This window comes from Gorilla gorilla, chromosome 15 (genome assembly GCF_029281585.2).
Source record: "Gorilla gorilla gorilla isolate KB3781 chromosome 15, NHGRI_mGorGor1-v2.1_pri, whole genome shotgun sequence".
Lineage (NCBI taxonomy): Eukaryota > Metazoa > Chordata > Mammalia > Primates > Hominidae > Gorilla > Gorilla gorilla.
In genome coordinates, this window is record NC_073239.2 from 123,905,384 (window position 1) to 124,438,580 (window position 533,197).

General features: G+C 56.5%; 5 long non-coding RNA genes across 6 annotated transcripts in view; 3 read left to right on the top strand and 2 right to left on the bottom strand.

Moving 5' to 3' along the window:
• The window catches only part of LOC134757163 (uncharacterized), a 4,995-nt gene extending 532 nt beyond the window's left edge, over positions 1-4,463 (bottom strand). The window contains exons 1-4 of the long non-coding RNA XR_010130844.1: positions 4,382-4,463; positions 4,178-4,296; positions 1,763-1,855; positions 1-384 (exon numbers count right to left, since the gene is read on the bottom strand). The exon at positions 1-384 is cut by the window's left edge and continues 532 nt beyond it. This is a non-coding gene — a long non-coding RNA (uncharacterized lncRNA). The remainder of the gene's footprint in view (positions 385-1,762; positions 1,856-4,177; positions 4,297-4,381) is intronic.
• A 5,728-nt stretch (positions 4,464-10,191) lies between these two features.
• Positions 10,192-26,076, bottom strand: LOC129526713 (uncharacterized). Its single transcript, XR_008671440.2, has 3 exons — positions 25,888-26,076; positions 24,636-24,739; positions 10,192-12,600 (listed from the first exon to the last, which is right to left on the bottom strand). It is a non-coding gene; the product is annotated as an uncharacterized lncRNA (long non-coding RNA).
• Positions 26,077-31,567: 5,491 nt separating this feature from the next.
• LOC129526712 (uncharacterized) lies at positions 31,568-314,959 on the top strand. The gene is made up of 4 exons (XR_010130845.1): positions 31,568-31,775; positions 68,071-68,266; positions 304,683-305,229; positions 314,674-314,959. It is a non-coding gene; the product is annotated as an uncharacterized lncRNA (long non-coding RNA).
• Positions 314,960-492,593: 177,634 nt separating this feature from the next.
• Positions 492,594-495,066, top strand: LOC134757207 (uncharacterized). Its single transcript, XR_010130898.1, has 4 exons — positions 492,594-492,702; positions 492,930-492,987; positions 493,081-493,313; positions 495,009-495,066. It is a non-coding gene; the product is annotated as an uncharacterized lncRNA (long non-coding RNA).
• A 20,345-nt stretch (positions 495,067-515,411) lies between these two features.
• Positions 515,412-530,196, top strand: LOC134757164 (uncharacterized). 2 transcript variants are annotated; one of them, XR_010130847.1, is made up of 9 exons: positions 515,412-515,518; positions 515,746-515,803; positions 515,897-516,129; positions 517,825-517,882; positions 522,689-522,921; positions 524,617-524,674; positions 524,768-525,000; positions 529,297-529,354; positions 529,448-530,196. It is a non-coding gene; the product is annotated as an uncharacterized lncRNA (long non-coding RNA). The 2 variants fall into 2 exon arrangements; XR_010130846.1 differs by lacking the exon at positions 517,825-517,882 and adding an exon at positions 522,538-522,595.
• Positions 530,197-533,197: the final 3,001 nt, after the last annotated feature.

Below are 533,197 nucleotides of genomic sequence, written 5' to 3' on the forward strand. Positions count from 1 at the left end.
GTGTCCTGCACCCTAGGATTACACACACGTAGTAACACAACTTATTTCCACATTCTGTAGCCAAAGCCTAATGGGTCAGGGTTCATCAGTTTACTACACAGCGGCCATCTCATGTTGATCAGGGTCAGGGTTCATCAGTTTACCACACGGCGGTCATCTCACGTTCATCAGGGTCGGGGTTCATCAGTTTACCACACAGCAGTCATCTCATGTTGATCAGGGTCGGGGTTCATCAGTTTACCACACAGCGGTCATCTCATGTTGATCAGGGTCGGGGTTCATCAGTTTACTACACAGCAGTCATCTCATGTTCATCAGGGTCGGGGTTCATCAGTTTACCACACGGCGGTCATCTCGTGTTGATCAGAAGCCTTGACAGCAAGTCTGTTGATTATAAATAAAAATTATTATTTATAAATGCAATTTGTTTGGAAAACAAAAATCAAAGCTTGGGATCCATGGAGTTAAAAAATAACTAAAGAATCTCTACTGATTGAAAGATAGTGAGCTAGGCAGGGCACAGTGGCTCATGCCTGTAATCCCAGCACTTTGGGAGGCCGAGGCGGGCAGATCACTTGAGGTCAGGAGTTCAAGACCAGCCTGGCCAAGATGGCGAAACCGCGTCTCTACTGAAAATACAAAAATTAGACGGGCATGGTGGCACACGCCTGTAATCCCACCTACTCAGGAGGCTGAGGCAGGAGAATAGCTAGAACCCGGGAGGTGGAGATTGCAGTGAGCTGAGATCACAGCACTGCACTCCAGCCTGGGGGACAAAGCGAGACTCCGTCTCCAAAAAAAAAAAAAGATAGTGAGTTGAGTGTGGTGGCTCATGCCTGCAGTTTCAGCTACTTAGGAGGCTGAGGTGGGAGGATCCCTTCAGCCCAGGAGTTCAAGTCTAGCCTGGGCAACATAGTGAGACCCTGTCTCTAAAATAAGCAAATGCATTATTACTTTTTTAAAGACACCAATCCCAGGAGCTGCTTAGATACTCTGCTTTATCACCCATACCTTTGGTCCCAGATCACTCCAGCCTCATCCATACACCCTTGTGACTCTTAACCTCTAAGTAGTTATCCTAAATCCAGTCCTTAAACAGGATCATACTTGGGGAGAAAACAGACATCCTTGAGAAAACAGGAGAATGTTGAAAATATTTTCCTAAGAAATTAAAGTGCTATATTGAAAAATGACCAAAGCAAGTAAATTGAGTAAAAAGTAGATTTGGGCAATGAATTGTGGAGGAATGGTAAAAAATGAAATGAAATAAAAATAAAGAAAGAAGAAACTTGAGAACGAGGATTTTTGTGATAAGAAAACACATGGCACTGAAAGCATAATTTAGGGTCAGAATGTCTGTGTTTCTCCAAGGGATTCAACACCAGCCTGTTTGCAGTGGACCTGACCCTGACCAGTCATGGAAGCCAACTGGGAACCAACGAGGGCAACAGTTAGCTGCTCTCAGTGCCACACCGGACCAGGATATGGGGACTAATGCTGAAAAGCCACAGGGCGTTGATAAGGCACTAGCGATAATCACTGACCTGAGCCCGTTCTTATTCAAATTCAGTAAGTGTATTTCAGACTGTCATCCTATGCCAAAAACTGAGACAGATGCTACATCCTGGACTTGATGATTATTTTTTGAACGATCATGTGATGTTGCCTGGAGGTTGTGTAACTGCACCTGCTCCGGCAACTTTCATGACTCAGCACAGAGGAAGAAGCCGAGCGCGATTCTCCAACACACTGGGGTACGTACTGGCTGGCCTATGTCCTGGGTCGTCCAAGAGCAATAGTTGTTCACAATGACAGGTCAAGTCACCTCCAGAGTGTATATTATAACTAATGTAACCTATTTGAGAAAGAATGAAGGGTTTATGTTTTTTGAGAATATTTCCATTAGGCGGGCTTAGAAAATGTAGATACTTAAACAGTTTAGCATCTAGAAGACCATAGAACTATTAGAGAATCTGTTACTGAAAATTCGCCTGTCATTTTATGGCAGGATACTGGCAGAGTATTTTATCAGGCTGCAACATGGCTGCATTTTTCTCCTCATTACGCAAGATGTATCCAAGACATTTTCCCTGTTTCAGGTCATTACTCATCTTGCGCAGCCACTGAGCAAAGTGGGTCACAGGGTCCTCAACTGTGAAGTGGCGACGTGAGACACACGACCTCCTGTAACCCTTCAGCCTCCAAGAGTCTGGGATTCAGTAGACACAAACTCGCTGTGAAGGATGGAGCCACTCACACAGAGGCGCGCCGCCCGCCTCACCCTCTGAAGGTGACTTTCCACAGCTGGGACTGGAGGACCCTGGGGCAGATTTAAAAACTATGATCCCAGACGCACAGACCCAGAGTAACCGCAGCCTGGCTTGTGTTGCTCAGGGGGTGACAAGGGGCACTGGGCAACCCTGCTGGCTGAGACTCAGCCCCAGCCATCTTCCAAGGTTCTAGAATGTTCCAGAACCAAAAAGAGAAGCAGATGGCTACAAGTGAGGGAAATACTATTTCTCAGTGATCATTTACAACCAGCAGCTCCTAAATGCTTTTTAAAAAGGTTGATGAGGGATCTAGAACTAGAAATACCATTTGACCCAGCCATCCCATTACTGGGTATATACCCAAAGGACTATAAATCATGCTGCTATAAAGACACATGCACACGTATGTTTATTGCGGCATTATTCACAATAGCAAAGACTTGGAACCAACCCGAATGTCCAACAACGATAGACTGGATTAAGAAAACGTGGCACATATATACCATGGAATACTATGCAGCCAGAAAAAATGATGAGTTCATGTCCTTTGTAGGGACATGGATGAAATTGGAAATCATCATTCTCAGTAAACTATCGCAAGAACAAAAAACCAAACAACGCATATTCTCACTCATAGGTGGGAATTGAACAATGAGAACACATGGACACAGGAAGGGGAACATCACACTCTGGGGACTGTTGTGGGGTGGGGGGAGGGGGGAGGGATAGCATTGGGAGATATACCTAATGCTAGATGACAAGTTAGTGGGTGCAGCGCACCAGCATGGCACATGTAACTAACTTGCACATTGTGCACATGTACCCTAAAACTTAAAGTATAATAATAATAATAATAATAAAAAGAGATTTTTAAAAAAAGTTGATGACTTCACTAACTCAAAGAGACACAGTCATTCCTGGAGGCAGGGAGTGCAGGAAGAGCCAGCAGGGTGCAGCAGCAGTCCTTGAAATAGCAGGAAAATCCCACTTGGACACTTTGTCTGTGCAGATCCACATCTCCATGGAGAAGAAGCCTAACTCCTAAGTTTAGATCTGCCTCTGTTTAGCATTCCCTGCACAGCATGACGTGAATGCAGAGGGGGATGACATTTGCTGACTGGTACATCTAAAGACCTATCAAGGAAGAACGGGACTTGCCCTTAGGCCGAGAAGGCCTAGATGCGTCCGTCATCCCTGGCCAGCTCTTGTTCTTGGTGTGCCCACTGAGCAGCATGAGGGCAGCCTCAAAGACTCGCTTGCCGAGCAAACACTGCCAAATGTCACTGCACAAACCACCGAGTCAGGACCCTTCTCTGAAGGCTTCTCTGCCTACTGGGCACATAGAAACGAGTTTAAAATCTGCAGACAATTGATTTCAAGTGAAGACAGCTGGTGCTGAAGTGATTCCAAAGTGGTGAGTTTGGGCAGCCTGACCAGCTGCTGCCATGGGGGGCTGTGCAGAGCTGCCTGCCCTGAGGGCCATGCCTGGCACAGTGAGGCCTCTCAAAACCATTCTTGTGAATGCCCTGCTGCTCTCTCAGCACTCCATTTTCATGAACTATTTTGAAGTCAGTGGAAATGGGTTTCTCAGGGGCCTGGCTATGGTTTGAACATGTCCCCAAAGTTCAGGTGTTAGAAATTTAACCCCAGTGCAACCAAGCTGAGTGGGAGCCTTAAGAGGTGATGGGGTCACGAAGGCTCTGCCCTGCTGAATGGATTAATGCCATTATCATGGGAGTGGGTTTGTTGTGAAAGTGAAATCAGCCCTTCCTCACTGTCTCACCACATGGTGCCTTCTGCCATGTTATAAGGCAACGAGAAGCCCTTGCCAGATGCAGCCCCTTAATCTGGGACTTCCCAGCCTCCAGAAGCATAAGCCAAATAGACTTCTACTGTTTATAAATTACCAAGTCTGTGGTATTCTGTTACAGCAGCAAAAAGCAGACTAAGACAGTTGGTCTTCAGAGAGCAGACATTTTCATATTTGAGGATATTTCATCCTTCAGGGATACTTCTCTTATTTTCTCTAAAAGTAAGAAAAATAAAAGCCAGATAGGAAGAACAATGAGTGAACACCATACTTTTTCTCACACCCCAAGTGGAAAATATACCTTTCTTAAATAAGTGAGTGAACAGTCCTGGATGGCTTCACAATAGCATGTTGTAGAATCAATGCATTCTTCTTAAAACTGCCTATAAAAAGAAAAAAACTACATTCAACAGCTGCAATGCTGTGCTCTTTTATTCCACCCCAATGCTGGAATTATAAGCACAATTCTCCCTTTGCATCCCTCTTGCATCAACCAAAAGTTGAGTTGCGAAGTGGAGTGAAAACTATTAAATAATCACCATATACATTTGTTTTTGAATATTCACTTTTCTGCAAAAACGTGGTTTTACCACATCTTTCGCTAATATCCTCTAAAGAAAGTGAACAACTTTAGTCCATGGGAAGTACATTACGAGGCCTCAAAGCAAAGATGCTGATAAACCTCAATCCTTTCTGCTTTAGTGTAAGCCTTTCCGTCTTGAACTATATGTGTTAACAAACAAGTGAAGTTTTTTGTTTTTGCTATGAGTTCAGGAGACAGGGAAAGATGGGTAACCCACAGCCTCGTGTCTGGCAGAGTGAAAGGGTGGGCTGGTTCCTGGTATACTGATGTTCTCAGTGTCTACAGGTCCCTTTGTGCAAAGCAGCCTGCCCTGCAACGTCCTCTTTCAAGAGCTGTTTGGACCTGAGCTTTCCCAGGCTCTGACCTCCCTCATGCTTGAATGGATACTACAGCCAGTTAGATCAGTGTCATCCAATTTGAGAAGTCACACTCCTCAAAGACCCCAAAGACCTGAGACTCGAGAAATCCTTATCTGAGGGACCAACATGTAGTTCAGTAAGAAAACACTTTTAAATTGTGAATTAACAGTAAAAAAGAGAAGTATTTTCTTTACAGCATTTAACTTGAAAAGAATTCATCATAAGTGCTGTGATGGATTTGAGGTGACTGTCAGTTTGGCACCAGAAATATGTTTCTCAAACACACATAGTTCCCAAGAATATACCAACGCACCTCATAGGTTCTGAAGACCGCAGTTAAAGAAACACATTTTGATATGGTTACTCTTATATCTAGGTTCATTTTCTCCAAATAACTATACCTTCATTCATTAATGTGTCATTTCTTTCAGGAACTATTTTCTGAGTCTCAAACATATTTCATAGTACTCTCAAGCTTGAGGTTCTGCCTGAGCACGCTCCTCCTCCTTTTCTTTTGTGACTCTTCATTTCATATGGAGTTAAACCTGAGCTCCTATATGTGGCTTTCATAATTATCCAAGAGTATTTTCTGGACATTTCCAATTCTGACCCATTTCTGTAGTCCCAAAAGAACTCTTAGCACACAGCTCTGTCCATTTACTTGACTTATTCATTTCTTTAGTAACCACTGGCTGCATTCTAATTTCTTCAGAGAACTGTGCCAGGCACTTCCTGGGGTTCAAAGAAAAATTCAGCAGAGTCCTCCTTCATGGCAGACCCTGCCATCAGCACTGGAAATCTCCCTGCAGAGGGCTTATTGTCTAATAACACTGTGCTTAGGGCCACAGGGTTTGGAATCAGATCTGTGTGAATTTGAGTCCCGGTTCTGCTGCTTAACAAGGAGTCACACAATCCCTTACCCACACCTGAGCCCCAATGTCTCCATCTACCCAAGAGTGGGCAAATCGCACGGCGTTGTTGCAAGCATCGTCTGAGAACCAAGGTAACGAACTGACTGCTGATCCAAGGCAGGCACTCAACCGTAGGATTTTAAGGGCCACAGATATGGGAATGAAGAACTCCATAGAAGATAATGATGGAAACTGAGAAGTGAGTGAGATGTTAGTTCAGAGGGAAAGGAAATCTTCACAACACCCTGTCTTAGCAGGATCACCCTTCCTTCTTTCCAGCCATTCAGGTTCCATGAGCGACCAGCCCAGGTTGCTCACATCCTAGGGTCCTTCCTGAGCATTTCAGACCTGGGTGCATCCCGCACTCACACTCAGTTCCTACCTTGTGCCGGGCCCTGCCATCAGCCCAGAGAGCCATGGTAAGACTCACCATTTCCTTTGAAAGTCTCGTGGGCTGTCTTCCTGTCCTCTCACCTCACCTTCTGACCTCCCAGATTCAGCCCGTGTGCCAGGGCTTCTCAGCCCTCTCTGTGGGTGGTGGAGAAACACGTCCCCTTCTCCACCTCACCATCTCAGGAACACAGTCCTTTCCCCCTGGCCTTTTATACTCTGGGGCCAGAATCCAAATAGTCTATGAATCTCTAGCACTCAGTTTAGCCTCTCCGTCAGTGTGTTTCAAGGAGCACTAATCTTACAAAATGTTCCCAGAAGATACTGTTTCTGGGGCCAACTAATTATGGGAAACATGGCTCTCTGTATCATCCTCTTGGAGATTTAAAGTATGTTTTGACTATGAGAAATCTTGCAGTAAGGAAGCCTGTTGATATTTGCCTAACCCAGCATTTCCCAAACTCACTTGTCCATGGAGCCCTCCTGCAAGTGACAGCCACACACAATCAACAGGGCCAGGCTCCACCTGGCATGTTCTGGGAAATGTGCCATATGTAGCTTTGTTCTATTTCCACTTTTGTTAGCTTCGATGGCAACAAGGTTGAAAGTGCCCTGAGATAAGTGACTTTGTTGTGAATTGTTTAGTAATAATAATAGCTAATTTGTAATTCTAAGCACCAGATGGGCATAAAGTAGGTTCTCAATAAGTGCCCCATGACAGCTCAGCCTCCCTGGAGTGATCATTTTTCAGATCTCAAATTTACCTGACTCACACAAATATCATTTGGCTTTGGCTATATGCATGCCCGGCCTCATTGCTTTGGTGTATTTTTAAATAAACGATTTTTAGAGCAGTTTTAGATTCAGAGCAAAGCTGAGCAGAAAGTACAGAGATTTCCCACGTACCCACCTCCCCACATGCATAGCCTCCCCCATTATCAACATCCCCCACCAGAGTGATGCATTTGTTCCAGTCCATGAACCTCCATTGACACACTATTGTCACCCAGAGTCCACAGCTCACATCAGGGCTCACCACTGGTGCTGTACATTCTACAGGTTTGGGAAAATATATAGTGGCATGAACTCATCATTGCAGTATCACACAGAGTAGATCGTCAGCCTTAAAGATCCCTGTGCTCCACCTGTTCATCCTTCCCCACACCACCAGGCCTTATCTTTCCCTGTGTCGGTAATTCTGCTTTTTCCAAGATGTCCTGTAGTTGGAAGCACACGGGGTGTAGCCTTCTCAGACTGGCTTCTTTCACTCATTTATGCATTTAAAGTTCCCCCATATTTTTTCATGCCTTGATAGCTCATTTCTTTTTGCGTTGAATAATATTCCACTGCCTGGACACACCACAGTTTATCCATTCATCTACTGAAGGACATCTTGGTTGATTCTGAGTTTGGGTGATTATGAATAAAAACAAATAAGCTTCCATAAACATCCATGTGCGGGTGTTTGTATGGATGCAAGCTTTGGTGCATTTTTGGTGTGTGCTCTTGAAAACTGGGCTGACAGTTATCTGAACCACGCCTGGAGAGCAGGACGTGCCCTGGCTGGCCCCTCACCTGCTTCTGAACAATGAGAGGCATTTTGACCCCTACACCTCAGGAATGTGACTTCTAGAGTGAGGCTCGGCCTGCCTGAGGCTGAGCGAATTATCTAGCTCTTAACTTAGGAGTGTCTGATGGTAAAGAGAGATAGGAATAGGCAAATAGCACTTTGCTTCTTAGCAAGAAACTGCAGCAGGTAAGTTTGGAGTATAGAAAGAGGAAAGATGGTTTTAAGTGTTTCTTTAAGCAACTCTCCAAAGGTTACAAACTTTCATGAGAATAAGTGAATTTTCTGGTTCAGAGATTGCAGTTGAAATCTGTTCGACCTTGTAGGCAATTTGATCCATGCCGAACAGAAATGTAATAGAGGAACGGAAGGGCGCTAGCTTGAGTCACGACTTGGATTAAATTGAGAAATTCAGGTCTTGTTGTTAGAAAGTATGGCTGCCATCTCATAAACAATTCTGAATCTGCAGCCTGCAAGCCCCAACCCGGGCCTGTCCTTGACTGAGTTTGTTCCCATCAGATACTCATCGCAAAGCTTTTGGGGGACGTAGCACTTGCGTTCTAAGCGGGCTCTGAGATAACTTACTGGGGTTCCACTAGTACCTTGTGAGCCATTGCCACTCCCCCTCTATGATGGCCTCGCCCAGGGCTAAGGGGAAAAAGCAGCAGGGCCCCCATGGACCTATCCAAAAGGAGATTAATCCAGGGTACTCAGGAAAATCTGTGTTGGAAATCCCTGAAAAAACATGGAAGCAGCATGGTGTGTGATTCAGTACAAACTACAAAAAACCTGGAGAAACAAGGCTTCCATGTGAGATTCGTGGGAGCTCTGTGACCTTATGCCACCAGCTCTAAATCAGCATTCCCTCACGTGTTTGCATAAACTTAGTGATAATACTTATTGTGATTTAAATTAATTAAAATAGAATAAAATGAAAACTTCAGTTCCCCAGCCTCGAAGGCTTCCGTATCCTACACACAGTGAAGAAGACCCTGCCAGAGAAAGCTCCCCTGGCAGCTGTGGAGAGCCGGCCTTACGGGAACGCTCTGACACTTGCTGCGTGAACTGGTGACTGCAGAAAGGAAACAGGCTCACATGGCACACGGGAGGGTTGCTCCAGCCCTTTTTGGCTTTCTTGGCAGCAGGATGCTGACCAAGGTACAGTGAAACCTATCAGTTCGAATCCACACTGGCAGAACCACCGCAGCCCATGCAAGGCAAGGGCCTGAAAGGGGCACGAGTGTGGGAGAACCAGCCCCACCCTACTCCCCGCAGACCCAGCTTCCTGCTTGACAAATGTATACAGAGGCTGCTATTTCTCTTTGAAACATCCCATGTAGATTTCATTAAAAAAAAAACAAAAAAAACCCCTCAAAACTCACAAGATTCCCACTTACTTAAAGATCACTGTCATAACCTGGTTAGCAATCATCACACACAGCAGGCCTGCAAAGGGACCAACATCTGCTCAGAGTGAGGGAGACTGGCCTAGCTCCACTGAACCAGTTTAAGAATCAGACTGAACCAGTTTAAGTATCATTTTAGATCCCAGGTTAGCTTGCTGGAGCTGCCATAACAAAGCACCATAGACTGCATGGCTTAAACAACAGACATTTCTCTCTCACAACCCTGGAGGCTGGAAGTCCCAGATCCAGGTGTGGGTAGGGCTGGTTCCTCCTGAGGCCTCTCTCCTTGGCGTGCAGATGCCATCCTCTCCCTGTGTCCTCACATGATCGTCCCTCTGTATGTGTCTGTGTCCTCATGTCCTCTTAGGAGGATGCCAGATTGCATCAGGGTCCACCTGGTGACCTCACTTTATGCTAATCACCTCCCTAAAGGCCCTGTCTCCAAATCTAGTCCCATCAGGGGTAAGGACTTCAACATAAGAATTTGGGCAGGAGAAAATTCAACCCGTAACAGATCCATACCGAGATGTTCAAATCACCTGGGCAAAATCGGGACATTGTTCTCTCTCACAGCAGGACATCATAGGGTTCATTTGTTCAAATGCTGGAACATTCTTCAAACCCTGTCTTAGAATCTCAGAGTAGGGGCCTCAGAGGGCCCCTCAGTGAAACTGCCTCCATGGTGGCTGCACCTGAGCTGCTGCCTTGGGGGTGACACCCCTGGAACTCGCCCCAGAGTCACCCACTTGTCACTAAATGGTGCCATGAGCACGGCCTCCCCAGGCAGAGCTGATTTGATCACGAGCTTTGACTCCTGTGATTGGCCTTGGACATTTTTCTTACCAGTGTGTTATTTTCCTATTCCTATTTGGTATTCTCTAGTGATTTGAGTGAGTAGGTAACTAAGTTTCCTGTTTTAATGATATATTTAGGAAATTCTGATATCATTTCAAGTATCTTTAAAAACAATCTACTTAATTGTCAACAACCAAGTGTATGGAAATTTACGTAAAATCCTGTTTACAGATGAGAGAAGGCGGCTGCTGTGGTGACAGCACACAGTCAGCAAAGAGGTCCAGAGGATGACGTGCAGCTTCCCGGCGGCCTGGAGAGCTCCCCAGGTATCACCCCATCTCGCTTCCATCTCAAGGCTCTGGGCACCCCCCTCTTGCAGACCTGCTTCTATTTTTTTGGACAGTTTGGGCAAATCACGCTCTTTAACCCTAAACACTTCGGATCACTTCAAAACAAGATGCTCAGAAAAGCGAAACTCTAATCCGTCAACCAGGGAAAGATAGTAACTGTCTAATCGCACAGCATCCCACAGTGAGCAGCCACCAGGCCGGGACAGAGCAGATGGTGCATCCGGGTGCCTAGACTGCCCCACCTTTGAATTCAGAGGAAAAAAGTCCCAGTTCACTGCAGCAGCATTACTCGGGATAAGGCCTTGATCTCATAACCTCTCAGTAGTGGCTGTGGGGTGGGGCTGGCTTCTGGACACCCAGCTCAGCTGTGTTATCACCTTCTCCCATCCTGTGGGAGGGCGTGTGCGCTGATCACTCCTGGTGTGAGCACAGAGAGGGGTCGAAGTGGTCAGTGCTGCTGAAGGCCGCCGTGCATTTGTTCTGTCTAACATACATGCATTGGGCACCCAGGGGGCTGGTAATGGTGAGTGACACAGACACACAGAGGCTGTCGGGTGCTGCTGAGGATGGTGACTGAGTGAATCATGGGCGGTGGGAACAGGCAGCAGGAGGTGTTGCAGGAGAGGCGGAGACCTGTGGCTCTGGGAGCCCTTAGGTGGGAGGAAGGATCAGTGTCTCTTCCAATTAGGTTTGAAGAATGGTGCAGGACTCCCTGGTGAGCCAGGTGGACATGACCTCAAGCTCCTGGGCCCGTTGCCTGGGATGCATCCCAAGGCACGCACCAGGACCTAACCAGTGTCTTCAGCCTCTGCTAGGAGCTTCCAGTCAGAGTCCCCCTGCACATTCAAACGTGTGACAAGCATTCTCGATGCTTCACCTATGCCCAGGATTTGACTCCAGCCAGTCTTTGCACAGTTGTCCACTTCCCTGTTCACTTTTCTTTAAGTCATGGATAACAAAGGGTGGAGATTTGATGGTGTTGCTGTCTTCCGCCGAGTGTGGGATAGCCCACAGGGCCTCTGAGCACTTCACCATCCATTCTCTAGCCATCTCTGTCTGTCCCAGACCCCTCACCCTTTGATCTGCTGCCAGGCCGGAAGACGTTTAACTGATTTTGCAGATTGGGACCAAACAACTTCGGTGGGTGGAACGGCTGGTACGTGCGCTTCCTTTCCCTCCCCCAGTGTCAGGGCACTGAGGCTGGAGTTGGTGAAGCACTAGGGCTCGTGCAGCAGGTGAGAGGAGGGAAGCTCCTCCCTGGGAGGGACAGGCACCCCTACTCGCCTTCACGGAGCCATTCTTCAGCTCCCAGTATGTTAGCAGGAGTTTCAAGAAAGAAACGACAGAGGCCATCAAATACACAGATGAAATTTTTAAGTGAAAGGAAATACTGTCCAAAACTTTCATTTTAGAAACGAAAGAAGCATTTCTAAAGAAGCATTTCTTGTCCCGAGAGACAAGAGGGCCACCCATGGTTGCTCAGCGTGGGCTGCCGACGGCCGCCCGGGTTTGGTGCATGTGGTTTCTTGTCTGCTGTGCACTGAGCACAAACTACATGCCAGGCTCTGCCCTGTGCTTCTAAGACATTATTTTTCAATACTCATGGCAAACTGATGATGTAGATATTGATGCCTCCTTTACAGAGTAGAAAACAGAGGCTCACGATGCTGAGAGCTTTGCCCAAGGTGACACGCTAACCTGTGCTTCCCAGGCCTGTGTGTCACCAAGGGTCTTACCACAATGAAAATTTTGATTCAGTCCGTCCGGGTTGGGGCCTGAGATTCTGAATTTCCAAGAAGTTCCAGGTAATGTGAGTACAGGAGGCCCGAGGACTGCCCCGTGAGTAGCACGTCTCTAAACCGGCATCTCTGCTTATCGTCAGAGAGGTGCACAGGCTGATTCTGCAGGCCTCTCCTGGCTGACGCTGGCCTCGGCACCCAAGAGCAGAGGGAACTGGTCCTGGCTGTGGAGATTCAGGGCCTCACCTGGACTGTGATTCTTGAGGCCATGACCATCACAGGGGCCCATGGGCGGGGCCCTCACACACCTTCCAGGTCACCCTTTCTCTGCCCAGCAGGGTCTCGCTTCTGTACCGAGGTTTAACCCTGTGGCACTGAATATTCACAGCTTTTCACAAACGCGTGTCACTGGTGAGATTCCTACAATGTGGACCAAAAAAAGAGGCATCGTTTTTCCTGAAACTGACACCATCCCATGATAGACAAAAAAGTAAAAACACTGAGCATTTTGACACTGTCTTGTTGCCTTGTTATTTGAAGCAGCAATAAATGAATCAATAAGATATTTAGGACATTTCAGCTGGCAAACTCAAATATTATTCAGCCGTTGTTATCAAAAGCCAGATTGCACTTAGCCCATAAAATACTGAAGAAAAAAACTGCTATGAATAATATTTTATAATTTCTTGGCGAGCGTTTGATATGCACCTACACAGCACAGCAAAGCATGCCTTTGCCTGTGATTCTACCACACCTCACCAACGCGTTTGTTAAAACAGTCTGCACAGGGCTGTAAATGCTGATGCCAAGGGAAAAAGTAAAAAGGAAAACTATATTACCTGGGGGAAGTGGTTTTACTTGATATGACTGAAACAGATGCTGAACAAAACACATCATCTAGAATCAAGAGTATTGGGATTCATAAGTAAATTCATCACAGAAATGTTTCAGACTCTTTCGAGGTATTGTGTCCTTGAGTTATTCAATAATTTGTTGTTAAGGCAGGTGGAGGAAAATAAACTTTAGATTCACACAGACCTGGGTTTGGATTCTGTCTCTGATGAATATTTGCTGCGGATGAATATTTCTGGGGAAGTTATGTAGCTAATTTTGAGTTTCTGGATAACAGAGCTTTCCATTAAAGATTGATTTTACAATTATGTACCCAAAATTCTACTCTTCTTTTCTTTTGTTCTTTTTTTTTTTAATACTACGATGGTTTTTAGTACGTTCATAGAGCTGTGAAATCATCACATTTTTGTCATTCCCTAAGGGAAACATGCTCATTAGTACTCATTTCCTTCTTTCTTGCGCCCACATCGCAAGCCCAGGCAACCATGAATCTACTTTCTACTTCTATGGATTTGTCTATTCTGGACATTTCATATAAATGGGATTATACAATATGTGGTCATTTCCTTAATCCAGTACAGTTTTTCCCATTTGCCTCCTTTGTACTGTTATTGTCAAGTATATTACATTTCCGTATGTTATGCGTCCAATAATACAATTCCATACTTATTGTTCTATGCAGTTGCTTTTGAAAACAGGAGAAAATATATGCATTTATACCTTTTTAAAAAAGTATGTAATTACCTTTACTACTGCCCTTTGTTTTTTTGTGTGGATTTGAACATCGTATGAGTTCACTTGTTTTCAGCCTGAAGAACTCCTTTAATATCTCATAAAGCAGTTCAGCTAGCAAGAAATTCTCTCCATTTTTGCTTATCTTGAAATTTCTTTATTTCACCTTCATGTCTGACAGATGGCCTTGTTGGATATAGGATTGTGGATTGTTTCTTCCTCTGAGCACTTTGAATATGTTATCCCACTGCCTTCTGGCCTCCATCATTTTACAGAGAGATCAAGTATTAATCCTACTGGGTTCCCTTCTTTGTGGTGAGCCATTTTATTCTGTTCCTTTCAAGGTTTCTCCTTGTCTTTGTCTTGAACATTTTGATTCTGGTGTGTCTAGGTATGTGTGTCCAGGTGTGTGCGTCCAGGTGTGTGTGTCTAGGTGTGTGTGTCCAGGTGTGTGTGTCTAGGTGTGTGTGTCCAGGTGTGTGTGTCCAGGTGTGTGTGTCTAGGTGTGTGTGTCTAGGTGTGTTTGTCCACGTGTGTGTGTCCAGGAGTGTGTGTCTAGGTGTGTGTGTCTAGCTGTGTGTGTCCAGGTGTGTTTGTCTAGGTGTGTGTATCCAGGTGTGTGCGTCCAGATGTGTGCTTCCAGGTGTGTGTGTCCAGGTGTGTGTGTCTAGGTGTGACTCTTTGTGTAGAGTTTTTTGGGCTTCTTGAATGTGTAGGTTAACATTTTTCAGCAAATTTGGGAGCTTTTCAGCTATTATTTCTTGGACATTTTTTCTGCTTGGAACTTTTTTTCTGCTTCTTTCTCTCTCACATCTCCTCTGGTACTCTCATTAAGGGTGTCCCAAGCTTCTATTCATTTTTCTTAATTATTTTTCCCTCTCTGTTTTTCAGGTTGTATAATCTCTATTGACATAACTTCAAGTCTGCTGGTTCTTTCTTCTGACTGCTCCAATTTACTGCTGGGCCCCTGAGTGAACTTTTCATTTCAGTTATTGTTCTTTTCAACTCCACAATTTTTTGTTTTTTAAAATAATTTTTATTTCTTTATTGATATTCCTTATTAGATGGGACATTGTCATCATAATTTCTTTTAATTCTTTTAACATAGTCTCCTTTAGTAACTTGAATATGTTTCTGTGGCTGTTTTGACACTGGCTATCTTTGTCTGTTAATCCGATGTCTGGAATTTGTCATAGTTTCTGTTGCCTTCTGTTTTCCTGAGCATGGGTCGCACTTTCCTGTTTTCTTGCATTTTTGTGGAAACTGGCATTTTAGGTAATATAACATAGCAAATCTGGATTCTGACCCCGACCCCCAGGGGCTGCTGTTTCTGTTTGATTGCTTGCTTGTTTATTTGATTAGGGATGTAGCTCTGATATTGCTCCTCAGAGGGCACAGCCTTGGACTAGCACACAGTCTCTCCGACCACCTGTGGTATCTATGTTTTTTTCTGGGCTCTGTTAAGCTTCTGCTGGTCTGTCTCTCTTTGGTGTCACACACAGCTGTTAACATCCACTAAATGCAAGTGCTCTATCATTTTTTATGATGCCTGGGGCACAAATTGCTCCACAAACTCATCCAGTGAACATCAGGCCCTTTTGCAAGGGCAGAGTGTTGCCAGCTTTTCAAGTCTGCTCAGACCCCTGGAGCCCTTCTCAACAATCTCTCTTCCTTGTTCCCTCTGTTTAAGTTCTATCCAGTCTACCATTTCACCCACTCTTAATTGTTCATCAACAAAATCTCCACTATTTTTGCCAACTTCCTTGGGCTTGAACTTCCGCATGCTGTTCTCCAAGTAAAGTCTGTCACCTCAGGGACATGCTCTGCTCTTAGGTCTCCTCTGCTCCTGGGGACCGTGATCCAGTTCCACCAGAGCGACACCCTTGCTGCATGAGCCAGTAGCTGGGTGGGCATGGTAGCCTCTTGTCTTCCTAGCTTGCCCCTCCAGACATGGAACCTCCACACTGTGAGTGACTTGGTGTGGGGCAATCCAGGCAGATGTGCTCAGTCTGCCACGCCTGGGATGGGGCTCCCACCCTCTGAGGACAAGCACAGGCTGAAGCAGGGGAGCCCTAGTCCTCTCAGTTGCAACTTCCTGGAATGGTGCTTCTGCAGTGCAAACTGGGAGGGATGAGAGATGCTGGTGGCCTGCCTTCCTGGGGTGAAACCACAGCCCTAGACCAGGAGCCGGGAAGACAGACCACAGCATCTTGTTAGCTGGACCTTCCTGGAGCAGAGCTTTCATCACAATGCACTTTGAGGGTGGGGAGCGGTGGATTGTGGCTCTGATACCACTGATCCTTACCGTTCTTACTGAGATTTGATTATTTATTTGAGTAAATATTTATCCACCTGCTGTATGCCTTTAGGATAATTTCTAGTTTTAAAAAAATGAATGTTCGGCGGTTAAATGGTTATTTCCTTGGATAGAGGGCCTGCCAAGCTCCTCACACCACCATTCCAGAAGCTCTCCTCTGCTGCTTATTTTTGAAAATAAAATTTTATTGGAACATCCAGACATGCTCATTCCTTTATATATTACCTACCCACGTCTTCACCCTTCAACAGCAGAGTTGGTAATTGCAACAGAAACTGCATGGCCCGTAAAGCTTAAAACAGTTATCCGGCCCTTTACAGAATTTTTTTCCACTGCTTGTCCTAGATAATAATTTGATACAAATTTGTGCTCATTTGTTAATTCAAAAATGTGTAACTATTTATATGCTGGGATAAACCAAAGAGACACAAAGTTTCATCCCTCAGGAGATTTCAGGTTAGAAGAAAAGATCATTTTTAGTCAGAGACCACAAACATAGGCCAGGCTTGGTGGCTCAAGCCTGTAATCCCAGCAGTTTGGGAAGCTGAGGCAGGAGGATCACTTAGAGTTTGAGACCAGCCTGGGCAACATAGTGAGACCCTGTCTCTACGAAAAATTAAGAAAAAAAAATTGACCACAAATATAAGTCAGACCACGACTATAATAGATATGGCCTAAGAGATATTCCCTGACTCAGGAAGAAGCGGCAGACATGATGAGGAGACTATACTCAAGAAGACTCCCATGAAGAAGTGAAAATGGAAGCTAAATTCTGAAGGATAAGCCAGCATTAGCAAGGCCAAGAAGATCCCTCAGGAGCTGACCCTGTGACAAGGATTGGAGTGCAGGCTGTTTATTTCCAAGAGAGAGGAAGATGGCCAACAAAGGGTACGCTTAAAACCAGTCACCACTGTGGGCAGCTGGAGCCTTCTGCCACTGTCAGACTCTGGGAGCCAATGCAAACAACAAAAGCAAAAACAAACACCCAAAAGAGTGCACCTGAGATGTATTCACCCCAGAGGGCGAGGAGACGGATAGATGTCCGTAACCAAGGTCTCCTGAGGGCTGTGCCCTGACGCATTTATTCCCTGGAACTTTTGCCTGTGGATGGAGCCGGTGGCAGCAGATTGGGTTTTAGCTGCGGGACAAAGACCTTGGACAAGGAACTGGGGGCACTGGCCCCTGAGAGCTGGCTGGGGGGGCACTGCAGTGCCACGTGTAGAGAATATGGGCAAGGCCCCAGCAGTGGACATTATGGAGGTACTCCAGGCAGAGGGAGTATCACCAGCAAAGGCCCCGTGGCAAGGGAAGACCACAACCAGGGTCCAAGAGAAGTGGGCAACAGCAGAGCCACGTGGAGCCAGGGACTTATTGGACACAGGCCCCTCATTTCCTGGCACGTGAGATGGTGTCCTTGGTTATCCTGCCCTAGAACATGCTTAAAGGTGTCCTATAGTCACTTAAGAATTCATCCAATACCGTAGTGCCTGTGAGTATCAGATGTTTCATTATTTAAACTTCAAGTATTCTTGTATGTATTCATTTCATTAGTAAGAAAAATAGTGGTCAAAAGGTGAGAGGAATTGCCCATATCACACAGCTTATAGAGCTGCAACCACCATAACTGAAGCATCAAAAGGGAAGGAAATCGTGAACAAAAGTCCACGATGCCTCCAGCACACGCACAGGGTCTTTAATTCACACCTTCCCCATGGATTGGGCTGAAAGGATAAGCTCCAAATTTGCAGCATATTAGTGTATTTTTTCATTAAAGATGATTCAGTACTTGCAAGGGTCATTTCAGCAGCTGCAGGCCAAAGGATAGAAGTCTCTTGTCCCTTCCTAAGGATAAGAGGAGCACGGTCATGTGGATCCCTGCACCCTGACTCAGTTTGAGGAATGCATTCTTCATTCTGTGCCAGGCTTTCTAATTAAGGAACAGCTCAGATGCCACCGCCTGCACGGCAGTCACCCTTGACCATCCCAGGCTCGGTCAGCTGCTCCGGCTCTCTCTATGCTTCCCCAGCACTCTGTATTGGGCTCTTTTTTACCCTTCATCAGGCTGCATGGGACATAGCCTGATCCCGGATCCTGGCTGTGAAGTAAGCCGCGTGGCTTCGGCGGCACACCATCGTGGCCGTGGGCTGGCTGAGCGCTCAGCTCCTCAGCACCTTGGAGACACCTTGGCCCTGCTCATGGTCCTGCTGTGGGGCACTGGTCAGGTGAGGGTGGGGGGTCTGCAGTGATTAAAATACTCCATTACCTGGGTATGCAATCCGTTCAGATATTGGCAGGTGATCCAAGTCAGGCCAAATAAAATTTGCCCTGAGAGTTTATGAACACTGAGAGATAAATTATGAGTCTTTCTCTAGGGATCTTGCTACAAGGAATAAATGGATGCCGCTTTCAGGAAGCCTTATGAAATAGAGAATAGTGAGAACAAAATACAAAGAGAAGCAGAGACAAGAAGACAGAGAAGTGGATGGAAAGATGCAGGGATGGATGAATGGGTGGGTGAACAGGGGGTGGAGGGATGGGGGAGGGAGGAAAGGAGAGATGAAGAGGTGGATGGAGGGATGGGCAGATGGATGGGGAGGGAGGCAAGGGAGAGGGATGGAGGAAAGTAGAGATGAAAGGATGGATGTGCACATGGATCAATGGATAAAGACATGGGTGAGTGGGTAGGTGGGTGGATGGGTGGATGGAGGGAGGGAGGGAGGGTTGGATAGATAGGTGGGTGGATGGATAGGTGGATGAGCAGCAAAGAAACAGTTTCTGACAAAATTATTTAAACTTGTATATCTAGTTATGACTTCAGCTAGAATCTTTCACTAGATTTTTATGATGTGAGCCAATAAATCTCCTTTGGATTCAGCCAGTTTTGCTAGGTTGCTTGCTACCAAAAAATTTAAAATTTGCGTAATATATGCTCCTCTCTCTCTTGAATTCCCTGCTGTGCCCACTCGGCTCATATCTGGAACCGTCTCCCTCACTGCTGGCTATCTCTAATCCCCTCCTTCTCCTTGGCCCTCATGCTCTTAACCACGCCTTCTTTCCTGTAGGAACTGTGCTTCTATAGGAAACCGTCATTCCACTCGCTTGAGACTATGCTGGGGAACAACAGCAGTTCCAAACTTGCCCACAGCCCAGGAGCGACGTGCACGGAAGCAGGAACATCCTGCACCTTCATCACAAGGACTGACTAATGGTGGTTCCCTTTAGCTACAGATGACTCCATCCTTCCCACTCTCGCCCTTTAGATGACAGTCTTCCCCCTGATCTCCACACCCAGCTCCCTCACTCCCAGCTCCACACTTGCTTCCTGGTTGGTCCTGGTGGGCCCTGGTGGGTCTATGGGACTCAGCAGGCACCTGTGCTGATGGTTTCTGGGTTCCTGGATGTTTGCTGCTGGTGCCGCTTCTCATCTTTCTCATGAACATTTCCAACTGCACCACGATCCCACTGAGACACCTCTCGGGGAACTCATTGTGTGGAGAACTGAATGCTTCTCCTCCTGCATCCCATAATGCAGACAGTGGCTTCTCCACCCTCCCAGGCCCCAGCCCCTCAGCCCAGAAACCCCTCAGTCCTTTGTCTCCTCTCCTAAATCAACAAGCCCTGTTGGCTCTTGCCAGTGAAGTTCCTCTCACTCTTCGGCCTGCCTGTCACTGTCCAGTCCTCGTTAATTCTTGCCGGATTTCCTGTGACCATCTCTTAGCTCCAGGCATCATCTTGCCTCCAGCTTCACCCCCACACAGCAGGGACCTGTCTCCTGCAAGCCTCGCTGTCACCACATCCTGGACGTACATGAGGGCCTGTGTCTTTCACAGCGAAGTCCAGACCTCCTGATGGTGAGCGCAGCCCTTTGTGATCTGCCCCCGACACTCAGCCGTCTCATTCTCAGCTCCTCACACATGTCTCACCAGAGCCATATGCTTTGCATCTTGGATATTATTTTCAGGAAATTGCCCCAAACCAAGCAGTGGGACCAGGGACAGTCGGTGACTTCTCTGGTCCTGTCTTTCCTTATTGATAAGATGAAAGGCTTAGACAAGGCCACCTCTATGGAGCCTGGCCAATTTGCCCCACTGGGTTTCCTTTTGATATACTTAATGACACTAAAAAACCTATTTAAAGGTACAAATTCTGAGAGAGGGAAAGAAACAGCAAAATGCAAATTCTACCAGTTCACCAAACCCAACTTAAATCTTCTTCAGGAGCACAATGCAGCTGCCGCCCACCCAGGCCTGCCAGGAGCCTGCAATGAAGTTAATTATTAGACCTGAGGGCATTTGAGTGGAGTGGGACTCCCAGCACACTGAGGAAGCAAGAAAAACCTGAAGTAAAAAGAGAGCTAAGCTAAGACACCTGATAGATGTTAAGTGAGGAATAATCCCCTGGAAAGTAAGTTAGGAATGTAGAAACTTTTTCCAAGTTGCTCACTTAAATCGTTTCCAAAATGGTTTGACTTTTTCCTTAATGAAATTGTCATGATAGGTGGGACATAACTTTGGATTTGAGTTCATAATATCTCTTAAAATCAATTAGAATAATAAAGTCATATATGTTTCTGGCAAGTTAGTGTGTAAATATCTGGCTCTAAAACCTACTGTCAGCTGAGGCCAGGTGCAGTGGCTCATACCTGTAATCCCGGCACTTTGGGAGACTGAGGCGGATGGATCACCTGAGGTCAGGAGTTGGAGACCAGCCTGGCCAACATGGTGAAACCGTGTCTCTACTAAAAATACAAAAATTAGCCAGGCATGTGGCGTGCACATGTAGTCCCAACTACCCGGGAGGATGAGGCAAGAGGATTGCTCTAAGGTGGAGGTTGCAGTGAGCCGAGATCACGCCACTGCACTACAGCCTGGGCGACAAAGGAAGACTCCATCTAAAACAAAACAAAACAAAACAAAACAAAACAAAACAAAACAAAACTTACTGTGAGCTGAAAGAACTCTGGCCATCGAACCTGCCTATGCCCATGACCATCAAACCTGCTTACGCCCATGTCCATGTGGACCCCACCCCAGGGCCAGCCTCTCTGGAGCTCCAGACACTGCAGGACAGAAACAGGAGAGCAGGAAACAGCAGGAAAGGAAAAGGAGGAGTGAGAGAAGAAAAAAATGAGGGAGGAAGGGAGAGAAAAGAATCAGCCCAAGTCTCCATGCCCTGTCCTGGTGACGTGACGGACCAGCACTTGGGCAAGGTTGGAGAGTGGAGGGTGTGTGCTGAGGGGGGCGGCGTGGGTTTAGCAGGTGATGGAGCTGACCATTCTCAGCCCTTCCTGAGTCACCCTGGAGACCAGGCCATTTAAGGACACCTCACAGCCCCTCTCCATGGCGACTTGGCGGGAGGAGCCCTGCCACAGCTCTGTCTTCTCTGCACTCACCAGCCTTTTTTCCCTCATAGCCAAAGTCACGCAGCTTAATGTTGACACAGCTCTTCCGACTTTACAGGATGCTTGTCGTTTTGGAACCACTTTACCTACCCCGAGGGAGAAAAGCAGCTAAAACCAACAACGGAGGCATTTTATTCTTGAAGACACTGAGAAAGGTGGCGAAGGCCTGGCTGTGGAGAGAAGAAACAAGGGGCGCCCTCTCCTCCCTCTTCTGTTTCTCTCCACACTGTGGCTCCCACTAAAACACATTTAAAGCCAGTTCTTGAAGGGTTTTCTCCATAACTGATGTGTCAGTTTTGTCTGACAATTCATTTTTCAAATAATCATCCATTTGGGAAGTCCTTTTTTGTAAAATTCACATTCTAAGAGAAATTTTAAAAAACTAAATCCTCTAAAACACGGATATATCTACAAGAAGACAGCACCACAAGACACTATCAGGTCCCATGACTCAGCCCTAGATAAGCTCTTCGAAATAAGAGGGAGCTCATCTGTCCAACATCTCATCAGTTTCATTAACAACTCCCAATCCAAGCCTGTCAATTAATGACAAACCGCTGTTTATGTAATGAAACACACAGATTTTTCTGACTTACCGCTTCTACATAGATTCATCGTGTTTATTTATGACTTCTTCAAGAAAGACAGAGATTGAGTGAGGTATTGCAGTCACTGCTGCAGAAATAATCAGTATTTAGCATTTGGACGGCACTTTCCTTGACAAACACCTCACTACCCGTCACTTAATTTATCACTAAAGTGCCAGTGGCTTTCAGAAGCTAGCCATTGCCCTGCCCCCAAGTCTGTCATCACACTTCACTGTCAGAGAGAAGCCTCTGAAAATGGAAAGATCCCGGTATGGCCCCCTGTAGGATGGAGCTCAGGTGCTCTGGTTTCTAGGCCCCATCACCATTGCTGAAGCAGGGAGTTACAACTTAAAATCTAATTTAGAATTACATTCACTATGAAGAACCGAATTATTTTAATTACCGAGCTGATAGCCTGCTTGTGACCTGCAATGACTGAAGGACATTTTTAAACATAAGACAAAGCAGAAAAGTCATAGGCATGTCCACGTGTACCCTAGGAAAGAGAAACTCCTCCTCCAATGAATAAATGTAAGTGAATAGAAATAAAGTTGCTTTCTAATTACATCCCACAGACCCAGCCTGCAAGAGAGAGGTCCAAAACCGGTTGCCACTCACCATACAAAGAGCCAACCCAGGGAGGGAGCACATGTGTCCCTGACCTCTGTCCCAGGCTGGAGAATGGACTGTCCCCTCTGGGAAAACCTGACCAGACCAAGAGAAAATGCTGACGGATACAGAGAGCTGAGAGCTGCCAAGGGAGACTGCGCGGCCCGGTCACCCCACAGCAGCCCCATGTGAACAGATGGTCAGGAGTCAAAAGGAGGATGAACCATGAAGGACAGAGATCAAAATGGGAAAAGGAAAACAGACCAAAGACAGGTGGAGAGCAGGAAGGAATTCCAGTAACTGTAAATACTGTCTTCAGAGAGAAAAGATACGTCACCACTAAAGAACTGGAAGTCATGAAAAATAAACAGTTAAAAAAAGAGGATCTGGGAACTTAAACTCTGAAACAATTTTTAAATTCCATAAAACTTGTACTAGATAAAGTTGGTAAACCTCACAGAAAGTAAATCAACAACAAAAAGAGATCTAAAAGGTGAAAAATAGGAGAAAAAAGTATAAGAAAATTGGAGAAGTGGTCTGGAACATTCAACACCAGAAATAATGTGTTCAAGGAAGAGACAAGATAAAAGACTGAGAAGAAAAAATTATCAAAGAATTCCAGAAAATGTCTTAGTGTTTTACTCCATTTGTACTGCTCCAACAAAATACAGGAGACTGAGTACTTTATAAAAAACAGAAATTTATCTCTCACAGTTCTGGAAGCTGGGAGTCCAAGATAAAGCACCAGCGGGCTCAGTGTCTCGCAAGGGTTGGGACTCTGCTTCCCAGATGGTACCTTGTGGCTGGGCCCTCACGCGGCAGGAGGTGAAAAGGTAAAAAGGCAAACCCAGGCCCTCAGCCCTTCCTTAAGGGCACTGATCCCACTGTGAAGGCTCTGCCCTTGTGACTTAACCACGTCCTTCAGGCCCCACCTCTCAATACTATCACCTTGGCCATTAAGTGTGAACATATGAATTTGAAGGTACACTTTCAGACCATAGCATTCAGAACGCAACACAGGTTTCCAAATGAAAAGAGCTAGCACAGAGATAAAAATGAACCTACATCATATTGTCCTGCAATTTCAGAAAGCCAAAAATGAAGAAAAGACCCTGAATGCTTCAAGATAATAAAGAAAAAAAGTGTATCGCTTGAGGATGGGGGACGAGATTGTGATTGAGCTTCTCTAGAACAACATAGGAGGCAAGTGGAAAATGAAACAGTGTTTTCAAAATTCAGAGAGAGCTTTAAATCCAAAATATATTCTATAACCAGAGAAACTGTTAGTCAAGTAAAATGTGAAGAGAAATCCTTATTTCCTATACACTCATTCTCCTGGAGGAATTAAACAAACAAAAAAGTGTGATCCAGGAAACAGCACTGCAGTGCAGGTGAGAGGTGAAAAGAGTGTTCAGGATTAAGGTGAAGACGGAGCTCAGATGCTGCACACCTGTACTGCATGCCCATATAATACACCTACACAGCACACCTGCACAATATACCTGCATACCACCCCTATACAGCACACCTGTACAATACACCTGCATGGCACACCTACATAATATACCCCCACAATACACTTTCACAGCACACATGCATAATACACCTGCATAGAACACCAGCACAGTACACCCACACAGCACACCACTCAGCATTCTTAGTTTAAAAATAAGTTTTACTTTAAAGGTAATAGTACACACATAAATTGTTGTTAAAATCTACAGTAACAAAGAGAAGTAACAATACTAATAGCCTGTCACAAACTGATTCTTAATAACCTATATAAACAAACATTAAGCCCGGGTGCCGGGTGGCTCATGCCTGTTATCCCAGCACTTTGGGAAGCCGAGGCAGGCAGATCACTTGAGGCCAGGAGTTCCAGACCAGCCTGACCAACATGGTGAAGCCCAGTCTCTACCAAAAATACAAAAAATTAGCCGGGTATATTGGCACGCACCTGTAATCCCAGCTACTTGGGAGGCTGAGGCAGGAGAATCCTTGAACCCAGGAAGCAGAGGTCGCAGTGAGCCGAGATCATGCCATTGTGACAGGAGAGAAACTCTGTCTCAAAAAAAATTTATACGTTTACAACAGGTGCATTCCTCCTGCTTTCTGAGGACGCCCTGCTATGTAGCTGAGTAGTCGCTAATAAACTATCTTAACTTCACTATACTCTGTGACTTGCCAAAAGGTCTTTCCCATGTGAAATCCAAAAACCTGTTCTTGGGGTCTAGGACAAGACCCATTTTATAAAGACAAAACTATACAAATTCTAGAGGAAAACATGGAAAGAAAGCTATGTGACCTTGGGTTTGGCCATGAGTTTTAACACGACACTATCAGAGGCATTTGAACCCCTCCTCTACATGAACTACAGGGTGGTTTATGTTCCACTGGCTAAGAGAAAGTTTTCTTCAAAAATGTGACATGATTTGAGGTCAAACATTAATATCAAGTAAACTCAAAAGATTGAGAAGCTAGCATTAGTTCTGGGAAAACCAGAAGTGTGCCTTTTTTGGAAATAATCATTGGTAGCACAAACTTAAGAATCTCCAAAGGAAATAAAAATGAGTTATTAACTTACAGTTTTCATCAATTAAGATATAAATGAAGCTAATGAAATCCGGAAATACAATTTCACTGTTTTTAATGTTCATTAAAAAAAAAAATCCTTATCAAATAGCCCCAGTAAGTCACCAATTAAGTCTTTACTACTTAAAAGCAAAATCCACCTATGTCCTGAACACTATCCACTTTACAAGCCTCATTATATGTACTGGAGACAAAATTCAGAAATAAATAAATATATATGTACATACATACAAATATATTTCAAATTAAAAAATACTTTTAGAGAGTGGTATGTATTACATTTAGAAATTAATAACGAAGTAAATTATGGGATGTCATCCATGCCTGTCCCAAAGGTACCGAATTTATAAATCATCTCAGGTGCGGAGCAGGACAGGTTGAAAATAGGAATGACATGAACCCGCGCGGAACAGCTGCCGGCGCGGTGTCCAGGGCAGCACCCCGCCCGGTCCAGGCCCCTCCAGCCCTGGGCCCGACCCCTACTACGCCTCTGCCTCGACGCGAACGCGGAGCCCGAGCACGCGTCACGCCGTGTGGGGCCGAAGAGGCTGCCACCCAGAGGCGGAGTGCGGGCTCGCGAGGGTCCCCACCCCACTCTCGCTCCCGCCAGCACCTACCGACTCGCGTCCCCGCCGCGCGCCGACTCGGGAGCAGCACCGCCCCCGGCACAGGAGCCTCACGCGCCTCTTACCTCACAGGAAGTTGGGTGGAAGCAGCGCGGACCCACGGCGGCGCACCGAACGCACTCCAACGGAACCCGACGCAGACACGCGCTTTCAACCGGCGGAGACACCGGCAGGGCCAGAAACGCGCGCAGCAGGCGCGGGAGGTCAGTAAGCTCCCCGCCCCGGCCCCCCGGCCCCCCGGCCAGAAACGCGCGCAGCGGGCGCGGGAGGTCAGTAAGCTCCCCGCCCCGGCCCCGGCCCCCCGGCCCCCCGGCCAGAAACGCGCGCAGCGGGGGCGGGAGGTCAGTAAGCTCCCCGCCCCGGCCCCGGCCCCCCGGCTCCCCGGCCAGAAACGCGCGCAGCGGGCGCGGGAGGTCAGTAAGCTCCCCGCCCCGGCCCCGGCCCCGGCCCCGGCCCCCCGGCCAGAAACGCGCGCAGCGGGCGCAGGAGGTCAGTAAGCTCCCCGCCCCGGCTCCGGCCCCCCGGACCCCCGGCCCCGGCCCGGCCCCCCGGCCAGAAACGCGCGCAGCGGGCGCGGGAGGTCAGTAAGCTCCCCGCCCCCGCCCCGGCCCCGGCCCCCCGGCCCCCCGGCCCCCCGGCCCCCCGGCCCCCCGGCCCGGGCCCGGCCCCCCGGCCAGAAATGCGCGCAGCGGGCGCGGGAGGTCAGTAAGCTCCCCGCCCCGGCCCCGGCCCCCCGGACCCCCGGCCCCGGCCCCCGGGACCCCCGGCCCCGGCCCCGGCCCCCCGGACCCCCGGCCAGAAACGCGCGCAGCGGGCGCGGGAGGTCAGTAAGCTCCCCGCCCCGGCCCCGCCTCCCGGCCCCGGGACCCCGGCCCCGGCCCGGCCCCCCGGCCAGAAACGCGCGCAGCGGGGGCGGGAGGTCAGTAAGCTCCCCGCCCCGGCCCCGGCCCCCCGGCTCCCCGGCCAGAAACGCGCGCAGCGGGCGCGGGAGGTCAGTAAGCTCCCCGCCCCGGCCCCGGCCCCCCGGCCCCCCGGCCCCCCGGCCAGAAACGCGCGCAGCAGGCGCGGGAGGTCAGTAAGCTCCCCGCCCCGGCCCCGCCTCCCGGCCCCGGGACCCCGGCCCCGGCCCGGCCCCCCGGCCAGAAACGCGCGCAGCGGGGGCGGGAGGTCAGTAAGCTCCCCGCCCCGGCCCCGGCCCCCCGGACCCCCGGCCCCGGCCCCCGGGACCCCCGGCCCCGGCCCCGGCCCCGGCCCCCCGGACCCCCGGCCAGAAACGCGCGCAGCGGGCGCGGGAGGTCAGTAAGCTCCCCGCCCCGGCCCCGCCTCCCGGCCCCGGGACCCCGGCCCCGGCCCGGCCCCCCGGCCAGAAACGCGCGCAGCGGGGGCGGGAGGTCAGTAAGCTCCCCGCCCCGGCCCCGGCCCCCCGGCTCCCCGGCCAGAAACGCGCGCAGCGGGCGCGGGAGGTCAGTAAGCTCCCCGCCCCGGCCCCGGCCCCCCGGCCCCCCGGCCAGAAACGCGCGCAGCGGGCGCGGGAGGTCAGTAAGCTCCCCGCCCCGGCCCCGGCCCCCCGGCCCCCCGGCCCGGCCCCCCGGCCAGAAACGCGCGCAGCGGGCGCGGGAGGTCAGTAAGCTCCCCGCCCCGGCCCCGCCTCCCGGCCCCGGGACCCCGGCCCCGCCTCCCGGCCCCGGGACCCCGGCCCCGCCTCCCGGCCCCGGGACCCCGGCCCCGCCTCCCGGCCCCGGGACCCCGGCCCCGCCTCCCGGCCCCGGGACCCCGGCCCCGCCTCCCGGCCCCGGGACCCCGGCCCCGCCTCCCGGCCCCGGGACCCCGGCCCCGCCTCCCGGCCCCGGGACCCCGGCCCCGGCCCGGCCCCCCGGCCAGAAACGCGCGCAGCGGGGGCGGGAGGTCAGTAAGCTCCCCGCCCCGGCCCCGGCCCCCCGGCTCCCCGGCCAGAAACGCGCGCAGCGGGCGCGGGAGGTCAGTAAGCTCCCCGCCCCGGCCCCGGCCCCCCGGACCCCCGGCCCCGGCCCCCGGGACCCCCGGCCCGGCCCCGGCCCCCCGGACCCCCGGCCAGAAACGCGCGCAGCGGGCGCGGGAGGTCAGTAAGCTCCCCGCCCCGGCCCCGCCTCCCGGCCCCGGGACCCCGGCCCCGGCCCGGCCCCCCGGCCAGAAACGCACGCAGCGGGGGCGGGAGGTCAGTAAGCTCCCCGCCCCGGCCCCGGCCCCCCGGCCCCCCGGCCAGAAACGCGCGCAGCGGGCGCGGGAGGTCAGTAAGCTCCCCGCCCCGGCCCCGCCTCCCGGCCCCGGGACCCCGGCCCCGGCCCGGCCCCCCGGCCAGAAACGCGCGCAGCGGGGGCGGGAGGTCAGTAAGCTCCCCGCCCCGGCCCCGGCCCCCCGGCTCCCCGGCCAGAAACGCGCGCAGCGGGCGCGGGAGGTCAGTAAGCTCCCCGCCCCGGCCCCGGCCCCCCGGACCCCCGGCCCCGGCCCCCGGGACCCCCGGCCCCGGCCCCCCGGACCCCCGGCCCCGGCCCCGGCCCCCCGGACCCCCGGCCAGAAACGCGCGCAGCGGGCGCGGGAGGTCAGTAAGCTCCCCGCCCCGGCCCCGGCCCCCCGGCCCCCCGGCCAGAAACGCGCGCAGCGGGCGCGGGAGGTCAGTAAGCTCCCCGCCCCGGCCCCGGCCCCCCGGCCCCCCGGCCCGGCCCCCCGGCCAGAAACGCGCGCAGCGGGGGCGGGAGGTCAGTAAGCTCCCCGCTCCGGCCCCGCCTCCCGGCCCCGCCTCCCCGGCCCCGGGACCCCGGCCCCGCCTCCCGGCCCCGGGACCCCGGCCCCGCCTCCCGGCCCCGGGACCCCGGCCCCGCCTCCCGGCCCCGGGACCCCGGCCCCGGCCCGGCCCCCCGGCCAGAAACGCGCGCAGCGGGGGCGGGAGGTCAGTAAGCTCCCCGCCCCGGCCCCGGCCCCCCGGCTCCCCGGCCAGAAACGCGCGCAGCGGGCGCGGGAGGTCAGTAAGCTCCCCGCCCCGGCCCCGGCCCCCCGGACCCCCGGCCCCGGCCCCCGGGACCCCCGGCCCCGGCCCCGGCCCCCCGGACCCCCGGCCAGAAACGCGCGCAGCGGGCGCGGGAGGTCAGTAAGCTCCCCGCCCCGGCCCCGCCTCCCGGCCCCGGGACCCCGGCCCCGGCCCGGCCCCCCGGCCAGAAACGCACGCAGCGGGGGCGGGAGGTCAGTAAGCTCCCCGCCCCGGCCCCGGCCCCCCGGCTCCCCGGCCAGAAACGCGCGCAGCGGGGGCGGGAGGTCAGTAAGCTCCCCGCCCCGGCCCCGGCCCCCCGGCTCCCCGGCCAGAAACGCGCGCAGCGGGCGCGGGAGGTCAGTAAGCTCCCCGCCCCGGCCCCGGCCCCCCGGCCCCCCGGCCAGAAACGCGCGCAGCGGGCGCGGGAGGTCAGTAAGCTCCCCGCCCCGGCCCCGCCTCCCGGCCCCGGGACCCCGGCCCCGGCCCCGGCCCCGCCTCCCGGCCCCGGGACCCCGGCCCCGGCCCGGCCTGGCCCCCCGGCCAGAAACGCGCGCAGCGGCCGCGGGAGGTCAGTAAGCTCCCCGCCCCGGCCCGGCCCGGCCCCCCGGCCAGAAACGCGCGCAGCGGCCGCGGGAGGTCAGTAAGCTCCCCGCCCTGGCCCCGGCCCCCCGGCCCCCCGGCCAGAAACGCGCGCAGCGGGCGCGGGAGGTCAGTAAGCTCCCCGCCCCGGCCCCGGCCCCCCGGCCCCCCGGCCAGAAACGCACGCAGCGGGCGCGGGAGGTCAGTAAGCTCCCCGGCCCGGCCCCCCGGCCAGAAACGCGCGCAGCGGCCGGGGGAGGTCAGTAAGCTCCCCGCCCCGGCCCCGGCCCGGGACCCCGGCATCCTGGCCCCGGCCCCCCGGCCCCGCCTTTTTCTCTGCCTCCCCTCCCTGCACGTACGGGCCGCGCCCCTCACGCGACGTGTTTCGTTGACCGGGAAACGGGTTCTCCGGAGCCAAGGTCCGCTCGGGTGAGTGCCCTCCGCTTTTTGTGGCCAAACCCAGCCACGCAGTCCCCTTCCTGCGGCATCCTCCACACCCGGGGCCTGCTGGTCTCCGCGGATGTCACAGGCTCGGCAACCGCCCTCCAGTCGGCGGGGAGTCCCGCGACGCCCGGAAATGCTCCGGAGCCTGTCGCTCAACTGCCAGATCTGCGTCTGTGTCCGGTTCCGTCACTGAGGTCGCCCCTGTCCGGCCCTTCCACCCTAGTTCTCTTCACCGTCCGCCCATCCTGTCGCGCGCCACGTCAGGTCCCCATTCGGCATGTGGCTTGTCTTCCATCGTCCCCACCCTCGCCCCTCTTGGCCCCTCAGGGCAGCCCTGGGATTCGGCAGACGCCAGTCCTCCCTGAGATGCTTCCCCATCCTTCCCTCCGCCAGGCCCTACGTCTCCGCAAACCCCACGCTTGGGGGTGACCGCCTAAGACAGGACCCTGAGCCCGAGACTGGGGTAGGGGACCTGCCCGATCCTGTAACAACCCTCGTGCTTCTGCGCAGTCGCCTCCCACTAGCGGTGAGTGTTGGGTGTTTACCTTCCCGGTGTCCCACTGGGAAGTGGGCTCTTCCTTGGCGGGGGCGTCTTCATTGCCTCGCTGTGGATGTCGAGGTGGGGCAGGAGAGTGAGGAGAAAACGGAGAGGTGGGAGGTAGAGCCAACGAGCGAGAAAAGGGGAGGGAAGTTTAGATGGGAAGTGGATGGGTCTGAGGAATTTGAACAAACACTGACAGTGAAGGAGAGTGACCTGAGCAAGTAGTAGTGGGGTAAATGGAAACAGACAAAATGGGAATCAGCAGAGATATGGAGGACAGAATACAGTGATGAGGCCTTGACCGTCAGTAGCAGAGAGGGCAACAGAAGCCTAATTCCCAAATTCCTTAGATGGTTTTCTGATTTCCAAATTAGTTTCCCTTTTAAATTTATTGTGTCAGGTTCAGCTTATGAGGCCTCAATACTTTTCAGTCTTAATTGTATATTGAAAAAACTTTTTGTTTACTAAATACTTTTTACATTAATTCAGTGTGCACTTCGTAAGGATATTGATGATTTGAGTTAGTTTAGTATTCAACAGCTTCCTCTATTCCTTTATATGATCTCTGTATTTAATGGCTGTGGCATAAAGTTTCCAACTAAGTGTAAGTATCAAGTTTTCTTTGTGCTGTTTTCTGCAAATATTGAAGGATGACCTGGATTGTCCTAGAACTTTGTTCCAACAGATTACATGTGTTCATAATGAATACATTGCTCAAGGATATTTCCAAAGCTCACCTTTTATGTTTTTCAGTTCCAATAATTACATCTTTTTAAGGTTTATATTTTTTGATGACTTAATGGGATGTTCTGGAGAAGACAAATGCTTTTAATCAATAATGATTGAAACCGTGAAAGACAAATCGCTGTTACTTAAGAGTGTGACATATGATCTGAAATCTTTAGGGGGCAGGGATGTTAAGGGAAAACTGCCGCTATCGTATCAAGGTCATGCCATTCCTGTGAAGCTGGTGCTGGATACTCTCTACTGGCTTCTGTTCACCTTTCCACCGGCCCCAAGACACACACATACTGACACAAGGCAGTGGATAGGGAAAGAGCAAGACTTTATAAAGTAAGCACAGAACAAAGGTATCTTTCTAATGAGGAGGAGATGTTGGTTCTGGGAAGGAAGCTTGGGATTTGGGTATTCAGGATCCAGAAGTGAGAGAGCCTGGGAAGTTCAGGAACCAGAGAAAGAAAAAGACTTGCCCATTCTCACCCATGACCCTGTGCTCAGCAGGTGCTAGAAGAGACTTCAGGCTCCGTGACTAAAAGGCGTCAGACCAGTTGATATACCCACAGCTGCCATGTAAGTATGTGTGTGGACTTCACTAGGGAAGAACGGTGTTATGAAAGAAGGGGCAGAAAAACTCACCTGTTGGTCTCCATGTAGACGTTTATTGTCCTGAATTCCTGGAGGTTCAGTGAAAAGCAGAAGATTGTCTTTTACACATGTTGAGTTATGCCCCCATATATGTGGTTGTGGTAAAGAAAGAGGATGTGTTGATGAGAGGTCCTGAAATGCATTTTCCTAATACTCAGCAGGGGCTTCTCAAGAAGGATCTTCCCTAAGAAAGAAGCTCAGAGAACAAAAATGGAAAAGGATTAGATATGGCACTTTCACTGGAAAAAGTCATGTTATTCATTGATTGTTTTGTCATCTCCCTCCTTAAGTGTTGTTTTTAGGATGTGGTAATCTCTGACCCTGCCTAACACATTTCCCAACTCACCCATAGCCTTCCCTTAACGTCCTCCCATCTTCACACTATCACACTGTGACCCAGTGAATTCGAACTTGTGAAGTTCCATTCGGGGGATCATATGGGAAGGGCTTCACACTCAGACATAGATTATAGATGGGAAGTGGGCCACATGGTGTCAGTGAGGCAAGTATGGATCGTTTAGGGACAATGCACTGTCAGATCTTTGTTGACCATGATTAGAGAAACTGTGCATATTAGTAGTGAATTAATGTCAGGAATACCTGACAAATCCTGGAAAAGAAGACTGATGAGAGGAAATGTGTTCTGCCCAACTGTATAATGCATTTGAAGCTTAAAACAATGAATCAGTATTGATCTGGTCACAAAATATTAATATTTGAATTAAAAAGAAAAGTTTAGAAAATGATAGCTTTGACAAATTAAGGTAGCATTTCATCCACACGATGGAGTGTGTTTTATTCAGTAATTGATTTAAAAATGGAATCAACCTAAGTGTCTAACAGGAGGGAGTTTTATAAATTGTTCACAGAGCATCTGTTCCAAGGAGACCTTGATGTTCATAGATTTGTAAAGAATGCTGCTTACTAGCACACTGACTCCTCTGCAAATGTCTGAGGGTTCGTCCACTTGGGGCAAGTTGGGGGTTTGATCGCAGAGTAAATAAATGGTGCATTTTATAATGTAATATATTCTAGCAAGATGCAGCCCACAAACTGTATAGATACTCTTATGTACCACGTAAAGTTCATCTACTACTTTAACCAGAACTTGATACTGTATGTATGTTTTTTTTTAGATTTGGATAAAATGACAACTCATTGTTATTTCCAGTTCACAAAGTAATTGTGAGGCTGAATAAATTTTATTATTTTATAGACATATATGTAAAATGAATTTTTCTATGAAACTCATTTTTGATGTATATTAGATACTATTTTATATTCTGTAGTTTAATTATATGTACGCACACACAAACACACACTTCGGTGTCTTATTATGTTTCTGCAGTGAAACCAAAATCCTTCCTTCACGCCCTTTGATTTTATGTTTTCCTCAGGAAGGCAGGAGTTATGGTATATGATAAAATATTATGTTTTATTCAGTCCACTTATGAAATTGTTTAATATTGTTATAAATATTTATATAACTTATTTTAAATTTCCAAATAACATAGGTCACATGAAATTTGACAACTTTTTTTCTTCTCACAACTATTTTGACTGTATACTCACCAAAAATCAAAATTTAGACAAAATTGACTTTTAGACTAATTCTCATTTTTTACATGTAAAAGACGACATGGGACTTTTAAGTCTAGGTTGTCCTGAGTCTACAGTCACTGAGGTTTTATGTCACTATGTCCTCCATTCAAATAATATGATTTTCGGGCTTTATTCATGTCATTTTTATATCCTCATTAAGATTTAAAATTTATTTACATGGGTCTACAAATTTATTTCAAATCGTAGTCATAATATTTGGCTGTTGTAAATAGACACTGATTTTGTGTGTTTGCTTTTTTTAAGGACTAATGTTGCTGGACAGGCAGGTATTAGAGACAGGGTGGATCTGCTGGCCAGGCAGGTAGTGTAGACAGGGTGGATCTGGTGGGGAGGCAGGTACTGTAGACAGGGTGGATGTGCTGGGGAGGCAGGTAGTGTAGATAGCGTGGATCTACTGGCCAGGCAGGTAGTGTAGACAGGCTGGATCTGCTGGGGAGGCAGGTACTATAGACAGGGTGGATCTGCTGGGCAGGCAGGTAGTGTAGACAGGGTGGACCTGCTGGACAAGCAGGCAGTGTAGACAGGGTGGATCTGCCAGCCAGGCAGGTAGTGTAGATACCGTGGATCTACTGGCCAGGCCGGTATTGTAGACAGGGTGGATTTGCTGGGCAGGCAGGTAGTGTAGACAGGATGGATCTGCTGGACAGGCAGGTAGTGTAGATAGCATGGATCTGCTGGACAGGCAGGTATTAGAGACAGGGTGGATCTGCTGGACAGGCAGGCAGCGTAGATAGGGTGGACATGCTGGACAGGCAGCTAGTGTAGACAGGGTGGATCTGCTGGACAAGCAGGTAGTGTAGACAGGGCGGATCTTCTGGGCAGGCAGGTAGTGTAGACAGGGTGGACCTGCGGGCCAGGCAGGTAGTACAGACAGGGTGGATCTGCTGCCCAGGCAGGTAGTATAGACAGGGTGGATCTGCTGGCCAGGGAGGTAGTGTAGATAGTGTGGATCTACTGGCAAGGCAGGTAGTGTAGACAGGGTGGATCTGCTGGCCAGGCAGGTAGTGTAGACAGGGTGGATCTGCTGGGAAGGCAGGTACTGTAGACAGGGTGGATATGCTGGACAGGCAGGTAGTACAGACAGGGTAGATCTGCTGGACAGGCAGGTAGTGTAGATAGCGTGGATCTACTGGCCAGGTAGGTAGTGTAGACAGGGTGGATCTGCTGGGCAGGCAGGTAGTTTAGACAGGGTGGACCTGCTGGACAAGCAGGCAGTGTAGACAGGGTGGATCTGCCGGCCAGGCAGGTAGTGTAGATACTGTGGATCTACTGGCCAGGCCGGTAGTGTAGACAGGGTGGATCTGCTGGGCAGGCAGGTAGTGTAGACAGGATGGATCTGCTGGACAGGCAGGTAGTGTAGATAGCGTGGATCTGCTGGACAGGCAGGTATTAGAGACAGGGTGGATCTGCTGGACAGGCAGGCAGCGTAGATAGGGTGGACATGTTGGACAGGCAGCTAGTGTAGACAGGGTGGATCTGCTGGACAAGCAGGTAGTGTAGACAGGGCGGATCTTCTGCGCAGGCAGGTAGTGTAGACAGGGTGGATCTGCTGGCCAGGCAGGTAGTACAGACAGGGTGGATCTGCTGCCCAGGCAGGTAGTATAGACAGGGTGGATCTGCTGGCCAGGGAGGTAGTGTGGATAGCGTGGATCTACTGGCAAGGCAGGTAGTGTAGACAGGGTGGATCTGCTGGCCAGGCAGGTAGTGTAGACAGGGTGGATCTGCTGGGCAGGCAGGTACTGTAGACAGGGTGGATCTGCTGGATAGGCAGGTAGTACAGACAGGGTGGACCTGCTGGACAAGCAGGTAGTGTAGACAGGGTGGATCTGCTGTCCACGCTGGTAGTGTAGATAGCGTGGATCTACTGGCCAGGCAGGTAGTGTAGACACGGTGGATCTGCTGGGCAGGCAAGTAGTGTAGACAGAGTGGACCTCCTGAACAAGAACGTAGTGTAGACAGGGTGGATCTGCTGGCCAGGCAGGAAGTGTAGATAGCGTGGATCTACGGGCCAGGCAGGTAGTGTAGACAGGGTGGATCTGCTGGGGAGTCAGGTACTGTAGACAGGGTGGATCTGCTGGGTAGGCAGGTAGTGTAGACAGGGTGGACCTGCTGGACAAGCAGGTAGTGTAGACAGGGTGGATCTGCTGGCGAGGCAGGTAGTGTAGATTGCGTGGATCTGCTGGACAGGCAGGTAGTGTAGACAGGGCGGATCTGCTGGCCAGGCAGGTAGTGTAGACAGGGTGGATCTGCTGGCCAGGCAGGTAGTATAGACAGGGTGGATCTGCCGGCCAGGGAGGTAGTATAGACAGGGTGGATCTATTGGACCGGCAGGTAGTATAGACAGGGTGGATCTGCTGGCCAGGCAGGTAGTGTAGACAGGGTGGATCTGCTGGGGAGGCAGGTAGTGTAGACAGGATGGATCTGCTGGGAGGCAGGTACTGTAGACAGGTAGGATCTGCGGGGCAGGCAAGTAGTGTAGACAGGGTGGACTTGCTGGAAAAGCAGGTAGTGTAGACAGGGTGGATCTGCTGGCCAGGCAGGTAGTATAGACAGGGTGGATCTGCTGGCCAGGGAGGTAGTATAGACAGGGTGGATCTACTGGACATGCAGGTCGTATTGACAGGGTGGATCTGCTGGCCAGGCAGGTAGTGTAGATAGCGTGGATCTACTGGCCAGGCAGGTAGTGTAGACAGGGTGGATCTGCTTGGGAGGCAGGTACTGTAGACACGGTGGACCTGCGGGACAGGCAGGTAGTGTAGACAGGGTGGAGCTGCTGGCCAGGTAGGTAGTGTAGATAGCGTAGATCTATTGGCCTGGCAGGTAGTATAGACAGGGTGGATCTGCTGGACACACAGGTAGCATAGATAGGGTGGACATGCTGGACTGGCAGCTAGTGTAGACAGGGTGGATCTGCTGGAGAAGCAGGTAGTGTAGACAGGGTGGACCTTCTGGGCAGGCAGGTAGTGTAGACAGGGTGGATCTGCTGGCCAGGCAGGTTGTACAGACAGGGTGGATGTGCTGGCCAGGCAGTTAGTATAGATAGGGCAGATCTGCTGGACAGGAAGGTAGTGTAGACACAGAGGAACTGCAGGACAGGCAAGTAGTATAGACAGGGCGGGTCTCCTGAACAGGCAGGTAGTGGAGATAGCGTGGAACTACTGGCCAGGCAGGTAGTGTAGACAGGGTGGATCTGCTGGCCAGGCAGGCAGTGTAGATAGCATGGATCTACTGTCCGGGCAGGTAGCGTAGACAGCGTGGATATGCTGGGCAAGCAGGTAGTGTAGAGAGAGTGTACTTGCTGGATAGGCAGGTAGTATAGACAGGGTGGATCTGCTCAAAAGGTAGGTAGTATAGACAGGGAGGATCTGCTGGACAGGCCGGGAGTGTAGATAGCGTGGATCTACTGGCCAGGCAGGTAGTGTAGACAGGGTGGATATGCTGGGCAGGCAGGTAGTGTAGACAGGTTGGACCTGCTGGAGAAGCAAGTAATGTGGAGAGGGTGGATCTGCTGGCCAGGAAGGTAGTGTAGATAGTGTCGATCTATTGACCTGGCAGCTAGTATAGACAGGGTGGATCTGCTGGGCAGGCAGGTAGTGTAGACAAGGTGGATCTGCTGTACAAGCAGGTAGTGTAGACATGTCGGATCTGCTGGGCAGGCAGGTAGTATAGACAGGGTGGATCTGCTGCAGAGGCACGTAGTATAGACAGGGCGGGTCCGCTGGACAGGCAGGTAGTGGAGATAGCGTGGAACTACTGGCCAGGCAGGTAGTGTAGACAGGGTGGATCTGCTGGGCAGGCAGGTAGTGTAGATAGCGTGGATCTACTGGCCAGGTAGGTAGTGTAGACAGGGAGGATCTTCTGGGCAGGCAGGTAGTTTAGACAGGGTGGACCTGCTGGAGAAGCAGGTAGTGTAGACAGGGTGGATCTGCTGTCCACGCTGGTAGTGTAGATAGTGTGGATCTACTGGCCAGGCAGGTAGTGTAGACACGGTGGATATGCTGGGCAGGCAGGTAGTGTAGACAGGGAGGACCTCCTGGACAAGAAGGTAGTGTAGACAGGGTGGATCTGCTGGCCAGGCAGGTAGTGTAGACTCGGTGGATCTGCTGGGGAGGCAGGTAGTGTAGACTGGGTGGATCTACTGACCAGCCAGGTAGTGTAGACAGGGTGGATCTACTGGCCAGCCAGGTATTGTAGACAGGGTGGATCAGCTGGGCAGGCACGTAGTGTAGACATGGTGGATCTGCAGGAGAAGCAGGTAGTGTACACAGGGTGGATCTGCTGCCCAGGCAGGTAGTGTAGATAGCTTGGATCTACTGGCCAGGCAGGTAGTGTAGAGAGGGTCGATCTGCTGGACAGGCAGGTAGTGGAGACAGCGTGGATCTACTGGCGTGGCAGGTAGTGTAGACGGGGTGGATCTGCTGGCAGGCACGTAGTGTAGACAGGGTGGATCTGCTGGACAAGCAGGTAGTGTAGACAGGGTGGATCTGCTGCCCAGGCAGGTAGTGTAGATAGCGTGGATCTAATGGCCAGGCAGGTAGTGTAGACAGGGTGGATCTGCTGGGCAAGCAGGTAGTGTAGACAGGGTGGACCTGCTGGACAGGCAGGTAGTATAGACAGGGTGGATCTGCTCGAAAGGCAGGTAGTATAGACAGGGTGAATCTGCTGGACAGGCAGGGAGTGTAGATAGCCTGGATCTAATGGCCAGGCATGTAGTGTAGACAGGGTGGATCTGCAGGGTAGGCAGGTAGTGTAGACAGGGTAGACCTGCTGGACAAGCAAGTAGTGTAGACAAGGTGGATCTGCTGCCCAGGCAGGTAGTGTAGATAGGCTGGATCTACTGTACAGGGAGGTAGTATAGACAGGGTGGATCTGTTGGGTAGGCAGGTAGTGTAGACAGGGTGGATCTACTGGACAAGCAGGTAGTGTAGACAGGGCGGATCTGCTGGGCTGGCAGTTAGCGTAGACAGGGCCGACCTGCTGAGCAGGCAGGTAGTGTAAACAGGTTGGTCTGCTGGACAGGCAGGTAGTATAGACAGGGTGGATCTGCTGGTCCGGCAGGTAGTATAGACAGGGTGGATCAGCTGGCCAGGGAGGTAGTATAGACAGGGTGGATCTGCTGGACAGGCAGATAGTATAGACAGGGTGTATTTGTTGGCCACGAAGGTAGTGTAGATAGCGTGGAGATAATGGCCAGGCAGGTACTGTAGACAGGGTGGATCTGCTGGGCAGGCAGGTAGTGTAGATAGCGTGGATCTACTGGACAGGCAGGTAGTGTAGACTGGGTGGATCTGCTGGGCAGGCAGGTAGTGTAGACAGGGTGGATCTGCTGGCTAGGCAGGTAGTATACCCAGGACCAATCTGCTGGACAGGCAGGTAGTGTAGACAGTGTGGACCTGCTGTATAGGCAGGTAGTATAGAAAGGGTGCATCTGCTCGACAGGCAGGTAGTATAGACAGGGTGGATCTGCTGGCCAGGCAGGTAGTATAGACCGCGTGGATCCGCTGGACAGGCAGGTAGTGTAGATAGCGCGGATCTACTGGCCAGGCAGGTAGTGTAGACAGGGTGGACCTGCTTGACAGGCAGGTAGTGTAGACAGGGTGGATCTGCTGGGCAGGCAGGTAGTGTAGATAGGTTGGATCTGCTGGCCAGGTAGGTAGTATAGACAGGGTGGATCTTCTGGACAGGCAGGTAGTATAGACAGGGTGGATCTGCTGGACTGGCAGGTAGTGTAGACAGAGTGGATCTGTTGCACAGGCACGTGGTATAGACAGGGCGTGTCTGCTGGTCAGACAGGTAGTGGAGATAGCGTGGAACTACTGGCCAGGCAGGTAGTATAGACAGGGTGGATCTGCTGGTAAGGCAGGTATTGTGCACAGGGTGGACCTCCTGGAGAAGCAGGTTGTGATGACATGGTGGATCTGCTGGCCTGGCAAGTAGTGTATATAGCGTGGATCGACTGGCCAGGCAGGGTGTGTAGACAGGGTGGATCTGCTGGGCAATGTGGTAGTGTCGACAGGGTGGACCTGCTGTATAGGCAGGTAGCATAGACAGGGTGGATCTGCTGGACAGGCAGGTAGTATAGATAGAGTGCACCTGCTGGACAGGCAGGTAGTGTAGACAGGGTGGACCTGCTGGACAGGCAGGTAGTGTAAACAGGGTGGATCTGCTGGCAAGGCAGGTAGTGTAGATAGCGTGGATCTACTGGCCAGGCAGGTAGTGTAGACAGGGTCGATCTGCTGGACAAGCAGGTAGTATAGACAGGGTGGATCTGCTGGACAGGGAGGTAGTGGAGATAGCGTGGATCTACTGGCCAGGCAGGTAGTGTAGACAGGGTCGATCTGCTGGACAAGCAGGTAGTATAGACAGGTTGGATCTGCTGAACATGAAGGTAGCGTAGATAGCGTGGGTCTACTGGCCAGTCAGGTAGTGTAGACAGGGTGGATCTGCTTTGCAGGCAGGTAGTGTAGACAGGGTGGACCTGCTGGATAAGCAGGTAGTGTAGAGAGGGTGGATCTGCTGGCCAGGCAGGCAGTGTAGATAGCGTGGATGTACTGGCCAGTCAGGTAGTATAGACAGGGTGGACCTGCTGGACAAGCAGGTAGTGTAGACAGGGTGGTCTGCTGGGCAGGCAGGTAGTGTAGACAGGGTGGATCTACTGGCCAGGTAGGTAGTGTAGACGGGGGATCTGCTGGATAGTCAGGTAGTATAGACAGGGTGGATGTGCTGTAGAGGCAGGTAGCATAGACAGGGCGGATCTGCTGGACAGGCAGGTAGTGTAGACAGAGCGGATCTGCTGGACAGGCAAGTAGTGTAGACAGGGCGGGTCTCGTGGACAGGCAGGTAGCGGAGATGGCGTCCAACTACTTCCCGGGCAGGTAGTGTAGACAGGGTGGATCTGCTGGGAAGGCAGGTAGTGTATACAGGGTGGACCTGCTGGAGAAGCAGGTAGTGTAGAGAGGGTAGATCTCCTGGGCAGGCAGGTAGTGTAGACAGCGTGGACCTGCTGGACAAGCAAGTAGTGTAGACAGTGTGGACCTGCTCGCCAGGCATGTAGTGTAGATTGCATGGATCTACTGGCCAGGCAGGTAGTATAGACAGTGTGGATCTGCTGAGCAGGCAGGTAGTGTAGACAGGGTGTATCTGCTGGACGAGCAGGTTGTGTATGCAGGGCGGATGTGCTGTGTAGGCAGGTAGTATAGACAGGGCGGATCTGCTGGGCGGGCAGGTAGTGTAGACAGGGTGGTCTGCTGGACAGGCAGGTAGCATAGACACGGTGGATCTGCTGGCCAGGCAGGTAGTATAGACAGATTGGGTCAGCTGGCCAGTGAGGTAGTATAGACAGGGTGGATCTGCTGGAGAGGTAGGTAGTATAGACAGGGTGTATATCCTGGCCAGGCAGGTAGTGTAGATAGCGTGGAGCTAATGGCCAGGCAGGTAGTGTAGACATGGTGGATCTGCACGCCAGGCAGGTAGTGTAGATAGCGTGGATCTACTGGGCAAGCAGGTAGTGTAGAAAGGGTGGATCTGCTGGGCAGGCAGGTAGTGTAGACAGGGCGGATCTGCTGGACAGGCAGGTAGTGTAGACAGGGTGGACCTGCTGGACAGGCAGGTAGTGTAGACAGGGTGGACCTGCTTGAAAGGCATGTAGTGTAGACAGGGTGGACCTGCTTGAAAGGCAGGTAGTGTAGACAAGGTGGATCTGCTGGACAGGCAGGTAGTGTAGACAGGGTGGATCTGCAGGACAGGCAGGTAGTGTAGACATGGCGGAACTGCTGGACAGGCAGGTAGTGTAGACAGGGCGGATCTGCTGGCCAGGGAGGTAGTATAGACAGGGCGGATCTGCTGGACAGGCAGGTAGTGTGTAGAGGGTGGACCTGCTGGACAAGTAGGTAGTGTAGACAGGGTGGATCTGCTGGCCAGGCACGTAGTGTAGATAGCGTGTATCTACTGGCCAGGCAGGTAGTATAGACAGGGTGGATCTGCTGGGCAGGCATGTAGTGTAGACAGGGTGGATCTGCTGGCCAGGCAGGTAGTATAGACAGGGTGGATCTGCTGGGCAGGCATGTAGTGTAGACAGGGCGGATCTGCTGGACAGGCAGGTAGTGTAGACAGGGTGGACCTGCTGGACAGGCAGGTAGTGTAGACAGGGTGGACCTGCTGGACAGGCTGGTAGTGTAGACAGGGTGGACCTGCTTGAAAGGCATGTAGTGTAGACAGGGTAGACCTGCTTGAAAGGCAGGTAGTGTAGACAGGGTGGATCTGCTGGACAGGCAGGTAGTGTAGACAGGGTGGATCTGCAGGACAGGCAGGTAGTGTAGACATGGCGGAACTGCTGGACAGGCAGGTAGTGCAGACAGGGCGGATCTGCTGGCCAGGGAGGTAGTATAGACAGGGCGGATCTGCTGGACAGGCAGGTAGTGTGTAGAGGGTGGACCTGCTGGACAAGTAGGTAGTGTAGACAGGGTGGATCTGCTGGCCAGGCACGTAGTGTAGATAGCGTGTATCTACTGGCCAGGCAGGTAGTATAGACAGGGTGGATCTGCTGGGCAGGCATGTAGTGTAGACAGGGTGGATCTGCTGGACAGGCAGGTAGTATAGACAGGGTGGATCTGCTGGACAGGCAGGTAGTGTAGAGAGGGCGGATCTGCTGGACAGGCAGGTAGTGTAGACAGGGCGGATGTGCTGGCCTGGCAGGTAGTATAGAAATGGCGGATCTGCTAGACAGGCAGGTAGTGTAGACAGGGCGGATCTGCGGGACAGGCAGGTAGTGTAGACAGGGCGGACCTGCTGGACAGGCAGGTAGTGCAGACAGGGTGGATCTGCTTTAAAGGCAGGTACTGTAGACAGGGTGGATCTGCTGGACAGGCAGGTAGTGTAGACAGGGCGGATCTGCGGGACAGGCAGGTAGTGTAGACAGGGCGGACCTGCTGGACAGGCAGGTAGTGTAGACAGGGTGGACCTGCTTTAAAGGCAGGTACTGTAGACAGGGTGGATCTGCTGGACAGGCAGGTAGTGTAGACAGGGTGGACCTGCTGTATAGGCAGGTAGTATAGACAGCGTAGATCCGCTGGACAGGGAGGTAGTGTAGATAGCGTGGATCTAGTGGCCAGGCAGATAATGTAGACAGGGTGGATCTGCTGGGCAGGCAGGTAGTGTAGACCGGGTGGACCTGCTGTATAGGCAGGTAGTATAGACAGCGTGGAGCCGCTGGACAGGCAGGTAGTGTAGATAGCGTGGATGTACTGGCCAGGCAGATAGTGTAGACAGGGTGGATCTGCTGGGCAGGCAGGTAGTGTAGATAGGGTGGATCTACTGGCCAGGCAGATAGTGTAGACAGGGGGGATCTGCTGGACAGGCAGGTAGTATAGACAGGGTGGATGTGCTGGAGAGGCAGGTAGCATAGACAGGGTGGATCTGCTGTATAGGCAGGTAGTATAGACAACGTGGAGCCACTGGACAGGCAGGTAGTGTAGATAGCGTGGATCTACTGGCCAGGCAGGTAGTGTAGACAGGGTGGACCTGCTGAGCAGGCTGGTAGTGTAGACAGGGTGGATCTCCTGGCCAGGCAGGTAGTGTAGATAGCATGGATCTGCTGGCCAGGCAGGTAGTGTAGACAGGGTGGATCTGCTGGGCAGGCAGGTAGTGTAGACAGGGTGGACCTGCTGGACAGGCAGGTAGTGTAGACAGGGTGGATCTGCTGGCCAGGCCCGTAGTGTAGATAGCGTGGATGTACTGGCCAGGCAGGTAGTGTAGACAGGGTAGATCTGCTGGATAGGCAGGTAGTGTAGACAAGGGGGATCTGCTGGACAGGCAGGTATTAGAGACAGGGTGGTTCTGCTGGACAGGCAGGTAGCGTAGATAGGGTGGACATGCTGGACAGGCAGCTAGTGTACACAGGGTGGATCTGCTGGCCAAGCAGGTAGTGTAGACAGGGTGGATCTGCAAGGCAGACAGGTAGTGTAGACAGGGTATTCCTGCTGCACAAGCAAGTAGTGTAGACAGGGCGGATCTGCTGGCCAGGCAGGTAGTGTAGATAGCGTGGATCTACTGTCCAGGGAGATAGTATAGACAGGGCGGATCTGCTGGCCAGGCAGGTAGTGTAGATAGCGTGGATCTACTGTCCAGGGAGATAGTATAGACAGGGCGGATCTGCTGGACAGGCAGGTAGTGTAGAGAGGGTGGACCTGCTGGACAGGCAGGTAGTGTAGACAGGGCGGGTCTCGTGGACAGGCAGGTAGCGGAGATGGCGTCGAACTACTTCCCGGGCAGGTAGTGTAGACAGGGTGGATCTGCTGGGAAGGCAGGTAGTGTATACAGGGTGGACCTGCTGGAGAAGCAGGTAGTGTAGAGAGGGTAGATCTCCTGGGCAGGCAGGTAGTGTAGACAGCGTGGACCTGCTGGACAAGCAAGTAGTGTAGACAGTGCGGACCTGCTCGCCAGGCATGTAGTGTAGATTGCATGGATCTACTGGCCAGGCAGGTAGTATAGACAGTGTGGATCTGCTGAGCAGGCAGGTAGTGTAGACAGGGTGTGTCTGCTGGACGAGCAGGTTGTGTATGCAGGGCGGATGTGCTGTGTAGGCAGGTAGTATAGACAGGGCGGATCTGCTGGGCAGGCAGGTAGTGTAGACAGGGTGGTCTGCTGGACAGGCAGGTAGCATAGACACGGTGGATCTGCTGGCCAGGCAGGTAGTATAGACAGATTGGGTCAGCTGGCCAGTGAGGTAGTATAGACAGGGTGGATCTGCTGGAGAGGTAGGTAGTATAGACAGGGTGTATATCCTGGCCAGGCAGGTAGTGTAGATAGCGTGGAGCTAATGGCCAGGCAGGTAGTGTAGACATGGTGGATCTGCACGCCAGGCAGGTAGTGTAGATAGCGTGGATCTACTGGGCAAGCAGGTAGTGTAGAAAGGGTGGATCTGCTGGGCAGGCAGGTAGTGTAGACAGGGCGGATCTGCTGGACAGGCAGGTAGTGTAGACAGGGTGGACCTGCTGGACAGGCAGGTAGTGTAGACAGGGTGGACCTGCTTGAAAGGCATGTAGTGTAGACAGGGTGGACCTGCTTGAAAGGCAGGTAGTGTAGACAAGGTGGATCTGCTGGACAGGCAGGTAGTGTAGACAGGGTGGATCTGCAGGACAGGCAGGTAGTGTAGACATGGCGGAACTGCTGGACAGGCAGGTAGTGTAGACAGGGCGGATCTGCTGGCCAGGGAGGTAGTATAGACAGGGCGGATCTGCTGGACAGGCAGGTAGTGTGTAGAGGGTGGACCTGCTGGACAAGTAGGTAGTGTAGACAGGGTGGATCTGCTGGCCAGGCACGTAGTGTAGATAGCGTGTATCTACTGGCCAGGCAGGTAGTATAGACAGGGTGGATCTGCTGGGCAGGCATGTAGTGTAGACAGGGTGGATCTGCTGGCCAGGCAGGTAGTATAGACAGGGTGGATCTGCTGGGCAGGCATGTAGTGTAGACAGGGCGGATCTGCTGGACAGGCAGGTAGTGTAGACAGGGTGGACCTGCTGGACAGGCAGGTAGTGTAGACAGGGTGGACCTGCTGGACAGGCTGGTAGTGTAGACAGGGTGGACCTGCTTGAAAGGCATGTAGTGTAGACAGGGTAGACCTGCTTGAAAGGCAGGTAGTGTAGACAGGGTGGATCTGCTGGACAGGCAGGTAGTGTAGACAGGGTGGATCTGCAGGACAGGCAGGTAGTGTAGACATGGCGGAACTGCTGGACAGGCAGGTAGTGCAGACAGGGCGGATCTGCTGGCCAGGGAGGTAGTATAGACAGGGCGGATCTGCTGGACAGGCAGGTAGTGTGTAGAGGGTGGACCTGCTGGACAAGTAGGTAGTGTAGACAGGGTGGATCTGCTGGCCAGGCACGTAGTGTAGATAGCGTGTATCTACTGGCCAGGCAGGTAGTATAGACAGGGTGGATCTGCTGGGCAGGCATGTAGTGTAGACAGGGTGGATCTGCTGGACAGGCAGGTAGTATAGACAGGGTGGATCTGCTGGACAGGCAGGTAGTGTAGAGAGGGCGGATCTGCTGGACAGGCAGGTAGTGTAGACAGGGCGGATGTGCTGGCCAGGCAGGTAGTATAGAAATGGCGGATCTGCTGGACAGGCAGGTAGTGTAGACAGGGCGGACCTGCGGGACAGGCAGGTAGTGTAGACAGGGCGGACCTGCTGGACAGGCAGGTAGTGTAGACAGGGTGGACCTGCTTTAAAGGCAGGTACTGTAGACAGGGTGGATCTGCTGGCCAGGCAGGTAGTGTAGACAGGGTGGACCTGCTGGCCAGGCAGGTAGTATAGACAGCGTAGATCCGCTGGACAGGGAGGTAGTGTAGATAGCGTGGATCTAGTGGCCAGGCAGATAATGTAGACAGGGTGGATCTGCTGGACAGGCAGGTAGTGTAGACAGGGTGGACCTGCTGTATAGGCAGGTAGTATAGACAGCGTGGAGCCGCTGGACAGGCAGGTAGTGTAGATAGCGTGGATATACTGGCCAGGCAGATAGTGTAGACAGGGTGGATCTGCTGGGCAGGCAGGTAGTGTAGATAGGGTGGATCTACTGGCCAGGCAGATAGTGTAGACAGGGGGGATCTGCTGGACAGGCAGGTAGTATAGACAGGGTGGATGTGCTGGAGAGGCAGGTAGCATAGACAGGGTGGATCTGCTGTATAGGCAGGTAGTATAGACAACGTGGAGCCGCTGGACAGGCAGGTAGTGTAGATAGCGTGGATCTACTGGCCAGGCAGGTAGTGTAGACAGGGTGGACCTGCTGAGCAGGCTGGTAGTGTAGACAGGGTGGATCTCCTGGCCAGGCAGGTAGTGTAGATAGCATGGATCTGCTGGCCAGGCAGGTAGTGTAGACAGGGTGGATCTGCTGGGCAGGCAAGTAGTGTAGACAGGGTGGACCTGCTGGACAGGCAGGTAGTGTAGACAGGGTGGATCTGCTGGCCAGGCCCGTAGTGTAGATAGCGTGGATGTACTGGCCAGGCAGGTAGTGTAGACAGGGTAGATCTGATGGATAGGCAGGTAGTGTAGACAAGGGGGATCTGCTGGACAGGCAGGTATTAGAGACAGGGTGGTTCTGCTGGACAGGCAGGTAGCGTAGATAGGGTGGACATGCTGGACAGGCAGCTAGTGTACACAGGGTGGATCTGCTGGCAAAGCAGGTAGTGTAGACAGGGTGGATCTGCAAGGCAGGCAGGTAGTGTAGACAGGGTATTCCTGCTGCACAAGCAAGTAGTGTAGACAGGGCGGATCTGCTGGCCAGGCAGGTAGTGTAGATAGCGTGGATCTACTGTCCAGGGAGATAGTATAGACAGGGTGGATATGCTGGGCAGGCAGGTAGTGTAGACAGGGTGGATCTACTGGACAAGCAGGTAGTGTAGACAGGGCGGATCTGCTGGGCAGGCAGGTAGTGTAGACAGGGCGGACCTGCTGGGCAGCCAGGTAGTGTGGACAGGTTGGTCTGCTGGACAGGCAGGTAGTATAGACACGGTGGATCTGCTGGCCAGGCACGTAGTATAGGCAGGGTGGATCAGCTGGCCAGGGAGGTAGTATAGACAGGGTGGATCTGTTGGACAGGCAGATAGTATAGACAGGGTGTATTTGTTGGCTAGGAAGGTAGTGTGGATAGCGTGGAGATAATGGCCAGGGAGGTAGTGTAGACAGGGTGGATCTGCTGGCCAGGCAGGTAGTGTAGATAGCATGGATCTACTGGACAGGCAGGTAGTGTAGACTGGGTGGATCTGCTGGATAGTCAGGTGGTATAGACAGGGTGGATGTGCTGTAGAGGCAGGTAGCATAGACAGGGCGGATCTGCTGGACAGGCAGGTAGTGTAGAGAGGGTGGACCTGCTGGACAGGCAGGTAGTGTAGACAGGGCGGGTCTCGTGGACAGGCAGGTAGCGGAGATGGCGTTGAACTACTTCCCGGGCAGGTAGTGTAGACAGGGTGGATCTGCTGGGAAGGCAGGTAGTGTATACAGGGTGGACCTGCTGGAGAAGCAGGTAGTGTAGAGAGGGTAGATCTCCTGGGCAGGCAGGTAGTGTAGACAGCGTGGACCTGCTGGACAAGCAAGTAGTGTAGACAGTGCGGACCTGCTCGCCAGGCATGTAGTGTAGATTGCATGGATCTACTGGCCAGGCAGGTAGTATAGACAGTGTGGATCTGCTGAGCAGGCAGGTAGTGTAGACAGGGTGTATCTGCTGGACGAGCAGGTTGTGTATGCAGGGCGGATGTGCTGTGTAGGCAGGTAGTATAGACAGGGCGGATCTGCTGGGCAGGCAGGTAGTGTAGACAGGGTGGTCTGCTGGACAGGCAGGTAGCATAGACACGGTGGATCTGCTGGCCAGGCAGGTAGTATAGACAGATTGGGTCAGCTGGCCAGTGAGGTAGTATAGACAGGGTGGATCTGCTGGAGAGGTAGGTAGTGTAGACAGGGTGTATATCCTGGCCAGGCAGGTAGTGTAGATAGCGTGGAGCTAATGGCCAGGCAGGTAGTGTAGACATGGTGGATCTGCACGCCAGGCAGGTAGTGTAGATAGCGTGGATCTACTGGGCAAGCAGGTAGTGTAGAAAGGGTGGATCTGCTGGGCAGGCAGGTAGTGTAGACAGGGCGGATCTGCTGGACAGGCAGGTAGTGTAGACAGGGTGGACCTGCTGGACAGGCAGGTAGTGTAGACAGGGTGGACCTGCTTGAAAGGCATGTAGTGTAGACAGGGTGGACCTGCTTGAAAGGCAGGTAGTGTAGACAAGGTGGATCTGCTGGACAGGCAGGTAGTGTAGACAGGGTGGATCTGCAGGACAGGCAGGTAGTGTAGACATGGCGGAACTGCTGGACAGGCAGGTAGTGTAGACAGGGCGGATCTGCTGGCCAGGGAGGTAGTATAGACAGGGCGGATCTGCTGGACAGGCAGGTAGTGTGTAGAGGGTGGACCTGCTGGACAAGTAGGTAGTGTAGACAGGGTGGATCTGCTGGCCAGGCACGTAGTGTAGATAGCGTGGATCTACTGTCCAGGGAGATAGTATAGACAGGGTGGATCTGCTGGGCAGGCAGGTAGTGTAGACAGGGTGGATCTACTGGACAAGCAGGTAGTGTAGACAGGGCGGATCTGCTGGGCAGGCAGGTAGTGTAGACAGGGCGGACCTGCTGGACAGGCAGGTAGTGTAGACAGGGTGGACCTGCTTGAAAGGCATGTAGTGTAGACAGGGTGGACCTGCTTGAAAGGCAGGTAGTGTAGACAAGGTGGATCTGCTGGGCAGGCAGGTAGTGTAGACAGGGTGGATCTGCAGGACAGGCAGGTAGTGTAGACATGGCGGAACTGCTGGACAGGCAGGTAGTGTAGACAGGGCGGATCTGCTGGCCAGGGAGGTAGTATAGACAGGGCGGATCTGCTGGACAGGCAGGTAGTGTGTAGAGGGTGGACCTGCTGGACAAGTAGGTAGTGTAGACAGGGTGGATCTGCTGGCCAGGCACGTAGTGTAGATAGCGTGGATCTACTGTCCAGGGAGATAGTATAGACAGGGTGGATCTGCTGGGCAGGCAGGTAGTGTAGACAGGGTGGATCTACTGGACAAGCAGGTAGTGTAGACAGGGCGGATCTGCTGGGCAGGCAGGTAGTGTAGACAGGGCGGACCTGCTGGGCAGCCAGGTAGTGTGGACAGGTTGGTCTGCTGGACAGGCAGGTAGTATAGACACGGTGGATCTGCTGGCCAGGCACGTAGTATAGACAGGGTGGATCAGCTGGCCAGGGAGGTAGTATAGACAGGGTGGATCTGTTGGATAGGCAGATAGCATAGACAGGGTGTATTTGTTGGCTAGGAAGGTAGTGTGGATAGCGTGGAGATAATGGCCAGGGAGGTAGTGTAGACAGGGTGGATCTGCTGGCCAGGCAGGTAGTGTAGATAGCATGGATCTACTGGTCAGGCAGGTAGTGTAGACTGGGTGGATCTGCTGGGCAGGCAGGTAGTGTAGACAGGGTGGATCTGCTGGACAGGCAGGTAGTGTAGACAGGGCGGATCTGCTGGACAGGCAGGTAGTGTAGACAGGGTGGACCTGCTGGACAGGCAGGTAGTGTAGACAGGGTGGTCCTGCGTGAAAGGCATGTAGTGTAGACAGGGTAGACCTGCTTGAAAGGGAGGTAGTGTAGACAGGGTGGATCTGCTGGCCAGGCAGGTATTGTAGATAGCATGGATCTGCTGGCCAGGAAGGTAGTGTAGACACGGTGGATCTGCTGGGCAGTCAGGTAGTGTAGACAGGGTGGACCTGCTGGACAGGCAGGTAGTGTAGACAGGGTGGATCTGCTGGCCAGGCCGGTAGTGTAGGTAGCGTGGATGTACTGGCCAGGCAGGTAGTGTAGACAGGGTGGATCTCCTGGGCAGGCAGGTAGTGTAGACAGGGTGGATCTGCTGGACAGGCAGGTAGTATAGACAGGGTGGATCTCCTGGACAGGCAGGGAGTGGAGATAGCGTGGATCTACTGGCCAGGCAGGTAGTGCAGACAGGGTACTTCTGCTGGGCAGGCAGATAGTGTAGGCAGGGTGGATCTGCTGGGCAGACAGGTAGTGTAGACAGGGTGTATGTGCTAGCAAGGCAGGTAGTATAGACAGGGCGGATGTGCTGGGTAGGCAGGTAGTGTAGATAGGGGGGACCTGCTGGGCAAGCAGGTTGTGTTGACAGGGTGTATCTGCTGGCCAGACAGGTTGTGTAGATAGCGTGGATCTTCTGGCCAGGCAGGTTGTATAGACAGGGTGGATCTGCTGAGCAGGCAGGTAGTGTAGACAGGGTAGATCTGCTGGATAGGCAGGTAGTGTAGACAAGGGGGATCTGCTGGACAGGCAGGTATTAGAGACAGGGTGGTTCTGCTGGACAGGCAGGTAGCGTAGATAGGGTGGACATGCTGGACAGGCAGCTAGTGTAGACATGGTGGATCTGCTGGCCAAGCAGGTAGTGTAGACAGGGCGGATCTTCTGGGCAGGCAGGTAGTGTAGACAGGGTAGATCTGCTGGCCAGGTAGGGACTGTAGACAGGGTGGATATGCATGGACAGTCAGGTAGTACAGACAGGGTAGATCTGCTGGTCAGGCAAGTAGTGTAGATAGCGTGGATCTACTGGCCAGGTAGGTAGTGTAGACAGGGTGGATCTGCAGGGTAGGCAAGTAGTTTAGACAGGGTGGACCTGCTGGACAGGCAAGTAGTATATACAGGGTGTGTCTGCTGGTCAGGCAGGTAGTGGAGATAGCGTGGAACTACTGGTCAGGCAGGTAGTATCGACAGGGTGGATCTGCTGGGAAGGCAAGTAGTGTATACAGGGTGGACCTGCTGGAGAAGCGGGTAGTGATGACAGGGTGGATCTCCTGGCCAGGCAGGTAGTGTAGATAGCGTGGATCTACTGGCCTGGCAGGTAGTGTAGACAGGGTGGATCTTCTGGGCAAGCAGGTAGTGTAGGCAGGGTGGACCTGCTGGATAGGCAGGTAGTATAGACAGGGTGGATCGGCTCGAAAGGCAGGTAGTATAGACAGGGTGCCTCTGCTGGACAGGAAGGGAGTGTAGACAGCGTGGATCTACTGGCCAGGCAGGTAGTATAGACAGGGTGGATCTGCTGGGCTGGCAGGTAGTGTAGACAAGATGGACCTGCTGGGCAAGCAAGTAGTGTAGACAGTGTGGATCTGCTGGACAGGCAGGTAGTGTAGATAGTGTGGATCTACTGGCCAGGTAGGGAGTATAGACAGGACGTCTCCGCTGGGCAGGCAGGTAGTGTAGACAGGTTCAACCTGCTTGACAGGCAGGTAGTATAGACGGGGTGAATCTGCTCGATAGGCAGATAGTATAGACTGGTTGGATCTGCTGGACAGGAAGGTAGCTTAGATAGCATGGGTCTACTGGCCAGTCAGGTAGTGTTGACAGGGCGGATCTGCTTTGCAGGCAGGTAGTGTAGACAGGGTGGACCTGCTGGACAAGCAGGTAGTTTAGACAGGGTGGATCTGCTGGGCAGGCAGGCAGTGTAGATAGCGTGGATCTACTGGCCACGCAGGTAGTATAGACCGGGTGGATCTGCTGGGCAGGCAGGTAGTGTAGATAGGGTGGATCTACTGGCCAGGCAGATAGTGTAGACAGGGGGGATCTGCTGGACAGGCAGGTAGTGTAGACAGAGTGGATCTGCTGGACAGGCAAGTAGTATAGACCGGGCGGGTCTGCTGGACAGGCAGGTAGGGGAGATAGCGTGGAACTACTGCCCAGGCAGGTAGTGTAGACAGGGTGGATCTGCTGGGAAGGCAGGTAGTGTATACAGGGTGGACCTGCTGGACAAGCAGGTAGTGTAGAGAGGGTGGATCTGCTGGGCAGGCAGGTAGTGTAGACAGGGTGGACCTGCTGGACAATCAAGTAGTGTAGAGAGTTGGATCTGCTGGCCAGGCAGGTAGTGTAGATTGCGTGGATCTACTGGCTAGGCAAGTAGTATAGACAGTGTGGATCTGCTGAGCAGGCAGGTAGTGTAGACAGGGTGGATCTGCAGGACAGGCAGGTAGTGTAGACAGGGTGGATCTGCAGGACAGGCAGGTAGTGTAGACAGGGTGGATCTGCAGGACAGGCAGGTAGTGTAGACAGTGCGGAACTGCTGGACAGGCAGGTAGTGTAGACAGGGTGGTCTGCTGGAGAGTCAGGTAGCATAGACGCGGTGGATCTGCTGGCCAGGCAGGTAGTATAGACAGGTTGGATCAGCTGGCCAGGGAGGTAGTATAGACAGGGTGGATCTGCCGGACAGGCTGGTAGTATAGACACGGTGTATCTGTTGGCCTGGCAGGTAGTGTAGATAGCTTGGAGTTAATGGCCAGGCAGGTAGTGTAGATATGGTGGATGTGCTGGGCAGGCAGGTAGTGTAGATAGCGTGGATCTCCTGGGCAGGCAGGTAGTGTAGACAGGGTGGATCTGCTGGACAGGCAGGTAGTATAGACAGGGTGGATCTCCTGGACAGGCAGGGAGTGGAGATAGCGTGGATCTACTGGCCAGGCAGGTAGTACAGACAGGGTGCTTCTGCTGGGCAGGCAGGTAGTGTAGGCAGGGTGGATCTGCTTGGCAGACAGGTAGTGTAGACAAGGTGTATCTGCTAGCCAGGCAGGTAGTATAGACAGGGCGGATGTGCTGGGTAGGCAGGTAGTGTAGATAGGGTGGACCTGCTGGGCAAGCAGGTTGTGTTGACAGGGTGGATCTGCTGGCCAGGCAGGTAGTGTAGATAGCATGGATCTGCTGGTCAGGCAGGTAGTGTAGACAGGGTGGATCTGCTGAGCAGGCAGGTAGTGTAGACAGGGTAGATCTGCTGGATAGGCAGGTAGTGTAGACAAGGGGGATCTGCTGGACAGGCAGGTATTAGAGACAGGGTGGATCTGCTGGCCAAGCAGGTAGTGTAGACAGGGCGGATCTTCTGGGCAGGCAGGTAGTGTAGACAGTGTAGATCTGCTGGGCAGGTGGGCACTGTAGACAGGGTGGATATGCTGGACAGGCAGGTAGTACAGACAGGGTAGATCTGCTGGTCAGGCAGGTAGTGTAGATAGTGTGGATCTACTGGCCAGGTAGGTAGTGTAGACAGGGTGGATCTGCAGGGCAGGCAGGTAGTTTAGACACGGTAGACCTGCTGGACAGGCAAGTAGTATATGCAGGGCGTGCCTGCTGATCAGGCAGGTAGGGTAGATAGCGTTGAACTACTGGCCAGGCAGGTAGTATCGACAGGGTTGATCTGCTGGGAAGGAAGTAGTGTATACAGGGTGGACCTGCTGGAGAAGCGGGTAGTGATGACAGGGTGGATCTCCTGGCCAGGCAGGTAGTGTAGATAGCGTGGATCTACTGGCAGTCAGGTTGTGTAGACAGGGTGGATCTTCTGGGCAAGCAGGTAGTGTAAACAGGGTGGACCTGCTGGATAGGCAGGTAGTATAGACAGGGTTGATCGGCTTGAAAGGCAGGTAGTATAGACAAAGTGGATCTGCTGGATAGGCAGACAGTGTAGACAGGGTGGATCTGTTCAACAGGCAGGTAGTATAGACAGGGTGGATCTGCTGGAGAGGCAGGTAGTGTAGATAGGGTGCACCTGCTGCACAGGCAGGTAGTTTAGACAGGGTGGACCTGCTGGACAAGCAGGTAGTGTAGACAGGGTGGATCTGCTTGCAAGGCAGGTAGTGTATATAGCGTGGATCTACTGGCCCGGCAGGTAGTGTAGACAGGGTCGATCTGCTGGACAGGAAGGTAGTATAGACAGGGTGGATCTGCTGGTACCCTTCCCAGAGGCATGAGCCCCTGCCACACACTGGCTCCTCCCACGCTGAGAGAGGTCAGCGTGAGCCCTTGCCTCACACCGGCCCCTCCCACGCTGAGAGAGGTCAGAGGGAGCCCTTGCCTCACCCCGGCCCCTCCCACACTGACAGAGGTCCATGGGAGCCCCTTGCCTCACACCGGCCCCTCCCACGCTGAGAGAGGTCGGCGTGACCCCCTGCCTCAACAGGCCACCGTGAGGGAGGAGCAGGGTCGCACGCAGGCTGCTGGGAGGCAGGCAGGGACTTGGGCCTGGGAGGTCGCGGTGGGGCGAGAGCTGGGCCTGGAGACACCCCTGGGAGGCAACAGCGGGGCCTGCAGACGCTCGCCTCCAGCCCGAGCTGGGACTGTTCAGGTACTGGGAGGCGGGATGTGGGTCTGAAGAGCTTGGTTGCAGAAACTTCGGGGTGTACAAACGCAGGCGGGAGCTGAGCCAAAAAAGCTTGTTTGCTGGGAGGCGGGAGATGCAGCCAGGAGAAACAGCTGTGCCTGCAGAGGCCGCCATGTGGGAGGCGTAGGCCGGGCCTCCTCAAATCGGCCTCTCCAGACCCACTTGCAGCCTCCCGGCATCCTCTCCGGGCCCAGCTCTTCCTCCCGGCTGCGTCTTCAGGCCTGACTCTGGCCTCCCAACAACGTCTTTGGACTCAGCTCCTGCCCAGCTCCCAGCAGGCCCAAGTCGTCGTCAAGTCGGCCTGGAATTGGGCCCGGAAGAGCAGCAAGTCGGCCTCCCCGGGCCCAGCTCCGTCCTCTCGGCGGCCTCTCCAGGTGCAAAACTTCCTCGAGTCAGCCTCTCCAGGCCCAGCTCCTCCTGCCTCCCAGTGGCCTCTTTCAGCCCAGACCAGCTCATGGCTCTCGGCGGCCTTCCCAGGCCCCGCTTTTGACTTTTGGTGGCCTCTTCAGGCCCAGAACTTGACCTCCAGTGGGCCTTTGCAGGCCCGGCCTCCTGCCTCTCGAAGGCCTGCACGGGCCCGGACTCACAGCGGACTCACAGCGGACTCTCCATGCCCAGCTAGCTCTCGCCTCATTGCGGCCTCCCGAGTCCAAAGCTCCTGCCTCTCGGCCGCTTCGGCAGGCCCAGCTCCCGCCTGCCAGTGGCCTCTTTAGGCCCAGCTCATTCCTCACAACGGCCTTCCCAGGCCCCGTTTTTCCCTTCCGGCAGCCTCTTGGCCTCTAATTTGTTTATCTTTTGTGTATAAATCCCAAAATATTGAATTTTGGAATATTTCCACCATTATGTAAATATTTTGGTAGGTGATTTATTTGGAGTGAGTTTCTGCACCAAGCCCGAATTTTTTATTTTATTTCCCTTATTATTTGGTGTTAAACAGGTTTAATGACGGTCATGGCAACTTTTTGGCACAATGGAAAATATCGCCCATGATCAACGTGTTCTGTTCTGGGGAAGGGGGCAAAGGCAGGGTGAATCACTTTCTGAAAAAATATAGCTCAAGTTGGGAGTGCAGAGGGAATGGGGAGAAAACCCTCCCGCTGCCTGTGTCGAAGTGCAGGAGCCCCCACCCCCATACTCACCTGAGTCCAGCCCCTCTGGGGAAAGAAGGGGTGCATGAACTCCCCCTAGTCCACAGGCACCTCCCTGTGGCCCAAGGCCCTCTTCACACTCCATCTTGTAGCCCCAACAGGAGCTATTTTCCGAAAAGTGAAAAGCTCTGAAGGTCCCACAATTCATGGTATGTACAGGGGCTCGGAGGAGGGAAACTGCCCAGCTTTCCCCCGGCGCAGCTGCAGGGGTAGGGGGTATAGATAAGAGGAGCAGGCGTTGGCCAGGCGTGGTGGCTCACGCCTGTAATCCCAGCACTTTGGGAGGTGGAGGCAGGCGGATCACGATGTCAGGAGATCGAAATCAGCCTGGCCAAGATGATGAAGCCCCGTCTGTACTAAAAATACAAAAATTAGCCGGACGTGGTAGCGTGCACCTGTAATCCTAGCTACCCGGAAGGCTGAGGCAGGAGAATGGCGTGAACCCGGCAGGAAGAGGTTGCAGTGAGCCAAGATCGCACCACTGCACTCCAGCCAGGGCGACAGAGCAAGACTCCGTCTCAAAAAAAAAAAAAAAAAAAAAAAAAGAGGCAGGCCTTATTCCATCCCAAACTGAAAGGATTTGGGACCCTGATGACTGAGGAGCCTGGTAGCTCCAGGTCACCCACGCTTTCAGGCCTCTTGCCCCAGAAGGTGGCAGGATCCATTGGGAGGAAACAGGTCACCTTGGAAGGCGTCCGTGGGTCCCCATCCCCAGGGGTAGGGGCCATAGGGGGCCCGCTCTGCTGCCTTGACCATACTCCTGGGCTTTGAAGGCTCCTGGGCCCAGTAAGAAGGAGGTGGGTGCCAAGGTTGAGGAGGAAGCATCCGAGTATGTGTAGGAGGAGGACAGGGTGGGACCATAGACTTTGCCAAAAGCTGCAGGTGGATCGGGGGACCGTGGGGGCTCAGGATCCAGCAAGGGGCGGCAGGAGTAAAGGAGGAAGGAATGACAGGTGCAAATACCTTCCCACCAAAGCCCTTGTTGCCCTCTGGCTCCTCCCCAGAGTTGTCCCCACTCTCAGTCGGTCACCCACTCCTTGAACTTGAGATCAGTGTCAGTGGTGCTAAAGCCATCATCAGCAATGACATCATCACCCCCTCCTCCTCATGGATGACCGTGTGCTCCTCATCACTCGCTATGTCCTCACTGGCCATGTGCTGGGAATGAGCAGCTCAGGTGGACAGCAGCAGGGCTGCCCACTGGTCACCTCCCTCACCAGGGGCTGCAAAGTGGCCTGGAGCTCCATACTGAGTAGAAGGCTTTGGGCCAGAGTATGATGCAGTGCCAGACACCACCTGTGTCAGTTCCTGTAGTGCCTGACGGTCTATTTCCCTGCCGTCCAGGCTGTGTACCCCCCTGTGGGAGAAGGCTTGGGCCAGGCTGAGCCAGGTTCCCTGACTGTGCAGTTAACGCAATTATCACAGGGTCCTGCGGGGACATTCATCCTCAGCTTACGAAGATGACCGGATAAAGAGATTAAAGACAGGCATAGGAAATCACAGGGGTATTGACTGGGGAAGTGATAAGTGTCCATGAAATCTTCAGAATTTATGTTCAGAGATTGCAGTAAAGACAGGCCTAAGAAATTATAGAAGTATTAATTTGGGGAACTAATAAATGTCCATGAAATCTTCACAATTTATGTTCTTCTGCCGTGGCTTCAGCCAGTCCCTCCGTTTGGGGTCCCTGACTTCCCGCAACACGTTTCTCTCTACTCACAGACTTCTGACCAAATGTGTGTGCAGAGTTTCTACACCAGTTCTCCAACTCTCTGGATACCAACTGCGTATCCCACAATTCCATTCTGACACTACCTAGAGTTAGCACAGAACCCACAGGTTAGGGGCTCAGTCCCACAAGACCACCCTCACTTCAGATGCCAGTTGCAAGTCCTAGGTTGTCACCTGTATTTGGACCAACCAGTTAGAAATCAGGGTTTCCCATGACCCTCTTCTTGAGTTTAATTATTTACTAGAACAACTCACAGAACTTAGAAAAACAGGTTTTTTTTCTTTTCTTTTTAAGAGACAGGGCCTCGCTCTGTTGTCCAAGCTGGTGTGCAGTGGTGCAATCATAGCTCATTGAAGCCTCAACCTCCAGGGCTCAAGTGATTCTCCTGCTTCAGCCTCTCAAGTAGCTGGAATTACAGGGTTCCCACCACCACATTTGGCTAATGTCTTTTATTTTTTGTATAGATGGGGTCTTCTTATGTTGTTGGCTAGGGTTATGGTTAGGGTTAGGGTCAGGGTCAGGGTTAGGGTGTTAGGGTTAGGGTCAGGGTCAGGGTCAGGGTCTGGGTCAGGGTCAGGGTCAGGGTCAGTTTAGCAATTCTAACAGATATAGACCAGCTGTGCTATCTCATTGTGGTTTTCAATTGTAACCACATTGTGGTTTCAATGTGTTTACTTGCCATCTGTAGATCTTCTTTGGTGAGGTGTCTGTTCAGATGTGTGTGCATTTTTAGTTGGGCTGTTTAACTTATTGTTTAGTTTTAATAATTTTTTATATATTTTGAAGACAAATTCTTTCTCAGATGTGTATTTTGCAAATATTTTCTTCAATATGTGGCTTGTCTTTTTGTTCTCTTAAGAAGGTCTCTTCCAGAGTATAAACTTTAAATATTAAGAAATCCACACTGTCATTTCTTTTGTGTATATCTACCTTTTGTGTCATTTGTTAAAATTCATTACCAAACCCAAAGGCAGATAGCTTTTCTTCTATTGTTTCTTCTAGAAGTTGTATAGTTTTGCATTTTTAGTGTAAGGATGATTTTGAGTGATTATTTGTGTAAGTTGTAAAGTTTTCATCTATATCCATATCATTTCTTATGGTTTCCAATTAATCGTTCCCTCACGATTTTTGGGAAAGTCACAGGATAGTGGGCTTTGTTAGAGTAGATAGGTAGCTAGACATGAACAGGAGGGGCCCTCCTGGAAAAGGGAAAGTCTGGGAAGGCTCACCTGGAGGGACCACCAAAAATTCACATATTAGTAGCATCTCTAGTGCTGGAGTGGATGGGCACTTGTCAATTGTGGGTAGGAGGGAGAAGAGGTGCCTATGCAGAAAGAAACACCCTAGAACTCCTCTGAAGATGCCCCAATCATTCACTCTGCAATAAAAATGTCAGAATATCGCTAGCTACATGCTGATAAGAAGGCCAAAGGGGACATTCTTAAGAGAAACCTGGCACCATAAGTACAGATTAGGGCAGAGAAGGACATTCAAAAGAGGCAGGCGCAGTAGGTACAAATGTGATCGCTGTCAGCGTGCCTGGGATGGTGGGAAGGAGGCTGGTGCTAAAGTGGATTCGTATTGATCACCACACATGTACCTCAACCAACAGTGAGGAGGTCCCACAAGCCTAAGTGGGGCAAGTTGGGGAGCTAAGGCAGTAGCAGGAAAACCAGACAAAGAAAACAGGTGGAGACTTGAGACAGAGGCAGGAATGTGAAGAAATCCAAAATAAAATTCCCTGCACAGGACTCTTAGGATGCTTTAATGCACGCTCAGCCCACTCCTCCCTATTTTTCTACAATAAGCTCTTTACACTGTATTTCTTTTCAATGAAGTTATCTGCCATCTTTGTACTGCCTCTTGGTGAAAATGTTTCTTCCAAGTTAAACAAGAACTGGGACATCAGCTCTCCCCAGTAATAGCTCCGTTTCAGTTTGAATTTACAGAACTGATGGGGCTTAATAACTGGCGCTCTGACTTTAGTGGTGCAGGAGGCCGTCACACCGGGACCAAGAGGGCCCTGCCTAGTCCCCATCTGCCCGCAGGTGGTGTGCTGCCACGACACTGACAGCAATAGGGTCCGGCAGTGTCCCCAGCTGCCAGCAGTGGGCGTACGACGACTACACTGTGAGCAAGAGGGCCCTGCAGTGTCCTCAGCTGCCAGCAGATGGCGTACGGGCACCACACCATGAGCAAGAGGACCCTGCAGTGCCCTGTCGTGCTGCCACTACACTGTGAGCAAGAGGATCCTGTCGTGCCCCCAGCGGCCAGAAGAGGGCGTGCCCCGACTACACTGCAAGCAAGAGGGCCTGGCAGTGTCCCCATCTGCCAGCAGGCGGGCGTGCTGCCACTACACTGTGAGCAAGAGGGCCCTGCAACGTCCCTAGCTGCCTGCAGGAGGCGTGCCGCCACTATATTGCGAGCAAGAGAGCCCTGCAGTGCCCCGGCGCCAGCAGGGGGCGCTGGCCACTACTGTAAGCAAGAGGGCCCTGCAGTTGCCCTAGTCGCTAGCAGGGGGGGCACTGGGACGGCACCGCGGACAAGCGGGTCCTGTAGTGCCCGGCTGCAAGCAGGGGGCACCTGAGCCCGGCATTTCGGATTACTGAGGTTCAACCCGTCTCTGCGCCGCGCCCCCGGGGACGTGCGTCTCTGCGCCTATAACGCTCCACCCCGGCGGTGGCGTGTGACTCTGCGTCTGCACCACTCACCTCCCCCCGAACCCACAGCCCAACGACGTGCGTCTCTGCGCCTGCGCCGCGCCTCCCCCCCCCGCCCCCCAGGGGACGCGCCTGCGTCGGCGCGCCTCAGTCAATTTAGAAAGCTTATTTTGCCAAGATTAAGGACACGCCCATGACACAGCCTCAGGAGGTCCTGACGACGTGTGTCCAAGGTGGCCAGGGTAGAGCTTGCTTTTGTACATTTTAGGGATACATGAGACGTGTAAGATGTACAGTCATTTGGCCCAGTAAGGCGGGACAACTGGAAGCAGGAAGTGGGGGTGCTTCCAGGTCAGAAGTAGGTTAGAGACAAAAGGCTGCATTCTTTTGAATCCTTCATCAGCCTTCCACTGAATACACAATTTAGTCTGGCTCAATGAATCTGCATTTTTACATAAATAATAGGGCAGAGGAAGCAGTCAGATATGCATCTGTCTCAGGTGAGGGATGACTTTGAGTGCTGTCTGTCCTTTGTCCAAAAGGAAATTCTTTGTGGGCAAATTGTGAGTGAGGTATGTACCTTTTTATCTTTGTAGCTATCTTAGTTAGGAATAGAATGAGGGCAGGTTTGCCTGACATAGCTCCCAGCTTGACTTTTCCCTTGGCTTAGTGATTTGGGGGTCCTGAGATTTATTTTCCTCTCATGGTATCAGAACAGAGAAAAGGTAATGCGTTGAGCCATGAGCTTATGACAAGATGGCTAGGAAGGAATTTTTCAGCTCCATTTTTATCTCATGGGACCACCATCATATGTATGCAATGCACGAGTGTAAAATCACATTTAGTTAAGTCAGCTTACACTAAGCTATGGACCCAGATGGTCCTGGGGCCTTTTTCCACTGGGAGATCTTTAAGGACCTTTCTTAGCTTTTCTATGCTAATTGGTATATTCATAGTTGCCTTATTTCAGTGCCCATTTTGTTAATGTGTATTTTTACTAGGAAATCACCCATTTTTTCTAGGTTTCCAGTTTGATGCAATTATTTGACTTTTAATTTCTCTTCTGTTTTTAGTTTTGTACGTAATTTTCCTATCTACTTTTGCACTCTTTTTTCCATCAACAATATTTTTAAAATATACTTTTTAGCTTTTTTGAAGAATTGTTATGTTTGACAATTTTTTATGACCTAATCATGACCGTAAATGATTTTTAATTAATTTCAGCTTAATGTCTTTTGTAGGGCACAACTGTTAAAATACAAAATTACAACAAATGTGGGTTTGCAGGTTTTAATTGGCTTTTTTTTGTGGTTCTAGAATCAGGCAGCAGTCCAGACCAAAAATGGTTCAGAATGATCTGCCACACAACATGTGCGGGTTATATTTATAGCCAGAGAAAAAAAGTGACATACAGAAAACAGAAGTGAGGTATAGAGGTTGCTGGATTGGTTACAGACCTGGTTACAGCTCGGATTTGCCGTCTTGGAACTTGTTTTGAACAGCTGGCTGCCGGCCATTGACTGACACTCGGCTGATGTGATTGGCTGAACCGCCGCAATTTGTTACCATGATACATTCCCAAGTCAGATTTTCAGTTTGTTTCTATACTAAATTAGGTTGCGATTCTTCTTCTTCTTCTTTTTTCTTTTTTGAGGCGGAGTCTCGCTCTGTCGCCCAGGCTGGAGTGCAGTGGCGCGATCTCAGCTCACAGCAAGCTCCGCCTCCCGGGTTCATGCCATTCTCCTGTCCCGGTCTCCCGAGTAGCTGGGACTGCAGGCTGCCACCACCAAGTCCGGCTAATTTTTTTGTATTTTTTTTAGTAGAGACTGGGTTTCACCTTGTAAGCCATGATGGTCTCGATTTCCTGACCTCATGATCCACCCGTCTCGGCCTCCCAAAGTGCCGGGATTACAGGCGTGAGCCACGGCGCCCGGCCGCGACTCTTTACAAGGACTCCTTGGGAGGCTTCTAAAGCCCAAATGTTGTTTGATGTAAGAATTCCTCCCTTTTGGTCAGCCTCTCAATTTTGAGATATTGATCAAAACTTTGGACATTGGTGTCACTCTTTGTTATCGTTGTAAATTGAGTTATTAGGACTTATTTGCTTTCAGTGTGGCATTTTCAAGTTTTATTTGGTCTCAGTGCCCTCTGGGCAATATCAGAACACTGTTGTGTAAGGCGGAAATAGAGCAATAGAAAATAACAACTGATTTGTTAATATCAGATTACTTCAAGTTACTTGTTTTGGTAAGAATTAAAGCAGAGGGGACTTCTTTATGCTGACTCAGGTAGACTGGAATCTCTTCAGGGAAAAAGGGAGCTCTTTTGGGATCTATCTACTTCCTTAAAGTTTCAGCTTTGTTGTGTGTCATTCAGCGTGAGTGTCTCCATTCTGGTTTTGCCTGCTCAGTGTGGCCTAATGCGGGAGTTGTGACCAAAACAATGACCTCCCGTAATTTGTTCAACAGTTCTCCCCTTTTGGTTAGGTTCCTACCTAGGTGAGGGTGTGACTAAAAACTTAGGGCATTAGCAGTATTCTCAGTAACTATCATTTTAGGTTTCCGGTCTCAACACATCATTTAAGAAGTCAGTAAAGCTTTCTTCTATTGTGACAGCATATTTAATACTGAGAAAGAAAAGAAAATTTCTATCTTGTGAATGTCAGCTTCCTGTAAATTATCAGGTCCAGGGAGGCGTGGGAATGAGGCAGCAGTCACGTCCCATTTCCCTCTTAGCTAAGTAATCATATCTTGAAGCTGCTTGCTATGTAGACTAGACTGACTGTCATCAGCTATAGATTAACCTAAGAGTGTCTTTGAATATTTTTTTCCAGTGGCAAATATTTGCTTCTGTTGTATCGTAGCTGAAAGGAATGCTGGGAAACAAAATAAAGACAAGCATTCATTAGAATAAGTGATCCAGTCACAAGGAATCAATTTGAACTTTTTTTTTTTTTTCACAAAGTCATACTTTGAAAACGTCCAGCCGTAAATTGAAATAGTCTCCAAAATGTGAATTTTTTTCCCTGGTTCTAAGATGACCAGCTTTCTTAGAGAGTGAACTACACCATAAGAAAAATGATATGACCATGTTTACACATATATGTTATCTTAACATAAAACATGTAAAAGGGGCATTTCTTTGAAAGTATATATCAGTCTGTATAATTTACTTTGCAGTATTATGAATGCTCTTATTTTTAAAAATAGGAGTAGTTACTGTCAATTACTAATTTTTAGTACAAATAATTTAGCAGATATCTGAAAAAATTACAATTTTTAAATAGTGGTTTTATTTTAAATTAGTTTTAGATTCATACAGAAATTGGGAAGAAAATGCAGATTTCCCATGTAGATGCAACCTAGTTTCCCCTCTTTTTAACATATCAACATGTATCAGATAGGTTTAACATCTTTTTTTTTTTTTTTTTTCCCAGACAGAGTCTCAACCAGGCTGGAGTGCAGTGGCATGATCTCGGCTCACTGCAACCTCCGCCTCCCAGGTTCAAGTGATTCTCCTGCCTCAGCCTCCTGAGTAGCTGGTATTACAGGCGCCTGCCATCATGCCCGGCTAATTTTTGTATTTTTAGTAGAGATGAGGTTTCACCACGTTGGCCAGGCTGGTCTTGAACTCCTGATCTCAGGTGATCCGCCCGCCTCAGCCTCCCAAAGTGCTGGGATTACAGGCATGAGCCACCACTCCTGACCAACATCTTACATCATTTCTCATCATACTTAATGACTGGGTATTACTACATTATTAAATAAGCTCACATCTTATTTGGTTTCCCTTAGTTCTGCCTTTTTCTCTCCCAGGATCCTATCTAGGATCCCATAGGACATTTAGTCATCATGTCAGGCTCTTCTTGGCTGTGACAGTCTCTCCGACTTTACTTCTGAGGACCTGGAACAGTGTTAGGAGGATTGGTCAGGTATTGTGTAGAATGTCCTCCATTGTGGTTTACTTGGGGTTTTTCTCATAATCAGCCTGGGTTTAGGGGTTTGCGGGAAGCAGAGCAGATGTGTAGTGTGTCCACAAAAAGAGTCAAAGACTGTAAAATATTTGAAGAGATGTATTCTGAGCCAAATATGAGTGACCATGGCCCTTGACACAGCCCTCAGGAGACCCTGAGAACATGTGCTCAAGGTCGTTGGGGTGCAGGTTGGTTCTATACATTTTAGGGAGATAGGAGACGTCAATCCAGTGTATTTAAGATATATATTGGTTCGGTCCAGAAAGGTGGGACAACCCAATGGATTAGGGTGGGGTGGGGCTTCCAGGTTATAGGTACATTTAAAATTTTTCTGACTGGCAGTTTGTTGAAAGACTTACTATCAATAGAAAGGAGTGTCTGGGCTATGATAAGGGGTTATGGAGACCAAGGTTTTGTCATGGAGATGAAGCTTCCAGGTAGCAGGCTTCAGAGAGAATAGATTGTAAATGTTTCTTATCAGATTTTAGGTTGTGTTGATGTTAAATGCTGATTGGCTTTTCCTGAATTCCAAAAGGGAGGAGGGCATCATGAGGCATGTCTGACCACCTCTTTCCCATCATAGCCTGAACCAGTCTTCCAGGTTAACTTTGGTGTCCCCTGGTGGAGAGGTGGTTGTGGGAAAGATCTTTGAATTTTATTTTTGGTTTGCAAGTGCTAGTGTAGTCACTTCATGCTCTCAAGATGTGTTATCACCATTAATGTTAACTTTTATCACTTGGTTGAGGCAGTGTTTTCAGGTTTTTCACTGTGAGGTTACTTTTTTCCCATGTCTATGTTGTATGTATGCTTTTGGAGGAAGTCATCATGCAGAGCTCATACTTAAAGGAGTGGGGAGTTAGCCCCACCTCCTTGATGGCTGTCTATATCAGGTATTTGGAATTCTTCTGTATAAGAGATTTCTATTCAGCCCATTTGCATATCTGTTTAATCATTTATTTATACCAGTATGGGTCCACAGATAGTTACTTTAATCTTTTGGTGGTTATCTAATTGTACAGTATTTTGTTGCTCTTTGTTCATAGCTGTGGCCATTGGTAGCTCTTTCCACTGGCTCCTTTTACATAATTTCATGGTTTTTTTTTATAATTTATTTCTGTTACTTCAAAAGTACCCTGGCTCATATATTTTCTGTCCCAGTCCTAGTTTCAGCTATTTCTTCTAATAGCCCTGATTTCTTTTGTTAGAGAATGGTATGAAAAACTTACATCTGGCCACTAAATGTGGTCATTGCGTCATGACACTTACAGCTGACAGTGCAAAGAAATATATGTGTGTCTTCTAACTTATATGTACCCACTTAATTATAAAGGTTTCTATGTGGAACCATCTATGTATATGTTAAGCTAAATGTGAGTTTATACTTAGGTTGTATATATATATATTCTGACTCATTATGACAGAGATCATTCTAGGCTTCCCTATTTTTTATCTGTAACTTCTCACTGTAATAGTGAGGAACCTGGCTCCTACTATCTGCCATTTATTTCATCCCTTGTACCATTGGGAACAAGGAGTTCATTCTTGATCAAGATTCCAGGTTGGGACTTAATAAGAAATATATGTTTGGTCTGTGTCTGCAGTTCCTGGTACAGAGCTTCTAAAACTATTATAATTTCCTGAACAGTAGGGGTGCTAGGAGCATCTTGTGTTCTAATATTTGGTCTTTGGCCCTGGTTCCTGACGCAGAGTTCCTAAATCTCTTGGAATCTCCTGGATAATAGGAATGGCTTCTGTTCTAATAAGGACACTCTGTGGGTTCCTGGATGGTTTCAGGATGGGGATGGTCACCAGAAAGACCAAGCCATGATAAGAAGGTTGTAACTTTTAGCTTAACATGCAATCCTTTGAGGGTGTGAAGGGACTGGAAATGGAGTTAATAATCCGTCATGTCTACATGATGAAGCTTCCATAAAAATTCCTAAAATATGGAATTTGGAAAGTTCCAGATCAAGGCTGACAGATTTGATGTCTAGTGAGGGCTCATCTATCATAGATAGTGCCTTCTAGCATGTCGTGACATGGCAGAATGGGGAAATGGGCTCCTAGATGCTTTTATAAGGGCACTGGTTTCATTCATGAGGACAGCACTCTCATGATCCGATCACCTCTCGGTTACCTCTGAATACCATCCCTTTGGGGATTACATTTCAAAATAGGAATTTGGGGTGGGGGTGTACACACATTGAGACCATAATAACTAGTAAACATAAGTAAGTATTTCCTAGTTCCATAAGCCATCATAGCAAATTGTCAAACCTGAAGAGGGGGTGTAGGAATGCCTAGTTTCTGGCCGAGTCATATAGAAGTTTGGGTAAACTGGGGATTCACTACTTGTGATTGGCATCTGAGGTTGTGGACAGTCTGGTGTTACTAAGCCCTTAACTTGTAGGGTGTATACTAACTCCAGGTAATCAGTGTCACAGTTGAATTACAGGATACCCAATTGTTTTCCAGAGAGTTGGAATATTGGTTGGTATGGGAAACACCCCCCACCCCCCCACAATTTGCTGTTAAAAGTGGAGTGTTGATAGTATAGAGGAAAATCATGGTTATTTTTCTTTTTACAGATATAGTAGTTTCAAAATTAACTATTATCCCTATGGGAAATAACTTTATAAAATAGAGTCCACTGTTGGTGTATATAGTACGTTTTGTTTTTAGTCTATGGCTTCTACTCATTTCCAGCTCAGCACCTTTGGCCCACCACTTGCAACATACATTGGTAATACAGTTCGATTCTTGGTTGCACTCTGTATTTTGTCCTTAGATACTTCCACATCCTAAATCATTTAATTTGTGTAGATTGTGATTTGTTCTTTGTGCATTAAAATTCTGTGGGTTTTATCAAATGCATAGTGTCAGATATCCACTACTGAAGCAGCATACAGAATACTTCAAATCCCCACCCCAGACAGTCACTGATCTGACTATCATCTCTTTGGTTGTGCTTTTTCCAGAATGTTATATGAATGGAGTCATATAATGTATAGCATCTTCATACTGCCACCCTTTACTTAGCAACATAGATGCAAGATTCATTCATTTGTTTTCATGGATTGACAGTTCATTCCTTTCTGTTGGTGAATGGTGTTCCATTGCATGGTTGTACTTCAAATTGATTATGCATTCAGCTATTGAAGAACGTTCTGATTACTTCAAGTTTTGGCCATTATGAGTAGAGTGCCTCGTATATAATTACATGCTAGTTTTTGTTTGAACATAATTTTTCAAAGCAGCTGTCTAAACATACACAATTTAGGGGTGCATTTGTTGGATTGTAAGGTAAGACTTGTTTATCTTTGGGAAAAACTGTCAAACTATTTCCCAAAGTGGCTGTACCCATTCATGCATTCTGCCAGTAATGAATGGCCGTACCTATTGTTCTTCAACCTCCAATTGTTACTGTTGAGCTTTTTTAAGAGTACCACAGTTGTACTAGGTGTGCAGTGATATCTCAGCATTATTTTAATTTGCAGTCTCCTAATGAGATATATTGAGCATCCTTTTGTGTGATTATGTGATATCTGTATATTTTCTTTTTTTTCTTTTTTCTTTTTTTTTTAATTGAGATAGAGTCTCGTTCTGTCACTCAGGCTGGAGTGCAGTGGCGTGATCTTGGGTCACTGCAACCTCCACCTCCGATGTTCAAGCAATTCTCTTGCATCAGCCTCCCAAGTAGCTGGGATTACAGGCACCCACCACCATGCGTGGCTAATTTTTTTGTATTTTTAGTAGAGAGGGGGTATCACTATGTTGGCCAGGCTGATCTCAAATTCCTGACCTCAGGTGACTCACCCGCCTCAGCCTCCCAAAGTGCTGGGGTTATAGGCATGAGCCACCACACCTGGCCTGCTATCTATACATTTTATTTGGCTGGATGTCTGTTCAGATATTTACCCAGTTTTATTTGGGTTTTTAGTTTTCTTAGTGTTCGTTTGAAGAGTTCTTTGTGTATCTTCAATACAGTTTTTAAAATCACGTTTGTATTTTCTAAATATCTTCTCACAGTGTGTCTTGTCTTTTTGTTCTCTGAATAGGATTTTTCATAGTAGAAAATTTAGCTTTATAAAGTCTGTTCTCAGTATTTTCACGAATTGGCACTTGATGCTGTGTGTTAAAACTCAACACCAGATCCAATGTCTCTTAGGTTTTCTTTTAGATTATAGTTTTGCATTTGAAGTTGTAGTCTCTGGACTATTTTGAGTAGGTTTTTGTGTTTTAATTTGTGTATAGAGTCATTTCATTCCATTTGGCTTCCAAATAATTCTTCCATCACCATTTATGGGAAGGGTATGGATATAGTGGCCTTTATTTCGGTTTGAATTTCCAAAATTATGACACTGAATAAACTGAATATTGAATTTTATAGGTATTTCAGGACAGCCAGGAGGGGGCGCACATCCGCCGAGAAACTGTGGGCAAGAGCGTCTGTGCGGAACCACGGAGCCACCAGAGGGCGCGCGATCCCGCCCCAACGAACTTCCCGCTGAGGTGCCAGAAGCAGCCAGGAGCTTCAACTTCCTCAGGGCAGCACGAGGGTCGTGTTAACTTGGTGTTCTTCATTGGTGAGTAAAAAGCTCCTGTCCACGGCCCTGAGTGCCAAGGAGTGAGTATTTAGAGTACTCTGCAGAGGAAGAACTTCATCTAGAAAAAGAAAACCCACAAATCGCACTGTTTGGAGTACACCCTAGTATCATTGTCAACGTCCAAGACACAGTGGCTGCTAATATATATTCTTACAGTGGCCTCTAATATAATAATCACACTGTGCCCTACATTACTATGATATCCACACCGTGCCCTAACACCCATATAATATCCACACCATGCCCTAACACTGATGTAATCCACACCATCGCTTCAAATACTAATGTAATAATATCCACACCATGCCCTATCACTGATCTAGTCCACACCATTGCTTCCAATACTAATGTAATAATATCCACACCATGCCCTAACACTCATCTAATCCACACCATCGCTTCCAATACTAATGTAGTAATATCGACACCATGCCTTAACGCCAATCTAATCCACACCATCACTTCCAATACTAATGGAATAATATCCCCACCTTGGCCTATCATTGATTTAATCCACACCATCACTCCCAATACTAATGTAATAATATCCACACCATGCCCTATCACTGATCTAGTCCACACCATCGCTTCCAATACTAATGTAATAATATGCACACCATGCCCTATCACTGATCTAATCCACACCATCACTTCCAATACTAATGTAATAATATCCACACCATGCCCTATCACTGAGCTAGTCCACACCATCGCTTCCAATGCTAATGAAGTAATATCCACACCATGCCCTATCACTGATCTAATCCACACCATCGCCTCCAATACTGATGTAGCAATATCCACACCATGCCCTATCACTGATCTAATCCACACCATCGGTTCCAATACTAATGTAATAATATCCACACCATGCCCTATCACTGATCTAATCCACACCATCGCTTCCAATACTGACGTAGCAATATCCACACCATGCCCTATCACTGATCTAATCCACACCATCACTTCCAATACTAATGTAGTAATATCCACACCATGCCCTATCACTGACCTAATCCACACCATCGCTTCCAATACTAATGTAGTAATATCCAAACCATGCCCTATCACTGACCTAATCCACACCATCGCTTCCAATACTAATGTAATAATATCCACACTATGCCCTAACACTGATCTAGTCCACACCATCGCTTCCAATACTAATGTAATATTATCCACACCGTGCCCTATCACTGATCTAATCCATACCATCGCTTCCAATACTGATGTAGCAATATCCACACCATGCCCTATCACTGACCTGATCCACACCATCGCTTCCAATACTAATGTAATAATATTGACACCTAGCCCTATCACGGATCTAGTCCACACCATCGCTTCCAATACTAATGTAGTTATATCCACACCATGCCCTATCACTGATCTAGTCCACAACATCGCTTCCAATACTAATGTAGTGATATACAGACCATGCCCTATCACTGATCTAGTCCACAACATCGCTTCCAATACTAATGTAGTGATATACAGACCATGCCCTATCACTGATCTAGTCCACAACATCGCTTCCAATACTAATGTAATAATATCCACACCATGCTCTATCACTGATCTAGTCCACACCATCGCTTCCAATACTAATTTAATAATATCCACACCATGCCCTATCACTGATCTAATCCACACCATCGCTTCCAATACTAATGTAATAATATCCACACCATGCCCTATCACTGATCTAATCCACACCATCGCTTCCAATACTAATGTAGTAATATCCACACCATGCCCTATCACTGATCTAGTCCACAACATCGCTTCCAATACTAATTTAATAATATCCTCACCATGCCCTATCACTGATTTAATCCACACCATCACTGCCAATACTAATGTAATAATATCCACACCATGTCCTATCACTGATCTAGTCCACACCATCGCTTCCAATACTAATGTATTAATACCACACCATGCCCTATTACTGATCTAATCCACACCATCGCTTCCAATACTAATGTAGTAATATCCCCACCATGCCCTGTCACTGATCTAATCCACAGAATCGCTTCCAATGCTAATGAAGTAATATCCACACCATGCCCTGTCGATGATCTAATCCACACCGTCGCTTCCAATACTAGTGCAATAATATCCACACCATGCCCTATCGCTGATCTAATCCACACCATCGATTCCAATACTAATGTAATAATATACACACCATGCCCTATCACTGATCTAATCCACACCATCGCTTCCAATACTAGTGCAATAATATCCACACCATGCCCTATCGCTGATCTAATCCACACCATCGATTCCAATACTAATGTAATAATATACACACCATGCCCTACCACTGACATAATCCACACCATCACATCCAATACTAATGTAATAATATCCACACCATGCCCTATCACTGATCTAATCCACACCATCGCTTCCAATAGTAATGTCATAATATCTACACCATGCCCTATCACTGATCTAGTCCAGACCATCGCCACAAATACTAATGTAATAATATCCACAGCATGCCCTATCACTGATATAATCCACACCATCGCTTCCAATACTAATGAAATAATATCCACACCATGCCCTGTCACTGATCTAATCCACACCATCGCTTCCAATACTAATGTAGTAATATCCACACCATGCCCTATCACTGATCTAATCCACACCATCCCTTCCAATACTAGTGCAATAATATCCACACCATGCCCTATCACAGATCTAATCCACACCATCGCTTCCAATACTAATGTAGTAATATACACAGCATGCCCTATCACTGATCTAGTCCACACCATCGCTTCCAATACTAATCTAATAATATCCCCACCATGCCCTATCACTGATCTAGTCCACACCGTCGCTTCCAATAATAATGTAATAATATCCACACCATGCCCTATCACTGATCTAATCCACACCATCACTTCCAATACTAATGTAGTAATATCCACACCATGCCCTATCACTGATCTAGTCCACACCATCGCTTCAAATACTAATGTAGTCATATCTACACCATGGCCTAACACTGATCTAGTCCACACCATCGCTTCCAATAGTAATGTAGTGATATCGAGACCATGCCCTAACACTGATCTAGTCCACACCATCGCTTCCAATACTAATGTGGTAATATCCCCACCATGCCCTAACTCTGATCTAGTCCACACAATCACTTCCAATACTAATGTAGTAATATCCACACCATGCCCTATCACTGATCTAATCCACACCATCGCTTCCAATACTAATGTAGTAATATCCACACCGTGCCCTATCACTGATCTAGTGCACACCATCGCTTCGAATACTAATGTAGTCATATCTACACCATGGCATATCACTGATCTAGTCCACACCATCGCTTCCAATACTAATGTAGTAATATCCGGACCATGCCCTAACACTGATCTAGTCCACAACATCGTTTCCAATACTAACGTGGTAATATCCCCACCATGCCCTAACACTGGTCTAGTCCACAGCATCGCTTCCAATACTAATGTAGTAATATACACACCATGCCCTATCACTGGTCTAGTCCACAGCATCGCTTCCAATACTAATGTAGTAATATACACACCATGTCCTATAACTGATCTAGTCCAGATCATTGCTTCCAATATTAGTGTATTAATATACACACCATGCCCTATCACTGATCTAATCCACACCATCGCTTCTCATACTAATGTAGTAATATCCACAACATTCCCTATCACTGATCTAGTGCACTCCATCGCTTCCAATACAAATGTAATAATATCCACACCATGCCTTATCACTGATCTAATCCACACGATCGCTTCCAATACAAATGTAGTAAAATCCACAACATTCCCTATCACTGATCTAGTCCACAACATTGCTTCCAATACTAATGTAATAATATCCACACTCTGCCCTATCACTGATCTAGGCCATACCATCGCTTCCAATACTAATGTAATAACATCCACAACATGCCCTATCACTGATCTAGTCCACACCATCGCTTCCAGTAGTAATGTAATACTGTCCACACCATGCCCCAACACTGTTCTAGTCCACAACAACGCTTTCAATATTAATGTAATAATATCCACACCATGCCCTATCACTGATCTAGTCCACACCATCACCTCCAGTACTAATGTAATAATATCCACACCATGCCTTAACTGTGATCTAATCCACACCATCGCTTCCAATACTAATGTAATAATATCCACACCATGCCCTGTCACTGATCTAATCCACAACATCGCTTCCAATACTAATGTAATAATATCCACACCATGCCCTATCACTGATCTAGTCCACACCATCACCTCCAGTACTAATGTAGTAATATCCACAGCATGCCTTAACTGTGATCTAATCCACACCATCGCTTCCAATACTAATGTAATAATATCCACACCATGCCCTGTCACTGATCTAATCCACAACATCGCTTCCAATACTAATGTAATAATATCCACACCATGCCCTACCACTGATGTAATCCACACCATCGCTTCCAGTAGTAATGTAATAATATCCGCACCATGCCTTAACACTGATCTAATCCACACCATCACTTCCAATACTCATGTAGTAATATCCACACCATGCCCTATCAGTGATCTAATCCACACCGTCGCCTCCAGTACTAATGAAATAATATCCACACCATGCCCTATGAGTGATCTAATCCACACCATCACCTCCAATACTAATGTAATAATATCCACACCATGCCCTATCACTGGTCCAATCCACACCATCGCTTCCAGTAATAATGTAATACTATCCACATCATGGCCTAACACTGTTCTAATCCACAACAACGGTTGCAATATTGATGTAATAATATCCACACCATGCCCTATCACTGATCTAGTCCACACCATCGCCTCCAGTACTAATATAATAATATCCACACCATGCCTTAACAGTGATCTAATCCACACCATCGCTTCCAATACTAGTGTAATAATATCCACACCATGCCCTGTCACTGATCTAATCCACAGCATCGCTTCCAATAGTAATGTAGTAATATCCACACCATGCCCTATCACTGATCTAGTCCACAGCATCGCCTCCAATACCAATGTAATAATATCCACTCCATGCCCTATCACTGATCTAGTCCACACCATCGCTTCCACTACTAATGTAATAATATCCACACCATGCCCTATCACTGATCTAATCTGCACCATCGCTTCCAATACTAATGTAATAATATCCACACCATGCCCTATCACTGCTCTAATCCACACCATCGCCTCCAATACCAATGTAATAATATCCACTCCATGCCCTATCACTGATCTAGTCCACACCATCGCTTCCACTACTAATGTAATAATATCCACACCATGCCCTATCACTGATCTAATCTGCACCATCGCTTCCAATACTAATGTAATAATATCCGCACCATGCCCTATCACTGATCTAATCCACACCATCGCTTCCAATACTAATGTAGTAATATCCACACCATGCCCTATCAGTGATCTAATCCACACCGTCGCCTCCAGTACTAATGTAATAATATCCAAACCATGCCTTAACACTGATCTAATCCACACCATCACTTCCAATACTAATGTAATAATATCCACACCATGCCCTATCACTGATCTAGTCCACACCATCGCCTCCAATACTAATGTAGTAATATCCACACGATGCCTTAACACTGATCTATTCCACACCATCGCTTCCAGTACTAATGTAATAATATCCACACCATGCCCTAACACTGATCTAATCCACACCATCGCTTCCAATAGTAATGTAATAATATCCACACCATGGCCTATCACTGATCTAATGCACACCGTCGCTTCCAATACTAATGTAATAATATCCAGAGCATGCCCTAACACTGATCTAATCCACACCATCGCCTCCAGTACTAATGTAATAATATCCACACCATGCCCTAACACTGATCTAATCCGCACCATTGCTTCCAATACTAATGTAATAATATGCACACCGTGGCCTATCACTGATCTAGTCCACACTATCGCTTCCAATACTAATGTAATAAAATCCACACCGTGCCTTAACACTGTTCTAATCCGCACCATCGCTTCCAATACTAATGCATTGGGGGAGTAACCTGATGAGATTCATGGATTAGAGACATGGCTCTGGCTGCTGTGGAGAAGGCACCAGGGAGAGCAGATGGCTCAATGGGTGTGCAGGAGACCTCTCCCTGAGTTTAGGGAGAGGTTTTTAAAACAGAAGAAGTTTGAGTAATTTAAATGATGATGGGAAGGAGCTAAAAGTGGGGGATAGGTTAAAGATACAGGAGAGTGGGAGGAAGAACCGACAAGTGAGGTTCCAGAGACAGCAGGAGAAGAGGAGATTCCCATAGGGGGATTAACACTTTCTTTTCTTTTTTCTTTCTAAGACAGGGTCTCACTCTGTCGCCCAGGCTGGAGTGCAGTGGCACAATCTTGGCTCACTGTAGTGTAGACTTCCCAGGCTCAAGGGATTTCTCCCACCCGAGACTCCCAGGTAGCTGGAACTACGGGTGTTCACCACTACCACACCTGGCTAATGTCTCTTTTTTTTGGTAGACACAGAGTCTCACTATTTAACACTGATTGGTCTCCAACTCCTGGCCTCAAGCGATCCTCCTGCCTAGGCTGCCTAGGGTTGTTTTAGGGTCAGGGCCCAGGGTTAGGGTTGTTTTAGGGTCAGGGCCCAGGGTTAGGGTTGTTATAGGGTCAGTGCCAGGGCCCAGGGTTAGCGTTGTTTTAGGGTCAGGGCCAGGGCCCAGGGTTAGGGTTGTTTTAGGGTCAGGGCCAGGGCCCAAAGTTAGGGTTGTTTTAGGTTCAGGGCCCAGGGTTAGGGTTTTAGGCTCAGGGCCAGGGCCCAGGTTTAGGGTTGTTTTAGAGTCAGGGCCAGGGCCCAGGGTTAGGGTCGTTTTAGGGTCATGGCCAGGTCCCAGGGTTAGGGTTCTTTTAGGGTCAGGGCCAGGGCCCAGGGTTATGGTTGTTTTAGGGTCCGGGCCCAGGGTTAGGTTTGTTTTAGGGTCAGGGCCCAGGGTTAGGGTTGTTTTAGGGTCAGGGCCCAGGGTTATGGTTCTTTTAGGGTTAGGGCCCAGGGTTAGGGTTTTAGGCTCACGGCCAGGGCGCAGGGTTAGGGTTTTAGGCTCAGGGCCAGGGCCCAGGGTTAGGGTTGTTTTAGGGTCAGGGCCCAGGGTTAGGGTTGTTTTAGGGTCAGGGCCCAGGGTTAGGGTTGTTTTAGGGTCAGGGCCCAGGGTTAGGGTTGTTTTAGGGTCAGTGCCAGGGCCCAGGTTTAGGGTTGTTTAAGGGTCAGGGCCTGGGCCCAGGGTTAATGTTGTTTTAAGGTCAGGGCCAGGGCCCAAATTTAGGGTTGTTTTAGGGTCAGGGCCCAGGGTTAGGGTTTTAGGCTCAGGTCCAGGGCCCTGGGTTAGGATTTTAGGCTCAGGGCCAGAGCCCAGGGTTAGGGTTGTTTTAGGGTCAGGGCCAGGGCCCAGGGTTAGGGTTGTTTTAGGGTCAGGGCCAGGGCCCAGTGTTAGGGTTGTTTTAGGGTCAGGGCCCAGGGTTAGGGTTGTTTTAGGGTCAGGGCCCAGGGTTAGGGTTGTTTTAGGGTCAGGGCCCAGGGTTAGGGTTGTTTTAGGGTCAGGGCCCACAGTTAGGGTTTTTTGATCAGGGCCAGGGCCCAGGGTTAGGGTTTTAGGGTAAGGGCCAAGGCTCAGTATTAGGGTTTTAGGGTCAGGGCCAGGGCCCTGGGTTAGGGTTTTAGGCTCAGGGCCCTGGGCCCAGGGTTAGGGCTTTAGGACCAGGGCCCGTGGCCCAGGGTTAGGGCTTTAGGGCCAGGGCCCGGGGCCCAGGGTTAGGGCGTTAGGGCCAAGGCCCGGGGACCAGGTTTAGGGCTTTTGGGCCAGGGTCCGGGGCCCAGGGTTAGGGCTTTAGGGCCGGGGCCCGAGGCCCAGGGTTAGGGCTTTAGGGCCGGGTCCCGGGGCCCAGGTTTAGGGCTTTAGGGCCGGGGACCGGGGCCCAGGGTTAGGGCTTTAGGGCCGGGGACCGGGGCCCAGGGTTAGGGCTTTAGGGCCTGGGCCCGGGGCCCAGGGTTAGGGCTTTAGGGCCAGGGCCCGGGGCCCTGGGGGTTAGGGCTTTAGGGCCAGGGCCCGGGGCCCAGGGTTAGGGCTTTAGGGGCAGGGCCCGGGTCCCAGTGTTAGGGCTTTAGGGGCAGGGCCCGGGGCCCAGGGTTAGGGCTTTAGGACCAGGGCCCGGGGCCCAGGGTTAGGGCTTTAGGGGCAGGGCCCGGGGCCCAGGGTTAGGGTTTTAGGCTAAGGGCCAGGGCCCAGGGTTAGGGTTATTTTAGGGTCAGGGCCAGGGGACAGGGTTAGGGTTGTTTTAGGGTCAGGGCCAGGGCCCAGGGTTAGGGTTGTTTTAGGGTCATGGCCAGGGCCCAGGGTTAGGGTTGTTTTAGGGTCAGGGCCAGGGCCCATGGTTATGGTTGTTTTAGAGTTAGGGACCAGGGTTAGGGTTGTTTTAGGGTCAGGGCCCAGGGTTGGGGTTGATTTAGGGTCAGGGCCAAGGGTTCGGGTTGTTTTAGGGTCAGGGCCCAGGGTTAGGGTTGTTTTAGGGACAGGGCCCAGGGTTAGGGTTGTTTTGGGGTCAGGGCCCAGGGTTAGGGTTGTTTTAGGGTCAGGGCCCAGGGTTAGGGTTGTTTTAGGGTCAGGGCCCATGGTTAGGGTTGTTTTAGGGTCAGGGCCCAGGGTTAGGGTTGCTTTAGGGTCAGAGCCCAGGGTTAGGGTTGTTTTAGGGTGAGGGCCCAGGGTTAGGGTTTTAGGCTCAGGGCCAGGGCCCAGGGTTAGGGTTTTAAGGCCAGGGCCCGTGGCCCAGGGTTAGGGCTATAGGGACAGGGCCCGTGGTCCAGGGTTAGGGCTTTAGGGCCAGGGCCCGGGGACCAGGTTTAGGGCTTTAGGGCCAGGGCCCGGGGCCCAGGGTTAGGGTTGTTTTAGGGTCAGGGCCCGGGGCCCTAAGTTAGGGTTGTTTTAGGGTCAGGGCCCAGGGTTAGTGTTGTTTTAGGGTCAGGGCCCAGGGTTAGTGTTGTTTTAGGGTCAGGGCCCTGGGTTAGGGTTGTTTTAGGGTCAGGGCCCTGGGTTAGGGTTGTTTTAGCGTCAGGGCCCAGGGTTAGTGTTGTTTTAGGGTCAGGGCCCAGGGTTTGTGTTGTTTTAGGGTCAGGGCCCTGGGTTAGGGTTGTTTTAGGGTCAGGGCCCAGGGTTAGGGTTGTTTTAGGGTCAGGGCCCAGGGTTAAGGTTGTTTTAGGGTCAGGGCCTAGGGTTAGGGTTGTTTTAGGGTCAGGGCCCAGGGTTAGGTTTGTTTTAGGGTCAGGGCCCAGGGTTAGGGTTTCAGGCTCAGGTCTAGGGCCCAGGGTTGGGGTTTCAGGCTCAGGGCCAGAGCCCAAGTTTAGGGCTTTAGGTTCAGGGTCAGGGCCCAGGGTTAAGGTTTTACGCTCAGGGCCAGGGCCCAGGGTTAGGGTTTTAGGCTCAGGGCCAGGTCCCAGGGTTAGGGTTTTAGGCTCCGGGCCAGGGCCCAGGGTTAGGGTTTTAGGCTGAGGGCCAGGGCCCAGGGTTAGGGTTTTAGGCTCAGGGCCAGGGCCCAGGGTTAGGGTTTTAGGCTTAGGGCCCCGGGCCCAGGGTTAGGGCTTTAGGGCCAGGGCCCGTGGCCCAGGGTTAGGGCGTTAGGGCCAGGGCCCGGGGCCCAGGGTTAGGGCTTCAGGGCCAGGGCCCGGGGCCCAGGGTTAGGGCTGTAGGGCCAGGACCCGGGGCCCAGGGTTAGGGCTTTAGGGCCAGGGCCCGGGGCCCAGGGTTAGGGCTTTAGGGGCAGGGCCCGGGGCCCAGTGTTAGGGCTTAGGGTCAGGGCCCGGGGTCCAGGTTTAGGGCTTTAGGACCAGGGCCCGGGGCCTAGGGTTAGGGCTTTAGGGTCAGCGCCCGGGGCCCAGGGTTAGGGTTGTTTTAGGGTCAGGGCCCGGGGCCCTAAGTTAGGGTTGTTTTAGGGTCGGGGCCCAGGGTTAGGGTTGTTTTAGGGTCAGGGCCCAGGGTTAGTGTTGTTTTAGGGACAGGGCCCAGGGTTAGGGGTGTTTTAGGGTCAGGGCCCAGGGTTAGGGTTGTTTTAGGGTCCCGGCCCAGGGTTAGGGTTGTTTTAGGGTCAGGGCCCAGGCTTAGGGTTGTTTTAGGGTCAGGGCCCAGGGTTAGGGATGTTTTAGGGTCAGGGCCCAGGGTTAGGGTTGTTTTAGGGTCAGGGCCCAGGGTTAGGGTTGTTTTAGGGTCAGGGCCCAGGGTTAGGGTTGTTTTAGGGTCAGGGCCAGGGCCCAGGTATAGGGTTGTTTTAGGGTCAGGGCCCAGGGTTAGGGTTTTAGGCTCAGGTCCAGGGCCCAGGGATAGGGTTTTAGGCTCAGGGCCAGGGCCCAGTGTTAGGTTTTTAGGGTCAGGGCCAGGGCCCAGGGTTAGAGTTTTAGGGTCAGGGCCCAGGGTTAGGGATTTAGGGTCAGGGCCCAGGGTTAGGGTTTTAGGGTCAGGGCCCAGGGTTAGGGTTTTAGGCTCAGGTCCAGGGCCCTGGGTTAGGATTTTAGGCTCAGGGCCAGAGCCCAGGGTTAGGGTTGTTTTAGGGTCAGGGCCAGGGCCCAGGGTTAGGGTTGTTTTAGGGTCAGGGCCAGGGCCCAGTGTTAGGGTTGTTTTAGGGTCAGGGCCCAGGGTTAGGGTTGTTTTAGGGTCAGGGCCCAGGGTTAGGGTTGTTTTAGGGTCAGGGCCCACAGTTAGGGTTTTTTGATCAGGGCCAGGGCCCAGGGTTAGGGTTTTAGGGTAAGGGCCAAGGCTCAGTATTAGGGTTTTAGGGTCAGGGCCAGGGCCCTGGGTTAGGGTTTTAGGCTCAGGGCCCTGGGCCCAGGGTTAGAGTTTTAGGACCAGGGCCCGTGGCCCAGGGTTAGGGCTTTAGGGCCAGGGCCCGGGGCCCAGGGTTAGGGCGTTAGGGCCAAGGCCCGGGGACCAGGTTTAGGGCTTTTGGGCCAGGGTCCGGGGCCCAGGGTTAGGGCTTTAGGGCCGGGGCCCGAGGCCCAGGGTTAGGGCTTTAGGGCCGGGTCCCGGGGCCCAGGTTTAGGGCTTTAGGGCCGGGGACCGGGGCCCAGGGTTAGGGCTTTAGGGCCGGGGACCGGGGCCCAGGGTTAGGGCTTTAGGGCCTGGGCCCGGGGCCCAGGGTTAGGGCTTTAGGGCCAGGGCCCGGGGCCCTGGGGGTTAGGGCTTTAGGGCCAGGGCCCGGGGCCCAGGGTTAGGGCTTTAGGGGCAGGGCCCGGGTCCCAGTGTTAGGGCTTTAGGGGCAGGGCCCGGGGCCCAGGGTTAGGGCTTTAGGACCAGGGCCCGGGGCCCAGGGTTAGGGCTTTAGGGGCAGGGCCCGGGGCCCAGGGTTAGGGTTTTAGGCTCAGGGCCAGGGCCCAGGGTTAGGGTTATTTTAGGGTCAGGGCCAGGGGACAGGGTTAGGGTTGATTTAGGGTCAGGGCCAGGGCCCAGGGTTAGGGTTGTTTTAGGGTCATGGCCAGGGCCCAGGGTTAGGGTTGTTTTAGGGTCAGGGCCAGGGCCCATGGTTATGGTTGTTTTAGAGTTAGGGACCAGGGTTAGGGTTGTTTTAGGGTCAGGGCCCAGGGTTGGGGTTGATTTAGGGTCAGGGCCAAGGGTTCGGGTTGTTTTAGGGTCAGGGCCCAGGGTTAGGGTTGTTTTAGGGACAGGGCCCAGGGTTAGGGTTGTTTTGGGGTCAGGGCCCAGGGTTAGGGTTGTTTTAGGGTCAGGGCCCAGGGTTAGGGTTGTTTTAGGGTCAGGGCCCATGGTTAGGGTTGTTTTAGGGTCAGGGCCCAGGGTTAGGGTTGCTTTAGGGTCAGAGCCCAGGGTTAGGGTTGTTTTAGGGTGAGGGCCCAGGGTTAGGGTTTTAGGCTCAGGGCCAGGGCCCAGGGTTAGGGTTTTAGGGCCAGGGCCCGTGGCCCAGGGTTAGGGCTATAGGGACAGGGCCCGTGGTCCAGGGTTAGGGCTTTAGGGCCAGGGCCCGGGGACCAGGTTTAGGGCTTTAGGGCCAGGGCCCGGGGCCCAGGGTTAGGGTTGTTTTAGGGTCAGGGCCCGGGGCCCTAAGTTAGGGTTGTTTTAGGGTCAGGGCCCAGGGTTAGTGTTGTTTTAGGGTCAGGGCCCAGGGTTAGTGTTGTTTTAGGGTCAGGGCCCTGGGTTAGGGTTGTTTTAGGGTCAGGGCCCTGGGTTAGGGTTGTTTTAGGGTCAGGGCCCAGGGTTAGTGTTGTTTTAGGGTCAGGGCCCAGGGTTTGTGTTGTTTTAGGGTCAGGGCCCTGGGTTAGGGTTGTTTTAGGGTCAGGGCCCAGGGTTAGGGTTGTTTTAGGGTCAGGGCCCAGGGTTAAGGTTGTTTTAGGGTCAGGGCCTAGGGTTAGGGTTGTTTTAGGGTCAGGGCCCAGGGTTAGGTTTGTTTTAGGGTCAGGGCCCAGGGTTAGGGTTTCAGGCTCAGGTCTAGGGCCCAGGGTTGGGGTTTCAGGCTCAGGGCCAGAGCCCAAGTTTAGGGCTTTAGGTTCAGGGTCAGGGCCCAGGGTTAAGGTTTTACGCTCAGGGCCAGGGCCCAGGGTTAGGGTTTTAGGCTCAGGGCCAGGTCCCAGGGTTAGGGTTTTAGGCTCCGGGCCAGGGCCCAGGGTTAGGGTTTTAGGCTGAGGGCCAGGGCCCAGGATTAGGGTTTTAGGCTCAGGGCCAGGGCCCAGGGTTAGGGTTTTAGGCTTAGGGCCCTGGGCCCAGGGTTAGGGCTTTAGGGCCAGGGCCCGTGGCCCAGGGTTAGGGCGTTAGGGCCAGGGCCCGGGGCCCAGGGTTAGGGCTTCAGGGCCAGAGCCCGGGGCCCAGGGTTAGGGCTTCAGGGCCAGGGCCCGGGGCCCAGGGTTAGGGCTGTAGGGCCAGGACCCGGGGCCCCGGGTTAGGGCTTTAGGGCCAGGGCCCGGGGCCCAGGGTTAGGGCTTTAGGGGCAGGGCCCGGGGCCCAGTGTTAGGGCTTAGGGTCAGGGCCCGGGGTCCAGGTTTAGGGCTTTAGGACCAGGGCCCGGGGCCTAGGGTTAGGGCTTTAGGGTCAGCGCCCGGGGCCCAGGGTTAGGGTTGTTTTAGGGTCAGGGCCCGGGGCCCTAAGTTAGGGTTGTTTTAGGGTCGGGGCCCAGGGTTAGGGTTGTTTTAGGGTCAGGGCCCAGGGTTAGTGTTGTTTTAGGGACAGGGCCCAGGGTTAGGGGTGTTTTAGGGTCAGGGCCCAGGCTTAGGGATGTTTTAGGGTCAGGGCCCAGGGTTAGGGTTGTTTTAGGGTCAGGGCCCATGGTTAGGGTTGTTTTAGGGTCAGGGCCCAGGGTTAGGGTTGTTTTAGGGTCAGGGCCAGGGCCCAGGTTTAGGGTTGTTTTAGGGTCAGGGCCCAGGGTTAGGGTTTTAGGCTCAGGTCCAGGGCCCAGGGATAGGGTTTTAGGCTCAGGGCCAGGGCCCAGTGTTAGGTTTTTAGGGTCAGGGCCAGGGCCCAGGGTTAGAGTTTTAGGGTCAGGGCCCAGGGTTAGGGATTTAGGGTCAGGGCCCAGGGTTAGGGTTTTAGGGTCAGGGCCCAGGGTTAGGGTTTTAGGCTCAGGTCCAGGGCCCTGGGTTAGGATTTTAGGCTCAGGGCCAGAGCCCAGGGTTAGGGTTGTTTTAGGGTCAGGGCCAGGGCCCAGGGTTAGGGTTGTTTTAGGGTCAGGGCCAGGGCCCAGTGTTAGGGTTGTTTTAGGGTCAGGGCCCAGGGTTAGGGTTGTTTTAGGGTCAGGGCCAAGGGTTAGGTTTGTTTTAGGGTCAGGGGCCACAGTTAGGGTTTTTTGATCAGGGCCAGGGCCCAGGGTTAGGGTTTTAGGGTAAGGGCCAAGGCTCAGTATTAGGGCTTTAGGGCCAGGGCCCGGGGCCCAGGGTTAGGGCGTTAGGGCCAAGGCCCGGGGACCAGGTTTAGGGCTTTTGGGCCAGGGTCCGGGGCCCAGGGTTAGGGCTTTAGGGCCGGGGCCCGAGGCCCAGGGTTAGGGCTTTAGGGCCGGGTCCCGGGGCCCAGGTTTAGGGCTTTAGGGCCGGGGACCGGGGCCCAGGGTTAGGGCTTTAGGGCCGGGGACCGGGGCCCAGGGTTAGGGCTTTAGGGCCTGGGCCCGGGGCCCAGGGTTAGGGCTTTAGGGCCAGGGCCCGGGGCCCTGGGGGTTAGGGCTTTAGGGCCAGGGCCCGGGTCCCAGGGTTAGGGCTTTAGGGGCAGGGCCCGGGGCCCAGTGTTAGGGCTTTAGGGGCAGGGCCCGGGGCCCAGGGTTAGGGCTTTAGGACCAGGGCCCGGGGCCCAGGGTTAGGGCTTTAGGGGCAGGGCCCGGGGCCCAGGGTTAGGGTTTTAGGCTCAGGGCCAGGGCCCAGGGTTAGGGTTATTTTAGGGTCAGGGCCAAGGGACAGGGTTAGGGTTGTTTTAGGGTCAGGGCCAGGGCCCAGGGTTAGGGTTGTTTTAGGGTCATGGCCAGGGCCCAGGGTTAGGGTTGTTTTAGGGTCAGGGCCAGGGCCCATGGTTATGGTTGTTTTAGAGTTAGGGACCAGGGTTAGGGTTGTTTTAGGGTCAGGGCCCAGGGTTGGGGTTGATTTAGGGTCAGGGCCAAGGGTTCGGGTTGTTTTAGGGTCAGGGCCCAGGGTTAGGGTTGTTTTAGGGACAGGGCCCAGGGTTAGGGTTGTTTTGGGGTCAGGGCCCAGGGTTAGGGTTGTTTTAGGGTCAGGGCCCAGGGTTAGGGTTGTTTTAGGGTCAGGGCCCATGGTTAGGGTTGTTTTAGGGTCAGGGCCCAGGGTTAGGGTTGCTTTAGGGTCAGAGCCCAGGGTTAGGGTTGTTTTAGGGTGAGGGCCCGGGGTTAGGGTTTTAGGCTCAGGGCCAGGGCCCAGGGTTAGGGTTTTAGGGCCAGGGCCCGTGGCCCAGGGTTAGGGCTATAGGGACAGGGCCCGTGGTCCAGGGTTAGGGCTTTAGGGCCAGGGCCCGGGGACCAGGTTTAGGGCTTTAGGGCCAGGGCCCGGGGCCCAGGGTTAGGGTTGTTTTAGGGTCAGGGCCCGGGGCCCTAAGTTAGGGTTGTTTTAGGGTCGGGGCCCAGGGTTAGGGTTGTTTTAGGGTCAGGGCCCAGGGTTAGTGTTGTTTTAGGGTCAGGGCCCAGGGTTAGTGTTGTTTTAGGGTCAGGGCCCAGGGTTAGGGTTGTTTTAGGGTCAGGGCCCAGGGTTAGTGTTGTTTTAGGGTCAGGGCCCAGGGTTTGTGTTGTTTTAGGGTCAGGGCCCTGGGTTAGGGTTGTTTTAGGGTCAGGGCCCAGGGTTAGGGTTGTTTTAGGGTCAGGGCCCAGGGTTAGGTTTGTTTTAGGGTCAGGGCCCAGGGTTAGGGTTTCAGGCTCAGGTCTAGGGCCCAGTGTTGGGGTTTCAGGCTCAGGGCCAGAGCCCAAGTTTAGGGCTTTAGGTTCAGGGTCAGGGCCGAGGGTTAAGGTTTTACGCTCAGGGCCAGGGCCCAGGGTTAGGGTTTTAGGCTCAGGGCCAGGTCCCAGGGTTAGGGTTTTAGGCTCCGGGCCAGGGCCCAGGGTTAGGGTTTTAGGCTGAGGGCCAGGGCCCAGGGTTAGGGTTTTAGGCTCAGGGCCAGCGCCCAGGGTTAGGGTTTTAGGCTTAGGGCCCCGGGCCCAGGGTTAGGGCTTTAGGGCCAGGGCCCGTAGCCCAGGGTTAGGGCGTTAGGGCCAGGGCCCGGGGCCCAGGGTTAGGGCTTCAGGGCCAGAGCCCGGGGCCCAGGGTTAGGGCTTCAGGGCCAGGGCCCGGGGCCCAGGGTTAGGGCTGTAGGGCCAGGACCCGGGGCCCAGGGTTAGGGCTTTAGGGCCAGGGCCCGGGGCCCAGGGTTAGGGCTTTAGGGGCAGGGCCCGGGGCCCAGTGTTAGGGCTTAGGGTCAGGGCCCGGGGTCCAGGTTTAGGGCTTTAGGACCAGGGCCCGGGGCCTAGGGTTAGGGCTTTAGGGTCAGCGCCCGGGGCCCAGGGTTAGGGTTGTTTTAGGGTCAGGGCCCGGGGCCCTAAGTTAGGGTTGTTTTAGGGTCGGGGCCCAGGGTTAGGGTTGTTTTAGGGTCAGGGCCCAGGGTTAGTGTTGTTTTAGGGACAGGGCCCAGGGTTAGGGGTGTTTTAGGGTCAGGGCCCAGGGTTAGGGTTGTTTTAGGGTCCCGGCCCAGGGTTAGGGTTGTTTTAGGGTCAGGGCCCAGGCTTAGGGTTGTTTTAGGGTCAGGGCCCAGGGTTAGGGATGTTTTAGGGTCAGGGCCCAGGGTTAGGGTTGTTTTAGGGTCAGGGCCCAGGGTTAGGGTTGTTTTAGGGTCAGGGCCCAGGGTTAGGGTTGTTTTAGGGTCAGGGCCAGGGCCCAGGTTTAGGGTTGTTTTAGGGTCAGGGCCCAGGGTTAGGGTTTTAGGCTCAGGTCCAGGGCCCAGGGATAGGGTTTTAGGCTCAGGGCCAGGGCCCAGTGTTAGGTTTTTAGGGTCAGGGCCAGGGCCCAGGGTTAGAGTTTTAGGGTCAGGGCCCAGGGTTAGGGATTTAGGGTCAGGGCCCAGGGTTAGGGTTTTAGGGTCAGGGCCCAGGGTTAGGGTTTTAGGCTCAGGTCCAGGGCCCTGGGTTAGGATTTTAGGCTCAGGGCCAGAGCCCAGGGTTAGGGTTGTTTTAGGGTCAGGGCCAGGGCCCAGGGTTAGGGTTGTTTTAGGGTCAGGGCCAGGGCCCAGTGTTAGGGTTGTTTTAGGGTCAGGGCCCAGGGTTAGGGTTGTTTTAGGGTCAGGGCCCAGGGTTAGTGTTGTTTTAGGGTCAGGGCCCAGGGTTAGTGTTGTTTTAGGGTCAGGGCCCTGGGTTAGGGTTGTTTTAGGGTCAGGGCCCAGGGTTAGTGTTGTTTTAGGGTCAGGGCCCAGGGTTTGTGTTGTTTTAGGGTCAGGGCCCTGGGTTAGGGTTGTTTTAGGGTCAGGGCCCAGGGTTAGGGTTGTTTTAGGGTCAGGGCCCAGGGTTAGGTTTGTTTTAGGGTCAGGGCCCAGGGTTAGGGTTTCAGGCTCAGGTCTAGGGCCCAGTGTTGGGGTTTCAGGCTCAGGGCCAGAGCCCAAGTTTAGGGCTTTAGGTTCAGGGTCAGGGCCGAGGGTTAAGGTTTTACGCTCAGGGCCAGGGCCCAGGGTTAGGGTTTTAGGCTCAGGGCCAGGTCCCAGGGTTAGGGTTTTAGGCTCCGGGCCAGGGCCCAGGGTTAGGGTTTTAGGCTGAGGGCCAGGGCCCAGGGTTAGGGTTTTAGGCTCAGGGCCAGCGCCCAGGGTTAGGGTTTTAGGCTTAGGGCCCCGGGCCCAGGGTTAGGGCTTTAGGGCCAGGGCCCGTGGCCCAGGGTTAGGGCGTTAGGGCCAGGGCCCGGGGCCCAGGGTTAGGGCTTCAGGGCCAGAGCCCGGGGCCCAGGGTTAGGGCTTCAGGGCCAGGGCCCGGGGCCCAGGGTTAGGGCTGTAGGGCCAGGACCCGGGGCCCAGGGTTAGGGCTTTAGGGCCAGGGCCCGGGGCCCAGGGTTAGGGCTTTAGGGGCAGGGCCCGGGGCCCAGTGTTAGGGCTTAGGGTCAGGGCCCGGGGTCCAGGTTTAGGGCTTTAGGACCAGGGCCCGGGGCCTAGGGTTAGGGCTTTAGGGTCAGCGCCCGGGGCCCAGGGTTAGGGTTGTTTTAGGGTCAGGGCCCGGGGCCCTAAGTTAGGGTTGTTTTAGGGTCGGGGCCCAGGGTTAGGGTTGTTTTAGGGTCAGGGCCCAGGGTTAGTGTTGTTTTAGGGACAGGGCCCAGGGTTAGGGGTGTTTTAGGGTCAGGGCCCAGGGTTAGGGTTGTTTTAGGGTCCCGGCCCAGGGTTAGGGTTGTTTTAGGGTCAGGGCCCAGGCTTAGGGTTGTTTTAGGGTCAGGGCCCAGGGTTAGGGATGTTTTAGGGTCAGGGCCCAGGGTTAGGGTTGTTTTAGGGTCAGGGCCCAGGGTTAGGGTTGTTTTAGGGTCAGGGCCCAGGGTTAGGGTTGTTTTAGGGTCAGGGCCAGGGCCCAGGTTTAGGGTTGTTTTAGGGTCAGGGCCCAGGGTTAGGGTTTTAGGCTCAGGTCCAGGGCCCAGGGATAGGGTTTTAGGCTCAGGGCCAGGGCCCAGTGTTAGGTTTTTAGGGTCAGGGCCAGGGCCCAGGGTTAGAGTTTTAGGGTCAGGGCCCAGGGTTAGGGATTTAGGGTCAGGGCCCAGGGTTAGGGTTTTAGGGTCAGGGCCCAGGGTTAGGGTTTTAGGCTCAGGTCCAGGGCCCTGGGTTAGGATTTTAGGCTCAGGGCCAGAGCCCAGGGTTAGGGTTGTTTTAGGGTCAGGGCCAGGGCCCAGGGTTAGGGTTGTTTTAGGGTCAGGGCCAGGGCCCAGTGTTAGGGTTGTTTTAGGGTCAGGGCCCAGGGTTAGGGTTGTTTTAGGGTCAGGGCCCAGGGTTAGGGTTGTTTTAGGGTCAGGGCCCACAGTTAGGGTTTTTTGATCAGGGCCAGGGCCCAGGGTTAGGGTTTTAGGGTAAGGGCCAAGGCTCAGTATTAGGGTTTTAGGGTCAGGGCCAGGGCCCTGGGTTAGGGTTTTAGGCTCAGGGCCCTGGGCCCAGGGTTAGAGTTTTAGGACCAGGGCCCGTGGCCCAGGGTTAGGGCTTTAGGGCCAGGGCCCGGGGCCCAGGGTTAGGGCGTTAGGGCCAAGGCCCGGGAACCAGGTTTAGGGCTTTTGGGCCAGGGTCCGGGGCCCAGGGTTAGGGCTTTAGGGCCGGGGCCCGGGGCCCAGGGTTAGGGCTTTAGGGCCGGGTCCCGGGGCCCAGGTTTAGGGCTTTAGCGCCGGGGACCGGGGCCCAGGGTTAGGGCTTTAGGGCCGGGGACCGGGGCCCAGGGTTAGGGCTTTAGGGCCTGGGCCCGGGGCCCAGGGTGAGGGCTTTAGGGCCAGGGCCCGGGGCCCTGGGGGTTAGGGCTTTAGGGCCAGGGCCCGGGGCCCAGGGTTAGGGCTTTAGGGGCAGGGCCCGGGTCCCAGTCTTAGGGCTTTAGGGGCAGGGCCCGGGGCCCAGGGTTAGGGCTTTAGGACCAGGGCCCGGGGCCCAGGGTTAGGGCTTTAGGGGCAGGGCCCGGGGCCCAGGGTTAGGGTTTTAGGCTCAGGGCCAGGGCCCAGGGTTAGGGTTATTTTAGGGTCAGGGCCAGGGGACAGGGTTAGGGTTGTTTTAGGGTCAGGGCCAGGGCCCAGGGTTAGGGTTGTTTTAGGGTCATGGCCAGGGCCCAGGGTTAGGGTTGTTTTAGGGTCAGGGCCAGGGCCCATGGTTATGGTTGTTTTAGAGTTAGGGACCAGGGTTAGGGTTGTTTTAGGGTCAGGGCCCAGGGTTGGGGTTGATTTAGGGTCAGGGCCAAGGGTTCGGGTTGTTTTAGGGTCAGGGCCCAGGGTTAGGGTTGTTTTAGGGACAGGGCCCAGGGTTAGGGTTGTTTTGGGGTCAGGGCCCAGGGTTAGGGTTGTTTTAGGGTCAGGGCCCAGGGTTAGGGTTGTTTTAGGGTCAGGGCCCGGGGCCCTAAGTTAGGGTTGTTTTAGGGTCAGGGCCCAGGGTTAGTGTTGTTTTAGGGTCAGGGCCCAGGGTTAGTGTTGTTTTAGGGTCAGGGCCCTGGGTTAGGGTTGTTTTAGGGTCAGGGCCCTGGGTTAGGGTTGTTTTAGGGTCAGGGCCCAGGGTTAGTGTTGTTTTAGGGTCAGGGCCCAGGGTTTGTGTTGTTTTAGGGTCAGGGCCCTGGGTTAGGGTTGTTTTAGGGTCAGGGCCCAGGATTAGGGTTGTTTTAGCGTCAGGGCCCAGGGTTAAGGTTGTTTTAGGGTCAGGGCCTAGGGTTAGGGTTGTTTTAGGGTCAGGGCCCAGGGTTAGGTTTGTTTTAGGGTCAGGGCCCAGGGTTAGGGTTTCAGGCTCAGGTCTAGGGCCCAGGGTTGGGGTTTCAGGCTCAGGGCCAGAGCCCAAGTTTAGGGCTTTAGGTTCAGGGTCAGGGCCCAGGGTTAAGGTTTTACGCTCAGGGCCAGGGCCCAGGGTTAGGGTTTTAGGCTCAGGGCCAGGTCCCAGGGTTAGGGTTTTAGGCTCCGGGCCAGGGCCCAGGGTTAGGGTTTTAGGCTGAGGGCCAGGGCCCAGGGTTAGGGTTTTAGGCTCAGGGCCAGGGCCCAGGGTTAGGGTTTTAGGCTTAGGGCCCCGGGCCCAGGGTTAGGGCTTTAGGGCCAGGGCCCGTGGCCCAGGGTTAGGGCGTTAGGGCCAGGGCCCGGGGCCCAGGGTTAGGGCTTCAGGGCCAGAGCCCGGGGCCCAGGGTTAGGGCTTCAGGGCCAGGGCCCGGGGCCCAGGGTTAGGGCTGTAGGGCCAGGACCCGGGGCCCAGGGTTAGGGCTTTAGGGCCAGGGCCCGGGGCCCAGGGTTAGGGCTTTAGGGGCAGGGCCCGGGGCGCAGTGTTAGGGCTTAGGGTCAGGGCCCGGGGTCCAGGTTTAGGGCTTTAGGACCAGGGCCCGGGGCCTAGGGTTAGGGCTTTAGGGTCAGCGCCCGGGGCCCTAAGTTAGGGTTGTTTTAGGGTCAGGGCCTGGGGTTAGTGTTGTTTTAGGGTCAGGGCCCTGGGTTAGGGTTGTTTTAGGGTCAGGGCCCTGGGTTAGGGTTGTTTTAGGGTCAGGGCCCTGGGTTAGGGTTGTTTTAGGGTCAGGGCCCAGGGTTAGTGTTGTTTTAGGGTCAGGGCCCAGGGTTAGTGTTGTTTTAGGGTCAGGGCCCTGGGTTAGGGTTGTTTTAGGGTCAGGGCCCAGGGTTAGGGTTGTTTTAGGGTCAGGGCCCAGGGTTAAGGTTGTTTTAGGGTCAGGGCCTAGGGTTAGGGTTGTTTTAGCGTCAGGGCCCAGGGTTAGGTTTGTTTTAGGGTCAGGGCCCAGGGTTAGGGTTTCAGGCTCAGGTCTAGGGCCCAGGGTTGGGGTTTCAGGCTCAGGGCCAGAGCCCAAGTTTAGGGCTTTAGGTTCAGGGTCAGGGCCCAGGGTTAAGGTTTTATGCTCAGGGCCAGGGCCCAGGGTTAGGGTTTTAGGCTCAGGGCCAGGTCCCAGGGTTAGGGTTTTAGGCTCAGGGCCAGGGCCCAGGGTTAGGGTTTTAGGCTGAGGGCCAGGGCCCAGGGTTAGGGTTTTAGGCTCAGGGCCAGGGCCCAGGGTTAGGGTTTTAGGCTTAGGGCCCCGGGCCCAGGGTTAGGGCTTTAGGGCCAGGGCCCGTGGCCCAGGGTTAGGGCGTTAGGGCCAGGGCCCGGGGCCCAGGGTTAGGGCTGTAGGGCCAGGACCCGGGGCCCAGGGTTAGGGCTTTAGGGCCAGGGCCCGGGGCCCAGGGTTAGGGCTTTAGGGGCAGGGCCCGGGGCCCAGTGTTAGGGCTTAGGGTCAGGGCCCGGGGTACAGGTTTAGGGCTTTAGGACCAGGGCCCGGGGCCTAGGGTTAGGGCTTTAGGGTCAGCGCCCGGGGCCCAGGGTTAGGGTTGTTTTAGGGTCAGGGCCCGGGGCCCTAAGTTAGGGTTGTTTTAGGGTCGGGGCCCAGGGTTAGGGTTGTTTTAGGGTCAGGGCCCAGGGTTAGGGTTGTTTTAGGGTCCCGGCCCAGGGTTAGGGTTGTTTTAGGGTCAGGGCCCAGGGTTAGGGTTGTTTTAGGGTCAGGGCCCAGGGTTAGGGTTGTTTTAGGGTCAGGGCCCAGGGTTAGGGTTGTTTTAGGGTCAGGACCAGGGCCCAGGTTTAGGGTTGTTTTAGGGTCAGGGACCAGGGTTAGGGTTTTAGGCTCAGGTCCAGGGCCCAGGGATAGGGTTTTAGGCTCAGGGCCATGACCCAGTGTTAGGTTTTTAGGGTCAGGGCCAGGGCCCAGGGTTAGAGTTTTAGGGTCAGGGCCCAGGGTTAGGGATTTAGGGTCAGGGCCCAGGGTTAGGGTTTTAGGGTCAGGGCCCAGGGTTAGGGTTTTAGGGTCAGGGCCAGGGCCCAAAGTTAGGGTTGTTTTAGGTTCAGGGCCCAGGGTTAGGGTTTTAGGCTCAGGTCCAGGGCCCAGGGTTATGGTTTTAGGCTCAGGGCCAGGGCCCAGGTTTAGGGTTGTTTTAGGGTCAGGGCCAGGGCCCAGGGTTATGGTTGTTTTAGGGTCATGGCCAGGTCCCAGGGTTAGGGTTGTTTTAGGGTCAGGGCCAGGGCCCAGGGTTATGGTTGTTTTAGGGTCAGGGCCCAGGGTTAGGGTTGTTTTAGGGTCAGGGCCCAGGGTTAGGGTTGTTTTAGGGTCAGGGCCCAGGGTTAGGGTTGTTTTAGGGTCAGGGCCTAGGGTTATGGTTCTCTTAGGTTTAGGGCTCAGGGTTAGGGTTTTAGGCTCAGGGCCAGGGCCCAGGATTAGGGTTGTTTTAGGGTCAGGGCCCAGGGTTAGGATTGTTTTAGCGTCAGGGCCCAGGGTTAGGGTTGTTTTAGGGTCAGGGCCCAGGGTTAGGGTTGTTTTAGGGTCAGGGCCCAGGGTTAGGGTTGTTTTAGGGTCAGGGCACAGGGTTAGGGTTGTTTTAGGGTCAGGGCCCAGGGTTAAGGTTTCAGGCTCAGGCCCAGGGCCCAGGGTTGGGGTTTCAAGCTCAGGGCCAGGGCCCAAGGTTAGGGTTTTAGGTTCAGGGTCAGGGCCCAGGGTTAAGGTTTTAGGCTCAGGGCCAGGGCCCAGGGTTAGGGTTTTAGGTTCAGGGCCAGGGCCCAGGGTTAGGGTTTTAGGCTCAGGGCCAGGGCCCAGGGTTAGGATTTTAGGCTCAGGGCCAGGGCCCAGGGTTTGGGTTTTAGGCTCAGGGCCAGGGCCCAGGGTTAGGGTTTTAGGCTCAGGGCCCTGGGCCCAGGGTTAGGGTTTTAGGACCAGGGCCCGTGGCCCAGGGTTAGGGCTTTAGGGCCAGGGCCCGGGGCCCAGGGTTAGGGCATTAGGGCCAAGGCCCGGGGACCAGGTTTAGGGCTTTTGGGCCAGGGTCCGGGGCCCAGGGTTAGGGCTTTAGGGCCGGGGCCCGGGGCCCAGGGTTAGGGCTTTAGGGCCGGGTCCCGGGGCCCAGGTTTAGGGCTTTAGGGCCGGGGACCGGGGCCCAGGGTTAGGGCTTTAGGGCCGGGGACCGGGGCCCAGGGTTAGGGCTTTAGGGCCTGGGCCCGGGGCCCAGGGTTAGGGCTTTAGGGCCAGGGCCCGGGGCCCTGGGGGTTAGGGCTTTAGGGCCAGGGCCCGGGGCCCAGGGTTAGGGCTTTAGGGGCAGGGCCCGGGTCCCAGTGTTAGGGCTTTAGGGGCAGGGCCCGGGGCCCAGGGTTAGGGCTTTAGGACCAGGGCCCGGGGCCCAGGGTTAGGGCTTTAGGGGCAGGGCCCGGGGCCCAGGGTTAGGGTTTTAGGCTCAGGGCCAGGGCCCAGGGTTAGGGTTATTTTAGGGTCAGGGCCAGGGGACAGGGTTAGGGTTGTTTTAGGGTCAGGGCCAGGGCCCAGGGTTAGGGTTGTTTTAGGGTCATGGCCAGGGCCCAGGGGTTAGGGTTGTTTTAGGGTCAGGGCCAGGGCCCATGGTTATGGTTGTTTTAGAGTTAGGTACCAGGGTTAGGGTTGTTTTAGGGTCAGGGCCCAGGGTTGGGGTTGATTTAGGGTCAGGGCCAAGGGTTCGGGTTGTTTTAGGGTCAGGGCCCAGGGTTAGGGTTGTTTTAGGGACAGGGCCCAGGGTTAGGGTTGTTTTGGGGTCAGGGCCCAGGGTTAGGGTTGTTTTAGGGTCAGGGCCCAGGGTTAGGGTTGTTTTAGGGTCAGGGCCCATGGTTAGGGTTGTTTTAGGGTCAGGGCCCAGGGTTAGGGTTGCTTTAGGGTCAGAGCCCAGGGTTAGGGTTGTTTTAGGGTGAGGGCCCAGGGTTAGGGTTTTAGGCTCAGGGCCAGGGCCCAGGGTTAGGGTTTTAGGGCCAGGGCCCGTGGCCCAGGGTTAGGGCTATAGGGACAGGGCCCGTGGTCCAGGGTTAGGGCTTTAGGGCCAGGGCCCGGGGACCAGGTTTAGGGCTTTAGAGCCAGGGCCTGGGGCCCAGGGTTAGGGTTGTTTTAGGGTCAGGGCCCGGGGCCCTAAGTTAGGGTTGTTTTAGGGTCAGGGCCCAGGATTAGTGTTGTTTTAGGGTCAGGGCCCAGGGTTAGTGTTGTTTTAGGGTCAGGGCCCTGGGTTAGGGTTGTTTTAGGGTCAGGGCCCTGGGTTAGGGTTGTTTTAGGGTCAGGGCCCAGGGTTAGTGTTGTTTTAGGGTCAGGGCCCAGGGTTAGTGTTGTTTTAGGGTCAGGGCCCTGGGTTAGGGTTGTTTTAGGGTCAGGGCCCAGGGTTAGGGTTGTTTTAGGGTCAGGGCCCAGGGTTAAGGTTGTTTTAGGGTCAGGGCCTAGGGTTAGGGTTGTTTTAGCGTCAGGGCCCAGGGTTAGGTTTGTTTTAGGGTCAGGGCCCAGGGTTAGGGTTTCAGGCTCAGGTCTAGGGCCCAGGGTTGGGGTTTCAGGCTCAGGGCCAGAGCCCAAGTTTAGGGCTTTAGGTTCAGGGTCAGGGCCCAGGGTTAAGGTTTTACGCTCAGGGCCAGGGCCCTGGGTTAGGGTTTTAGGCTCAGGGCCAGGTCCCAGGGTTAGGGTTTTAGGCTCCGGGCCAGGGCCCAGGGTTAGGGTTTTAGGCTGAGGGCCAGGGCCCAGGGTTAGGGTTTTAGGCTCAGGGCCAGGGCCCAGGGTTAGGGTTTTAGGCTTAGGGCCCCGGGCCCAGGGTTAGGGCTTTAGGGCCAGGGCCCCGGGCCCAGGGTTAGGGCTTTAGGGCCAGGGCCCGTGGCCCAGGGTTAGGGCGTTAGGGCCAGGGCCCGGGGCCCAGGGTTAGGGCTTCAGGGCCAGAGCCCGGGGCCCAGGGTTAGGGCTTCAGGGCCAGGGCCCGGGGCCCAGGGTTAGGGCTGTAGGGCCAGGACCCGGGGCCCAGGGTTAGGGCTTTAGGGCCAGGGCCCGGGGCCCAGTGTTAGGGCTTAGGGTCAGGGCCCGGGGTCCAGGTTTAGGGCTTTAGGACCAGGGCCCGGGGCCTAGGGTTAGGGCTTTAGGGTCAGCGCCCGGGGCCCAGGGTTAGGGTTGTTTTAGGGTCAGGGCCCGGGGCCCTAAGTTAGGGTTGTTTTAGGGTCGGGGCCCAGGGTTAGGGTTGTTTTAGGGTCAGGGCCCAGGGTTAGTGTTGTTTTAGGGACAGGGCCCAGGGTTAGGGGTGTTTTAGGGTCAGGGCCCAGGGTTAGGGTTGTTTTAGGGTCCCGGCCCAGGGTTAGGGTTGTTTTAGGGTCAGGGCCCAGGCTTAGGGTTGTTTTAGGGTCAGGGCCCAGGGTTAGGGTTGTTTTAGGGTCAGGGCCCAGGGTTAGGGTTGTTTTAGGGTCAGGGCCCAGGGTTAGGGTTGTTTTAGGGTCAGGGCCCAGGCTTAGGGTTGTTTTAGGGTCAGGGCCCAGGGTTAGGGTTGTTTTAGGGTCAGGGCCCAGGGTTAGGGTTGTTTTAGGGTCAGGGCCCAGGGTTAGGGTTGTTTTAGGGTCAGGGCCCAGGGTTAGGGTTGTTTTAGGGTCAGGGCCAGGGCCCAGGTTTAGGGTTGTTTTAGGGTCAGGGCCCAGGGTTAGGGTTTTAGGCTCAGGTCCAGGGCCCAGGGATAGGGTTTTAGGCTCAGGGCCAGGGCCCAGTGTTAGGTTTTTAGGGTCAGGGCCAGGGCCCAGGGTTAGAGTTTTAGGGTCAGGGCCCAGGGTTAGGGATTTAGGGTCAGGGCCCAGGGTTAGGGTTTTAGGGTCAGGGCCCAGGGTTAGGGTTTTAGGGCCAGGGCCAGGGCCCAAAGTTAGGGTTGTTTTAGGTTCAGGGCCCAGGGTTAGGGTTTTAGACTCAGGTCCAGGGCCCAGGGTTATGGTTTTAGGCTCAGGGCCAGGGCCCAGGTTTAGGGTTGTTTTAGGTTCAGGGCCCAGGGTTAGGGTTTTAGGCTCAGGTCCAGGGCCCAGGGTTATGGTTTTAGGCTCAGGGCCAGGGCCCAGGTTTAGGGTTGTTTTAGGGTCAGGGCCAGGGCCCAGGGTTATGGTTGTTTTAGGGTCATGGCCAGGTCCCAGGGTTAGGGTTGTTTTAGGGTCAGGGCCAGGGCCCAGGGTTATGGTTGTTTTAGGGTCAGGGCCCAGGGTTAGGGTTGTTTTAGGGTCAGGGCCCAGGGTTAGGGTTGTTTTAGGGTCAGGGCCAGGGCCCAGGGTTATGGTTGTTTTAGGGTCAGGGCCCAGGGTTAGGGTTGTTTTAGGGTCAGGGCCCAGGGTTAGGGTTGTTTTAGGGTCAGGGCCCAGGGTTAGGGTTGTTTTAGGGTCAGGGCCTATGGTTATGGTTCTCTTAGGTTTAGGGCCCAGGGTTAGGGTTTTAGGCTCAGGGCCAGGGCCCAGGATTAGGGTTGTTTTAGGGTCAGGGCCCAGGGTTAGGATTGTTTTAGCGTCAGGGCCCAGGGTTAGGGTTGTTTTAGGGTCAGGGCCCAGGGTTAGGGTTGTTTTAGGGTCAGTGCCCAGGGTTAGGGTTGTTTTAGGGTCAGGGCACAGGGTTAGGGTTGTTTTAGGGTCAGGGCCCAGGCTTAAGGTTTCAGGCTCAGGCCCAGGCCCCAGGGTTGGGGTTTCAGGCTCAGGGCCAGGGCCCAAGGTTAGGGTTTTAGGTTCAGGGTCAGGGCCCAGGGTTAAGGTTTTAGGCTCAGGGCCAGGGCCCAGGGTTAGGGTTTTAGGCTCAGGGCCAGGGCCCAGGGTTAGGGTTTTAGGCTCAGGGCCAGGGCCCAGGGTTAGGGTTTTAGGCTCAGGGCCAGGGCCCACGGTTAGGGTTTTAGGCTCAGGGCCAGGGCCCAGGGTTAGGGTTTTAGGCTCAGGGCCCTGGGCCCAGGGTTAGGGTTTTAGGACCAGGGCCCGTGGCCCAGGGTTAGGGCTTTTGGGCCAGGGCCCGGGGCCCAGGGTTAGGGCGTTAGGGCCAAGGCCCGGGGACCAGGTTTAGGGCTTTTGGGCCAGGGCCCGGGGCCCAGGGTTAGGGCTTTAGGGCCGGGGCCCGAGGCCCAGGGTTAGGGCTTTAGGGCCGGGTCCCGGGGCCCAGGTTTAGGGCTTTAGGGCCGGGGACCGGGGCCCAGGGTTAGGGCTTTAGGGCCGGGGACCGGGGCCCAGGATTAGGGCTTTAGGGCCTGGGCCCAGGGCCCAGGGTTAGGGCTTTAGGGCCAGGGCCCGGGGCCCTGGGGGTTAGGGCTTTAGGGCTAGGGCCCGGGGCCCAGGGTTAGGGCTTTAGGGGCAGGGCCCGAGTCCCAGTGTTAGGGCTTTAGGACCAGGGCCCGGGGCCCAGGGTTAGGGCTTTAGGGGCAGGGCCCGGGGCCCAGGGTTAGGGTTTTAGGCTCAGGGCCCGGGGCCCAGGGTTAGGGTTATTTTAGGGTCAGGGCCAGGGGACAGGGTTAGGGTTGTTTTAGGGTCAGGGCCAGGGCCCAGGGTTAGGGTTGTTTTAGGGTCATGGCCAGGGCCCAGGGTTAGGGTTGTTTTAGGGTCAGGGCCAGGGCCCATGGTTATGGTTGTTTTAGAGTTAGGGACCAGGGTTAGGGTTGTTTTAGGGTCAGGGCCCAGGGTTGGGGTTGATTTAGGGTCAGGGCCAAGGGTTTGGGTTGTTTTAGGGTCAGGGCACAGGGTTAGGGTTGTTTTAGGGACAGGGCCCAGGGTTAGGGTTGTTTTGGGGTCAGGGCCCAGGGTTAGGGTTGTTTTAGGGTCAGGGCCTAGGGTTAGGGTTGTTTTAGGGTCAGGGCCCATGGTTAGGGTTGTTTTAGGGTCAGGGCCCAGGGTTAGGGTTGCTTTAGGGTTAGAGCCCAGGGTTAGGGTTGTTTTAGGGTGAGGGCCCAGGGTTAGGGTTTTAGGCTCAGGGCCAGGGCCCAGGGTTAGGGTTTTAGGGCCAGGGCCCGTGGCCCAGGGTTAGGGCTATAGGGACAGGGCCCGTGGTCCAGGGTTAGGGCTTTAGGGCCAGGGCCCGGGGACCAGGTTTAGGGCTTTAGGGCCAGGGCCCGGGGCCCAGGGTTAGGGTTGTTTTAGGGTCAGGGCCCGGGGCCCTAAGTTAGGGTTGTTTTAGGGTCAGGGCCCAGGGTTAGTGTTGTTTTAGGGTCAGGGCCCAGGGTTAGTGTTGTTTTAGGGTCAGGGCCCTGGGTTAGGGTTGTTTTAGGGTCAGGGCCCTGGGTTAGGGTTGTTTTAGGGTCAGGGCCCAGGGTTAGTGTTGTTTTAGGGTCAGGGCCCAGGGTTAGTGTTGTTTTAGGGTCAGGGCCCTGGGTTAGGGTTGTTTTATGGTCAGGGCCCAGGGTTAGGGTTGTTTTAGGGTCAGGGCCCAGGGTTAAGGTTGTTTTAGGGTCAGGGCCTAGGGTTAGGGTTGTTTTAGCGTCAGGGCCCAGGGTTAGGTTTGTTTTAGGGTCAGGGCCCAGGGTTAGGGTTTCAGGCTCAGGTCTAGGGCCCAGGGTTGGGGTTTCAGGCTCAGGGCCAGAGCCCAAGTTTAGGGCTTTAGGTTCAGGGTCAGGGCCCAGGGTTAAGGTTTTACGCTCAGGGCCAGGGCCCAGGGTTAGGGTTTTAGGCTCAGGGCCAGGTCCCAGGGTTAGGGTTTTAGGCTCCGGGCCAGGGCCCAGGGTTAGGGTTTTAGGCTGAGGGCCAGCGCCCAGGGTTAGGGTTTTAGGCTCAGGGCCAGGGCCCAGGGTTAGGGTTTTAGGCTTAGGGCTCCGGGCCCAGGGTTAGGGCTTTAGGGCCAGGGCCTGTGGCCCAGGGTTAGGGCGTTAGGGCCAGGGCCCGGGGCCCAGGGTTAGGGCTTCAGGGCCAGGGCCCGGGGCCCAGGGTTAGGGCTGTAGGGCCAGGACCCGGGGCCCAGGGTTAGGGCTTTAGGGCCAGGGCCCGGGGCCCAGGGTTAGGGCTTTAGGGGCAGGGCCTGGGGCCCAGTGTTAGGGCTTAGGGTCAGGGCCCGGGGTCCAGGTTTAGGGCTTTAGGACCAGGGCCCGGGGCCTAGGGTTAGGGCTTTAGGGTCAGCGCCCGGGGCCCAGGGTTAGGGTTGTTTTAGGGTCAGGGCCCGGGGCCCTAAGTTAGGGTTGTTTTAGGGTCGGGGCCCAGGGTTAGGGTTGTTTTAGGGTCAGGGCCCAGGGTTAGTGTTGTTTTAGGGACAGGGCCCAGGGTTAGGGGTGTTTTAGGGTCAGGGCCCAGGGTTAGGGTTGTTTTAGGGTCCCGGCCCAGGGTTAGGGTTGTTTTAGGGTCAGGGCCCAGGGTTAGGGTTGTTTTAGGGTCAGGGCCCAGGGTTAGGGTTGTTTTAGGGTCAGGGCCCAGGGTTAGGGTTGTTTTAGGGTCAGGGCCCAGGGTTAGGGTTGTTTTAGGGTCAGGGCCAGGGCCCAGGTTTAGGGTTGTTTTAGGGTCAGGGCCCAGGGTTAGGGTTTTAGGCTCAGGTCCAGGGCCCAGGGATAGGGTTTTAGGCTCAGGGCCAGGGCCCAGTGTTAGGTTTTTAGGGTCAGGGCCAGGGCCCAGGGTTAGAGTTTTAGGGTCAGGGCCCAGGGTTAGGGATTTAGGGTCAGGGCCCAGGGTTAGGGTTTTAGGGTCAGGGCCCAGGGTTAGGGTTTTAGGGTCAGGGCCAGGGCCCAAAGTTAGGGTTGTTTTAGGTTCAGGGCCCAGGGTTAGGGTTTTAGGCTCAGGTCCAGGGCCCAGGGTTATGGTTTTAGGCTCAGGGCCAGGGCCCAGGTTTAGGGTTGTTTTAGGGTCAGGGCCAGGGCCCAGGGTTATGGTTGTTTTAGGGTCATGGCCAGGTCCCAGGGTTAGGGTTGTTTTAGGGTCAGGGCCAGGGCCCAGGGTTATGGTTGTTTTAGGGTCAGGGCCCAGGGTTAGGGTTGTTTTAGGGTCAGGGCCCAGGGTTAGTGTTGTTTTAGGGTCAGGGCCAGGGCCCAGGGTTATGGTTGTTTTAGGGTCAGGGCCCAGGGTTAGGGTTGTTTTAGGGTCAGGGCCCAGGGTTAGGGTTGTTTTAGGGTCTGGGCCCAGGGTTAGGGTTGTTTTAGGGTCAGGGCCTAGGGTTATGGTTCTCTTAGGTTTAGGGCCCAGGGTTAGGGTTTTAGGCTCAGGGCCAGGGCCCAGGATTAGGGTTGTTTTAGGGTCAGGGCCCAGGGTTAGGATTGTTTTAGCGTCAGGGCCCAGGGTTAGGGTTGTTTTAGGGTCAGGGCCCAGGGTTAGGCTTGTTTTAGGGTCAGGGCCCAGGGTTAGGGTTGTTTTAGGGTCAGGGCACAGGGTTAGGGTTGTTTTAGGGTCAGGGCCCAGGGTTAAGGTTTCAGGCTCAGGCCCAGGGCCCAGGGTTGGGGTTTCAGGCTCAGGGCCTGGGCCCAAGGTTAGGGTTTTAGGTTCAGGGTCAGGGCCCAGGGTTAAGGTTTTAGGCTCAGGGCCAGGGCCCAGGGTTAGGGTTTTAGGTTCAGGGCCAGGGCCCAGGGTTAGGGTTTTAGGCTCAGGGCCAGGGCCCAGGGTTAGGGTTTTAGGCTCAGGGCCCTGGGCCCAGGGTTAGGGCTTTAGGACCAGGGCCCGTGGCCCAGGGTTAGGGCTTTTGGGCCAGGGCCCGGGGCCCAGGGTTAGGGCGTTAGGGCCAAGGCCCGGGGACCAGGTTTAGGGCTTTTGGGCCAGGGTCCGGGGCCCAGGGTTAGGGCTTTAGGGCCGGGGCCCGAGGCCCAGGGTTAGGGCTTTAGGGCCGGGTCCCGGGGCCCAGGTTTAGGGCTTTAGGGCCGGGGACCGGGGCCCAGGGTTAGGGCTTTAGGGCCGGGGACCGGGGCCCAGGGTTAGGGCTTTAGGACCTGGGCCCGGGGCCCAGGGTTAGGGCTTTAGGGCCAGGGCCCGGGGCCCTGGGGGTTAGGGCTTTAGGGCCAGGGCCCGGGGCCCTGGGTTAGGGCTTTAGGGGCAGGGCCCGAGTCCCAGTGTTAGGGCTTTAGGGGCAGGGCCCGGGGCCCAGGGTTAGGGCTTTAGGACCAGGGCCCGGGGCCCAGGGTTAGGGCTTTAGGGGCAGGGCCCGGGGCCCAGGGTTAGGGTTTTAGGCTCAGGGCCCGGGGCCCAGGGTTAGGGTTATTTTAGGGTCAGGGCCAGGGGACAGGGTTAGGGTTGTTTTAGGGTCAGGGCCAGGGCCCAGGGTTAGGGTTGTTTTAGGGTCATGGCCAGGGCCCAGGGTTAGGGTTGTTTTAGGGTCAGGGCCAGGGCCCATGGTTATGGTTGTTTTAGAGTTAGGGACCAGGGTTAGGGTTGTTTTAGGGTCAGGGCCCAGGGTTGGGGTTGTTTTAGGGTCAGGGCCAAGGGTTCGGGTTGTTTTAGGGTCAGGGCCCAGGGTTAGGGTTGTTTTAGGGACAGGGCCCAGGGTTAGGGTTGTTTTGGGGTCAGGGCCCAGGGTTAGGGTTGTTTTATGGTCAGGGCCCAGGGTTAGGGTTGTTTTAGGGTCAGGGCCCATGGTTAGGGTTGTTTTAGGGTCAGGGCCCAGGGTTAGGGTTGCTTTAGGGTCAGAGCCCAGGGTTAGGGTTGTTTTAGGGTGAGGGCCCAGGGTTAGGGTTTTAGGCTCAGGGCCAGGGCCCAGGGTTAGGGTTTTAGGGCCAGGGCCCGTGGCCCAGGGTTAGGGCTATAGGGACAGGGCCCGTGGTCCAGGGTTAGGGCTTTAGGGCCAGGGCCCGGGGACCAGGTTTAGGGCTTTAGGGCCAGGGCCCGGGGCCCAGGGTTAGGGTTGTTTTAGGGTCAGGGCCCGGGGCCCTAAGTTAGGGTTGTTTTAGGGTCAGGGCCCAGGGTTAGTGTTGTTTTAGGGTCAGGGCCCAGGGTTAGTGTTGTTTTAGGGTCAGGGCCCTGGGTTAGGGTTGTTTTAGGGTCAGGGCCCTGGGTTAGGGTTGTTTTAGGGTCAGGGCCCAGGGTTAGTGTTGTTTTAGGGTCAGGGCCCAGGGTTAGTGTTGTTTTAGGGTCAGGGCCCTGGGTTAGGGTTGTTTTATGGTCAGGGCCCAGGGTTAGGGTTGTTTTAGGGTCAGGGCCCAGGGTTAAGGTTGTTTTAGGGTCAGGGCCTAGGGTTAGGGTTGTTTTAGCGTCAGGGCCCAGGGTTAGGTTTGTTTTAGGGTCAGGGCCCAGGGTTAGGGTTTCAGGCTCAGGTCTAGGGCCCAGGGTTGGGGTTTCAGGCTCAGGGCCAGAGCCCAAGTTTAGGGCTTTAGGTTCAGGGTCAGGGCCCAGGGTTAAGGTTTTACGCTCAGGGCCAGGGCCCAGGGTTAGGGTTTTAGGCTCAGGGCCAGGTCCCAGGGTTAGGGTTTTAGGCTCCGGGCCAGGGCCCAGGGTTAGGGTTTTAGGCTGAGGGCCAGCGCCCAGGGTTAGGGTTTTAGGCTCAGGGCCAGGGCCCAGGGTTAGGGTTTTAGGCTTAGGGCCCCGGGCCCAGGGTTAGGGTTTTAGGGCCAGGGCCAGGGCCCAAAGTTAGGGTTGTTTTAGGTTCAGGGCCCAGGGTTAGGGTTTTAGACTCAGGTCCAGGGCCCAGGGTTATGGTTTTAGGCTCAGGGCCAGGGCCCAGGTTTAGGGTTGTTTTAGGTTCAGGGCCCAGGGTTAGGGTTTTAGGCTCAGGTCCAGGGCCCAGGGTTATGGTTTTAGGCTCAGGGCCAGGGCCCAGGTTTAGGGTTGTTTTAGGGTCAGGGCCAGGGCCCAGGGTTATGGTTGTTTTAGGGTCATGGCCAGGTCCCAGGGTTAGGGTTGTTTTAGGGTCAGGGCCAGGGCCCAGGGTTATGGTTGTTTTAGGGTCAGGGCCCAGGGTTAGGGTTGTTTTAGGGTCAGGGCCCAGGGTTAGGGTTGTTTTAGGGTCAGGGCCAGGGCCCAGGGTTATGGTTGTTTTAGGGTCAGGGCCCAGGGTTAGGGTTGTTTTAGGGTCAGGGCCCAGGGTTAGGGTTGTTTTAGGGTCAGGGCCCAGGGTTAGGGTTGTTTTAGGGTCAGGGCCTATGGTTATGGTTCTCTTAGGTTTAGGGCCCAGGGTTAGGGTTTTAGGCTCAGGGCCAGGGCCCAGGATTAGGGTTGTTTTAGGGTAAGGGCCCAGGGTTAGGATTGTTTTAGCGTCAGGGCCCAGGGTTAGGGTTGTTTTAGGGTCAGGGCCCAGGGTTAGGGTTGTTTTAGGGTCAGTGCCCAGGGTTAGGGTTGTTTTAGGGTCAGGGCACAGGGTTAGGGTTGTTTTAGGGTCAGGGCCCAGGCTTAAGGTTTCAGGCTCAGGCCCAGGCCCCAGGGTTGGGGTTTCAGGCTCAGGGCCAGGGCCCAAGGTTAGGGTTTTAGGTTCAGGGTCAGGGCCCAGGGTTAAGGTTTTAGGCTCAGGGCCAGGGCCCAGGGTTAGGGTTTTAGGCTCAGGGCCAGGGCCCAGGGTTAGGGTTTTAGGCTCAGGGCCAGGGCCCAGGGTTAGGGTTTTAGGCTCAGGGCCAGGGCCCACGGTTAGGGTTTTAGGCTCAGGGCCAGGGCCCAGGGTTAGGGTTTTAGGCTCAGGGCCCTGGGCCCAGGGTTAGGGTTTTAGGACCAGGGCCCGTGGCCCAGGGTTAGGGCTTTTGGGCCAGGGCCCGGGGCCCAGGGTTAGGGCGTTAGGGCCAAGGCCCGGGGACCAGGTTTAGGGCTTTTGGGCCAGGGTCCGGGGCCCAGGGTTAGGGCTTTAGGGCCGGGGCCCGAGGCCCAGGGTTAGGGCTTTAGGGCCGGGTCCCGGGGCCCAGGTTTAGGGCTTTAGGGCCGGGGACCGGGGCCCAGGGTTAGGGCTTTAGGGCCGGGGACCGGGGCCCAGGATTAGGGCTTTAGGGCCTGGGCCCAGGGCCCAGGGTTAGGGCTTTAGGGCCAGGGCCCGGGGCCCTGGGGGTTAGGGCTTTAGGGCTAGGGCCCGGGGCCCAGGGTTAGGGCTTTAGGGGCAGGGCCCGAGTCCCAGTGTTAGGGCTTTAGGGGCAGGGCCCGGGGCCCAGGGTTAGGGCTTTAGGACCAGGGCCCGGGGCCCAGGGTTAGGGCTTTAGGGGCAGGGCCCGGGGCCCAGGGTTAGGGTTTTAGGCTCAGGGCCCGGGGCCCAGGGTTAGGGTTATTTTAGGGTCAGGGCCAGGGGACAGGGTTAGGGTTGTTTTAGGGTCAGGGCCAGGGCCCAGGGTTAGGGTTGTTTTAGGGTCATGGCCAGGGCCCAGGGTTAGGGTTGTTTTAGGGTCAGGGCCAGGGCCCATGGTTATGGTTGTTTTAGAGTTAGGGACCAGGGTTAGGGTTGTTTTAGGGTCAGGGCCCAGGGTTGGGGTTGATTTAGGGTCAGGGCCAAGGGTTTGGGTTGTTTTAGGGTCAGGGCACAGGGTTAGGGTTGTTTTAGGGACAGGGCCCAGGGTTAGGGTTGTTTTGGGGTCAGGGCCCAGGGTTAGGGTTGTTTTAGGGTCAGGGCCTAGGGTTAGGGTTGTTTTAGGGTCAGGGCCCATGGTTAGGGTTGTTTTAGGGTCAGGGCCCAGGGTTAGGGTTGCTTTAGGGTTAGAGCCCAGGATTAGGGTTGTTTTAGGGTGAGGGCCCAGGGTTAGGGTTTTAGGCTCAGGGCCAGGGCCCAGGGTTAGGGTTTTAGGGCCAGGGCCCGTGGCCCAGGGTTAGGGCTATAGGGACAGGGCCCGTGGTCCAGGGTTAGGGCTTTAGGGCCAGGGCCCGGGGACCAGGTTTAGGGCTTTAGGGCCAGGGCCCGGGGCCCAGGGTTAGGGTTGTTTTAGGGTCAGGGCCCGGGGCCCTAAGTTAGGGTTGTTTTAGGGTCAGGGCCCAGGGTTAGTGTTGTTTTAGGGTCAGGGCCCAGGGTTAGTGTTGTTTTAGGGTCAGGGCCCTGGGTTAGGGTTGTTTTAGGGTCAGGGCCCTGGGTTAGGGTTGTTTTAGGGTCAGGGCCCAGGGTTAGTGTTGTTTTAGGGTCAGGGCCCAGGGTTAGTGTTGTTTTAGGGTCAGGGCCCTGGGTTAGGGTTGTTTTATGGTCAGGGCCCAGGGTTAGGGTTGTTTTAGGGTCAGGGCCCAGGGTTAAGGTTGTTTTAGGGTCAGGGCCTAGGGTTAGGGTTGTTTTAGCGTCAGGGCCCAGGGTTAGGTTTGTTTTAGGGTCAGGGCCCAGGGTTAGGGTTTCAGGCTCAGGTCTAGGGCCCAGGGTTGGGGTTTCAGGCTCAGGGCCAGAGCCCAAGTTTAGGGCTTTAGGTTCAGGGTCAGGGCCCAGGGTTAAGGTTTTACGCTCAGGGCCAGGGCCCAGGGTTAGGGTTTTAGGCTCAGGGCCAGGTCCCAGGGTTAGGGTTTTAGGCTCCGGGCCAGGGCCCAGGGTTAGGGTTTTAGGCTGAGGGCCAGCGCCCAGGGTTAGGGTTTTAGGCTCAGGGCCAGGGCCCAGGGTTAGGGTTTTAGGCTTAGGGCTCCGGGCCCAGGGTTAGGGCTTTAGGGCCAGGGCCTGTGGCCCAGGGTTAGGGCGTTAGGGCCAGGGCCCGGGGCCCAGGGTTAGGGCTTCAGGGCCAGGGCCCGGGGCCCAGGGTTAGGGCTGTAGGGCCAGGACCCGGGGCCCAGGGTTAGGGCTTTAGGGCCAGGGCCCGGGGCCCAGGGTTAGGGCTTTAGGGGCAGGGCCCGGGGCCCAGTGTTAGGGCTTAGGGTCAGGGCCCGGGGTCCAGGTTTAGGGCTTTAGGACCAGGGCCCGGGGCCTAGGGTTAGGGCTTTAGGGTCAGCGCCCGGGGCCCAGGGTTAGGGTTGTTTTAGGGTCAGGGCCCGGGGCCCTAAGTTAGGGTTGTTTTAGGGTCGGGGCCCAGGGTTAGGGTTGTTTTAGGGTCAGGGCCCAGGGTTAGTGTTGTTTTAGGGACAGGGCCCAGGGTTAGGGGTGTTTTAGGGTCAGGGCCCAGGGTTAGGGTTGTTTTAGGGTCCCGGCCCAGGGTTAGGGTTGTTTTAGGGTCAGGGCCCAGGGTTAGGGTTGTTTTAGGGTCAGGGCCCAGGGTTAGGGTTGTTTTAGGGTCAGGGCCCAGGGTTAGGGTTGTTTTAGGGTCAGGGCCCAGGGTTAGGGTTGTTTTAGGGTCAGGGCCAGGGCCCAGGTTTAGGGTTGTTTTAGGGTCAGGGCCCAGGGTTAGGGTTTTAGGCTCAGGTCCAGGGCCCAGGGATAGGGTTTTAGGCTCAGGGCCAGGGCCCAGTGTTAGGTTTTTAGGGTCAGGGCCAGGGCCCAGGGTTAGAGTTTTAGGGTCAGGGCCCAGGGTTAGGGATTTAGGGTCAGGGCCCAGGGTTAGGGTTTTAGGGTCAGGGCCCAGGGTTAGGGTTTTAGGGTCAGGGCCAGGGCCCAAAGTTAGGGTTGTTTTAGGTTCAGGGCCCAGGGTTAGGGTTTTAGGCTCAGGTCCAGGGCCCAGGGTTATGGTTTTAGGCTCAGGGCCAGGGCCCAGGTTTAGGGTTGTTTTAGGGTCAGGGCCAGGGCCCAGGGTTATGGTTGTTTTAGGGTCATGGCCAGGTCCCAGGGTTAGGGTTGTTTTAGGGTCAGGGCCAGGGCCCAGGGTTATGGTTGTTTTAGGGTCAGGGCCCAGGGTTAGGGTTGTTTTAGGGTCAGGGCCCAGGGTTAGTGTTGTTTTAGGGTCAGGGCCAGGGCCCAGGGTTATGGTTGTTTTAGGGTCAGGGCCCAGGGTTAGGGTTGTTTTAGGGTCAGGGCCCAGGGTTAGGGTTGTTTTAGGGTCTGGGCCCAGGGTTAGGGTTGTTTTAGGGTCAGGGCCTAGGGTTATGGTTCTCTTAGGTTTAGGGCCCAGGGTTAGGGTTTTAGGCTCAGGGCCAGGGCCCAGGATTAGGGTTGTTTTAGGGTCAGGGCCCAGGGTTAGGATTGTTTTAGCGTCAGGGCCCAGGGTTAGGGTTGTTTTAGGGTCAGGGCCCAGGGTTAGGCTTGTTTTAGGGTCAGGGCCCAGGGTTAGGGTTGTTTTAGGGTCAGGGCACAGGGTTAGGGTTGTTTTAGGGTCAGGGCCCAGGGTTAAGGTTTCAGGCTCAGGCCCAGGGCCCAGGGTTGGGGTTTCAGGCTCAGGGCCTGGGCCCAAGGTTAGGGTTTTAGGTTCAGGGTCAGGGCCCAGGGTTAAGGTTTTAGGCTCAGGGCCAGGGCCCAGGGTTAGGGTTTTAGGTTCAGGGCCAGGGCCCAGGGTTAGGGTTTTAGGCTCAGGGCCAGGGCCCAGGGTTAGGGTTTTAGGCTCAGGGCCAGGGCCCACGGTTAGGGTTTTAGGCTCAGGGCCAGGGCCCAGGGTTAGGGTTTTAGGCTCAGGGCCCTGGGCCCAGGGTTAGGGCTTTAGGACCAGGGCCCGTGGCCCAGGGTTAGGGCTTTAGGGCCAGGGCCCGGGGCCCAGGGTTAGGGCTTTAGGACCAGGGCCCGTGGCCCAGGGTTAGGGCTTCAGGGCCAGGGCCCGGGGCCCAGGGTTAGGGCTGTAGGGCCAGGACCCGGGGCCCAGGGTTAGGGCTTTAGGGCCAGGGCCCGGGGCCCAGTGTTAGGGCTTAGGGTCAGGGCCCGGGGTCCAGGTTTAGGGCTTTAGGACCAGGGCCCGGGGCCTAGGGTTAGGGCTTTAGGGTCAGCGCCCGGGGCCCAGGGTTAGGGTTGTTTTAGGGTCAGGGCCCGGGGCCCTAAGTTAGGGTTGTTTTAGGGTCGGGGCCCAGGGTTAGGGTTGTTTTAGGGTCAGGGCCCAGGGTTAGTGTTGTTTTAGGGACAGGGCCCAGGGTTAGGGGTGTTTTAGGGTCAGGGCCCAGGGTTAGGGTTGTTTTAGGGTCCCGGCCCAGGGTTAGGGTTGTTTTAGGGTCAGGGCCCAGGCTTAGGGTTGTTTTAGGGTCAGGGCCCAGGGTTAGGGTTGTTTTAGGGTCAGGGCCCAGGGTTAGGGTTGTTTTAGGGTCAGGGCCCAGGGTTAGGGTTGTTTTAGGGTCAGGGCCCAGGCTTAGGGTTGTTTTAGGGTCAGGGCCCAGGGTTAGGGTTGTTTTAGGGTCAGGGCCCAGGGTTAGGGTTGTTTTAGGGTCAGGGCCCAGGGTTAGGGTTGTTTTAGGGTCAGGGCCCAGGGTTAGGGTTGTTTTAGGGTCAGGGCCAGGGCCCAGGTTTAGGGTTGTTTTAGGGTCAGGGCCCAGGGTTAGGGTTTTAGGCTCAGGTCCAGGGCCCAGGGATAGGGTTTTAGGCTCAGGGCCAGGGCCCAGTGTTAGGTTTTTAGGGTCAGGGCCAGGGCCCAGGGTTAGAGTTTTAGGGTCAGGGCCCAGGGTTAGGGATTTAGGGTCAGGGCCCAGGGTTAGGGTTTTAGGGTCAGGGCCCAGGGTTAGGGTTTTAGGGCCAGGGCCAGGGCCCAAAGTTAGGGTTGTTTTAGGTTCAGGGCCCAGGGTTAGGGTTTTAGACTCAGGTCCAGGGCCCAGGGTTATGGTTTTAGGCTCAGGGCCAGGGCCCAGGTTTAGGGTTGTTTTAGGTTCAGGGCCCAGGGTTAGGGTTTTAGGCTCAGGTCCAGGGCCCAGGGTTATGGTTTTAGGCTCAGGGCCAGGGCCCAGGTTTAGGGTTGTTTTAGGGTCAGGGCCAGGGCCCAGGGTTATGGTTGTTTTAGGGTCATGGCCAGGTCCCAGGGTTAGGGTTGTTTTAGGGTCAGGGCCAGGGCCCAGGGTTATGGTTGTTTTAGGGTCAGGGCCCAGGGTTAGGGTTGTTTTAGGGTCAGGGCCCAGGGTTAGGGTTGTTTTAGGGTCAGGGCCAGGGCCCAGGGTTATGGTTGTTTTAGGGTCAGGGCCCAGGGTTAGGGTTGTTTTAGGGTCAGGGCCCAGGGTTAGGGTTGTTTTAGGGTCAGGGCCCAGGGTTAGGGTTGTTTTAGGGTCAGGGCCTATGGTTATGGTTCTCTTAGGTTTAGGGCCCAGGGTTAGGGTTTTAGGCTCAGGGCCAGGGCCCAGGATTAGGGTTGTTTTAGGGTCAGGGCCCAGGGTTAGGATTGTTTTAGCGTCAGGGCCCAGGGTTAGGGTTGTTTTAGGGTCAGGGCCCAGGGTTAGGGTTGTTTTAGGGTCAGTGCCCAGGGTTAGGGTTGTTTTAGGGTCAGGGCACAGGGTTAGGGTTGTTTTAGGGTCAGGGCCCAGGCTTAAGGTTTCAGGCTCAGGCCCAGGCCCCAGGGTTGGGGTTTCAGGCTCAGGGCCAGGGCCCAAGGTTAGGGTTTTAGGTTCAGGGTCAGGGCCCAGGGTTAAGGTTTTAGGCTCAGGGCCAGGGCCCAGGGTTAGGGTTTTAGGCTCAGGGCCAGGGCCCAGGGTTAGGGTTTTAGGCTCAGGGCCAGGGCCCAGGGTTAGGGTTTTAGGCTCAGGGCCAGGGCCCACGGTTAGGGTTTTAGGCTCAGGGCCAGGGCCCAGGGTTAGGGTTTTAGGCTCAGGGCCCTGGGCCCAGGGTTAGGGTTTTAGGACCAGGGCCCGTGGCCCAGGGTTAGGGCTTTTGGGCCAGGGCCCGGGGCCCAGGGTTAGGGCGTTAGGGCCAAGGCCCGGGGACCAGGTTTAGGGCTTTTGGGCCAGGGCCCGGGGCCCAGGGTTAGGGCTTTAGGGCCGGGGCCCGAGGCCCAGGGTTAGGGCTTTAGGGCCGGGTCCCGGGGCCCAGGTTTAGGGCTTTAGGGCCGGGGACCGGGGCCCAGGGTTAGGGCTTTAGGGCCGGGGACCGGGGCCCAGGATTAGGGCTTTAGGGCCTGGGCCCAGGGCCCAGGGTTAGGGCTTTAGGGCCAGGGCCCGGGGCCCTGGGGGTTAGGGCTTTAGGGCTAGGGCCCGGGGCCCAGGGTTAGGGCTTTAGGGGCAGGGCCCGAGTCCCAGTGTTAGGGCTTTAGGGGCAGGGCCCGGGGCCCAGGGTTAGGGCTTTAGGACCAGGGCCCGGGGCCCAGGGTTAGGGCTTTAGGGGCAGGGCCCGGGGCCCAGGGTTAGGGTTTTAGGCTCAGGGCCCGGGGCCCAGGGTTAGGGTTATTTTAGGGTCAGGGCCAGGGGACAGGGTTAGGGTTGTTTTAGGGTCAGGGCCAGGGCCCAGGGTTAGGGTTGTTTTAGGGTCATGGCCAGGGCCCAGGGTTAGGGTTGTTTTAGGGTCAGGGCCAGGGCCCATGGTTATGGTTGTTTTAGAGTTAGGGACCAGGGTTAGGGTTGTTTTAGGGTCAGGGCCCAGGGTTGGGGTTGATTTAGGGTCAGGGCCAAGGGTTTGGGTTGTTTTAGGGTCAGGGCACAGGGTTAGGGTTGTTTTAGGGACAGGGCCCAGGGTTAGGGTTGTTTTGGGGTCAGGGCCCAGGGTTAGGGTTGTTTTAGGGTCAGGGCCTAGGGTTAGGGTTGTTTTAGGGTCAGGGCCCATGGTTAGGGTTGTTTTAGGGTCAGGGCCCAGGGTTAGGGTTGCTTTAGGGTTAGAGCCCAGGGTTAGGGTTGTTTTAGGGTGAGGGCCCAGGGTTAGGGTTTTAGGCTCAGGGCCAGGGCCCAGGGTTAGGGTTTTAGGGCCAGGGCCCGTGGCCCAGGGTTAGGGCTATAGGGACAGGGCCCGTGGTCCAGGGTTAGGGCTTTAGGGCCAGGGCCCGGGGACCAGGTTTAGGGCTTTAGGGCCAGGGCCCGGGGCCCAGGGTTAGGGTTGTTTTAGGGTCAGGGCCCGGGGCCCTAAGTTAGGGTTGTTTTAGGGTCAGGGCCCAGGGTTAGTGTTGTTTTAGGGTCAGGGCCCAGGGTTAGTGTTGTTTTAGGGTCAGGGCCCTGGGTTAGGGTTGTTTTAGGGTCAGGGCCCTGGGTTAGGGTTGTTTTAGGGTCAGGGCCCAGGGTTAGTGTTGTTTTAGGGTCAGGGCCCAGGGTTAGTGTTGTTTTAGGGTCAGGGCCCTGGGTTAGGGTTGTTTTATGGTCAGGGCCCAGGGTTAGGGTTGTTTTAGGGTCAGGGCCCAGGGTTAAGGTTGTTTTAGGGTCAGGGCCTAGGGTTAGGGTTGTTTTAGCGTCAGGGCCCAGGGTTAGGTTTGTTTTAGGGTCAGGGCCCAGGGTTAGGGTTTCAGGCTCAGGTCTAGGGCCCAGGGTTGGGGTTTCAGGCTCAGGGCCAGAGCCCAAGTTTAGGGCTTTAGGTTCAGGGTCAGGGCCCAGGGTTAAGGTTTTACGCTCAGGGCCAGGGCCCAGGGTTAGGGTTTTAGGCTCAGGGCCAGGTCCCAGGGTTAGGGTTTTAGGCTCCGGGCCAGGGCCCAGGGTTAGGGTTTTAGGCTGAGGGCCAGCGCCCAGGGTTAGGGTTTTAGGCTCAGGGCCAGGGCCCAGGGTTAGGGTTTTAGGCTTAGGGCTCCGGGCCCAGGGTTAGGGCTTTAGGGCCAGGGCCTGTGGCCCAGGGTTAGGGCGTTAGGGCCAGGGCCCGGGGCCCAGGGTTAGGGCTTCAGGGCCAGGGCCCGGGGCCCAGGGTTAGGGCTGTAGGGCCAGGACCCGGGGCCCAGGGTTAGGGCTTTAGGGCCAGGGCCCGGGGCCCAGGGTTAGGGCTTTAGGGGCAGGGCCTGGGGCCCAGTGTTAGGGCTTAGGGTCAGGGCCCGGGGTCCAGGTTTAGGGCTTTAGGACCAGGGCCCGGGGCCTAGGGTTAGGGCTTTAGGGTCAGCGCCCGGGGCCCAGGGTTAGGGTTGTTTTAGGGTCAGGGCCCGGGGCCCTAAGTTAGGGTTGTTTTAGGGTCGGGGCCCAGGGTTAGGGTTGTTTTAGGGTCAGGGCCCAGGGTTAGTGTTGTTTTAGGGACAGGGCCCAGGGTTAGGGGTGTTTTAGGGTCAGGGCCCAGGGTTAGGGTTGTTTTAGGGTCCCGGCCCAGGGTTAGGGTTGTTTTAGGGTCAGGGCCCAGGGTTAGGGTTGTTTTAGGGTCAGGGCCCAGGGTTAGGGTTGTTTTAGGGTCAGGGCCCAGGGTTAGGGTTGTTTTAGGGTCAGGGCCCAGGGTTAGGGTTGTTTTAGGGTCAGGGCCAGGGCCCAGGTTTAGGGTTGTTTTAGGGTCAGGGCCCAGGGTTAGGGTTTTAGGCTCAGGTCCAGGGCCCAGGGATAGGGTTTTAGGCTCAGGGCCAGGGCCCAGTGTTAGGTTTTTAGGGTCAGGGCCAGGGCCCAGGGTTAGAGTTTTAGGGTCAGGGCCCAGGGTTAGGGATTTAGGGTCAGGGCCCAGGGTTAGGGTTTTAGGGTCAGGGCCCAGGGTTAGGGTTTTAGGGTCAGGGCCAGGGCCCAAAGTTAGGGTTGTTTTAGGTTCAGGGCCCAGGGTTAGGGTTTTAGGCTCAGGTCCAGGGCCCAGGGTTATGGTTTTAGGCTCAGGGCCAGGGCCCAGGTTTAGGGTTGTTTTAGGGTCAGGGCCAGGGCCCAGGGTTATGGTTGTTTTAGGGTCATGGCCAGGTCCCAGGGTTAGGGTTGTTTTAGGGTCAGGGCCAGGGCCCAGGGTTATGGTTGTTTTAGGGTCAGGGCCCAGGGTTAGGGTTGTTTTAGGGTCAGGGCCCAGGGTTAGTGTTGTTTTAGGGTCAGGGCCAGGGCCCAGGGTTATGGTTGTTTTAGGGTCAGGGCCCAGGGTTAGGGTTGTTTTAGGGTCAGGGCCCAGGGTTAGGGTTGTTTTAGGGTCTGGGCCCAGGGTTAGGGTTGTTTTAGGGTCAGGGCCTAGGGTTATGGTTCTCTTAGGTTTAGGGCCCAGGGTTAGGGTTTTAGGCTCAGGGCCAGGGCCCAGGATTAGGGTTGTTTTAGGGTCAGGGCCCAGGGTTAGGATTGTTTTAGCGTCAGGGCCCAGGGTTAGGGTTGTTTTAGGGTCAGGGCCCAGGGTTAGGCTTGTTTTAGGGTCAGGGCCCAGGGTTAGGGTTGTTTTAGGGTCAGGGCACAGGGTTAGGGTTGTTTTAGGGTCAGGGCCCAGGGTTAAGGTTTCAGGCTCAGGCCCAGGGCCCAGGGTTGGGGTTTCAGGCTCAGGGCCTGGGCCCAAGGTTAGGGTTTTAGGTTCAGGGTCAGGGCCCAGGGTTAAGGTTTTAGGCTCAGGGCCAGGGCCCAGGGTTAGGGTTTTAGGTTCAGGGCCAGGGCCCAGGGTTAGGGTTTTAGGCTCAGGGCCAGGGCCCAGGGTTAGGGTTTTAGGCTCAGGGCCCTGGGCCCAGGGTTAGGGCTTTAGGACCAGGGCCCGTGGCCCAGGGTTAGGGCTTTTGGGCCAGGGCCCGGGGCCCAGGGTTAGGGCGTTAGGGCCAAGGCCCGGGGACCAGGTTTAGGGCTTTTGGGCCAGGGTCCGGGGCCCAGGGTTAGGGCTTTAGGGCCGGGGCCCGAGGCCCAGGGTTAGGGCTTTAGGGCCGGGTCCCGGGGCCCAGGTTTAGGGCTTTAGGGCCGGGGACCGGGGCCCAGGGTTAGGGCTTTAGGGCCGGGGACCGGGGCCCAGGGTTAGGGCTTTAGGACCTGGGCCCGGGGCCCAGGGTTAGGGCTTTAGGGCCAGGGCCCGGGGCCCTGGGGGTTAGGGCTTTAGGGCCAGGGCCCGGGGCCCTGGGTTAGGGCTTTAGGGGCAGGGCCCGAGTCCCAGTGTTAGGGCTTTAGGGGCAGGGCCCGGGGCCCAGGGTTAGGGCTTTAGGACCAGGGCCCGGGGCCCAGGGTTAGGGCTTTAGGGGCAGGGCCCGGGGCCCAGGGTTAGGGTTTTAGGCTCAGGGCCCGGGGCCCAGGGTTAGGGTTATTTTAGGGTCAGGGCCAGGGGACAGGGTTAGGGTTGTTTTAGGGTCAGGGCCAGGGCCCAGGGTTAGGGTTGTTTTAGGGTCATGGCCAGGGCCCAGGGTTAGGGTTGTTTTAGGGTCAGGGCCAGGGCCCATGGTTATGGTTGTTTTAGAGTTAGGGACCAGGGTTAGGGTTGTTTTAGGGTCAGGGCCCAGGGTTGGGGTTGTTTTAGGGTCAGGGCCAAGGGTTCGGGTTGTTTTAGGGTCAGGGCCCAGGGTTAGGGTTGTTTTAGGGACAGGGCCCAGGGTTAGGGTTGTTTTGGGGTCAGGGCCCAGGGTTAGGGTTGTTTTATGGTCAGGGCCCAGGGTTAGGGTTGTTTTAGGGTCAGGGCCCATGGTTAGGGTTGTTTTAGGGTCAGGGCCCAGGGTTAGGGTTGCTTTAGGGTCAGAGCCCAGGGTTAGGGTTGTTTTAGGGTGAGGGCCCAGGGTTAGGGTTTTAGGCTCAGGGCCAGGGCCCAGGGTTAGGGTTTTAGGGCCAGGGCCCGTGGCCCAGGGTTAGGGCTATAGGGACAGGGCCCGTGGTCCAGGGTTAGGGCTTTAGGGCCAGGGCCCGGGGACCAGGTTTAGGGCTTTAGGGCCAGGGCCCGGGGCCCAGGGTTAGGGTTGTTTTAGGGTCAGGGCCCGGGGCCCTAAGTTAGGGTTGTTTTAGGGTCAGGGCCCAGGGTTAGTGTTGTTTTAGGGTCAGGGCCCAGGGTTAGTGTTGTTTTAGGGTCAGGGCCCTGGGTTAGGGTTGTTTTAGGGTCAGGGCCCTGGGTTAGGGTTGTTTTAGGGTCAGGGCCCAGGGTTAGTGTTGTTTTAGGGTCAGGGCCCAGGGTTAGTGTTGTTTTAGGGTCAGGGCCCTGGGTTAGGGTTGTTTTATGGTCAGGGCCCAGGGTTAGGGTTGTTTTAGGGTCAGGGCCCAGGGTTAAGGTTGTTTTAGGGTCAGGGCCTAGGGTTAGGGTTGTTTTAGCGTCAGGGCCCAGGGTTAGGTTTGTTTTAGGGTCAGGGCCCAGGGTTAGGGTTTCAGGCTCAGGTCTAGGGCCCAGGGTTGGGGTTTCAGGCTCAGGGCCAGAGCCCAAGTTTAGGGCTTTAGGTTCAGGGTCAGGGCCCAGGGTTAAGGTTTTACGCTCAGGGCCAGGGCCCAGGGTTAGGGTTTTAGGCTCAGGGCCAGGTCCCAGGGTTAGGGTTTTAGGCTCCGGGCCAGGGCCCAGGGTTAGGGTTTTAGGCTGAGGGCCAGCGCCCAGGGTTAGGGTTTTAGGCTCAGGGCCAGGGCCCAGGGTTAGGGTTTTAGGCTTAGGGCCCCGGGCCCAGGGTTAGGGTTTTAGGGCCAGGGCCAGGGCCCAAAGTTAGGGTTGTTTTAGGTTCAGGGCCCAGGGTTAGGGTTTTAGACTCAGGTCCAGGGCCCAGGGTTATGGTTTTAGGCTCAGGGCCAGGGCCCAGGTTTAGGGTTGTTTTAGGTTCAGGGCCCAGGGTTAGGGTTTTAGGCTCAGGTCCAGGGCCCAGGGTTATGGTTTTAGGCTCAGGGCCAGGGCCCAGGTTTAGGGTTGTTTTAGGGTCAGGGCCAGGGCCCAGGGTTATGGTTGTTTTAGGGTCATGGCCAGGTCCCAGGGTTAGGGTTGTTTTAGGGTCAGGGCCAGGGCCCAGGGTTATGGTTGTTTTAGGGTCAGGGCCCAGGGTTAGGGTTGTTTTAGGGTCAGGGCCCAGGGTTAGGGTTGTTTTAGGGTCAGGGCCAGGGCCCAGGGTTATGGTTGTTTTAGGGTCAGGGCCCAGGGTTAGGGTTGTTTTAGGGTCAGGGCCCAGGGTTAGGGTTGTTTTAGGGTCAGGGCCCAGGGTTAGGGTTGTTTTAGGGTCAGGGCCTATGGTTATGGTTCTCTTAGGTTTAGGGCCCAGGGTTAGGGTTTTAGGCTCAGGGCCAGGGCCCAGGATTAGGGTTGTTTTAGGGTAAGGGCCCAGGGTTAGGATTGTTTTAGCGTCAGGGCCCAGGGTTAGGGTTGTTTTAGGGTCAGGGCCCAGGGTTAGGGTTGTTTTAGGGTCAGGGCCCAGGGTTAGGGTTGTTTTAGGGTCAGGGCCAGGGCCCATGGTTATGGTTGTTTTAGAGTTAGGGACCAGGGTTAGGGTTGTTTTAGGGTCAGGGCCCAGGGTTGGGGTTGATTTAGGGTCAGGGCCAAGGGTTTGGGTTGTTTTAGGGTCAGGGCACAGGGTTAGGGTTGTTTTAGGGACAGGGCCCAGGGTTAGGGTTGTTTTGGGGTCAGGGCCCAGGGTTAGGGTTGTTTTAGGGTCAGGGCCTAGGGTTAGGGTTGTTTTAGGGTCAGGGCCCATGGTTAGGGTTGTTTTAGGGTCAGGGCCCAGGGTTAGGGTTGCTTTAGGGTTAGAGCCCAGGATTAGGGTTGTTTTAGGGTGAGGGCCCAGGGTTAGGGTTTTAGGCTCAGGGCCAGGGCCCAGGGTTAGGGTTTTAGGGCCAGGGCCCGTGGCCCAGGGTTAGGGCTATAGGGACAGGGCCCGTGGTCCAGGGTTAGGGCTTTAGGGCCAGGGCCCGGGGACCAGGTTTAGGGCTTTAGGGCCAGGGCCCGGGGCCCAGGGTTAGGGTTGTTTTAGGGTCAGGGCCCGGGGCCCTAAGTTAGGGTTGTTTTAGGGTCAGGGCCCAGGGTTAGTGTTGTTTTAGGGTCAGGGCCCAGGGTTAGTGTTGTTTTAGGGTCAGGGCCCTGGGTTAGGGTTGTTTTAGGGTCAGGGCCCTGGGTTAGGGTTGTTTTAGGGTCAGGGCCCAGGGTTAGTGTTGTTTTAGGGTCAGGGCCCAGGGTTAGTGTTGTTTTAGGGTCAGGGCCCTGGGTTAGGGTTGTTTTATGGTCAGGGCCCAGGGTTAGGGTTGTTTTAGGGTCAGGGCCCAGGGTTAAGGTTGTTTTAGGGTCAGGGCCTAGGGTTAGGGTTGTTTTAGCGTCAGGGCCCAGGGTTAGGTTTGTTTTAGGGTCAGGGCCCAGGGTTAGGGTTTCAGGCTCAGGTCTAGGGCCCAGGGTTGGGGTTTCAGGCTCAGGGCCAGAGCCCAAGTTTAGGGCTTTAGGTTCAGGGTCAGGGCCCAGGGTTAAGGTTTTACGCTCAGGGCCAGGGCCCAGGGTTAGGGTTTTAGGCTCAGGTCCAGGGCCCAGGGATAGGGTTTTAGGCTCAGGGCCAGGGCCCAGTGTTAGGTTTTTAGGGTCAGGGCCAGGGCCCAGGGTTAGAGTTTTAGGGTCAGGGCCCAGGGTTAGGGATTTAGGGTCAGGGCCCAGGGTTAGGGTTTTAGGGTCAGGGCCCAGGGTTAGGGTTTTAGGGTCAGGGCCAGGGCCCAAAGTTAGGGTTGTTTTAGGTTCAGGGCCCAGGGTTAGGGTTTTAGGCTCAGGTCCAGGGCCCAGGGTTATGGTTTTAGGCTCAGGGCCAGGGCCCAGGTTTAGGGTTGTTTTAGGGTCAGGGCCAGGGCCCAGGGTTATGGTTGTTTTAGGGTCATGGCCAGGTCCCAGGGTTAGGGTTGTTTTAGGGTCAGGGCCAGGGCCCAGGGTTATGGTTGTTTTAGGGTCAGGGCCCAGGGTTAGGGTTGTTTTAGGGTCAGGGCCCAGGGTTAGTGTTGTTTTAGGGTCAGGGCCAGGGCCCAGGGTTATGGTTGTTTTAGGGTCAGGGCCCAGGGTTAGGGTTGTTTTAGGGTCAGGGCCCAGGGTTAGGGTTGTTTTAGGGTCTGGGCCCAGGGTTAGGGTTGTTTTAGGGTCAGGGCCTAGGGTTATGGTTCTCTTAGGTTTAGGGCCCAGGGTTAGGGTTTTAGGCTCAGGGCCAGGGCCCAGGATTAGGGTTGTTTTAGGGTCAGGGCCCAGGGTTAGGATTGTTTTAGCGTCAGGGCCCAGGGTTAGGGTTGTTTTAGGGTCAGGGCCCAGGGTTAGGCTTGTTTTAGGGTCAGGGCCCAGGGTTAGGGTTGTTTTAGGGTCAGGGCACAGGGTTAGGGTTGTTTTAGGGTCAGGGCCCAGGGTTAAGGTTTCAGGCTCAGGCCCAGGGCCCAGGGTTGGGGTTTCAGGCTCAGGGCCTGGGCCCAAGGTTAGGGTTTTAGGTTCAGGGTCAGGGCCCAGGGTTAAGGTTTTAGGCTCAGGGCCAGGGCCCAGGGTTAGGGTTTTAGGTTCAGGGCCAGGGCCCAGGGTTAGGGTTTTAGGCTCAGGGCCAGGGCCCAGGGTTAGGGTTTTAGGCTCAGGGCCAGGGCCCACGGTTAGGGTTTTAGGCTCAGGGCCAGGGCCCAGGGTTAGGGTTTTAGGCTCAGGGCCCTGGGCCCAGGGTTAGGGCTTTAGGACCAGGGCCCGTGGCCCAGGGTTAGGGCTTTTGGGCCAGGGCCCGGGGCCCAGGGTTAGGGCGTTAGGGCCAAGGCCCGGGGACCAGGTTTAGGGCTTTTGGGCCAGGGTCCGGGGCCCAGGGTTAGGGCTTTAGGGCCGGGGCCCGAGGCCCAGGGTTAGGGCTTTAGGGCCGGGTCCCGGGGCCCAGGTTTAGGGCTTTAGGGCCGGGGACCGGGGCCCAGGGTTAGGGCTTTAGGGCCGGGGACCGGGGCCCAGGGTTAGGGCTTTAGGACCTGGGCCCGGGGCCCAGGGTTAGGGCTTTAGGGCCAGGGCCCGGGGCCCTGGGGGTTAGGGCTTTAGGGCCAGGGCCCGGGGCCCTGGGTTAGGGCTTTAGGGGCAGGGCCCGAGTCCCAGTGTTAGGGCTTTAGGGGCAGGGCCCGGGGCCCAGGGTTAGGGCTTTAGGACCAGGGCCCGGGGCCCAGGGTTAGGGCTTTAGGGGCAGGGCCCGGGGCCCAGGGTTAGGGTTTTAGGCTCAGGGCCCGGGGCCCAGGGTTAGGGTTATTTTAGGGTCAGGGCCAGGGGACAGGGTTAGGGTTGTTTTAGGGTCAGGGCCAGGGCCCAGGGTTAGGGTTGTTTTAGGGTCATGGCCAGGGCCCAGGGTTAGGGTTGTTTTAGGGTCAGGGCCAGGGCCCATGGTTATGGTTGTTTTAGAGTTAGGGACCAGGGTTAGGGTTGTTTTAGGGTCAGGGCCCAGGGTTGGGGTTGTTTTAGGGTCAGGGCCAAGGGTTCGGGTTGTTTTAGGGTCAGGGCCCAGGGTTAGGGTTGTTTTAGGGACAGGGCCCAGGGTTAGGGTTGTTTTGGGGTCAGGGCCCAGGGTTAGGGTTGTTTTAGGGTCAGGGCCCAGGGTTAGGGTTGTTTTAGGGTCAGGGCCCATGGTTAGGGTTGTTTTAGGGTCAGGGCCCAGGGTTAGGGTTGCTTTAGGGTCAGAGCCCAGGGTTAGGGTTGTTTTAGGGTGAGGGCCCAGGGTTAGGGTTTTAGGCTCAGGGCCAGGGCCCAGGGTTAGGGTTTTAGGGCCAGGGCCCGTGGCCCAGGGTTAGGGCTATAGGGACAGGGCCCGTGGTCCAGGGTTAGGGCTTTAGGGCCAGGGCCCGGGGACCAGGTTTAGGGCTTTAGGGCCAGGGCCCGGGGCCCAGGGTTAGGGTTGTTTTAGGGTCAGGGCCCGGGGCCCTAAGTTAGGGTTGTTTTAGGGTCAGGGCCCAGGGTTAGTGTTGTTTTAGGGTCAGGGCCCAGGGTTAGTGTTGTTTTAGGGTCAGGGCCCTGGGTTAGGGTTGTTTTAGGGTCAGGGCCCTGGGTTAGGGTTGTTTTAGGGTCAGGGCCCAGGGTTAGTGTTGTTTTAGGGTCAGGGCCCAGGGTTAGTGTTGTTTTAGGGTCAGGGCCCTGGGTTAGGGTTGTTTTATGGTCAGGGCCCAGGGTTAGGGTTGTTTTAGGGTCAGGGCCCAGGGTTAAGTTTGTTTTAGGGTCAGGGCCTAGGGTTAGGGTTGTTTTAGCGTCAGGGCCCAGGGTTAGGTTTGTTTTAGGGTCAGGGCCCAGGGTTAGGGTTTCAGGCTCAGGTCTAGGGCCCAGGGTTGGGGTTTCAGGCTCAGGGCCAGAGCCCAAGTTTAGGGCTTTAGGTTCAGGGTCAGGGCCCAGGGTTAAGGTTTTACGCTCAGGGCCAGGGCCCAGGGTTAGGGTTTTAGGCTCAGGGCCAGGTCCCAGGGTTAGGGTTTTAGGCTCCGGGCCAGGGCCCAGGGTTAGGGTTTTAGGCTGAGGGCCAGCGCCCAGGGTTAGGGTTTTAGGCTCAGGGCCAGGGCCCAGGGTTAGGGTTTTAGGCTTAGGGCCCCGGGCCCAGGGTTAGGGCTTTAGGGCCAGGGCCCGTGGCCCAGGGTTAGGGCGTTAGGGCCAGGGCCCGGGGCCCAGGGTTAGGGCTTCAGGGCCAGGGCCCGGGGCCCAGGGTTAGGGCTTCAGGGCCAGGGCCCGGGGCCCAGGGTTAGGACTGTAGGGCCAGGACCCGGGGCCCAGGGTTAGGGCTTTAGGGCCAGGGCCCGGGGCCCAGGGTTAGGGCTTTAGGGGCAGGGCCTGGGGCCCAGTGTTAGGGCTTAGGGTCAGGGCCCGGGGTCCAGGTTTAGGGCTTTAGGACCAGGGCCCGGGGCCTAGGGTTAGGGCTTTAGGGTCAGCGCCCGGGGCCCAGGGTTAGCGTTGTTTTAGGGTCAGGGCCCGGGGCCCTAAGTTAGGGTTGTTTTAGGGTCGGGGCCCAGGGTTAGGTTTGTTTTAGGGTCAGGGCCCAGGGTTAGGGTTGTTTTAGGGACAGGGCCCAGGGTTAGGGGTGTTTTAGGGTCAGGGCCCAGGGTTAGGGTTGTTTTAGGGTCCCGGCCCAGGGTTAGGGTTGTTTTAGGGTCAGGGCCCAGGGTTAGGGTTGTTTTAGGGTCAGGGCCCAGGCTTAGGGTTGTTTTAGGGTCAGGGCCCAGGGTTAGGGTTGTTTTAGGGTCAGGGCCAGGGCCCAGGTTTAGGGTTGTTTTAGGGTCAGGGCCCAGGGTTAGGGTTTTAGGCTCAGGTCCAGGGCCCAGGGATAGGGTTTTAGGCTCAGGGCCAGGGCCCAGTGTTAGGTTTTTAGGGTCAGGGCCAGGGCCCAGGGTTAGAGTTTTAGGGTCAGGGCCCAGGGTTAGGGATTTAGGGTCAGGGCCCAGGGTTAGGGTTTTAGGGTGAGGGCCCAGGGTTAGGGTTTTAGGGTCAGGGCCAGGGCCCAAAGTTAGGGTTGTTTTAGGTTCAGGGCCCAGGGTTAGGGTTGTTTTAGGGTCAGGGCACAGGGTTAGGGTTGTTTTAGGGTCAGGGCCCAGGGTTAAGGTTTCAGGCTCAGGCCCAGGGCCCAGGGTTGGGGTTTCAGGCTCAGGGCCAGGGCCCAAGGTTAGGGTTTTAGGTTTAGGGTCAGGGCCCAGGATTAAGGTTTTAGGCTCAGGGCCAGGGCCCAGGGTTAGGGTTTTAGGTTCTGGGCCAGGGCCCAGGGTTAGGGTTTTAGGCTCAGGGCCAGGGCCCAGGGTTAGGGTTTTAGGCTCAGGGCCAGGGCCCACGGTTAGGGTTTTAGGCTCAGGGCCAGGGCCCAGGGTTAGGGTTTTAGGCTCAGGGCCCTGGGCCCAGGGTTAGGGTTTTAGGACCAGGGCCCGTGGCCCAGGGTTAGGGCTTTTGGGCCAGGGCCCGGGGCCCAGGGTTAGGGCGTTAGGGCCAAGGCCCGGGGACCAGGTTTAGGGCTTTTGGGCCAGGGTCCGGGGCCCAGGGTTAGGGCTTTAGGGCCGGGGCCCGAGGCCCAGGGTTAGGGCTTTAGGGCCGGGTCCCGGGGCCCAGGGTTAGGGCTTTAGGGCCGGGGACCGGGGCCCAGGGTTAGGTCTTTAGGACCTGGGCCCGGGGCCCAGGGTTAGGGCTTTAGGGCCATGGCCCGGGGCTCTGGGGGTTAGGGCTTTAGGGCCAGGGCCCGGGGCCCAGGGTTAGGGCTTTAGGGGCAGGGCCCGAGTCCCAGTGTTAGGGCTTTAGGGGCAGGGCCCGGGGCCCAGGGTTAGGGCTTTAGGACCAGGGCCCGGGGCCCAGGGTTAGGGCTTTAGGGGCAGGGCCCGGGGCCCAGGGTTAGGGTTTTAGGCTCAGGGCCCGGGGCCCAGGGTTAGGGTTATTTTAGGGTCAGGGCCAGGGGACAGGGTTAGGGTTGTTTTAGGGTCAGGGCCAGGGCCCAGGGTTAGGGTTGTTTTAGGGTCATAGCCAGGGCCCAGGTTTAGGGTTGTTTTAGGGTCAGGGCCAGGGCCCATGGTTTTGGTTGTTTTAGAGTTAGGGACCAGGGTTAGGGTTGTTTTAGGGTCAGGGCCCAGGGTTGGGGTTGTTTTAGGGTCAGGGCCAAGGGTTCGAGTTGTTTTAGGGTCAGGGCCCAGGGTTAGGGTTGTTTTAGGGACAGGGCCCAGGGTTAGGGTTGTTTTGGGGTCAGGGCCCAGGGTTAGGGTTGTTTTAGGGTCAGGGCCCAGGGTTAGGGTTGTTTTAGGGTCAGGGCCCATGGTTAGGGTTGTTTTAGGGTCAGGGCCCAGGGTTAGGGTTGCTTTAGGGTCAGAGCCCAGGTTTAGGGTTGTTTTAGGGTGAGGGCCCAGGGTTAGGGTTTTAGGCTCAGGGCCAGGGCCCAGGGTTAGGGTTTTAGGGCCAGGGCCCGTGGCCCAGGGTTAGGGCTATAGGGACAGGGCCCGTGGTCCAGGGTTAGGGCTTTAGGGCCAGGGCCCGGGGACCAGGTTTAGGGCTTTAGGGCCAGGGCCCGGGGCCCAGGGTTAGGGTTGTTTTAGGGTCAGGGCCCGGGGCCCTAAGTTAGGGTTGTTTTAGGGTCAGGGCCCAGGGTTAGTGTTGTTTTAGGGTCAGGGCCCAGGGTTAGTGTTGTTTTAGGGTCAGGGCCCTGGGTTAGGGTTGTTTTAGGGTCAGGGCCCTGGGTTAGGGTTGTTTTAGGGTCAGGGCCCAGGTTTAGGGTTGTTTTAGGGTGAGGGCCCAGGGTTAGGGTTTTAGGCTCAGGGCCAGGGCCCAGGGTTAGGGTTTTAGGGCCAGGGCCCGTGGCCCAGGGTTAGGGCTATAGGGACAGGGCCCGTGGTCCAGGGTTAGGGCTTTAGGGCCAGGGCCCGGGGACCAGGTTTAGGGCTTTAGGGCCAGGGCCCGGGGCCCAGGGTTAGGGTTGTTTTAGGGTCAGGGCCCGGGGCCCTAAGTTAGGGTTGTTTTAGGCTCAGGGCCCAGGGTTAGTGTTGTTTTAGGGTCAGGGCCCAGGGTTAGTGTTGTTTTAGGGTCAGGGCCCTGGGTTAGGGTTGTTTTAGGGTCAGGGCCCTGGGTTAGGGTTGTTTTAGGGTCAGGGCCCAGGGTTAGTGTTGTTTTAGGGTCAGGGCCCAGGGTTAGTGTTGTTTTAGGGTCAGGGCCCTGGGTTAGGGTTGTTTTAGGGTCAGGGCCCAGGGTTAGGGTTGTTTTAGGGTCAGGGCCCAGGGTTAAGGTTGTTTTAGGGTCAGGGCCTAGGGTTAGGGTTGTTTTAGCGTCAGGGCCCAGGGTTAGGTTTGTTTTAGGGTCAGGGCCCAGGGTTAGGGTTTCAGGCTCAGGTCTAGGGCCCAGGGTTGGGGTTTCAGGCTCAGGGCCAGAGCCCAAGTTTAGGGCTTTAGGTTCAGGGTCAGGGCCCAGGGTTAAGGTTTTACGCTCAGGGCCAGGGCCCAGGGTTAGGGTTTTAGGCTCAGGGCCAGGTCCCAGGGTTAGGGTTTTAGGCTCCGGGCCAGGGCCCAGGGTTAGGGTTTTAGGCTGAGGGCCAGCGCCCAGGGTTAGGGTTTTAGGCTCAGGGCCAGGGCCCAGGGTTAGGGTTTTAGGCTTAGGGCCCCGGGCCCAGGGTTAGGGCTTTAGGGCCAGGGCCCGTGGCCCAGGGTTAGGGCGTTAGGGCCAGGGCCCGGGGCCCAGGGTTAGGGCTTCAGGGCCAGAGCCCGGGGCCCAGGGTTAGGGCTTCAGGGCCAGGGCCCGGGGCCCAGGGTTAGGGCTGTAGGGCCAGGACCCGGGGCCCAGGGTTAGGGCTTTAGGGCCAGGGCCCGGGGCCCAGGGTTAGGGCTTTAGGGGCAGGGCCTGGGGACCAGTGTTAGGGCTTAGGGTCAGGGCCCGGGGTCCAGGTTTAGGGCTTTAGGACCAGGGCCCGGGGCCTAGGGTTAGGGCTTTAGGGTCAGCGCCCGGGGCCCAGGGTTAGGGTTGTTTTAGGGTCAGGGCCCGGGGCCCTAAGTTAGGGTTGTTTTAGGGTCGGGGCCCAGGGTTAGGGTTGTTTTAGGGTCAGGGCCCAGGGTTAGGGTTGTTTTAGGGACAGGGCCCAGGGTTAGGGGTGTTTTAGGGTCAGGGCCCAGGGTTAGGGTTGTTTTAGGGTCCCGGCCCAGGGTTAGGGTTGTTTTAGGGTCAGGGCCCAGGGTTAGGGTTGTTTTAGGGTCAGGGCCCAGGCTTAGGGTTGTTTTAGGGTCAGGGCCCAGGGTTAGGGTTGTTTTAGGGTCAGGGCCAGGGCCCAGGTTTAGGGTTGTTTTAGGGTCAGGGCCCAGGGTTAGGGTTTTAGGCTCAGGTCCAGGGCCCAGGGATAGGGTTTTAGGCTCAGGGCCAGGGCCCAGTGTTAGGTTTTTAGGGTCAGGGCCAGGGCCCAGGGTTAGAGTTTTAGGGTCAGGGCCCAGGGTTAGGGATTTAGGGTCAGGGCCCAGGGTTAGGGTTTTAGGGTCAGGGCCCAGGGTTAGGGTTTTAGGGTCAGGGCCAGGGCCCAAAGTTAGGGTTGTTTTAGGTTCAGGGCCCAGGGTTAGGCTTTTAGGCTCAGGTCCAGGGCCCAGGGTTATGGTTTTAGGCTCAGGGCCAGGGCCCAGGTTTAGGGTTGTTTTAGGGTCAGGGCCAGGGCCCAGGGTTATGGTTGTTTTAGGGTCATGGCCAGGTCCCAGGGTTAGGGTTGTTTTAGGGTCAGGGCCAGGGCCCAGGGTTATGGTTGTTTTAGGGTCAGGGCCCAGGGTTAGGGTTGTTTTAGGGTCAGGGCCCAGGGTTAGGGTTGTTTTAGGGTCAGGGCCAGGGCCCAGGGTAATGGTTGTTTTAGGGTCAGGGCCCAGGGTTAGGGTTGTTTTAGGGTCAGGGCCCAGGGTTAGGGTTGTTTTAGGGTCAGGGCCCAGGGTTAGGGTTGTTTTAGGGTCAGGGCCTAGGGTTATGGTTCTCTTAGGTTTAGGGCCCAGGGTTAGGGTTTTAGGCTCAGTGCCAGGGCCCAGGATTAGGGTTGTTTTAGGGTCAGGGCCCAGGGTTAGGATTGTTTTAGCGTCAGGGCCCAGGGTTAGGGTTGTTTTAGGGTCAGGGCCCAGGGTTAGGGTTGTTTTAGGGTCAGGGCCCAGGGTTAGGGTTGTTTTAGGGTCAGGGCACAGGGTTAGGGTTGTTTTAGGGTCAGGGCCCAGGGTTAAGGTTTCAGGCTCAGGCCCAGGGCCCAGGGTTGGGGTTTCAGGCTCAGGGCCAGGGCCCAAGGTTAGGGTTTTAGGTTTAGGGTCAGGGCCCAGGATTAAGGTTTTAGGCTCAGGGCCAGGGCCCAGGGTTAGGGTTTTAGGTTCAGGGCCAGGGCCCAGGGTTAGGGTTTTAGGCTCAGGGCCAGGGCCCAGGGTTAGGGTTTTAGGCTCAGGGCCAGGGCCCACGGTTAGGGTTTTAGGCTCAGGGCCAGGGCCCAGGGTTAGGGTTTTAGGCTCAGGGCCCTGGGCCCATGGTTAGGGTTTTAGGACCAGGGCCCGTGGCCCAGGGTTAGGGCTTTAGGGCCAGGGCCCGGGGCCCAGGGTTAGGGCGTTAGGGCCAGGGCCCGGGGACCAGGTTTAGGGCTTTTGGGCCAGGGTCCGGGGCCCAGGGTTAGGGCTTTAGGGCCGGGGCCCGGGGCCCAGGGTTAGGGCTTTAGGGCCGGGTCCCGGGGCCCAGGTTTAGGGCTTTATGGCCGGGTCCCGGGGCCCAGGGTTAGGGCTTTAGGGCCTGGGCCCGGGGCCGAGGGTTAGGGCTTTAGGGCCTGGGCCCGGGGCCCTGGGGGTTAGGGCTTTAGGGCCAGGGCCCGGGGCCCTGGGGGTTAGGGCTTTAGGGCCAGGGCCCGGGGCCCAGGGTTAGGGCTTTAGGGGCAGGGCCCGGGTCCCAGTGTTAGGGCTTTAGGGGCAGGGCCCGGGGCCCAGGGTTAGGGCTTTAGGACCAGGGCCCGGGGCCCAGGGTTAGGGCTTTAGGGGCAGGGCCCGGGGCCCAGGGTTAGGGTTTTAGGCTCAGGGCCCGGGGCCCAGGGTTAGGGTTATTTTAGGGTCAGGGCCAGGGGACAGGGTTAGGGTTGTTTTAGGGTCAGGGCCAGGGCCCAGGGTTAGGGTTGTTTTAGGGTCATGGCCAGGGCCCAGGGTTAGGGTTGTTTTAGGGTCAGGGCCAGGGCCCATGGTTATGGTTGTTTTAGAGTTAGGGACCAGGGTTTGGGTTGTTTTAGGGTCAGGGCCCAGGGTTGGGGTTGATTTAGGGTCAGGGCCAAGGGTTCGGGTTGTTTTAGGGTCAGGGCCCAGGGTTAGGGTTGTTTTAGGGACAGGGCCCAGGGTTAGGGTTGTTTTGGGGTCAGGGCCCAGGGTTAGGGTTGTTTTAGGGTCAGGGCCCAGGGTTAGGGTTGTTTTAGGGTCAGGGCCCATGGTTAGGGTTGTTTTAGGGTCAGGGCCCAGGGTTAGGGTTGCTTTAGGGTCAGAGCCCAGGGTTAGGGTTGTTTTAGGGGCAGGGCCCGTGGCCCAGTGTTAGGGCTATAGGGACAGGGCCCGTGGTCCAAGGTTAGGGCTTTAGGGCCTGGGCCCGGGGACCAGGTTTAGGGCTTTAGGGCCAGGGCCCGGGGCCCAGGGTTAGGGTTGTTTTAGGATCAGGGCCCAGGGTTAGTGTTGTTTTAGGGTCCCGGCCCAGGGTTAGGGTTGTTTTACTGTCAGGGCCCAGGGTTAGGGTTTTAGGCTCCGGGCCAGGGCCCAGGGTTAGGGTTTTAGGCTGAGGGCCAGGGCCCAGGGTTAGGGTTTTAGGCTCAGGGTCAGGGCCCAGGGTTAGGGTTTTAGGCTTAGGGCCCCGGGCCCAGGGTTAGGGCTTTAGGGCCAGGGCCCGTGGCCCAGGGTTAGGGCGTTAGGGCCAGGGCCCGGGGCCCAGGGTTAGGGCTTCAGGGCCAGAGCCCGGGGCCCAGGGTTAGGGCTTCAGGGCCAGGGCCCGGGGCCCAGGGTTAGGGCTGTAGGGCCAGGGCCCGGGGCCCAGGGTTAGGGCTGTAGGGCCAGGACCCGGGGCCCAGGGTTAGGGCTTTAGGGCCAGGGCCCGGGGCCCAGGGTTAGGGCTTTAGGGGCAGGGCCCGGGGCCCAGTGTTAGGGCTTAGGGTCAGGGCCCGGGGTCCAGGTTTAGGGCTTTAGGACCAGGGCCCGGGGCCTAGGGTTAGGGCTTTAGGGTCAGCGCCCGGGGCCCAGGGTTAGGGTTGTTTTAGGGTCAGGGCCCGTGGCCCTAAGTTAGGGTTGTTTTAGGGTCGGGGCCCAGGGTTAGGGTTGTTTTAGGGTCAGGGCCCAGGGTTAGTGTTGTTTTAGGGACAGGGCCCAGGGTTAGGGGTGTTTTAGGGTCAGGGCCCAGGGTTAGGGTTGTTTTAGGGTCCCGGCCCAGGGTTAGGGTTGTTTTAGGGTCAGGGCCCAGGGTTAGGGTTGTTTCAGGGTCAGGGCCCAGGGTTAGGGTTGTTTCAGGGTCAGGGCCCAGGGTTAGGGTTGTTTCAGGGTCAGGGCCCAGGGTTAGGGTTGTTTCAGGGTCAGGGCCCAGGGTTAGGGTTGTTTTAGGGTCAGGGCCCAGGGTTAGGGTTGTTTTAGGGTCAGGGCCCAGGGTTAGGGTTGTTTTAGGGTCAGGGCCAGGGCCCAGGTTTAGGGTTGTTTTAGGGTCAGGGCCCAGGGTTAGGGTTTTAGGCTCAGGTCCAGGGCCCAGGGATAGGGTTTTAGGCTCAGGGCCAGGGCCCAGTGTTAGGTTTTTAGGGTCAGGGCCAGGGCCCAGGGTTAGAGTTTTAGGGTCAGGGCCCAGGGTTAGGGATTTAGGGTCAGGGCCCAGGGTTAGGGTTTTAGGGTCAGGGCCCAGGGTTAGGGTTTTAGGGTCAGGGCCAGGGCCCAAAGTTAGGGTTGTTTTAGGTTCAGGGCCCAGGGTTAGGGTTTTAGGGTCAGGGCCAGGGCCCAAAGTTAGGGTTGTTTTAGGTTCAGGGCCCAGGGTTAGGGTTTTAGGCTCAGGTCCAGGGCCCAGGGTTATGGTTTTAGGCTCAGGGCCAGGGCCCAGGTTTAGGGTTGTTTTAGGGTCAGGGCCAGGGCCCAGGGTTATGGTTGTTTTAGGGTCATGGCCAGGTCCCAGGGTTAGGGTTGTTTTAGGGTCAGGGCCAGGGCCCAGGGTTATGGTTGTTTTAGGGTCAGGGCCCAGGGTTAGGGTTGTTTTAGGGTCAGGGCCCAGGGTTAGGGTTGTTTTAGGGTCAGGGCCTAGGGTTATGGTTCTCTTAGGTTTAGGGCCCAGGATTAGGGTTTTAGGCTCAGGGCCAGGGCCCAGGATTAGGGTTGTTTTAGGGTCAGGGCCCAGGGTTAGGATTGTTTTAGCGTCAGGGCCCAGGGTTAGGGTTGTTTTAGGGTCAGGGCCCAGGGTTAGGGTTGTTTTAGGGTCAGGGCCCAGGGTTAGGGTTGTTTTAGGGTCAGGGCACAGGGTTAGGGTTGTTTTAGGGTCAGGGCCCAGGGTTAAGGTTTCAGGCTCAGGCCCAGGGCCCAGGGTTTGGGTTTCAGGCTCAGGGCCAGGGCCCAAGGTTAGGGTTTTAGGTTCAGGGTCAGGGCCCAGGGTTAGGGTTTTAGGCTCAGGGCCAGGGCCCAGGGTTAGGGTTTTAGGTTCAGGGCCAGGGCCCAGGGTTAGGGTTTTAGGCTCAGGGCCAGGGCCCAGGGTTAGGGTTTTAGGCTCAGGGCCAGGGCCCAGGGTTAGGGTTTTAGGCTCAGGGCCAGGGCCCAGGGTTAGGGTTTTAGGCTCAGGGCCAGGGCCCAGGATTGGGGTTTCAGGCTCAGGGCCAGAGCCCAAGGTTAGGGTTTTAGGCTCTGTGTCAGGGCCCAGGGTTAGGGTTGTTTTAGGGTCAGGGCCCAGGGGTAGGGATGTTTTAACGTCAGGGCCCAGGGTTAGGGTTGTTTTAGGGTCAGGGCCCTGGGTTACGGTTGTTTTAGGTTCAGGGCCCAGGGTTAGGGTTGTTTTAGGGTCAGGGCCCAGGGTTAGGGTTGTTTTAGGGTCAGGGCCCAGGGTTAGGGTTGTTTCAGGGACAGGGCCCCGGGTTAGGGTTGTTTTAGGGTCAGGGCCCAGGGTTAGGGTTGTTTTAGGGTCCCGGACCAGTTTTAGGGTTGTTTTACATTCAGGGCCCAGGGTTAGGGTTGTTTTAGGGTCAGGGCCCAGGGTTAGGGTTGTTTTAGGGTCAGGGCCCAGGGTTAGGGTTGTTTTCGGGTCAGGGTCCAGGGTTAGGGTTGTTTTAGGGTCAGGGCCCAGGGTTAGGGTTGTTTTAGGGTCAGGGCCAGGGCCCAGGTTTAGGGTTGTTTTAGGGTCAGGGCCCAGGGTTAGGGTTTTAGGCTCAGGTCCAGGGCCCAGGAATAGGGTTTTAGGCTCAGGGCCAGGGCCCAGGTTTAGGCTTGTTTTAGGGTCAGGTCCAGGGCTCAGGGTTAGGGTTGTTTTAGGGTCATGGCTAGGGCCCAGAGTTAGGATTGTTTTAGGGTCAGGGCTAGGGCCCGGGGTTATGGTTGTTTTAGGGTCAGAGCCCAGGGTTAGGGTTGTTTTAGGGTCAGGGCCCAGGGTTAGGGTTGTTTTAGGGTCAGGGCACAGGGTTAGGGTTGTTTTAGGGTCAGGGCCCAGGGTTAAGGTTTCAGGCTCAGGCCCAGGGCCCAGGGTTGGGGTTTCAGGCTCAGGGCCAGGGCCCAAGGTTAGGGTTTTAGGTTCAGGGTCAGGGCCCAGGGTTAAGGTTTTAGGCTCAGTGCCAGGGCCCAGGGTTAGGGTTTTAGGTTCAGGGCCAGGGCCCAGGGTTAGGGTTTTAGGCTCAGGGCCAGGGCCCAGGGTTAGGGTTTTAGGCTCAGGGCCACGCCCAGGGTTAGGGTTTTAGGCTCAGGGCCAGGGCCCAGGGTTAGGGTTGTAGGCTCAGGGCCAGGGCCCAGGATTGGGGTTTCAGGCTCAGGGCCAGAGCCCAAGGTTAGGGTTTTAGGCTCAGTGTCAGGGCCCAGGGTTAGGGTTGTTTTAGGGTCAGGGCCCAGGGGTAGGGATGTTTTAACGTCAGGGCCCAGGGTTAGGGTTGTTTTAGGGTCAGGGCCCTGGGTTACGGTTGTTTTAGGTTCAGGGCCCAGGGTTAGGGTTGTTTTAGGGTCAGGGCCCAGGGTTAGGGTTGTTTTAGGGTCAGGGCCCAGGGTTAGGGTTGTTTCAGGGACAGGGCCCAGGGTTAGGGTTGTTTTAGGGTCAGGGCCCAGGGTTAGGTTTGTTTTAGGGTCCCGGCCCAGGGTTAGGGTTGTTTTACAGTCAGGGCCCAGGGTTAGGGTTGTTTTAGGGTCAGGGCCCAGGGTTAGGGTTGTTTTAGGGTCAGGGCCCAGGGTTAGGGTTGTTTTCGGGTCAGGGTCCAGGGTTAGGGTTGTTTTAGGGTCAGGGCCAGGGCCCAGGTTTAGGGTTGTTTTAGGGTCAGGGCCCAGGGTTAGGGTTTTAGGCTCAGGTCCAGGGCCCAGGGATATGGTTTTAGGCTCAGGGCCAGGGCCCAGGTTTAGGCTTGTTTTAGGGTCAGGTCCAGGGCTCAGGGTTAGGGTTGTTTTAGGGTCATGGCTAGGGCCCAGGGTTAGGATTGTTTTAGGGTCAGGGCCAGGGCCCGGGGTTATGGTTGTTTTAGGGTCAGAGCCCAGGGTTAGGGTTGTTTTAGGGTCAGGGCCCAGGGTTAGGGTTGTTTTAGGGTCAGGGCCCAGGGTTAGGGTTGTTTTAGGGTCAGGGCCCCGGGTTAGGGTTGTTTTATGGTCAGGGCCCAGGGTTAGGGTTGTTTTAGGGTCAGGGCCCAGGGTTAGGGTTGTTTTAGGGTCAGGGCCCAGGATTAGGGTTGTTTTAGCGTCAGGGCCCAGGGTTAGGGTTGTTTTAGGGTCAGGGCCCAGGGTTAGGGTTGTTTTAGGGTCAGGGCCCATGGTTAGGGTTGTTTTAGGGGCAGGGCCCAGGGTTAGGGTTGTTTTAGGGTCAGGGCCCAGGGTTAGGGTTTCAGGCTCAGGTCCAGGGCCCAGGGTTGGGGTTTCAGGCTCAGGGCCAGAGCCCAAGTTTAGGGTTTTAGGTTCAGGCTCAGGGCCCAGGGTTAAGGTTTTAGGCTCAGGGCCAGGGCCCAGGGTTAGGGTTTTAGGCTCAGGTTCAGTGCCCAGGGTTAGGGTTTTAGGCTCAGGGTCAGGGCCCAGGGTTAGGGTTTTAGGCTGAGGGCCAGGGCCCAGGGTTAGGGTTTTAGGCTGAGGGCCAGGGCCCAGGGTTAGGGTTTTAGGCTCAAGGCCAGGGCCCAGGGTTAGGGTTTTAGGCTCAGGGGCCAGGGCCCAGGGTTAGGGCTTTAGGGCCATGGCCCGTGGCCCAGGGTTAGGGCTTTAGTGACAGGGCCCGGGGCCCAGGGTTAGGGCTTTAGGGCCAGGGCCCGGGGCCCAGGGTTAGGGCTTTAGGGCCAGGTCCCGGGGCCCAGGGTTAGGGCTTTAGGGCCAGGGCCCGGGGCCCAGGGTTAGGGCTTTAGGGCCAGGGCCCGGGGCTCAGGGTTAGGGCTTTAGGGCCTGGGCCCGGGGCCCAGGGTTAGGGCTTCAGGGCTAGGGCCCGGGGCCCAGTGGGTTAGGGCTTTAGGGCCAGGGCCCGGGGCCCAGGGTTAGGGCTTTAGGGGCAGGGCCCGGGGCCCAGTGTTAGGGCTTTAGGGGCAGGGCCCGGGGCCCAGGGTTAGGGCTTTAGGACCAGGGCCCGGGGCCCTGCGTTAGGGCTTTAGGGGCAGGGCCCGGGGCCCAGGGTTAGGGTTTTAGCCTCAGGGCCAGGGGCCAGGGTTAGGGTTATTTTAGGGTCAGGGCCAGGGGCCAGGGTTAGCGTTGTTTTAGGGTCAGGGGCAGGGCCCAAAGTTGGGGTTGTTTTAGGGTCAGGGCCCAGGGTTACGGTTTTAGGCTCAGGTCCAGGGCCCAGGGTTAGGGTTTTAGGCTCAGGGCCAGGGCCCAGGTTTAGGGTTGTTTTAGGGTCAGGGCCAGGGCCCAGGGTTAGGGTTGTTTTAGGGTCATGGCCAGGGCCCAGGGTTAGGGTTGTTTTAGGGTCAGGGCCAGGGCCCATGGTTATGGTTGTTTTAGAGTTAGGGACCAGGGTTAGGGTTGTTTTAGGGTCAGGGCCCAGGATTGGGGTTGATTTTGGGTCAGGGCCAAGGGTTCGGGTTGTTTTAGGGTCAGGGCCTAGGGTTAGGGTTGTTTTAGGGACAGGGCCCAGGGTTAGGGTTGTTTTGGGGTCAGGGCCCAGGGTTAGGGTTGTTTTAGGGTCAGGGCCCAGGGTTAGGGTTGTTTTAGGGTCAGGGCCCATGGTTAGGGTTGTTTTAGGGTCAGGGCCCAGGGTTAGGGTTGCTTTAGGGTCAGAGCCCAGGGTTAGGTTTGTTTTAGGGTGAGGGCCCAGGGTTAGGGTTTTAGGCTCAGGGCCAGGGCCCAGGGTTAGGGTTTTAGGGCCAGGGCCCGTGGCCCAGGGTTAGGGCTATAGGGACAGGGCCCGTGGTCCAGGTTTAGGGCTTTAGGGCCAGGGCCCGGGGACCAGGTTTAGGGCTTTAGGGCCAGGGCCCGGGGCCCAGGGTTAGGGTTGTTTTAGGGTCAGGGCCCGGGGCCCTAAGTTACGGTTGTTTTAGGGTCAGGGCCCAGGGTTAGTGTTGTTTTAGGGTCAGGGCCCAGGGTTAGTGTTGTTTTAGGGTCAGGGCCCAGGGTTAGTGTTGTTTTAGGGTCAGGGCCCAGGGTTAGTGTTGTTTTAGGGTCAGGGCCCTGGGTTAGGGTTGTTTTAGGGTCAGAGCCCTGGGATAGGGTTGTTTTAGGGTCAGGGCCCAGGGTTAGTGTTGTTTTAGGGTCAGGGCCCAGGGTTAGTGTTGTTTTAGGGTCAGGGCCCAGGGTTAGGGTTGTTTTAGGGTCAGGGCCCAGGGTTAGGGTTGTTTTAGGGTCATGGCCCAGGGTTAGGGTTGTTTTAGGGTCAGGGCTCAGGGTTAGGGTTGTTTTAGGGTCAGGGCCAGGGCCCAGGTTTAGGGTTGTTTTAGGGTCAGGGCCCAGGGTTAGGGTTTTAGGCTCAGGTCCAGGGCCCAGGGATAGGGTTTTAGGCTCAGGGCCAGGGCCCAGTGTTAGGTTTTTAGGGTCAGGGCCAGGGCCCATGGTTAGAGTTTTAGGGTCAGGGCCCAGGGTTAGGGATTTAGGGTCAGGGCCCAGGGTTAGGGTTTTAGGGTCAGGGCCCAGGGTTAGGGTTTTAGGGTCAGGGCCAGGGCCCAAAGTTAGGGTTGTTTTAGGTTCAGGGCCCAGGGTTAGGGTTTTAGGCTCAGGTCCAGGGCCCAGGGTTATGGTTTTAGGCTCAGGGCCAGGGCCCAGGTTTAGGGTTGTTTTAGGGTCAGGGCCAGGGCCCAGGGTTATGGTTGTTTTAGGGTCATGGCCAGGTCCCAGGGTTAGGGTTGTTTTAGGGTCAGGGCCAGGGCCCAGGGTTATGGTTGTTTTAGGGTCAGGGCCCAGGGTTAGGGTTGTTTTAGGGTCAGGGCCCAGGGTTAGGGTTGTTTTAGGGTCAGGGCCTAGGGTTATGGTTCTCTTAGGTTTAGGGCCCAGGATTAGGGTTTTAGGCTCAGGGCCAGGGCCCAGGATTAGGGTTGTTTTAGGGTCAGGGCCCAGGGTTAGGATTGTTTTAGCGTCAGGGCCCAGGGTTAGGGTTGTTTTAGGGTCAGGGCCCAGGGTTAGGGTTGTTTTAGGGTCAGGGCCCAGGGTTAGGGTTGTTTTAGGGTCATGGCTAGGGCCCAGAGTTAGGATTGTTTTAGGGTCAGGGCTAGGGCCCGGGGTTATGGTTGTTTTAGGGTCAGAGCCCAGGGTTAGGGTTGTTTTAGGGTCAGGGCCCAGGGTTAGGGTTGTTTTAGGGTCAGGGCACAGGGTTAGGGTTGTTTTAGGGTCAGGGCCCAGGGTTAAGGTTTCAGGCTCAGGCCCAGGGCCCAGGGTTGGGGTTTCAGGCTCAGGGCCAGGGCCCAAGGTTAGGGTTTTAGGTTCAGGGTCAGGGCCCAGGGTTAAGGTTTTAGGCTCAGTGCCAGGGCCCAGGGTTAGGGTTTTAGGTTCAGGGCCAGGGCCCAGGGTTAGGGTTTTAGGCTCAGGGCCAGGGCCCAGGGTTAGGGTTTTAGGCTCAGGGCCACGCCCAGGGTTAGGGTTTTAGGCTCAGGGCCAGGGCCCAGGGTTAGGGTTTTAGGCTCAGGGCCAGGGCCCAGGATTGGGGTTTCAGGCTCAGGGCCAGAGCCCAAGGTTAGGGTTTTAGGCTCAGTGTCAGGGCCCAGGGTTAGGGTTGTTTTAGGGTCAGGGCCCAGGGGTAGGGATGTTTTAACGTCAGGGCCCAGGGTTAGGGTTGTTTTAGGGTCAGGGCCCTGGGTTACGGTTGTTTTAGGTTCAGGGCCCAGGGTTAGGGTTGTTTTAGGGTCAGGGCCCAGGGTTAGGGTTGTTTTAGGGTCAGGGCCCAGGGTTAGGGTTGTTTCAGGGACAGGGCCCAGGGTTAGGGTTGTTTTAGGGTCAGGGCCCAGGGTTAGGTTTGTTTTAGGGTCCCGGCCCAGGGTTAGGGTTGTTTTACAGTCAGGGCCCAGGGTTAGGGTTGTTTTAGGGTCAGGGCCCAGGGTTAGGGTTGTTTTAGGGTCAGGGCCCAGGGTTAGGGTTGTTTTCGGGTCAGGGTCCAGGGTTAGGGTTGTTTTAGGGTCAGGGCCAGGGCCCAGGTTTAGGGTTGTTTTACGGTCAGGGCCCAGGGTTAGGGTTTTAGGCTCAGGTCCAGGGCCCAGGGATATGGTTTTAGGCTCAGGGCCAGGGCCCAGGTTTAGGCTTGTTTTAGGGTCAGGTCCAGGGCTCAGGGTTAGGGTTGTTTTAGGGTCATGGCTAGGGCCCAGGGTTAGGATTGTTTTAGGGTCAGGGCCAGGGCCCGGGGTTATGGTTGTTTTAGGGTCAGAGCCCAGGGTTAGGGTTGTTTTAGGGTCAGGGCCCAGGGTTAGGGTTGTTTTAGGGTCAGGGCCCAGGGTTAGGGTTGTTTTAGGGTCAGGGCCCCGGGTTAGGGTTGTTTTATGGTCAGGGCCCAGGGTTAGGGTTGTTTTAGGGTCAGGGCCCAGGGTTAGGGTTGTTTTAGGGTCAGGGCCCAGGATTAGGGTTGTTTTAGCGTCAGGGCCCAGGGTTAGGGTTGTTTTAGGGTCAGGGCCCAGGGTTAGGGTTGTTTTAGGGTCAGGGCCCATGGTTAGGGTTGTTTTAGGGGCAGGGCCCAGGGTTAGGGTTGTTTTAGGGTCAGGGCCCAGGGTTAGGGTTTCAGGCTCAGGTCCAGGGCCCAGGGTTGGGGTTTCAGGCTCAGGGCCAGAGCCCAAGTTTAGGGTTTTAGGTTCAGGCTCAGGGCCCAGGGTTAAGGTTTTAGGCTCAGGGCCAGGGCCCAGGGTTAGGGTTTTAGGCTCAGGTTCAGTGCCCAGGGTTAGGGTTTTAGGCTCAGGGTCAGGGCCCAGGGTTAGGGTTTTAGGCTGAGGGCCAGGGCCCAGGGTTAGGGTTTTAGGCTGAGGGCCAGGGCCCAGGGTTAGGGTTTTAGGCTCAAGGCCAGGGCCCAGGGTTAGGGTTTTAGGCTCAGGGGCCAGGGCCCAGGGTTAGGGCTTTAGGGCCATGGCCCGTGGCCCAGGGTTAGGGCTTTAGTGACAGGGCCCGGGGCCCAGGGTTAGGGCTTTAGGGCCAGGGCCCGGGGCCCAGGGTTAGGGCTTTAGGGCCAGGTCCCGGGGCCCAGGGTTAGGGCTTTAGGGCCAGGGCCCGGGGCCCAGGGTTAGGGCTTTAGGGCCAGGGCCCGGGGCTCAGGGTTAGGGCTTTAGGGCCTGGGCCCGGGGCCCAGGGTTAGGGCTTCAGGGCTAGGGCCCGGGGCCCAGTGGGTTAGGGCTTTAGGGCCAGGGCCCGGGGCCCAGGGTTAGGGCTTTAGGGGCAGGGCCCGGGGCCCAGTGTTAGGGCTTTAGGGGCAGGGCCCGGGGCCCAGGGTTAGGGCTTTAGGACCAGGGCCCGGGGCCCTGCGTTAGGGCTTTAGGGGCAGGGCCCGGGGCCCAGGGTTAGGGTTTTAGCCTCAGGGCCAGGGGCCAGGGTTAGGGTTATTTTAGGGTCAGGGCCAGGGGCCAGGGTTAGCGTTGTTTTAGGGTCAGGGGCAGGGCCCAAAGTTGGGGTTGTTTTAGGGTCAGGGCCCAGGGTTACGGTTTTAGGCTCAGGTCCAGGGCCCAGGGTTAGGGTTTTAGGCTCAGGGCCAGGGCCCAGGTTTAGGGTTGTTTTAGGGTCAGGGCCAGGGCCCAGGGTTAGGGTTGTTTTAGGGTCATGGCCAGGGCCCAGGGTTAGGGTTGTTTTAGGGTCAGGGCCAGGGCCCATGGTTATGGTTGTTTTAGAGTTAGGGACCAGGGTTAGGGTTGTTTTAGGGTCAGGGCCCAGGATTGGGGTTGATTTTGGGTCAGGGCCAAGGGTTCGGGTTGTTTTAGGGTCAGGGCCTAGGGTTAGGGTTGTTTTAGGGACAGGGCCCAGGGTTAGGGTTGTTTTGGGGTCAGGGCCCAGGGTTAGGGTTGTTTTAGGGTCAGGGCCCAGGGTTAGGGTTGTTTTAGGGTCAGGGCCCAAGGTTAGGGTTGTTTTAGGGTCAGGGCCCAGGGTTAGGGTTGCTTTAGGGTCAGAGCCCAGGGTTAGGTTTGTTTTAGGGTGAGGGCCCAGGGTTAGGGTTTTAGGCTCAGGGCCAGGGCCCAGGGTTAGGGTTTTAGGGCCAGGGCCCGTGGCCCAGGGTTAGGGCTATAGGGACAGGGCCCGTGGTCCAGGTTTAGGGCTTTAGGGCCAGGGCCCGGGGACCAGGTTTAGGGCTTTAGGGCCAGGGCCCGGGGCCCAGGGTTAGGGTTGTTTTAGGGTCAGGGCCCGGGGCCCTAAGTTACGGTTGTTTTAGGGTCAGGGCCCAGGGTTAGTGTTGTTTTAGGGTCAGGGCCCAGGGTTAGTGTTGTTTTAGGGTCAGGGCCCTGGGTTAGGGTTGTTTTAGGGTCAGAGCCCTGGGATAGGGTTGTTTTAGGGTCAGGGCCCAGGGTTAGTGTTGTTTTAGGGTCAGGGCCCAGGGTTAGTGTTGTTTTAGGGTCAGGGCCCAGGGTTAGGGTTGTTTTAGGGTCAGGGCCCAGGGTTAGGGTTGTTTTAGGGTCATGGCCCAGGGTTAGGGTTGTTTTAGGGTCAGGGCTCAGGGTTAGGGTTGTTTTAGGGTCAGGGCCAGGGCCCAGGTTTAGGGTTGTTTTAGGGTCAGGGCCCAGGGTTAGGGTTTTAGGCTCAGGTCCAGGGCCCAGGGATAGGGTTTTAGGCTCAGGGCCAGGGCCCAGTGTTAGGTTTTTAGGGTCAGGGCCAGGGCCCATGGTTAGAGTTTTAGGGTCAGGGCCCAGGGTTAGGGATTTAGGGTCAGGGCCCAGGGTTAGGGTTTTAGGGTCAGGGCCCAGGGTTAGGGTTTTAGGGTCAGGGCCAGGGCCCAAAGTTAGGGTTGTTTTAGGTTCAGGGCCCAGGGTTAGGGTTTTAGGCTCAGGTCCAGGGCCCAGGGTTATGGTTTTAGGCTCAGGGCCAGGGCCCAGGTTTAGGGTTGTTTTAGGGTCAGGGCCAGGGCCCAGGGTTATGGTTGTTTTAGGGTCATGGCCAGGTCCCAGGGTTAGGGTTGTTTTAGGGTCAGGGCCAGGGCCCAGGGTTATGGTTGTTTTAGGGTCAGGGCCCAGGGTTAGGGTTGTTTTAGGGTCAGGGCCCAGGGTTAGGGTTGTTTTAGGGTCAGGGCCTAGGGTTATGGTTCTCTTAGGTTTAGGGCCCAGGATTAGGGTTTTAGGCTCAGGGCCAGGGCCCAGGATTAGGGTTGTTTTAGGGTCAGGGCCCAGGGTTAGGATTGTTTTAGCGTCAGGGCCCAGGGTTAGGGTTGTTTTAGGGTCAGGGCCCAGGGTTAGGGTTGTTTTAGGGTCAGGGCCCAGGGTTAGGGTTGTTTTAGGGTCAGGGCACAGGGTTAGGGTTGTTTTAGGGTCAGGGCCCAGGGTTAAGGTTTCAGGCTCAGGGCCAGGGCCCAGGGTTGGGGTTTCAGGCTCAGGGCTAGGGCCCAAGGTTAGGGTTTTAGGTTCAGGGTCAGGGCCCAGGGTTAAGGTTTTAGGCTCAGGGCCAGGGCCCAGGGTTAGGGTTTTAGGTTCAGGGCCAGGGCCCAGGGTTAGGGTTTTAGGCTCAGGGCCAGGGCCCAGGGTTAGGGTTTTAGGCTCAGGGCCAGGGCCCAGGGTTAGGGTTTTAGGCTCAGGGCCAGGGCCCAGGGTTAGGGTTTTAGGCTCAGGGCCAGGGCCCAGGGTTAGGGTTTTAGGCTCAGGGCCAGGGCCCAGGATTGGGGTTTCAGGCTCAGGGCCAGAGCCCAAGGTTAGGGTTTTAGGCTCAGTGTCAGGGCCCAGGGTTAGGGTTGTTTTAGGGTCAGGGCCCAGGGGTAGGGATGTTTTAACGTCAGGGCCCTGGGTTACGGTTGTTTTAGGTTCAGGGCCCAGGGTTAGGGTTGTTTTAGGGTCAGGGCCCAGGGTTAGGGTTGTTTCAGGGTCAGGGCCCAGGGTTAGGGTTGTTTCAGGGACAGGGCCCAGGGTTAGGGTTGTTTTAGGGTCAGGGCCCAGGGTTAGGGTTGTTTTAGGGTCCCGGCCCAGGGTTAGGGTTGTTTTACAGTCAGGGCCCAGGGTTAGGGTTGTTTTAGGGTCAGGGCCCAGGGTTAGGGTTGTTTTAGGGTCAGGGCCCAGGGTTAGGGTTGTTTTCGGGTCAGGGTCCAGGGTTAGGGTTGTTTTAGGGTCAGGGCCAGGGCCCAGGTTTAGGGTTGTTTTAGGGTCAGGGCCTAGGGTTAGGGTTTATGCTCAGGTCCAGGGCCCAGGGATAGGGTTTTAGGCTCAGGGCCAGGGCCCAGGTTTAGGCTTGTTTTAGGGTCAGGTCCAGGGCTCAGGGTTAGGGTTGTTTTAGGGTCATGGCTAGGGCCCAGGGTTAGGATTGTTTTAGGGTCAGGGCCAGGGCCCGGGGTTATGGTTGTTTTAGGGTCTGAGCCCAGGGTTAGGGTTGTTTTAGGGTCAGGGCCCAGGGTTAGGGTTGTTTTAGGGTCAGGGCCCAGGGTTAGGGTTGTTTTAGGGTCAGGGCCCCGGGTTAGGGTTGTTTTATGGTCAGGGCCCAGGGTTAGGGTTGTTTTAGGGTCAGGGCCCAGGGTTAGGTTTGTTTTAGGGTCAGGGCCCAGGGTTAGGTTTGTTTTAGCGTCAGGGCCCAGGGTTAGGGTTGTTTTAGGGTCAGGGCCCATGGTTAGGGTTGTTTTAGGGTCAGGGCCCATGGTTAGGGTTGTTTTAGGGGCAGGGCCCAGGGTTAGGGTTGTTTTAGGGTCAGGGCCCAGGGTTAGGGTTTCAGGCTCAGGTCCAGGGCCCAGGGTTGGGGTTTCAGGCTCAGGGCCAGAGCCCAAGTTTAGGGTTTTAGGTTCAGGCTCAGGGCCCAGGGTTAAGGTTTTAGGCTCAGGGCCAGGGCCCAGGGTTAGGGTTTTAGGCTCAGGGTCAGTGCCCAGGGTTAGGGTTTTAGGCTCAGGGTCAGGGCCCAGGGTTAGGGTTTTAGGCTGAGGGCCAGGGCCCAGGGTTAGGGTTTTAGGCTGAGGGCCAGGGCCCAGGGTTAGGGTTTTAGGCTCAGGTCCAGGGCCCAGGGTTAGGGTTTTAGGCTCAGGGGCCAGTGCCCAGGGTTAGGGCTTTAGGGCCATGGCCCGTGGCCCAGGGTTAGGGCTTTAGTGCCAGGGCCCGGGGCCCAGGGTTAGGGCTTTAGGGCCTGGGCCCGGGGCCCAGGGTTAGGGCTTCAGGGCTAGGGCCCGGGGCCCAGTGGGTTAGGGCTTTAGGGCCAGGGCCCGGGGCCCAGGGTTAGGGCTTTAGGGGCAGGGCCCGGGGCCCAGTGTTAGGGCTTTAGGGGCAGGGCCCGGGGCCCAGGGTTAGGGCTTTAGGACCAGGGCCCGGGGCCCAGCGTTAGGGCTTTAGGGGCAGGGCCCGGGGCCCAGGGTTAGGGTTTTAGCCTCAGGGCCAGGGGCCAGGGTTAGGGTTATTTTAGGGTCAGGGCCAGGGGCCAGAGTTAGCGTTGTTTTAGGGTCAGGGGCAGGGCCCAAAGTTGGGGTTGTTTTAGGGTCAGGGCCCAGGGTTACGGTTTTAGGCTCAGGTCCAGGGCCCAGGGTTAGGGTTTTAGGCTCAGGGCCAGGGCCCAGGTTTAGGGTTGTTTTAGGGTCAGGGCCAGGGCCCAGGGTTAGGGTTGTTTTAGGGTCATGACCAGGGCCCAGGGTTAGGGTTGTTTTAGGGTCAGGGCCAGGGCCCATGGTTATGGTTGTTTTAGAGTTAGGGACCAGGGTTAGGGTTGTTTTAGGGTCCCGGCCTAGGGTTAGGGTTTTTTAGGGTCAGGGCCCAGGGTTAGGGTTGTTTTAGGGTCAGGGCCCAGGGTTAGGGTTGTTTTAGGGTCAGGGCCAGGGCCCAGGTTTAGGGTTGTTTTAGGGTCAGGGCCCAGGGTTAGGGTTTTAGGCTCAGGTCCAGGGCCCAGGGATAGGGTTTTAGGCTCAGGGCCAGGGCCCAGGTTTAGGCTTGTTTTAGGGTCAGGTCCAGGGCTCAGGGTTAGGGTTGTTTTAGGGTCATGGCTAGGGCCCAGGGTTAGGATTGTTTTAGGGTCAGGGCCAGGGCCCAGGGTTATGGTTGTTTTAGGGTCAGAGCCCAGGGTTATAGTTGTTTTAGGGTCAGGGCCCAGGGTTGGGGTTGTTTTAGGGTCAGGGCCAAGGGTTAGGGTTGTTTTAGGGTCAGGGCCCATGGTTAGGGTTTTTTGATCAGGGCCAGGGCCCAGGGTTAGGGTTTTACGGTAAGGGTCAGGGCCCAGGATTAGGGTTTTAGGGTCAGGGCCAGGGCCCAGGGTTAGGGTTTTAGGCTCAGGGCCAGGGCCCAGGGTTAGGGTTTTAGGCTCAGGTCCAGGGCCCAGGGTTAGGGTTTTAGGCTTAGGTCCAGGGCCCAGGGTTCGGGTTTTAGGCTCAAGGCCAGGGCCCAGGTTTAGGGTTGTTTTAGAGTCAGGGCCAGGGCCCAGGGTTAGGGTTGTTTTAGGGTCATGGCCAGGTCCCAGGGTTAGGGTTGTTTTAGGGTCAGGGCTAGGGCCCAGGGTTATGGTGGTTTTAGGGTCAGGGCTGAGAGTTAGGTTTGTTTTAGGGTCAGGGCCTAGGGTTAGGCTTCTTTTAGGGTCAGGGCCGAGGGTTAGGGTTGTTTTAGTGTCAGGGCCCAGGGTTATGGTTCTTTTAGGGTTAGGGCCCAGGGTTAGGGTTGTTTTAGGGTCAGGGCTAGGGCCCAGGGTTATGGTGGTTTTAGGGTCAGGGCTGAGAGTTAGGTTTGTTTTAGGGTCAGGGCCTAGGGTTAGGCTTCTTTTAGGGTCAGGGCCGAGGGTTAGGGTTGTTTTAGTGTCAGGGCCCAGGGTTATGGTTCTTTTAGGGTTAGGGCCCAGGGTTAGGGTTTTAGGCTCAGGGCCAGGGCTCAGGGTTAGGGTTGTTTTAGGGTCAGGGCCCTGGGTTACGGTTGTTTTATGTTCAGGGCCCAGGGTTAGGGTTGTTTTAGGGTCAGGGCCCAGGGTTAGGGTTGTTTTAGGGTCAGGGCCCAGGGTTAGTGTTGTTTTAGGGACAGGGCCCAGGGTTAGGGTTGTTTTAGGGTCAGGGCCCAGTGTTAGGGTTGTTTTAGGGTCCCGGCCCAGGGTTAGGGTTGTTTTAGGGTCAGGGCCCAGGGCTAGGGTTGTTTTAGGGTCAGGGCCCAGGGTTAGGGTTGTTTTAGGGTCAGGGCCCAGGGTTAGGGTTGTTTTAGGGTCAGGGTCCAGGGTTAGGGTTGTTTTAGGGTCAGGGCCCATGGTTAGGGTTGTTTTAGGGTCAGGGCCACGGCCCAGGGTTAGGGTTGTTTAAGGGTCAGGGCCCAGGGTTAGGGTTTTAGGCTCAGGTCCAGGGCCCAGGGATAGGGTTTTAGGCTCAGGGCCAGGGCCCAGGTTTAGGCTTGTTTTAGGGTCAGGTCCAGGGCTCAGGGTTAGGGTTGTTTTAGGGTCATGGCTAGGGCCCAGTGTTAGGATTGTTTTAGGGTCAGGGCCAGGGCACGGGGTTATGGTTGTTTTAGGGTCAGAGCCCAGGGTTAGGGTTGTTTTAGGGTCAGGGCCCAGGGTTAGTGTTGTTCTAGGGTCAGGGCCCTGGGTTAGGGTTGTTTTAGGGTCAGAGCCCTGGGATAGGGTTGTTTTAGGGTCAGGGCCCAGGGTTAGTGTTGTTTTAGGGTCAGGGCCCAGGGTTAGTGTTGTTTTAGGGTCAGGGCCCAGGGTTAGGGTTGTTTTAGGGTCAGGGCCCAGGGTTTGGGTTGTTTTAGGGTCATGGCCCAGGGTTAGGGTTGTTTTAGGGTCAGGGCTCAGGGTTAGGGTTGTTTTAGGGTCAGGGCCAGGGCCCAGGTTTAGGGTTGTTTTAGGGTCAGGGCCCAGGGTTAGGGTTTTAGGCTCAGGTCCAGGGCCCAGGGATAGGGTTTTAGGCTCAGGGCCAGGGCCCAGTGTTAGGTTTTTAGGGTCAGGGCCAGGGCCCATGGTTAGAGTTTTAGGGTCAGGGCCCAGGGTTAGGGATTTAGGGTCAGGGCCCAGGGTTAGGGTTTTAGGGTCAGGGCCCAGGGTTAGGGTTTTAGGGTCAGGGCCAGGGCCCAAAGTTAGGGTTGTTTTAGGTTCAGGGCCCAGGGTTAGGGTTTTAGGCTCAGGTCCAGGGCCCAGGGTTATGGTTTTAGGCTCAAGGCCAGGGCCCAGGTTTAGGGTTGTTTTAGGGTCAGGGCCCAGGGTTAGGGTTTTAGGCTCAGGTCCAGGGCCCAGGGATAGGGTTTTAGGCTCAGGGCCAGGGCCCAGTGTTAGGTTTTTAGGGTCAGGGCCAGGGCCCATGGTTAGAGTTTTAGGGTCAGGGCCCAGGGTTAGGGATTTAGGGTCAGGGCCCAGGGTTAGGGTTTTAGGGTCAGGGCCCAGGGTTAGGGTTTTAGGGTCAGGGCCAGGGCCCAAAGTTAGGGTTGTTTTAGGTTCAGGGCCCAGGGTTAGGGTTTTAGGCTCAGGTCCAGGGCCCAGGGTTATGGTTTTAGGCTCAAGGCCAGGGCCCAGGTTTAGGGTTGTTTTAGGGTCAGGGCCAGGGCCCAGGGTTATGGTTGTTTTAGGGTCATGGCCAGGTCCCAGGGTTAGGGTTGTTTTAGGGTCAGGGCCAGGGCCCAGGGTTATGGTTGTTTTAGGGTCAGGGCCCAGGGTTAGGGTTGTTTTAGGGTCAGGGCCCAGGGTTAGGGTTGTTTTAGGGTCAGGGCCTAGGGTTATGGTTCTCTTAGGTTTAGGGCCCAGGATTAGGGTTTTAGGCTCAGGGCCAGGGCCCAGGATTAGGGTTGTTTTAGGTTCAGGGCCCAGGGTTAGGATTGTTTTAGCGTCAGGGCCCAGGGTTAGGGTTGTTTTAGGGTCAGGGCCCAGGGTTAGGGTTGTTTTAGGGTCAGGGCCCAGGGTTAGGGTTGTTTTAGGGTCAGGGCACAGGGTTAGGGTTGTTTTAGGGTCAGGGCCCAGGGTTAAGGTTTCAGGCTCAGGCCCAGGGCCCAGGGTTGGGGTTTCAGGCTCAGGGCTAGGGCCCAAGGTTAGGGTTTTAGGTTCAGGGTCAGGGCCCAGGGTTAAGGTTTTAGGCTCAGGGCCAGGGCCCAGGGTTAGGGTTTTAGGTTCAGGGCCAGGGCCCAGGGTTAGGGTTTTAGGCTCAGGGCCAGGGCCCAGGGTTAGGGTTTTAGGCTCAGGGCCAGGGCCCAGGGTTAGGGTTTTAGGCTCAGGGCCAGGGCCCAGGGTTAGGGTTTTAGGCTCAGGGCCAGGGCCCAGGATTGGGGTTTCAGGCTCAGGGCCAGAGCCCAAGGTTAGGGTTTTAGGCTCAGTGTCAGGGCCCAGGGTTAGGGTTGTTTTAGGGTCAGGGCCCAGGGGTAGGGATGTTTTAACGTCAGGGCCCAGGGTTAGGGTTGTTTTAGGGTCAGGGCCCTGGGTTACGGTTGTTTTAGGTTCAGGGCCCAGGGTTAGGGTTGTTTTAGGGTCAGGGCCCAGGGTTAGGGTTGTTTTAGGGTCAGGGCCCAGTGTTAGGGTTGTTTCAGGGACAGGGCCCAGGGTTAGGGTTGTTTTAGGGTCAGGGCCCAGGGTTAGGGTTGTTTTAGGGTCCCGGCCCAGGGTTAGGGTTGTTTTACAGTCAGGGCCCAGGGTTAGGGTTGTTTTAGGGTCAGGGCCCAGGGTTAGGGTTGTTTTAGGGTCAGGGCCCAGGGTTAGGGTTGTTTTCGGGTCAGGGTCCAGGGTTAGGGTTGTTTTAGGGTCAGGGCCAGGGCCCAGGTTTAGGGTTGTTTTAGGGTCAGGGCCTAGGGTTAGGGTTTTAGGCTCAGGTCCAGGGCCCAGGGATAGGGTTTTAGGCTCAGGGCCAGGGCCCAGGTTTAGGCTTGTTTTAGGGTCAGGTCCAGGGCTCAGGGTTAGGGTTGTTTTAGGGTCATGGCTAGGGCCCAGGGTTAGGATTGTTTTAGGGTCAGGGCCAGGGCCCGGGGTTATGGTTGTTTTAGGGTCTGAGCCCAGGGTTAGGGTTGTTTTAGGGTCAGGGCCCAGGGTTAGGGTTGTTTTAGGGTCAGGGCCCAGGGTTAGGGTTGTTTTAGGGTCAGGGCCCCGGGTTAGGGTTGTTTTATGGTCAGGGCCCAGGGTTTGGGTTGTTTTAGGGTCAGGGCCCAGGGTTAGGGTTGTTTTAGGGTCAGGGCCCAGGGTTAGGGTTGTTTTAGCGTCAGGGCCCAGGGTTAGGGTTGTTTTAGGGTCAGGGCCCATGGTTAGGTTTGTTTTAGGGTCAGGGCCCATGGTTAGGGTTGTTTTAGGGGCAGGGCCCAGGGTTAGGGTTGTTTTAGGGTCAGGGCCCAGGGTTAGGGTTTCAGGCTCAGGTCCAGGGCCCAGGGTTGGGGTTTCAGGCTCAGGGCCAGAGCCCAAGTTTAGGGTTTTAGGTTCAGGCTCAGGGCCCAGGGTTAAGGTTTTAGGCTCAGGGCCAGGGCCCAGGGTTAGGGTTTTAGGCTCAGGGTCAGTGCCCAGGGTTAGGGTTTTAGGCTCAGGGTCAGGGCCCAGGGTTAGGGTTTTAGGCTGAGGGCCAGGGCCCAGGGTTAGGGTTTTAGGCTGAGGGCCAGGGCCCAGGGTTAGGGTTTTAGGCTCAGGGCCAGGGCCCAGGGTTAGGGTTTTAGGCTCAGGGGCCAGGGCCCAGGGTTAGGGCTTTAGGGCCATGGCCCGTGGCCCAGGGTTAGGGCTTTAGTGACAGGGCCCGGGGCCCAGGGTTAGGGCTTTAGGGCCAGGGCCCGGGGCCCAGGGTTTGGGCTTTAGGGCCAGGGCCCGGGGCCCAGGGTTAGGGCTTTAGGGCCAGGGCCCGGGGCCCAGGGTTAGGGCTTCAGGGCCTGGGCCCGGGGCCTAGGGTTAGGGCTTCAGGGCTAGGGCCCGGGGCCCAGTGGGTTAGGGCTTTAGGGCCAGGGCCCGGGGCCCAGGATTAGGGCTTTAGGGGCAGGGCCCGGGGCCCAGTGTTAGGGCTTTAGGGGCAGGGCCCGGGGCCCAGGGTTAGGGCTTTAGGACCAGGGCCCGGGGCCCAGCGTTAGGGCTTTAGGGGCAGGGCCCGGGGCCCAGGGTTAGGGTTTCAGCCTCAGGGCCAGGGGCCAGGGTTAGGGTTATTTTAGGGTCAGGGCCAGGGGCCAGAGTTAGCGTTGTTTTAGGGTCAGGGGCAGGGCCCAAAGTTGGGGTTGTTTTAGGGTCAGGGCCCAGGGTTACGGTTTTAGGCTCAGGTCCAGGGCCCAGGGTTAGGGTTTTAGGCTCAGGGCCAGGGCCCAGGTTTAGGGTTGTTTTAGGGTCAGGGTCAGGGCCCAGGGTTAGGGTTGTTTTAGGGTCATGGCCAGGGCCCAGGGTTAGGGTTGTTTTAGGGTCAGGGCCAGGGCCCATGGTTATGGTTGTTTTAGAGTTAGGGACCAGGGTTAGGGTTGTTTTAGGGTCAGGGCCCAGGGTTGGGGTTGATTTAGGGTCAGGGCCAAGGGTTCGGGTTGTTTTAGGGTCAGGGCCCATGGTTAGGGTTGTTTTAGGGTCAGGGCCCAGGGTTAGGGTTGCTTTAGGGTCAGGGCCCAGGGTTAGGGTTGCTTTAGGGTCAGAGCCCAGGGTTAGGGTTGTTTTAGGGTGAGGGCCCAGGGTTAGGGTTTTAGGCTCATGGCCAGGGCCCAGGGTTAGGGTTTTAGGGCCAGGGCCCGTGGCCCAGGGTTAGGGCTATAGGGACAGGGCCCGTGGTCCAGGGTTAGGGCTTTAGGGCCAGGGCCCGGGGACCAGGTTTAGGGCTTTAGGGCCAGGGCCCGGGGCCCAGGGTTAGGGTTGTTTTAGGGTCAGGGCCCGGGGCCCTAAGTTAGGGTTGTTTTAGGGTCAGAGCCCTGGGATAGGGTTGTTTTAGGGTCAGGGCCCAGGGTTAGTGTTGTTTTAGGGTCAGGGCCCAGGGTTAGTGTTGTTTTAGGGTCAGGGCCCTGGGTTAGGGTTGTTTTAGGGTCAGGGCCCTGGGTTAGGGTTGTTTTAGGGTCAGGGCCCAGGGTTAAGGTTGTTTTAGGGTCAGGGCCTAGGGTTAGGGTTGTTTTAGCGTCAGGGCCCAGGGTTAGGTTTGTTTTAGGGTCAGGACCCAGGGTTAGGGTTTCAGGCTCAGGTCTAGGGCCCAGGGTTGGGGTTTCAGGCTCAGGGCCAGAGCCCAAGTTTAGGGCTTTAGGTTCAGGGTCAGGGCCCAGGGTTAAGGTTTTACTCTCAGGGCCAGGGCCCAGGGTTAGGGTTTTAGGCTCAGGGCCAGGTCCCAGGGTTAGGGTTTTAGGCTCCGGGCCAGGGCCCAGGGTTAGGGTTTTAGGCTGAGGGCCAGGGCCCAGGGTTATGGTTTTAGGCTGAGGGCCAGGGCCCAGGGTTAGGGTTTTAGGCTTAGGGCCCCGGGCCCAGGGTTAGGGCTTTAGGGCCAGGGCCCGTGGCCCAGGGTTAGGGTTTTAGGCTCAGGGCCAGGGCCCAGGGTTAGGGTTGTTTTAGGGTCAGGGCCAGGGCCCAGGGTTAGGGTTGTTTTAGGGTCGGGGCCCAGGGTTAGTGTTGTTTTAGGTTCAGGGCCCAGGGTTAGTGTTGTTTTAGGGTCAGGGCCCAGGGTTAGTGTTGTTTTAGGGTCAGGGCCCAGGGTTAGTGTTGTTTTAGGGTCAGGGCCCAGGGTTAGGGTTGTTTTAGGGTCAGGGTCCAGGGTTAGGGTTGTTTTAGGGTCAGGGCCCATGGTTAGGGTTGTTTTAGGGTCAGGGCCACGGCCCAGGGTTAGGGTTGTTTAAGGGTCAGGGCCCAGGGTTAGGGTTTTAGGCTCAGGTCCAGGGCCCAGGGATAGGGTTTTAGGCTCAGGGCCAGGGCCCAGGTTTAGGCTTGTTTTAGGGTCAGGTCCAGGGCTCAGGGTTAGGGTTGTTTTAGGGTCATGGCTAGGGCCCAGTGTTAGGATTGTTTTAGGGTCAGGGCCAGGGCACGGGGTTATGGTTGTTTTAGGGTCAGAGCCCAGGGTTAGGGTTGTTTTAGGGTCAGGGCCCAGGGTTAGTGTTGTTCTAGGGTCAGGGCCCTGGGTTAGGGTTGTTTTAGGGTCAGAGCCCTGGGATAGGGTTGTTTTAGGGTCAGGGCCCAGGGTTAGTGTTGTTTTAGGGTCAGGGCCCAGGGTTAGTGTTGTTTTAGGGTCAGGGCCCAGGGTTAGGGTTGTTTTAGGGTCAGGGCCCAGGGTTAGGGTTGTTTTAGGGTCATGGCCCAGGGTTAGGGTTGTTTTAGGGTCAGGGCTCAGGGTTAGGGTTGTTTTAGGGTCAGGGCCAGGGCCCAGGTTTAGGGTTGTTTTAGGGTCAGGGCCCAGGGTTAGGGTTTTAGGCTCAGGTCCAGGGCCCAGGGATAGGGTTTTAGGCTCAGGGCCAGGGCCCAGTGTTAGGTTTTTAGGGTCAGGGCCAGGGCCCATGGTTAGAGTTTTAGGGTCAGGGCCCAGGGTTAGGGATTTAGGGTCAGGGCCCAGGGTTAGGGTTTTAGGGTCAGGGCCCAGGGTTAGGGTTTTAGGGTCAGGGCCAGGGCCCAAAGTTAGGGTTGTTTTAGGTTCAGGGCCCAGGGTTAGGGTTTTAGGCTCAGGTCCAGGGCCCAGGGTTATGGTTTTAGGCTCAAGGCCAGGGCCCAGGTTTAGGGTTGTTTTAGGGTCAGGGCCAGGGCCCAGGGTTATGGTTGTTTTAGGGTCATGGCCAGGTCCCAGGGTTAGGGTTGTTTTAGGGTCAGGGCCAGGGCCCAGGGTTATGGTTGTTTTAGGGTCAGGGCCCAGGGTTAGGGTTGTTTTAGGGTCAGGGCCCAGGGTTAGGGTTGTTTTAGGGTCAGGGCCTAGGGTTATGGTTCTCTTAGGTTTAGGGCCCAGGATTAGGGTTTTAGGCTCAGGGCCAGGGCCCAGGATTAGGGTTGTTTTAGGTTCAGGGCCCAGGGTTAGGATTGTTTTAGCGTCAGGGCCCAGGGTTAGGGTTGTTTTAGGGTCAGGGCCCAGGGTTAGGGTTGTTTTAGGGTCAGGGCCCAGGGTTAGGGTTGTTTTAGGGTCAGGGCAAAGGGTTAGGGTTGTTTTAGGGTCAGGGCCCAGGGTTAAGGTTTCAGGCTCAGGCCCAGGGCCCAGGGTTGGGGTTTCAGGCTCAGGGCTAGGGCCCAAGGTTAGGGTTTTAGGTTCAGGGTCAGGGCCCAGGGTTAAGGTTTTAGGCTCAGGGCCAGGGCCCAGGGTTAGGGTTTTAGGTTCAGGGCCAGGGCCCAGGGTTAGGGTTTTAGGCTCAGGGCCAGGGCCCAGGGTTAGGGTTTTAGGCTCAGGGCCAGGGCCCAGGGTTAGGGTTTTAGGCTCAGGGCCAGGGCCCAGGGTTAGGGTTTTAGGCTCAGGGCCAGGGCCCAGGATTGGGGTTTCAGGCTCAGGGCCAGAGCCCAAGGTTAGGGTTTTAGGCTCAGTGTCAGGGCCCAGGGTTAGGGTTGTTTTAGGGTCAGGGCCCAGGGGTAGGGATGTTTTAACGTCAGGGCCCAGGGTTAGGGTTGTTTTAGGGTCAGGGCCCTGGGTTACGGTTGTTTTAGGTTCAGGGCCCAGGGTTAGGGTTGTTTTAGGGTCAGGGCCCAGGGTTAGGGTTGTTTTAGGGTCAGGGCCCAGTGTTAGGGTTGTTTCAGGGACAGGGCCCAGGGTTAGGGTTGTTTTAGGGTCAGGGCCCAGGGTTAGGGTTGTTTTAGGGTCCCGGCCCAGGGTTAGGGTTGTTTTACAGTCAGGGCCCAGGGTTAGGGTTGTTTTAGGGTCAGGGCCCAGGGTTAGGGTTGTTTTAGGGTCAGGGCCCAGGGTTAGGGTTGTTTTCGGGTCAGGGTCCAGGGTTAGGGTTGTTTTAGGGTCAGGGCCAGGGCCCAGGTTTAGGGTTGTTTTAGGGTCAGGGCCTAGGGTTAGGGTTTTAGGCTCAGGTCCAGGGCCCAGGGATAGGGTTTTAGGCTCAGGGCCAGGGCCCAGGTTTAGGCTTGTTTTAGGGTCAGGTCCAGGGCTCAGGGTTAGGGTTGTTTTAGGGTCATGGCTAGGGCCCAGGGTTAGGATTGTTTTAGGGTCAGGGCCAGGGCCCGGGGTTATGGTTGTTTTAGGGTCTGAGCCCAGGGTTAGGGTTGTTTTAGGGTCAGGGCCCAGGGTTAGGGTTGTTTTAGGGTCAGGGCCCAGGGTTAGGGTTGTTTTAGGGTCAGGGCCCCGGGTTAGGGTTGTTTTATGGTCAGGGCCCAGGGTTTGGGTTGTTTTAGGGTCAGGGCCCAGGGTTAGGGTTGTTTTAGGGTCAGGGCCCAGGGTTAGGGTTGTTTTAGCGTCAGGGCCCAGGGTTAGGGTTGTTTTAGGGTCAGGGCCCATGGTTAGGGTTGTTTTAGGGTCAGGGCCCATGGTTAGGGTTGTTTTAGGGGCAGGGCCCAGGGTTAGGGTTGTTTTAGGGTCAGGGCCCAGGGTTAGGGTTTCAGGCTCAGGTCCAGGGCCCAGGGTTGGGGTTTCAGGCTCAGGGCCAGAGCCCAAGTTTAGGGTTTTAGGTTCAGGCTCAGGGCCCAGGGTTAAGGTTTTAGGCTCAGGGCCAGGGCCCAGGGTTAGGGTTTTAGGCTCAGGGTCAGTGCCCAGGGTTAGGGTTTTAGGCTCAGGGTCAGGGCCCAGGGTTAGGGTTTTAGGCTGAGGGCCAGGGCCCAGGGTTAGGGTTTTAGGCTGAGGGCCAGGGCCCAGGGTTAGGGTTTTAGGCTCAGGGCCAGGGCCCAGGGTTAGGGTTTTAGGCTCAGGGGCCAGGGCCCAGGGTTAGGGCTTTAGGGCCATGGCCCGTGGCCCAGGGTTAGGGCTTTAGTGACAGGGCCCGGGGCCCAGGGTTAGGGCTTTAGGGCCAGGGCCCGGGGCCCAGGGTTTGGGCTTTAGGGCCAGGGCCCGGGGCCCAGGGTTAGGGCTTTAGGGCCAGGGCCCGGGGCCCAGGGTTAGGGCTTCAGGGCCTGGGCCCGGGGCCTAGGGTTAGGGCTTCAGGGCTAGGGCCCGGGGCCCAGTGGGTTAGGGCTTTAGGGCCAGGGCCCGGGGCCCAGGATTAGGGCTTTAGGGGCAGGGCCCGGGGCCCAGTGTTAGGGCTTTAGGGGCAGGGCCCGGGGCCCAGGGTTAGGGCTTTAGGACCAGGGCCCGGGGCCCAGCGTTAGGGCTTTAGGGGCAGGGCCCGGGGCCCAGGGTTAGGGTTTCAGCCTCAGGGCCAGGGGCCAGGGTTAGGGTTATTTTAGGGTCAGGGCCAGGGGCCAGAGTTAGCGTTGTTTTAGGGTCAGGGGCAGGGCCCAAAGTTGGGGTTGTTTTAGGGTCAGGGCCCAGGGTTACGGTTTTAGGCTCAGGTCCAGGGCCCAGGGTTAGGGTTTTAGGCTCAGGGCCAGGGCCCAGGTTTAGGGTTGTTTTAGGGTCAGGGTCAGGGCCCAGGGTTAGGGTTGTTTTAGGGTCATGGCCAGGGCCCAGGGTTAGGGTTGTTTTAGGGTCAGGGCCAGGGCCCATGGTTATGGTTGTTTTAGAGTTAGGGACCAGGGTTAGGGTTGTTTTAGGGTCAGGGCCCAGGGTTGGGGTTGATTTAGGGTCAGGGCCAAGGGTTCGGGTTGTTTTAGGGTCAGGGCCCATGGTTAGGGTTGTTTTAGGGTCAGGGCCCAGGGTTAGGGTTGCTTTAGGGTCAGGGCCCAGGGTTAGGGTTGCTTTAGGGTCAGAGCCCAGGGTTAGGGTTGTTTTAGGGTGAGGGCCCAGGGTTAGGGTTTTAGGCTCATGGCCAGGGCCCAGGGTTAGGGTTTTAGGGCCAGGGCCCGTGGCCCAGGGTTAGGGCTATAGGGACAGGGCCCGTGGTCCAGGGTTAGGGCTTTAGGGCCAGGGCCCGGGGACCAGGTTTAGGGCTTTAGGGCCAGGGCCCGGGGCCCAGGGTTAGGGTTGTTTTAGGGTCAGGGCCCGGGGCCCTAAGTTAGGGTTGTTTTAGGGTCAGAGCCCTGGGATAGGGTTGTTTTAGGGTCAGGGCCCAGGGTTAGTGTTGTTTTAGGGTCAGGGCCCAGGGTTAGTGTTGTTTTAGGGTCAGGGCCCTGGGTTAGGGTTGTTTTAGGGTCAGGGCCCTGGGTTAGGGTTGTTTTAGGGTCAGGGCCCAGGGTTAAGGTTGTTTTAGGGTCAGGGCCTAGGGTTAGGGTTGTTTTAGCGTCAGGGCCCAGGGTTAGGTTTGTTTTAGGGTCAGGACCCAGGGTTAGGGTTTCAGGCTCAGGTCTAGGGCCCAGGGTTGGGGTTTCAGGCTCAGGGCCAGAGCCCAAGTTTAGGGCTTTAGGTTCAGGGTCAGGGCCCAGGGTTAAGGTTTTACTCTCAGGGCCAGGGCCCAGGGTTAGGGTTTTAGGCTCAGGGCCAGGTCCCAGGGTTAGGGTTTTAGGCTCCGGGCCAGGGCCCAGGGTTAGGGTTTTAGGCTGAGGGCCAGGGCCCAGGGTTATGGTTTTAGGCTGAGGGCCAGGGCCCAGGGTTAGGGTTTTAGGCTTAGGGCCCCGGGCCCAGGGTTAGGGCTTTAGGGCCAGGGCCCGTGGCCCAGGGTTAGGGTTTTAGGCTCAGGGCCAGGGCCCAGGGTTAGGGTTGTTTTAGGGTCAGGGCCAGGGCCCAGGGTTAGGGTTGTTTTAGGGTCGGGGCCCAGGGTTAGTGTTGTTTTAGGGTCAGGGCCCAGGGTTAGTGTTGTTTTAGGGTCAGGGCCCAGGGTTAGTGTTGTTTTAGGGTCAGGGCCCAGGGTTAGTGTTGTTTTAGGGTCAGGGCCCAGGGTTAGGGTTGTTTTAGGGTCAGGGTCCAGGGTTAGGGTTGTTTTAGGGTCAGGGCCCATGGTTAGGGTTGTTTTAGGGTCAGGGCCACGGCCCAGGGTTAGGGTTGTTTAAGGGTCAGGGCCCAGGGTTAGGGTTTTAGGCTCAGGTCCAGGGCCCAGGGATAGGGTTTTAGGCTCAGGGCCAGGGCCCAGGTTTAGGCTTGTTTTAGGGTCAGGTCCAGGGCTCAGGGTTAGGGTTGTTTTAGGGTCATGGCTAGGGCCCAGTGTTAGGATTGTTTTAGGGTCAGGGCCAGGGCACGGGGTTATGGTTGTTTTAGGGTCAGAGCCCAGGGTTAGGGTTGTTTTAGGGTCAGGGCCCAGGGTTAGTGTTGTTCTAGGGTCAGGGCCCTGGGTTAGGGTTGTTTTAGGGTCAGAGCCCTGGGATAGGGTTGTTTTAGGGTCAGGGCCCAGGGTTAGTGTTGTTTTAGGGTCAGGGCCCAGGGTTAGTGTTGTTTTAGGGTCAGGGCCCAGGGTTAGGGTTGTTTTAGGGTCAGGGCCCAGGGTTAGGGTTGTTTTAGGGTCATGGCCCAGGGTTAGGGTTGTTTTAGGGTCAGGGCTCAGGGTTAGGGTTGTTTTAGGGTCAGGGCCAGGGCCCAGGTTTAGGGTTGTTTTAGGGTCAGGGCCCAGGGTTAGGGTTTTAGGCTCAGGTCCAGGGCCCAGGGATAGGGTTTTAGGCTCAGGGCCAGGGCCCAGTGTTAGGTTTTTAGGGTCAGGGCCAGGGCCCATGGTTAGAGTTTTAGGGTCAGGGCCCAGGGTTAGGGATTTAGGGTCAGGGCCCAGGGTTAGGGTTTTAGGGTCAGGGCCCAGGGTTAGGGTTTTAGGGTCAGGGCCAGGGCCCAAAGTTAGGGTTGTTTTAGGTTCAGGGCCCAGGGTTAGGGTTTTAGGCTCAGGTCCAGGGCCCAGGGTTATGGTTTTAGGCTCAAGGCCAGGGCCCAGGTTTAGGGTTGTTTTAGGGTCAGGGCCAGGGCCCAGGGTTATGGTTGTTTTAGGGTCATGGCCAGGTCCCAGGGTTAGGGTTGTTTTAGGGTCAGGGCCAGGGCCCAGGGTTATGGTTGTTTTAGGGTCAGGGCCCAGGGTTAGGGTTGTTTTAGGGTCAGGGCCCAGGGTTAGGGTTGTTTTAGGGTCAGGGCCTAGGGTTATGGTTCTCTTAGGTTTAGGGCCCAGGATTAGGGTTTTAGGCTCAGGGCCAGGGCCCAGGATTAGGGTTGTTTTAGGTTCAGGGCCCAGGGTTAGGATTGTTTTAGCGTCAGGGCCCAGGGTTAGGGTTGTTTTAGGGTCAGGGCCCAGGGTTAGGGTTGTTTTAGGGTCAGGGCCCAGGGTTAGGGTTGTTTTAGGGTCAGGGCAAAGGGTTAGGGTTGTTTTAGGGTCAGGGCCCAGGGTTAAGGTTTCAGGCTCAGGCCCAGGGCCCAGGGTTGGGGTTTCAGGCTCAGGGCTAGGGCCCAAGGTTAGGGTTTTAGGTTCAGGGTCAGGGCCCAGGGTTAAGGTTTTAGGCTCAGGGCCAGGGCCCAGGGTTAGGGTTTTAGGTTCAGGGCCAGGGCCCAGGGTTAGGGTTTTAGGCTCAGGGCCAGGGCCCAGGGTTAGGGTTTTAGGCTCAGGGCCAGGGCCCAGGGTTAGGGTTTTAGGCTCAGGGCCAGGGCCCAGGGTTAGGGTTTTAGGCTCAGGGCCAGGGCCCAGGATTGGGGTTTCAGGCTCAGGGCCAGAGCCCAAGGTTAGGGTTTTAGGCTCAGTGTCAGGGCCCAGGGTTAGGGTTGTTTTAGGGTCAGGGCCCAGGGGTAGGGATGTTTTAACGTCAGGGCCCAGGGTTAGGGTTGTTTTAGGGTCAGGGCCCTGGGTTACGGTTGTTTTAGGTTCAGGGCCCAGGGTTAGGGTTGTTTTAGGGTCAGGGCCCAGGGTTAGGGTTGTTTTAGGGTCAGGGCCCAGTGTTAGGGTTGTTTCAGGGACAGGGCCCAGGGTTAGGGTTGTTTTAGGGTCAGGGCCCAGGGTTAGGGTTGTTTTAGGGTCCCGGCCCAGGGTTAGGGTTGTTTTACAGTCAGGGCCCAGGGTTAGGGTTGTTTTAGGGTCAGGGCCCAGGGTTAGGGTTGTTTTAGGGTCAGGGCCCAGGGTTAGGGTTGTTTTCGGGTCAGGGTCCAGGGTTAGGGTTGTTTTAGGGTCAGGGCCAGGGCCCAGGTTTAGGGTTGTTTTAGGGTCAGGGCCTAGGGTTAGGGTTTTAGGCTCAGGTCCAGGGCCCAGGGATAGGGTTTTAGGCTCAGGGCCAGGGCCCAGGTTTAGGCTTGTTTTAGGGTCAGGTCCAGGGCTCAGGGTTAGGGTTGTTTTAGGGTCATGGCTAGGGCCCAGGGTTAGGATTGTTTTAGGGTCAGGGCCAGGGCCCGGGGTTATGGTTGTTTTAGGGTCTGAGCCCAGGGTTAGGGTTGTTTTAGGGTCAGGGCCCAGGGTTAGGGTTGTTTTAGGGTCAGGGCCCAGGGTTAGGGTTGTTTTAGGGTCAGGGCCCCGGGTTAGGGTTGTTTTATGGTCAGGGCCCAGGGTTTGGGTTGTTTTAGGGTCAGGGCCCATGGTTAGGGTTGTTTTAGGGGCAGGGCCCAGGGTTAGGGTTGTTTTAGGGTCAGGGCCCAGGGTTAGGGTTTCAGGCTCAGGTCCAGGGCCCAGGGTTGGGGTTTCAGGCTCAGGGCCAGAGCCCAAGTTTAGGGTTTTAGGTTCAGGCTCAGGGCCCAGGGTTAAGGTTTTAGGCTCAGGGCCAGGGCCCAGGGTTAGGGTTTTAGGCTCAGGGTCAGTGCCCAGGGTTAGGGTTTTAGGCTCAGGGTCAGGGCCCAGGGTTAGGGTTTTAGGCTGAGGGCCAGGGCCCAGGGTTAGGGTTTTAGGCTGAGGGCCAGGGCCCAGGGTTAGGGTTTTAGGCTCAGGGCCAGGGCCCAGGGTTAGGGTTTTAGGCTCAGGGGCCAGGGCCCAGGGTTAGGGCTTTAGGGCCATGGCCCGTGGCCCAGGGTTAGGGCTTTAGTGACAGGGCCCGGGGCCCAGGGTTAGGGCTTTAGAGCCAGGGCCCGGGGCCCAGGGTTTGGGCTTTAGGGCCAGTGCCCGGGGCCCAGGGTTAGGGCTTTAGGGCCAGGGCCCGGGGCCCAGGGTTAGGGCTTCAGGGCCTGGGCCCGGGGCCTAGGGTTAGGGCTTCAGGGCTAGGGCCCGGGGCCCAGTGGGTTAGGGCTTTAGGGCCAGGGCCCGGGGCCCAGGATTAGGGCTTTAGGGGCAGGGCCCGGGGCCCAGTGTTAGGGCTTTAGGGGCAGGGCCCGGGGCCCAGGGTTAGGGCTTTAGGACCAGGGCCCGGGGCCCAGCGTTAGGGCTTTAGGGGCAGGGCCCGGGGCCCAGGGTTAGGGTTTCAGCCTCAGGGCCAGGGGCCAGGGTTAGGGTTATTTTAGGGTCAGGGCCAGGGGCCAGAGTTAGCGTTGTTTTAGGGTCAGGGGCAGGGCCCAAAGTTGGGGTTGTTTTAGGGTCAGGGCCCAGGGTTACGGTTTTAGGCTCAGGTCCAGGGCCCAGGGTTAGGGTTTTAGGCTCAGGGCCAGGGCCCAGGTTTAGGGTTGTTTTAGGGTCAGGGTCAGTGCCCAGGGTTAGGGTTGTTTTAGGGTCATGGCCAGGGCCCAGGTTTAGGGTTGTTTTAGGGTCAGGGCCAGGGCCCATGGTTATGGTTGTTTTAGAGTTAGGGACCAGGGTTAGGGTTGTTTTAGGGTCAGGGCCCAGGGTTGGGGTTGATTTAGGGTCAGGGCCAAGGGTTCGGGTTGTTTTAGGGTCAGGGCCCATGGTTAGGGTTGTTTTAGGGTCAGGGCCCAGGGTTAGGGTTGCTTTAGGGTCAGGGCCCAGGGTTAGGGTTGCTTTAGGGTCAGAGCCCAGGGTTAGGGTTGTTTTAGGGTGAGGGCCCAGGGGTAGGGTTTTAGGCTCAGGGCCAGGGCCCAGGGTTAGGGTTTTAGGGCCAGGGCCCGTGGCCCAGGGTTAGGGCTATAGGGACAGGGCCCGTGGTCCAGGGTTAGGGCTTTAGGGCCAGGGCCCGGGGACCAGGTTTAGGGCTTTAGGGCCAGGGCCCGGGGCCCAGGGTTAGGGTTGTTTTAGGGTCAGGGCCCGGGGCCCTAAGTTAGGGTTGTTTTAGGGTCAGAGCCCTGGGATAGGGTTGTTTTAGGGTCAGGGCCCAGGGTTAGTGTTGTTTTAGGGTCAGGGCCCAGGGTTAGTGTTGTTTTAGGGTCAGGGCCCTGGGTTAGGGTTGTTTTAGGGTCAGGGCCCTGGGTTAGGGTTGTTTTAGGGTCAGGGCCCAGGGTTAAGGTTGTTTTAGGGTCAGGGCCTAGGGTTAGGGTTGTTTTAGCGTCAGGGCCCAGGGTTAGGTTTGTTTTAGGGTCAGGACCCAGGGTTAGGGTTTCAGGCTCAGGTCTAGGGCCCAGGGTTGGGGTTTCAGGCTCAGGGCCAGAGCCCAAGTTTAGGGCTTTAGGTTCAGGGTCAGGGCCCAGGGTTAAGGTTTTACGCTCAGGGCCAGGGCCCAGGGTTAGGGTTTTAGGCTCAGGGCCAGGTCCCAGGGTTAGGGTTTTAGGCTCCGGGCCAGGGCCCAGGGTTAGGGTTTTAGGCTGAGGGCCAGGGCCCAGGGTTATGGTTTTAGGCTGAGGGCCAGGGCCCAGGGTTAGGGTTTTAGGCTTAGGGCCCCGGGCCCAGGGTTAGGGCTTTAGGGCCAGGGCCCGTGGCCCAGGGTTAGGGTTTTAGGCTCAGGGCCAGGGCCCAGGGTTAGGGTTGTTTTAGGGTCAGGGCCAGGGCCCAGGGTTAGGGTTGTTTTAGGGTCGGGGCCCAGGGTTAGTGTTGTTTTAGGGTCAGGGCCCAGGGTTAGTGTTGTTTTAGGGTCAGGGCCCAGGGTTAGTGTTGTTTTAGGGTCAGGGCCCAGGGTTAGTGTTGTTTTAGGGTCAGGGCCCAGGGTTAGGGTTGTTTTAGGGTCAGGGCCCAGGGGTAGGGTTGTTATAGGGTCAGGGCCAGGGCCCAGGGTTTGCATTGTTTTAGGGTCAGGGCCAGGGCCCAGGCTTAGGGTTGTTTTAGGGTCAGGGCCAGGGCCCAAAGTTAGGTTTGTTTTTGGTTCAGGGCCCAGGGTTAGGGTTTTAGGCTCAGGTCCAGGGCCCAGGGCTCGGGTTTTAGGCTCAGGGCCAGGGCCCAGGTTTAGGGTTGTTTTAGAGTCAGGGCCAGGGCCCAGGGTTAGGGTTGTTTTAGGGTCATGGCCAGGTCCCAGGGTTAGGGTTGTTTTAGGGTCAGGGCTAGGGCCCAGGGTTATGGTGGTTTTAGGGTCAGGGCTGCGAGTTAGGTTTGTTTTAGGGTCAGGGCCCAGGGTTAGGCTTCTTTTAGGGTCAGGGCCCAGGGTTAGGGTTATTTTAGGGTCAGGGCCCAGGGTTATGGTTCTTTTAGGGTTAGGGCCCAGGGTTAGGGTTTTAGGCTCAGGGCCAGGGCCCAGGGTTAGGGTTTTAGGCTCAGGGCCAGGGCCCAGGATTGGGGTTTCAGGCTCAGGGCCAGAGCCCAAAGTTAGGGTTTTAGGCTCAGTGTCAGGGCCCAGGGTTAGGGTTGTTTTAGGGTCAGGGCCCAGGGGTAGGGATGTTTTAAAGTCAGGGCCCAGGGTTAGGGTTGTTTTAGGGTCAGGGCCCTGGGTTACGGTTGTTTTAGGTTCAGGGCCCAGGGTTAGGGTTGTTTTAGGGTCAGGGCCCAGGGTTAGGGTTGTTTTAGGGTCAGTGCCCAGGGTTAGGGTTGTTTTAGGGACAGGGCCCAGGGTTAGGGTTGTTTTAGGGTCAGGGCCCAGGGTTAGGGTTGTTTTAGGGTCCCGGCCCAGGGTTAGGGTTTTTTAGGGTCAGGGCCCAGGGTTAGGGTTGTTTTAGGGTCAGGGCCCAGGGTTAGGGTTGTTTTAGGGTCAGGGCCAGGGCCCAGGTTTAGGGTTGTTTTAGGGTCAGGGCCCAGGGTTAGGGTTTTAGGCTCAGGTCCAGGGCCCAGGGATAGGGTTTTAGGCTCAGGGCCAGGGCCCAGGTTTAGGCTTGTTTTAGGGTCAGGTCCAGGGCTCAGGGTTAGGGTTGTTTTAGGGTCATGGCTAGGGCCCAGGGTTAGGATTGTTTTAGGGTCAGGGCCAGGGCCCAGGGTTATGGTTGTTTTAGGGTCAGAGCCCAGGGTTATAGTTGTTTTAGGGTCAGGGCCCAGGGTTGGGGTTGTTTTAGGGTCAGGGCCAAGGGTTAGGGTTGTTTTAGGGTCAGGGCCCATGGTTATTATTGTTTTAGTGTTAGGGCCCAGGGTTAGGGTTTTAGGCTCAGGGCCAGGGCCCAGGGTTAGGGTTTTAGGCTCAGGGCCAGGGCCTAGGGTTGGGGTTTCAGGCTCAGTGCCAGAGCCCAAGGTTAGGGTTTTCGGCTCAGGGCTAGGGGCCAGGGTTAGGGTTTTAGGCTCAGGGCCAGGGCCCAGGGTTAGGGTTGTTTTAGGGTCAGGGCCCACGGTTAGGGTTTTTTGATCAGGGCCAGGGCCCAGGGTTAGGGTTTTACGGTAAGGGTCAGGGCCCAGGATTAGGGTTTTAGGGTCAGGGCCAGGGCCCAGGGTTAGGGTTTTAGGCTCAGGGCCAGGGCCCAGGGTTAGGGTTTTAGGCTCAGGTCCAGGGCCCAGGGTTAGGGTTTTAGGCTTAGGTCCAGGGCCCAGGGTTCGGGTTTTAGGCTCAAGGCCAGGGCCCAGGTTTAGGGTTGTTTTAGAGTCAGGGCCAGGGCCCAGGGTTAGGGTTGTTTTAGGGTCATGGCCAGGTCCCAGGGTTAGGGTTGTTTTAGGGTCAGGGCTAGGGCCCAGGGTTATGGTGGTTTTAGGGTCAGGGCTGAGAGTTAGGTTTGTTTTAGGGTCAGGGCCTAGGGTTAGGCTTCTTTTAGGGTCAGGGCCCAGGGTTAGGGTTGTTTTAGTGTCAGGGCCCAGGGTTATGGTTCTTTTAGGGTTAGGGCCCAGGGTTAGGGTTTTAGGCTCAGGGCCAGGGCCCAGGGTTAGGGTTGTTTTAGGGTCAGGGCCCTGGGTTACGGTTGTTTTATGTTCAGGGCCCAGGGTTTGGGTTGTTTTAGGGTCAGGGCCCAGGGTTAGGGTTGTTTTAGGGTCAGGGCCCAGGGTTAGTGTTGTTTTAGGGACAGGGCCCAGGGTTAGGGTTGTTTTAGGGTCAGGGCCCAGTGTTAGGGTTGTTTTAGGGTCCCGGCCCAGGGTTAGGGTTGTTTTAGGGTCAGGGCCCAGGGCTAGGGTTGTTTTAGGGTCAGGGCCCAGGGTTAGGGTTGTTTTAGGGTCAGGGCCCAGGGTTAGGGTTGTTTTAGGGTCAGGGTCCAGGGTTAGGGTTGTTTTAGGGTCAGGGCCCATGGTTAGGGTTGTTTTAGGGTCAGGGCCACGGCCCAGGGTTAGGGTTGTTTAAGGGTCAGGGCCCAGGGTTAGGGTTTTAGGCTCAGGTCCAGGGCCCAGGGATAGGGTTTTAGGCTCAGGGCCAGGGCCCAGGTTTAGGCTTGTTTTAGGGTCAGGTCCAGGGCTCAGGGTTAGGGTTGTTTTAGGGTCATGGCTAGGGCCCAGTGTTAGGATTGTTTTAGGGTCAGGGCCAGGGCCCGGGGTTATGGTTGTTTTAGGGTCAGAGCCCAGGGTTAGGGTTGTTTTAGGGTCAGGGCCCAGGGTTAGGGTTGTTTTAGGGTCAGGGCCAAGGGTTAGGGTTGTTTTAGGGTCAGGGCCCATGGTTAGGATTGTTTTAGGGTCAGGGCCAAGGGTTAGGGTTGTTTTAGGGTCAGGGCCCATGGTTATGGTTGTTTTAGTGTTAGGGCCCAGGGTTTGGGTTTTAGGCTCAGGGCCAGGGCCCAGGGTTAGGGTTTTAGGCTCAGGGCCAGGGCCTAGGGTTGGGGTTTCAGGCTCAGGGCCAGAGACCAAGGTTAGGGTTTTCGGCTCAGGGCTAGGGCCCAGGGTTAGGGTTTTAGGCTCAGGGCCAGTGCCCAGGGTTAGGGTTGTTTTAGGGTCAGGGCCAGGGCCCAGGGTTAGGGTTGTTTTAGGGTCAGGGCCAGCGCCCAGGGCTAGGGGTGTTTTAGGGTCAGGGCCAGGGCCCAAAATTAGGGTTGTTTTATGGTCACGGCCCAGGGTTAGGGTTTTAGGCTCAGGTCCAGGGCCTAGGGTTAGGGTTTTAGGCTCAGGGCCAGGGCCCAGGGTTAGGGTTGTTTTAGGGTCAGGGCCCAGGGTTAGGGTTGTTTTAGGGACAGGGCCCAGGGTTAGGGTTGTTTTGGGGTCAGGGCCCAGGGTTAGGGTTGTTTTAGGGTCAGGGCCCAGGGTTAGGGTTGTTTTAGGGTCAGGGCCCATGGTTAGGGTTGTTTTAGGGCCAGGGCCCAGGGTTAGGGTTTTAGGGCCAGGGCCCGTGGCCCAGGGTTAGGGCTATAGGGACAGGGCCCGTGGTCCAGGGTTAGGGCTTTAGGGCCAGGGCCCGGGGACCAGGTTTAGGGTTTTAGTGCCCGGGCCCGGGGCCCAGGGTTAGGGTTGTTTTAGGGTCAGGGCCCGGGGCCCTAAGTTAGGGTTGTTTTAGGGTCAGGGCCCAGGGTTAGTGTTGTTTTAGGGTCAGGGCCCAGGGGTAGTGTTGTTTTAGGGTCAGGGCCCTGGGTTAGGGTTGTTTTAGGGTCAGGGCCCTGGGTTAGGGTTGTTTTAGGGTCAGGGCCCAGGGTTAGTGTTGTTTTAGGGTCTGGGCCCAGGGTTAGTGTTGTTTTAGGGTCAGGGCCCTGGGTTAGGGTTGTTTTAGGGTCAGGGCCCAGGGTTAGGGTTGTTTTAGGGTCAGGGCCCAGGGTTAAGGTTGTTTTAGGGTCAGGGCCTAGGGTTAGGGTTGTTTTAGCGTCAGGGCCCAGGGTTAGGTTTGTTTTAGGGTCAGGGCCCAGGGTTAGGGTTTCAGGCTCAGGTCTAGGGCCCAGGGTTGGGGTTTCAGGCTCAGGGCCAGAGCCCAAGTTTAGGGCTTTAGGTTCAGGGTCAGGGCCCAGGGTTAAGGTTTTACGCTCAGGGCCAGGGCCCAGGGTTAGGGTTTTAGGCTCAGGGCCAGGTCCCAGGGTTAGGGTTTTAGGCTCCGGGCCAGGGCCCAGGGTTAGGGTTTTAGGCTGAGGGCCAGGGCCCAGGGTTAGGGTTTTAGGCTGAGGGCCAGGGCCCAGGGTTAGGGTTTTAGGCTTAGGGCCCCGGGCCCAGGGTTAGGGCTTTAGGGCCAGGGCCCGTGGCCCAGGGTTAGGGCGTTAGGGCCAGGGCCCGGGGCCCAGGGTTAGGGCTTCAGGGCCAGGGCCCGGGGCCCAGGGTTAGGGCTGTAGGGCCAGGACCCGGGGCCCAGGTTTAGGGTTGTTTTAGGGTCAGGGCCCAGGGTTAGGGTTTTAGGCTCAGGGCCAGGGCCCAGGGTTAGGGTTGTTTTAGGGCAGGGCCAGGGCCCAGGGTTAGGGTTGTTTTAGGGTCAGGGCCAGGGCCCAGGGTTAGGGTTGTTTTAGGGTCTGGGCCCAGTGTTAGGGTTGTTTTAGGGTCAGGGCCCAGAGTTAGGGTTTTTTTAGGGTCAGGGCCCAGGTTTAGGGATTTTGGGTCAGGGCCCAGGGTTAGGGTTTTAGGGTCAGGGCCAAGGGTTAGGGTTTTAGGGTCAGGGCCAGGGCCCAAAGTTAGGGTTGTTTTACGTTCAGGGCCCAGGGTTAGGGTTTTAGGCTCAGGTCCAGGGCCCAGGGTTATGGTTTTAGGCTCAGGGCCAGGGCCAAGGTTAGGGTTGTTTTAGGGTCAGGGCCAGGGCCCAGGGTTATGGTTGTTTTAGGGTCAGGGCCAGGTCCCAGGGTTAGGGTTGTTTTAGGGTCAGGGCCAGGGCCCAGGGTTATGGTTGTTTTTGGGTCAGGGCCCAGGGTTAGGGTTGTTTTAGGGTCAGGGCCCAGGGTTAGGGTTGTTTTAGGGTCAGGGCCCAGGGTTAGGGTTGTTTTAGGGTCAGGGCCTAGGGTTATGGTTCTCTTAGGTTTAGGGCCCAGGGTTAGGGTTTTAGGCTCAGGGCCAGGGCCCAGGGTTAGGGTTTTAGGCTCCGGGCCAGGGCCCAGGGTTGGGGTTTCAGGCTTAGGGCCCGAGCCCAAGGTTAGGGTTTTCGGCTCAGGGCCAGGGCCCAGTATTAGGGTTTTAGGCTCAGGGCCAGGGACCAGAGATAGGGTTTTAGGCTCAGGGCCAGGGCCCAGGGTTAGGGTTTTAGGGTCAGGGCCCAGGGTTAGTGTTGTTTTAGGGTCAGGGCCCCGGGTTAGAGTTGTTTTAGGGTCAAGGCCCAGAGTTAGGGTTGTTTTAGGGTCAGGGCCCAGGGTTAGGGTTGTTTTAGGGTCAGTGCCCAGGGTTAGGGTTGTTTTAGCGTCAGGGCCCAGGGTTAGGGTTGTTTTAGGGTCAGGGCCCAGGGTTAGGGTTGTTTTAGGGCCAGGGCCCAGGTTTAGGGTTGTTTTAGAGTCAGGGCCAGGGCCCAGGGTTAGGGTTGTTTTAGGGTCATGGCCAGGTCCCAGGGTTAGGGTTGTTTTAGGGTCAGGGCTAGGGCTCAGGGTTATGGTAGTTTTAGGGTCAGGGCTGAGATTTAGGTTTGTTTTAGGGTCAGGGCCCAGGGTTAGGGTTCTTTTAGGGTCAGGGCCCAGGGTTAGGGTTGTTTTAGGGTCAGGGCCCAGGGTTATGGTTCTTTTTGGGTTAGGGCCCAGGGCCCAGGATTGGGGTTTCAGGCTCAGGGCCAGAGCCCAAGGTTAGGGTTTTAGGCTCAGTGTCAGGGCCCAGGATTAGGGTTGTTTTAGGGTCAGGGCCCAGGGGTAGGGATGTTTTAAAGTCAGGGCCCAGGGTTAGGGTTGTTTTAGGGTCAGGGCCCTGGGTTACGGTTGTTTTAGGTTCAGGGCCCAGGGTTAGGGTTGTTTTAGGGTCAGGGCCCAGGGTTAGGGTTGTTTTAGGGTCAGGGCCCAGGGTTAGGGTTGTTTTAGGGTCAGGGCCCAGGGTTAGGGTTGTTTTAGGGTCCCGGCCCAGGGTTAGGGTTGTTTTACGGTCAGGGCCCAGGGTTAGGGTTGTTTTAGGGTCAGGGCCCAGGGTTAGGGTTGTTTTAAGGTCAGGACCCAGGGTTAGGGTTGTTTTAGGGTCAGGGTCCAGGGTTAGGGTTGTTTTAGGGTCAGGGCCCAGGGTTAGGGTTGTTTTAGGGTCAGGGCCAGGGCCCAGGTTTAGGGTTGTTTTAGGGTCAGGGCCCAGGGTTAGGGTTTTAGGCTCAGGTCGTGGGCCCAGGGATAGGGTTGTTTTAGGGTCAGGGTCCAGGGTTAGGGTTGTTTTAGGGTCAGGGTCCAGGGTTAGGGTTGTTTTAGGGTCAGGGCCCAGGGTTAGGGTTGTTTTAGGGTCAGGGCCAGGGCCCAGGGTTAGGGTTGTTTTAGGGTCAGGGCCAGCGCCCAGGGCTAGGGGTGTTTTAGGGTCAGGGCCAGGGCCCAAAGTTAGGGTTGTTTTAGGGTCACGGCCCAGGGTTAGGGTTTTAGGCTCAGGTCCAGGGCCCAGGGTTAGGGTTTTAGGCTCAGGGCCAGGGCCCAGGGTTAGGGTTGTTTTAGGGTCAGGGCCAGGGCCCAGGGTTAGGGTTGTTTTAGGGTCAGGGCCAGGGCCCAAGGTTAGGGTTGTTTTAGGGTCAGGGCCCAGTGTTAGGGTTGTTTTAGGGTCAGGGCCCAGAGTTAGGGTTTTTTTAGGGTAAGGGCCCAGGGTTAGGGTTGTTTTAGGGTCAGGGCCCAGGGTTAGGGTTGTTTTAGGGTCAGGGCCCAGGGTTAGGGTTGTTTTAGGGTCAGGGCCCGCGGTTAGGGTTTTTTGATCAGGGCCAGGGCCCAGGGTTAGGGTTTTAGGGTAAGGGCCAGGGCCCAAGATTAGGGTTTTAGGGTCAGGGCCAGGGCCCAGGGTTAGGGTTTTAGGCTCAGGGCCAGGGCCCAGGGTTAGGGTTGTTTTAGGGTCAGGGCCAGCGCCCAGGGCTAGGGGTGTTTTAGGGTCAGGGCCAGGGCCCAAAGTTAGGGTTGTTTTAGGGTCACGGCCCAGGGTTAGGGTTTTAGGCTCAGGTCCAGGGCCCAGGGTTAGGGTTTTAGGCTCAGGGCCAGGGCCCAGGGTTAGGGTTGTTTTAGGGTCAGGGCCAGGGCCCAGGGTTAGGGTTGTTTTAGGGTCAGGGCCAGGGCCCAAGGTTAGGGTTGTTTTAGGGTCAGGGCCCAGTGTTAGGGTTGTTTTAGGGTCAGGGCCCAGAGTTAGGGTTTTTTTAGGGTAAGGGCCCAGGGTTAGGGTTGTTTTAGGGTCAGGGCCCAGGGTTAGGGTTGTTTTAGGGTCAGGGCCCAGGGTTAGGGTTGTTTTAGGGTCAGGGCCCGCGGTTAGGGTTTTTTGATCAGGGCCAGGGCCCAGGGTTAGGGTTTTAGGGTAAGGGCCAGGGCCCAAGATTAGGGTTTTAGGGTCAGGGCCAGGGCCCAGGGTTAGGGTTTTAGGCTCAGGGCCAGGGCCCAGGGTTAGGGTTTTAGGGTAAGGGCCAGGGCCCAGGGTTAGGGTTTTAGGCTCAGGGCCAGGGCCCAGGGTTAGGGTTTTAGGGTAAGGGCCAGGGCCCAGGGTTAGGGTTTTAGGCTCAGGTCCAGGGCCCAGGGTTCGGGTTTTAGGCTCAGGGCCAGGGCCCACGTTTAGGGTTGTTTTAGAGTCAGGGCCAGGGCCCAGGGTTAGGGTTGTTTTAGGGTCATGGCCAGGTCCCAGGGTTAGGGTTGTATTAGGGTCAGGGCTAGGGCCCAGGGTTATGGTGGTTTTAGGGTCAGGGCTGAGAGTTAGGTTTGTTTTAGGGTCAGGGCCCAGGGTTAGGCTTTTTTTAGGGTCAGGGCCCAGGGTTAGGGTTGTTTTAGGGTCAGGGCCCAGTGTTATGGTTCTTTTAGGGTTAGGGCCCAGGGTTAGGGTTTTAGGCTCAGGGCCAGGGCCCAGGGTTAGGGTTTTAGGCTCAGGGCCAGGGCCCAGGATTGGGGTTTCAGGCTCAGGGCCAGAGCCCAAGGTTAGGGTTTTAGGCTCAGTGTCAGGGCCCAGGATTAGGGTTGTTTTAGGGTCAGGGCCCAGGGGTAGGGATGTTTTAAAGTCAGGGCCCAGGGTTAGGGTTGTTTTAGGGTCAGGGCCCTGGGTTACGGTTGTTTTAGGTTCAGGGCCCAGGGTTAGGGTTGTTTTAGGGTCAGGGCCCAGGGTTAGGGTTGTTTTAGGGTCAGGGCCCAGGGTTAGGGTTGTTTTAGGGACAGGGCCCAGGGTTAGGGTTGTTTTAGGGTCAGGGCCCTGGGTTAGGGTTGTTTTAGGGTCCCGGCCCAGGGTTAGGGTTGTTTTAGGGTCAGGGCCCAGGGCTAGGGTTGTTTTAGGGTCAGGGCCCAGGGTTAGGGTTGTTTTAGGGTCAGGGCCCAGGGTTAGGGTTGTTTTAGGGTCAGGGTCCAGGGTTAGGGTTGTTTTAGGGTCAGGGCCCAGGGTTAGGGTTTTAGGCTCAGGTCCAGGGCCCAGGGATAGGGTTTTAGGCTCAGGGCCAGGGCCCAGGTTTAGGCTTGTTTTAGGGTCAGGTCCAGGGCTCAGGGTTAGGGTTGTTTTAGGGTCATGGCTAGGGCCCAGTGTTAGGATTGTTTTAGGGTCAGGGCCAGGGCCCAGGGTTATGGTTGTTTTAGGGTCAGAGCCCAGGGTTAGGGTTGTTTTAGGGTCAGGGCCCAGGGTTGGGGTTGTTTTAGGGTCAGGGCCAAGGGTTAGGGTTGTTTTAGGGTCAGGGCCCATGGTTATGGTTGTTTTAGTGTTAGGGCCCAGGGTTAGGGTTTTAGGCTCAGGGCCAGGGCCCAGGGTTAGGGTTTTAGGCTCAGGGCCAGGGCCTAGGGTTGGGGTTTCAGGCTCAGGGCCAGAGCCCAAGGTTAGGGTTTTCGGCTCAGGGCTAGGGCCCAGGGTTAGGGTTTTAGGCTCAGGGCCAGGGCCCAGGGTTAGGGTTGTTTTAGGGTCAGGGCCAGGGCCCAGGGTTAGGGTTGTTTTAGGGTCAGGGCCAGCGCCCAGGGCTAGGGGTGTTTTAGGGTCAGGGCCAGGGCCCAAAATTAGGGTTGTTTTAGGGTCACGGCCCAGGGTTAGGGTTTTAGGCTCAGGTCCAGGGCCCAGGGTTAGGGTTTTAGGCTCAGGGCCAGGGCCCAGGGTTAGGGTTGTTTTAGCGTCAGGGCCAGGGCCCAGGGTTAGGGTTGTTTTAGGGTCAGGGCCAGGGCCCAAGGTTAGGGTTGTTTTAGGGTCAGGGCCCAGTGTTAGGGTTGTTTTAGGGTCAGGGCCCAGAGTTAGGGTTTTTTTAGGGTAAGGGCCCAGGGTTAGGGTTGTTTTAGGGTCAGGGCCCAGTGTTAGGGTTGTTTTAGGGTCAGGGCCCAGAGTTAGGGTTTTTTTAGGGTAAGGGCCCAGGGTTAGGGTTGTTTTAGGGTCAGGGCCCAGGGCTAGGGTTGTTTTAGGGTCAGGGCCCAGGGTTAGGGTTGTTTTAGGGTCAGGGCCCAGGGTTAGGGTTGTTTTAGGGTCAGGGTCCAGGGTTAGGGTTGTTTTAGGGCCAGGGCCCAGGGTTAGGGTTGTTTTAGGGTCAGGGCCAGCGCCCAGGGCTAGGGGTGTTTTAGGGTCAGGGCCAGGGCCCAAAATTAGGGTTGTTTTAGGGTCACGGCCCAGGGTTAGGGTTTTAGGCTCAGGTCCAGGGCCCAGGGTTAGGGTTGTTTTAGGGCAGGGCCAGGGCCCAGGGTTAGGGTTGTTTTAGGGTCAGGGCCAGGGCCCAGGGTTAGGGTTGTTTTAGGGTCAGGGCCCAGTGTTAGGGTTGTTTTAGGGTCAGGGCCCAGAGTTAGGGTTTTTTTAGGGTCAGGGCCCAGGTTTAGGGATTTTGGGTCAGGGCCCAGGGTTAGGGTTTTAGGGTCAGGGCCCAGGGTTAGGGTTTTAGGGTCAGGGCCAGGGCCCAAAGTTAGGGTTGTTTTACGTTCAGGGCCCAGGGTTAGGGTTTTAGGCTCAGGTCCAGGGCCCAGGGTTATGGTTTTAGGCTCAGGGCCAGGGCCAAGGTTAGGGTTGTTTTAGGGTCAGGGCCAGGGCCCAGGGTTATGGTTGTTTTAGGGTCAGGGCCAGGTCCCAGGGTTAGGGTTGTTTTAGGGTCAGGGCCAGGGCCCAGGGTTATGGTTGTTTTTGGGTCAGGGCCCAGGGTTAGGGTTGTTTTAGGGTCAGGGCCCAGGGTTAGGGTTGTTTTAGGGTCAGGGCCCAGGGTTAGGGTTGTTTTAGGGTCAGGGTCCTAGGGTTATGGTTCTCTTAGGTTTAGGGCCCAGGGTTAGGGTTTTAGGCTCAGGGCCAGGGCCCAGGGTTAGGGTTTTAGGCTCCGGGCCAGGGCCCAGGGTTGGGGTTTCAGGCTTAGGGCCCGAGCCCAAGGTTAGGGTTTTCGGCTCAGGGCCAGGGCCCAGTATTAGGGTTTTAGGCTCAGGGCCAGGGACCAGAGATAGGGTTTTAGGCTCAGGGCCAGGGCCCAGGGTTAGGGTTTTAGGGTCAGGGCCCAGGGTTAGTGTTGTTTTAGGGTCAGGGCCCCGGGTTAGAGTTGTTTTAGGGTCAAGGCCCAGAGTTAGGGTTGTTTTAGGGTCAGGGCCCAGTGTTAGGGTTGTTTTAGGGTCAGTGCCCAGGGTTAGGGTTGTTTTAGCGTCAGGGCCCAGGGTTAGGGTTGTTTTAGGGTCAGGGCCCAGGGTTAGGGTTGTTTTAGGGTCCCGGCCCAGGGTTAGGGTTGTTTTACGGTCAGGGCCCAGGGTTAGGATTGTTTTAGGGTCAGGGCCCAGGGTTAGGGTTGTTTTAAGGTCAGGACCCAGGGTTAGGGTTGTTTTAGGGTCAGGGTCCAGGGTTAGGGTTGTTTTAGGGTCAGGGCCCAGGGTTAGGGTTGTTTTAGGGTCAGGGCCAGGGCCCAGGTTTAGGGTTGTTTTAGGGTCAGGGCCCAGGGTTAGGGTTTTAGGCTCAGGTCGTGGGCCCAGGGATAGGGTTGTTTTAGGGTCAGGGTCCAGGGTTAGGGTTGTTTTAGGGTCAGGGTCCAGGGTTAGGGTTGTTTTAGGGTCAGGGCCCAGGGTTAGGGTTGTTTTAGGGTCAGGGCCAGGGCCCAGGGTTAGGGTTGTTTTAGGGTCAGGGCCAGCGCCCAGGGCTAGGGGTGTTTTAGGGTCAGGGCCAGGGCCCAAAGTTAGGGTTGTTTTAGGGTCACGGCCCAGGGTTAGGGTTTTAGGCTCAGGTCCAGGGCCCAGGGTTAGGGTTTTAGGCTCAGGGCCAGGGCCCAGGGTTAGGGTTGTTTTAGGGTCAGGGCCAGGGCCCAGGGTTAGGGTTGTTTTAGGGTCAGGGCCAGGGCCCACGGTTAGGGTTGTTTTAGGGTCAGGGCCCAGTGTTAGGGTTGTTTTAGGGTCAGGGCCCAGAGTTAGGGTTTTTTTAGGGTAAGGGCCTAGGGTTAGGGTTGTTTTAGGGTCAGGGCCCAGGGTTACGGTTGTTTTAGGGTCAGGGCCCAGGGTTAGGGTTGTTTTAGGGTCAGGGCCCGCGGTTAGGGTTTTTTGATCAGGGCCAGGGCCCAGGGTTAGGGTTTTAGGCTCAGGGCCAGGGCCCAGGTTTAGGCTTGTTTTAGGGTCAGGTCCAGGGCTCAGGGTTAGGGTTGTTTTAGGGTCATGGCTAGGGCCCAGGGTTAGGATTGTTTTAGGGTCAGGGCCAGGGCCCAGGGTTATGGTTGTTTTAGGGTCAGAGCCCAGGGTTATAGTTGTTTTAGGGTCAGGGCCCAGGGTTGGGGTTGTTTTAGGGTCAGGGCCAAGGGTTAGGGTTGTTTTAGGGTCAGGGCCCATGGTTATTATTGTTTTAGTGTTAGGGCCCAGGGTTAGGGTTTTAGGCTCAGGGCCAGGGCCCAGGGTTAGGGTTTTAGGCTCAGGGCCAGGGCCTAGGGTTGGGGTTTCAGGCTCAGTGCCAGAGCCCAAGGTTAGGGTTTTCGGCTCAGGGCTAGGGGCCAGGGTTAGGGTTTTAGGCTCAGGGCCAGGGCCCAGGGTTAGGGTTGTTTTAGGGTCAGGGCCCACGGTTAGGGTTTTTTGATCAGGGCCAGGGCCCAGGGTTAGGGTTTTACGGTAAGGGTCAGGGCCCAGGATTAGGGTTTTAGGGTCAGGGCCAGGGCCCAGGGTTAGGGTTTTAGGCTCAGGGCCAGGGCCCAGGGTTAGGGTTTTAGGCTCAGGTCCAGGGCCCAGGGTTAGGGTTTTAGGCTTAGGTCCAGGGCCCAGGGTTCGGGTTTTAGGCTCAAGGCCAGGGCCCAGGTTTAGGGTTGTTTTAGAGTCAGGGCCAGGGCCCAGGGTTAGGGTTGTTTTAGGGTCATGGCCAGGTCCCAGGGTTAGGGTTGTTTTAGGGTCAGGGCTAGGGCCCAGGGTTATGGTGGTTTTAGGGTCAGGGCTGAGAGTTAGGTTTGTTTTAGGGTCAGGGCCTAGGGTTAGGCTTCTTTTAGGGTCAGGGCCCAGGGTTAGGGTTGTTTTAGTGTCAGGGCCCAGGGTTATGGTTCTTTTAGGGTTAGGGCCCAGGGTTAGGGTTTTAGGCTCAGGGCCAGGGCCCAGGGTTAGGGTTGTTTTAGGGTCAGGGCCCTGGGTTACGGTTGTTTTATGTTCAGGGCCCAGGGTTTGGGTTGTTTTAGGGTCAGGGCCCAGGGTTAGGGTTGTTTTAGGGTCAGGGCCCAGGGTTAGTGTTGTTTTAGGGACAGGGCCCAGGGTTAGGGTTGTTTTAGGGTCAGGGCCCAGTGTTAGGGTTGTTTTAGGGTCCCGGCCCAGGGTTAGGGTTGTTTTAGGGTCAGGGCCCAGGGCTAGGGTTGTTTTAGGGTCAGGGCCCAGGGTTAGGGTTGTTTTAGGGTCAGGGCCCAGGGTTAGGGTTGTTTTAGGGTCAGGGTCCAGGGTTAGGGTTGTTTTAGGGTCAGGGCCCATGGTTAGGGTTGTTTTAGGGTCAGGGCCACGGCCCAGGGTTAGGGTTGTTTAAGGGTCAGGGCCCAGGGTTAGGGTTTTAGGCTCAGGTCCAGGGCCCAGGGATAGGGTTTTAGGCTCAGGGCCAGGGCCCAGGTTTAGGCTTGTTTTAGGGTCAGGTCCAGGGCTCAGGGTTAGGGTTGTTTTAGGGTCATGGCTAGGGCCCAGTGTTAGGATTGTTTTAGGGTCAGGGCCAGGGCCCGGGGTTATGGTTGTTTTAGGGTCAGAGCCCAGGGTTAGGGTTGTTTTAGGGTCAGGGCCCAGGGTTAGGGTTGTTTTAGGGTCAGGGCCAAGGGTTAGGGTTGTTTTAGGGTCAGGGCCCATGGTTAGGATTGTTTTAGGGTCAGGGCCAAGGGTTAGGGTTGTTTTAGGGTCAGGGCCCATGGTTATGGTTGTTTTAGTGTTAGGGCCCAGGGTTTGGGTTTTAGGCTCAGGGCCAGGGCCCAGGGTTAGGGTTTTAGGCTCAGGGCCAGGGCCTAGGGTTGGGGTTTCAGGCTCAGGGCCAGAGACCAAGGTTAGGGTTTTCGGCTCAGGGCTAGGGCCCAGGGTTAGGGTTTTAGGCTCAGGGCCAGTGCCCAGGGTTAGGGTTGTTTTAGGGTCAGGGCCAGGGCCCAGGGTTAGGGTTGTTTTAGGGTCAGGGCCAGCGCCCAGGGCTAGGGGTGTTTTAGGGTCAGGGCCAGGGCCCAAAATTAGGGTTGTTTTATGGTCACGGCCCAGGGTTAGGGTTTTAGGCTCAGGTCCAGGGCCTAGGGTTAGGGTTTTAGGCTCAGGGCCAGGGCCCAGGGTTAGGGTTGTTTTAGGGTCAGGGCCCAGGGTTAGGGTTGTTTTAGGGACAGGGCCCAGGGTTAGGGTTGTTTTGGGGTCAGGGCCCAGGGTTAGGGTTGTTTTAGGGTCAGGGCCCAGGGTTAGGGTTGTTTTAGGGTCAGGGCCCATGGTTAGGGTTGTTTTAGGGCCAGGGCCCAGGGTTAGGGTTTTAGGGCCAGGGCCCGTGGCCCAGGGTTAGGGCTATAGGGACAGGGCCCGTGGTCCAGGGTTAGGGCTTTAGGGCCAGGGCCCGGGGACCAGGTTTAGGGTTTTAGTGCCCGGGCCCGGGGCCCAGGGTTAGGGTTGTTTTAGGGTCAGGGCCCGGGGCCCTAAGTTAGGGTTGTTTTAGGGTCAGGGCCCAGGGTTAGTGTTGTTTTAGGGTCAGGGCCCAGGGGTAGTGTTGTTTTAGGGTCAGGGCCCTGGGTTAGGGTTGTTTTAGGGTCAGGGCCCTGGGTTAGGGTTGTTTTAGGGTCAGGGCCCAGGGTTAGTGTTGTTTTAGGGTCTGGGCCCAGGGTTAGTGTTGTTTTAGGGTCAGGGCCCTGGGTTAGGGTTGTTTTAGGGTCAGGGCCCAGGGTTAGGGTTGTTTTAGGGTCAGGGCCCAGGGTTAAGGTTGTTTTAGGGTCAGGGCCTAGGGTTAGGGTTGTTTTAGCGTCAGGGCCCAGGGTTAGGTTTGTTTTAGGGTCAGGGCCCAGGGTTAGGGTTTCAGGCTCAGGTCTAGGGCCCAGGGTTGGGGTTTCAGGCTCAGGGCCAGAGCCCAAGTTTAGGGCTTTAGGTTCAGGGTCAGGGCCCAGGGTTAAGGTTTTACGCTCAGGGCCAGGGCCCAGGGTTAGGGTTTTAGGCTCAGGGCCAGGTCCCAGGGTTAGGGTTTTAGGCTCCGGGCCAGGGCCCAGGGTTAGGGTTTTAGGCTGAGGGCCAGGGCCCAGGGTTAGGGTTTTAGGCTGAGGGCCAGGGCCCAGGGTTAGGGTTTTAGGCTTAGGGCCCCGGGCCCAGGGTTAGGGCTTTAGGGCCAGGGCCCGTGGCCCAGGGTTAGGGCGTTAGGGCCAGGGCCCGGGGCCCAGGGTTAGGGCTTCAGGGCCAGGGCCCGGGGCCCAGGGTTAGGGCTGTAGGGCCAGGACCCGGGGCCCAGGTTTAGGGTTGTTTTAGGGTCAGGGCCCAGGGTTAGGGTTTTAGGCTCAGGGCCAGGGCCCAGGGTTAGGGTTGTTTTAGGGCAGGGCCAGGGCCCAGGGTTAGGGTTGTTTTAGGGTCAGGGCCAGGGCCCAGGGTTAGGGTTGTTTTAGGGTCTGGGCCCAGTGTTAGGGTTGTTTTAGGGTCAGGGCCCAGAGTTAGGGTTTTTTTAGGGTCAGGGCCCAGGTTTAGGGATTTTGGGTCAGGGCCCAGGGTTAGGGTTTTAGGGTCAGGGCCAAGGGTTAGGGTTTTAGGGTCAGGGCCAGGGCCCAAAGTTAGGGTTGTTTTACGTTCAGGGCCCAGGGTTAGGGTTTTAGGCTCAGGTCCAGGGCCCAGGGTTATGGTTTTAGGCTCAGGGCCAGGGCCAAGGTTAGGGTTGTTTTAGGGTCAGGGCCAGGGCCCAGGGTTATGGTTGTTTTAGGGTCAGGGCCAGGTCCCAGGGTTAGGGTTGTTTTAGGGTCAGGGCCAGGGCCCAGGGTTATGGTTGTTTTTGGGTCAGGGCCCAGGGTTAGGGTTGTTTTAGGGTCAGGGCCCAGGGTTAGGGTTGTTTTAGGGTCAGGGCCCAGGGTTAGGGTTGTTTTAGGGTCAGGGCCTAGGGTTATGGTTCTCTTAGGTTTAGGGCCCAGGGTTAGGGTTTTAGGCTCAGGGCCAGGGCCCAGGGTTAGGGTTTTAGGCTCCGGGCCAGGGCCCAGGGTTGGGGTTTCAGGCTTAGGGCCCGAGCCCAAGGTTAGGGTTTTCGGCTCAGGGCCAGGGCCCAGTATTAGGGTTTTAGGCTCAGGGCCAGGGACCAGAGATAGGGTTTTAGGCTCAGGGCCAGGGCCCAGGGTTAGGGTTTTAGGGTCAGGGCCCAGGGTTAGTGTTGTTTTAGGGTCAGGGCCCCGGGTTAGAGTTGTTTTAGGGTCAAGGCCCAGAGTTAGGGTTGTTTTAGGGTCAGGGCCCAGGGTTAGGGTTGTTTTAGGGTCAGTGCCCAGGGTTAGGGTTGTTTTAGCGTCAGGGCCCAGGGTTAGGGTTGTTTTAGGGTCAGGGCCCAGGGTTAGGGTTGTTTTAGGGCCAGGGCCCAGGTTTAGGGTTGTTTTAGAGTCAGGGCCAGGGCCCAGGGTTAGGGTTGTTTTAGGGTCATGGCCAGGTCCCAGGGTTAGGGTTGTTTTAGGGTCAGGGCTAGGGCCCAGGGTTATGGTAGTTTTAGGGTCAGGGCTGAGATTTAGGTTTGTTTTAGGGTCAGGGCCCAGGGTTAGGGTTCTTTTAGGGTCAGGGCCCAGGGTTAGGGTTGTTTTAGGGTCAGGGCCCAGGGTTATGGTTCTTTTTGGGTTAGGGCCCAGGGCCCAGGATTGGGGTTTCAGGCTCAGGGCCAGAGCCCAAGGTTAGGGTTTTAGGCTCAGTGTCAGGGCCCAGGATTAGGGTTGTTTTAGGGTCAGGGCCCAGGGGTAGGGATGTTTTAAAGTCAGGGCCCAGGGTTAGGGTTGTTTTAGGGTCAGGGCCCTGGGTTACGGTTGTTTTAGGTTCAGGGCCCAGGGTTAGGGTTGTTTTAGGGTCAGGGCCCAGGGTTAGGGTTGTTTTAGGGTCAGGGCCCAGGGTTAGGGTTGTTTTAGGGTCAGGGCCCAGGGTTAGGGTTGTTTTAGGGTCCCGGCCCAGGGTTAGGGTTGTTTTACGGTCAGGGCCCAGGGTTAGGGTTGTTTTAGGGTCAGGGCCCAGGGTTAGGGTTGTTTTAAGGTCAGGACCCAGGGTTAGGGTTGTTTTAGGGTCAGGGTCCAGGGTTAGGGTTGTTTTAGGGTCAGGGCCCAGGGTTAGGGTTGTTTTAGGGTCAGGGCCAGGGCCCAGGTTTAGGGTTGTTTTAGGGTCAGGGCCCAGGGTTAGGGTTTTAGGCTCAGGTCGTGGGCCCAGGGATAGGGTTGTTTTAGGGTCAGGGTCCAGGGTTAGGGTTGTTTTAGGGTCAGGGTCCAGGGTTAGGGTTGTTTTAGGGTCAGGGCCCAGGGTTAGGGTTGTTTTAGGGTCAGGGCCAGGGCCCAGGGTTAGGGTTGTTTTAGGGTCAGGGCCAGCGCCCAGGGCTAGGGGTGTTTTAGGGTCAGGGCCAGGGCCCAAAGTTAGGGTTGTTTTAGGGTCACGGCCCAGGGTTAGGGTTTTAGGCTCAGGTCCAGGGCCCAGGGTTAGGGTTTTAGGCTCAGGGCCAGGGCCCAGGGTTAGGGTTGTTTTAGGGTCAGGGCCAGGGCCCAGGGTTAGGGTTGTTTTAGGGTCAGGGCCAGGGCCCAAGGTTAGGGTTGTTTTAGGGTCAGGGCCCAGTGTTAGGGTTGTTTTAGGGTCAGGGCCCAGAGTTAGGGTTTTTTTAGGGTAAGGGCCCAGGGTTAGGGTTGTTTTAGGGTCAGGGCCCAGGGTTAGGGTTGTTTTAGGGTCAGGGCCCAGGGTTAGGGTTGTTTTAGGGTCAGGGCCCGCGGTTAGGGTTTTTTGATCAGGGCCAGGGCCCAGGGTTAGGGTTTTAGGGTAAGGGCCAGGGCCCAAGATTAGGGTTTTAGGGTCAGGGCCAGGGCCCAGGGTTAGGGTTTTAGGCTCAGGGCCAGGGCCCAGGGTTAGGGTTGTTTTAGGGTCAGGGCCAGCGCCCAGGGCTAGGGGTGTTTTAGGGTCAGGGCCAGGGCCCAAAGTTAGGGTTGTTTTAGGGTCACGGCCCAGGGTTAGGGTTTTAGGCTCAGGTCCAGGGCCCAGGGTTAGGGTTTTAGGCTCAGGGCCAGGGCCCAGGGTTAGGGTTGTTTTAGGGTCAGGGCCAGGGCCCAGGGTTAGGGTTGTTTTAGGGTCAGGGCCAGGGCCCAAGGTTAGGGTTGTTTTAGGGTCAGGGCCCAGTGTTAGGGTTGTTTTAGGGTCAGGGCCCAGAGTTAGGGTTTTTTTAGGGTAAGGGCCCAGGGTTAGGGTTGTTTTAGGGTCAGGGCCCAGGGTTAGGGTTGTTTTAGGGTCAGGGCCCAGGGTTAGGGTTGTTTTAGGGTCAGGGCCCGCGGTTAGGGTTTTTTGATCAGGGCCAGGGCCCAGGGTTAGGGTTTTAGGGTAAGGGCCAGGGCCCAAGATTAGGGTTTTAGGGTCAGGGCCAGGGCCCAGGGTTAGGGTTTTAGGCTCAGGGCCAGGGCCCAGGGTTAGGGTTTTAGGGTAAGGGCCAGGGCCCAGGGTTAGGGTTTTAGGCTCAGGGCCAGGGCCCAGGGTTAGGGTTTTAGGGTAAGGGCCAGGGCCCAGGGTTAGGGTTTTAGGCTCAGGTCCAGGGCCCAGGGTTCGGGTTTTAGGCTCAGGGCCAGGGCCCACGTTTAGGGTTGTTTTAGAGTCAGGGCCAGGGCCCAGGGTTAGGGTTGTTTTAGGGTCATGGCCAGGTCCCAGGGTTAGGGTTGTATTAGGGTCAGGGCTAGGGCCCAGGGTTATGGTGGTTTTAGGGTCAGGGCTGAGAGTTAGGTTTGTTTTAGGGTCAGGGCCCAGGGTTAGGCTTTTTTTAGGGTCAGGGCCCAGGGTTAGGGTTGTTTTAGGGTCAGGGCCCAGTGTTATGGTTCTTTTAGGGTTAGGGCCCAGGGTTAGGGTTTTAGGCTCAGGGCCAGGGCCCAGGGTTAGGGTTTTAGGCTCAGGGCCAGGGCCCAGGATTGGGGTTTCAGGCTCAGGGCCAGAGCCCAAGGTTAGGGTTTTAGGCTCAGTGTCAGGGCCCAGGATTAGGGTTGTTTTAGGGTCAGGGCCCAGGGGTAGGGATGTTTTAAAGTCAGGGCCCAGGGTTAGGGTTGTTTTAGGGTCAGGGCCCTGGGTTACGGTTGTTTTAGGTTCAGGGCCCAGGGTTAGGGTTGTTTTAGGGTCAGGGCCCAGGGTTAGGGTTGTTTTAGGGTCAGGGCCCAGGGTTAGGGTTGTTTTAGGGACAGGGCCCAGGGTTAGGGTTGTTTTAGGGTCAGGGCCCTGGGTTAGGGTTGTTTTAGGGTCCCGGCCCAGGGTTAGGGTTGTTTTAGGGTCAGGGCCCAGGGCTAGGGTTGTTTTAGGGTCAGGGCCCAGGGTTAGGGTTGTTTTAGGGTCAGGGCCCAGGGTTAGGGTTGTTTTAGGGTCAGGGTCCAGGGTTAGGGTTGTTTTAGGGTCAGGGCCCAGGGTTAGGGTTTTAGGCTCAGGTCCAGGGCCCAGGGATAGGGTTTTAGGCTCAGGGCCAGGGCCCAGGTTTAGGCTTGTTTTAGGGTCAGGTCCAGGGCTCAGGGTTAGGGTTGTTTTAGGGTCATGGCTAGGGCCCAGTGTTAGGATTGTTTTAGGGTCAGGGCCAGGGCCCAGGGTTATGGTTGTTTTAGGGTCAGAGCCCAGGGTTAGGGTTGTTTTAGGGTCAGGGCCCAGGGTTGGGGTTGTTTTAGGGTCAGGGCCAAGGGTTAGGGTTGTTTTAGGGTCAGGGCCCATGGTTATGGTTGTTTTAGTGTTAGGGCCCAGGGTTAGGGTTTTAGGCTCAGGGCCAGGGCCCAGGGTTAGGGTTTTAGGCTCAGGGCCAGGGCCTAGGGTTGGGGTTTCAGGCTCAGGGCCAGAGCCCAAGGTTAGGGTTTTCGGCTCAGGGCTAGGGCCCAGGGTTAGGGTTTTAGGCTCAGGGCCAGGGCCCAGGGTTAGGGTTGTTTTAGGGTCAGGGCCAGGGCCCAGGGTTAGGGTTGTTTTAGGGTCAGGGCCAGCGCCCAGGGCTAGGGGTGTTTTAGGGTCAGGGCCAGGGCCCAAAATTAGGGTTGTTTTAGGGTCACGGCCCAGGGTTAGGGTTTTAGGCTCAGGTCCAGGGCCCAGGGTTAGGGTTTTAGGCTCAGGGCCAGGGCCCAGGGTTAGGGTTGTTTTAGGGTCAGGGCCAGGGCCCAGGGTTAGGGTTGTTTTAGGGTCAGGGCCAGGGCCCAAGGTTAGGGTTGTTTTAGGGTCAGGGCCCAGTGTTAGGGTTGTTTTAGGGTCAGGGCCCAGAGTTAGGGTTTTTTTAGGGTAAGGGCCCAGGGTTAGGGTTGTTTTAGGGTCAGGGCCCAGTGTTAGGGTTGTTTTAGGGTCAGGGCCCAGAGTTAGGGTTTTTTTAGGGTAAGGGCCCAGGGTTAGGGTTGTTTTAGGGTCAGGGCCCAGGGCTAGGGTTGTTTTAGGGTCAGGGCCCAGGGTTAGGGTTGTTTTAGGGTCAGGGCCCAGGGTTAGGGTTGTTTTAGGGTCAGGGTCCAGGGTTAGGGTTGTTTTAGGGCCAGGGCCCAGGGTTAGGGTTGTTTTAGGGTCAGGGCCAGCGCCCAGGGCTAGGGGTGTTTTAGGGTCAGGGCCAGGGCCCAAAATTAGGGTTGTTTTAGGGTCACGGCCCAGGGTTAGGGTTTTAGGCTCAGGTCCAGGGCCCAGGGTTAGGGTTGTTTTAGGGCAGGGCCAGGGCCCAGGGTTAGGGTTGTTTTAGGGTCAGGGCCAGGGCCCAGGGTTAGGGTTGTTTTAGGGTCAGGGCCCAGTGTTAGGGTTGTTTTAGGGTCAGGGCCCAGAGTTAGGGTTTTTTTAGGGTCAGGGCCCAGGTTTAGGGATTTTGGGTCAGGGCCCAGGGTTAGGGTTTTAGGGTCAGGGCCCAGGGTTAGGGTTTTAGGGTCAGGGCCAGGGCCCAAAGTTAGGGTTGTTTTACGTTCAGGGCCCAGGGTTAGGGTTTTAGGCTCAGGTCCAGGGCCCAGGGTTATGGTTTTAGGCTCAGGGCCAGGGCCAAGGTTAGGGTTGTTTTAGGGTCAGGGCCAGGGCCCAGGGTTATGGTTGTTTTAGGGTCATGGCCAGGTCCCAGGGTTAGGGTTGTTTTAGGGTCAGGGCCAGGGCCCAGGGTTATGGTTGTTTTTGGGTCAGGGCCCAGGGTTAGGGTTGTTTTAGGGTCAGGGCCCAGGGTTAGGGTTGTTTTAGGGTCAGGGCCCAGGGTTAGGGTTGTTTTAGGGTCAGGGTCCTAGGGTTATGGTTCTCTTAGGTTTAGGGCCCAGGGTTAGGGTTTTAGGCTCAGGGCCAGGGCCCAGGGTTAGGGTTTTAGGCTCCGGGCCAGGGCCCAGGGTTGGGGTTTCAGGCTTAGGGCCCGAGCCCAATGTTAGGGTTTTCGGCTCAGGGCCAGGGCCCAGTATTAGGGTTTTAGGCTCAGGGCCAGGGACCAGAGATAGGGTTTTAGGCTCAGGGCCAGGGCCCAGGGTTAGGGTTTTAGGGTCAGGGCCCAGGGTTAGTGTTGTTTTAGGGTCAGGGCCCCGGGTTAGAGTTGTTTTAGGGTCAAGGCCCAGAGTTAGGGTTGTTTTAGGGTCAGGGCCCAGTGTTAGGGTTGTTTTAGGGTCAGTGCCCAGGGTTAGGGTTGTTTTAGCGTCAGGGCCCAGGGTTAGGGTTGTTTTAGGGTCAGGGCCCAGGGTTAGGGTTGTTTTAGGGTCCCGGCCCAGGGTTAGGGTTGTTTTACGGTCAGGGCCCAGGGTTAGGATTGTTTTAGGGTCAGGGCCCAGGGTTAGGGTTGTTTTAAGGTCAGGACCCAGGGTTAGGGTTGTTTTAGGGTCAGGGTCCAGGGTTAGGGTTGTTTTAGGGTCAGGGCCCAGGGTTAGGGTTGTTTTAGGGTCAGGGCCAGGGCCCAGGTTTAGGGTTGTTTTAGGGTCAGGGCCCAGGGTTAGGGTTTTAGGCTCAGGTCGTGGGCCCAGGGATAGGGTTGTTTTAGGGTCAGGGTCCAGGGTTAGGGTTGTTTTAGGGTCAGGGTCCAGGGTTAGGGTTGTTTTAGGGTCAGGGCCCAGGGTTAGGGTTGTTTTAGGGTCAGGGCCAGGGCCCAGGGTTAGGGTTGTTTTAGGGTCAGGGCCAGCGCCCAGGGCTAGGGGTGTTTTAGGGTCAGGGCCAGGGCCCAAAGTTAGGGTTGTTTTAGGGTCACGGCCCAGGGTTAGGGTTTTAGGCTCAGGTCCAGGGCCCAGGGTTAGGGTTTTAGGCTCAGGGCCAGGGCCCAGGGTTAGGGTTGTTTTAGGGTCAGGGCCAGGGCCCAGGGTTAGGGTTGTTTTAGGGTCAGGGCCAGGGCCCACGGTTAGGGTTGTTTTAGGGTCAGGGCCCAGTGTTAGGGTTGTTTTAGGGTCAGGGCCCAGAGTTTGGGTTTTTTTAGGGTAAGGGCCCAGGGTTAGGGTTGTTTTAGGGTCAGGGCCCAGGGTTAGGGTTGTTTTAGGGTCAGGGCCCAGGGTTAGGGTTGTTTTAGGGTCAGGGCCCGCGGTTAGGGTTTTTTGATCAGGGCCAGGGCCCAGGGTTAGGGTTTTAGGGTAAGGGCCAGGGCCCAAGATTAGGGTTTTAGGGTCAGGGCCAGGGCCCAGGGTTAGGGTTTTAGGCTCAGGGCCAGGGCCCAGGGTTAGGGTTTTAGGGTAAGGGCCAGGGCCCAGGGTTAGGGTTTTAGGCTCAGGGCCAGGGCCCAGGGTTAGGGTTTTAGGGTAAGGGCCAGGGCCCAGGGTTAGGGTTTTAGGCTCAGGTCCAGGGCCCAGGGTTCGGGTTTTAGGCTCAGGGCCAGGGCCCACGTTTAGGGTTGTTTTAGAGTCAGGGCCAGGGCCCAGGGTTAGGGTTGTTTTAGGGTCATGGCCAGGTCCCAGGGTTAGGGTTGTATTAGGGTCAGGGCTAGGGCCCAGGGTTATGGTGGTTTTAGGGTCAGGGCTGAGAGTTAGGTTTGTTTTAGGGTCAGGGCCCAGGGTTAGGCTTTTTTTAGGGTCAGGGCCCAGGGTTATGGTTCTTTTAGGGTCAGGGCCCAGGGTTATGGTTCTTTTAGGGTTAGGGCCCAGGGTTAGGGTTTTAGGCTCAGGGCCAGGGCCCAGGGTTAGGGTTTTAGGCTCAGGGCCAGGGCCCAGGATTGGGGTTTCAGGCTCAGGGCCAGAGCCCAAGGTTAGGGTTTTAGGCTCAGTGTCAGGGCCCAGGTTTAGGGTTGTTTTAGGGTCAGGGCCCAGGGGTAGGGATGTTTTAAAGTCAGGGCCCAGGGTTAGGGTTGTTTTAGGGTCAGGGCCCTGGGTTACGGTTGTTTTAGGTTCAGGGCCCAGGGTTAGGGTTGTTTTAGGGTCAGGGCCCAGGGTTAGGGTTGTTTTAGGGTCAGGGCCCAGGGTTAGGGTTGTTTTAGGGACAGGGCCCAGGGTTAGGGTTGTTTTAGGGTCAGGGCCCTGGGTTAGGGTTGTTTTAGGGTCCCGGCCCAGGGTTAGGGTTGTTTTAGGGTCAGGGCCCAGGGCTAGGGTTGTTTTAGGGTCAGGGCCCAGGGTTAGGGTTGTTTTAGGGTCAGGGCCCAGGGTTAGGGTTGTTTTAGGGTCAGGGTCCAGGGTTAGGGTTGTTTTAGGGTGAGGGCCCAGGGTTAGGGTTGTTTTAGGATCAGGGCCACGGCCCAGGGTTAGGGTTGTTTTAGGGTCAGGGCCCAGGGTTAGGGTTTTAGGCTCAGGTCCAGGGCCCAGGGATAGGGTTTTAGGCTCAGGGCCAGGGCCCAGGTTTAGGCTTGTTTTAGGGTCAGGTCCAGGGCTCAGGGTTAGGGTTGTTTTAGGGTCATGGCTAGGGCCCAGTGTTAGGATTGTTTTAGGGTCAGGGCCAGGGCTCAGGGTTATGGTTGTTTTAGGGTCAGAGCCCAGGGTTAGGGTTGTTTTAGGGTCAGGGCCCAGGGTTGGGGTTGTTTTAGGGTCAGGGCCAAGGGTTAGGGTTGTTTTAGGGTCAGGGCCCATGGTTATGGTTGTTTTAGTGTTAGGGCCCAGGGTTAGGGTTTTAGGCTCAGGGCCAGGGCCCAGGGTTAGGGTTTTAGGCTCAGGGCCAGGGCCTAGGGTTGGGGTTTCAGGCTCAGGGCCAGAGCCCAAGGTTAGGGTTTTCGGCTCAGGGCTAGGGCCCAGGGTTAGGGTTTTAGGCTCAGGGCCAGGGCCCAGGGTTAGGGTTGTTTTAGGGTCAGGGCCAGGGCCCAGGGTTAGGGTTGTTTTAGGGTCAGGGCCAGCGCCCAGGGCTAGGGGTGTTTTAGGGTCAGGGCCAGGGCCCAAAATTAGGGTTGTTTTAGGGTCACGGCCCAGGGTTAGGGTTTTAGGCTCAGGTCCAGGGCCCAGGGTTAGGGTTTTAGGCTCAGGGCCAGGGCCCAGGGTTAGGGTTGTTTTAGGGTCAGGGCCAGGGCCCAGGGTTAGGGTTGTTTTAGGGTCAGGGCCAGGGCCCAAGGTTAGGGTTGTTTTAGGGTCAGGGCCCAGTGTTAGGGTTGTTTTAGGGTCAGGGCCCAGAGTTAGGGTTTTTTTAGGGTAAGGGCCCAGGGTTAGGGTTGTTTTAGGGTCAGGGCCCAGTGTTAGGGTTGTTTTAGGGTCAGGGCCCAGAGTTAGGGTTTTTTTAGGGTAAGGGCCCAGGGTTAGGGTTGTTTTAGGGTCAGGGCCCAGGGCTAGGGTTGTTTTAGGGTCAGGGCCCAGGGTTAGGGTTGTTTTAGGGTCAGGGCCCAGGGTTAGGGTTGTTTTAGGGTCAGGGTCCAGGGTTAGGGTTGTTTTAGGGCCAGGGCCCAGGGTTAGGGTTGTTTTAGGGTCAGGGCCAGCGCCCAGGGCTAGGGGTGTTTTAGGGTCAGGGCCAGGGCCCAAAATTAGGGTTGTTTTAGGGTCACGGCCCAGGGTTAGGGTTTTAGGCTCAGGTCCAGGGCCCAGGGTTAGGGTTTTAGGCTCAGGGCCAGGGCCCAGGGTTAGGGTTGTTTCAGGGTCAGGGCCAGGGCCCAGGGTTAGGGTTGTTTTAGGGTCAGGGCCAGGGCCCAGGGTTAGGGTTGTTTTAGGGTCAGGGCCCAGTGTTAGGGTTGTTTTAGGGTCAGGGCCCAGAGTTAGGGTTTTTTTAGGGTAAGGGCCCAGGGTTAGGGTTGTTTTAGGGTCAGGGCCCAGGGTTAGGGTTGTTTTAGGGTCAGGGCCCACGGTTAGGGTTTTTTTGAACAGGGCCAGGGCCCAGGGTTAGGGTTTTAGGCTCAGGGCCATGGCCCAGGATTAGGGTTTAAGGTCAGGGCCAGGGCCCAGGGTTAGGGTTTTAGGCTCAGGGCCAGGGCCCAGGGTTAGGGTTTTAGGCTCTGGGCCAGGTCCCAGGGTTAGGGTTTTAGGCTCAGGTCCAGGGCCCAGGGTTCGGGTTTTAGGCTGAGGGCCAGGGCCCAGGTTTAGGGTTGTTTTAGAGTCAGGGCCAGGGCCCAGGGTTAGGGTTGTTTTAGGGTCATGGCCAGGTCCCAGGGTTAGGGTTGTATTAGGGTCAGGGCTAGGGCCCAGGGTTATGGTGGTTTTAGGGTCAGGGCTGAGAGTTAGGTTTTTTTTAGGGTCAGGGCCCAGGGTTAGGCTTCTTTTAGGGTCAGGGCGCAGGGTTAGGGTTGTTTTAGGGTCAGGGCCCAGGGTTATGTTTCTTTTAGGGTTAGGGCCCAGGGTTAGGGTTTTAGGCTCAGGGCCAGGGCCCAGGGTTAGGGTTTTAGGCTCAGGGCCAGGGCCCAGGATTGGGGTTTCAGGCTCAAGGCCAGAGCCCAAGGTTAGGGTTTTAGGCTCAGTGTCAGGGCCCAGGATTAGGGTTGTTTTAGGGTCAGGGCCCAGGGGTAGGGATGTTTTAAAGTCAGGGCCCAGTGTTAGGGTTGTTTTAGGGTCAGGGCCTTGGGTTACGGTTGTTTTAGGTTCAGGGCCCAGGGTTAGGGTTGTTTTAGGGTCAGGGCCCAGGGTTAGGGTTGTTTTAGGGTCAGGGCCCAGGGTTAGGGTTGTTTTAGGGACAGGGCCCAGGGTTAGGGTTGTTTTAGGGTCAGGGCCACGGCCCAGGGTTAGGGTTGTTTTAGGGTCAGGGCCCAGGGTTAGGGTTTTATGCTCAGGTCCAGGGCCCAGGGATAGGGTTTTAGGCTCAGGGCCAGGGCCCAGGTTTAGGCTTGTTTTAGGGTCAGGTCCAGGGCTCAGGTTAGGGTTGTTTTAGGGTCATGGCTAGGGCCCAGGGTTAGGATTGTTTTAGGGTCAAGGCCAGGGCCCGGGGTTATGGTTGTTTTAGGGTCAGAGCCCAGGGTTAGGGTTGTTTTAGGGTCAGGGCCCAGGGTTGGGGTTGTTTTAGGGTCAGGGCCAAGGGTTAGGGTTGTTTTAGGGTCAGGGCCCATGGTTATGGTTGTTTTAGTGTTAGGGCCCAGGGTTAGGGTTTTAGGCTCAGGGCCAGGGCCCAGGGTTAGGGTTTTAGGCTCAGGGCCAGGGCCTAGGGTTGGGGTTTCAGGCTCAGGGCCAGAGCCCAAGGTTAGGGTTTTCGGCTCAGGGCTAGGGCCCAGGGTTAGGGTTTTAGGCTCAGGGCCAGGGCCCAGGGTTAGGGTTGTTTTAGGGTCAGGGCCAGGGCCCAGGGTTAGGGTTGTTTTAGGGTCAGGGCCAGCGCCCAGGGCTAGGGGTGTTTTAGGGTCAGGGCCAGGGCCCAAAATTAGGGTTGTTTTAGGGTCACGGCCCAGGGTTAGGGTTTTAGGCTCAGGGCCAGGGCCCAGTGTTAGGGTTGTTTTAGGGTCAGGGCCCAGAGTTAGGGTTTTTTTAGGGTAAGGGCCCAGGGTTAGGGTTGTTTTAGGGTCAGGGCCCAGGGTTAGGGTTGTTTTAGGGTCAGGGCCCACGGTTAGGGTTTTTTTGAACAGGGCCAGGGCCCAGGGTTAGGGTTTTAGGCTCAGGGCCATGGCCCAGGATTAGGGTTTAAGGTCAGGGCCAGGGCCCAGGGTTAGGGTTTTAGGCTCAGGTCCAGGGCCCAGGTTTAGGCTTGTTTTAGGGTCAGGTCCAGGGCTCAGGTTAGGGTTGTTTTAGGGTCATGGCTAGGGCCCAGGGTTAGGATTGTTTTAGGGTCAAGGCGAGGGCCCGGGGTTATGGTTGTTTTAGGGTCAGAGCCCAGGGTTAGGGTTGTTTTAGGGTCAGGGCCCAGGGTTGGGGTTGTTTTAGGGTCAGGGCCCAGGGTTAGGGTTGTTTTAGGGTCAGGGTCCAGGGTTAGGGTTGTTTTAGGGTCAGGGCCCAGGGTTAGGGTTGTTTTAGGGTCAGGGCCACGGCCCAGGGTTAGGGTTGTTTTAGGGTCAGGGCCCAGGGTTAGGGTTTTATGCTCAGGTCCAGGGCCCAGGGATAGGGTTTTAGGCTCAGGGCCAGGGCCCAGGTTTAGGCTTGTTTTAGGGTCAGGTCCAGGGCTCAGGTTAGGGTTGTTTTAGGGTCATGGCCCAGGGTTGGGGTTGTTTTAGGGTCAGGGCCAGGGGTTAGGGTTGTTTTAGGGTCAGGGCCCAGGGTTGGGGTTGTTTTAGGGTCAGGGCCCAGGGTTAGGGTTGTTTTAGGGTCAGGGTCCAGGGTTAGGGTTGTTTTAGGGTCAGGGCCCAGGGTTAGGGTTGTTTTAGGGTCAGGGCCACGGCCCAGGGTTAGGGTTGTTTTAGGGTCAGGGCCCAGGGTTAGGGTTTTATGCTCAGGTCCAGGGCCCAGGGATAGGGTTTTAGGCTCAGGGCCAGGGCCCAGGTTTAGGCTTGTTTTAGGGTCAGGTCCAGGGCTCAGGTTAGGGTTGTTTTAGGGTCATGGCTGGGGCCCAGGGTTAGGATTGTTTTAGGGTCAAGGCCAGGGCCCGGGGTTATGGTTGTTTTAGGGTCAGAGCCCAGGGTTAGGGTTGTTTTAGGGTCAGGGCCCAGGGTTGGGGTTGTTTTAGGGTCAGGGCCAAGGGTTAGGGTTGTTTTAGGGTCAGGGCCCATGGTTATGGTTGTTTTAGTGTTAGGGCCAAGGGTTAGGGTTTTAGGCTCAGGGCCAGGGCCCAGGGTTAGGGTTTTAGGCTCAGGGCCAGGGCCTAGGGTTGGGGTTTCAGGCTCAGGGCCAGAGCCCAAGGTTAGGGTTTTCGGCTCAGGGCTAGGGCCCAGGGTTAGGGTTTTAGGCTCAGGGCCAGGGCCCAGAGTTAGGGTTGTTTTAGGGTCAGGGCCAGGGCCCAGGGTTAGGGTTGTTTTAGGGTCAGGGCCAGCGCCCAGGGCTAGGGGTGTTTTAGGGTCAGGGCCAGGACCCAAAATTAGGGTTGTTTTAGGGTCACGGCCCAGGGTTAGGGTTTTAGGCTCAGGTCCAGGGCCCAGGGTTAGGGTTTTAGGCTCAGGGCCAGGGCCCAGGGTTAGGGTTGTTTTAGGGTCAGGGCCAGGGCCCAGGGTTAGGGTTGTTTTAGGGTCAGGGCCAGGGCCCAGGGTTAGGGTTGTTTTAGGGTCAGGGCCCAGTGTTAGGGTTGTTTTATGGTCAGGGCCCAGAGTTAGGGTTTTTTTAGGGTAAGGGCCCAGGGTTAGGGTTGTTTTAGGGTCAGGGCCCAGGGTTAGGGTTGTTTTAGGGTCAGGGCCCACGGTTAGGGTTTTTTTGAACAGGGCCAGGGCCCAGGGTTAGGGTTTTAGGCTCAGGGCCATGGCCCAGGATTAGGGTTTAAGGTCAGGGCCAGGGCCCAGGGTTAGGGTTTTAGGCTCAGGGCCAGGGCCCAGGGTTAGGGTTTTAGGCTCTGGGCCAGGTCCCAGGGTTAGGGTTTTAGGCTCAGGTCCAGGGCCCAGGGTTCGGGTTTTAGGCTGAGGGCCAGGGCCCAGGTTTAGGGTTGTTTTAGAGTCAGGGCCAGGGCCCAGGGTTAGGGTTGTTTTAGGGTCATGGCCAGGTCCCAGGGTTAGGGTTGTATTAGGGTCAGGGCTAGGGCCCAGGGTTATGGTGGTTTTAGGGTCAGGGCTGAGAGTTAGGTTTTTTTTAGGGTCAGGTCCCAGGGTTAGGCTTCTTTTAGGGTCAGGGCGCAGGGTTAGGGTTGTTTTAGGGTCAGGGCCCAGGGTTATGTTTCTTTTAGGGTTAGGGCCCAGGGTTAGGGTTTTAGGCTCAGGGCCAGGGCCCAGGGTTAGGGTTTTAGGCTCAGGGCCAGGGCCCAGGATTGGGGTTTCAGGCTCAGGGCCAGAGCCCAAGGTTAGGGTTTTAGGCTCAGTGTCAGGGCCCAGGATTAGGGTTGTTTTAGGGTCAGGGCCCAGGGGTAGGGATGTTTTAAAGTCAGGGCCCAGTGTTAGGGTTGTTTTAGGGTCAGGGCCTTGGGTTACGGTTGTTTTAGGTTCAGGGCCCAGGGTTAGGGTTGTTTTAGGGTCAGGGCCCAGGGTTAGGGTTGTTTTAGGGTCAGGGCCCAGGGTTAGGGTTGTTTTAGGGACAGGGCCCAGGGTTAGGGTTGTTTTAGGGTCAGGGCCACGGCCCAGGGTTAGGGTTGTTTTAGGGTCAGGGCCCAGGGTTAGGGTTTTATGCTCAGGGCCAGGGCCCAGGGATAGGGTTTTAGGCTCAGGGCCAGGGCCCAGGTTTAGGCTTGTTTTAGGGTCAGGTCCAGGGCTCAGGTTAGGGTTGTTTTAGGGTCATGGCTAGGGCCCAGGGTTAGGATTGTTTTAGGGTCAAGGCCAGGGCCCGGGGTTATGGTTGTTTTAGGGTCAGAGCCCAGGGTTAGGGTTGTTTTAGGGTCAGGGCCCAGGGTTGGGGTTGTTTTAGGGTCAGGGCCAAGGGTTAGGGTTGTTTTAGGGTCAGGGCCCATGGTTATGGTTGTTTTAGTGTTAGGGCCCAGGGTTAGGGTTTTAGGCTCAGGGCCAGGGCCCAGGGTTAGGGTTTTAGGCTCAGGGCCAGGGCCTAGGGTTGGGGTTTCAGGCTCAGGGCCAGAGCCCAAGGTTAGGGTTTTCGGCTCAGGGCTAGGGCCCAGGGTTAGGGTTTTAGGCTCAGGGCCAGGGCCCAGGGTTAGGGTTGTTTTAGGGTCAGGGCCAGGGCCCAGGGTTAGGGTTGTTTTAGGGTCAGGGCCAGCGCCCAGGGCTAGGGGTGTTTTAGGGTCAGGGCCAGGGCCCAAAATTAGGGTTGTTTTAGGGTCACGGCCCAGGGTTAGGGTTTTAGGCTCAGGGCCAGGGCCCAGTGTTAGGGTTGTTTTAGGGTCAGGGCCCAGAGTTAGGGTTTTTTTAGGGTAAGGGCCCAGGGTTAGGGTTGTTTTAGGGTCAGGGCCCAGGGTTAGGGTTGTTTTAGGGTCAGGGCCCACGGTTAGGGTTTTTTTGAACAGGGCCAGGGCCCAGGGTTAGGGTTTTAGGCTCAGGGCCATGGCCCAGGATTAGGGTTTAAGGTCAGGGCCAGGGCCCAGGGTTAGGGTTTTAGGCTCAGGTCCAGGGCCCAGGTTTAGGCTTGTTTTAGGGTCAGGTCCAGGGCTCAGGTTAGGGTTGTTTTAGGGTCATGGCTAGGGCCCAGGGTTAGGATTGTTTTAGGGTCAAGGCGAGGGCCCGGGGTTATGGTTGTTTTAGGGTCAGAGCCCAGGGTTAGGGTTGTTTTAGGGTCAGGGCCCAGGGTTGGGGTTGTTTTAGGGTCAGGGCCCAGGGTTAGGGTTGTTTTAGGGTCAGGGTCCAGGGTTAGGGTTGTTTTAGGGTCAGGGCCCAGGGTTAGGGTTGTTTTAGGGTCAGGGCCAGCGCCCAGGGCTAGGGGTGTTTTAGGGTCAGGGCCAGGGCCCAAAATTAGGGTTGTTTTAGGGTCACGGCCCAGGGTTAGGGTTTTAGGCTCAGGTCCAGGGCCCAGGGTTAGGGTTTTAGGCTCAGGGCCAGGGCCCAGGGTTAGGGTTGTTTTAGGGTCAGGGCCCAGGGTTATGTTTCTTTTAGGGTTAGGGCCCAGGGTTAGGGTTTTAGGCTCAGGGCCAGGGCCCAGGGTTAGGGTTTTAGGCTCAGGGCCAGGGCCCAGGATTGGGGTTTCAGGCTCAGGGCCAGAGCCCAAGGTTAGGGTTTTAGGCTCAGTGTCAGGGCCCAGGATTAGGGTTGTTTTAGGGTCAGGGCCCAGGGGTAGGGATGTTTTAAAGTCAGGGCCCAGTGTTAGGGTTGTTTTAGGGTCAGGGCCTTGGGTTACGGTTGTTTTAGGTTTAGGGCCCAGGGTTAGGGTTGTTTTAGGGTCAGGGCCCAGGGTTAGGGTTGTTTTAGGGTCAGGGCCCAGGGTTAGGGTTGTTTTAGGGACAGGGCCCAGGGTTAGGGTTGTTTTAGGGTCAGGGCCACGGCCCAGGGTTAGGGTTGTTTTAGGGTCAGGGCCCAGGGTTAGGGTTTTATGCTCAGGTCCAGGGCCCAGGGATAGGGTTTTAGGCTCAGGGCCAGGGCCCAGGTTTAGGCTTGTTTTAGGGTCAGGTCCAGGGCTCAGGTTAGGGTTGTTTTAGGGTCATGGCTAGGGCCCAGGGTTAGGATTGTTTTAGGGTCAAGGCCAGGGCCCGGGGTTATGGTTGTTTTAGGGTCAGAGCCCAGGGTTAGGGTTGTTTTAGGGTCAGGGCCCAGGGTTGGGGTTGTTTTAGGGTCAGGGCCAAGGGTTAGGGTTGTTTTAGGGTCAGGGCCCATGGTTATGGTTGTTTTAGTGTTAGGGCCCAGGGTTAGGGTTTTAGGCTCAGGGCCAGGGCCCAGGGTTAGGGTTTTAGGCTCAGGGCCAGGGCCTAGGGTTGGGGTTTCAGGCTCAGGGCCAGAGCCCAAGGTTAGGGTTTTCGGCTCAGGGCTAGGGCCCAGGGTTAGGGTTTTAGGCTCAGGGCCAGGGCCCAGGGTTAGGGTTGTTTTAGGGTCAGGGCCAGGGCCCAGGGTTAGGGTTGTTTTAGGGTCAGGGCCAGCGCCCAGGGCTAGGGGTGTTTTAGGGTCAGGGCCAGGGCCCAAAATTAGGGTTGTTTTAGGGTCACGGCCCAGGGTTAGGGTTTTAGGCTCAGGTCCAGGGCCCAGGGTTAGGGTTTTAGGCTCAGGGCCAGGGCCCAGGGTTAGGGTTGTTTTAGGGTCAGGGCCAGGGCCCAGGGTTAGGGTTGTTTTAGGGTCAGGGCCAGGGCCCAGGGTTAGGGTTGTTTTAGGGTCAGGGCCCAGTGTTAGGGTTGTTTTAGGGTCAGGGCCCAGAGTTAGGGTTTTTTTAGGGTAAGGGCCCAGGGTTAGGGTTGTTTTAGGGTCAGGGCCCAGGGTTAGGGTTGTTTTAGGGTCAGGGCCCACGGTTAGGGTTTTTTTGAACAGGGCCAGGGCCCAGGGTTAGGGTTTTAGGCTCAGGGCCATGGCCCAGGATTAGGGTTTAAGGTCAGGGCCAGGGCCCAGGGTTAGGGTTTTAGGCTCAGGGCCAGGGCCCAGGTTTAGGCTTGTTTTAGGGTCAGGTCCAGGGCTCAGGTTAGGGTTGTTTTAGGGTCATGGCTAGGGCCCAGGGTTAGGATTGTTTTAGGGTCAAGGCCAGGGCCCGGGGTTATGGTTGTTTTAGGGTCAGAGCCCTGGGTTAGGGTTGTTTTAGGGTCAGGGCCCAGGGTTGGGGTTGTTTTAGGGTCAGGGCCAAGGGTTAGGGTTGTTTTAGGGTCAGGGCCCATGGTTATGGTTGTTTTAGTGTTAGGGCCCAGGGTTAGGGTTTTAGGCTCAGGGCCAGGGCCCAGGGTTAGGGTTTTAGGCTCAGGGCCAGGGCCTAGGGTTGGGGTTTCAGGCTCAGGGCCAGAGCCCAAGGTTAGGGTTTTCGGCTCAGGGCTAGGGCCCAGGGTTAGGGTTTTAGGCTCAGGGCCAGGGCCCAGGGTTAGGGTTGTTTTAGGGCCAGGGCCCAGGGTTAGGGTTGTTTTAGGGTCAGGGCCAGCGCCCAGGGCTAGGGGTGTTTTAGGGTCAGGGCCAGGGCCCAAAATTAGGGTTGTTTTAGGGTCACGGCCCAGGGTTAGGGTTTTAGGCTCAGGTCCAGGGCCCAGGGTTAGGGTTTTAGGCTCAGGGCCAGGGCCCAGGGTTAGGGTTGTTTTAGGGTCAGGGCCAGGGCCCACGGTTAGGGTTGTTTTAGGGTCAGGGCCAGGGCCCAGGGTTAGGGTTGTTTTAGGGTCAGGGCCCAGTGTTAGGGTTGTTTTAGGGTCAGGGCCCAGAGTTAGGGTTTTTTTAGGGTAAGGGCCCAGGGTTAGGGTTGTTTTAGGGTCAGGGCCCAGGGTTAGGGTTGTTTTAGGGTCAGGGCCCACGGTTAGTGTTTTTTTGAACAGGGCCAGGGCCCAGGGTTAGGGTTTTAGGCTCAGGGCCATGGCCCAGGATTAGGGTTTAAGGTCAGGGCCAGGGCCCAGGGTTAGGGTTTTAGGCTCAGGGCCAGGGCCCAGGGTTAGGGTTTTAGGCTCTGGGCCAGGTCCCAGGGTTAGGGTTTTAGGCTCAGGTCCAGGGCCCAGGGTTCGGGTTTTAGGCTGAGGGCCAGGGCCCAGGTTTAGGGTTGTTTTAGAGTCAGGGCCAGGGCCCAGGGTTAGGGTTGTTTTAGGGTCATGGCCAGGTCCCAGGGTTAGGGTTGTATTAGGGTCAGGGCTAGGGCCCAGGGTTATGGTGGTTTTAGGGTCAGGGCTGAGAGTTAGGTTTGTTTTAGGGTCAGGGCCCAGGGTTAGGCTTCTTTTAGGGTCAGGGCCCAGGGTTAGGGTTGTTTTAGGGTCAGGTCCCAGGGTTATGTTTCTTTTAGGGTTAGGGCCCAGGGTTAGGGTTTTAGGCTCAGGGCCAGGGCCCAGGATTGGGGTTTCAGGCTCAGGGCCAGAGCCCAAGGTTAGGGTTTTAGGCTCAGTGTCAGGGCCCAGGATTAGGGTTGTTTTAGGGTCAGGGCCCAGGGGTAGGGATGTTTTAAAGTCAGGGCCCAGTGTTAGGGTTGTTTTAGGGTCAGGGCCTTGGGTTACGGTTGTTTTAGGTTCAGGGCCCAGGGTTAGGGTTGTTTTAGGGTCAGTGCCCAGGGTTAGGGTTGTTTTAGGGTCAGGGGCCAGGGTTAGGGTTGTTTTAGGGACAGGGCCCAGGGTTAGGGTTGTTTTAGGGTCAGGACCCAGGGTTAGGGTTGTTTTAGGGTCCCGGCCCAGGATTAGGGTTGTTTTAGGGTCAGGGCCCAGGGCTAGGGTTGTTTTAGGGTCAGGGCCCAGGGTTAGGGTTGTTTTAGGGTCAGGGTCCAGGGTTAGGGTTGTTTTAGGGTCAGGGCCCAGGGTTAGGGTTGTTTTAGGGTCAGGGCCCAGGGTTCGGCTTCTTTTAGGGTCAGGGCCCAGGGTTAGGGTTGTTTTAGGGTCAGGGCCCAGGGTTAGGGTTGTTTTAGGGTCAGGGCCCAGGGTTAGGGTTGTTTTAGGGTCAGGGCCCACGGTTAGGGTTTTTTGATCAGGGCCAGGGCCCAGGGTTAGGGTTTTAGGGTCAGGGCCAGGGCCCAGGATTAGGGTTTAAGGTCAGGGCCAGGGCCCAGGGTTAGGGTTTTAGGCTCAGGGCCAGGGCCCAGGGTTAGGGATTTAGGCTCTGGGCCAGGGCCCAGGGTTAGGGTTTTAGGCTCAGTTCCAGGGCCCAGGGTTCGGGTTTTAGGCTGAGGGCCAGGGCCCAGGTTTAGGGTTGTTTTAGAGTCAGGGCCAGGGCCCAGGGTTAGGGTTGTTTTAGGGTCATGGCCAGGTCCCAGGGTTAGGGTTGTATTAGGGTCAGGGCTAGGGCCCAGGGTTATGGTGGTTTTAGGGTCAGGGCTGAGAGTTAGGTTTGTTTTAGGGTCAGGGCCCAGGGTTAGGCTTCTTTTAGGGTCAGGGCCCAGGGTTAGGGTTGTTTTAGGGTCAGGGCCCAGGGTTATGTTTCTTTTAGGGTTAGGGCCCAGGGTTAGGGTTTTAGGCTCAGGGCCAGGGCCCAGGGTTAGGGTTTTAGGCTCAGGGCCAGGGCCCAGGATTGGGGTTTCAGGCTCAGGGCCAGAGCCCAAGGTTAGGGTTTTAGGCTCAGTGTCAGGGCCCAGGGTTAGGGTTGTTTTAGGGTCAGGGCCCAGGGGTAGGGATGTTTTAAAGTCAGGGCCCAGGGTTAGGGTTGTTTTAGGGTCAGGGCCCTGGGTTACGGTTGTTTTAGGTTCAGGGCCCAGGGTTAGGGTTGTTTTAGGGTCAGGGCCCAGGGTTAGGGTTGTTTTAGGGTCAGGGCCCAGGGTTAGGGTTGTTTTAGGGACAGGGCCCATGGTTAGGTTTGTTTTAGGGTCAGGGCCCAGGGTTAGGGTTGTTTTAGGGTCCCGGCCCAGTGTTAGGGTTGTTTTACGGTCAGGGCCCAGGGTTAGGGTTGTTTTAGGGTCAGGGTCCAGATTTAGGGTTGTTTTAGAGTCAGGGCCAGGGCTCAGGGTTAGGGTTGTTTTAGGGTCATGGCTAGGGCCCAGGGTTAGGATTGTTTTAGGGTCAAGGCCAGGGCCCGGGGTTATGGTTGTTTTAGGGTCAGAGCCCAGGTTTAGGGTTGTTTTAGGGTCAGGGCCCAGGGTTAGGGTTGTTTTAGGGTCAGGGCCAGGGCCCAGGTTTAGGGTTGTTTTAGGGTCAGGGCCCAGGGTTAGGGTTTTATGCTCAGGTCCAGGGCCCAGGGATAGGGTTTTAGGCTCAGGGCCAGGGCCCAGGTTTAGGCTTGTTTTAGGGTCAGGTCCAGGGCTCAGGGTTAGGGTTGTTTTAGGGTCATGGCTAGGGCCCAGGGTTAGGATTGTTTTAGGGTCAAGGCCAGGGCCCGGGGTTATGGTTGTTTTAGGGTCAGAGCCCAGGGTTAGGGTTGTTTTAGGGTCAGGGCCCAGGGTTGGGGTTGTTTTAGGGTCAGGGCCAAGGGTTAGGGTTGTTTTAGGGTCAGGGCCCATGGTTATGGTTGTGTTAGTGTTAGGGCCAAGGGTTAGGGTTTTAGGCTCAGGGCCAGGGCCCAGGGTTAGGGTTTTAGGCTCAGGGCCAGGGCCTAGGGTTGGGGTTTCAGGCTCAGGGCCAGAGCCCAAGGTTAGGGTTTTCGGCTCAGGGCTAGGGCCCAGGGTTAGGGTTTTAGGCTCAGGGCCAGGGCCCAAGGTTAGGGTTGTTTTAGGGTCAGGGCCAGGGCCCAGGGTTAGGGTTGTTTTAGGGTCAGGGCCAGCGCCCAGGGCTAGGGGTGTTTTAGGGTCAGGGCCAGGGCCCAAAATTAGGGTTGTTTTAGGGTCACGGCCCAGGGTTCGGGTTTTAGGCTCAGGTCCAGGGCCCAGGGTTAGGGTTTTAGGCTCAGGGCCAGGGCCCAGGGTTAGGGTTGTTTTAGGGTCAGGGCCAGGGCCCAGGGTTAGGGTTGTTTTAGGGTCAGGGCCAGGGCCCAGGGTTAGGGTTGTTTTAGGGTCAGGGCTAGGGCCCAGGGTTATGGTGGTTTTAGGGTCACGGCTGAGAGTTAGGTTTGTTTTAGGGTCAGGGCCCAGGGTTAGGCTTCTTTTAGTGTCAGGGCCCAGGGTTAGGGTTGTTTTAGGGTCAGGGCCCAGGGTTATGGTTCTTTTAGGGTTAGGGCCCAGGGTTAGGGTTTCAGGCTCAGGGCCAGGGCCCAGGGTTAGGGTTTTAGGCTCAGGGCCAGGGCCTAGGGTTGGGGTTTCAGGCTCAGGGCTAGAGCCCAAGGTTAGGGTTTTCGGCTCAGTGCCAAGGCCCAGGGTTAGGGTTTTAGGCTCAGGGCCAGGGCCCAGGGTTAGGGTTGTTTTATGGTGAGGGCCAGGGCCCAGGGTTAGGGTTGTTTTAGGGTCAGGGCCCAGGGTTAGGGTTGTTTTAGGGTCAGGGCCACGGCCCAGGGTTAGGGTTGTTTTAGGGTCAGGGCCAGCGCCCAGGGCTAGGGGTGTTTTAGGGTCAGGGCCAGGGCCCAAAATTAGGGTTGTTTTAGGGTCACGGCCCAGGGTTAGGGTTTTAGGCTCAGGTCCACGGCCCAGGGTTAGGGTTTTAGGCTCAGGGCCAGGGCCCAGGGTTAGGGTTGTTTTAGGGTCAGGGCCAGGGCCCAGGGTTAGGGTTGTTTTAGGGTCAGGGCCAGGGCCCAGGGTTAGGGTTGTTTTAGGGTCAGGGCCCAGTGTTAGGGTTGTTTTAGGGTCAGGGCCCAGAGTTAGGGTTTTTTTAGGGTAAGGGCCCAGGGTTAGGGTTGTTTTAGGGTCAGGGCCCAGGGTTAGGGTTGTTTTAGGGTCAGGGCCCACGGTTAGGGTTTTTTTGAACAGGGCCAGGGCCCAGGGTTAGGGTTTTAGGCTCAGGGCCAGGGCCCAGGATTAGGGTTTAAGGTCAGGGCCAGGGCCCAGGGTTAGGGTTTTAGGCTCAGGGCCAGGGCCCAGGGTTAGGGTTTTAGGCTCTGGGCCAGGGCCCAGGGTTAGGGTTTTAGGCTCAGGTCCAGGGCCCAGGGTTCGGGTTTTAGGCTGAGGGCCAGGGCCCAGGTTTAGGGTTGTTTTAGAGTCAGGGCCAGGGCCCAGGGTTAGGGTTGTTTTAGGGTCATGGCCAGGTCCCAGGGTTAGGGTTGTATTAGGGTCAGGGCTAGGGCCCAGGGTTATGGTGGTTTTAGGGTCGGGGCTGAGAGTTAGGTTTGTTTTAGGGTCAGGGCCCAGGGTTAGGCTTCTTTTAGGGTCAGGGCCCAGGGTTAGGGTTGTTTTAGGGTCAGGGCCCAGGGTTATGTTTCTTTTAGGGTTAGGGCCCAGGGTTAGGGTTTTAGGCTCAGGGCCAGGGCCCAGGGTTAGGGTTTTAGGCTCAGGGCCAGGGCCCAGGATTGGGGTTTCAGGCTCAGGGCCAGAGCCCAAGGTTAGGGTTTTAGGCTCAGTGTCAGGGCCCAGGATTAGGGTTGTTTTAGGGTCAGGGCCCAGGGGTAGGGATGTTTTAAAGTCAGGGCCCAGTGTTAGGGTTGTTTTAGGGTCAGGGCCTTGGGTTACGGTTGTTTTAGGTTCAGGGCCCAGGGTTAGGGTTTTTTTAGGGTCAGGGCCCAGGGTTAGGGTTGTTTTAGGGTCAGGGGCCAGGGTTAGGGTTGTTTTAGGGACAGGGCCCAGGGTTAGGGTTGTTTTAGGGTCAGGACCCAGGGTTAGGGTTGTTTTAGGGTCCCGGCCCAGGGTTAGGGTTGTTTTAGGGTCAGGGCCCAGGGCTAGGGTTGTTTTAGGGTCAGGGCCCAGGGTTAGGGTTGTTTTAGGGTCAGGGTCCAGGGTTAGGGTTGTTTTAGGGTCAGGGCCCAGGGTTAGGGTTGTTTTAGGGTCAGGGCCACGGCCCAGGGTTAGGGTTGTTTTAGGGTCAGGGCCCAGGGTTAGGGTTGTTTTAGGGTCAGGGCCACGGCCCAGGGTTAGGGTTGTTTTAGGGTCAGGGCCCAGGGTTAGGGTTTTAGGCTCAGGTCCAGGGCCCAGGGATAGGGTTTTAGGCTCAGGGCCAGGGCCCAGGTTTAGGCTTGTTTTAGGGTCAGGTCCAGGGCTCAGGGTTAGGGTTGTTTTAGGGTCATGGCTAGGGCCCAGGGTTAGGATTGTTTTAGGGTCAAGGCCAGGGCCCGGGGTTATGGTTCTTTTAGGGTCAGAGCCCAGGGTTAGGGTTGTTTTAGGGTCAGGGCCCAGGGTTGGGGTTGTTTTAGGGTCAGGGCCATGGGTTAGGGTTGTTTTAGGGTCAGGGCCCATGGTTATGGTTGTTTTAGTGTTAGGGCCCAGGGTTAGGGTTTTAGGCTCATGGCCAGGGCCCAGGGTTAGGGTTTTAGGCTCAGGGCCAGGGCCTAGGGTTGGGGTTTCAGGCTCAGGGCCAGAGCCCAAGGTTAGGGTTTTCGGCTCAGGGCTAGGGCCCAGGGTTAGGGTTTTAGGCTCAGGGCCAGGGCCCAGGGTTAGGGTTGTTTTAGGGTCAGGGCCAGGGCCCAGGGTTAGGGTTGTTTTAGGGTCAGGGCCAGCGCCCAGGGCTAGGGGTGTTTTAGGGTCAGGGCCAGGGCCCAAAATTAGGGTTGTTTTAGGGTCATGGCCCAGGGTTAGGGTTTTAGGCTCAGGGCCAGGGCCCAGGGTTAGGGTTTTAGGCTCAGGGCCAGGGCCCAGGGTTAGGGTTGTTTTAGGGTCAGGGCCAGGGCCCAGGGTTAGGGTTGTTTTAGGGTCAGGGCCAGGGCCCAGGGTTAGGGTTGTTTTAGGGTCAGGGCCCAGTGTTAGGGTTGTTTTAGGGTCAGGGCCCAGAGTTAGGGTTTTTTTAGGGTAAGGGCCCAGGGTTAGGGTTGTTTTAGGGTCAGGGCCCAGGGTTAGGGTTGTTTTAGGGTCAGGGCCCAGGGTTAGGGTTGTTTTAGGGTCAGGGCCCACGGTTAGGGTTTTTTTGAACAGGGCCAGGGCCCAGGGTTAGGGTTTTAGGGTAAGGGCCAGGGCCCTGGATTAGGGTTTTAGGGTCAGGGCCAGGGCCCAGGGTTAGGGTTTTAGGCTCAGGGCCAGGGCCCAGGGTTAGGGTTTTAGGCTCAGGGCCAGGGCCAAGGGTTAGGGTTTTAGGCTCAGGTCCAGGGCCCAGGGTTCGGGTTTTAGGCTCAGGGCCAGGGCCCAGGTTTCGGGTTGTTTTAGAGTCAGGGCCAGGGCCCAGGGTTTGGGTTGTTTTAGGGTCATGGCCAGGTCCCAGTGTTAGGGTTGTTTTAGGGTCAGGGCTAGGGCCCAGGGTTATGGTGGTTTTAGGGTCAGGGCTGAGAGTTAGGTTTGTTTTAGGGTCAGGGCCCAGGGTTAGGCTTCTTTTAGGGTCAGGGCCCAGGGTTAGGGTTGTTTTAGGGTCAGGGCCCAGGGTTATGGTTCTTTTAGGGTTAGGGCCCAGGGTTAGGGTTTCAGGCTCAGGGCCAGGGCCCAGGGTTAGGGTTTTAGGCTCATGGCCAGGGCCTAGGGTTGGTGTTTCAGGCTCAGGGCCAGAGCCCAAGGTTAGGGTTTTCGGCTCAGTGCCAAGGCCCAGGGTTAGGGTTTTAGGCTCAGGGCCAGGGCCCAGGGTTAGGGTTATTTTAGGGTGAGGGCCAGGGCCCAGGGTTAGGGTTGTTTTAGGGTCAGGGCCAGGGCCCAGGGCTAGGGGTGTTTTAGGGTCAGGGCCAGGGCCCAAAGTTAGGGTTGTTTTAGGGTCAGGGCCCACGGTTAGGGTTTTAGGCTCAGGTCCAGGGCCCAGGGTTAGGGTTTTAGGCTCAGGGCCAGGGCCCAGGGTTAGGGTTGTTTTAGGGCAGGGCCAGGGCCCAGGGTTAGGGTTGTTTTAGGGTCAGGGCCCAGAGTTAGGGTTTTTTTAGGGTCAGGGCCCAGGGTTAGGGATTTAGGGTCAGGGCCCAGGGATAGGGTTTTAGGGTCAGTGCCCAGGGTTAGGGTTTTAGGGTCAGGGCCAGGGCCCAAAGTTAGGGTTGTTTTAGGGTGAGGGCCAGGGCCCAGGGTTAGGATTGTTTTAGGGTCAGAGCCCAGGGTTAGGGTTGTTTTAGGGTCAGGGCCCAGGGTTGGGGTTGTTTTAGGGTCAGGGCCAAGGGTTAGGGTTGTTTTAGGGTCAGGGCCCATGGTTATGGTTGTTTTAGTGTTAGGGCCCAGGGTTAGGGTTTTAGGCTCAGGGCCAGGGCCCAGGGTTAGGGTTTTAGGCTCAGGGCCAGGGCCTAGGGTTGGGGTTTCAGGCTCAGGGCCAGAGCCCAAGGTTAGGGTTTTCGGCTCAGGGCTAGGGCCCAGGGTTAGGGTTTTAGGCTCAGGGCCAGGGCCCAGGGTTAGGGTTGTTTTAGGGTCAGGGCCAGGGCCCAGGGTTAGGGTTGTTTTAGGGTCAGGGCCAGCGCCCAGGGCTAGGGGTGTTTTAGGGTCAGGGCCAGGGCCCAAAATTAGGGTTGTTTTAGGGTCACGGCCCAGGGTTAGGGTTTTAGGCTCAGGTCCAGGGCCCAGGGTTAGGGTTTTAGGCTCAGGGCCAGGGCCCAGGGTTAGGGTTGTTTTAGGGTCAGGGCCAGGGCCCAGGGTTAGGGTTGTTTTAGGGTCAGGGCCAGGGCCCAGGGTTAGGGTTGTTTTAGGGTCAGGGCCCAGTGTTAGGGTTGTTTTAGGGTCAGGTCCCAGAGTTAGGGTTTTTTTAGGGTAAGGGCCCAGGGTTAGGGTTGTTTTAGGGTCAGGGCCCAGGGTTAGGGTTGTTTTAGGGTCAGGGCCCACGGTTAGGGTTTTTTTGAACAGGGCCAGGGCCCAGGGTTAGGGTTTTAGGCTCAGGGCCATGGCCCAGGATTAGGGTTTAAGGTCAGGGCCAGGGCCCAGGGTTAGGGTTTTAGGCTCAGGGCCAGGGCCCAGGTTTAGGCTTGTTTTAGGGTCAGGTCCAGGGCTCAGGTTAGGGTTGTTTTAGGGTCATGGCTAGGGCCCAGGGTTAGGATTGTTTTAGGGTCAAGGCCAGGGCCCGGGGTTATGGTTGTTTTAGGGTCAGAGCCCAGGGTTAGGGTTGTTTTAGGGTCAGGGCCCAGGGTTGGGGTTGTTTTAGGGTCAGGGCCAAGGGTTAGGGTTGTTTTAGGGTCAGGGCCCATGGTTATGGTTGTTTTAGTGTTAGGGCCCAGGGTTAGGGTTTTAGGCTCAGGGCCAGGGCCCAGGGTTAGGGTTTTAGGCTCAGGGCCAGGGCCTAGGGTTGGGGTTTCAGGCTCAGGGCCAGAGCCCAAGGTTAGGGTTTTCGGCTCAGGGCTAAGGCCCAGGGTTAGGGTTTTAGGCTCAGGGCCAGGGCCCAGGGTTAGGGTTGTTTTAGGGCCAGGGCCCAGGGTTAGGGTTGTTTTAGGGTCAGGGCCAGCGCCCAGGGCTAGGGGTGTTTTAGGGTCAGGGCCAGGGCCCAAAATTAGGGTTGTTTTAGGGTCACGGCCCAGGGTTAGGGTTTTAGGCTCAGGTCCAGGGCCCAGGGTTAGGGTTTTAGGCTCAGGGCCAGGGCCCAGGGTTAGGGTTGTTTTAGGGTCAGGGCCAGGGCCCAGGGTTAGGGTTGTTTTAGGGTCAGGGCCAGGGCCCAGGGTTAGGGTTGTTTTAGGGTCAGGGCCCAGTGTTAGGGTTGTTTTAGGGTCAGGGCCCAGAGTTAGGGTTTTTTTAGGGTAAGGGCCCAGGGTTAGGGTTGTTTTAGGGTCAGGGCCCAGGGTTAGGGTTGTTTTAGGGTCAGGGCCCACGGTTAGGGTTTTTTTGAACAGGGCCAGGGCCCAGGGTTAGGGTTTTAGGCTCAGGGCCATGGCCCAGGATTAGGGTTTAAGGTCAGGGCCAGGGCCCAGGGTTAGGGTTTTAGGCTCAGGGCCAGGGCCCAGGGTTAGGGTTTTAGGCTCTGGGCCAGGTCCCAGGGTTAGGGTTTTAGGCTCAGGTCCAGGGCCCAGGGTTCGGGTTTTAGGCTGAGGGCCAGGGCCCAGGTTTAGGGTTGTTTTAGAGTCAGGGCCAGGGCCCAGGGTTAGGGTTGTTTTAGGGTCATGGCCAGGTCCCAGGGTTAGGGTTGTATTAGGGTCAGGGCTAGGGCCCAGGGTTATGGTGGTTTTAGGGTCAGGGCTGAGAGTTAGGTTTGTTTTAGGGTCAGGGCCCAGGGTTAGGCTTCTTTTAGGGTCAGGGCCCAGGGTTAGGGTTGTTTTAGGGTCAGGTCCCAGGGTTATGTTTCTTTTAGGGTTAGGGCCCAGGGTTAGGGTTTTAGGCTCAGGGCCAGGGCCCAGGGTTAGGGTTTTAGGCTCAGGGCCAGGGCCCAGGATTGGGGTTTCAGGCTCAGGGCCAGAGCCGAAGGTTAGGGTTTTAGGCTCAGTGTCAGGGCCCAGGATTAGGGTTGTTTTAGGGTCAGGGCCCAGGGGTAGGGATGTTTTAAAGTCAGGGCCCAGTGTTAGGGTTGTTTTAGGGTCAGGGCCTTGGGTTACGGTTGTTTTAGGTTCAGGGCCCAGGGTTAGGGTTGTTTTAGGGTCAGTGCCCAGGGTTAGGGTTGTTTTAGGGTCAGGGGCCAGGGTTAGGGTTGTTTTAGGGACAGGGCCCAGGGTTAGGGTTGTTTTAGGGTCAGGACCCAGGGTTAGGGTTGTTTTAGGGTCCCGGCCCAGGATTAGGGTTGTTTTAGGGTCAGGGCCCAGGGCTAGGGTTGTTTTAGGGTCAGGGCCCAGGGTTAGGGTTGTTTTAGGGTCAGGGTCCAGGGTTAGGGTTGTTTTAGGGTCAGGGCCCAGGGTTAGGGTTGTTTTAGGGTCAGGGCCCAGGGTTCGGCTTCTTTTAGGGTCAGGGCCCAGGGTTAGGGTTGTTTTAGGGTCAGGGCCCAGGGTTAGGGTTGTTTTAGGGTCAGGGCCCAGGGTTAGGGTTGTTTTAGGGTCAGGGCCCAAGGTTAGGGTTTTTTGATCAGGGCCAGGGCCCAGGGTTAGGGTTTTAGGGTCAGGGCCAGGGCCCAGGATTAGGGTTTAAGGTCAGGGCCAGGGCCCAGGGTTAGGGTTTTAGGCTCAGGGCCAGGGCCCAGGGTTAGGGATTTAGGCTCTGGGCCAGGGCCCAGGGTTAGGGTTTTAGGCTCAGTTCCAGGGCCCAGGGTTCGGGTTTTAGGCTGAGGGCCAGGGCCCAGGTTTAGGGTTGTTTTAGAGTCAGGGCCAGGGCCCAGGGTTAGGGTTGTTTTAGGGTCATGGCCAGGTCCCAGGGTTAGGGTTGTATTAGGGTCAGGGCTAGGGCCCAGGGTTATGGTGGTTTTAGGGTCAGGGCTGAGAGTTAGGTTTGTTTTAGGGTCAGGGCCCAGGGTTAGGGTTCTTTTAGGGTCAGGGCCCAGGGTTAGGGTTGTTTTAGGGTCAGGGCCCAGGGTTATGTTTCTTTTAGGGTTAGGGCCCAGGGTTAGGGTTTTAGGCTCAGGGCCAGGGCCCAGGGTTAGGGTTTTAGGCTCAGGGCCAGGGCCCAGGATTGGGGTTTCAGGCTCAGGGCCAGAGCCCAAGGTTAGGGTTTTAGGCTCAGTGTCAGGGCCCAGGGTTAGGGTTGTTTTAGGGTCAGGGCCCAGGGGTAGGGATGTTTTAAAGTCAGGGCCCAGGGTTAGGGTTGTTTTAGGGTCAGGGCCCTGGGTTACGGTTGTTTTAGGTTCAGGGCCCAGGGTTAGGGTTGTTTTAGGGTCAGGGCCCAGGGTTAGGGTTGTTTTAGGGTCAGGGCCCAGGGTTAGGGTTGTTTTAGGGACAGGGACCATGGTTAGGGTTGTTTTAGGGTCAGGGCCCAGGGTTAGGGTTGTTTTAGGGTCCCGGCCCAGTGTTAGGGTTGTTTTACGGTCAGGGCCCAGGGTTAGGGTTGTTTTAGGGTCAGGGTCCAGATTTAGGGTTGTTTTAGAGTCAGGGCCAGGGCCCAGGGTTAGGGTTTTAGGCTCAGGGCCAGGGCCCAGGGTTAGGGTTTTAGGCTCAGGGCCAGGGCCAAGGGTTAGGGTTTTAGGCTCAGGTCCAGGGCCCAGGGTTCGGGTTTTAGGCTCAGGGCCAGGGCCCAGGTTTCGGGTTGTTTTAGAGTCAGGGCCAGGGCCCAGGGTTTGGGTTGTTTTAGGGTCATGGCCAGGTCCCAGTGTTAGGGTTGTTTTAGGGTCAGGGCTAGGGCCCAGGGTTATGGTGGTTTTAGGGTCAGGGCTGAGAGTTAGGTTTGTTTTAGGGTCAGGGCCCAGGGTTAGGCTTCTTTTAGGGTCAGGGCCCAGGGTTAGGGTTGTCTTAGGGTCAGGGCCCAGGGTTATGGTTCTTTTAGGGTTAGGGCCCAGGGTTAGGGTTTCAGGCTCAGGGCCAGGGCCCAGGGTTAGGGTTTTAGGCTCATGGCCAGGGCCTAGGGTTGGTGTTTCAGGCTCAGGGCCAGAGCCCAAGGTTAGGGTTTTCGGCTCAGTGCCAAGGCCCAGGGTTAGGGTTTTAGGCTCAGGGCCAGGGCCCAGGGTTAGGGTTATTTTAGGGTGAGGGCCAGGGCCCAGGGTTAGGGTTGTTTTAGGGTCAGGGCCAGGGCCCAGGGCTAGGGGTGTTTTAGGGTCAGGGCCAGGGCCCAAAGTTAGGGTTGTTTTAGGGTCAGGGCCCACGGTTAGGGTTTTAGGCTCAGGTCCAGGGCCCAGGGTTAGGGTTTTAGGCTCAGGGCCAGGGCCCAGGGTTAGGGTTGTTTTAGGGCAGGGCCAGGGCCCAGGGTTAGGGTTGTTTTAGGGTCAGGGCCCAGAGTTAGGGTTTTTTTAGGGTCAGGGCCCAGGGTTAGGGATTTAGGGTCAGGGCCCAGGGATAGGGTTTTAGGGTCAGTGCCCAGGGTTAGGGTTTTAGGGTCAGGGCCAGGGCCCAAAGTTAGGGTTGTTTTAGGGTGAGGGCCAGGGCCCAGGGTTAGGATTGTTTTAGGGTCAGGGCCCAGGGTTAGGGTTGTTTTAGGGTCAGGGCCACGGCCCAGGGTTAGGGTTGTTTTAGGGTCAGGGCCCAGGGTTAGGGTTTTATGCTCAGGTCCAGGGCCCAGGGATAGGGTTTTAGGCTCAGGGCCAGGGCCCAGGTTTAGGCTTGTTTTAGGGTCAGGTCCAGGGCTCAGGTTAGGGTTGTTTTAGGGTCATGGCTAGGGCCCAGGGTTAGGATTGTTTTAGGGTCAAGGCCAGGGCCCGGGGTTATGGTTGTTTTAGGGTCAGAGCCCAGGGTTAGGGTTGTTTTAGGGTCAGGGCCCAGGGTTGGGGTTGTTTTAGGGTCAGGGCCAAGGGTTAGGGTTGTTTTAGGGTCAGGGCCCATGGTTATGGTTGTTTTAGTGTTAGGGCCCAGGGTTAGGGTTTTAGGCTCAGGGCCAGGGCCCAGGGTTAGGGTTTTAGGCTCAGGGCCAGGGCCTAGGGTTGGGGTTTCAGGCTCAGGGCCAGAGCCCAAGGTTAGGGTTTTCGGCTCAGGGCTAGGGCCCAGGGTTAGGGTTTTAGGCTCAGGGCCAGGGCCCAGGGTTAGGGTTGTTTTAGGGTCAGGGCCAGGGCCCAGGGTTAGGGTTGTTTTAGGGTCAGGGCCAGCGCCCAGGGCTAGGGGTGTTTTAGGGTCAGGGCCAGGGCCCAAAATTAGGGTTGTTTTAGGGTCACGGCCCAGGGTTAGGGTTTTAGGCTCAGGTCCAGGGCCCAGGGTTAGGGTTTTAGGCTCAGGGCCAGGGCCCAGGGTTAGGGTTGTTTTAGGGTCAGGGCCAGGGCCCAGGGTTAGGGTTGTTTTAGGGTCAGGGCCAGGGCCCAGGGTTAGGGTTGTTTTAGGGTCAGGGCCCAGTGTTAGGGTTGTTTTAGGGTCAGGGCCCAGAGTTAGGGTTTTTTTAGGGTAAGGGCCCAGGGTTAGGGTTGTTTTAGGGTCAGGGCCCAGGGTTAGGGTTGTTTTAGGGTCAGGGCCCAGGGTTAGGGTTGTTTTAGGGTCAGGGCCCACGGTTAGGGTTTTTTTGAACAGGGCCAGGGCCCAGGGTTAGGGTTTTAGGGTAAGGGCCAGGGCCCTGGATTAGGGTTTTAGGGTCAGGGCCAGGGCCCAGGGTTAGGGTTTTAGGCTCAGGGCCAGGGCCCAGGGTTAGGGTTTTAGGCTCAGGGCCAGGGCCAAGGGTTAGGGTTTTAGGCTCAGGTCCAGGGCCCAGGGTTCGGGTTTTAGGCTCAGGGCCAGGGCCCAGGTTTCGGGTTGTTTTAGAGTCAGGGCCAGGGCCCAGGGTTTGAGTTGTTTTAGGGTCATGGCCAGGTCCCAGGGTTAGGGTTGTTTTAGGGTCAGGGCTAGGGCCCAGGGTTATGGTGGTTTTAGGGTCACGGCTGAGAGTTAGGTTTGTTTTAGGGTCAGGGCCCAGGGTTAGGCTTCTTTTAGGGTCAGGGCCCAGGGTTAGGGTTGTTTTAGGGTCAGGGCCCAGGGTTATGGTTCTTTTAGGGTTAGGGCCCAGGGTTAGGGTTTCAGGCTCAGGGCCAGGGCCCAGGGTTAGGGTTTTAGGCTCAGGGCCAGGGCCTAGGGTTGGGGTTTCAGGCTCAGGGCCAGAGCCCAAGGTTAGGGTTTTCGGCTCAGTGCCAAGGCCCAGGGTTAGGGTTTTAGGCTCAGGGCCAGGGCCCAGGGTTAGGGTTATTTTAGGGTGAGGGCCAGGGCCCAGGGTTAGGGTTGTTTTAGGGTCAGGGCCAGGGCCCAGGGCTAGGGGTGTTTTAGGGTCAGGGCCAGGGCCCAAAGTTAGGGTTGTTTTAGGGTCAGGGCCCACGGTTAGGGTTTTAGGCTCAGGTCCAGGGCCCAGGGTTAGGGTTTTAGGCTCAGGGCCAGGGCCCAGGGTTAGGGTTGTTTTAGGGCAGGGCCAGGGCCCAGGGTTAGGGTTGTTTTAGGGTCAGGGCCCAGAGTTAGGGTTTTTTTAGGGTCAGGGCCCAGGGTTAGGGATTTAGGGTCAGGGCCCAGGGTTAGGGTTTTAGGGTCAGTGCCCAGGGTTAGGGTTTTAGGGTCAGGGCCAGTGCCCAAAGTAAGGGTTGTTTTAGGTTCAGGGCCCAGGGTTAGGGTTTTAGGCTCAGGTCCAGGGCCCAGGGTTATGGTTTTAGGCTCAGGGCCAGGGCCCAGGTTTAGGGTTGTTTTAGGGTCAGGGCCAGGGCCCAGGGTTATGGTTGTTTTAGGGTCATGGCCAGGTCCCAGGGTTAGGGTTGTTTTAGGGTGAGGGCCAGGGCCCAGGGTTAGGGTTGTTTTAGGGTCAGGGCCAGGGCCCAGGGCTAGGGGTGTTTTAGGGTCAGGGCCAGGGCCCTAAGTTAGGGTTGTTTTAGGGTCAGGGCCCACGGTTAGGGTTTTAGGCTGAGGTCCAGGGCCCAGGGTTAGGGTTTTAGGCTCAGGGCCAGGGCCCAGGGTTAGGGTTGTTTTAGGGCAGGGCCAGGGCCCAGGGTTAGGGTTGTTTTAGGATCAGGGCCCAGAGTTAGGGTTTTTTTAGGGTCAGGGCCCAGGGTTAGGGATTTAGGGTCAGGGCCCAGGGTTAGGGTTTTAGGGTCAGTGCCCAGGGTTAGGGTTTTAGGGTCAGGGCCAGTGCCCAAAGTTAGGGTTGTTTTAGGTTCAGGGCCCAGGGTTAGGGTTTTAGGCTCAGGTCCAGGGCCCAGGGTTATGGTTTTAGGCTCAGGGCCAGGGCCCAGGTTTAGGGTTGTTTTAGGGTCAGGGCCAGGGCCCAGGGTTATGGTTGTTTTAGGGTCATGGCCAGGTCCCAGGGTTAGGGTTGTTTTAGGGTCAGGGCCAGGGCCCAGGGTTATGGTTGTTTTAGGGTCAGGGCCCAGGGTTAGGGTTGTTTTAGGGTCAGGGCCCAGGGTTAGGGTTGTTTTAGGGTCAGGGCCCAGGGTTAGGGTCGTTTTAGGGTCAGGGCCCAGGGTTAGGGTTTTATGCTCAGGTCCAGGGCCCAGGGATAGGGTTTTAGGCTCAGGGCCAGGGCCCAGGTTTAGGCTTGTTTTAGGGTCAGGTCCAGGGCTCAGGTTAGGGTTGTTTTAGGGTCATGGCTAGGGCCCAGGGTTAGGATTGTTTTAGGGTCAAGGCCGGGGCCCGGGGTTATGGTTGTTTTAGGGTCAGAGCCCAGGGTTAGGGTTGTTTTAGGGTCAGGGCCCAGGGTTGGGGTTGTTTTAGGGTCAGGGCCAAGGGTTAGGGTTGTTTTAGGGTCAGGACCCATGGTTATGGTTGTTTTAGTGTTAGGGCCCAGGGTTAGGGTTTTAGGCTCAGGGCCAGGGCCCAGGGTTAGGGTTTTAGGCTCAGGGCCAGGGCCTAGGGTTGGGGTTTCAGGCTCAGGGCCAGAGCCCAAGGTTAGGGTTTTCGGCTCAGGGCTAGGGCCCAGGGTTAGGGTTTTAGGCTCAGGGCCAGGGCCCAGGGTTAGGGTTGTTTTAGGGTCAGGGCCAGGGCCCAGGGTTAGGGTTGTTTTAGGGTCAGGGCCAGCGCCCAGGGCTAGGGGTGTTTTAGGGTCAGGGCCAGGGCCCAAAATTAGGGTTGTTTTAGGGTCACGGCCCAGGGTTAGGGTTTTAGGCTCAGGTCCAGGGCCCAGGGTTAGGGTTTTAGGCTCAGGGCCAGGGCCCAGGGTTAGGGTTGTTTTAGGGTCAGGGCCAGGGCCCAGGGTTAGGGTTGTTTTAGGGTCAGGGCCAGGGCCCAGGGTTAGGGTTGTTTTAGGGTCAGGGCCCAGTGTTAGGGTTGTTTTAGGGTCAGGGCCCAGAGTTAGGGTTTTTTTAGGGTAAGGGCCCAGGGTTAGGGTTGTTTTAGGGTCAGGGCCCAGGGTTAGGGTTGTTTTAGGGTCAGGGCCCAGGGTTAGGGTTGTTTTAGGGTCAGGGCCCACGGTTAGGGTTTTTTTGAACAGGGCCAGGGCCCAGGGTTAGGGTTTTAGGGTAAGGGCCAGGGCCCTGGATTAGGGTTTTAGGGTCAGGGCCAGGGCCCAGGGTTAGGGTTTTAGGCTCAGGGCCAGGGCCCAGGGTTAGGGTTTTAGGCTCAGGGCCAGGGCCAAGGGTTAGGGTTTTAGGCTCAGGTCCAGGGCCCAGGGTTCGGGTTTTAGGCTCAGGGCCAGGGCCCAGGTTTCGGGTTGTTTTAGAGTCAGGGCCAGGGCCCAGGGTTTGAGTTGTTTTAGGGTCATGGCCAGGTCCCAGGGTTAGGGTTGTTTTAGGGTCAGGGCTAGGGCCCAGGGTTATGGTGGTTTTAGGGTCACGGCTGAGAGTTAGGTTTGTTTTAGGGTCAGGGCCCAGGGTTAGGCTTCTTTTAGGGTCAGGGCCCAGGGTTAGGGTTGTTTTAGGGTCAGGGCCCAGGGTTATGGTTCTTTTAGGGTTAGGGCCCAGGGTTAGGGTTTCAGGCTCAGGGCCAGGGCCCAGGGTTAGGGTTTTAGGCTCAGGGCCAGGGCCTAGGGTTGGGGTTTCAGGCTCAGGGCCAGAGCCCAAGGTTAGGGTTTTCGGCTCAGTGCCAAGGCCCAGGGTTAGGGTTTTAGGCTCAGGGCCAGGGCCCAGGGTTAGGGTTATTTTAGGGTGAGGGCCAGGGCCCAGGGTTAGGGTTGTTTTAGGGTCAGGGCCAGGGCCCAGGGCTAGGGGTGTTTTAGGGTCAGGGCCAGGGCCCAAAGTTAGGGTTGTTTTAGGGTCAGGGCCCACGGTTAGGGTTTTAGGCTCAGGTCCAGGGCCCAGGGTTAGGGTTTTAGGCTCAGGGCCAGGGCCCAGGGTTAGGGTTGTTTTAGGGCAGGGCCAGGGCCCAGGGTTAGGGTTGTTTTAGGGTCAGGGCCCAGAGTTAGGGTTTTTTTAGGGTCAGGGCCCAGGGTTAGGGATTTAGGGTCAGGGCCCAGGGTTAGGGTTTTAGGGTCAGTGCCCAGGGTTAGGGTTTTAGGGTCAGGGCCAGTGCCCAAAGTAAGGGTTGTTTTAGGTTCAGGGCCCAGGGTTAGGGTTTTAGGCTCAGGTCCAGGGCCCAGGGTTATGGTTTTAGGCTCAGGGCCAGGGCCCAGGTTTAGGGTTGTTTTAGGGTCAGGGCCAGGGCCCAGGGTTATGGTTGTTTTAGGGTCATGGCCAGGTCCCAGGGTTAGGGTTGTTTTAGGGTGAGGGCCAGGGCCCAGGGTTAGGGTTGTTTTAGGGTCAGGGCCAGGGCCCAGGGCTAGGGGTGTTTTAGGGTCAGGGCCAGGGCCCTAAGTTAGGGTTGTTTTAGGGTCAGGGCCCACGGTTAGGGTTTTAGGCTGAGGTCCAGGGCCCAGGGTTAGGGTTTTAGGCTCAGGGCCAGGGCCCAGGGTTAGGGTTGTTTTAGGGCAGGGCCAGGGCCCAGGGTTAGGATTGTTTTAGGATCAGGGCCCAGAGTTAGGGTTTTTTTAGGGTCAGGGCCCAGGGTTAGGGTTTTAGGGTCAGTGCCCAGGGTTAGGGTTTTAGGGTCAGGGCCAGTGCCCAAAGTTAGGGTTGTTTTAGGTTCAGGGCCCAGGGTTAGGGTTTTAGGCTCAGGTCCAGGGCCCAGGGTTATGGTTTTAGGCTCAGGGCCAGGGCCCAGGTTTAGGGTTGTTTTAGGGTCAGGGCCAGGGCCCAGGGTTATGGTTGTTTTAGGGTCATGGCCAGGTCCCAGGGTTAGGGTTGTTTTAGGGTCAGGGCCAGGGCCCAGGTTTATGGTTGTTTTAGGGTCAGGGCCCAGTGTTAGGGTTGTTTTAGGGTCAGGGCCTTGGGTTACGGTTGTTTTAGGTTCAGGGCCCAGGGTTAGGGTTGTTTTAGGGTCAGGGCCCAGGGTTAGGGTTGTTTTAGGGTCAGGGGCCAGGGTTAGGGTTGTTTTAGGGACAGGGCCCAGGGTTAGGGTTGTTTTAGGGTCAGGACCCAGGGTTAGGGTTGTTTTAGGGTCCCGGCCCAGGGTTAGGGTTGTTTTAGGGTCAGGGCCCAGGGCTAGGGTTGTTTTAGGGTCAGGGCCCAGGGTTAGGGTTGTTTTAGGGTCAGGGTCCAGGGTTAGGGTTGTTTTAGGGTCAGGGTCCAGGGTTAGGGTTGTTTTAGGGTCAGGGCCCAGGGTTGGGGTTGTTTTAGGGTCAGGGCCATGGGTTAGGGTTGTTTTAGGGTCAGGGCCCATGGTTATGGTTGTTTTAGTGTTAGGGCCCAGGGTTAGGGTTTTAGGCTCATGGCCAGGGCCCAGGGTTAGGGTTTTAGGCTCAGGGCCAGGGCCTAGGGTTGGGGTTTCAGGCTCAGGGCCAGAGCCCAAGGTTAGGGTTTTCGGCTCAGGGCTAGGGCCCAGGGTTAGGGTTTTAGGCTCAGGGCCAGGGCCCAGGGTTAGGGTTGTTTTAGGGTCAGGGCCAGGGCCCAGGGTTAGGGTTGTTTTAGGGTCAGGGCCAGCGCCCAGGGCTAGGGGTGTTTTAGGGTCAGGGCCAGGGCCCAAAATTAGGGTTGTTTTAGGGTCACGGCCCAGGGTTAGGGTTTTAGGCTCAGGTCCAGGGCCCAGGGTTAGGGTTTTAGGCTCAGGGCCAGGGCCCAGGGTTAGGGTTGTTTTAGGGTCAGGGCCAGGGCCCAGGGTTAGGGTTGTTTTAGGGTCAGGGCCAGGGCCCAGGGTTAGGGTTGTTTTAGGGTCAGGGCCCAGTGTTAGGGTTGTTTTAGGGTCAGGGCCCAGAGTTAGGGTTTTTTTAGGGTAAGGGCCCAGGGTTAGGGTTGTTTTAGGGTCAGGGCCCAGGGTTAGGGTTGTTTTAGGGTCAGGGCCCAGGGTTAGGGTTGTTTTAGGGTCAGGGCCCACGGTTAGGGTTTTTTTGAACAGGGCCAGGGCCCAGGGTTAGGGTTTTAGGGTAAGGGCCAGGGTCCTGGATTAGGGTTTTAGGGTCAGGGCCAGGGCCCAGGGTTAGGGTTTTAGGCTCAGGGCCAGGGCCCAGGGTTAGGGTTTTAGGCTCAGGGCCAGGGCCAAGGGTTAGGGTTTTAGGCTCAGGTCCAGGGCCCAGGGTTCGGGTTTTAGGCTCAGGGCCAGGGCCCAGGTTTCGGGTTGTTTTAGAGTCAGGGCCAGGGCCCAGGGTTTGAGTTGTTTTAGGGTCATGGCCAGGTCCCAGGGTTAGGGTTGTTTTAGGGTCAGGGCTAGGGCCCAGGGTTATGGTGGTTTTAGGGTCACGGCTGAGAGTTAGGTTTGTTTTAGGGTCAGGGCCCAGGGTTAGGCTTCTTTTAGGGTCAGGGCCCAGGGTTAGGGTTGTTTTAGGGTCAGGGCCCAGGGTTATGGTTCTTTTAGGGTTAGGGCCCAGGGTTAGGGTTTCAGGCTCAGGGCCAGGGCCCAGGGTTAGGGTTTTAGGCTCAGGGCCAGGGCCTAGGGTTGGGGTTTCAGGCTCAGGGCCAGAGCCCAAGGTTAGGGTTTTCGGCTCAGTGCCAAGGCCCAGGGTTAGGGTTTTAGGCTCAGGGCCAGGGCCCAGGGTTAGGGTTATTTTAGGGTGAGGGCCAGGGCCCAGGGTTAGGGTTGTTTTAGGGTCAGGGCCAGGGCCCAGGGCTAGGGGTGTTTTAGGGTCAGGGCCAGGGCCCAAAGTTAGGGTTGTTTTAGGGTCAGGGCCCACGGTTAGGGTTTTAGGCTCAGGTCCAGGGCCCAGGGTTAGGGTTTTAGGCTCAGGGCCAGGGCCCAGGGTTAGGGTTGTTTTAGGGCAGGGCCAGGGCCCAGGGTTAGGGTTGTTTTAGGGTCAGGGCCCAGAGTTAGGGTTTTTTTAGGGTCAGGGCCCAGGGTTAGGGATTTAGGGTCAGGGCCCAGGGTTAGGGTTTTAGGGTCAGTGCCCAGGGTTAGGGTTTTAGGGTCAGGGCCAGTGCCCAAAGTAAGGGTTGTTTTAGGTTCAGGGCCCAGGGTTAGGGTTTTAGGCTCAGGTCCAGGGCCCAGGGTTATGGTTTTAGGCTCAGGGCCAGGGCCCAGGTTTAGGGTTGTTTTAGGGTCAGGGCCAGGGCCCAGGGTTATGGTTGTTTTAGGGTCATGGCCAGGTCCCAGGGTTAGGGTTGTTTTAGGGTGAGGGCCAGGGCCCAGGGTTAGGGTTGTTTTAGGGTCAGGGCCAGGGCCCAGGGCTAGGGGTGTTTTAGGGTCAGGGCCAGGGCCCTAAGTTAGGGTTGTTTTAGGGTCAGGGCCCACGGTTAGGGTTTTAGGCTGAGGTCCAGGGCCCAGGGTTAGGGTTTTAGGCTCAGGGCCAGGGCCCAGGGTTAGGGTTGTTTTAGGGCAGGGCCAGGGCCCAGGGTTAGGGTTGTTTTAGGATCAGGGCCCAGAGTTAGGGTTTTTTTAGGGTCAGGGCCCAGGGTTAGGGATTTAGGGTCAGGGCCCAGGGTTAGGGTTTTAGGGTCAGTGCCCAGGGTTAGGGTTTTAGGGTCAGGGCCAGTGCCCAAAGTTAGGGTTGTTTTAGGTTCAGGGCCCAGGGTTAGGGTTTTAGGCTCAGGTCCAGGGCCCAGGGTTATGGTTTTAGGCTCAGGGCCAGGGCCCAGGTTTAGGGTTGTTTTAGGGTCAGGGCCAGGGCCCAGGGTTATGGTTGTTTTAGGGTCATGGCCAGGTCCCAGGGTTAGGGTTGTTTTAGGGTCAGGGCCAGGGCCCAGGGTTATGGTTGTTTTAGGGTCAGGGCCCAGGGTTAGGGTTGTTTTAGGGTCAGGGCCCAGGGTTAGGGTTGTTTTAGGGTCAGGGCCCAGGGTTAGGGTCGTTTTAGGGTCAGGGCCTAGGGTTATGGTTCTCTTAGGTTTAGGGCCCAGGGTTAGGGTTTTAGGCTCAGGGCCAGGGCCCAGGGTTAGGGTTTTAGGCTCAGGGCCAGGGCCCAGGGTTGGGGTTTCAGGCTTAGGGCCGGAGCCCAAGGTTAGGGTTTTCGGCTCAGGGCCAGGGCCCAGGGTTAGGGTTTTAGGCTCAGGGCCAGGGCCCAGGGTTAAGGTTTTAGGCTCAGGGCCAGGGCGCAGGGTTAGGGTTTTAGGCTCAGGGCCAGGGACCAGAGATAGGGTTTTAGGCTCAGGGCCAGGGCCCAGGGTTAGGGTTTTAGGATTAGGGCCCAGGGTTAGTGTTGTTTTAGGGTCAGGGCCAGGGCCCAGGGCTAGGGGTGTTTTAGGGTCAGGGCCAGGGCCCAAAGTTAGGGTTGTTTTAGGGTCAGGGCCCACGGTTAGGGTTTTAGGCTCAGGTCCAGGGCCCAGGGTTAGGGTTTTAGGCTCAGGGCCAGGGCCCAGGGTTAGGGTTGTTTTAGGGCAGGGCCAGGGCCCAGGGTTAGGGTTGTTTTAGGGTCAGGGCCCAGAGTTAGGGTTTTTTTAGGGTCAGAGCCCAGGGTTAGGGATTTAGGGTCAGGGCCCAGGGTTAGGGTTTTAGGGTCAGTGCCCAGGGTTAGGGTTTTAGGGTCAGGGCCAGTGCCCAAAGTTAGGGTTGTTTTAGGTTCAGGGCCCAGGGTTAGGGTTTTAGGCTCAGGTCCAGGGCCCAGGGTTATGGTTTTAGGCTCAGGGCCAGGGCCCAGGTTTAGGGTTGTTTTAGGGTCAGGGCCAGGGCCCAGGGTTATGGTTGTTTTAGGGTCATGGCCAGGTCCCAGGGTTAGGGTTGTTTTAGGGTCAGGGCCAGGGCCCAGGGTTATGGTTGTTTTAGGGTCAGGGCCCAGTGTTAGGGTTGTTTTAGGGTCAGGGCCCAGGGTTATGGTTGTTTTAGGGTCATGGCTAGGGCCCAGGGTTAGGATTGTTTTAGGGTCAAGGCCAGGGCCCGGGGTTATGGTTGTTTTAGGGTCAGAGCCCAGGGTTAGGGTTGTTTTAGGGTCAGGGCCCAGGGTTGGGGTTGTTTTAGGGTCAGGGCCAAGGGTTAGGGTTGTTTTAGGGTCAGTGCCCATGGTTATGGTTGTTTTAGTGTTAGGGCCCAGGGTTAGGGTTTTAGGCTCAGGGCCAGGGCCCAGGGTTAGGGTTTTAGGCTCAGGGCCAGGTCCCAGGGTTAGGGTTTTAGAGTCAGGGCCAGGGACCAGGGTTAGGGTTTGAGGCTCAGGGCCAGGGCCCAGGGTTAGGGTTTTAGGCTCAGGGCCAGGGCCCAGGATTGGGGTTTCAGGCTCAGGGCCAGAGCCCAAGGTTAGGGTTTTAGGCTCAGTGTCAGGGCCCAGGGTTAGGGTTGTTTTAGGGTCAGGGCCCAGGGGTAGGGATGTTTTAAAGTCAGGGCCCAGGGTTAGGGTTGTTTTAGGGTCAGGGCCCTGGGTTACGGTTGTTTTAGGTTCAGGGCCCAGGGTTAGGGTTGTTTTAGGGTCAGGGCCCAGGGTTAGGGTTGTTTTAGGGTCAGGGGCCAGGGTTAGGGTTGTTTTAGGGACAGGGCCCAGGGTTAGGGTTGTTTTAGGATCAGGGCCCAGAGTTAGGGTTTTTTTAGGGTCAGGGCCCAGGGTTAGGGTTTTAGGGTCAGTGCCCAGGGTTAGGGTTTTAGGGTCAGGGCCAGTGCCCAAAGTTAGGGTTGTTTTAGGTTCAGGGCCCAGGGTTAGGGTTTTAGGCTCAGGTCCAGGGCCCAGGGTTATGGTTTTAGGCTCAGGGCCAGGGCCCAGGTTTAGGGTTGTTTTAGGGTCAGGGCCAGGGCCCAGGGTTATGGTTGTTTTAGGGTCATGGCCAGGTCCCAGGGTTAGGGTTGTTTTAGGGTCAGGGCCAGGGCCCAGGTTTATGGTTGTTTTAGGGTCAGGGCCCAGTGTTAGGGTTGTTTTAGGGTCAGGGCCTTGGGTTACGGTTGTTTTAGGTTCAGGGCCCAGGGTTAGGGTTGTTTTAGGGTCAGGGCCCAGGGTTAGGGTTGTTTTAGGGTCAGGGGCCAGGGTTAGGGTTGTTTTAGGGACAGGGCCCAGGGTTAGGGTTGTTTTAGGGTCAGGACCCAGGGTTAGGGTTGTTTTAGGGTCCCGGCCCAGGGTTAGGGTTGTTTTAGGGTCAGGGCCCAGGGCTAGGGTTGTTTTAGGGTCAGGGCCCAGGGTTAGGGTTGTTTTAGGGTCAGGGTCCAGGGTTAGGGTTGTTTTAGGGTCAGGGTCCAGGGTTAGGGTTGTTTTAGGGTCAGGGCCCAGGGTTGGGGTTGTTTTAGGGTCAGGGCCATGGGTTAGGGTTGTTTTAGGGTCAGGGCCCATGGTTATGGTTGTTTTAGTGTTAGGGCCCAGGGTTAGGGTTTTAGGCTCATGGCCAGGGCCCAGGGTTAGGGTTTTAGGCTCAGGGCCAGGGCCTAGGGTTGGGGTTTCAGGCTCAGGGCCAGAGCCCAAGGTTAGGGTTTTCGGCTCAGGGCTAGGGCCCAGGGTTAGGGTTTTAGGCTCAGGGCCAGGGCCCAGGGTTAGGGTTGTTTTAGGGTCAGGGCCAGGGCCCAGGGTTAGGGTTGTTTTAGGGTCAGGGCCAGCGCCCAGGGCTAGGGGTGTTTTAGGGTCAGGGCCAGGGCCCAAAATTAGGGTTGTTTTAGGGTCACGGCCCAGGGTTAGGGTTTTAGGCTCAGGTCCAGGGCCCAGGGTTAGGGTTTTAGGCTCAGGGCCAGGGCCCAGGGTTAGGGTTGTTTTAGGGTCAGGGCCAGGGCCCAGGGTTAGGGTTGTTTTAGGGTCAGGGCCAGGGCCCAGGGTTAGGGTTGTTTTAGGGTCAGGGCCCAGTGTTAGGGTTGTTTTAGGGTCAGGGCCCAGAGTTAGGGTTTTTTTAGGGTAAGGGCCCAGGGTTAGGGTTGTTTTAGGGTCAGGGCCCAGGGTTAGGGTTGTTTTAGGGTCAGGGCCCAGGGTTAGGGTTGTTTTAGGGTCAGGGCCCACGGTTAGGGTTTTTTTGAACAGGGCCAGGGCCCAGGGTTAGGGTTTTAGGGTAAGGGCCAGGGTCCTGGATTAGGGTTTTAGGGTCAGGGCCAGGGCCCAGGGTTAGGGTTTTAGGCTCAGGGCCAGGGCCCAGGGTTAGGGTTTTAGGCTCAGGGCCAGGGCCAAGGGTTAGGGTTTTAGGCTCAGGTCCAGGGCCCAGGGTTCGGGTTTTAGGCTCAGGGCCAGGGCCCAGGTTTCGGGTTGTTTTAGAGTCAGGGCCAGGGCCCAGGGTTTGAGTTGTTTTAGGGTCATGGCCAGGTCCCAGGGTTAGGGTTGTTTTAGGGTCAGGGCTAGGGCCCAGGGTTATGGTGGTTTTAGGGTCACGGCTGAGAGTTAGGTTTGTTTTAGGGTCAGGGCCCAGGGTTAGGCTTCTTTTAGGGTCAGGGCCCAGGGTTAGGGTTGTTTTAGGGTCAGGGCCCAGGGTTATGGTTCTTTTAGGGTTAGGGCCCAGGGTTAGGGTTTCAGGCTCAGGGCCAGGGCCCAGGGTTAGGGTTTTAGGCTCAGGGCCAGGGCCTAGGGTTGGGGTTTCAGGCTCAGGGCCAGAGCCCAAGGTTAGGGTTTTCGGCTCAGTGCCAAGGCCCAGGGTTAGGGTTTTAGGCTCAGGGCCAGGGCCCAGGGTTAGGGTTATTTTAGGGTGAGGGCCAGGGCCCAGGGTTAGGGTTGTTTTAGGGTCAGGGCCAGGGCCCAGGGCTAGGGGTGTTTTAGGGTCAGGGCCAGGGCCCAAAGTTAGGGTTGTTTTAGGGTCAGGGCCCACGGTTAGGGTTTTAGGCTCAGGTCCAGGGCCCAGGGTTAGGGTTTTAGGCTCAGGGCCAGGGCCCAGGGTTAGGGTTGTTTTAGGGCAGGGCCAGGGCCCAGGGTTAGGGTTGTTTTAGGGTCAGGGCCCAGAGTTAGGGTTTTTTTAGGGTCAGGGCCCAGGGTTAGGGATTTAGGGTCAGGGCCCAGGGTTAGGGTTTTAGGGTCAGTGCCCAGGGTTAGGGTTTTAGGGTCAGGGCCAGTGCCCAAAGTAAGGGTTGTTTTAGGTTCAGGGCCCAGGGTTAGGGTTTTAGGCTCAGGTCCAGGGCCCAGGGTTATGGTTTTAGGCTCAGGGCCAGGGCCCAGGTTTAGGGTTGTTTTAGGGTCAGGGCCAGGGCCCAGGGTTATGGTTGTTTTAGGGTCATGGCCAGGTCCCAGGGTTAGGGTTGTTTTAGGGTGAGGGCCAGGGCCCAGGGTTAGGGTTGTTTTAGGGTCAGGGCCAGGGCCCAGGGCTAGGGGTGTTTTAGGGTCAGGGCCAGGGCCCTAAGTTAGGGTTGTTTTAGGGTCAGGGCCCACGGTTAGGGTTTTAGGCTGAGGTCCAGGGCCCAGGGTTAGGGTTTTAGGCTCAGGGCCAGGGCCCAGGGTTAGGGTTGTTTTAGGGCAGGGCCAGGGCCCAGGGTTAGGGTTGTTTTAGGATCAGGGCCCAGAGTTAGGGTTTTTTTAGGGTCAGGGCCCAGGGTTAGGGATTTAGGGTCAGGGCCCAGGGTTAGGGTTTTAGGGTCAGTGCCCAGGGTTAGGGTTTTAGGGTCAGGGCCAGTGCCCAAAGTTAGGGTTGTTTTAGGTTCAGGGCCCAGGGTTAGGGTTTTAGGCTCAGGTCCAGGGCCCAGGGTTATGGTTTTAGGCTCAGGGCCAGGGCCCAGGTTTAGGGTTGTTTTAGGGTCAGGGCCAGGGCCCAGGGTTATGTTTGTTTTAGGGTCATGGCCAGGTCCCAGGGTTAGGGTTGTTTTAGGGTCAGGGCCAGGGCCCAGGGTTATGGTTGTTTTAGGGTCAGGGCCCAGGGTTAGGGTTGTTTTAGGGTCAGGGCCCAGGGTTAGGGTTGTTTTAGGGTCAGGGCCCAGGGTTAGGGTCGTTTTAGGGTCAGGGCCTAGGGTTATGGTTCTCTTAGGTTTAGGGCCCAGGGTTAGGGTTTTAGGCTCAGGGCCAGGGCCCAGGGTTAGGGTTTTAGGCTCAGGGCCAGGGCCCAGGGTTGGGGTTTCAGGCTTAGGGCCGGAGCCCAAGGTTAGGGTTTTCGGCTCAGGGCCAGGGCCCAGGGTTAGGGTTTTAGGCTCAGGGCCAGGGCCCAGGGTTAAGGTTTTAGGCTCAGGGCCAGGGCGCAGGGTTAGGGTTTTAGGCTCAGGGCCAGGGACCAGAGATAGGGTTTTAGGCTCAGGGCCAGGGCCCAGGGTTAGGGTTTTAGGATTAGGGCCCAGGGTTAGTGTTGTTTTAGGGTCAGGGCCAGGGCCCAGGGCTAGGGGTGTTTTAGGGTCAGGGCCAGGGCCCAAAGTTAGGGTTGTTTTAGGGTCAGGGCCCACGGTTAGGGTTTTAGGCTCAGGTCCAGGGCCCAGGGTTAGGGTTTTAGGCTCAGGGCCAGGGCCCAGGGTTAGGGTTGTTTTAGGGCAGGGCCAGGGCCCAGGGTTAGGGTTGTTTTAGGGTCAGGGCCCAGAGTTAGGGTTTTTTTAGGGTCAGAGCCCAGGGTTAGGGATTTAGGGTCAGGGCCCAGGGTTAGGGTTTTAGGGTCAGTGCCCAGGGTTAGGGTTTTAGGGTCAGGGCCAGTGCCCAAAGTTAGGGTTGTTTTAGGTTCAGGGCCCAGGGTTAGGGTTTTAGGCTCAGGTCCAGGGCCCAGGGTTATGGTTTTAGGCTCAGGGCCAGGGCCCAGGTTTAGGGTTGTTTTAGGGTCAGGGCCAGGGCCCAGGGTTATGGTTGTTTTAGGGTCATGGCCAGGTCCCAGGGTTAGGGTTGTTTTAGGGTCAGGGCCAGGGCCCAGGGTTATGGTTGTTTTAGGGTCAGGGCCCAGTGTTAGGGTTGTTTTAGGGTCAGGGCCCAGGGTTATGGTTGTTTTAGGGTCATGGCTAGGGCCCAGGGTTAGGATTGTTTTAGGGTCAAGGCCAGGGCCCGGGGTTATGGTTGTTTTAGGGTCAGAGCCCAGGGTTAGGGTTGTTTTAGGGTCAGGGCCCAGGGTTGGGGTTGTTTTAGGGTCAGGGCCAAGGGTTAGGGTTGTTTTAGGGTCAGTGCCCATGGTTATGGTTGTTTTAGTGTTAGGGCCCAGGGTTAGGGTTTTAGGCTCAGGGCCAGGGCCCAGGGTTAGGGTTTTAGGCTCAGGGCCAGGTCCCAGGGTTAGGGTTTTAGAGTCAGGGCCAGGGACCAGGGTTAGGGTTTGAGGCTCAGGGCCAGGGCCCAGGGTTAGGGTTTTAGGCTCAGGGCCAGGGCCCAGGATTGGGGTTTCAGGCTCAGGGCCAGAGCCCAAGGTTAGGGTTTTAGGCTCAGTGTCAGGGCCCAGGGTTAGGGTTGTTTTAGGGTCAGGGCCCAGGGGTAGGGATGTTTTAAAGTCAGGGCCCAGGGTTAGGGTTGTTTTAGGGTCAGGGCCCTGGGTTACGGTTGTTTTAGGTTCAGGGCCCAGGGTTAGGGTTGTTTTAGGGTCAGGGCCCAGGGTTAGGGTTGTTTTAGGGTCAGGGGCCAGGGTTAGGGTTGTTTTAGGGACAGGGCCCAGGGTTAGGGTTGTTTTAGGGTCAGGACCCAGGGTTAGGGTTGTTTTAGGGTCCCGGCCCAGGGTTAGGGTTGTTTTAGGATCAGGGCCCAGGGCTAGGGTTGTTTTAGGGTCAGGGCCCAGGGTTAGGGTTGTTTTAGGGTCAGGGCCCAGGGTTAGGGTTGTTTTAGGGTCAGGGCCCAGGGTTCGGCTTCTTTTAGGGTCAGGGCCCAGGGTTAGGGTTGTTTTAGGGTCAGGGCCCAGGGTTAGGGTTGTTTTAGGGTCAGGGCCCAGGGTTAGGGTTGTTTTAGGGTCAGGGCCCACGGTTAGGGTTTTTTGATCAGGGCCAGGGCCCAGGGTTAGGGTTTTAGGGTCAGGGCCAGGGCCCAGGATTAGGGTTTAAGGTCAGGGCCAGGGCCCAGGGTTAGGGTTTTAGGCTCAGGGCCAGGGCCCAGGGTTAGGGATTTAGGCTCTGGGCCAGGGCCCAGGGTTAGGGTTTTAGGCTCAGTTCCAGGGCCCAGGGTTCGGGTTTTAGGCTGAGGGCCAGGGCCCAGGTTTAGGGTTGTTTTAGAGTCAGGGCCAGGGCCCAGGGTTAGGGTTGTTTTAGGGTCATGGCCAGGTCCCAGGGTTAGGGTTGTATTAGGGTCAGGGCTAGGGCCCAGGGTTATGGTGGTTTTAGGGTCAGGGCTGAGAGTTAGGTTTGTTTTAGGGTCAGGGCCCAGGGTTAGGGTTCTTTTAGGGTCAGGGCCCAGGGTTAGGGTTGTTTTAGGGTCAGGGCCCAGGGTTATGTTTCTTTTAGGGTTAGGGCCCAGGGTTAGGGTTTTAGGCTCAGGGCCAGGGCCCAGGGTTAGGGTTTTAGGCTCAGGGCCAGGGCCCAGGATTGGGGTTTCAGGCTCAGGGCCAGAGCCCAAGGTTAGGGTTTTAGGCTCAGTGTCAGGGCCCAGGGTTAGGGTTGTTTTAGGGTCAGGGCCCAGGGGTAGGGATGTTTTAAAGTCAGGGCCCAGGGTTAGGGTTGTTTTAGGGTCAGGGCCCTGGGTTACGGTTGTTTTAGGTTCAGGGCCCAGGGTTAGGGTTGTTTTAGGGTCAGGGCCCAGGGTTAGGGTTGTTTTAGGGTCAGGGCCCAGGGTTAGGGTTGTTTTAGGGACAGGGCCCATGGTTAGGGTTGTTTTAGGGTCAGGGCCCAGGGTTAGGGTTGTTTTAGGGTCCCGGCCCAGTGTTAGGGTTGTTTTACGGTCAGGGCCCAGGGTTAGGGTTGTTTTAGGGTCAGGGCCAGGGCCCAGGTTTAGGGTTGTTTTAGGGTCAGGGCCCAGGGTTAGGGTTTTAGGCTCAGGTCCAGGGCCCAGGGATAGGGTTTTAGGCTCAGGGCCAGGGCCCAGGTTTAGGCTTGTTTTAGGGTCAGGTCCAGGGCTCAGGGTTAGGGTTGTTTTAGGGTCATGGCTAGGGCCCAGGGTTAGGATTGTTTTAGGGTCAAGGCCAGGGCCCGGGGTTATGGTTGTTTTAGGGTCAGAGCCCAGGGTTAGGGTTGTTTTAGGGTCAGGGCCCAGGGTTGGGGTTGTTTTAGTGTCAGGGCCAAGGGTTAGGGTTGTTTTAGGGTCAGGGCCCATGGTTATGGTTGTGTTAGTGTTAGGGCCAAGGGTTAGGGTTTTAGGCTCAGGGCCAGGGCCCAGGGTTAGGGTTTTAGGCTCAGGGCCAGGGCCTAGGGTTGGGGTTTCAGGCTCAGGGCCAGAGCCCAAGGTTAGGGTTTTCGGCTCAGGGCTAGGGCCCAGGGTTAGGGTTTTAGGCTCAGGGCCAGGGCCCAAGGTTAGGGTTGTTTTAGGGTCAGGGCCAGGGCCCAGGGTTAGGGTTGTTTTAGGGTCAGGGCCAGCGCCCAGGGCTAGGGGTGTTTTAGGGTCAGGGCCAGGGCCCAAAATTAGGGTTGTTTTAGGGTCACGGCCCAGGGTTAGGGTTTTAGGCTCAGGTCCAGGGCCCAGGGTTAGGGTTTTAGGCTCAGGGCCAGGGCCCAGGGTTAGGGTTGTTTTAGGGTCAGGGCCAGGGCCCAGGGTTAGGGTTGTTTTAGGGTCAGGGCCAGGGCCCAGGGTTAGGGTTGTTTTAGGGTCAGGGCTAGGGCCCAGGGTTATGGTGGTTTTAGGGTCACGGCTGAGAGTTAGGTTTGTTTTAGGGTCAGGGCCCAGGGTTAGGCTTCTTTTAGTGTCAGGGCCCAGGGTTAGGGTTGTTTTAGGGTCAGGGCCCAGGGTTATGGTTCTTTTAGGGTTAGGGCCCAGGGTTAGGGTTTCAGGCTCAGGGCCAGGGCCCAGGGTTAGGGTTTTAGGCTCAGGGCCAGGGCCTAGGGTTGGGGTTTCAGGCTCAGGGCTAGAGCCCAAGGTTAGGGTTTTCGGCTCAGTGCCAAGGCCCAGGGTTAGGGTTTTAGGCTCAGGGCCAGGGCCCAGGGTTAGGGTTGTTTTATGGTGAGGGCCAGGGCCCAGGGTTAGGGTTGTTTTAGGGTCAGGGCCCAGGGTTAGGGTTGTTTTAGGGTCAGGGGCCAGGGTTAGGGTTGTTTTAGGGACAGGGCCCAGGGTTAGGGTTGTTTTAGGGTCAGGACCCAGGGTTAGGGTTGTTTTAGGGTCCCGGCCCAGGGTTAGGGTTGTTTTAGGGTCAGGGCCCAGGGCTAGGGTTGTTTTAGGGTCAGGGCCCAGGGTTAGGGTTGTTTTAGGGTCAGGGTCCAGGGTTAGGGTTGTTTTAGGGTCAGGGCCCAGGGTTAGGGTTGTTTTAGGGTCAGGGCCACGGCCCAGGGTTAGGGTTGTTTTAGGGTCAGGGCCCAGGGTTAGGGTTGTTTTAGGGTCAGGGCCACGGCCCAGGGTTAGGGTTGTTTTAGGGTCAGGGCCCAGGGTTAGGGTTTTAGGCTCAGGTCCAGGGCCCAGGGATAGGGTTTTAGGCTCAGGGCCAGGGCCCAGGTTTAGGCTTGTTTTAGGGTCAGGTCCAGGGCTCAGGGTTAGGGTTGTTTTAGGGTCATGGCTAGGGCCCAGGGTTAGGATTGTTTTAGGGTCAAGGCCAGGGCCCGGGGTTATGGTTCTTTTAGGGTCAGAGCCCAGGGTTAGGGTTGTTTTAGGGTCAGGGCCCAGGGTTGGGGTTGTTTTAGGGTCAGGGCCATGGGTTAGGGTTGTTTTAGGGTCAGGGCCCATGGTTATGGTTGTTTTAGTGTTAGGGCCCAGGGTTAGGGTTTTAGGCTCATGGCCAGGGCCCAGGGTTAGGGTTTTAGGCTCAGGGCCAGGGCCTAGGGTTGGGGTTTCAGGCTCAGGGCCAGAGCCCAAGGTTAGGGTTTTCGGCTCAGGGCTAGGGCCCAGGGTTAGGGTTTTAGGCTCAGGGCCAGGGCCCAGGGTTAGGGTTGTTTTAGGGTCAGGGCCAGGGCCCAGGGTTAGGGTTGTTTTAGGGTCAGGGCCAGCGCCCAGGGCTAGGGGTGTTTTAGGGTCAGGGCCAGGGCCCAAAATTAGGGTTGTTTTAGGGTCATGGCCCAGGGTTAGGGTTTTAGGCTCAGGGCCAGGGCCCAGGGTTAGGGTTTTAGGCTCAGGGCCAGGGCCCAGGGTTAGGGTTGTTTTAGGGTCAGGGCCAGGGCCCAGGGTTAGGGTTGTTTTAGGGTCAGGGCCAGGGCCCAGGGTTAGGGTTGTTTTAGGGTCAGGGCCCAGTGTTAGGGTTGTTTTAGGGTCAGGGCCCAGAGTTAGGGTTTTTTTAGGGTAAGGGCCCAGGGTTAGGGTTGTTTTAGGGTCAGGGCCCAGGGTTAGGGTTGTTTTAGGGTCAGGGCCCAGGGTTAGGGTTGTTTTAGGGTCAGGGCCCACGGTTAGGGTTTTTTTGAACAGGGCCAGGGCCCAGGGTTAGGGTTTTAGGGTAAGGGCCAGGGCCCTGGATTAGGGTTTTAGGGTCAGGGCCAGGGCCCAGGGTTAGGGTTTTAGGCTCAGGGCCAGGGCCCAGGGTTAGGGTTTTAGGCTCAGGGCCAGGGCCAAGGGTTAGGGTTTTAGGCTCAGGTCCAGGGCCCAGGGTTCGGGTTTTAGGCTCAGGGCCAGGGCCCAGGTTTCGGGTTGTTTTAGAGTCAGGGCCAGGGCCCAGGGTTTGGGTTGTTTTAGGGTCATGGCCAGGTCCCAGTGTTAGGGTTGTTTTAGGGTCAGGGCTAGGGCCCAGGGTTATGGTGGTTTTAGGGTCAGGGCTGAGAGTTAGGTTTGTTTTAGGGTCAGGGCCCAGGGTTAGGCTTCTTTTAGGGTCAGGGCCCAGGGTTAGGGTTGTTTTAGGGTCAGGGCCCAGGGTTATGGTTCTTTTAGGGTTAGGGCCCAGGGTTAGGGTTTCAGGCTCAGGGCCAGGGCCCAGGGTTAGGGTTTTAGGCTCATGGCCAGGGCCTAGGGTTGGTGTTTCAGGCTCAGGGCCAGAGCCCAAGGTTAGGGTTTTCGGCTCAGTGCCAAGGCCCAGGGTTAGGGTTTTAGGCTCAGGGCCAGGGCCCAGGGTTAGGGTTATTTTAGGGTGAGGGCCAGGGCCCAGGGTTAGGGTTGTTTTAGGGTCAGGGCCAGGGCCCAGGGCTAGGGGTGTTTTAGGGTCAGGGCCAGGGCCCAAAGTTAGGGTTGTTTTAGGGTCAGGGCCCACGGTTAGGGTTTTAGGCTCAGGTCCAGGGCCCAGGGTTAGGGTTTTAGGCTCAGGGCCAGGGCCCAGGGTTAGGGTTGTTTTAGGGCAGGGCCAGGGCCCAGGGTTAGGGTTGTTTTAGGGTCAGGGCCCAGAGTTAGGGTTTTTTTAGGGTCAGGGCCCAGGGTTAGGGATTTAGGGTCAGGGCCCAGGGATAGGGTTTTAGGGTCAGTGCCCAGGGTTAGGGTTTTAGGGTCAGGGCCAGGGCCCAAAGTTAGGGTTGTTTTAGGGTGAGGGCCAGGGCCCAGGGTTAGGATTGTTTTAGGGTCAGAGCCCAGGGTTAGGGTTGTTTTAGGGTCAGGGCCCAGGGTTGGGGTTGTTTTAGGGTCAGGGCCAAGGGTTAGGGTTGTTTTAGGGTCAGGGCCCATGGTTATGGTTGTTTTAGTGTTAGGGCCCAGGGTTAGGGTTTTAGGCTCAGGGCCAGGGCCCAGGGTTAGGGTTTTAGGCTCAGGGCCAGGGCCTAGGGTTGGGGTTTCAGGCTCAGGGCCAGAGCCCAAGGTTAGGGTTTTCGGCTCAGGGCTAGGGCCCAGGGTTAGGGTTTTAGGCTCAGGGCCAGGGCCCAGGGTTAGGGTTGTTTTAGGGTCATGGCCAGGGCCCAGGGTTAGGGTTGTTTTAGGGTCAGGGCCAGCGCCCAGGGCTAGGGGTGTTTTAGGGTCAGGGCCAGGGCCCAAAATTAGGGTTGTTTTAGGGTCACGGCCCAGGGTTAGGGTTTTAGGCTCAGGTCCAGGGCCCAGGGTTAGGGTTTTAGGCTCAGGGCCAGGGCCCAGGGTTAGGGTTGTTTTAGGGTCAGGGCCAGGGCCCAGGGTTAGGGTTGTTTTAGGGTCAGGGCCAGGGCCCAGGGTTAGGGTTGTTTTAGGGTCAGGGCCCAGTGTTAGGGTTGTTTTAGGGTCAGGTCCCAGAGTTAGGGTTTTTTTAGGGTAAGGGCCCAGGGTTAGGGTTGTTTTAGGGTCAGGGCCCAGGGTTAGGGTTGTTTTAGGGTCAGGGCCCACGGTTAGGGTTTTTTTGAACAGGGCCAGGGCCCAGGGTTAGGGTTTTAGGCTCAGGGCCATGGCCCAGGATTAGGGTTTAAGGTCAGGGCCAGGGCCCAGGGTTAGGGTTTTAGGCTCAGGGCCAGGGCCCAGGTTTAGGCTTGTTTTAGGGTCAGGTCCAGGGCTCAGGTTAGGGTTGTTTTAGGGTCATGGCTAGGGCCCAGGGTTAGGATTGTTTTAGGGTCAAGGCCAGGGCCCGGGGTTATGGTTGTTTTAGGGTCAGAGCCCAGGGTTAGGGTTGTTTTAGGGTCAGGGCCCAGGGTTGGGGTTGTTTTAGGGTCAGGGCCAAGGGTTAGGGTTGTTTTAGGGTCAGGGCCCATGGTTATGGTTGTTTTAGTGTTAGGGCCCAGGGTTAGGGTTTTAGGCTCAGGGCCAGGGCCCAGGGTTAGGGTTTTAGGCTCAGGGCCAGGGCCTAGGGTTGGGGTTTCAGGCTCAGGGCCAGAGCCCAAGGTTAGGGTTTTCGGCTCAGGGCTAGGGCCCAGGGTTAGGGTTTTAGGCTCAGGGCCAGGGCCCAGGGTTAGGGTTGTTTTAGGGCCAGGGCCCAGGGTTAGGGTTGTTTTAGGGTCAGGGCCAGCGCCCAGGGCTAGGGGTGTTTTAGGGTCAGGGCCAGGGCCCAAAATTAGGGTTGTTTTAGGGTCACGGCCCAGGGTTAGGGTTTTAGGCTCAGGTCCAGGGCCCAGGGTTAGGGTTTTAGGCTCAGGGCCAGGGCCCAGGGTTAGGGTTGTTTTAGGGTCAGGGCCAGGGCCCAGGGTTAGGGTTGTTTTAGGGTCAGGGCCAGGGCCCAGGGTTAGGGTTGTTTTAGGGTCAGGGCCCAGTGTTAGGGTTGTTTTAGGGTCAGGGCCCAGAGTTAGGGTTTTTTTAGGGTAAGGGCCCAGGGTTAGGGTTGTTTTAGGGTCAGGGCCCAGGGTTAGGGTTGTTTTAGGGTCAGGGCCCACGGTTAGGGTTTTTTTGAACAGGGCCAGGGCCCAGGGTTAGGGTTTTAGGCTCAGGGCCATGGCCCAGGATTAGGGTTTAAGGTCAGGGCCAGGGCCCAGGGTTAGGGTTTTAGGCTCAGGGCCAGGGCCCAGGGTTAGGGTTTTAGGCTCTGGGCCAGGTCCCAGGGTTAGGGTTTTAGGCTCAGGTCCAGGGCCCAGGGTTCGGGTTTTAGGCTGAGGGCCAGGGCCCAGGTTTAGGGTTGTTTTAGAGTCAGGGCCAGGGCCCAGGGTTAGGGTTGTTTTAGGGTCATGGCCAGGTCCCAGGGTTAGGGTTGTATTAGGGTCAGGGCTAGGGCCCAGGGTTATGGTGGTTTTAGGGTCAGGGCTGAGAGTTAGGTTTGTTTTAGGGTCAGGGCCCAGGGTTAGGCTTCTTTTAGGGTCAGGGCCCAGGGTTAGGGTTGTTTTAGGGTCAGGTCCCAGGGTTATGTTTCTTTTAGGGTTAGGGCCCAGGGTTAGGGTTTTAGGCTCAGGGCCAGGGCCCAGGGTTAGGGTTTTAGGCTCATGGCCAGGGCCCAGGATTGGGGTTTCAGGCTCAGGGCCAGAGCCGAAGGTTAGGGTTTTAGGCTCAGTGTCAGGGCCCAGGATTAGGGTTGTTTTAGGGTCAGGGCCCAGGGGTAGGGATGTTTTAAAGTCAGGGCCCAGTGTTAGGGTTGTTTTAGGGTCAGGGCCTTGGGTTACGGTTGTTTTAGGTTCAGGGCCCAGGGTTAGGGTTGTTTTAGGGTCAGTGCCCAGGGTTAGGGTTGTTTTAGGGTCAGGGGCCAGGGTTAGGGTTGTTTTAGGGACAGGGCCCAGGGTTAGGGTTGTTTTAGGGTCAGGACCCAGGGTTAGGGTTGTTTTAGGGTCCCGGCCCAGGATTAGGGTTGTTTTAGGGTCAGGGCCCAGGGCTAGGGTTGTTTTAGGGTCAGGGCCCAGGGTTAGGGTTGTTTTAGGGTCAGGGTCCAGGGTTAGGGTTGTTTTAGGGTCAGGGCCCAGGGTTAGGGTTGTTTTAGGGTCAGGGCCCAGGGTTCGGCTTCTTTTAGGGTCAGGGCCCAGGGTTAGGGTTGTTTTAGGGTCAGGGCCCAGGGTTAGGGTTGTTTTAGGGTCAGGGCCCAGGGTTAGGGTTGTTTTAGGGTCAGGGCCCAAGGTTAGGGTTTTTTGATCAGGGCCAGGGCCCAGGGTTAGGGTTTTAGGGTCAGGGCCAGGGCCCAGGATTAGGGTTTAAGGTCAGGGCCAGGGCCCAGGGTTAGGGTTTTAGGCTCAGGGCCAGGGCCCAGGGTTAGGGATTTAGGCTCTGGGCCAGGGCCCAGGGTTAGGGTTTTAGGCTCAGTTCCAGGGCCCAGGGTTCGGGTTTTAGGCTGAGGGCCAGGGCCCAGGTTTAGGGTTGTTTTAGAGTCAGGGCCAGGGCCCAGGGTTAGGGTTGTTTTAGGGTCATGGCCAGGTCCCAGGGTTAGGGTTGTATTAGGGTCAGGGCTAGGGCCCAGGGTTATGGTGGTTTTAGGGTCAGGGCTGAGAGTTAGGTTTGTTTTAGGGTCAGGGCCCAGGGTTAGGGTTCTTTTAGGGTCAGGGCCCAGGGTTAGGGTTGTTTTAGGGTCAGGGCCCAGGGTTATGTTTCTTTTAGGGTTAGGGCCCAGGGTTAGGGTTTTAGGCTCAGGGCCAGGGCCCAGGGTTAGGGTTTTAGGCTCAGGGCCAGGGCCCAGGATTGGGGTTTCAGGCTCAGGGCCAGAGCCCAAGGTTAGGGTTTTAGGCTCAGTGTCAGGGCCCAGGGTTAGGGTTGTTTTAGGGTCAGGGCCCAGGGGTAGGGATGTTTTAAAGTCAGGGCCCAGGGTTAGGGTTGTTTTAGGGTCAGGGCCCTGGGTTACGGTTGTTTTAGGTTCAGGGCCCAGGGTTAGGGTTGTTTTAGGGTCAGGGCCCAGGGTTAGGGTTGTTTTAGGGTCAGGGCCCAGGGTTAGGGTTGTTTTAGGGACAGGGACCATGGTTAGGGTTGTTTTAGGGTCAGGGCCCAGGGTTAGGGTTGTTTTAGGGTCCCGGCCCAGTGTTAGGGTTGTTTTACGGTCAGGGCCCAGGGTTAGGGTTGTTTTAGGGTCAGGGTCCAGATTTAGGGTTGTTTTAGAGTCAGGGCCAGGGCCCAGGGTTAGGGTTTTAGGCTCAGGGCCAGGGCCCAGGGTTAGGGTTTTAGGCTCAGGGCCAGGGCCAAGGGTTAGGGTTTTAGGCTCAGGTCCAGGGCCCAGGGTTCGGGTTTTAGGCTCAGGGCCAGGGCCCAGGTTTCGGGTTGTTTTAGAGTCAGGGCCAGGGCCCAGGGTTTGGGTTGTTTTAGGGTCATGGCCAGGTCCCAGTGTTAGGGTTGTTTTAGGGTCAGGGCTAGGGCCCAGGGTTATGGTGGTTTTAGGGTCAGGGCTGAGAGTTAGGTTTGTTTTAGGGTCAGGGCCCAGGGTTAGGCTTCTTTTAGGGTCAGGGCCCAGGGTTAGGGTTGTCTTAGGGTCAGGGCCCAGGGTTATGGTTCTTTTAGGGTTAGGGCCCAGGGTTAGGGTTTCAGGCTCAGGGCCAGGGCCCAGGGTTAGGGTTTTAGGCTCATGGCCAGGGCCTAGGGTTGGTGTTTCAGGCTCAGGGCCAGAGCCCAAGGTTAGGGTTTTCGGCTCAGTGCCAAGGCCCAGGGTTAGGGTTTTAGGCTCAGGGCCAGGGCCCAGGGTTAGGGTTATTTTAGGGTGAGGGCCAGGGCCCAGGGTTAGGGTTGTTTTAGGGTCAGGGCCAGGGCCCAGGGCTAGGGGTGTTTTAGGGTCAGGGCCAGGGCCCAAAGTTAGGGTTGTTTTAGGGTCAGGGCCCACGGTTAGGGTTTTAGGCTCAGGTCCAGGGCCCAGGGTTAGGGTTTTAGGCTCAGGGCCAGGGCCCAGGGTTAGGGTTGTTTTAGGGCAGGGCCAGGGCCCAGGGTTAGGGTTGTTTTAGGGTCAGGGCCCAGAGTTAGGGTTTTTTTAGGGTCAGGGCCCAGGGTTAGGGATTTAGGGTCAGGGCCCAGGGATAGGGTTTTAGGGTCAGTGCCCAGGGTTAGGGTTTTAGGGTCAGGGCCAGGGCCCAAAGTTAGGGTTGTTTTAGGGTGAGGGCCAGGGCCCAGGGTTAGGATTGTTTTAGGGTCAGGGCCCAGGGTTAGGGTTGTTTTAGGGTCAGGGCCACGGCCCAGGGTTAGGGTTGTTTTAGGGTCAGGGCCCAGGGTTAGGGTTTTATGCTCAGGTCCAGGGCCCAGGGATAGGGTTTTAGGCTCAGGGCCAGGGCCCAGGTTTAGGCTTGTTTTAGGGTCAGGTCCAGGGCTCAGGTTAGGGTTGTTTTAGGGTCATGGCTAGGGCCCAGGGTTAGGATTGTTTTAGGGTCAAGGCCAGGGCCCGGGGTTATGGTTGTTTTAGGGTCAGAGCCCAGGGTTAGGGTTGTTTTAGGGTCAGGGCCCAGGGTTGGGGTTGTTTTAGGGTCAGGGCCAAGGGTTAGGGTTGTTTTAGGGTCAGGGCCCATGGTTATGGTTGTTTTAGTGTTAGGGCCCAGGGTTAGGGTTTTAGGCTCAGGGCCAGGGCCCAGGGTTAGGGTTTTAGGCTCAGGGCCAGGGCCTAGGGTTGGGGTTTCAGGCTCAGGGCCAGAGCCCAAGGTTAGGGTTTTCGGCTCAGGGCTAGGGCCCAGGGTTAGGGTTTTAGGCTCAGGGCCAGGGCCCAGGGTTAGGGTTGTTTTAGGGTCAGGGCCAGGGCCCAGGGTTAGGGTTGTTTTAGGGTCAGGGCCAGCGCCCAGGGCTAGGGGTGTTTTAGGGTCAGGGCCAGGGCCCAAAATTAGGGTTGTTTTAGGGTCACGGCCCAGGGTTAGGGTTTTAGGCTCAGGTCCAGGGCCCAGGGTTAGGGTTTTAGGCTCAGGGCCAGGGCCCAGGGTTAGGGTTGTTTTAGGGTCAGGGCCAGGGCCCAGGGTTAGGGTTGTTTTAGGGTCAGGGCCAGGGCCCAGGGTTAGGGTTGTTTTAGGGTCAGGGCCCAGTGTTAGGGTTGTTTTAGGGTCAGGGCCCAGAGTTAGGGTTTTTTTAGGGTAAGGGCCCAGGGTTAGGGTTGTTTTAGGGTCAGGGCCCAGGGTTAGGGTTGTTTTAGGGTCAGGGCCCAGGGTTAGGGTTGTTTTAGGGTCAGGGCCCACGGTTAGGGTTTTTTTGAACAGGGCCAGGGCCCAGGGTTAGGGTTTTAGGGTAAGGGCCAGGGCCCTGGATTAGGGTTTTAGGGTCAGGGCCAGGGCCCAGGGTTAGGGTTTTAGGCTCAGGGCCAGGGCCCAGGGTTAGGGTTTTAGGCTCAGGGCCAGGGCCAAGGGTTAGGGTTTTAGGCTCAGGTCCAGGGCCCAGGGTTCGGGTTTTAGGCTCAGGGCCAGGGCCCAGGTTTCGGGTTGTTTTAGAGTCAGGGCCAGGGCCCAGGGTTTGAGTTGTTTTAGGGTCATGGCCAGGTCCCAGGGTTAGGGTTGTTTTAGGGTCAGGGCTAGGGCCCAGGGTTATGGTGGTTTTAGGGTCACGGCTGAGAGTTAGGTTTGTTTTAGGGTCAGGGCCCAGGGTTAGGCTTCTTTTAGGGTCAGGGCCCAGGGTTAGGGTTGTTTTAGGGTCAGGGCCCAGGGTTATGGTTCTTTTAGGGTTAGGGCCCAGGGTTAGGGTTTCAGGCTCAGGGCCAGGGCCCAGGGTTAGGGTTTTAGGCTCAGGGCCAGGGCCTAGGGTTGGGGTTTCAGGCTCAGGGCCAGAGCCCAAGGTTAGGGTTTTCGGCTCAGTGCCAAGGCCCAGGGTTAGGGTTTTAGGCTCAGGGCCAGGGCCCAGGGTTAGGGTTATTTTAGGGTGAGGGCCAGGGCCCAGGGTTAGGGTTGTTTTAGGGTCAGGGCCAGGGCCCAGGGCTAGGGGTGTTTTAGGGTCAGGGCCAGGGCCCAAAGTTAGGGTTGTTTTAGGGTCAGGGCCCACGGTTAGGGTTTTAGGCTCAGGTCCAGGGCCCAGGGTTAGGGTTTTAGGCTCAGGGCCAGGGCCCAGGGTTAGGGTTGTTTTAGGGCAGGGCCAGGGCCCAGGGTTAGGGTTGTTTTAGGGTCAGGGCCCAGAGTTAGGGTTTTTTTAGGGTCAGGGCCCAGGGTTAGGGATTTAGGGTCAGGGCCCAGGGTTAGGGTTTTAGGGTCAGTGCCCAGGGTTAGGGTTTTAGGGTCAGGGCCAGTGCCCAAAGTAAGGGTTGTTTTAGGTTCAGGGCCCAGGGTTAGGGTTTTAGGCTCAGGTCCAGGGCCCAGGGTTATGGTTTTAGGCTCAGGGCCAGGGCCCAGGTTTAGGGTTGTTTTAGGGTCAGGGCCAGGGCCCAGGGTTATGGTTGTTTTAGGGTCATGGCCAGGTCCCAGGGTTAGGGTTGTTTTAGGGTGAGGGCCAGGGCCCAGGGTTAGGGTTGTTTTAGGGTCAGGGCCAGGGCCCAGGGCTAGGGGTGTTTTAGGGTCAGGGCCAGGGCCCTAAGTTAGGGTTGTTTTAGGGTCAGGGCCCACGGTTAGGGTTTTAGGCTGAGGTCCAGGGCCCAGGGTTAGGGTTTTAGGCTCAGGGCCAGGGCCCAGGGTTAGGGTTGTTTTAGGGCAGGGCCAGGGCCCAGGGTTAGGGTTGTTTTAGGATCAGGGCCCAGAGTTAGGGTTTTTTTAGGGTCAGGGCCCAGGGTTAGGGATTTAGGGTCAGGGCCCAGGGTTAGGGTTTTAGGGTCAGTGCCCAGGGTTAGGGTTTTAGGGTCAGGGCCAGTGCCCAAAGTTAGGGTTGTTTTAGGTTCAGGGCCCAGGGTTAGGGTTTTAGGCTCAGGTCCAGGGCCCAGGGTTATGGTTTTAGGCTCAGGGCCAGGGCCCAGGTTTAGGGTTGTTTTAGGGTCAGGGCCAGGGCCCAGGGTTATGGTTGTTTTAGGGTCATGGCCAGGTCCCAGGGTTAGGGTTGTTTTAGGGTCAGGGCCAGGGCCCAGGGTTATGGTTGTTTTAGGGTCAGGGCCCAGGGTTAGGGTTGTTTTAGGGTCAGGGCCCAGGGTTAGGGTTGTTTTAGGGTCAGGGCCCAGGGTTAGGGTCGTTTTAGGGTCAGGGCCCAGGGTTAGGGTTTTATGCTCAGGTCCAGGGCCCAGGGATAGGGTTTTAGGCTCAGGGCCAGGGCCCAGGTTTAGGCTTGTTTTAGGGTCAGGTCCAGGGCTCAGGTTAGGGTTGTTTTAGGGTCATGGCTAGGGCCCAGGGTTAGGATTGTTTTAGGGTCAAGGCCGGGGCCCGGGGTTATGGTTGTTTTAGGGTCAGAGCCCAGGGTTAGGGTTGTTTTAGGGTCAGGGCCCAGGGTTGGGGTTGTTTTAGGGTCAGGGCCAAGGGTTAGGGTTGTTTTAGGGTCAGGACCCATGGTTATGGTTGTTTTAGTGTTAGGGCCCAGGGTTAGGGTTTTAGGCTCAGGGCCAGGGCCCAGGGTTAGGGTTTTAGGCTCAGGGCCAGGGCCTAGGGTTGGGGTTTCAGGCTCAGGGCCAGAGCCCAAGGTTAGGGTTTTCGGCTCAGGGCTAGGGCCCAGGGTTAGGGTTTTAGGCTCAGGGCCAGGGCCCAGGGTTAGGGTTGTTTTAGGGTCAGGGCCAGGGCCCAGGGTTAGGGTTGTTTTAGGGTCAGGGCCAGCGCCCAGGGCTAGGGGTGTTTTAGGGTCAGGGCCAGGGCCCAAAATTAGGGTTGTTTTAGGGTCACGGCCCAGGGTTAGGGTTTTAGGCTCAGGTCCAGGGCCCAGGGTTAGGGTTTTAGGCTCAGGGCCAGGGCCCAGGGTTAGGGTTGTTTTAGGGTCAGGGCCAGGGCCCAGGGTTAGGGTTGTTTTAGGGTCAGGGCCAGGGCCCAGGGTTAGGGTTGTTTTAGGGTCAGGGCCCAGTGTTAGGGTTGTTTTAGGGTCAGGGCCCAGAGTTAGGGTTTTTTTAGGGTAAGGGCCCAGGGTTAGGGTTGTTTTAGGGTCAGGGCCCAGGGTTAGGGTTGTTTTAGGGTCAGGGCCCAGGGTTAGGGTTGTTTTAGGGTCAGGGCCCACGGTTAGGGTTTTTTTGAACAGGGCCAGGGCCCAGGGTTAGGGTTTTAGGGTAAGGGCCAGGGCCCTGGATTAGGGTTTTAGGGTCAGGGCCAGGGCCCAGGGTTAGGGTTTTAGGCTCAGGGCCAGGGCCCAGGGTTAGGGTTTTAGGCTCAGGGCCAGGGCCAAGGGTTAGGGTTTTAGGCTCAGGTCCAGGGCCCAGGGTTCGGGTTTTAGGCTCAGGGCCAGGGCCCAGGTTTCGGGTTGTTTTAGAGTCAGGGCCAGGGCCCAGGGTTTGAGTTGTTTTAGGGTCATGGCCAGGTCCCAGGGTTAGGGTTGTTTTAGGGTCAGGGCTAGGGCCCAGGGTTATGGTGGTTTTAGGGTCACGGCTGAGAGTTAGGTTTGTTTTAGGGTCAGGGCCCAGGGTTAGGCTTCTTTTAGGGTCAGGGCCCAGGGTTAGGGTTGTTTTAGGGTCAGGGCCCAGGGTTATGGTTCTTTTAGGGTTAGGGCCCAGGGTTAGGGTTTCAGGCTCAGGGCCAGGGCCCAGGGTTAGGGTTTTAGGCTCAGGGCCAGGGCCTAGGGTTGGGGTTTCAGGCTCAGGGCCAGAGCCCAAGGTTAGGGTTTTCGGCTCAGTGCCAAGGCCCAGGGTTAGGGTTTTAGGCTCAGGGCCAGGGCCCAGGGTTAGGGTTATTTTAGGGTGAGGGCCAGGGCCCAGGGTTAGGGTTGTTTTAGGGTCAGGGCCAGGGCCCAGGGCTAGGGGTGTTTTAGGGTCAGGGCCAGGGCCCAAAGTTAGGGTTGTTTTAGGGTCAGGGCCCACGGTTAGGGTTTTAGGCTCAGGTCCAGGGCCCAGGGTTAGGGTTTTAGGCTCAGGGCCAGGGCCCAGGGTTAGGGTTGTTTTAGGGCAGGGCCAGGGCCCAGGGTTAGGGTTGTTTTAGGGTCAGGGCCCAGAGTTAGGGTTTTTTTAGGGTCAGGGCCCAGGGTTAGGGATTTAGGGTCAGGGCCCAGGGTTAGGGTTTTAGGGTCAGTGCCCAGGGTTAGGGTTTTAGGGTCAGGGCCAGTGCCCAAAGTAAGGGTTGTTTTAGGTTCAGGGCCCAGGGTTAGGGTTTTAGGCTCAGGTCCAGGGCCCAGGGTTATGGTTTTAGGCTCAGGGCCAGGGCCCAGGTTTAGGGTTGTTTTAGGGTCAGGGCCAGGGCCCAGGGTTATGGTTGTTTTAGGGTCATGGCCAGGTCCCAGGGTTAGGGTTGTTTTAGGGTGAGGGCCAGGGCCCAGGGTTAGGGTTGTTTTAGGGTCAGGGCCAGGGCCCAGGGCTAGGGGTGTTTTAGGGTCAGGGCCAGGGCCCTAAGTTAGGGTTGTTTTAGGGTCAGGGCCCACGGTTAGGGTTTTAGGCTGAGGTCCAGGGCCCAGGGTTAGGGTTTTAGGCTCAGGGCCAGGGCCCAGGGTTAGGGTTGTTTTAGGGCAGGGCCAGGGCCCAGGGTTAGGATTGTTTTAGGATCAGGGCCCAGAGTTAGGGTTTTTTTAGGGTCAGGGCCCAGGGTTAGGGTTTTAGGGTCAGTGCCCAGGGTTAGGGTTTTAGGGTCAGGGCCAGTGCCCAAAGTTAGGGTTGTTTTAGGTTCAGGGCCCAGGGTTAGGGTTTTAGGCTCAGGTCCAGGGCCCAGGGTTATGGTTTTAGGCTCAGGGCCAGGGCCCAGGTTTAGGGTTGTTTTAGGGTCAGGGCCAGGGCCCAGGGTTATGGTTGTTTTAGGGTCATGGCCAGGTCCCAGGGTTAGGGTTGTTTTAGGGTCAGGGCCAGGGCCCAGGTTTATGGTTGTTTTAGGGTCAGGGCCCAGTGTTAGGGTTGTTTTAGGGTCAGGGCCTTGGGTTACGGTTGTTTTAGGTTCAGGGCCCAGGGTTAGGGTTGTTTTAGGGTCAGGGCCCAGGGTTAGGGTTGTTTTAGGGTCAGGGGCCAGGGTTAGGGTTGTTTTAGGGACAGGGCCCAGGGTTAGGGTTGTTTTAGGGTCAGGACCCAGGGTTAGGGTTGTTTTAGGGTCCCGGCCCAGGGTTAGGGTTGTTTTAGGGTCAGGGCCCAGGGCTAGGGTTGTTTTAGGGTCAGGGCCCAGGGTTAGGGTTGTTTTAGGGTCAGGGTCCAGGGTTAGGGTTGTTTTAGGGTCAGGGTCCAGGGTTAGGGTTGTTTTAGGGTCAGGGCCCAGGGTTGGGGTTGTTTTAGGGTCAGGGCCATGGGTTAGGGTTGTTTTAGGGTCAGGGCCCATGGTTATGGTTGTTTTAGTGTTAGGGCCCAGGGTTAGGGTTTTAGGCTCATGGCCAGGGCCCAGGGTTAGGGTTTTAGGCTCAGGGCCAGGGCCTAGGGTTGGGGTTTCAGGCTCAGGGCCAGAGCCCAAGGTTAGGGTTTTCGGCTCAGGGCTAGGGCCCAGGGTTAGGGTTTTAGGCTCAGGGCCAGGGCCCAGGGTTAGGGTTGTTTTAGGGTCAGGGCCAGGGCCCAGGGTTAGGGTTGTTTTAGGGTCAGGGCCAGCGCCCAGGGCTAGGGGTGTTTTAGGGTCAGGGCCAGGGCCCAAAATTAGGGTTGTTTTAGGGTCACGGCCCAGGGTTAGGGTTTTAGGCTCAGGTCCAGGGCCCAGGGTTAGGGTTTTAGGCTCAGGGCCAGGGCCCAGGGTTAGGGTTGTTTTAGGGTCAGGGCCAGGGCCCAGGGTTAGGGTTGTTTTAGGGTCAGGGCCAGGGCCCAGGGTTAGGGTTGTTTTAGGGTCAGGGCCCAGTGTTAGGGTTGTTTTAGGGTCAGGGCCCAGAGTTAGGGTTTTTTTAGGGTAAGGGCCCAGGGTTAGGGTTGTTTTAGGGTCAGGGCCCAGGGTTAGGGTTGTTTTAGGGTCAGGGCCCAGGGTTAGGGTTGTTTTAGGGTCAGGGCCCACGGTTAGGGTTTTTTTGAACAGGGCCAGGGCCCAGGGTTAGGGTTTTAGGGTAAGGGCCAGGGTCCTGGATTAGGGTTTTAGGGTCAGGGCCAGGGCCCAGGGTTAGGGTTTTAGGCTCAGGGCCAGGGCCCAGGGTTAGGGTTTTAGGCTCAGGGCCAGGGCCAAGGGTTAGGGTTTTAGGCTCAGGTCCAGGGCCCAGGGTTCGGGTTTTAGGCTCAGGGCCAGGGCCCAGGTTTCGGGTTGTTTTAGAGTCAGGGCCAGGGCCCAGGGTTTGAGTTGTTTTAGGGTCATGGCCAGGTCCCAGGGTTAGGGTTGTTTTAGGGTCAGGGCTAGGGCCCAGGGTTATGGTGGTTTTAGGGTCACGGCTGAGAGTTAGGTTTGTTTTAGGGTCAGGGCCCAGGGTTAGGCTTCTTTTAGGGTCAGGGCCCAGGGTTAGGGTTGTTTTAGGGTCAGGGCCCAGGGTTATGGTTCTTTTAGGGTTAGGGCCCAGGGTTAGGGTTTCAGGCTCAGGGCCAGGGCCCAGGGTTAGGGTTTTAGGCTCAGGGCCAGGGCCTAGGGTTGGGGTTTCAGGCTCAGGGCCAGAGCCCAAGGTTAGGGTTTTCGGCTCAGTGCCAAGGCCCAGGGTTAGGGTTTTAGGCTCAGGGCCAGGGCCCAGGGTTAGGGTTATTTTAGGGTGAGGGCCAGGGCCCAGGGTTAGGGTTGTTTTAGGGTCAGGGCCAGGGCCCAGGGCTAGGGGTGTTTTAGGGTCAGGGCCAGGGCCCAAAGTTAGGGTTGTTTTAGGGTCAGGGCCCACGGTTAGGGTTTTAGGCTCAGGTCCAGGGCCCAGGGTTAGGGTTTTAGGCTCAGGGCCAGGGCCCAGGGTTAGGGTTGTTTTAGGGCAGGGCCAGGGCCCAGGGTTAGGGTTGTTTTAGGGTCAGGGCCCAGAGTTAGGGTTTTTTTAGGGTCAGGGCCCAGGGTTAGGGATTTAGGGTCAGGGCCCAGGGTTAGGGTTTTAGGGTCAGTGCCCAGGGTTAGGGTTTTAGGGTCAGGGCCAGTGCCCAAAGTAAGGGTTGTTTTAGGTTCAGGGCCCAGGGTTAGGGTTTTAGGCTCAGGTCCAGGGCCCAGGGTTATGGTTTTAGGCTCAGGGCCAGGGCCCAGGTTTAGGGTTGTTTTAGGGTCAGGGCCAGGGCCCAGGGTTATGGTTGTTTTAGGGTCATGGCCAGGTCCCAGGGTTAGGGTTGTTTTAGGGTGAGGGCCAGGGCCCAGGGTTAGGGTTGTTTTAGGGTCAGGGCCAGGGCCCAGGGCTAGGGGTGTTTTAGGGTCAGGGCCAGGGCCCTAAGTTAGGGTTGTTTTAGGGTCAGGGCCCACGGTTAGGGTTTTAGGCTGAGGTCCAGGGCCCAGGGTTAGGGTTTTAGGCTCAGGGCCAGGGCCCAGGGTTAGGGTTGTTTTAGGGCAGGGCCAGGGCCCAGGGTTAGGGTTGTTTTAGGATCAGGGCCCAGAGTTAGGGTTTTTTTAGGGTCAGGGCCCAGGGTTAGGGATTTAGGGTCAGGGCCCAGGGTTAGGGTTTTAGGGTCAGTGCCCAGGGTTAGGGTTTTAGGGTCAGGGCCAGTGCCCAAAGTTAGGGTTGTTTTAGGTTCAGGGCCCAGGGTTAGGGTTTTAGGCTCAGGTCCAGGGCCCAGGGTTATGGTTTTAGGCTCAGGGCCAGGGCCCAGGTTTAGGGTTGTTTTAGGGTCAGGGCCAGGGCCCAGGGTTATGGTTGTTTTAGGGTCATGGCCAGGTCCCAGGGTTAGGGTTGTTTTAGGGTCAGGGCCAGGGCCCAGGGTTATGGTTGTTTTAGGGTCAGGGCCCAGGGTTAGGGTTGTTTTAGGGTCAGGGCCCAGGGTTAGGGTTGTTTTAGGGTCAGGGCCCAGGGTTAGGGTCGTTTTAGGGTCAGGGCCTAGGGTTATGGTTCTCTTAGGTTTAGGGCCCAGGGTTAGGGTTTTAGGCTCAGGGCCAGGGCCCAGGGTTAGGGTTTTAGGCTCAGGGCCAGGGCCCAGGGTTGGGGTTTCAGGCTTAGGGCCGGAGCCCAAGGTTAGGGTTTTCGGCTCAGGGCCAGGGCCCAGGGTTAGGGTTTTAGGCTCAGGGCCAGGGCCCAGGGTTAAGGTTTTAGGCTCAGGGCCAGGGCGCAGGGTTAGGGTTTTAGGCTCAGGGCCAGGGACCAGAGATAGGGTTTTAGGCTCAGGGCCAGGGCCCAGGGTTAGGGTTTTAGGATTAGGGCCCAGGGTTAGTGTTGTTTTAGGGTCAGGGCCAGGGCCCAGGGCTAGGGGTGTTTTAGGGTCAGGGCCAGGGCCCAAAGTTAGGGTTGTTTTAGGGTCAGGGCCCACGGTTAGGGTTTTAGGCTCAGGTCCAGGGCCCAGGGTTAGGGTTTTAGGCTCAGGGCCAGGGCCCAGGGTTAGGGTTGTTTTAGGGCAGGGCCAGGGCCCAGGGTTAGGGTTGTTTTAGGGTCAGGGCCCAGAGTTAGGGTTTTTTTAGGGTCAGAGCCCAGGGTTAGGGATTTAGGGTCAGGGCCCAGGGTTAGGGTTTTAGGGTCAGTGCCCAGGGTTAGGGTTTTAGGGTCAGGGCCAGTGCCCAAAGTTAGGGTTGTTTTAGGTTCAGGGCCCAGGGTTAGGGTTTTAGGCTCAGGTCCAGGGCCCAGGGTTATGGTTTTAGGCTCAGGGCCAGGGCCCAGGTTTAGGGTTGTTTTAGGGTCAGGGCCAGGGCCCAGGGTTATGGTTGTTTTAGGGTCATGGCCAGGTCCCAGGGTTAGGGTTGTTTTAGGGTCAGGGCCAGGGCCCAGGGTTATGGTTGTTTTAGGGTCAGGGCCCAGTGTTAGGGTTGTTTTAGGGTCAGGGCCCAGGGTTATGGTTGTTTTAGGGTCATGGCTAGGGCCCAGGGTTAGGATTGTTTTAGGGTCAAGGCCAGGGCCCGGGGTTATGGTTGTTTTAGGGTCAGAGCCCAGGGTTAGGGTTGTTTTAGGGTCAGGGCCCAGGGTTGGGGTTGTTTTAGGGTCAGGGCCAAGGGTTAGGGTTGTTTTAGGGTCAGTGCCCATGGTTATGGTTGTTTTAGTGTTAGGGCCCAGGGTTAGGGTTTTAGGCTCAGGGCCAGGGCCCAGGGTTAGGGTTTTAGGCTCAGGGCCAGGTCCCAGGGTTAGGGTTTTAGAGTCAGGGCCAGGGACCAGGGTTAGGGTTTGAGGCTCAGGGCCAGGGCCCAGGGTTAGGGTTTTAGGCTCAGGGCCAGGGCCCAGGATTGGGGTTTCAGGCTCAGGGCCAGAGCCCAAGGTTAGGGTTTTAGGCTCAGTGTCAGGGCCCAGGGTTAGGGTTGTTTTAGGGTCAGGGCCCAGGGGTAGGGATGTTTTAAAGTCAGGGCCCAGGGTTAGGGTTGTTTTAGGGTCAGGGCCCTGGGTTACGGTTGTTTTAGGTTCAGGGCCCAGGGTTAGGGTTGTTTTAGGGTCAGGGCCCAGGGTTAGGGTTGTTTTAGGGTCAGGGGCCAGGGTTAGGGTTGTTTTAGGGACAGGGCCCAGGGTTAGGGTTGTTTTAGGATCAGGGCCCAGAGTTAGGGTTTTTTTAGGGTCAGGGCCCAGGGTTAGGGTTTTAGGGTCAGTGCCCAGGGTTAGGGTTTTAGGGTCAGGGCCAGTGCCCAAAGTTAGGGTTGTTTTAGGTTCAGGGCCCAGGGTTAGGGTTTTAGGCTCAGGTCCAGGGCCCAGGGTTATGGTTTTAGGCTCAGGGCCAGGGCCCAGGTTTAGGGTTGTTTTAGGGTCAGGGCCAGGGCCCAGGGTTATGGTTGTTTTAGGGTCATGGCCAGGTCCCAGGGTTAGGGTTGTTTTAGGGTCAGGGCCAGGGCCCAGGTTTATGGTTGTTTTAGGGTCAGGGCCCAGTGTTAGGGTTGTTTTAGGGTCAGGGCCTTGGGTTACGGTTGTTTTAGGTTCAGGGCCCAGGGTTAGGGTTGTTTTAGGGTCAGGGCCCAGGGTTAGGGTTGTTTTAGGGTCAGGGGCCAGGGTTAGGGTTGTTTTAGGGACAGGGCCCAGGGTTAGGGTTGTTTTAGGGTCAGGACCCAGGGTTAGGGTTGTTTTAGGGTCCCGGCCCAGGGTTAGGGTTGTTTTAGGGTCAGGGCCCAGGGCTAGGGTTGTTTTAGGGTCAGGGCCCAGGGTTAGGGTTGTTTTAGGGTCAGGGTCCAGGGTTAGGGTTGTTTTAGGGTCAGGGTCCAGGGTTAGGGTTGTTTTAGGGTCAGGGCCCAGGGTTGGGGTTGTTTTAGGGTCAGGGCCATGGGTTAGGGTTGTTTTAGGGTCAGGGCCCATGGTTATGGTTGTTTTAGTGTTAGGGCCCAGGGTTAGGGTTTTAGGCTCATGGCCAGGGCCCAGGGTTAGGGTTTTAGGCTCAGGGCCAGGGCCTAGGGTTGGGGTTTCAGGCTCAGGGCCAGAGCCCAAGGTTAGGGTTTTCGGCTCAGGGCTAGGGCCCAGGGTTAGGGTTTTAGGCTCAGGGCCAGGGCCCAGGGTTAGGGTTGTTTTAGGGTCAGGGCCAGGGCCCAGGGTTAGGGTTGTTTTAGGGTCAGGGCCAGCGCCCAGGGCTAGGGGTGTTTTAGGGTCAGGGCCAGGGCCCAAAATTAGGGTTGTTTTAGGGTCACGGCCCAGGGTTAGGGTTTTAGGCTCAGGTCCAGGGCCCAGGGTTAGGGTTTTAGGCTCAGGGCCAGGGCCCAGGGTTAGGGTTGTTTTAGGGTCAGGGCCAGGGCCCAGGGTTAGGGTTGTTTTAGGGTCAGGGCCAGGGCCCAGGGTTAGGGTTGTTTTAGGGTCAGGGCCCAGTGTTAGGGTTGTTTTAGGGTCAGGGCCCAGAGTTAGGGTTTTTTTAGGGTAAGGGCCCAGGGTTAGGGTTGTTTTAGGGTCAGGGCCCAGGGTTAGGGTTGTTTTAGGGTCAGGGCCCAGGGTTAGGGTTGTTTTAGGGTCAGGGCCCACGGTTAGGGTTTTTTTGAACAGGGCCAGGGCCCAGGGTTAGGGTTTTAGGGTAAGGGCCAGGGTCCTGGATTAGGGTTTTAGGGTCAGGGCCAGGGCCCAGGGTTAGGGTTTTAGGCTCAGGGCCAGGGCCCAGGGTTAGGGTTTTAGGCTCAGGGCCAGGGCCAAGGGTTAGGGTTTTAGGCTCAGGTCCAGGGCCCAGGGTTCGGGTTTTAGGCTCAGGGCCAGGGCCCAGGTTTCGGGTTGTTTTAGAGTCAGGGCCAGGGCCCAGGGTTTGAGTTGTTTTAGGGTCATGGCCAGGTCCCAGGGTTAGGGTTGTTTTAGGGTCAGGGCTAGGGCCCAGGGTTATGGTGGTTTTAGGGTCACGGCTGAGAGTTAGGTTTGTTTTAGGGTCAGGGCCCAGGGTTAGGCTTCTTTTAGGGTCAGGGCCCAGGGTTAGGGTTGTTTTAGGGTCAGGGCCCAGGGTTATGGTTCTTTTAGGGTTAGGGCCCAGGGTTAGGGTTTCAGGCTCAGGGCCAGGGCCCAGGGTTAGGGTTTTAGGCTCAGGGCCAGGGCCTAGGGTTGGGGTTTCAGGCTCAGGGCCAGAGCCCAAGGTTAGGGTTTTCGGCTCAGTGCCAAGGCCCAGGGTTAGGGTTTTAGGCTCAGGGCCAGGGCCCAGGGTTAGGGTTATTTTAGGGTGAGGGCCAGGGCCCAGGGTTAGGGTTGTTTTAGGGTCAGGGCCAGGGCCCAGGGCTAGGGGTGTTTTAGGGTCAGGGCCAGGGCCCAAAGTTAGGGTTGTTTTAGGGTCAGGGCCCACGGTTAGGGTTTTAGGCTCAGGTCCAGGGCCCAGGGTTAGGGTTTTAGGCTCAGGGCCAGGGCCCAGGGTTAGGGTTGTTTTAGGGCAGGGCCAGGGCCCAGGGTTAGGGTTGTTTTAGGGTCAGGGCCCAGAGTTAGGGTTTTTTTAGGGTCAGGGCCCAGGGTTAGGGATTTAGGGTCAGGGCCCAGGGTTAGGGTTTTAGGGTCAGTGCCCAGGGTTAGGGTTTTAGGGTCAGGGCCAGTGCCCAAAGTAAGGGTTGTTTTAGGTTCAGGGCCCAGGGTTAGGGTTTTAGGCTCAGGTCCAGGGCCCAGGGTTATGGTTTTAGGCTCAGGGCCAGGGCCCAGGTTTAGGGTTGTTTTAGGGTCAGGGCCAGGGCCCAGGGTTATGGTTGTTTTAGGGTCATGGCCAGGTCCCAGGGTTAGGGTTGTTTTAGGGTGAGGGCCAGGGCCCAGGGTTAGGGTTGTTTTAGGGTCAGGGCCAGGGCCCAGGGCTAGGGGTGTTTTAGGGTCAGGGCCAGGGCCCTAAGTTAGGGTTGTTTTAGGGTCAGGGCCCACGGTTAGGGTTTTAGGCTGAGGTCCAGGGCCCAGGGTTAGGGTTTTAGGCTCAGGGCCAGGGCCCAGGGTTAGGGTTGTTTTAGGGCAGGGCCAGGGCCCAGGGTTAGGGTTGTTTTAGGATCAGGGCCCAGAGTTAGGGTTTTTTTAGGGTCAGGGCCCAGGGTTAGGGATTTAGGGTCAGGGCCCAGGGTTAGGGTTTTAGGGTCAGTGCCCAGGGTTAGGGTTTTAGGGTCAGGGCCAGTGCCCAAAGTTAGGGTTGTTTTAGGTTCAGGGCCCAGGGTTAGGGTTTTAGGCTCAGGTCCAGGGCCCAGGGTTATGGTTTTAGGCTCAGGGCCAGGGCCCAGGTTTAGGGTTGTTTTAGGGTCAGGGCCAGGGCCCAGGGTTATGTTTGTTTTAGGGTCATGGCCAGGTCCCAGGGTTAGGGTTGTTTTAGGGTCAGGGCCAGGGCCCAGGGTTATGGTTGTTTTAGGGTCAGGGCCCAGGGTTAGGGTTGTTTTAGGGTCAGGGCCCAGGGTTAGGGTTGTTTTAGGGTCAGGGCCCAGGGTTAGGGTCGTTTTAGGGTCAGGGCCTAGGGTTATGGTTCTCTTAGGTTTAGGGCCCAGGGTTAGGGTTTTAGGCTCAGGGCCAGGGCCCAGGGTTAGGGTTTTAGGCTCAGGGCCAGGGCCCAGGGTTGGGGTTTCAGGCTTAGGGCCGGAGCCCAAGGTTAGGGTTTTCGGCTCAGGGCCAGGGCCCAGGGTTAGGGTTTTAGGCTCAGGGCCAGGGCCCAGGGTTAAGGTTTTAGGCTCAGGGCCAGGGCGCAGGGTTAGGGTTTTAGGCTCAGGGCCAGGGACCAGAGATAGGGTTTTAGGCTCAGGGCCAGGGCCCAGGGTTAGGGTTTTAGGATTAGGGCCCAGGGTTAGTGTTGTTTTAGGGTCAGGGCCAGGGCCCAGGGCTAGGGGTGTTTTAGGGTCAGGGCCAGGGCCCAAAGTTAGGGTTGTTTTAGGGTCAGGGCCCACGGTTAGGGTTTTAGGCTCAGGTCCAGGGCCCAGGGTTAGGGTTTTAGGCTCAGGGCCAGGGCCCAGGGTTAGGGTTGTTTTAGGGCAGGGCCAGGGCCCAGGGTTAGGGTTGTTTTAGGGTCAGGGCCCAGAGTTAGGGTTTTTTTAGGGTCAGAGCCCAGGGTTAGGGATTTAGGGTCAGGGCCCAGGGTTAGGGTTTTAGGGTCAGTGCCCAGGGTTAGGGTTTTAGGGTCAGGGCCAGTGCCCAAAGTTAGGGTTGTTTTAGGTTCAGGGCCCAGGGTTAGGGTTTTAGGCTCAGGTCCAGGGCCCAGGGTTATGGTTTTAGGCTCAGGGCCAGGGCCCAGGTTTAGGGTTGTTTTAGGGTCAGGGCCAGGGCCCAGGGTTATGGTTGTTTTAGGGTCATGGCCAGGTCCCAGGGTTAGGGTTGTTTTAGGGTCAGGGCCAGGGCCCAGGGTTATGGTTGTTTTAGGGTCAGGGCCCAGTGTTAGGGTTGTTTTAGGGTCAGGGCCCAGGGTTATGGTTGTTTTAGGGTCATGGCTAGGGCCCAGGGTTAGGATTGTTTTAGGGTCAAGGCCAGGGCCCGGGGTTATGGTTGTTTTAGGGTCAGAGCCCAGGGTTAGGGTTGTTTTAGGGTCAGGGCCCAGGGTTGGGGTTGTTTTAGGGTCAGGGCCAAGGGTTAGGGTTGTTTTAGGGTCAGTGCCCATGGTTATGGTTGTTTTAGTGTTAGGGCCCAGGGTTAGGGTTTTAGGCTCAGGGCCAGGGCCCAGGGTTAGGGTTTTAGGCTCAGGGCCAGGTCCCAGGGTTAGGGTTTTAGAGTCAGGGCCAGGGACCAGGGTTAGGGTTTGAGGCTCAGGGCCAGGGCCCAGGGTTAGGGTTTTAGGCTCAGGGCCAGGGCCCAGGATTGGGGTTTCAGGCTCAGGGCCAGAGCCCAAGGTTAGGGTTTTAGGCTCAGTGTCAGGGCCCAGGGTTAGGGTTGTTTTAGGGTCAGGGCCCAGGGGTAGGGATGTTTTAAAGTCAGGGCCCAGGGTTAGGGTTGTTTTAGGGTCAGGGCCCTGGGTTACGGTTGTTTTAGGTTCAGGGCCCAGGGTTAGGGTTGTTTTAGGGTCAGGGCCCAGGGTTAGGGTTGTTTTAGGGTCAGGGGCCAGGGTTAGGGTTGTTTTAGGGACAGGGCCCAGGGTTAGGGTTGTTTTAGGGTCAGGACCCAGGGTTAGGGTTGTTTTAGGGTCCCGGCCCAGGGTTAGGGTTGTTTTAGGATCAGGGCCCAGGGCTAGGGTTGTTTTAGGGTCAGGGCCCAGGGTTAGGGTTGTTTTAGGGTCAGGGCCCAGGGTTAGGGTTGTTTTAGGGTCAGGGCCCAGGGTTCGGCTTCTTTTAGGGTCAGGGCCCAGGGTTAGGGTTGTTTTAGGGTCAGGGCCCAGGGTTAGGGTTGTTTTAGGGTCAGGGCCCAGGGTTAGGGTTGTTTTAGGGTCAGGGCCCACGGTTAGGGTTTTTTGATCAGGGCCAGGGCCCAGGGTTAGGGTTTTAGGGTCAGGGCCAGGGCCCAGGATTAGGGTTTAAGGTCAGGGCCAGGGCCCAGGGTTAGGGTTTTAGGCTCAGGGCCAGGGCCCAGGGTTAGGGATTTAGGCTCTGGGCCAGGGCCCAGGGTTAGGGTTTTAGGCTCAGTTCCAGGGCCCAGGGTTCGGGTTTTAGGCTGAGGGCCAGGGCCCAGGTTTAGGGTTGTTTTAGAGTCAGGGCCAGGGCCCAGGGTTAGGGTTGTTTTAGGGTCATGGCCAGGTCCCAGGGTTAGGGTTGTATTAGGGTCAGGGCTAGGGCCCAGGGTTATGGTGGTTTTAGGGTCAGGGCTGAGAGTTAGGTTTGTTTTAGGGTCAGGGCCCAGGGTTAGGGTTCTTTTAGGGTCAGGGCCCAGGGTTAGGGTTGTTTTAGGGTCAGGGCCCAGGGTTATGTTTCTTTTAGGGTTAGGGCCCAGGGTTAGGGTTTTAGGCTCAGGGCCAGGGCCCAGGGTTAGGGTTTTAGGCTCAGGGCCAGGGCCCAGGATTGGGGTTTCAGGCTCAGGGCCAGAGCCCAAGGTTAGGGTTTTAGGCTCAGTGTCAGGGCCCAGGGTTAGGGTTGTTTTAGGGTCAGGGCCCAGGGGTAGGGATGTTTTAAAGTCAGGGCCCAGGGTTAGGGTTGTTTTAGGGTCAGGGCCCTGGGTTACGGTTGTTTTAGGTTCAGGGCCCAGGGTTAGGGTTGTTTTAGGGTCAGGGCCCAGGGTTAGGGTTGTTTTAGGGTCAGGGCCCAGGGTTAGGGTTGTTTTAGGGACAGGGCCCATGGTTAGGGTTGTTTTAGGGTCAGGGCCCAGGGTTAGGGTTGTTTTAGGGTCCCGGCCCAGTGTTAGGGTTGTTTTACGGTCAGGGCCCAGGGTTAGGGTTGTTTTAGGGTCAGGGCCAGGGCCCAGGTTTAGGGTTGTTTTAGGGTCAGGGCCCAGGGTTAGGGTTTTAGGCTCAGGTCCAGGGCCCAGGGATAGGGTTTTAGGCTCAGGGCCAGGGCCCAGGTTTAGGCTTGTTTTAGGGTCAGGTCCAGGGCTCAGGGTTAGGGTTGTTTTAGGGTCATGGCTAGGGCCCAGGGTTAGGATTGTTTTAGGGTCAAGGCCAGGGCCCGGGGTTATGGTTGTTTTAGGGTCAGAGCCCAGGGTTAGGGTTGTTTTAGGGTCAGGGCCCAGGGTTGGGGTTGTTTTAGTGTCAGGGCCAAGGGTTAGGGTTGTTTTAGGGTCAGGGCCCATGGTTATGGTTGTGTTAGTGTTAGGGCCAAGGGTTAGGGTTTTAGGCTCAGGGCCAGGGCCCAGGGTTAGGGTTTTAGGCTCAGGGCCAGGGCCTAGGGTTGGGGTTTCAGGCTCAGGGCCAGAGCCCAAGGTTAGGGTTTTCGGCTCAGGGCTAGGGCCCAGGGTTAGGGTTTTAGGCTCAGGGCCAGGGCCCAAGGTTAGGGTTGTTTTAGGGTCAGGGCCAGGGCCCAGGGTTAGGGTTGTTTTAGGGTCAGGGCCAGCGCCCAGGGCTAGGGGTGTTTTAGGGTCAGGGCCAGGGCCCAAAATTAGGGTTGTTTTAGGGTCACGGCCCAGGGTTAGGGTTTTAGGCTCAGGTCCAGGGCCCAGGGTTAGGGTTTTAGGCTCAGGGCCAGGGCCCAGGGTTAGGGTTGTTTTAGGGTCAGGGCCAGGGCCCAGGGTTAGGGTTGTTTTAGGGTCAGGGCCAGGGCCCAGGGTTAGGGTTGTTTTAGGGTCAGGGCTAGGGCCCAGGGTTATGGTGGTTTTAGGGTCACGGCTGAGAGTTAGGTTTGTTTTAGGGTCAGGGCCCAGGGTTAGGCTTCTTTTAGTGTCAGGGCCCAGGGTTAGGGTTGTTTTAGGGTCAGGGCCCAGGGTTATGGTTCTTTTAGGGTTAGGGCCCAGGGTTAGGGTTTCAGGCTCAGGGCCAGGGCCCAGGGTTAGGGTTTTAGGCTCAGGGCCAGGGCCTAGGGTTGGGGTTTCAGGCTCAGGGCTAGAGCCCAAGGTTAGGGTTTTCGGCTCAGTGCCAAGGCCCAGGGTTAGGGTTTTAGGCTCAGGGCCAGGGCCCAGGGTTAGGGTTGTTTTATGGTGAGGGCCAGGGCCCAGGGTTAGGGTTGTTTTAGGGTCAGGGCCCAGGGTTAGGGTTGTTTTAGGGTCAGGGCCACGGCCCAGGGTTAGGGTTGTTTTAGGGTCAGGGCCCAGGTTTAGGGTTTTATGCTCAGGTCCAGGGCCCAGGGATAGGGTTTTAGGCTCAGGGCCAGGGCCCAGGTTTAGGCTTGTTTTAGGGTCAGGTCCAGGGCTCAGGTTAGGGTTGTTTTAGGGTCATGGCTAGGGCCCAGGGTTAGGATTGTTTTAGGGTCAAGGCTAGGGCCCGGGGTTATGGTTGTTTTAGGGTCAGAGCCCAGGGTTAGGGTTGTTTTAGGGTCAGGGCCCAGGGTTGGGGTTGTTTTAGGGTCAGGGCCAAGGGTTAGGGTTGTTTTAGGGTCAGGGCCCATGGTTATGGTTGTTTTAGTGTTAGGGCCCAGGGTTAGGGTTTTAGGCTCAGGGCCAGGGCCCAGGGTTAGGGTTTTAGGCTCAGGGCCAGGGCCTAGGGTTGGGGTTTCAGGCTCAGGGCCAGAGCCCAAGGTTAGGGTTTTCGGCTCAGGGCTAGGGCCCAGGGTTAGGGTTTTAGGCTCAGGGCCAGGGCCCAGGGTTAGGGTTGTTTTAGGGTCAGGGCCAGGGCCCAGGGTTAGGGTTGTTTTAGGGTCAGGGCCAGCGCCCAGGGCTAGGGGTGTTTTAGGGTCAGGGCCAGGGCCCAAAATTAGGGTTGTTTTAGGGTCACGGCCCAGGGTTAGGGTTTTAGGCTCAGGTCCAGGGCCCAGGGTTAGGGTTTTAGGCTCAGGGCCAGGGCCCAGGGTTAGGGTTGTTTTAGGGTCAGGGCCAGGGCCCAGGGTTAGGGTTGTTTTAGGGTCAGGGCCAGGGCCCAGGGTTAGGGTTGTTTTAGGGTCAGGGCCCAGTGTTAGGGTTGTTTTAGGGTCAGGGCCCAGAGTTAGGGTTTTTTTAGGGTAAGGGCCCAGGGTTAGGGTTGTTTTAGGGTCAGGGCCCAGGGTTAGGGTTGTTTTAGGGTCAGGGCCCACGGTTAGGGTTTTTTTGAACAGGGCCAGGGCCCAGGGTTAGGGTTTTAGGCTCAGGGCCAGGGCCCAGGATTAGGGTTTAAGGTCAGGGCCAGGGCCCAGGGTTAGGGTTTTAGGCTCAGGGCCAGGGCCCAGGGTTAGGGTTTTAGGCTCTGGGCCAGGGCCCAGGGTTAGGGTTTTAGGCTCAGGTCCAGGGCCCAGGGTTCGGGTTTTAGGCTTAGGGCCAGGGCCCAGGTTTAGGGTTGTTTTAAAGTCAGGGCCCAGTGTTAGGGTTGTTTTAGGGTCAGGGCCTTGGGTTACGGTTGTTTTAGGTTCAGGGCCCAGGGTTAGGGTTGTTTTAGGGTCAGGGCCCAGGGTTAGGGTTGTTTTAGGGTCAGGGGCCAGGGTTAGGGTTGTTTTAGGGACAGGGCCCAGGGTTAGGGTTGTTTTAGGGTCAGGACCCAGGGTTAGGGTTGTTTTAGGGTCCCGGCCCAGGGTTAGGGTTGTTTTAGGGTCAGGGCCCAGGGCTAGGGTTGTTTTAGGGTCAGGGCCCAGGGTTAGGGTTGTTTTAGGGTCAGGGTCCAGGGTTAGGGTTGTTTTAGGGTCAGGGCCCAGGGTTAGGGTTGTTTTAGGGTCAGGGCCACGGCCCAGGGTTAGGGTTGTTTTAGGGTCAGGGCCCAGGGTTAGGGTTTTAGGCTCAGGTCCAGGGCCCCGGGATAGGGTTTTAGGCTCAGGGCCAGGGCCCAGGTTTAGGCTTGTTTTAGGGTCAGGTCCAGGGCTCAGGGTTAGGGTTGTTTTAGGGTCATGGCTAGGGCCCAGGGTTAGGATTGTTTTAGGATCAAGGCCAGGGCCCGGGGTTATGGTTGTTTTAGGGTCAGAGCCCAGGGTTAGGGTTGTTTTAGGGTCAGGGCCCAGGGTTAGGGTTGTTTTAGGGTCAGGGCCACGGCCCAGGGTTAGGGTTGTTTTAGGGTCAGGGCCCAGGGTTAGGGTTTTAGGCTCAGGTCCAGGGCCCAGGGATAGGGTTTTAGGCTCAGGGCCAGGGCCCAGGTTTAGGCTTGTTTTAGGGTCAGGTCCAGGGCTCAGGGTTAGGGTTGTTTTAGGGTCATGGCTAGGGCCCAGGGTTAGGATTGTTTTAGGGTCAAGGCCAGGGCCCGGGGTTATGGTTCTTTTAGGGTCAGAGCCCAGGGTTAGGGTTGTTTTAGGGTCAGGGCCCAGGGTTGGGGTTGTTTTAGGGTCAGGGCCATGGGTTAGGGTTGTTTTAGGGTCAGGGCCCATGGTTATGGTTGTTTTAGTGTTAGGGCCCAGGGTTAGGGTTTTAGGCTCATGGCCAGGGCCCAGGGTTAGGGTTTTAGGCTCAGGGCCAGGGCCTAGGGTTGGGGTTTCAGGCTCAGGGCCAGAGCCCAAGGTTAGGGTTTTCGGCTCAGGGCTAGGGCCCAGGGTTAGGGTTTTAGGCTCAGGGCCAGGGCCCAGGGTTAGGGTTGTTTTAGGGTCAGGGCCAGGGCCCAGGGTTAGGGTTGTTTTAGGGTCAGGGCCAGCGCCCAGGGCTAGGGGTGTTTTAGGGTAAGGGCCAGGGCCCAAAATTAGGGTTGTTTTAGGGTCATGGCCCAGGGTTAGGGTTTTAGGCTCAGGGCCAGGGCCCAGGGTTAGGGTTTTAGGCTCAGGGCCAGGGCCCAGGGTTAGGGTTGTTTTAGGGTCAGGGCCAGGGCCCAGGGTTAGGGTTGTTTTAGGGTCAGGGCCAGGGCCCAGGGTTAGGGTTGTTTTAGGGTCAGGGCCCAGTGTTAGGGTTGTTTTAGGGTCAGGGCCCAGAGTTAGGGTTTTTTTAGGGTAAGGGCCCAGGGTTAGGGTTTTTTTAGGGTCAGGGCCCAGGGTTAGGGTAGTTTTAGGGTCAGGGCCCAGGGTTAGGGTTGTTTTAGGGTCAGGGCCCACGGTTAGGGTTTTTTTGAACAGGGCCAGGGCCCAGGGTTAGGGTTTAGGGTAAGGGCCAGGGCCCTGGATTAGGGTTTTAGGGTCAGGGCCAGGGCCCAGGGTTAGGGTTTTAGGCTCAGGGCCAGGGCCCAGGGTTAGGGTTTTAGGCTCAGGGCCAGGGCCAAGGGTTAGGGTTTTAGGCTCAGGTCCAGGGCCCAGGGTTCGGGTTTTAGGCTCAGGGCCAGGGCCCAGGTTTCGGGTTGTTTTAGAGTCAGGGCCAGGGCCCAGGGTTTGGGTTGTTTTAGGGTCATGGCCAGGTCCCAGTGTTAGGGTTGTTTTAGGGTCAGGGCTAGGGCCCAGGGTTATGGTGGTTTTAGGGTCAGGGCTGAGAGTTAGGTTTGTTTTAGGGTCAGGGCCCAGGGTTAGGCTTCTTTTAGGGTCAGGGCCCAGGGTTAGGGTTGTTTTAGGGTCAGGGCCCAGGGTTATGGTTCTTTTAGGGTTAGGGCCCAGGGTTAGGGTTTCAGGCTCAGGGCCAGGGCCCAGGGTTAGGGTTTTAGGCTCATGGCCAGGGCCTAGGGTTGGGGTTTCAGGCTCAGGGCCAGAGCCCAAGGTTAGGGTTTTCGGCTCAGTGCCAAGGCCCAGGGTTAGGGTTTTAGGCTCAGGGCCAGGGCCCAGGGTTAGGGTTATTTTAGGGTGAGGGCCAGGGCCCAGGGTTAGGGTTGTTTTAGGGTCAGGGCCAGGGCCCAGGGCTAGGGGTGTTTTAGGGTCAGGGCCAGGGCCCAAAGTTAGGGTTGTTTTAGGGTCAGGGCCCACGGTTAGGGTTTTAGGCTCAGGTCCAGGGCCCAGGGTTAGGGTTTTAGGCTCAGGGCCAGGGCCCAGGGTTAGGGTTGTTTTAGGGCAGGGCCAGGGCCCAGGGTTAGGGTTGTTTTAGGGTCAGGGCCCAGAGTTAGGGTTTTTTTAGGGTCAGGGCCCAGGGTTAGGGATTTAGGGTCAGGGCCCAGGGATAGGGTTTTAGGGTCAGTGCCCAGGGTTAGGGTTTTAGGGTCAGGGCCAGGGCCCAAAGTTAGGGTTGTTTTAGGGTGAGGGCCAGGGCCCAGGGTTAGGGTTGTTTTAGGGTCAGGGCCCAGGGTTAGGGTTGTTTTAGGGTCAGGGCCACGGCCCAGGGTTAGGGTTGTTTTAGGGTCAGGGCCCAGGGTTAGGGTTTTATGCTCAGGTCCAGGGCCCAGGGATAGGGTTTTAGGCTCAGGGCCAGGGCCCAGGTTTAGGCTTGTTTTAGGGTCAGGTCCAGGGCTCAGGTTAGGGTTGTTTTAGGGTCATGGTTAGGGCCCAGGGTTAGGAATGTTTTAGGGTCAAGGCCAGGGCCCGGGTTTATGGTTGTTTTAGGGTCAGAGCCCAGGGTTAGGGTTGTTTTAGGGTCAGGGCCCAGGGTTGGGGTTGTTTTAGGGTCAGGGCCAAGGGTTAGGGTTGTTTTAGGGTCAGGACCCATGGTTATGGTTGTTTTAGTGTTAGGGCCCAGGGTTAGGGTTTTAGGCTCAGGGCCAGGGCCCAGGGTTAGGGTTTTAGGCTCAGGGCCAGGGCCTAGGGTTGGGGTTTCAGGCTCAGGGCCAGAGCCCAAGGTTAGGGTTTTCGGCTCAGGGCTAGGGCCCAGGGTTAGGGTTTTAGGCTCAGGGCCAGGGCCCAGGGTTAGGGTTGTTTTAGGGTCAGGGCCAGGGCCCAGGGTTAGGGTTGTTTTAGGGTCAGGGCCAGCGCCCAGGGCTAGGGGTGTTTTAGGGTCAGGGCCAGGGCCCAAAATTAGGGTTGTTTTAGGGTCACGACCCAGGGTTAGGGTTTTAGGCTCAGGTCCAGGGCCCAGGGTTAGGGTTTTAGGCTCAGGGCCAGGGCCCAGGGTTAGGGTTGTTTTAGGGTCAGGGCCAGGGCCCAGGGTTAGGGTTGTTTTAGGGTCAGGGCCAGGGCCCAGGGTTAGGGTTGTTTTAGGGTCAGGGCCCAGTGTTAGGGTTGTTTTAGGGTCAGGGCCCAGAGTTAGGGTTTTTTTAGGGTAAGGGCCCAGGGTTAGGGTTGTTTTAGGGTCAGGGCCCAGGGTTAGGGTTGTTTTAGGGTCAGGGCCCACGGTTAGGGTTTTTTTGAACAGGGCCAGGGCCCAGGGTTAGGGTTTTAGGCTCAGGGCCAGGGCCCAGGATTAGGGTTTAAGGTCAGGGCCAGGGCCCAGGGTTAGGGTTTTAGGCTCAGGGCCAGGGCCCAGGGTTAGGGTTTTAGGCTCTGGGCCAGGGCCCAGGGTTAGGGTTTTAGGCTCAGGTCCGGGGCCCAGGGTTCGGGTTTTAGGCTGAGGGCCAGGGCCCAGGTTTAGGGTTGTTTTAGAGTCAGGGCCAGGGCCCAGGGTTAGGGTTGTTTTAGGGTCATGGCCAGGTCCCAGGGTTAGGGTTGTATTAGGGTCAGGGCTAGGGCCCAGGGTTATGGTGGTTTTAGGGTCGGGGCTGAGAGTTAGGTTTGTTTTAGGGTCAGGGCCCAGGGTTAGGCTTCTTTTAGGGTCAGGGCCCAGGGTTAGGGTTGTTTTAGGGTCAGGGCCCAGGGTTATGTTTCTTTTAGGGTTAGGGCCCAGGGTTAGGGTTTTAGGCTCAGGGCCAGGGCCCAGGGTTAGGGTTTTAGGCTCAGGGCCAGGGCCCAGGATTGGGGTTTCAGGCTCAGGGCCAGAGCCCAAGGTTAGGGTTTTAGGCTCAGTGTCAGGGCCCAGGATTAGGGTTGTTTTAGGGTCAGGGCCCAGGGGTAGGGATGTTTTAAAGTCAGGGCCCAGTGTTAGGGTTGTTTTAGGGTCAGGGCCTTGGGTTACGGTTGTTTTAGGTTCAGGGCCCAGGGTTAGGGTTGTTTTAGGGTCAGGGCCCAGGGTTAGGGTTGTTTTAGGGTCAGGGGCCAGGGTTAGGGTTGTTTTAGGGACAGGGCCCAGGGTTAGGGTTGTTTTAGGGTCAGGACCCAGGGTTAGGGTTGTTTTAGGGTCCCGGCCCAGGGTTAGGGTTGTTTTAGGGTCAGGGCCCAGGGCTAGGGTTGTTTTAGGGTCAGGGCCCAGGGTTAGGGTTGTTTTAGGGTCAGGGTCCAGGGTTAGGGTTGTTTTAGGGTCAGGGCCCAGGGTTAGGGTTGTTTTAGGGTCAGGGCCACGGCCCAGGGTTAGGGTTGTTTTAGGGTCAGGGCCCAGGGTTAGGGTTTTAGGCTCAGGTCCAGGGCCCCGGGATAGGGTTTTAGGCTCAGGGCCAGGGCCCAGGTTTAGGCTTGTTTTAGGGTCAGGTCCAGGGCTCAGGGTTAGGGTTGTTTTAGGGTCATGGCTAGGGCCCAGGGTTAGGATTGTTTTAGGATCAAGGCCAGGGCCCGGGGTTATGGTTGTTTTAGGGTCAGAGCCCAGGGTTAGGGTTGTTTTAGGGTCAGGGCCCAGGGTTAGGGTTGTTTTAGGGTCAGGGCCACGGCCCAGGGTTAGGGTTGTTTTAGGGTCAGGGCCCAGGGTTAGGGTTTTAGGCTCAGGTCCAGGGCCCAGGGATAGGGTTTTAGGCTCAGGGCCAGGGCCCAGGTTTAGGCTTGTTTTAGGGTCAGGTCCAGGGCTCAGGGTTAGGGTTGTTTTAGGGTCATGGCTAGGGCCCAGGGTTAGGATTGTTTTAGGGTCAAGGCCAGGGCCCGGGGTTATGGTTCTTTTAGGGTCAGAGCCCAGGGTTAGGGTTGTTTTAGGGTCAGGGCCCAGGGTTGGGGTTGTTTTAGGGTCAGGGCCATGGGTTAGGGTTGTTTTAGGGTCAGGGCCCATGGTTATGGTTGTTTTAGTGTTAGGGCCCAGGGTTAGGGTTTTAGGCTCATGGCCAGGGCCCAGGGTTAGGGTTTTAGGCTCAGTGCCCGGGCCTAGGGTTGGGGTTTCAGGCTCAGGGCCAGAGCCCAAGGTTAGGGTTTTCAGCTCAGGGCTAGGGCCCAGGGTTAGGGTTTTAGGCTCAGGGCCAGGGCCCAGGGTTAGGGTTGTTTTAGGGTCAGGGCCAGGGCCCAGGGTTAGGGTTGTTTTAGGGTCAGGGCCAGCGCCCAGGGCTAGGGGTGTTTTAGGGTCAGGGCCAGGGCCCAAAATTAGGGTTGTTTTAGGGTCACGGCCCAGGGTTAGGGTTTTAGGCTCAGGTCCAGGGCCCAGGGTTAGGGTTTTAGGCTCAGGGCCAGGGCCCAGGGTTAGGGTTGTTTTAGGGTCAGGGCCAGGGCCCAGGGTTAGGGTTGTTTTAGGGTCAGGGCCAGGGCCCAGGGTTAGGGTTGTTTTAGGGTCAGGGCCCAGTGTTAGGGTTGTTTTAGGGTCAGGGCCCAGAGTTAGGGTTTTTTTAGGGTAAGGGCCCAGGGTTAGGGTTGTTTTAGGGTCAGGGCCCAGGGTTAGGGTTGTTTTAGGGTCAGGGCCCAGGGTTAGGGTTGTTTTAGGGTCAGGGCCCACGGTTAGGGTTTTTTTGAACAGGGCCAGGGCCCAGGGTTAGGGTTTTTGGGTAAGGGCCAGGGCCCTGGATTAGGGTTTTAGGGTCAGGGCCAGGGCCCAGGGTTAGGGTTTTAGGCTCAGGGCCAGGGCCCAGGGTTAGGGTTTTAGGCTCAGGGCCAGGGCCAAGGGTTAGGGTTTTAGGCTCAGGTCCAGGGCCCAGGGTTCGGGTTTTAGGCTCAGGGCCAGGGCCCAGGTTTCGGGTTGTTTTAGAGTCAGGGCCAGGGCCCAGGGTTTGAGTTGTTTTAGGGTCATGGCCAGGTCCCAGGGTTAGGGTTGTTTTAGGGTCAGGGCTAGGGCCCAGGGTTATGGTGGTTTTAGGGTCACGGCTGAGAGTTAGGTTTGTTTTAGGGTCAGGGCCCAGGGTTAGGCTTCTTTTAGGGTCAGGGCCCAGGGTTAGGGTTGTTTTAGGGTCAGGGCCCAGGGTTATGGTTCTTTTAGGGTTAGGGCCCAGGGTTAGGGTTTCAGGCTCAGGGCCAGGGCCCAGGGTTAGGGTTTTAGGCTCAGGGCCAGGGCCTAGGGTTGGGGTTTCAGGCTCAGGGCCAGAGCCCAAGGTTAGGGTTTTCGGCTCAGTGCCAAGGCCCAGGGTTAGGGTTTTAGGCTCAGGGCCAGGGCCCAGGGTTAGGGTTATTTTAGGGTGAGGGCCAGGGCCCAGGGTTAGGGTTGTTTTAGGGTCAGGGCCAGGGCCCAGGGCTAGGGGTGTTTTAGGGTCAGGGCCAGGGCCCAAAGTTAGGGTTGTTTTAGGGTCAGGGCCCACGGTTAGGGTTTTAGGCTCAGGTCCAGGGCCCAGGGTTAGGGTTTTAGGCTCAGGGCCAGGGCCCAGGGTTAGGGTTGTTTTAGGGCAGGGCCAGGGCCCAGGGTTAGGGTTGTTTTAGGGTCAGGGCCCAGAGTTAGGGTTTTTTTAGGGTCAGGGCCCAGGGTTAGGGATTTAGGGTCAGGGCCCAGGGTTAGGGTTTTAGGGTCAGTGCCCAGGGTTAGGGTTTTAGGGTCAGGGCCAGTGCCCAAAGTAAGGGTTGTTTTAGGTTCAGGGCCCAGGGTTAGGGTTTTAGGCTCAGGTCCAGGGCCCAGGGTTATGGTTTTAGGCTCAGGGCCAGGGCCCAGGTTTAGGGTTGTTTTAGGGTCAGGGCCAGGGCCCAGGGTTATGGTTGTTTTAGGGTCATGGCCAGGTCCCAGGGTTAGGGTTGTTTTAGGGTGAGGGCCAGGGCCCAGGGTTAGGGTTGTTTTAGGGTCAGGGCCAGGGCCCAGGGCTAGGGGTGTTTTAGGGTCAGGGCCAGGGCCCTAAGTTAGGGTTGTTTTAGGGTCAGGGCCCACGGTTAGGGTTTTAGGCTGAGGTCCAGGGCCCAGGGTTAGGGTTTTAGGCTCAGGGCCAGGGCCCAGGGTTAGGGTTGTTTTAGGGCAGGGCCAGGGCCCAGGGTTAGGGTTGTTTTAGGATCAGGGCCCAGAGTTAGGGTTTTTTTAGGGTCAGGGCCCAGGGTTAGGGATTAGGGTCAGGGCCCAGGGTTAGGGTTTTAGGGTCAGTGCCCAGGGTTAGGGTTTTAGGGTCAGGGCCAGTGCCCAAAGTTAGGGTTGTTTTAGGTTCAGGGCCCAGGGTTAGGGTTTTAGGCTCAGGTCCAGGGCCCAGGGTTATGGTTTTAGGCTCAGGGCCAGGGCCCAGGTTTAGGGTTGTTTTAGGGTCAGGGCCAGGGCCCAGGGTTATGGTTGTTTTAGGGTCATGGCCAGGTCCCAGGGTTAGGGTTGTTTTAGGGTCAGGGCCAGGGCCCAGGGTTATGGTTGTTTTAGGGTCAGGGCCCAGGGTTAGGGTTGTTTTAGGGTCAGGGCCCAGGGTTAGGGTTGTTTTAGGGTCAGGGCCCAGGGTTAGGGTCGTTTTAGGGTCAGGGCCTAGGGTTATGGTTCTCTTAGGTTTAGGGCCCAGGGTTAGGGTTTTAGGCTCAGGGCCAGGGCCCAGGGTTAGGGTTTTAGGCTCAGGGCCAGGGCCCAGGGTTGGGGTTTCAGGCTTAGGGCCGGAGCCCAAGGTTAGGGTTTTCGGCTCAGGGCCAGGGCCCAGGGTTAGGGTTTTAGGCTCAGGGCCAGGGCCCAGGGTTAAGGTTTTAGGCTCAGGGCCAGGGCGCAGGGTTAGGGTTTTAGGCTCAGGGCCAGGGACCAGAGATAGGGTTTTAGGCTCAGGGCCAGGGCCCAGGGTTAGGGTTTTAGGATTAGGGCCCAGGGTTAGTGTTGTTTTAGGGTCAGGGCCAGGGCCCAGGGCTAGGGGTGTTTTAGGGTCAGGGCCAGGGCCCAAAGTTAGGGTTGTTTTAGGGTCAGGGCCCACGGTTAGGGTTTTAGGCTCAGGTCCAGGGCCCAGGGTTAGGGTTTTAGGCTCAGGGCCAGGGCCCAGGGTTAGGGTTGTTTTAGGGCAGGGCCAGGGCCCAGGGTTAGGGTTGTTTTAGGGTCAGGGCCCAGAGTTAGGGTTTTTTTAGGGTCAGAGCCCAGGGTTAGGGATTTAGGGTCAGGGCCCAGGGTTAGGGTTTTAGGGTCAGTGCCCAGGGTTAGGGTTTTAGGGTCAGGGCCAGTGCCCAAAGTTAGGGTTGTTTTAGGTTCAGGGCCCAGGGTTAGGGTTTTAGGCTCAGGTCCAGGGCCCAGGGTTATGGTTTTAGGCTCAGGGCCAGGGCCCAGGTTTAGGGTTGTTTTAGGGTCAGGGCCAGGGCCCAGGGTTATGGTTGTTTTAGGGTCATGGCCAGGTCCCAGGGTTAGGGTTGTTTTAGGGTCAGGGCCAGGGCCCAGGGTTATGGTTGTTTTAGGGTCAGGGCCCAGTGTTAGGGTTGTTTTAGGGTCAGTGCCCATGGTTATGGTTGTTTTAGTGTTAGGGCCCAGGGTTAGGGTTTTAGGCTGAGGTCCAGGGCCCAGGGTTAGGGTTTTAGGCTCAGGGCCAGGGCCCAGGGTTAGGGTTTTAGAGTCAGGGCCAGGGCCCAGGGTTAGGGTTTGAGGCTCAGGGCCAGGGCCCAGGGTTAGGGTTTTAGGCTCAGGGCCAGGGCCCAGGATTGGGGTTTCAGGCTCAGGGCCAGAGCCCAAGGTTAGGGTTTTAGGCTCAGTGTCAGGGCCCAGGGTTAGGGTTGTTTTAGGGTCAGGGCCCAGGGGTAGGGATGTTTTAAAGTCAGGGCCCAGGGTTAGGGTTGTTTTAGGGTCAGGGCCCTGGGTTACGGTTGTTTTAGGTTCAGGGCCCAGGGTTAGGGTTGTTTTAGGGTCAGGGCCCAGGGTTAGGGTTGTTTTAGGGTCAGGGCCCAGGGTTAGGGTTGTTTTAGGGACAGGGCCCATGGTTAGGGTTGTTTTAGGGTCAGGGCCCAGGGTTAGGGTTGTTTTAGGGTCCCGGCCCAGGGTTAGGGTTGTTTTACGGTCAGGGCCCAGGGTTAGGGTTGTTTTAGGGTCAGGGTCCAGGTTTAGGGTTGTTTTAGAGTCTGGGCCAGGGCCCAGGGTTAGAGTTGTTTTAGGGTCATGGCCAGGTCCCAGGGTTAGGGTTGTTTTAGGGTCAGGGCTAGGGCCCAGGGTTATGGTGGTTTTAGGGTCAGGGCTGAGAGTTAGGTTTGTTTTAGGGTCAGGGCCCAGGTTTAGGCTTGTTTTAGGGTCAGGGCCCAGGGTTAGGGTTGTTTTAGGGTCAGGGCCCAGGGTTATGGTTCTTTTAGGGTTAGGGCCCAGGGTTAGGGTTTTAGGCTCAGGGCCAGGGCGCAGGGTTAGGGTTTTAGGCTCAGGGCCAGGGCTAAGGATTGGGGTTTCAGGCTCAGGGCCAGAGCCCAAGGTTAGGGTTTTAGGCTCTGTGTCAGGGCCCAGGGTTAGGGTTGTTTTAGGGTCAGGGCCCTGGGGTAGGGATGTTTTAAAGTCAGGGCCCAGGGTTAGGGTTGTTTTAGGGTCAGGGCCCTGGGTTACGGTTGTTTTAGGTTCAGGGCCCAGGGTTAGGGTTGTTTTAGGGTCAGGGCCCAGGGTTAGGGTTGTTTTAGGGTCAGGGCCCAGGGTTAGGGTTGTTTTAGGTTCAGGGCCCAGGGTTAGGGTTGTTTTAGGGTCAGGGCCCAGGGTTAGGGTTGTTTTAGGGTCAGGGCCCAGGGTTAGGGTTGTTTTAGGGTCAGGGCCCAGGGTTAGGGTTGTTTTAGGGTCAGGGCCCAGGGTTAGGGTTGTTTTAGGGTCCCGGCCCAGGGTTAGGGTTGTTTTACGGTCAGGGCCCAGGGTTAGGGTTGTTTTAGGGTCAGGGCCCAGGGTTAGGGTTGTTTTAGGGTCAGGGCCCAGGGTTAGGGTTTTTTTAGGGTCAGGGTCCAGGGTTAGGGTTGTTTTAGGATCAGGGCCCAGGGTTAGGGTTGTTTTAGGGTCAGGGCCAGGGCCCAGGTTTAGGGTTGTTTTAGGGTCAGGGCCCAGGGTTAGGGTTTTAGGCTCAGGTCCAGGGCCCTGGGATAGGGTTTTAGGCTCAGGGCCAGGGCCTAGGTTTAGGCTTGTTTTAGGGTCAGGTCCAGGGCTCAGGGTTAGGGTTGTTTTAGGGTCATGGCTAGGGCCCAGGGTTAGGATTGTTTTAGGGTCAGGGCCAGGGCCCGGGGTTATGGTTGTTTTAGGGTCAGAGCCCAGGGTTAGGGTTGTTTTAGGGTCAGGGCCCAGGGTTGGGGTTGTTTTAGGGTCAGGTCCAAGGTTTAGGGTTGTTTTAGGGTCAGGGCCCATGGTTATGGTTGTTTTAGTGTTAGGGCCCAGGGTTAGTGTTTTAGGCTCAGGGCCAGGGCCTAGGGTTGGGGTTTCAGGCTCAGGGCCAGAGCCCAAGGTTAGGGTTTTCGGCTCAGGGCTAGGGCCCAGGGTTAGGGTTTTAGGCTCAGGGCCAGGGCCCAGGGTTAGGGTTGTTTTAGGGTCAGGGCCAGGGCCCAGGGTTAGGGTTGTTTTAGGGTCAGGGGCAGCGCCCAGGGCTAGGGGTGTTTTAGGGTCAGGGCCAGGGCCCAAAGTTAGGGTTGTTTTAGGGTCACGGCCCAGGGTTAGGGTTTTAGGCTCAGGTCCAGGGCCCAGGGTTAGGGTTTTAGGCTCAGGGCCAGGGCCCAGGGTTAGGGTTGTTTTAGGGTCAGGGCCAGGGCCCAGGGTTAGGGTTGTTTTAGGGTCAGGGCCAGGGCCCACGGTTAGGGTTGTTTTAGGGTCAGGGCCCAGTGTTAGGGTTTTAGGCTCAGGTCCAGGGCCCAGGGTTCGGGTTTTAGGCTCAGGGCCAGGGTCCAGGTTTAGGGTTTTAGGCTCAGGTCCAGGGCCCAGGGTTCGGGTTTTAGGCTCAGGGCCAGGGTCCAGGTTTAGGGTTGTTTTAGAGTCAGGGCCAGGGCCCAGGGTTAGGGTTGTTTTAGGGTCAGGGGCCGCGCCCAGGGCTAGGGGTGTTTTAGGGTCAGGGTCAGGGCCCTGGGTTACGGTTGTTTTAGGTTCAGGGCCCAGGGTTAGGGTTGTTTTAGGGTCAGGGCCCAGGGTTAGGGTTGTTTTAGGGTCAGGGCCCAGGATTAGGGTTGTTTTAGGGTCCCGGCCCAGGGTTAGGGTTGTTTTACGGTCAGGGCCCAGGGTTAGGGTTGTTTTAGGGTCAGGGTCCAGGTTTAGGGTTGTTTTAGAGTCAGGGCCAGGGCCCAGGGTTAGGGTTGTTTTAGGGTCATGGCCAGGTCCCAGGGTTAGGGTTGTTTTAGGGTCAGGGCTAGGGCCCAGGGTTATGGTGGTTTTAGGGTCAGGGCTGAGAGTTAGCTTTGTTTTAGGGTCAGGGCCCAGGGTTAGGGTTCTTTTAGGGTCAGGGCCCAGGGTTAGGGTTGTTTTAGGGTCAGGGCCCAGGGTTATGGTTCTTTTAGGGTTAGGGCCCAGGGTTAGGGTTTTAGGCTCAGGGCCAGGGCGCAGGGTTAGGGTTTTAGGCTCAGGGCCAGGGACCAGGATTGGGGTTTCAGGCTCAGGGCCAGAGCCCAAGGTTAGGGTTTTAGGCTCAGTGTCAGGGCCCAGGGTTAGGGTTGTTTTAGGGTCAGGGCCCAGGGGAAGGGTGTTTTAAAGTCAGGGCCCAGGGTTAGGGTTGTTTTAGGGTCAGGGCCCTGGGTTACGTTTGTTTTAGGTTCAGGGCCCAGGGTTAGGGTTGTTTTAGGGTCAGGGCCCAGGGTTAGGGTTGTTTTAGGTTCAGGGCCCAGGGTTAGGGTTGTTTTAGGGTCAGGGCCCAGGGTTAGGGTTGTTTTAGGGTCAGGGCCCAGGGTTAGGGTTGTTTTAGGGTCAGGGGCCAGGGTTAGGGTTGTTTTAGGGTCAGGGCCCAGGGTTAGGTTTGTTTTAGGGTTCCGGCCCAGGGTTAGGGTTGTTTTACGGTCAGGGCCCAGGGTTAGGGTTGTTTTAGGGTCAGGGCCCAGGGTTAGGGTTGTTTTAGGGTCAGGGCCCAGGGTTAGGGTTGTTTTAGGGTCAGGGTCCAGGGTTAGGGTTGTTTTAGGGTCAGGGCCCAGGGTTAGGGTTTTAGGCTCAGGGCCAGGGCCCAGGGTTAGGGTTGTTTTAGGGTCAGGGCCACGGCCCAGGGTTAGGGTTGTTTTAGGGTCAGGGCCAGGGCCCAGGGTTAGGGTTGTTTTAGGGTCAGGGCCCAGAGTTAGGGTTTTTTTAGGGTCAGGGCCCAGGGTTAGGGATTTAGGGTCAGGGCCCAGGGATAGGGTTTTAGGGTCAGTGCCCAGGGTTAGGGTTTTAGGGTCAGGGCCAGGGCCCAAAGTTAGGGTTGTTTTAGGGTGAGGGCCAGGGCCCAGGGTTAGGGTTGTTTTAGGGTCAGGGCCCAGGGTTAGGGTTGTTTTAGGGTCAGGGCCACGGCCCAGGGTTAGGGTTGTTTTAGGGTCAGGGCCCAGGGTTAGGGTTTTATGCTCAGGTCCAGGGCCCAGGGATAGGGTTTTAGGCTCAGGGCCAGGGCCCAGGTTTAGGCTTGTTTTAGGGTCAGGTCCAGGGCTCAGGTTAGGGTTGTTTTAGGGTCATGGTTAGGGCCCAGGGTTAGGAATGTTTTAGGGTCAAGGCCAGGGCCCGGGTTTATGGTTGTTTTAGGGTCAGAGCCCAGGGTTAGGGTTGTTTTAGGGTCAGGGCCCAGGGTTGGGGTTGTTTTAGGGTCAGGGCCAAGGGTTAGGGTTGTTTTAGGGTCAGGACCCATGGTTATGGTTGTTTTAGTGTTAGGGCCCAGGGTTAGGGTTTTAGGCTCAGGGCCAGGGCCCAGGGTTAGGGTTTTAGGCTCAGGGCCAGGGCCTAGGGTTGGGGTTTCAGGCTCAGGGCCAGAGCCCAAGGTTAGGGTTTTCGGCTCAGGGCTAGGGCCCAGGGTTAGGGTTTTAGGCTCAGGGCCAGGGCCCAGGGTTAGGGTTGTTTTAGGGTCAGGGCCAGGGCCCAGGGTTAGGGTTGTTTTAGGGTCAGGGCCAGCGCCCAGGGCTAGGGGTGTTTTAGGGTCAGGGCCAGGGCCCAAAATTAGGGTTGTTTTAGGGTCACGACCCAGGGTTAGGGTTTTAGGCTCAGGTCCAGGGCCCAGGGTTAGGGTTTTAGGCTCAGGGCCAGGGCCCAGGGTTAGGGTTGTTTTAGGGTCAGGGCCAGGGCCCAGGGTTAGGGTTGTTTTAGGGTCAGGGCCAGGGCCCAGGGTTAGGGTTGTTTTAGGGTCAGGGCCCAGTGTTAGGGTTGTTTTAGGGTCAGGGCCCAGAGTTAGGGTTTTTTTAGGGTAAGGGCCCAGGGTTAGGGTTGTTTTAGGGTCAGGGCCCAGGGTTAGGGTTGTTTTAGGGTCAGGGCCCACGGTTAGGGTTTTTTTGAACAGGGCCAGGGCCCAGGGTTAGGGTTTTAGGCTCAGGGCCAGGGCCCAGGATTAGGGTTTAAGGTCAGGGCCAGGGCCCAGGGTTAGGGTTTTAGGCTCAGGGCCAGGGCCCAGGGTTAGGGTTTTAGGCTCTGGGCCAGGGCCCAGGGTTAGGGTTTTAGGCTCAGGTCCGGGGCCCAGGGTTCGGGTTTTAGGCTGAGGGCCAGGGCCCAGGTTTAGGGTTGTTTTAGAGTCAGGGCCAGGGCCCAGGGTTAGGGTTGTTTTAGGGTCATGGCCAGGTCCCAGGGTTAGGGTTGTATTAGGGTCAGGGCTAGGGCCCAGGGTTATGGTGGTTTTAGGGTCGGGGCTGAGAGTTAGGTTTGTTTTAGGGTCAGGGCCCAGGGTTAGGCTTCTTTTAGGGTCAGGGCCCAGGGTTAGGGTTGTTTTAGGGTCAGGGCCCAGGGTTATGTTTCTTTTAGGGTTAGGGCCCAGGGTTAGGGTTTTAGGCTCAGGGCCAGGGCCCAGGGTTAGGGTTTTAGGCTCAGGGCCAGGGCCCAGGATTGGGGTTTCAGGCTCAGGGCCAGAGCCCAAGGTTAGGGTTTTAGGCTCAGTGTCAGGGCCCAGGATTAGGGTTGTTTTAGGGTCAGGGCCCAGGGGTAGGGATGTTTTAAAGTCAGGGCCCAGTGTTAGGGTTGTTTTAGGGTCAGGGCCTTGGGTTACGGTTGTTTTAGGTTCAGGGCCCAGGGTTAGGGTTGTTTTAGGGTCAGGGCCCAGGGTTAGGGTTGTTTTAGGGTCAGGGGCCAGGGTTAGGGTTGTTTTAGGGACAGGGCCCAGGGTTAGGGTTGTTTTAGGGTCAGGACCCAGGGTTAGGGTTGTTTTAGGGTCCCGGCCCAGGGTTAGGGTTGTTTTAGGGTCAGGGCCCAGGGCTAGGGTTGTTTTAGGGTCAGGGCCCAGGGTTAGGGTTGTTTTAGGGTCAGGGTCCAGGGTTAGGGTTGTTTTAGGGTCAGGGCCCAGGGTTAGGGTTGTTTTAGGGTCAGGGCCACGGCCCAGGGTTAGGGTTGTTTTAGGGTCAGGGCCCAGGGTTAGGGTTTTAGGCTCAGGTCCAGGGCCCCGGGATAGGGTTTTAGGCTCAGGGCCAGGGCCCAGGTTTAGGCTTGTTTTAGGGTCAGGTCCAGGGCTCAGGGTTAGGGTTGTTTTAGGGTCATGGCTAGGGCCCAGGGTTAGGATTGTTTTAGGATCAAGGCCAGGGCCCGGGGTTATGGTTGTTTTAGGGTCAGAGCCCAGGGTTAGGGTTGTTTTAGGGTCAGGGCCCAGGGTTAGGGTTGTTTTAGGGTCAGGGCCACGGCCCAGGGTTAGGGTTGTTTTAGGGTCAGGGCCCAGGGTTAGGGTTTTTGGCTCAGGTCCAGGGCCCAGGGATAGGGTTTTAGGCTCAGGGCCAGGGCCCAGGTTTAGGCTTGTTTTAGGGTCAGGTCCAGGGCTCAGGGTTAGGGTTGTTTTAGGGTCATGGCTAGGGCCCAGGGTTAGGATTGTTTTAGGGTCAAGGCCAGGGCCCGGGGTTATGGTTCTTTTAGGGTCAGAGCCCAGGGTTAGGGTTGTTTTAGGGTCAGGGCCCAGGGTTGGGGTTGTTTTAGGGTCAGGGCCATGGGTTAGGGTTGTTTTAGGGTCAGGGCCCATGGTTATGGTTGTTTTAGTGTTAGGGCCCAGGGTTAGGGTTTTAGGCTCATGGCCAGGGCCCAGGGTTAGGGTTTTAGGCTCAGGGCCCGGGCCTAGGGTTGGGGTTTCAGGCTCAGGGCCAGAGCCCAAGGTTAGGGTTTTCAGCTCAGGGCTAGGGCCCAGGGTTAGGGTTTTAGGCTCAGGGCCAGGGCCCAGGGTTAGGGTTGTTTTAGGGTCAGGGCCAGGGCCCAGGGTTAGGGTTGTTTTAGGGTCAGGGCCAGCGCCCAGGGCTAGGGGTGTTTTAGGGTCAGGGCCAGGGCCCAAAATTAGGGTTGTTTTAGGGTCACGGCCCAGGGTTAGGGTTTTAGGCTCAGGTCCAGGGCCCAGGGTTAGGGTTTTAGGCTCAGGGCCAGGGCCCAGGGTTAGGGTTGTTTTAGGGTCAGGGCCAGGGCCCAGGGTTAGGGTTGTTTTAGGGTCAGGGCCAGGGCCCAGGGTTAGGGTTGTTTTAGGGTCAGGGCCCAGTGTTAGGGTTGTTTTAGGGTCAGGGCCCAGAGTTAGGGTTTTTTTAGGGTAAGGGCCCAGGGTTAGGGTTGTTTTAGGGTCAGGGCCCAGGGTTAGGGTTGTTTTAGGGTCAGGGCCCAGGGTTAGGGTTGTTTTAGGGTCAGGGCCCACGGTTAGGGTTTTTTTGAACAGGGCCAGGGCCCAGGGTTAGGGTTTTAGGGTAAGGGCCAGGGCCCTGGATTAGGGTTTTAGGGTCAGGGCCAGGGCCCAGGGTTAGGGTTTTAGGCTCAGGGCCAGGGCCCAGGGTTAGGGTTTTAGGCTCAGGGCCAGGGCCAAGGGTTAGGGTTTTAGGCTCAGGTCCAGGGCCCAGGGTTCGGGTTTTAGGCTCAGGGCCAGGGCCCAGGTTTCGGGTTGTTTTAGAGTCAGGGCCAGGGCCCAGGGTTTGAGTTGTTTTAGGGTCATGGCCAGGTCCCAGGGTTAGGGTTGTTTTAGGGTCAGGGCTAGGGCCCAGGGTTATGGTGGTTTTAGGGTCACGGCTGAGAGTTAGGTTTGTTTTAGGGTCAGGGCCCAGGGTTAGGCTTCTTTTAGGGTCAGGGCCCAGGGTTAGGGTTGTTTTAGGGTCAGGGCCCAGGGTTATGGTTCTTTTAGGGTTAGGGCCCAGGGTTAGGGTTTCAGGCTCAGGGCCAGGGCCCAGGGTTAGGGTTTTAGGCTCAGGGCCAGGGCCTAGGGTTGGGGTTTCAGGCTCAGGGCCAGAGCCCAAGGTTAGGGTTTTCGGCTCAGTGCCAAGGCCCAGGGTTAGGGTTTTTGGCTCAGGGCCAGGGCCCAGGGTTAGGGTTATTTTAGGGTGAGGGCCAGGGCCCAGGGTTAGGGTTGTTTTAGGGTCAGGGCCAGGGCCCAGGGCTAGGGGTGTTTTAGGGTCAGGGCCAGGGCCCAAAGTTAGGGTTGTTTTAGGGTCAGGGCCCACGGTTAGGGTTTTAGGCTCAGGTCCAGGGCCCAGGGTTAGGGTTTTAGGCTCAGGGCCAGGGCCCAGGGTTAGGGTTGTTTTAGGGCAGGGCCAGGGCCCAGGGTTAGGGTTGTTTTAGGGTCAGGGCCCAGAGTTAGGGTTTTTTTAGGGTCAGGGCCCAGGGTTAGGGATTTAGGGTCAGGGCCCAGGGTTAGGGTTTTAGGGTCAGTGCCCAGGGTTAGGGTTTTAGGGTCAGGGCCAGTGCCCAAAGTAAGGGTTGTTTTAGGTTCAGGGCCCAGGGTTAGGGTTTTAGGCTCAGGTCCAGGGCCCAGGGTTATGGTTTTAGGCTCAGGGCCAGGGCCGAGGTTTAGGGTTGTTTTAGGGTCAGGGCCAGGGCCCAGGGTTATGGTTGTTTTAGGGTCATGGCCAGGTCCCAGGGTTAGGGTTGTTTTAGGGTGAGGGCCAGGGCCCAGGGTTAGGGTTGTTTTAGGGTCAGGGCCAGGGCCCAGGGCTAGGGGTGTTTTAGGGTCAGGGCCAGGGCCCTAAGTTAGGGTTGTTTTAGGGTCAGGGCCCACGGTTAGGGTTTTAGGCTGAGGTCCAGGGCCCAGGGTTAGGGTTTTAGGCTCAGGGCCAGGGCCCAGGGTTAGGGTTGTTTTAGGGCAGGGCCAGGGCCCAGGGTTAGGGTTGTTTTAGGATCAGGGCCCAGAGTTAGGGTTTTTTTAGGGTCAGGGCCCAGGGTTAGGGATTAGGGTCAGGGCCCAGGGTTAGGGTTTTAGGGTCAGTGCCCAGGGTTAGGGTTTTAGGGTCAGGGCCAGTGCCCAAAGTTAGGGTTGTTTTAGGTTCAGGGCCCAGGGTTAGGGTTTTAGGCTCAGGTCCAGGGCCCAGGGTTATGGTTTTAGGCTCAGGGCCAGGGCCCAGGTTTAGGGTTGTTTTAGGGTCAGGGCCAGGGCCCAGGGTTATGGTTGTTTTAGGGTCATGGCCAGGTCCCAGGGTTAGGGTTGTTTTAGGGTCAGGGCCAGGGCCCAGGGTTATGGTTGTTTTAGGGTCAGGGCCCAGGGTTAGGGTTGTTTTAGGGTCAGGGCCCAGGGTTAGGGTTGTTTTAGGGTCAGGGCCCAGGGTTAGGGTCGTTTTAGGGTCAGGGCCTAGGGTTATGGTTCTCTTAGGTTTAGGGCCCAGGGTTAGGGTTTTAGGCTCAGGGCCAGGGCCCAGGGTTAGGGTTTTAGGCTCAGGGCCAGGGCCCAGGGTTGGGGTTTCAGGCTTAGGGCCGGAGCCCAAGGTTAGGGTTTTCGGCTCAGGGCCAGGGCCCAGGGTTAGGGTTTTAGGCTCAGGGCCAGGGCCCAGGGTTAAGGTTTTAGGCTCAGGGCCAGGGCGCAGGGTTAGGGTTTTAGGCTCAGGGCCAGGGACCAGAGATAGGGTTTTAGGCTCAGGGCCAGGGCCCAGGGTTAGGGTTTTAGGATTAGGGCCCAGGGTTAGTGTTGTTTTAGGGTCAGGGCCAGGGCCCAGGGCTAGGGGTGTTTTAGGGTCAGGGCCAGGGCCCAAAGTTAGGGTTGTTTTAGGGTCAGGGCCCACGGTTAGGGTTTTAGGCTCAGGTCCAGGGCCCAGGGTTAGGGTTTTAGGCTCAGGGCCAGGGCCCAGGGTTAGGGTTGTTTTAGGGCAGGGCCAGGGCCCAGGGTTAGGGTTGTTTTAGGGTCAGGGCCCAGAGTTAGGGTTTTTTTAGGGTCAGAGCCCAGGGTTAGGGATTTAGGGTCAGGGCCCAGGGTTAGGGTTTTAGGGTCAGTGCCCAGGGTTAGGGTTTTAGGGTCAGGGCCAGTGCCCAAAGTTAGGGTTGTTTTAGGTTCAGGGCCCAGGGTTAGGGTTTTAGGCTCAGGTCCAGGGCCCAGGGTTATGGTTTTAGGCTCAGGGCCAGGGCCCAGGTTTAGGGTTGTTTTAGGGTCAGGGCCAGGGCCCAGGGTTATGGTTGTTTTAGGGTCATGGCCAGGTCCCAGGGTTAGGGTTGTTTTAGGGTCAGGGCCAGGGCCCAGGGTTATGGTTGTTTTAGGGTCAGGGCCCAGTGTTAGGGTTGTTTTAGGGTCAGTGCCCATGGTTATGGTTGTTTTAGTGTTAGGGCCCAGGGTTAGGGTTTTAGGCTGAGGTCCAGGGCCCAGGGTTAGGGTTTTAGGCTCAGGGCCAGGGCCCAGGGTTAGGGTTTTAGAGTCAGGGCCAGGGCCCAGGGTTAGGGTTTGAGGCTCAGGGCCAGGGCCCAGGGTTAGGGTTTTAGGCTCAGGGCCAGGGCCCAGGATTGGGGTTTCAGGCTCAGGGCCAGAGCCCAAGGTTAGGGTTTTAGGCTCAGTGTCAGGGCCCAGGGTTAGGGTTGTTTTAGGGTCAGGGCCCAGGGGTAGGGATGTTTTAAAGTCAGGGCCCAGGGTTAGGGTTGTTTTAGGGTCAGGGCCCTGGGTTACGGTTGTTTTAGGTTCAGGGCCCAGGGTTAGGGTTGTTTTAGGGTCAGGGCCCAGGGTTAGGGTTGTTTTAGGGTCAGGGCCCAGGGTTAGGGTTGTTTTAGGGACAGGGCCCATGGTTAGGGTTGTTTTAGGGTCAGGGCCCAGGGTTAGGGTTGTTTTAGGGTCCCGGCCCAGGGTTAGGGTTGTTTTACGGTCAGGGCCCAGGGTTAGGGTTGTTTTAGGGTCAGGGTCCAGGTTTAGGGTTGTTTTAGAGTCTGGGCCAGGGCCCAGGGTTAGAGTTGTTTTAGGGTCATGGCCAGGTCCCAGGGTTAGGGTTGTTTTAGGGTCAGGGCTAGGGCCCAGGGTTATGGTGGTTTTAGGGTCAGGGCTGAGAGTTAGGTTTGTTTTAGGGTCAGGGCCCAGGTTTAGGCTTGTTTTAGGGTCAGGGCCCAGGGTTAGGGTTGTTTTAGGGTCAGGGCCCAGGGTTATGGTTCTTTTAGGGTTAGGGCCCAGGGTTAGGGTTTTAGGCTCAGGGCCAGGGCGCAGGGTTAGGGTTTTAGGCTCAGGGCCAGGGCTAAGGATTGGGGTTTCAGGCTCAGGGCCAGAGCCCAAGGTTAGGGTTTTAGGCTCTGTGTCAGGGCCCAGGGTTAGGGTTGTTTTAGGGTCAGGGCCCTGGGGTAGGGATGTTTTAAAGTCAGGGCCCAGGGTTAGGGTTGTTTTAGGGTCAGGGCCCTGGGTTACGGTTGTTTTAGGTTCAGGGCCCAGGGTTAGGGTTGTTTTAGGGTCAGGGCCCAGGGTTAGGGTTGTTTTAGGGTCAGGGCCCAGGGTTAGGGTTGTTTTAGGTTCAGGGCCCAGGGTTAGGGTTGTTTTAGGGTCAGGGCCCAGGGTTAGGGTTGTTTTAGGGTCAGGGCCCAGGGTTAGGGTTGTTTTAGGGTCAGGGCCCAGGGTTAGGGTTGTTTTAGGGTCAGGGCCCAGGGTTAGGGTTGTTTTAGGGTCCCGGCCCAGGGTTAGGGTTGTTTTACGGTCAGGGCCCAGGGTTAGGGTTGTTTTAGGGTCAGGGCCCAGGGTTAGGGTTGTTTTAGGGTCAGGGCCCAGGGTTAGGGTTTTTTTAGGGTCAGGGTCCAGGGTTAGGGTTGTTTTAGGATCAGGGCCCAGGGTTAGGGTTGTTTTAGGGTCAGGGCCAGGGCCCAGGTTTAGGGTTGTTTTAGGGTCAGGGCCCAGGGTTAGGGTTTTAGGCTCAGGTCCAGGGCCCTGGGATAGGGTTTTAGGCTCAGGGCCAGGGCCTAGGTTTAGGCTTGTTTTAGGGTCAGGTCCAGGGCTCAGGGTTAGGGTTGTTTTAGGGTCATGGCTAGGGCCCAGGGTTAGGATTGTTTTAGGGTCAGGGCCAGGGCCCGGGGTTATGGTTGTTTTAGGGTCAGAGCCCAGGGTTAGGGTTGTTTTAGGGTCAGGGCCCAGGGTTGGGGTTGTTTTAGGGTCAGGTCCAAGGTTTAGGGTTGTTTTAGGGTCAGGGCCCATGGTTATGGTTGTTTTAGTGTTAGGGCCCAGGGTTAGTGTTTTAGGCTCAGGGCCAGGGCCTAGGGTTGGGGTTTCAGGCTCAGGGCCAGAGCCCAAGGTTAGGGTTTTCGGCTCAGGGCTAGGGCCCAGGGTTAGGGTTTTAGGCTCAGGGCCAGGGCCCAGGGTTAGGGTTGTTTTAGGGTCAGGGCCAGGGCCCAGGGTTAGGGTTGTTTTAGGGTCAGGGGCAGCGCCCAGGGCTAGGGGTGTTTTAGGGTCAGGGCCAGGGCCCAAAGTTAGGGTTGTTTTAGGGTCACGGCCCAGGGTTAGGGTTTTAGGCTCAGGTCCAGGGCCCAGGGTTAGGGTTTTAGGCTCAGGGCCAGGGCCCAGGGTTAGGGTTGTTTTAGGGTCAGGGCCAGGGCCCAGGGTTAGGGTTGTTTTAGGGTCAGGGCCAGGGCCCACGGTTAGGGTTGTTTTAGGGTCAGGGCCCAGTGTTAGGGTTTTAGGCTCAGGTCCAGGGCCCAGGGTTCGGGTTTTAGGCTCAGGGCCAGGGTCCAGGTTTAGGGTTTTAGGCTCAGGTCCAGGGCCCAGGGTTCGGGTTTTAGGCTCAGGGCCAGGGTCCAGGTTTAGGGTTGTTTTAGAGTCAGGGCCAGGGCCCAGGGTTAGGGTTGTTTTAGGGTCAGGGGCCGCGCCCAGGGCTAGGGGTGTTTTAGGGTCAGGGTCAGGGCCCTGGGTTACGGTTGTTTTAGGTTCAGGGCCCAGGGTTAGGGTTGTTTTAGGGTCAGGGCCCAGGGTTAGGGTTGTTTTAGGGTCAGGGCCCAGGATTAGGGTTGTTTTAGGGTCCCGGCCCAGGGTTAGGGTTGTTTTACGGTCAGGGCCCAGGGTTAGGGTTGTTTTAGGGTCAGGGTCCAGGTTTAGGGTTGTTTTAGAGTCAGGGCCAGGGCCCAGGGTTAGGGTTGTTTTAGGGTCATGGCCAGGTCCCAGGGTTAGGGTTGTTTTAGGGTCAGGGCTAGGGCCCAGGGTTATGGTGGTTTTAGGGTCAGGGCTGAGAGTTAGCTTTGTTTTAGGGTCAGGGCCCAGGGTTAGGGTTCTTTTAGGGTCAGGGCCCAGGGTTAGGGTTGTTTTAGGGTCAGGGCCCAGGGTTATGGTTCTTTTAGGGTTAGGGCCCAGGGTTAGGGTTTTAGGCTCAGGGCCAGGGCGCAGGGTTAGGGTTTTAGGCTCAGGGCCAGGGACCAGGATTGGGGTTTCAGGCTCAGGGCCAGAGCCCAAGGTTAGGGTTTTAGGCTCAGTGTCAGGGCCCAGGGTTAGGGTTGTTTTAGGGTCAGGGCCCAGGGGAAGGGTGTTTTAAAGTCAGGGCCCAGGGTTAGGGTTGTTTTAGGGTCAGGGCCCTGGGTTACGTTTGTTTTAGGTTCAGGGCCCAGGGTTAGGGTTGTTTTAGGGTCAGGGCCCAGGGTTAGGGTTGTTTTAGGTTCAGGGCCCAGGGTTAGGGTTGTTTTAGGGTCAGGGCCCAGGGTTAGGGTTGTTTTAGGGTCAGGGCCCAGGGTTAGGGTTGTTTTAGGGTCAGGGGCCAGGGTTAGGGTTGTTTTAGGGTCAGGGCCCAGGGTTAGGTTTGTTTTAGGGTTCCGGCCCAGGGTTAGGGTTGTTTTACGGTCAGGGCCCAGGGTTAGGGTTGTTTTAGGGTCAGGGCCCAGGGTTAGGGTTGTTTTAGGGTCAGGGCCCAGGGTTAGGGTTGTTTTAGGGTCAGGGTCCAGGGTTAGGGTTGTTTTAGGGTCAGGGCCCAGGGTTAGGGTTTTAGGCTCAGGGCCAGGGCCCAGGGTTAGGGTTGTTTTAGGGTCAGGGCCACGGCCCAGGGTTAGGGTTGTTTTAGGGTCAGGGCCAGGGCCCAGGGTTAGGGTTGTTTTAGGGTCAGGGCCCAGAGTTAGGGTTTTTTTAGGGTCAGGGCCCAGGGTTAGGGATTTAGGGTCAGGGCCCAGGGATAGGGTTTTAGGGTCAGTGCCCAGGGTTAGGGTTTTAGGGTCAGGGCCAGGGCCCAAAGTTAGGGTTGTTTTAGGGTGAGGGCCAGGGCCCAGGGTTAGGGTTGTTTTAGGGTCAGGGCCCAGGGTTAGGGTTGTTTTAGGGTCAGGGCCACGGCCCAGGGTTAGGGTTGTTTTAGGGTCAGGGCCCAGGGTTAGGGTTTTATGCTCAGGTCCAGGGCCCAGGGATAGGGTTTTAGGCTCAGGGCCAGGGCCCAGGTTTAGGCTTGTTTTAGGGTCAGGTCCAGGGCTCAGGTTAGGGTTGTTTTAGGGTCATGGTTAGGGCCCAGGGTTAGGAATGTTTTAGGGTCAAGGCCAGGGCCCGGGTTTATGGTTGTTTTAGGGTCAGAGCCCAGGGTTAGGGTTGTTTTAGGGTCAGGGCCCAGGGTTGGGGTTGTTTTAGGGTCAGGGCCAAGGGTTAGGGTTGTTTTAGGGTCAGGACCCATGGTTATGGTTGTTTTAGTGTTAGGGCCCAGGGTTAGGGTTTTAGGCTCAGGGCCAGGGCCCAGGGTTAGGGTTTTAGGCTCAGGGCCAGGGCCTAGGGTTGGGGTTTCAGGCTCAGGGCCAGAGCCCAAGGTTAGGGTTTTCGGCTCAGGGCTAGGGCCCAGGGTTAGGGTTTTAGGCTCAGGGCCAGGGCCCAGGGTTAGGGTTGTTTTAGGGTCAGGGCCAGGGCCCAGGGTTAGGGTTGTTTTAGGGTCAGGGCCAGCGCCCAGGGCTAGGGGTGTTTTAGGGTCAGGGCCAGGGCCCAAAATTAGGGTTGTTTTAGGGTCACGACCCAGGGTTAGGGTTTTAGGCTCAGGTCCAGGGCCCAGGGTTAGGGTTTTAGGCTCAGGGCCAGGGCCCAGGGTTAGGGTTGTTTTAGGGTCAGGGCCAGGGCCCAGGGTTAGGGTTGTTTTAGGGTCAGGGCCAGGGCCCAGGGTTAGGGTTGTTTTAGGGTCAGGGCCCAGTGTTAGGGTTGTTTTAGGGTCAGGGCCCAGAGTTAGGGTTTTTTTAGGGTAAGGGCCCAGGGTTAGGGTTGTTTTAGGGTCAGGGCCCAGGGTTAGGGTTGTTTTAGGGTCAGGGCCCACGGTTAGGGTTTTTTTGAACAGGGCCAGGGCCCAGGGTTAGGGTTTTAGGCTCAGGGCCAGGGCCCAGGATTAGGGTTTAAGGTCAGGGCCAGGGCCCAGGGTTAGGGTTTTAGGCTCAGGGCCAGGGCCCAGGGTTAGGGTTTTAGGCTCTGGGCCAGGGCCCAGGGTTAGGGTTTTAGGCTCAGGTCCGGGGCCCAGGGTTCGGGTTTTAGGCTGAGGGCCAGGGCCCAGGTTTAGGGTTGTTTTAGAGTCAGGGCCAGGGCCCAGGGTTAGGGTTGTTTTAGGGTCATGGCCAGGTCCCAGGGTTAGGGTTGTATTAGGGTCAGGGCTAGGGCCCAGGGTTATGGTGGTTTTAGGGTCGGGGCTGAGAGTTAGGTTTGTTTTAGGGTCAGGGCCCAGGGTTAGGCTTCTTTTAGGGTCAGGGCCCAGGGTTAGGGTTGTTTTAGGGTCAGGGCCCAGGGTTATGTTTCTTTTAGGGTTAGGGCCCAGGGTTAGGGTTTTAGGCTCAGGGCCAGGGCCCAGGGTTAGGGTTTTAGGCTCAGGGCCAGGGCCCAGGATTGGGGTTTCAGGCTCAGGGCCAGAGCCCAAGGTTAGGGTTTTAGGCTCAGTGTCAGGGCCCAGGATTAGGGTTGTTTTAGGGTCAGGGCCCAGGGGTAGGGATGTTTTAAAGTCAGGGCCCAGTGTTAGGGTTGTTTTAGGGTCAGGGCCTTGGGTTACGGTTGTTTTAGGTTCAGGGCCCAGGGTTAGGGTTGTTTTAGGGTCAGGGCCCAGGGTTAGGGTTGTTTTAGGGTCAGGGGCCAGGGTTAGGGTTGTTTTAGGGACAGGGCCCAGGGTTAGGGTTGTTTTAGGGTCAGGACCCAGGGTTAGGGTTGTTTTAGGGTCCCGGCCCAGGGTTAGGGTTGTTTTAGGGTCAGGGCCCAGGGCTAGGGTTGTTTTAGGGTCAGGGCCCAGGGTTAGGGTTGTTTTAGGGTCAGGGTCCAGGGTTAGGGTTGTTTTAGGGTCAGGGCCCAGGGTTAGGGTTGTTTTAGGGTCAGGGCCACGGCCCAGGGTTAGGGTTGTTTTAGGGTCAGGGCCCAGGGTTAGGGTTTTAGGCTCAGGTCCAGGGCCCCGGGATAGGGTTTTAGGCTCAGGGCCAGGGCCCAGGTTTAGGCTTGTTTTAGGGTCAGGTCCAGGGCTCAGGGTTAGGGTTGTTTTAGGGTCATGGCTAGGGCCCAGGGTTAGGATTGTTTTAGGATCAAGGCCAGGGCCCGGGGTTATGGTTGTTTTAGGGTCAGAGCCCAGGGTTAGGGTTGTTTTAGGGTCAGGGCCCAGGGTTAGGGTTGTTTTAGGGTCAGGGCCACGGCCCAGGGTTAGGGTTGTTTTAGGGTCAGGGCCCAGGGTTAGGGTTTTTGGCTCAGGTCCAGGGCCCAGGGATAGGGTTTTAGGCTCAGGGCCAGGGCCCAGGTTTAGGCTTGTTTTAGGGTCAGGTCCAGGGCTCAGGGTTAGGGTTGTTTTAGGGTCATGGCTAGGGCCCAGGGTTAGGATTGTTTTAGGGTCAAGGCCAGGGCCCGGGGTTATGGTTCTTTTAGGGTCAGAGCCCAGGGTTAGGGTTGTTTTAGGGTCAGGGCCCAGGGTTGGGGTTGTTTTAGGGTCAGGGCCATGGGTTAGGGTTGTTTTAGGGTCAGGGCCCATGGTTATGGTTGTTTTAGTGTTAGGGCCCAGGGTTAGGGTTTTAGGCTCATGGCCAGGGCCCAGGGTTAGGGTTTTAGGCTCAGGGCCCGGGCCTAGGGTTGGGGTTTCAGGCTCAGGGCCAGAGCCCAAGGTTAGGGTTTTCAGCTCAGGGCTAGGGCCCAGGGTTAGGGTTTTAGGCTCAGGGCCAGGGCCCAGGGTTAGGGTTGTTTTAGGGTCAGGGCCAGGGCCCAGGGTTAGGGTTGTTTTAGGGTCAGGGCCAGCGCCCAGGGCTAGGGGTGTTTTAGGGTCAGGGCCAGGGCCCAAAATTAGGGTTGTTTTAGGGTCACGGCCCAGGGTTAGGGTTTTAGGCTCAGGTCCAGGGCCCAGGGTTAGGGTTTTAGGCTCAGGGCCAGGGCCCAGGGTTAGGGTTGTTTTAGGGTCAGGGCCAGGGCCCAGGGTTAGGGTTGTTTTAGGGTCAGGGCCAGGGCCCAGGGTTAGGGTTGTTTTAGGGTCAGGGCCCAGTGTTAGGGTTGTTTTAGGGTCAGGGCCCAGAGTTAGGGTTTTTTTAGGGTAAGGGCCCAGGGTTAGGGTTGTTTTAGGGTCAGGGCCCAGGGTTAGGGTTGTTTTAGGGTCAGGGCCCAGGGTTAGGGTTGTTTTAGGGTCAGGGCCCACGGTTAGGGTTTTTTTGAACAGGGCCAGGGCCCAGGGTTAGGGTTTTAGGGTAAGGGCCAGGGCCCTGGATTAGGGTTTTAGGGTCAGGGCCAGGGCCCAGGGTTAGGGTTTTAGGCTCAGGGCCAGGGCCCAGGGTTAGGGTTTTAGGCTCAGGGCCAGGGCCAAGGGTTAGGGTTTTAGGCTCAGGTCCAGGGCCCAGGGTTCGGGTTTTAGGCTCAGGGCCAGGGCCCAGGTTTCGGGTTGTTTTAGAGTCAGGGCCAGGGCCCAGGGTTTGAGTTGTTTTAGGGTCATGGCCAGGTCCCAGGGTTAGGGTTGTTTTAGGGTCAGGGCTAGGGCCCAGGGTTATGGTGGTTTTAGGGTCACGGCTGAGAGTTAGGTTTGTTTTAGGGTCAGGGCCCAGGGTTAGGCTTCTTTTAGGGTCAGGGCCCAGGGTTAGGGTTGTTTTAGGGTCAGGGCCCAGGGTTATGGTTCTTTTAGGGTTAGGGCCCAGGGTTAGGGTTTCAGGCTCAGGGCCAGGGCCCAGGGTTAGGGTTTTAGGCTCAGGGCCAGGGCCTAGGGTTGGGGTTTCAGGCTCAGGGCCAGAGCCCAAGGTTAGGGTTTTCGGCTCAGTGCCAAGGCCCAGGGTTAGGGTTTTTGGCTCAGGGCCAGGGCCCAGGGTTAGGGTTATTTTAGGGTGAGGGCCAGGGCCCAGGGTTAGGGTTGTTTTAGGGTCAGGGCCAGGGCCCAGGGCTAGGGGTGTTTTAGGGTCAGGGCCAGGGCCCAAAGTTAGGGTTGTTTTAGGGTCAGGGCCCACGGTTAGGGTTTTAGGCTCAGGTCCAGGGCCCAGGGTTAGGGTTTTAGGCTCAGGGCCAGGGCCCAGGGTTAGGGTTGTTTTAGGGCAGGGCCAGGGCCCAGGGTTAGGGTTGTTTTAGGGTCAGGGCCCAGAGTTAGGGTTTTTTTAGGGTCAGGGCCCAGGGTTAGGGATTTAGGGTCAGGGCCCAGGGTTAGGGTTTTAGGGTCAGTGCCCAGGGTTAGGGTTTTAGGGTCAGGGCCAGTGCCCAAAGTAAGGGTTGTTTTAGGTTCAGGGCCCAGGGTTAGGGTTTTAGGCTCAGGTCCAGGGCCCAGGGTTATGGTTTTAGGCTCAGGGCCAGGGCCGAGGTTTAGGGTTGTTTTAGGGTCAGGGCCAGGGCCCAGGGTTATGGTTGTTTTAGGGTCATGGCCAGGTCCCAGGGTTAGGGTTGTTTTAGGGTGAGGGCCAGGGCCCAGGGTTAGGGTTGTTTTAGGGTCAGGGCCAGGGCCCAGGGCTAGGGGTGTTTTAGGGTCAGGGCCAGGGCCCTAAGTTAGGGTTGTTTTAGGGTCAGGGCCCACGGTTAGGGTTTTAGGCTGAGGTCCAGGGCCCAGGGTTAGGGTTTTAGGCTCAGGGCCAGGGCCCAGGGTTAGGGTTGTTTTAGGGCAGGGCCAGGGCCCAGGGTTAGGGTTGTTTTAGGATCAGGGCCCAGAGTTAGGGTTTTTTTAGGGTCAGGGCCCAGGGTTAGGGATTAGGGTCAGGGCCCAGGGTTAGGGTTTTAGGGTCAGTGCCCAGGGTTAGGGTTTTAGGGTCAGGGCCAGTGCCCAAAGTTAGGGTTGTTTTAGGTTCAGGGCCCAGGGTTAGGGTTTTAGGCTCAGGTCCAGGGCCCAGGGTTATGGTTTTAGGCTCAGGGCCAGGGCCCAGGTTTAGGGTTGTTTTAGGGTCAGGGCCAGGGCCCAGGGTTATGGTTGTTTTAGGGTCATGGCCAGGTCCCAGGGTTAGGGTTGTTTTAGGGTCAGGGCCAGGGCCCAGGGTTATGGTTGTTTTAGGGTCAGGGCCCAGGGTTAGGGTTGTTTTAGGGTCAGGGCCCAGGGTTAGGGTTGTTTTAGGGTCAGGGCCCAGGGTTAGGGTCGTTTTAGGGTCAGGGCCTAGGGTTATGGTTCTCTTAGGTTTAGGGCCCAGGGTTAGGGTTTTAGGCTCAGGGCCAGGGCCCAGGGTTAGGGTTTTAGGCTCAGGGCCAGGGCCCAGGGTTGGGGTTTCAGGCTTAGGGCCGGAGCCCAAGGTTAGGGTTTTCGGCTCAGGGCCAGGGCCCAGGGTTAGGGTTTTAGGCTCAGGGCCAGGGCCCAGGGTTAAGGTTTTAGGCTCAGGGCCAGGGCGCAGGGTTAGGGTTTTAGGCTCAGGGCCAGGGACCAGAGATAGGGTTTTAGGCTCAGGGCCAGGGCCCAGGGTTAGGGTTTTAGGATTAGGGCCCAGGGTTAGTGTTGTTTTAGGGTCAGGGCCAGGGCCCAGGGCTAGGGGTGTTTTAGGGTCAGGGCCAGGGCCCAAAGTTAGGGTTGTTTTAGGGTCAGGGCCCACGGTTAGGGTTTTAGGCTCAGGTCCAGGGCCCAGGGTTAGGGTTTTAGGCTCAGGGCCAGGGCCCAGGGTTAGGGTTGTTTTAGGGCAGGGCCAGGGCCCAGGGTTAGGGTTGTTTTAGGGTCAGGGCCCAGAGTTAGGGTTTTTTTAGGGTCAGAGCCCAGGGTTAGGGATTTAGGGTCAGGGCCCAGGGTTAGGGTTTTAGGGTCAGTGCCCAGGGTTAGGGTTTTAGGGTCAGGGCCAGTGCCCAAAGTTAGGGTTGTTTTAGGTTCAGGGCCCAGGGTTAGGGTTTTAGGCTCAGGTCCAGGGCCCAGGGTTATGGTTTTAGGCTCAGGGCCAGGGCCCAGGTTTAGGGTTGTTTTAGGGTCAGGGCCAGGGCCCAGGGTTATGGTTGTTTTAGGGTCATGGCCAGGTCCCAGGGTTAGGGTTGTTTTAGGGTCAGGGCCAGGGCCCAGGGTTATGGTTGTTTTAGGGTCAGGGCCCAGTGTTAGGGTTGTTTTAGGGTCAGTGCCCATGGTTATGGTTGTTTTAGTGTTAGGGCCCAGGGTTAGGGTTTTAGGCTGAGGTCCAGGGCCCAGGGTTAGGGTTTTAGGCTCAGGGCCAGGGCCCAGGGTTAGGGTTTTAGAGTCAGGGCCAGGGCCCAGGGTTAGGGTTTGAGGCTCAGGGCCAGGGCCCAGGGTTAGGGTTTTAGGCTCAGGGCCAGGGCCCAGGATTGGGGTTTCAGGCTCAGGGCCAGAGCCCAAGGTTAGGGTTTTAGGCTCAGTGTCAGGGCCCAGGGTTAGGGTTGTTTTAGGGTCAGGGCCCAGGGGTAGGGATGTTTTAAAGTCAGGGCCCAGGGTTAGGGTTGTTTTAGGGTCAGGGCCCTGGGTTACGGTTGTTTTAGGTTCAGGGCCCAGGGTTAGGGTTGTTTTAGGGTCAGGGCCCAGGGTTAGGGTTGTTTTAGGGTCAGGGCCCAGGGTTAGGGTTGTTTTAGGGACAGGGCCCATGGTTAGGGTTGTTTTAGGGTCAGGGCCCAGGGTTAGGGTTGTTTTAGGGTCCCGGCCCAGGGTTAGGGTTGTTTTACGGTCAGGGCCCAGGGTTAGGGTTGTTTTAGGGTCAGGGTCCAGGTTTAGGGTTGTTTTAGAGTCTGGGCCAGGGCCCAGGGTTAGAGTTGTTTTAGGGTCATGGCCAGGTCCCAGGGTTAGGGTTGTTTTAGGGTCAGGGCTAGGGCCCAGGGTTATGGTGGTTTTAGGGTCAGGGCTGAGAGTTAGGTTTGTTTTAGGGTCAGGGCCCAGGTTTAGGCTTGTTTTAGGGTCAGGGCCCAGGGTTAGGGTTGTTTTAGGGTCAGGGCCCAGGGTTATGGTTCTTTTAGGGTTAGGGCCCAGGGTTAGGGTTTTAGGCTCAGGGCCAGGGCGCAGGGTTAGGGTTTTAGGCTCAGGGCCAGGGCTAAGGATTGGGGTTTCAGGCTCAGGGCCAGAGCCCAAGGTTAGGGTTTTAGGCTCTGTGTCAGGGCCCAGGGTTAGGGTTGTTTTAGGGTCAGGGCCCTGGGGTAGGGATGTTTTAAAGTCAGGGCCCAGGGTTAGGGTTGTTTTAGGGTCAGGGCCCTGGGTTACGGTTGTTTTAGGTTCAGGGCCCAGGGTTAGGGTTGTTTTAGGGTCAGGGCCCAGGGTTAGGGTTGTTTTAGGGTCAGGGCCCAGGGTTAGGGTTGTTTTAGGTTCAGGGCCCAGGGTTAGGGTTGTTTTAGGGTCAGGGCCCAGGGTTAGGGTTGTTTTAGGGTCAGGGCCCAGGGTTAGGGTTGTTTTAGGGTCAGGGCCCAGGGTTAGGGTTGTTTTAGGGTCAGGGCCCAGGGTTAGGGTTGTTTTAGGGTCCCGGCCCAGGGTTAGGGTTGTTTTACGGTCAGGGCCCAGGGTTAGGGTTGTTTTAGGGTCAGGGCCCAGGGTTAGGGTTGTTTTAGGGTCAGGGCCCAGGGTTAGGGTTTTTTTAGGGTCAGGGTCCAGGGTTAGGGTTGTTTTAGGATCAGGGCCCAGGGTTAGGGTTGTTTTAGGGTCAGGGCCAGGGCCCAGGTTTAGGGTTGTTTTAGGGTCAGGGCCCAGGGTTAGGGTTTTAGGCTCAGGTCCAGGGCCCAGGGATAGGGTTTTAGGCTCAGGGCCAGGGCCTAGGTTTAGGCTTGTTTTAGGGTCAGGTCCAGGGCTCAGGGTTAGGGTTGTTTTAGGGTCATGGCTAGGGCCCAGGGTTAGGATTGTTTTAGGGTCAGGGCCAGGGCCCGGGGTTATGGTTGTTTTAGGGTCAGAGCCCAGGGTTAGGGTTGTTTTAGGGTCAGGGCCCAGGGTTGGGGTTGTTTTAGGGTCAGGTCCAAGGTTTAGGGTTGTTTTAGGGTCAGGGCCCATGGTTATGGTTGTTTTAGTGTTAGGGCCCAGGGTTAGTGTTTTAGGCTCAGGGCCAGGGCCTAGGGTTGGGGTTTCAGGCTCAGGGCCAGAGCCCAAGGTTAGGGTTTTCGGCTCAGGGCTAGGGCCCAGGGTTAGGGTTTTAGGCTCAGGGCCAGGGCCCAGGGTTAGGGTTGTTTTAGGGTCAGGGCCAGGGCCCAGGGTTAGGGTTGTTTTAGGGTCAGGGGCAGCGCCCAGGGCTAGGGGTGTTTTAGGGTCAGGGCCAGGGCCCAAAGTTAGGGTTGTTTTAGGGTCACGGCCCAGGGTTAGGGTTTTAGGCTCAGGTCCAGGGCCCAGGGTTAGGGTTTTAGGCTCAGGGCCAGGGCCCAGGGTTAGGGTTGTTTTAGGGTCAGGGCCAGGGCCCAGGGTTAGGGTTGTTTTAGGGTCAGGGCCAGGGCCCACGGTTAGGGTTGTTTTAGGGTCAGGGCCCAGTGTTAGGGTTTTAGGCTCAGGTCCAGGGCCCAGGGTTCGGGTTTTAGGCTCAGGGCCAGGGTCCAGGTTTAGGGTTTTAGGCTCAGGTCCAGGGCCCAGGGTTCGGGTTTTAGGCTCAGGGCCAGGGTCCAGGTTTAGGGTTGTTTTAGAGTCAGGGCCAGGGCCCAGGGTTAGGGTTGTTTTAGGGTCAGGGGCAGCGCCCAGGGCTAGGGGTGTTTTAGGGTCAGGGTCAGGGCCCTGGGTTACGGTTGTTTTAGGTTCAGGGCCCAGGGTTAGGGTTGTTTTAGGGTCAGGGCCCAGGGTTAGGGTTGTTTTAGGGTCAGGGCCCAGGATTAGGGTTGTTTTAGGGTCCCGGCCCAGGGTTAGGGTTGTTTTACGGTCAGGGCCCAGGGTTAGGGTTGTTTTAGGGTCAGGGTCCAGGTTTAGGGTTGTTTTAGAGTCAGGGCCAGGGCCCAGGGTTAGGGTTGTTTTAGGGTCATGGCCAGGTCCCAGGGTTAGGGTTGTTTTAGGGTCAGGGCTAGGGCCCAGGGTTATGGTGGTTTTAGGGTCAGGGCTGAGAGTTAGCTTTGTTTTAGGGTCAGGGCCCAGGGTTAGGGTTCTTTTAGGGTCAGGGCCCAGGGTTAGGGTTGTTTTAGGGTCAGGGCCCAGGGTTATGGTTCTTTTAGGGTTAGGGCCCAGGGTTAGGGTTTTAGGCTCAGGGCCAGGGCGCAGGGTTAGGGTTTTAGGCTCAGGGCCAGGGACCAGGATTGGGGTTTCAGGCTCAGGGCCAGAGCCCAAGGTTAGGGTTTTAGGCTCAGTGTCAGGGCCCAGGGTTAGGGTTGTTTTAGGGTCAGGGCCCAGGGGAAGGGTGTTTTAAAGTCAGGGCCCAGGGTTAGGGTTGTTTTAGGGTCAGGGCCCTGGGTTACGTTTGTTTTAGGTTCAGGGCCCAGGGTTAGGGTTGTTTTAGGTTCAGGGCCCAGGGTTAGGGTTGTTTTAGGGTCAGGGCCCAGGGTTAGGGTTGTTTTAGGGTCAGGGCCCAGGGTTAGGGTTGTTTTAGGGTCAGGGCCCAGGGTTAGGGTTGTTTTAGGGTCAGGGCCCAGGGTTAGGTTTGTTTTAGGGTTCCGGCCCAGGGTTAGGGTTGTTTTACGGTCAGGGCCCAGGGTTAGGGTTGTTTTAGGGTCAGGGCCCAGGGTTAGGGTTGTTTTAGGGTCAGGGCCCACGGTTAGGGTTGTTTTAGGGTCAGGGTCCAGGGTTAGGGTTTTTTTAGGGTCAGGGCCCAGGGTTAGGGTTGTTTTAGGTTCAGGGCCAGGGCCCAGGTTTAGGGTTGTTTTAGGGTCAGGGCCCAGGATTAGGGTTTTAGGCTCAGGTCCAGGGCCCTGGGATAGGGTTTTAGGCTCAGGGCCAGGGCCCAGGTTTAGGCTTGTTTTAGGGTCAGGTCCAGGGCTCAGGGTTAGGGTTGTTTTAGGGTCATGGCTAGGGCCCAGTGTTAGGATTGTTTTAGGGTCAGGGCCAGGGCCCATAGTTAGGGTTGTTTTAGGGTCAGAGCCCAGGGTTAGGGTTGTTTTAGGGTCAGGGCCCAGGGTTGGGGTTGTTTTAGGGTCAGGGCCAAGGGTTAGGGTTGTTTTAGGGTCAGGGCTAGGGCCCAGGGTTATGGTGGTTTTAGGGTCAGGGCTGAGAGTTAGGTTTGTTTTACGGTCAGGGCCCAGGGTTAGGCTTCTTTTAGGGTTAGGGCCCAGGGTTAGGGTTGTTTTAGGGTCAGGGCCCAGGGTTATGGTTCTTTTAGGGTTAGGGCCCAGGGTTAGGGTTTTAGGCTCAGGGCCAGGGCGCAGGGTTAGGGTTTTAGGCTCAGGGCCAGGGCCCAGGATTGGGGTTTCAGGCTCAGGGCCAGAGCCCAAGGTTAGGGTTTTAGGCTCAGTGTCAGGGCCCAGGGTTAGGGTTGTTTTAGGGTCAGGGCCCAGGGGTAGGGATGTTTTAAAGTCAGGGCACAGGGTTAGGGTTGTTTTAGGGTCAGGGCCCTGGGTTACGGTTGTTTTAGGTTCAGGGCCCAGGGTTAGGGTTGTTTTAGGGTCAGGGCCCAGGGTTAGGGTTGTTTTAGGGTCAGGGCCCAGGGTTAGGGTTGTTTTAGGGACAGGGCCCATGGTTAGGGTTGTTTTAGGGTCAGGGCCCAGGGTTAGGGTTGTTTTAGGGTCCCGGCCCAGGGTTAGGGTTGTTTTACGGTCAGGGCCCAGGGTTAGGGTTGTTTTAGGGTCAGGGTCCAGGTTTAGGGTTGTTTTAGAGTCAGGGCCAGGGCCCAGGGTTAGGGTTGTTTTAGGGTCATGGCCAGGTCCCAGGGTTAGGGTTGTTTTAGGGTCAGGGCTAGGGCCCAGGGTTATGGTGGTTTTAGGGTCAGGGCTGAGAGTTAGGTTTGTTTTAGGGTCAGGGCCCAGGGTTAGGGTTCTTTTAGGGTCAGGGCCCAGGGTTAGGGTTGTTTTAGGGTCAGGGCTCAGGGTTATGGTTCTTTTAGGGTTAGGGCCCAGGGTTAGGGTTTTAGGCTCAGGGCCAGGGCGCAGGGTTAGGGTTTTAGGCTCAGGGCCAGGGACCAGGATTGGGGTTTCAGGCTCAGGGCCAGAGCCCAAGGTTAGGGTTTTAGGCTCAGTGTCAGGGCCCAGGGTTAGGTTTGTTTTAGGGTCAGGGCCCAGGGGAAGGGTGTTTTAAAGTCAGGGCCCAGGGTTAGGGTTGTTTTAGGGTCAGGGCCCTGGGTTACGGTTGTTTTAGGTTCAGGGCCCAGGGTTAGGGTTGTTTTAGGGTCAGGGCCCAGGGTTAGGGTTGTTTTAGGGTCAGGGCCCAGGGTTAGGGTTGTTTTAGGTTCAGGGCCCAGGGTTAGGGTTGTTTTAGGGTCAGGGCCCAGGGTTAGGGTTGTTTTAGGGTCAGGGCCCAGGGTTAGGGTTGTTTTAGGGTCAGGGCCCAGGGTTAGGGTTGTTTTAGGGTCAGGGCCCAGGGTTAGGGTTGTTTTAGGGTCCCGGCCCAGGGTTAGGGTTGTTTTACGGTCAGGGCCCAGGGTTAGGGTTGTTTTAGGGTCAGGGCCCAGGGTTAGGGTTGTTTTAGGGTCAGGGCCAGGGCCCAGGGTTAGGGTTGTTTTAGGGTCAGGGCCAGGGCCCACGGTTAGGGTTGTTTTAGGGTCAGGGCCCAGTGTTAGGGTTTTAGGCTCAGGTCCAGGGCCCAGGGTTCGGGTTTTAGGCTCAGGGCCAGGGTCCAGGTTTAGGGTTTTAGGCTCAGGTCCAGGGCCCAGGGTTCGGGTTTTAGGCTCAGGGCCAGGGTCCAGGTTTAGGGTTGTTTTAGAGTCAGGGCCAGGGCCCAGGGTTAGGGTTGTTTTAGGGTCAGGGGCAGCGCCCAGGGCTAGGGGTGTTTTAGGGTCAGGGTCAGGGCCCTGGGTTACGGTTGTTTTAGGTTCAGGGCCCAGGGTTAGGGTTGTTTTAGGGTCAGGGCCCAGGGTTAGGGTTGTTTTAGGGTCAGGGCCCAGGATTAGGGTTGTTTTAGGGTCCCGGCCCAGGGTTAGGGTTGTTTTACGGTCAGGGCCCAGGGTTAGGGTTGTTTTAGGGTCAGGGTCCAGGTTTAGGGTTGTTTTAGAGTCAGGGCCAGGGCCCAGGGTTAGGGTTGTTTTAGGGTCATGGCCAGGTCCCAGGGTTAGGGTTGTTTTAGGGTCAGGGCTAGGGCCCAGGGTTATGGTGGTTTTAGGGTCAGGGCTGAGAGTTAGCTTTGTTTTAGGGTCAGGGCCCAGGGTTAGGGTTCTTTTAGGGTCAGGGCCCAGGGTTAGGGTTGTTTTAGGGTCAGGGCCCAGGGTTATGGTTCTTTTAGGGTTAGGGCCCAGGGTTAGGGTTTTAGGCTCAGGGCCAGGGCGCAGGGTTAGGGTTTTAGGCTCAGGGCCAGGGACCAGGATTGGGGTTTCAGGCTCAGGGCCAGAGCCCAAGGTTAGGGTTTTAGGCTCAGTGTCAGGGCCCAGGGTTAGGGTTGTTTTAGGGTCAGGGCCCAGGGGAAGGGTGTTTTAAAGTCAGGGCCCAGGGTTAGGGTTGTTTTAGGGTCAGGGCCCTGGGTTACGTTTGTTTTAGGTTCAGGGCCCAGGGTTAGGGTTGTTTTAGGTTCAGGGCCCAGGGTTAGGGTTGTTTTAGGGTCAGGGCCCAGGGTTAGGGTTGTTTTAGGGTCAGGGCCCAGGGTTAGGGTTGTTTTAGGGTCAGGGCCCAGGGTTAGGGTTGTTTTAGGGTCAGGGCCCAGGGTTAGGTTTGTTTTAGGGTTCCGGCCCAGGGTTAGGGTTGTTTTACGGTCAGGGCCCAGGGTTAGGGTTGTTTTAGGGTCAGGGCCCAGGGTTAGGGTTGTTTTAGGGTCAGGGCCCACGGTTAGGGTTGTTTTAGGGTCAGGGTCCAGGGTTAGGGTTTTTTTAGGGTCAGGGCCCAGGGTTAGGGTTGTTTTAGGTTCAGGGCCAGGGCCCAGGTTTAGGGTTGTTTTAGGGTCAGGGCCCAGGATTAGGGTTTTAGGCTCAGGTCCAGGGCCCTGGGATAGGGTTTTAGGCTCAGGGCCAGGGCCCAGGTTTAGGCTTGTTTTAGGGTCAGGTCCAGGGCTCAGGGTTAGGGTTGTTTTAGGGTCATGGCTAGGGCCCAGTGTTAGGATTGTTTTAGGGTCAGGGCCAGGGCCCATAGTTAGGGTTGTTTTAGGGTCAGAGCCCAGGGTTAGGGTTGTTTTAGGGTCAGGGCCCAGGGTTGGGGTTGTTTTAGGGTCAGGGCCAAGGGTTAGGGTTGTTTTAGGGTCAGGGCTAGGGCCCAGGGTTATGGTGGTTTTAGGGTCAGGGCTGAGAGTTAGGTTTGTTTTACGGTCAGGGCCCAGGGTTAGGCTTCTTTTAGGGTTAGGGCCCAGGGTTAGGGTTGTTTTAGGGTCAGGGCCCAGGGTTATGGTTCTTTTAGGGTTAGGGCCCAGGGTTAGGGTTTTAGGCTCAGGGCCAGGGCGCAGGGTTAGGGTTTTAGGCTCAGGGCCAGGGCCCAGGATTGGGGTTTCAGGCTCAGGGCCAGAGCCCAAGGTTAGGGTTTTAGGCTCAGTGTCAGGGCCCAGGGTTAGGGTTGTTTTAGGGTCAGGGCCCAGGGGTAGGGATGTTTTAAAGTCAGGGCACAGGGTTAGGGTTGTTTTAGGGTCAGGGCCCTGGGTTACGGTTGTTTTAGGTTCAGGGCCCAGGGTTAGGGTTGTTTTAGGGTCAGGGCCCAGGGTTAGGGTTGTTTTAGGGTCAGGGCCCAGGGTTAGGGTTGTTTTAGGGACAGGGCCCATGGTTAGGGTTGTTTTAGGGTCAGGGCCCAGGGTTAGGGTTGTTTTAGGGTCCCGGCCCAGGGTTAGGGTTGTTTTACGGTCAGGGCCCAGGGTTAGGGTTGTTTTAGGGTCAGGGTCCAGGTTTAGGGTTGTTTTAGAGTCAGGGCCAGGGCCCAGGGTTAGGGTTGTTTTAGGGTCATGGCCAGGTCCCAGGGTTAGGGTTGTTTTAGGGTCAGGGCTAGGGCCCAGGGTTATGGTGGTTTTAGGGTCAGGGCTGAGAGTTAGGTTTGTTTTAGGGTCAGGGCCCAGGGTTAGGGTTCTTTTAGGGTCAGGGCCCAGGGTTAGGGTTGTTTTAGGGTCAGGGCTCAGGGTTATGGTTCTTTTAGGGTTAGGGCCCAGGGTTAGGGTTTTAGGCTCAGGGCCAGGGCGCAGGGTTAGGGTTTTAGGCTCAGGGCCAGGGACCAGGATTGGGGTTTCAGGCTCAGGGCCAGAGCCCAAGGTTAGGGTTTTAGGCTCAGTGTCAGGGCCCAGGGTTAGGTTTGTTTTAGGGTCAGGGCCCAGGGGAAGGGTGTTTTAAAGTCAGGGCCCAGGGTTAGGGTTGTTTTAGGGTCAGGGCCCTGGGTTACGGTTGTTTTAGGTTCAGGGCCCAGGGTTAGGGTTGTTTTAGGGTCAGGGCCCAGGGTTAGGGTTGTTTTAGGGTCAGGGCCCAGGGTTAGGGTTGTTTTAGGTTCAGGGCCCAGGGTTAGGGTTGTTTTAGGGTCAGGGCCCAGGGTTAGGGTTGTTTTAGGGTCAGGGCCCAGGGTTAGGGTTGTTTTAGGGTCAGGGCCCAGGGTTAGGGTTGTTTTAGGGTCAGGGCCCAGGGTTAGGGTTGTTTTAGGGTCCCGGCCCAGGGTTAGGGTTGTTTTACGGTCAGGGCCCAGGGTTAGGGTTGTTTTAGGGTCAGGGCCCAGGGTTAGGGTTGTTTTAGGGTCAGGGCCCAGGGTTAGGGTTGTTTTAGGGTCAGGGTCCAGGGTTAGGGTTGTTTTAGGGTCAGGGCCCAGGGTTAGGGTTGTTTTAGGGTCAGGGCCAGGGCCCAGGTTTAGGGTTGTTTTAGGGTCAGGGCCCAGGGTTAGGGTTTTAGGCTCAGGTCCAGGGCCCAGGGATAGGGTTTTAGGCTCAGGGCCAGGGCCCAGGTTTAGGCTTGTTTTAGGGTCAGGTCCAGGGCTCAGGGTTAGGGTTGTTTTAGGGTCATGGCTAGGGCCCAGTGTTAGGATTGTTTTAGGGTCAGGGTCAGGGCCCGGGGTTATGGTTGTTTTAGGGTCAGAGCCCAGGGTTAGGGTTGTTTTAGGGTCAGGGCTCAGTGTTGGGGTTGTTTTAGGGTCAGGGCCAAGGGTTAGGGTTGTTTTAGGGTCAGGGCCCAGGGTTAGGGTTGTTTTAGGGTTAGGGCCCATGGTTATGGTTGTTTTAGTGTTAGGGCCCAGGGTTAGGGTTTTAGGCTCAGGGCCAGGGCCCAGGGTTAGGGTTTTAGGCTCAGGGTCAGTGCCTAGGGTTGGGGTTTCAGGCTCAGGGCCAGAGCCCAAGGTTAGGGTTTTCGGCTCAGGGCTAGGGCCCAGGGTTAGGGTTTTAGGCTCAGGGCCAGGGCCCAGGGTTAGGGTTGTTTTAGGGTCAGGGCCAGGGCCCAGGGTTAGGGTTGTTTTAGGGTCAGGGCCAGGGCCCAGGGTTACGGTTGTTTTAGGGTCAGGGGCAGCGCCCAGGGCTAGGGGTGTTTTAGGGTCAGGGCCAGGGCCCAAAGTTAGGGTTGTTTTAGGGTCACGGCCCAGGGTTAGGGTTTTAGGCTCAGGTCCAGGGCCCAGGGTTAGGGTTTTAGGCTCAGGGCCAGGGCCCAGGGTTAGGGTTGTTTTAGGGTCAGGGCCAGGGCCCAGGGTTAGGGTTGTTTTAGGGTCAGGGCCAGGGCCCAGGGTTAGGGTTGTTTTAGGGTCAGGGCCCAGTGTTAGGGTTGTTTTAGGGTCAGGGCCCAGGGTTAGGGTTGTTTTAGGGTCAGGGCCCACGGTTAGGGTTTTTTTGAACAGTGCCAGGGCCCAGGGTTAGGGTTTTAGGGTAAGGGCCAGGGCCCTGGATTAGGGTTTTAGGGTCAGGGCCAGGGCCCAGGGTTAGGGTTTTAGGCTCAGGGCCAGGGCCAAGGGTTAGGGTTTTAGGCTCAGGTCCAGGGCCCAGGGTTCGGGTTTTAGGCTCAGGGCCAGGGCCCAGGTTTCGGGTTGTTTTAGAGTCAGGGCCAGGGCCCAGGGTTTGAGTTGTTTTAGGGTCATGGCCAGGTCCCAGGGTTAGGGTTGTTTTAGGGTCAGGGCTAGGGCCCAGGGTTATGGTGGTTTTAGGGTCACGGCTGAGAGTTAGGTTTGTTTTAGGGTCAGGGCCCAGGGTTAGGCTTCTTTTAGGGTCAGGGCCCAGGGTTAGGGTTGTTTTAGGGTCAGGGCCCAGGGTTATGGTTCTTTTAGAGTTAGGGCCCAGGGTTAGGGTTTCAGGCTCAGGGCCAGGGCCCAGGGTTAGGGTTTTAGGCTCAGGGCCAGGGCCTAGGGTTGGGGTTTCAGGCTCAGGGCCAGATCCCAAGGTTAGGGTTTTCGGCTCAGTGCCAAGGCCCAGGGTTAGGGTTTTAGGCTCAGGGCCAGGGCCCAGGGTTAGGGTTGTTTTAGGGTGAGGGCCAGGGCCCAGGTTTAGGGTTGTTTTAGGGTCAGGGCCAGGGCCCAGGGCTAGGGGTGTTTTAGGGTCAGGGCCAGGGCCCAAAGTTAGGGTTGTTTTAGGGTCAGGGCCCACGGTTAGGGTTTTAGGCTCAGGTCCAGGGCCCAGGGTTAGGGTTTTAGGCTCAGGGCCAGGGCCCAGGGTTAGGGTTGTTTTAGGGCAGGGCCAGGGCCCAGGGTTAGGGTTGTTTTAGGGTCAGGGCCCAGAGTTAGGGTTTTTTTAGGGTCAGGGCCCAGTGTTAGGGATTTAGGGTCAGGGCCCAGGGTTAGGGTTTTAGGGTCAGGGCCCAGGGTTAGGGTTTTAGGGTCAGGGCCAGTGCCCAAAGTTAGGGTTGTTTTAGGTTCAGGGCCCAGGGTTAGGGTTTTAGGCTCAGGTCCAGGGCCCAGGGTTATGGTTTTAGGCTCAGGGCCAGGGCCCAGGTTTAGGGTTGTTTTAGGGTCAGGGCCAGGGCCCAGGGTTAGGGTTGTTTTAGGGTCATGGCCAGGTCCCAGGGTTAGGGTTGTTTTAGGGTCAGGGCCAGGGCCCAGGGTTATGGTTGTTTTAGGGTCAGGGCCCAGGGTTAGGGTTGTTTTCGGGTCAGGGCCCAGGGTTAGGGTTGTTTTAGGGTCAGGGCCCAGGGTTAGGGTTGTTTTAGGGTCAGGGCCTAGGGTTATGGTTCTCTTAGGTTTAGGGCCCAGGGTTAGGGTTTCAGGCTCAGGGCCAGGGCCCAGGGTTAGGGTGTTAGGCTCAGGGCCAGGGCCCAGGGTTGGGGTTTCAGGCTTAGGGCCTGAGCCCAAGGTTAGGGTTTTCGGCTCAGGGCCAGGGCCCAGGGTTAGGGTTTTAGGCTCAGGGCCAGGGCCCAGGGTTAAGGTTTTAGGCTCAGGGCCAGGGCGCAGGGTTAGGGTTTTAGGCTCAGGGCCAGGGACCAGAGATAGGGTTTTAGGCTCAGGGCCAGGGCCCAGGGTTAGGGTTTTAGGATTAGGGCCCAGGGTTAGTGTTGTTTTAGGGTCAGGGCCCCGGGTTAGGGTTGTTTTAGGGTCAGGGCCGAGAGTTAGGGTTGTTTTAGGGTCAGGGCCCAGGGTTAGGGTTGTTTTAGGGTCAGTGCCCAGGGTTAGGGTTGTTTTAGGGTCAGGGCCCAGGGTTAGGGTTGTTTTAGGGTCAGCGCCCAGGGTTAGGGTTGTTTTAGGGACAGGGCCCAGGTTTAGGGTTGTTTTAGAGTCAGGGCCGGGGCCCAGGTTTAGGGTTGTTTTAGGGTCATGGCCAGGTCCCAGGGTTAGGGTTGTTTTAGGGTCAGGGCTAGGGCCCAGGGTTATGGTGGTTTTAGGGTCAGGGCTGAGAGTTAGGTTTGTTTTAGGGTCTGGGCCCAGGGTTAGGGTTCTTTTAGGGTCAGGGCCCAGGGTTAGGGTTGTTTTAGGGTCAGGGCCAGGGTTATGGTTCTTTTAGGGTTAGGGCCCAGGGTTAGGGTTTTAGGCTCAGGGCCAGGGCCCAGGGTTAGGGTTTTAGGCTCAGGGCCAGGGCCCAGGATTGTGGTTTCAGGCTCAGGGCCAGAGCCCAAGGTTAGGGTTTTAGGCTCAGTGTCAGGGCCCAGGGTTAGGGTTGTTTTAGGGTCAGGGCCCAGGGGTAGGGATGTTTTAAAGTCAGGGCCCAGGGTTAGGGTTGTTTTAGGGTCAGGGCCCTGGGTTACGGTTGTTTTAGGTTCAGGGCCCAGGGTTAGGGTTGTTTTAGGGTCAGGGCCCAGGGTTAGGGTTGTTTTAGGGTCAGGGCCCAGGGTTAGGGTTGTTTTAGGGACAGGGCCCAGGGTTAGGGTTGTTTTAGTGTCAGGGCCCAGGGTTAGGGTTGTTTTAGGGTCCCGGCCCAGGGTTAGGGTTGTTTTAGGGACAGGGCCCAGGGTTAGGGTTGTTTTAGGGTCAGGGTCCAGGTTTAGGGTTGTTTTAGAGTCAGGGCCAGGGCCCAGCGTTAGGGTTGTTTTAGGGTCATGGCCAGGTCCCAGGGTTAGGGTTGTTTTAGGGTCAGGGCTAGGGCCCAGGGTTATGGTGGTTTTAGGGTCAGGGCTGAGAGTTAGGTTTGTTTTAGGGTCAGGGCCCAGGGTTAGGGTTCTTTTAGGGTCAGGGCCCAGGGTTAGGGTTGTTTTAGGGTCAGGGCCCAGGGTTATGGTTCTTTTAGGGTTAGGGCCCAGGGTTAGGGTTTTAGGCTCAGGGCCAGGGCGCAGGGTTAGGGTTTTAGGCTCAGGGCCAGGGCCCAGGATTGGGGTTTCAGGCTCAGGGCCAGAGCCCAAGGTTAGGGTATTAGGCTCAGTGTCAGGGCCCAGGGTTAGGGTTGTTTTAGGGTCAGGGCCCAGGGGTAGGGATGTTTTAAAGTCAGGGCCCAGGGTTAGGGTTGTTTTAGGGTCAGGGCCCTGGGTTACGGTTGTTTTAGGTTCAGGGCCCAGGGTTAGGGTTGTTTTAGGGTCAGGGCCCAGGGTTAGGGTTGTTTTAGGGTCAGGGCCCAGGGTTAGGGTTGTTTTAGGTTCAGGGCCCAGGGTTAGGGTTGTTTTAGGGTCAGGGCCCAGGGTTAGGGTTGTTTTAGGGTCAGGGCCCAGGGTTAGGGTTGTTTTAGGGTCAGGGCCCAGGGTTAGGGTTGTTTTAGGGTCAGGGCCCAGGGTTTGGGTTGTTTTAGGGTCAGGGCCCAGGGTTAGGGGTGTTTTAGGGTCAGGGCCCAGGGTTAGGGTTGTTTTAGCGTCAGGGCCAGGGCCCAGGTTTAGGGTTGTTTTAGGGTCAGGGCCCAGGGTTAGGGTTTTAGGCTCAGGTCCAGGGCCCAGGGATAGGGTTTTAGGCTCAGGGCTAGGGCCCAGGTTTAGGCTTGTTTTAGGGTCAGGTCCAGGGCTCAGGGTTAGTGTTGTTTTAGGGTCATGGCTAGGGCCCAGGGTTAGGATTGTTTTAGGGTCAGGGCCAGGGCCCGGGGTTATGGTTGTTTTAGGGTCAGAGCCCAGGGTTAGGGTTGTTTTAGGGTCAGGGCCCAGGGTTGGGGTTGTTTTAGGGTCAGGGCCAAGGGTTAGGGTTGTTTTAGGGTCAGGGCCCATGGTTATGGTTGTTTTAGTGTTAGGGCCCAGGGTTAGGGTTTTAGGCTCAGGGCCAGGGCCCAGGGTTAGGGTTTTAGGCTCAGGGCCAGGGCCTAGGGTTGGGGTTTCAGGCTCAGGGCCAGAGCCCAAGGTTAGGGTTTTCGGCTCAGGGCTAGGGCCCAGGGTTAGGGTTTTAGGCTCAGGGCCAGGGCCCAGGGTTAGGGTTGTTTTAGGGTCAGGGCCAGGGCCCAGGGTTAGGGTTGTTTTAGGGTCAGGGGCAGCGCCCAGGGCTAGGGGTGTTTTAGGGTCAGGGCCAGGGCCCAAAGTTAGGGTTGTTTTAGGGTCACGGCCCAGGGTTAGGGTTTTAGGCTCAGGTCCAGGGCCCAGGGTTAGGGTTTTAGGCTCAGGGCCAGGGCCCAGGGTTAGGGTTGTTTTAGGGTCAGGGCCAGGGCCCAGGGTTAGGGTTGTTTTAGGGTCAGGGCCAGGGCCCAGGGTTAGGGTTGTTTTAGGGTCAGGGCCCAGTGTTAGGGTTGTTTTAGGGTCAGGGCCCAGAGTTAGGGTTTTTTTAGGGTAAGGGCCCAGGGTTAGGGTTGTTTTAGGGTCAGGGCCCAGGGTTAGGGTTGTTTTAGGGTCAGGGCCCAGGGTTAGCGTTGTTTTAGGGTCAGGGCCCACAGTTAGGGTTTTTTGATCAGGGCCAGGGCCCAGGGTTAGGGTTTTAGGGTAAGGGCCAGGGCCCAGGATTAGGGTTTTAGGGTCAGGGCCAGGGCCCAGGGTTAGGGTTTTAGGCTCAGGGCCAGGGCCCAGGGTTAGGGTTTTAGGCTCAGGGCCAGGGCCCAGGGTTAGGGTTTTAGGCTCAGGTCCAGGGCCCAGGGTTCGGGTTTTAGGCTCAGGGCCAGGGTCCAGGTTTAGGGTTGTTTTAGAGTCAGGGCCAGGGCCCAGGGTTAGGGTTGTTTTAGGGTCATGGCCAGGTCCCAGGGTTAGGGTTGTTTTAGGGTCAGGGCTAGGGCCCAGGGTTATGGTGGTTTTAGGGTCAGGGCTGAGAGTTAGGTTTGTTTTAGGGTCAGGGCCCAGGGTTAGGCTTCTTTTAGGGTCAGGGCCCAGGGTTAGGGTTGTTTTAGGGTCAGGGCCCAGGGTTATGGTTCTTTTAGGGTTAGGGCCCAGGGTTAGGGTTTTAGGCTCAGGGCCAGGGCCCAGGGTTAGGGTTTTAGGCTCAGGGCCAGGTCCCAGGATTGGGGTTTCAGGCTCAGGGCCAGAGCCCAAGGTTAGGGTTTTAGGCTCAGTGTCAGGGCCCAGGGTTAGGGTTGTTTTAGGGTCAGGGCCCAGGGGTAGGGATGTTTTAAAGTCAGGGCCCAGGGTTAGGGTTGTTTTAGGGTCAGGGCCGTGGGTTACGGTTGTTTTAGGTTCAGGGCCCAGGGTTAGGGTTGTTTTAGGGTCAGGGCCCAGAGTTAGGGTTGTTTTAGGGTCAGGGCCCAGGGTTAGGGTTGTTTTAGGGACAGGGCCCAGGGTTAGGGTTGTTTTAGGGTCAGGGCCCAGGGTTAGGGTTGTTTTAGGGTCCTGGCCCAGGGTTAGGGTTGTTTTACGGTCAGGGCCCAGGGTTAGGGTTGTTTTAGGGTCAGGGTCCAGGTTTAGGGTTGTTTTAGAGTCAGGGCCAGGGCCCAGGGTTAGGGTTGTTTTAGGGTCATGGCCAGGTCCCAGGGTTAGGGTTGTTTTAGGGTCAGGGCTAGGGCCCAGGGTTATGGTGGTTTTAGGGTCAGGGCTGAGAGTTAGGTTTGTTTTAGGGTCAGGGCCCAGGGTTAGGGTTCTTTTAGGGTCAGGGCCCAGGGTTAGGGTTGTTTTAGGGTCAGGGCCCAGGGTTATGGTTCTTTTAGGGTTAGGGCCCAGGGTTAGGGTTTTAGGCTCAGGGCCAGGGCGCAGGGTTAGGGTTTTAGGCTCAGGGCCAGGGCCCAGGATTGGGGTTTCAGGATCAGGGCCAGAGCCCAAGGTTAGGGTTTTAGGCTCAGTGTCAGGGCCCAGGGTTAGGGTTGTTTTAGGGTCAGGGCCCGGGGTTATGGTTGTTTTAGGGTCAGAGCCCAGGGTTAGGGTTGTTTTAGGGTCAGGGCCCAGGGTTGGGGTTGTTTTAGGGTCAGGGCCAAGGGTTAGGGTTGTTTTAGGGTCAGTGCCCATGGTTATGGTTGTTTTAGTGTTAGGGCCCAGGGTTAGGGTTTTAGGCTCAGGGCCAGGGCCCAGGGTTAGGGTTTTAGGCTCAGGGCCATGGCCTAGGGTTGGGGTTTCAGGCTCAGGGCCAGAGCCCAAGGTTAGGGTTTTCGGCTCAGGGCTAGGGCCCAGGGTTAGGGTTTTAGGCTCAGGGCCAGGGCCCAGGGTTAGGGTTGTTTTAGGGTCAGGGCCAGGGCCCAGGGTTAGGGTTGTTTTAGGGTCAGGGGCAGCGCCCAGGGCTAGGGGTGTTTTAGGGTCAGGGCCAGGGCCCAAAGTTAGGGTTGTTTTAGGGTCACGGCCCAGGGTTAGGGTTTTAGGCTCAGGTCCAGGGCCCAGGGTTAGGGTTTTAGGCTCAGGGCCAGGGCCCAGGGTTAGGGTTGTTTTAGGGTCAGGGCCAGGGCCCAGGGTTAGGGTTGTTTTAGGGTCAGGGCCAGGGCCCAGGGTTAGGGTTTTTTTAGGGTCAGGGCCCAGTGTTAGGGCTGTTTTAGGGTCAGGGCCCAGAGTTAGGGTTTTTTTAGGGTAAGGGCCCAGGGTTAGGGTTGTTTTAGCGTCAGGGCCCAGGGTTAGGGTTGTTTTAGGGTCAGGGCCCAGGGTTAGCGTTGTTTTAGGGTCAGGGCCCACGGTTAGGGTTTTTTGATCAGGGCCAGGGCCCAGGGTTAGGGTTTTAGGGTAAGGGCCAGGGCCCAGGATTAGGGTTTTAGGGTCAGGGCCAGGGCCCAGGGTTAGGGTTTTAGGCTCAGGGCCAGAGCCCAGGGTTAGGGTTTTAGGCTCAGGGCCAGGGCCCAGGGTTAGGGTTTTAGGCTCAGGTCCAGGGCCCAGGGTTCGGGTTTTAGGCTCAGGGCCAGGGTCCAGGTTTAGGGTTGTTTTAGAGTCAGGGCCAGGGCCCAGGGTTAGGGTTGTTTTAGGGTCATGGCCAGGTCCCAGGGTTAGGGTTGTTTTAGGGTCAGGGCTAGGGCCCAGGGTTATGGTGGTTTTAGGGTCAGGGCTGAGAGTTAGGTTTGTTTTAGGGTCAGGGCCCAGGGTTAGGGTTCTTTTAGGGTCAGGGCCCAGGGTTAGGGTTGTTTTAGGGTCAGGGCCCAGGGTTATGGTTCTTTTAGGGTTAGGGCCCAGGGTTTGGGTTTTAGGCTCAGGGCCAGGGCCCAGGGTTAGGGTTTTAGGCTCAGCGCCAGGTCCCAGGATTGGGGTTTCAGGCTCAGGGCCAGAGCCCAAGGTTAGGGTTTTAGGCTCAGTGTCAGGGCCCAGGGTTAGGGTTGTTTTAGGGTCAGGGCCCAGGGGTAGGGATGTTTTAAAGTCAGGGCCCAGGGTTAGGGTTGTTTTAGGGTGAGGGCCCTGGGTTACGGTTGTTTCAGGTTCAGGGCCCAGGGTTAGGGTTGTTTTAGGGTCAGGGCTCAGGGTTAGGGTTGTTTTAGGGTCAGGGCCCAGGGTTAGGGTTGTTTTAGGGACAGGGCCCAGGGTTAGGGTTGTTTTAGGGTCAGGGCCCAGGGTTAGGGTTGTTTTAGGGTCCCGGCCCAGGGTTAGGGTTGTTTTACGGTCAGGGCCCAGGGTTAGGGTTGTTTTAGGGTCAGGGCCCAGGGTTAGGGTTGTTTTAGGGTCAGGGCCCAGGGTTAGGGTTGTTTTAGGGTCAGGGTCCAGGGTTAGGGTTGTTTTAGGGTCAGGGCCCAGGGTTAGGGTTGTTTTAGGGTCAGGGCCAGGGCCCAGGTTTAGGGTTGTTTTAGGGTCAGGGCCCTGGGTTAGGGTTTTAGGCTCAGGGCCAGGGCCTAGGGATAGGGTTTTAGGCTCAGGGCCAGGGCACAGGTTTAGGCTTGTTTTAGGGTCAGGTCCAGGGCTCAGGGTTAGGGTTGTTTTAGGGTCATGGCTAGGGCCCAGGGTTAGGATTGTTTTAGGGTCAGGGCCAGGGCCCGGGGTTATGGTTGTTTTATGGTCAGAGCCCAGGGATAGGGTTGTTTTAGGGTCAGGGCCCAGGGTGAGGTTTGTTTTAGGGTCTTGGCCCATGGTTAGGGTTGTTTTATGGTCAGGGCCCCGGGTTAGGGTTGTTTTATGGTCAGGGCCCAGGGTTAGGGTTGTTTTAGGCTCAGGGCCCAGGGTTAGGGTTGTTTTAGGGTCAGGGCCCAGGGTTAGGGTTGTTTTAGCGTCAGTGCCCAGGGTTAGTGTTGTTTTAGGGTCAGGGCCCATGGTTTGGGTTGTTTTAGGGGCAGGGCCCAGGATTAGGGTTGTTTTAGGGTCAGGGCTCAGGGTTAGGGTTTCAGGCTCAGGTCCAGGGCCCAGGGTTGGGGTTTCAGGCTCAGGGCCAGAGCCCAAGTTTAGGGTTTTAGGTTCAGGGTCAGGGTCCTGGGTTAAGGTTTTAGGCTCAGGGCCAGGGCCCAGGGTTAGGGTTTTAGGCTCAGGGTCAGTGCCCAGTGTTAGGGTTTTAAGCTCAGGGTCAGGGCCCAGGGTTAGGGTTTTAGGCTGAGGGCCAGGGCCCAGGGTTAGGGTTTTAGGCTCAGGGCCAGGGCCCAGGGTTAGGGTTTTAGGCTTAGGGCCCTGGGCCCAGGGTTAGGGCTTTAGGGCCAGGGCCTGTGGCCCAGGGTTAGGGTGTTAGGGCCAGGGCCCGGGGCCCAGGGTTAGGGCTTCAGGGCCAGGGCCCGGGGCCCAGGGTTAGGGCTTTAGTGGCAGGGCCCGGGGCCCAGGGTTAGGGCTGTAGGGCCAGGGCCCGGGGCCCAGGGTTAGGGCTTTTGGGCCAGGGCCCGGGGCCCAGGGTTAGGGCTTTAGGGGGCAGGGCCCGGGGCCCAGGGTTAGGGCTTAGGACCAGGGCCCGGGGTCCAGGATTAGGGCTTTAGGACCAGGGCCCGGGGCCTAGGGTTAGGGCTTTAGGGTCAGCGCCCGGGGCCCAGGGTTAGGGTTGTTTTAGGGTCAGGGCCCGGGGTCCTAAGTTAGGGTTGTTTTAGGGTCGGGGCCCAGGGTTAGGGTTGTTTTAGGGTCAGGGCCCAGGGTTAGTGTTGTTTTAGGGACAGGGCCCAGGGTTAGGGGTGTTTTAGGGTCAGGGCCCAGGGATAGGGTTGTTTTAGGGTCCCGGCCCAGGGTTAGGGTTGTTTTACGGTCAGGGCCCAGGGTTAGGGTTGTTTTAGGGTCAGGGCCCAAGGTTAGGGTTGTTTTAGGGTCAGGGCCCAGGGTTAGGGTTGTTTTAGGGTCAGGGCCTAGGGTTAGGGTTGTTTTAGGGTCAGGGCCCAGGGTTAGGGTTGTTTTAGGGTCAGGGCCAGGGCCCAGGTTTAGGGTTGTTTTAGGGTCAGGGCCCAGGGTTAGGGTTTTAGGCTCAGGGCCAGGGCCCAGGGATAGGGTTTTAGGCTCAGGTCCAGGGCCCAGGTTTAGGCTTGTTTTAGGGTCAGGTCCAGGGCTCAGGGTTAGGGTTATTTTAGGGTCATGGCTAGGGCCCAGGGTTAGGATTGTTTTAGGGTCAGGGCCAGGGCCCGGGGTTATGGTTGTTTTAGGGTCAGAGCCCAGGGTTACGGTTGTTTTAGGGTCAGGGCCCAGGGTTAGGGTTGTTTTAGGGTCATGGCCCAGGGTTAGGGTTGTTTTAGGGTCAGGGCCCAGGGTTAGGGTTGTTTTAGGTTCAGGGCCCAGGGTTAGGGTTGTTTTAGGGTCAGGGCCCAGGGTTAGGGTTGTTTTAGGGTCAGGGCCCAGGGTTAGGGTTTTAGGCTCAGGGCCAGGGCCCAGGGTTAGGGTTTTAGGCTCAGGGCCATGGCCTAGGGTTGGGGTTTCAGGCTCAGGGCCAGAGCCCAAGGTTAGGGTTTTCGGCTCAGGGCTAGGGCCCAGGGTTAGGGTTTTAGGCTCAGGGCCAGGGCCCAGGGTTAGGGTTGTTTTAGGGTCAGGGCCAGGGCCCAGGGTTAGGGTTGTTTTAGGGTCAGGGGCAGCGCCCAGGGCTAGGGGTGTTTTAGGGTCAGGGCTAGGGCCCAGGGTTATGGTGGTTTTAGGGTCACGGCTGAGAGTTAGGTTTGTTTTAGGGTCAGGGCCCAGGGTTAGGCTTCTTTTAGGGTCAGGGCCCAGGGTTAGGGTTGTTTTAGGGTCAGGGCCCAGGGTTATGGTTCTTTTAGGGTTAGGGCCCAGGGTTAGGGTTTCAGGCTCAGGGCCAGGGCCCAGGGTTAGTGTTTTAGGCTCAGGGCCAGGGCCTAGGGTTGGGGTTTCAGGCTCAGGGCCAGAGCCCAAGGTTAGGGTTTTCGGCTCAGTGCCAAGGCCCAGGGTTAGGGTTTTAGGCTCAGGGCCAGGGCCCAGGGTTAGGGTTGTTTTAGGGTGAGGGCCAGGGCCCAGGGTTAGGGTTGTTTTAGGGTCAGGGCCAGGGCCCAGGGCTAGGGGTGTTTTAGGGTCAGGGCCAGGGCCCAAAGTTAGGGTTGTTTTAGGGTCAGGGCCCACGGTTAGGGTTTTAGGCTCAGGTCCAGGGCCCAGGGTTAGGGTTTTAGGCTCAGGGCCAGGGCCCAGGGTTAGGGTTGTTTTAGGGCAGGGCCAGGGCCCAGGGTTAGGGTTGTTTTAGGGTCAGGGCCCAGAGTTAGGGTTTTTTTAGGGTCAGGGCCCAGTGTTAGGGATTTAGGGTCAGGGCCCAGGGTTAGGGTTTTAGGGTCAGGGCCCAGGGTTAGGGTTTTAGGGTCAGGGCCAGTGCCCAAAGTTAGGGTTGTTTTAGGTTCAGGGCCCATGGTTAGGGTTTTAGGCTCAGGTCCAGGGCCCAGGGTTATGGTTTTAGGCTCAGGGCCAGGGCCCAGGTTTAGGGTTGTTTTAGGGTCAGGGCCAGGGCCCAGGGTTATGGTTGTTTTAGGGTCATGGCCAGGTCCCAGGGTTAGGGTTGTTTTAGGGTCAGGGCCAGGGCCCAGGGTTATGGTTGTTTTAGGGTCAGGGCCCAGGGTTAGGGTTGTTTTCGGGTCAGGGCCCAGGGTTAGGGTTGTTTTAGGGTCAGGGCCCAGGGTTAGGGTTGTTTTAGGGTCAGGGCCTAGGGTTATGGTTCTCTTAGGTTTAGGGCCCAGGGTTAGGGTTTCAGGCTCAGGGCCAGGGCCCAGGGTTAGGGTGTTAGGCTCAGGGCCAGGGCCCAGTGTTGGGGTTTCAGGCTTAGGGCCCGAGCCCAAGGTTAGGGTTTTCGGCTCAGGGCCAGGGCCCAGGGTTAGGGTTTTAGGCTCAGGGCCAGGGCCCAGGGTTAAGGTTTTAGGCTCAGGGCCAGGGCGCAGGGTTAGGGTTTTAGGCTCAGGGCCAGGGACCAGAGATAGGGTTTTAGGCTCAGGGCCAGGGCCCAGGGTTAGGGTTTTAGGATTAGGGCCCAGGGTTAGTGTTGTTTTAGGGTCAGGGCCCCGGGTTAGGGTTGTTTTAGGGTCAGGGCCGAGAGTTAGGGTTGTTTTAGGGTCAGGGCCCAGGGTTAGGGTTGTTTTAGGGTCAGTGTCCAGGGTTAGGGTTGTTTTAGGGTCAGGGCCCAGGGTTAGGGTTGTTTTAGGGTCAGCGCCCAGGGTTAGGGTTGTTTTAGGGCCAGGGCCCAGGTTTAGGGTTGTTTTAGAGTCAGGGCCGGGGCCCAGGGTTAGGGTTGTTTTAGGGTCATGGCCAGGTCCCAGGGTTAGGGTTGTTTTAGGGTCAGGGCTAGGGCCCAGGGTTATGGTGGTTTTAGGGTCAGGGCTGAGAGTTAGGTTTGTTTTAGGGTCAGGGCCCAGGGTTAGGGTTCTTTTAGGGTCAGGGCCCAGGGTTAGGGTTGTTTTAGGGTCAGGGCCCAGGGTTATGGTTCTTTTAGGGTTAGGGCCCAGGGTTAGGGTTTTAGGCTCAGGGCCAGGGCCCAGGGTTAGGGTTTTAGGCTCAGGGCCAGGGCCCAGGATTGTGGTTTCAGGCTCAGGGCCAGAGCCCAAGGTTAGGGTTTTAGGCTCAGTGTCAGGGCCCAGGGTTAGGGTTGTTTTAGGGTCAGGGCCCAGGGGTAGGGATGTTTTAAAGTCAGGGCCCAGGGTTAGGGTTGTTTTAGGGTCAGGGCCCTGGGTTACGGTTGTTTTAGGTTCAGGGCCCAGGGTTAGGGTTGTTTTAGGGTCAGGGCCCAGGGTTAGGGTTGTTTTAGGGTCAGGGCCCAGGGTTAGGGTTGTTTTAGGTTCAGGGCCCAGGGTTAGGGTTGTTTTAGGGTCAGGGCCCAGGGTTAGGGTTGTTTTAGGGTCAGGGCCCAGGGTTAGGGTTGTTTTAGGGTCAGGGCCCAGGGTTAGGGTTGTTTTAGGGTCAGGGCCCAGGGTTAGGGTTGTTTTAGGGTCAGGGCCCAGGGTTAGGGTTGTTTTAGGGTCAGGGCCCAGGGTTAGGTTTGTTTTAGGGTCCCGGCCGAGGGTTAGGGTTGTTTTACGGTCAGGGCCCAGGGTTAGGGTTGTTTTAGGGTCAGGGCCCAGGGTTAGGGTTGTTTTAGGGTCAGGGCCCAGGGTTAGGGTTGTTTTAGGGTCAGGGTCCAGGGTTAGGGTTGTTTTAGGGTCAGGGCCCAGGGTTAGGGTTGTTTTAGGGTCAGGGCCAGGGCCCAGGTTTAGGGTTGTTTTAGGGTCAGGGCCCAGGGTTAGGGTTTTAGGCTCAGGTCCAGGGCCCAGGGATAGGGTTTTAGGCTCAGGGCCAGGGCCCAGGTTTAGGCTTGTTTTAGGGTCAGGTCCAGGGCTCAGGGTTAGTGTTGTTTTAGGGTCATGGCTAGGGCCCAGGGTTAGGATTGTTTTAGGGTCAGGGCCAGGGCCCGGGGTTATGGTTGTTTTAGGGTCAGAGCCCAGGGTTAGGGTTGTTTTAGGGTCAGGGCCCAGGGTTGGGGTTGTTTTAGGGTCAGGGCCAAGGGTTAGGGTTGTTTTAGGGTCAGGGCCCATGGTTATGGTTGTTTTAGTGTTAGGGCCCAGGGTTAGGGTTTTAGGCTCAGGGCCAGGGCCCAGGGTTAGGGTTTTAGGCTCAGGGCCAGGGCGTAGGGTTGGGGTTTCAGGCTCAGGGCCAGAGCCCAAGGTTAGGGTTTTCGGCTCAGGGCTAGGGCCCAGGGTTAGGGTTTTAGGCTCAGGGCCAGGGCCCAGGGTTAGGGTTGTTTTAGGGTCAGGGCCAGGGCCCAGGGTTAGGGTTGTTTTAGGGTCAGGGGCAGCGCCCAGGGCTAGGGGTGTTTTAGGGTCAGGGCCAGGGCCCAAAGTTAGGGTTGTTTTAGGGTCACGGCCCAGGGTTAGGGTTTTAGGCTCAGGTCCAGGGCCCAGGGTTAGGGTTTTAGGCTCAGGGCCAGGGCCCAGGGTTAGGGTTGTTTTAGGGTCAGGGCCAGGGCCCAGGGTTAGGGTTGTTTTAGGGTCAGGGCCAGGGCCCAGGGTTAGGGTTGTTTTAGGGTCAGGGCCCAGTGTTAGGGTTGTTTTAGGGTCAGGGCCCAGAGTTAGGGTTTTTTTAGGGTAAGGGCCCAGGGTTAGGGTTGTTTTAGGGTCAGGGCCCAGGGTTAGGGTTGTTTTAGGGTCAGGGCCCAGGGTTAGCGTTGTTTTAGGGTCAGGGCCCACAGTTAGGGTTTTTTGATCAGGGCCAGGGCCCAGGGTTAGGGTTTTAGGGTAAGGGCCAGGGCCCAGGATTAGGGTTTTAGGGTCAGGGCCAGGGCCCAGGGTTAGGGTTTTAGGCTCAGGGCCAGGGCCCAGGGTTAGGGTTTTAGGCTCAGGGCCAGGGCCCAGGGTTAGGGTTTTAGGCTCAGGTCCAGGGCCCAGGGTTCGGGTTTTAGGCTCAGGGCCAGGGTCCAGGTTTAGGGTTGTTTTAGAGTCAGGGCCAGGGCCCAGGGTTAGGGTTGTTTTAGGGTCATGGCCAGGTCCCAGGGTTAGGGTTGTTTTAGGGTCAGGGCTAGGGCCCAGGGTTATGGTGGTTTTAGGGTCAGGGCTGAGAGTTAGGTTTGTTTTAGGGTCAGGGCCCAGGGTTAGGGTTCTTTTAGGGTCAGGGCCCAGGGTTAGGGTTGTTTTAGGGTCAGGGCCCAGGGTTATGGTTCTTTTAGGGTTAGGGCCCAGGGTTAGGGTTTTAGGCTCAGGGCCAGGGCCCAGGGTTAGGGTTTTAGGCTCAGGGCCAGGTCCCAGGATTGGGGTTTCAGGCTCAGGGCCAGAGCCCAAGGTTAGGGTTTTAGGCTCAGTGTCAGGGCCCAGGGTTAGGGTTGTTTTAGGGTCAGGGCCCAGGGGTAGGGATGTTTTAAAGTCAGGGCCCAGGGTTAGGGTTGTTTTAGGGTCAGGGCCGTGGGTTACGGTTGTTTTAGGTTCAGGGCCCAGGGTTAGGGTTGTTTTAGGGTCAGGGCCCAGAGTTAGGGTTGTTTTAGGGTCAGGGCCCAGGGTTAGGGTTGTTTTAGGGACAGGGCCCAGGGTTAGGGTTGTTTTAGGGTCAGGTCCCAGGGTTAGGGTTGTTTTAGGGTCCTGGCCCAGGGTTAGGGTTGTTTTACGGTCAGGGCCCAGGGTTAGGGTTGTTTTAGGGTCAGGGTCCAGGTTTAGGGTTGTTTTAGAGTCAGGGCCAGGGCCCAGGGTTAGGGTTGTTTTAGGGTCATGGCCAGGTCCCAGGGTTAGGGTTGTTTTAGGGTCAGGGCTAGGGCCCAGGGTTATGGTGGTTTTAGGGTCAGGGCTGAGAGTTAGGTTTGTTTTAGGGTCAGGGCCCAGGGTTAGGGTTCTTTTAGGGTCAGGGCCCAGGGTTAGGGTTGTTTTAGGGTCAGGGCCCAGGGTTATGGTTCTTTTAGGGTTAGGGCCCAGGGTTAGGGTTTTAGGCTCAGGGCCAGGGCGCAGGGTTAGGGTTTTAGGCTCAGGGCCAGGGCCCAGGATTGGGGTTTCAGGATCAGGGCCAGAGCCCAAGGTTAGGGTTTTAGGCTCAGTGTCAGGGCCCAGGGTTAGGGTTGTTTTAGGGTCAGGGCCCGGGGTTATGGTTGTTTTAGGGTCAGAGCCCAGGGTTAGGGTTGTTTTAGGGTCAGGGCCTAGGATTGGGGTTGTTTTAGGGTCAGGGCCAAGGGTTAGGGTTGTTTTAGGGTCAGTGCCCATGGTTATGGTTGTTTTAGTGTTAGGGCCCAGGGTTAGGGTTTTAGGCTCAGGGCCAGGGCCCAGGGTTAGGGTTTTAGGCTCAGGGCCATGGCCTAGGGTTGGGGTTTCAGGCTCAGGGCCAGAGCCCAAGGTTAGGGTTTTCGGCTCAGGGCTAGGGCCCAGGGTTAGGGTTTTAGGCTCAGGGCCAGGGCCCAGGGTTAGGGTTGTTTTAGGGTCAGGGCCAGGGCCCAGGTTTAGGGTTGTTTTAGGGTCAGGTGCAGCGCCCAGGGCTAGGGGTGTTTTAGGGTCAGGGCCAGGGCCCAAAGTTAGGGTTGTTTTAGGGTCACGGCCCAGGGTTAGGGTTTTAGGCTCAGGTCCAGGGCCCAGGGTTAGGGTTTTAGGCTCAGGGCCAGGGCCCAGGGTTAGGGTTGTTTTAGGGTCAGGGCCAGGGCCCAGGGTTAGGGTTGTTTTAGGGTCAGGGCCAGGGCCCAGGGTTAGGGTTTTTTTAGGGTCAGGGCCCAGTGTTAGGGTTGTTTTAGGGTCAGGGCCCAGAGTTAGGGTTTTTTTAGGGTAAGGGCCCAGGGTTAGGGTTGTTTTAGCGTCAGGGCCCAGGGTTAGGGTTGTTTTAGGGTCAGGGCCCAGGGTTAGCGTTTTTTTAGGGTCAGGGCCCACGGTTAGGGTTTTTTGATCAGGGCCAGGGCCCAGGGTTAGGGTTTTAGGGTAAGGGCCAGGGCCCAGGATTAGGGTTTTAGGGTCAGGGCCAGGGCCCATGGTTAGGGTTTTAGGCTCAGGGCCAGAGCCCAGGGTTAGGGTTTTAGGCTCAGGGCCAGGGCCCAGGGTTAGGGTTTTAGGCTCAGGTCCAGGGCCCAGGGTTCGGGTTTTAGGCTCAGGGCCAGGGTCCAGGTTTAGGGTTGTTTTAGAGTCAGGGCCAGGGCCCAGGGTTAGGGTTGTTTTAGGGTCATGGCCAGGTCCCAGGGTTAGGGTTGTTTTAGGGTCAGGGCTAGGGCCCAGGGTTATGGTGGTTTTAGGGTCAGGGCTGAGAGTTAGGTTTGTTTTAGGGTCAGGGCCCAGGGTTAGGCTTCTTTTAGGGTCAGGGCCCAGGGTTAGGGTTGTTTTAGGGTCAGGGCCCAGGGTTATGGTTCTTTTAGGGTTAGGGCCCAGGGTTTGGGTTTTAGGCTCAGGGCCAGGGCCCAGGGTTAGGGTTTTAGGCTCAGCGCCAGGTCCCAGGATTGGGGTTTCAGGCTCAGGGCCAGAGCCCAAGGTTAGGGTTTTAGGCTCAGTGTCAGGGCCCAGGGTTAGGGTTGTTTTAGGGTCAGGGCCTAGGGGTAGGGATGTTTTAAAGTCAGGGCCCAGGGTTAGGGTTGTTTTAGGGTGAGGGCCCTGGGTTACGGTTGTTTCAGGTTCAGGGCCCAGGGTTAGGGTTGTTTTAGGGTCAGGGCTCAGGGTTAGGGTTGTTTTAGGGTCAGGGCCCAGGGTTAGGGTTGTTTTAGGGACAGGGCCCAGGGTTAGGGTTGTTTTAGGGTCAGGGCCCAGGGTTAGGGTTGTTTTAGGGTCCCGGCCCAGGGTTAGGGTTGTTTTACGGTCAGGGCCCAGGGTTAGGGTTGTTTTAGGGTCAGGGCCCAGGGTTAGGGTTGTTTTAGGGTCAGGGCCCAGGGTTAGGGTTGTTTTAGGGTCAGGGTCCAGGGTTAGGGTTGTTTTAGGGTCAGGGCCCAGGGTTAGGGTTGTTTTAGGGTCAGGGCCAGGGCCCAGGTTTAGGGTTGTTTTAGGGTCAGGGCCCTGGGTTAGGGTTTTAGGCTCAGGGCCAGGGCCCAGGGATAGGGTTTTAGGCTCAGGGCCAGGGCACAGGTTTAGGCTTGTTTTAGGGTCAGGTCCAGGGCTCAGGGTTAGGGTTGTTTTAGGGTCATGGCTAGGGCCCAGGGTTAGGATTGTTTTAGGGTCAGGGCCAGGGCCCGGGGTTATGGTTGTTTTAGGGTCAGAGCCCAGGGATAGGGTTGTTTTAGGGTCAGGGCCCAGGGTGAGGTTTGTTTTAGGGTCTTGGCCCATGGTTAGGGTTGTTTTATGGTCAGGGCCCCGGGTTAGGGTTGTTTTATGGTCAGGGCCCAGGGTTAGGGTTGTTTTAGGCTCAGGGCCCAGGGTTAGGGTTGTTTTAGGGTCAGGGCCCAGGGTTAGGGTTGTTTTAGCGTCAGTGCCCAGGGTTAGTGTTGTTTTAGGGTCAGGGCCCATGGTTTGGGTTGTTTTAGGGGCAGGGCCCAGGATTAGGGTTGTTTTAGGGTCAGGGCCCAGGGTTAGGGTTTCAGGCTCAGGTCCAGGGCCCAGGGTTGGGGTTTCAGGCTCAGGGCCAGAGCCCAAGTTTAGGGTTTTAGGTTCAGGGTCAGGGTCCTGGGTTAAGGTTTTAGGCTCAGGGCCAGGGCCCAGGGTTAGGGTTTTAGGCTCAGGGTCAGTGCCCAGTGTTAGGGTTTTAAGCTCAGGGTCAGGGCCCAGGGTTAGGGTTTTAGGCTGAGGGCCAGGGCCCAGGGTTAGGGTTTTAGGCTCAGGGCCAGGGCCCAGGGTTAGGGTTTTAGGCTTAGGGCCCTGGGCCCAGGGTTAGGGCTTTAGGGCCAGGGCCCGTGGCCCAGGGTTAGGGTGTTAGGGCCAGGGCCCGGGGCCCAGGGTTAGGGCTTCAGGGCCAGGGCCCGGGGCCCAGGGTTAGGGCTTTAGTGGCAGGGCCCGGGGCCCAGGGTTAGGGCTGTAGGGCCAGGGCCCGGGGCCCAGGGTTAGGGCTTTTGGGCCAGGGCCCGGGGCCCAGGGTTAGGGCTTTAGGGGGCAGGGCCCGGGGCCCAGGGTTAGGGCTTAGGACCAGGGCCCGGGGTCCAGGATTAGGGCTTTAGGACCAGGGCCCGGGGCCTAGGGTTAGGGCTTTAGGGTCAGCGCCCGGGGCCCAGGGTTAGGGTTGTTTTAGGGTCAGGGCCCGGGGTCCTAAGTTAGGGTTGTTTTAGGGTCGGGGCCCAGGGTTAGGGTTGTTTTAGGGTCAGGGCCCAGGGTTAGTGTTGTTTTAGGGACAGGGCCCAGGGTTAGGGGTGTTTTAGGGTCAGGGCCCAGGGATAGGGTTGTTTTAGGGTCCCGGCCCAGGGTTAGGGTTGTTTTACGGTCAGGGCCCAGGGTTAGGGTTGTTTTAGGGTCAGGGCCCAAGTTTAGGGTTGTTTTAGGGTCAGGGCCCAGGGTTAGGGTTGTTTTAGGGTCAGGGCCTAGGGTTAGGGTTGTTTTAGGGTCAGGGCCCAGGGTTAGGGTTGTTTTAGGGTCAGGGCCAGGGCCCAGGTTTAGGGTTGTTTTAGGGTCAGGGCCCAGGGTTAGGGTTTTAGGCTCAGGGCCAGGGCCCAGGGATAGGGTTTTAGGCTCAGGTCCAGGGCCCAGGTTTAGGCTTGTTTTAGGGTCAGGTCCAGGGCTCAGGGTTAGGGTTATTTTAGGGTCATGGCTAGGGCCCAGGGTTAGGATTGTTTTAGGGTCAGGGCCAGGGCCCGGGGTTATGGTTGTTTTAGGGTCAGAGCCCAGGGTTAGGGTTGTTTTAGGGTCAGGGCCCAGGGTTAGGGTTGTTTTAGGGTCATGGCCCAGGGTTAGGGTTGTTTTCGGGTCAGGGCCCCGGGTTAGGGTTGTTTTATGGTCAGGGCCCAGGGTTAGGGTTGTTTTAGGGTCAGGGCCCAGGGTTAGGGTTGTTTTAGGGTCAAGGCCCAGGGTTAGGGTTGTTTTAGCGTCAGGGCCCAGGGTTAGGGTTGTTTTAGGGTCAGGGCCCATGGTTAGGGTTGTTTTAGGGGCAGGGCCCAGGGTTTGGGTTTTAGGCTCAGGGTCAGTGCCCAGGGTTAGGGTTTTAAGCTCAGGGTCAGGGCCCAGGGTTAGGGTTTTAGGCTGAGGGCCAGGTCCCAGGGTTAGGGTTTTAGGCTGAGGGCCTGGGCCCAGGGTTAGGGTTTTAGGCTCAGGGCCAGGGCCCAGGGTTAGGGGTTTAGGCTCAGGGCCCCGGGCCCAGGGTTAGGGCTTTAGGGCCAGGGCCCGTGGCCCAGGGTTAGGGCTTTAGTGCCAGGGCCCGGGGCCCAGGGTTAGGGCTTTAGGGCCAGGGCCCGGGGCCCAGGGTTAGGGCTTTAGGGCCAGGGCCCGGGGCCCAGGTTTAGGGCTTTAGGGCCAGGGCCCGGGGCCCAGGGTTAGGGCTTTAGGGCCAGGGCCCGGGGCCCAGGGTTAGGGCTTTAGGGCCAGGGCCCGGGGCCCAGTGTTAGGGCTTTAGGGCCAGGGCCCGGGGCCCAGGGTTAGGGCTTCAGGGCCTGGGCCCGGGGCCCAGGGTTAGGGCTTCAGGGCCAGGGCCCGGGGCCCTGGGGGTTAGGGCTTTAGGGCCAGGGCCCGGAGCCCAGGGTTAGGGCTTTAGGGGCAGGGCCCGGGGCCCAGGGTTAGGGCTTTAGGACCAGGGCCCGGGGCCCAGCGTTAGGGCTTTAGGGGCAGGGCCCGGGGCCCAGGGTTAGGGTTTTAGCCTCAGGGCCAGGGCCCAGGGTTAGGGTTGTTTTAGGGTCAGGGCCAGGGCCCAAAGTTAGGGTTGTTTTAGGGTCAGGGCCCAGGGTTAGGGTTTTAGGCTCAGGTCCAGGGCCCAGGGTTAGGGTTTTAGGCTCTGGGCCAGCGCCCAGGGTTAGGGTTATTTTAGGGTCAGGGCCAGGCCAGGGTTAGGGTTGTTTTAGGGTCAGGGCCAGGGCCCAGGGTTAGGGTTGTTTTAGGGTCAGGGCCCAGTGTTAGGGTTGTTTTAGGGTCAGGGCCCAGAGTTAGGGTTTTTTTAGGGTAAGGGCCCAGGGTTAGGGTTGTTTTAGGGTCACGGCCGAGGGTTAGGGTTGTTTTAGGGTCAGGGCCCAGGGTTAGGGTTGTTTTAGGGTCAGGGCCCACAGTTGGGGTTTTTTGATCAGGGTCAGGGCCCAGGGTTAGGGTTTTAGGGTAAGGGCCAGGGCCCAGGGTTAGGGTTTTAGGGTCAGGGCCAGGGCCCAGGGTTAGGGTTTTAGGGTCAGGGCCAGGGCCCAGGGTTAGGGTTTTAGGCTCAGGGCCAGGGCCCAGGGTTAGGGTTTTAGACTCAGGGCCAGGGCCCAGAGTTAGGGTTTTAGGCTCTGGGCCAGGGCCCAGGGTTAGGTTTTTATGGTCAGTGCCAGGGCCCAGGGTTAGGGTTTTAGGGTCAGGGCCCAGGGTTAGGGTTGTTTTAGGGTTAGGGCCCAGGGTTAGGGTTGTTTTAGGGTCAGGGCCCAGGGTTAGGGTTGTTTTAGGGTCAGGGCCAGGGCCCAGGTTTAGGGTTGTTGTAGGGTCAGGGCCCAGGGTTAGGGTTTTAGGCTCAGGTCCAGGGCCCAGGGATAGGGTGTTAGGCTCAGGGCCAGGGCCCAGGTTTAGGGTTGTTTTAGGGTCAGGTCCAGGGCTCAGGGTTAGGGTTGTTTTAGGGTCATGGCCAGGGCCGAGGGTTAGGGTTGTTTTAGGGTCAGGGCCAGGGCCCAGGGTTATGGTTGTTTTAGGGTCAGAGCCCAGGGTTAGGGTTGTTTTAGGGTCAGGGCCCAGGGTTGGGGTTGTTTTAGGGTCAGGGCCAAGGGTTAGAGTTGTTTTAGGGTCAGGGCCCATGGTTATGGTTGTTTTAGTGTTAGGGCCCAGGGTTAGGGTTTTAGGCTCAGGGCCAGGGCCCAGGGTTAGGGTTTTAGGCTCAGGGCCAGGGCCTAGGGTTGGGGTTTCAGGCTCAGGGCCAGAGCCCAAGGTTAGGGTTTTCGGCACAGGGCCAGGGCCCAGGGTTAGGGTTGTTTTAGGGTCAGGGCCAGGGCCCAGGGCTAGGGGTGTTTTAGGGTCAGGGCCAGGGCCCAGGGTTAGGATTTTAGGCTCAGGGCCAGGGCCCAGGGTTAGGGTTGTTTTAGGGTCAGGGCCAGGCCAGGTTTAGGGTTGTTTTAGGGTCAGGGCCAGGGCTCAGGGTTAGGGTTGTTTTAGGGTCAGGGCACAGCGGTAGGGATGTTTTAGGGTCGGGGCCCAGCGTTAGGGTTGTTTTAGGGTCAGGGCCCTGGGTTACGGTTGTTTTAGGGTCAGGGCCCAGGGTTAGGTTTGTTTTAGAGTCAGGGCCCAGGGTTAGGGTTGTTTTAGGGTCAGGGTCCAGGGTTAGGGTTGTTTTAGGGTCTGGTCCCTAAGTGATGCCTCTGTTGCCTACATCAAAATCTCCCCGGCTTGCTCCACAATGGTCCCGTCACGTGGTGCAGACTTAGGCGCGGTCTTGTGTGTGCAGAGGCAGGCTTGGTCTTGTGTGCTCTTGATCATGCACCTAGTCACATCTGTTCTACAGTGTTGCATTCTTCTAATTTCCATGCACATCTTTGCATAGGCGTGTTCCCATTGTTCCCATGCCAATAAGTGGTGTGCAAGGTTCCAGAGTGTGCCAGTATTTCTTTAGTCGGTGTCATGCTGTTGGATATTCAGGTTTTTTAACCTAGTGTAAATAACATTCACATTTCTAAAAACCAGAAGAGTGTTTGTGATTAACATATCATCTTAGTGGATATTAAATTGCTGCATCTGATTTCATTTCTCTTTCCCAAATAAAGAGTCAGTTGTGTGGGCTAGTCTCATTCTGAAACTGCACACTCCCATCCCAGAGGTAGAAAGCGAGATCTCCTGCCTGCATTTCATGGAGCATGTGATTATGGAGGTGTCCAGTCCCAGCAAACAGACCCCACATTCTTTTCCTTCAGTGACTCAGACGCAATATGTGGAGAGTCCCAGACAGTATCGCTCCCTCACGTTCATTAACCTCCAGAGATTAAACATCACCTGATACACAGAACTGTGGGTTCCCCGTTTGGCTAAGCATCAGGTGCAGCCAGGTTCTTACCTAGGTGCACGTGACAAGGTGCTGCCAGATGCCACCAGCGCAGACAGTCAGTGAGCCCACCTCATCAGAGGGCACATGAGATCCCCAAATGAGAAAGAACTCTAAGGAGCCAAAATCTGCCAAGATGGGTACATTAAAGCTTGCAACTTTGCACGTGAGTGCACCCTCAGACTCAGCCAGTTTATTCTCCTTTGCAGTCCATTCTGAAAAGTCCAGCCAGATGATGGCTAAAGAGTAGAGAATGGAAGGTGGAAGGCAGTTGCTGCTTGCAGAAGAGGCACGCTGGCAGCATTGGCAGGGAGGAAGAGACTGGAAACTGAGTAGCAGATCCGAGAAACCAAAATGCTCAGCAAATGAGGGCAGGTGGCATGGAGCTACTTCCCTGGGTCCAAGAGCCTAATTACCTTATTGTTCCATAAGTTCATGGCCTGCGGTCATCAGGGAAAATAAAACACTGACTGGGGGTCAGTCTTTTCTGTTTAGGGGAGGCTCCCCGAAACCTCCCCCTCCCGGGTTCAAGCGATTCTCCTGCCTCAGCCTCCCGAGTAGCTGGAACTATAGGCACCCTCCACCACTCCCGGCTAATTTTTTTTTGTTTTTTTTTTTTTGTAGAGACGGGGTTTCACCGTGTTAGCCAGGATGGTCTCGATCTCCTGACCTCGCGATCCGCCCGCCTCGGCCTCCCAAAGTGCTGGGATTACAGGCGTGAGCCACCGCGCCCGGCCTCAGCTGGTTTTTCAAAAGTCATGGCGTGTAATTGTCAGAACAGTGAACTTCGGAGATCCACCGGAGGGGCGAGGCCACAGCTCAACCGCGAGCACCTGAGCATCCTGCACCGCCTGCGACGGCCGTCAGGGGGCGCGATGCCGCCTCACAGAACCTCAAGAGGCGCCCGAGTTCCGGCACAGAAGCCCGGCGGCTCCAGGGGGCGGAGCCGAGCCGCCTCCTCAGGACCTACGCAGGAGGCGCCGTCATCCCTACAGGGACACCCGAGAGGACCCAGCCTCCTCCTCCTCAGGACCCACTCGGGAGACGTCGCTGGCTCTATAGGAACACCTGGGGACCGTGGCCAGGGACCACCCAGCCTCCTTCTCCTCAGCTCCTCAGGAACGACTGGGGAAGCTGTGGCTTCATGGTCCCCGAGGCTGCCCGAGGAAAGGTGAGGAAAAGCTTTCCGTCCCGGCTCAGTGCTGAGGCGGCCGCTCTGCCTCGCGCTCCACTTTCTCAAGTTGTATTTATTTTATTTTACAAAGTGGCCCATCATTAAGTGGCTTTGTTATTCATTATTACAGCATACCTGAGTTGTTTCGTTTTTAAATTTTTGACCAATTTGGGTTTGTTTGGGGTGGATCCGGGACAGAGAAGGGAGAAACCCTGAGGGCAACATGGAGAGCCCCAGGGAGACGCGCACCCCACGACTTGCTTTTATTTGCGTTCCAGTGGCTCGTTTTTCTTAGAGTGTTAAAGTACTTGAAAAATATTGAAGACCAGATGTAGATGTGAGTTTTCACAACCGTATTTTAAGTGTAAATACTGGACTTTGTCTGTTGAAAGGATTTTAGGTAAAATAAATTTAAGCGGAGTTTATTTCGGCAAAGGAATGGTTCATGAATCACGCAGGAAGCACCAGAACGGAAGTCGGCTTGGGGCTTCGAGCTCTTAGGGTGGCCCGTAAGTGAGGCTCCTCAGTGGCTCCAGCTAGGCGACCGCCTGTGGTGGGGATGCTTCCCTCAGCGTCCCTAGTCATACAGCCAACTGGCTGCTGGGCTTTTTGGCATTGACTGTGGTTGGTTTGTGAATTTTTTTAAGTCGGTTCACATGCCTCTAAGTTCGGTTTCTGTTTGCTTAGGGAAGGCCTCAGGCTAACCTGCCGTATTTGCTTTAACATGTCAAAACCATAATTTATTTTTCATTTTACTTTCCTGGCATTAATAGAAGTAAATTCACATTTGTGTGTTATTCAGAAAGTCGGTTTAATTGGCAACCTATTTGTGATGGTGCATAAAATAATGTCTTTTAATCATTGGCATCTTAGATTAGATGAAATATGTTAACTCTCTTAAGCTTTGTTATTAACCCATAACAAGAGTTAAGTTTCTTTTTTTCTCCTAGGCTTTGACCATTTAAAATACACTCAGGCATCTCGTAACGATGTTATACTTTCTGAGAAATCTGTCCTTAGGTGATTTCATCTTTGTGTGAACACTGTAGAGTGTCCTTATAAAACTTAGATGGTGTAGCCCACTCCACACCTAAGTTACATAGTATAGCCTATTGCTCCCAGGCTACGAACCTGTACAGCATGTCTCTGTGCTGAATGCTGTAGTCAACCATAACACCATGGTGATTGTAGATTGTGATCCCAGAATATCTGGGACAGGTCTCAGTCAATTTAGAAAGCTTATTTTGCCAAGATTAAGGACACGCCCGTGACACAGCCTCAGGAGGTCCTGACGATGTGTGTCCAAGGTGGCCAGGGTAGAGCTTGCTTTTGTACATTTTAGGGATACATGAGACGTGTAAGATGTACAGTCATTTGGCCCAGTAAGGCGGGACAACTGGAAGCAGGAAGTGGGGGTGCTTCCAGGTCAGAAGTAGGTTAGAGACAAAAGGTTGCGTTCTTTTGAATCCTTCATCAGCCTTCCACTGAATACACAATTTAGTCTGGCTCAATGAATCTGCATTTTTACATAAATAATAGGGCAGAGGAAGCAATCAGATATGCATCTGTCTCAGGTGAGGGATGACTTTGAGTGCTGTCTGTCCTTTGTCCAAAAGGAAATTCTTTGTGGGCAAATTGTGAGTGAGGTATGTAGCTTTTTATCTTTGTAGCTATCTTAGTTAGGAATAGAATGAGGGCAGGTTTGCCTGACATAGCTCCCAGCTTGACTTTTCCCTTGGCTTAGTGATTTGGGGGTCCTGAGATTTATTTTCCTTTCATGGTATCAGAACAGAGAAAAAGTAATTTGTTGAGCCATGAGCTTATGACAAGATGGCTAGGAAGGAATTTTTCAGCTCCATTTTTATCTCATGGGACCACCATCATATGTATGCAATGCACGAGTGTAAAATCACATTTAGTTAAGTCAGCTTACACTAAGCTATGGACCCAGATGGTCCTGGGGCCTTTTTCCACTGGGAGATCTTTAAGGACCTTTCTTAGCTTTTCTATGCTAATTGGTATATTCATAGTTGCCTTATTTCAGTGCCCATTTTGTTAATGTGTATTTTTACTAGGAAATCACCCATTTTTTCTAGGTTTCCAGTTTGATGCAATTATTTGACTTTTAATTTCTCCTCTGTTTTTAGTTTTGTACATAATTTTCCTATCTACTTTGCACTCTTTTTTCCATCAACAGTATTTTTAAAATATACTTTTTAGCTTTTTTTGAAGAATTGTTATGTTTGACAATTTTTTATGACCTAATCATGACTGTAAATGATTTTTAATTTCAGCTTAATGTCTTTTGTAGGGCACAACTGTTAAAATACAAAATTACAACAAATGTGGGTTTGCAGATCTTAATTGGCTTTTTTTTGTGGTTCTAGAATCAGGCAGCAGTCCAGACCAAAAATGGTTCAGAATGATCTGCCACACAACATGTGCGGGTTATATTTATAGCCAGAGAAAAAAAGTGACATACAGAAAACAGAAGTGAGGTATAGAGGTGGCTGGATTGGTTACAGACCTGGTTACAGCCCGGATTTGCCTTCTTGGAACTTGTTTTGAACAGCTGGCTGCCGGCCATTGACTGACACTCGGCTGATGTGATTGGCTGAACCGCCGCTGTTTGTTACCATGATACATTCCCAAGTCAGATTTTCAGTTTGTTTCTATACTAAATTAGGTTGCGATTCTTCTTCTTCTTCTTCTTTTTTCTTTTTTGAGGCTGAGTCTCACTCTGTCGCCCAGGCTGGAGTGCAGTGGCGCGATCTCAGCTCACAGCAAGCTCCGCCTCCCGGGTTCATGCCATTCTCCTGTCCCGGCCTCCCGAGTAGCTGGGACTGCAGGCTGCCGCCACCAAGTCCGGCTAATGTTTTTGTATTTTTTTTTAGTAGAGACTGGGTTTCACCTTGTAAGCCATGATGGTCTCGATTTCCTGACCTCATGATCCACCCGTCTCGGCTCCCAAAGTGCCGGGATTACAGGCGTGAGCCACGGCGCCCGGCCGCGACTCTTTACAAGGACTCCTTGGGAGGCTTCTAAAGCCCAAATGTTGTTTGATGTAAGAATTCCTCCCTTTTGGTCAGCCTCTCAATTTTGAGATATTGATCAAAACTTTGGGCATTGGTGTCACTCTTTGTTATCGTTGTAAATTGAGTTATTAGGACTTATTTGCTTTCAGTGTGGCATTTTCAAGTTTTATTTGGTCTCAGTGCCCTCTGGGCAATAGCAGAACACTGTGTTGTGTAAGGCGGAAATAGAGCAATAGAAAATAACAACTGATTTGTTAATATCAGATTACTTCAAGTTACTTGTTTTGGTAAGAATTAAAGCAGAGGGGACTTCTTTATGCTGACTCAGGTAGACTGGAATCTCTTCAGGGAAAAAGGGAGCTCTTTTGGGATCTATCTACTTCCTTAAAGTTTCAGCTTTGTTGTGTGTCATTCAGCGTGAGTGTCTCCATTCTGGTTTTGCCTGCTCAGTGTGGCCTAATGCGGGAGTTGTGACCAAAACATTGACCTCCCGTAATTTGTTCAACAGTTCTCCCCTTTTGGTTAGGTTCCTACCTAGGTGAGGGTGTGACTAAAAACTTAGGGCATTAGCAGTATTCTCAGTAACTATCATTTTAGGTTTCCGGTCTCAACACATCATTTAAGAAGTCAGTAAAGCTTTCTTCTATTGTGACAGCATATTTAATACTGAGAAAGAAAAGAAAATTTTTATCTTGCGAATGTGAGCTTCCTCTAAATTATCAGGTCCAGAGAGGCGTGGGAATGAGGCAGCAGTCACGTCCCATTTCCCTCTTAGCTAAGTAATCATATCTTGAAGCTGCTTGCTATATAGACTAGACTGACTGTCATCAGCTATAGATTAACCTAAGAGTGTCTTTGAATATTTTTTCCAGTGGCAAATATTTGCTTCTGTTGTATCATAGCTGAAAGGAATGCTGGGAAACAAAATAAAGACAAGCATTCATTAGAATAAGTGATCCAGTCACAATGAATCAATTTGAAATTTTTTTTTTTTTCCACAAAGTCATACTTTGAAAACGTCCAGCCGTAAATTGAAATAGTCTCCAAAATGTGAATTTTTTTCCCTGGTTCTAAGATGACCAGCTTTCTTAGAGAGTGAACTACACCATAAGAAAAATGATATGACCATGTTTACACATATATGTTATCATAACATAAAACATGTAAAAGGGGCATTTGTTTGAAAGTATATATTAGTCTGTATAATTTACTTTGCAGTATCATGAATGCTCTTATTTTTAAAAGTAGGAGTAGTTACTGTCAATTACTAATTTTTAGTACAAATAATTTAGCAGATATCTGAAAAAATTACAATTTTTAAATAGAGGTTTTATTTTAAATTAGTTTTAGATTCATACAGAAATTGGGAAGAAAATGCAGATTTCCCATGTAGACGCAACCTAGTTTCCCCTCTTTTTAACATATCAACATGTATCAGATAGGTTTAACATCTTTTTTTTTTTTTTTTTTTTTTTCCAGACAGAGTCTCAACCAGGCTGGAGTGCAGTGGCGTGATCTCGGCTCACTGCAACCTCCGCCTCCCAGGTTCAAGCGATTCTCCTGCCTCAGCCTCCTGAGTAGCTGGTATTACAGGCGCCTGCCATCATGCCCGGCTAATTTTTGTATTTTTAGTAGAGATGAGGTTTCACCACGTTGGCCAGGCTGGTCTTGAACTCCTGATCTCAGGTGATCCGCCCGCCTCAGCCTCCCAAAGTGCTGGGATTACAGACATGAGCCACCACTCCTGACCAACATCTTACATCATTTCTTGTCATACTTAATGACTGGGTATTACTATATTATTAAATAAGCTCACATCTTATTTGGTTTCCCTTAGTTCTGCCTTTTTCTCTCCCAGGATCCTATCTAGGATCCCATAGGACATTTAGTCATCATGTCAGGCTCTTCTTGGCTGTGACAGTCTCTCCGACTTTACTTCTGAGGACCTGGAACAGTGTTAGGAGGATTGGTCAGGTATTGTGTAGAATGTCCTCCATTGTGGTTTACTTGGGGTTTTTCTCATAATCAGCCTGGGTTTAGGGGTTTGCGGGAAGCAGAGCAGATGTGTAGTGTGTCCACAAAAAGAGTCAAAGACTGTGAAATATTTGAAGAGATGTATTCTGAGCCAAATATGAGTGACCATGGCCCTTGACACAGCCCTCAGGAGACCCTGAGAACATGTGCTCAAGGTCGTTGGGGTGCAGGTTGGTTCTATACATTTTAGGGAGATAGGAGACATCAATCAAGTGTATTTAAGATATATATTGGTTCGGTCCAGAAAGGTGGGACAACCCAATGGATTAGGGTGGGGTGGGGCTTCCAGGTTATAGGTACATTTAAAATTTTTCTGACTGGCAGTTTGTTGAAAGACTTACTATCAATAGAAAGGAGTGTCTGGGCTATGATAAGGGGTTATGGAGACCAAGGTTTTGTCATGGAGATGAAGCTTCCAGGTAGCAGGCTTCAGAGAGAATAGATTGTAAATGTTTCTTATCAGATTTTAGGTTGTGTTGATGTTAAATGCTGATTGGCTTTTCCTGAATTCCAAAAGGGAGGAGGGCATCATGAGGCATGTCTGACCACCTCTTTCCCATCATAGCCTGAACCAGTCTTCCAGGTTAACTTTGGTGTCCCCTGGTGGAGAGGTGGTTGTGGGAAAGATCTTTGAATTTTATTTTTGGTTTGCAAGTGCTAGTGTAGTCACTTCATGCTCTCAAGATGTGTTATCACCATTAATGTTAACTTTTATCACTTGGTTGAGGCAGTGTTTTCAGGTTTTTCACTGTGAGGTTACTTTTTTCCCATGTCTATATTGTATGTATGCTTTTGGAGGAAGTCATCATGCAGAGCTCATACTTAAAGGAGTGGGGAGTTAGCCCCACCTCCTTGATGGCTGTCTATATCAGGTATTTGGAATTCTTCTGTATAAGAGATTTCTATTCAGCCCATTTGCATATCTGTTTAATCATTTATTTATACCAGTATGGGTCCACAGATAGTTACTTTAATCTTTTGGTGGTTATCTAATTGTACAGTATTTTGTTGCTCTTTGTTCATAGCTGTGGCCATTGGTAGCTCTTTCCACTGGCTCCTTTTACATAATTTCATGGTTTTTTTTTATAATTTATTTCTGTTACTTCAAAAGTACCCTGGCTCATATATTTTCTGTCCCAGTCCTAGTTTCAGCTATTTCTTCTAATAGCCCTGATTTCTTTTGTTAGAGAATGGTATGAAAAACTTACATCTGGCCACTAAATGTGGTCATTGCGTCATGACACTTACAGCTGACAGTGCAAAGAAATATATGTGTGTCTTCTAACTTATATGTACCCACTTAATTATAAAGGTTTCTATGTGGAACCATCTATGTATATGTTAAGCTAAATGTGAGTTTATACTTAGGTTGTATATATATATATTCTGACTCATTATGACAGAGATCATTCTAGGCTTCCCTATTTTTTATCTGTAACTTCTCACTGTAATAGTGAGGAACCTGGCTCCTACTATCTGCCATTTATTTCATCCCTTGTACCATTGGGAACAAGGAGTTCATTCTTGATCAAGATTCCAGGTTGGGACTTAATAAGAAATATATGTTTGGTCTGTGTCTGCAGTTCCTGGTACAGAGCTTCTAAAACTATTATAATTTCCTGAACAGTAGGGGTGCTAGGAGCATCTTGTGTTCTAATATTTGGTCTTTGGCCCTGGTTCCTGACGCAGAGTTCCTAAATCTCTTGGAATCTCCTGGATAATAGGAATGGCTTCTGTTCTAATAAGGACACTCTGTGGGTTCCTGGATGGTTTCAGGATGGGGATGGTCACCAGAAAGACCAAGCCATGATAAGAAGGTTGTAACTTTTAGCTTAACATGCAATCCTTTGAGGGTGTGAAGGGACTGGAAATGGAGTTAATAATCCGCCATGTCTACATGATGAAGCTTCCATAAAAATTCCTAAAATATGGAATTTGGAAAGTTCCAGATCAAGGCTGACAGATTTGATGTCTAGTGAGGGCTCATCTATCATAGATAGTGCCTTCTAGCATGTCGTGACATGGCAGAATGGGGAAATGGGCTCCTAGATGCTTTTATAAGGGCACTGGTTTCATTCATGAGGACAGCACTCTCATGATCCGATCACCTCTCGGTTACCTCTGAATACCATCCCTTTGGGGATTACATTTCAAAATAGGAATTTGGGGTGGGGGTGTACACACATTGAGACCATAATAACTAGTAAACATAAGTAAGTATTTCCTAGTTCCATAAGCCATCATAGCAAATTGTCAAACCTGAAGAGGGGGTGTAGGAATGCCTAGTTTCTGGCCGAGTCATATAGAAGTTTGGGTAAGCTGGGGATTCACTACTTGTGATTGGCATCTGAGGTTGTGGACAGTCTGGTGTTACTAAGCCCTTAACTTGTAGGGTGTATACTAACTCCAGGTAATCAGTGTCACAGTTGAATTACAGGATACCCAATTGTTTTCCAGAGAGTTGGAATATTGGTTGGTATGGGAAACACCCCCCACCCCCCCACAATTTGCTGTTAAAAGTGGAGTGTTGATAGTATAGAGGAAAATCATGGTTATTTTTCTTTTTACAGATATAGTAGTTTCAAAATTAACTATTATCCCTATGGGAAATAACTTTATAAAATAGAGTCCACTGTTGGTGTATATAGTACGTTTTGTTTTTAGTCTATGGCTTCTACTCATTTCCAGCTCAGCACCTTTGGCCCACCACTTGCAACATACATTGGTAATACAGTTCGATTCTTGGTTGCACTCTGTATTTTGTCCTTAGATACTTCCACATCCTAAATCATTTAATTTGTGTAGATTGTGATTTGTTCTTTGTGCATTAAAATTCTGTGGGTTTTATCAAATGCATAGTGTCAGATATCCACTACTGAAGCAGCATACAGAATACTTCAAATCCCCACCCCAGACAGTCACTGATCTGACTATCATCTCTTTGGTTGTGCTTTTTCCAGAATGTTATATGAATGGAGTCATATAATGTATAGCATCTTCATACTGCCACCCTTTACTTAGCAACATAGATGCAAGATTCATTCATTTGTTTTCATGGATTGACAGTTCATTCCTTTCTGTTGGTGAATGGTGTTCCATTGCGTGGTTGTACTTCAAATTGATTATGCATTCAGCTATTGAAGAACGTTCTGATTACTTCAAGTTTTGGCCATTATGAGTAGAGTGCCTCGTATATAATTACATGCTAGTTTTTGTTTGAACATAATTTTTCAAAGCAGCTGTCTAAACATACACAATTTAGGGGTGCATTTGTTGGATTGTAAGGTAAGACTTGTTTATCTTTGGGAAAAACTGTCAAACTATTTCCCAAAGTGGCTGTACCCATTCATGCATTCTGCCAGTAATGAATGGCCGTACCTATTGTTCTTCAACCTCCAATTGTTACTGTTGAGCTTTTTTAAGAGTACCACAGTTGTACTAGGTGTGCAGTGATATCTCAGCATTATTTTAATTTGCAGTCTCCTAATGAGATATATTGAGCATCCTTTTGTGTGATTATGTGATATCTGTATATTTTCTTTTTTTTCTTTTTTCTTTTTTTTTTAATTGAGATAGAGTCTCGTTCTGTCACTCAGGCTGGAGTGCAGTGGCGTGATCTTGGGTCACTGCAACCTCCACCTCCGATGTTCAAGCAATTCTCTTGCATCAGCCTCCCAAGTAGCTGGGATTACAGGCACCCACCACCATGCGTGGCTAATTTTTTTGTATTTTTAGTAGAGAGGGGGTATCACTATGTTGGCCAGGCTGATCTCAAATTCCTGACCTCAGGTGACTCACCCGCCTCAGCCTCCCAAAGTGCTGGGGTTATAGGCATGAGCCACCACACCTGGCCTGCTATCTATACATTTTATTTGGCTGGATGTCTGTTCAGATATTTACCCAGTTTTATTTGGGTTTTTAGTTTTCTTAGTGTTCGTTTGAAGAGTTCTTTGTGTATCTTCAATACAGTTTTTAAAATCACGTTTGTATTTTCTAAATATCTTCTCACAGTGTGTCTTGTCTTTTTGTTCTCTGAATAGGGTTTTTCATAGTAGAAAATTTAGCTTTATAAAGTCTGTTCTCAGTATTTTCACGAATTGGCACTTGATGCTGTGTGTAAAAACTCAACACCAGATCCAATGTCTCTTAGGTTTTCTTTTAGATTATAGTTTTGCATTTGAAGTTGTAGTCTCTGGACTATTTTGAGTAGGTTTTTGTGTTTTAATTTGTGTATAGAGTCATTTCATTCCATTTGGCTTCCAAATAATTCTTCCATCACCATTTATGGGAAGGGTATGGATATAGTGGCCTTTATTTCGGTTTGAATTTCCAAAATTATGACACTGAATAAACTGAATATTGAATTTTATAGGTATTTCAGGACAGCCAGGAGGGGGCGCACATCCGCCGAGAAACTGTGGGCAAGAGCGTCTGTGCGGAACCACGGAGCCACCAGAGGGCGCGCGATCCCGCCCCAACGAACTTCCCGCGGAGGTGCCAGAAGCAGCGAGGAGCTTCAACTTCCTCAGGGCAGCACGAGGGTCGTGTTACCTTGGTGTTCTTCATTGGTGAGTAAAAAGCTCCTGTCCACGGCCCTGAGTGCCAAGGAGTGAGTATTTAGAGTACTCTGCAGAGGAAGAACTTCATCTAGAAAAAGAAAACCCACAAATCGCACTGTTTGGAGTACACCCTAGTATCATTGTCAACGTCCAAGACACAGTGGCTGCTAATATATATTCTTACAGTGGCCTCTAATATAATAACCACACTGTGCCCTACATTACTATGATATCCACACCGTGCCCTAACACCCATATAATATCCACACCATGCCCTAACACTGATGTAATCCACACCATCGCTTCAAATACTAATGTAATAATATCCACACCATGCCCTATCACTGATCTAGTCCACACCATCGCTTCCAATACTAATGTAATAATATCCACACCATGCCCTAACACTGATCTAATCCACACCATCGCTTCCAATACTAATGTAGTAATATCGACACCATGCCCTGTCACTGATCTAGTCCACACCATCGCTTCCAATACTAATGTAATAATATCCACACCATGCCCTATCACTGATCTAGTCCACACCATCGCTTCCAATACTAATGTAATAATATCCACACCATGCCCTGTCACTGATCTAGTCCACACCATCGCTTCCAATACTAATGTAATAATATCCACACCATGCCCTATAACTGATCTAATCCACACCATCGCTTCCAATACTAATGTAGTAATATCGACACCATGCCTTAACGCCAATCTAATCCACACCATCACTTCCAATACTAATGGAATAATATCCCCACCTTGGCCTATCATTGATTTAATCCACACCATCACTCCCAATACTAATGTAATAATATCCACACCATGCCCTATCGCTGATCTAATCCACACCATCACTTCCAATAATAATGTAATAATATCCACACCATGCCCTATCACTGATCTAGTCCACACCATCGCTTCCAATACTAATGTAATAATATGCACACCATGCCCTATCACTGATCTAATCCACACCATCACTTCCAATACTAATGTAATAATATCCACACCATGCCCTATCACTGAGCTAGTCCACACCATCGCTTCCAATGCTAATGAAGTAATATCCACACCATGCCCTATCACTGATCTAATCCACACCATCGCCTCCAATACTGATGTAGCAATATCCACACCATGCCCTATCACTGATCTAATCCACACCATCGGTTCCAATACTAATGTAATAATATCCACACCATGCCCTATCACTGATCTAATCCACACCATCGCTTCCAATACTGACGTAGCAATATCCACACCATGCCCTATCACTGATCTAATCCACACCATCACTTCCAATACTAATGTAGTAATATCCACACCATGCCCTATCACTGATCTAATCCACACCATCGCTTCCAATACTGACGTAGCAATATCCACACCATGCCCTATCACTGATCTAATCCACACCATCACTTCCAATACTAATGTAGTAATATCCACACCATGCCCTATCACTGATCTAATCCACACCATCGCTTCCAATACTAATGTAGTAATATCCACACCATGCCCTATCACTGACCTAATCCACACCATCGCTTCCAATACTAATGTAATAATATCCACACTATGCCCTAACACTGATCTAGTCCACACCATCGCTTCCAATACTAATGTAATATTATCCACACCGTGCCCTATCACTGATCTAATCCATACCATCGCTTCCAATACTGATGTAGCAATATCCACACCATGCCCTATCACTGACCTGATCCACACCATCGCTTCCAATACTAATGTAATAATATGGACACCTAGCCCTATCACGGATCTAGTCCACACCATCGCTTCCAATACTAATGTAGTTATATCCACACCATGCCCTATCACTGATCTAATCCACACCATCGCTTCCAATACTAATGTAATAATATCCACACCATGCCCTAACACTGATCTAGTCCACACCATCGCTTCCAATACTAATGTAGTGATATACAGACCATGCCCTATCACTGATCTAGTCCACAACATCGCTTCCAATACTAATGTAATAATATCCACACCATGCTCTATCACTGATCTAGTCCACACCATCGCTTCCAATACTAATTTAATAATATCCACACCATGCCCTATCACTGATCTAATCCACACCATCGCTTCCAATACTAATGTAATAATATCCACACCATGCCCTATAACTGATCTAATCCACACCATCGCTTCCAATACTAATGTAGTAATATCCACACCATGCCCTATCACTGATCTAGTCCACACCATCGCTTCCAATACTAATGTAATAATATCCACACCATGCCCTATCACTGATTTAATCCACACCATCACTGCCAATACTAATGTAATAATATCCACACCATGTCCTATCACTGATCTAGTCCACACCATCGCTTCCAATACTAATGTATTAATACCACACCATGCCCTATTACTGATCTAACCCACACCATCGCTTCCAATACTAATGTAGTAATATCCCCACCATGCCCTGTCACTGATCTAATCCACAGAATCGCTTCCAATGCTAATGAAGTAATATCCACACCATGCCCTGTCGATGATCTAATCCACACCGTCGCTTCCAATACTAGTGCAATAATATCCACACCATGCCCTATCACTGATCTAATCCACACCATCGATTCCAATACTAATGTAATAATATACACACCATGCCCTATCACTGATCTAATCCACACCATCGCTTCCAATACTAATGTAATAATATCCACACCATGCCCTACCACTGACATAATCCACACCATCACATCCAATACTAATGTAATAATATCCACACCATGCCCTATCACTGATCTAATCCACACCATCGCTTCCAATAGTAATGTCATAATATCTACACCATGCCCTATCACTGATCTAGTCCAGACCATCGCCACAAATACTAATGTAATAATATCCACAGCATGCCCTATCACTGATATAATCCACACCATCGCTTCCAATACTAATGAAATAATATCCACACCATGCCCTGTCACTGATCTAATCCACACTATCGCTTCCAATACTAATGTAGTAATATCCACACCATGCCCTATCCCTGATCTAATCCACACCATCGCTTCCAGTACTAATGGAGTAATATCGACACCATGCCTTAACGCCGATCTAATCCACACAATCACTTCCAATAGTAATGAAATAATATCCCCACCATGGCCTATCATTGATCTAATCCACACCATCACTCCCAATACTAATGTAATAATATCCACACAATGCCCTACTGCTGATCTAATCCACACCATCACTTCCAATACTAATGTAATAATATCCACACCATGCCCTATCACTGATCTAATCCACACCATCGCTTCCAGTACTAATGCAGTAATATCCACACCATGCCCTATCACTGATCTAATCCACACCATCCCTTCCAATACTAGTGCAATAATATCCACACCATGCCCGGTCACAGATCTAATCCACACCATCGCTTCCAATACTAATGTAATAATATCCACAGCATGCCCTATCACTGATCTAGTCCACACCATCGCTTCCAATACTAATGTAATAATATCCACACCATGCCCTATCACTGATCTAATCCACACGATTGCTTCCAATACTAATGTAGTAATATCCACACCATGCCCTATCAGTGATCTAGTCCACATCATCGCTTCCAATACTAATGTAATAATATCCACACCATGCCCTAACACTGATCTAGTCCACAGCATCGCTTCCAGTACTAACGTGGTAATATCCCCACCATGCCCTAACACTGATCTAGTCCACACCATCACTTCCAATACTAATGTAGTAATATCCACACCATGCCCTATCACTGATCTAATCCACACTGTCGCTTCCAATACTAATGGAATAATATCCATACCATGCCCTATCACTGATCTAGTCCACACCATCGCTTCCAATACTAATGAAATACTATCCACACCATGACCTATGACTGATCTAGTCCACACCATCGCTTCTAATACTAATGTAGTAATATCCACACCATGCCCTATCACTGATCTAGTCCACACCATCGCTTCCAATACTAATTTAATAAAAACCCCCCATGCCCTATCACTGATCCAATCCACACCATCGCTTCCAATACTAATGTAGTAATATCCACACCATGCCCTATCACTGATCGAGTCCACAGCATCACTTCCAATACTAAGGTAGTAATATCCACACCATGCCTTATCACTGATCTAGTCCACACCATCGCTTCCAATACTAATGTAATAATATCCCCACCATGCCCTATCAGTGATCTAGTCCACACCATCGCTTCCCATACTAATGTAATAATATGCACACCATGCCCTATCACTGATCTAGTCCACAGCATCACTACCAATACTAATGTAGTAATATCCACACCATGCCTTATCACTGATGTAGTCCACACCATCGCTTCCAATACTAATGTAGTAATATCCCCACGATGCCCTATCACTGATGTAATCCACACCATCGCTTCCAATAACAATGTAGTAATATCTACACCATGCCCTATCGATGATCTAATCCACACCATCGCTTCCAATACTAATGTAGTGATATCCAAACCATGCCTGTCACTGATCTAGTCCACACCATCGCTTCCAATACTAATGTAGTGATATCCACAGCATGCACTATCACTGATCTAATCCACACCATCGCTTCCAATACTGATGTAACGATATCCACACCATGCCCTATCACTGATCTAATCCACACCATCGCTTCCAATACTGATGTAATAATATCCACACCATGCCCTATCACTGATCTAATCCACACCATCGCTTCCAATACTGATGTAATAATATCCACACCATGCCCTATCACTGATCTAATCCACACCATCGCTTCCAATACTGATGTAATAATATCCACACCATGCCCTATCACTGATCTAATCCACACCATCGCTTCCAGTACTAATGTAGTAATATCCACAACATTCCCTATCACTGATCTAGTCCACAACATTGCTTCCAATACTAATGTAATAATATCCACACTCTGCCCTATCACTGATCTAGGCCATACCATCGCTTCCAATACTAATGTAATAACATCCACAACATGCCCTATCACTGATCTAGTCCACACCATCGCTTCCAATAGTAATGTAATACTGTCCACACCATGCCCCAACACTGTTCTAGTCCACAACAACGCTTTCAATATTAATGTAATAATATCCACACCATGCCCTATCACTGATCTAGTCCACACCATCACCTCCAGTACTAATGTAATAATATCCACACCATGCCTTAACTGTGATCTAGTCCACACCATCGCTTCCAATAGTAATGTAATAATATCCACACCATGCCCTGTCACTGATCTAATCCACACCATCGCTTCCAATACTAATGTAGTAATATCGACACCATGCCTTAACGCCAATCTAATCCACACCATCACTTCCAATACTAATGGAATAATATCCCCACCTTGGCCTATCATTGATTTAATCCACACCATCACTCCCAATACTAATGTAATAATATCCACACCATGCCCTATCGCTGATCTAATCCACACCATCACTTCCAATAATAATGTAATAATATCCACACCATGCCCTATCACTGATCTAGTCCACACCATCGCTTCCAATACTAATGTAATAATATGCACACCATGCCCTATCACTGATCTAATCCACACCATCACTTCCAATACTAATGTAATAATATCCACACCATGCCCTATCACTGAGCTAGTCCACACCATCGCTTCCAATGCTAATGAAGTAATATCCACACCATGCCCTATCACTGATCTAATCCACACCATCGCCTCCAATACTGATGTAGCAATATCCACACCATGCCCTATCACTGATCTAATCCACACCATCGGTTCCAATACTAATGTAATAATATCCACACCATGCCCTATCACTGATCTAATCCACACCATCGCTTCCAATACTGACGTAGCAATATCCACACCATGCCCTATCACTGATCTAATCCACACCATCACTTCCAATACTAATGTAGTAATATCCACACCATGCCCTATCACTGATCTAATCCACACCATCGCTTCCAATACCGACGTAGCAATATCCACACCATGCCCTATCACTGATCTAATCCACACCATCACTTCCAATACTAATGTAGTAATATCCACACCATGCCCTATCACTGATCTAATCCACACCATCGCTTCCAATACTAATGTAGTAATATCCACACCATGCCCTATCACTGACCTAATCCACACCATCGCTTCCAATACTAATGTAATAATATCCACACTATGCCCTAACACTGATCTAGTCCACACCATCGCTTCCAATACTAATGTAATATTATCCACACCGTGCCCTATCACTGATCTAATCCATACCATCGCTTCCAATACTGATGTAGCAATATCCACACCATGCCCTATCACTGACCTGATCCACACCATCGCTTCCAATACTAATGTAATAATATGGACACCTAGCCCTATCACGGATCTAGTCCACACCATCGCTTCCAATACTAATGTAGTTATATCCACACCATGCCCTATCACTGATCTAATCCACACCATCGCTTCCAATACTAATGTAATAATATCCACACCATGCCCTAACACTGATCTAGTCCACACCATCGCTTCCAATACTAATGTAGTGATATACAGACCATGCCCTATCACTGATCTAGTCCACAACATCGCTTCCAATACTAATGTAATAATATCCACACCATGCTCTATCACTGATCTAGTCCACACCATCGCTTCCAATACTAATTTAATAATATCCACACCATGCCCTATCACTGATCTAATCCACACCATCGCTTCCAATACTAATGTAATAATATCCACACCATGCCCTATAACTGATCTAATCCACACCATCGCTTCCAATACTAATGTAGTAATATCCACACCATGCCCTATCACTGATCTAGTCCACACCATCGCTTCCAATACTAATGTAATAATATCCACACCATGCCCTATCACTGATTTAATCCACACCATCACTGCCAATACTAATGTAATAATATCCACACCATGTCCTATCACTGATCTAGTCCACACCATCGCTTCCAATACTAATGTATTAATACCACACCATGCCCTATTACTGATCTAACCCACACCATCGCTTCCAATACTAATGTAGTAATATCCCCACCATGCCCTGTCACTGATCTAATCCACAGAATCGCTTCCAATGCTAATGAAGTAATATCCACACCATGCCCTGTCGATGATCTAATCCACACCGTCGCTTCCAATACTAGTGCAATAATATCCACACCATGCCCTATCACTGATCTAATCCACACCATCGATTCCAATACTAATGTAATAATATACACACCATGCCCTATCACTGATCTAATCCACACCATCGCTTCCAATACTAATGTAATAATATCCACACCATGCCCTACCACTGACATAATCCACACCATCACATCCAATACTAATGTAATAATATCCACACCATGCCCTGTCACTGATCTAATCCACACCATCGCTTCCAATAGTAATGTCATAATATCTACACCATGCCCTATCACTGATCTAGTCCAGACCATCGCCACAAATACTAATGTAATAATATCCACAGCATGCCCTATCACTGATATAATCCACACCATCGCTTCCAATACTAATGAAATAATATCCACACCATGCCCTGTCACTGATCTAATCCACACTATCGCTTCCAATACTAATGTAGTAATATCCACACCATGCCCTATCCCTGATCTAATCCACACCATCGCTTCCAGTACTAATGGAGTAATATCGACACCATGCCTTAACGCCGATCTAATCCACACAATCACTTCCAATAGTAATGAAATAATATCCCCACCATGGCCTATCATTGATCTAATCCACACCATCACTCCCAATACTAATGTAATAATATCCACACAATGCCCTACCGCTGATCTAATCCACACCATCGCTTCCAATACTAATGTAATAATATCCACACCATGCCCTACCACTGATGTAATCCACAACATCGCTTCCAGTACTAATGTAATAATATCCGCACCATGCCTTAACACTGATCTAATCCACACCATCACTTCCAATACTCATGTAGTAATATCCACACCATGCCCTATCAGTGATCTAATCCACACCGTCGCCTCCAGTACTAATGAAATAATATCCACACCATGCCCTATGAGTGATCTAATCCACACCATCGCCTCCAATACTAATGTAATAATATCCACACCATGCCCTATCACTGGTCCAATCCACACCATCGCTTCCAATAATAATGTAATACTATCCACATCATGGCCTAACACTGTTCTAATCCACAACAACGGTTGCAATATTGATGTAATAATATCCACACCATGCCCTATCACTGATCTAGTCCACACCATCGCCTCCAGTACTAATATAATAATATCCACACCATGCCTTAACAGTGATCTAATCCACACCATCGCTTCCAATACTAGTGTAATAATATCCACACCATGCCCTGTCACTGATCTAATCCACAGCATCGCTTCCAATAGTAATGTAGTAATATCCACACCATGCCCTATCACTGATCTAGTCCACACCATCGCCTCCAATACTAATGTAGTAATATCCACACGATGCCTTAACACTGATCTATTCCACACCATCGCTTCCAGTACTAATGTAATAATATCCACACCATGCCCTAACACTGATCTAATCCACACCATCGCTTCCAATAGTAATGTAATAATATCCACACCATGCCCTATCACTGATCTAGTCCTCACCATCGCTTACAATACTAATGTAATAATATCCACACCATGCCCTATCACTGCTCTAATCCACACCATCGCCTCCAATACCAATGTAATAATATCCACTCCATGCCCTATCACTGATCTAGTCCACACCATCGCTTCCACTACTAATGTAATAATATCCACACCATGCCCTATCACTGATCTAATCTGCACCATCGCTTCCAATACTAATGTAATAATATCCGCACCATGCCCTATCACTGATCTAATCCACACCATCGCTTCCAATACTAATGTAGTAATATCCACACCATGCCCTATCAGTGATCTAATCCACACCGTCGCCTCCAGTACTAATGTAATAATATCCAAACCATGCCTTAACACTGATCTAATCCACACCATCACTTCCAATACTAATGTAATAATATCCACACCATGCCCTATCACTGATCTAGTCCACACCATCGCCTCCAATACTAATGTAGTAATATCCACACGATGCCTTAACACTGATCTATTCCACACCATCGCTTCCAATACTAATGTAATAATATCCACACCATGCCCTAACACTGATCTAATCCACACCATCGCTTCCAATAGTAATGTAATAATATCCACACCATGGCCTATCACTGATCTAATCCACACCGTCGCTTCCAATACTAATGTAATAATATCCAGAGCATGCCCTAACACTGATCTAATCCACACCATCGCCTCCAGTACTAATGTAATAATATCCACACCATGCCCTAACACTGATCTAATCCGCACCATTGCTTCCAATACTAATGTAATAATATGCACACCGTGGCCTATCACTGATCTAGTCCACACCATCGCTTCCAATACTAATGTAATAAAATCCACACCGTGCCTTAACACTGTTCTAATCCGCACCATCGCTTCCAATACTAATGCATTGGGGGAGTAACCTGATGAGATTCATGGATTAGAGACATGGCTCTGGCTGCTGTGGAGAAGGCACCAGGGAGAGCAGATGGCTCAATGGGTGTGCAGGAGACCTCTCCCTGAGTTTAGGGAGAGGTTTTTAAAACAGAAGAAGTTTGAGTAATTTAAATGATGATGGGAAGGAGCTAAAAGTGGGGGATAGGTTAAAGATACAGGAGAGTGGGAGGAAGAACCGACAAGTGAGGTTCCAGAGACAGCAGGAGAAGAGGAGATTCCCATAGGGGGATTAACACTTTCTTTTCTTTTTTCTTTCTAAGACAGGGTCTCACTCTGTCGCCCACGCTGGAGTGCAGTGGCACAGTCTTGGCTCACTGTAGTGTAGACTTCCCAGGCTCAAGGGATTTCTCCCACCCGAGACTCCCAGGTAGCTGGAACTACGGGTGTGCACCACTACCACACCTGGCTAATGTCTCTTTTTTTTGGTAGACACAGAGTCTCACTATTTAACACTGATTGGTCTCCAACTCCTGGCCTCAAGCGATCCTCCTGCCTAGGCTGCCTAGGGTTGTTTTAGGGTCAGGGCCCAGGGTTAGGGTTGTTTTAGGGTCAGGGCCCAGGGTTAGGGTTGTTATAGGGTCAGTGCCAGGGCCCAGGGTTAGCGTTGTTTTAGGGTCAGGGCCAGGGCCCAGGGTTAGGGTTGTTTTAGGGTCAGGGCCAGGGCCCAAAGTTAGGGTTGTTTTAGGTTCAGGGCCCAGGGTTAGGGTTTTAGGCTCAGGGCCAGGGCCCAGGTTTAGGGTTGTTTTAGAGTCAGGGCCAGGGCCCAGGGTTAGGGTCGTTTTAGGGTCATGGCCAGGTCCCAGGGTTAGGGTTCTTTTAGGGTCAGGGCCAGGGCCCAGGGTTATGGTTGTTTTAGGGTCAGGGCCCAGGGTTAGGTTTGTTTTAGGGTCAGGGCCCAGGGTTAGGGTTGTTTTAGGGTCAGGGCCCAGGGTTAGGGTTGTTTTACGGTCAGGGCCGAGGGTTATGGTTCTTTTAGGGTTAGGGCCCAGGGTTAGGGTTTTAGGCTCACGGCCAGGGCGCAGGGTTAGGGTTTTAGGCTCAGGGCCAGGGCCCAGGGTTAGGGTTGTTTTAGGGTCAGGGCCCAGGGTTAGGGTTGTTTTAGGGTCAGGGCCCAGGGTTAGGGTTGTTTTAGGGTCAGGGCCCAGGGTTAGGGTTGTTTTAGGGTCAGGGCCCAGAGTTAGGGTTGTTTTAGGGTCAGTGCCAGGGCCCAGGTTTAGGGTTGTTTAAGGGTCAGGGCCTGGGCCCAGGGTTAATGTTGTTTTAAGGTCAGGGCCAGGGCCCAAATTTAGGGTTGTTTTAGGGTCAGGGCCCAGGGTTAGGGTTTTAGGCTCAGGTCCAGGGCCCAGCGTTAGGGTTTTAGGCTCTGGGCCAGGGCCCAGGGTTAGGGTTGTTTTAGGGTCAGGGCCAGGGCCCAGGGTTAGCGTTGTTTTAGGGTCAGGGCCAGAGCCCAGGGTTAGGGTTGTTTTAGGGTCATGGCCAGGGCCCAGGGTTAGGGTTGTTTTAGGGTCAGGGCCAGGGCCCAGGGTTATAGTTGTTTTAGGGTCAGGGACTAGGGTTAGGGTTGTTTTAGGGTCAGGACCCAGGGTTGGGGTTGATTTACGGTCAGGGCCAAGGGTTCGGGTTGTTTTAGGGTCAGGGCCCAGGGTTAGGGTTGTTTTAGGGACAGGGCCCAGGGTTAGGGTTGTTTTGGGGTCAGGGCCCAGGGTTAGGGTTGTTTTAGGGTCAGGGCCCAGGGTTAGGGTTGTTTTGGGGTCAGGGCCCATGGTTAGGGTTGTTTTAGGGTCAGGGCCCAGGGTTAGGGTTGCTTTAGGGTCAGGGCCCAGGGTTAGGGTTGTTTTAGAGTCAGGGTCCAGGTTTAGGGTTGTTTTAGGGTCAGGGCCCAGGGTTAGGGTTGTTTTAGGGTCAGGGCCAGGGCCCAGGTTTAGGGTTGTTTAAGGGTCAAGGCCCAGGGTTAGGGTTTTAGGCTCAGGTCCAGGGCCCAGGGATAGGGTTTTAGGCTCAGGGCCAGGGCCCAGGTTTAGGGTTGTTTTAGGGTCAGGTCCAGGGCTCAGGGTTAGGGTTGTTTTAGGGTCAGGGTCAGGGCCCAGGGTTATGGTTGTTTTAGGGTCAGAGCCCAGGGTTAGGGTTGTTTTAGGGTCAGGGCCCAGGGTTGGGGTTGTTTTAGGGTCAGGGCCCATGGTTATGCTTGTTTTAGTGTTAGGGCCCAGGGTTAGGGTTTTAGGCTCAGGGCCAGGGCCCAGGGTTAGGGTTTTAGGCTCAGGGCCAGGGCCTAGGGTTGGGGTTTCAGGCTTATGGCCAGAGCCCAAGGTTAGGGTTTTCGGCTCAGGGCCAGGGCGCAGGGTTAGGGTTTTAAGCTCAGGGCCAGGGCCCAGGGTTAGGGTTATTTTAGGGTCAGGGCCAGGGCCCAGGGTTAGGGTTGTTTTAGGGCCAGGGCCAGCGCCCAGGGCTAGGGGTGTTTTAAGGTCAGGGCCAGGGCCCAAAGTTAGGGTTGTTTTAGGGTCACGGCCCAGGGTTAGGGTTTTAGGCTCAGGTCCAGGGCCCAGGGTTAGGGTTTTAGGCTCAGGGCCAGAGCCCAGGGTTAGGGTTGTTTTAGGGTCAGGGCCAGGGCCCAGGGTTAGGGTTGTTTTAGGGTCAGGGCCAGGGCCCAGGGTTAGGGTTGTTTTAGGGTCAGGGCCCAGTGTTAGGGTTGTTTTAGGGTCAGGGCCCAGAGTTAGGGTTTTTTTAGGGTAAGGGCCCAGGGTTAGGGTTGTTTTAGGGTCAGGGCCAGCGCCCAGGGCTAGGGGTGTTTTAGGGTCAGGGCCAGGGCCCAAAGTTAGGGTTGTTTTAGGGTCACGGCCCAGGGTTAGGGTTTTAGGCTCAGGGCCAGAGCCCAGGGTTAGGGTTGTTTTAGGGTCAGGGCCAGGGCCCAGGGTTAGGGTTGTTTTAGGGTCAGGGCCAGGGCCCAGTGTTAGGGTTGTTTTAGGGTCAGGGCCCAGGGTTAGGGTTGTTTTAGGGTCAGGGCCCAGGGTTAGGGTTGTTTTAGGGTCAGGGCCCACAGTTAGGGTTTTTTGATCAGGGCCAGGGCCCAGGGTTAGGGTTTTAGGGTAAGGGCCAAGGCTCAGGATTAGGGTTTTAGGGTCAGGGCCAGGGCCCTGGGTTAGGGTTTTAGGGTCAGGGCCAGGGCCCAGGGTTAGGGTTTTAGTCTCAGGGCCAGGGCCCAGGGTTAGGGTTTCAGGGTCAGGGCCAGGGCCCAGTGTTAGGTTTTTAGGGTCAGGGCCAGGGCCCAGGGTTAGAGTTTTAGGGTCAGGGCCCAGGGTTAGGGATTTAGGGTCAGGGCCCAGGGTTAGGGATTTTGGGTCAGGGCCCAGGGTTAGGGTTTTAGGGTCAGGGCCCAGGGTTAGGGTTTTAGGGTCAGGGCCAGGGCCCAAAGTTAGGGTTGTTTTAGGTTCAGGGCCCAGGGTTAGGGTTTTAGGCTCAGGTCCAGGGCCCAGGGTTATGGTTTTAGGCTCAGGGCCAGGGCCCAGGTTTAGGGTTGTTTTAGGGTCAGGGCCAGGGCCCAGGGTTATGGTTGTTTTACGGTCATGGCCAGGTCCCAGGGTTAGGGTTGTTTTAGGGTCAGGGCCAGGGCCCAGGGTTATGGTTGTTTTAGGATCAGGGCCCAGCATTAGGGTTGTTTTAGGGTCAGGGCCCAGGGTTAGGGTTGTTTTAGGGTCAGGGCCCAGGGTTAGGGTTGTTTTAGGGTCAGGGCCTTGGGTTATGGTTCTCTTAGGTTTAGGGCCCAGGGTTAGGGTTTTAGGCTCAGGGCCAGGGCCCAGGATTTGGGTTGTTTTAGGGTCAGGGCCCAGGGTTAGGATTGTTTTAGCGTCAGGGCCCAGGGTTAGGGTTGTTTTAGGGTCAGGGCCCAGGGTTAGGGTTGTTTTAGGGTCAGGGCCCAGGGTTAGGGTTGTTTTAGGGTCAGGGCACAGGGTTAGGGTTGTTTTAGGGTCAGGGCCCAGGGTTAAGGTTTCAGGCTCAGGCCCAGGGCCCAGGGTTGGGGTTTCAGGCTCAGGGCCAGGGCCCAAGGTTAGGGTTTTAGGTTCAGGGTCAGGGCCCAGGGTTAAGGTTTTAGGCTCAGGGCCAGGGCCCAGAGTTAGGGTTTTAGGTTCAGGGCCAGGGCCCAGGGTTAGGGTTTTAGGCTCAGGGCCAGGGCCCAGGGTTAGGGTTTTAGGCTCAGGGCCAGGGCCCAGGGTTAGGGTTTTAGGCTCAGGGCCAGGGCCCAGGGTTAGGGTTTTAGGCTCAGGGCCCTGGGCCCAGGGTTAGGGTTTTAGGACCAGGGCCCGTGGCCCAGGGTTAGGGCTTTAGGGCCAGGGCCCGGGGCCCAGGGTTAGGGCGTTAGGGCCAGGGCCCGGGGACCAGGTTTAGGGCTTTTGGGTCAGGGTCCGGGGCCCAGGGTTAGGGCTTTAGGGCCGGGGCCCGGGGCCCAGGGTTAGGGCTTTAGGGCCGGGTCCCGGGGCCCAGGTTTAGGGCTTTAAGGGCCGGGGACCGGGGCCCAGGGTTAGGGCTTTAGGGGCAGGGCCCGGGTCCCAGTGTTAGGGCTTTAGGGGCAGGGCCCGGGGCCCAGGGTTAGGGCTTTAGGACCAGGGCCCGGGGCCCAGGGTTAGGGCTTTAGGGGCAGGGCCCGGGGCCCAGGGTTAGGGCTTTAGGGGCAGGGCCCGGGGCCCAGGGTTAGGGCTTTAGGAACAGGGCCCGGGGCCCAGGGTTAGGGCTTTAGGGGCAGGACCCGGGGCCCAGGGTTAGGGTTTTAGGCTCAGGGCCAGGGCCCAGGGTTAGGGTTATTTTTGGGTCAGGGCCAGGGGCCAGGGTTAGCGTTGTTTTAGGGTCAGGGACAGGGCCCAAAGTTAACGGTTGTTTTAGGGTCAGGGCCCAGGGTTAGGGCTTTAGGCTCAGGTCCAGGGCCCAGGGTTAGGGTTTTAGGCTCAGGGCCAGGGCCCAGGTTTAGGGTTGTTTTAGGGTCAGGGCCAGGGCCCAGGGTTAGGGTTGTTTTAGGGTCATGGCCAGGGCCCAGGGTTAGGGTTGTTTTAGGGTCGGGGCCAGGGCCCATGGTTATGGTTGTTTTAGAGTTAGGGACCAGGGTTAGGGTTGTTTTAGGGTCAGGGCCCAGGGTTGGTGTTGATTTAGGGTCAGGGCCAAGGGTTCGGGTTGTTTTAGGGTCAGGGCCCAGGGTTAGGGTTGTTTTAGGGACAGGGCCCAGGGTTAGGGTTGTTTTGGGGTTAGGGCCCAGGGTTAGGGTTGTTTTAGGGTCAGGGCCCAGGGTTAGGGTTGTTTTAGGGTTAGGGCCCAGGGTTAGGGTTGTTTTAGGGTCAAGGCCCAGGGTTAGGGTTGCTTTAGGGTCAGGGCCCAGGGTTTGGGTTGTTTTAGGGTCAGGGTCCAGGGTTAGGGTTATTTTAGGGTCAGGGCCCAGGGTTAGGGTTTTAGGCTCAGGGCCAGGGCCCAGGGTTAGGGTTTTAGGGCCAGGGCCCGTGGCCCAGGGTTAGGGCTTTAGGGACAGGGCCCGTGGTCCAGGGTTAGGGCTTTAGGGCCAGGGCCCGGGGACCAGGTTTAGGGCTTTTGGGCCAGGGACCGGGGACCAGGGTTAGGGCTTTAGGGCCAGGGCCCGGGGCCCAGGGTTAGGGCTTTAGGGGCAGGGCCCGGGGCCCAGGGTTAGGGCTTTAGGGGCAGAGCCCGGGGCCCAGGGTTAGGGCTTTATTGGAAGGGCCCGGGGCCCAGCGTTAGGGCTTTAGGGTGAGGGCCCGGGGCCCAGGATTAGGGCTTTAGGACCAGGGCCCGGGGCCCAGGGTTAGGGTTGTTTTAGGGTCAGGGCCCGGGGCCCTAAGTTAGGGTTGTTTTAGGGTCAGGGCCCAGGGTTAGGGTTGTTTTAGGGTCAGGGCCCAGGGTTAGGGTTGTTTCAGGGTCAGGGCCTAGGGTTAGGGTTGTTTTAGCGTCAGGGCCCAGGGTTAGGGTTGTTTTAGGGTCAGGGCCCAGGGTTAGGGTTTCAGGCTCAGGTCTAGGGCCCAGGGTTGGGGTTTCAGGCTCAGGGCCAGAGCCCAAGTTTAGGGCTTTAGGTTCAGGGTCAGGGCCCAGGGTTAAGGTTTTACGCTCAGGTCCAGGGCCCAGGGTTAGGGTTTTAGGCTCAGGGCCAGGTCCCAGGGTTAGGGTTTTAGGCTCCGGGCCAGGGCCCAGGGTTAGGGTTTTAGGCTGAGGGCCAGGGCCCAGGGTTAGGGTTTTAGGCTCCGGGCAAGGGCCCAGGGTTAGGGTTTTAGGCTTAGGGCCACGGGCCCAGGGTTAGGGCTTTAGGGCCAGGGCCCGTGGCCAAGGGTTAGGGCGTTAGGGCCAGGGCCCGGGGCCCAGGGGGTTAGGGCTTTAGGGCCATGGCCCGGGGCCCAGGGTTAGGGCTTTAGTGGCAGGGCCCGGGGCCCAGGGTTAGGGCTTAGGGTCAGGTCCCGGGGCCCTGGTTTAGGGCTTTAACACCAGGTCCCGGGGCCCAGGGTTAGGGCTTTAGGGTCAGCGCCCGGGGCCCAGGGTTAGGGTTGTTTTAGGGTCAGGGCCTGGGGCCCAAAGTTACGGTTGTTTTAGGGTCGGGGCCCAGGGTTAGTGTTGTTTTAGGGTCAGGGCCCAGGGTTAGTGTTGTTTTAGGGTCAGGGCCCAGGGTTAGTGTTGTTTTAGGGTCAGGGCCCAGGGTTAGTGTTGTTTTAGGGTCAGGGCCCAGGGTTAGGGTTGTTTTAGGGTCAGGGCCCAGGGGTAGGGTTGTTATAGGGTCAGGGCCAGGGCCCAGGGTTTGCATTGTTTTAGGGTCAGGGCCAGGGCCCAGGCTTAGGGTTGTTTTAGGGTCAGGGCCAGGGCCCAAAGTTAGGTTTGTTTTTGGTTCAGGGCCCAGGGTTAGGGTTTTAGGCTCAGGTCCAGGGCCCAGGGCTCGGGTTTTAGGCTCAGGGCCTGGGCCCAGGTTTAGGGTTGTTTTAGAGTCAGGGCCAGGGCCCAGGGTTAGGGTTGTTTTAGGGTCATGGCCAGGTCCCAGGGTTAGGGTTGTTTTAGGGTCAGGGCTAGGTCCCAGGGTTATGGTGGTTTTAGGATCAGGGCTGAGAGTTAGGTTTGTTTTAGGGTCAGGGCCCAGGGTTAGGGTTGTTTTAGGGTCAGGGCCCAGGGTTAGGGTTGTTTTAGGGTCAGGGCCCAGGGTTATGGTTCTTTTAGGGTTAGGGCCCCGGGTTAGGGTTTTAGGCTCAGGGCCAGGGCCCAGGGTTAGGGTTTTAGGCTCAGGGCCAGGGCCCAGGATTGGGGTTTCAGGCTCAGGGCCAGAGCCCAAGGTTAGGGTTTTAGGCTCAGTGTCAGGGCCCAGGGTTAGGGTTGTTTTAGGGTCAGGGCCCAGGGGTAGGGATGTTTTAAGGTCAGGGCCCAGGGTTAGGGTTGTTTTAGGGTCAGGGCCCTGGGTTACGGTTGTTTTAGGTTCAGGGCCCAGGGTTAGGGTTGTTTTAGGGTCAGGGCCCAGGGTTAGGGTTGTTTTAGGGTCAGGGCCCAGGGTTAGGGTTGTTTTAGGGACAGGGCCCAGGGTTAGGGTTGTTTTAGGGTCAGGGCCCAGGGTTAGGGTTGTTTTAGGGTCAGGGCCCAGGGTTAGGGTTGTTTTAGGGTCAGGGCCCAGGGTTAGGGTTGTTTTAGGGTCAGGGCCCAGGGTTAGGGTTGTTTTAGGGTCAGGGCCAGGGCCCAGGTTTAGGCTTGTTTTAGGGTCAGGGCCCAGGGTTAGGGTTTTAGGCTCAGGTCCAGGGCCCAGGGATAGGGTTTTAGGCTCAGGGCCAGGGCCCAGGTTTAGGCTTGTTTTAGGGTCAGGTCCAGGGCTCAGGGTTAGGGTTGTTTTATTGTCATGGCTAGGGCCCAGGGTTAGGATTGTTTTAGGGTCAGGGCCAGGGCCCGGGGTTATGGTTGTTTTATGGTCAGAGCCCAGGGTTATAGTTGTTTTAGGGTCAGGGCCCAGGGTTGGGGTTGTTTTAGGGTCAGGGCCAAGGGTTAGGGTTGTTTTAGGGTCAGGGCCCATGGTTATGGTTGTTTTAGTGTTAGGGCCCAGGGTTAGGGTTTTAGGCTCAGGGCCAGGGCCCAGGGTTAGGGTTTTAGGCTCAGGGCCAGGGCCTAGGGTTGGGGTTTCAGGCTCAGGGCCAGAGCCCAAGGTTAGGGTTTTCGGCTCAGGGCTAGGACCCGGGGTTAGGGTTGTTTTAGGGTCAGGGCCAGGGCCCAGTGTTAGGGTTGTTTTAGGGTCAGGGCCAGCGCCCAGGGCTAGGGGTGTTTTAGGGTCAGGGCCAGGGTCCAAAGTTAGGGTTGTTTTAGGGTCACGGCCCAGGGTTAGGGTTTTAGGCTCAGGTTCAGGGCCCAGGGTTAGGGTTTTAGGCTCAGGGCCGGGGCCCAGGGTTGTTTTAGGGTCAAGGCCAGGGCCCAGGGTTAGGGTTGTTTTAGGGTCAGGGCCAGGGCCCAGGGTTAGGGTTGTTTTAGGTTCAGGGCCCAGGGTTAGGGTTGTTTTAGTGTCAGGGCCCAGAGTTAGGGTTTTTTTAGGGTAAGGGCCCAGGGTTGGGGTTGTTTTAGGGTCAGGGCCCAGGGTTAGGGTTGTTTTAGGGTCAGGGCCCAGGGTTAGGTTTGTTTTAGGGTCAGGGCCCACGGTTAGGGTTTTTTGATCAGGGCCAGGGCCCAGGGTTAGGGTTTTAGGGTAAGGGCCAGGGCCCAGTATTAGGGTTTTAGGGTCAGGGCCAGGGCCCAGGGTTAGGGTTTTAGGCTCAGGGCCAGGGCCCAGGGTTAGGGTTTTAGGCTCAGGGCCAGGGCCCAGGGTTAGGGTTTTAGGCTCAGGTCCAGGGCCCAGGGTTCGGGTTTTAGGCTCAGGGCCAGGGCCCAGGTTTAGGGTTGTTTTAGAGTCAGGGCCAGGGCCCAGGGTTAGGGTTGTTTTAGGGTCATGGCCAGGTCCCAGGGTTAGGGTTGTTTTAGGGTCAGGGCTAGGGCCCAGGGTTATGGTGGTTTTAGGGTCAGGGCTGAGAGTTAGGTTTGTTTTAGGGTCAGGGCCCAGGGTTAGGTTTCTTTTAGGGTCAGGGCCCAGGGTTAGGGTTGTTTTAGTGTCAGGGCCGAGGGTTATGGTTCTTTTAGGGTTAGGGCCCAGGGTTAGGGTTTTAGGCTCAGGGCCAGGGCCCAGGGTTAGGGTTTTAGGCTCAGGGCCAGGGCCCAGGATTGGGGTTTCAGGCTCAGGGCCAGAGCCCAAGGTTAGGGTTTTAGGCTCAGTGTCAGGGCCCAGGGTTAGGGTTGTTTTAGGGTCAGGGCCCAGGGGTAGGGATGTTTTAACGTCAGGGCCCAGGGATAGGGTTGTTTTAGGGTCAGGGCCCTGGGTTACGGTTGTTTTAGGTTCAGGGCCCAGGGTTAGGGTTGTTTTAGGGTCAGGGCCCAGGTTTAGGGTTGTTTTAGGGTCAGGGCCCAGGGTTAGGGTTGTTTCAGGGACAGGGCCCAGGGTTAGGGTTGTTTTAGGGTCAGGGCCCAGGGTTTGGGTTGTTTTAGGGTCAGGGCCCAGGGTTAGGGTTGTTTTAGGGTCAGGGCCCAGGGTTAGGGTTGTTTTAGGGTCAGGGCCCAGGGTTAGGTTTGTTTTAGGGTCAGGGCCAGGGCCCAGGTTTAGGGTTGTTTTAGGGTCAGGGCCCAGGGTTAGGGTTTTAGGCTCAGGTCCAGGGCCCAGGGATAGGGTTTTAGGCTCAGGGCCAGGGCCCAGGTTTAGGCTTGTTTTAGGGTCAGGTCCAGGGCTCAGGGTTAGGGTTGTTTTATGGTCATGGCTAGGGCCCAGGGTTAGGATTGTTTTAGGGTCAGGGCCAGGGCCCGGGGTTATGGTTGTTTTAGGGTCAGAGCCCAGGGTTAGGGTTGTTTTAGGGTCAGGGCCCAGGGTTAGGGTTGTTTTAGGGTCAGGGCCCAGGGTTAGGGTTGTTTTAGGGTCAGGGCCCCGGGTTAGGGTTGTTTTATGGTCAGGGCCCAGGGTTAGGGTTGTTTTAGGGTCAGGGCCCAGGGTTAGGGTTGTTTTAGGGTCAGGGCCCAGGGTTAGGGTTGTTTTAGCGTCAGGGCCCAGGGTTAGGGTTGTTTTAGGGTCAGGGCCCAGGGTTAGGGTTGTTTTAGGGTCAGGGCCCATGGTTAGGGTTGTTTTAGGGGCAGGGCCCATGGTTAGGTTTGTTTTAGGGTCAGGGCCCAGGGTTAGGGTTTCAGGCTCAAGTCCAGGTCCCAGGGTTGGGGTTTCAGGCTCAGGGCCAGAGCCCAAGTTTAGGGTTTTATGTTCAGGGTCAGGGCTCAGGGTTAAGGTTTTAGGCTCAGGGCCAGGGCCTAGGGTTAGGGTTTTAGGCTCAGGGTCAGTGCCCAGGGTTAGGGTTTTAGGCTCAGGGTCAGGGCCCACGGTTAGGGTTTTAGGCTGAGGGCCAGGGCCCAGGGTTAGGGTTTTAGGCTGAGGGCCAGGGCCCAGGGTTAGGGTTTTAGGCTCAGGGCCAGGGCCCAGGGTTAGGGTTTTAGGCTCAGGGCCCAGGGCCCAGGGTTAGGGCTTTAGGGCCAGGGCCCGTGGCCCAGGGTTAGGGCTTTAGTGCCAGGGCCCGGGGCCCAGGGTTAGGGCTTTAGGGCCAGGGCCCGGGGCCCAGGTTTAGGGCTTTAGAGCCAGGGCCCGGGGCCCAGGTTTAGGGCTTTAGGGCCAGGGCCCGGGGCCCAGGGTTAGGGCTTTAGGGCCAGTGCCCGGGGCCCAGGGTTAGGGCTTTAGGGCCAGGGCCCGGGGCCCAGGGTTAGGGCTTTAGGGCCTGGGCCCGGGGCCCAGGGTTAGGGCTTCAGGGCCAGGGCCCGGGGCCCAGGGGGTTAGGGCTTTAGGGCCAGGGCCCGGGGCCCAGGGTTAGGGCTTTAGGGGCAGGGCCCGGGGCCCAGTGTTAGGGCTTTAGGGGCAGGGCCCGGGGCCCAGGGTTAGGGCTTTAGGACCAGGGCCCGGGGCCCAGCGTTAGGGCTTTAGGGGCAGGGCCCGGGGCCCAGGGTTAGGGTTTTAGCCTCAGGGCCAGGGCCCAGGGTTAGGGTTATTTTAGGGTCAGGGCCAGGGGCCAGGGTTAGCGTTGTTTTAGGGTCAGGGGCAGGGCCCAAAGTTGGGGTTGTTTTAGGGTCAGGGCCCAGGGTTAGGGTTTTAGGCTCAGGTCCAGGGCCCAGGGTTAGGGTTTTAGGCTCAGGGCCAGGGCCCAGGTTTAGGGTTGTTTTAGGGTCAGGGCCAGGGCCCAGGGTTAGGGTTGTTTTAGGGTCATGGCCAGGGCCCAGGGTTAGGGTTGTTTTAGGGTCAGGGCCAGGGCCCATGGTTATGGTTGTTTTAGAGTTAGGGACCAGGGTTAGGGTTGTTTTAGGGTCAGGGCCCAGGGTTGGGTTGATTTAGGGTCAGGGCCAAGGGTTCGGGTTGTTTTAGGGTCAGGGCCCAGGTTTAGGGTTGTTTTAGGGACAGGGCCCAGGGTTAGGGTTGTTTTGGGGTCAGGGCCCAGGGTTAGGGTTGTTTTAGGGTCAGGGCCCAGGGTTAGGGTTGTTTTAGGGTCAGGGCCCATGGTTAGGGTTGTTTTAGGGTCAGGGCCCAGGGTTAGGGTTGCTTTAGGGTCAGAGCCCGGGGTTAGGGTTGTTTTAGGGTCAGGGCCCAGGGTTAGGGTTTTAGGGTCAGGGCCAGGGCCCAGGGTTAGGGTTTTAGGGCCAGGGCCCGTGGCCCAGGGTTAGGGCTATAGGGACAGGGCCTGTGGTCCAGGGTTAGGGCTTTAGGGCCAGGGCCCGGGGACCAGGTTTAGGGCTTTAGGGCCAGGGCCCGGGGCCTAGGGTTAGGGCTTTAGGGTCAGCGCCCGGGGCCCAGGGTTAGGGTTGTTTTAGGGTCAGGGCCCGGGGCCCTAAGATAGGGTTGTTTTAGGGTCGGGGCCCAGGGTTAGGGTTGTTTTAGGGTCAGGGCCCAGGGTTAGTGTTGTTTTAGGGACAGGGCCCAGGGTTAGGGGTGTTTTAGGGTCAGGGCCCAGGGTTAGGGTTGTTTTAGGGTCCCGGCCCAGGGTTAGGGTTGTTTTAGGGTCAGGGCCCAGGGTTAGGGTTGTTTTAGGGTCAGGGCCCAGGGTTAGGGTTGTTTTAGGGTCAGGGCCCAGGGTTAGGGTTGTTTTAGGGTCAGGGCCCAGGGTTAGGGTTGATTTAGGGTCAGGGCCCAGGGTTAGGGTTGTTTTAGGGTCAGGGCCAGGGCCCAGGTTTAGGGTTGTTTTAGGGTCAGGGCCCAGGGTTAGGGTTGTTTAGGGTCAGGGCCCAGGGTTAGGGTTGTTTTAGGGTCAGGGCCCAGGGTTAGGGATTTAGGGTCAGGGCCCAGGGTCAGGGTTTTATGGTCAGGACCAGGGCCCAAAGTTAGGGTTGTTTTAGGTTCAGGGCCCAGGGTTAGGGTTTTAGGCTCAGGTCCAGGGCCCAGGGTTATGGTTTTAGGCTCAGGGCCAGGGCCCAGGTTTAGGGTTGTTTTAGGGTCAGGGCCAGGGCCCAGGGTTACGGTTGTTTTAGGGTCATGGCCAGGTCCCAGGGTTAGGGTTGTTTTAGGGTCAGGGCCAGGGCCCAAGGTTATGGTTGTTTTAGGGTGAGGGCCCAGGGTTAGCGTTGTTTTAGTGTCAGGGCCCAGGGTTATGGTTGTTTTAGTGTCAGGGCCCAGGGTTAGGGTTGTTTTAGGGTCAGGGCCTAGGGTTATGGTTCTCTTAGGTTTAGGGCCCAGGGTTAGGGTTTTAGGCTCAGGGCCAGGGCCCAGGATTAGGGTTGTTTTAGGGTCAGGGCCCAGGGTTAGGATTGTTTTAGCGTCAGGGCCCAGGGTTAGGGTTGTTTTAGGGTCAGGGCCCAGGGTTAGGGTTGTTTTAGGGTCAGGGCCCAGGGTTAGGGTTGTTTTCGGGTCAGGGCACAGGGTTAGGGTTGTTTTAGGGTCAGGGCCCAGGGTTAAGGTTTCAGGCTCAGGCCCGGGGCCCAGGGTTCGGGTTTCAGGCTCAGGGCCAGGGCCCAAGGTTAGGGTTTTAGGTTCAGGGTCAGGGCCCAGGGTTAAGGTTTTAGGCTCAGGGCCAGGGCCCAGGGTTAGGGTTTTAGGTTCAGGGCCAGGGCCCAGGGTTAGGGTTTTAGGCTCAGGGCCAGGGCCCAGGGTTAGGGTTTTAGGCTCAGGGCCAGGGCCCAGGGTTAGGGTTTTAGGCTCAGGGCCAGGGCCCAGGGTTAGGGTTTTAGCCTCAGGGCCCTGGGCCCAGGGTTAGGGTTTTAGGACCAGGGCCCGGGGCCCAGGGTTAGGGCTTTAGGGCCGGGGCCCGGGGCCCAGGGTTAGGGCTTTAGGGCCGGGGCCCGGGGCCCAGGTTTAGGGCTTTAGGGCCGGGGACCGGGGCCCAGTGTTAGGGCTTTAGGGCCGGGGACTGGGGCCCAGGGTTAGGGCTTTAGGGCCTGGGCCCGGGGCCCAGGGTTAGGGGTTTAGGGCCAGGGCCCGGGGCCCTGGGGGTTAGGGCTTTAGGGCCAGGGCCCGGGGCCCAGGGTTAGGGCTTTAGGGGCAGGGCCCGGGTCCCAGTGTTAGGGCTTTAGGGGCAGGGCCCGGGGCCCAGGGTTAGGGCTTTAGGACCAGGGCCCGGGGCCCAGGGTTAGGGCTTTAGGGGCAGGGCCCGGGGCCCAGGGTTAGGGTTTTAGGCTCAGGGCCAGGGCCCAGGGTTAGGGTTATTTTAGGGTCAGGGCCAGGGGCCAGGGTTAGCGTTGTTTTAGGGTCAGGGGCAGGGCCCAAAGTTACGGTTGTTTTAGGGTCAGGGCCCAGGGTTAGGGTTTTAGGCTCAGGTCCAGGGCCCAGGGTTAGGGTTTTAGGCTCAGGGCCAGGGCCCAGGTTTAGGGTTGTTTTAGGGTCAGGGCCAGGGCCCAGGGTTAGGGTTGTTTTAGGGTCATGGCCAGGGCCCAGGTTTAGGGTTGTTTTAGGGTCAGGGCCAGGGCCCATGGTTATGGTTGTTTTAGAGTTAGGGACCAGGGTTAGGGTTGTTTTAGGGTCAGGGCCCAGGGTTAGGGTTATTTTAGGGTCAGGGCCCAGGGTTAGGGTTTTAGGCTCAGGGCCAGGGCCCAGGGTTAGGGTTTTAGGGCCAGGGCCCGTGGCCCAGGGTTAGGGCTTTAGGGACAGGGCCCGTGGTCCAGGGTTAGGGCTTTAGGGCCAGGGCCCGGGGACCAGGGTTAGGGCTTTAGGGCCAGGGCCCGGGGCCCAGGGTTAGGGCTTTAGGGGCAGAGCCCGGGGCCCAGGGTTAGGGCTTTATTGGCAGGGCCCGGGGCCCAGCGTTAGGGCTTTTGGGTGAGGGCCCGGGGCCCAGGATTAGGGCTTTAGGACCAGGGCCCGGGGCCCAGGGTTAGGGTTGTTTTAGGGTCAGGGCCCGGGGCCCTATGTTAGGGTTGTTTTAGGGTCAGGGCCCAGGGTTAGGGTTGTTTTAGGGTCAGGGCCCAGGGTTAGGGTTGTTTTAGGGTCAGGGCCTAGGGTTAGGGTTGTTTTAGCGTCAGGGCCCAGGGTTAGGGTTGTTTTAGGGTCAGGGCCCCGGGTTAGGGTTTCAGGCTCAGGTCTAGGGCCCAGGGTTGGGGTTTCAGGCTCAGGGCCAGAGCCCAAGTTTAGGGCTTTAGGTTCAGGGTCAGGGCCCAGGGTTAAGGTTTTACGCTCAGGTCCAGGGCCCAGGGTTAGGGTTTTAGGCTCAGGGCCAGGTCCCAGGGTTAGGGTTTTAGGCTCCGGGCCAGGGCCCAGGGTTAGGGTTTTAGGCTGAGGGCCAGGGCCCAGGGTTAGGGTTTTAGGCTCCGGGCCAGGGCCCAGGGTTAGGGTTTTAGGCTTAGGGCCCCAGGCCCAGGGTTAGGGCTTTAGGGCCAGGGCCCGTGGCCAAGGGTTAGGGCGTTAGGGCCAGGGCCCGGGGCCCAGGGGGTTAGGGCTTTAGGGCCATGGCCCGGGGCCCAGGGTTAGGGCTTTAGTGGCAGGGCCCGGGGCCCAGGGTTAGGGCTTAGGGTCAGGGCCCGGGGTCCAGGTTTAGGGCTTTAACACCAGGTCCCGGGGCCCAGGGTTAGGGCTTTAGGGTCAGCGCCCAGGGCCCAGGGTTAGGGTTGTTTTAGGGTCAGGGCCCGGGGCCCTAAGTTAGGGTTGTTTTAGGGTCGGGGCCCAGGGTTAGTGTTGTTTTAGGGTCAGGGCCCAGGGTTAGTGTTGTTTTAGGGTCAGGGCCCAGGGTTAGTGTTGTTTTAGGGTCAGGGCCCAGGGTTAGTGTTGTTTTAGGGTGAGGGCCCAGGGTTAGGGTTGTTTTAGGGTCAGGGCCCAGGGGTAGGGTTGTTATAGGGTCAGGGCCAGGGCCCAGGGTTTGCATTGTTTTAGGGTCAGGGCCAGGGCCCAGGCTTAGGGTTATTTTAGGGTCAGGGCCAGGGCCCAAAGTTAGGTTTGTTTTTGGTTCAGGGCCCAGGGTTAGGGTTTTAGGCTCAGGTCCAGGGCCCAGGGCTCGGGTTTTAGGCTCAGGGCCAGGGCCCAGGTTTAGGGTTGTTTTAGAGTCAGGGCCAGGGCCCCGGGTTAGGGTTGTTTTAGGGTCATGGCCAGGTCCCAGGGTTAGGGTTGTTTTAGGGTCAGGGCTAGGGCCCAGGGTTATGGTGGTTTTAGGGTCAGGGCTGAGAGTTAGGTTTGTTTTAGGGTCAGGGCCCAGGGTTAGGTTTCTTTTAGGGTCAGGGCCCAGGGTTAGGGTTGTTTTAGGGTCAGGGCCCAGGGTTATGTTTCTTTTAGGGTTAGGGCCCAGGGTTAGGATTTTAGGCTCAGGGCCAGGGCCCAGGATTGGGGTTTCAGGCTCAGGGCCAGAGCCCAAGGTTAGGGTTTTAGGCTCAGTGTCAGGGCCCAGGGTTAGGGTTGTTTTAGGGTCAGGGCCCAGGGGTAGGGATGTTTTAACGTCAGGGCCCAGGGATAGGGTTGTTTTAGGGTCAGGGCCCTGGGTTACGGTTGTTTTAGGTTCAGGGCCCAGGGTTAGGGTTGTTTTAGGGTCAGGGCCCAGGGTTAGGGTTGTTTTAGGGTCAGGGCCCAGGGTTAGGGTTGTTTCAGGGACAGGGCCCAGGATTAGGGTTGTTTTAGGGTCAGGGCCCAGGGTTTGGGTTGTTTTAGGGTCAGGGCCCAGGGTTAGGGTTGTTTTAGGGTCAGGGCCCAGGGTTAGGGTTGTTTTAGGGTCAGGGCCCAGGGTTAGGGTTGTTTTAGGGTCAGGGCCCAGGGTTAGGGTTGTTTTAGCGTCAGGGCCCAGGGTTAGGGTTGTTTTAGCGTCAGGGCCCAGGGTTTGGGTTGTTTTAGGGTCAGGGCCCAGGGTTAGGGTTGTTTTAGGGTCAGGGCCCATGGTTAGGGTTGTTTTAGGGGCAGGGCCCAGGGTTAGGTTTGTTTTAGGGTCAGGGCCCAGGGTTAGGGTTTCAGGCTCAAGTCCAGGGCCCAGGGTTGGGGTTTCAGGCTCAGGGCCAGAGCCCAAGTTTAGGGTTTTAGGTTCAGGGTCAGGGCTCAGGGTTAAGGTTTTAGGCTCAGGGCCAGGGCCTAGGGTTAGGGTTGTTTTAGGGTCATGGCCAGGGCCCAGGTTTAGGGTTGTTTTAGGGTCAGGGCCAGGGCCCATGGTTATGGTTGTTTTAGAGTTAGGGACCAGGGTTAGGGTTGTTTTAGGGTCAGGGCCCAGGGTTTGGGTTGTTTTAGGGTCAGGGTCCAGGGTTAGGGTTATTTTAGGGTCAGGGCCCAGGGTTAGGGTTTTAGGCTCAGGGCCAGGGCCCAGGGTTAGGGTTTTAGGGCCAGGGCCCGTGGCCCAGGGTTAGGGCTTTAGGGACAGGGCCCGTGGTCCAGGGTTAGGGCTTTAGGGCCAGGGCCCGGGGACCAGGTTTAGGGCTTTAGGGCCGGGGCCCGGGGACCAGGTTTAGGGCTTTAGGGCCAGGGCCCGGGGCCCAGGGTTAGGGCTTTAGGGCCAGGGCCCGGGGCCCAGGGTTAGGGCTTTAGGGGCAGAGCCCGGGGCCCAGGGTTAGGGCTTTATTGGCAGGGCCCGGGGCCCAGCGTTAGGGCTTTTGGGTGAGGGCCCGGGGCCCAGGATTAGGGCTTTAGGACCAGGGCCCGGGGCCCAGGGTTAGGGTTGTTTTAGGGTCAGGGCCCGGGGCCCTATGTTAGGGTTGTTTTAGGGTCAGGGCCCAGGGTTAGGGTTGTTTTAGGGTCAGGGCCCAGGGTTAGGGTTGTTTTAGCGTCAGGGCCCAGGGTTAGGGTTGTTTTAGGGTCAGGGCCCAGGGTTAGGGTTGTTTTAGGGTCAGGGCCCATGGTTAGGGTTGTTTTAGGGGCAGGGCCCATGGTTAGGTTTGTTTTAGGGTCAGGGCCCAGGGTTAGGGTTTCAGGCTCAAGTCCAGGTCCCAGGGTTGGGGTTTCAGGCTCAGGGCCAGAGCCCAAGTTTAGGGTTTTATGTTCAGGGTCAGGGCTCAGGGTTAAGGTTTTAGGCTCAGGGCCAGGGCCTAGGGTTAGGGTTTTAGGCTCAGGGTCAGTGCCCAGGGTTAGGGTTTTAGGCTCAGGGTCAGGGCCCACGGTTAGGGTTTTAGGCTGAGGGCCAGGGCCCAGGGTTAGGGTTTTAGGCTGAGGGCCAGGGCCCAGGGTTAGGGTTTTAGGCTCAGGGCCAGGGCCCAGGGTTAGGGTTTTAGGCTCAGGGCCCAGGGCCCAGGGTTAGGGCTTTAGGGCCAGGGCCCGTGGCCCAGGGTTAGGGCTTTAGTGCCAGGGCCCGGGGCCCAGGGTTAGGGCTTTAGGGCCAGGGCCCGGGGCCCAGGTTTAGGGCTTTAGAGCCAGGGCCCGGGGCCCAGGTTTAGGGCTTTAGGGCCAGGGCCCGGGGCCCAGGGTTAGGGCTTTAGGGCCAGTGCCCGGGGCCCAGGGTTAGGGCTTTAGGGCCAGGGCCCGGGGCCCAGGGTTAGGGCTTTAGGGCCTGGGCCCGGGGCCCAGGGTTAGGGCTTCAGGGCCAGGGCCCGGGGCCCAGGGGGTTAGGGCTTTAGGGCCAGGGCCCGGGGCCCAGGGTTAGGGCTTTAGGGGCAGGGCCCGGGGCCCAGTGTTAGGGCTTTAGGGGCAGGGCCCGGGGCCCAGGGTTAGGGCTTTAGGACCAGGGCCCGGGGCCCAGCGTTAGGGCTTTAGGGGCAGGGCCCGGGGCCCAGGGTTAGGGTTTTAGCCTCAGGGCCAGGGCCCAGGGTTAGGGTTATTTTAGGGTCAGGGCCAGGGGCCAGGGTTAGCGTTGTTTTAGGGTCAGGGGCAGGGCCCAAAGTTGGGGTTGTTTTAGGGTCAGGGCCCAGGGTTAGGGTTTTAGGCTCAGGTCCAGGGCCCAGGGTTAGGGTTTTAGGCTCAGGGCCAGGGCCCAGGTTTAGGGTTGTTTTAGGGTCAGGGCCAGGGCCCAGGGTTAGGGTTGTTTTAGGGTCATGGCCAGGGCCCAGGGTTAGGGTTGTTTTAGGGTCAGGGCCAGGGCCCATGGTTATGGTTGTTTTAGAGTTAGGGACCAGGGTTAGGGTTGTTTTAGGGTCAGGGCCCAGGGTTGGGTTGATTTAGGGTCAGGGCCAAGGGTTCGGGTTGTTTTAGGGTCAGGGCCCAGGTTTAGGGTTGTTTTAGGGACAGGGCCCAGGGTTAGGGTTGTTTTGGGGTCAGGGCCCAGGGTTAGGGTTGTTTTAGGGTCAGGGCCCAGGGTTAGGGTTGTTTTAGGGTCAGGGCCCATGGTTAGGGTTGTTTTAGGGTCAGGGCCCAGGGTTAGGGTTGCTTTAGGGTCAGAGCCCGGGGTTAGGGTTGTTTTAGGGTCAGGGCCCAGGGTTAGGGTTTTAGGGTCAGGGCCAGGGCCCAGGGTTAGGGTTTTAGGGCCAGGGCCCGTGGCCCAGGGTTAGGGCTATAGGGACAGGGCCTGTGGTCCAGGGTTAGGGCTTTAGGGCCAGGGCCCGGGGACCAGGTTTAGGGCTTTAGGGCCAGGGCCCGGGGCCTAGGGTTAGGGCTTTAGGGTCAGCGCCCGGGGCCCAGGGTTAGGGTTGTTTTAGGGTCAGGGCCCGGGGCCCTAAGATAGGGTTGTTTTAGGGTCGGGGCCCAGGGTTAGGGTTGTTTTAGGGTCAGGGCCCAGGGTTAGTGTTGTTTTAGGGACAGGGCCCAGGGTTAGGGGTGTTTTAGGGTCAGGGCCCAGGGTTAGGGTTGTTTTAGGGTCCCGGCCCAGGGTTAGGGTTGTTTTAGGGTCAGGGCCCAGGGTTAGGGTTGTTTTAGGGTCAGGGCCCAGGGTTAGGGTTGTTTTAGGGTCAGGGCCCAGGGTTAGGGTTGTTTTAGGGTCAGGGCCCAGGGTTAGGGTTGATTTAGGGTCAGGGCCCAGGGTTAGGGTTGTTTTAGGGTCAGGGCCAGGGCCCAGGTTTAGGGTTGTTTTAGGGTCAGGGCCCAGGGTTAGGGTTGTTTAGGGTCAGGGCCCAGGGTTAGGGTTGTTTTAGGGTCAGGGCCCAGGGTTAGGGATTTAGGGTCAGGGCCCAGGGTCAGGGTTTTATGGTCAGGACCAGGGCCCAAAGTTAGGGTTGTTTTAGGTTCAGGGCCCAGGGTTAGGGTTTTAGGCTCAGGTCCAGGGCCCAGGGTTATGGTTTTAGGCTCAGGGCCAGGGCCCAGGTTTAGGGTTGTTTTAGGGTCAGGGCCAGGGCCCAGGGTTACGGTTGTTTTAGGGTCATGGCCAGGTCCCAGGGTTAGGGTTGTTTTAGGGTCAGGGCCAGGGCCCAAGGTTATGGTTGTTTTAGGGTGAGGGCCCAGGGTTAGCGTTGTTTTAGTGTCAGGGCCCAGGGTTATGGTTGTTTTAGTGTCAGGGCCCAGGGTTAGGGTTGTTTTAGGGTCAGGGCCTAGGGTTATGGTTCTCTTAGGTTTAGGGCCCAGGGTTAGGGTTTTAGGCTCAGGGCCAGGGCCCAGGATTAGGGTTGTTTTAGGGTCAGGGCCCAGGGTTAGGATTGTTTTAGCGTCAGGGCCCAGGGTTAGGGTTGTTTTAGGGTCAGGGCCCAGGGTTATGGTTGTTTTAGGGTCAGGGCCCAGGGTTAGGGTTGTTTTCGGGTCAGGGCACAGGGTTAGGGTTGTTTTAGGGTCAGGGCCCAGGGTTAAGGTTTCAGGCTCAGGCCCGGGGCCCAGGGTTCGGGTTTCAGGCTCAGGGCCAGGGCCCAAGGTTAGGGTTTTAGGTTCAGGGTCAGGGCCCAGGGTTAAGGTTTTAGGCTCAGGGCCAGGGCCCAGGGTTAGGGTTTTAGGTTCAGGGCCAGGGCCCAGGGTTAGGGTTTTAGGCTCAGGGCCAGGGCCCAGGGTTAGGGTTTTAGGCTCAGGGCCAGGGCCCAGGGTTAGGGTTTTAGGCTCAGGGCCAGGGCCCAGGGTTAGGGTTTTAGCCTCAGGGCCCTGGGCCCAGGGTTAGGGTTTTAGGACCAGGGCCCGGGGCCCAGGGTTAGGGCTTTAGGGCCGGGGCCCGGGGCCCAGGGTTAGGGCTTTAGGGCCGGGGCCCGGGGCCCAGGTTTAGGGCTTTAGGGCCGGGGACCGGGGCCCAGTGTTAGGGCTTTAGGGCCGGGGACTGGGGCCCAGGGTTAGGGCTTTAGGGCCTGGGCCCGGGGCCCAGGGTTAGGGGTTTAGGGCCAGGGCCCGGGGCCCTGGGGGTTAGGGCTTTAGGGCCAGGGCCCGGGGCCCAGGGTTAGGGCTTTAGGACCAGGGCCCGGGGCCCAGGGTTAGGGCTTTAGGGGCAGGGCCCGGGGCCCAGGGTTAGGGTTTTAGGCTCAGGGCCAGGGCCCAGGGTTAGGGTTATTTTAGGGTCAGGGCCAGGGGCCAGGGTTAGCGTTGTTTTAGGGTCAGGGGCAGGGCCCAAAGTTACGGTTGTTTTAGGGTCAGGGCCCAGGGTTAGGGTTTTAGGCTCAGGTCCAGGGCCCAGGGTTAGGGTTTTAGGCTCAGGGCCAGGGCCCAGGTTTAGGGTTGTTTTAGGGTCAGGGCCAGGGCCCAGGGTTAGGGTTGTTTTAGGGTCATGGCCAGGGCCCAGGTTTAGGGTTGTTTTAGGGTCAGGGCCAGGGCCCATGGTTATGGTTGTTTTAGAGTTAGGGACCAGGGTTAGGGTTGTTTTAGGGTCAGGGCCCAGGGTTAGGGTTATTTTAGGGTCAGGGCCCAGGGTTAGGGTTTTAGGCTCAGGGCCAGGGCCCAGGGTTAGGGTTTTAGGGCCAGGGCCCGTGGCCCAGGGTTAGGGCTTTAGGGACAGGGCCCGTGGTCCAGGGTTAGGGCTTTAGGGCCAGGGCCCGGGGACCAGGGTTAGGGCTTTAGGGCCAGGGCCCGGGGCCCAGGGTTAGGGCTTTAGGGGCAGAGCCCGGGGCCCAGGGTTAGGGCTTTATTGGCAGGGCCCGGGGCCCAGCGTTAGGGCTTTTGGGTGAGGGCCCGGGGCCCAGGATTAGGGCTTTAGGACCAGGGCCCGGGGCCCAGGGTTAGGGTTGTTTTAGGGTCAGGGCCCGGGGCCCTATGTTAGGGTTGTTTTAGGGTCAGGGCCCAGGGTTAGGGTTGTTTTAGGGTCAGGGCCCAGGGTTAGGGTTGTTTTAGGGTCAGGGCCTAGGGTTAGGGTTGTTTTAGCGTCAGGGCCCAGGGTTAGGGTTGTTTTAGGGTCAGGGCCCCGGGTTAGGGTTTCAGGCTCAGGTCTAGGGCCCAGGGTTGGGGTTTCAGGCTCAGGGCCAGAGCCCAAGTTTAGGGCTTTAGGTTCAGGGTCAGGGCCCAGGGTTAAGGTTTTACGCTCAGGTCCAGGGCCCAGGGTTAGGGTTTTAGGCTCAGGGCCAGGTCCCAGGGTTAGGGTTTTAGGCTCCGGGCCAGGGCCCAGGGTTAGGGTTTTAGGCTGAGGGCCAGGGCCCAGGGTTAGGGTTTTAGGCTCCGGGCCAGGGCCCAGGGTTAGGGTTTTAGGCTTAGGGCCCCAGGCCCAGGGTTAGGGCTTTAGGGCCAGGGCCCGTGGCCAAGGGTTAGGGCGTTAGGGCCAGGGCCCGGGGCCCAGGGGGTTAGGGCTTTAGGGCCATGGCCCGGGGCCCAGGGTTAGGGCTTTAGTGGCAGGGCCCGGGGCCCAGGGTTAGGGCTTAGGGTCAGGGCCCGGGGTCCAGGTTTAGGGCTTTAACACCAGGTCCCGGGGCCCAGGGTTAGGGCTTTAGGGTCAGCGCCCAGGGCCCAGGGTTAGGGTTGTTTTAGGGTCAGGGCCCGGGGCCCTAAGTTAGGGTTGTTTTAGGGTCGGGGCCCAGGGTTAGTGTTGTTTTAGGGTCAGGGCCCAGGGTTAGTGTTGTTTTAGGGTCAGGGCCCAGGGTTAGTGTTGTTTTAGGGTCAGGGCCCAGGGTTAGTGTTGTTTTAGGGTGAGGGCCCAGGGTTAGGGTTGTTTTAGGGTCAGGGCCCAGGGGTAGGGTTGTTATAGGGTCAGGGCCAGGGCCCAGGGTTTGCATTGTTTTAGGGTCAGGGCCAGGGCCCAGGCTTAGGGTTATTTTAGGGTCAGGGCCAGGGCCCAAAGTTAGGTTTGTTTTTGGTTCAGGGCCCAGGGTTAGGGTTTTAGGCTCAGGTCCAGGGCCCAGGGCTCGGGTTTTAGGCTCAGGGCCAGGGCCCAGGTTTAGGGTTGTTTTAGAGTCAGGGCCAGGGCCCCGGGTTAGGGTTGTTTTAGGGTCATGGCCAGGTCCCAGGGTTAGGGTTGTTTTAGGGTCAGGGCTAGGGCCCAGGGTTATGGTGGTTTTAGGGTCAGGGCTGAGAGTTAGGTTTGTTTTAGGGTCAGGGCCCAGGGTTAGGTTTCTTTTAGGGTCAGGGCCCAGGGTTAGGGTTGTTTTAGGGTCAGGGCCCAGGGTTATGTTTCTTTTAGGGTTAGGGCCCAGGGTTAGGATTTTAGGCTCAGGGCCAGGGCCCAGGATTGGGGTTTCAGGCTCAGGGCCAGAGCCCAAGGTTAGGGTTTTAGGCTCAGTGTCAGGGCCCAGGGTTAGGGTTGTTTTAGGGTCAGGGCCCAGGGGTAGGGATGTTTTAACGTCAGGGCCCAGGGATAGGGTTGTTTTAGGGTCAGGGCCCTGGGTTACGGTTGTTTTAGGTTCAGGGCCCAGGGTTAGGGTTGTTTTAGGGTCAGGGCCCAGGGTTAGGGTTGTTTTAGGGTCAGGGCCCAGGGTTAGGGTTGTTTCAGGGACAGGGCCCAGGATTAGGGTTGTTTTAGGGTCAGGGCCCAGGGTTTGGGTTGTTTTAGGGTCAGGGCCCAGGGTTAGGGTTGTTTTAGGGTCAGGGCCCAGGGTTAGGGTTGTTTTAGGGTCAGGGCCCAGGGTTAGGGTTGTTTTAGGGTCAGGGCCCAGGGTTAGGGTTGTTTTAGCGTCAGGGCCCAGGGTTAGGGTTGTTTTAGCGTCAGGGCCCAGGGTTTGGGTTGTTTTAGGGTCAGGGCCCAGGGTTAGGGTTGTTTTAGGGTCAGGGCCCATGGTTAGGGTTGTTTTAGGGGCAGGGCCCAGGGTTAGGTTTGTTTTAGGGTCAGGGCCCAGGGTTAGGGTTTCAGGCTCAAGTCCAGGGCCCAGGGTTGGGGTTTCAGGCTCAGGGCCAGAGCCCAAGTTTAGGGTTTTAGGTTCAGGGTCAGGGCTCAGGGTTAAGGTTTTAGGCTCAGGGCCAGGGCCTAGGGTTAGGGTTGTTTTAGGGTCATGGCCAGGGCCCAGGTTTAGGGTTGTTTTAGGGTCAGGGCCAGGGCCCATGGTTATGGTTGTTTTAGAGTTAGGGACCAGGGTTAGGGTTGTTTTAGGGTCAGGGCCCAGGGTTTGGGTTGTTTTAGGGTCAGGGTCCAGGGTTAGGGTTATTTTAGGGTCAGGGCCCAGGGTTAGGGTTTTAGGCTCAGGGCCAGGGCCCAGGGTTAGGGTTTTAGGGCCAGGGCCCGTGGCCCAGGGTTAGGGCTTTAGGGACAGGGCCCGTGGTCCAGGGTTAGGGCTTTAGGGCCAGGGCCCGGGGACCAGGTTTAGGGCTTTAGGGCCAGGGCCCGGGGACCAGGTTTAGGGCTTTAGGGCCAGGGCCCGGGGCCCAGGGTTAGGGCTTTAGGGCCAGGGCCCGGGGCCCAGGGTTAGGGCTTTAGGGGCAGAGCCCGGGGCCCAGGGTTAGGGCTTTATTGGCAGGGCCCGGGGCCCAGCGTTAGGGCTTTTGGGTGAGGGCCCGGGGCCCAGGATTAGGGCTTTAGGACCAGGGCCCGGGGCCCAGGGTTAGGGTTGTTTTAGGGTCAGGGCCCGGGGCCCTATGTTAGGGTTGTTTTAGGGTCAGGGCCCAGGGTTAGGGTTGTTTTAGGGTCAGGGCCCAGGGTTAGGGTTGTTTTAGGGTCAGGGCCTAGGGTTAGGGTTGTTTTAGCGTCAGGGCCCAGGGTTAGGGTTGTTTTAGGGTCAGGGCCCCGGGTTAGGGTTTCAGGCTCAGGTCTAGGGCCCAGGGTTGGGGTTTCAGGCTCAGGGCCAGAGCCCAAGTTTAGGGCTTTAGGTTCAGGGTCAGGGCCCAGGGTTAAGGTTTTACGCTCAGGTCCAGGGCCCAGGGTTAGGGTTTTAGGCTCAGGGCCAGGTCCCAGGGTTAGGGTTTTAGGCTCCGGGCCAGGGCCCAGGGTTAGGGTTTTAGGCTGAGGGCCAGGGCCCTGGGTTAGGGTTTTAGGCTCCGGGCCAGGGCCCAGGGTTAGGGTTTTAGGCTTAGGGCCCCAGGCCCAGGGTTAGGGCTTTAGGGCCAGGGCCCGTGGCCAAGGGTTAGGGCGTTAGGGCCAGGGCCCGGGGCCCAGGGGGTTAGGGCTTTAGGGCCATGGCCCGGGGCCCAGGGTTAGGGCTTTAGTGGCAGGGCCCGGGGCCCAGGGTTAGGGCGTTAGGGCCAAGGCCCGGGGACCAGGTTTAGGGCTTTTGGGCCAGGGCCCGGGGCCCAGGGTTAGGGCTTTAGGGCCGGGGCCCAGGGCCCAGGGTTAGGGCTTTAGGGCCGGGGCCCGGGGCCCAGGTTTAGGGCTTTAGGGCCGGGGACCGGGGCCCAGTGTTAGGGCTTTAGGGCCGGGGACTGGGGCCCAGGGTTAGGGCTTTAGGGCCTGGGCCCGGGGCCCAGGGTTAGGGGTTTAGGGCCAGGGCCCGGGGCCCTGGGGGTTAGGGCTTTAGGGCCAGGGCCCGGGGCCCTGGGGGTTAGGGCTTTAGGGCCAGGGCCCGGGGCCCAGGGTTAGGGCTTTAGGGGCAGGGCCCGGGTCCCAGTGTTAGGGCTTTAGGGGCAGGGCCCGGGGCCCAGGGTTAGGGCTTTAGGACCAGGGCCCGGGGCCCAGGGTTAGGGCTTTAGGGGCAGGGCCCGGGGCCCAGGGTTAGGGTTTTAGGCTCAGGGCCAGGGCCCAGGGTTAGGGTTATTTTAGGGTCAGGGCCAGGGGCCAGGGTTAGCGTTGTTTTAGGGTCAGGGGCAGGGCCCAAAGTTACGGTTGTTTTAGGGTCAGGGCCCAGGGTTAGGGTTTTAGGCTCAGGTCCAGGGCCCAGGGTTAGGGTTTTAGGCTCAGGGCCAGGGCCCAGGTTTAGGGTTGTTTTAGGGTCAGGGCCAGGGCCCAGGGTTAGGGTTGTTTTAGGGTCATGGCCAGGGCCCAGGTTTAGGGTTGTTTTAGGGTCAGGGCCAGGGCCCATGGTTATGGTTGTTTTAGAGTTAGGGACCAGGGTTAGGGTTGTTTTAGGGTCAGGGCCCAGGGTTTGGGTTGTTTTAGGGTCAGGGTCCAGGGTTAGGGTTATTTTAGGGTCAGGGCCCAGGGTTAGGGTTTTAGGCTCAGGGCCAGGGCCCAGGGTTAGGGTTTTAGGGCCAGGGCCCGTGGCCCAGGGTTAGGGCTTTAGGGACAGGGCCCGTGGTCCAGGGTTAGGGCTTTAGGGCCAGGGCCCGGGGACCAGGGTTAGGGCTTTAGGGCCAGGGCCCGGGGCCCAGGGTTAGGGCTTTAGGGGCAGAGCCCGGGGCCCAGGGTTAGGGCTTTATTGGCAGGGCCCGGGGCCCAGCGTTAGGGCTTTTGGGTGAGGGCCCGGGGCCCAGGATTAGGGCTTTAGGACCAGGGCCCGGGGCCCAGGGTTAGGGTTGTTTTAGGGTCAGGGCCCGGGGCCCTATGTTAGGGTTGTTTTAGGGTCAGGGCCCAGGGTTAGGGTTGTTTTAGGGTCAGGGCCCAGGGTTAGGGTTGTTTTAGGGTCAGGGCCTAGGGTTAGGGTTGTTTTAGCGTCAGGGCCCAGGGTTAGGGTTGTTTTAGGGTCAGGGCCCCGGGTTAGGGTTTCAGGCTCAGGTCTAGGGCCCAGGGTTGGGGTTTCAGGCTCAGGGCCAGAGCCCAAGTTTAGGGCTTTAGGTTCAGGGTCAGGGCCCAGGGTTAAGGTTTTACGCTCAGGTCCAGGGCCCAGGGTTAGGGTTTTAGGCTCAGGGCCAGGTCCCAGGGTTAGGGTTTTAGGCTCCGGGCCAGGGCCCAGGGTTAGGGTTTTAGGCTGAGGGCCAGGGCCCAGGGTTAGGGTTTTAGGCTCCGGGCCAGGGCCCAGGGTTAGGGTTTTAGGCTTAGGGCCCCAGGCCCAGGGTTAGGGCTTTAGGGCCAGGGCCCGTGGCCAAGGGTTAGGGCGTTAGGGCCAGGGCCCGGGGCCCAGGGGGTTAGGGCTTTAGGGCCATGGCCCGGGGCCCAGGGTTAGGGCTTTAGTGGCAGGGCCCGGGGCCCAGGGTTAGGGCTTAGGGTCAGGGCCCGGGGTCCAGGTTTAGGGCTTTAACACCAGGTCCCGGGGCCCAGGGTTAGGGCTTTAGGGTCAGCGCCCAGGGCCCAGGGTTAGGGTTGTTTTAGGGTCAGGGCCCGGGGCCCTAAGTTAGGGTTGTTTTAGGGTCGGGGCCCAGGGTTAGTGTTGTTTTAGGGTCAGGGCCCAGGGTTAGTGTTGTTTTAGGGTCAGGGCCCAGGGTTAGTGTTGTTTTAGGGTCAGGGCCCAGGGTTAGTGTTGTTTTAGGGTCAGGGCCCAGGGTTAGGGTTGTTTTAGGGTCAGGGCCCAGGGGTAGGGTTGTTATAGGGTCAGGGCCAGGGCCCAGGGTTTGCATTGTTTTAGGGTCAGGGCCAGGGCCCAGGCTTAGGGTTATTTTAGGGTCAGGGCCAGGGCCCAAAGTTAGGTTTGTTTTTGGTTCAGGGCCCAGGGTTAGGGTTTTAGGCTCAGGTCCAGGGCCCAGGGCTCGGGTTTTAGGCTCAGGGCCAGGGCCCAGGTTTAGGGTTGTTTTAGAGTCAGGGCCAGGGCCCCGGGTTAGGGTTGTTTTAGGGTCATGGCCAGGTCCCAGGGTTAGGGTTGTTTTAGGGTCAGGGCTAGGGCCCAGGGTTATGGTGGTTTTAGGGTCAGGGCTGAGAGTTAGGTTTGTTTTAGGGTCAGGGCCCAGGGTTAGGTTTCTTTTAGGGTCAGGGCCCAGGGTTAGGGTTGTTTTAGGGTCAGGGCCCAGGGTTATGTTTCTTTTAGGGTTAGGGCCCAGGGTTAGGATTTTAGGCTCAGGGCCAGGGCCCAGGATTGGGGTTTCAGGCTCAGGGCCAGAGCCCAAGGTTAGGGTTTTAGGCTCAGTGTCAGGGCCCAGGGTTAGGGTTGTTTTAGGGTCAGGGCCCAGGGGTAGGGATGTTTTAACGTCAGGGCCCAGGGATAGGGTTGTTTTAGGGTCAGGGCCCAGGGACAGGGTTGTTTTAGGGTCAGGGCCCTGGGTTACGGTTGTTTTAGGTTCAGGGCCCAGGGTTAGGGTTGTTTTAGGGTCAGGGCCCAGGGTTAGGGTTGTTTTAGGGTCAGGGCCCAGGGTTAGGGTTCTTTCAGGGACAGGGCCCAGGGTTAGGGTTGTTTTAGGGTCAGGGCCCAGGGTTTGGGTTGTTTTAGGGTCAGGGCCCAGGGTTAGGGTTGTTTTAGGGTCAGGGCCCAGGGTTAGGGTTGTTTTAGGGTCAGGGCCCAGGGTTAGGTTTGTTTTAGGGTCAGGGCCAGGGCCCAGGTTTAGGGTTGTTTTAGGGTCAGGGCCCAGGGTTAGGGTTGTTTTAGGGTCAGGGCCCAGGGTTAGGGTTGTTTTAGGGTCAGGGCCCAGGGTTAGGGTTGTTTTAGTGTCAGGGCCCAGGGTTAGGGTTGTTTTAGCGTCAGGGCCCAGGGTTTGGGTTGTTTTAGGGTCAGGGCCCAGGGTTAGGGTTGTTTTAGGGTCAGGGCCCATGGTTAGGGTTGTTTTAGGGGCAGGGCCCAGGGTTAGGTTTGTTTTAGGGTCAGGGCCCAGGGTTAGGGTTTCAGGCTCAAGTCCAGGGCCCAGGGTTGGGGTTTCAGGCTCAGGGCCAGAGCCCAAGTTTAGGGTTTTAGGTTCAGGGTCAGGGCTCAGGGTTAAGGTTTTAGGCTCAGGGCCAGGGCCTAGGGTTAGGGTTGTTTTAGGGTCATGGCCAGGGCCCAGGTTTAGGGTTGTTTTAGGGTCAGGGCCCGGGGCCCTATGTTAGGGTTGTTTTAGGGTCATGGCCAGGGCCCAGGGTTTGGGTTGTTTTAGGGTCAGGGCCCATGGTTATGGTTGTTTTAGAGTTAGGGACCAGGGTTAGGGTTGTTTTAGGGTCAGGGCCCAGGGTTTGGGTTGTTTTAGGGTCAGGGTCCAGGGTTAGGGTTATTTTAGGGTCAGGGCCCAGGGTTAGGGTTTTAGGCTCAGGGCCAGGGCCCAGGGTTAGGGTTTTAGGGCCAGGGCCCGTGGCCCAGGGTTAGGGCTTTAGGGACAGGGCCCGTGGTCCAGGGTTAGGGCTTTAGGGCCAGGGCCCGGGGACCAGGTTTAGGGCTTTAGGGCCAGGGCCCGGGGACCAGGTTTAGGGCTTTAGGGCCAGGGCCCGGGGCCCAGGGTTAGGGCTTTAGGGCCAGGGCCCGGGGCCCAGGGTTAGGGCTTTAGGGGCAGAGCCCGGGGCCCAGGGTTAGGGCTTTATTGGCAGGGCCCGGGGCCCAGCGTTAGGGCTTTTGGGTGAGGGCCCGGGGCCCAGGATTAGGGCTTTAGGACCAGGGCCCGGGGCCCAGGGTTAGGGTTGTTTTAGGGTCAGGGCCCGGGGCCCTATGTTAGGGTTGTTTTAGGGTCAGGGCCCAGGGTTAGGGTTGTTTTAGGGTCAGGGCCCAGGGTTAGGGTTGTTTTAGGGTCAGGGCCTAGGGTTAGGGTTGTTTTAGCGTCAGGGCCCAGGGTTAGGGTTGTTTTAGGGTCAGGGCCCCGGGTTAGGGTTTCAGGCTCAGGTCTAGGGCCCAGGGTTGGGGTTTCAGGCTCAGGGCCAGAGCCCAAGTTTAGGGCTTTAGGTTCAGGGTCAGGGCCCAGGGTTAAGGTTTTACGCTCAGGTCCAGGGCCCAGGGTTAGGGTTTTAGGCTCAGGGCCAGGTCCCAGGGTTAGGGTTTTAGGCTCCGGGCCAGGGCCCAGGGTTAGGGTTTTAGGCTGAGGGCCAGGGCCCAGGGTTAGGGTTTTAGGCTCCGGGCCAGGGCCCAGGGTTAGGGTTTTAGGCTTAGGGCCCCAGGCCCAGGGTTAGGGCTTTAGGGCCAGGGCCCGTGGCCAAGGGTTAGGGCGTTAGGGCCAGGGCCCGGGGCCCAGGGGGTTAGGGCTTTAGGGCCATGGCCCGGGGCCCAGGGTTAGGGCTTTAGTGGCAGGGCCCGGGGCCCAGGGTTAGGGCTTAGGGTCAGGGCCCGGGGTCCAGGTTTAGGGCTTTAACACCAGGTCCCGGGGCCCAGGGTTAGGGCTTTAGGGTCAGCGCCCAGGGCCCAGGGTTAGGGTTGTTTTAGGGTCAGGGCCCGGGGCCCTAAGTTAGGGTTGTTTTAGGGTCGGGGCCCAGGGTTAGTGTTGTTTTAGGGTCAGGGCCCAGGGTTAGTGTTGTTTTAGGGTCAGGGCCCAGGGTTAGTGTTGTTTTAGGGTCAGGGCCCAGGGTTAGTGTTGTTTTAGGGTCAGGGCCCAGGGTTAGGGTTGTTTTAGGGTCAGGGCCCAGGGGTAGGGTTGTTATAGGGTCAGGGCCAGGGCCCAGGGTTTGCATTGTTTTAGGGTCAGGGCCAGGGCCCAGGCTTAGGGTTATTTTAGGGTCAGGGCCAGGGCCCAAAGTTAGGTTTGTTTTTGGTTCAGGGCCCAGGGCTCGGGTTTTAGGCTCAGGGCCAGGGCCCAGGTTTAGGGTTGTTTTAGAGTCAGGGCCAGGGCCCCGGGTTAGGGTTGTTTTAGGGTCATGGCCAGGTCCCAGGGTTAGGGTTGTTTTAGGGTCAGGGCTAGGGCCCAGGGTTATGGTGGTTTTAGGGTCAGGGCTGAGAGTTAGGTTTGTTTTAGGGTCAGGGCCCAGGGTTAGGTTTCTTTTAGGGTCAGGGCCCAGGGTTAGGGTTGTTTTAGGGTCAGGGCCCAGGGGTAGGGATGTTTTAACGTCAGGGCCCAGGGATAGGGTTGTTTTAGGGTCAGGGCCCTGGGTTACGGTTGTTTTAGGTTCAGGGCCCAGGGTTAGGGTTGTTTTAGGGTCAGGGCCCAGGGTTAGGGTTGTTTTAGGGTCAGGGCCCAGGGTTAGGGTTGTTTCAGGGACAGGGCCCAGGGTTAGGGTTGTTTTAGGGTCAGGGCCCAGGGTTTGGGTTGTTTTAGGGTCAGGGCCCAGGGTTAGGGTTGTTTTAGGGTCAGGGCCCAGGGTTAGGGTTGTTTTAGGGTCAGGGCCCAGGGTTAGGTTTGTTTTAGGGTCAGGGCCAGGGCCCAGGTTTAGGGTTGTTTTAGGGTCAGGGCCCAGGGTTAGGGTTGTTTTAGGGTCAGGGCCCAGGGTTAGGGTTGTTTTAGGGTCAGGGCCCAGGGTTAGGGTTGTTTTAGTGTCAGGGCCCAGGGTTAGGGTTGTTTTAGCATCAGGGCCCAGGGTTTGGGTTGTTTTAGGGTCAGGGCCCAGGGTTAGGGTTGTTTTAGGGTCAGGGCCCATGGTTAGGGTTGTTTTAGGGGCAGGGCCCAGGGTTAGGTTTGTTTTAGGGTCAGGGCCCAGGGTTAGGGTTTCAGGCTCAAGTCCAGGGCCCAGGGTTGGGGTTTCAGGCTCAGGGCCAGAGCCCAAGTTTAGGGTTTTAGGTTCAGGGTCAGGGCTCAGGGTTAAGGTTTTAGGCTCAGGGCCAGGGCCTAGGGTTAGGGTTTTAGGCTCAGGGTCAGTGCCCAGGGTTAGGGTTTTAGGCTGAGGGCCAGGGCCCAGGGTTAGGGTTTTAGGCTCAGGGCCAGGGCCCAGGGTTAGGGTTTTAGGCTCAGGGCCCAGGGCCCAGGGTTAGGGCTTTAGGGCCAGGGCCCGTGGCCCAGGGTTAGGGCTTTAGGGCCAGGGCCCGGGGCCCAGGGTTAGGGCTTTAGGGCCAGGGCCCGGGGCCCAGGGTTAGGGCTTTAGGGCCAGGGCCCGGGGCCCAGGGTTAGGGCTTTAGGGCCAGGGCCCGGGGCCCAGGGTTAGGGCTTTAGGGCCAGGGCCCGGGGCCCAGGGTTAGGGCTTTAGGGCCAGGGCCCGGGGCCCAGGGTTAGGGCTTTAGGGCCTGGGCCCGGGGCCCAGGGTTAGGGCTTCAGGGCCAGGGCCCGGGGCCCAGTGTTAGGGCTTTAGGGCCAGGGCCCGGGGCCCAGGGTTAGGGCTTTAGGGGCAGGGCCCGGGGCCCAGTGTTAGGGCTTTAGGGGCAGGGCCCGGGGCCCAGGGTTAGGGCTTTAGGACCAGGGCCCGGGGCCCAGCGTTAGGGCTTTAGGGGCAGGGCCCGGGGCCCAGGGTTAGGGTTTTAGCCTCAGGGCCAGGGCCCAGGGTTAGGGTTATTTTAGGGTCAGGGCCAGGGGCCAGGGTTAGCGTTGTTTTAGGGTCAGGGGCAGGGCCCAAAGTTGGGGTTGTTTTAGGGTCAGGGCCCAGGGTTAGGGTTTTAGGCTCAGGTCCAGGGCCCAGGGTTAGGGTTTTAGGCTCAGGGCCAGGGCCCAGGTTTAGGGTTGTTTTAGGGTCAGGGCCAGGGCCCAGGGTTAGGGTTGTTTTAGGGTCATGGCCAGGGCCCAGGGTTAGGGTTGTTTTAGGGTCAGGGCCAGGGCCCATGGTTATGGTTGTTTTAGAGTTAGGGACCAGGGTTAGGGTTGTTTTAGGGTCAGGGCCCAGGGTTGGGTTGATTTAGGGTCAGGGCCAAGGGTTCGGGTTGTTTTAGGGTCAGGGCCCATGGTTAGGGTTGTTTTAGGGTCAGGGCCCAGGGTTAGGGTTGTTTTAGGGTCAGGGCCCAGGGTTAGGGTTGTTTTAGGGTCAGGGCCCAGGGTTAGGGTTGTTTTAGGGTCAGGGCTCAGGGTTAGGGTTGCTTTAGGGTCAGAGCCCAGGGTTAGGGTTGTTTTAGGGTCAGGGCCCAGGGTTAGGGTTTTAGGGTCAGGGCCAGGGCCCAGGGTTAGGGTTTTAGGGCCAGGGCCCGTGGCCCAGGGTTAGGGCTATAGGGACAGGGCCTGTGGTCCAGGGTTAGGGCTTTAGGGCCAGGGCCCGGGGACCAGGTTTAGGGCTTTAGGGCCAGGGCCCGGGGCCTAGGGTTAGGGCTTTAGGGTCAGCGCCCGGGGCCCAGGGTTAGGGTTGTTTTAGGGTCAGGGCCCGGGGCCCTAAGATAGGGTTGTTTTAGGGTCGGGGCCCAGGGTTAGGGTTGTTTTAGGGTCAGGGCCCAGGGTTAGTGTTGTTTTAGAGACAGGGCCCAGGGTTAGGGGTGTTTTAGGGTCAGGGCCCAGGGTTAGGGTTGTTTTAGGGTCCCGGCCCAATGTTAGGGTTGTTTTAGGGTCAGGGCCCAGGGTTAGGGTTGTTTTAGGGTCAGGGCCCAGGGTTAGGGTTGTTTTAGGGTCAGGGCCCAGGGTTAGGGTTGTTTTAGGGTCAGGGCCCAGGGTTAGGGTTGATTTAGGGTCAGGGCCCAGGGTTAGGGTTCTTTTAGGGTCAGGGCCAGGGCCCAGGTTTAGGGTTGTTTTAGGGTCAGGGCCCAGGGTTAGGGTTGTTTTAGGGTCAGGGCCCAGGGTTAGGGTTGTTTTAGGGTCAGGGCCCAGGGTTAGGGTTGTTTTAGGGTCAGGGCCCAGGGTTAGGGTTGTTTTAGGGTCAGGTCCCAGGGTTAGGGATTTAGGGTCAGGGCCCAGGGTTAGGGTTTTAGGGTCAGGACCAGGGCCCAAAGTTAGGGTTGTTTTAGGTTCAGGGCCCAGGGTTAGGGTTTTAGGCTCAGGTCCAGGGCCCAGGGTTATGGTTTTAGGCTCAGGGCCAGGGCCCAGGTTTAGGGTTGTTTTAGGGTCAGGGCCAGGGCCCAGGGTTATGGTTGTTTTAGGGTCATGGCCAGGTCCCAGGGTTAGGGTTGTTTTAGGGTCAGGGCCAGGGCCCAGGGTTATGGTTGTTTTAGGGTGAGGGCCCAGGGTTAGCGTTGTTTTAGTGTCAGGGCCCAGGGTTATGGTTGTTTTAGGGTCAGGGCCCAGGGTTAGGGTTGTTTTAGGGTCAGGGCCTAGGGTTATGGTTCTCTTAGGTTTAGGGCCCAGGGTTAGGGTTTTAGGCTCAGGGCCAGGGCCCAGGATTAGGGTTGTTTTAGGGTCAGGGCCCAGGGTTAGGATTGTTTTAGCGTCAGGGCCCAGGGTTAGGGTTGTTTTAGGGTCAGGGCCCAGGGTTAGGGTTGTTTTAGGGTCAGGGCCCAGGGTTAGGGTTGTTTTCGGGTCAGGGCACAGGGTTAGGGTTGTTTTAGGGTCAGGGCCCAGGGTTAAGGTTTCAGGCTCAGGCCCGGGGCCCAGGGTTGGGGTTTCAGGCTCAGGGCCAGGGCCCAAGGTTAGGGTTTTAGGTTCAGGGTCAGGGCCCAGGGTTAAGGTTTTAGGCTCAGGGCCAGGGCCCAGGGTTAGGGTTTTAGGTTCAGGGCCAGGGCCCAGGGTTAGGGTTTTAGGCTCAGGGCCAGGGCCCAGGGTTAGGGTTTTAGGCTCAGGGCCAGGGCCCAGGGTTAGGGTTGTTTTAGGGTCCCGGCCCAGGGTTAGGGTTGTTTTAGGGTCAGGGCCCAGGGTTAGGGTTGTTTTAGGGTCAGGGCCCAGGTTTAGGGTTGTTTTAGGGTCAGGGCCAGGGCCCAGGTTTAGGGTTGTTTTAGGGTCAGGGCCCAGGGTTAGGGTTTTAGGCTCAGGTCCAGGGCCCAGGGATAGGGTTTTAGGCTCAGGGCCAGGGCCCAGGTTTAGGCTTGTTTTAGGGTCAGGTCCAGGGCTCAGGGTTAGGGTTGTTTTAGGGTCATGGCTAGGGCCCAGGGTTAGGATTGTTTTAGGGTCAGGGCCAGGGCCCGGGGTTATGGTTGTTTTATGGTCAGAGCCCAGGGTTATAGTTGTTTTAGGGTCAGGGCCCATGGTTGGGGTTGTTTTAGGGTCAGGGCCAAGGGTTAGGGTTGTTTTAGGGTCAGGGCCCATGGTTATGGTTGTTTTAGTGTTAGGGCCCAGGGTTAGGGTTTTAGGCTCAGGGCCAGGGCCCAGGGTTAGGGTTTTAGGCTCAGGGCCAGGGCCTAGGGTTGGGGTTTCAGGCTGAGGGCCAGAGCCCAAGGTTAGGGTTTTCGGCTCAGGGCTAGGGCCCGGGGTTAGGGTTGTTTTAGGGTCAGGGCCAGGGCCCAGTGTTAGGGTTGTTTTAGGGTCAGGGCCAGCGCCCAGGGCTAGGGGTGTTTTAGGGTCAGGGCCAGGGTCCAAAGTTAGGGTTGTTTTAGGGTCATGGCCCAGGGTTAGGGTTTTAGGCTCAGGTTCAGGGCCCAGGGTTAGGGTTTTAGGCTCAGGGCCAGGGCCCAGGGTTGTTTTAGGGTCAAGGCCAGGGCCCAGGGTTAGGGTTGTTTTAGGGTCAGGGCCAGGGCCCAGGGTTAGGGTTGTTTTAGGTTCAGGTCCCAGGGTTAGGGTTGTTTTAGGGTCAGGGCCCAGAGTTAGGGTTTTTTTAGGGTAAGGGCCCAGGGTTGGGGTTGTTTTAGGGTCAGGGCCCAGGGTTAGGGTTGTTTTAGGGTCAGGGCCCAGGGTTAGGTTTGTTTTAGGGTCAGGGCCCACGGTTAGGGTTTTTTGATCAGGGCCAGGGCCCAGGGTTAGGGTTTTAGGGTAAGGGCCAGGGCCCAGTATTAGGGTTTTAGGGTCAGGGCCAGGGCCCAGGGTTAGGGTTTTAGGCTCAGGGCCAGGGCCCAGGGTTAGGGTTTTAGGCTCAGGGCCAGGGCCCAGGGTTAGGGTTTTAGGCTCAGGTCCAGGGCCCAGGGTTCGGGTTTTAGGCTCAGGGCCAGGGCCCAGGTTTAGGGTTGTTTTAGAGTCAGGGCCAGGGCCCAGGGTTAGGGTTGTTTTAGGGTCATGGCCAGGTCCCAGGGTTAGGGTTGTTTTAGGGTCAGGGCTAGGGCCCAGGGTTATGGTGGTTTTAGGGTCAGGGCTGAGAGTTAGGTTTGTTTTAGGGTCAGGGCCCAGGGTTAGGTTTCTTTTAGGGTCAGGGCCCAGGGTTAGGGTTGTTTTAGTGTCAGGGCCGAGGGTTATGGTTCTTTTAGGGTTAGGGCCCAGGGTTAGGGTTTTAGGCTCAGGGCCAGGGACCAGGGTTAGGGTTTTAGGCTCAGGGCCAGGGCCCAGGATTGGGGTTTCAGGCTCAGGGCCAGAGCCCAAGGTTAGGGTTTTAGGCTCAGTGTCAGGGCCCAGGGTTAGGGTTGTTTTAGGGTCAGGGCCCAGGGGTAGGGATGTTTTAACGTCAGGGCCCAGGGATAGGGTTGTTTTAGGGTCAGGGCCCTGGGTTACGGTTGTTTTAGGTTCAGGGCCCAGGGTTAGGGTTGTTTTAGGGTCAGGGCCCAGGGTTAGGGTTGTTTTAGGGTCAGGGCCCAGGGTTAGGGTTGTTTCAGGGACAGGGCCCAGGGTTAGGGTTGTTTTAGGGTCAGGGCCCAGGGTTAGGGTTGTTTTAGGGTCATGGCCCAGGGTTAGGGTTGTTTTAGGGTCAGGGCCCAGGGTTAGGTTTGTTTTAGGGTCAGGGCCAGGGCCCAGGTTTAGGGTTGTTTTAGGGTCAGGGCCCAGGGTTAGGGTTTTAGGCTCAGGTCCAGGGCCCAGGGATAGGGTTTTAGGCTCAGGGCCAGGGCCCAGGTTTAGGCTTGTTTTAGGGTCAGGTCCAGGGCTCAGGGTTAGGGTTGTTTTATGGTCATGGCTAGGGCCCAGGGTTAGGATTGTTTTAGGGTCAGGGCCAGGGTCCGGGGTTATGGTTGTTTTAGGGTCAGAGCCCAGGGTTAGGGTTGTTTTAGGGTCAGGGCCCAGGGTTAGGGTTGTTTTAGGGTCAGGGCCCAGGGTTAGGGTTGTTTTAGGGTCAGGGCCACGGGTTAGGGTTGTTTTATGGTCAGGGCCCAGGGTTAGGGTTGTTTTAGGGTCAGGGCCCAGGGTTAGGGTTGTTTTAGGGTCAGGGCCCAGGGTTAGGGTTGTTTTAGCGTCAGGGCCCAGGGTTTGGGTTGTTTTAGGGTCAGGGCCCAGGGTTAGGGTTGTTTTAGGGTCAGGGCCCATGGTTAGGGTTGTTTTAGGGGCAGGGCCCAGGGTTAGGTTTGTTTTAGGGTCAGGGCCCAGGGTTAGGGTTTCAGGCTCAAGTCCAGGTCCCAGGGTTGGGGTTTCAGGCTCAGGGCCAGAGCCCAAGTTTAGGGTTTTATGTTCAGGGTCAGGGCTCAGGGTTAAGGTTTTAGGCTCAGGGCCAGGGCCTAGGGTTAGGGTTTTAGGCTCAGGGTCAGTGCCCAGGGTTAGGGTTTTAGACTCAGGGTCAGGGCCCACGGTTAGGGTTTTAGGCTGAGGGCCAGGGCCCAGGGTTAGGGTTTTAGGCTGAGGGCCAGGGCCCAGGGTTAGGGTTTTAGGCTCAGGGCCAGGGCCCAGGGTTAGGGTTTTAGGCTCAGGGCCCAGGGCCCAGGGTTAGGGCTTTAGGGCCAGGGCCCGTGGCCCAGGGTTAGGGCTTTAGTGCCAGGGCCCGGGGCCCAGGGGTAGGGCTTTAGGGCCAGGGCCCGGGGCCCAGGGGTAGGGCTTTAGGGCCAGGGCCTGGGGCCCAGGGTTAGGGCTTTAGAGCCAGGGCCCGGGGCCCAGGTTTAGGGCTTTAGGGCCAGGGCCCGGGGCCCAGGGTTAGGGCTTTAGGGCCAGTGCCCGGGGCCCAGGGTTAGGGCTTTAGGGCCAGGGCCCGAGGCCCAAGGTTAGGGCTTTAGGGCCTGGGCCCGGGGCCCAGGGTTAGGGCTTCAGGGCCAGGGCCCGGGGCCCAGGGGGTTAGGGCTTTAGGGCCAGGGCCCGGGGCCCAGGGTTAGGGCTTTAGGGGCAGGGCCCGGGGCCCAGTGTTAGGGCTTTAGGACCAGGGCCCGGGGCCCAGCGTTAGGGCTTTAGGGGCAGGGCCCGGGGCCCAGGGTTAGGGTTTTAGCCTCAGGGCCAGGGCCCAGGGTTAGGGTTATTTTAGGGTCAGGGCCAGGGGCCAGGGTTAGCATTGTTTTAGGGTCAGGGGCAGGGCCCAAAGTTGGGGTTGTTTTAGGGTCAGGGCCCAGGGTTAGGGTTTTAGGCTCAGGTCCAGGGCCCAGGGTTAGGGTTTTAGGCTCAGGGCCAGGGCCCAGGTTTAGGGTTGTTTTAGGGTCAGGGCCAGGGCCCAGGGTTAGGGTTGTTTTAGGGTCATGGCCAGGGCCCAGGGTTAGGGTTGTTTTAGGGTCAGGGCCAGGGCCCATGGTTATGGTTGTTTTAGAGTTAGGGACCAGGGTTAGGGTTGTTTTAGGGTCAGGGCCCAGGGTTGGGTTGATTTAGGGTCAGGGCCAAGGGTTCGGGTTGTTTTAGGGTCAGGGCCCAGGTTTAGGGTTGTTTTAGGGACAGGGCCCAGGGTTAGGGTTGTTTTGGGGTCAGGGCCCAGGGTTAGGGTTGTTTTAGGGTCAGGGCCCAGGGTTAGGGTTGTTTTAGGGTCAGGGCCCATGGTTAGGGTTGTTTTAGGGTCAGGGCCCAGGGTTAGGGTTGCTTTAGGGTCAGAGCCCAGGGTTAGGGTTGTTTTAGGGTCAGGGCCCAGGGTTAGGGTTTTAGGCTCAGGGCCAGGGCCCAGGGTTAGGGTTTTAGGGCCAGGGCCCGTGGCCCAGGGTTAGGGCTATAGGGACAGGGCCTGTGGTCCAGGGTTAGGGCTTTAGGGCCAGGGCCCGGGGACCAGGTTTAGGGCTTTAGGGCCAGGGCCCGGGGCCTAGGGTTAGGGCTTTAGGGTCAGCGCCCGGGGCCCAGGGTTAGGGTTGTTTTAGGGTCAGGGCCCGGGGCCCTAAGATAGGGTTGTTTTAGGGTCGGGGCCCAGGGTTAGGGTTGTTTTAGGGTCAGGGCCCAGGGTTAGTGTTGTTTTAGGGACAGGGCCCAGGGTTAGGGGTGTTTTAGGGTCAGGGCCCAGGGTTAGGGTTGTTTTAGGGTCCCGGCCCAGGGTTAGGGTTGTTTTAGGGTCAGGGCCCAGGGTTAGGGTTGATTTAGGGTCAGGGCCCAGGGTTAGGGTTGTTTTAGGGTCAGGGCCAGGGCCCAGGTTTAGGGTTGTTTTAGGGTCAGGGCCCAGGGTTAGGGTTGTTTTAGGGTCAGGGCCCAGGGTTAGGGTTGTTTTAGGGTCAGGGCCCAGGGTTAGGGATTTAGGGTCAGGGCCCAGGGTTAGGGTTTTATGGTCAGGACCAGGGCCCAAAGTTAGGGTTGTTTTAGGTTCAGGGCCCAGGGTTAGGGTTTTAGGCTCAGGTCCAGGGCCCAGGGTTATGGTTTTAGGCTCAGGGCCAGGGCCCAGGTTTAGGGTTGTTTTAGGGTCAGGGCCAGGGCCCAGGTTTAGGCTTGTTTTAGGGTCAGGTCCAGGGCTCAGGGTTAGGGTTGTTTTAGGGTCATGGCTAGGGCCCAGGGTTAGGATTGTTTTAGGGTCAGGGCCAGGGCCCGGGGTTATGGTTGTTTTATGGTCAGAGCCCAGGGTTATAGTTGTTTTAGGGTCAGGGCCCATGGTTGGGGTTGTTTTAGGGTCAGGGCCAAGGGTTAGGGTTGTTTTAGGGTCAGGGCCCATGGTTATGGTTGTTTTAGTGTTAGGGCCCAGGGTTAGGGTTTTAGGCTCAGGGCCAGGGCCCAGGGTTAGGGTTTTAGGCTCAGGGCCAGGGCCTAGGGTTGGGGTTTCAGGCTGAGGGCCAGAGCCCAAGGTTAGGGTTTTCGGCTCAGGGCTAGGGCCCGGGGTTAGGGTTGTTTTAGGGTCAGGGCCAGGGCCCAGTGTTAGGGTTGTTTTAGGGTCAGGGCCAGCGCCCAGGGCTAGGGGTGTTTTAGGGTCAGGGCCAGGGTCCAAAGTTAGGGTTGTTTTAGGGTCATGGCCCAGGGTTAGGGTTTTAGGCTCAGGTTCAGGGCCCAGGGTTAGGGTTTTAGGCTCAGGGCCAGGGCCCAGGGTTGTTTTAGGGTCAAGGCCAGGGCCCAGGGTTAGGGTTGTTTTAGGGTCAGGGCCAGGGCCCAGGGTTAGGGTTGTTTTAGGTTCAGGTCCCAGGGTTAGGGTTGTTTTAGGGTCAGGGCCCAGAGTTAGGGTTTTTTTAGGGTAAGGGCCCAGGGTTGGGGTTGTTTTAGGGTCAGGGCCCAGGGTTAGGGTTGTTTTAGGGTCAGGGCCCAGGGTTAGGTTTGTTTTAGGGTCAGGGCCCACGGTTAGGGTTTTTTGATCAGGGCCAGGGCCCAGGGTTAGGGTTTTAGGGTAAGGGCCAGGGCCCAGTATTAGGGTTTTAGGGTCAGGGCCAGGGCCCAGGGTTAGGGTTTTAGGCTCAGGGCCAGGGCCCAGGGTTAGGGTTTTAGGCTCAGGGCCAGGGCCCAGGGTTAGGGTTTTAGGCTCAGGTCCAGGGCCCAGGGTTCGGGTTTTAGGCTCAGGGCCAGGGCCCAGGTTTAGGGTTGTTTTAGAGTCAGGGCCAGGGCCCAGGGTTAGGGTTGTTTTAGGGTCATGGCCAGGTCCCAGGGTTAGGGTTGTTTTAGGGTCAGGGCTAGGGCCCAGGGTTATGGTGGTTTTAGGGTCAGGGCTGAGAGTTAGGTTTGTTTTAGGGTCAGGGCCCAGGGTTAGGTTTCTTTTAGGGTCAGGGCCCAGGGTTAGGGTTGTTTTAGTGTCAGGGCCGAGGGTTATGGTTCTTTTAGGGTTAGGGCCCAGGGTTAGGGTTTTAGGCTCAGGGCCAGGGACCAGGGTTAGGGTTTTAGGCTCAGGGCCAGGGCCCAGGATTGGGGTTTCAGGCTCAGGGCCAGAGCCCAAGGTTAGGGTTTTAGGCTCAGTGTCAGGGCCCAGGGTTAGGGTTGTTTTAGGGTCAGGGCCCAGGGGTAGGGATGTTTTAACGTCAGGGCCCAGGGATAGGGTTGTTTTAGGGTCAGGGCCCTGGGTTACGGTTGTTTTAGGTTCAGGGCCCAGGGTTAGGGTTGTTTTAGGGTCAGGGCCCAGGGTTAGGGTTGTTTTAGGGTCAGGGCCCAGGGTTAGGGTTGTTTCAGGGACAGGGCCCAGGGTTAGGGTTGTTTTAGGGTCAGGGCCCAGGGTTAGGGTTGTTTTAGGGTCATGGCCCAGGGTTAGGGTTGTTTTAGGGTCAGGGCCCAGGGTTAGGTTTGTTTTAGGGTCAGGGCCAGGGCCCAGGTTTAGGGTTGTTTTAGGGTCAGGGCCCAGGGTTAGGGTTTTAGGCTCAGGTCCAGGGCCCAGGGATAGGGTTTTAGGCTCAGGGCCAGGGCCCAGGTTTAGGCTTGTTTTAGGGTCAGGTCCAGGGCTCAGGGTTAGGGTTGTTTTATGGTCATGGCTAGGGCCCAGGGTTAGGATTGTTTTAGGGTCAGGGCCAGGGTCCGGGGTTATGGTTGTTTTAGGGTCAGAGCCCAGGGTTAGGGTTGTTTTAGGGTCAGGGCCCAGGGTTAGGGTTGTTTTAGGGTCAGGGCCCAGGGTTAGGGTTGTTTTAGGGTCAGGGCCACGGGTTAGGGTTGTTTTATGGTCAGGGCCCAGGGTTAGGGTTGTTTTAGGGTCAGGGCCCAGGGTTAGGGTTGTTTTAGGGTCAGGGCCCAGGGTTAGGGTTGTTTTAGCGTCAGGGCCCAGGGTTTGGGTTGTTTTAGGGTCAGGGCCCAGGGTTAGGGTTGTTTTAGGGTCAGGGCCCATGGTTAGGGTTGTTTTAGGGGCAGGGCCCAGGGTTAGGTTTGTTTTAGGGTCAGGGCCCAGGGTTAGGGTTTCAGGCTCAAGTCCAGGTCCCAGGGTTGGGGTTTCAGGCTCAGGGCCAGAGCCCAAGTTTAGGGTTTTATGTTCAGGGTCAGGGCTCAGGGTTAAGGTTTTAGGCTCAGGGCCAGGGCCTAGGGTTAGGGTTTTAGGCTCAGGGTCAGTGCCCAGGGTTAGGGTTTTAGACTCAGGGTCAGGGCCCACGGTTAGGGTTTTAGGCTGAGGGCCAGGGCCCAGGGTTAGGGTTTTAGGCTGAGGGCCAGGGCCCAGGGTTAGGGTTTTAGGCTCAGGGCCAGGGCCCAGGGTTAGGGTTTTAGGCTCAGGGCCCAGGGCCCAGGGTTAGGGCTTTAGGGCCAGGGCCCGTGGCCCAGGGTTAGGGCTTTAGTGCCAGGGCCCGGGGCCCAGGGGTAGGGCTTTAGGGCCAGGGCCCGGGGCCCAGGGGTAGGGCTTTAGGGCCAGGGCCCGGGGCCCAGGGGTAGGGCTTTAGGGCCAGGGCCCGGGGCCCAGGTTTAGGGCTTTAGGGCCAGGGCCCGGGGCCCAGGGTTAGGGCTTTAGGGCCAGTGCCCGGGGCCCAGGGTTAGGGCTTTAGGGCCAGGGCCCGGGGCCCAAGGTTAGGGCTTTAGGGCCTGGGCCCGGGGCCCAGGGTTAGGGCTTCAGGGCCAGGGCCCGGGGCCCAGGGGGTTAGGGCTTTAGGGCCAGGGCCCGGGGCCCAGGGTTAGGGCTTTAGGGGCAGGGCCCGGGGCCCAGTGTTAGGGCTTTAGGACCAGGGCCCGGGGCCCAGCGTTAGGGCTTTAGGGGCAGGGCCCGGGGCCCAGGGTTAGGGTTTTAGCCTCAGGGCCAGGGCCCAGGGTTAGGGTTATTTTAGGGTCAGGGCCAGGGGCCAGGGTTAGCATTGTTTTAGGGTCAGGGGCAGGGCCCAAAGTTGGGGTTGTTTTAGGGTCAGGGCCCAGGGTTAGGGTTTTAGGCTCAGGTCCAGGGCCCAGGGTTAGGGTTTTAGGCTCAGGGCCAGGGCCCAGGTTTAGGGTTGTTTTAGGGTCAGGGCCAGGGCCCAGGGTTAGGGTTGTTTTAGGGTCATGGCCAGGGCCCAGGGTTAGGGTTGTTTTAGGGTCAGGGCCAGGGCCCATGGTTATGGTTGTTTTAGAGTTAGGGACCAGGGTTAGGGTTGTTTTAGGGTCAGGGCCCAGGGTTGGGTTGATTTAGGGTCAGGGCCAAGGGTTCGGGTTGTTTTAGGGTCAGGGCCCAGGTTTAGGGTTGTTTTAGGGACAGGGCCCAGGGTTAGGGTTGTTTTGGGGTCAGGGCCCAGGGTTAGGGTTGTTTTAGGGTCAGGGCCCAGGGTTAGGGTTGTTTTAGGGTCAGGGCCCATGGTTAGGGTTGTTTTAGGGTCAGGGCCCAGGGTTAGGGTTGCTTTAGGGTCAGAGCCCAGGGTTAGGGTTGTTTTAGGGTCAGGGCCCAGGGTTAGGGTTTTAGGCTCAGGGCCAGGGCCCAGGGTTAGGGTTTTAGGGCCAGGGCCCGTGGCCCAGGGTTAGGGCTATAGGGACAGGGCCTGTGGTCCAGGGTTAGGGCTTTAGGGCCAGGGCCCGGGGACCAGGTTTAGGGCTTTAGGGCCAGGGCCCGGGGCCTAGGGTTAGGGCTTTAGGGTCAGCGCCCGGGGCCCAGGGTTAGGGTTGTTTTAGGGTCAGGGCCCGGGGCCCTAAGATAGGGTTGTTTTAGGGTCGGGGCCCAGGGTTAGGGTTGTTTTAGGGTCAGGGCCCAGGGTTAGTGTTGTTTTAGGGACAGGGCCCAGGGTTAGGGGTGTTTTAGGGTCAGGGCCCAGGGTTAGGGTTGTTTTAGGGTCCCGGCCCAGGGTTAGGGTTGTTTTAGGGTCAGGGCCCAGGGTTAGGGTTGATTTAGGGTCAGGGCCCAGGGTTAGGGTTGTTTTAGGGTCAGGGCCAGGGCCCAGGTTTAGGGTTGTTTTAGGGTCAGGGCCCAGGGTTAGGGTTGTTTTAGGGTCAGGGCCCAGGGTTAGGGTTGTTTTAGGGTCAGGGCCCAGGGTTAGGGATTTAGGGTCAGGGCCCAGGGTTAGGGTTTTATGGTCAGGACCAGGGCCCAAAGTTAGGGTTGTTTTAGGTTCAGGGCCCAGGGTTAGGGTTTTAGGCTCAGGTCCAGGGCCCAGGGTTATGGTTTTAGGCTCAGGGCCAGGGCCCAGGTTTAGGGTTGTTTTAGGGTCAGGGCCAGGGCCCAGGGTTATGGTTGTTTTAGGGTCATGGCCAGGTCCCAGGGTTAGGGTTGTTTTAGGGTCAGGGCCAGGGCCCAGGGTTATGGTTGTTTTAGGGTGAGGGCCCAGGGTTAGCGTTGTTTTAGTGTCAGGGCCCAGGGTTATGGTTGTTTTAGTGTCAGGGCCCAGGGTTAGGGTTGTTTTAGGGTCAGGGCCTAGGGTTATGGTTCTCTTAGGTTTAGGGCCCAGGGTTAGGGTTTTAGGCTCAGGGCCAGGGCCCAGGATTAGGGTTGTTTTAGGGTCAGGGCCCAGGGTTAGGATTGTTTTAGCGTCAGGGCCCAGGGTTAGGGTTGTTTTAGGGTCAGGGCCCAGGGTTAGGGTTGTTTTAGGGTCAGGGCCCAGGGTTAGGGTTGTTTTCGGGTCAGGGCACAGGGTTAGGGTTGTTTTAGGGTCAGGGCCCAGGGTTAAGGTTTCAGGCTCAGGCCCGGGGCCCAGGGTTCGGGTTTCAGGCTCAGGGCCAGGGCCCAAGGTTAGGGTTTTAGGTTCAGGGTCAGGGCCCAGGGTTAAGGTTTTAGGCTCAGGGCCAGGGCCCAGGGTTAGGGTTTTAGGTTCAGGGCCAGGGCCCAGGGTTAGGGTTTTAGGCTCAGGGCCAGGGCCCAGGGTTAGGGTTTTAGGCTCAGGGCCAGGGCCCAGGGTTAGGGTTTTAGGCTCAGGGCCAGGGCCCAGGGTTAGGGTTTTAGCCTCAGGGCCCTGGGCCCAGGGTTAGGGTTTTAGGACCAGGGCCCGTGGCCCAGGGTTAGGGCTTTAGGGCCAGGGCCCGGGGCCCAGGGTTAGGGCTTTAGGGCCAGGGCCCGGGGCCCAGGGTTAGGGCGTTAGGGCCAAGGCCCGGGGACCAGGTTTAGGGCTTTTGGGCCAGGGCCCGGGGCCCAGGGTTAGGGCTTTAGGGCCGGGGCCCAGGGCCCAGGGTTAGGGCTTTAGGGCCGGGGCCCGGGGCCCAGGTTTAGGGCTTTAGGGCCGGGGACCGGGGCCCAGTGTTAGGGCTTTAGGGCCGGGGACTGGGGCCCAGGGTTAGGGCTTTAGGGCCTGGGCCCGGGGCCCAGGGTTAGGCGTTTAGGGCCAGGGCCCGGGGCCCTGGGGGTTAGGGCTTTAGGGCCAGGGCCCGGGGCCCTGGGGGTTAGGGCTTTAGGGCCAGGGCCCGGGGCCCAGGGTTAGGGCTTTAGGGGCAGGGCCCGGGTCCCAGTGTTAGGGCTTTAGGGGCAGGGCCCGGGGCCCAGGGTTAGGGCTTTAGGACCAGGGCCCGGGGCCCAGGGTTAGGGCTTTAGGGGCAGGGCCCGGGGCCCAGGGTTAGGGTTTTAGGCTCAGGGCCAGGGCCCAGGGTTAGGGTTATTTTAGGGTCAGGGCCAGGGGCCAGGGTTAGCGTTGTTTTAGGGTCAGGGGCAGGGCCCAAAGTTACGGTTGTTTTAGGGTCAGGGCCCAGGGTTAGGGTTTTAGGCTCAGGTCCAGGGCCCAGGGTTAGGGTTTTAGGCTCAGGGCCAGGGCCCAGGTTTAGGGTTGTTTTAGGGTCAGGGCCAGGGCCCAGGGTTAGGGTTGTTTTAGGGTCATGGCCAGGGCCCAGGTTTAGGGTTGTTTTAGGGTCAGGGCCAGGGCCCATGGTTATGGTTGTTTTAGAGTTAGGGACCAGGGTTAGGGTTGTTTTAGGGTCAGGGCCCAGGGTTTGGGTTGTTTTAGGGTCAGGGTCCAGGGTTAGGGTTATTTTAGGGTCAGGGCCCAGGGTTAGGGTTTTAGGCTCAGGGCCAGGGCCCAGGGTTAGGGTTTTAGGGCCAGGGCCCGTGGCCCAGGGTTAGGGCTTTAGGGACAGGGCCCGTGGTCCAGGGTTAGGGCTTTAGGGTCAGGGCCCGGGGACCAGGGTTAGGGCTTTAGGGCCAGGGCCCGGGGCCCAGGGTTAGGGCTTTAGGGGCAGAGCCCGGGGCCCAGGGTTAGGGCTTTATTGGCAGGGCCCGGGGCCCAGCGTTAGGGCTTTTGGGTGAGGGCCCGGGGCCCAGGATTAGGGCTTTAGGACCAGGGCCCGGGGCCCAGGGTTAGGGTTGTTTTAGGGTCAGGGCCCGGGGCCCTACGTTAGGGTTGTTTTAGGGTCAGGGCCCAGGGTTAGGGTTGTTTTAGGGTCAGGGCCCAGGGTTAGGGTTGTTTTAGGGTCAGGGCCTAGGGTTAGGGTTGTTTTAGCGTCAGGGCCCAGGGTTAGGGTTGTTTTAGGGTCAGGGCCCCGGGTTAGGGTTTCAGGCTCAGGTCTAGGGCCCAGGGTTGGGGTTTCAGGCTCAGGGCCAGAGCCCAAGTTTAGGGCTTTAGGTTCAGGGTCAGGGCCCAGGGTTAAGGTTTTACGCTCAGGTCCAGGGCCCAGGGTTAGGGTTTTAGGCTGAGGGCCAGGGCCCAGGGTTAGGGTTTTAGGCTCCGGGCCAGGGCCCAGGGTTAGGGTTTTAGGCTCAGGGCCCCAGGCCCAGGGTTAGGGCTTTAGGGCCAGGGCCCGTGGCCAAGGGTTAGGGCGTTAGGGCCAGGGCCCAGGGCCCAGGGGGTTAGGGCTTTAGGGCCATGGCCCGGGGCCCAGGGTTAGGGCTTTAGGGGCAGGGCCCGGGTCCCAGTGTTAGGGCTTTAGGGGCAGGGCCCGGGGCCCAGGGTTAGGGCTTTAGGACCAGGGCCCGGGGCCCAGGGTTAGGGCTTTAGGGGCAGGGCCCGGGGCCCAGGGTTAGGGTTTTAGGCTCAGGGCGAGGGCCCAGGGTTAGGGTTATTTTAGGGTCAGGGCCAGGGGCCAGGGTTAGCGTTGTTTTAGGGTCAGGGGCAGGGCCCAAAGTTACGGTTGTTTTAGGGTCAGGGCCCAGGGTTAGGGTTTTAGGCTCAGGTCCAGGGCCCAGGGTTAGGGTTTTAGGCTCAGGGCCAGGGCCCAGGTTTAGGGTTGTTTTAGGGTCAGGGCCCAGGGTTAGGGTTGTTTTAGGGTCAGGGCCCAGGGTTAGGGTTGTTTTAGGGTCAGGGCCCAGGGTTAGGGATTTAGGGTCAGGGCCCAGGGTTAGGGTTTTATGGTCAGGACCAGGGCCCAAAGTTAGGGTTGTTTTAGGTTCAGGGCCCAGGGTTAGGGTTTTAGGCTCAGGTCCAGGGCCCAGGGTTATGGTTTTAGGCTCAGGGCCAGGGCCCAGGTTTAGGGTTGTTTTAGGGTCAGGGCCAGGGCCCAGGGTTATGGTTGTTTTAGGGTCATGGCCAGGTCCCAGGGTTAGGGTTGTTTTAGGGTCAGGGCCAGGGCCCAGGGTTATGGTTGTTTTAGGGTGAGGGCCCAGGGTTAGCGTTGTTTTAGTGTCAGGGCCCAGGGTTATGGTTGTTTTAGTGTCAGGGCCCAGGGTTAGGGTTCTTTTAGGGTCATGGCCTAGGGTTATGGTTCTCTTAGGTTTAGGGCCCAGGGTTAGGGTTTTAGGCTCAGGGCCAGGGCCCAGGATTAGGGTTGTTTTAGGGTCAGGGCCCAGGGTTAGGATTGTTTTAGCGTCAGGGCCCAGGGTTAGGGTTGTTTTAGGGTCAGGGCCCAGGGTTAGGGTTGTTTTAGGGTCAGGGCCCAGGGTTAGGGTTGTTTTCGGGTCAGGGCACAGGGTTAGGGTTGTTTTAGGGTCAGGGCCCAGGGTTAAGGTTTCAGGCTCAGGCCCGGGGCCCAGGGTTCGGGTTTCAGGCTCAGGGCCAGGGCCCAAGGTTAGGGTTTTAGGTTCAGGGTCAGGGCCCAGGGTTAAGGTTTTAGGCTCAGGGCCAGGGCCCAGGGTTAGGGTTTTAGGTTCAGGGCCAGGGCCCAGGGTTAGGGTTTTAGGCTCAGGGCCAGGGCCCAGGGTTAGGGTTTTAGGCTCAGGGCCAGGGCCCAGGGTTAGGGTTTTAGGCTCAGGGCCAGGGCCCAGGGTTAGGGTTTTAGCCTCAGGGCCCTGGGCCCAGGGTTAGGGTTTTAGGACCAGGGCCCGTGGCCCAGGGTTAGGGCTTTAGGGCCAGGGCCCGGGGCCCAGGGTTAGGGCTTTAGGGCCAGGGCCCGGGGCCCAGGGTTAGGGCTTTAGGGCCAGGGCCCGGGGCCCAGGGTTAGGGCGTTAGGGCCAAGGCCCGGGGACCAGGTTTAGGGCTTTTGGGCCAGGGCCCGGGGCCCAGGGTTAGGGCTTTAGGGCCGGGGCCCAGGGCCCAGGGTTAGGGCTTTAGGGCCGGGGCCCGGGGCCCAGGTTTAGGGCTTTAGGGCCGGGGACCGGGGCCCAGTGTTAGGGCTTTAGGGCCGGGGACTGGGGCCCAGGGTTAGGGCTTTAGGGCCTGGGCCCGGGGCCCAGGGTTAGGGGTTTAGGGCCAGGGCCCGGGGCCCTGGGGGTTAGGGCTTTAGGGCCAGGGCCCGGGGCCCTGGGGGTTAGGGCTTTAGGGCCAGGGCCCGGGGCCCAGGGTTAGGGCTTTAGGGGCAGGGCCCGGGTCCCAGTGTTAGGGCTTTAGGGGCAGGGCCCGGGGCCCAGGGTTAGGGCTTTAGGACCAGGGCCCGGGGCCCAGGGTTAGGGCTTTAGGGGCAGGGCCCGGGGCCCAGGGTTAGGGTTTTAGGCTCAGGGCCAGGGCCCAGGGTTAGGGTTATTTTAGGGTCAGGGCCAGGGGCCAGGGTTAGCGTTGTTTTAGGGTCAGGGGCAGGGCCCAAAGTTACGGTTGTTTTAGGGTCAGGGCCCAGGGTTAGGGTTTTAGGCTCAGGTCCAGGGCCCAGGGTTAGGGTTTTAGGCTCAGGGCCAGGGCCCAGGTTTAGGGTTGTTTTAGGGTCAGGGCCAGGGCCCAGGGTTAGGGTTGTTTTAGGGTCATGGCCAGGGCCCAGGTTTAGGGTTGTTTTAGGGTCAGGGCCAGGGCCCATGGTTATGGTTGTTTTAGAGTTAGGGACCAGGGTTAGGGTTGTTTTAGGGTCAGGGCCCAGGGTTTGGGTTGTTTTAGGGTCAGGGTCCAGGGTTAGGGTTATTTTAGGGTCAGGGCCCAGGGTTAGGGTTTTAGGCTCAGGGCCAGGGCCCAGGGTTAGGGTTTTAGGGCCAGGGCCCGTGGCCCAGGGTTAGGGCTTTAGGGACAGGGCCCGTGGTCCAGGGTTAGGGCTTTAGGGCCAGGGCCCGGGGACCAGGGTTAGGGCTTTAGGGCCAGGGCCCGGGGCCCAGGGTTAGGGCTTTAGGGGCAGAGCCCGGGGCCCAGGGTTAGGGCTTTATTGGCAGGGCCCGGGGCCCAGCGTTAGGGCTTTTGGGTGAGGGCCCGGGGCCCAGGATTAGGGCTTTAGGACCAGGGCCCGGGGCCCAGGGTTAGGGTTGTTTTAGGGTCAGGGCCCGGGGCCCTATGTTAGGGTTGTTTTAGGGTCAGGGCCCAGGGTTAGGGTTGTTTTAGGGTCAGGGCCCAGGGTTAGGGTTGTTTTAGGGTCAGGGCCTAGGGTTAGGGTTGTTTTAGCGTCAGGGCCCAGGGTTAGGGTTGTTTTAGGGTCAGGGCCCCGGGTTAGGGTTTCAGGCTCAGGTCTAGGGCCCAGGGTTGGGGTTTCAGGCTCAGGGCCAGAGCCCAAGTTTAGGGCTTTAGGTTCAGGGTCAGGGCCCAGGGTTAAGGTTTTACGCTCAGGTCCAGGGCCCAGGGTTAGGGTTTTAGGCTGAGGGCCAGGGCCCAGGGTTAGGGTTTTAGGCTCCGGGCCAGGGCCCAGGGTTAGGGTTTTAGGCTTAGGGCCCCAGGCCCAGGGTTAGGGCTTTAGGGCCAGGGCCCGTGGCCAAGGGTTAGGGCGTTAGGGCCAGGGCCCGGGGCCCAGGGGGTTAGGGCTTTAGGGCCATGGCCCGGGGCCCAGGGTTAGGGCTTTAGTGGCAGGGCCCGGGGCCCAGGGTTAGGGCTTAGGGTCAGGGCCCGGGGTCCAGGTTTAGGGCTTTAACACCAGGTCCCGGGGCCCAGGGTTAGGGCTTTAGGGTCAGCGCCCAGGGCCCAGGGTTAGGGTTGTTTTAGGGTCAGGGCCCGGGGCCCTAAGTTAGGGTTGTTTTAGGGTCGGGGCCCAGGGTTAGTGTTGTTTTAGGGTCAGGGCCCAGGGTTAGTGTTGTTTTAGGGTCAGGGCCCAGGGTTAGTGTTGTTTTAGGGTCAGGGCCCAGGGTTAGTGTTGTTTTAGGGTCAGGGCCCAGGGTTAGGGTTGTTTTAGGGTCAGGGCCCAGGGGTAGGGTTGTTATAGGGTCAGGGCCAGGGCCCAGGGTTTGCATTGTTTTAGGGTCAGGGCCAGGGCCCAGGCTTAGGGTTATTTTAGGGTCAGGGCCAGGGCCCAAAGTTAGGTTTGTTTTTGGTTCAGGGCCCAGGGTTAGGGTTTTAGGCTCAGGTCCAGGGCCCAGGGCTCGGGTTTTAGGCTCAGGGCCAGGGCCCAGGTTTAGGGTTGTTTTAGAGTCAGGGCCAGGGCCCCGGGTTAGGGTTGTTTTAGGGTCATGGCCAGGTCCCAGGGTTAGGGTTGTTTTAGGGTCACGGCTAGGGCCCAGGGTTATGGTGGTTTTAGGGTCAGGGCTGAGAGTTAGGTTTGTTTTAGGGTCAGGGCCCAGGGTTAGGTTTCTTTTAGGGTCAGGGCCCAGGGTTAGGGTTGTTTTAGGCTCAGGGCCCAGGGTTATGTTTCTTTTAGGGTTAGGGTCCAGGGTTAGGATTTTAGGCTCAGGGCCAGGGCCCAGGATTGGGGTTTCAGGCTCAGGGCCAGAGCCCAAGGTTAGGGTTTTAGGCTCAGTGTCAGGGCCCAGGGTTAGGGTTGTTTTAGGGTCAGGGCCCAGGGGTAGGGATGTTTTAACGTCAGGGCCCAGGGATAGGGTTGTTTTAGGGTCAGGGCCCTGGGTTACGGTTGTTTTAGGTTCAGGGCCCAGGGTTAGGGTTGTTTTAGGGTCAGGGCCCAGGGTTAGGGTTGTTTTAGGGTCAGGGCCCAGGGTTAGGGTTGTTTCAGGGACAGGGCCCAGGGTTAGGGTTGTTTTAGGGTCAGGGCCCAGGGTTTGGGTTGTTTTAGGGTCAGGGCCCAGGGTTAGGGTTGTTTTAGGGTCAGGGCCCAGGGTTAGGGTTGTTTTAGGGTCAGGGCCCAGGGTTAGGTTTGTTTTAGGGTCAGGGCCAGGGCCCAGGTTTAGGGTTGTTTTAGGGTCAGGGCCCAGGGTTAGGGTTGTTTTAGGGTCAGGGCCCAGGGTTAGGGTTGTTTTAGGGTCAGGGCCCAGGGTTAGGGTTGTTTTAGCGTCAGGGCCCAGGGTTAGGGTTGTTTTAGCGTCAGGGCCCAGGGTTTGGGTTGTTTTAGGGTCAGGGCCCAGGGTTAGGGTTGTTTTAGGGTCAGGGCCCATGGTTAGTGTTGTTTTAGGGGCAGGGCCCAGGGTTAGGTTTGTTTTAGGGTCAGGGCCCAGGGTTAGGGTTTCAGGCTCAAGTCCAGGGCCCAGGGTTGGGGTTTCAGGCTCAGGGCCAGAGCCCAAGTTTAGGGTTTTAGGTTCAGGGTCAGGGCTCAGGGTTAAGGTTTTAGGCTCAGGGCCAGGGCCTAGGGTTAGGGTTGTTTTAGGGTCATGGCCAGGGCCCAGGTTTAGGGTTGTTTTAGGGTCAGGGCCAGGGCCCATGGTTATGGTTGTTTTAGAGTTAGGGACCAGGGTTAGGGTTGTTTTAGGGTCAGGGCCCAGGGTTTGGGTTGTTTTAGGGTCAGGGTCCAGGGTTAGGGTTATTTTAGGGTCAGGGCCCAGGGTTAGGGTTTTAGGCTCAGGGCCAGGGCCCAGGGTTAGGGTTTTAGGGCCAGGGCCCGTGGCCCAGGGTTAGGGCTTTAGGGACAGGGCCCGTGGTCCAGGGTTAGGGCTTTAGGGCCAGGGCCCGGGGACCAGGTTTAGGGCTTTAGGGCCAGGGCCCGGGGACCAGGGTTAGGGCTTTAGGGCCAGGGCCCGGGGACCAGGGTTAGGGCTTTAGGGCCAGGGCCCGGGGCCCAGGGTTAGGGCTTTAGGGGCAGAGCCCGGGGCCCAGGGTTAGGGCTTTATTGGCAGGGCCCGGGGCCCAGCGTTAGGGCTTTTGGGTGAGGGCCCGGGGCCCAGGATTAGGGCTTTAGGACCAGGGCCCGGGGCCCAGGGTTAGGGTTGTTTTAGGGTCAGGGCCCGGGGCCCTATGTTAGGGTTGTTTTAGGGTCAGGGCCCAGGGTTAGGGTTGTTTTAGGGTCAGGGCCCAGGGTTAGGGTTGTTTTAGGGTCAGGGCCTAGGGTTAGGGTTGTTTTAGCGTCAGGGCCCAGGGTTAGGGTTGTTTTAGGGTCAGGGCCCCGGGTTAGGGTTTCAGGCTCAGGTCTAGGGCCCAGGGTTGGGGTTTCAGGCTCAGGGCCAGAGCCCAAGTTTAGGGCTTTAGGTTCAGGGTCAGGGCCCAGGGTTAAGGTTTTACGCTCAGGTCCAGGGCCCAGGGTTAGGGTTTTAGGCTCAGGGCCAGGTCCCAGGGTTAGGGTTTTAGGCTCCGGGCCAGGGCCCAGGGTTAGGGTTTTAGGCTGAGGGCCAGGGCCCAGGGTTAGGGTTTTAGGCTCCGGGCCAGGGCCCAGGGTTAGGGTTTTAGGCTTAGGGCCCCAGGCCCAGGGTTAGGGCTTTAGGGCCAGGGCCCGTGGCCAAGGGTTAGGGCGTTAGGGCCAGGGCCCGGGGCCCAGGGGGTGAGGGCTTTAGGGCCATGGCCCGGGGCCCAGGGTTAGGGCTTTAGTGGCAGGGCCCGGGGCCCAGGGTTAGGGCTTAGGGTCAGGGCCCGGGGTCCAGGTTTAGGGCTTTAACACCAGGTCCCGGGGCCCAGGGTTAGGGCTTTAGGGTCAGCGCCCAGGGCCCAGGGTTAGGGTTGTTTTAGGGTCAGGGCCCGGGGTTAGTGTTGTTTTAGGGTCAGGGCCCAGGGTTAGTGTTGTTTTAGGGTCAGGGCCCAGGGTTAGTGTTGTTTTAGGGTGAGGGCCCAGGGTTAGGGTTGTTTTAGGGTCAGGGCCCAGGGGTAGGGTTGTTATAGGGTCAGGGCCAGGGCCCAGGGTTTGCATTGTTTTAGGGTCAGGGCCAGGGCCCAGGCTTAGGGTTATTTTAGGGTCAGGGCCAGGGCCCAAAGTTAGGTTTGTTTTTGGTTCAGGGCCCAGGGTTAGGGTTTTAGGCTCAGGTCCAGGGCCCAGGGCTCGGGTTTTAGGCTCAGGGCCAGGGCCCAGGTTTAGGGTTGTTTTAGAGTCAGGGCCAGGGCCCCGGGTTAGGGTTGTTTTAGGGTCATGGCAGGTCCCAGGGTTAGGGTTGTTTTAGGGTCACGGCTAGGGCCCAGGGTTATGGTGGTTTTAGGGTCAGGGCTGAGAGTTAGGTTTGTTTTAGGGTCAGGGCCCAGGGTTAGGTTTCTTTTAGGGTCAGGGCCCAGGGTTAGGGTTGTTTTAGGGTCAGGGCCCAGGGTTATGTTTCTTTTAGGGTTAGGGCCCAGGGTTAGGATTTTAGGCTCAGGGCCAGGGCCCAGGATTGGGGTTTCAGGCTCAGGGCCAGAGCCCAAGGTTAGGGTTTTAGGCTCAGTGTCAGGGCCCAGGGTTAGGGTTGTTTTAGGGTCAGGGCCCAGGGGTAGGGATGTTTTAACGTCAGGGCCAAGGGATAGGGTTGTTTTAGGGTCAGGGCCCTGGGTTACGGTTGTTTTAGGTTCAGGGCCCAGGGTTAGGGTTGTTTTAGGGTCAGGGCCCAGGGTTAGGGTTGTTTTAGGGTCAGGGCCCAGGGTTAGGGTTGTTTCGGGGACAGGGCCCAGGGTTAGGGTTGTTTTAGGGTCAGGGCCCAGGGTTTGGGTTGTTTTAGGGTCAGGGCCCAGGGTTAGGGTTGTTTTAGGGTCAGGGCCCAGGGTTAGGGTTGTTTTAGGGTCAGGGCCCAGCGTTAGGTTTGTTTTAGGGTCAGGGCCAGGGCCCAGGTTTAGGGTTGTTTTAGGGTCAGGGCCCAGGGTTAGGGTTGTTTTAGGGTCAGGGCCCAGGGTTAGGGTTGTTTTAGGGTCAGGGCCCAGGGTTAGGGTTGTTTTAGTGTCAGGGCCCAGGGTTAGGGTTGTTTTAGCGTCAGGGCCCAGGGTTTGGGTTGTTTTAGGGTCAGGGCCCAGGGTTAGGGTTGTTTTAGGGTCAGGGCCCATGGTTAGGGTTGTTTTAGGGGCAGGGCCCAGGGTTAGGTTTGTTTTAGGGTCAGGGCCCAGGGTTAGGGTTTCAGGCTCAAGTCCAGGGCCCAGGGTTGGGGTTTCAGGCTCAGGGCCAGAGCCCAAGTTTAGGGTTTTAGGTTCAGGGTCAGGGCTCAGGGTTAAGGTTTTAGGCTCAGGGCCAGGGCCTAGGGTTAGGGTTGTTTTAGGGTCATGGCCAGGGCCCAGGTTTAGGGTTGTTTTAGGGTCAGGGCCAGGGCCCATGGTTATGGTTGTTTTAGAGTTAGGGACCAGGGTTAGGGTTGTTTTAGGGTCAGGGCCCAGGGTTTGGGTTGTTTTAGGGTCAGGGTCCACGGTTAGGGTTATTTTAGGGTCAGGGCCCAGGGTTAGGGTTTTAGGCTCAGGGCCAGGGCCCAGGGTTAGGGTTGTTTTAGGGTCAGGGCCAGGGCCCAGGGTTAGGGTTGTTTTAGGGTCAGGGCCAGGGCCCAGGGTTAGGGTTGTTTTAGGGTCAGGGCCCAGTGTTAGGGTTGTTTTAGGGTCAGGGCCCAGAGTTAGGGTTTTTTTAGGGTAAGGGCCCAGGGTTAGGGTTGTTTTAGGGTCAGGGCCCAGGGTTAGGGTTGTTTTAAGGTCAGGGCCCAGGGTTAGGGTTGTTTTAGGGTCAGGGCCCACGGTTAGGGTTTTTTGATCAGGGCCAGGGCCCAGGGTTAGGGTTTTAGGGTAAGGGCCAGGGCCCAGGATTAGGGTTTTAGGGTCAGGGCCAGGGCCCAGGGTTAGGGTTTTAGGCTCAGGGCCAGGGCCCAGGGTTAGGGTTTTAGGCTCAGGTCCAGGGCCCAGGGTTAGGGTTTTAGGCTCAGGTCCAGGGCCCAGGGTTCGGGTTTTAGGCTCAGGGCCAGGGCCCAGGTTTAGGGTTGTTTTAGAGTCAGGGCCAGGGCCCAGGGTTAGGGTTGTTTTAGGGTCATGGCCAGGTCCCAGGGTTAGGGTTGTTTTAGGGTCAGCGCTAGGGCCCAGGGTTATGGTGGTTTTAGGGTCAGGGCTGAGAGTTAGGTTTGTTTTAGGGTCAGGGCCCAGGGTTAGGTTTCTTTTAGGGTCAGGGCCTAGGGTTAGGGTTGTTTTAGGGTCAGGGCCCAGGGTTAGGTTTCTTTTAGGGTTAGGGCCCAGGGTTAGGGTTTTAGGCTCAGGGCCGGGGCCCAGGGTTAGGGTTTTAGGCTCAGGGCCAGGGCCCAGGATTTGGGTTTCAGGCTCAGGGCCAGGGCCCAAGGTTAGGGTTTTAGGCTCAGTGTCAGGGCCCAGGGTTAGGGTTGTTTTAGGGTCAGGGCTCAGGGGTAGGGATGTTTTAAAGTCAGGGCCCAGGGTTAGGGTTGTTTTAGGGTCAGGGCCCTGGGTTACGGTTGTTTTAGGTTCAGGGCCCAGGGTTAGGGTTGTTTTAGGGTCAGGGCCCAGGGTTAGGGTTGTTTTAGGGTCAGGGCCCAGGGTTAAGGTTGTTTTAGGGTCAGGGCCTAGGGTTAGGGTTGTTTTAGGGTCAGGGCCCAGGGTTAGGTTTGTTTTAGGGTCAGGGCCCAGGGTTAGGGTTTCAGGCTCAGGTCTAGGGCCCAGGGTTGGGGTTTCAGGCTCAGGGCCAGAGCCCAAGTTTAGGGCTTTAGGTTCAGGGTCAGGGCCCAGGGTTAAGGTTTTACGCTCAGGGCCAGGGCCCTGGGTTAGGGTTTTAGGCTCAGGGCCAGGTCCCAGGGTTAGGGTTTTAGGCTCCGGGCCAGGGCCCAGGGTTAGGGTTTTAGGCTGAGGGCCAGGGCCCAGGGTTAGGGTTTTAGGCTCAGGGCCCGGGCCCAGGGTTAGGGTTTTAGGCTTAGGGCCCCGGGCCCAGGGTTAGGGCTTTAGGGCCAGGGCCCGTGGCCAAGGGTTAGGGCGTTAGGGCCAGGGCCCAGGGCCCAGGGTTAGGGCTTCAGGGCCATGGCCCGGGGCCCAGGGTTAGGGCTTTAGTGGCAGGGCCCGGGGCCCAGGGTTAGGGCTTAGGGTCAGGGCCCGGGGTCCAGGTTTAGGGCTTTAACACCAGGTCCCGGGGCCCAGGGTTAGGGCTTTAGGGTCAGCGCCCGGGGCCCAGGGTTAGGGTTGTTTTAGGGTCAGGGCCTGGGGCTCTAAGTTAGGGTTGTTTGAGGGTCGGGGCCCAGGGTTAGTGTTGTTTTAGGGTCAGGGCCCAGGGTTAGTGTTGTTTTAGGGTCAGGGCCCAGGGTTAGGGTTGTTTTAGGGTCAGGGCCCAGGGTTAGGGTTGTTTTAGGGTCATGGCCAGGTCCCAGGGTTAGGGTTGTTTTAGGGTCAGGGCTAGGGCCCAGGGTTATGGTGGTTTTAGGGTCAGGGCTGAGAGTTAGGTTTGTTTTAGGGTCAGGGCCCAGGGTTAGGCTTCTTTTAGGGTTAGGGGGCAGGGTTAGGGTTGTTTTAGTGTCAGGGCCCAGGGTTATGGTTCTTTTAGGGTTAGGGCCCAGGGTTAGGGTTTTCGGCTCAGGGCCAGGGCCCAGGGTTAGGCTTGTTTTAGGGTCAGGTCCAGTGCTCAGGGTTAGGGTTGTTTTAGGGTCATGGCTAGGGCCCAGGGTTAGGATTGTTTTAGGGTCAGGGCCAGGGCCCGGGGTTGTGGTTGTTTTAGGGTCAGAGCCCAGGGTTAGGGTTGTTTTAGGGTCAGGGCCACGGCCCAGGGTTAGGGTTGTTTTAGGGTCAGGGCCAGGGCCCAGGGTTAGGCTTGTTTTAGGGTGAGGGCCAGGGCCCAGGGTTAGGCTTGTTTTAGGGTCAGGGCCAGGTCCCAGGATTAGGGTTGTTTTAGGGTCAGGGCCAGGGCCCAGGTTTAGGGTTCTTTTAGGGTCAGGGCCCAGGGTTAGGGTTGTTTTTGGGTCAGGGCCCAGGGTTAGGGTTGTTTTAGTTTCAGGGCGCAGGGTTAGGGTTGTTTTAGGGTCAGGGCCCAGGGTTATGTTTGTTTTACGGTTAGGGCCCAGGGTTAGGGTTTTAGGCTCAGGTCCAGGGCCCAGGGTTAGGGTTTTAGGCTCAGGGCCAGGGCCCAGGGTTAGGGTTTTAGAGTCAGGGCCAGGGCCCAGGGGTAGGGTTTTAGGCTCAGGGCCAGGGCCCAGGGTTAGGGTTTTAGGCTCAGGGCCAGGGCCCAGGGTTAGGGTTTTAGGCTCATGGCCAGGTCCCACGGTTAGGGTTTTAGGGTCAGGGCCAGGGCCCAGGGTTAGGGTTTTAGGCTCAGGGCCAGGGCCCAGGGTTAGGGTTTTAGGCTCAGGACCAGGGCCCAGGGTTAGGGTTTTAGGGTCAGGGCCAGGGCCCAGGGTTAGGGTTTTAGGCTCAGGGTCAGGGCCCAGGGTTAGGGTTTTAGGATCAGTGTCAGGGCCCAGGGTTAGGGTTTTAGGGTCAGGGCCAGGGCGCTGGGTTAGGCTTGTTTTAGGGTCAGGGCCAGGTTCCAGGTTTAGGGTTGTTTTAGGGTCAGGGCCAGGGCCCAGGGTTAGCGTTGTTATAGGGTCAGGACCTGGGCCCAGGTTTAGGGTTGTTTTAGTGCCAGAGCCCAGGGTTCGGGTTGTTTTAGGGTCAGGGCCAGGGCCCAGGGTCAGGGTTGTTTTAGGTCAGGGCCAGGGCCCAGCATTAAGGTTGTTTTAGGTCATGGCCAGGGCCCAGGTTTGGGGTTGTTTTAGGGTCTGGGCCAGGGCCCAGGGTTAGGGTTGTTTTAGGGTCAGGGCCAGGGCCCAGGGTTAAGTTTTTTTTACGGTCAGGTCCAGGGCCCAGGGTTATTCTTGTTTTAGGGTCAGGGCCAGGGCCCAGGGTTAGGCTTGTTTTAGGGTCAGGGCCAGGGCCCAGTGTTAGGCTTGTTTTAGGGTCAGGGCTAGGGCCCAGGGTTAGGGTTGTTTTAGGGTCAGGGCCAGGGCCCAGGGTTAGGCTTGTTTTAGGGTAAGGGCCAGGGCCCAGGGTTAGGCTTGTTTTAGGGTCAGGGCCAGGGCCCAGGGTTAGGGTTGTTTTAGGGTCAGGGCCACGGCCCAGGTGTAGGGTTGTTTTAGGGTCAGGGCCAGGGCCCAGGGTTAGGGTTGTTATAGGGTCAGGGCCAGGGCCCAGGGTTAGGATTGTTTTAGGGTCAGGACGTGGGCCCAGGGTTAGGCTTGTTTTAGGGTCAGGGCCAGGGCCCAGGGATAGGCTTGTTTTAGGGTCATAGCCAGGGCCCAGTGTTAGGGTTGTTTTAGGGTCAGGGTTAAGGCCAGGTCCCAGGGTTAGGGTTGTTTTAGTGTCAGGGTCAGGGCCCGGGGTTAGGGTTGTTTTACGGTCAGTGCCAGGGCCCAGGGTTAGCTTTGTTTTAGGGTCAGGGACACGGCCTAGGGATAGGGTTGTTTTAGGGTCAGGGCCAGGGCCCAAAGTTAGGGTTGTTTTAGGGTCAGGGCCCAGGGTTAGGTTTTTAGGCACTGGTCCAGGGTCCAGGGTTAGGGTTTTAGGCTCAGGGCCAGGGCCCAGGTTTAGGGGTGTTTAAGGGTCGGGGCCAGGGCCCAGGGTTAGGGTTGTTTTAGGGTCATGGCCAGGTCCCAGGATTAGTGTTGTTTTAGGGTCAGGGCCAGGGCCCAGAGTTATGGTTGTTTTAGGGTCAGGGCCAGGGCCCAGGGTTAGGTTTGTTTTAGGGTCAGGGCCAGGGCCCAGGTTAGGCTTGTTTTAGGGTCACGGCCAGATCCCAGGGTTAGGGTTGTTTTAGGGTCAGGGCCCAGGGTTAGGTTTGTTTTAGGGTGAGTGCCCGTGGTTGGGTTTGTTTTAGGGTCAGGGCCAGGGCCCAGGGTTAGGTTTGTTTTAGTGTTAGGGCCAGTGCCCAGGGTTAGGGTTGTTTTAGGGTCAGTGCCAGGGCCCAGTGTTAGGGTTGTTTTAGGGTCAGGGCCAGTGCCCAGGGTTATTCTTGTTTTAGGGTCAGGGCCAGGGCCCAGGCTTAGGCTTGTTTTAGGGTCAGGGCCACGGCCCAGGGTTAGGGTTGTTTTAGGTTCAGGGCCAGGGCCCAGGGATAGGGTTGTTTTAGGGTCAGGGACAGGGCCCAGGTTTAGGGAGGTTTTAGGGTCAGGGCCAGGGCCCAGGGTTAGGCTTGTTTTAGGGTCAGGGCCAGGGCCCAGGGTTAGGGTTGTTTTAGGTTAGGGCCAGGTCCCAAGTTTAGGGTTGTTTTAGGGTCAGGTCCTGGGCCCAGGTTTAGGGTTGTTTTTGTGCCAGTGCCCAGGGTTAGGGTTGTTTTAGGGTCAGGGCCAGGGCCCAGGTTTAGGGTTGTTTTAGGTCATGGCCAGGGCCCAGGGATAGGGTTGTTTTACGGTCAGGGCCAGGGCCCAGGGTTAGGGTTGTTTTAGGGTCAGGGCCAGGTCCCAGGTTTAGGCTTGTTTTAGGGTCAGGTCCTGGGCCCACGGGTAGGCTTGTTTTAGGGTCAGGGCCAGGGCCCAGGATTAGGCTTATTATAGGGTCAAGGACAGGGCCCAGGGTTAGGGTTGCATTAGGGTCAGGACCTGGGCCCAGGGTTAGGCTTGTTTTAGTGCCAGGGCCCAGGGTTAGGGTTGTTTTAGGGTCAGGGCCAAGGCTCAGGGTTAGGGTTGTTTTAGGTCAGGGCCAGGGCCCAGGGTTAGGGTTGTTTTAGGTCAGGGCCAGGTCCCAGGGTTAGGCTTGTTTTAGGGTCAGGGCCAGGGCCCAGGGTTAGGGTTGTTTTAGGTTCAGGGCCAGTGCCCAGGGTTAGGGTTGTTTTAGGGTCAGGGCGAGGGCCCAGGGTTAGGGTTGTTTTAGGGTCAGGGCCAGGGCCCTGGGTTAGGCTTGTTTTAGGGTCAGGGCCAGGGCCCAGGGTTAGACTTGTTTTAGGGTTAGGGCCAGGGCCCAGGGATAGGGTTTTTTTAGGGTCAGGGCCAGGCCCCAGGGTCAGGGTTGTTTTAGGTCAGTTCCAGGGCCCAGCATTAGGTTTGTTTTAGGGTCAGGGACAGGGCCCAGGTTTAGGGGTGTTTTAGGCTTAGGGCCAGGGTCCAGGGTAAGGGTTGTTTCAGTGTCAGGGCCAGGGCCCAGGGTTAGGGTTGTTTTAGGGTCAGGGCCAGGGCCCAGGGTTATGGTTATTTTAGGGTCAGTGCCCAGGGTTAGGGTTGTATTAGGGTCAGTGCCCAGGGTTAGGGTTGTTTTAGGGTCAGGTCCAGGACCCAGGGATAGGCTTGTTTTAGGGTCAGGGCCAGGGCCCAGGGTTAGGGTTGTTTTACGGTCAGGGCCAGGGCCCAGGTTTAGGGTTGTTTTAGGGTCAGGGCCAAGGCCAAGGGTTAGGCTTGTATTAGGGTCAGGTCCAGGGCCCATGGATAGGCTTGTTTTAGGGTCAGGGCCAGCGCCCAGGATTAGGCTTGTTTTAGGGTCAAGGACAGGGCCCAGGGTTAGGGTTGTTTTAGGGTCAGGGCCAGGGCCCAGGATTTGGCTCGTTTTAGGGTCAGGGCCAGGGCCCAGGGTTAGGCTTGCTTTAGGGTCAGGGCCAGGGCCCAGGGTTAGGCTTGCTTTAGGGTCAGGGCCAGGGCCCAGGGTTAGGGTTGTTTTAGGGTCAGGGCCAGGGCGCAGCGTTAGGGTTGTTTTAGGGTCAGAGCCAGGGCCCAGGGTTAGGGTTGTTTTAGGGTCAGGACCTGGGCCCAGGGTTAGGCTTGTTTTAGTGCCAGGGCCCAGGGTTCGGGTTGTTTTAGGGTCAGGGCCAGGGCCCAGGGTCAGGGTTGTTTTAGGTCAGGGCCAGGGCCCAGATTTAGGGGTGTTTTAGCGTCAGGGCCGGGGCCCAGCGTTAGGGTTGTTTTAGGGTCAGGGCCAGGGCCCAGGGTTAGGCTTGTTTTAGGTTCAGGGCCAGGTCCAAGGGTAGGCTTGTTTTAGGGTCAGGGCCAGGGCCCAGGGTTAGGCTTGTTTTAGGGTCAGGGACAGGGCCCAGGGTTAGGGTTGTTTTAGGTTCAGGGCCAGGGACCAGGGTTAGGCTTGTTTTAGGGTCAGGGCCAGGGCCCAGGGTTAGGCTTGTTTTAGGGTCAGGGCCAGGGCCCAGGGTTAGGCTTGTTTTAGGGTCAGGGCAAGGGCCCAGGGATAGGGTTGTTTTAGGGTCAGGGCCAGGGCCCAGGGTTAGGCTTGTTTTAGGGTCAGGGCCAGGGCCCAGGTTTAGGCTTGTTTTAGGGTCAGGGCCAGGGCCCAGGGTTAGGCTTGTTTTAGGGTCAGGGCCAGGGCCCAGTGTTACGCTTGTTTTAGGGTCAGGGCCAGGGCCCAGGGTTAGGGTTGTTTTAGGGTCAGGGCCAGGGCCCAGGGTTAGGCTTGTTTTAGGGTAAGGGCCAGGGCCCAGGGTTAGGCTTGTTTTAGGGTCAGGGCCAGGGCCCAGGGTTAGGCTTGTTTTAGGGTCAGGGCCAGGGCCCAGGGTTAGGGTTGTTTTAGGGTCAGGGCCATGGCCCAGGTGTAGGGTTGTTTTAGGGTCAGGGCCAGGGCCCAGGGTTAGGGTTGTTATAGGGTCAGGGCCAGGTCCCAGGGTTAGGATTGTTTTAGGGTCAGGACGTGGGCCCAGGGTTAGGCTTGTTTTAGGGTCAGGGCCAGGGCCCAGGGATAGGCTTGTTTTAGGGTCAGAGCCAGGGCCCAGTGTTAGGGTTGTTTTAGGGTCAGGGTTAAGGCCAGGTCCCAGGGTTAGGGTTGTTTTAGTGTCAGGGTCAGGGCCCGGGGTTAGGGTTGTTTTACGGTCAGGGCCAGGGCCCAGGGTTAGCTTTGTTTTAGGGTCAGGGACACGGCCTAGGGATAGGGTTGTTTTAGGGTCAGGGCCAGGGCCCAAAGTTAGGGTTGTTTTAGGGTCAGGGCCCAGGGTTAGGTTTTTAGGCACTGGTCCAGGGTCCAGGGTTAGGGTTTTAGGCTCAGGGCCAGGGCCCAGGTTTAGGGTTGTTTAAGGGTCGGGGCCAGGGCCCAGGGTTAGGGTTGTTTTAGGGTCATGGCCAGGTCCCAGGATTAGTGTTGTTTTAGGGTCAGGGCCAGGGCCCAGAGTTATGGTTGTTTTAGGGTCAGGGCCAGGGCCCAGGGTTAGGTTTGTTTTAGGGTCAGGGCCAGGGCCCAGGTTAGGCTTGTTTTAGGGTCTCGGCCAGATCCCAGGGTTAGGGTTGTTTTAGGGTCAGGGCCCAGGGTTAGGTTTGTTTTAGGGTGAGTGCCCGTGGTTGGGTTTGTTTTAGGGTCAGGGCCAGGGCCCAGGGTTAGGTTTGTTTTAGTGTTAGGGCCAGTGCCCAGGGTTAGGGTTGTTTTAGGGTCAGTGCCAGGGCCCAGTGTTAGGGTTGTTTTAGGGTCAGGGCCAGGGCCCAGGCTTAGGCTTGTTTTAGGGTCAGGGCCAGGGCCCAGGCTTAGGCTTGTTTTAGGGTCAGGGCCACGGCCCAGGGTTAGGGTTGTTTTAGGTTCAGGGCCAGGGCCCAGGGATAGGGTTGTTTTAGGGTCAGGGACAGGGCCCAGGTTTAGGGAGGTTTTAGGGTCAGGGCCAGGGCCCAGGGTTAGGCTTGTTTTAGGGTCAGGGCCAGGGCCCAGGGTTAGGGTTGTTTTAGGTTAGGGCCAGGTCCCAAGTTTAGGGTTGTTTTAGGGTCAGGTCCTGGGCCCAGGTTTAGGGTTGTTTTTGTGCCAGTGCCCAGGGTTAGGGTTGTTTTAGGGTCAGGGCCAGGGCCCAGGTTTAGGGTTGTTTTAGGTCATGGCCAGGGCCCAGGGATTGGGTTGTTTTACGGTCAGGGCCAGGGCCCAGGGTTAGGGTTGTTTTAGGGTCAGGGCCAGGTCCCAGGTTTAGGCTTGTTTTAGGGTCAGGTCCTGGGCCCACGGGTAGGCTTGTTTTAGGGTCAGGGCCAGGGCCCAGGATTAGGCTTATTATAGGGTCAAGGACAGGGCCCAGGGTTAGGGTTGCATTAGGGTCAGGACCTGGGCCCAGGGTTAGGCTTGTTTTAGTGCCAGGGCCCAGGGTTAGGGTTGTTTTAGGGTCAGGGCCAAGGCTCAGGGTTAGGGTTGTTTTAGGTCAGGGCCAGGGCCCAGGGTTAGGGTTGTTTTAGGTCAGGGCCAGGTCCCAGGGTTAGGCTTGTTTTAGGGTCAGGGCCAGGGCCCAGGGTTAGGGTTGTTTTAGGTTCAGGGCCAGTGCCCAGGGTTAGGGTTGTTTTAGGGTCAGGGCGAGGGCCCAGGGTTAGGGTTGTTTTAGGGTCAGGGCCAGGGCCCTGGGTTAGGCTTGTTTTAGGGTCAGGGCCAGGGCCCAGGGTTAGACTTGTTTTAGGGTTAGGGCCAGGGCCCAGGGATAGGGTTTTTTTAGGGTCAGGGCCAGGCCCCAGGGTCAGGGTTGTTTTAGGTCAGTTCCAGGGCCCAGCATTAGGTTTGTTTTAGGGTCAGGGACAGGGCCCAGGTTTAGGGGTGTTTTAGGCTTAGGGCCAGGGTCCAGGGTAAGGGTTGTTTCAGTGTCAGGGCCAGGGCCCAGGGTTAGGGTTGTTTTAGGGTCAGGGCCAGGGCCCAGGGTTATGGTTATTTTAGGGTCAGTGCCCAGGGTTAGGGTTGTATTAGGGTCAGTGCCCAGGGTTAGGGTTGTTTTAGGGTCAGGTCCAGGACCCAGGGATAGGCTTGTTTTAGGGTCAGGGCCAGGGCCCAGGGTTAGGGTTGTTTTACGGTCAGGGCCAGGGCCCAGGTTTAGGGTTGTTTTAGGGTCAGGGCCAAGGCCAAGGGTTAGGCTTGTATTAGGGTCAGGTCCAGGGCCCATGGATAGGCTTGTTTTAGGGTCAGGGCCAGCGCCCAGGATTAGGCTTGTTTTAGGGTCAAGGACAGGGCCCAGGGTTAGGGTTGTTTTAGGGTCAGGGCCAGGGCCCAGGATTTGGCTCGTTTTAGGGTCAGGGCCAGGGCCCAGGGTTAGGCTTGCTTTAGGGTCAGGGCCAGGGCCCAGGGTTAGGCTTGCTTTAGGGTCAGGGCCAGGGCCCAGGGTTAGGGTTGTTTTAGGGTCAGGGCCAGGGCGCAGCGTTAGGGTTGTTTTAGGGTCAGAGCCAGGGCCCAGGGTTAGGGTTGTTTTAGGGTCAGGGCCAGGGCCCAGGGTTAGGCTTGTTTTAGGGTAAGGGCCAGGGCCCAGGGTTAGGCTTGTTTTAGGGTCAGGGCCAGGGCCCAGGGTTAGGCTTGTTTTAGGGTCAGGGCCAGGGCCCAGGGTTAGGGTTGTTTTAGGGTCAGGGCCACGGCCCAGGTGTAGGGTTGTTTTAGGGTCAGGGCCAGGGCCCAGGGTTAGGGTTGTTATAGGGTCAGGGCCAGGTCCCAGGGTTAGGATTGTTTTAGGGTCAGGACGTGGGCCCAGGGTTAGGCTTGTTTTAGGGTCAGGGCCAGGGCCCAGGGATAGGCTTATTTTAGGGTCAGAGCCAGGGCCCAGTGTTAGGGTTGTTTTAGGGTCAGGGTTAAGGCCAGGTCCCAGGGTTAGGGTTGTTTTAGTGTCAGGGTCAGGGCCCGGGGTTAGGGTTGTTTTACGGTCAGGGCCAGGGCCCAGGGTTAGCTTTGTTTTAGGGTCAGGGACACGGCCTAGGGATAGGGTTGTTTTAGGGTCAGGGCCAGGGCCCAAAGTTAGGGTTGTTTTAGGGTCAGGGCCCAGGGTTAGGTTTTTAGGCACTGGTCCAGGGTCCAGGGTTAGGGTTTTAGGCTCAGGGCCAGGGCCCAGGTTTAGGGTTGTTTAAGGGTCGGGGCCAGGGCCCAGGGTTAGGGTTGTTTTAGGGTCATGGCCAGGTCCCAGGATTAGTGTTGTTTTAGGGTCAGGGCCAGGGCCCAGAGTTATGGTTGTTTTAGGGTCAGGGCCAGGGCCCAGGGTTAGGTTTGTTTTAGGGTCAGGGCCAGGGCCCAGGTTAGGCTTGTTTTAGGGTCACGGCCAGATCCCAGGGTTAGGGTTGTTTTAGGGTCAGGGCCCAGGGTTAGGTTTGTTTTAGGGTGAGTGCCCGTGGTTGGGTTTGTTTTAGGGTCAGGGCCAGGGCCCAGGGTTAGGTTTGTTTTAGTGTTAGGGCCAGTGCCCAGGGTTAGGGTTGTTTTAGGGTCAGTGCCAGGGCCCAGTGTTAGGGTTGTTTTAGGGTCAGGGCCAGGGCCCAGGCTTAGGCTTGTTTTAGGGTCAGGGCCAGGGCCCAGGCTTAGGCTTGTTTTAGGGTCAGGGCCACGGCCCAGGGTTAGGGTTGTTTTAGGTTCAGGGCCAGGGCCCAGGGATAGGGTTGTTTTAGGGTCAGGGACAGGGCCCAGGTTTAGGGAGGTTTTAGGGTCAGGGCCAGGGCCCAGGGTTAGGCTTGTTTTAGGGTCAGGGCCAGGGCCCAGGGTTAGGGTTGTTTTAGGTTAGGGCCAGGTCCCAAGTTTAGGGTTGTTTTAGGGTCAGGTCCTGGGCCCAGGTTTAGGGTTGTTTTTGTGCCAGTGCCCAGGGTTAGGGTTGTTTTAGGGTCAGGGCCAGGGCCCAGGTTTAGGGTTGTTTTAGGTCATGGCCAGGGCCCAGGGATAGGGTTGTTTTACGGTCAGGGCCAGGGCCCAGGGTTAGGGTTGTTTTAGGGTCAGGGCCAGGTCCCAGGTTTAGGCTTGTTTTAGGGTCAGGTCCTGGGCCCACGGGTAGGCTTGTTTTAGGGTCAGGGCCAGGGCCCAGGGTTAGGCTTATTATAGGGTCAAGGACAGGGCCCAGGGTTAGGGTTGCATTAGGGTCAGGACCTGGGCCCAGGGTTAGGCTTGTTTTAGTGCCAGGGCCCAGGGTTAGGGTTGTTTTAGGGTCAGGGCCAAGGCTCAGGGTTAGGGTTGTTTTAGGTCAGGGCCAGGGCCCAGGGTTAGGGTTGTTTTAGGTCAGGGCCAGGTCCCAGGGTTAGGCTTGTTTTAGGGTCAGGGCCAGGGCCCAGGGTTAGGGTTGTTTTAGGTTCAGGGCCAGTGCCCAGGGTTAGGGTTGTTTTAGGGTCAGGGCGAGGGCCCAGGGTTAGGGTTGTTTTAGGGTCAGGGCCAGGGCCCTGGGTTAGGCTTGTTTTAGGGTCAGGGCCAGGGCCCAGGGTTAGACTTGTTTTAGGGTTAGGGCCAGGGCCCAGGGATAGGGTTTTTTTAGGGTCAGGGCCAGGCCCCAGGGTCAGGGTTGTTTTAGGTCAGTTCCAGGGCCCAGCATTAGGTTTGTTTTAGGGTCAGGGACAGGGCCCAGGTTTAGGGGTGTTTTAGGCTTAGGGCCAGGGTCCAGGGTAAGGGTTGTTTCAGTGTCAGGGCCAGGGCCCAGGGTTAGGGTTGTTTTAGGGTCAGGGCCAGGGCCCAGGGTTATGGTTATTTTAGGGTCAGTGCCCAGGGTTAGGGTTGTATTAGGGTCAGTGCCCAGGGTTAGGGTTGTTTTAGGGTCAGGTCCAGGACCCAGGGATAGGCTTGTTTTAGGGTCAGGGCCAGGGCCCAGGGTTAGGGTTGTTTTACGGTCAGGGCCAGGGCCCAGGTTTAGGGTTGTTTTAGGGTCAGGGCCAAGGCCAAGGGTTAGGCTTGTATTAGGGTCAGGTCCAGGGCCCATGGATAGGCTTGTTTTAGGGTCAGGGCCAGCGCCCAGGATTAGGCTTGTTTTAGGGTCAAGGACAGGGCCCAGGGTTAGGGTTGTTTTAGGGTCAGGGCCAGGGCCCAGGATTTGGCTCGTTTTAGGGTCAGGGCCAGGGCCCAGGGTTAGGCTTGCTTTAGGGTCAGGGCCAGGGCCCAGGGTTAGGCTTACTTTAGGGTCAGGGCCAGGGCCCAGGGTTAGGGTTGTTTTAGGGTCAGGGCCAGGGCGCAGCGTTAGGGTTGTTTTAGGGTCAGAGCCAGGGCCCAGGGTTAGGGTTGTTTTAGGGTCAGGACCTGGGCCCAGGGTTAGGCTTGTTTTAGTGCCAGGGCCCAGGGTTCGGGTTGTTTTAGGGTCAGGGCCAGGGCCCAGGGTCAGGGTTGTTTTAGGTCAGGGCCAGGGCCCAGATTTAGGGGTGTTTTAGCGTCAGGGCCGGGGCCCAGCGTCAGGGTTGTTTTAGGGTCAGGGCCAGGGCCCAGGGTTAGGCTTGTTTTAGGTTCAGGGCCAGGTCCAAGGGTAGGCTTGTTTTAGGGTCAGGGCCAGGGCCCAGGGTTAGGCTTGTTTTAGGGTCAGGGACAGGGCCCAGGGTTAGGGTTGTTTTAGGTTCAGGGCCAGGGACCAGGGTTAGGCTTGTTTTAGGGTCAGGGCCAGGGCCCAGGGTTAGGCTTGTTTTAGGGTCAGGGCCAGGGCCCAGGGTTAGGCTTGTTTTAGGGTCAGGGCAAGGGCCCAGGGATAGGGTTGTTTTAGGGTCAGGGCCAGGGCCCAGGGTTAGGCTTGTTTTAGGGTCAGGGCCAGGGCCCAGGGTTAGGCTTGTTTTAGGGTCAGGGCCAGGGCCCAGGGTTAGGCTTGTTTTAGGGTCAGGGCCAGGGCCCAGTGTTACGCTTGTTTTAGGGTCAGGGCCAGGGCCCAGGGTTAGGGTTGTTTTAGGGTCAGGGCCAGGGCCCAGGGTTAGGCTTGTTTTAGGGTAAGGGCCAGGGCCCAGGGTTAGGCTTGTTTTAGGGTCAGGGCCAGGGCCCAGGGTTAGGCTTGTTTTAGGGTCAGGGCCAGGGCCCAGGGTTAGGGTTGTTTTAGGGTCAGGGCCACGGCCCAGGTGCAGGGTTGTTTTAGGGTCAGGGCCAGGGCCCAGGGTTAGGGTTGTTATAGGGTCAGGGCCAGGTCCCAGGGTTAGGATTGTTTTAGGGTCAGGACGTGGGCCCAGGGTTAGGCTTGTTTTAGGGTCAGGGCCAGGGCCCAGGGATAGGCTTGTTTTAGGGTCAGAGCCAGGGCCCAGTGTTAGGGTTGTTTTAGGGTCAGGGTTAAGGCCAGGTCCCAGGGTTAGGGTTGTTTTAGTGTCAGGGTCAGGGCCCGGGGTTAGGGTTGTTTTACGGTCAGGGCCAGGGCCCAGGGTTAGCTTTGTTTTAGGGTCAGGGACACGGCCTAGGGATAGGGTTGTTTTAGGGTCAGGGCCAGGGCCCAAAGTTAGGGTTGTTTTAGGGTCAGGGCCCAGGGTTAGGTTTTTAGGCACTGGTCCAGGGTCCAGGGTTAGGGTTTTAGGCTCAGGGCCAGGGCCCAGGTTTAGGGTTGTTTAAGGGTCGGGGCCAGGGCCCAGGGTTAGGGTTGTTTTAGGGTCATGGCCAGGTCCCAGGATTAGTGTTGTTTTAGGGTCAGGGCCAGGGCCCAGAGTTATGGTTGTTTTAGGGTCAGGGCCAGGGCCCAGGGTTAGGTTTGTTTTAGGGTCAGGGCCAGGGCCCAGGTTAGGCTTGTTTTAGGGTCACGGCCAGATCCCAGGGTTAGGGTTGTTTTAGGGTCAGGGCCCAGGGTTAGGTTTGTTTTAGGGTGAGTGCCCGTGGTTGGGTTTGTTTTAGGGTCAGGGCCAGGGCCCAGGGTTAGGTTTGTTTTAGTGTTAGGGCCAGTGCCCAGGGTTAGGGTTGTTTTAGGGTCAGTGCCAGGGCCCAGTGTTAGGGTTGTTTTAGGGTCAGGGCCAGGGCCCAGGCTTAGGCTTGTTTTAGGGTCAGGGCCAGGGCCCAGGGTTAGACTTGTTTTAGGGTTAGGGCCAGGGCCCAGGGATAGGGTTTTTTTAGGGTCAGGGCCAGGCCCCAGGGTCAGGGTTGTTTTAGGTCAGTTCCAGGGCCCAGCATTAGGTTTGTTTTAGGGTCAGGGACAGGGCCCAGGTTTAGGGGTGTTTTAGGCTTAGGGCCAGTGTCCAGGGTAAGGGTTGTTTCAGTGTCAGGGCCAGGGCCCAGGGTTAGGGTTGTTTTAGGGTCAGGGCCAGGGCCCAGGGTTATGGTTATTTTAGGGTCAGTGCCCAGGGTTAGGGTTGTATTAGGGTCAGTGCCCAGGGTTAGGGTTGTTTTAGGGTCAGGTCCAGGACCCAGGGATAGGCTTGTTTTAGGGTCAGGGCCAGGGCCCAGGGTTAGGGTTGTTTTACGGTCAGGGCCAGGGCCCAGGTTTAGGGTTGTTTTAGGGTCAGGGCCAAGGCCAAGGGTTAGGCTTGTATTAGGGTCAGGTCCAGGGCCCATGGATAGGCTTGTTTTAGGGTCAGGGCCAGCGCCCAGGATTAGGCTTGTTTTAGGGTCAAGGACAGGGCCCAGGGTTAGGGTTGTTTTAGGGTCAGGGCCAGGGCCCAGGATTTGGCTCGTTTTAGGGTCAGGGCCAGGGCCCAGGGTTAGGCTTGCTTTAGGGTCAGGGCCAGGGCCCAGGGTTAGGCTTGCTTTAGGGTCAGGGCCAGGGCCCAGGGTTAGGGTTGTTTTAGGGTCAGGGCCAGGGCGCAGCGTTAGGGTTGTTTTAGGGTCAGAGCCAGGGCCCAGGGTTAGGGTTGTTTTAGGGTCAGGGCCAGGGCCCAGGGTTAGGCTTGTTTTAGGGTAAGGGCCAGGGCCCAGGGTTAGGCTTGTTTTAGGGTCAGGGCCAGGGCCCAGGGTTAGGCTTGTTTTAGGGTCAGGGCCAGGGCCCAGGGTTAGGGTTGTTTTAGGGTCAGGGCCACGGCCCAGGTGTAGGGTTGTTTTAGGGTCAGGGCCAGGGCCCAGGGTTAGGGTTGTTATAGGGTCAGGGCCAGGTCCCAGGGTTAGGATTGTTTTAGGGTCAGGACGTGGGCCCAGGGTTAGGCTTGTTTTAGGGTCAGGGCCAGGGCCCAGGGATAGGCTTATTTTAGGGTCAGAGCCAGGGCCCAGTGTTAGGGTTGTTTTAGGGTCAGGGTTAAGGCCAGGTCCCAGGGTTAGGGTTGTTTTAGTGTCAGGGTCAGGGCCCGGGGTTAGGGTTGTTTTACGGTCAGGGCCAGGGCCCAGGGTTAGCTTTGTTTTAGGGTCAGGGACACGGCCTAGGGATAGGGTTGTTTTAGGGTCAGGGCCAGGGCCCAAAGTTAGGGTTGTTTTAGGGTCAGGGCCCAGGGTTAGGTTTTTAGGCACTGGTCCAGGGTCCAGGGTTAGGGTTTTAGGCTCAGGGCCAGGGCCCAGGTTTAGGGTTGTTTAAGGGTCGGGGCCAGGGCCCAGGGTTAGGGTTGTTTTAGGGTCATGGCCAGGTCCCAGGATTAGTGTTGTTTTAGGGTCAGGGCCAGGGCCCAGAGTTATGGTTGTTTTAGGGTCAGGGCCAGGGCCCAGGGTTAGGTTTGTTTTAGGGTCAGGGCCAGGGCCCAGGTTAGGCTTGTTTTAGGGTCACGGCCAGATCCCAGGGTTAGGGTTGTTTTAGGGTCAGGGCCCAGGGTTAGGTTTGTTTTAGGGTGAGTGCCCGTGGTTGGGTTTGTTTTAGGGTCAGGGCCAGGGCCCAGGGTTAGGTTTGTTTTAGTGTTAGGGCCAGTGCCCAGGGTTAGGGTTGTTTTAGGGTCAGTGCCAGGGCCCAGTGTTAGGGTTGTTTTAGGGTCAGGGCCAGGGCCCAGGCTTAGGCTTGTTTTAGGGTCAGGGCCAGGGCCCAGGCTTAGGCTTGTTTTAGGGTCAGGGCCACGGCCCAGGGTTAGGGTTGTTTTAGGTTCAGGGCCAGGGCCCAGGGATAGGGTTGTTTTAGGGTCAGGGACAGGGCCCAGGTTTAGGGAGGTTTTAGGGTCAGGGCCAGGGCCCAGGGTTAGGCTTGTTTTAGGGTCAGGGCCAGGGCCCAGGGTTAGGGTTGTTTTAGGTTAGGGCCAGGTCCCAAGTTTAGGGTTGTTTTAGGGTCAGGTCCTGGGCCCAGGTTTAGGGTTGTTTTTGTGCCAGTGCCCAGGGTTAGGGTTGTTTTAGGGTCAGGGCCAGGGCCCAGGTTTAGGGTTGTTTTAGGTCATGGCCAGGGCCCAGGGATAGGGTTGTTTTACGGTCAGGGCCAGGGCCCAGGGTTAGGGTTGTTTTAGGGTCAGGGCCAGGTCCCAGGTTTAGGCTTGTTTTAGGGTCAGGTCCTGGGCCCACGGGTAGGCTTGTTTTAGGGTCAGGGCCAGGGCCCAGGGTTAGGCTTATTATAGGGTCAAGGACAGGGCCCAGGGTTAGGGTTGCATTAGGGTCAGGACCTGGGCCCAGGGTTAGGCTTGTTTTAGTGCCAGGGCCCAGGGTTAGGGTTGTTTTAGGGTCAGGGCCAAGGCTCAGGGTTAGGGTTGTTTTAGGTCAGGGCCAGGGCCCAGGGTTAGGGTTGTTTTAGGTCAGGGCCAGGTCCCAGGGTTAGGCTTGTTTTAGGGTCAGGGCCAGGGCCCAGGGTTAGGGTTGTTTTAGGTTCAGGGCCAGTGCCCAGGGTTAGGGTTGTTTTAGGGTCAGGGCGAGGGCCCAGGGTTAGGGTTGTTTTAGGGTCAGGGCCAGGGCCCTGGGTTAGGCTTGTTTTAGGGTCAGGGCCAGGGCCCAGGGTTAGACTTGTTTTAGGGTTAGGGCCAGGGCCCAGGGATAGGGTTTTTTTAGGGTCAGGGCCAGGCCCCAGGGTCAGGGTTGTTTTAGGTCAGTTCCAGGGCCCAGCATTAGGTTTGTTTTAGGGTCAGGGACAGGGCCCAGGTTTAGGGGTGTTTTAGGCTTAGGGCCAGGGTCCAGGGTAAGGGTTGTTTCAGTGTCAGGGCCAGGGCCCAGGGTTAGGGTTGTTTTAGGGTCAGGGCCAGGGCCCAGGGTTATGGTTATTTTAGGGTCAGTGCCCAGGGTTAGGGTTGTATTAGGGTCAGTGCCCAGGGTTAGGGTTGTTTTAGGGTCAGGTCCAGGACCCAGGGATAGGCTTGTTTTAGGGTCAGGGCCAGGGCCCAGGGTTAGGGTTGTTTTACGGTCAGGGCCAGGGCCCAGGTTTAGGGTTGTTTTAGGGTCAGGGCCAAGGCCAAGGGTTAGGCTTGTATTAGGGTCAGGTCCAGGGCCCATGGATAGGCTTGTTTTAGGGTCAGGGCCAGCGCCCAGGATTAGGCTTGTTTTAGGGTCAAGGACAGGGCCCAGGGTTAGGGTTGTTTTAGGGTCAGGGCCAGGGCCCAGGATTTGGCTCGTTTTAGGGTCAGGGCCAGGGCCCAGGGTTAGGCTTGCTTTAGGGTCAGGGCCAGGGCCCAGGGTTAGGCTTGCTTTAGGGTCAGGGCCAGGGCCCAGGGTTAGGGTTGTTTTAGGGTCAGGGCCAGGGCGCAGCGTTAGGGTTGTTTTAGGGTCAGAGCCAGGGCCCAGGGTTAGGGTTGTTTTAGGGTCAGGACCTGGGCCCAGGGTTAGGCTTGTTTTAGTGCCAGGGCCCAGGGTTCGGGTTGTTTTAGGGTCAGGGCCAGGGCCCAGGGTCAGGGTTGTTTTAGGTCAGGGCCAGGGCCCAGATTTAGGGGTGTTTTAGCGTCAGGGCCGGGGCCCAGCGTCAGGGTTGTTTTAGGGTCAGGGCCAGGGCCCAGGGTTAGGCTTGTTTTAGGTTCAGGGCCAGGTCCAAGGGTAGGCTTGTTTTAGGGTCAGGGCCAGGGCCCAGGGTTAGGCTTGTTTTAGGGTCAGGGACAGGGCCCAGGGTTAGGGTTGTTTTAGGTTCAGGGCCAGGGACCAGGGTTAGGCTTGTTTTAGGGTCAGGGCCAGGGCCCAGGGTTAGGCTTGTTTTAGGGTCAGGGCCAGGGCCCAGGGTTAGGCTTGTTTTAGGGTCAGGGCAAGGGCCCAGGGATAGGGTTGTTTTAGGGTCAGGGCCAGGGCCCAGGGTTAGGCTTGTTTTAGGGTCAGGGCCAGGGCCCAGGGTTAGGCTTGTTTTAGGGTCAGGGCCAGGGCCCAGGGTTAGGCTTGTTTTAGGGTCAGGGCCAGGGCCCAGTGTTAGGCTTGTTTTAGGGTCAGGGCCAGGGCCCAGGGTTAGGGTTGTTTTAGGGTCAGGGCCAGGGCCCAGGGTTAGGCTTGTTTTAGGGTAAGGGCCAGGGCCCAGGGTTAGGCTTGTTTTAGGGTCAGGGCCAGGGCCCAGGGTTAGGCTTGTTTTAGGGTCAGGGCCAGGGCCCAGGGTTAGGGTTGTTTTAGGGTCAGGGCCACGGCCTAGGTGCAGGGTTGTTTTAGGGTCAGGGCCAGGGCCCAGGGTTAGGGTTGTTATAGGGTCAGGGCCAGGTCCCAGGGTTAGGATTGTTTTAGGGTCAGGACGTGGGCCCAGGGTTAGGCTTGTTTTAGGGTCAGGGCCAGGGCCCAGGGATAGGCTTGTTTTAGGGTCAGAGCCAGGGCCCAGTGTTAGGGTTGTTTTAGGGTCAGGGTTAAGGCCAGGTCCCAGGGTTAGGGTTGTTTTAGTGTCAGGGTCAGGGCCCGGGGTTAGGGTTGTTTTACGGTCAGGGCCAGGGCCCAGGGTTAGCTTTGTTTTAGGGTCAGGGACACGGCCTAGGGATAGGGTTGTTTTAGGGTCAGGGCCAGGGCCCAAAGTTAGGGTTGTTTTAGGGTCAGGGCCCAGGGTTAGGTTTTTAGGCACTGGTCCAGGGTCCAGGGTTAGGGTTTTAGGCTCAGGGCCAGGGCCCAGGTTTAGGGTTGTTTAAGGGTCGGGGCCAGGGCCCAGGGTTAGGGTTGTTTTAGGGTCATGGCCAGGTCCCAGGATTAGTGTTGTTTTAGGGTCCGGGCCAGGGCCCAGAGTTATGGTTGTTTTAGGGTCAGGGCCAGGGCCCAGGGTTAGGTTTGTTTTAGGGTCAGGGCCAGGGCCCAGGTTAGGCTTGTTTTAGGGTCACGGCCAGATCCCAGGGTTAGGGTTGTTTTAGGGTCAGGGCCCAGGGTTAGGTTTGTTTTAGGGTGAGTGCCCGTGGTTGGGTTTGTTTTAGGGTCAGGGCCAGGGCCCAGGGTTAGGTTTGTTTTAGTGTTAGGGCCAGTGCCCAGGGTTAGGGTTGTTTTAGGGTCAGTGCCAGGGCCCAGTGTTAGGGTTGTTTTAGGGTCAGGGCCAGGGCCCAGGCTTAGGCTTGTTTTAGGGTCAGGGCCAGGGCCCAGGCTTAGGCTTGTTTTAGGGTCAGGGCCACGGCCCAGGGTTAGGGTTGTTTTAGGTTCAGGGCCAGGGCCCAGGGATAGGGTTGTTTTAGGGTCAGGGACAGGGCCCAGGTTTAGGGAGGTTTTAGGGTCAGGGCCAGGGCCCAGGGTTAGGCTTGTTTTAGGGTCAGGGCCAGGGCCCAGGGTTAGGGTTGTTTTAGGTTAGGGCCAGGTCCCAAGTTTAGGGTTGTTTTAGGGTCAGGTCCTGGGCCCAGGTTTAGGGTTGTTTTTGTGCCAGTGCCCAGGGTTAGGGTTGTTTTAGGGTCAGGGCCAGGGCCCAGGTTTAGGGTTGTTTTAGGTCATGGCCAGGGCCCAGGGATTGGGTTGTTTTACGGTCAGGGCCAGGGCCCAGGGTTAGGGTTGTTTTAGGGTCAGGGCCAGGTCCCAGGTTTAGGCTTGTTTTAGGGTCAGGTCCTGGGCCCACGGGTAGGCTTGTTTTAGGGTCAGGGCCAGGGCCCAGGATTAGGCTTATTATAGGGTCAAGGACAGGGCCCAGGGTTAGGGTTGCATTAGGGTCAGGACCTGGGCCCAGGGTTAGGCTTGTTTTAGTGCCAGGGCCCAGGGTTAGGGTTGTTTTAGGGTCAGGGCCAAGGCTCAGGGTTAGGGTTGTTTTAGGTCAGGGCCAGGGCCCAGGGTTAGGGTTGTTTTAGGTCAGGGCCAGGTCCCAGGGTTAGGCTTGTTTTAGGGTCAGGGCCAGGGCCCAGGGTTAGGGTTGTTTTAGGTTCAGGGCCAGTGCCCAGGGTTAGGGTTGTTTTAGGGTCAGGGCGAGGGCCCAGGGTTAGGGTTGTTTTAGGGTCAGGGCCAGGGCCCTGGGTTAGGCTTGTTTTAGGGTCAGGGCCAGGGCCCAGGGTTAGACTTGTTTTAGGGTTAGGGCCAGGGCCCAGGGATAGGGTTTTTTTAGGGTCAGGGCCAGGCCCCAGGGTCAGGGTTGTTTTAGGTCAGTTCCAGGGCCCAGCATTAGGTTTGTTTTAGGGTCAGGGACAGGGCCCAGGTTTAGGGGTGTTTTAGGCTTAGGGCCAGGGTCCAGGGTAAGGGTTGTTTCAGTGTCAGGGCCAGGGCCCAGGGTTAGGGTTGTTTTAGGGTCAGGGCCAGGGCCCAGGGTTATGGTTATTTTAGGGTCAGTGCCCAGGGTTAGGGTTGTATTAGGGTCAGTGCCCAGGGTTAGGGTTGTTTTAGGGTCAGGTCCAGGACCCAGGGATAGGCTTGTTTTAGGGTCAGGGCCAGGGCCCAGGGTTAGGGTTGTTTTACGGTCAGGGCCAGGGCCCAGGTTTAGGGTTGTTTTAGGGTCAGGACCAAGGCCAAGGGTTAGGCTTGTATTAGGGTCAGGTCCAGGGCCCATGGATAGGCTTGTTTTAGGGTCAGGGCCAGCGCCCAGGATTAGGCTTGTTTTAGGGTCAAGGACAGGGCCCAGGGTTAGGGTTGTTTTAGGGTCAGGGCCAGGGCCCAGGATTTGGCTCGTTTTAGGGTCAGGGCCAGGGCCCAGGGTTAGGCTTGCTTTAGGGTCAGGGCCAGGGCCCAGGGTTAGGCTTGCTTTAGGGTCAGGGCCAGGGCCCAGGGTTAGGGTTGTTTTAGGGTCAGGGCCAGGGCGCAGCGTTAGGGTTGTTTTAGGGTCAGAGCCAGGGCCCAGGGTTAGGGTTGTTTTAGGGTCAGGACCTGGGCCCAGGGTTAGGCTTGTTTTAGTGCCAGGGCCCAGGGTTCGGGTTGTTTTAGGGTCAGGGCCAGGGCCCAGGGTCAGGGTTGTTTTAGGTCAGGGCCAGGGCCCAGATTTAGGGGTGTTTTAGCGTCAGGGCCGGGGCCCAGCGTTAGGGTTGTTTTAGGGTCAGGGCCAGGGCCCAGGGTTAGGCTTGTTTTAGGTTCAGGGCCAGGTCCAAGGGTAGGCTTGTTTTAGGGTCAGGGCCAGGGCCCAGGGTTAGGCTTGTTTTAGGGTCAGGGACAGGGCCCAGGGTTAGGGTTGTTTTAGGTTCAGGGCCAGGGACCAGGGTTAGGCTTGTTTTAGGGTCAGGGCCAGGGCCCAGGGTTAGGCTTGTTTTAGGGTCAGGGCCAGGGCCCAGGGTTAGGCTTGTTTTACGGTCAGGGCCCCGGCCCAGGGTTAGGGATGTTTTACGGTGAGGGCCAGGGCCTAGGGTTAGGGTTGTTTCAGGGTCAGGGCCAGGGCCCAGGGTTAGGGTTGTTTTAGGTTCAGGGCCAGTGCCCAGGGTTAGGGTTGTTTTAGGGTCATGGCGAGGGCCCAGGGTTAGGGTTGTTTTAGGGTCAGGGCCAGGGCCCAGGGTTAGGCTTGTTTTAGGGTCAGGGCCAGGGCCCTGGGTTAGGCTTGTTTTAGGGTCAGGGCCAGGGCCCAGGGTTAGGCTTGTTTTAGGGTCAGGGCCTGGGCCCAGGGTTAGGGATGTTTTACGGTCAGGGCCAGGGCTCAGGGTTAGGGTTGTTTTAGGGTCAGGGTCAGGGCCCAGGTTTAGGGTTGTTTTAGGGTCAGGGCCAGGGCCCAGGGTTAGGGTTGTTCTACGGTCAGGGCCAGGGCTCAGGGTTAGGGTTGTTTTAGGGTCATGTCCAGGGCCCACGGTTAGTGTTGTTTTAGGGTCATGTCCAGGGCCCACGGTTAGGGTTGTTTTAGGGTCAGGTCCAGGGCCCAGGATTAGGGTTGTTTTAGGGTTAGGGTCAGGGCCTAGGGTTAGGGTTGTTTTCGGGTCAGGGCCAGGTTCCTGGGTAAGGGTTGTTTCAGTGTCAGGGCCAGGTCCCAGGGTTAGGGTTGTTTTAGAGTCAGGGCCAGGGCCCAGGGTTATGGTTATTTTAGGGTCAGTGCCCAGGGTTAAGGTTGTTTTAGTGTCAGGGCCCAAGGTTAGGGTTGTTTTAGGGTGAGTGCTCATGGTTGGGTTTATTTTAGGGTCAGGGCCAGGGCCTAGGGTTAGGTTTGTTTTAGGGTCAGGGCCAGGGCCCAGGGTTAGGGTTGTTTTAGGGTCACGGCCAGGGCTCAGGGTTAGGCTTGTTTTAGGGTCAGGGCCAGGGCCCAGTGTTAGGGTTGTTTTAGGGTCAGGGCCAGGGCCCAGGGTTAGGTTTGTTTTAGGGTCAGGGCCAGGGCCCAGGGTTAGGTTTGTTTTAGGGTCAGGGCCTGGGCCCAGGGTTAGGGTTGTTTTAGGTTCAGGGCCAGGGCCCAGAGTTATGGTTTTTTAGGGTCAGGGCCAGGGCCCAGGGTTAGGATTGTTTTAGGGTCAGGACCTGGGCCCAGGGTTAGGCTTGTTTTAGGTTCAGGGCCAGGGCCCAGGGTTAGGCTTGTTTTAGGGTCAGAGCCAGGGCCCAGGGTTAGGGTTGTTTTATGATCAGGGTTAGGGCCAGGGCCCAGGGTTAGGGTTGTTTTAGGGTCAGGGCCAGGGCGCAGGTTTTGGCTTGTTTTAGGGTCAGGACCAGGGCCCAGAGTTAGGCTTGTTTTAGGGTCAGGTCCTGGGCCTAGGGTTAGAGTTGTTTTTGTGCCAGGGCCCAGGGTTAGGGTTGTTTTAGGGTCAGGGCCAGGGCCCAGGTTTAGGGTTGTTTTAGGTCATGGCCAGGTCCCAGGGATAGGGTTGTTTTAGGGTCAGGGCCAGGGCCCAGGGTTAGGCTTGTTTTAGAGTCAGGGCCAGGGCCCAGGGTTAGGCTTGTTTTAGGGTCAGGTCCTGGGCCCACGGTTAGGCTTGTTTTAGGGTCAGGGCCAGGGCCCAGGATTAAGCTTGTTTTAGGGTAAGGGCCAGGGCCCAGGGTTAGGCTTGTTTTAGGGTCAGAGCCAGGGCCCAGGGTTAGGGTTGTTTTAGGGTCAGGGCCAGTGCCCAGGGTTAGTGTTGTTTTAGGGTCAGGGCCATGGCCCAGGGTTAGGGTTGTTTTAGGTTCAGGGCCAGGGCCCAGGGTTAGGGTTGTTTTAGGGTCAGGACCTGGGCCCAGGGTTAGGCTTCTTTTAGTGCCAGGGCCCAGGGTTCGGGTTGTTTTAGGGTCAGGGCCAGGGCCCAGGGTCAGGGTTGTTTTAGGTCAGGGCCAGGGCCCAGATTTAGGGGTGTTTTAGGGTCAGGGTCAGGGCCCAGCGTTAGGGTTGTTTTAGGGTCAGGGCCAGGGCCCAGGGTTAGGGTTGTTTTAGGTTCAGGGCCAGGTCCCAGGGTTAGGCTTGTTTTAGGGTCAGGGCCAGGGCCCAGGGTTAGGCTTGTTTTAGGGTCAGGGCCAGCGCCCAGGGTTAGGGTTCTTTTAGGGTCAGGGCCAGGGATCAGGGTTAGGCTTGTTTTAGGGTCAGGGCCAGGGCCCAGGGTTAGGGTTGTTTTACGGTCAGTGTCAGGGCCCAGGTTTAGTGTTGTTTTAGGGTCAGGGCTAGGGCCCAGGGTTAGGGTTGTTTTACGGTCAGGGCCAGGGCTCAGGGTTAGGGTTGTTTTAGGGTCATGTCCAGGGCCCACGGTTAGGGTTGTTTTAGGGTCATGTCCAGGGCCCACGGTTAGGGTTGTTTTAGGGTCAGGTCCAGGGCCCAGGATTAGGGTTATTTTAGGGTCAGGGTCAGGGCCCAGGGTTAGGGTTGTTTTAGGGTCAGGGCCAGGGTCCTGGTTAAGGGTTGTTTCAGTGTCAGGGCGAGGTCCCAGGGTTAGGGTTGTTTTAGGGTCAGGGCCAGGGCCCAGGGTTATGGTTATTTTTGGGTCAGTGCCCAGGGTTATGGTTGTTTTAGGGTCAGGGCCCAGGGTTAGGGTTGTTTTAGGGTGAGTGCTCATGGTTGGGTTATTTTAGGGTCAGGGCCAGGGCCTAGGGTTAGGGTTGTTTTAGGTCAGGGCCAGGGCCCTGGGTTAGTCTTGTTTTAGGGTCAGGGACAGGGCCCACGGTTAGGGTTGTTTTAGGGTCAGGACCAGGGCCCAGGGTTAGGGTTGTTTCAGGGTCAGGGCCAGGGCCCAGGGTTAGGGTTGTTTTAGGTCATGGCCAGGGCCCAGGGATAGGGTTGTTTTTGGGTCAGGGCCAGGGCCTAGGGTTAGGGTTGTTTTAGGGTCAGGGCCAGGGCCCAGTGTTAGGGTTGTTTTAGGGTCAGGTCCTGGGCCCACGGGTAGGCTTGTTTTAGGGTGAGGGCCAGGGCCCAGGATTAGGCTTATTATAGGGTCAAGGACAGGGCCCAGGGTTAGGGTTGTTTTAGGGTCAGGGCCAGGGCCCAGGGTTAGGCTTGTTTTAGGGTCAGGGACAGGGCCCAGGGTTACGGTTGTTTTAGGGTCAGGGCCACGGCCCAGGGTTACGGTTGGTTTAGGGTCAGGGCCAGGGCCCAGTGTTAGGGTTGTTTTAGGGTCAGGGCCAGGGCCCAGGGTTAGGGTTGTTTTAGGGTTGTTTTAGGGTCAGGACCTGGGCCAAGGGTTAGGCTTGTTTTAGTGTCAGGGCCCAAGGTTAGGGTTGTTTTAGGGTCAGGGCCACGGCTCAGGGTCAGGGTTGTTTTAGGTCAGGGCCAGGGCCCAGCATTAGGGTTGTTTTAGGGTCAGGGCCAGAGCCCAGGTTTAGGGGTGTTTTAGGGTTTCGGCCAGGTCCCAGTGTTAGGGTTGTTTTAGGGTCTGGGCCCAGGGTTAGGGTTGTTTTAGGGTGAGTGCCCATGGTTGGGTTTATTTTAGGGTCAGGGCCAGGCCCAGGGTTAGGTTTGTTTTAGGGTCAGGGCCAGGGCCCAGGGTTAGGCTTGTTTTAGGGTCAGGGCCAGGGCCCAGGGTTAGGGTTGTTTTAGGATCATGGCCAGGGCCCAGGTTTAGGGTTGTTTTAGGGTCAGGGCCAAGGCCAAGGGTTAGGCTTGTATTAGGGTCAGGTCCAGGGCCCACGGATAGGCTTGTTTTAGGGTCAGGGCCAGGGCCCAGGGTTAGGCTCGTTTTAGGGTCAGGGCCAGGGCCCAGGGTTAGGCTTGCTTTAGGGTCAGGGCCAGGGCCCAGGGTTAGGCTTGCTTTAGGGTCAGGGCCAGGGCCCAGGGTTAGGGTTGTTTTAGGGTCAGGGCCAGGGCGCAGCGTTAGGGTTGTTTTAGGTTCAGAGCCAGGGCCCAGGGTTAGGGTTGTTTTAGGGTCAGGACCTGGGCCCAGGGTTAGGCTTCTTTTAGTGCCAGGGCCTAGGGTTCGGGTTGTTTTAGGGTCAGGGCCAGGGCCCAGGGTCAGGGTTGTTTTAGGTCAGGGCCAGGGCCCAGATTTAGGGGTGTTTTAGCGTCAGGGCCGGGGCCCAGCGTTAGGGTTGTTTTAGGGTCAGGGCCAGGGCCCAGGGTTAGGCTTGTTTTAGGTTCAGGGCCAGGTCCCAGGGTTAGGCTTGTTTTAGGGTCAGGGCCAGGGCCCAGGGTTAGGCTTGTTTTAGGGTCAGGGAAAGGGCCCAGGTTTAGGGTTGTTTTAGGTTCACGGCCAGGGACCAGGGTTAGGCTTGTTTTAGGGTCAGGGCCAGGGCCCAGGGTTAGGCTTGTTTTAGGGTCAGGGACAGGGCTCAGGGTTAGGCTTGTTTTAGGGTCAGGGCAAGGGCCCAGGGATAGGGTTGTTTTAGGGTCAGGGCCAGGGCCCAGGGTTAGGCTTGTTTTAGGGTCAGGGCCAGGGCCCAGGGTTTGGCTTGTTTTAGGGTCAGGGCCAGGGCCCAGGGATAGGGTTGTTTTAGGGTCAGGGCCAGGGCCCAGGGTTAGGCTTGTTTTAGGGTCAGGGCCAGGGCCCAGGTTTAGGGTTTTTTTAGGGTCAGGACCTGGGCCCAGGGTTAGGCTTGTTTTAGTACCAGGGCCCAGGGTTAGGGTTGTTTTAGGGTCAGGGCCAGGGCCCAGGGTTAGGGTTGTTTTAGGTCAGGGCCAGGGCTCAGGGTTAGGCTTGTTTTAGGGTCAGGGTCAGGGCCCAGGGTTAGGGTTGTTTTCGGGTCAGGGCCAGGTTCCTGGGTAAGGGTTGTTTCAGTGTCAGGGCCAGGTCCCAGGGTTAGGGTTGTTTTAGAGTCAGGGCCAGGGCCCAGGGTTATGGTTATTTTAGGTTCAGTGCCCAGGGTTAAGGTTGTTTTAGGGTCAGGGCCCAGGGTTAGGGTTGTTTTAGGGTGAGTGCTCATGGTTGGGTTTATTTTAGGGTCAGGGTCAGGGCCTAGGGTTAGGTTTGTTTTAGGGTCAGGGACAGGGCCCAGGGTTAGGGTTGTTTTAGGGTCACGGCCAGGGCCCAGGGTTAGGCTTGTTTTAGGGTCAGGGCCAGGGCCCAGGGTTAGGGTTGTTTTAGGGTCAGGGCCAGGGCCCAGGATTAGGTTTGTTTTAGGGTCAGGGCCAGGGCCCAGTGTTAGGTTTGTTTTAGGGTCAGGGCCTGGGCCCAGGGTTAGGGTTGTTTTAGGTTCAGGGCCAGGGCCCAGAGTTATGGTTTTTTAGGGTCAGGGCCAGGGCCCAGGGTTAGGATTGTTTTAGGGTCAGGACCTGGGCCCAGGGTTAGGCTTGTTGTAGGTTCAGGGCCAGGGCCCAGGGTTAGGCTTGTTTTAGGGTCAGAGCCAGGGCCCAGGGTTAGGGTTGTTTTATGATCAGGGTTAGGGCCAGGGCCCAGGGTTAGGGTTGTTTTAGGGTCAGGGCGAGGTCCGAGGGTTAGGCTTGTTTTAGGGTCAGGGCCAGGGCCCAGGGTTAGGGTTGTTTTAGGGTCAGGGCCAGGGCCCAGGTTTAGGCTTGTTTTAGGGTCAGGGCCAGGGCCCAGGGTTAGGCTTGTTTTAGTGCCAGGGCCCCGGGTTAGGGTTTTTTTAGGTTTGGGGCCCAGGGTTAGGCTTGTTTTAGGATCAGGGCCAGGGCCCAGGGTTAGGCTTGTTTTAGGGTCAGGGACAGGGCCCAGGGTCAGGGTTGTTTTAGGTCAGGGCCAGGGCCCTGGGTTAGTCTTGTTTTAGGGTCAGGGACAGGGCCCACGGTTAGGGTTGTTTTAGGGTCAGGACCAGGGCCCAGGGTTAGGGTTGTTTTAGGGTCAGGTCCTGGGCCTCGGGTTAGGGTTGTTTTAGTGCCAGGGCCCAGGGTTAGGGTTGTTTTAGGGTCAGGGCCAGGGCCCAGGTTTAGGGTTGTTTTAGGTCATGGCCAGGGCCCAGGGATAGGGTTGTTTTAGGGTCAGGGTCAGGGTCCAGTTTTAGGGTTGTTTTAGGGTCAGGGCCAGGGCCCAGGGTTAGGGTTGTTTTACGGTCAGGGCCAGGGCTCAGGGTTAGGGTTGTTTTAGGGTCATGTCCAGGGCCCACGGTTAGGGTTGTTTTAGGGTCAGGTCCAGGGCCCAGGATTAGGGTTGTTTTAGGGTCATGTCCAGGGCCCACGGTTAGGGTTGTTTTAGGGTCAGGGCCAGGGTCCCGGGTAAGGGTTGTTTCAGTGTCAGGGCCAGGTCCCATGGTTAGGGTTGTTTTAGGGTCAGGGCCAGGTCCCAGGGTTAGGCTTGTTTTAGGGTCAGGGCCAGGGCCCAGGGTTAGGCTTGTTTTAGGGTCAGGGAAAGGGCCCAGGTTTAGGGTTGTTTTAGGTTCACGGCCAGGGACCAGGGTTAGGCTTGTTTTAGGGTCAGGGCCAGGGCCCAGGGTTAGGGTTGTTTTAGGGTCAGGGCCAGGGCCCAGGGTTAGGCTTGTTTTAGGGTCAGGGTAAGGGCCCAGGGATAGGGTTGTTTTAGGGTCAGGGCCAGGGCCCAGGGTTAGGCTTGTTTTAGGGTCAGGGCCAGGGCCCAGGGTTAGGCTTGTTTTAGGGTCAGGGCCAGGGCCCAGGGATAGGGTTGTTTTAGGGTCAGGGCCAGGGCCCAGGGTTAGGCTTGTTTTAGGGTCAGGGCCAGGGCCCAGGTTTAGGGTTGTTTTAGGGTCAGGACCTGGGCCCAGGGTTAGGCTTGTTTTAGTACCAGGGCCCAGGGTTAGGGTTGTTTTAGGGTCAGGGCCAGGGCCCAGGGTTAGGGTTGTTTTAGGTCAGGGCCAGGGCTCAGGGTTAGGGTTGTTTTAGGGTCATGTCCAGGGCCCACGGTTAGTGTTGTTTTAGGGTCATGTCCAGGGCCCACGGTTAGGGTTGTTTTAGGGTCAGGTCCAGGGCCCAGGATTAGGGTTGTTTTAGGGTCAGGGTCAGGGCCCAGGGTTAGGGTTGTTTTCGGGTCAGGGCCAGGTTCCTGGGTAAGGGTTGTTTCAGTGTCAGGGCCAGGTCCCAGGGTTAGGGTTGTTTTAGAGTCAGGGCCAGGGCCCAGGGTTATGGTTATTTTAGGGTCAGTGCCCAGGGTTAAGGTTGTTTTAGGGTCAGGGCCCAGGGTTAGGGTTGTTTTAGGGTGAGTGCTCATGGTTGGGTTTATTTTAGGGTCAGGGTCAGGGCCTAGGGTTAGGTTTGTTTTAGGGTCAGGGCCAGGGCCCAGGGTTAGGGTTGTTTTAGGGTCACGGCCAGGGCCCAGGGTTAGGCTTGTTTTAGGGTCAGGGCCAGGTCCCAGGGTTAGGGTTGTTTTAGGGTCAGGGCCAGGGCCCAGGATTAGGTTTGTTTTAGGGTCAGGGCCAGGGCCCAGGGTTAGGTTTGTTTTAGGGTCAGGGCCTGGGCCCAGGGTTAGGGTTGTTTTAGGTTCAGGGCCAGGGCCCAGAGTTATGGTTTTTTAGGGTCAGGGCCAGGGCCCAGGGTTAGGATTGTTTTAGGGTCAGGACCTGGGCCCAGGGTTAGGCTTGTTGTAGGTTCAGGGCCAGGGCCCAGGGTTAGGCTTGTTTTAGAGTCAGAGCCAGGGCCCAGGGTTAGGGTTGTTTTATGATCAGGGTTAGGGCCAGGGCCCAGGGTTAGGGTTGTTTTAGGGTCAGGGCGAGATCCCAGGGTTAGGCTTGTTTTAGGGTCAGGGCCAGGGCCCAGGGTTAGGGTTGTTTTAGGGTCAGGGCCAGGGCCCAGGTTTAGGCTTGTTTTAGGGTCAGGGCCAGGGCCCAGGGTTAGGCTTGTTTTACGGTCAGGGCCAGGGCCCAGGGTTAGGCTTGTTTTAGTGCCAGGGCCCCGGGTTAGGGTTTTTTTAGGTTTGGGGCCCAGGGTTAGGCTTGTTTTAGGATCAGGGCCAGGGCCCAGGGTTAGGCTTGTTTTAGGGTCAGGGACAGGGCCCAGGGTCAGGGTTGTTTTAGGTCAGGGCCAGGGCCCTGGGTTAGTCTTGTTTTAGGGTCAGGGACAGGGCCCACGGTTAGGGTTGTTTTAGGGTCAGGACCAGGGCCCCGGGTTAGGGTTGTTTTAGGGTCAGCTCCTGGGCCTAGGGTTAGGGTTGTTTTAGTGCCAGGGCCCAGGGTTAGGGTTGTTTTAGGGTCAGGGCCAGGGCCCAGGTTTAGGGTTGTTTTAGGTCATGGCCAGGGCCCAGGGATAGGGTTGTTTTAGGGTCAGGGTCAGGGTCCAGTTTTAGGGTTGTTTTAGGGTCAGGGCCAGGGCCCAGGGTTAGGGTTGTTTTACGGTCAGGGCCAGGGCTCAGGGTTAGGGTTGTTTTAGGGTCATGTCCAGGGCCCACGGTTAGGGTTGTTTTAGGGTCAGGTCCAGGGCCCAGGATTAGGGTTGTTTTAGGGTCATGTCCAGGGCCCACGGTTAGGGTTGTTTTAGGGTCAGGGCCAGGGTCCCGGGTAAGGGTTGTTTCAGTGTCAGGGCCAGGTCCCAGGGTTAGGGTTGTTTTAGGGTCAGGGCCAGGTCCCAGGGTTAGGCTTGTTTTAGGGTCAGGGCCAGGGCCCAGGGTTAGGCTTGTTTTAGGGTCAGGGAAAGGGCCCAGGTTTAGGGTTGTTTTAGGTTCACGGCCAGGGACCAGGGTTAGGCTTGTTTTAGGGTCAGGGCCAGGGCCCAGGGTTAGGCTTGTTTTAGGGTCAGGGCCGCCAGGGCCCAGGGTTAGGCTTGTTTTAGGGTCAGGGCAAGGGCCCAGGGATAGGGTTGTTTTAGGGTCAGGGCCAGGGCCCAGGGTTAGGCTTGTTTTAGGGTCAGGGCCAGGGCCCAGGGTTAGGCTTGTTTTAGGGTCAGGGCCAGGGCCCAGGGATAGGGTTATTTTAGGGTCAGGGCCAGGGCCCAGGGTTAGGCTTGTTTTAGGGTCAGGGCCAGGGCCCAGGTTTAGGGTTGTTTTAGGGTCAGGACCTGGGCCCAGGGTTAGGCTTGTTTTAGTACCAGGGCCCAGGGTTAGGGTTGTTTTAGGGTCAGGGCCAGGGCCCAGGGTTAGGGTTGTTTTAGGTCAGGGCCAGGGCTCAGGGTTAGGGTTGTTTTAGGGTCATGTCCAGGGCCCACGGTTAGTGTTGTTTTAGGGTCATGTCCAGGGCCCACGGTTAGGGTTGTTTTAGGGTCAGGTCCAGGGCCCAGGATTAGGGTTGTTTTAGGGTCAGGGTCAGGGCCCAGGGTTAGGGTTGTTTTCGGGTCAGGGCCAGGTTCCTGGGTAAGGGTTGTTTCAGTGTCAGGGCCAGGTCCCAGGGTTAGGGTTGTTTTACAGTCAGGGCCAGGGCCCAGGGTTATGGTTATTTTAGGGTCAGTGCCCAGGGTTAAGGTTGTTTTAGGGTCAGGGCCCAGGGTTAGGGTTGTTTTAGGGTGAGTGCTCATGGTTGGGTTTATTTTAGGGTCAGGGTCAGGGCCTAGGGTTAGGTTTGTTTTAGGGTCTGGGCCAGGGCCCAGGGTTAGGGTTGTTTTAGGGTCAGGGCCAGGGTCCCGGGTAAGGGTTGTTTCAGTGTCAGGGCCAGGTCCCAGGGTTAGGGTTGTTTTAGGGTCAGGGCCAGGTCCCAGGGTTAGGCTTGTTTTAGGGTCAGGGCCAGGGCCCAGGGTTAGGCTTGTTTTAGGGTCAGGGAAAGGGCCCAGGTTTAGGGTTGTTTTAGGTTCAGGGCCAGGGCCCAGAGTTATGGTTTTTTAGGGTCAGGGCCAGGGCCCAGGGTTAGGATTGTTTTAGGGTCAGGACCTGGGCCCAGGGTTAGGCTTGTTGTAGGTTCAGGGCCAGGGCCCAGGGTTAGGCTTGTTTTAGGGTCAGGGCCAGGGCCCAGGGTTAGGCTCGTTTTAGGGTCAGGGCCAGGGCCCAGGGTTAGGCTTGCTTTAGGGTCAGGGCCAGGGCCCAGGGTTAGGCTTGCTTTAGGGTCAGGGCCAGGGCCCAGGGTTAGGGTTGTTTTAGGGTCAGGGCCAGGGCGCAGCGTTAGGGTTGTTTTAGGGTCAGAGCCAGGGCCCAGGGTTAGGGTTGTTTTAGGGTCAGGACCTGGGCCCAGGGTTAGGCTTCTTTTAGTGCCAGGGCCCAGGGTTCGGGTTGTTTTAGGGTCAGGGCCAGGGCCCAGGGTCAGGGTTGTTTTAGGTCAGGGCCAGGGCCCAGATTTAGGGGTGTTTTAGGGTCAGGGTCAGGGCCCAGGGTTAGGGTTGTTTTCGGGTCAGGGCCAGGTTCCTGGGTAAGGGTTGTTTCAGTGTCAGGGCCAGGTCCCAGGGTTAGGGTTGTTTTAAAGTCAGGGCCAGGGCCCAGGGTTATGGTTATTTTAGGGTCAGTGCCCAGGGTTAAGGTTGTTTTAGGGTCAGGGCCCAGGGTTAGGGTTGTTTTAGGGTGAGTGCTCATGGTTGGGTTTATTTTAGGGTCAGGGTCAGGGTCTAGGGTTAGGTTTGTTTTAGGGTCAGGGCCAGGGCCCAGGGTTAGGGTTGTTTTAGGGTCACGGCCAGGGCCCAGGGTTAGGCTTGTTTTAGGGTCAGGGCCAGGGCCCAGGGTTAGGGTTGTTTTAGGGTCACGGCCAGGGCCCAGGATTAGGTTTGTTTTAGGGTCAGGGCCAGGGCCCAGGGTTAGGTTTGTTTTAGGGTCAGGGCCTGGGCCCAGGGTTAGGGTTGTTTTAGGTTCAGGGCCAGGGCCCAGAGTTATGGTTTTTTAGGGTCAGGGCCAGGGCCCAGGGTTAGGATTGTTTTAGGGTCAGGACCTGGGCCCAGGGTTAGGCTTGTTGTAGGTTCAGGGCCAGGGCCCAGGGTTAGGCTTGTTTTAGGGTCAGAGCCAGGGCCCAGGGTTAGGGTTGTTTTATGATCAGGGTTAGGGCCAGGGCCCAGGGTTAGGGTTGTTTTAGGGTCAGGGCGAGGTCCCAGGGTTAGGCTTGTTTTAGGTTCAGGGCCAGGGCCCAGGGTTAGGGTTGTTTTAGGGTCAGGGCCAGGGCCCAGGTTTAGGCTTGTTTTAGGGTCAGGGCCAGGGCCCCGGGTTAGGCTTGTTTTACGGTCAGGGCCAGGGCCCAGGGTTAGGCTTGTTTTAGTGCCAGGGCCCCGGGTTAGGGTTTTTTTAGGTTTGGGGCCCAGGGTTAGGCTTGTTTTAGGATCAGGGCCAGGGCCCAGGGTTAGGCTTGTTTTAGGGTCAGGGACAGGGCCCAGGGTCAGGGTTGTTTTAGGTCAGGGCCAGGGCCCTGGGTTAGTCTTGTTTTAGGGTCAGGGACAGGGCCCACGGTTAGGGTTGTTTTAGGGTCAGGACCAGGGCCCAGGGTTAGGGTTGTTTTAGGGACAGGTCCTGGGCCTAGGGTTAGGGTTGTTTTAGTGCCAGGGCCCAGGGTTAGGGTTGTTTTAGGGTCAGGGCCAGGGCCCAGGTTTAGGGTTGTTTTAGGTCATGGCCAGGGCCCAGGGATAGGGTTGTTTTAGGGTCAGGGTCAGGGTCCAGTTTTAGGGTTGTTTTAGGGTCAGGGCCAGGGCCCAGGGTTAGGGTTGTTTTACGGTCAGGGCCAGGGCTCAGGGTTAGGGTTGTTTTAGGGTCATGTCCAGGGCCCACGGTTAGGGTTGTTTTAGGGTCAGGTCCAGGGCCCAGGATTAGGGTTGTTTTAGGGTCATGTCCAGGGCCCACGGTTAGGGTTGTTTTAGGGTCAGGGCCAGGGTCCCGGGTAAGGGTTGTTTCAGTGTCAGGGCCAGGTCCCAGGGTTAGGGTTGTTTTAGGGTCAGGGCCAGGGCCCAGGGTTATGGTTATTTTAGGGTCAGTGCCCAGGGTTAAGGTTGTTTTAGGGTCAGGGCCCAGGGTTAGGGTTGTTTTAGGGTGAGTGCCCATGGTTGGCTTTATTTTAGGGTCAGGGCCAGGGCCTAGGGTTAGGTTTGTTTTAGGGTCTGGGCCAGGGCCCAGGGTTAGGGTTGTTTTAGGGTCAGGGCCAGGGACCAGGGTTAGGCTTGTTTTAGAGTCAGGGCCAGGGCCCAGGGTTAGTGTTGTTTTAGGGTCAGGGCCAGGGCCCAGGGTTAGGTTTGTTTTAGGGTCAGGGCCTGGGCCCAGGTTTAGGGTTGTTTTAGGTTCTGGGCCAGGGCCCAGAGCTATGGCTATTTTAGGGTCAGGGCCAGGGCCCAGGGTTAGGATTGTTTTAGGGTCAGGGCCAGGGCCCAGGGTTAGGGTTGTTTTAGGGTCAGGGCCAGGGCCCAGCGTTAGGGTTGTTTTAGGGTGAGGGCCAGGGCCCAGGGTTAGGGTTGTTTTAGGGTCAGGGCCAGGGCCCAGGGTTAGGCTTGTTTTAGGTTCAGGGCCAGGTCCCAGGGTTAGGCTTGTTTTAGGGTCAGGGCCAGGGCCCAGGGTTAGGCTTGTTTTAGGGTCAGGGCCAGAGCCCAGGGTTAGGGTTGTTTTAGGGTCAGGGCCAGGGACCTGGGTTAGGCTTGTTTTAGGGTCAGGGCCAGGTCCCAGGGTTAGCCTTGTTTTAGGGTCAGGGCCAGGGCCCAGGGTTAGGCTTGTTTTAGGGTCAGGGCCAGGGCCCAGGGTTAGGCTTGTTTTAGGGTCAGGGCCAGAGCCCAGGGTTAGGGTTGTTTTAGGGTCAGGGCCAGGGCTCAGGGTTAGGCTTGTTTTAGGGTCAGGGCCAGGGCCCAGGGTTAGGCTTGTTTTAGGGTCAGGGCCAGGGCCCAGGGTTAGGGTTGTTTTAGTGTCAGGACCTGGGCCCAGGGTTAGGCTTGTTTTAGTACCAGGGCCCAGGGTTAGGGTTGTTTTAGGGTCAGGGCCAGGGCCCAGGGTTAGGGTTGTTTTAGGTCAGGGCCAGGGCCCAGGGTTAGGGTTGTTTTAGGTCAGGGCCAGGTCCCAGGGTTAGGCTTGTTTTAGGGTCAGGACCAGGGCCCAGGGTTAGGCTTGTTTTAGGGTCAGGGCCAGGGACCCAGGGTTAGGGATGTTTTACGGTGAGGGCCAGGGCCCAGGGTTAGGGTTGTTTCAGGGTCAGGGTCAGGGTCCAGTTTTAGGGTTGTTTTAGGGTCAGGGCCAGGTCCCAGGGTTAGGGTTGTTTTACGGTCAGGGCCAGGGCTCAGGGTTAGGGTTGTTTTAGGGTCATGTCCAGGGCCCACGGTTAGGGTTGTTTTAGGGTCAGGTCCAGTGCCCAGGATTAGGGTTGTTTTAGGGTCATGTCCAGGGCCCACGGTTAGGGTTGTTTTAGGGTCAGGGCCAGGGTCCCGTGTAAGGGTTGTTTCAGTGTCAGGGCCAGGTCCCAGGGTTAGGGTTGTTTTAGGGTCAGGGCCAGGGCCCAGGGTTATGGTTATTTTAGGGTCAGTGCCCAGGGTTAAGGTTGTTTTAGGGTCAGGGCCCAGGGTTAGGGTTGTTTTAGGGTGAGTGCCCATGGTTGGCTTTATTTTAGGGTCAGGGCCAGGGCCTAGGGTTAGGTTTGTTTTAGGGTCTGGGCCAGGGCCCAGGGTTAGGGTTGTTTTAAGGTCAGGGCCAGGGCCCAGGGTTAGGCTTGTTTTAGAGTCAGGGCCAGGGCCCAGGGTTAGGGTTGTTTTAGGGTCAGGGCCAGGGCCCATGGTTAGGTTTGTTTTAGGGTCAGGGCCAGGGCCCAGGGTTAGGTTTGTTTTAGGGTCAGGGCCTGGGCCCAGGGTTAGGGTTGTTTTAGGTTCTGGGCCAGGGCCCAGAGCTATGGTTATTTTAGGGTCAGGGCCAGGGCCCAGGGTTAGGATTGCTTTAGGGTCAGGGCCAGGGCCCAGGGTTAGGGTTGTTTTAGGGTCAGGGCCAGGGCCCAGCGTTAGGGTTGTTTTAGGGTCAGCGCCAGGGCCCAGGGTTAGGGTTGTTTTAGGATCAGGACCTGGGCCCAGGGTTAGGCTTCTTTTAGTGCCAGGGCCCAGGGTTCGGGTTGTTTTAGAGTCAGGGCCTGGGCCGAGGGTCAGGGTTGTTTTAGGTCAGGGCCAGGGCCCAGGTTTATGGGTGTTTTCGTGTCAGGGCCAGGGCCCAGCGTTAGGGTTGTTTTAGGGTCAGGGCCAGGGCCCAGGGTTAGGCTTGATTTAGGTTCAGGGCCAGGTCCCAGGTTTAGGCTTGTTTTAGGGTCAGGGCCAGGGCCCAGGGATAGGGTTGTTTTTGGGTCAGGGCCAGGGCCCAGGGTTAGGGTTGTTTTAGGGTCAGGGCCAGGGCCCAGGGTTAGGCTTGTTTTAGGGTCAGGGCCAGGGCCCAGGGTTAGGCTTGTTTTAGGGTCAGGGCCTGGGCCCAGGGTTAGGGTTGTTTTAGGGTCAGGACCTGGGCCCAGGGTTAGGCTTGTTTTAGTACCAGTGCCCAGGGTTAGGCTTGTTTTAGGGTCAGCGCCTGGGCCCAGGGTTAGGCTTGTTTTAGGGTCAGGGCCAGGGCCCAGGTTTAGGGATGTTTTACGGTCAGGGCCAGGGCCCAGAGTTAGGGTTGTTTTACGGTCAGGGTCAGGGCCCAGGTTTATGGTTGTTTTAGGGTCAGGGCTTGGGCCCAGGGTTAGGGTTGTTTTACGGTCAGGGCCAGGGCTCAGGGTTAGGGTTGTTTTAGGGTCATGTCCAGGGCCAACGGTTAGGGTTGTTTTAGGGTCATGTCCAGGGCCCACGGTTAGGGTTGTTTTAGGGTCAGGTCCAGGGCCCAGGATTAGGGTTGTTTTAGGGTCATGTCCAGGGCCCACGGTTAGGGTTGTTTTAGGGTCAGGTCCAGGGCCCAGGATTAGGGTTATTTTAGGGTCAGGGTCAGGGCCCAGGGTTAGGGTTGTTTTAGGGTCAGGGCCAGGGTCCTGGTTAAGGGTTGTTTCAGTGTCAGGGCCAGGTCCCAGGGTTAGGGTTGTTTTAGGGTCAGGGCCAGGGCCCAGGGTTATGGTTATTTTAGGGTCAGTGCCCAGGTTTAAGGTTGTTTTAGGGTCCGGGCCCAGGGTTAGGGTTGTTTTAGGGTAAGTGCTCATGGTTGGGTTTATTTTAGGGTCAGGGCCAGGGCCTAGGGTTAGGGTTGTTTTAGGTCAGGGCCAGGGCTCAGGGTTAGGCTTGTTTTAGGGTCAGGGCCAGGGCCCAGGGTTAGGCTTGTTTTAGGGTCAGGGCCAGGGCCCAGGGTTAGGCTTGTTTTAGGGTCAGGGCCAGGGCCCAGGGTTAGGCTTGTTTTACGGTCAGGGCCCCGGCCCAGGGTTAGGGATGTTTTACGGTGAGGGCCAGGGCCTAGGGTTAGGGTTGTTTCAGGGTCAGGGCCAGGGCCCAGGGTTAGGGTTGTTTTAGGTTCAGGGCCAGTGCCCAGGGTTAGGGTTGTTTTAGGGTCATGGCGAGGGCCCAGGGTTAGGGTTGTTTTAGGGTCAGGGCCAGGGCCCAGGGTTAGGCTTGTTTTAGGGTCAGGGCCAGGGCCCTGGGTTAGGCTTGTTTTAGGGTCAGGGCCAGGGCCCAGGGTTAGGCTTGTTTTAGGGTCAGGGCCTGGGCCCAGGGTTAGGGATGTTTTACGGTCAGGGCCAGGGCTCAGGGTTAGGGTTGTTTTAGGGTCAGGGTCAGGGCCCAGGTTTAGGGTTGTTTTAGGGTCAGGGCCAGGGCCCAGGGTTAGGGTTGTTCTACGGTCAGGGCCAGGGCTCAGGGTTAGGGTTGTTTTAGGGTCATGTCCAGGGCCCACGGTTAGTGTTGTTTTAGGGTCATGTCCAGGGCCCACGGTTAGGGTTGTTTTAGGGTCAGGTCCAGGGCCCAGGATTAGGGTTGTTTTAGGGTTAGGGTCAGGGCCTAGGGTTAGGGTTGTTTCCGGGTCAGGGCCAGGTTCCTGGGTAAGGGTTGTTTCAGTGTCAGGGCCAGGTCCCAGGGTTAGGGTTGTTTTAGAGTCAGGGCCAGGGCCCAGGGTTATGGTTATTTTAGGGTCAGTGCCCAGGGTTAAGGTTGTTTTAGTGTCAGGGCCCAGGGTTAGGGTTGTTTTAGGGTGAGTGCTCATGGTTGGGTTTATTTTAGGGTCAGGGCCAGGGCCTAGGGTTAGGTTTGTTTTAGGGTCAGGGCCAGGGCCCAGGGTTAGGGTTGTTTTAGGGTCACGGCCAGGGCTCAGGGTTAGGCTTGTTTTAGGGTCAGGGCCAGGGCCCAGTGTTAGGGTTGTTTTAGGGTCAGGGCCAGGGCCCAGGGTTAGGTTTGTTTTAGGGTCAGGGCCAGGGCCCAGGGTTAGGTTTGTTTTAGGGTCAGGGCCTGGGCCCAGGGTTAGGGTTGTTTTAGGTTCAGGGCCAGGGCCCAGAGTTATGGTTTTTTAGGGTCAGGGCCAGGGCCCAGGGTTAGGATTGTTTTAGGGTCAGGACCTGGGCCCAGGGTTAGGCTTGTTTTAGGTTCAGGGCCAGGGCCCAGGGTTAGGCTTGTTTTAGGGTCAGAGCCAGGGCCCAGGGTTAGGGTTGTTTTATGATCAGGGTTAGGGCCAGGGCCCAGGGTTAGGGTTGTTTTAGGGTCAGGGCGAGGTCCCAGGGTTAGGCTTGTTTTAGGGTCAGGGCCAGGGCCCAGGGTTAGGGTTGTTTTAGGGTCAGGGCCAGGGCGCAGGTTTTGGCTTGTTTTAGGGTCAGGGCCAGGGCCCAGGGTTAGGCTTGTTTTACGGTCAGGGCCAGGGCCCAGGGTTAGGCTTGTTTTAGTGCCAGGGCCCCGGGTTAGGGTTTTTTTAAGTTTGTGGCCCAGGGTTAGGCTTGTTTTAGGATCAGGGCCCAGGGTTAGGGTTGTTTTAGGGTCATGGCCAGCGCCCAGGGTTAGGGTTGTTTTAGGGTCAGGGCCAGGGCCCACGGTTAGGCTTGTTTTAGGGTCAGGGACAGGGCCCAGGGTCAGAGTTGTTTTAGGTCAGGGCCAGGGCCCTGGGTTAGTCTTGTTTTAGGGTCAGGGACAGGGCCCACGGTTAGGGTTGTTTTAGGGTCAGGACCAGGGCCCAGAGTTAGGCTTGTTTTAGGGTCAGGTCCTGGGCCTAGGGTTAGAGTTGTTTTTGTGCCAGGGCCCAGGGTTAGGGTTGTTTTAGGGTCAGGGCCAGGGCCCAGGTTTAGGGTTGTTTTAGGTCATGGCCAGGTCCCAGGGATAGGGTTGTTTTAGGGTCAGGGCCAGGGCCCAGGGTTAGGCTTGTTTTAGAGTCAGGGCCAGGGCCCAGGGTTAGGCTTGTTTTAGGGTCAGGTCCTGGGCCCACGGTTAGGCTTGTTTTAGGGTCAGGGCCAGGGCCCAGGATTAAGCTTGTTTTAGGGTAAGGGCCAGGGCCCAGGGTTAGGCTTGTTTTAGGGTCAGAGCCAGGGCCCAGGGTTAGGGTTGTTTTAGGGTCAGGGCCAGTGCCCAGGGTTAGTGTTGTTTTAGGGTCAGGGCCATGGCCCAGGGTTAGGGTTGTTTTAGGTTCAGGGCCAGGGCCCAGGGTTAGGGTTGTTTTAGGGTCAGGACCTGGGCCCAGGGTTAGGCTTCTTTTAGTGCCAGGGCCCAGGGTTCGGGTTGTTTTAGGGTCAGGGCCAGGGCCCAGGGTCAGGGTTGTTTTAGGTCAGGGCCAGGGCCCAGATTTAGGGGTGTTTTAGGGTCAGGGTCAGGGCCCAGCGTTAGGGTTGTTTTAGGGTCAGGGCCAGGGCCCAGGGTTAGGGTTGTTTTAGGTTCAGGGCCAGGTCCCAGGGTTAGGCTTGTTTTAGGGTCAGGGCCAGGGCCCAGGGTTAGGCTTGTTTTAGGGTCAGGGCCAGCGCCCAGGGTTAGGGTTCTTTTAGGGTCAGGGCCAGGGATCAGGGTTAGGCTTGTTTTAGGGTCAGGGCCAGGGCCCAGGGTTAGGGTTGTTTTACGGTCAGGGTCAGGGCCCAGGTTTAGTGTTGTTTTAGGGTCAGGGCTAGGGCCCAGGGTTAGGGTTGTTTTACGGTCAGGGCCAGGGCTCAGGGTTAGGGTTGTTTTAGGGTCATGTCCAGGGCCCACGGTTAGGGTTGTTTTAGGGTCATGTCCAGGGCCCACGGTTAGGGTTGTTTTAGGGTCAGGTCCAGGGCCCAGGATTAGGGTTATTTTAGGGTCAGGGTCAGGGCCCAGGGTTAGGGTTGTTTTAGGGTCAGGGCCAGGGTCCTGGTTAAGGGTTGTTTCAGTGTCAGGGCGAGGTCCCAGGGTTAGGGTTGTTTTAGGGTCAGGGCCAGGGCCCAGGGTTATGGTTATTTTTGGGTCAGTGCCCAGGGTTAAGGTTGTTTTAGGGTCAGGGCCCAGGGTTAGGGTTGTTTTAGGGTGAGTGCTCATGGTTGGGTTATTTTAGGGTCAGGGACAGGGCCTAGGGTTAGGGTTGTTTTAGGTCAGGGCCAGGGCCCTGGGTTAGTCTTGTTTTAGGGTCAGGGACAGGGCCCACGGTTAGGGTTGTTTTAGGGTCAGGACCAGGGCCCAGGGTTAGGGTTGTTTTAGGGTCAGGTCCTGGGCCTAGGGTTAGGGTTGTTTTTGTGCCAGGGCCCAGGGTTAGGGTTGTTTCAGGGTCAGGGCCAGGGCCCAGGGTTAGGGTTGTTTTAGGTCATGGCCAGGGCCCAGGGATAGGGTTGTTTTTGGGTCAGGGCCAGGGCCTAGGGTTAGGGTTGTTTTAGGGTCAGGGCCAGGGCCCAGTGTTAGGGTTGTTTTAGGGTCAGGTCCTGGGCCCACGGGTAGGCTTGTTTTAGGGTGAGGGCCAGGGCCCAGGATTAGGCTTATTATAGGGTCAAGGACAGGGCCCAGGGTTAGGGTTGTTTTAGGGTCAGGGCCAGGGCCCAGGGTTAGGCTTGTTTTAGGGTCAGGGACAGGGCCCAGGGTTACGGTTGTTTTAGGGTCAGGGCCACGGCCCAGGGTTACGGTTGGTTTAGGGTCAGGGCCAGGGCCCAGTGTTAGGGTTGTTTTAGGGTCAGCGCCAGGGCCCAGGGTTAGGGTTGTTTTAGGGTTGTTTTAGGGTCAGGACCTGGGCCAAGGGTTAGGCTTGTTTTAGTGTCAGGGCCCAAGGTTAGGGTTGTTTTAGGGTCAGGGCCACGGCTCAGGGTCAGGGTTGTTTTAGGTCAGGGCCAGGGCCCAGCATTAGGGTTGTTTTAGGGTCAGGGCCAGAGCCCAGGTTTAGGGGTGTTTTAGGGTTTCGGCCAGGTCCCAGTGTTAGGGTTGTTTTAGGGTCTGGGCCCAGGGTTAGGGTTGTTTTAGGGTGAGTGCTCATGGTTGGGTTTATTTTAGGGTCAGGGTCAGGGCCTAGGGTTAGGTTTGTTTTAGGGTCAGGGCCAGGGCCCAGGGTTAGGGTTGTTTTAGGGTCACGGCCAGGGCCCAGGGTTAGGCTTGTTTTAGGGTCAGGGCCAGGGCCCAGGGTTAGGGTTGTTTTAGGGTCAGGGCCAGGGCCCAGGATTAGGTTTGTTTTAGGGTCAGGGCCAGGGCCCAGGGTTAGGTTTGTTTTAGGGTAAGGGCCTGGGCCCAGGGTTAGGGTTGTTTTAGGTTCAGGGCCAGGGCCCAGAGTTATGGTTTTTTAGGGTCAGGGCCAGGGCCCAGGGTTAGGATTGTTTTAGGGTCAGGACCTGGGCCCAGGGTTAGGCTTGTTGTAGGTTCAGGGCCAGTGCCCAGGGTTAGGCTTGTTTTAGGGTCAGAGCCAGGGCCCAGGGTTAGGGTTGTTTTATGATCAGGGTTAGGGCCAGGGCCCAGGGTTAGGGTTGTTTTAGGGTCAGGGCGAGGTCCGAGGGTTAGGCTTGTTTTAGGGTCAGGGCCAGGGCCCAGGGTTAGGGTTGTTTTAGGGTCAGGGCCAGGGCCCAGGTTTAGGCTTGTTTTAGGGTCAGGGCCAGGGCCCAGGGTTAGGCTTGTTTTACGGTCAGGGCCAGGGCCCAGGGTTAGGCTTGTTTTAGGGTCAGGGCCAGGGCCCAGGGTTAGGCTTGTTTTAGGGTCAGGGCAAGGGCCCAGGAATAGGGTTGTTTTAGGGTCAGGGCCAGGGCCCAGGGTTAGGCTTGTTTTAGGGTCAGTGCCAGGGCCCAGGGTTAGGCTTGTTTTAGGGTCAGGGCCAGGGCCCAGGGATAGGGTTGTTTTAGGGTCAGGGCCAGGGCCCAGGGTTAGGCTTGTTTTAGGGTCAGGGCCAGGGCCCAGGTTTAGGGTTGTTTTAGGGTCAGGACCTGGGCCCAGGGTTAGGCTTGTTTTAGTACCAGGGCCCAGGGTTAGGGTTGTTTTAGGGTCAGGGCCAGGGCCCAGGGTTAGGGTTGTTTTAGGTCAGGGCCAGGGCTCAGGGTTAGGGTTGTTTTAGGGTCATGTCCAGGGCCCACGGTTAGTGTTGTTTTAGGGTCATGTCCAGGGCCCACGGTTAGGGTTGTTTTAGGGTCAGGTCCAGGGCCCAGGATTAGGGTTGTTTTAGGGTCAGGGTCAGGGCCCAGGGTTAGGGTTGTTTTCGGGTCAGGGCCAGGTTCCTGGGTAAGGGTTGTTTCAGTGTCAGGGCCAGGTCCCAGGGTTAGGGTTGTTTTAAAGTCAGGGCCAGGGCCCAGGGTTATGGTTATTTTAGGGTCAGTGCCCAGGGTTAAGGTTGTTTTAGGGTCAGGGCCCAGGGTTAGGGTTGTTTTAGGGTGAGTGCTCATGGTTGGGTTTATTTTAGGGTCAGGGTCAGGGTCTAGGGTTAGGTTTGTTTTAGGGTCAGGGCCAGGGCCCAGGGTTAGGGTTGTTTTAGGGTCACGGCCAGGGCCCAGGGTTAGGCTTGTTTTAGGGTCAGGGCCAGGGCCCAGGGTTAGGGTTGTTTTAGGGTCACGGCCAGGGCCCAGGATTAGGTTTGTTTTAGGGTCAGGGCCAGGGCCCAGGGTTAGGTTTGTTTTAGGGTCAGGGCCTGGGCCCAGGGTTAGGGTTGTTTTAGGTCCAGGGCCAGGGCCCAGAGTTATGGTTTTTTAGGGTCAGGGCCAGGGCCCAGGGTTAGGATTGTTTTAGGGTCAGGACCTGGGCCCAGGGTTAGGCTTGTTGTAGGTTCAGGGCCAGGGCCCAGGGTTAGGCTTGTTTTAGGGTCAGAGCCAGGGCCCAGGGTTAGGGTTGTTTTATGATCAGGGTTAGGGCCAGGGCCCAGGGTTAGGGTTGTTTTAGGGTCAGGGCGAGGTCCCAGGGTTAGGCTTGTTTTAGGTTCAGGGCCAGGGCCCAGGGTTAGGGTTGTTTTAGGGTCAGGGCCAGGGCCCAGGTTTAGGCTTGTTTTAGGGTCAGGGCCAGGGCCCCGGGTTAGGCTTGTTTTACGGTCAGGGCCAGGGCCCAGGGTTAGGCTTGTTTTAGTGCCAGGGCCCCGGGTTAGGGTTTTTTTAGGTTTGGGGCCCAGGGTTAGGCTTGTTTTAGGATCAGGGCCAGGGCCCAGGGTTAGGCTTGTTTTAGGGTCAGGGACAGGGCCCAGGGTCAGGGTTGTTTTAGGTCAGGGCCAGGGCCCTGGGTTAGTCTTGTTTTAGGGTCAGGGACAGGGCCCACGGTTAGGGTTGTTTTAGGGTCAGGACCAGGGCCCAGGGTTAGGGTTGTTTTAGGGTCAGGTCCTGGGCCTAGGGTTAGGGTTGTTTTAGTGCCAGGGCCCAGGGTTAGGGTTGTTTTAGGGTCAGGGCCAGGGCCCAGGTTTAGGGTTGTTTTAGGTCATGGCCAGGGCCCAGGGATAGGGTTGTTTTAGGGTCAGGGTCAGGGTCCAGTTTTAGGGTTGTTTTAGGGTCAGGGCCAGGGCCCAGGGTTAGGGTTGTTTTACGGTCAGGGCCAGGGCTCAGGGTTAGGGTTGTTTTAGGGTCATGTCCAGGGCCCACGGTTAGGGTTGTTTTAGGGTCAGGTCCAGGGCCCAGGATTAGGGTTGTTTTAGGGTCATGTCCAGGGCCCACGGTTAGGGTTGTTTTAGGGTCAGGGCCAGGGTCCCGGGTAAGGGTTGTTTCAGTGTCAGGGCCAGGTCCCAGGGTTAGGGTTGTTTTAGGGTCAGGGCCAGGGCCCAGGGTTATGGTTATTTTAGGGTCAGTGCCCAGGGTTAAGGTTGTTTTAGGGTCAGGGCCCAGGGTTAGGGTTGTTTTAGGGTGAGTGCCCATGGTTGGCTTTATTTTAGGGTCAGGGCCAGGGCCTAGGGTTAGGTTTGTTTTAGGGTCTGGGCCAGGGCCCAGGGTTAGGGTTGTTTTAGGGTCAGGGCCAGGGACCAGGGTTAGGCTTGTTTTAGAGTCAGGGCCAGGGCCCAGGGTTAGTGTTGTTTTAGGGTCAGGGCCAGGGCCCAGGGTTAGGTTTGTTTTAGGGTCAGGGCCTGGGCCCAGGTTTAGGGTTGTTTTAGGTTCTGGGCCAGGGCCCAGAGCTATGGCTATTTTAGGGTCAGGGCCAGGGCCCAGGGTTAGGATTGTTTTAGGGTCAGGGCCAGGGCCCAGGGTTAGGGTTGTTTTAGGGTCAGGGCCAGGGCCCAGCGTTAGGGTTGTTTTAGGGTGAGGGCCAGGGCCCAGGGTTAGGGTTGTTTTAGGGTTAGGGCCAGGGCCCAGGGTTAGGCTTGTTTTAGGTTCAGGGCCAGGTCCCAGGGTTAGGCTTGTTTTAGGGTCAGGGCCAGGGCCCAGGGTTAGGCTTGTTTTAGGGTCAGGGCCAGAGCCCAGGGTTAGGGTTGTTTTAGGGTCAGGGCCAGGGACCTGGGTTAGGCTTGTTTTAGGGTCAGGGCCAGGTCCCAGGGTTAGCCTTGTTTTAGGGTCAGGGCCAGGGCCCAGGGTTAGGCTTGTTTTAGGGTCAGGGCCAGGGCCCAGGGTTAGGCTTGTTTTAGGGTCAGGGCCAGAGCCCAGGGTTAGGGTTGTTTTAGGGTCAGGGCCAGGGCTCAGGGTTAGGCTTGTTTTAGGGTCAGGGCCAGGGCCCAGGGTTAGGCTTGTTTTAGGGTCAGGGCCAGGGCCCAGGGTTAGGCTTGTTTTAGGGTCAGGGCCAGGGCCCAGGGTTAGGCTTGTTTTACGGTCAGGGCCCCGGCCCAGGGTTAGGGATGTTTTACGGTGAGGGCCAGGGCCTAGGGTTAGGGTTGTTTCAGGGTCAGGGCCAGGGCCCAGGGTTAGGGTTGTTTTAGGTTCAGGGCCAGTGCCCAGGGTTAGGGTTGTTTTAGGGTCATGGCGAGGGCCCAGGGTTAGGGTTGTTTTAGGGTCAGGGCCAGGGCCCAGGGTTAGGCTTGTTTTAGGGTCAGGGCCAGGGCCCTGGGTTAGGCTTGTTTTAGGGTCAGGGCCAGGGCCCAGGGTTAGGCTTGTTTTAGGGTCAGGGCCTGGGCCCAGGGTTAGGGATGTTTTACGGTCAGGGCCAGGGCTCAGGGTTAGGGTTGTTTTAGGGTCAGGGTCAGGGCCCAGGTTTAGGGTTGTTTTAGGGTCAGGGCCAGGGCCCAGGGTTAGGGTTGTTCTACGGTCAGGGCCAGGGCTCAGGGTTAGGGTTGTTTTAGGGTCATGTCCAGGGCCCACGGTTAGTGTTGTTTTAGGGTCATGTCCAGGGCCCACGGTTAGGGTTGTTTTAGGGTCAGGTCCAGGGCCCAGGATTAGGGTTGTTTTAGGGTTAGGGTCAGGGCCTAGGGTTAGGGTTGTTTCCGGGTCAGGGCCAGGTTCCTGGGTAAGGGTTGTTTCAGTGTCAGGGCCAGGTCCCAGGGTTAGGGTTGTTTTAGAGTCAGGGCCAGGGCCCAGGGTTATGGTTATTTTAGGGTCAGTGCCCAGGGTTAAGGTTGTTTTAGTGTCAGGGCCCAGGGTTAGGGTTGTTTTAGGGTGAGTGCTCATGGTTGGGTTTATTTTAGGGTCAGGGCCAGGGCCTAGGGTTAGGTTTGTTTTAGGGTCAGGGCCAGGGCCCAGGGTTAGGGTTGTTTTAGGGTCACGGCCAGGGCTCAGGGTTAGGCTTGTTTTAGGGTCAGGGCCAGGGCCCAGTGTTAGGGTTGTTTTAGGGTCAGGGCCAGGGCCCAGGGTTAGGTTTGTTTTAGGGTCAGGGCCAGGGCCCAGGGTTAGGTTTGTTTTAGGGTCAGGGCCTGGGCCCAGGGTTAGGGTTGTTTTAGGTTCAGGGCCAGGGCCCAGAGTTATGGTTTTTTAGGGTCAGGGCCAGGGCCCAGGGTTAGGATTGTTTTAGGGTCAGGACCTGGGCCCAGGGTTAGGCTTGTTTTAGGTTCAGGGCCAGGGCCCAGGGTTAGGCTTGTTTTAGGGTCAGAGCCAGGGCCCAGGGTTAGGGTTGTTTTATGATCAGGGTTAGGGCCAGGGCCCAGGGTTAGGGTTGTTTTAGGGTCAGGGCGAGGTCCCAGGGTTAGGCTTGTTTTAGGGTCAGGGCCAGGGCCCAGGGTTAGGGTTGTTTTAGGGTCAGGGCCAGGGCGCAGGTTTTGGCTTGTTTTAGGGTCAGGGCCAGGGCCCAGGGTTAGGCTTGTTTTACGGTCAGGGCCAGGGCCCAGGGTTAGGCTTGTTTTAGTGCCAGGGCCCCGGGTTAGGGTTTTTTTAAGTTTGTGGCCCAGGGTTAGGCTTGTTTTAGGATCAGGGCCCAGGGTTAGGGTTGTTTTAGGGTCATGGCCAGCGCCCAGGGTTAGGGTTGTTTTAGGGTCAGGGCCAGGGCCCACGGTTAGGCTTGTTTTAGGGTCAGGGACAGGGCCCAGGGTCAGAGTTGTTTTAGGTCAGGGCCAGGGCCCTGGGTTAGTCTTGTTTTAGGGTCAGGGACAGGGCCCACGGTTAGGGTTGTTTTAGGGTCAGGACCAGGGCCCAGAGTTAGGCTTGTTTTAGGGTCAGGTCCTGGGCCTAGGGTTAGAGTTGTTTTTGTGCCAGGGCCCAGGGTTAGGGTTGTTTTAGGGTCAGGGCCAGGGCCCAGGTTTAGGGTTGTTTTAGGTCATGGCCAGGTCCCAGGGATAGGGTTGTTTTAGGGTCAGGGCCAGGGCCCAGGGTTAGGCTTGTTTTAGAGTCAGGGCCAGGGCCCAGGGTTAGGCTTGTTTTAGGGTCAGGTCCTGGGCCCACGGTTAGGCTTGTTTTAGGGTCAGGGCCAGGGCCCAGGATTAAGCTTGTTTTAGGGTAAGGGCCAGGGCCCAGGGTTAGGCTTGTTTTAGGGTCAGAGCCAGGGCCCAGGGTTAGGGTTGTTTTAGGGTCAGGGCCAGTGCCCAGGGTTAGTGTTGTTTTAGGGTCAGGGCCATGGCCCAGGGTTAGGGTTGTTTTAGGTTCAGGGCCAGGGCCCAGGGTTAGGGTTGTTTTAGGGTCAGGACCTGGGCCCAGGGTTAGGCTTCTTTTAGTGCCAGGGCCCAGGGTTCGGGTTGTTTTAGGGTCAGGGCCAGGGCCCAGGGTCAGGGTTGTTTTAGGTCAGGGCCAGGGCCCAGATTTAGGGGTGTTTTAGGGTCAGGGTCAGGGCCCAGCGTTAGGGTTGTTTTAGGGTCAGGGCCAGGGCCCAGGGTTAGGGTTGTTTTAGGTTCAGGGCCAGGTCCCAGGGTTAGGCTTGTTTTAGGGTCAGGGCCAGGGCCCAGGGTTAGGCTTGTTTTAGGGTCAGGGCCAGCGCCCAGGGTTAGGGTTCTTTTAGGGTCAGGGCCAGGGATCAGGGTTAGGCTTGTTTTAGGGTCAGGGCCAGGGCCCAGGGTTAGGGTTGTTTTACGGTCAGGGTCAGGGCCCAGGTTTAGTGTTGTTTTAGGGTCAGGGCTAGGGCCCAGGGTTAGGGTTGTTTTACGGTCAGGGCCAGGGCTCAGGGTTAGGGTTGTTTTAGGGTCATGTCCAGGGCCCACGGTTAGGGTTGTTTTAGGGTCATGTCCAGGGCCCACGGTTAGGGTTGTTTTAGGGTCAGGTCCAGGGCCCAGGATTAGGGTTATTTTAGGGTCAGGGTCAGGGCCCAGGGTTAGGGTTGTTTTAGGGTCAGGGCCAGGGTCCTGGTTAAGGGTTGTTTCAGTGTCAGGGCGAGGTCCCAGGGTTAGGGTTGTTTTAGGGTCAGGGCCAGGGCCCAGGGTTATGGTTATTTTTGGGTCAGTGCCCAGGGTTAAGGTTGTTTTAGGGTCAGGGCCCAGGGTTAGGGTTGTTTTAGGGTGAGTGCTCATGGTTGGGTTATTTTAGGGTCAGGGCCAGGGCCTAGGGTTAGGGTTGTTTTAGGTCAGGGCCAGGGCCCTGGGTTAGTCTTGTTTTAGGGTCAGGGACAGGGCCCACGGTTAGGGTTGTTTTAGGGTCAGGACCAGGGCCCAGGGTTAGGGTTGTTTTAGGGTCAGGTCCTGGGCCTAGGGTTAGGGTTGTTTTTGTGCCAGGGCCCAGGGTTAGGGTTGTTTCAGGGTCAGGGCCAGGGCCCAGGGTTAGGGTTGTTTTAGGTCATGGCCAGGGCCCAGGGATAGGGTTGTTTTTGGGTCAGGGCCAGGGCCTAGGGTTAGGGTTGTTTTAGGGTCAGGGCCAGGGCCCAGTGTTAGGGTTGTTTTAGGGTCAGGTCCTGGGCCCACGGGTAGGCTTGTTTTAGGGTGAGGGCCAGGGCCCAGGATTAGGCTTATTATAGGGTCAAGGACAGGGCCCAGGGTTAGGGTTGTTTTAGGGTCAGGGCCAGGGCCCAGGGTTAGGCTTGTTTTAGGGTCAGGGACAGGGCCCAGGGTTACGGTTGTTTTAGGGTCAGGGCCACGGCCCAGGGTTACGGTTGGTTTAGGGTCAGGGCCAGGGCCCAGTGTTAGGGTTGTTTTAGGGTCAGGGCCAGGGCCCAGGGTTAGGGTTGTTTTAGGGTTGTTTTAGGGTCAGGACCTGGGCCAAGGGTTAGGCTTGTTTTAGTGTCAGGGCCCAAGGTTAGGGTTGTTTTAGGGTCAGGGCCACGGCTCAGGGTCAGGGTTGTTTTAGGTCAGGGCCAGGGCCCAGCATTAGGGTTGTTTTAGGGTCAGGGCCAGAGCCCAGGTTTAGGGGTGTTTTAGGGTTTCGGCCAGGTCCCAGTGTTAGGGTTGTTTTAGGGTCTGGGCCCAGGGTTAGGGTTGTTTTAGGGTGAGTGCCCATGGTTGGGTTTATTTTAGGGTCAGGGCCAGGCCCAGGGTTAGGTTTGTTTTAGGGTCAGGGCCAGGGCCCAGGGTTAGGCTTGTTTTAGGGTCAGGGCCAGGGCCCAGGGTTAGGGTTGTTTTAGGATCATGGCCAGGGCCCAGGTTTAGGGTTGTTTTAGGGTCAGGGCCAAGGCCAAGGGTTAGGCTTGTATTAGGGTCAGGTCCAGGGCCCACGGATAGGCTTGTTTTAGGGTCAGGGCCAGGGCCCAGGGTTAGGCTCGTTTTAGGGTCAGGGCCAGGGCCCAGGGTTAGGCTTGCTTTAGGGTCAGGGCCAGGGCCCAGGGTTAGGCTTGCTTTAGGGTCAGGGCCAGGTCCCAGGGTTAGGGTTGTTTTAGGGTCAGGGCCAGGGCGCAGCGTTAGGGTTGTTTTAGGTTCAGAGCCAGGGCCCAGGGTTAGGGTTGTTTTAGGGTCAGGACCTGGGCCCAGGGTTAGGCTTCTTTTAGTGCCAGGGCCTAGGGTTCGGGTTGTTTTAGGGTCAGGGCCAGGGCCCAGGTTTAGGCTTGTTTTAGGGTCAGGGCCAGGGCCCCGGGTTAGGCTTGTTTTACGGTCAGGGCCAGGGCCCAGGGTTAGGCTTGTTTTAGTGCCAGGGCCCCGGGTTAGGGTTTTTTTAGGTTTGGGGCCCAGGGTTAGGCTTGTTTTAGGATCAGGGCCAGGGCCCAGGGTTAGGCTTGTTTTAGGGTCAGGGACAGGGCCCAGGGTCAGGGTTGTTTTAGGTCAGGGCCAGGGCCCTGGGTTAGTCTTGTTTTAGGGTCAGGGACAGGGCCCACGGTTAGGGTTGTTTTAGGGTCAGGACCAGGGCCCAGGGTTAGGGTTGTTTTAGGGTCAGGTCCTGGGCCTAGGGTTAGGGTTGTTTTAGTGCCAGGGCCCAGGGTTAGGGTTGTTTTAGGGTCAGGGCCAGGGCCCAGGTTTAGGGTTGTTTTAGGTCATGGCCAGGGCCCAGGGATAGGGTTGTTTTAGGGTCAGGGTCAGGGTCCAGTTTTAGGGTTGTTTTAGGGTCAGGGCCAGGGCCCAGGGTTAGGGTTGTTTTACGGTCAGGGCCAGGGCTCAGGGTTAGGGTTGTTTTAGGGTCATGTCCAGGGCCCACGGTTAGGGTTGTTTTAGGGTCAGGTCCAGGGCCCAGGATTAGGGTTGTTTTAGGGTCATGTCCAGGGCCCACGGTTAGGGTTGTTTTAGGGTCAGGGCCAGGGTCCCGGGTAAGGGTTGTTTCAGTGTCAGGGCCAGGTCCCAGGGTTAGGGTTGTTTTAGGGTCAGGGCCAGGGCCCAGGGTTATGGTTATTTTAGGGTCAGTGCCCAGGGTTAAGGTTGTTTTAGGGTCAGGGCCCAGGGTTAGGGTTGTTTTAGGGTGAGTGCCCATGGTTGGCTTTATTTTAGGGTCAGGGCCAGGGCCTAGGGTTAGGTTTGTTTTAGGGTCTGGGCCAGGGCCCAGGGTTAGGGTTGTTTTAGGGTCAGGGCCAGGGACCAGGGTTAGGCTTGTTTTAGAGTCAGGGCCAGGGCCCAGGGTTAGTGTTGTTTTAGGGTCAGGGCCAGGGCCCAGGGTTAGGTTTGTTTTAGGGTCAGGGCCTGGGCCCAGGTTTAGGGTTGTTTTAGGTTCTGGGCCAGGGCCCAGAGCTATGGCTATTTTAGGGTCAGGGCCAGGGCCCAGGGTTAGGATTGTTTTAGGGTCAGGGCCAGGGCCCAGGGTTAGGGTTGTTTTAGGGTCAGGGCCAGGGCCCAGCGTTAGGGTTGTTTTAGGGTGAGGGCCAGGGCCCAGGGTTAGGGTTGTTTTAGGGTCAGGGCCAGGGCCCAGGGTTAGGCTTGTTTTAGGTTCAGGGCCAGGTCCCAGGGTTAGGCTTGTTTTAGGGTCAGGGCCAGGGCCCAGGGTTAGGCTTGTTTTAGGGTCAGGGCCAGAGCCCAGGGTTAGGGTTGTTTTAGGGTCAGGGCCAGGGACCTGGGTTAGGCTTGTTTTAGGGTCAGGGCCAGGTCCCAGGGTTAGCCTTGTTTTAGGGTCAGGGCCAGGGCCCAGGGTTAGGCTTGTTTTAGGGTCAGGGCCAGGGCCCAGGGTTAGGCTTGTTTTAGGGTCAGGGCCAGAGCCCAGGGTTAGGGTTGTTTTAGGGTCAGGGCCAGGGCTCAGGGTTAGGCTTGTTTTAGGGTCAGGGCCAGGGCCCAGGGTTAGGCTTGTTTTAGGGTCAGGGCCAGGGCCCAGGGTTAGGCTTGTTTTAGGGTCAGGGCCAGGGCCCAGGGTTAGGCTTGTTTTACGGTCAGGGCCCCGGCCCAGGGTTAGGGATGTTTTACGGTGAGGGCCAGGGCCTAGGGTTAGGGTTGTTTCAGGGTCAGGGCCAGGGCCCAGGGTTAGGGTTGTTTTAGGTTCAGGGCCAGTGCCCAGGGTTAGGGTTGTTTTAGGGTCATGGCGAGGGCCCAGGGTTAGGGTTGTTTTAGGGTCAGGGCCAGGGCCCAGGGTTAGGCTTGTTTTAGGGTCAGGGCCAGGGCCCTGGGTTAGGCTTGTTTTAGGGTCAGGGCCAGGGCCCAGGGTTAGGCTTGTTTTAGGGTCAGGGCCTGGGCCCAGGGTTAGGGATGTTTTACGGTCAGGGCCAGGGCTCAGGGTTAGGGTTGTTTTAGGGTCAGGGTCAGGGCCCAGGTTTAGGGTTGTTTTAGGGTCAGGGCCAGGGCCCAGGGTTAGGGTTGTTCTACGGTCAGGGCCAGGGCTCAGGGTTAGGGTTGTTTTAGGGTCATGTCCAGGGCCCACGGTTAGTGTTGTTTTAGGGTCATGTCCAGGGCCCACGGTTAGGGTTGTTTTAGGGTCAGGTCCAGGGCCCAGGATTAGGGTTGTTTTAGGGTTAGGGTCAGGGCCTAGGGTTAGGGTTGTTTCCGGGTCAGGGCCAGGTTCCTGGGTAAGGGTTGTTTCAGTGTCAGGGCCAGGTCCCAGGGTTAGGGTTGTTTTAGAGTCAGGGCCAGGGCCCAGGGTTATGGTTATTTTAGGGTCAGTGCCCAGGGTTAAGGTTGTTTTAGTGTCAGGGCCCAGGGTTAGGGTTGTTTTAGGGTGAGTGCTCATGGTTGGGTTTATTTTAGGGTCAGGGCCAGGGCCTAGGGTTAGGTTTGTTTTAGGGTCAGGGCCAGGGCCCAGGGTTAGGGTTGTTTTAGGGTCACGGCCAGGGCTCAGGGTTAGGCTTGTTTTAGGGTCAGGGCCAGGGCCCAGTGTTAGGGTTGTTTTAGGGTCAGGGCCAGGGCCCAGGGTTAGGTTTGTTTTAGGGTCAGGGCCAGGGCCCAGGGTTAGGTTTGTTTTAGGGTCAGGGCCTGGGCCCAGGGTTAGGGTTGTTTTAGGTTCAGGGCCAGGGCCCAGAGTTATGGTTTTTTAGGGTCAGGGCCAGGGCCCAGGGTTAGGATTGTTTTAGGGTCAGGACCTGGGCCCAGGGTTAGGCTTGTTTTAGGTTCAGGGCCAGGGCCCAGGGTTAGGCTTGTTTTAGGGTCAGAGCCAGGGCCCAGGGTTAGGGTTGTTTTATGATCAGGGTTAGGGCCAGGGCCCAGGGTTAGGGTTGTTTTAGGGTCAGGGCGAGGTCCCAGGGTTAGGCTTGTTTTAGGGTCAGGGCCAGGGCCCAGGGTTAGGGTTGTTTTAGGGTCAGGGCCAGGGCGCAGGTTTTGGCTTGTTTTAGGGTCAGGGCCAGGGCCCAGGGTTAGGCTTGTTTTACGGTCAGGGCCAGGGCCCAGGGTTAGGCTTGTTTTAGTGCCAGGGCCCCGGGTTAGGGTTTTTTTAAGTTTGTGGCCCAGGGTTAGGCTTGTTTTAGGATCAGGGCCCAGGGTTAGGGTTGTTTTAGGGTCATGGCCAGCGCCCAGGGTTAGGGTTGTTTTAGGGTCAGGGCCAGGGCCCACGGTTAGGCTTGTTTTAGGGTCAGGGACAGGGCCCAGGGTCAGAGTTGTTTTAGGTCAGGGCCAGGGCCCTGGGTTAGTCTTGTTTTAGGGTCAGGGACAGGGCCCACGGTTAGGGTTGTTTTAGGGTCAGGACCAGGGCCCAGGGTTAGGGTTGTTTTAGGGTCAGGTCCTGGGCCTAGGGTTAGGGTTGTTTTTGTGCCAGGGCCCAGGGTTAGGGTTGTTTCAGGGTCAGGGCCAGGGCCCAGGGTTAGGGTTGTTTTAGGTCATGGCCAGGGCCCAGGGATAGGGTTGTTTTTGGGTCAGGGCCAGGGCCTAGGGTTAGGGTTGTTTTAGGGTCAGGGCCAGGGCCCAGTGTTAGGGTTGTTTTAGGGTCAGGTCCTGGGCCCACGGGTAGGCTTGTTTTAGGGTGAGGGCCAGGGCCCAGGATTAGGCTTATTATAGGGTCAAGGACAGGGCCCAGGGTTAGGGTTGTTTTAGGGTCAGGGCCAGGGCCCAGGGTTAGGCTTGTTTTAGGGTCAGGGACAGGGCCCAGGGTTACGGTTGTTTTAGGGTCAGGGCCACGGCCCAGGGTTACGGTTGGTTTAGGGTCAGGGCCAGGGCCCAGTGTTAGGGTTGTTTTAGGGTCAGGGCCAGGGCCCAGGGTTAGGGTTGTTTTAGGGTTGTTTTAGGGTCAGGACCTGGGCCAAGGGTTAGGCTTGTTTTAGTGTCAGGGCCCAAGGTTAGGGTTGTTTTAGGGTCAGGGCCACGGCTCAGGGTCAGGGTTGTTTTAGGTCAGGGCCAGGGCCCAGCATTAGGGTTGTTTTAGGGTCAGGGCCAGAGCCCAGGTTTAGGGGTGTTTTAGGGTTTCGGCCAGGTCCCAGTGTTAGGGTTGTTTTAGGGTCTGGGCCCAGGGTTAGGGTTGTTTTAGGGTGAGTGCCCATGGTTGGGTTTATTTTAGGGTCAGGGCCAGGCCCAGGGTTAGGTTTGTTTTAGGGTCAGGGCCAGGGCCCAGGGTTAGGGTTGTTTTAGGGTCAGGACCTGGGCCCAGGGTTAGGCTTCTTTTAGTGCCAGGGCCTAGGGTTCGGGTTGTTTTAGGGTCAGGGCCAGGGCCCAGGTTTAGGCTTGTTTTAGGGTCAGGGCCAGGGCCCCGGGTTAGGCTTGTTTTACGGTCAGGGCCAGGGCCCAGGGTTAGGCTTGTTTTAGTGCCAGGGCCCCGGGTTAGGGTTTTTTTAGGTTTGGGGCCCAGGGTTAGGCTTGTTTTAGGATCAGGGCCAGGGCCCAGGGTTAGGCTTGTTTTAGGGTCAGGGACAGGGCCCAGGGTCAGGGTTGTTTTAGGTCAGGGCCAGGGCCCTGGGTTAGTCTTGTTTTAGGGTCAGGGACAGGGCCCACGGTTAGGGTTGTTTTAGGGTCAGGACCAGGGCCCAGGGTTAGGGTTGTTTTAGGGTCAGGTCCTGGGCCTAGGGTTAGGGTTGTTTTAGTGCCAGGGCCCAGGGTTAGGGTTGTTTTAGGGTCAGGGCCAGGGCCCAGGTTTAGGGTTGTTTTAGGTCATGGCCAGGGCCCAGGGATAGGGTTGTTTTAGGGTCAGGGTCAGGGTCCAGTTTTAGGGTTGTTTTAGGGTCAGGGCCAGGGCCCAGGGTTAGGGTTGTTTTACGGTCAGGGCCAGGGCTCAGGGTTAGGGTTGTTTTAGGGTCATGTCCAGGGCCCACGGTTAGGGTTGTTTTAGGGTCAGGTCCAGGGCCCAGGATTAGGGTTGTTTTAGGGTCATGTCCAGGGCCCACGGTTAGGGTTGTTTTAGGGTCAGGGCCAGGGTCCCGGGTAAGGGTTGTTTCAGTGTCAGGGCCAGGTCCCAGGGTTAGGGTTGTTTTAGGGTCAGGGCCAGGGCCCAGGGTTATGGTTATTTTAGGGTCAGTGCCCAGGGTTAAGGTTGTTTTAGGGTCAGGGCCCAGGGTTAGGGTTGTTTTAGGGTGAGTGCCCATGGTTGGCTTTATTTTAGGGTCAGGGCCAGGGCCTAGGGTTAGGTTTGTTTTAGGGTCTGGGCCAGGGCCCAGGGTTAGGGTTGTTTTAGGGTCAGGGCCAGGGACCAGGGTTAGGCTTGTTTTAGAGTCAGGGCCAGGGCCCAGGGTTAGTGTTGTTTTAGGGTCAGGGCCAGGGCCCAGGGTTAGGTTTGTTTTAGGGTCAGGGCCTGGGCCCAGGTTTAGGGTTGTTTTAGGTTCTGGGCCAGGGCCCAGAGCTATGGCTATTTTAGGGTCAGGGCCAGGGCCCAGGGTTAGGATTGTTTTAGGGTCAGGGCCAGGGCCCAGGGTTAGGGTTGTTTTAGGGTCAGGGCCAGGGCCCAGCGTTAGGGTTGTTTTAGGGTGAGGGCCAGGGCCCAGGGTTAGGGTTGTTTTAGGGTCAGGGCCAGGGCCCAGGGTTAGGCTTGTTTTAGGTTCAGGGCCAGGTCCCAGGGTTAGGCTTGTTTTAGGGTCAGGGCCAGGGCCCAGGGTTAGGCTTGTTTTAGGGTCAGGGCCAGAGCCCAGGGTTAGGGTTGTTTTAGGGTCAGGGCCAGGGACCTGGGTTAGGCTTGTTTTAGGGTCAGGGCCAGGTCCCAGGGTTAGCCTTGTTTTAGGGTCAGGGCCAGGGCCCAGGGTTAGGCTTGTTTTAGGGTCAGGGCCAGGGCCCAGGGTTAGGCTTGTTTTAGGGTCAGGGCCAGAGCCCAGGGTTAGGGTTGTTTTAGGGTCAGGGCCAGGGCTCAGGGTTAGGCTTGTTTTAGGGTCAGGGCCAGGGCCCAGGGTTAGGCTTGTTTTAGGGTCAGGGCCAGGGCCCAGGGTTAGGCTTGTTTTAGGGTCAGGGCCAGGGCCCAGGGTTAGGCTTGTTTTACGGTCAGGGCCCCGGCCCAGGGTTAGGGATGTTTTACGGTGAGGGCCAGGGCCTAGGGTTAGGGTTGTTTCAGGGTCAGGGCCAGGGCCCAGGGTTAGGGTTGTTTTAGGTTCAGGGCCAGTGCCCAGGGTTAGGGTTGTTTTAGGGTCATGGCGAGGGCCCAGGGTTAGGGTTGTTTTAGGGTCAGGGCCAGGGCCCAGGGTTAGGCTTGTTTTAGGGTCAGGGCCAGGGCCCTGGGTTAGGCTTGTTTTAGGGTCAGGGCCAGGGCCCAGGGTTAGGCTTGTTTTAGGGTCAGGGCCTGGGCCCAGGGTTAGGGATGTTTTACGGTCAGGGCCAGGGCTCAGGGTTAGGGTTGTTTTAGGGTCAGGGTCAGGGCCCAGGTTTAGGGTTGTTTTAGGGTCAGGGCCAGGGCCCAGGGTTAGGGTTGTTCTACGGTCAGGGCCAGGGCTCAGGGTTAGGGTTGTTTTAGGGTCATGTCCAGGGCCCACGGTTAGTGTTGTTTTAGGGTCATGTCCAGGGCCCACGGTTAGGGTTGTTTTAGGGTCAGGTCCAGGGCCCAGGATTAGGGTTGTTTTAGGGTTAGGGTCAGGGCCTAGGGTTAGGGTTGTTTCCGGGTCAGGGCCAGGTTCCTGGGTAAGGGTTGTTTCAGTGTCAGGGCCAGGTCCCAGGGTTAGGGTTGTTTTAGAGTCAGGGCCAGGGCCCAGGGTTATGGTTATTTTAGGGTCAGTGCCCAGGGTTAAGGTTGTTTTAGTGTCAGGGCCCAGGGTTAGGGTTGTTTTAGGGTGAGTGCTCATGGTTGGGTTTATTTTAGGGTCAGGGCCAGGGCCTAGGGTTAGGTTTGTTTTAGGGTCAGGGCCAGGGCCCAGGGTTAGGGTTGTTTTAGGGTCACGGCCAGGGCTCAGGGTTAGGCTTGTTTTAGGGTCAGGGCCAGGGCCCAGTGTTAGGGTTGTTTTAGGGTCAGGGCCAGGGCCCAGGGTTAGGTTTGTTTTAGGGTCAGGGCCAGGGCCCAGGGTTAGGTTTGTTTTAGGGTCAGGGCCTGGGCCCAGGGTTAGGGTTGTTTTAGGTTCAGGGCCAGGGCCCAGAGTTATGGTTTTTTAGGGTCAGGGCCAGGGCCCAGGGTTAGGATTGTTTTAGGGTCAGGACCTGGGCCCAGGGTTAGGCTTGTTTTAGGTTCAGGGCCAGGGCCCAGGGTTAGGCTTGTTTTAGGGTCAGAGCCAGGGCCCAGGGTTAGGGTTGTTTTATGATCAGGGTTAGGGCCAGGGCCCAGGGTTAGGGTTGTTTTAGGGTCAGGGCGAGGTCCCAGGGTTAGGCTTGTTTTAGGGTCAGGGCCAGGGCCCAGGGTTAGGGTTGTTTTAGGGTCAGGGCCAGGGCGCAGGTTTTGGCTTGTTTTAGGGTCAGGGCCAGGGCCCAGGGTTAGGCTTGTTTTACGGTCAGGGCCAGGGCCCAGGGTTAGGCTTGTTTTAGTGCCAGGGCCCCGGGTTAGGGTTTTTTTAAGTTTGTGGCCCAGGGTTAGGCTTGTTTTAGGATCAGGGCCCAGGGTTAGGGTTGTTTTAGGGTCATGGCCAGCGCCCAGGGTTAGGGTTGTTTTAGGGTCAGGGCCAGGGCCCACGGTTAGGCTTGTTTTAGGGTCAGGGACAGGGCCCAGGGTCAGAGTTGTTTTAGGTCAGGGCCAGGGCCCTGGGTTAGTCTTGTTTTAGGGTCAGGGACAGGGCCCACGGTTAGGGTTGTTTTAGGGTCAGGACCAGGGCCCAGAGTTAGGCTTGTTTTAGGGTCAGGTCCTGGGCCTAGGGTTAGAGTTGTTTTTGTGCCAGGGCCCAGGGTTAGGGTTGTTTTAGGGTCAGGGCCAGGGCCCAGGTTTAGGGTTGTTTTAGGTCATGGCCAGGTCCCAGGGATAGGGTTGTTTTAGGGTCAGGGCCAGGGCCCAGGGTTAGGCTTGTTTTAGAGTCAGGGCCAGGGCCCAGGGTTAGGCTTGTTTTAGGGTCAGGTCCTGGGCCCACGGTTAGGCTTGTTTTAGGGTCAGGGCCAGGGCCCAGGATTAAGCTTGTTTTAGGGTAAGGGCCAGGGCCCAGGGTTAGGCTTGTTTTAGGGTCAGAGCCAGGGCCCAGGGTTAGGGTTGTTTTAGGGTCAGGGCCAGTGCCCAGGGTTAGTGTTGTTTTAGGGTCAGGGCCATGGCCCAGGGTTAGGGTTGTTTTAGGTTCAGGGCCAGGGCCCAGGGTTAGGGTTGTTTTAGGGTCAGGACCTGGGCCCAGGGTTAGGCTTCTTTTAGTGCCAGGGCCCAGGGTTCGGGTTGTTTTAGGGTCAGGGCCAGGGCCCAGGGTCAGGGTTGTTTTAGGTCAGGGCCAGGGCCCAGATTTAGGGGTGTTTTAGGGTCAGGGTCAGGGCCCAGCGTTAGGGTTGTTTTAGGGTCAGGGCCAGGGCCCAGGGTTAGGGTTGTTTTAGGTTCAGGGCCAGGTCCCAGGGTTAGGCTTGTTTTAGGGTCAGGGCCAGGGCCCAGGGTTAGGCTTGTTTTAGGGTCAGGGCCAGCGCCCAGGGTTAGGGTTCTTTTAGGGTCAGGGCCAGGGATCAGGGTTAGGCTTGTTTTAGGGTCAGGGCCAGGGCCCAGGGTTAGGGTTGTTTTACGGTCAGGGTCAGGGCCCAGGTTTAGTGTTGTTTTAGGGTCAGGGCTAGGGCCCAGGGTTAGGGTTGTTTTACGGTCAGGGCCAGGGCTCAGGGTTAGGGTTGTTTTAGGGTCATGTCCAGGGCCCACGGTTAGGGTTGTTTTAGGGTCATGTCCAGGGCCCACGGTTAGGGTTGTTTTAGGGTCAGGTCCAGGGCCCAGGATTAGGGTTATTTTAGGGTCAGGGTCAGGGCCCAGGGTTAGGGTTGTTTTAGGGTCAGGGCCAGGGTCCTGGTTAAGGGTTGTTTCAGTGTCAGGGCGAGGTCCCAGGGTTAGGGTTGTTTTAGGGTCAGGGCCAGGGCCCAGGGTTATGGTTATTTTTGGGTCAGTGCCCAGGGTTAAGGTTGTTTTAGGGTCAGGGCCCAGGGTTAGGGTTGTTTTAGGGTGAGTGCTCATGGTTGGGTTATTTTAGGGTCAGGGCCAGGGCCTAGGGTTAGGGTTGTTTTAGGTCAGGGCCAGGGCCCTGGGTTAGTCTTGTTTTAGGGTCAGGGACAGGGCCCACGGTTAGGGTTGTTTTAGGGTCAGGACCAGGGCCCAGGGTTAGGGTTGTTTTAGGGTCAGGTCCTGGGCCTAGGGTTAGGGTTGTTTTTGTGCCAGGGCCCAGGGTTAGGGTTGTTTCAGGGTCAGGGCCAGGGCCCAGGGTTAGGGTTGTTTTAGGTCATGGCCAGGGCCCAGGGATAGGGTTGTTTTTGGGTCAGGGCCAGGGCCTAGGGTTAGGGTTGTTTTAGGGTCAGGGCCAGGGCCCAGTGTTAGGGTTGTTTTAGGGTCAGGTCCTGGGCCCACGGGTAGGCTTGTTTTAGGGTGAGGGCCAGGGCCCAGGATTAGGCTTATTATAGGGTCAAGGACAGGGCCCAGGGTTAGGGTTGTTTTAGGGTCAGGGCCAGGGCCCAGGGTTAGGCTTGTTTTAGGGTCAGGGACAGGGCCCAGGGTTACGGTTGTTTTAGGGTCAGGGCCACGGCCCAGGGTTACGGTTGGTTTAGGGTCAGGGCCAGGGCCCAGTGTTAGGGTTGTTTTAGGGTCAGGGCCAGGGCCCAGGGTTAGGGTTGTTTTAGGGTTGTTTTAGGGTCAGGACCTGGGCCAAGGGTTAGGCTTGTTTTAGTGTCAGGGCCCAAGGTTAGGGTTGTTTTAGGGTCAGGGCCACGGCTCAGGGTCAGGGTTGTTTTAGGTCAGGGCCAGGGCCCAGCATTAGGGTTGTTTTAGGGTCAGGGCCAGAGCCCAGGTTTAGGGGTGTTTTAGGGTTTCGGCCAGGTCCCAGTGTTAGGGTTGTTTTAGGGTCTGGGCCCAGGGTTAGGGTTGTTTTAGGGTGAGTGCCCATGGTTGGGTTTATTTTAGGGTCAGGGCCAGGCCCAGGGTTAGGTTTGTTTTAGGGTCAGGGCCAGGGCCCAGGGTTAGGCTTGTTTTAGGGTCAGGGCCAGGGCCCAGGGTTAGGGTTGTTTTAGGATCATGGCCAGGGCCCAGGTTTAGGGTTGTTTTAGGGTCAGGGCCAAGGCCAAGGGTTAGGCTTGTATTAGGGTCAGGTCCAGGGCCCACGGATAGGCTTGTTTTAGGGTCAGGGCCAGGGCCCAGGGTTAGGCTCGTTTTAGGGTCAGGGCCAGGGCCCAGGGTTAGGCTTGCTTTAGGGTCAGGGCCAGGGCCCAGGGTTAGGCTTGCTTTAGGGTCAGGGCCAGGTCCCAGGGTTAGGGTTGTTTTAGGGTCAGGGCCAGGGCGCAGCGTTAGGGTTGTTTTAGGTTCAGAGCCAGGGCCCAGGGTTAGGGTTGTTTTAGGGTCAGGACCTGGGCCCAGGGTTAGGCTTCTTTTAGTGCCAGGGCCTAGGGTTCGGGTTGTTTTAGGGTCAGGGCCAGGGCCCAGGGTCAGGGTTGTTTTAGGTCAGGGCCAGGGCCCAGATTTAGGGGTGTTTTAGCGTCAGGGCCGGGGCCTAGCGTTAGGGTTGTTTTAGGGTCAGGGCCAGGGCCCAGGGTTAGGCTTGTTTTAGGTTCAGGGCCAGGTCCCAGGGTTAGGCTTGTTTTAGGGTCAGGGCCAGGGCCCAGGGTTAGGCTTGTTTTAGGGTCAGGGAAAGGGCCCAGGTTTAGGGTTGTTTTAGGTTCACGGCCAGGGACCAGGGTTAGGCTTGTTTTAGGGTCAGGGCCAGGGCCCAGGGTTAGGCTTGTTTTAGGGTCAGGGACAGGGCCCAGGGTTAGGCTTGTTTTAGGGTCAGGGCAAGGGCCCAGGGATAGGGTTGTTTTAGGGTCAGGGCCAGGGCCCAGGGTTAGGCTTGTTTTAGGGTCAGGGCCAGGGCCCAGGGTTTGGCTTGTTTTAGGGTCAGGGCCAGGGCCCAGGGATAGGGTTGTTTTAGGGTCAGGGCCAGGGCCCAGGGTTAGGCTTGTTTTAGGGTCAGGGCCAGGGCCCAGGTTTAGGGTTGTTTTAGGGTCAGGACCTGGGCCCAGGGTTAGGCTTGTTTTAGTACCAGGGCCCAGGGTTAGGGTTGTTTTAGGGTCAGGGCCAGGGCCCAGGGTTAGGGTTGTTTTAGGTCAGGGCCAGGGCTCAGGGTTAGGCTTGTTTTAGGGTCAGGGTCAGGGCCCAGGGTTAGGGTTGTTTTCGGGTCAGGGCCAGGTTCCTGGGTAAGGGTTGTTTCAGTGTCAGGGCCAGGTCCCAGGGTTAGGGTTGTTTTAGAGTCAGGGCCAGGGCCCAGGGTTATGGTTATTTTAGGTTCAGTGCCCAGGGTTAAGGTTGTTTTAGGGTCAGGGCCCAGGGTTAGGGTTGTTTTAGGGTGAGTGCTCATGGTTGGGTTTATTTTAGGGTCAGGGTCAGGGCCTAGGGTTAGGTTTGTTTTAGGGTCAGGGCCAGGGCCCAGGGTTAGGGTTGTTTTAGGGTCACGGCCAGGGCCCAGGGTTAGGCTTGTTTTAGGGTCAGGGCCAGGGCCCAGGGTTAGGGTTGTTTTAGGGTCAGGGCCAGGGCCCAGGATTAGGTTTGTTTTAGGGTCAGGGCCAGGGCCCAGGGTTAGGTTTGTTTTAGGGTAAGGGCCTGGGCCCAGGGTTAGGGTTGTTTTAGGTTCAGGGCCAGGGCCCAGAGTTATGGTTTTTTAGGGTCAGGGCCAGGGCCCAGGGTTAGGATTGTTTTAGGGTCAGGACCTGGGCCCAGGGTTAGGCTTGTTGTAGGTTCAGGGCCAGTGCCCAGGGTTAGGCTTGTTTTAGGGTCAGAGCCAGGGCCCAGGGTTAGGGTTGTTTTATGATCAGGGTTAGGGCCAGGGCCCAGGGTTAGGGTTGTTTTAGGGTCAGGGCGAGGTCCGAGGGTTAGGCTTGTTTTAGGGTCAGGGCCAGGGCCCAGGGTTAGGGTTGTTTTAGGGTCAGGGCCAGGGCCCAGGTTTAGGCTTGTTTTAGGGTCAGGGCCAGGGCCCAGGGTTAGGCTTGTTTTACGGTCAGGGCCAGGGCCCAGGGTTAGGCTTGTTTTAGGGTCAGGGCCAGGGCCCAGGGTTAGGCTTGTTTTAGGGTCAGGGCAAGGGCCCAGGAATAGGGTTGTTTTAGGGTCAGGGCCAGGGCCCAGGGTTAGGCTTGTTTTAGGGTCAGGGCCAGGGCCCAGGGTTAGGCTTGTTTTAGGGTCAGGGCCAGGGCCCAGGGATAGGGTTGTTTTAGGGTCAGGGCCAGGGCCCAGGGTTAGGCTTGTTTTAGGGTCAGGGCCAGGGCCCAGGTTTAGGGTTGTTTTAGGGTCAGGACCTGGGCCCAGGGTTAGGCTTGTTTTAGTACCAGGGCCCAGGGTTAGGGTTGTTTTAGGGTCAGGGCCAGGGCCCAGGGTTAGGGTTGTTTTAGGTCAGGGCCAGGGCTCAGGGTTAGGGTTGTTTTAGGGTCATGTCCAGGGCCCACGGTTAGTGTTGTTTTAGGGTCATGTCCAGGGCCCACGGTTAGGGTTGTTTTAGGGTCAGGTCCAGGGCCCAGGATTAGGGTTGTTTTAGGGTCAGGGTCAGGGCCCAGGGTTAGGGTTGTTTTCGGGTCAGGGCCAGGTTCCTGGGTAAGGGTTGTTTCAGTGTCAGGGCCAGGTCCCAGGGTTAGGGTTGTTTTAAAGTCAGGGCCAGGGCCCAGGGTTATGGTTATTTTAGGGTCAGTGCCCAGGGTTAAGGTTGTTTTAGGGTCAGGGCCCAGGGTTAGGGTTGTTTTAGGGTGAGTGCTCATGGTTGGGTTTATTTTAGGGTCAGGGTCAGGGTCTAGGGTTAGGTTTGTTTTAGGGTCAGGGCCAGGGCCCAGGGTTAGGGTTGTTTTAGGGTCACGGCCAGGGCCCAGGGTTAGGCTTGTTTTAGGGTCAGGGCCAGGGCCCAGGGTTAGGGTTGTTTTAGGGTCACGGCCAGGGCCCAGGATTAGGTTTGTTTTAGGGTCAGGGCCAGGGCCCAGGGTTAGGTTTGTTTTAGGGTCAGGGCCTGGGCCCAGGGTTAGGGTTGTTTTAGGTCCAGGGCCAGGGCCCAGAGTTATGGTTTTTTAGGGTCAGGGCCAGGGCCCAGGGTTAGGATTGTTTTAGGGTCAGGACCTGGGCCCAGGGTTAGGCTTGTTGTAGGTTCAGGGCCAGGGCCCAGGGTTAGGCTTGTTTTAGGGTCAGAGCCAGGGCCCAGGGTTAGGGTTGTTTTATGATCAGGGTTAGGGCCAGGGCCCAGGGTTAGGGTTGTTTTAGGGTCAGGGCGAGGTCCCAGGGTTAGGCTTGTTTTAGGTTCAGGGCCAGGGCCCAGGGTTAGGGTTGTTTTAGGGTCAGGGCCAGGGCCCAGGTTTAGGCTTGTTTTAGGGTCAGGGCCAGGGCCCCGGGTTAGGCTTGTTTTACGGTCAGGGCCAGGGCCCAGGGTTAGGCTTGTTTTAGTGCCAGGGCCCCGGGTTAGGGTTTTTTTAGGTTTGGGGCCCAGGGTTAGGCTTGTTTTAGGATCAGGGCCAGGGCCCAGGGTTAGGCTTGTTTTAGGGTCAGGGACAGGGCCCAGGGTCAGGGTTGTTTTAGGTCAGGGCCAGGGCCCTGGGTTAGTCTTGTTTTAGGGTCAGGGACAGGGCCCACGGTTAGGGTTGTTTTAGGGTCAGGACCAGGGCCCAGGGTTAGGGTTGTTTTAGGGTCAGGTCCTGGGCCTAGGGTTAGGGTTGTTTTAGTGCCAGGGCCCAGGGTTAGGGTTGTTTTAGGGTCAGGGCCAGGGCCCAGGTTTAGGGTTGTTTTAGGTCATGGCCAGGGCCCAGGGATAGGGTTGTTTTAGGGTCAGGGTCAGGGTCCAGTTTTAGGGTTGTTTTAGGGTCAGGGCCAGGGCCCAGGGTTAGGGTTGTTTTACGGTCAGGGCCAGGGCTCAGGGTTAGGGTTGTTTTAGGGTCATGTCCAGGGCCCACGGTTAGGGTTGTTTTAGGGTCAGGTCCAGGGCCCAGGATTAGGGTTGTTTTAGGGTCATGTCCAGGGCCCACGGTTAGGGTTGTTTTAGGGTCAGGGCCAGGGTCCCGGGTAAGGGTTGTTTCAGTGTCAGGGCCAGGTCCCAGGGTTAGGGTTGTTTTAGGGTCAGGGCCAGGGCCCAGGGTTATGGTTATTTTAGGGTCAGTGCCCAGGGTTAAGGTTGTTTTAGGGTCAGGGCCCAGGGTTAGGGTTGTTTTAGGGTGAGTGCCCATGGTTGGCTTTATTTTAGGGTCAGGGCCAGGGCCTAGGGTTAGGTTTGTTTTAGGGTCTGGGCCAGGGCCCAGGGTTAGGGTTGTTTTAGGGTCAGGGCCAGGGACCAGGGTTAGGCTTGTTTTAGAGTCAGGGCCAGGGCCCAGGGTTAGTGTTGTTTTAGGGTCAGGGCCAGGGCCCAGGGTTAGGTTTGTTTTAGGGTCAGGGCCTGGGCCCAGGTTTAGGGTTGTTTTAGGTTCTGGGCCAGGGCCCAGAGCTATGGCTATTTTAGGGTCAGGGCCAGGGCCCAGGGTTAGGATTGTTTTAGGGTCAGGGCCAGGGCCCAGGGTTAGGGTTGTTTTAGGGTCAGGGCCAGGGCCCAGCGTTAGGGTTGTTTTAGGGTGAGGGCCAGGGCCCAGGGTTAGGGTTGTTTTAGGGTCAGGGCCAGGGCCCAGGGTTAGGCTTGTTTTAGGTTCAGGGCCAGGTCCCAGGGTTAGGCTTGTTTTAGGGTCAGGGCCAGGGCCCAGGGTTAGGGTTGTTTTAGTGTCAGGACCTGGGCCCAGGGTTAGGCTTGTTTTAGTACCAGGGCCCAGGGTTAGGGTTGTTTTAGGGTCAGGGCCAGGGCCCAGGGTTAGGGTTGTTTTAGGTCAGGGCCAGGGCCCAGGGTTAGGGTTGTTTTAGGTCAGGGCCAGGTCCCAGGGTTAGGCTTGTTTTAGGGTCAGGGCCAGGGCCCAGGGTTAGGCTTGTTTTAGGGTCAGGGCCAGGGACCCAGGGTTAGGGATGTTTTACGGTGAGGGCCAGGGCCCAGGGTTAGGGTTGTTTCAGGGTCAGGGTCAGGGTCCAGTTTTAGGGTTGTTTTAGGGTCAGGGCCAGGTCCCAGGGTTAGGGTTGTTTTACGGTCAGGGCCAGGGCTCAGGGTTAGGGTTGTTTTAGGGTCATGTCCAGGGCCCACGGTTAGGGTTGTTTTAGGGTCAGGTCCAGTGCCCAGGATTAGGGTTGTTTTAGGGTCATGTCCAGGGCCCACGGTTAGGGTTGTTTTAGGGTCAGGGCCAGGGTCCCGTGTAAGGGTTGTTTCAGTGTCAGGGCCAGGTCCCAGGGTTAGGGTTGTTTTAGGGTCAGGACCAGGGCCCAGGGTTAGGGTTGTTTTAGGGTCAGGTCCTGGGCCTAGGGTTAGGGTTGTTTTAGTGCCAGGGCCCAGGGTTAGGGTTGTTTTAGGGTCAGGGCCAGGGCCCAGGTTTAGGGTTGTTTTAGGTCATGGCCAGGGCCCAGGGATAGGGTTGTTTTAGGGTCAGGGTCAGGGTCCAGTTTTAGGGTTGTTTTAGGGTCAGGGCCAGGGCCCAGGGTTAGGGTTGTTTTACGGTCAGGGCCAGGGCTCAGGGTTAGGGTTGTTTTAGGGTCATGTCCAGGGCCCACGGTTAGGGTTGTTTTAGGGTCAGGTCCAGGGCCCAGGATTAGGGTTGTTTTAGGGTCATGTCCAGGGCCCACGGTTAGGGTTGTTTTAGGGTCAGGGCCAGGGTCCCGGGTAAGGGTTGTTTCAGTGTCAGGGCCAGGTCCCAGGGTTAGGGTTGTTTTAGGGTCAGGGCCAGGGCCCAGGGTTATGGTTATTTTAGGGTCAGTGCCCAGGGTTAAGGTTGTTTTAGGGTCAGGGCCCAGGGTTAGGGTTGTTTTAGGGTGAGTGCCCATGGTTGGCTTTATTTTAGGGTCAGGGCCAGGGCCTAGGGTTAGGTTTGTTTTAGGGTCTGGGCCAGGGCCCAGGGTTAGGGTTGTTTTAGGGTCAGGGCCAGGGACCAGGGTTAGGCTTGTTTTAGAGTCAGGGCCAGGGCCCAGGGTTAGTGTTGTTTTAGGGTCAGGGCCAGGGCCCAGGGTTAGGTTTGTTTTAGGGTCAGGGCCTGGGCCCAGGTTTAGGGTTGTTTTAGGTTCTGGGCCAGGGCCCAGAGCTATGGCTATTTTAGGGTCAGGGCCAGGGCCCAGGGTTAGGATTGTTTTAGGGTCAGGGCCAGGGCCCAGGGTTAGGGTTGTTTTAGGGTCAGGGCCAGGGCCCAGCGTTAGGGTTGTTTTAGGGTGAGGGCCAGGGCCCAGGGTTAGGGTTGTTTTAGGGTCAGGGCCAGGGCCCAGGGTTAGGCTTGTTTTAGGTTCAGGGCCAGGTCCCAGGGTTAGGCTTGTTTTAGGGTCAGGGCCAGGGCCCAGGGTTAGGGTTGTTTTAGTGTCAGGACCTGGGCCCAGGGTTAGGCTTGTTTTAGTACCAGGGCCCAGGGTTAGGGTTGTTTTAGGGTCAGGGCCAGGGCCCAGGGTTAGGGTTGTTTTAGGTCAGGGCCAGGGCCCAGGGTTAGGGTTGTTTTAGGTCAGGGCCAGGTCCCAGGGTTAGGCTTGTTTTAGGGTCAGGGCCAGGGCCCAGGGTTAGGCTTGTTTTAGGGTCAGGGCCAGGGACCCAGGGTTAGGGATGTTTTACGGTGAGGGCCAGGGCCCAGGGTTAGGGTTGTTTCAGGGTCAGGGTCAGGGTCCAGTTTTAGGGTTGTTTTAGGGTCAGGGCCAGGTCCCAGGGTTAGGGTTGTTTTACGGTCAGGGCCAGGGCTCAGGGTTAGGGTTGTTTTAGGGTCATGTCCAGGGCCCACGGTTAGGGTTGTTTTAGGGTCAGGTCCAGTGCCCAGGATTAGGGTTGTTTTAGGGTCATGTCCAGGGCCCACGGTTAGGGTTGTTTTAGGGTCAGGGCCAGGGTCCCGTGTAAGGGTTGTTTCAGTGTCAGGGCCAGGTCCCAGGGTTAGGGTTGTTTTAGGGTCAGGGCCAGGGCCCAGGGTTATGGTTATTTTAGGGTCAGTGCCCAGGGTTAAGGTTGTTTTAGGGTCAGGGCCCAGGGTTAGGGTTGTTTTAGGGTGAGTGCCCATGGTTGGCTTTATTTTAGGGTCAGGGCCAGGGCCTAGGGTTAGGTTTGTTTTAGGGTCTGGGCCAGGGCCCAGGGTTAGGGTTGTTTTAAGGTCAGGGCCAGGGCCCAGGGTTAGGCTTGTTTTAGAGTCAGGGCCAGGGCCCAGGGTTAGGGTTGTTTTAGGGTCAGGGCCAGGGCCCATGGTTAGGTTTGTTTTAGGGTCAGGGCCAGGGCCCAGGGTTAGGTTTGTTTTAGGGTCAGGGCCTGGGCCCAGGGTTAGGGTTGTTTTAGGTTCTGGGCCAGGGCCCAGAGCTATGGTTATTTTAGGGTCAGGGCCAGGGCCCAGGGTTAGGATTGTTTTAGGGTCAGGGCCAGGGCCCAGGGTTAGGGTTGTTTTAGGGTCAGGGCCAGGGCCCAGCGTTAGGGTTGTTTTAGGGTCAGCGCCAGGGCCCAGGGTTAGGGTTGTTTTAGGATCAGGACCTGGGCCCAGGGTTAGGCTTCTTTTAGTGCCAGGGCCCAGGGTTCGGGTTGTTTTAGAGTCAGGGCCTGGGCCGAGGGTCAGGGTTGTTTTAGGTCAGGGCCAGGGCTCAGGTTTATGGGTGTTTTCGTGTCAGGGCCAGGGCCCAGCGTTAGGGTTGTTTTAGGGTCAGGGCCAGGGCCCAGGGTTAGGCTTGATTTAGGTTCAGGGCCAGGTCCCAGGTTTAGGCTTGTTTTAGGGTCAGGGCCAGGGCCCAGGGATAGGGTTGTTTTTGGGTCAGGGCCAGGGCCCAGGGTTAGGGTTGTTTTAGGGTCAGGGCCAGGGCCCAGGGTTAGGCTTGTTTTAGGGTCAGGGCCAGGGCCCAGGGTTAGGCTTGTTTTAGGGTCAGGGCCTGGGCCCAGGGTTAGGGTTGTTTTAGGGTCAGGACCTGGGCCCAGGGTTAGGCTTGTTTTAGTACCAGTGCCCAGGGTTAGGCTTGTTTTAGGGTCAGCGCCTGGGCCCAGGGTTAGGCTTGTTTTAGGGTCAGGGCCAGGGCCCAGGTTTAGGGATGTTTTACGGTCAGGGCCAGGGCCCAGAGTTAGGGTTGTTTTACGGTCAGGGTCAGGGCCCAGGTTTATGGTTGTTTTAGGGTCAGGGCTTGGGCCCAGGGTTAGGGTTGTTTTACGGTCAGGGCCAGGGCTCAGGGTTAGGGTTGTTTTAGGGTCATGTCCAGGGCCAACGGTTAGGGTTGTTTTAGGGTCATGTCCAGGGCCCACGGTTAGGGTTGTTTTAGGGTCAGGTCCAGGGCCCAGGATTAGGGTTGTTTTAGGGTCATGTCCAGGGCCCACGGTTAGGGTTGTTTTAGGGTCAGGTCCAGGGCCCAGGATTAGGGTTATTTTAGGGTCAGGGTCAGGGCCCAGGGTTAGGGTTGTTTTAGGGTCAGGGCCAGGGTCCTGGTTAAGGGTTGTTTCAGTGTCAGGGCCAGGTCCCAGGGTTAGGGTTGTTTTAGGGTCAGGGCCAGGGCCCAGGGTTATGGTTATTTTAGGGTCAGTGCCCAGGTTTAAGGTTGTTTTAGGGTCAGGGCCCAGGGTTAGGGTTGTTTTAGGGTGAGTGCTCATGGTTGGGTTTATTTTAGGGTCAGGGCCAGGGCCTAGGGTTAGGGTTGTTTTAGGTCAGGGCCAGGGCCCTGGGTTAGTCTTGTTTTAGGGTCAGGGACAGGGCCCACGGTTAGGGTTGTTTTAGGGTCAGGACCAGGGCCCAGGGTTAGGGTTGTTTTAGGATCAGGTCCTGGGCCTAGGGTTAGGGTTGTTTTTGTGCCAGGGCCCAGGGTTAGGGTTGTTTTAGGTCATGGTCAGGGCCCAGGGATAGGGTTGTTTTTGGGTCAGGGCCAGGGCCCAGGGTTAGGGTTGTTTTAGGGTCAGGGCCAGGGCCCAGGGTTAGGCTTGTTTTAGGGTCAGGTCTTGGGCCCACGGTTTGGCTTGTTTTAGGGTCAGGGCCAGGGCCCAGGATTAGGCTTGTTTTAGGGTCAAGGACAGGGCCCAGGTTTAGGGTTGTTTTAGGGTCAGGGCCAGGGCCCAGGGTTAGGCTTGCTTTAGGGTCAGGGCCAGGGCCCAGGGTTAGGGTTGTTTTAGGGTCAGGGCCAGGGCGCAGCGTTAGGGTTGTTTTAGGGTCAGAGCCAGGGCCCAGGGTTAGGGTTGTTTTAGGGTCAGGACCTGGGCCCAGGGTTAGGCTTGTTTTAGTGCCAGGGCCCAGGGTTCGGGTTGTTTTAGGGTCAGGGCCAGGGCCCAGGGTCAGGGTTGTTTTAGGTCAGGGCCAGGGCCCAGATTTAGGGGTGTTTTAGCGTCAGGGCCGGGGCCCAGCGTTAAGGTTGTTTTAGGGTCAGGGCCAGGGCCCAGGGTTAGGCTTGTTTTAGGTTCAGGGCCAGGTCCAAGGGTAGGCTTGTTTTAGGGTCAGGGCCAGGGCCCAGGGTTAGGCTTGTTTTAGGGTCAGGGACAGGGCCCAGGGTTAGGGTTGTTTTAGGTTCAGGGCCAGGGACCAGGGTTAGGCTTGTTTTAGGGTCAGGGCCAGGGCCCAGGGTTAGGCTTGTTTTAGGGTCAGGGCCAGGGCCCAGGGTTAGGCTTGTTTTATGGTCAGGGCCCCGGCCCAGGGTTAGGGATGTTTTACGGTGAGGGCCAGGGCCTAGGGTTAGGGTTGTTTCAGGGTCAGGGCCAGGGCCCAGGGTTAGGGTTGTTTTAGGTTCAGGGCCAGTGCCCAGGGTTAGGGTTGTTTTAGGGTCATGGCGAGGGCCCAGGTTTAGGGTTGTTTTAGGGTCAGGGCCAGGGCCCAGGGTTAGGCTTGTTTTAGGGTCAGGGCCAGGGCCCTGGGTTAGGCTTGTTTTAGGGTCAGGGCCAGGGCCCAGGGTTAGGCTTGTTTTAGGGTCAGGGCCTGGGCCCAGGGTTAGGGATGTTTTACGGTCAGGGCCAGGGCTCAGGGTTAGGGTTGTTTTAGGGTCAGGGTCAGGGCCCAGGTTTAGGGTTGTTTTAGGGTCAGGGCCAGGGCCCAGGGTTAGGGTTGTTCTACGGTCAGGGCCAGGGCTCAGGGTTAGGGTTGTTTTAGGGTCATGTCCAGGGCCCACGGTTAGTGTTGTTTTAGGGTCATGTCCAGGGCCCACGGTTAGGGTTGTTTTAGGGTCAGGTCCAGGGCCCAGGATTAGGGTTGTTTTAGGGTTAGGGTCAGGGCCTAGGGTTAGGGTTGTTTCCGGGTCAGGGCCAGGTTCCTGGGTAAGGGTTGTTTCAGTGTCAGGGCCAGGTCCCAGGGTTAGGGTTGTTTTAGAGTCAGGGCCAGGGCCCAGGGTTATGGTTATTTTAGGGTCAGTGCCCAGGGTTAAGGTTGTTTTAGTGTCAGGGCCCAGGGTTAGGGTTGTTTTAGGGTGAGTGCTCATGGTTGGGTTTATTTTAGGGTCAGGGCCAGGGCCTAGGGTTAGGTTTGTTTTAGGGTCAGGGCCAGGGCCCAGGGTTAGGGTTGTTTTAGGGTCACGGCCAGGGCTCAGGGTTAGGCTTGTTTTAGGGTCAGGGCCAGGGCCCAGTGTTAGGGTTGTTTTAGGGTCAGGGCCAGGGCCCAGGGTTAGGTTTGTTTTAGGGTCAGGGCCAGGGCCCAGGGTTAGGTTTGTTTTAGGGTCAGGGCCTGGGCCCAGGGTTAGGGTTGTTTTAGGTTCAGGGCCAGGGCCCAGAGTTATGGTTTTTTAGGGTCAGGGCCAGGGCCCAGGGTTAGGATTGTTTTAGGGTCAGGACCTGGGCCCAGGGTTAGGCTTGTTTTAGGTTCAGGGCCAGGGCCCAGGGTTAGGCTTGTTTTAGGGTCAGAGCCAGGGCCCAGGGTTAGGGTTGTTTTATGATCAGGGTTAGGGCCAGGGCCCAGGGTTAGGGTTGTTTTAGGGTCAGGGCGAGGTCCCAGGGTTAGGCTTGTTTTAGGGTCAGGGCCAGGGCCCAGGGTTAGGGTTGTTTTAGGGTCAGGGCCAGGGCGCAGGTTTTGGCTTGTTTTAGGGTCAGGGCCAGGGCCCAGGGTTAGGCTTGTTTTACGGTCAGGGCCAGGGCCCAGGGTTAGGCTTGTTTTAGTGCCAGGGCCCCGGGTTAGGGTTTTTTTAAGTTTGTGGCCCAGGGTTAGGCTTGTTTTAGGATCAGGGCCCAGGGTTAGGGTTGTTTTAGGGTCATGGCCAGCGCCCAGGGTTAGGGTTGTTTTAGGGTCAGGGCCAGGGCCCACGGTTAGGCTTGTTTTAGGGTCAGGGACAGGGCCCAGGGTCAGAGTTGTTTTAGGTCAGGGCCAGGGCCCTGGGTTAGTCTTGTTTTAGGGTCAGGGACAGGGCCCACGGTTAGGGTTGTTTTAGGGTCAGGACCAGGGCCCAGAGTTAGGCTTGTTTTAGGGTCAGGTCCTGGGCCTAGGGTTAGAGTTGTTTTTGTGCCAGGGCCCAGGGTTAGGGTTGTTTTAGGGTCAGGGCCAGGGCCCAGGTTTAGGGTTGTTTTAGGTCATGGCCAGGTCCCAGGGATAGGGTTGTTTTAGGGTCAGGGCCAGGGCCCAGGGTTAGGCTTGTTTTAGAGTCAGGGCCAGGGCCCAGGGTTAGGCTTGTTTTAGGGTCAGGTCCTGGGCCCACGGTTAGGCTTGTTTTAGGGTCAGGGCCAGGGCCCAGGATTAAGCTTGTTTTAGGGTAAGGGCCAGGGCCCAGGGTTAGGCTTGTTTTAGGGTCAGAGCCAGGGCCCAGGGTTAGGGTTGTTTTAGGGTCAGGGCCAGTGCCCAGGGTTAGTGTTGTTTTAGGGTCAGGGCCATGGCCCAGGGTTAGGGTTGTTTTAGGTTCAGGGCCAGGGCCCAGGGTTAGGGTTGTTTTAGGGTCAGGACCTGGGCCCAGGGTTAGGCTTCTTTTAGTGCCAGGGCCCAGGGTTCGGGTTGTTTTAGGGTCAGGGCCAGGGCCCAGGGTCAGGGTTGTTTTAGGTCAGGGCCAGGGCCCAGATTTAGGGGTGTTTTAGGGTCAGGGTCAGGGCCCAGCGTTAGGGTTGTTTTAGGGTCAGGGCCAGGGCCCAGGGTTAGGGTTGTTTTAGGTTCAGGGCCAGGTCCCAGGGTTAGGCTTGTTTTAGGGTCAGGGCCAGGGCCCAGGGTTAGGCTTGTTTTAGGGTCAGGGCCAGCGCCCAGGGTTAGGGTTCTTTTAGGGTCAGGGCCAGGGATCAGGGTTAGGCTTGTTTTAGGGTCAGGGCCAGGGCCCAGGGTTAGGGTTGTTTTACGGTCAGGGTCAGGGCCCAGGTTTAGTGTTGTTTTAGGGTCAGGGCTAGGGCCCAGGGTTAGGGTTGTTTTACGGTCAGGGCCAGGGCTCAGGGTTAGGGTTGTTTTAGGGTCATGTCCAGGGCCCACGGTTAGGGTTGTTTTAGGGTCATGTCCAGGGCCCACGGTTAGGGTTGTTTTAGGGTCAGGTCCAGGGCCCAGGATTAGGGTTATTTTAGGGTCAGGGTCAGGGCCCAGGGTTAGGGTTGTTTTAGGGTCAGGGCCAGGGTCCTGGTTAAGGGTTGTTTCAGTGTCAGGGCGAGGTCCCAGGGTTAGGGTTGTTTTAGGGTCAGGGCCAGGGCCCAGGGTTATGGTTATTTTTGGGTCAGTGCCCAGGGTTAAGGTTGTTTTAGGGTCAGGGCCCAGGGTTAGGGTTGTTTTAGGGTGAGTGCTCATGGTTGGGTTATTTTAGGGTCAGGGCCAGGGCCTAGGGTTAGGGTTGTTTTAGGTCAGGGCCAGGGCCCTGGGTTAGTCTTGTTTTAGGGTCAGGGACAGGGCCCACGGTTAGGGTTGTTTTAGGGTCAGGACCAGGGCCCAGGGTTAGGGTTGTTTTAGGGTCAGGTCCTGGGCCTAGGGTTAGGGTTGTTTTTGTGCCAGGGCCCAGGGTTAGGGTTGTTTCAGGGTCAGGGCCAGGGCCCAGGGTTAGGGTTGTTTTAGGTCATGGCCAGGGCCCAGGGATAGGGTTGTTTTTGGGTCAGGGCCAGGGCCTAGGGTTAGGGTTGTTTTAGGGTCAGGGCCAGGGCCCAGTGTTAGGGTTGTTTTAGGGTCAGGTCCTGGGCCCACGGGTAGGCTTGTTTTAGGGTGAGGGCCAGGGCCCAGGATTAGGCTTATTATAGGGTCAAGGACAGGGCCCAGGGTTAGGGTTGTTTTAGGGTCAGGGCCAGGGCCCAGGGTTAGGCTTGTTTTAGGGTCAGGGACAGGGCCCAGGGTTACGGTTGTTTTAGGGTCAGGGCCACGGCCCAGGGTTACGGTTGGTTTAGGGTCAGGGCCAGGGCCCAGTGTTAGGGTTGTTTTAGGGTCAGGGCCAGGGCCCAGGGTTAGGGTTGTTTTAGGGTTGTTTTAGGGTCAGGACCTGGGCCAAGGGTTAGGCTTGTTTTAGTGTCAGGGCCCAAGGTTAGGGTTGTTTTAGGGTCAGGGCCACGGCTCAGGGTCAGGGTTGTTTTAGGTCAGGGCCAGGGCCCAGCATTAGGGTTGTTTTAGGGTCAGGGCCAGAGCCCAGGTTTAGGGGTGTTTTAGGGTTTCGGCCAGGTCCCAGTGTTAGGGTTGTTTTAGGGTCTGGGCCCAGGGTTAGGGTTGTTTTAGGGTGAGTGCCCATGGTTGGGTTTATTTTAGGGTCAGGGCCAGGCCCAGGGTTAGGTTTGTTTTAGGGTCAGGGCCAGGGCCAAGGGTTAGGCTTGTTTTAGGGTCAGGGCCAGGGCCCAGGGTTAGGGTTGTTTTAGGATCATGGCCAGGGCCCAGGTTTAGGGTTGTTTTAGGGTCAGGGCCAAGGCCAAGGGTTAGGCTTGTATTAGGGTCAGGTCCAGGGCCCACGGATAGGCTTGTTTTAGGGTCAGGGCCAGGGCCCAGGGTTAGGCTCGTTTTAGGGTCAGGGCCAGGGCCCAGGGTTAGGCTTGCTTTAGGGTCAGGGCCAGGGCCCAGGGTTAGGCTTGCTTTAGGGTCAGGGCCAGGGCCCAGGGTTAGGGTTGTTTTAGGGTCAGGGCCAGGGCGCAGCGTTAGGGTTGTTTTAGGTTCAGAGCCAGGGCCCAGGGTTAGGGTTGTTTTAGGGTCAGGACCTGGGCCCAGGGTTAGGCTTCTTTTAGTGCCAGGGCCTAGGGTTCGGGTTGTTTTAGGGTCAGGGCCAGGGCCCAGGGTCAGGGTTGTTTTAGGTCAGGGCCAGGGCCCAGATTTAGGGGTGTTTTAGCGTCAGGGCCGGGGCCCAGCGTTAGGGTTGTTTTAGGGTCAGGGCCAGGGCCCAGGGTTAGGCTTGTTTTAGGTTCAGGGCCAGGTCCCAGGGTTAGGCTTGTTTTAGGGTCAGGGCCAGGGCCCAGGGTTAGGCTTGTTTTAGGGTCAGCGAAAGGGCCCAGGTTTAGGGTTGTTTTAGGTTCACGGCCAGGGACCAGGGTTAGGCTTGTTTTAGGGTCAGGGCCAGGGCCCAGGGTTAGGCTTGTTTTAGGGTCAGGGACAGGGCCCAGGGTTAGGCTTGTTTTAGGGTCAGGGCAAGGGCCCAGGGATAGGGTTGTTTTAGGGTCAGGGCCAGGGCCCAGGGTTAGGCTTGTTTTAGGGTCAGGGCCAGGGCCCAGGGTTTGGCTTGTTTTAGGGTCAGGGCCAGGGCCCAGGGATAGGGTTGTTTTAGGGTCAGGGCCAGGGCCCAGGGTTAGGCTTGTTTTAGGGTCAGGGCCAGGGCCCAGGTTTAGGGTTGTTTTAGGGTCAGGACCTGGGCCCAGGGTTAGGCTTGTTTTAGTACCAGGGCCCAGGGTTAGGGTTGTTTTAGGGTCAGGGCCAGGGCCCAGGGTTAGGGTTGTTTTAGGTCAGGGCCAGGGCTCAGGGTTAGGCTTGTTTTAGGGTCAGGGTCAGGGCCCAGGGTTAGGGTTGTTTTCGGGTCAGGGCCAGGTTCCTGGGTAAGGGTTGTTTCAGTGTCAGGGCCAGGTCCCAGGGTTAGGGTTGTTTTAGAGTCAGGGCCAGGGCCCAGGGTTATGGTTATTTTAGGTTCAGTGCCCAGGGTTAAGGTTGTTTTAGGGTCAGGGCCCAGGGTTAGGGTTGTTTTAGGGTGAGTGCTCATGGTTGGGTTTATTTTAGGGTCAGGGTCAGGGCCTAGGGTTAGGTTTGTTTTAGGGTCAGGGCCAGGGCCCAGGGTTAGGGTTGTTTTAGGGTCACGGCCAGGGCCCAGGGTTAGGCTTGTTTTAGGGTCAGGGCCAGGGCCCAGGGTTAGGGTTGTTTTAGGGTCAGGGCCAGGGCCCAGGATTAGGTTTGTTTTAGGGTCAGGGCCAGGGCCCAGGGTTAGGTTTGTTTTAGGGTCAGGGCCTGGGCCCAGGGTTAGGGTTGTTTTAGGTTCAGGGCCAGGGCCCAGAGTTATGGTTTTTTAGGGTCAGGGCCAGGGCCCAGGGTTAGGATTGTTTTAGGGTCAGGACCTGGGCCCAGGGTTAGGCTTGTTGTAGGTTCAGGGCCAGGGCCCAGGGTTAGGCTTGTTTTAGGGTCAGAGCCAGGGCCCAGGGTTAGGGTTGTTTTATGATCAGGGTTAGGGCCAGGGCCCAGGGTTAGGGTTGTTTTAGGGTCAGGGCGAGGTCCGAGGGTTAGGCTTGTTTTAGGGTCAGGGCCAGGGCCCAGGGTTAGGGTTGTTTTAGGGTCAGGGCCAGGGCCCAGGTTTAGGCTTGTTTTAGGGTCAGGGCCAGGGCCCAGGGTTAGGCTTGTTTTACGGTCAGGGCCAGGGCCCAGGGTTAGGCTTGTTTTAGTGCCAGGGCCCCGGGTTAGGGTTTTTTTAGGTTTGGGGCCCAGGGTTAGGCTTGTTTTAGGATCAGGGCCAGGGCCCAGGGTTAGGCTTGTTTTAGGGTCAGCTACAGGGCCCAGGGTCAGGGTTGTTTTAGGTCAGGGCCAGGGCCCTGGGTTAGTCTTGTTTTAGGGTCAGGGACAGGGCCCACGGTTAGGGTTGTTTTAGGGTCAGGACCAGGGCCCAGGGTTAGGGTTGTTTTAGGGTCAGGTCCTGGGCCTCGGGTTAGGGTTGTTTTAGTGCCAGGGCCCAGGGTTAGGGTTGTTTTAGGGTCAGGGCCAGGGCCCAGGTTTAGGGTTGTTTTAGGTCATGGCCAGGGCCCAGGGATAGGGTTGTTTTAGGGTCAGGGTCAGGGTCCAGTTTTAGGGTTGTTTTAGGGTCAGGGCCAGGGCCCAGGGTTAGGGTTGTTTTACGGTCAGGGCCAGGGCTCAGGGTTAGGGTTGTTTTAGGGTCATGTCCAGGGCCCACGGTTAGGGTTGTTTTAGGGTCAGGTCCAGGGCCCAGGATTAGGGTTGTTTTAGGGTCATGTCCAGGGCCCACGGTTAGGGTTGTTTTAGGGTCAGGGCCAGGGTCCCGGGTAAGGGTTGTTTCAGTGTCAGGGCCAGGTCCCATGGTTAGGGTTGTTTTAGGGTCAGGGCCAGGTCCCAGGGTTAGGCTTGTTTTAGGGTCAGGGCCAGGGCCCAGGGTTAGGCTTGTTTTAGGGTCAGGGAAAGGGCCCAGGTTTAGGGTTGTTTTAGGTTCACGGCCAGGGACCAGGGTTAGGCTTGTTTTAGGGTCAGGGCCAGGGCCCAGGGTTAGGGTTGTTTTAGGGTCAGGGCCAGGGCCCAGGGTTAGGCTTGTTTTAGGGTCAGGGCAAGGGCCCAGGGATAGGGTTGTTTTAGGGTCAGGGCCAGGGCCCAGGGTTAGGCTTGTTTTAGGGTCAGGGCCAGGGCCCAGGGTTAGGCTTGTTTTAGGGTCAGGGCCAGGGCCCAGGGATAGGGTTGTTTTAGGGTCAGGGCCAGGGCCCAGGGTTAGGCTTGTTTTAGGGTCAGGGCCAGGGCCCAGGTTTAGGGTTGTTTTAGGGTCAGGACCTGGGCCCAGGGTTAGGCTTGTTTTAGTACCAGGGCCCAGGGTTAGGGTTGTTTTAGGGTCAGGGCCAGGGCCCAGGGTTAGGGTTGTTTTAGGTCAGGGCCAGGGCTCAGGGTTAGGGTTGTTTTAGGGTCATGTCCAGGGCCCACGGTTAGTGTTGTTTTAGGGTCATGTCCAGGGCCCACGGTTAGGGTTGTTTTAGGGTCAGGTCCAGGGCCCAGGATTAGGGTTGTTTTAGGGTCAGGGTCAGGGCCCAGGGTTAGGGTTGTTTTCGGGTCAGGGCCAGGTTCCTGGGTAAGGGTTGTTTCAGTGTCAGGGCCAGGTCCCAGGGTTAGGGTTGTTTTAGAGTCAGGGCCAGGGCCCAGGGTTATGGTTATTTTAGGGTCAGTGCCCAGGGTTAAGGTTGTTTTAGGGTCAGGGCCCAGGGTTAGGGTTGTTTTAGGGTGAGTGCTCATGGTTGGGTTTATTTTAGGGTGAGGGTCAGGGCCTAGGGTTAGGTTTGTTTTAGGGTCAGGGCCAGGGCCCAGGGTTAGGGTTGTTTTAGGGTCACGGCCAGGGCCCAGGGTTAGGCTTGTTTTAGGGTCAGGGCCAGGTCCCAGGGTTAGGGTTGTTTTAGGGTCAGGGCCAGGGCCCAGGATTAGGTTTGTTTTAGGGTCAGGGCCAGGGCCCAGGGTTAGGTTTGTTTTAGGGTCACGGCCTGGGCCCAGGGTTAGGGTTGTTTTAGGTTCAGGGCCAGGGCCCAGAGTTATGGTTTTTTAGGGTCAGGGCCAGGGCCCAGGGTTAGGATTGTTTTAGGGTCAGGACCTGGGCCCAGGGTTAGGCTTGTTGTAGGTTCAGGGCCAGGGCCCAGGGTTAGGCTTGTTTTAGGGTCAGAGCCAGGGCCCAGGGTTAGGGTTGTTTTATGATCAGGGTTAGGGCCAGGGCCCAGGGTTAGGGTTGTTTTAGGGTCAGGGCGAGATCCCAGGGTTAGGCTTGTTTTAGGGTCAGGGCCAGGGCCCAGGGTTAGGGTTGTTTTAGGGTCAGGGCCAGGGCCCAGGTTTAGGCTTGTTTTAGGGTCAGGGCCAGGGCCCAGGGTTAGGCTTGTTTTACGGTCAGGGCCAGGGCCCAGGGTTAGGCTTGTTTTAGTGCCAGGGCCCCGGGTTAGGGTTTTTTTAGGTTTGGGGCCCAGGGTTAGGCTTGTTTTAGGATCAGGGCCAGGGCCCAGGGTTAGGCTTGTTTTAGGGTCAGGGACAGGGCCCAGGGTCAGGGTTGTTTTAGGTCAGGGCCAGGGCCCTGGGTTAGTCTTGTTTTAGGGTCAGGGACAGGGCCCACGGTTAGGGTTGTTTTAGGGTCAGGACCAGGGCCCCGGGTTAGGGTTGTTTTAGGGTCAGCTCCTGGGCCTAGGGTTAGGGTTGTTTTAGTGCCATGGCCCAGGGTTAGGGTTGTTTTAGGGTCAGGGCCAGGGCCCAGGTTTAGGGTTGTTTTAGGTCATGGCCAGGGCCCAGGGATAGGGTTGTTTTAGGGTCAGGGTCAGGGTCCAGTTTTAGGGTTGTTTTAGGGTCAGGGCCAGGGCCCAGGGTTAGGGTTGTTTTACGGTCAGGGCCAGGGCTCAGGGTTAGGGTTGTTTTAGGGTCATGTCCAGGGCCCACGGTTAGGGTTGTTTTAGGGTCAGGTCCAGGGCCCAGTATTAGGGTTGTTTTAGGGTCATGTCCAGGGCCCAGGGTTAGGGTTGTTTTAGGGTCAGGGCCAGGGTCCCGGGTAAGGGTTGTTTCAGTGTCAGGGCCAGGTCCCAGGGTTAGGGTTGTTTTAGGGTCAGGGCCAGGTCCCAGGGTTAGGCTTGTTTTAGGGTCAGGGCCAGGGCCCAGGGTTAGGCTTGTTTTAGGGTCAGGGAAAGGGCCCAGGTTTAGGGTTGTTTTAGGTTCACGGCCAGGGACCAGGGTTAGGCTTGTTTTAGGGTCAGGGCCAGGGCCCAGGGTTAGGCTTGTTTTAGGGTCAGGGCCGCCAGGGCCCAGGGTTAGGCTTGTTTTAGGGTCAGGGCAAGGGCCCAGGGATAGGGTTGTTTTAGGGTCAGGGCCAGGGCCCAGGGTTAGGCTTGTTTTAGGGTCAGGGCCAGGGCCCAGGGTTAGGCTTGTTTTAGGGTCAGGGCCAGGGCCCAGGGATAGGGTTGTTTTAGGGTCAGGGCCAGGGCCCAGGGTTAGGCTTGTTTTACGGTCAGGGCCAGGGCCCAGGGTTAGGCTTGTTTTAGTGCCAGGGCCCCGGGTTAGGGTTTTTTTAGGTTTGGGGCCCAGGGTTAGGCTTGTTTTAGGATCAGGGCCAGGGCCCAGGGTTAGGCTTGTTTTAGGGTCAGGGACAGGGCCCAGGGTCAGGGTTGTTTTAGGTCAGGGCCAGGGCCCTGGGTTAGTCTTGTTTTAGGGTCAGGGACAGGGCCCACGGTTAGGGTTGTTTTAGGGTCAGGACCAGGGCCCAGGGTTAGGGTTGTTTTAGGGTCAGGTCCTGGGCCTCGGGTTAGGGTTGTTTTAGTGCCAGGGCCCAGGGTTAGGGTTGTTTTAGGGTCAGGGCCAGGGCCCAGGTTTAGGGTTGTTTTAGGTCATGGCCAGGGCCCAGGGATAGGGTTGTTTTAGGGTCAGGGTCAGGGTCCAGTTTTAGGGTTGTTTTAGGGTCAGGGCCAGGGCCCAGGGTTAGGGTTGTTTTACGGTCAGGGCCAGGGCTCAGGGTTAGGGTTGTTTTAGGGTCATGTCCAGGGCCCACGGTTAGGGTTGTTTTAGGGTCAGGTCCAGGGCCCAGGATTAGGGTTGTTTTAGGGTCATGTCCAGGGCCCACGGTTAGGGTTGTTTTAGGGTCAGGGCCAGGGTCCCGGGTAAGGGTTGTTTCAGTGTCAGGGCCAGGTCCCATGGTTAGGGTTGTTTTAGGGTCAGGGCCAGGTCCCAGGGTTAGGCTTGTTTTAGGGTCAGGGCCAGGGCCCAGGGTTAGGCTTGTTTTAGGGTCAGGGAAAGGGCCCAGGTTTAGGGTTGTTTTAGGTTCACGGCCAGGGACCAGGGTTAGGCTTGTTTTAGGGTCAGGGCCAGGGCCCAGGGTTAGGGTTGTTTTAGGGTCAGGGCCAGGGCCCAGGGTTAGGCTTGTTTTAGGGTCAGGGCAAGGGCCCAGGGATAGGGTTGTTTTAGGGTCAGGGCCAGGGCCCAGGGTTAGGCTTGTTTTAGGGTCAGGGCCAGGGCCCAGGGTTAGGCTTGTTTTAGGGTCAGGGCCAGGGCCCAGGGATAGGGTTGTTTTAGGGTCAGGGCCAGGGCCCAGGGTTAGGCTTGTTTTAGGGTCAGGGCCAGGGCCCAGGTTTAGGGTTGTTTTAGGGTCAGGACCTGGGCCCAGGGTTAGGCTTGTTTTAGTACCAGGGCCCAGGGTTAGGGTTGTTTTAGGGTCAGGGCCAGGGCCCAGGGTTAGGGTTGTTTTAGGTCAGGGCCAGGGCTCAGGGTTAGGGTTGTTTTAGGGTCATGTCCAGGGCCCACGGTTAGTGTTGTTTTAGGGTCATGTCCAGGGCCCACGGTTAGGGTTGTTTTAGGGTCAGGTCCAGGGCCCAGGATTAGGGTTGTTTTAGGGTCAGGGTCAGGGCCCAGGGTTAGGGTTGTTTTCGGGTCAGGGCCAGGTTCCTGGGTAAGGGTTGTTTCAGTGTCAGGGCCAGGTCCCAGGGTTAGGGTTGTTTTAGAGTCAGGGCCAGGGCCCAGGGTTATGGTTATTTTAGGGTCAGTGCCCAGGGTTAAGGTTGTTTTAGGGTCAGGGCCCAGGGTTAGGGTTGTTTTAGGGTGAGTGCTCATGGTTGGGTTTATTTTAGGGTGAGGGTCAGGGCCTAGGGTTAGGTTTGTTTTAGGGTCAGGGCCAGGGCCCAGGGTTAGGGTTGTTTTAGGGTCACGGCCAGGGCCCAGGGTTAGGCTTGTTTTAGGGTCAGGGCCAGGTCCCAGGGTTAGGGTTGTTTTAGGGTCAGGGCCAGGGCCCAGGATTAGGTTTGTTTTAGGGTCAGGGCCAGGGCCCAGGGTTAGGTTTGTTTTAGGGTCAGGGCCTGGGCCCAGGGTTAGGGTTGTTTTAGGTTCAGGGCCAGGGCCCAGAGTTATGGTTTTTTAGGGTCAGGGCCAGGGCCCAGGGTTAGGATTGTTTTAGGGTCAGGACCTGGGCCCAGGGTTAGGCTTGTTGTAGGTTCAGGGCCAGGGCCCAGGGTTAGGCTTGTTTTAGGGTCAGAGCCAGGGCCCAGGGTTAGGGTTGTTTTATGATCAGGGTTAGGGCCAGGGCCCAGGGTTAGGGTTGTTTTAGGGTCAGGGCGAGATCCCAGGGTTAGGCTTGTTTTAGGGTCAGGGCCAGGGCCCAGGGTTAGGGTTGTTTTAGGGTCAGGGCCAGGGCCCAGGTTTAGGCTTGTTTTAGGGTCAGGGCCAGGGCCCAGGGTTAGGCTTGTTTTACGGTCAGGGCCAGGGCCCAGGGTTAGGCTTGTTTTAGTGCCAGGGCCCCGGGTTAGGGTTTTTTTAGGTTTGGGGCCCAGGGTTAGGCTTGTTTTAGGATCAGGGCCAGGGCCCAGGGTTAGGCTTGTTTTAGGGTCAGGGACAGGGCCCAGGGTCAGGGTTGTTTTAGGTCAGGGCCAGGGCCCTGGGTTAGTCTTGTTTTAGGGTCAGGGACAGGGCCCACGGTTAGGGTTGTTTTAGGGTCAGGACCAGGGCCCCGGGTTAGGGTTGTTTTAGGGTCAGCTCCTGGGCCTAGGGTTAGGGTTGTTTTAGTGCCAGGGCCCAGGGTTAGGGTTGTTTTAGGGTCAGGGCCAGGGCCCAGGTTTAGGGTTGTTTTAGGTCATGGCCAGGGCCCAGGGATAGGGTTGTTTTAGGGTCAGGGTCAGGGTCCAGTTTTAGGGTTGTTTTAGGGTCAGGGCCAGGGCCCAGGGTTAGGGTTGTTTTACGGTCAGGGCCAGGGCTCAGGGTTAGGGTTGTTTTAGGGTCATGTCCAGGGCCCACGGTTAGGGTTGTTTTAGGGTCAGGTCCAGGGCCCAGTATTAGGGTTGTTTTAGGGTCATGTCCAGGGCCCACGGTTAGGGTTGTTTTAGGGTCAGGGCCAGGGTCCCGGGTAAGGGTTGTTTCAGTGTCAGGGCCAGGTCCCAGGGTTAGGGTTGTTTTAGGGTCAGGGCCAGGTCCCAGGGTTAGGCTTGTTTTAGGGTCAGGGCCAGGGCCCAGGGTTAGGCTTGTTTTAGGGTCAGGGAAAGGGCCCAGGTTTAGGGTTGTTTTAGGTTCACGGCCAGGGACCAGGGTTAGGCTTGTTTTAGGGTCAGGGCCAGGGCCCAGGGTTAGGCTTGTTTTAGGGTCAGGGCCGCCAGGGCCCAGGGTTAGGCTTGTTTTAGGGTCAGGGCAAGGGCCCAGGGATAGGGTTGTTTTAGGGTCAGGGCCAGGGCCCAGGGTTAGGCTTGTTTTAGGGTCAGGGCCAGGGCCCAGGGTTAGGCTTGTTTTAGGGTCAGGGCCAGGGCCCAGGGATAGGGTTGTTTTAGGGTCAGGGCCAGGGCCCAGGGTTAGGCTTGTTTTAGGGTCAGGGCCAGGGCCCAGGTTTAGGGTTGTTTTAGGGTCAGGACCTGGGCCCAGGGTTAGGCTTGTTTTAGTACCAGGGCCCAGGGTTAGGGTTGTTTTAGGGTCAGGGCCAGGGCCCAGGGTTAGGGTCGTTTTAGGTCAGGGCCAGGGCTCAGGGTTAGGGTTGTTTTAGGGTCATGTCCAGGGCCCACGGTTAGTGTTGTTTTAGGGTCATGTCCAGGGCCCACGGTTAGGGTTGTTTTAGGGTCAGGTCCAGGGCCCAGGATTAGGGTTGTTTTAGGGTCAGGTCCTGGGCCTAGGGTTAGGGTTGTTTTAGTGCCAGGGCCCAGGGTTAGGGTTGTTTTAGGGTCAGGGCCAGGGCCCAGGTTTAGGGTTGTTTTACAGTCAGGGCCAGGGCCCAGGGTTATGGTTATTTTAGGGTCAGTGCCCAGGGTTAAGGTTGTTTTAGGGTCAGGGCCCAGGGTTAGGGTTGTTTTAGGGTGAGTGCTCATGGTTGGGTTTATTTTAGGGTCAGGGTCAGGGCCTAGGGTTAGGTTTGTTTTAGGGTCTGGGCCAGGGCCCAGGGTTAGGGTTGTTTTAGGGTCAGGGCCAGGGTCCCGGGTAAGGGTTGTTTCAGTGTCAGGGCCAGGTCCCAGGGTTAGGGTTGTTTTAGGGTCAGGGCCAGGTCCCAGGGTTAGGCTTGTTTTAGGGTCAGGGCCAGGGCCCAGGGTTAGGCTTGTTTTAGGGTCAGGGAAAGGGCCCAGGTTTAGGGTTGTTTTAGGTTCAGGGCCAGGGCCCAGAGTTATGGTTTTTTAGGGTCAGGGCCAGGGCCCAGGGTTAGGATTGTTTTAGGGTCAGGACCTGGGCCCAGGGTTAGGCTTGTTGTAGGTTCAGGGCCAGGGCCCAGGGTTAGGCTTGTTTTAGGGTCAGGGCCAGGGCCCAGGGTTAGGCTCGTTTTAGGGTCAGGGCCAGGGCCCAGGGTTAGGCTTGCTTTAGGGTCAGGGCCAGGGCCCAGGGTTAGGCTTGCTTTAGGGTCAGGGCCAGGGCCCAGGGTTAGGGTTGTTTTAGGGTCAGGGCCAGGGCGCAGCGTTAGGGTTGTTTTAGGTTCAGAGCCAGGGCCCAGGGTTAGGGTTGTTTTAGGGTCAGGACCTGGGCCCAGGGTTAGGCTTCTTTTAGTGCCAGGGCCCAGGGTTCGGGTTGTTTTAGGGTCAGGGCCAGGGCCTAGGGTTAGGGTTGTTTTAGGGTCAGGGCCAGGGCCCAGTGTTAGGGTTGTTTTAGGGTCAGGTCCTGGGCCCACGGGTAGGCTTGTTTTAGGGTGAGGGCCAGGGCCCAGGATTAGGCTTATTATAGGGTCAAGGACAGGGCCCAGGGTTAGGGTTGTTTTAGGGTCAGGGCCAGGGCCCAGGGTTAGGCTTGTTTTAGGGTCAGGGACAGGGCCCAGGGTTACGGTTGTTTTAGGGTCAGGGCCACGGCCCAGGGTTACGGTTGGTTTAGGGTCAGGGCCAGGGCCCAGTGTTAGGGTTGTTTTAGGGTCAGGGCCAGGGCCCAGGGTTAGGGTTGTTTTAGGGTTGTTTTAGGGTCAGGACCTGGGCCAAGGGTTAGGCTTGTTTTAGTGTCAGGGCCCAAGGTTAGGGTTGTTTTAGGGTCAGGGCCACGGCTCAGGGTCAGGGTTGTTTTAGGTCAGGGCCAGGGCCCAGCATTAGGGTTGTTTTAGGGTCAGGGCCAGAGCCCAGGTTTAGGGGTGTTTTAGGGTTTCGGCCAGGTCCCAGTGTTAGGGTTGTTTTAGGGTCTGGGCCCAGGGTTAGGGTTGTTTTAGGGTGAGTGCCCATGGTTGGGTTTATTTTAGGGTCAGGGCCAGGCCCAGGGTTAGGTTTGTTTTAGGGTCAGGGCCAGGGCCCAGGTTTAGGCTTGTTTTAGGGTCAGGGCCAGGGCCCAGGGTTAGGGTTGTTTTAGGATCATGGCCAGGGCCCAGGTTTAGGGTTGTTTTAGGGTCAGGGCCAAGGCCAAGGGTTAGGCTTGTATTAGGGTCAGGTCCAGGGCCCACGGATAGGCTTGTTTTAGGGTCAGGGCCAGGGCCCAGGGTTAGGCTCGTTTTAGGGTCAGGGCCAGGGCCCAGGGTTAGGCTTGCTTTAGGGTCAGGGCCAGGGCCCAGGGTTAGGCTTGCTTTAGGGTCAGGGCCAGGGCCCAGGGTTAGGGTTGTTTTAGGGTCAGGGCCAGGGCGCAGCGTTAGGGTTGTTTTAGGTTCAGAGCCAGGGCCCAGGGTTAGGGTTGTTTTAGGGTCAGGACCTGGGCCCAGGGTTAGGCTTCTTTTAGTGCCAGGGCCTAGGGTTCGGGTTGTTTTAGGGTCAGGGCCAGGGCCCAGGGTCAGGGTTGTTTTAGGTCAGGGCCAGGGCCCAGATTTAGGTGTGTTTTAGCGTCAGGGCCGGGGCCCAGCGTTAGGGTTGTTTTAGGGTCAGGGCCAGGGCCCAGGGTTAGGCTTGTTTTAGGTTCAGGGCCAGGTCCCAGGGTTAGGCTTGTTTTAGGGTCAGGGCCAGGGCCCAGGGTTAGGCTTGTTTTAGGGTCAGCGAAAGGGCCCAGGTTTAGGGTTGTTTTAGGTTCACGGCCAGGGACCAGGGTTAGGCTTGTTTTAGGGTCAGGGCCAGGGCCCAGGGTTAGGCTTGTTTTAGGGTCAGGGACAGGGCCCAGGGTTAGGCTTGTTTTAGGGTCAGGGCAAGGGCCCAGGGATGGGGTTGTTTTAGGGTCAGGGCCAGGGCCCAGGGTTAGGCTTGTTTTAGGGTCAGGGCCAGGGCCCAGGGTTTGGCTTGTTTTAGGGTCAGGGCCAGGGCCCAGGGATAGGGTTGTTTTAGGGTCAGGGCCAGGGCCCAGGGTTAGGCTTGTTTTAGGGTCAGGGCCAGGGCCCAGGTTTAGGGTTGTTTTAGGGTCAGGACCTGGGCCCAGGGTTAGGCTTGTTTTAGTACCAGGGCCCAGGGTTAGGGTTGTTTTAGGGTCAGGGCCAGGGCCCAGGGTTAGGGTTGTTTTAGGTCAGGGCCAGGGCTCAGGGTTAGGCTTGTTTTAGGGTCAGGGTCAGGGCCCAGGGTTAGGGTTGTTTTCGGGTCAGGGCCAGGTTCCTGGGTAAGGGTTGTTTCAGTGTCAGGGCCAGGTCCCAGGGTTAGGGTTGTTTTAGAGTCAGGGCCAGGGCCCAGGGTTATGGTTATTTTAGGTTCAGTGCCCAGGGTTAAGGTTGTTTTAGGGTCAGGGCCCAGGGTTAGGGTTGTTTTAGGGTGAGTGCTCATGGTTGGGTTTATTTTAGGGTCAGGGTCAGGGCCTAGGGTTAGGTTTGTTTTAGGGTCAGGGCCAGGGCCCAGGGTTAGGGTTGTTTTAGGGTCACGGCCAGGGCCCAGGATTAGGTTTGTTTTAGGGTCAGGGCCAGGGCCCAGGGTTAGGGTTGTTTTAGGGTCAGGGCCAGGGCCCAGGATTAGGTTTGTTTTAGGGTCAGGGCCAGGGCCCAGGGTTAGGTTTGTTTTAGGGTCAGGGCCTGGGCCCAGGGTTAGGGTTGTTTTAGGTTCAGGGCCAGGGCCCAGAGTTATGGTTTTTTAGGGTCAGGGCCAGGGCCCAGGGTTAGGATTGTTTTAGGGTCAGGACCTGGGCCCAGGGTTAGGCTTGTTGTAGGTTCAGGGCCAGGGCCCAGGGTTAGGCTTGTTTTAGGGTCAGAGCCAGGGCCCAGGGTTAGGGTTGTTTTATGATCAGGGTTAGGGCCAGGGCCCAGGGTTAGGGTTGTTTTAGGGTCAGGGCGAGGTCCGAGGGTTAGGCTTGTTTTAGGGTCAGGGCCAGGGCCCAGGGTTAGGGTTGTTTTAGGGTCAGGGCCAGGGCCCAGGTTTAGGCTTGTTTTAGGGTCAGGGCCAGGGCCCAGGGTTAGGCTTGTTTTACGGTCAGGGCCAGGGCCCAGGGTTAGGCTTGTTTTAGTGCCAGGGCCCCGGGTTAGGGTTTTTTTAGGTTTGGGGCCCAGGGTTAGGCTTGTTTTAGGATCAGGGCCAGGGCCCAGGGTTAGGCTTGTTTTAGGGTCAGGGACAGGGCCCAGGGTCAGGGTTGTTTTAGGTCAGGGCCAGGGCCCTGGGTTAGTCTTGTTTTAGGGTCAGGGACAGGGCCCACGGTTAGGGTTGTTTTAGGGTCAGGACCAGGGCCCAGGGTTAGGGTTGTTTTAGGGTCAGGTCCTGGGCCTCGGGTTAGGGTTGTTTTAGTGCCAGGGCCCAGGGTTAGGGTTGTTTTAGGGTCAGGGCCAGGGCCCAGGTTTAGGGTTGTTTTAGGTCATGGCCAGGGCCCAGGGATAGGGTTGTTTTAGGGTCAGGGTCAGGGTCCAGTTTTAGGGTTGTTTTAGGGTCAGGGCCAGGGCCCAGGGTTAGGGTTGTTTTACGGTCAGGGCCAGGGCTCAGGGTTAGGGTTGTTTTAGGGTCATGTCCAGGGCCCACGGTTAGGGTTGTTTTAGGGTCAGGTCCAGGGCCCAGGATTAGGGTTGTTTTAGGGTCATGTCCAGGGCCCACGGTTAGGGTTGTTTTAGGGTCAGGGCCAGGGTCCCGGGTAAGGGTTGTTTCAGTGTCAGGGCCAGGTCCCATGGTTAGGGTTGTTTTAGGGTCAGGGCCAGGTCCCAGGGTTAGGCTTGTTTTAGGGTCAGGGCCAGGGCCCAGGGTTAGGCTTGTTTTAGGGTCAGGGAAAGGGCCCAGGTTTAGGGTTGTTTTAGGTTCACGGCCAGGGACCAGGGTTAGGCTTGTTTTAGGGTCAGGGCCAGGGCCCAGGGTTAGGGTTGTTTTAGGGTCAGGGCCAGGGCCCAGGGTTAGGCTTGTTTTAGGGTCAGGGCAAGGGCCCAGGGATAGGGTTGTTTTAGGGTCAGGGCCAGGGCCCAGGGTTAGGCTTGTTTTAGGGTCAGGGCCAGGGCCCAGGGTTAGGCTTGTTTTAGGGTCAGGGCCAGGGCCCAGGGATAGGGTTGTTTTAGGGTCAGGGCCAGGGCCCAGGGTTAGGCTTGTTTTAGGGTCAGGGCCAGGGCCCAGGTTTAGGGTTGTTTTAGGGTCAGGACCTGGGCCCAGGGTTAGGCTTGTTTTAGTACCAGGGCCCAGGGTTAGGGTTGTTTTAGGGTCAGGGCCAGGGCCCAGGGTTAGGGTTGTTTTAGGTCAGGGCCAGGGCTCAGGGTTAGGGTTGTTTTAGGGTCATGTCCAGGGCCCACGGTTAGTGTTGTTTTAGGGTCATGTCCAGGGCCCACGGTTAGGGTTGTTTTAGGGTCAGGTCCAGGGCCCAGGATTAGGGTTGTTTTAGGGTCAGGGTCAGGGCCCAGGGTTAGGGTTGTTTTCGGGTCAGGGCCAGGTTCCTGGGTAAGGGTTGTTTCAGTGTCAGGGCCAGGTCCCAGGGTTAGGGTTGTTTTAGAGTCAGGGCCAGGGCCCAGGGTTATGGTTATTTTAGGGTCAGTGCCCAGGGTTAAGGTTGTTTTAGGGTCAGGGCCCAGGGTTAGGGTTGTTTTAGGGTGAGTGCTCATGGTTGGGTTTATTTTAGGGTGAGGGTCAGGGCCTAGGGTTAGGTTTGTTTTAGGGTCAGGGCCAGGGCCCAGGGTTAGGGTTGTTTTAGGGTCACGGCCAGGGCCCAGGGTTAGGCTTGTTTTAGGGTCAGGGCCAGGTCCCAGGGTTAGGGTTGTTTTAGGGTCAGGGCCAGGGCCCAGGATTAGGTTTGTTTTAGGGCCAGGGCCAGGGCCCAGGGTTAGGTTTGTTTTAGGGTCAGGGCCTGGGCCCAGGGTTAGGGTTGTTTTAGGTTCAGGGCCAGGGCCCAGAGTTATGGTTTTTTAGGGTCAGGGCCAGGGCCCAGGGTTAGGATTGTTTTAGGGTCAGGACCTGGGCCCAGGGTTAGGCTTGTTGTAGGTTCAGGGCCAGGGCCCAGGGTTAGGCTTGTTTTAGGGTCAGAGCCAGGGCCCAGGGTTAGGGTTGTTTTATGATCAGGGTTAGGGCCAGGGCCCAGGGTTAGGGTTGTTTTAGGGTCAGGGCGAGATCCCAGGGTTAGGCTTGTTTTAGGGTCAGGGCCAGGGCCCAGGGTTAGGGTTGTTTTAGGGTCAGGGCCAGGGCCCAGGTTTAGGCTTGTTTTAGGGTCAGGGCCAGGGCCCAGGGTTAGGCTTGTTTTACGGTCAGGGCCAGGGCCCAGGGTTAGGCTTGTTTTAGTGCCAGGGCCCCGGGTTAGGGTTTTTTTAGGTTTGGGGCCCAGGGTTAGGCTTGTTTTAGGATCAGGGCCAGGGCCCAGGGTTAGGCTTGTTTTAGGGTCAGGGACAGGGCCCAGGGTCAGGGTTGTTTTAGGTCAGGGCCAGGGCCCTGGGTTAGTCTTGTTTTAGGGTCAGGGACAGGGCCCACGGTTAGGGTTGTTTTAGGGTCAGGACCAGGGCCCCGGGTTAGGGTTGTTTTAGGGTCAGCTCCTGGGCCTAGGGTTAGGGTTGTTTTAGTGCCAGGGCCCAGGGTTAGGGTTGTTTTAGGGTCAGGGCCAGGGCCCAGGTTTAGGGTTGTTTTAGGTCATGGCCAGGGCCCAGGGATAGGGTTGTTTTAGGGTCAGGGTCAGGGTCCAGTTTTAGGGTTGTTTTAGGGTCAGGGCCAGGGCCCAGGGTTAGGGTTGTTTTACGGTCAGGGCCAGGGCTCAGGGTTAGGGTTGTTTTAGGGTCATGTCCAGGGCCCACGGTTAGGGTTGTTTTAGGGTCAGGTCCAGGGCCCAGTATTAGGGTTGTTTTAGGGTCATGTCCAGGGCCCACGGTTAGGGTTGTTTTAGGGTCAGGGCCAGGGTCCCGGGTAAGGGTTGTTTCAGTGTCAGGGCCAGGTCCCAGGGTTAGGGTTGTTTTAGGGTCAGGGCCAGGTCCCAGGGTTAGGCTTGTTTTAGGGTCAGGGCCAGGGCCCAGGGTTAGGCTTGTTTTAGGGTCAGGGAAAGGGCCCAGGTTTAGGGTTGTTTTAGGTCATGGCCAGGGCCCAGGGATAGGGTTGTTTTAGGGTCAGGGTCAGGGTCCAGTTTTAGGGTTGTTTTAGGGTCAGGGCCAGGGCCCAGGGTTAGGGTTGTTTTACGGTCAGGGCCAGGGCTCAGGGTTAGGGTTGTTTTAGGGTCATGTCCAGGGCCCACGGTTAGGGTTGTTTTAGGGTCAGGTCCAGGGCCCAGGATTAGGGTTGTTTTAGGGTCATGTCCAGGGCCCACGGTTAGGGTTGTTTTAGGGTCAGGGCCAGGGTCCCGGGTAAGGGTTGTTTCAGTGTCAGGGCCAGGTCCCATGGTTAGGGTTGTTTTAGGGTCAGGGCCAGGTCCCAGGGTTAGGCTTGTTTTAGGGTCAGGGCCAGGGCCCAGGGTTAGGCTTGTTTTAGGGTCAGGGAAAGGGCCCAGGTTTAGGGTTGTTTTAGGTTCACGGCCAGGGACCAGGGTTAGGCTTGTTTTAGGGTCAGGGCCAGGGCCCAGGGTTAGGGTTGTTTTAGGGTCAGGGCCAGGGCCCAGGGTTAGGCTTGTTTTAGGGTCAGGGCAAGGGCCCAGGGATAGGGTTGTTTTAGGGTCAGGGCCAGGGCCCAGGGTTAGGCTTGTTTTAGGGTCAGGGCCAGGGCCCAGGGTTAGGCTTGTTTTAGGGTCAGGGCCAGGGCCCAGGGATAGGGTTGTTTTAGGGTCAGGGCCAGGGCCCAGGGTTAGGCTTGTTTTAGGGTCAGGGCCAGGGCCCAGGTTTAGGGTTGTTTTAGGGTCAGGACCTGGGCCCAGGGTTAGGCTTGTTTTAGTACCAGGGCCCAGGGTTAGGGTTGTTTTAGGGTCAGGGCCAGGGCCCAGGGTTAGGGTTGTTTTAGGTCAGGGCCAGGGCTCAGGGTTAGGGTTGTTTTAGGGTCATGTCCAGGGCCCACGGTTAGTGTTGTTTTAGGGTCATGTCCAGGGCCCACGGTTAGGGTTGTTTTAGGGTCAGGTCCAGGGCCCAGGATTAGGGTTGTTTTAGGGTCAGGGTCAGGGCCCAGGGTTAGGGTTGTTTTCGGGTCAGGGCCAGGTTCCTGGGTAAGGGTTGTTTCAGTGTCAGGGCCAGGTCCCAGGGTTAGGGTTGTTTTAGAGTCAGGGCCAGGGCCCAGGGTTATGGTTATTTTAGGGTCAGTGCCCAGGGTTAAGGTTGTTTTAGGGTCAGGGCCCAGGGTTAGGGTTGTTTTAGGGTGAGTGCTCATGGTTGGGTTTATTTTAGGGTGAGGGTCAGGGCCTAGGGTTAGGTTTGTTTTAGGGTCAGGGCCAGGGCCCAGGGTTAGGGTTGTTTTAGGGTCACGGCCAGGGCCCAGGGTTAGGCTTGTTTTAGGGTCAGGGCCAGGTCCCAGGGTTAGGGTTGTTTTAGGGTCAGGGCCAGGGCCCAGGATTAGGTTTGTTTTAGGGCCAGGGCCAGGGCCCAGGGTTAGGTTTGTTTTAGGGTCAGGGCCTGGGCCCAGGGTTAGGGTTGTTTTAGGTTCAGGGCCAGGGCCCAGAGTTATGGTTTTTTAGGGTCAGGGCCAGGGCCCAGGGTTAGGATTGTTTTAGGGTCAGGACCTGGGCCCAGGGTTAGGCTTGTTGTAGGTTCAGGGCCAGGGCCCAGGGTTAGGCTTGTTTTAGGGTCAGAGCCAGGGCCCAGGGTTAGGGTTGTTTTATGATCAGGGTTAGGGCCAGGGCCCAGGGTTAGGGTTGTTTTAGGGTCAGGGCGAGATCCCAGGGTTAGGCTTGTTTTAGGGTCAGGGCCAGGGCCCAGGGTTAGGGTTGTTTTAGGGTCAGGGCCAGGGCCCAGGTTTAGGCTTGTTTTAGGGTCAGGGCCAGGGCCCAGGGTTAGGCTTGTTTTACGGTCAGGGCCAGGGCCCAGGGTTAGGCTTGTTTTAGTGCCAGGGCCCCGGGTTAGGGTTTTTTTAGGTTTGGGGCCCAGGGTTAGGCTTGTTTTAGGATCAGGGCCAGGGCCCAGGGTTAGGCTTGTTTTAGGGTCAGGGACAGGGCCCAGGGTCAGGGTTGTTTTAGGTCAGGGCCAGGGCCCTGGGTTAGTCTTGTTTTAGGGTCAGGGACAGGGCCCACGGTTAGGGTTGTTTTAGGGTCAGGACCAGGGCCCCGGGTTAGGGTTGTTTTAGGGTCAGCTCCTGGGCCTAGGGTTAGGGTTGTTTTAGTGCCAGGGCCCAGGGTTAGGGTTGTTTTAGGGTCAGGGCCAGGGCCCAGGTTTAGGGTTGTTTTAGGTCATGGCCAGGGCCCAGGGATAGGGTTGTTTTAGGGTCAGGGTCAGGGTCCAGTTTTAGGGTTGTTTTAGGGTCAGGGCCAGGGCCCAGGGTTAGGGTTGTTTTACGGTCAGGGCCAGGGCTCAGGGTTAGGGTTGTTTTAGGGTCATGTCCAGGGCCCACGGTTAGGGTTGTTTTAGGGTCAGGTCCAGGGCCCAGTATTAGGGTTGTTTTAGGGTCATGTCCAGGGCCCACGGTTAGGGTTGTTTTAGGGTCAGGGCCAGGGTCCCGGGTAAGGGTTGTTTCAGTGTCAGGGCCAGGTCCCAGGGTTAGGGTTGTTTTAGGGTCAGGGCCAGGTCCCAGGGTTAGGCTTGTTTTAGGGTCAGGGCCAGGGCCCAGGGTTAGGCTTGTTTTAGGGTCAGGGAAAGGGCCCAGGTTTAGGGTTGTTTTAGGTTCACGGCCAGGGACCAGGGTTAGGCTTGTTTTAGGGTCAGGGCCAGGGCCCAGGGTTAGGCTTGTTTTAGGGTCAGGGCCGCCAGGGCCCAGGGTTAGGCTTGTTTTAGGGTCAGGGCAAGGGCCCAGGGATAGGGTTGTTTTAGGGTCAGGGCCAGGGCCCAGGGTTAGGCTTGTTTTAGGGTCAGGGCCAGGGCCCAGGGTTAGGCTTGTTTTAGGGTCAGGGCCAGGGCCCAGGGATAGGGTTGTTTTAGGGTCAGGGCCAGGGCCCAGGGTTAGGCTTGTTTTACGGTCAGGGCCAGGGCCCAGGGTTAGGCTTGTTTTAGTGCCAGGGCCCCGGGTTAGGGTTTTTTTAGGTTTGGGGCCCAGGGTTAGGCTTGTTTTAGGATCAGGGCCAGGGCCCAGGGTTAGGCTTGTTTTAGGGTCAGGGACAGGGCCCAGGGTCAGGGTTGTTTTAGGTCAGGGCCAGGGCCCTGGGTTAGTCTTGTTTTAGGGTCAGGGACAGGGCCCACGGTTAGGGTTGTTTTAGGGTCAGGACCAGGGCCCAGGGTTAGGGTTGTTTTAGGGTCAGGTCCTGGGCCTCGGGTTAGGGTTGTTTTAGTGCCAGGGCCCAGGGTTAGGGTTGTTTTAGGGTCAGGGCCAGGGCCCAGGTTTAGGGTTGTTTTAGGTCATGGCCAGGGCCCAGGGATAGGGTTGTTTTAGGGTCAGGGTCAGGGTCCAGTTTTAGGGTTGTTTTAGCGTCAGGGCCAGGGCCCAGGGTTAGGGTTGTTTTACGGTCAGGGCCAGGGCTCAGGGTTAGGGTTGTTTTAGGGTCATGTCCAGGGCCCACGGTTAGGGTTGTTTTAGGGTCAGGTCCAGGGCCCAGGATTAGGGTTGTTTTAGGGTCATGTCCAGGGCCCACGGTTAGGGTTGTTTTAGGGTCAGGGCCAGGGTCCCGGGTAAGGGTTGTTTCAGTGTCAGGGCCAGGTCCCATGGTTAGGGTTGTTTTAGGGTCAGGGCCAGGTCCCAGGGTTAGGCTTGTTTTAGGGTCAGGGCCAGGGCCCAGGGTTAGGCTTGTTTTAGGGTCAGGGAAAGGGCCCAGGTTTAGGGTTGTTTTAGGTTCACGGCCAGGGACCAGGGTTAGGCTTGTTTTAGGGTCAGGGCCAGGGCCCAGGGTTAGGGTTGTTTTAGGGTCAGGGCCAGGGCCCAGGGTTAGGCTTGTTTTAGGGTCAGGGCAAGGGCCCAGGGATAGGGTTGTTTTAGGGTCAGGGCCAGGGCCCAGGGTTAGGCTTGTTTTAGGGTCAGGGCCAGGGCCCAGGGTTAGGCTTGTTTTAGGGTCAGGGCCAGGGCCCAGGGATAGGGTTGTTTTAGGGTCAGGGCCAGGGCCCAGGGTTAGGCTTGTTTTAGGGTCAGGGCCAGGGCCCAGGTTTAGGGTTGTTTTAGGGTCAGGACCTGGGCCCAGGGTTAGGCTTGTTTTAGTACCAGGGCCCAGGGTTAGGGTTGTTTTAGGGTCAGGGCCAGGGCCCAGGGTTAGGGTTGTTTTAGGTCAGGGCCAGGGCTCAGGGTTAGGGTTGTTTTAGGGTCATGTCCAGGGCCCACGGTTAGTGTTGTTTTAGGGTCATGTCCAGGGCCCACGGTTAGGGTTGTTTTAGGGTCAGGTCCAGGGCCCAGGATTAGGGTTGTTTTAGGGTCAGGGTCAGGGCCCAGGGTTAGGGTTGTTTTCGGGTCAGGGCCAGGTTCCTGGGTAAGGGTTGTTTCAGTGTCAGGGCCAGGTCCCAGGGTTAGGGTTGTTTTACAGTCAGGGCCAGGGCCCAGGGTTATGGTTATTTTAGGGTCAGTGCCCAGGGTTAAGGTTGTTTTAGGGTCAGGGCCCAGGGTTAGGGTTGTTTTAGGGTGAGTGCTCATGGTTGGGTTTATTTTAGGGTGAGGGTCAGGGCCTAGGGTTAGGTTTGTTTTAGGGTCAGGGCCAGGGCCCAGGGTTAGGGTTGTTTTAGGGTCACGGCCAGGGCCCAGGGTTAGGCTTGTTTTAGGGTCAGGGCCAGGTCCCAGGGTTAGGGTTGTTTTAGGGTCAGGGCCAGGGCCCAGGATTAGGTTTGTTTTAGGGTCAGGGACAGGGCCCAGGGTTAGGTTTGTTTTAGGGTCAGGGCCTGGGCCCAGGGTTAGGGTTGTTTTAGGTTCAGGGCCAGGGCCCAGAGTTATGGTTTTTTAGGGTCAGGGCCAGGGCCCAGGGTTAGGATTGTTTTAGGGTCAGGACCTGGGCCCAGGGTTAGGCTTGTTGTAGGTTCAGGGCCAGGGCCCAGGGTTAGGCTTGTTTTAGGGTCAGAGCCAGGGCCCAGGGTTAGGGTTGTTTTATGATCAGGGTTAGGGCCAGGGCCCAGGGTTAGGGTTGTTTTAGGGTCAGGGCGAGATCCCAGGGTTAGGCTTGTTTTAGGGTCAGGGCCAGGGCCCAGGGTTAGGGTTGTTTTAGGGTCAGGGCCAGGGCCCAGGTTTAGGCTTGTTTTAGGGTCAGGGCCAGGGCCCAGGGTTAGGCTTGTTTTACGGTCAGGGCCAGGGCCCAGGGTTAGGCTTGTTTTAGTGCCAGGGCCCCGGGTTAGGGTTTTTTTAGGTTTGGGGCCCAGGGTTAGGCTTGTTTTAGGATCAGGGCCAGGGCCCAGGGTTAGGCTTGTTTTAGGGTCAGGGACAGGGCCCAGGGTCAGGGTTGTTTTAGGTCAGGGCCAGGGCCCTGGGTTAGTCTTGTTTTAGGGTCAGGGACAGGGCCCACGGTTAGGGTTGTTTTAGGGTCAGGACCAGGGCCCCGGGTTAGGGTTGTTTTAGGGTCAGCTCCTGGGCCTAGGGTTAGGGTTGTTTTAGTGCCAGGGCCCAGGGTTAGGGTTGTTTTAGGGTCAGGGCCAGGGCCCAGGTTTAGGGTTGTTTTAGGTCATGGCCAGGGCCCAGGGATAGGGTTGTTTTAGGGTCAGGGTCAGGGTCCAGTTTTAGGGTTGTTTTAGGGTCAGGGCCAGGGCCCAGGGTTAGGGTTGTTTTACGGTCAGGGCCAGGGCTCAGGGTTAGGGTTGTTTTAGGGTCATGTCCAGGGCCCACGGTTAGGGTTGTTTTAGGGTCAGGTCCAGGGCCCAGTATTAGGGTTGTTTTAGGGTCATGTCCAGGGCCCACGGTTAGGGTTGTTTTAGGGTCAGGGCCAGGGTCCCGGGTAAGGGTTGTTTCAGTGTCAGGGCCAGGTCCCAGGGTTAGGGTTGTTTTAGGGTCAGGGCCAGGTCCCAGGGTTAGGCTTGTTTTAGGGTCAGGGCCAGGGCCCAGGGTTAGGCTTGTTTTAGGGTCAGGGAAAGGGCCCAGGTTTAGGGTTGTTTTAGGTTCACGGCCAGGGACCAGGGTTAGGCTTGTTTTAGGGTCAGGGCCAGGGCCCAGGGTTAGGCTTGTTTTAGGGTCAGGGCCGCCAGGGCCCAGGGTTAGGCTTGTTTTAGGGTCAGGGCAAGGGCCCAGGGATAGGGTTGTTTTAGGGTCAGGGCCATGGCCCAGGGTTAGGCTTGTTTTAGGGTCAGGGCCAGGGCCCAGGGTTAGGCTTGTTTTAGGGTCAGGGCCAGGGCCCAGGGATAGGGTTGTTTTAGGGTCAGGGCCAGGGCCCAGGGTTAGGCTTGTTTTAGGGTCAGGGCCAGGGCCCAGGTTTAGGGTTGTTTTAGGGTCAGGACCTGGGCCCAGGGTTAGGCTTGTTTTAGTACCAGGGCCCAGGGTTAGGGTTGTTTTAGGGTCAGGGCCAGGGCCCAGGGTTAGGGTTGTTTTAGGTCAGGGCCAGGGCTCAGGGTTAGGGTTGTTTTAGGGTCATGTCCAGGGCCCACGGTTAGTGTTGTTTTAGGGTCATGTCCAGGGCCCACGGTTAGGGTTGTTTTAGGGTCAGGTCCAGGGCCCAGGATTAGGGTTGTTTTAGGGTCAGGGTCAGGGCCCAGGGTTAGGGTTGTTTTCGGGTCAGGGCCAGGTTCCTGGGTAAGGGTTGTTTCATTGTCAGGGCCAGGTCCCAGGGTTAGGGTTGTTTTACAGTCAGGGCCAGGGCCCAGGGTTATGGTTATTTTAGGGTCAGTGCCCAGGGTTAAGGTTGTTTTAGGGTCAGGGCCCAGGGTTAGGGTTGTTTTAGGGTGAGTGCTCATGGTTGGGTTTATTTTAGGGTCAGGGTCAGGGCCTAGGGTTAGGTTTGTTTTAGGGTCTGGGCCAGGGCCCAGGGTTAGGGTTGTTTTAGGGTCAGGGCCAGGGTCCCGGGTAAGGGTTGTTTCAGTGTCAGGGCCAGGTCCCAGGGTTAGGGTTGTTTTAGGGTCAGGGCCAGGTCCCAGGGTTAGGCTTGTTTTAGGGTCAGGGCCAGGGCCCAGGGTTAGGCTTGTTTTAGGGTCAGGGAAAGGGCCCAGGTTTAGGGTTGTTTTAGGTTCAGGGCCAGGGCCCAGAGTTATGGTTTTTTAGGGTCAGGGCCAGGGCCCAGGGTTAGGATTGTTTTAGGGTCAGGACCTGGGCCCAGGGTTAGGCTTGTTGTAGGTTCAGGGCCAGGGCCCAGGGTTAGGCTTGTTTTAGGGTCAGGGCCAGGGCCCAGGGTTAGGCTCGTTTTAGGGTCAGGGCCAGGGCCCAGGGTTAGGCTTGCTTTAGGGTCAGGGCCAGGGCCCAGGGTTAGGCTTGCTTTAGGGTCAGGGCCAGGGCCCAGGGTTAGGGTTGTTTTAGGGTCAGGGCCAGGGCGCAGCGTTAGGGTTGTTTTAGGTTCAGAGCCAGGGCCCAGGGTTAGGGTTGTTTTAGGGTCAGGACCTGGGCCCAGGGTTAGGCTTCTTTTAGTGCCAGGGCCCAGGGTTCGGGTTGTTTTAGGGTCAGGGCCAGGGCCCAGGGTCAGGGTTGTTTTAGGTCAGGGCCAGGGCCCAGATTTAGGGGTGTTTTAGCGTCAGGGCCGGGGCCCAGCGTTAGGGTTGTTTTAGGGTCACGGCCAGGGCCCAGGGTTAGGCTTGTTTTAGGTTCAGGGCCAGGTCCCAGGGTTAGGCTTGTTTTAGGGTCAGGGCCAGGGCCCAGGGTTAGGCTTGTTTTAGGGTCAGGGAAAGGGCCCAGGTTTAGGGTTGTTTTAGGTTCACGGCCAGGGACCAGGGTTAGGCTTGTTTTAGGGTCAGGGCCAGGGCCCAGGGTTAGGCTTGTTTTAGGGTCAGGGCCAGGGCCCAGGGTTAGGCTTGTTTTAGGGTCAGGGCAAGGGCCCAGGAATAGGGTTGTTTTAGGGTCAGGGCCAGGGCCCAGGGTTAGGCTTGTTTTAGGGTCAGGGCCAGGGCCCAGGGTTAGGCTTGTTTTAGGGTCAGGGCCAGGGCCCAGGGATAGGGTTGTTTTAGGGTCAGGGCCAGGGCCCAGGGTTAGGCTTGTTTTAGGGTCAGGGCCAGGGCCCAGGTTTAGGGTTGTTTTAGGGTCAGGACCTGGGCCCAGGGTTAGGCTTGTTTTAGTACCAGGGCCCAGGGTTAGGGTTGTTTTAGGGTCAGGGCCAGGGCCCAGGGTTAGGGTTGTTTTAGGTCAGGGCCAGGGCTCAGGGTTAGGGTTGTTTTAGGGTCATGTCCAGGGCCCACGGTTAGTGTTGTTTTAGGGTCATGTCCAGGGCCCACGGTTAGGGTTGTTTTAGGGTCAGGTCCAGGGCCCAGGATTAGGGTTGTTTTAGGGTCAGGGTCAGGGCCCAGGGTTAGGGTTGTTTTCGGGTCAGGGCCAGGTTCCTGGGTAAGGGTTGTTTCAGTGTCAGGGCCAGGTCCCAGGGTTAGGGTTGTTTTAAAGTCAGGGCCAGGGCCCAGGGTTATGGTTATTTTAGGGTCAGTGCCCAGGGTTAAGGTTGTTTTAGGGTCAGGGCCCAGGGTTAGGGTTGTTTTAGGGTGAGTGCTCATGGTTGGGTTTATTTTAGGGTCAGGGTCAGGGTCTAGGGTTAGGTTTGTTTTAGGGTCAGGGCCAGGGCCCAGGGTTAGGGTTGTTTTAGGGTCACGGCCAGGGCCCAGGGTTAGGCTTGTTTTAGGGTCAGGGCCAGGGCCCAGGGTTAGGGTTGTTTTAGGGTCACGGCCAGGGCCCAGGATTAGGTTTGTTTTAGGGTCAGGGCCAGGGCCCAGGGTTAGGTTTGTTTTAGGGTCAGGGCCTGGGCCCAGGGTTAGGGTTGTTTTAGGTTCAGGGCCAGGGCCCAGAGTTATGGTTTTTTAGGGTCAGGGCCAGGGCCCAGGGTTAGGATTGTTTTAGGGTCAGGACCTGGGCCCAGGGTTAGGCTTGTTGTAGGTTCAGGGCCAGGGCCCAGGGTTAGGCTTGTTTTAGGGTCAGAGCCAGGGCCCAGGGTTAGGGTTGTTTTATGATCAGGGTTAGGGCCAGGGCCCAGGGTTAGGGTTGTTTTAGGGTCAGGGCGAGGTCCCAGGGTTAGGCTTGTTTTAGGTTCAGGGCCAGGGCCCAGGGTTAGGGTTGTTTTAGGGTCAGGGCCAGGGCCCAGGTTTAGGCTTGTTTTAGGGTCAGGGCCAGGGCCCCGGGTTAGGCTTGTTTTACGGTCAGGGCCAGGGCCCAGGGTTAGGCTTGTTTTAGTGCCAGGGCCCCGGGTTAGGGTTTTTTTAGGTTTGGGGCCCAGGGTTAGGCTTGTTTTAGGATCAGGGCCAGGGCCCAGGGTTAGGCTTGTTTTAGGGTCAGGGACAGGGCCCAGGGTCAGGGTTGTTTTAGGTCAGGGCCAGGGCCCTGGGTTAGTCTTGTTTTAGGGTCAGGGACAGGGCCCACGGTTAGGGTTGTTTTAGGGTCAGGACCAGGGCCCCGGGTTAGGGTTGTTTTAGGGTCAGGTCCTGGGCCTAGGGTTAGGGTTGTTTTAGTGCCAGGGCCCAGGGTTAGGGTTGTTTTAGGGTCAGGGCCAGGGCCCAGGTTTAGGGTTGTTTTAGGTCATGGCCAGGGCCCAGGGATAGGGTTGTTTTAGGGTCAGGGTCAGGGTCCAGTTTTAGGGTTGTTTTAGGGTCAGGGCCAGGGCCCAGGGTTAGGGTTGTTTTACGGTCAGGGCCAGGGCTCAGGGTTAGGGTTGTTTTAGGGTCATGTCCAGGGCCCACGGTTAGGGTTGTTTTAGGGTCAGGTCCAGGGCCCAGGATTAGGGTTGTTTTAGGGTCATGTCCAGGGCCCACGGTTAGGGTTGTTTTAGGGTCAGGGCCAGGGTCCCGGGTAAGGGTTGTTTCAGTGTCAGGGCCAGGTCCCAGGGTTAGGGTTGTTTTAGGGTCAGGGCCAGGGCCCAGGGTTATGGTTATTTTAGGGTCAGTGCCCAGGGTTAAGGTTGTTTTAGGGTCAGGGCCCAGGGTTAGGGTTGTTTTAGGGTGAGTGCCTATGGTTGGCTTTATTTTAGGGTCAGGGCCAGGGCCTAGGGTTAGGTTTGTTTTAGGGTCTGGGCCAGGGCCCAGGGTTAGGGTTGTTTTAGGGTCAGGGCCAGGGCCCAGGGTTAGGCTTGTTTTAGAGTCAGGGCCAGGGCCCAGGGTTAGTGTTGTTTTAGGGTCAGGGCCAGGGCCCAGGGTTAGGTTTGTTTTAGGGTCAGGGCCTGGGCCCAGGTTTAGGGTTGTTTTAGGTTCTGGGCCAGGGCCCAGAGCTATGGCTATTTTAGGGTCAGGGCCAGGGCCCAGGGTTAGGATTGTTTTAGGGTCAGGGCCAGGGCCCAGGGTTAGGGTTGTTTTAGGGTCAGGGCCAGGGCCCAGCGTTAGGGTTGTTTTAGGGTGAGGGCCAGGGCCCAGGGTTAGGGTTGTTTTAGGGTCAGGGCCAGGGCCCAGGGTTAGGCTTGTTTTAGGTTCAGGGCCAGGTCCCAGGGTTAGGCTTGTTTTAGGGTCAGGGCCAGGGCCCAGGGTTAGGCTTGTTTTAGGGTCAGGGCCAGAGCCCAGGGTTAGGGTTGTTTTAGGGTCTGGGCCAGGGACCTGGGTTAGGCTTGTTTTAGGGTCAGGGCCAGGTCCCAGGGTTAGCCTTGTTTTAGGGTCAGGGCCAGGGCCCAGGGTTAGGCTTGTTTTAGGGTCAGGGCCAGGGCCCAGGGTTAGGCTTGTTTTAGGGTCAGGGCCAGAGCCCAGGGTTAGGGTTGTTTTAGGGTCAGGGCCAGGGCTCAGGGTTAGGCTTGTTTTAGGGTCAGGGCCAGGGCCCAGGGTTAGGCTTGTTTTAGGGTCAGGGCCAGGGCCCAGGGTTAGGGTTGTTTTAGTGTCAGGACCTGGGCCCAGGGTTAGGCTTGTTTTAGTACCAGGGCCCAGGGTTAGGGTTGTTTTAGGGTCAGGGCCAGGGCCCAGGGTTAGGGTTGTTTTAGGTCAGGGCCAGGGCCCAGGGTTAGGGTTGTTTTAGGTCAGGGCCAGGTCCCAGGGTTAGGCTTGTTTTAGGGTCAGGGCCAGGGCCCAGGGTTAGGCTTGTTTTAGGGTCAGGGCCAGGGACCCAGGGTTAGGGATGTTTTACGGTGAGGGCCAGGGCCCAGGGTTAGGGTTGTTTCAGGGTCAGGGTCAGGGTCCAGTTTTAGGGTTGTTTTAGGGTCAGGGCCAGGTCCCAGGGTTAGGGTTGTTTTACGGTCAGGGCCAGGGCTCAGGGTTAGGGTTGTTTTAGGGTCATGTCCAGGGCCCACGGTTAGGGTTGTTTTAGGGTCAGGTCCAGTGCCCAGGATTAGGGTTGTTTTAGGGTCATGTCCAGGGCCCACGGTTAGGGTTGTTTTAGGGTCAGGGCCAGGGTCCCGTGTAAGGGTTGTTTCAGTGTCAGGGCCAGGTCCCAGGTTTAGGGTTGTTTTAGGGTCAGGGCCAGGGCCCAGGGTTATGGTTATTTTAGGGTCAGTGCCCAGGGTTAAGGTTGTTTTAGGGTCAGGGCCCAGGGTTAGGGTTGTTTTAGGGTGAGTGCCCATGGTTGGCTTTATTTTAGGGTCAGGGCCAGGGCCTAGGGTTAGGTTTGTTTTAGGGTCTGGGCCAGGGCCCAGGGTTAGGGTTGTTTTAAGGTCAGGGCCAGGGCCCAGGGTTAGGCTTGTTTTAGAGTCAGGGCCAGGGCCCAGGGTTAGGGTTGTTTTAGGGTCAGGGCCAGGGCCCATGGTTAGGTTTGTTTTAGGGTCAGGGCCAGGGCCCAGGGTTAGGTTTGTTTTAGGGTCAGGGCCTGGGCCCAGGGTTAGGGTTGTTTTAGGTTCTGGGCCAGGGCCCAGAGCTATGGTTATTTTAGGGTCAGGGCCAGGGCCCAGGGTTAGGATTGTTTTAGGGTCAGGGCCAGGGCCCAGGGTTAGGGTTGTTTTAGGGTCAGGGCCAGGGCCCAGCGTTAGGGTTGTTTTAGGGTCAGCGCCAGGGCCCAGGGTTAGGGTTGTTTTAGGATCAGGACCTGGGCCCAGGGTTAGGCTTCTTTTAGTGCCAGGGCCCAGGGTTCGGGTTGTTTTAGAGTCAGGGCCTGGGCCGAGGGTCAGGGTTGTTTTAGGTCAGGGCCAGGGCCCAGGTTTATGGGTGTTTTCGTGTCAGGGCCAGGGCCCAGCGTTAGGGTTGTTTTAGGGTCAGGGCCAGGGCCCAGGGTTAGGCTTGATTTAGGTTCAGGGCCAGGTCCCAGGTTTAGGCTTGTTTTAGGGTCAGGGCCAGGGCCCAGGGATAGGGTTGTTTTTGGGTCAGGGCCAGGGCCCAGGGTTAGGGTTGTTTTAGGGTCAGGGCCAGGGCCCAGGGTTAGGCTTGTTTTAGGGTCAGGGCCAGGGCCCAGGGTTAGGCTTGTTTTAGGGTCAGGGCCTGGGCCCAGGGTTAGGGTTGTTTTAGGGTCAGGACCTGGGCCCAGGGTTAGGCTTGTTTTAGTACCAGTGCCCAGGGTTAGGCTTGTTTTAGGGTCAGCGCCTGGGCCCAGGGTTAGGCTTGTTTTAGGGTCAGGGCCAGGGCCCAGGTTTAGGGATGTTTTACGGTCAGGGCCAGGGCCCAGAGTTAGGGTTGTTTTACGGTCAGGGTCAGGGCCCAGGTTTATGGTTGTTTTAGGGTCAGGGCTTGGGCCCAGGGTTAGGGTTGTTTTACGGTCAGGGCCAGGGCTCAGGGTTAGGGTTGTTTTAGGGTCATGTCCAGGGCCAACGGTTAGGGTTGTTTTAGGGTCATGTCCAGGGCCCACGGTTAGGGTTGTTTTAGGGTCAGGTCCAGGGCCCAGGATTAGGGTTGTTTTAGGGTCATGTCCAGGGCCCACGGTTAGGGTTGTTTTAGGGTCAGGTCCAGGGCCCAGGATTAGGGTTATTTTAGGGTCAGGGTCAGGGCCCAGGGTTAGGGTTGTTTTAGGGTCAGGGCCAGGGTCCTGGTTAAGGGTTGTTTCAGTGTCAGGGCCAGGTCCCAGGGTTAGGGTTGTTTTAGGGTCAGGGCCAGGGCCCAGGGTTATGGTTATTTTAGGGTCAGTGCCCAGGTTTAAGGTTGTTTTAGGGTCAGGGCCCAGGGTTAGGGTTGTTTTAGGGTGAGTGCTCATGGTTGGGTTTATTTTAGGGTCAGGGCCAGGGCCTAGGGTTAGGGTTGTTTTAGGTCAGGGCCAGGGCCCTGGGTTAGTCTTGTTTTAGGGTCAGGGACAGGGCCCACGGTTAGGGTTGTTTTAGGGTCAGGACCAGGGCCCAGGGTTAGGGTTGTTTTAGGATCAGGTCCTGGGCCTAGGTTTAGGGTTGTTTTTGTGCCAGGGCCCAGGGTTAGGGTTGTTTCAGGGTCAGGGCCAGGGCCCAGAGTTAGGGTTGTTTTAGGTCATGGCCAGGGCCCAGGGATAGGGTTGTTTTTGGGTCAGGGCCAGGGCCCAGGGTTAGGGTTGTTTTAGGGTCAGGGCCAGGGCCCAGGGTTAGGCTTGTTTTAGGGTCAGGTCTTGGGCCCACGGTTTGGCTTGTTTTAGGGTCAGGGCCAGGGCCCAGGATTAGGCTTGTTTTAGGGTCAAGGACAGGGCCCAGGTTTAGGGTTGTTTTAGGGTCAGGGCCAGGGCCCAGGGTTAGGCTTGTTTTAGGGTCAGAGCCAGGGCCCAGGGTTAGGGTTGTTTTAGGGTCAGGGCCAGTGCCCAGGGTTAGTGTTGTTTTAGGGTCAGGGCCATGGCCCAGGGTTAGGGTTGTTTTAGGGTCAGGGCCAGGGCCCAGGGTTAGGGTTGTTTTAGGGTCAGGACATGGGCCCAGGTTTAGGCTTGTTTTAGTGCCAGGGCCCAGGGTTAGGGTTGTTTTAGGGTCAGGGCCAGGGCCCAGGGTCAGGGTTGTTTTAGGTCAGGGCCAGGGCCCAGCATTAGGGTTGTTTTAGTGTCAGGGCCAGGGCCCAGGTTTAGGGGTGTTTTAGGGTCAGGGCCAGGGCCCAGGATTAGGCTTGTTTTAGGGTCAGGGCCAGGGCCCAGGGATAGAGTTGTTTTAGGGTCAGGGCCAGGGCCCAGGGTTAGGCTTGTTTTAGGGTCAGGGCCAGGGCCCAGGGTTAGGGTTGTTTTAGGGTCAGGGCCAGGGACCAGGGTTAGGCTTGTTTTAGGGTCAGGGCCAGGTCCCAGGGTTAGCCTTGTTTTAGGGTCAGGGCCAGGGCCCAGGGTTAGGCTTGTTTTAGGGTCAGGGCCAGGGCCCAGGGATAGGGTTGTTTTAGGGTCAGGGCCAGGGCTCAGGGTTAGGCTTGTTTTAGGGTCAGGGCCAGGGCCCAGGGTTAGGCTTGTTTTAGGGTCAGGGCCAGGGCCCAGGGTTAGGGTTGTTTTAGGGTCAGGACCTGGGCCCAGGGTTAGGCTTGTTTTAGTACCAGGGCCCAGGGTTAGGGTTGTTTTAGGGTCAGGGCCAGGGCCCCGGGTTAGGCTTGTTTTATGGTCAGGGCCAGGGCCCAGGGTTAGGCTTGTTTTAGTGCCAGGGCCCCGGGTTAGGGTTTTTTTAGGTTTGGGGCCCAGGGTTAGGCTTGTTTTAGGATCAGGGCCAGGGCCCAGGGTTAGGCTTGTTTTAGGGTCAGGGACAGGGCCCAGGGTCAGGGTTGTTTTAGGTCAGGGCCAGGGCCCTGGGTTAGTCTTGTTTTAGGGTCAGGGACAGGGCCCACGGTTAGGGTTGTTTTAGGGTCAGGACCAGGGCCCAGGGTTAGGGTTGTTTTAGGGTCAGGTCCTGGGCCTAGGGTTAGAGTTGTTTTAGTGCCAGGGCCTAGGGTTAGGGTTGTTTTAGGTCAGGGCCAGGGCCCTGGGTTAGTCTTGTTTTAGGGTCAGGGACAGGGCCCACGGTTAGGGTTGTTTTAGGGTCAGGACCAGGGCCCAGGGTTAGGGTTGTTTTAGGATCAGGTCCTGGGCCTAGGTTTAGGGTTGTTTTTGTGCCAGGGCCCAGGGTTAGGGTTGTTTCAGGGTCAGGGCCAGGGCCCAGAGTTAGGGTTGTTTTAGGTCATGGCCAGGGCCCAGGGATAGGGTTGTTTTTGGGTCAGGGCCAGGGCCTAGGGTTAGGGTTGTTTTAGGGTCAGGGCCAGGGCCCAGGGTTAGGCTTGTTTTAGTGCCAGGGCCCCGGGTTAGGGTTTTTTTAGGTTTGGGGCCCAGGGTTAGGCTTGTTTTAGGATCAGGGCCAGGGCCCAGGGTTAGGCTTGTTTTAGGGTCAGGGACAGGGCCCAGGGTCAGGGTTGTTTTAGGTCAGGGCCAGGGCCCTGGGTTAGTCTTGTTTTAGGGTCAGGGACAGGGCCCACGGTTAGGGTTGTTTTAGGGTCAGGACCAGGGCCCAGGGTTAGGGTTGTTTTAGGGTCAGGTCCTGGGCCTAGGGTTAGGGTTGTTTTAGTGCCAGGGCCCAGGGTTAGGGTTGTTTTAGGGTCAGGGCCAGGGCCCAGGTTTAGGGTTGTTTTAGGTCATGGCCAGGGCCCAGGGATAGGGTTGTTTTAGGGTCAGGGTCAGGGTCCAGTTTTAGGGTTGTTTTAGGGTCAGGGCCAGGGCCCAGGGTTAGGGTTGTTTTACGGTCAGGGCCAGGGCTCAGGGTTAGGGTTGTTTTAGGGTCATGTCCAGGGCCCACGGTTAGGGTTGTTTTAGGGTCAGGTCCAGGGCCCAGGATTAGGGTTGTTTTAGGGTCATGTCCAGGGCCCACGGTTAGGGTTGTTTTAGGGTCAGGGCCAGGGCCCAGGTTTAGGGATGTTTTACGGTCAGGGCCAGGGCCCAGAGTTAGGGTTGTTTTACGGTCAGGGTCAGGGCCCAGGTTTATGGTTGTTTTAGGGTCAGGGCTTGGGCCCAGGGTTAGGGTTGTTTTACGGTCAGGGCCAGGGCTCAGGGTTAGGGTTGTTTTAGGGTCATGTCCAGGGCCAACGGTTAGGGTTGTTTTAGGGTCATGTCCAGGGCCCACGGTTAGGGTTGTTTTAGGGTCAGGTCCAGGGCCCAGGATTAGGGTTGTTTTAGGGTCATGTCCAGGGCCCACGGTTAGGGTTGTTTTAGGGTCAGGTCCAGGGCCCAGGATTAGGGTTATTTTAGGGTCAGGGTCAGGGCCCAGGGTTAGGGTTGTTTTAGGGTCAGGGCCAGGGTCCTGGTTAAGGGTTGTTTCAGTGTCAGGGCCAGGTCCCAGGGTTAGGGTTGTTTTAGGGTCAGGGCCAGGGCCCAGGGTTATGGTTATTTTAGGGTCAGTGCCCAGGTTTAAGGTTGTTTTAGGGTCAGGGCCCAGGGTTAGGGTTGTTTTAGGGTGAGTGCTCATGGTTGGGTTTATTTTAGGGTCAGGGCCAGGGCCTAGGGTTAGGGTTGTTTTAGGTCAGGGCCAGGGCCCTGGGTTAGTCTTGTTTTAGGGTCAGGGACAGGGCCCACGGTTAGGGTTGTTTTAGGGTCAGGACCAGGGCCCAGGGTTAGGGTTGTTTTAGGATCAGGTCCTGGGCCTAGGGTTAGGGTTGTTTTTGTGCCAGGGCCCAGGGTTAGGGTTGTTTCAGGGTCAGGGCCAGGGCCCAGAGTTAGGGTTGTTTTAGGTCATGGCCAGGGCCCAGGGATAGGGTTGTTTTTGGGTCAGGGCCAGGGCCCAGGGTTAGGGTTGTTTTAGGGTCAGGGCCAGGGCCCAGGGTTAGGCTTGTTTTAGGGTCAGGTCTTGGGCCCACGGTTTGGCTTGTTTTAGGGTCAGGGCCAGGGCCCAGGATTAGGCTTGTTTTAGGGTCAAGGACAGGGCCCAGGTTTAGGGTTGTTTTAGGGTCAGGGCCAGGGCCCAGGGTTAGGCTTGTTTTAGGGTCAGAGCCAGGGCCCAGGGTTAGGGTTGTTTTAGGGTCAGGGCCAGTGCCCAGGGTTAGGGTTGTTTTAGGGTCAGGACATGGGCCCAGGTTTAGGCTTGTTTTAGTGCCAGGGCCCAGGGTTAGGGTTGTTTTAGGGTCAGGGCCAGGGCCCAGGGTCAGGGTTGTTTTAGGTCAGGGCCAGGGCCCAGCATTAGGGTTGTTTTAGTGTCAGGGCCAGGGCCCAGGTTTAGGGGTGTTTTAGGGTCAGGGCCAGGGCCCAGGATTAGGCTTGTTTTAGGGTCAGGGCCAGGGCCCAGGGATAGGGTTGTTTTAGGGTCAGGGCCAGGGCCCAGGGTTAGGCTTGTTTTAGGGTCAGGGCCAGGGCCCAGGGTTAGGGTTGTTTTAGGGTCAGGGCCAGGGACCAGGGTTAGGCTTGTTTTAGGGTCAGGGCCAGGTCCCAGGGTTAGCCTTGTTTTAGGGTCAGGGCCAGGGCCCAGGGTTAGGCTTGTTTTAGGGTCAGGGCCAGGGCCCAGGGATAGGGTTGTTTTAGGGTCAGGGCCAGGGCTCAGGGTTAGGCTTGTTTTAGGGTCAGGGCCAGGGCCCAGGGTTAGGCTTGTTTTAGGGTCAGGGCCAGGGCCCAGGGTTAGGGTTGTTTTAGGGTCAGGACCTGGGCCCAGGGTTAGGCTTGTTTTAGTACCAGGGCCCAGGGTTAGGGTTGTTTTAGGGTCAGGGCCAGGGCCCCGGGTTAGGCTTGTTTTACGGTCAGGGCCAGGGCCCAGGGTTAGGCTTGTTTTAGTGCCAGTGCCCCGGGTTAGGGTTTTTTTAGGTTTGGGGCCCAGGGTTAGGCTTGTTTTAGGATCAGGGCCAGGGCCCAGGGTTAGGCTTGTTTTAGGGTCAGGGACAGGGCCCAGGGTCAGGGTTGTTTTAGGTCAGGGCCAGGGCCCTGGGTTAGTCTTGTTTTAGGGTCAGGGACAGGGCCCACGGTTAGGGTTGTTTTAGGGTCAGGACCAGGGCCCAGGGTTAGGGTTGTTTTAGGGTCAGGTCCTGGGCCTAGGGTTAGGGTTGTTTTAGTGCCAGGGCCTAGGGTTAGGGTTGTTTTAGGTCAGGGCCAGGGCCCTGGGTTAGTCTTGTTTTAGGGTCAGGGACAGGGCCCACGGTTAGGGTTGTTTTAGGGTCAGGACCAGGGCCCAGGGTTAGGGTTGTTTTAGGATCAGGTCCTGGGCCTAGGTTTAGGGTTGTTTTTGTGCCAGGGCCCAGGGTTAGGGTTGTTTCAGGGTCAGGGCCAGGGCCCAGAGTTAGGGTTGTTTTAGGTCATGGCCAGGGCCCAGGGATAGGGTTGTTTTTGGGTCAGGGCCAGGGCCTAGGGTTAGGGTTGTTTTAGGGTCAGGGCCAGGGCCCAGGGTTAGGCTTGTTTTAGGGTCAGGTCTTGGGCCCACGGTTTGGCTTGTTTTAGGGTCAGGGCCAGGGCCCAGGATTAGGCTTGTTTTAGGGTCAAGGACAGGGCCCAGGTTTAGGGTTGTTTTAGGGTCAGGGCCAGGGCCCAGGGTTAGGCTTGTTTTAGGGTCAGAGCCAGGGCCCAGGGTTAGGGTTGTTTTAGGGTCAGGGCCAGTGCCCAGGGTTAGTGTTGTTTTAGGGTCAGGGCCATGGCCCAGGGTTAGGGTTGTTTTAGGGTCAGGGCCAGGGCCCAGGGTTAGGGTTGTTTTAGGGTCAGGACATGGGCCCAGGTTTAGGCTTGTTTTAGTGCCAGGGCCCAGGGTTAGGGTTGTTTTAGGGTCAGGGCCAGGGCCCAGGGTCAGGGTTGTTTTAGGTCAGGGCCAGGGCCCAGCATTAGGGTTGTTTTAGTGTCAGGGCCAGGGCCCAGGTTTAGGGGTGTTTTAGGGTCAGGGCCAGGGCCCAGGATTAGGCTTGTTTTAGGGTCAGGGCCAGGGCCCAGGGATAGGGTTGTTTTAGGGTCAGGGCCAGGGCCCAGGGTTAGGCTTGTTTTAGGGTCAGGGCCAGGGCCCAGGGTTAGGGTTGTTTTAGGGTCAGGGCCAGGGACCAGGGTTAGGCTTGTTTTAGGGTCAGGGCCAGGTCCCAGGGTTAGCCTTGTTTTAGGGTCAGGGCCAGGGCCCAGGGTTAGGCTTGTTTTAGGGTCAGGGCCAGGGCCCAGGGATAGGGTTGTTTTAGGGTCAGGGCCAGGGCTCAGGGTTAGGCTTGTTTTAGGGTCAGGGCCAGGGCCCAGGGTTAGGCTTGTTTTAGGGTCAGGGCCAGGGCCCAGGGTTAGGGTTGTTTTAGGGTCAGGACCTGGGCCCAGGGTTAGGCTTGTTTTAGTACCAGGGCCCAGGGTTAGGGTTGTTTTAGGGTCAGGGCCAGGGCCCCGGGTTAGGCTTGTTTTACGGTCAGGGCCAGGGCCCAGGGTTAGGCTTGTTTTAGTGCCAGGGCCCCGGGTTAGGGTTTTTTTAGGTTTGGGGCCCAGGGTTAGGCTTGTTTTAGGATCAGGGCCAGGGCCCAGGGTTAGGCTTGTTTTAGGGTCAGGGACAGGGCCCAGGGTCAGGGTTGTTTTAGGTCAGGGCCAGGGCCCTGGGTTAGTCTTGTTTTAGGGTCAGGGACAGGGCCCACGGTTAGGGTTGTTTTAGGGTCAGGACCAGGGCCCAGGGTTAGGGTTGTTTTAGGGTCAGGTCCTGGGCCTAGGGTTAGGGTTGTTTTAGTGCCAGGGCCCAGGGTTAGGGTTGTTTTAGGGTCAGGGCCAGGGCCCAGGTTTAGGGTTGTTTTAGGTCATGGCCAGGGCCCAGGGATAGGGTTGTTTTAGGGTCAGGGTCAGGGTCCAGTTTTAGGGTTGTTTTAGGGTCAGGGCCAGGGCCCAGGGTTAGGGTTGTTTTACGGTCAGGGCCAGGGCTCAGGGTTAGGGTTGTTTTAGGGTCATGTCCAGGGCCCACGGTTAGGGTTGTTTTAGGGTCAGGTCCAGGGCCCAGGATTAGGGTTGTTTTAGGGTCATGTCCAGGGCCCACGGTTAGGGTTGTTTTAGGGTCAGGGCCAGGGTCCCGGGTAAGGGTTGTTTCAGTGTCAGGGCCAGGTCCCAGGGTTAGGGTTGTTTTAGGGTCAGGGCCAGGGCCCAGGGTTATGGTTATTTTAGGGTCAGTGCCCAGGGTTAAGGTTGTTTTAGGGTCAGGGCCCAGGGTTAGGTTTGTTTTAGGGTGAGTGCCCATGGTTGGCTTTATTTTAGGGTCAGGGCCAGGGCCTAGGGTTAGGTTTGTTTTAGGGTCTGGGCCAGGGCCCAGGGTTAGGGTTGTTTTAGGGTCAGGGCCAGGGACCAGGGTTAGGCTTGTTTTAGAGTCAGGGCCAGGGCCCAGGGTTAGTGTTGTTTTAGGGTCAGGGCCAGGGCCCAGGGTTAGGTTTGTTTTAGGGTCAGGGCCTGGGCCCAGGTTTAGGGTTGTTTTAGGTTCTGGGCCAGGGCCCAGAGCTATGGCTATTTTAGGGTCAGGGCCAGGGCCCAGGGTTAGGATTGTTTTAGGGTCAGGGCCAGGGCCCAGGGTTAGGGTTGTTTTAGGGTCAGGGCCAGGGCCCAGCGTTAGGGTTGTTTTAGGGTGAGGGCCAGGGCCCAGGGTTAGGGTTGTTTTAGGGTCAGGGCCAGGGCCCAGGGTTAGGCTTGTTTTAGGTTCAGGGCCAGGTCCCAGGGTTAGGCTTGTTTTAGGGTCAGGGCCAGGGCCCAGGGTTAGGCTTGTTTTAGGGTCAGGGCCAGAGCCCAGGGTTAGGGTTGTTTTAGGGTCAGGGCCAGGGACCTGGGTTAGGCTTGTTTTAGGGTCAGGGCCAGGTCCCAGGGTTAGCCTTGTTTTAGGGTCAGGGCCAGGGCCCAGGGTTAGGCTTGTTTTAGGGTCAGGGCCAGGGCCCAGGGTTAGGCTTGTTTTAGGGTCAGGGCCAGAGCCCAGGTTTAGGGTTGTTTTAGGGTCAGGGCCAGGGCTCAGGGTTAGGCTTGTTTTAGGGTCAGGGCCAGGGCCCAGGGTTAGGCTTGTTTTAGGGTCAGGGCCAGGGCCCAGGGTTAGGGTTGTTTTAGTGTCAGGACCTGGGCCCAGGGTTAGGCTTGTTTTAGTACCAGGGCCCAGGGTTAGGGTTGTTTTAGGGTCAGGGCCAGGGCCCAGGGTTAGGGTTGTTTTAGGTCAGGGCCAGGGCCCAGGGTTAGGGTTGTTTTAGGTCAGGGCCAGGTCCCAGGGTTAGGCTTGTTTTAGGGTCAGGGCCAGGGCCCAGGGTTAGGCTTGTTTTAGGGTCAGGGCCAGGGACCCAGGGTTAGGGATGTTTTACGGTGAGGGCCAGGGCCCAGGGTTAGGGTTGTTTCAGGGTCAGGGTCAGGGTCCAGTTTTAGGGTTGTTTTAGGGTCAGGGCCAGGTCCCAGGGTTAGGGTTGTTTTACGGTCAGGGCCAGGGCTCAGGGTTAGGGTTGTTTTAGGGTCATGTCCAGGGCCCACGGTTAGGGTTGTTTTAGGGTCAGGTCCAGTGCCCAGGATTAGGGTTGTTTTAGGGTCATGTCCAGGGCCCACGGTTAGGGTTGTTTTAGGGTCAGGGCCAGGTTCCCGTGTAAGGGTTGTTTCAGTGTCAGGGCCAGGTCCCAGGTTTAGGGTTGTTTTAGGGTCAGGGCCAGGGCCCAGGGTTATGGTTATTTTAGGGTCAGTGCCCAGGGTTAAGGTTGTTTTAGGGTCAGGGCCCAGGGTTAGGGTTGTTTTAGGGTGAGTGCCCATGGTTGGCTTTATTTTAGGGTCAGGGCCAGGGCCTAGGGTTAGGTTTGTTTTAGGGTCTGGGCCAGGGCCCAGGGTTAGGGTTGTTTTAAGGTCAGGGCCAGGGCCCAGGGTTAGGCTTGTTTTAGAGTCAGGGCCAGGGCCCAGGGTTAGGGTTGTTTTAGGGTCAGGGCCAGGGCCCATGGTTAGGTTTGTTTTAGGGTCAGGGCCAGGGCCCAGGGTTAGGTTTGTTTTAGGGTCAGGGCCTGGGCCCAGGGTTAGGGTTGTTTTAGGTTCTGGGCCAGGGCCCAGAGCTATGGTTATTTTAGGGTCAGGGCCAGGGCCCAGGGTTAGGATTGTTTTAGGGTCAGGGCCAGGGCCCAGGGTTAGGGTTGTTTTAGGGTCAGGGCCAGGGCCCAGCGTTAGGGTTGTTTTAGGGTCAGCGCCAGGGCCCAGGGTTAGGGTTGTTTTAGGATCAGGACCTGGGCCCAGGGTTAGGCTTCTTTTAGTGCCAGGGCCCAGGGTTCGGGTTGTTTTAGAGTCAGGGCCTGGGCCGAGGGTCAGGGTTGTTTTAGGTCAGGGCCAGGGCCCAGGTTTATGGGTGTTTTCGTGTCAGGGCCAGGGCCCAGCGTTAGGGTTGTTTTAGGGTCAGGGCCAGGGCCCAGGGTTAGGCTTGATTTAGGTTCAGGGCCAGGTCCCAGGTTTAGGCTTGTTTTAGGGTCAGGGCCAGGGCCCAGGGATAGGGTTGTTTTTGGGTCAGGGCCAGGGCCCAGGGTTAGGGTTGTTTTAGGGTCAGGGCCAGGGCCCAGGGTTAGGCTTGTTTTAGGGTCAGGGCCAGGGCCCAGGGTTAGGCTTGTTTTAGGGTCAGGGCCTGGGCCCAGGGTTAGGGTTGTTTTAGGGTCAGGACCTGGGCCCAGGGTTAGGCTTGTTTTAGTACCAGTGCCCAGGGTTAGGCTTGTTTTAGGGTCAGCGCCTGGGCCCAGGGTTAGGCTTGTTTTAGGGTCAGGGCCAGGGCCCAGGTTTAGGGATGTTTTACGGTCAGGGCCAGGGCCCAGAGTTAGGGTTGTTTTACGGTCAGGGTCAGGGCCCAGGTTTATGGTTGTTTTAGGGTCAGGGCTTGGGCCCAGGGTTAGGGTTGTTTTACGGTCAGGGCCAGGGCTCAGGGTTAGGGTTGTTTTAGGGTCATGTCCAGGGCCAACGGTTAGGGTTGTTTTAGGGTCATGTCCAGGGCCCACGGTTAGGGTTGTTTTAGGGTCAGGTCCAGGGCCCAGGATTAGGGTTGTTTTAGGGTCATGTCCAGGGCCCACGGTTAGGGTTGTTTTAGGGTCAGGTCCAGGGCCCAGGATTAGGGTTATTTTAGGGTCAGGGTCAGGGCCCAGGGTTAGGGTTGTTTTAGGGTCAGGGCCAGGGTCCTGGTTAAGGGTTGTTTCAGTGTCAGGGCCAGGTCCCAGGGTTAGGGTTGTTTTAGGGTCAGGGCCAGGGCCCAGGGTTATGGTTATTTTAGGGTCAGTGCCCAGGTTTAAGGTTGTTTTAGGGTCAGGGCCCAGGGTTAGGGTTGTTTTAGGGTGAGTGCTCATGGTTGGGTTTATTTTAGGGTCAGGGCCAGGGCCTAGGGTTAGGGTTGTTTTAGGTCAGGGCCAGGGCCCTGGGTTAGTCTTGTTTTAGGGTCAGGGACAGGGCCCACGGTTAGGGTTGTTTTAGGGTCAGGACCAGGGCCCAGGGTTAGGGTTGTTTTAGGATCAGGTCCTGGGCCTAGGGTTAGGGTTGTTTTTGTGCCAGGGCCCAGGGTTAGGGTTGTTTCAGGGTCAGGGCCAGGGCCCAGAGTTAGGGTTGTTTTAGGTCATGGCCAGGGCCCAGGGATAGGGTTGTTTTTGGGTCAGGGCCAGGGCCCAGGGTTAGGGTTGTTTTAGGGTCAGGGCCAGGGCCCAGGGTTAGGCTTGTTTTAGGGTCAGGTCTTGGGCCCACGGTTTGGCTTGTTTTAGGGTCAGGGCCAGGGCCCAGGATTAGGCTTGTTTTAGGGTCAAGGACAGGGCCCAGGTTTAGGGTTGTTTTAGGGTCAGGGCCAGGGCCCAGGGTTAGGCTTGTTTTAGGGTCAGAGCCAGGGCCCAGGGTTAGGGTTGTTTTAGGGTCAGGGCCAGTGCCCAGGGTTAGTGTTGTTTTAGGGTCAGGGCCATGGCCCAGGGTTAGGGTTGTTTTAGGGTCAGGGCCAGGGCCCAGGGTTAGGGTTGTTTTAGGGTCAGGACATGGGCCCAGGTTTAGGCTTGTTTTAGTGCCAGGGCCCAGGGTTAGGGTTGTTTTAGGGTCAGGGCCAGGGCCCAGGGTCAGGGTTGTTTTAGGTCAGGGCCAGGGCCCAGCATTAGGGTTGTTTTAGTGTCAGGGCCAGGGCCCAGGTTTAGGGGTGTTTTAGGGTCAGGGCCAGGGCCCAGGATTAGGCTTGTTTTAGGGTCAGGGCCAGGGCCCAGGGATAGGGTTGTTTTAGGGTCAGGGCCAGGGCCCAGGGTTAGGCTTGTTTTAGGGTCAGGGCCAGGGCCCAGGGTTAGGGTTGTTTTAGGGTCAGGGCCAGGGACCAGGGTTAGGCTTGTTTTAGGGTCAGGGCCAGGTCCCAGGGTTAGCCTTGTTTTAGGGTCAGGGCCAGGGCCCAGGGTTAGGCTTGTTTTAGGGTCAGGGCCAGGGCCCAGGGATAGGGTTGTTTTAGGGTCAGGGCCAGGGCTCAGGGTTAGGCTTGTTTTAGGGTCAGGGCCAGGGCCCAGGGTTAGGCTTGTTTTAGGGTCAGGGCCAGGGCCCAGGGTTAGGGTTGTTTTAGGGTCAGGACCTGGGCCCAGGGTTAGGCTTGTTTTAGTACCAGGGCCCAGGGTTAGGGTTGTTTTAGGGTCAGGGCCAGGGCCCAGGGTTAGGGTTGTTTTAGGTCAGGGCCAGGGCCCAGGGTTAGGGTTGTTTTAGGGTCAGGGCCAGGTCCCAGGGTTAGGCTTGTTTTAGGGTCAGGGCCAGGGCCCAGGGTTAGGCTTGTTTTAGGGTCAGGGCCAGGGACCCAGGGTTAGGGTTTTTTTAGGTCAGGGCCAGGGCCCAGGATTAGTGTTGTTTTAGGGTCAGGGCCAGGGCCCAGGGTTAGGGTTGTTTCAGGGTCAGGGACAGGGCCCTGGGTTAGGGTTGTTTTAGAGTCAGGGCCAGGGCCCAGGGTTAGGCTTGTTTTAGATTCAGGACCTGGGCCCAGGGTTAGGCTTGTTTTAGTGCAAGGGCCCAGGGTTAGGGTTGTTTTAGGGTCAGGGCCAGGGCCCAGGGTTAGGGTTGTTTTAGGTCATGGCCAGGCCCCAGGGATAGGGTTGTTTTAGGGTCAGGGCCCAGGGTTAGGGTTGTTTTAGGGTCAGGGCACAGGGTTAGGGTTGCTTTAGGGTCAGGGCCCGGGGTTATGGTTGTTTTAGGGTCAGGGCCAGGGCCCAGGGTTAGCTTTGTTTTAGGGTCAGGCCCACGGCCTAGGGTTAGGGTTGTTTTAGGGTCTGGGCCAGGGCCCAAAGTTAGGGTTGTTTTATGTTCAGGGCCCAGGGTTAGGTTTTTAGGCACTGGTCCAGGGTCCAGAGTTAGGGTTTTAGGCTCAGGGCCAGGGCCCATGTTTAGGGTTGTTTTAGGGTCGGGGACAGGGCCCAGGGTTAGGGTTGTTTTAGGGTCATGGCCAGGTCCCAGGATTAGGGTTGTTTTAGGGTCAGGGCCAGGGCCCAGGTTTAGGGTTCTTTTAGGGTCAGGGCCCAGTTTTAGGGTTGTTTTTGGGTCAGTTCCCAGGGTTAGGGTTGTTTTAGTTTCAGGGCGCAGGGTTAGGGTTGTTTTAGGGTCAGGGCCCATGGTTATGGTTGTTTTAGGGTTAGGGCCCAGGGTTAGGGTTTTAGGCTCAGGGCCAGGGCCCAGGGTTAGGGTTTTAGGCTCAGGGCCAGGGCCCAGGGTTAGGGTTTTAGAGTCAGGGCCAGGGCCCAGGGTTAGGGTTTTAGGCTCAGGGCCAGGGCCCAGGGTTAAGGTTTTAGGCTCAGGGCCAGGGCCCAGGGTTAGGGTTTTAGGCTCAGGGCCAGGTCCCACGGTTAGGGTTTTAGGGTCAGGGCCAGGGCCCAGGGTTAGGGTTTTAGGCTTAGGGCCAGGGCCCAGGGTTAGGGTTTTAGGCTCAGGGCCAGGGCCCAGGGTTAGGGTTTTAGAGTCAGGGCCAGGGCCCAGGGTTAGGGTTTTAGGCTCAGGGCCAGGGCCCAGGGTTAAGGTTTTAGGCTCAGGGCCAGTGCCCAGGGTTAGGGTTTTAGGCTCAGGGCCAGGTCCCACGGTTAGGGTTTTAGGGTCAGGGCCAGGGCCCAGGGTTAGGGTTTTAGGCTTAGGGCCAGGGCCCAGGGTTAGGGTTTTAGGCTCAGGACCAGGTCCCAGGGTTAGGGTTTTAGGGTCAGGGCCAGGGCCCAGGGTTAGGGTTTTAGGCTCAGGGTCAGGGCCCAGGGTTAGGGTTTTAGGATCAGTGTCAGGGCCCAGGGTTAGGGTTTTAGGGTCAGGGCCAGGGCGCTGGGTTAGGGTTTTAGGGTTATGGCCAGTGCCCAGGGTTAGGGTTTTAGGGTCAGGGCCTGGGCCCAGGGTTAGGGTTTTAGGGTCATGGCCAGGGCCCAGGGTTAGGGTTTTAGGGTCAGGGCCAGGGCCCAGGGTTAGGGTTTTTGGGTCAGGGCCTGGGCCCAGGGTTAGGTTTTTAGGGTCAGGGCCCAGGGTTAGGGTTTTAGGGTCAGGGCCCAGGGTTAGGGTTTTAGGGTCAGGACCCAGGGTTAGGGTTTTAGGGTCAGGGCCCAGGGTTAGGGTGATTTCCAGGAAGTGACCTCACAGTGACTCAAGCTACCACTTACTGTTGATTGTGATGAAATGCCAGCTGAGGCACATGCCTTGGGAGCTAAGTGGTTGCTGCCCTTGACTACTATGAAGACTGGTGTGGGAAGGGTCCCTTTGGATGCACTTGAGCAGGGGTCCCCAACCCCTGAGCCATAGAGCTGTAAGGAGCCACACAGCAGGTGAGTGGTGTCGAGTGAGGGAGTGAGGGAAGCTTCGTCTGTATTTACAGCCACTCCCCTTTGCTCACATTCCCGCCTGAGCTCCACCTTCTCAGAGGAGCAGCAGCATTAGATTCTCATAGGAGAACGCACCCTGTTGTGAACCGTGCATGTGAGGGATCTAGGTTGCGCTGTGCTTATGAGAATCTAATACCTATTGATCTGTCACTTTCTCCCATCACGCTCAGGTGGGACCATCCAGTTTCAGGAAAACAAGCTTAACACGCCCACTGATTCTACATTATGGTGAGTTCTATAATTATTTTATTATATATTCCAGTGTAATAATGGAAATGAAGTGCCTAATCAATGTAAATGTGCTTAAATCTTTTGGCCCAGCTCCTACCTCCCGGCAGCCTCGCCAGGCCCAGAACTCTCTCCAGTCAGCCTCTACAGACCAAGCTCATGACTCACAATGGCCTATTTAGGCCCATACCCTACCTCACGGCAGTCTCCGCAGATGAGCCTACTGCCTCACAACAGCCTCCACAGGCACAGCTCCATCGTTACAATGGCCTCTTCAGACCCAGCTCCTGCCTCCCAGCCTTCTATCCAGGCCCTGAACTTTCTCCGTAAGTTGAGGTAGCTGGGACTGTAGGTATACATGACGATACTTGGCTAATTTTTAAATTGTTTTGCAGACATGGGGTCTCACTTTGTTGGCCAGGCTGCTGTCAAACTAATGGCCTCAAGTGACCCTTCCACCCCTGCCTCCCATCCTCGAGGTATGTGCCACCACAAGGGGCACTTGTTCAATTTTCTAAAGAAAAAATTTCTAAAGTAAGGCTGTGGGATGATGGCAGGAAGATAGAAAAACAGAAGAATAAGTTAAAATGACTTATTCACACATATTCTTTTGACAGCAAGAAGAACTGTTAGTATATACATTCCTTACAAACAAACAAACGGCAGATAAACAATGTTGTATAGGAACTTCAACACACACTGTACAATATTCCCACTTTGCTGACATAAGTTATGGAAATTTCGTGGTTTCCTTGAGTGTCGCTACCAGTATTTGCTTCTCTGATGATTTTTATCAACTTCCTCATCTGTTAACTTCTCTCCAAGGTATGTCATGTCACGACATACTGCCGCTGCACGAACACGGCCAGTGTCTTCCTATTAAACATGTAGAATGCTTTCCTAATTTCTCTTTTTACTCTCTGTCTTTGTGTTCTGCATTTTCCTTACTTTTATTGTCAGAAACTCCAGAAAGTCAATCGTACTAATTTATCACGATTTGCTTTATTAATTTATACTATGCTTATATGGAATTTTGCCCAACAGACCTCATTACAATTTGGGCCAGGGCCCAGGGTTAGGGTTGTTTTAATGTCAGGGCCCAGAGTTACGGTTGTTTTAGGGTCAGGGCCCAGGGTTAGGGTTGTTTTAGGGTCAGGGCCCAGGGTTAGGGTTGTTTAAGGGTCAGGGCCCAGGGTTAGGGTTGTTTTAGGGTCAGGGCCCAGGGTTAGTGTTGTTTTAGGGTCAGGGCCCAGGGTTAGGGTTGTTTTAGGGTAAGGGCCCAGTGTTAGGGTTGTTTTAGGGTCAGGGCCCAGGGTTGGGGTTGTTTTAGGGTCAAGGCCCAGGGTAGGGTTGTTTTAGGGTCAGGACCCACGGTTAGGGTTTTAGGATCAGGGCCAGGGCCCAGGGTTAGGGTTTTAGGGTCAGGGCCAGGGCCCAGGGTTAGGGTTTTTGGGTCAGGGCCTGGGCCCAGGGTTAGGTTTTTAGGGTGAGGGCCCAGGGTTAGGGTTTTAGGGTCAGGGCCCAGGGTTAGGGTTTTAGGGTCAGGACCCAGGGTTAGGGTTTTAGGGTCAGGGCCCAGGGTTAGGGTGATTTCCAGGAAGTGACCTCACAGTGACTCAAGCTACCACTTACTGTTGATTGTGATGAAATGCCAGCTGAGGCACATGCCTTGGGAGCTAAGTGGTTGCTGCCCTTGACTACTATGAAGACTGGTGTGGGAAGGGTCGCTTTGGATGCACTTGAGCAGGGGTCCCCAACCCCTGAGCCATGGAGCCGTAAGGAGCCACACAGCAGGTGAGTGGTGTCGAGTGAGGGAGTGAGGGAAGCTTCGTCTGTATTTACAGCCACTCCCCTTTGCTCACATTCCCGCCTGAGCTCCACCTTCTCAGATGAGCAGCAGCATTAGATTCTCATAGGAGAACGCACCCTGTTGTGAACCGTGCATGTGAGGGATCTAGGTTGCGCTGTGCTTATGAGAATCTAATACCTATTGATCTGTCACTTTCTCCCATCACGCTCAGGTGGGACCATCCAGTTTCAGGAAAACAAGCTTAACACGCCCACTGATTCTACATTATGGTGAGTTCTATAATTATTTTATTATATATTCCAGTGTAATAATGGAAATGAAGTGCCTAATCAATGTAAATGTGCTTAAATCTTTTGGCCCAGCTCCTACCTCCCGGCAGCCTTGCCAGGCCCAGAACTCTCTCCAGTCAGCCTCTACAGACCAAGCTCATGACTCACAATGGCCTATTTAGGCCCATACCCTACCTCACGGCAGTCTCCGCAGATGAGCCTACTGCCTCACAACAGCCTCCACAGGCACAGCTCCATCGTTACAATGGCCTCTTCAGACCCAGCTCCTGCCTCCCAGCCTTCTCTCCAGGCCCTGAACTTTCTCCGTAAGTTGAGGTAGCTGGGACTGTAGGTATACATGACGATACTTGGCTAATTTTTAAATTGTTTTGCAGACATGGGGTCTCACTTTGTTGGCCAGGCTGGCGTCAAACTAATGGCCTCAAGTGACCCTTCCACCCCTGCCTCCCATCCTCGAGGTATGTGCCACCACTAGGAGCACTTGTTCAATTTTCTAAAGAAAAAATTTCTAAAGTAAGGCTGTGGATGATGGCAGGAAGATCAAAGAAAAACAGAAGAATAAGTTAAAATGACTTATTCACACATATTCTTTTGACAGCAAGAAGAACTGTTAGTATATACATTCCTTACAAACAAACAAACGGCAGATAAACAATGTTGTATAGGAACTTCAACACACACTGTACAATATTCCCACTTTGCTGACATAAGTTATGGAAATTTCGTGGTTTCCTTGAGTGTCGCTACCAGTATTTGCTTCTCTGATGATTTTTATCAACTTCCTCATCTGTTAACTTCTCTCCAAGGTATGTCATGTCACGACATGCTGCCGCTGCACGAACACGGCCAGTGTCTTCCTATTAAACATGTAGAATGCTTTCCTAATTTCTCTTTTTACTCTCTGTCTTTGTGTTCTGCATTTTCCTTACTTTTATTGTCAGAAACTCCAGAAAGTCAATCGTACTAATTTATCACGATTTGCTTTATTAATTTATACTATGATTATATGGAATTTTGCCCAACAGACCTCATTACAATTTGGGCCAGGGCCCAGGGTTAGGGTTGTTTTAATGTCAGGGCCCAGAGTTAGGGTTGTTTTAGGGTCAGGGCCCAGGGTTAGGGTTGTTTTAGGGTCAGGGCCCAGGGTTAGGGTTAGGCTTGTTTTAGGGTCAGGGCCAGGGCCCAGGGTTAGGGTTGTTTTAGGGTCAGGGCCAGGGCCCAGGGTTAGGCTTGTTTTAGGGTCAGGGCAAGGGCCCAGGGATAGGGTTGTTTTAGGGTCAGGGCCAGGGCCCAGGGTTAGGCTTGTTTTAGGGTCAGGGCCAGGGCCCAGGGTTAGGCTTGTTTTAGGGTCAGGGCCAGGGCCCAGGGATAGGGTTGTTTTAGGGTCAGGGCCAGGGCCCAGGGTTAGGCTTGTTTTAGGGTCAGGGCCAGGGCCCAGGTTTAGGGTTGTTTTAGGGTCAGGACCTGGGCCCAGGGTTAGGCTTGTTTTAGTACCAGGGCCCAGGGTTAGGGTTGTTTTAGGGTCAGGGCCAGGGCCCAGGGTTAGGGTTGTTTTAGGTCAGGGCCAGGGCTCAGGGTTAGGGTTGTTTTAGGGTCATGTCCAGGGCCCACGGTTAGTGTTGTTTTAGGGTCATGTCCAGGGCCCACGGTTAGGGTTGTTTTAGGGTCAGGTCCAGGGCCCAGGATTAGGGTTGTTTTAGGGTCAGGGTCAGGGCCCAGGGTTAGGGTTGTTTTCGGGTCAGGGCCAGGTTCCTGGGTAAGGGTTGTTTCAGTGTCAGGGCCAGGTCCCAGGGTTAGGGTTGTTTTACAGTCAGGGCCAGGGCCCAGGGTTATGGTTATTTTAGGGTCAGTGCCCAGGGTTAAGGTTGTTTTAGGGTCAGGGCCCAGGGTTAGGGTTGTTTTAGGGTGAGTGCTCATGGTTGGGTTTATTTTAGGGTGAGGGTCAGGGCCTAGGGTTAGGTTTGTTTTAGGGTCAGGGCCAGGGCCCAGGGTTAGGGTTGTTTTAGGGTCACGGCCAGGGCCCAGGGTTAGGCTTGTTTTAGGGTCAGGGCCAGGTCCCAGGGTTAGGGTTGTTTTAGGGTCAGGGCCAGGGCCCAGGATTAGGTTTGTTTTAGGGTCAGGGCCAGGGCCCAGGGTTAGGTTTGTTTTAGGGTCAGGGCCTGGGCCCAGGGTTAGGGTTGTTTTAGGTTCAGGGCCAGGGCCCAGAGTTATGGTTTTTTAGGGTCAGGGCCAGGGCCCAGGGTTAGGATTGTTTTAGGGTCAGGACCTGGGCCCAGGGTTAGGCTTGTTGTAGGTTCAGGGCCAGGGCCCAGGGTTAGGCTTGTTTTAGGGTCAGAGCCAGGGCCCAGGGTTAGGGTTGTTTTATGATCAGGGTTAGGGCCAGGGCCCAGGGTTAGGGTTGTTTTAGGGTCAGGGCGAGATCCCAGGGTTAGGCTTGTTTTAGGGTCAGGGCCAGGGCCCAGGGTTAGGGTTGTTTTAGGGTCAGGGCCAGGGCCCAGGTTTAGGCTTGTTTTAGGGTCAGGGCCAGGGCCCAGGGTTAGGCTTGTTTTACGGTCAGGGCCAGGGCCCAGGGTTAGGCTTGTTTTAGTGCCAGGGCCCCGGGTTAGGGTTTTTTTAGGTTTGGGGCCCAGGGTTAGGCTTGTTTTAGGATCAGGGCCAGGGCCCAGGGTTAGGCTTGTTTTAGGGTCAGGGACAGGGCCCAGGGTCAGGGTTGTTTTAGGTCAGGGCCAGGGCCCTGGGTTAGTCTTGTTTTAGGGTCAGGGACAGGGCCCACGGTTAGGGTTGTTTTAGGGTCAGGACCAGGGCCCCGGGTTAGGGTTGTTTTAGGGTCAGCTCCTGGGCCTAGGGTTAGGGTTGTTTTAGTGCCAGGGCCCAGGGTTAGGGTTGTTTTAGGGTCAGGGCCAGGGCCCAGGTTTAGGGTTGTTTTAGGTCATGGCCAGGGCCCAGGGATAGGGTTGTTTTAGGGTCAGGGTCAGGGTCCAGTTTTAGGGTTGTTTTAGGGTCAGGGCCAGGGCCCAGGGTTAGGGTTGTTTTACGGTCAGGGCCAGGGCTCAGGGTTAGGGTTGTTTTAGGGTCATGTCCAGGGCCCACGGTTAGGGTTGTTTTAGGGTCAGGTCCAGGGCCCAGTATTAGGGTTGTTTTAGGGTCATGTCCAGGGCCCACGGTTAGGGTTGTTTTAGGGTCAGGGCCAGGGTCCCGGGTAAGGGTTGTTTCAGTGTCAGGGCCAGGTCCCAGGGTTAGGGTTGTTTTAGGGTCAGGGCCAGGTCCCAGGGTTAGGCTTGTTTTAGGGTCAGGGCCAGGGCCCAGGGTTAGGCTTGTTTTAGGGTCAGGGAAAGGGCCCAGGTTTAGGGTTGTTTTAGGTTCACGGCCAGGGACCAGGGTTAGGCTTGTTTTAGGGTCAGGGCCAGGGCCCAGGGTTAGGCTTGTTTTAGGGTCAGGGCCGCCAGGGCCCAGGGTTAGGCTTGTTTTAGGGTCAGGGCAAGGGCCCAGGGATAGGGTTGTTTTAGGGTCAGGGCCAGGGCCCAGGGTTAGGCTTGTTTTAGGGTCAGGGCCAGGGCCCAGGGTTAGGCTTGTTTTAGGGTCAGGGCCAGGGCCCAGGGATAGGGTTGTTTTAGGGTCAGGGCCAGGGCCCAGGGTTAGGCTTGTTTTAGGGTCAGGGCCAGGGCCCAGGTTTAGGGTTGTTTTAGGGTCAGGACCTGGGCCCAGGGTTAGGCTTGTTTTAGTACCAGGGCCCAGGGTTAGGGTTGTTTTAGGGTCAGGGCCAGGGCCCAGGGTTAGGGTTGTTTTAGGTCAGGGCCAGGGCTCAGGGTTAGGGTTGTTTTAGGGTCATGTCCAGGGCCCACGGTTAGTGTTGTTTTAGGGTCATGTCCAGGGCCCACGGTTAGGGTTGTTTTAGGGTCAGGTCCAGGGCCCAGGATTAGGGTTGTTTTAGGGTCAGGGTCAGGGCCCAGGGTTAGGGTTGTTTACGGGTCAGGGCCAGGTTCCTGGGTAAGGGTTGTTTCAGTGTCAGGGCCAGGTCCCAGGGTTAGGGTTGTTTTACAGTCAGGGCCAGGGCCCAGGGTTATGGTTATTTTAGGGTCAGTGCCCAGGGTTAAGGTTGTTTTAGGGTCAGGGCCCAGGGTTAGGGTTGTTTTAGGGTGAGTGCTCATGGTTGGGTTTATTTTAGGGTCAGGGTCAGGGCCTAGGGTTAGGTTTGTTTTAGGGTCTGGGCCAGGGCCCAGGGTTAGGGTTGTTTTAGGGTCAGGGCCAGGGTCCCGGGTAAGGGTTGTTTCAGTGTCAGGGCCAGGTCCCAGGGTTAGGGTTGTTTTAGGGTCAGGGCCAGGTCCCAGGGTTAGGCTTGTTTTAGGGTCAGGGCCAGGGCCCAGGGTTAGGCTTGTTTTAGGGTCAGGGAAAGGGCCCAGGTTTAGGGTTGTTTTAGGTTCAGGGCCAGGGCCCAGAGTTATGGTTTTTTAGGGTCAGGGCCAGGGCCCAGGGTTAGGATTGTTTTAGGGTCAGGACCTGGGCCCAGGGTTAGGCTTGTTGTAGGTTCAGGGCCAGGGCCCAGGGTTAGGCTTGTTTTAGGGTCAGGGCCAGGGCCCAGGGTTAGGCTCGTTTTAGGGTCAGGGCCAGGGCCCAGGGTTAGGCTTGCTTTAGGGTCAGGGCCAGGGCCCAGGGTTAGGCTTGCTTTAGGGTCAGGGCCAGGGCCCAGGGTTAGGGTTGTTTTAGGGTCAGGGCCAGGGCGCAGCGTTAGGGTTGTTTTAGGTTCAGAGCCAGGGCCCAGGGTTAGGGTTGTTTTAGGGTCAGGACCTGGGCCCAGGGTTAGGCTTCTTTTAGTGCCAGGGCCCAGGGTTCGGGTTGTTTTAGGGTCAGGGCCAGGGCCCAGGGTCAGGGTTGTTTTAGGTCAGGGCCAGGGCCCAGATTTAGGGGTGTTTTAGCGTCAGGGCCGGGGCCCAGCGTTAGGGTTGTTTTAGGGTCAGGGCCAGGGCCCAGGGTTAGGCTTGTTTTAGGTTCAGGGCCAGGTCCCAGGGTTAGGCTTGTTTTAGGGTCAGGGCCAGGGCCCAGGGTTAGGCTTGTTTTAGGGTCAGGGAAAGGGCCCAGGTTTAGGGTTGTTTTAGGTTCACGGCCAGGGACCAGGGTTAGGCTTGTTTTAGGGTCAGGGCCAGGGCCCAGGGTTAGGCTTGTTTTAGGGTCAGGGCCAGGGCCCAGGGTTAGGCTTGTTTTAGGGTTAGGGCAAGGGCCCAGGAATAGGGTTGTTTTAGGGTCAGGGCCAGGGCCCAGGGTTAGGCTTGTTTTAGGGTCAGGGCCAGGGCCCAGGGTTAGGCTTGTTTTAGGGTCAGGGCCAGGGCCCAGGGATAGGGTTGTTTTAGGGTCAGGGCCAGGGCCCAGGGTTAGGCTTGTTTTAGGGTCAGGGCCAGGGCCCAGGTTTAGGGTTGTTTTAGGGTCAGGACCTGGGCCCAGGGTTAGGCTTGTTTTAGTACCAGGGCCCAGGGTTAGGGTTGTTTTAGGGTCAGGGCCAGGGCCCAGGGTTAGGGTTGTTTTAGGTCAGGGCCAGGGCTCAGGGTTAGGGTTGTTTTAGGGTCATGTCCAGGGCCCACGGTTAGTGTTGTTTTAGGGTCATGTCCAGGGCCCACGGTTAGGGTTGTTTTAGGGTCAGGTCCAGGGCCCAGGATTAGGGTTGTTTTAGGGTCAGGGTCAGGGCCCAGGGTTAGGGTTGTTTTCGGGTCAGGGCCAGGTTCCTGGGTAAGGGTTGTTTCAGTGTCAGGGCCAGGTCCCAGGGTTAGGGTTGTTTTAAAGTCAGGGCCAGGGCCCAGGGTTATGGTTATTTTAGGGTCAGTGCCCAGGGTTAAGGTTGTTTTAGGGTCAGGGCCCAGGGTTAGGGTTGTTTTAGGGTGAGTGCTCATGGTTGGGTTTATTTTAGGGTCAGGGTCAGGGTCTAGGGTTAGGTTTGTTTTAGGGTCAGGGCCAGGGCCCAGGGTTAGGGTTGTTTTAGGGTCACGGCCAGGGCCCAGGGTTAGGCTTGTTTTAGGGTCAGGGCCAGGGCCCAGGGTTAGGGTTGTTTTAGGGTCACGGCCAGGGCCCAGGATTAGGTTTGTTTTAGGGTCAGGGCCAGGGCCCAGGGTTAGGTTTGTTTTAGGGTCAGGGCCTGGGCCCAGGGTTAGGGTTGTTTTAGGTTCAGGGCCAGGGCCCAGAGTTATGGTTTTTTAGGGTCAGGGCCAGGGCCCAGGGTTAGGATTGTTTTAGGGTCAGGACCTGGGCCCAGGGTTAGGCTTGTTGTAGGTTCAGGGCCAGGGCCCAGGGTTAGGCTTGTTTTAGGGTCAGAGCCAGGGCCCAGGGTTAGGGTTGTTTTATGATCAGGGTTAGGGCCAGGGCCCAGGGTTAGGGTTGTTTTAGGGTCAGGGCGAGGTCCCAGGGTTAGGCTTGTTTTAGGTTCAGGGCCAGGGCCCAGGGTTAGGGTTGTTTTAGGGTCAGGGCCAGGGCCCAGGTTTAGGCTTGTTTTAGGGTCAGGGCCAGGGCCCCGGGTTAGGCTTGTTTTACGGTCAGGGCCAGGGCCCAGGGTTAGGCTTGTTTTAGTGCCAGGGCCCCGGGTTAGGGTTTTTTTAGGTTTGGGGCCCAGGGTTAGGCTTGTTTTAGGATCAGGGCCAGGGCCCAGGGTTAGGCTTGTTTTAGGGTCAGGGACAGGGCCCAGGGTCAGGGTTGTTTTAGGTCAGGGCCAGGGCCCTGGGTTAGTCTTGTTTTAGGGTCAGGGACAGGGCCCACGGTTAGGGTTGTTTTAGGGTCAGGACCAGGGCCCCGGTTTAGGGTTGTTTTAGGGTCAGGTCCTGGGCCTAGGGTTAGGGTTGTTTTAGTGCCAGGGCCCAGGGTTAGGGTTGTTTTAGGGTCAGGGCCAGGGCCCAGGTTTAGGGTTGTTTTAGGTCATGGCCAGGGCCCAGGGATAGGGTTGTTTTAGGGTCAGGGTCAGGGTCCAGTTTTAGGGTTGTTTTAGGGTCAGGGCCAGGGCCCAGGGTTAGGGTTGTTTTACGGTCAGGGCCAGGGCTCAGGGTTAGGGTTGTTTTAGGGTCATGTCCAGGGCCCACGGTTAGGGTTGTTTTAGGGTCAGGTCCAGGGCCCAGGATTAGGGTTGTTTTAGGGTCATGTCCAGGGCCCACGGTTAGGGTTGTTTTAGGGTCAGGGCCAGGGTCCCGGGTAAGGGTTGTTTCAGTGTCAGGGCCAGGTCCCAGGGTTAGGGTTGTTTTAGGGTCAGGGCCAGGGCCCAGGGTTATGGTTATTTTAGGGTCAGTGCCCAGGGTTAAGGTTGTTTTAGGGTCAGGGCCCAGGGTTAGGGTTGTTTTAGGGTGAGTGCCCATGGTTGGCTTTATTTTAGGGTCAGGGCCAGGGCCTAGGGTTAGGTTTGTTTTAGGGTCTGGGCCAGGGCCCAGGGTTAGGGTTGTTTTAGGGTCAGGGCCAGGGCCCAGGGTTAGGCTTGTTTTAGAGTCAGGGCCAGGGCCCAGGGTTAGTGTTGTTTTAGGGTCAGGGCCAGGGCCCAGGGTTAGGTTTGTTTTAGGGTCAGGGCCTGGGCCCAGGTTTAGGGTTGTTTTAGGTTCTGGGCCAGGGCCCAGAGCTATGGCTATTTTAGGGTCAGGGCCAGGGCCCAGGGTTAGGATTGTTTTAGGGTCAGGGCCAGGGCCCAGGGTTAGGGTTGTTTTAGGTTCAGGGCCAGGGCCCAGCGTTAGGGTTGTTTTAGGGTGAGGGCCAGGGCCCAGGGTTAGGGTTGTTTTAGGGTCAGGGCCAGGGCCCAGGGTTAGGCTTGTTTTAGGTTCAGGGCCAGGTCCCAGGGTTAGGCTTGTTTTAGGGTCAGGGCCAGGGCCCAGGGTTAGGCTTGTTTTAGGGTCAGGGCCAGAGCCCAGGGTTAGGGTTGTTTTAGGGTCAGGGCCAGGGACCTGGGTTAGGCTTGTTTTAGGGTCAGGGCCAGGTCCCAGGGTTAGCCTTGTTTTAGGGTCAGGGCCAGGGCCCAGGGTTAGGCTTGTTTTAGGGTCAGGGCCAGGGCCCAGGGTTAGGCTTGTTTTAGGGTCAGGGCCAGAGCCCAGGGTTAGGGTTGTTTTAGGGTCAGGGCCAGGGCTCAGGGTTAGGCTTGTTTTAGGGTCAGGGCCAGGGCCCAGGGTTAGGCTTGTTTTAGGGTCAGGGCCAGGGCCCAGGGTTAGGGTTGTTTTAGTGTCAGGACCTGGGCCCAGGGTTAGGCTTGTTTTAGTACCAGGGCCCAGGGTTAGGGTTGTTTTAGGGTCAGGGCCAGGGCCCAGGGTTAGGGTTGTTTTAGGTCAGGGCCAGGGCCCAGGGTTAGGGTTGTTTTAGGTCAGGGCCAGGTCCCAGGGTTAGGCTTGTTTTAGGATCAGGGCCAGGGCCCAGGGTTAGGCTTGTTTTAGGGTCAGGGCCAGGGACCCAGGGTTAGGGATGTTTTACGGTGAGGGCCAGGGCCCAGGGTTAGGGTTGTTTCAGGGTCAGGGTCAGGGTCCAGTTTTAGGGTTGTTTTAGGGTCAGGGCCAGGTCCCAGGGTTAGGGTTGTTTTAGAGTCAGGGCCAGGGCCCAGGGTTAGGGTTGTTTTAGGGTCATGTCCAGGGCCCACGGTTAGGGTTGTTTTAGGGTCAGGTCCAGTGCCCAGGATTAGGGTTGTTTTAGGGTCATGTCCAGGGCCCACGGTTAGGGTTGTTTTAGGGTCAGGGCCAGGGTCCCGTGTAAGGGTTGTTTCAGTGTCAGGGCCAGGTCCCAGGTTTAGGGTTGTTTTAGGGTCAGGGCCAGGGCCCAGGGTTATGGTTATTTTAGGGTCAGTGCCCAGGGTTAAGGTTGTTTTAGGGTCAGGGCCCAGGGTTAGGGTTGTTTTAGGGTGAGTGCCCATGGTTGGCTTTATTTTAGGGTCAGGGCCAGGGCCTAGGGTTAGGTTTGTTTTAGGGTCTGGGCCAGGGCCCAGGGTTAGGGTTGTTTTAAGGTCAGGGCCAGGGCCCAGGGTTAGGCTTGTTTTAGAGTCAGGGCCAGGGCCCAGGGTTAGGGTTGTTTTAGGGTCAGGGCCAGGGCCCATGGTTAGGTTTGTTTTAGGGTCAGGGCCAGGGCCCAGGGTTAGGTTTGTTTTAGGGTCAGGGCCTGGGCCCAGGGTTAGGGTTGTTTTAGGTTCTGGGCCAGGGCCCAGAGCTATGGTTATTTTAGGGTCAGGGCCAGGGCCCAGGGTTAGGATTGTTTTAGGGTCAGGGCCAGGGCCCAGGGTTAGGGTTGTTTTAGGGTCAGGGCCAGGGCCCAGCGTTAGGGTTGTTTTAGGGTCAGCGCCAGGGCCCAGGGTTAGGGTTGTTTTAGGATCAGGACCTGGGCCCAGGGTTAGGCTTCTTTTAGTGCCAGGGCCCAGGGTTCGGGTTGTTTTAGAGTCAGGGCCTGGGCCGAGGGTCAGGGTTGTTTTAGGTCAGGGCCAGGGCCCAGGTTTATGGGTGTTTTCGTGTCAGGGCCAGGGCCCAGCGTTAGGGTTGTTTTAGGGTCAGGGCCAGGGCCCAGGGTTAGGCTTGATTTAGGTTCAGGGCCAGGTCCCAGGTTTAGGCTTGTTTTAGGGTCAGGGCCAGGGCCCAGGGATAGGGTTGTTTTTGGGTCAGGGCCAGGGCCCAGGGTTAGGGTTGTTTTAGGGTCAGGGCCAGGGCCCAGGGTTAGGCTTGTTTTAGGGTCAGGGCCAGGGCCCAGGGTTAGGCTTGTTTTAGGGTCAGGGCCTGGGCCCAGGGTTAGGGTTGTTTTAGGGTCAGGACCTGGGCCCAGGGTTAGGCTTGTTTTAGTACCAGTGCCCAGGGTTAGGCTTGTTTTAGGGTCAGCGCCTGGGCCCAGGGTTAGGCTTGTTTTAGGGTCAGGGCCAGGGCCCAGGTTTAGGGATGTTTTACGGTCAGGGCCAGGGCCCAGAGTTAGGGTTGTTTTACGGTCAGGGTCAGGGCCCAGGTTTATGGTTGTTTTAGGGTCAGGGCTTGGGCCCAGGGTTAGGGTTGTTTTACGGTCAGGGCCAGGGCTCAGGGTTAGGGTTGTTTTAGGGTCATGTCCAGGGCCAACGGTTAGGGTTGTTTTAGGGTCATGTCCAGGGCCCACGGTTAGGGTTGTTTTAGGGTCAGGTCCAGGGCCCAGGATTAGGGTTGTTTTAGGGTCATGTCCAGGGCCCACGGTTAGGGTTGTTTTAGGGTCAGGTCCAGGGCCCAGGATTAGGGTTATTTTAGGGTCAGGGTCAGGGCCCAGGGTTAGGGTTGTTTTAGGGTCAGGGCCAGGGTCCTGGTTAAGGGTTGTTTCAGTGTCAGGGCCAGGTCCCAGGGTTAGGGTTGTTTTAGGGTCAGGGCCAGGGCCCAGGGTTATGGTTATTTTAGGGTCAGTGCCCAGGTTTAAGGTTGTTTTAGGGTCAGGGCCCAGGGTTAGGGTTGTTTTAGGGTGAGTGCTCATGGTTGGGTTTATTTTAGGGTCAGGGCCAGGGCCTAGGGTTAGGGTTGTTTTAGGTCAGGGCCAGGGCCCTGGGTTAGTCTTGTTTTAGGGTCAGGGACAGGGCCCACGGTTAGGGTTGTTTTAGGGTCAGGACCAGGGCCCAGGGTTAGGGTTGTTTTAGGATCAGGTCCTGGGCCTAGGTTTAGGGTTGTTTTTGTGCCAGGGCCCAGGGTTAGGGTTGTTTCAGGGTCAGGGCCAGGGCCCAGAGTTAGGGTTGTTTTAGGTCATGGCCAGGGCCCAGGGATAGGGTTGTTTTTGGGTCAGGGCCAGGGCCCAGGGTTAGGGTTGTTTTAGGGTCAGGGCCAGGGCCCAGGGTTAGGCTTGTTTTAGGGTCAGGTCTTGGGCCCACGGTTTGGCTTGTTTTAGGGTCAGGGCCAGGGCCCAGGATTAGGCTTGTTTTAGGGTCAAGGACAGGGCCCAGGTTTAGGGTTGTTTTAGGGTCAGGGCCAGGGCCCAGGGTTAGGCTTGTTTTAGGGTCAGAGCCAGGGCCCAGGGTTAGGGTTGTTTTAGGGTCAGGGCCAGTGCCCAGGGTTAGTGTTGTTTTAGGGTCAGGGCCATGGCCCAGGGTTAGGGTTGTTTTAGGGTCAGGGCCAGGGCCCAGGGTTAGGGTTGTTTTAGGGTCAGGACATGGGCCCAGGTTTAGGCTTGTTTTAGTGCCAGGGCCCAGGGTTAGGGTTGTTTTAGGGTCAGGGCCAGGGCCCAGGGTCAGGGTTGTTTTAGGTCAGGGCCAGGGCCCAGCATTAGGGTTGTTTTAGTGTCAGGGCCAGGGCCCAGGTTTAGGGGTGTTTTAGGGTCAGGGCCAGGGCCCAGGATTAGGCTTGTTTTAGGGTCAGGGCCAGGGCCCAGGGATAGGGTTGTTTTAGGGTCAGGGCCAGGGCCCAGGGTTAGGCTTGTTTTAGGGTCAGGGCCAGGGCCCAGGGTTAGGGTTGTTTTAGGGTCAGGGCCAGGGACCAGGGTTAGGCTTGTTTTAGGGTCAGGGCCAGGTCCCAGGGTTAGCCTTGTTTTAGGGTCAGGGCCAGGGCCCAGGGTTAGGCTTGTTTTAGGGTCAGGGCCAGGGCCCAGGGATAGGGTTGTTTTAGGGTCAGGGCCAGGGCTCAGGGTTAGGCTTGTTTTAGGGTCAGGGCCAGGGCCCAGGGTTAGGCTTGTTTTAGGGTCAGGGCCAGGGCCCAGGGTTAGGGTTGTTTTAGGGTCAGGACCTGGGCCCAGGGTTAGGCTTGTTTTAGTACCAGGGCCCAGGGTTAGGGTTGTTTTAGGGTCAGGGCCAGGGCCCCGGGTTAGGCTTGTTTTACGGTCAGGGCCAGGGCCCAGGGTTAGGCTTGTTTTAGTGCCAGGGCCCCGGGTTAGGGTTTTTTTAGGTTTGGGGCCCAGGGTTAGGCTTGTTTTAGGATCAGGGCCAGGGCCCAGGGTTAGGCTTGTTTTAGGGTCAGGGACAGGGCCCAGGGTCAGGGTTGTTTTAGGTCAGGGCCAGGGCCCTGGGTTAGGCTTGTTTTAGGGTCAGGGACAGGGCCCACGGTTAGGGTTGTTTTAGGGTCAGGACCAGGGCCCAGGGTTAGGGTTGTTTTAGGGTCAGGTCCTGGGCCTAGGGTTAGGGTTGTTTTAGTGCTAGGGCCTAGGGTTAGGGTTGTTTTAGGTCAGGGCCAGGGCCCTGGGTTAGTCTTGTTTTAGGGTCAGGGACAGGGCCCACGGTTAGGGTTGTTTTAGGGTCAGGACCAGGGCCCAGGGTTAGGGTTGTTTTAGGATCAGGTCCTGGGCCTAGGTTTAGGGTTGTTTTTGTGCCAGGGCCCAGGGTTAGGGTTGTTTCAGGGTCAGGGCCAGGGCCCAGAGTTAGGGTTGTTTTAGGTCATGGCCAGGGCCCAGGGATAGGGTTGTTTTTGGGTCAGGGCCAGTGCCTAGGGTTAGGGTTGTTTTAGGGTCAGGGCCAGGGCCCAGGGTTAGGCTTGTTTTAGGGTCAGGTCTTGGGCCCACGGTTTGGCTTGTTTTAGGGTCAGGGCCAGGGCCCAGGATTAGGCTTGTTTTAGGGTCAAGGACAGGGCCCAGGTTTAGGGTTGTTTTAGGGTCAGGGCCAGGGCCCAGGGTTAGGCTTGTTTTAGGGTCAGAGCCAGGGCCCAGGGTTAGGGTTGTTTTAGGGTCAGGGCCAGTGCCCAGGGTTAGTGTTGTTTTAGGGTCAGGGCCATGGCCCAGGGTTAGGGTTGTTTTAGGGTCAGGGCCAGGGCCCAGGGTTAGGGTTGTTTTAGGGTCAGGACATGGGCCCAGGTTTAGGCTTGTTTTAGTGCCAGGGCCCAGGGTTAGGGTTGTTTTAGGGTCAGGGCCAGGGCCCAGGGTCAGGGTTGTTTTAGGTCAGGGCCAGGGCCCAGCATTAGGGTTGTTTTAGTGTCAGGGCCAGGGCCCAGGTTTAGGGGTGTTTTAGGGTCAGGGCCAGGGCCCAGGATTAGGCTTGTTTTAGGGTCAGGGCCAGGGCCCAGGGATAGGGTTGTTTTAGGGTCAGGGCCAGGGCCCAGGGTTAGGCTTGTTTTAGGGTCAGGGCCAGGGCCCAGGGTTAGGGTTGTTTTAGGGTCAGGGCCAGGGACCAGGGTTAGGCTTGTTTTAGGGTCAGGGCCACGTCCCAGGGTTAGCCTTGTTTTAGGGTCAGGGCCAGGGCCCAGGGTTAGGCTTGTTTTAGGGTCAGGGCCAGGGCCCAGGGATAGGGTTGTTTTAGGGTCAGGGCCAGGGCTCAGGGTTAGGCTTGTTTTAGGGTCAGGGCCAGGGCCCAGGGTTAGGCTTGTTTTAGGGTCAGGGCCAGGGCCCAGGGTTAGGGTTGTTTTAGGGTCAGGACCTGGGCCCAGGGTTAGGCTTGTTTTAGTACCAGGGCCCAGGGTTAGGGTTGTTTTAGGGTCAGGGCCAGGGCCCCGGGTTAGGCTTGTTTTACGGTCAGGGCCAGGGCCCAGGGTTAGGCTTGTTTTAGTGCCAGGGCCCCGGGTTAGGGTTTTTTTAGGTTTGGGGCCCAGGGTTAGGCTTGTTTTAGGATCAGGGCCAGGGCCCAGGGTTAGGCTTGTTTTAGGGTCAGGGACAGGGCCCAGGGTCAGGGTTGTTTTAGGTCAGGGCCAGGGCCCTGGGTTAGTCTTGTTTTAGGGTCAGGGACAGGGCCCACGGTTAGGGTTGTTTTAGGGTCAGGACCAGGGCCCAGGGTTAGGGTTGTTTTAGGGTCAGGTCCTGGGCCTAGGATTAGGGTTGTTTTAGTGCCAGGGCCCAGGGTTAGGGTTGTTTTAGGGTCAGGGCCAGGGCCCAGGTTTAGGGTTGTTTTAGGTCATGGCCAGGGCCCAGGGATAGGGTTGTTTTAGGGTCAGGGTCAGGGTCCAGTTTTAGGGTTGTTTTAGGGTCAGGGCCAGGGCCCAGGGTTAGGGTTGTTTTACGGTCAGGGCCAGGGCTCAGGGTTAGGGTTGTTTTAGGGTCATGTCCAGGGCCCACGGTTAGGGTTGTTTTAGGGTCAGGTCCAGGGCCCAGGATTAGGGTTGTTTTAGGGTCATGTCCAGGGCCCACGGTTAGGGTTGTTTTAGGGTCAGGGCCAGGGTCCCGGGTAAGGGTTGTTTCAGTGTCAGGGCCAGGTCCCAGGGTTAGGGTTGTTTTAGGGTCAGGGCCAGGGCCCAGGGTTATGGTTATTTTAGGGTCAGTGCCCAGGGTTAAGGTTGTTTTAGGGTCAGGGCCCAGGGTTAGGTTTGTTTTAGGGTGAGTGCCCATGGTTGGCTTTATTTTAGGGTCAGGGCCAGGGCCTAGGGTTAGGTTTGTTTTAGGGTCTGGGCCAGGGCCCAGGGTTAGGGTTGTTTTAGGGTCAGGGCCAGGGACCAGGGTTAGGCTTGTTTTAGAGTCAGGGCCAGGGCCCAGGGTTAGTGTTGTTTTAGGGTCAGGGCCAGGGCCCAGGGTTAGGTTTGTTTTAGGGTCAGGGCCTGGGCCCAGGTTTAGGGTTGTTTTAGGTTCTGGGCCAGGGCCCAGAGCTATGGCTATTTTAGGGTCAGGGCCAGGGCCCAGGGTTAGGATTGTTTTAGGGTCAGGGCCAGGGCCCAGGGTTAGGGTTGTTTTAGGGTCAGGGCCAGGGCCCAGCGTTAGGGTTGTTTTAGGGTGAGGGCCAGGGCCCAGGGTTAGGGTTGTTTTAGGGTCAGGGCCAGGGCCCAGGGTTAGGCTTGTTTTAGGTTCAGGGCCAGGTCCCAGGGTTAGGCTTGTTTTAGGGTCAGGGCCAGGGCCCAGGGTTAGGCTTGTTTTAGGGTCAGGGCCAGAGCCCAGGGTTAGGGTTGTTTTAGGGTCAGGGCCAGGGACCTGGGTTAGGCTTGTTTTAGGGTCAGGGCCAGGTCCCAGGGTTAGCCTTGTTTTAGGGTCAGGGCCAGGGCCCAGGGTTAGGCTTGTTTTAGGGTCAGGGCCAGGGCCCAGGGTTAGGCTTGTTTTAGGGTCAGGGCCAGAGCCCAGGTTTAGGGTTGTTTTAGGGTCAGGGCCAGGGCTCAGGGTTAGGCTTGTTTTAGGGTCAGGGCCAGGGCCCAGGGTTAGGCTTGTTTTAGGGTCAGGGCCAGGGCCCAGGGTTAGGGTTGTTTTAGTGTCAGGACCTGGGCCCAGGGTTAGGCTTGTTTTAGTACCAGGGCCCAGGGTTAGGGTTGTTTTAGGGTCAGGGCCAGGGCCCAGGGTTAGGGTTGTTTTAGGTCAGGGCCAGGGCCCAGGGTTAGGGTTGTTTTAGGTCAGGGCCAGGTCCCAGGGTTAGGCTTGTTTTAGGGTCAGGGCCAGGGCCCAGGGTTAGGCTTGTTTTAGGGTCAGGGCCAGGGACCCAGGGTTAGGGATGTTTTACGGTGAGGGCCAGGGCCCAGGGTTAGGGTTGTTTCAGGGTCAGGGTCAGGGTCCAGTTTTAGGGTTGTTTTAGGGTCAGGGCCAGGTCCCAGGGTTAGGGTTGTTTTACGGTCAGGGCCAGGGCTCAGGGTTAGGGTTGTTTTAGGGTCATGTCCAGGGCCCACGGTTAGGGTTGTTTTAGGGTCAGGTCCAGTGCCCAGGATTAGGGTTGTTTTAGGGTCATGTCCAGGGCCCACGGTTAGGGTTGTTTTAGGGTCAGGGCCAGGTTCCCGTGTAAGGGTTGTTTCAGTGTCAGGGCCAGGTCCCAGGTTTAGGGTTGTTTTAGGGTCAGGGCCAGGGCCCAGGGTTATGGTTATTTTAGGGTCAGTGCCCAGGGTTAAGGTTGTTTTAGGGTCAGGGCCCAGGGTTGGGGTTGTTTTAGGGTGAGTGCCCATGGTTGGCTTTATTTTAGGGTCAGGGCCAGGGCCTAGGGTTAGGTTTGTTTTAGGGTCTGGGCCAGGGCCCAGGGTTAGGGTTGTTTTAAGGTCAGGGCCAGGGCCCAGGGTTAGGCTTGTTTTAGAGTCAGGGCCAGGGCCCAGGGTTAGGGTTGTTTTAGGGTCAGGGCCAGGGCCCATGGTTAGGTTTGTTTTAGGGTCAGGGCCAGGGCCCAGGGTTAGGTTTGTTTTAGGGTCAGGGCCTGGGCCCAGGGTTAGGGTTGTTTTAGGTTCTGGGCCAGGGCCCAGAGCTATGGTTATTTTAGGGTCAGGGCCAGGGCCCAGGGTTAGGATTGTTTTAGGGTCAGGGCCAGGGCCCAGGGTTAGGGTTGTTTTAGGGTCAGGGCCAGGGCCCAGCGTTAGGGTTGTTTTAGGGTCAGCGCCAGGGCCCAGGGTTAGGGTTGTTTTAGGATCAGGACCTGGGCCCAGGGTTAGGCTTCTTTTAGTGCCAGGGCCCAGGGTTCGGGTTGTTTTAGAGTCAGGGCCTGGGCCGAGGGTCAGGGTTGTTTTAGGTCAGGGCCAGGGCCCAGGTTTATGGGTGTTTTCGTGTCAGGGCCAGGGCCCAGCGTTAGGGTTGTTTTAGGGTCAGGGCCAGGGCCCAGGGTTAGGCTTGATTTAGGTTCAGGGCCAGGTCCCAGGTTTAGGCTTGTTTTAGGGTCAGGGCCAGGGCCCAGGGATAGGGTTGTTTTTGGGTCAGGGCCAGGGCCCAGGGTTAGGGTTGTTTTAGGGTCAGGGCCAGGGCCCAGGGTTAGGCTTGTTTTAGGGTCAGGGCCAGGGCCCAGGGTTAGGCTTGTTTTAGGGTCAGGGCCTGGGCCCAGGGTTAGGGTTGTTTTAGGGTCAGGACCTGGGCCCAGGGTTAGGCTTGTTTTAGTACCAGTGCCCAGGGTTAGGCTTGTTTTAGGGTCAGCGCCTGGGCCCAGGGTTAGGCTTGTTTTAGGGTCAGGGCCAGGGCCCAGGTTTAGGGATGTTTTACGGTCAGGGCCAGGGCCCAGAGTTAGGGTTGTTTTACGGTCAGGGTCAGGGCCCAGGTTTATGGTTGTTTTAGGGTCAGGGCTTGGGCCCAGGGTTAGGGTTGTTTTACGGTCAGGGCCAGGGCTCAGGGTTAGGGTTGTTTTAGGGTCATGTCCAGGGCCAACGGTTAGGGTTGTTTTAGGGTCATGTCCAGGGCCCACGGTTAGGGTTGTTTTAGGGTCAGGTCCAGGGCCCAGGATTAGGGTTGTTTTAGGGTCATGTCCAGGGCCCACGGTTAGGGTTGTTTTAGGGTCAGGTCCAGGGCCCAGGATTAGGGTTATTTTAGGGTCAGGGTCAGGGCCCAGGGTTAGGGTTGTTTTAGGGTCAGGGCCAGGGTCCTGGTTAAGGGTTGTTTCAGTGTCAGGGCCAGGTCCCAGGGTTAGGGTTGTTTTAGGGTCAGGGCCAGGGCCCAGGGTTATGGTTATTTTAGGGTCAGTGCCCAGGTTTAAGGTTGTTTTAGGGTCAGGGCCCAGGGTTAGGGTTGTTTTAGGGTGAGAGCTCATGGTTGGGTTTATTTTAGGGTCAGGGCCAGGGCCTAGGGTTAGGGTTGTTTTAGGTCAGGGCCAGGGCCCTGGGTTAGTCTTGTTTTAGGGTCAGGGACAGGGCCCACGGTTAGGGTTGTTTTAGGGTCAGGACCAGGGCCCAGGGTTAGGGTTGTTTTAGGATCAGGTCCTGGGCCTAGGGTTAGGGTTGTTTTTGTGCCAGGGCCCAGGGTTAGGGTTGTTTCAGGGTCAGGGCCAGGGCCCAGAGTTAGGGTTGTTTTAGGTCATGGCCAGGGCCCAGGGATAGGGTTGTTTTTGGGTCAGGGCCAGGGCCCAGGGTTAGGGTTGTTTTAGGGTCAGGGCCAGGGCCCAGGGTTAGGCTTGTTTTAGGGTCAGGTCTTGGGCCCACGGTTTGGCTTGTTTTAGGGTCAGGGCCAGGGCCCAGGATTAGGCTTGTTTTAGGGTCAAGGACAGGGCCCAGGTTTAGGGTTGTTTTAGGGTCAGGGCCAGGGCCCAGGGTTAGGCTTGTTTTAGGGTCAGAGCCAGGGCCCAGGGTTAGGGTTGTTTTAGGGTCAGGGCCAGTGCCCAGGGTTAGTGTTGTTTTAGGGTCAGGGCCATGGCCCAGGGTTAGGGTTGTTTTAGGGTCAGGGCCAGGGCCCAGGGTTAGGGTTGTTTTAGGGTCAGGACATGGGCCCAGGTTTAGGCTTGTTTTAGTGCCAGGGCCCAGGGTTAGGGTTGTTTTAGGGTCAGGGCCAGGGCCCAGGGTCAGGGTTGTTTTAGGTCAGGGCCAGGGCCCAGCATTAGGGTTGTTTTAGTGTCAGGGCCAGGGCCCAGGTTTAGGGGTGTTTTAGGGTCAGGGCCAGGGCCCAGGATTAGGCTTGTTTTAGGGTCAGGGCCAGGGCCCAGGGATAGGGTTGTTTTAGGGTCAGGGCCAGGGCCCAGGGTTAGGCTTGTTTTAGGGTCAGGGCCAGGGCCCAGGGTTAGGGTTGTTTTAGGGTCAGGGCCAGGGACCAGGGTTAGGCTTGTTTTAGGGTCAGGGCCAGGTCCCAGGGTTAGCCTTGTTTTAGGGTCAGGGCCAGGGCCCAGGGTTAGGCTTGTTTTAGGGTCAGGGCCAGGGCCCAGGGATAGGGTTGTTTTAGGGTCAGGGCCAGGGCTCAGGGTTAGGCTTGTTTTAGGGTCAGGGCCAGGGCCCAGGGTTAGGCTTGTTTTAGGGTCAGGGCCAGGGCCCAGGGTTAGGGTTGTTTTAGGGTCAGGACCTGGGCCCAGGGTTAGGCTTGTTTTAGTACCAGGGCCCAGGGTTAGGGTTGTTTTAGGGTCAGGGCCAGGGCCCAGGGTTAGGGTTGTTTTAGGTCAGGGCCAGGGCCCAGGGTTAGGGTTGTTTTAGGGTCAGGGCCAGGTCCCAGGGTTAGGCTTGTTTTAGGGTCAGGGCCAGGGCCCAGGGTTAGGCTTGTTTTAGGGTCAGGGCTAGGGACCCAGGGTTAGGGTTTTTTTAGGTCAGGGCCAGGGCCCAGGATTAGTGTTGTTTTAGGGTCAGGGCCAGGGCCCAGGGTTAGGGTTGTTTCAGGGTCAGGGACAGGGCCCTGGGTTAGGGTTGTTTTAGAGTCAGGGCCAGGGCCCAGGGTTAGGCTTGTTTTAGATTCAGGACCTGGGCCCAGGGTTAGGCTTGTTTTAGTGCAAGGGCCCAGGGTTAGGGTTGTTTTAGGGTCAGGGCCAGGGCCCAGGGTTAGGGTTGTTTTAGGTCATGGCCAGGCCCCAGGGATAGGGTTGTTTTAGGGTCAGGGCCCAGGGTTAGGGTTGTTTTAGGGTCAGGGCACAGGTTTAGGGTTGCTTTAGGGTCAGGGCCCGGGGTTATGGTTGTTTTAGGGTCAGGGCCAGGGCCCAGGGTTAGCTTTGTTTTAGGGTCAGGCCCACGGCCTAGGGTTAGGGTTGTTTTAGGGTCTGGGCCAGGGCCCAAAGTTAGGGTTGTTTTATGTTCAGGGCCCAGGGTTAGGTTTTTAGGCACTGGTCCAGGGTCCAGAGTTAGGGTTTTAGGCTCAGGGCCAGGGCCCATGTTTAGGGTTGTTTTAGGGTCGGGGACAGGGCCCAGGGTTAGGGTTGTTTTAGGGTCATGGCCAGGTCCCAGGATTAGGGTTGTTTTAGGGTCAGGGCCAGGGCCCAGGTTTAGGGTTCTTTTAGGGTCAGGGCCCAGTTTTAGGGTTGTTTTTGGGTCAGTTCCCAGGGTTAGGGTTGTTTTAGTTTCAGGGCGCAGGGTTAGGGTTGTTTTAGGGTCAGGGCCCATGGTTATGGTTGTTTTAGGGTTAGGGCCCAGGGTTAGGGTTTTAGGCTCAGGGCCAGGGCCCCGGGTTAGGGTTTTAGGCTCAGGGCCAGGGCCCAGGGTTAGGGTTTTAGAGTCAGGGCCAGGGCCCAGGGTTAGGGTTTTAGGCTCAGGGCCAGGGCCCAGGGTTAAGGTTTTAGGCTCAGGGCCAGGGCCCAGGGTTAGGGTTTTAGGCTCAGGGCCAGGTCCCACGGTTAGGGTTTTAGGGTCAGGGCCAGGGCCCAGGGTTAGGGTTTTAGGCTTAGGGCCAGGGCCCAGGGTTAGGGTTTTAGGCTCAGGACCAGGTCCCAGGGTTAGGGTTTTAGGGTCAGGGCCAGGGCCCAGGGTTAGGGTTTTAGGCTCAGGGTCAGGGCCCAGGGTTAGGGTTTTAGGATCAGTGTCAGGGCCCAGGGTTAGGGTTTTAGGGTCAGGGCCAGGGCGCTGGGTTAGGGTTTTAGGGTTATGGCCAGTGCCCAGGGTTAGGGTTTTAGGGTCAGGGCCTGGGCCCAGGGTTAGGGTTTTAGGGTCATGGCCAGGGCCCAGGGTTAGGGTTTTAGGGTCAGGGCCAGGGCCCAGGGTTAGGGTTTTTGGGTCAGGGCCTGGGCCCAGGGTTAGGTTTTTAGGGTCAGGGCCCAGGGTTAGGGTTTTAGGGTCAGGGCCCAGGGTTAGGGTTTTAGGGTCAGGACCCAGGATTAGGGTTTTAGGGTCAGGGCCCAGGGTTAGGGTGATTTCCAGGAAGTGACCTCACAGTGACTCAAGCTACCACTTACTGTTGATTGTGATGAAATGCCAGCTGAGGCACATGCCTTGGGAGCTAAGTGGTTGCTGCCCTTGACTACTATGAAGACTGGTGTGGGAAGGGTCCCTTTGGATGCACTTGAGCAGGGGTCCCCAACCCCTGAGCCATAGAGCTGTAAGGAGCCACACAGCAGGTGAGTGGTGTCGAGTGAGGGAGTGAGGGAAGCTTCGTCTGTATTTACAGCCACTCCCCTTTGCTCACATTCCCGCCTGAGCTCCACCTTCTCAGAGGAGCAGCAGCATTAGATTCTCATAGGAGAACGCACCCTGTTGTGAACCGTGCATGTGAGGGATCTAGGTTGCGCTGTGCTTATGAGAATCTAATACCTATTGATCTGTCACTTTCTCCCATCACGCTCAGGTGGGACCATCCAGTTTCAGGAAAACAAGCTTAACACGCCCACTGATTCTACATTATGGTGAGTTCTATAATTATTTTATTATATATTCCAGTGTAATAATGGAAATGAAGTGCCTAATCAATGTAAATGTGCTTAAATCTTTTGGCCCAGCTCCTACCTCCCGGCAGCCTCGCCAGGCCCAGAACTCTCTCCAGTCAGCCTCTACAGACCAAGCTCATGACTCACAATGGCCTATTTAGGCCCATACCCTACCTCACGGCAGTCTCCGCAGATGAGCCTACTGCCTCACAACAGCCTCCACAGGCACAGCTCCATCGTTACAATGGCCTCTTCAGACCCAGCTCCTGCCTCCCAGCCTTCTATCCAGGCCCTGAACTTTCTCCGTAAGTTGAGGTAGCTGGGACTGTAGGTATACATGACGATACTTGGCTAATTTTTAAATTGTTTTGCAGACATGGGGTCTCACTTTGTTAGCCAGGCTGCTGTCAAACTAATGGCCTCAAGTGACCCTTCCACCCCTGCCTCCCATCCTCGAGGTATGTGCCACCACAAGGGGCACTTGTTCAATTTTCTAAAGAAAAAATTTCTAAAGTAAGGCTGTGGGATGATGGCAGGAAGATAGAAAAACAGAAGAATAAGTTAAAATGACTTATTCACACATATTCTTTTGACAGCAAGAAGAACTGTTAGTATATACATTCCTTACAAACAAACAAACGGCAGATAAACAATGTTGTATAGGAACTTCAACACACACTGTACAATATTCCCACTTTGCTGACATAAGTTATGGAAATTTCGTGGTTTCCTTGAGTGTCGCTACCAGTATTTGCTTCTCTGATGATTTTTATCAACTTCCTCATCTGTTAACTTCTCTCCAAGGTATGTCATGTCACGACATACTGCCGCTGCACGAACACGGCCAGTGTCTTCCTATTAAACATGTAGAATGCTTTCCTAATTTCTCTTTTTACTCTCTGTCTTTGTGTTCTGCATTTTCCTTACTTTTATTGTCAGAAACTCCAGAAAGTCAATCGTACTAATTTATCACGATTTGCTTTATTAATTTATACTATGATTATATGGAATTTTGCCCAACAGACCTCATTACAATTTGGGCCAGGGCCCAGGGTTAGGGTTGTTTTAATGTCAGGGCCCAGAGTTAGGGTTGTTTTAGGGTCAGGGCCCAGGGTTAGGGTTGTTTTAGGGTCAGGGCCCAGGGTTAGGGTTGTTTAAGGGTCAGAGCCCAGGGTTAGGGTTGTTTTAGGGTCAGGGCCCAGGGTTAGTGTTGTTTTAGGGTCAGGGCCCAGGGTTAGGGTTGTTTTAGGGTAAGGGCCCAGTGTTAGGGTTGTTTTAGGGTCAGGGCCCAGGGTTGGGGTTGTTTTAGGGTCAAGGCCCAGGGTAGGGTTGTTTTAGGGTCAGGACCCACGGTTAGGGTTTTAGGATCAGGGCCAGGGCCCAGGGTTAGGGTTTTAGGGTCAGGGCCAGGGCCCAGGGTTAGGGTTTTTGGGTCAGGGCCTGGGCCCAGGGTTAGGTTTTTAGGGTGAGGGCCCTGGGTTAGGGTTTTAGGGTCAGGGCCCAGGGTTAGGGTTTTAGGGTCAGGACCCAGGGTTAGGGTTTTAGGGTCAGGGCCCAGGGTTAGGGTGATTTCCAGGAAGTGACCTCACAGTGACTCAAGCTACCACTTACTGTTGATTGTGATGAAATGCCAGCTGAGGCACATGCCTTGGGAGCTAAGTGGTTGCTGCCCTTGACTACTATGAAGACTGGTGTGGGAAGGGTCGCTTTGGATGCACTTGAGCAGGGGTCCCCAACCCCTGAGCCATGGAGCCGTAAGGAGCCACACAGCAGGTGAGTGGTGTCGAGTGAGGGAGTGAGGGAAGCTTCGTCTGTATTTACAGCCACTCCCCTTTGCTCACATTCCCGCCTGAGCTCCACCTTCTCAGATGAGCAGCAGCATTAGATTCTCATAGGAGAACGCACCCTGTTGTGAACCGTGCATGTGAGGGATCTAGGTTGCGCTGTGCTTATGAGAATCTAATACCTATTGATCTGTCACTTTCTCCCATCACGCTCAGGTGGGACCATCCAGTTTCAGGAAAACAAGCTTAACACGCCCACTGATTCTACATTATGGTGAGTTCTATAATTATTTTATTATATATTCCAGTGTAATAATGGAAATGAAGTGCCTAATCAATGTAAATGTGCTTAAATCTTTTGGCCCAGCTCCTACCTCCCGGCAGCCTTGCCAGGCCCAGAACTCTCTCCAGTCAGCCTCTACAGACCAAGCTCATGACTCACAATGGCCTATTTAGGCCCATACCCTACCTCACGGCAGTCTCCGCAGATGAGCCTACTGCCTCACAACAGCCTCCACAGGCACAGCTCCATCGTTACAATGGCCTCTTCAGACCCAGCTCCTGCCTCCCAGCCTTCTCTCCAGGCCCTGAACTTTCTCCGTAAGTTGAGGTAGCTGGGACTGTAGGTATACATGACGATACTTGGCTAATTTTTAAATTGTTTTGCAGACATGGGGTCTCACTTTGTTGGCCAGGCTGGCGTCAAACTAATGGCCTCAAGTGACCCTTCCACCCCTGCCTCCCATCCTCGAGGTATGTGCCACCACTAGGAGCACTTGTTCAATTTTCTAAAGAAAAAATTTCTAAAGTAAGGCTGTGGATGATGGCAGGAAGATCAAAGAAAAACAGAAGAATAAGTTAAAATGACTTATTCACACATATTCTTTTGACAGCAAGAAGAACTGTTAGTATATACATTCCTTACAAACAAACAAACGGCAGATAAACAATGTTGTATAGGAACTTCAACACACACTGTACAATATTCCCACTTTGCTGACATAAGTTATGGAAATTTCGTGGTTTCCTTGAGTGTCGCTACCAGTATTTGCTTCTCTGATGATTTTTATCAACTTCCTCATCTGTTAACTTCTCTCCAAGGTATGTCATGTCACGACATGCTGCCGCTGCACGAACACGGCCAGTGTCTTCCTATTAAACATGTAGAATGCTTTCCTAATTTCTCTTTTTACTCTCTGTCTTTGTGTTCTGCATTTTCCTTACTTTTATTGTCAGAAACTCCAGAAAGTCAATCGTACTAATTTATCACGATTTGCTTTATTAATTTATACTATGATTATATGGAATTTTGCCCAACAGACCTCATTACAATTTGGGCCAGGGCCCAGGGTTAGGGTTGTTTTAATGTCAGGGCCCAGAGTTAGGGTTGTTTTAGGGTCAGGGCCCAGGGTTAGGGTTGTTTTAGGGTCAGGGCCCAGGGTTAGGGTTGTTTAAGGGTCAGGGCCCAGGGTTAGGGTTGTTTTAGGGTCAGGGCCCAGGGTTAGTGTTGTTTTAGGGTCAGGGCCCAGGGTTAGGGTTGTTTTAGGGTAAGGGCCCAGTGTTAGGGTTGTTTTAGGGTCAGGGCCCAGGGTTGGGGTTGTTTTAGGGTCAAGGCCCAGGGTAGGGTTGTTTTAGGGTCAGGACCCACGGTTAGGGTTTTAGGATCAGGGCCAGGGCCCAGGGTTAGGGTTTTAGGGTAAGGGCCAGGGCCCAGGGTTAGGGTTTTAGGCTCAGGGCCAGGGCCCAGGGTTAGGGTTTTAGGCTCAGGGTCAGGGCCCATGGTTAGGGTTGTTTCAGGGTCAGGGCCCAGGGTTAGGGTTTTTTCAGGGTCAGGGCCCAGGGTTAGGGTTGTTTCAGGGTCAGGGCCCTGGGTTAGGGTTGTTTCAGGGTCAGGGCCCAGGGTTAGGGTTGTTTTAGGGTCAGGGCCCGGGGTTAGGCTTGTTTTAGGGTCAGGGCCAGGGCCCTGGGTTAGCTTTGTTTTAGGGTCAGGGCCACGGCCTAGGGTTAGGGTTGTTTTAGGGTCAGGGCCAGGGCCCAAAGTTAGGGTTGTTTTAGGGTCAGGGCCCAGGGTTAGGTTTTTAGGCACTGGTCCAGGGTCCAGGGTTAGGGTTTTAGGCTCAGGGCCAGGGCCCAGGTTTAGGGTTGTTTTAGGGTCGGGGCCAGGGCCCAGGGTTAGGGTTGTTTTAGGGTCATGGCCAGGTCCCAGGATTAGGGTTGTTTTAGGGTCAGGGCCAGGGCCCAGGTTTAGGGTTCTTTTAGGGTCAGGGCCCAGGGTTAGGGTTGTTTTTGGGTCAGGGCCCAGGGTTAGGGTTGTTTTAGTTTCAGGGCGCAGGGTTAGGGTTGTTTTAGGGTCAGGGCCCAGGGTTATGGTTGTTTTAGGGTTAGGGCCCAGGGTTAGGGTTTTAGGCTCAGGGCCAGGGCCCAGGGTTAGGGTTTTAGGCTCAGGGCCAGGGCCCAGGGTTAGGGTTTTAGAGTCAGGGCCAGGGCCCAGGGTTAGGGTTTTAGGGTCAGGGCCAGGGCCCAGGGTTAGGGTTTTAGGCTCCGGGCCAGGGCCCAGGGTTAGGGTTTTAGGCTCAGGGCCAGGTCCCACGGTTAGGGTTTTAGGGTCAGGGCCAGGGCCCAGGGTTAGGGTTATAGGCTCAGGGCCAGGGCCCAGGGTTAGGGTTTTAGGCTCAGGACCAGGGCCCAGGGTTAGGGTTTTAGGGTCAGGGCCAGGGCCCAGGGTTAGGGTTTTAGGCTCAGGGTCAGGGCCCAGGGTTAGGGTTTTAGGATCAGTGTCAGGGCCCAGGGTTAGGGTTTTAGGGTCAGGGCCAGGGCGCTGGGTTAGGCTTGTTTTAGGGTCAGGGTCAGGTTCCAGGGTTAGGGTTGTTTTAGGCTCAGGGCCAGGGCCCAGGGTTAGCGTTGTTATAGGGTCAGGGCCCAGGGTTAGTGTTGTTTTAGGGTCAGGGCCCAGGGTTAGGGTTGTTTTAGGTCAGGGCCAGGGCCCAGGATTAGGGTTGTTTTAGGGTCAGGGCCAGGGCCCAGGGTTAGGGTTGTTTCAGGGTCAGGGACAGGGCCCTGGGTTAGGGTTGTTTTAGAGTCAGGGCCAGGGCCCAGGGTTAGGCTTGTTTTAGATTCAGGACCTGGGCCCAGGGTTAGGCTTGTTTTAGTGCAAGGGCCCAGGGTTAGGGTTGTTTTAGGGTCAGGGCCAGGGCCCAGGGTTAGGGTTGTTTTAGGTCATGGCCAGGCCCCAGGGATAGGGTTGTTTTAGGGTCAGGGCCCAGGGTTAGGGTTGTTTTAGGGTCAGGGCACAGGGTTAGGGTTGCTTTAGGGTCAGGGCCCGGGGTTATGGTTGTTTTAGGGTCAGGGCCAGGGCCCAGGGTTAGCTTTGTTTTAGGGTCAGGCCCACGGCCTAGGGTTAGGGTTGTTTTAGGGTCTGGGCCAGGGCCCAAAGTTAGGGTTGTTTTATGTTCAGGGCCCAGGGTTAGGTTTTTAGGCACTGGTCCAGGGTCCAGAGTTAGGGTTTTAGGCTCAGGGCCAGGGCCCATGTTTAGGGTTGTTTTAGGGTCGGGGACAGGGCCCAGGGTTAGGGTTGTTTTAGGGTCATGGCCAGGTCCCAGGATTAGGGTTGTTTTAGGGTCAGGGCCAGGGCCCAGGTTTAGGGTTCTTTTAGGGTCAGGGCCCAGTTTTAGGGTTGTTTTTGGGTCAGTTCCCAGGGTTAGGGTTGTTTTAGTTTCAGGGCGCAGGGTTAGGGTTGTTTTAGGGTCAGGGCCCATGGTTATGGTTGTTTTAGGGTTAGGGCCCAGGGTTAGGGTTTTAGGCTCAGGGCCAGGGCCCAGGGTTAGGGTTTTAGGCTCAGGGCCAGGGCCCAGGGTTAGGGTTTTAGAGTCAGGGCCAGGGCCCAGGGTTAGGGTTTTAGGCTCAGGGCCAGGGCCCAGGGTTAAGGTTTTAGGCTCAGGGCCAGGGCCCAGGGTTAGGGTTTTAGGCTCAGGGCCAGGTCCCACGGTTAGGGTTTTAGGGTCAGGGCCAGGGCCCAGGGTTAGGGTTTTAGGCTTAGGGCCAGGGCCCAGGGTTAGGGTTTTAGGCTCAGGACCAGGTCCCAGGGTTAGGGTTTTAGGGTCAGGGCCAGGGCCCAGGGTTAGGGTTTTAGGCTCAGGGTCAGGGCCCAGGGTTAGGGTTTTAGGATCAGTGTCAGGGCCCAGGGTTAGGGTTTTAGGGTCAGGGCCAGGGCGCTGGGTTAGGGTTTTAGGGTTATGGCCAGTGCCCAGGGTTAGGGTTTTAGGGTCAGGGCCTGGGCCCAGGGTTAGGGTTTTAGGGTCATGGCCAGGGCCCAGGGTTAGGGTTTTAGGGTCAGGGCCAGGGCCCAGGGTTAGGGTTTTTGGGTCAGGGCCTGGGCCCAGGGTTAGGTTTTTAGGGTCAGGGCCCAGGGTTAGGGTTTTAGGGTCAGGGCCCAGGGTTAGGGTTTTAGGGTCAGGACCCAGGGTTAGGGTTTTAGGGTCAGGGCCCAGGGTTAGGGTGATTTCCAGGAAGTGACCTCACAGTGACTCAAGCTACCACTTACTGTTGATTGTGATGAAATGCCAGCTGAGGCACATGCCTTGGGAGCTAAGTGGTTGCTGCCCTTGACTACTATGAAGACTGGTGTGGGAAGGGTCCCTTTGGATGCACTTGAGCAGGGGTCCCCAACCCCTGAGCCATAGAGCTGTAAGGAGCCACACAGCAGGTGAGTGGTGTCGAGTGAGGGAGTGAGGGAAGCTTCGTCTGTATTTACAGCCACTCCCCTTTGCTCACATTCCCGCCTGAGCTCCACCTTCTCAGAGGAGCAGCAGCATTAGATTCTCATAGGAGAACGCACCCTGTTGTGAACCGTGCATGTGAGGGATCTAGGTTGCGCTGTGCTTATGAGAATCTAATACCTATTGATCTGTCACTTTCTCCCATCACGCTCAGGTGGGACCATCCAGTTTCAGGAAAACAAGCTTAACACGCCCACTGATTCTACATTATGGTGAGTTCTATAATTATTTTATTATATATTCCAGTGTAATAATGGAAATGAAGTGCCTAATCAATGTAAATGTGCTTAAATCTTTTGGCCCAGCTCCTACCTCCCGGCAGCCTCGCCAGGCCCAGAACTCTCTCCAGTCAGCCTCTACAGACCAAGCTCATGACTCACAATGGCCTATTTAGGCCCATACCCTACCTCACGGCAGTCTCCGCAGATGAGCCTACTGCCTCACAACAGCCTCCACAGGCACAGCTCCATCGTTACAATGGCCTCTTCAGACCCAGCTCCTGCCTCCCAGCCTTCTATCCAGGCCCTGAACTTTCTCCGTAAGTTGAGGTAGCTGGGACTGTAGGTATACATGACGATACTTGGCTAATTTTTAAATTGTTTTGCAGACATGGGGTCTCACTTTGTTAGCCAGGCTGCTGTCAAACTAATGGCCTCAAGTGACCCTTCCACCCCTGCCTCCCATCCTCGAGGTATGTGCCACCACAAGGGGCACTTGTTCAATTTTCTAAAGAAAAAATTTCTAAAGTAAGGCTGTGGGATGATGGCAGGAAGATAGAAAAACAGAAGAATAAGTTAAAATGACTTATTCACACATATTCTTTTGACAGCAAGAAGAACTGTTAGTATATACATTCCTTACAAACAAACAAACGGCAGATAAACAATGTTGTATAGGAACTTCAACACACACTGTACAATATTCCCACTTTGCTGACATAAGTTATGGAAATTTCGTGGTTTCCTTGAGTGTCGCTACCAGTATTTGCTTCTCTGATGATTTTTATCAACTTCCTCATCTGTTAACTTCTCTCCAAGGTATGTCATGTCACGACATACTGCCGCTGCACGAACACGGCCAGTGTCTTCCTATTAAACATGTAGAATGCTTTCCTAATTTCTCTTTTTACTCTCTGTCTTTGTGTTCTGCATTTTCCTTACTTTTATTGTCAGAAACTCCAGAAAGTCAATCGTACTAATTTATCACGATTTGCTTTATTAATTTATACTATGCTTATATGGAATTTTGCCCAACAGACCTCATTACAATTTGGGCCAGGGCCCAGGGTTAGGGTTGTTTTAATGTCAGGGCCCAGAGTTAGGGTTGTTTTAGGGTCAGGGCCCAGGGTTAGGGTTGTTTTAGGGTCAGGGCCCAGGGTTAGGGTTGTTTAAGGGTCAGGGCCCAGGGTTAGGGTTGTTTTAGGGTCAGGGCCCAGGGTTAGTGTTGTTTTAGGGTCAGGGCCCAGGGTTAGGGTTGTTTTAGGGTAAGGGCCCAGTGTTAGGGTTGTTTTAGGGTCAGGGCCCAGGGTTGGGGTTGTTTTAGGGTCAAGGCCCAGGGTAGGGTTGTTTTAGGGTCAGGACCCACGGTTAGGGTTTTAGGATCAGGGCCAGGGCCCAGGGTTAGGGTTTTAGGGTCAGGGCCAGGGCCCAGGGTTAGGGTTTTTGGGTCAGGGCCTGGGCCCAGGGTTAGGTTTTTAGGGTGAGGGCCCAGGGTTAGGGTTTTAGGGTCAGGGCCCAGGGTTAGGGTTTTAGGGTCAGGACCCAGGGTTAGGGTTTTAGGGTCAGGGCCCAGGGTTAGGGTGATTTCCAGGAAGTGACCTCACAGTGACTCAAGCTACCACTTACTGTTGATTGTGATGAAATGCCAGCTGAGGCACATGCCTTGGGAGCTAAGTGGTTGCTGCCCTTGACTACTATGAAGACTGGTGTGGGAAGGGTCGCTTTGGATGCACTTGAGCAGGGGTCCCCAACCCCTGAGCCATGGAGCCGTAAGGAGCCACACAGCAGGTGAGTGGTGTCGAGTGAGGGAGTGAGGGAAGCTTCGTCTGTATTTACAGCCACTCCCCTTTGCTCACATTCCCGCCTGAGCTCCACCTTCTCAGATGAGCAGCAGCATTAGATTCTCATAGGAGAACGCACCCTGTTGTGAACCGTGCATGTGAGGGATCTAGGTTGCGCTGTGCTTATGAGAATCTAATACCTATTGATCTGTCACTTTCTCCCATCACGCTCAGGTGGGACCATCCAGTTTCAGGAAAACAAGCTTAACACGCCCACTGATTCTACATTATGGTGAGTTCTATAATTATTTTATTATATATTCCAGTGTAATAATGGAAATGAAGTGCCTAATCAATGTAAATGTGCTTAAATCTTTTGGCCCAGCTCCTACCTCCCGGCAGCCTCGCCAGGCCCAGAACTCTCTCCAGTCAGCCTCTACAGACCAAGCTCATGACTCACAATGGCCTATTTAGGCCCATACCCTACCTCACGGCAGTCTCCGCAGATGAGCCTACTGCCTCACAACAGCCTCCACAGGCACAGCTCCATCGTTACAATGGCCTCTTCAGACCCAGCTCCTGCCTCCCAGCCTTCTCTCCAGGCCCTGAACTTTCTCCGTAAGTTGAGGTAGCTGGGACTGTAGGTATACATGACGATACTTGGCTAATTTTTAAATTGTTTTGCAGACATGGGGTCTCACTTTGTTGGCCAGGCTGGCGTCAAACTAATGGCCTCAAGTGACCCTTCCACCCCTGCCTCCCATCCTCGAGGTATGTGCCACCACTAGGAGCACTTGTTCAATTTTCTAAAGAAAAAATTTCTAAAGTAAGGCTGTGGATGATGGCAGGAAGATCAAAGAAAAACAGAAGAATAAGTTAAAATGACTTATTCACACATATTCTTTTGACAGCAAGAAGAACTGTTAGTATATACATTCCTTACAAACAAACAAACGGCAGATAAACAATGTTGTATAGGAACTTCAACACACACTGTACAATATTCCCACTTTGCTGACATAAGTTATGGAAATTTCGTGGTTTCCTTGAGTGTCGCTACCAGTATTTGCTTCTCTGATGATTTTTATCAACTTCCTCATCTGTTAACTTCTCTCCAAGGTATGTCATGTCACGACATGCTGCCGCTGCACGAACACGGCCAGTGTCTTCCTATTAAACATGTAGAATGCTTTCCTAATTTCTCTTTTTACTCTCTGTCTTTGTGTTCTGCATTTTCCTTACTTTTATTGTCAGAAACTCCAGAAAGTCAATCGTACTAATTTATCACGATTTGCTTTATTAATTTATACTATGATTATATGGAATTTTGCCCAACAGACCTCATTACAATTTGGGCCAGGGCCCAGGGTTAGGGTTGTTTTAATGTCAGGGCCCAGAGTTAGGGTTGTTTTAGGGTCAGGGCCCAGGGTTAGGGTTGTTTTAGGGTCAGGGCCCAGGGTTAGGGTTGTTTAAGGGTCAGGGCCCAGGGTTAGGGTTGTTTTAGGGTCAGGGCCCAGGGTTAGTGTTGTTTTAGGGTCAGGGCCCAGGGTTAGGGTTGTTTTAGGGTAAGGGCCCAGTGTTAGGGTTGTTTTAGGGTCAGGGCCCAGGGTTGGGGTTGTTTTAGGGTCAAGGCCCAGGGTAGGGTTGTTTTAGGGTCAGGACCCACGGTTAGGGTTTTAGGATCAGGGCCAGGGCCCAGGGTTAGGGTTTTAGGGTAAGGGCCAGGGCCCAGGGTTAGGGTTTTAGGCTCAGGGCCAGGGCCCAGGGTTAGGGTTTTAGGCTCAGGGTCAGGGCCCATGGTTAGGGTTGTTTCAGGGTCAGGGCCCAGGGTTAGGGTTTTTTCAGGGTCAGGGCCCAGGGTTAGGGTTGTTTCAGGGTCAGGGCCCTGGGTTAGGGTTGTTTCAGGGTCAGGGCCCAGGGTTAGGGTTGTTTTAGGGTCAGGGCCCGGGGTTAGGCTTGTTTTAGGGTCAGGGCCAGGGCCCTGGGTTAGCTTTGTTTTAGGGTCAGGGCCACGGCCTAGGGTTAGGGTTGTTTTAGGGTCAGGGCCAGGGCCCAAAGTTAGGGTTGTTTTAGGGTCAGGGCCCAGGGTTAGGTTTTTAGGCACTGGTCCAGGGTCCAGGGTTAGGGTTTTAGGCTCAGGGCCAGGGCCCAGGTTTAGGGTTGTTTTAGGGTCGGGGCCAGGGCCCAGGGTTAGGGTTGTTTTAGGGTCATGGCCAGGTCCCAGGATTAGGGTTGTTTTAGGGTCAGGGCCAGGGCCCAGGTTTAGGGTTCTTTTAGGGTCAGGGCCCAGGGTTAGGGTTGTTTTTGGGTCAGGGCCCAGGGTTAGGGTTGTTTTAGTTTCAGGGCGCAGGGTTAGGGTTGTTTTAGGGTCAGGGCCCAGGGTTATGGTTGTTTTAGGGTTAGGGCCCAGGGTTAGGGTTTTAGGCTCAGGGCCAGGGCCCAGGGTTAGGGTTTTAGGCTCAGGGCCAGGGCCCAGGGTTAGGGTTTTAGAGTCAGGGCCAGGGCCCAGGGTTAGGGTTTTAGGGTCAGGGCCAGGGCCCAGGGTTAGGGTTTTAGGCTCCGGGCCAGGGCCCAGGGTTAGGGTTTTAGGCTCAGGGCCAGGTCCCACGGTTAGGGTTTTAGGGTCAGGGCCAGGGCCCAGGGTTAGGGTTATAGGCTCAGGGCCAGGGCCCAGGGTTAGGGTTTTAGGCTCAGGACCAGGGCCCAGGGTTAGGGTTTTAGGGTCAGGGCCAGGGCCCAGGGTTAGGGTTTTAGGCTCAGGGTCAGGGCCCAGGGTTAGGGTTTTAGGATCAGTGTCAGGGCCCAGGGTTAGGGTTTTAGGGTCAGGGCCAGGGCGCTGGGTTAGGCTTGTTTTAGGGTCAGGGTCAGGTTCCAGGGTTAGGGTTGTTTTAGGCTCAGGGCCAGGGCCCAGGGTTAGCGTTGTTATAGGGTCAGGGCCCAGGGTTAGTGTTGTTTTAGGGTCAGGGCCCAGGGTTAGGGTTGTTTTAGGTCAGGGCCAGGGCCCAGGATTAGGGTTGTTTTAGGGTCAGGGCCAGGGCCCAGGGTTAGGGTTGTTTCAGGGTCAGGGACAGGGCCCTGGGTTAGGGTTGTTTTAGAGTCAGGGCCAGGGCCCAGGGTTAGGCTTGTTTTAGATTCAGGACCTGGGCCCAGGGTTAGGCTTGTTTTAGTGCAAGGGCCCAGGGTTAGGGTTGTTTTAGGGTCAGGGCCAGGGCCCAGGGTTAGGGTTGTTTTAGGTCATGGCCAGGCCCCAGGGATAGGGTTGTTTTAGGGTCAGGGCCCAGGGTTAGGGTTGTTTTAGGGTCAGGGCACAGGTTTAGGGTTGCTTTAGGGTCAGGGCCCGGGGTTATGGTTGTTTTAGGGTCAGGGCCAGGGCCCAGGGTTAGCTTTGTTTTAGGGTCAGGCCCACGGCCTAGGGTTAGGGTTGTTTTAGGGTCTGGGCCAGGGCCCAAAGTTAGGGTTGTTTTATGTTCAGGGCCCAGGGTTAGGTTTTTAGGCACTGGTCCAGGGTCCAGAGTTAGGGTTTTAGGCTCAGGGCCAGGGCCCATGTTTAGGGTTGTTTTAGGGTCGGGGACAGGGCCCAGGGTTAGGGTTGTTTTAGGGTCATGGCCAGGTCCCAGGATTAGGGTTGTTTTAGGGTCAGGGCCAGGGCCCAGGTTTAGGGTTCTTTTAGGGTCAGGGCCCAGTTTTAGGGTTGTTTTTGGGTCAGTTCCCAGGGTTAGGGTTGTTTTAGTTTCAGGGCGCAGGGTTAGGGTTGTTTTAGGGTCAGGGCCCATGGTTATGGTTGTTTTAGGGTTAGGGCCCAGGGTTAGGGTTTTAGGCTCAGGGCCAGGGCCCAGGGTTAGGGTTTTAGGCTCAGGGCCAGGGCCCAGGGTTAGGGTTTTAGAGTCAGGGCCAGGGCCCAGGGTTAGGGTTTTAGGCTCAGGGCCAGGGCCCAGGGTTAAGGTTTTAGGCTCAGGGCCAGGGCCCAGGGTTAGGGTTTTAGGCTCAGGGCCAGGTCCCACGGTTAGGGTTTTAGGGTCAGGGCCAGGGCCCAGGGTTAGGGTTTTAGGCTTAGGGCCAGGGCCCAGGGTTAGGGTTTTAGGCTCAGGACCAGGTCCCAGGGTTAGGGTTTTAGGGTCAGGGCCAGGGCCCAGGGTTAGGGTTTTAGGCTCAGGGTCAGGGCCCAGGGTTAGGGTTTTAGGATCAGTGTCAGGGCCCAGGGTTAGGGTTTTAGGGTCAGGGCCAGGGCGCTGGGTTAGGGTTTTAGGGTTATGGCCAGTGCCCAGGGTTAGGGTTTTAGGGTCAGGGCCTGGGCCCAGGGTTAGGGTTTTAGGGTCATGGCCAGGGCCCAGGGTTAGGGTTTTTGGGTCAGGGCCTGGGCCCAGGGTTAGGTTTTTAGGGTCAGGGCCCAGGGTTAGGGTTTTAGGGTCAGGGCCCAGGGTTAGGGTTTTAGGGTCAGGACCCAGGGTTAGGGTTTTAGGGTCAGGGCCCAGGGTTAGGGTGATTTCCAGGAAGTGACCTCACAGTGACTCAAGCTACCACTTACTGTTGATTGTGATGAAATGCCAGCTGAGGCACATGCCTTGGGAGCTAAGTGGTTGCTGCCCTTGACTACTATGAAGACTGGTGTGGGAAGGGTCCCTTTGGATGCACTTGAGCAGGGGTCCCCAACCCCTGAGCCATAGAGCTGTAAGGAGCCACACAGCAGGTGAGTGGTGTCGAGTGAGGGAGTGAGGGAAGCTTCGTCTGTATTTACAGCCACTCCCCTTTGCTCACATTCCCGCCTGAGCTCCACCTTCTCAGAGGAGCAGCAGCATTAGATTCTCATAGGAGAACGCACCCTGTTGTGAACCGTGCATGTGAGGGATCTAGGTTGCGCTGTGCTTATGAGAATCTAATACCTATTGATCTGTCACTTTCTCCCATCACGCTCAGGTGGGACCATCCAGTTTCAGGAAAACAAGCTTAACACGCCCACTGATTCTACATTATGGTGAGTTCTATAATTATTTTATTATATATTCCAGTGTAATAATGGAAATGAAGTGCCTAATCAATGTAAATGTGCTTAAATCTTTTGGCCCAGCTCCTACCTCCCGGCAGCCTCGCCAGGCCCAGAACTCTCTCCAGTCAGCCTCTACAGACCAAGCTCATGACTCACAATGGCCTATTTAGGCCCATACCCTACCTCACGGCAGTCTCCGCAGATGAGCCTACTGCCTCACAACAGCCTCCACAGGCACAGCTCCATCGTTACAATGGCCTCTTCAGACCCAGCTCCTGCCTCCCAGCCTTCTATCCAGGCCCTGAACTTTCTCCGTAAGTTGAGGTAGCTGGGACTGTAGGTATACATGACGATACTTGGCTAATTTTTAAATTGTTTTGCAGACATGGGGTCTCACTTTGTTAGCCAGGCTGCTGTCAAACTAATGGCCTCAAGTGACCCTTCCACCCCTGCCTCCCATCCTCGAGGTATGTGCCACCACAAGGGGCACTTGTTCAATTTTCTAAAGAAAAAATTTCTAAAGTAAGGCTGTGGGATGATGGCAGGAAGATAGAAAAACAGAAGAATAAGTTAAAATGACTTATTCACACATATTCTTTTGACAGCAAGAAGAACTGTTAGTATATACATTCCTTACAAACAAACAAACGGCAGATAAACAATGTTGTATAGGAACTTCAACACACACTGTACAATATTCCCACTTTGCTGACATAAGTTATGGAAATTTCGTGGTTTCCTTGAGTGTCGCTACCAGTATTTGCTTCTCTGATGATTTTTATCAACTTCCTCATCTGTTAACTTCTCTCCAAGGTATGTCATGTCACGACATACTGCCGCTGCACGAACACGGCCAGTGTCTTCCTATTAAACATGTAGAATGCTTTCCTAATTTCTCTTTTTACTCTCTGTCTTTGTGTTCTGCATTTTCCTTACTTTTATTGTCAGAAACTCCAGAAAGTCAATCGTACTAATTTATCACGATTTGCTTTATTAATTTATACTATGATTATATGGAATTTTGCCCAACAGACCTCATTACAATTTGGGCCAGGGCCCAGGGTTAGGGTTGTTTTAATGTCAGGGCCCAGAGTTAGGGTTGTTTTAGGGTCAGGGCCCAGGGTTAGGGTTGTTTTAGGGTCAGGGCCCAGGGTTAGGGTTGTTTAAGGGTCAGGGCCCAGGGTTAGGGTTGTTTTAGGGTCAGGGCCCAGGGTTAGTGTTGTTTTAGGGTCAGGGCCCAGGGTTAGGGTTGTTTTAGGGTAAGGGCCCAGTGTTAGGGTTGTTTTAGGGTCAGGGCCCAGGGTTGGGGTTGTTTTAGGGTCAAGGCCCAGGGTAGGGTTGTTTTAGGGTCAGGACCCACGGTTAGGGTTTTAGGATCAGGGCCAGGGCCCAGGGTTAGGGTTTTAGGGTAAGGGCCAGGGCCCAGGGTTAGGGTTTTAGGCTCAGGGCCAGGGCCCAGGGTTAGGGTTTTAGGCTCAGGGTCAGGGCCCATGGTTAGGGTTGTTTCAGGGTCAGGGCCCAGGGTTAGGGTTTTTTCAGGGTCAGGGCCCAGGGTTAGGGTTGTTTCAGGGTCAGGGCCCTGGGTTAGGGTTGTTTCAGGGTCAGGGCCCAGGGTTAGGGTTGTTTTAGGGTCAGGGCCCGGGGTTAGGCTTGTTTTAGGGTCAGGGCCAGGGCCCTGGGTTAGCTTTGTTTTAGGGTCAGGGCCACGGCCTAGGGTTAGGGTTGTTTTAGGGTCAGGGCCAGGGCCCAAAGTTAGGGTTGTTTTAGGGTCAGGGCCCAGGGTTAGGTTTTTAGGCACTGGTCCAGGGTCCAGGGTTAGGGTTTTAGGCTCAGGGCCAGGGCCCAGGTTTAGGGTTGTTTTAGGGTCGGGGCCAGGGCCCAGGGTTAGGGTTGTTTTAGGGTCATGGCCAGGTCCCAGGATTAGGGTTGTTTTAGGGTCAGGGCCAGGGCCCAGGTTTAGGGTTCTTTTAGGGTCAGGGCCCAGGGTTAGGGTTGTTTTTGGGTCAGGGCCCAGGGTTAGGGTTGTTTTAGTTTCAGGGCGCAGGGTTAGGGTTGTTTTAGGGTCAGGGCCCAGGGTTATGGTTGTTTTAGGGTTAGGGCCCAGGGTTAGGGTTTTAGGCTCAGGGCCAGGGCCCAGGGTTAGGGTTTTAGGCTCAGGGCCAGGGCCCAGGGTTAGGGTTTTAGAGTCAGGGCCAGGGCCCAGGGTTAGGGTTTTAGGGTCAGGGCCAGGGCCCAGGGTTAGGGTTTTAGGCTCCGGGCCAGGGCCCAGGGTTAGGGTTTTAGGCTCAGGGCCAGGTCCCACGGTTAGGGTTTTAGGGTCAGGGCCAGGGCCCAGGGTTAGGGTTATAGGCTCAGGGCCAGGGCCCAGGGTTAGGGTTTTAGGCTCAGGACCAGGGCCCAGGGTTAGGGTTTTAGGGTCAGGGCCAGGGCCCAGGGTTAGGGTTTTAGGCTCAGGGTCAGGGCCCAGGGTTAGGGTTTTAGGATCAGTGTCAGGGCCCAGGGTTAGGGTTTTAGGGTCAGGGCCAGGGCGCTGGGTTAGGCTTGTTTTAGGGTCAGGGTCAGGTTCCAGGGTTAGGGTTGTTTTAGGCTCAGGGCCAGGGCCCAGGGTTAGCGTTGTTATAGGGTCAGGACCTGGGCCCAGGGTTAGGCTTGTTTTAGTGCCAGGGCCCAGGGTTCGGGTTGTTTTAGGGTCAGGGCCAGGGCCCAGGGTCAGGGTTGTTTTAGGTCAGGGCCAGGGCCCAGCATTAGGGTTGTTTTAGGTCATGGCCAGGGCCCAGGTTTGGGGTTGTTTTAGGGTCTGGGCCAGGGCCCAGGGTTAGGGTTGTTTTAGGGTCAGGGCCAGGGCCCAGGGTTAAGTTTTTTTTACGGTCAGGTCCAGGGCCCAGGGTTATTCTTGTTTTAGGGTCAGGGCCAGGGCCCAGGGTTAGGCTTGTTTTAGGGTCAGGGCCAGGGCCCAGTGTTAGGCTTGTTTTAGGGTCAGGGCCAGGGCCCAGGGATAGGGTTGTTTTAGGGTCAGGGCCAGGGCCCAGTGTTAGGCTTGTTTTAGGGAAAGGGCCAGGGCCCAGGGTTAGGCTTGTTTTAGGGTCAGGGCCAGGGCCCAGGGTTAGGCTTGTTTTAGGGTCAGGGCCAGGGCCCAGGGTTAGGGTTGTTTTAGGGTCAGGGCCACGGCCCAGGGTTAGGGTTGTTTTAGGGTCAGGGCCAGGGCCCAGGGTTAGGCTTGTTTTAGGGTGAGGGCTAGGGCCCAGGGTTAGGCTTGTTTTAGGGTCAGGGCCAGGTCCCAGGATTAGGGTTGTTTTAGGGTCAGGGCCAGGGCCCAGGTTTAGGGTTCTTTTAGGGTCAGGGCCCAGGGTTAGGGTTGTTTTTGGGTCAGGGCCCAGGGTTAGGGTTGTTTTAGTTTCAGGGCGCAGGGTTAGGGTTGTTTTAGGGTCAGGGCCCAGGGTTATGGTTGTTTTACGGTTATGGCCCAGGGTTAGGGTTTTAGGCTCAGGTCCAGGGCCCAGGGTTAGGGTTTTAGGCTCAGGGCCAGGGCCCAGGGTTAGGGTTTTAGAGTCAGGGCCAGGGCCCAGGGGTAGGGTTTTAGGGTCAGGGCCAGGGCCCAGGGTTAGGGTTTTAGGCTCAGGGCCAGGGCCCAGGGTTAGGGTTTTAGGCTCAGGGCCAGGTCCCACGGTTAGGGTTTTAGGGTCAGGGCCAGGGCCCAGGGTTAGGGTTTTAGGCTCAGGGCCAGGGCCCAGGGTTAGGGTTTTAGGCTCAGGACCAGGGCCCAGGGTTAGGGTTTTAGGGTCAGGGCCAGGGCCCAGGGTTAGGGTTTTAGGCTCAGGGTCAGGGCCCAGG